At 38.3% G+C, this 576,716-nt stretch overlaps 1 protein-coding gene across 3 annotated transcripts; it reads left to right on the top strand.

Annotated features, from left to right (window-relative positions):
* Nucleotides 1–100,759: 100,759 nt before the first annotated feature.
* Nucleotides 100,760–526,103, top strand: EDIL3 (EGF like repeats and discoidin domains 3). Of its 3 annotated transcripts, XM_060201136.1 has the most exons (11): nt 100,760–101,147; nt 228,913–229,041; nt 255,441–255,470; nt 301,432–301,560; nt 345,951–346,064; nt 375,517–375,698; nt 403,825–403,980; nt 407,704–407,848; nt 416,661–416,845; nt 500,960–501,115; nt 525,372–526,103. In XM_060201136.1, the coding sequence occupies exons 1-11, from the start codon at nt 101,081–101,083 to the stop codon at nt 525,519–525,521; spliced, it is 1,443 nt and encodes a 480-aa protein (XP_060057119.1). In that variant the 5' UTR covers nt 100,760–101,080; the 3' UTR covers nt 525,522–526,103. The 3 variants fall into 3 exon arrangements, with proteins under 3 accessions (XP_060057119.1, XP_060057122.1, XP_060057120.1); XM_060201137.1 differs by lacking the exon at nt 255,441–255,470 and having other exon boundaries at nt 100,761–101,147; XM_060201139.1 differs by lacking the exons at nt 228,913–229,041; nt 255,441–255,470.
* Nucleotides 526,104–576,716: the final 50,613 nt, after the last annotated feature.

Below are 576,716 nucleotides of genomic sequence, written 5' to 3'. Positions count from 1 at the left end.
TCCAATCAGACACCAAAACATTTTAACATAATTTAAAACTGAAGGTGTAACCATCACTGGGGAGGCAAAAATACTAGAGAATACGTAAGAAAGTCAAGCGCTGTTTTGTGTATCTCAGAAAGAAGAGGATAAAGTAAGGACAGCTATGGAGTTATTTCCATCCTAAATAGAGTACAGAGAATTGATAGCCTAGGCAGAACTATGGTGGTTACTGTTGGAGAGGAGTGGGGGCTTAGAACTTTGATGGTGGGTGAATCACTACCTAACACCAAATCATTTATAAAAATGTAAACACTTCCTAAAAATGAAGATGCGATATTGTTCATTTATACACAGACCCAATATCTGTATCTATCCGGAGGGATAAGAGAATGGGAGAGCTATCAGGGGAGGGGATGGGATATGGAGATTGGGTGGTGGGAATTGTGTGGAGTTGTACCCCTCCTACCCTATGGTTTTGTTAATTAATCCTTTCTTAAATAATATATATATATATATATATAAAGCCTAAAAAATATATGATATGCAAAATGTCATGTACTGGTTTAAAGTGCAAGCTTATTGTTCTTTAGATTTGATGGAAACTAAGAGAACCGGAGCCAACTTCCATTGAAATGAGATGAACGGCCTCAGGAGAGCTGCATGGATATACACCAGTATAAATCAAGAAACAAAGGGGGGGGCGTGTTGCCAAGAGGATTTATTATTATTTATTATTAATTTTGTTTGTTTGTTTCCTTGGAAGGTAATGGACAAAGCAAGATAAGCCCATTGAGGACTAACTAGCTTGAGTATTTTGAGGCAGGCTCTGAAGCACAGACAATGGGCCCAGTAGCTTGATACCTGGTCATGGAGTTTTTAAGGCAGAGAGCTAGGGGTCCTGAATATAAGAACTCTATAATGGAGGTAATTAGAAGTATGTACTCAGGACCAGTTATTTTCTGGTTTTTGTAACAACTAACTCATCTTGGAAAGAAAGAAAGAAAGAAAGAAAGAAAGAAAGAAAGAAAGAAAGAAAGAAAGGGAAAGGAGAGGAGAAGGAAGGAGAGGAGAGGGGAGGGGAGAGGAGAGAAAAGGAGAGGAGAGGAGAGGAGAGGAGAGGGGAGGGAAGGGGAGGGGAGGGGAGGGGAGGGGGAAAGGGAAGGGGAGGGGAGGAGAGGGGAGGGAAGGGGAGGGGAGGGGAGGGGAGGGGAGGGGGAAAGGGAAGGGGAGGGGAGGGGAAAGGGGAGGGGAGGAGAGGAGAGGAGAGGAGAGGGGAGGGGAGGGGAGGGGAGGAGAGGAGAGGGGAGGGGAGGGGAGGGGAGGGGAGGAGAGGAGAGGGGAGGGGGGAGAGGGGAGGGGGGAGAGGGGAGGGGAGGGGAGGGGAGGAGAGGAGAGGGAAGGGGAGGGGAGGGGAGGGGAAAGGGAAGGGGAGGGGAGGAGAGGAGAGGAGGGGAGAGGAGAGGAGAGGAGAGGAGAGGAGAGGAGAGGGGAGGGGGGAGAAGAGAGGGGAGGGGGGAGAGGAGAGGAGAGGAGAGGAGAGGGGAGGGGAGGGGAGGGGAGGGGAAGGGAAAGGGAAGGGGAGGCGAGGGGAGGGAAGGGAAAATAAATAGAAATGAACTGTTCAGTACAAAATTGCAGTTTTTAAAAGTTGCTCTAAGAAATGCCTAATTGAACCATGATTTGATATGTTTACTTAAAGTAGTATAATCCACAAATTCATATATTCATAAAGTAAACCTCAGAAATAAAGATTATCCATATTGACTTACTCTGGCATTTCTCACCACATGCTACATTACTTGTCTTTCAACTCAATTACAAATTGACCTCCTGCTTCTTCCTGATGCCTAAAAGCATTCTCACAGTTCTCTAAGCTGGCAATTTCTATGTGCTGATTCTTTTCTAAGACAGAGCATGTGAAATTGTAGTGTGAAGTAGGCTTCTATGGTGTAAAAACATTTTTATCACTTTAATTGCTGTACTTAGCGCCCTCTTTATGTTTCAAAAACGTCCATCTCCAGTCCCTAAGGTCTTAAAGCACTGAACACCTACATATTCAGGCAAAAGTATTCTCTTCAGAAGTGTCCAGTGCGTTTCTCTCATATTTCCAATGTTATTCTTAGATTGTTACTTGCTACTTAGTATGTTTGCTTGAATTTGACATTTTATTACCATCTATGCTGATATTTTTTCAGACACCTAAATATTCAGATGCATTTCTTCTCTTCACAGCTTTTCTCAGAATTTCTAAACTAGTATTGTAATCTCAGGATGTAAAAGTGAATTAACAGTCTTTTTTTAATTTTAATTTGTGTTTATTTAGTTACTTATTAGATAGAGTGAAACTGAGAAGGGAGAGGGAAATAGAGAGGAAAAGACACAGAGAGACACCTTTAGCCCTGATTCCCCACTCCTGAGGCTTCCCCCTGAAGGTGGGGACCAGGGACCTGAACCTCATTTGTTTTGTTCTGAAGAATACAGTGACATCTTCTTAAATTTCAGAGTATACATCATAACTTCTTTATTACTGATTTAATATTAATTTACAAAAATATAAGATAATAGGGACATAATTCCCTAATGTTCTAATCACCAGAGTTCTGTGTTCTTATCCCCTCCACTAGAAACTTCAGTAGTTCTCCCAAGGTCATGGACATGGGTTGAACTTATATCTATCAAAATATATATTCTATCTGTCTATCTATTTATCTCTAATTTTTTGCCGATTTTTTTTCTATAGACCTTCAGTCCCTTTCTTCCTAAGTCACTCTCATTCCTATTTTTATTCCTGAGTGTTCTTTCCTTTTTTTTTTTTTCCTCTTCTCCCTCAAATAAGAGAACAGTGCCTGACTTCCGCTGGTGTTCTCCACATTCACTTCCCTTTCCACAGATTCCTTATACAACCATTTTTCAGTGCACATTCAGGTTGCTTCCACTCCCAGACAATTATGAATAAAACAGCTATATAAGTCCCTTTGCCTTAGTTTATTCACGTACTTTCCAAGTGTGACTGACAGTGTCTTTGCTGAATTCTAAGCGATTTCCTTTTGTTTATTTGACGACTCTCCACACTGTTTTCCACAGAGGCTGCACCAGTTTGCATTCCTGCCAACAGCTCGTCAGAGTTTCTCTCTCTCCACATCCTTCCCACTGCTTACTTATTACTGTCATTTCCCGTAATATTGATGTAGACCGTTCTCACAGGTGTGGGATGCAATCTCAATGTGGTTTTAATATGCATTTCTCTAATGATATGTGAATTGAAGCATGCTCTCATATGCCCGTGGGCCAATCATATACCTTCATTAGAAAAGCTGTCTGTTCACATCATTCTCTGTCCTTTTTATTGGGTTGTTGTTTGTTGTTGAGATATAAGATTATTGTAAAGAATTTTCGTATCAATCCCTTGTTAGACACATGATATCAAAATATCTTTTCCCAATTTCTAGGTTACCTTCTTCTTCAAATATTTTTATCAGGGGAATAATTATTTACCAGACAGCTGATGGGACATGAATACACTTTCTCATCCTTGATGGTATCTGCACACCACTTTCACCACTAAAGTCCTCCTCCATCATTGTGGATGGAGTCGTCATGGCCACTCACCTAGTCCCTGCTCACCAGCCCCCATGATGCATTTGACCTTGGGACAAGAGACCACATTTATATTTGTTTATTTTTATTTTATTGTGCAAAAGATTTTTAGTTTGATGTAGCCTCATTTATTTATTTTTGTTTGGATTCACTTGCTCATGGATTGAATCTCCAAATACATCTTTGATGTCAAAGTACTGGAGTGTCTCAGTGATGTATTTTATAGTTCCATGATACATTTCATGCATTTCATATATCCAGATCTTAATTCCACTTTGAGTTGACTTCAGTGTTAAGTGATGGTATAAATTCATTTTTCAGAATGTGATTGTGTAGTTTTTCAAGCATTAGTGTTGAAGTGGCCTTCTTTCCCCCCCATTCAATGATTTTGATTCCTTTGTCATATGCTGGGTTTCTTACTGTATATGTGTAGGATTATTTCTGAGCACTCTAATCCATTCCATTAGTCTAAATGCCTTCATGTGTACAAATGTAGCATTGCTTTAGCTTAGTATATTAACCTCAGTAGAAATCAAGGTTGAAATAATCGTAATAGATTAATCATTTATTGACCTTGCCACAGATAGTTCATAGAATTCTATCGTCCATGTTCAGCGGGGAAGCAATTACAGAAGCCAGACCCTCTACCTTCTGCAACCCTCAACGACCCTGGGTCCATGCTCCCAGAGGGCTAGAGAATGGGAAGGCTATCATGGGAGGGGGTGGGTTATGGGGATTGGGTGGTGGGAATTGTGTGGAGTTGTACCCCTCCTACCTTATGCTTTTGTTCACTAATCCTTTCTTAAATAAAAAATTAAAAAAAAAAAAGAATTCTATCATCCTTTCATCCTGATTGTTTTCATTCCTTTGTGTTTTCTGTCTACTTTGCAAGAATGTAGCTTGGTTGCCAAAATTATAGAATGTCCATCTTTGCTGATGCAAAGGTCCTGAGTAAAATGAGCACATCACTTCCTAAAAATGGAATGGAAACCACTGAGCCTGGAACTTACTGGTGATAAAGGTTAAATGTACAAGCTAACTTACAGAGTGCAACAAGATGAGTAGTGGCTCTCAAAAAGATATGCAGTCACAGGGGTCGGGCAGTAGTGCAGTGGGTTAAGCACACATGGTGTAAAGCACAAGGACCAGCTTAAGGATCCCAGTTCAAGCTCCCTGGCTCCCCACCTGGAGGGGAGTGGCTTCATAGGCTGTGAAGCAGGTCTGCACATGTCTGTCTTTCTCCCTCCCTCTCTGTCTTCCTCTCCTCTCCCCATCCGTTTCTCTCTGTACTATCTAATAACAAGGACATCAATAACAACAATAATAATAACCACCACAACAATAAAATAACAAAGGCAACAAAAGGGTAAAAACTAGCTTCCAGGAGCAGTGGTGAAGGCACTGAGCCCCAGTAATAACCCTGGAGGAAAAAAAAAAAAAGATATGAAGTCACCTTCTTCATCTCATCTTGGATGAAGTTTAAAGGAATTATGTTAAGTCAGATAAGGAAAAGAGAAAGACAAATATAAAATAATCACACTCATGGGCAGAACTGAAGATATACAAACTGAAAGAAGAAACACAAAGTAAAACTTGGACTGGTTGGGTGTACTGCAACAAAGTAAAGGGTTCTGGGGCGGGAGCATTGAGGTGGGGGTGGGAAAGAGGAGACTTTAGTACCTGGTCCATGATGGGGGGTAAGGCCCCCAATTGGAAGTGAGAGTGTTTTGTACCCAAGTGCCAACAACTGTATTGTAAGCTATTAACCCCTCAAAAAAATTATCAAGAAAAGTTCTATAAATGAGAACCTGAACTGGAATTGGCATATTGCACTAAAGTAAATGACTTTGGGGTGGGGGGGGGGGAGAATACAGGTCCAAAAAGAATGACAAGAGGACCTACTGGGGGTTGTATTGTTATATGGAAAACTGGTCAATGTTATGCATGTACAGACTATTGTATTTACCGTTGAATGTAAAACATTAATTCCCCAATAAAGAAATTTAAAAAAGAAAACTTCTATAAATGAAATAAAGGATTAAACTGTCATATGTTTAAACCAAAAACAATATGCTCGTGATCAAAGTCCTATAACCTCTAAGTGTTACTATATTGGAAATAATTTATAAAATAGTCTTTACAGATACACAGAATGAATCTAGGGATAAGATCATCATAGATTTCCCAAGTAGACTTCTTCTTCTTCTAGCGTTTGCCCTTCTTCCGTAGCCAGTCAACAGTGTCAGGTTGAGCCTGATGTAAAGTTTCGAGACTCAAACCCAATAACAAGTAGACTCAAACCCAATAGACTCAAACCCAAGTAGACTCAAACCCAATAGACTCAAACCCAAGTAGACTCAAACCCAATAACAAATTTAAAAAAAATAGAAGAGAAGATAAACACAGAAGAGTCCCTGGAGTAGAATGGCTTAAGAAAATGAACTTCCTGGAAGACACCAGACACTGGAAGAAATAAGGAAGATGTCTCCCCTATGGCCTCCAGAGATTGTAAACCTGATAATAACTTGAGTTTGCACTTCTAGTCTCTAGAAATGCTAGAGAATGAAGTTTTGCTATCTAAAGTCACTCTAACTGGAATAATGGTTTATGGTAGATTCTGGAAATGAATTTAGAGAGACAGTGGACAGATAATTTAGAACATTAAATGCGAATATAAGGATTTTAGAATTTATCTTTGTTTAAAAGAAAAAAAAAGTGGGCTGGAGTAAGAGTGTGTTTAAGGGGTTATCTCCTTGATAACTGAGATGGTTAAACATAACTGGACCGACTTGGTTTCTGTGAATTATATGCTTGCACGCCCTCAGCTGTGTTATTTGATGGGGACATGTAGTTCAAACATTTATGCCTTCAGTTTCCTCAAGTCTCCTCATCTATTGATAGTTTTCTATAGTAATAACACCCTAACTCACATGTTCACTGAGATATTCAACAAGTTTAAATTGTGTATACATTTTGAAACAGTACTTGACAATCAATAAATAACATGTACTTTTTTTCAAAGTGCTTTCTTAAAAGTTGAAAAACAGATTTTAGAAAGACAAGAGAGGGACTGTGTGGGCACATCTAGTTGGGCACACATGTTGCAAAGCTGAAGGACCCAGGTTTGAGCCCCAAGTCCCCACTTGCATGGGGAAAGCTTTGGGAGTGGTGAAGCAGTGTGATAAGTGTCTCTCTAGCTCTCTCCCTTCTCTATCACCCCGTCCCTCTCAATTTCTGGCTGTCTCTATCTAATAAATAAGTAAAGATACTTTAAAAGAAGAAGGACAAGAGATAAGGCAGGAAGAAATGAGGGAGGCATAATTCTTAAATAAGATATTAGATAAATATGATAATATCAAGTGAATGGATCTAGGAAATGTTTCAAAAATACAATTTAGGGTCCAGGAAGATAATGAAACGGTAACTCACCACACATTCATGCCTAAAGCCCTAGAGGTTACAGATTCAATATCCAGTACCACCATGCAAGAACGGACTACTCATCTATTCTGTCTTTTTCTGTCTCTCATTCTTCTTCTTCTAGCGTTTGCCCTTCTTCCATAGCCAGTCAACAGGTCAGGTTGAAAGCTGTCAGGAGCTGCTTGTTGCTGGCTTTGAAAGTGACTGGGATCCATGTGGATTCAGTCGGCTAGGAAGGATCGTCAGTTTCCCCAATAAATGGGTACTCACAGGATGCACCACGAGAAGGTCGATCCAATGCATCTTTATTTCTCATTCATGAAGAGAAATAAAATAAAATCTAGCTAGATCTGAGGAACTAAGAGTAAAGAAAATAAAGATATACATGCAGTATCTTTAAAGAATGCTAAGAAGATAAAATTTACCTATACAAGTTTCAGAGACAACCAATTCAAATATTTTAATACAATCTTTCTATGATAAGTGATGAAGATATTGCTTCTTTTCCGGCCAAAGGGAGAAGACATCCCTTACAATTGTCTAGCAAAGAGGTCTCATTTTACCCAGTTAAAGTTGCCTTACACTGCCCTGCTATGTCAAATACCTTGCCTAACATTTATGTGATCTTTATGCCAGGTCTCCAGAGATAAAAACTATGCCATAGAAATATTCCATTTCAATGATTTATGGAAAGTCTGAAGTCTTAGAAACGAAAAAGGAAACCCAAATATTATTTATCTATTCACTTGCTCTTAAAAATTAATCTGTGAAATTACATGCAAATCACAGATCTCACAAATCCTCCAAATGCCTCTAAGAAATAAAATTATGGTAAATTTCCCTAAATTTCACATAAATCCAAAATACCTTCAGAGTATTATGAGTGGAATGTTTAGCCTTCAGTTCTGTCAGTCTTAAGAAGTTCTATTAGAATGTAGAGCACTTGATAAAACACTCTATTTTCCATAACTAAATTTAAAAATTAAAACCTGTTATCTCTAAAAAAGGAATACTTTTCAGCTGGTGTGTGGCCACTGAGAGAATAGGTAATCTCTAAAATAATAAAGTTCAAAATTCCTTAGAGTTTAAGCCTCATAACTGGAACTGGCTGTCAGATAAGAATAACTCAATTGAGCTCAGTATTCAGTGTAGCCAAAAAGGTTTTTTTTTTTTTCATATTTCATTAAATTGCTTCTTCTTGCTGATAATTGGGAGCCAATTTATCTATGTGGTCTCATTGTTGGGATAAAATTACCATCAGAAAATATTCTAATATCTCCAGATTGCACAAATGATAGTCTGAATTGATTTTTGAAATACTAAACTAGGACAAGTCTTTTTACTTAAATCAAATAATTTTACTTCTTACTGGTTTAATTCTGCTGAGAAAAATACATCATTTCACTAAAGGAGTATATTTTTTAAAAGTTATCCTATATAACATATTATGACACAAGTCTCTAAGGATGCAACTACTAAATCAAATCTTTCTAGCAAATTAGTACTTAGAGTCACATTTCAGTTACTGAGGTGCAAGAAAGGAAACAGAACTTCACATAATTAATTATATGACTGATAATCAGATTGGATCTTACGTAGAATAGTGCTCTAGATTCAAGAAATTTTTCTGTTAAATTCAAGAGGCTATTTACTTTTTTAAAAATGCACTAGAACTAACCTGACTCACATAATCTCTGTATGTTAACTGAGTTCTCAGTCACACTAATAAGTCTCTTTAATATTTAACTGGATATATCTTAAATCTTCCACATCTAGTTTCATAGTTTATTGAAATTATTTTGTGTGCCAAGAGTTGTGATTGGCAACACAGGACAAAAAGGATAAGGACCTTCACAGAATGTGCTTTCTCTTGGTGGGTGAGAGAAAATAACTAGTATTCATGGTATATAAGGATAGACTATCCAGCTTAGGAGCCTATGTGACCTCTGCATCCCTATAGGATCATATCAAATTAATGGGGTTTACAGTCAACAATATTTATACCCCTTTCCCATATTAGGGAGCTACTCTCTTCCCTGATCCAGCTTTCTGGTCCTTTTCCAGCCATGACACCATCTTCCTGGACAATAACTTGGATTCAACTGCTTATCAGCCTTCAGGCTCAGGAGAAAAAAAAAAAAGAGAGAGATAGTATAGTCATGAGCTTCTTGGAATACAACTAAAATAGGCCTACTAACTATCTACAAAATGGAGACCCCCAAACTCTTCATATGAACTTTTCCAGCCTTTAGGTTCATGATTAGTCAATAATTTTTGGCTCTATATGTTAACTCGTTTTTCAGCCACCAGGTTCCAGATGCTAACATGATGCCAACCAGACTTCCCTGGGCAGACGACCCCACCAATGTGTCCTGGAGCCCTGCTTCCCCAGAGCCCCACCCCACTAGGAAAAGAGGGAGGCAGGCTGGGAGTATGGGTCAACCTGCCAACACCCATGTTCAGTGGGGAAGCAATTACAGAAGCCAGACCTTCCACCTTCTGTACCTCTAATGACCCTGGGTCCATACTCCCAGAGGGATAAAGAATAGGAAAGCTATCAAGGGAGGGGATGGGATACAGAGTTCTGGTGGTGGGCATTGTGTGGAGTTGTACCCCTCTTAGACTATGGTTTTTGTCAGTGTTTTCTTTTTATAAATAAAAAAATTTTTAAAAATAGACTATCAATTTCTATTTTTAAAAAGAGAGTTATTTACTTCATGAAAGAGGTCAGAACATTGTTCTGCTCTAGTGTATTTGATGCTCAGCGTATGCAAAAGTCCTGACTTTGATTTCTGCTTCTTTATCTTGTCATTGAAAAATCTGGGATGCATTGGATCGACCTTCCCGTGGTGCATCCTGTGAGATTGGGGAAACTGACGATCCTTCCTAGCTGACTGAATCCACATGGATCCCAGTCACATTCAAAGCCAAGCAGCTCCTGACAGCTTTCAAGCTGTTGGTCCTGCTCTTCGAGTCCACCCTGTTCAGCGCTTGACGTCTCATCATCCAATCTGGTCTCCTACGCCTACACTGATCTTCTCTGTTCCAGACTCTTGGAGGCAGAGTTGGCAGTTGGCTGGGGTGGGGAGCAAATACCTCATTGCAGACCCCTGCAAGCGTCGGCCCAGCTTTGGCCTAGCACCTTGTGATTGGGCCCTCCTTGGTCGCTGTCGAGCAGGCCATGGCCGGTGCGCCGCTTTGTTGCTGGGGAGCCAGAGACGACCCGAACTGCCCCTGCGGCTACAGACAGACTATGACCCACATAGTCAACAATTGCCACCTCTCCAGATTCAGAGGAGGTTTTGAAACTTTGCATCGGGCTCAACCTGACGCTGTTGACTGGCTGCGGAAGAAGGGCAAACGCTAGAAGAAGAAGAATTGAAAAATCTCACAATTTAGTCTAACTTCTAAAGTCTTAAAAGTAGGATTGTATTTACAGCTGGCTACCACCTTGTTGAAAACTATTTGGAGACCATGAATCATAATTAGCCAGCTAATACTCTCGTGTTCTGATCCACACAAGTTTTAGAAGACTCCAATAATCTGGTGAGATCCTTCCTAACACAAGGGACTACCAGCTCCACTTCAGATGGGGCTCTAGCTCACAAAGTTTAGAAGTCCTAGACAGAGTATAGAGACTAGAGGACCAGATACATGTACACATGTATCTATAAATTAGGGGGAATTATGTACCTCAAAGTAAAAGTGCTTAGTAGTCCTCTATGGTTAGCCTTTTATCTTTTTGTTCTTTGCATTTTTTTTCTTTTTTTAAAAAAAACTTATTTATAAAATAAATAATACATGGCCCCTGGGTCAGCTTGATGTGATAAACAGTTAATTTCATTTCTATATTTTCTTCAAGTTTGAGAGCTACTCTCTGGCTTAATACAGATTTTGAGTTCTAGTCTCAACTCTGACTACATCTTCCCAAACAATAGTTTTAGTCCACCTTTATGTTAGCTATTAAGCTCAAACAAAAATTACTGAGGTCACAGGCCTCTAGGAAGACAGCTAAAATCAACTTCCTTGCTTCTTTCCACCCTAAAATCCCTATTTGCTTCTGGTCTAGACCAATTTTCTGCTTCCTGTTTATGAAACATTTTGTCCTGCAATATATCTCACTGCCTTTCAGCCAGCAAATTGCAGATGTTACCATGATTCCATCAGGAAATCCCTGAGCAGATAACAGCTCCAATGTTCCCCAAATCTCACCTTTTTAGAGCCCTACCTCACTAGGGAAAGACAGAAAAACGCTGGGGAATGGGTCGACCTGCCAGTACCCATGTCCAGTGGAGAAGCAATTACAGAAGCCAGAATTCCCACCTTCTGCACCTCCTAAAGAATTTTGGTCCATACACCGCAGTGGGGGAGAAATGACAAGGGGAAAATGAACAGAGGGCTCTGAACTCCAGCATCCTCAGGACCCAGAGAGAATAGGAGAAAAGGAAAGGGCATTCAGAAGTAGTAATAGGTGTAGGTGAGACTTCGAAAGGAAGAGAAGACAAGACAGTGAAAAAAAAAAGGATATATATCGACAGATATAGAAATAACAGACAACCTTGGGGAGTGGGGCGGTAGCGCAGCTGGTTAAGCGCAGATGGCGCCAAGCCCAAGGATCGGTGTAAGGATCCCGGTTCAAGTCCCCGGCTCCCCACCTGCAGGTGAGTCGCTTCACAAGCAGTGAAGCAGGTCTGCAGGTGTCTATCTTTCTCCCCCCCTCTGTCTTCCCCTCCTCTCTCCATTTCTCTCTGTCTTATACAACGACAACATCAATAACAACATTAATAACTACAACAGTAAAAAAAAAAAAAGGGCAACAAAAGGGAATAAATAAATCAATATTTTTTAAAAAAAGAAATAACAGACAACCTATCCATATCTGTGGCCTTGAGAGAACTACTGCAGTTTCCAGTGGAAAGAATGGGGACACAGAACTCTGGTGGTGGGAATGGTAGGAAATCATACCCCTATTATCTTATTATTTTGTAAATCAATATTAAAACACTAATACAAATGTTTGAAAGATACTTTGAACTATTACGTTTACAGAGAAATTGTTGTGTAGTGGCGGGGGAGGGGGTTGGTTGATGGAGAGCCCAGTTAAGTACACATAGCACTAAGTGCAAGGACCCACGTGAGGATCTGGGTTCAAGCCCCTGCTCCCGACTTACAGAGGGTGAGCTTCACAAGCCTCGCGAGCAGTGAACCAGGTCTGCAGGTGTCTTTCTCTCTCCCTCTCTCTTCCTCTCCTCTCAATTTTTCTCTATCGTATCCAATAAAATGGGAAAAAAATGGCTAACAGGAGGAGTGGATTCATGGTGTCGGCTCAGAGCCCCAGTGATAACACTGGAAGCAAAAATAATAATAACTAGTACAGGTAATATACATGGTCATTTCTTTATTTGCATTTCTCTGATAATCAATGACTTGGAAAATTTTTTTGTATGTGTGTTAGCCCTTGGGGTCTCTTCTTTCATGAATATTCTGTTCATATCATCTCCCCATTTTGGATTTATTTTTTCCTAGTTGAATTTTGTGAGCTTTTTATATACAATGAAGTTCTTCGAAATGACTTATTTTCTTGGCAGCTTGATTTCTCTAACTGTTGCTATCTCATAATCTGAGCTGTCTTTAAAGATCTAATAAGCTTTCATTATTATATAAAACAAAATACAAGTACAGAAAGAGAGTGAGTATTTGCATGTCTACCTATTGCTACAGATTTTCATAGGTTCTATTTTCAGTTGTCAATCTCCATTCATTAAAACTTTTTTTCCAAAAGTACTTATAACTGTATTTCATAGGCAAGCATGAGTTCCTGTATCTTATTTTTTTTCATTTCTTAAATTTCATTTTTAAATGGAGAACGGATCATGGCTTTAAAATGATTTATATGTTTATATATGTTTTATATGATTTTATATGATTTATATGTTTGTATATGTTTCTATATGTGGCTTAGAGAGAGTTCTAGACCCTCATGTGAATACGTGATTGCACCATCCAAGGAGGCTTTTTTTTTTTTTAATTTTTTATTTAAGAAAGGATTAGTGAACAAAAGCATAAGGTAGGAGGGGTACAACTCCACACAATTCCCACCACCCAATCCCCAATGTGTCCTGGAGCTCAGCTTCCCCAGAGGCTTTTTTTTTTTCAGTAAAGAGAGACAAGCAAGTAGAGAGAAGGAAGGAGAGACAACATAAAACTGCTCTATCATCTGTAGAGCTTTCTCTGTGCAAGAAAGTTCTATGTAGCAGTGGGGATATAAATGGGACTTTGAGCCCAGTAAAATGCCCATCCTAGAAAGTGAATGACCTTCTAGCCCATATATATTCATCTTTTAAAAAAAGAATATACTGTGAAAAGTGCTGAGTAGGAAATACTGTTTTTACCATTAAAAATGGACCTGGTGGGACAAGATAAGAAGTGATGACATCGTTGTTCAATAGAGTTAGCCAATTAGATAGTTTGGGGAATGAATCATGCAGCAAAGAATTTTTGATAAAGCCACAGAACAGATGAATACTTACAGGGTTTTTTTTTTTAATATGTTTCTTATAATATATTTTTATTCATTCATTAGTGTTCTGGTGTCTTTCCACCTCAATAAAGTCAAACTCTAAATATAATATTTTTTCTGATATGTCAGAAACTATCATCTATTAGATATTGTAAATATGTAAGGAAATTATTTCCAACTTGAAAAATAAATTAGATTTCCTTTTGACAAGCTGGTGTAGGTTTTCTCTATGGAAACTGAAATATTCACATTCTAAATGGTAACAACATGAGTCAGCTTGTCCCTCATTCTATGGAAATAAGGATACTTACTAATTGGACTAAGGATACGCGTAATTTAATCACAAATAAGTTATGAGCTAAAATAAGTACTGCAATAATCCCTAAGAAAGAGGAGACTGGGCAAATAACAGCTTTTGTCCAGAAAAGCTTATTTTTCTGGCATTTTCCAAACTCTTCAACAGAATATGCATTTTTACATACTCCTCAGTTCCACTGAAAGCAAAATTGCATCTTAATATCAAAAGACTGCTTTTTTCTTGACATTCCTTTTTGTTATGATCATCATCATTCGTTTGCATTTTTAAGGGCCACCAGGATGATCCGTAGGGCTTAGCGTCTACGTGGTGAATCCACACTCCTGGTGGCTCTTTTGTTTTTCTTTCTTTCTTTTCTTTTTTGTTTTTTTCTTGTTTATTTGATAGGACAGAGAGAATTTGAAAGAGGATGGGGAGATAGAGTGGGAGAAAGACAGATATGTACAGCACTGCTTCACCTCTCTGGAAACTTCTCCCTCATAAAGCTTCATCCTAGTAGATGTGGTCTAGGGATCTGAACTTAGGTACGTCAGCAGAGTAAAGTGTGTATTCTTTTTTGTTTTTTTTAATGTAAAAGTGATTTATGTAAATAGTCCACAGTTTAGAATGGGATCAAATTAACCTCATACAGACATATGGTGTTTAAGCCGGGGGGAGCTGGCATACTATCCAACATCTCCCCCTTTCTATTTTACTATTTGCCATAGTATCAGGAATGTGGGACACGTTGTGAGGCAGGGAGACTGATAAGAGACACACCTTTTGGGGTTCTACTGCCCCTCCTTGCTCCAGGGTTCATGGCCATGTTTGGGCGCCAAATGCCAAGAGAGCCTGAGGGTGCTTCTTCCCGAGCTAGTACTCTCTGGGTTGGAGAGAACTCACTGGAGCTGATCTAGGCTGCTTCGTGTGAGATGTATCAGGAACTTGTGCTGCACTAACTTCGCAGGAGATACACTTTGGAACTCTCGGAGCCGGAAAGCAATTTCCAAGTCGAGTAAACTGTGTATTCTAACAGGTGTGTCACCACCAGACTCCAGAAAAGTTGTTTTCTATAGAACAGCAAATCATGTATATAAATTGTAATAGCAATTATATAGGTATATAAATTATAAAAGCAAGTTACATAGGAAAGCTACAATTTAATGTAATTTTATCATTTTTATTAAAAGATTTATATATATTAATTTTACTTGTCTGTTACAACAAAAGATAAGAAAAGCTTTATATGGAGAAGTATGAAGTTCCATCCTTAGTCCATGTACACTCATTTTTTAGTTTTTTAGTTTCCTAATATTATTAGTTTAAAAAATCATTATGGTGGTGCAGTGGATAAAGCACTGGGCTCTCAAGCAGGAGTTCCCAAGTTCAGTTCCTGGCAGCACATGTGCCAGAGTGATGTCTGGTTCTTTCTCTCTGTCCTCCTATCTTTCTCATTAATAAATACATATATTTTTTAAAAATCACTATGACCACAACGACCCTGGGTCCATGCTCCCAGAGGGATAGAGAATGGGAAAGCTATCAGGGGGACGGGGTGGGATATGGAGATTGGGTGGTGGGAATTGTGTGGAGTTGTACCCCTCCTACCCTATGGGTTTGTTAATTTATCCTTTCTTAAATAAAAAATAAATTTTAAAAAATCACTATGAAAACCTTATGTGGCTCTATTTCTTAACCATTATTCTACACATGATATCTTTTTTAACTTTATTAGTGACTTCGTATTTATTTACAAAATAACAGGGGTGTAATGCCACAGGGTTCCCGCCACTAAAGCTTTGTGTCTTTATTCCCTCATTGGACACTAAAGTAGCTCTCCCAGTGTCGCAGATATGAGTTATCTATTATATATATCCATGTTTCATGGCCTTGTCCTCTCTTCCTTTCTAAGTCATACCTGCACCTATTCCTATTTTTGAATGTCCTTTCTTATGTTTTATTCTCTCTGGGTCCTAAGGGAGCTGGAGTTCAGAGTCCTTTGTTCATTTCCCCCATAGCATTTCTTCCCTGCTTGGGATTAAGGACTAAAATTCTCTTTGAGGTGCAGAAGTTGGGAGTTCTAGTTTCTGTAATGAATTCTTCATTGGACATGGGCACTGGCAGGTGGAACCATACCCCCAAGGCTGTTTCTATCTTTCCTTAGTGGGGTAGGGCTCTGGGGAGATGAGATTCCAGGAGACATTGGTGATGTCACCTTCCCTACACATGATATTTGGTACATGGCATTTCTAATGGCCAGGAGGAACTACTCACTAAAGAAACTTAGCTCAACTTTCATTCCAAAATTGTTCCAAGAGTATGAAAATGACTCTTGTATTTTGTTTTGGGGAACCAATGAACTCATACATACTTGATTTCACTATTCTTGGATTACATTTTCTTTCCTGATTTTACAAGAAAGGAGGAGACGCACAGCAGTGGAGCTTCCTATGTTGCCATAATACCTCTGGGCCACACTTGGCAATGCACAAGTCTTACCCAGTGAGCTCTCTCTCTCTCTGATCCTGAGATTTTTGTAATACCAAATATTTATAAAAATTAGATTTGCCTACTCATTCTATTCTAATGTAACTCTTATTCTCAAAGCATGAAAGATTTTAACAAGTAGAATTTGTTTCCACATATCATATAGCAGGGTAAATAGACATTCTGACACCACTACAGTAAATTAAAACTTAATCATTACAAGGTAGGAATGCATTGCCCCATGAGTAAAGTTTAAAACATAGTTGCCTCATGCTTCCTCTTGTTGAAATATCTGGAAACAGTGGTTCTGTAGAGCTCCCTCCTGCTGTTAATAAGGGGGAAATCAATACTGGTCTGATGGGACACTGGTGTCATGAAATGCTATGTTAACAGATGAAATGATGATGTCCCAATAGACATTTCATCCTTTTCTAGAATCCTGATGGTTCTGTAAAGGACAGTATTGTGTAGCTGGGTTGAATGTTACTAGAAAGCGCTTATAATTGAATTCGTTGAAATGTTTTAGGAAAAGTCAAGGATGGGTGACAAAGTAAATGATTAAACTATGTCGGATCACACCTACATCCACTTTTACCATCACTGCTCAGGGTTTAACAACTGCCTTCTTTAAAAAAAAACATTTTAATGTTTATTTATTATTATTATTATTTTAGAGGCAGAGCAAGAGTAAAAGAGACCACAGCACTGCAGTTTCTTCAGCAGTGTGGGGGCTATGATGGAACCTGAGCTATACACATGACAAGACACCTGCAGACCTGCTTCACCTCCTGTGAAGAGACTTCCCTCAGGTGGGGAACCTGGGGCTTGAACCCGGATCCTTACGCAGGTCCTTGCGCTCCGTGCCATATGCACTTAACCCGCTCTGCTACCACCCAACTCCCTTTTTCTTCTTCTTCTTTTTTTAAATATTTATTTATGTCCATTTTGTTTCCCTTTTTTTCTATTGTTGTTATAGTTGGATAGGACAGAGAAAAATGGAGAGAGGAGGGGAAGACAGAGAGGGGGAGAGAAAGATAGACACCTACAGACCTGCTTCATCGTCTGTGAAAAGACTCCCCTGTAGGTGGGGAGCCTGGGGCTTGAACCGGGATCCTTACATGGGTCCTAGCGCTTCGCCACCTGTGCTTAACTCGATGTGCTACTGCCGGACTCTCTCTGTTTACCTTTTCTATATGAAGACAGCACACTTGTTACACTTAGAAGAGGGGTTTGCTAAAGGACCTTTCTAGCAGGTGGGGTAGCAGATTCCCTGCCAGCTGCTCAAGGTTAAGATGATTATATTTCCCAGAAGGTCCCATCTAAACTGAGGAGAAGGTGATTATCTCCAGCTGAGTACATCCTATGTCTTGAGAAGTTAACCCTTAGCTTCTCTAAGCTAAGCACTGCTTGCCTCAGTACTTTTACAAATTTAATCACACTGATGAGCGTGTTAGGTTATTTTGTAAATAATGACTTAAAATCCGTAAAGTTCTCATATACTTTTCATTCACTGTACTTTTTTTTCATAAAAGAACATTATTCAAAGTATTTACAAACGCTGTTCATATTTTTGATGTTTCATAAAACAGAGAAACATTCTAACAAAAAATCATCATTCATAGTCACTGGATTACTTCCTAGAAAATAGATATTAATATGTTAATAAACAGACTATGGTAGTCAAAACCTTTAGCTAGCTTACATGACAGGGATATAACATACCACTATATATTTTTTAATTGTTCTCTAAATGATATATCTCCACAAGTGTCCAAATTTCATGTAGCTGAATTTTCAAAATTCAGATTGTATATACACTCTCTCTATATATATATACACACTATATAGTGCCAAGGCACTTTTCAAGCAACTAAATTAACATACATGAGGAGATTAAATTGTAACTTTGTCATGACATTCTTTTTTAAAAAAAAATTTTATTTCCTCACCTACAGGGGAGTCGCTTCACAGGCGGTGTAGCAGGTCTGCAGGTGTCTGTCTTTCTCTCCCTCTCTCTGTCTTCCCCTCCTCTCTCCATTTCTCTCTGTCCTGTCCAACAACCAATAAAAACTACAACGATAAAACAAGGGCCACAAAAGAGAATAAATAATAATAAAGGCTCTTTAAAAAATTTTTTTTTATTTATGAAAAGGAAATACTGACATTCTTAGGTGAATTCATCCACTCATTATAGAGAGCCTACAATGTAACAGATAAAAGAATTAGCAAATGACATAGTTGCTGAAGCACTCAAATGTCCTATTTAGTATAAAATAGCAGCTTAATTTAAGAATACCAGTCTCAGGCAAGATTTGAGTAGCCAAATACAGATTTCTGAAGCACTGCATTGTGAAACTCCAAAACCCACCAGAGATTATTTATTTCTATTAAAATTTAGTATTTGGCCAATGGGACACACATACCTATTTTTTTCAAGTCATAGAGGTATTAAAATTAACTTTGCTGAGCTATGTTTTCATATTTTATATTACCTTTCAATCATTAACCACCAATATATATTTCAGTGATAAGTTTCAGTTTCATGCATATTTGCACATACTAAAATATCATTGCAGATCTGTATATGAAATCACTGATAAAACATTATAATATCCTTTTCTCTTTAAAGGTTTTTAAGTTCCCAGACTCCCTTGGCTTGATTTTCTTATTAAAAAGAAAAGGAAAAGTAAGGAAATACTAAGTAGAAATATAAGGAAATATATAAGGAAATAGTAAGTAGAATTCTATGTAATAGAAGTAAGTAGAATTCTATGTCCACTGTCAAATCAAAACTAAATGATTATCGTGAGTTTCTCATTTTCTGAGTTCCTGGTCTATAGAACAGCAAACAAATTTTGGGGGCTTACCCCACCAGTTCCTGACAATGCTTATAACTGCATGCCTATAAAGGTGAAAACAGTAGTCAGCAAAATGCCTAAAGGAGCAGAAACTAACCAGAGTATGCTATCAAGGACATTTAGTTGCTTTCCAGGGATCTACAACTGAATATAAAAATGAGTTACTGAATTTTTTTTTCAGAGTCTTAGACTTTGAAATGTTTGCATGTCTGATCAGTGGTGTAAATTTGAAAAAAGAAATCTTCTCTAGCAAATCATTTCAATGCAGCCTTGTTGTTATGAGGTAATTAGCAACTATATATTATTTCTCATATTCAAAAATGCTCAAGTCATTCTGAATGATTTTCTACCAGAAGATCATTCACATGAACTTTAAGACTTCCCTGGAACGTGACCATGGAGTAACAGTGGGCACAGAGATGCAATCCCAAAACTAAAAGGGGTGATAACTATTGAGCTGAGCAAACCTCATGAAATTATAGCGGGGACAACTACAGATAGCCAGGGGGTGGAAAGGGGAATGGAATTGAAACATGGCACCCACAAGTGGAGAGGGCCTGCAGGGGGTGGTGTCATTTTTGGCTCTACACAGCAGCATACAGAGAAGGGAAATTCCCTAAAATACAATCCTTAAGAGCTACTCTGGTCCTTTTTTTTTCTTTTTTTAAAATTTCTTTATTGGGGAATTAATGTTTTATATTCAACAGTAAATACAATAGTTTGTACATGCATAACATTTCCCAGTTTTCCATATAACAATACAACTCCCATTAAGCCCTCTGACATCCTTCTTGGATCTGTATTCTCCCCACCCACGAACCCCAGAGTCTTTTACTTTGGTGCAATATGCCAATTAAAGTTCAGGTTCTACTTGTGTTTTTACTCTGGTCCTTTTTGAAAGCATTGGCTATCACTTCTTCTCTGTAAATAAAAAGTATATTAATAAGTTCCTTTCAAAATTAGAGTAGGTTAAACATGGGTTTTATGTTTTTACAATTCTGCAAAGATTATAATCAACTTTATAAGAAATAAAGTTATATCCATTAAATTGCAGCTAAAATATTACCCATTGTTTCAACTTTCTGTTTCTATTGAAATATGTATACTTAAAAGATAAGCCTTAATGTGTAAAAAAAATATTTTTATATCTGATCTCTGGTCATACATTAATAATAAAATATGTTCACTTTATATGGTCTGCTAATTCTCTCATCTTTTCACTACACTTCTTTGGCCTAGTAATGTATGAAAGCAATGTAATATTTGATAACTGCTTGTGAATTTATCTTTTAGATAACTTACTTTTTTTAATGGCAGGAGACTTGCCTTTCCTGATCTTAGAGGTAGTAGAGCTTTTATTAATAGAAAAATGAAGGTTAAATAAAATACTCTATCACTGTAACTACTCAGTTCTTTTTTTATTTTTAACTTAAATAGCTCTCCAACAAGAAGTTAATGTGCTAGCTGAAGTGTTAGCATGACATGGCTTCAGCACAGAGTCTCTCTTTTCAATTCACAGGGTATCCTGTGGTGAAGGTGTCGATGTCGGAAAGAAAAACGTATTTCAATTCTATGAGGAATGTTTAATTCATGTGGGATTTTTCCTATTGTAGAGCTATGCTTTGTGAGAAACATGAATTGTCTAAGTGGATTATGGAATGAGGAAATTGTAGGGCTAAACTATTCTCAGTCTTACTGCTTGAGTTGATGTGACATCCTCAACACAATTCTATTTGTATTTTTTTCTTTATATTTATTTATTCATGAGAAAGAGAGAGACTAAGAAGTAGAGCATCACATTGGCTTGTGCAGTGTCAGGGTTCAAACTCATGACCTCACACTGCAAGTGCTTTGATTTACTATTATTATTTATTTATTTATTTATTACTGGATAGAGATGGAAAGATATTGAGAAAGGAGAGGGAGATAAAGTGGGAGAAAGACAGAGTGAGATCTGCAACCCTGCTTCACCACATGTGAAGCTTTCCCCCTGCAGGTGGGGAGCAAGGGAGTGAACTCAGGTCCTTGTGCACTGTAATGTGTGTGCTTAGCCAGGTGTGCCACCACCTGGCACCTTTTTTAAAATTATTTATTTATTTATTAATGAGAAAGATAGGAGGAGAAAGAAAGAACCAGCTATCACCCTGGCATACGTGCTGCTGGGGATTGAACTTGGGACCTCATGCTTGAGAGTCCAATGTTTTACCCACTGTGTCACCTCCCAGACCACCATAGTTCTATTTTTCCATAAGTACAAATAGTAGGTTAAAATGTTAGTATAGATTAATTTATGTAAACATACTATGTGTATTTATAAAGTTCTTCAACAGAGTGGAAGCTTCTGAATACATGATATGTCATAATAGAGGAGATGAAATACCATAATTAAAGTGGTGGAAAAAAATAGAAATTTGAGAGAGGATTATGGGTGGCAAATGCTGAAGAGACCAATGAAACTACTGTCAGGACAATCACCTCCCCTCCAGCTTTAAGATCCATTTTAATAATTACCTCCTGTGTGGTGTAATAATGACTTGCATCATGTAGGAAAGCAGAACTAAATTACCGATGGTATTTCATCTCCTCTAAAAGAAAGGAGGAGAGGGGAGTTCTACCAATATTTTCCTCTAAGTATCTGATAGTTTCTGGCCTAAATTCCAAGTCCTTGATCCACTTGGATTTTACTTTGGTATTTGACGAAATACAGTGGTTCAGTTTCATTCTTCTACATGTTTCAACCCATTTTTCCCAACATCATTTGTTGAAGAGACTCTGCTTTCCCCATTTAATAGTCTGAGCACATTTGACAAAGATTAGATGTCCATAGGTGTGGGGGCTTACTTCTGGGATTTCAATTCTATTCCACTGGTCAGTGTGTCCATTCATGTTCCAGTACCAAGCAGCTTTGATGACAACAGCCCTATAATAATAAAATTTGAGACCTGGGAATGTGATGCCTCCAGTTCTGTTCTTTCTTCTCAAGATTGTTTTGACAATTCTAGGTCTTTTCTGGTTCCAAATAAACATTTGTAGCATTTGTGGTTGGGATCCTAAAAAATGTGGTTGGGATCTTGATGGGGATAGCATTAAATTTGTAGATGGCTCTGGGTAGTATATTCATTTTGATGATGTGAATTCTTCTAACCCATGAACATAGAATACTTCTTGTGTCTTTTTCAATTTCCTTCAGTAGTGACTCATAATTTTCAGTATAAAAGTCTTTCATTTCTTTGGTTAGGTTTACTTCTTGTTATTTTATTGTTTTTGTTGCTATAGTAAAGGGCACTGATTTCTGGATTTCAACTTCTTCTAACTTAGTGTTTGTATAGAGGAATGCCACTGACTTTGTAATGTTAGTTTTATAGCCTGACAACTTACTGTGTTGCCTGATGATTTACAAAAGCTTCTTGCTGGATTCCTTAGGTTTTTCTGTGTATACTATCATGTCATCTGCAAATAGGGAGAGTTTGACTTCTTCTCTTCCAATCTGTATGCCTTTAATTCCTTGTTCCAGCCTGATTGCTATAGCAAGAACTTCCAACACTATGTTAAATAGTAATGGTGATAGAGGGCAGACCTGACTAGTACCTGATCTGAGGGGAAATGATACCAGTTTTTCACCATTGAGTATGATGTTGGTTGTAGGTTTGCTATATATAGACTCCACTATCTTCAGGAATTTTCCATCTATTCCCATTTTTTGTAGTGTTTTGATCATAAAGGGATGTTGTGTTTTGTCAAAGGCTTTCTCTGCATCTATTGATATGACCATGTGGTTTTGGTTTTACTTTTATTGATGTGATAGATAACGTTGATTGATTTACGTATATTAAACCAACCTTGCATGCCTGGGATAAACCCCACTTGGTCATGATGAACAATCTTTTTAATATACTGCTGTATCTGGTTGGCTAGAATTTTGTTCAGTATTTTAGCATCTATGTTCATCAGAGATATTGGTCTGTAGTTTTCTTTTTTGGTTGTGTCCCTGTCTGCTTTTGGTATCAGTGATGTTGGCTTCATAGAAGCTAGGAGTATTCCAGTGTCTTTAATCTTCTGGAAGCCTTTTATAAGCAGAGGTATTAGTTCTTCTTTGAAGGTTTTGTAGAATTCATTTGTAAAACCATCTGGTCCAGGACTTTTATTCTTGGGAAGGCTTTTGATAACTGTTTCAATTTCATTATCTGTGATGGGCCTGTTCGTATTATCTAGTTCCTCTTTACTTAATTTTGGAAGTTCATAGGTATCTAGGAAATTGTCCATTTCTTCCAGGTTCTCTAACTTGGTAGCATATAGTTGTTTATAGAAGTCTCGCATGATATGCTGAATTTCTGTGCTATATGTTGTAATATCTCCTCTTTCTTTTATGATCCAATTTATTTGGGTCTTCTCCCCTTTTTTGCTTTGTGAGTCTGGCTAAAGGTTTGTCAATTTTGTTCACTCTTTTGAAGAAACAACATTTACCTTCATTGATCTTTTGTATGGTTTTCTTCTTTTCAGCGTTATTGATTTCTGCCCTAACTTTAGTGATGTCTGTCCTTCTGGTTGCTTTAGGGTTCCTTTGTTCTTCTTCTAGGTCTTTAAGATGTGCGAGGCTATTTATTTGTGCTTTTTCTTGTTTGTTAATGTGTGTGCTTGTATGGCTATGAACTTCCCTCTCCAAAATGCCTTAGCTGTGTTTCAAATATTTTGATAGCTTGTGTCTTCATTTTCATTGAACTCATTTTGATTTTATTTGAAACATTTTGATTTCTTCGTTTATTTCCTCTTTGACCTAGTAGTTGATAAGTAGTGCATTGTTGAGCTTCCACATTTTGGAACTACTACTAATCTTTTGTTGATTGTTAAGTGTTAGTTTAATTCCACTGTGGTATGAGAAGATGCTTGGGATGATTTTACTGCTCTTGAATTTGCTGATGCTATCTTTGTGGCCTAACATATTGTCTGTCCTTAATAATGACCCATGTGGACTTGAGTAAAATGTGTAATCCAGTTTCTTGGGGGAGTGATTCTGAAAATGTTCATAGTTCTAGTTTATCTGTCTCCTCATTTAGTTCACTCATGTTTTTACTGATTTTCTGCCTGGATGATCTGTCAAGTTGAGAGAGTGGGGTTTTGAAGTCCCTTACTATGTGTTGCTGTTAATATATTGTAGCTCTTTCAGTAGATGTTTGATGTATTTAGATGTCTTCTTGTTGAGTGCATAGATGTTAATAATTGTTAAGTCCTCTTGATTGACTGATCCTCTGAGCATTAAGTAGTGTCCATCACTATCTTTTTTAGTTTTATTGACTGTAAAATCTATCGTGTCAGATATGAGAACAGCTGTTCCTGCCCTTTGTTGTGGGCTATTGGCTTGTATGATAGCTTTCCATCCTTTCACTTTGAGTCTGTGTTTGTCTTGTTGAGTTAGGTGGGTTTCCATTAGACAGCATATTGTTGGGTTGTGTTTTCTGATTCATTTTCCTACTCGGTGCCTTTTAATAGGTGAATTCAGGCCATTGACACTTATTGATATCAAAGATTGAAAATATTTTAACGCCATTATTGTAGATTTTTAGAGTGTTCTGATATATGGCATATTTATCGTGGTCTGACTGTTTATAGGAGACCTTTCAGAACTTCTTTCAGGGTAGGCTTGGTAATAGTTGATTCTTTCAATTGTTGCTTGTCTGAGAAGGTTTCCATGCCTCCATCCACTCTGAATGACAGTCTAGCAGGATACAGTCTTGGTTGAAAGCCCTTCTCATTGAGCGCTCAATAGATAGCTTGCCATTTTCTTCTGGACTGTAGTGTTTGTGTGGCATCTGCTGCTAATTTTATGGGCTTTCCTCTGTAGGTGACTCTTGTTTTTTCTTTTGCAGCCTTCAGGATGCTTTTTTTAATCCTTATTCCTTTCCATTTTAAATATGATGTGTCTTGGTGTCTTTAAGTCTGGGTTAATTCTGTTTGGCACCCTCTGGTCTTCTTGAACCTTTATATGTCTTTGATATTGTCTAGACTAGAGACTAGAGAAGTTCTTAGCTATTATGTCCTGAAGAATGTTTTCTTTCCCTCCCTCTCTTTCTTCCTCTTGTAAGCCAATAATGCGTATATTATTTCTTTTGAAGTCATCCCATAAGTCTCTGTTGTAGTTTTCAGTATCTCTTAATTTTTTTTTTGAGATCTCCTACTTCTTTTTTAGTTGTCTCTAATTCATCCTCAATCTTGCTAATTCTGTCTTCAGCCTCATTTATTTTATTCTCTCTCCCCTCTACTGTGTTCTGGAGTTCATCTATTTTGTTACCCTGTTTTGATACTGTTTTAGCTTGTTCAACTAGTTGTGTTCTTAGCTCAGATATTTCAGCTTTCAACCCTCTAATAACCTTGAGATAGTGTTTTCTTCCAGAATCTCATTAGTTGTTTCTGCATTTCTGATGACAATACTTTCAAACTCTTTATTCACCCCTGTGATTATTTTCCTAACTAGTATTTGGATGTTGACATCATTATTTTGTGCTTCACCCTTGGGGGGGGGGCTTTTACCTGGACTCTTGTCCTGGTCATTTCTCCAATATTTCTTCTTGATGGTTTAACCATTCTATATAGTATGTTATGAGGTCCCTCTCTCACTACTTTTCAAATTACTGATCACTCTTGCCTGGATTTGCTTGTGTCAAAGTAAGGTAATTAAAGGGTTTACAGTTCTGGGAATTGACAGTTGTTTCAGTATTATTTTAATCCCTTGTTGGAGCACAGTGGCTTAAAAGTCTCTTTTGTTTTTTTCTTCCCTGTACTCTATGGGAGCCTGTGGACTTTTATACTATAAGTAGGCTTCTTAGCATAATCATTACCTCCTGACCAAGAGATAAAGCAGGGTGGGTCAGAGATAATTCAGTGGCTATGCAAGGAGACTCTCACAGCCCCACTGCTAGGCCACCGAGGTACAGATCTTCTCTTGAGTTTCCTCCTTAGTTCTCTGTGCCCTGGTGTCAGCACAGGGCCTCTCCACCCCCCAAACCCCCAACCCCCCACTGCTCCAGACTCTGAGGGCAGCAGCAATAGAAATTCACAGTTGCACTCAGTGAGTCCCAGGGGAGTCCTTTCCCCCCTCAGTTTTTGTGTTGGTGAAACAGACTGGAGGTGGTATCTCAACTGGTAAACTGCTACACTGTTACCAGCCACTTAATCTCTCCCTAGGCCCCTCTCTGTCCACAAGCCACAGGTGTTTGCACTCACCGATGATTTGGTGGGTTCCTGCTCTAGTCCTGTCTTGCTGCAGTCACAGGTGGTCTCCTTTGGTATTCCTTGTTGATCTGGGAGATGGAAGGAGAGAAACACAGCTGCTGCTAAAATGGCTCCTCTCTAATACCCAATTTTCTTAGTATACTACTTAGACCAAGTTACTAAAATAATCAAGTAGCAACCACTTTGCACAGTGGAGGTAATATTGGACTTGAGGGAGAAGATAAACAACTAGACTCTGTCTTTGACATTTATAAAGTAACTAACTGCATGACCTTGGGCCCCTAGCACTTCTGCATTTTATCTCTCCTGTAAAGCACAAAGAGATTAGATGATATCAAGGTTTCTTGCAATTTTTTTGTACACGGATTGATAAGTTAATTCAAATAAGTATTTTTTTCAGTTTTGTCTAATCATGTGTAACCGTTAGTACACTTCTTGAACACAGTAGAGAACAGGATTAAAAATAAAATAAAATAAAAATAAAATGACTTCTGAATGTGCTTTCTAAATAGGAATACTGCACATTTGGGATTTGGGGGCACCTACAGAAAGATACATGGGTTAAGGAACTTTTCAGACCTTTCTAAAAAAAAAAAAGGCAAATTGTGTTTGACAAACTAAGTTTACATAGTAACTTCACCACAGGCACTTTTGTATGCCCCTATCTATTTTACAAGTCATTGGGTTTGTGATGCTACACTTACAAGAGTAGCTAAATTTATCACACCTAAGTATCTACTTTGATACTTGCTGGTACTTTAAACAAGAGGCTGTTTAAAAGCCTCCACCAGCACCGATATATGTGAACCATTTGTAAATAGAGCTAAGGAGGAGTTTTTCTAAAAAAGAGTAAAAGATGCACTCATCCATTGGTAAGTAGAGGTATGAGGTTATTTAGCTTGTAACAGAGATGCAGAAGTGTGTGTAAATTTGTGTGTGTGTGTGTGTGTGTGTGTGAGAGAGAGAGAGAGAGAGAGAGAGAGAGATAAAGAGAGATGAGAGAGAGAGAGATTAAAAATGAAAAAAAATGCAACCAAATTAATAACTTGTTTCACTACAGAACCTAGAGAAGTGAGAATTCTTTTTATACTCCTCAGTGGTATGGTATATGTCTGTAAGTATCTCTTGTTGTTCGCTTGTGCTACCTATTGTTGCTTCTTTTGCTTGTGATCAAATAATCTTAGTCTATATCAATAATTCACCTATTCAGCATTGATTTCACGTGCAAGCGTCAAGTCATTTAAATGCTCTGTCATTCAATGATCAAAACACCTAGTGGCCGTTGCTCTATGTAAGACTTTCAATTTATACTGCTATAATACTCCAAATTATTTTCTCCTTTCAGACTATTTTCTACTCATCATTTGTCATAGAGAAAGAAAAAAAATCAAGTATAAGAAAAGCACATTAGTATTATTTACTAAGATTTTAACCTTGTTTAAAAGAACAAAAGTAATGACTTACTTGTCTCCTGAAATTCTTTTGGCTTTGCAAATACTTTTGATTTAAAAAAAAAAACTTTCTCATTGACTTCTAAATTTTATTTTGTTTATACTAAAACATGATGAATGGTGAATTTTACCCTAGGATACAGTTAAATGTTATTTAGATAACAAATGTATACAGCCCTGTATTTTACATTATATTCAAATACAGGAATGTTTTAAACATTAATATTCTCTCTGGCTTCTAAGTGGATTGTATCAATTTCTATTCTACCAGGAGGTTTTCCTGTTGCTTTAGGTATAAATATACAAAAGCTCAGAAAAGTTAGAATTTGTTGATGTATTACTAGAGTTCTGGTAGTGACAGCTTGTCATATGCTTTGCAAAGAAAGTCATTAGCCAAATGGAAATTTTGGTCAGCTAACATTTCTGAATGATATTTAAGGGGCCGCTGAAATTATTGAAAATGCACTTCACATTTCATCATGCAAATGTCAAACTTGATCCTTCATTCATTTATTTACAGTCATGTCCCTAAACCTACCTGAATAGGCAATCAGTGAAGAGCTATCATTCATTAAAGCTTTCCTCCCTTACAGTTCTGATGCTCCACTGTTGAGGCAAATCGCTATGATTTTAGATCTTAGGATAAACTGTCTCTCACTTTCAGGCACACAAATAAATATTTATGCAAATTACATGTACACAAGCACATGTTGCAAGGACTAAATATACAAAAGTATAAGAACATGAATCTTTATTTTTTCTCTTAAACAAAATGTGTGATCTCAGCTGCATAGTAGGTGAGAATCAAATGTTAGAAGTACCAGAGAGACAGCCTACCATAGGCTTCTTCAGAGTAACTTAACCATGCCGTCAAAGGATATTATGAGGCAACAAAATGAGAGAAGTCAACTAGCATAGATAAGTAAAGAATTTTGCATGTCATTGTGTCTATAGTACAATTTTCTTTTTTTATTATATTTATTTACTGGATAGAGACAGCCAGAAGTAGAAAGGGAAGAAGGTGACAGAGAGCAAGAGAGACAGAGAGACACTTGTGTCACTACTTTACCACTTGCAAAGCTTTCCCCCTGTAGGTGGAGACCAGCATCTCCAAGCCAGGTTCTTTCTCATTATAACATGTGCACTCAGTCAGGTGAACCACCACCTGGACCCTACACTAGAACTTTCTTTACTCATCAGTCCTTGAGTGTCTGGGTTGCTTCCAAGTTTGGACTATAACAAATTATTTTGTGAATTACAGAAGCCAGAACACCTACCTTCTGGACCCCGAAAATCATTTTGATCCATACTCCCAGTCTTCTTCTTCTAGCGTTTGCCCTTCTTCCGTAGACAGTCAACAGCGTCAGGTTGAGCCTGATGTAAAGTTTCGAGACCTCCTTTGAATCTGGAGAGGTGGCAGTCGTTGACTATGTGGGTCATAGTCTGTCTGGAGCCGCAGGGGCAATTCGGGTATCTTGTGAGTACTCATTCATTGGGGAAACTGACGATCCTTCCTAGCCAACTGAATCCACATGGATCCCAGTCACTTTCAAAGCCAGCAACAAGCAGCTCCTGACAGCTTTCAAGCTGTTGGTCCTGCTCTTCGAGTCCTCCAACTTAACGTTGAGGGGCTGTCCTTTGCCAAACGCGTTCTTATTGGTCAATTGGCGATACAGCATCAGGCAGATGTTATCTGCCTACAAGAAACACATATAGCAGTCGATGAAGCTGCTCGATTCATACTCCCAGTGATAAGGATAGGAGGAAGAGGGTAAGAGGGCCTCTGAATTCCAGATCCATCACATCCCAGAGAGAATAGATGAAAAAGAGAGAGAGATTGGGATGTAGTAATAGGGTTATGTGTGGCTTGGAGGGGATAAGAGGATTGGACCTGGAAGAAAAATGGGGAGCAATTATGTACAAGTGTAGACAGAAAGTTAGCCCATTTCTGCAACTTTGGGAGAACTGCGATGGTGTGCAGTGCAGTGACTTGGGATTCAGAACTCTGGTGATTATGAGCAAAAATCATGTGAATACTGGAGAGTCACATGATAAGCATTTTCTCAGTGTGTGACCTGGGAGAAGTTAACTTTATATTAGCCAGCAACTTTATATTAGTTCATGTTATGTCTATCAGATCTTTGCAAAATTCTGGCTTTTTATTACTTTAGCTTCTTCAGTCCCAATTCTCTTATTCTTCTCTTTCCCTCAGTCAGCTTCCTCCCATGACCAGGTTCTAGAACTTTTATTAATAAATATATACCTTCTTCATTCTCAATTTTAAGTATCCAATGTTTCATTTTAACATTTTATCTTTCATTATTTTTATTATTTTGTTGTTTTTATTCATTATTTTTCATTATTTAATATTTTATTATTTCTAGTCTATTCTAGTATTCTCCCTAGTATATTCTTGGTATCTGTATGTTTCTGTGGTTCCAAGGTCTTGTGCATGTAGGATTTCATGATTCTCAGACCACTGTTTTCAGTCAGATAGAGAAAAGGCAAGAAAAAGCATCAGAAAGAGGAGACAGGAAGAGACAGCACAGCACCAAAGCTTTCTACTTGTGGTCATGTTCTCCCAGGTGATTCGGGCTCCAATCTGGGTTTTGTACAACAAAGCAAGTGCTCTATTCTGTGAGATATCTCTCTGGCTAATTCTTCAATGAAAACCTCCGATTCAGTGATGTGATTATTTTTTCCTTAATTGTCCTTTAAAATCTGTTGAGGGAGAGAGAGAAGAGAAGAGGAGAGGAGAGGAGAGGAGAGGAGAGGAGAGGAGAGGAGAGGAGAAGAGAGAGAGAGAGAGAGAAAAGAGAGGAGAGGGAGGAGAGGAGAGGAGAGGAGAGGAGAGGAGAGGAGAAGAGAGAGAGAGAGAGAAGAGAGGAGAGGAAAGGGAGGAGAGGAGAGGAGAGGAGAGGAGAGGAGAGGAGAGGAGAGGAGAGGAGAGGAGAGAGAAGAGAAGAGAGGAGAGGGAGGAGAGGAGAGGAGAGAGAGAGAGAGAAAAGAGAGGAGAGGGAGGAGAGGAGAGGAGAGGAGAGGAGAGGAGAGGAGAGGAGAGAGAGAGAGAGAGAAAAGAGAGGAGAGGAAAGGGAGGAGAGGAGAAGAGAGAGAGAGAGAGAAAAGAGAGGAGAGGGAGGAGAGGAGAGGAGAGGACAGAGAGAGAGAGAAAAGAGAGGAGAGGAGAGGGAGGAGAGGAGAGGAGAGGAGAGGAGAGGAGAGGAGAGGAGAGGAGAGGAGAGAGAGACAGAGAGAAGAGAAGAGAAGAGAAGAGAAGAGAAGAGAAGAGAGGAGAGGAGAGGAGAGGAGAGGAGAGGAGAGGAGAGGAGAGGAGAGGAGAGGAGAGGAGAGGAGAGGAGAGAGGGAGGAGAGGAGAGGAGAGGAGAGGAGAGGAGAGGAGAGGAGAGGAGAGGAGAGGAGAGGAGAGGAGAGGAGAGGAGAGGAGAGGAGAGGAGAGGAGAGGAGAGGAGAGAGAGAGAAAAAAGAGAGGAGAGGAGAGGAGAGAGAGAGAGAGAGAGAGAGAGAGAGAGAGAGAGAGAAAGAGAGGAGAGGAGAGGGAGGAGAGGAGAGGAGAGGAGAGGAGAGAGAGAGAGAGAGAGAGAGAGAGAGAGAGAGAGAGAGAGACCAAAGTATTTCTAAGCTCTGTCATAAGGGGATGCCATTGATTGTATTGTATGCCCTTGATTATAGCTCCTGGTGGTTCCAGTAATGAAGTTGGTGCCTGGTGGGCTGCTTGCTATTTCCCTGCCCCTACATTCTTCCTTATCCCTGTCTGTCCCTTAACATCTTCCTTATTTCAGTCAAATAGCAAATCAGACATTCTTACTGCTTCTGGGTCTAAACCTTCCATTGCTCTCATTAGATTTGCTGAGGAAAATGAAACCGATTATGGTTTTATCTAAACTTGTCTTCTACACCTGTTTGGGGAAATGCAAGTGCAATCAAAGACAATTTATGATCATAAACTGTAAGTAGGTTTTTAGGACTTTCAGTCAATCCTACTCTGCTTTCCTAGATGAGTACACTTGACTCTTTCATCAGCATCTGTCTCCTGCCACATTATCTGCTGCCCATCTTCATTCCTATTTCACAAAGAATTAGAGGTGGTTAGAATTACTTGCCAACAAATTAATTTTCTATATATAGTGCTCTCTGATTTTACCCTTAATGGTAAGATTTATGAAGGTAGCTTATTTTGTTATGTTTGTATTTGTGCTGTTTCTCACTAAGTGTCTAGTACCAATAACAATGGACTAAAATAACTTAGGATTAATAGTTGAATAGTTTAGTTTAATCTCTGATGTCTTATTTAACTATGGTACTGTCCTTCAATATTTACAGTTTTATTCTTTGTCAGTCTTCTTATTGCCTCAGGCAATGCCAACATACACCATTTCTTTTTCAAAGTTAAGAGATCATAAACATATTTGAATGTTTAGGAGACTTAGAAAAAATTATTCCAGTAACTTCAAAGAACAGTAAATTCAATCATACTCTATCCATTTTCTTAGTGTCTTCTAAATCATAGTGTGAGATCCGTAAAACATAAAATTAATTTCCCATTTGTCAGAAAATTCAAATCACTACATTTCAGCAGAATTACAACATACACAAATCCAATAACTACTCTATTTGTAATTGATTTTGAAGGAGTTATACACTTCTCAGAGAGCTAAATTATTGTTGTGTATTTCCTAACCTACAGATGGTGAAGTCCATATAACAATAAACAAACACAAAGACATACTGTGCAAACTCCATTTTATTCAAGAACTTTTTCCTAAGTAGACAGTTTTCTCTTTATGTATTCTCTTGACTTCCACCTAAGATTCTGTCTTTTTTTTAACAAATCAAAGCTCACAAATCACAGACCTGACCAACATTCCTAACTCAAGCTTAATGTTCTAGCATAAGCCTTAAAAATACAATATAGTCTTTTATTATTATTATCATTATCATTATTTATTGGATAGTGACAGTCAGAAATCAAGAGGGAAAAGGGTGATAAAGATGGAAAGAGTCAGAGAGACACCCTGCTTCACTGCTTGCAAAGTTAATTCCCTCTGGACTGGGGGCTTGAACCTGCATCCTTGTGCATTGTAACGTGTCTCAGCCAAGTGTGCCACCATCTGGCCCCTAGTCTTTAAACTCTTATATATTTGTGAATACTGTAACAAGATTAACTTATGTTGGTAATTTCTCATTATGGAAAACTTTTCATCTCTTCACTCAACAGTCTTTCACTCCAATTTGATTCCATATTAAGTTAATCAGTAAAAATAGCAGAAACTATCTATGAGACTTTATTTACATATATTGACATAAAATTGTAATATATTTTACTCAGTAATAATTTCCATACTTCCCTCACCCACGTAATTCCCTAACATTACAAATGACACCAAATTATTTAACAAGAAATGTAAGATCAAATATTCATATTCTTTTTATTAAAATTTAAGGTGTACAAGCTAGTTATTTGGCATTGATATGAAATGAGTTTTTTTTTCATCAAAATAAGCTTAGTTCATCTGTTAGAAATTCTTGAATTCACAATAAAAATATAAACTAAGGACTTGAATTATTGTTTTCAGTGTGAAGGATACAAACGTTAAAGGAATATGTTAAACTAAGACTGCTTGCTTTAATGCATATGTAAATTACTTTTCTATTTAAGGGAAATAGAAACTCCTAGAAATCGTGTCCAAAACGTCATCTTGTATTTTCTTCATTAGTAGTGTTACATTAGTGTTGTATATCAAGAAAGTATTGATGAAAAGCACAGGGAGAACGAATAATAAGAAGATAAAATCTAGTCCTGATAACTAATGCAACAGAGGAGTAATAAAGAATGTCTACTTAGACTGAATTCTCAGGAAGGGGCCTGGAAAGATGAATATTCCTCTCTCTTTCTCTCAAAACCAGAGTTACTGTAGGAATTGGGTATCTACACAATAAATCCCAAATTCCCAGTAGCCTTTTTTCTTTCCCCCATATTTTATTTGATGGGAGAGAGAAAACTTGAGAGGGAAGAAAGAGAAGGAGAGAAAGAGATACTTGCAGTTCTGCTTTATTGCTCATGACGCTTCTCCCTTGAAAGTGGAGACCAGGGACTAGAACCCCAGGTCTTTGAGCATGGTGACCATGGTGACATGCGCGCTCAGCTGGGTATGTCACCACCCAATATTCCACTTTCATTCCACTTTTCCTCTTACTTTCATTTTGGCCAGACTTAAAGAGCATTTGATGCTTTAGGAAGGCATTGATATAGAATATTAGCAGTGAGGGAGTCGGGCGGTAGTGCAGGTGGCTCAAAGTGCAAGGACTGGCATAAGGATCCGGGTTCGAACCCCAGCTCCCCACCTGCAGGGGAGTCACTTCACAGGCGGTGAAGCAGGTCTGCAGGTGTCTGTCTTTCTCTCCTCCTCTCTGTCTTCCCCTCCTCTCTCCATTTCTCTCTGTCCTATCCAACAACGACAACAACAATAATAACTACAACAATAAAACAACAAAGGCAACAAAAGGGAATAAATAAATAAAATAAATAAATAAATAAAAAAGAATATTAGCAGTGAGTATATATAAAAAATAAACTTGAGGGGCGGGTGGTGGCGCACCTGGTTGAGCGCACATGTTACAGTGCACAAGGACCTGGGTTTGAGCCTCCGGTCCCCCCACCTGCAGGGGGAAAGCTTTGCAGGTGGTGAAGCTGTGCTGCAGGTGTCTCTCTGTCTCTCTCCCTCTCTATCACCCCCTCCCTCTCGATTTCTGGCTGTCTCTATCCAATAAATAAAGCTAATAAAAAATTTAAAAAATAAAGTAAAAAAATAAACTTGAACGGCAAACAAAATAGTATGCCCAGAAAGAATTCATTAGTTCATTTGTAGAGGCTGGGACATAATTGAAGCATGCTAATTGCCAAACAGAAGTTGAAGACAATGGAATGGTTAGTGGTCAATGAAGGAAAGACCATAAGGAAGTGTGACTACACTGGAATGAATGACATTTAGGATAAGCACATGGATCCCAGTCACTTTCAAAGCCAGCATTTTGACTGGCTACGGAAGAAGGGCAAACACTAGAAGAAGAAGAAGAAGAAGAAGAAGAAGAAGAAGAAGAAGAAGAAGAAGAAGAAGGAGAAGGAGAAGGAGAAGGAGAAGGAGAAGGAGAAGGAGAAGGAGAAGGAGAAGGAGAAGGAGAAGGAGAAGGAGAAGGAGAAGGAGAAGGAGAAGGAGAAGGAGAAGGAGAAGGAGAAGGAGAAGAAGTAAGCTATCAAGTTCCCACCTGAATTTGATCTCTCCATGCATATGGAAACCTCTGGTTCATACAAATAAATGTTTCAAGGTTCATACAAATAAATGAAGGGAAACCTCTGTCCAGCATTGATTTGGACTGTAGACCTTCTTCTTCTTCTAGCGTTTGCCCTTCTTCCGTAGCCAGTCAACAGCGTCAGGTTGAGCCTGATGTAAAGTTTCGAGACCTCCTTTGAATCTGGAGAGATGGCAGTCGTTGACTATGTGGGTCATAGTCTGTCTGGAACCACAGGGGCAGTAGACCTAAGAGAACTTGTTAAAGATAATGGAGAGCTACCAATAATAAGCTTTTCAAAGTAGAGGTTTGAGCATTTAGAATCTAGAAAGTGTAAGACAAATTGGGAGACAAAACCATTCTGCTAAACTGCGAAAAACAATGTCAACAAAATTTTACCTACAATGAAGTGTGATGTCTGCATTGCCATGGTGACTGGGAATCCTGCTAAAAAAAAAAAAAGAGCTCCCAAGTTAAAAATGGGAATGTTGGCAGATGAGCAGGATCATGCTGAGTATAAAAATGTTTCTTCAAAAATATCTTAATGATACTTCATATAACTAAAGAGCTATTTTATTTAATACAGCTAGTAAAATGTGGAGTGCAAAGTAAGTAAATGCATTGATGCATTGAAAGATCAATGGGCTATTATAATTTGTGTCGCTATGAACATAGTTACACAAAAATCTCTGTGGATAGGTGTTTTTCTACTTTTAAAGAAATCCCCAGGAGAGAAATTGCTGGTTTCATAGGACGATCCATATCTAGTGTTCTGTGAAATCTCCAGACTGTTTTCTACAAGGGTTAGAGCAATTTGTCTCCCCAACAGCAGTGTAGAGAGGTTTCTTATTCCTCAAATCCTGCACCACAATAAAGAACACTGGGGAAGGAGGGAAAGGTGGGGAGAGAGCTTTGCTGTCCTAGTTCATGATGGTGAAAAATGACCCAGCAGGGCTGGTGGTGACACACTGGTTGAGTGCACATAACAGAGAATGCAAGAACTCATTCAAACCCCTGGAAATTCTCCCTGCAGGGGGAAAATTTCATGAGTGGTGAGACAGAGCTGCAGGTGTCTGTCTCTTTCCCATTTTATCTCTCCCTTACTTCTAGATTTCTCTCTGTCTCTATCCAATAAATAAAAAAAATATTTTTTAAAAAATAAACAAAATGACCTAAGTTGGATTTAAAGGACCTGCACATTGATTGTGCAGACTCCTATCATGGGGCAAATGAGAATTTTTTACCCATACATATGTCAACTAAACTATTCTGTAGCCATTAGCCTCACTAATAAAATGATAAAAAAAAAAAATAAGAGAAAGACTGAGCAAGAATTATTTCATTTTGTTTGAAAACTTAAATTTAATGAGCATGTCTATCTTTTTCTGAAAGTTGAAATGAAGGTTATACTTGAATATCTTTCGATCAGCGGCTTAATGGTTTACAATATAGTCTTTGACACAAAGGTACAGCCTCTCATCTCCACTTGGAAGATAACTGGATACCCCAGTTATCCCCATCATCATATCACTACCCTAATGCCTCTTCATTCTGTATCTTCCCCTCCTTCCTCAGAGCCCTCTGCTAAAAAGAAAGTTCATGTAGGTGAAGGGAGAGTAATATCCTATTCTTGAAAGATTCCCTCATGCAGCTTTATGGTCCTTTTTCCAGCCATGACATCATCTCTCCAGATAGTAATTTCGGTCTGCCTGCATATCAGATGTCAGGCTCAAAAAACAAACAAACAAACAAAAAAAACACTAGTATAGTCCTGTGCCCTTTGGAATATACCTAAAGTATGCCTACTATCTACAAAACGGAGACCCCCAAATCTTTATCTGTACTAATCCAGCCTTTAGGTTCATGATTAGTCAACAATTTGTTTGGCTTTATATGTTAACTCTTCCTTCAGCCACCAGGTTCCAGATGCTAGCATGATGCCAACCAGACTTTCCTGGACAGACAACCCCACTAATGTGTCCTGGAGCCCCTGCTTCCCCAGAGCCATGCCCCACTAGGGAAAGAGAGACACAGGCTGGGAATATGGATCGACCTGTCAATGCCCATGTTCAGCGGGGAAGCAATTACAGAAGCCAGACCTTCCACCTTCTGCATCCCACAATGACCCTGGGTCCATACTCCCAGAGGGTTAAAGAATAAGAAAGCTATCAGGAGAGGGGATGGGATATGGAGTTCTGGTGGTGGGAATTGTGTAGAGTGGTACCCCTCTTATCCTATGGTTCTTGTCAGTGTTTCCTCTTTATAAATAAAAATTATTTTAAAAAGAAAGATTCGCAACTAGTATTTATAATAGACTTGACAATAAGCTTTTGTTTTGCTTTTTTGCTAATTTAAAGATACTGAGTTAGTTACCTGATATCTCTCAATCTGTTTCTTCATCTTAAAACAAAGATGCTGTTGATAATAACAATTGATTGTAGATATATATATATATTTACTGTGATATTTCAATTCATATAGAGTGCACTAGCATTAATACTCATTAGTATTATTTGAGAAACATTAGAATTATAATTGTATCCATGACTTGTATTGTCTTTAGTTTCATACATTTGTGAGTGACCACAGTGATGCTGGTGTTTTAGCAGCATTGATTGAGTGTAAGCTGGTTTTGATATTGATGTTGTTTTGGTGTTGTCAGTGTTGATATTAGCATGTGTTTTATTCTGCTGTTGTTGCTAGTGTTAGTATTGTCTTTTGCTTTGATATCGCTATAAGGTAAAAATTGAAGACAAATATCAGGGTTTTCAAGAAAAAAGAAATAAACCTTAATCTTAGTCATCTGAAAGGCTGGTTCTACTAAAACAAATATAAGAACAAGTTACAAGAAACTGGAATATACTGACCTCTGCAGTGAACTTTAAAGGAATCTCGCAAGTGTGACATTAAAACTATACCAGGTTCTTAGGCACATAAAAATCTGCCTTCTGAGCCAGTATTCCCAGTACAAGTTAAAAATTAGGCTTTATGACATTTGTGTGAAAAGATGACAGTGTGAATGAAATTAAATACATATCTGCCGTAATGTCTGACACTGTGAAGATTCACATACAATTTTCCCACCCATATATAAATGAAAGAATCAACTGTAGACCTGTATTTTCTAACACTGGTTTTTCACTGGAAACAAGGTTTTATACATCATTGTTTTAAAGATTTTATTTACTTATTTATTAATGAGAAAGATAGGAGGTGAGAGAAAGGAGGAACCAGACATCACTCTGATGTCATGGCTGGAAAAGGGACCAGAAAGCTGGATCAGGGAAGAGAGTAGCTCCCTAATATGGGAAATCTATATAAATATTGTTGACTGTAAACCCCATTGATTTTATGTGATCTGGGGCCTATATTCAGCTTAGGAGCCTATGTGACCTCTGCATCCCTCTGAATCTGAGCTCACATTCTGTGGTCATGAGTAGGAACATTCCAAGCTGCCCCAATATCTACCCATCTTCCTCAGGTGTAACATCGAGTATGTTATCCATCCTCCCTTTGGAGAATCCTAATTTAATTTTTAATTCATGGATCACTTAGATTCCAATAATCTTGGAGAAATTGGCTTTTGGTTGTTGTTTGTTCATATATTTTATTTATTTATTTTGTAATAGAAACACAGTTTTTCACATTAGGATTCCAGCTTGATGATTTTATTTTATTTTATTTTATTTATTTCATTCAGATATCTATATATACATGAGAGGGGCTGGAGGCACAGGGAGAGGGAGGCAGCATGAGGTAAAGCGCAGTGCCAGGTAGTCTCCCAGTGCCACAGCACCTCCTATGTGGTCTCAGGTGTGGCAAGGCTTGCCTCTGACCTGACCTAGGGGGTAGTTCTCTGACCCTGTTGATATATATTGTTTTCTAAATTACATTTGTATTTATTAAAATCTATTAAAATATTACAGAAGTTATTTTACTAATTTTTTACCCAGTGTCTGTCTGAAGGCATGATCAGTCGCATATGGCAAGAGAATATTTCAAGAAATTATGAAAGCGGGGGCAGAGTGAGAGAGAACTCAGCTTGCTGGAGTAGTAGCCTACAAGTTGGAATCTCGACAGGCAGAAAGTCTAATCTCTTGACACCACCTTGTGCCAGTAGTGAAACTTGCCTCCAGTTTTCTTTTTCTCTTTCTCATTCTCTCTCCAGATAAATAAATAAACATTTAAAAAATAGTAATCCACAAACATTTTTTTTTTAAATGGGCATTTGTCCCTATTGATTAAACACTGAATAGAATTATCGTTAAGGTGAGGGGTAGATATTGTAATGGTTATCATGCCGGAGGCTCCAAAGTTCCAAATTCAATCCCACACCCCACCATAAGCCAGAGCTGAGTAGTTCTCTGTTGTTGGTGTACAGTTCTTTAGAATTTTCTTCCTTAGTTGTTTGTCATATCCACTGTCAACATGGTAGTCACTCAGTGATTGACAAGTGAATGAACCGGTGATTTGGTGAGTTCCTGAAGTCCTTCTAGTCCTGTCTTGTTGTGGTCCCAGGTGGTCTCCTTTCGTATTCCTAGTTGACCCAGGAGAGGAGAGGAGAGAAACACAGCTGCTACTGCTCCCTCATTCATCATTTTAAAAGTAAAGTCCTGGAGTCCGGCTATAGCACAGCAGGTTAAATGCAGATGGCGCCAAGTGCAAGGACCGGTGTTAGGATGCGGGTTTGAGCCCCTGGCTCCCCTCCAGCGGGGGAGTCGCTTCACAAGCAGTGAAGCAGGTCTGCAGGTGTCTTTCTCTCCCCCCTCTATCTTCCTCTCCTGTCTCCAGTTTTCTCTGTTCTATCCACAACATTGACAACATCAATAACAATAATAATAATAAGTACAAAAATAAAACAAGGGCAACAAAAGGGAATAAATAAATAAAATATAAAAAATTAAAGTTCTTGTAGATAAAAAACGAACACAACAATTCTAAAATATAGATTACTTGGTTACTTTAAAATAAAACCATAATCACGTAATATATACAGTTAAGAGAAATTGCTACTATAAAGTTTTCATTTCTTCTATTTTTCTTCACTAAGATAGTGAGAAACAAAAAAATTTTTTTAAAAACTTGTTAATTTTAAAATACCTAACATATCTGAAGGATGATGGGGAAAATGCAGCTTGTCAAAGATATCTAATTTCTATAAAAAAATATAGCGTAAATGTTTGACGTTTTTAAAACTGTGAAAACAATCTCATAAATTAAATATTTAACAGTGTGTTAAATTCATTATTTCTGAAAATTGTAAATAGTTTAGACTGTATAATCCAAGAGAGCAAAAAATAAATAGACTGACATCATTTAGTTAACTAATATAGAATGATAATTTTAGCACTTTGTATCTATCATTGATGTCAAAAGTTGGCTATCCAGTCCATAAGAATGATTATTCATTTTCTGATTTCTTTGAAGCCTTCTACCATAATATATTTAATAGCTTACAGCCATAAACATACTTTTAACTACTTGTTTATACCTATATCGTGATTATATAACAAACAAGCATTCTGTCTTTCTGTTGTTGAATCCCTCCACCGTATTTTTAAATTCAGCTATCATGTACTTTAGTTCCATGCTTTCTGTCAGGCTCAAACTCACACTTTCCTGGCTCTATTGAATATTTCTCACACAGATCATCTCATTTCAGAGGTTAACTTTAGATCATTGCTTTGATGTCTTCTTTAGAAAATTCATATAGCTCTGCTGTTTCTGGGGTTTTGTTCCAGGGACTGTTTCTAGTTGATCTGTCAATATAGATAATTCCTTCCTTCTGCTCCTCCTCCTCTTACTCCTCCTCCTTTTTCTCCTTCCCCTCCTCTTCCTCCTCCTCCTCCTCCTCTTCTTTTTTCTTATACTCTTACCCTTACCCTTGCCTGTATCCTTATTGGTGCTCTAAGAAAATCTGGTCCAGCAGTTCATGCTTAGTAGGCTTGAGCAATAACCAGGATTTTGCAATTCCAAGTGGCTAACAAAAGTTACTCCACCAATGTGGATTGGAACAAACTTGGTTGGTGACAAGGATTTGAAATAAAGAGTAGCCACTTGCATATTATGTACAAGCACTAGGCTCATGCCAGCATAGTCTCAGGTCTGAAAAGAGGGGTGGGTGTTAGTCTCATGTAGTGAAGGGGTACACACAGTGAGATTGGCAAGAAGCAGAGTTTAACAGACAGTGGTGCAGCACAGGAACAGGAAGTAGTACTCCTATGATTGTTGACAATGTTTTTGAAAGTCCACTGCATGCTTTCTGGCTGTAAGGTTTTAGCTTGTTTGCTTGAATTCCGTCTGTGCAGAAGTGGGGCAGTCTTTTTATCTGCTAGGATTAGCACTCTTTTAATAAATGTCTCCCACTTTCCAGATAAATATGCTATTTACCAGAGATGAGTGGGTGTCTCCTTCTGGAATTTGTACCTAGGGTATATTACTATAGAGATTTATTTCCAATATGGTATCTACAAGCACTGTTGTCAACTGTATTGTAGAGGTCATCAAGAAGATGGTATCTACAGCCCTCACCTGGCTTATAGCCTATAGTGCCTTGTCTTCTACTCCATTGTGGGATCATAATAACAGTGAAATTACCGGGGTTCAGTATAAGCTTCCAGTTTTCTCTCAGGTAAAGTTCTACTACTTAGCTTTCTATTCAAGATTGTATCTTCTTGTGTCAGAGGGCTTCTCTCTTGGACAGTGTCTATTCACTAGCTACATGCTGTGCTTCTATCCTTCTTTATGGAAACTTGCTCATTAGAGGCTCAGGTATTTTTCTGTGCAGGTTAATCCATATTTTGGGTATAAATTTGCTGAAATTACAGGTGGAGGTAAAGAAAAGCCCTATCTACTCAGTGTCACACTTGATTATTAACTAAATTCCATGGTTTAAATGAAAGCTCATGCCCTTTGCTTTGTACAAAGCTGGCATGTCTCAGTGTGTTTTGACAGATACAAGTGTAATGTCATATGCCCACAGTAATACATCATGTGGAGTAGCTTTATTTCCCTGAAAACTCCCTGTGCATCACCTATCAATTCCTCCCACCTTCACCACAGCCATCCTCTGTCCTTCCCCTAGTAACTATTGATTATCTCATTGTCTCTTATGTTTTACCTTTTCCAGAAAGTCCTATTGTTGAAATTATGTAAAATGTCATCTTTCCAAGCAGATTTCTTTCATTTACATGTGATACATACTTCATGGAATACTACTCTTCAGTCAAAATGGACAATATTGTGTCATTTGCTACAAAATAGATAGAACTGGACATGAAAAGGTTTAGGAAAATAAGCAAAGAGATACAAGATAACTACCAGATTGCTTCATTCATATATGAAAACCAGAGAATTAAAACATGTCAATTTGCAAAAAGAAAAAGAAAAAGAAAAGAAAAGAAAGTAAATAAACTTTCCATAGAACTTTGTGGTGAGAATTATGGTGATTATCCTTGGGAGGGTGGGGGGCACATAATTTTGGTGGTGGGTGAGGTGTGAAACTATATCCTATAATCTTACAATCCTGTAAAGCACTATTAATCACAAATTTAAAAAGATAAAAGAATAGATAAATAACTAACTAAATAAAAATTTTAATATACTATTTCTTCCTGTCTTTTCATGGCTTAGTATTTTATTTTTTCCTGCCACCTCCTGCCCACCCCTTACTATTTTCTCAGGTTAATGACTCTTCTCCCTGTTTTGAAGTTTCCCAATTTAAGTCAGACTAAGTTAGAAACCCCCTAACTGGGGAAATCTTCTGCTGTTCTATTTTGCTTCTTACATTGCTGGTTTTTCCTCTTTTTGTGATTCTGATGAAATACACACATTAAATTCACTATCACAATCATTTTACCTGTACAGTTCAATGCTGTTAAATACCTCCACATTACTATACAAACCAAAATCTTTTCAGTGTGATATAGCCTTAGTAATTTATCTTTGTTTTGCTTAGTGTTGGAATTGTGCCCTTAAAGACATTTCTGAAGCATAGATTGTGAAAACTTTTGCCAGTGTTTTCAATAGTGTATTTGATAGTTTCCACGTCTTTGATCCACTTTGAATTGACTTTTGTGCATGTTGATGTGTGGTGGTCCAGTTTCATTTGTCTGTGTATTTTAACTGTGCATGTAACCAACATCATTTGTTGAAAGACACGTATTTCCATGGGGTAAAAAGTTGACTGTATTTGTATATTTTCTTTAAGTTTGGGAGCTACTCTCTGCCCTAGTCCAGCTTTATAGTCTGATTCTCAATTCTTAACACCATCTTCCCAGACAATATTTTTAGACTGCCTCCATTTTATCTATCAAGCTCAAGCAAAAATTACCAAGTCATGGTTCCTTGGAACATACCAAAAATAGAAATCCTAGCTTTTTTCCCCCCTAAGATCTCTATTCTCATCTGCTCTATTGCTACATTTTGGTTTTCATTTATTAAACATTTTGTCCTACTTTAGATCTTACTACCTTTCACCACCAAGTTGCAGATGCTACTATGATTTAATCCTGAACTCCTAGTCCAGTAGACCTGACCAGTGTGTCCCAGAGCCTCAACTGTCCAGAGCCCTTCCCCACTGGGGAAAAATAGAAACACACTGGGGGTATGGATCCATCTGTCAATGCCCATGTTCAGCAGAGAAGCCATTCCAGAAGCCAGACCTTCCACCGTCTGCTCTCTAAAAAGAATTTTGGTCCATACTCCCAAAAGGGTTAATATTAGGGAAAGATGATCAGAGGTTTCTGAACTCCAATTCTCTGAGGACTAAGAGAGAGAAGGAGGGGGGGAAGGAAGGAAGGAAGGAAGGAAGGAAGGAAGGAAGGAAGGAAGGAAAGACACTTGTCAAGTAAGTAGGTATGGAACACTTGGAAGTAGTAGGTATGACTTAGAAAGAAAGAGAATATAAATAGATATAGAAATAGTCAATCCCTACTTGTTACCTTGGGTGAACTGCTGCAGTTTCCCATGGGGGAATGGGGACATAGAACTCTGGTGGTGGGAAAGGTGTGAATTATAGCCATTATCTTATAATTTTATAAATTAATATTAAATAACCAATAAAAATTTGTAAAGAAGGAAAGAAAGATGTGCATTTCTACATCTAAATTTTTAGTTTGCCTTGTCAAAAATTAGTTTTCCATTGTTGTGGGAGCATATTTCTTTCTACACTCTTAATAACACTAGTTTTTTGTTATTTGCTTCTAATTGTGAACACCCTAAACAATGTGGGAAATTTCTTCAGTGTATTTTATTTGCATATTTTGCATATGTTGGTATATATTTACTTGCATTTTCCTAATGACTAAGGATATTGAGCATATTTTACTGAACTTATTGACCCTGTGTTGTGTCATCTTTGTAGAAATTTCTGTCCAAAACTGGTGTAAGACTTAAAATGTTAAACATTAGAAAAAAAAAAAAAACACAGAACAAAATCTTCATTATGTCTTTAAAAAATCGATGCAAATCCAATGCCAATACAGTTCTTGTCCTAAAAATTTAGCATTACTTTTGTAGACATGACACTAAAGACACAGGAAACAAAAGAAAAATAGAAATGCTAGACATTATGATAATTTAAAGTTCCACGCATTAAAAACATTACATCGGTTGAATTATTAAAGGCAACCAATAGAAAGTAGAAAATATTTGCAAAGCATACACTTACTAAGAGATTAATATCCAGAAAACATAGAGCTCTTTGAAAGTTCAACAACAAAAAAACAAACAAACAACACAACTCACAAATGAATAAAGGGCTTGTTTATTTTTGTCACGGAATTATATTGCATTGTATAGAATTTCTACTGTTTGTTTACTCATTCACATATTGGAAGATATATTGGTTGCTTGAGGGGTTGAGGAATCTAGCTGCAATGAACATTCATGTGCAAGTTTTTCTGTAAATGTAAGTTTTCAACTCAAATGAGTAACCACTTAGGAACATTATAGTTTTATCACGCACTAGGACTGTTTAGGGGGCCAGGTGGTGGCGCAACTGCTTGAGTGCACATGTTACAATGTGCAAGGAACTAGTTTCAAACCCCTGATGCCCAGGAACATGGGGGAATCTTCATTTGTGTTGCAGACGCTTCTTTTTTCTCTCCACATCTCCTTCTCTTACAATTTCTGTCTATATTCTAAATTAATAAAATTAAGTATTAAAAAAGAAATTTCAGAGATATTTTCCAAAGTGCCATTTAAAAAACTAAGCAAAGAATGAGTTTCTGTTTTATTTCAGGTTCACTATCATACTTATGTTATTTACTTTATGGGGAGTGGGGCGGTAGCGCAGTGGGTTAAGCGCATGTGGCACAAAGTGCAAGGACCAGGGTAAGGATCCCAGTTCAAGCCCCTGGCTCCCCATCTGCAGGGGAGTCATTTCACAAGAGGTGAAGCAGGTCTGCAGGTGTCTTTCTCTCCCCCTCTCTGTCTTCTCCTCCTCTCTCCATTTCTTTCTGTCCTATCCAACAAAGACAGCAACAATAATAACTATAATAACAATAAAAGCACCAAGGGCAACAAAAAGAAAATAAATAAATATTTTTTAAAAATCTAAAAAATATATCATTTACTTTATGGATTTTTTTAAAGGACTTGGTGCCTGCATTAATAACCCACTGCTCCTGGAGGGTAATTTTTTTTTCCATTTCTTATAAGATAGAACAGAAAGAAACCAAGAGGGGAGGGGAAAATATGAGTGGGGGAGAGAAAGATAGACACCTGCAGACCTGCTTCACCACTCATGAAGTTTCAATTACTATGAAAACAGAAACATGGCATATTTATGCTCATCAGTTTAGTCTACTTTGTAATACAAAGGTTAATGCATATGAGGCAGTCAGTAACAGTATTTGGTAACTGAATGAATAAATTGAATTTAAAGGTATCATAAAATCAATACAAAACTGAAATGGAAAGATGTATTTGTGCATTTAATTTAGTTAATGAGATAATTTTGTTCACTTATGTCAATAATCACAGCAAGAGAACTGAACATATTTAAAGTTTTATCAAAAAAAGAATAAACATATATAATAACAATTTTTAAAAGGTTGAAAAAGGCCAGTGTACAGAGAAAAATATGGAAAACTGAGGACTTGAGCAAGCTGATAAAATCTAATATGTTATAATTAAATCATTGAAAATTAAAATATTGCAAAGAAAATAAACATCAAATTAATAAATCTTATACTGAGTAATTTACTTGGTAAATGTAATGATAGAATAATATGATATTCATATTAAGTTTCATTATTATAGAGAATTATTTTTAGTGCTTTTCATTATATCAAAAAGTTATCAATAGTATACATTTCTGTTTGTAGTTTAATTAGGTTTTTAATAACAGATGGAAATGAAATGTCAGAAAAATTACATGGCTTGTATAAACAAATGATTCAGCATCTGAGTATAATTTTCATTCTTAGATATTATATGGTAGACTACAAAAAATAAAGCTTTATTGGATTATATGGTGTACTTTTTGGATTTAAATTGCTTATAAAAGACATAATTTATTTTGATGTATCAATATCAGCTTTTCTGAACTCATGATATCAGATTTTTAGAAATCCTTCAGGGCAGTGGCAGACCTGGTTAAGTGCACATAGTACTAAGTACAAGGACCAGTGCAAATCTGGGTTTGAGCCCCTGCTCCCCACCTGCAGGGAGGAAGCTTCACAAATGGGGAAGCAAGAGTCTCTCTTTCTCTCCCTCATTGTCTCTTTTCTCAATTTCTCTCTGTTCTATCCAATAATAATAATAATAATAATAATAATGGAAAAATGGCTACCAGGAGCAGTGGACTAGTAGTGCTGGCACTGAGCCCCAGCAATAACCTTAGAGGCAAAAAAAAAAAAAAAAACCCCTCCAGTGCAGTGAAATTTAGCCATCTAAATGAAATATCTCTCAGGTGTATTCCTCTTCAGCAGCAATTATATTTGCCATCCATCCACAGACAAAATATGCCTTTGAGTTCCAAGGCAAAACAGGAACAATCTGGAAACTTGGGGAACTGGTTGAATAATGCAAACTCACAACCAGGTGGTGGACTAGTTGACCATGGTCTCAGTTACAGATTCAGAAACTTTATAAATCTGATAATTCAACTGTATCCACGTTTGACATAGGATTATACTTTAGCACCATATGTCAAGGGATCTGGGAAGAGTTATACTCAATCATACATCAGATACAAATTTGGCATACAAAATTTGGCATTGACCATGAATCCTGAAGTGGCCCATGAATGGGCTCTAAGGCCCTTTCTGGAGGCTCTGATACAGAACTCTCTGCATTTTAACTTGCCACATTCAGTCAGGCTATAGATTCTGGAAGGACTTTGTAACTGGGTACCCAATTATCCCAGACACAGTCTATGGATAGTCTGAGACAGAGATTCTCTAACGGATGCTCTTACCTATGCCCCTAGAGATACTGAAAAGATATTTATCCCTGATTTTCATCAGTTGCAATTCACAAGAAGAACCCCCTGAAAATTTAGAAGAGCCTTTGCTTTTTTTTCTAGGCCCCTCCTAGTCATATAACTCAGTCATGATGATACAGGCAGAGAGCCATGTCTGCACCACAGGAGAGTCTGAAAGTGTATTGTACTCAACTCAAGCTCCTTCAGTTTCCAACAGAGAACATTTTAGACCACCCAGGAGATATTCCTTCCAGGACTTCTCCCAGGCCAGCAGAAATCATGTGTCTGTCTAACCTGAAACAGCGCTAATACACAGTTCCAATCCCTCTTAACCAGTAGTCATAACATATTCATCCCACCTAAACACAACTGGGTGACAAAAAGTCCTTTCAAGGAGATGATTGGAATTATACTTGTCTACAGCTGGTAACAGACTTGCTTTTGTAGATTCATCTGTAGAGTGTGAAATAGGCCCTCATCTCTATGCCACCCTATGAGAGAAAGTACTGAAACTAGTCCCATATAGCAGGGAGCAAACAGAATTCACAACTATCCAAGTCGCTGGCCACAAGCATTCCAACTATGAAACCCATTAAATAGCCTGCAATTATCCTTATAACTGATTCTAAAAAAAAAAAAAAGCATTCCCAGAGATCATTCCACCAGGATGGGGAACAGATCTGAAATATGTACATCTGAACAGAGCTATGGATAAAGACATATATTTGTATTATAAGATGACTTTGGAAAACATATTCCCCATTATAGACTACTAACTGAAACTGCATAGTAGTTATACTATGATGATTGGTTAATTATAATTACCGTCATAATGTTGCATTTCCTTCAACTTGTTCTTCAGCAATATTCTATACAATCTGTAAGACCAAAAGCATTATCCTCGTTTAATAATAAGGGAATTATAATTCACTATGGCTGTTCTCATAAGATCATTGGCTACATTAGTGGACAACACAGCTAAGATTTGATTTCACATACTGTGTGGGGAGAGGCTCACTGTCTGTAAAACCAGGCCATTACCTCCATTTAGGCTACTATAAAATAGTGTTGCTATGAACACAGGTGTATATAGAGCTCTTTGTATGGCTGTTGTCTGTTTGCTTGTTTTTCCTTGGATATGTCCCTAAGAGATAAATCAATATTAAATAACTAACAAAAAAAAGTAAATAACAAAGAAAAAGTTTTACTGCAAAAAATTTAAATAAAAAATAAATGAATGAATGGCAGGAAGAATTAGCTATTTAGGAATAAATTCATTTTTTTCTTTTCTAAGATAAATGTATTTCTTAAATTGATCATGTGTCTCAAACTTTTTAAAACACAGACTGAGTCTTTTTAATACATAGGCTGAGTCTTTGATATGTTGACTCTCTCAAAAGCCTACACCAGGAAGAACAGAAGCAACCGGTAGCACAGCTATATACAGATGCTGGGTATTATACTCCAAACCCTAACAAAGGGACTTTTCAAAGTTAACCCAATTATTAAATAATGAGATGATAACAGCAACTATCCATTGTCTTCTTGAACCCTAAGACAGCAGAAACCTCACATTTCCACTATAGAGCCTATATTTCCCCCAGTCCTGGAAACTTAGGGTGGGGCCCACTTTCCTGCATGCTTCTCTCAATTCGTATCAAATAGTATTGCATCCACCAATCTCAAGCTAATCAACACAACTAGTGCCACCCCTGCATGCTTCACTTCAGACTGTGTCCAGAGACTTCAGATGTGGAATGACAACCCTCCAGTTTCATCACTCGGGCGAGACCTTTCCTTTAATAGTATTCTCTAATTCCATTCCAGGTGGTCCACTTCCACTCCTCAATAAAGTCCCCAAACCTAGATATAGTCCAGGTCCCCTGAGATAGAACATATGTTCACATGTGCACATAAACCAAGGAAAAATACATAACTGAAAGCAGTATACAAGAGTCTGCAGGGAGTACCACCCCAACACTTCATCTGTACAATTCCAGCCTTTAGATCCATAATTGTTCAACAATTTGTTTGGCTTTGTATGTTAACTCTCTTTTCAGCCATCAGGTCCCAGATGCCAGCATGATGCCAACCAGACTTCCCTGGACTGACCCCACCAATGTGTCCTGGAGCTCCGATTCCCCAGAGACCCACCCTACTAGGGAAAGAGGGAGACAGGCTGGGAGTATGGGTCGACCAGTCAATATGCCCATGTTCAGCGGGGAAGCAATTACAGAAGCCAGACCTTCCACCTTCTGCATCCCCACAACAACCCTGGGTCCATACTCCCAGAGGGATAGAGAATGGGAAAGCTACTAGGGGAGGGGATGGGATATGGAGATCGGGTGGTGGGAATTGTGTGGAACTGCACCCCCCCCTTGTCCTACGGTTTTGTTAATGTCTCCTTTCTTAAATAAATAAAAAAAAAAAGGTAAATGTATTTCTTTTGTCAAGAATCTTCATTATTGGGTGAGAATAGATAACATAATGGATATGTAAAGAGAATCTCATGCCCGGGGCGCCAAAGTCCCAAATCCCAGATTCAATCACTTGTACTGACATAAAGCAGAGCTGAGCTCTGGTTAAATTTTAAAAGGGGAAGATGAAGAAGAAGAAGGAAATGAAGAAGGAGATGAAAAAGGAGAAGGAGGAGGAGAGGAAGAAGGAGAGGAAGAAGAAGGAGGAGGAGGAGGAGGAGGGGAAGGGGAAGTAGAAGAGGAGGAGAAGAGGAGAAGGAGAAGGAGAAGAAGGGGAAGGGGAAGGAGAAGAAGAAGAGGGAGGAGAAGAAGAAGAACAAGAACAAGAAGAAAAAGAAGAAGAAGGGGGTCGGGCGGTGGCGCAGCGGGTTAAGCGCACGTGGCGCAAAGCGCAGGGACCGGCGTAAGGATCCCGGTTCGAGCCCCCGGCTCCCCACCTGCAGGGGAGTCGCTTCACAGGCGGTGAAGCGGGTCTGCAGGTGTCTATCTTTCTCTCCCCCTCTCTCTCTGTCTTCCCCGCCTCTCTCCATTTCTCTCTGTCCTATCCAACAACAACAAAGCAACGTCAACAATGGCAATAATAATCGCAACGAGGCTGCAACAACTAGGGCAACAAAAAAAAAAAAGGGAAAAATGGCCTCCAGGAGCGGTGGATTCGTGGTGCAGGCACCGAGCCCACCAATAACCCTGGAGGGGAAAAAAAAAAAAAAAAGAAAAAGAAGAAGAAGAAGAAGAAGGAGGAGGAGGAGGAGAAGAACAAGAATAAGGAGGAGGAGGAGGAAGAGGAGGAGAAGAAGAAGAAGAAGAGGAGGAGGAGAAGAAGAAATCTTCATACAGTTGAATATTTGTTCTAAATTTCCTTTGTTGTTGTTGTTGTAACCACTTTTTTTAACAAGGAATTTTTTTAAACACATATAAATGCATCAAGTAAACATCTTTCTATTTTGAGATACAATGTAATTAATCATTGCCATTAAAACCATAGTCATTTTCTAAATAGAAGATAAAATGTTAAGACATTTAAAAATAAAATAAGAAAAATAACAATGCACATAATTAGGCATTTAAAGTTTAAGGATGAATTCTAACAAACTGGAATTTAAGAGCAGTGAGGAAACCAGTCTGATGCTAACAAAGTATGTGCTGTACTGCCATGCTAGATATGTTTATAAAACGATATCGGGCAATAGGATAAGTTCTACAGGCTACAAAAAACTTTGGGTATTGGACTATCTGAGAAGGAAATATATAGAAGGACAGCCTTATTGTCAGAACAAACTTGATTAGGGACAGAAGAGAGAATGCAAATACTTAGGCGAATTCTGCTTTTCATCTTTTTGCCTCTAGATCTCAGTACAGTACCATGAATTCAATAGATTTTGAAAAATAATATACAAATTGGAAAAAAAAGAGCTGAAAGTTCGTATAGTAATCCTTATGTCACTGAGAAGAATCAGTATTAAAATATATCAAGTTAGGGGCATGGGAGGTCACTTGGCATGTATGAGGTCCTGGGTCCAGTTTCTAACACCACAAAAAATGCAAGGGTAAAGTTCCTAGTGAAATAGTGTCTACTTAGACTTAGATTCCCTCCTCACCTACTTCCTATTACAGTTATCTCATGCACTCCAAAGCTAATGTTATCAAAGCAAGGACAGGAAAAGCGGAATAAGGGCAACAGACTGGCATATTTTAACAATGACTCTTTAGTCACTATCAGGCCACCCCATCAGCTGGTGCCCTAATTAGGGAGTACTGAGATTCCCAAACAGACATGGTGAACCTAGACCTAGAATAAATACCTGTCTCCGTTGCTACTGGTCATTTCTATCAGGAACAACACTATAGACCCCTTTGTGAGCCCCCATAGGACCTTGCCTTCAACTTGGATCAACAATGATAGAGAACGTTCCATCCTCCAAAGAGAGGATGGACAACACACTTTATGCTACACCTGAGAAAAATGGGTGGATACTGGGGCAGCTTGGAATGTTCCTACTTATGACCATAGAATGTGAGCTCAGATCTAGAGGGATGCAGAGGTCACATAGGCTCCTAAGCTGAATATAGGCCCCAGATCACATCAAATCAATGCGGTTTATAGTCAACAATATTTATACCCCTTTCCCATATTTGGGAGCTACTCTCTTCCCTGATCCAGCATTCTTGTCCTTTTTCCAGCCATGACATCATATCCCCAGACAATAACTTGGATCCACCTGCATATCAGATTTCAGACTCAGGGGAAAAAAGAAAAAGAAAAAGAAAAAAAAAAAACTGGTATAGCCACAGGCCCTTTGGAATAAAACCAAAATATGCCTATAGCTATCTACAACATGGAGGAACCCCCCAACTCTTCATCTGCACTATTCCAGCCATAAGGTCCATGATTGGTCAACAATTTGTTTGGCTTTTTATGTTAACTCTCTTTTCAGCCACCAGGTTCCAGATGCTAGCATGACGCCAACCAGACTTCCCTAGACAGACAACTCCACCAATGTGTCCTGGAGCTCCACTTCTCCAGAGCCCTTCCCCACTTGGGAGAGAGAGAGAGACAGGCTGGGAGTATGGATCCACCTGTCAACACCCATGTTACAGAAGCCAGACCTTCCGCCTTCTGCATCCTACAGTGACTGTGGGTCCACACTCCCAGAGGGATAAAGAATAGGAAAGCTTTCAGGGCAAGGGATAGGATACAGAGTTCTGGTGGTGGGAATTGTGTGGAGTTGTACCCCTCTTATCTTATGGTTTAGTCAATGTTTCCTTTTTATAAATAAAAAAACTTTTTAAAAAACTAGAAAAATAAATAGAATTGTAAAGTAAAAAAATGGAAGGGTAGAACAGTGATCTGGTCTCTTTGTCTCTCTCTGTGTCTGTCTCTATTTCTCAGTTAAAAATATTTTAAGTGAAGGTAGAATCTCAAACACTATGATGGACTCATAAAAATAAGTCATAAAAACTACTGAGGCTTTAACCTGGTAAAGTACAAGAAGAAACAAGAATGCCCCCCAAACTATTTGAGATACAGTAGTTTTTAGAAATTTTAATAATACGCAATGAAAATTTTAATTCCTATAACAAAGGAAAAATAAATACTAAATTCCCAATGAGATAAGAGTCAGGAAAAAATAAATAAGAAGATCATCATTATAGATATCCTAGCTAAAAACCTTACTTCTCCGGTCTCTATAACTTCACTATGTACTGTTATAGCCATTAATCAAATTGAAAAATCGAAATTGGTTTCTCGTTCTCTCGGTGTGTGTGCGTGTGCCTGTATGTCCAGTTGCGGTCTAGCAAATGTTCTGTTTCTCCGCTCACAGGCGGATACTTTTAACAATAACAACAAAGGGACCAGCAGTGGTGCACCTGATTGAGCACATGCATTATGGTGTGCAAGGGCTTGGCTTTGAGCCCCTGATACCCACCTGCAGGGGGGAAGCTTTTCAAGTGGTGAAGCAGTGTTGCAGGTCTCGGACTCTTTCTCTCCCTCTCTCTCTCTCTCTCTCTCTCTCTCTCTCTCTCTTTCTCTCTCTCTCTCTCTCCTCATTCCCTTGATTGGTAGCTGTCTCTATCCAATAAATAAAGAATTTTTTAAGTCTAAAAAAAAAACAATCAGGGAGTCAGGCGGTAGAGCAGCGGGTTAAGCGCACATGACGCTAAGTGCAAGGAGGGGCTTAAGGATCCCGGTTCAAGCCCCCGACTCCCCACCTGCAAGAGAGTCACTTCACAAGTGGTGAAGCAGGTCTGTAGGTGTCTGTCTTTCTCTTTCCTTCCTCTCTCCATTTCTCTCTGTCCTATCCAACAACAACAACATCAATAATAACTACAACAATAAGACAACAAGGGCAACAAAAGGGAATAAATAAAGAAAAAAAACAGAGAAAAAAAGAAGCTCAAAAAAAAACAATCAGTACATTTTTACCGACAGTGCAAAGGATCCAATTATCTCCATATCCTCCCCAGTACTTGTTATTCTTTTTGATGTAGGCCATTCCAATAGGGGTAAGGCAGTAAAACATTATTGTCTTAATTTATATTTTCTAACAAGCAGTGATTTAAAATATTTTTTCACATTTATATTGACCCCCTAGATATCTTCTTTGGTTAAAAGTCTATTCATATTTTCTTCCCATTTTTAAATAGGGTTGGTTATTTTCTTTTTCGGTGATCCATGTGAGTTCTTCATATCATTTTATTAGTGCTCTGCTTCACATATGTCATGTAAATAGCTCTCCTCTCATTGATTTGAGAATAATTTTGTTTTGGAAATTATTCATTTTGTTGTGTAGAGGCTTTTCAGTCTGATGTAATCCCAGTAGTTTAATTTTGCTTTCTTTTTTCTCCTTGCTGTTCAGTTGTAGGCATTGAAAAGTATCTCCAAGGAGAAGTCATGCAACGATCTGTCAATGTTTGCTTCTACTTATTTTACGATAACTGCCTAACATTTAAGGCTTTGATCTATGTTGAGCTGACTTTTGTGTATGGTGACATGTTGTGGCCTTGTTTAATCCTTCTCCATGGTGCTGCCTAGTTTTATCAAAAAAAATACTGATAAAATCACTTTAAGAAATAACAAATATCTGTAATAAGCAACAAGATTCTCAAAGTGTGCTGAATATTCAATCCCCTGAGAATGTGTTTAACATGTAAATTTTCAAATGTCAAGTGACCCAACTAAATCAGAACTCTAAGGGCCGGAGGGAGGGTTTTGCAGTAGCACAGCGTGTTAAGTGAATGTAGTGCAAAGCAAGGACCAGCATAAGGATCTGGGTTCCCAGCTCCCCACCTGCAGGGGAGTTGCTTCACAGGTGGTGAAGCAGGTCTATAGTTATCTTTCTCTCCTCGTCTCTGTCTTCCCCTCCTCTCTCTAATTCTCTCTGTCCTATCCAACAACAATGACATCAATAACTACAGCAATATTAAAAACAAGGGCAACAAAATGGAAAATAAATAAATAAATATTTTTAAAAATTAAAAAATAAGTTGTTTAACAAGAACTTCAAGTAATTTAGATAAATTTTAAAATCTAAGAAACACTGGTCTATAAGATAAGCAAGTTTAAAGCAGAAATGGACAGACTGTTAAACAATTAGAAATCTTTATTATAATAGATGAATATTAGAATTAGTAAATTAAGGTAACAAGTATGGATAGAATTTTAATGCAACACTCCTAAACATGTAATGCTCAATTGACTATAGTATTCTTAGAAATAAGTCAGTCTGCCTTTGTGGGCCCACATAGGACCTTGCCCTCAACTTGGATCAACAAGGGTAGAGAATGTCCCATCTTCCGAAGGGAGGCTGGACAATATGCTCTATGCTACACCTGAGGAAGATGGGTCCTGATATTGGGGCAGCATGGAATGTTCCTACATATGACCACAGAATGTGAGCTCAGGGGGCTGGGTAATGTTTCACCTGGTTGAGCACATGTATTACAATGTGCAAGGACCTGGGTTCAAGCCTCCAGTCCCCACCTGCAGGAGGAAAGCATTGAGAGTGGTGAAGCAGTGGTGAAGCTGCAGGTGTCTCTCTGTCTCTCTCTATCACCCCCTTCCCTCTTAATTTCTAGCTGTCTCTACCCAATAAATAAAGATAATAAAAAATTTTTTTTTAAAGAATGTGAGCTCAGATCTAGAGGAATGCAGAGGTCACATAGGCTCCTAAGCTGAATATTGGCCCCAGATCACATCAAATTGATGGGCTTTACAGTCAACAATATTTGTACACCTTTCCCATATTTGGAAGCTACTCTCTTCCCTGATTCAGCTTTCTTGTCCTTCTGCCAGCCATGACATCATCTCCCCAGACAATAATTAGGATCCACCTGCATATCAGATTTCAGGCTCAGTCAAAAAAAAAAAAAAAAAAAACCTAGTATAGCCACAGGCCTCTTTTGGAATATAACTAAAATATGCGTACTAGCTATCTACAAAACAGAGACACACACCCCCAACTCTTTACCTGCACTATTCCATCCTTTAGGTCCATGATTGCTTAATAATTTGTATGGCTTTGTATGTTGTTGTTAAAATTTCGAAGGCTCTTGCCGGGCGGGTCTAGCTTCACGGCGGGTAACAGAGACGCGGAGACAACGGCTGGGCAGGGCAGCTGTATTTCTTTATTCAGGAACAATGATTCATAAACTAAGACAAACTAATCACCAAACAGAACTCTGCTGTCTCTTTGCGGCGGCGCAAGCACACTCTCTCTTACTCTCGAACTCAGGAACTCTCTCTTACTCTCGTACTCGAGAGCCCTCTGAAACTCTGGCACACTGGAACTCTCTCTTACTCTGTAACCCTGAAACTCTCGAACTCAGGAACTCTGTCTAACTCAGGAACTCAGGAACTCTCAGACTCTGGAACTCTGGAACTCTCGTACTGGGGAACCCTCTGAAACTCTGACACACTGGAACTCTCTCTTACTCTGTAACCCTGAAACTCTCGAACTCAGGAACTCAGGAACTCTCCAACTCTCGAACTCTTGAACTCTCGTACTCGGGAACCCTCTGAAAACTCTTCCACTGTGGGACTCTCTCTTACTCTGTAACCCTGAAACTCTCGAACTCAGGAACTCTCGGACTCAGGAACCCTCTCTCGGGGTTCCTTGGGGCGGGGCCAAGCAAGCCCGCGAAATTAATAGGACTGATCCAATTCTCTTGGCGGGGGAGGGCTAGAACAAACCAATGTAAAGCATACAACAATTCCCCCTTTTCTTTTTAACTAAATGACTATTGTATCAAGGGTGTGGGGTGAACAGAAACCTATATCGTACAGGCATTTTTTAAAAAAGAAACTGGCACAAACTAAACTTTATCAGCTTAAAAAAAACATTTCTTGCCTCTGGGGGGTGTACTTTCTTCGACGGGCATTTGCATGGGGGCAGGGAACGGCCTAGAGTCCCACAGGCAGCTGGCTGCAACTTACTTACTATGAAACAAAACTTGTTATTAGCATATCTACTGCACGATCCAACGTTTCTAATAGAGAAGGAATTTGAGACTTTTACATATCAACAACGTCTTTTAACCTTTTGTTACACCCATTCAAGATGGAGACACACCCTAGGTGTGGGCCTGAGAGGAAACCTCAGGCATGAGAATAATTAGCATAGCCATTGTGCGATCTACCATTTCTAATAGAGAAGGTAGTGTTTTACATATCAACAAGTCTATTTAACCTTTTTTTTAGACTAACTTAGTTAAAATATATTGATTAACTAATTTTTACCTTAGACTTTAAATGTAAGTTAATTTTATCTTTATGAGAATTACATTGAAAACATTTTTCATTTAACTTTGACTAGTAAGAATTTAGCCTTAAAGCTACTGTTTACCAAACTTTAAACATACACATAAACATGGTCATTAATACACAAGGAGAGAAACCTTTGTTACAAAGACATGTCATTTTAAACACGAATTTAAGTCTGTACTGTCTTAGTTGTTGGGGGGGGTTCACCATCCGGAGGTGGCTTCCCGTGCAGCTCCATTTCCGAGCAGCTCCACTTCTAGGAATTGCAGGTTGTGATCTCTGCACAAGTCTCTGCGTACTCCAGCTTGTCTGTCTTCAGACCGGACCGGTGGCTGGAGATCTCGTGTGCCCAGTTTCGGCAGGGAGCCCGGGGGTCTGGGAGGCCCGGGATCGTTCCAGAATTCATAGAAAGAGGGCAGGCAGGCCATCTTTGTAGAAGGCGTGGGCCTAGGTGCCCAGGGGTGGCGGCCATGATAGGCCGCCGCGGCCCTGCCCCATGGCCCTGCCATGTCTGCTGCCGTGTTCGCAGTGGCCGAGCAGCGTGGAGGGATCACGCGTCCAGTGTCCTGCGCCACGCGGTGGAGAGCCGGCTCCTGTGGGCTGGCCTCGGGCTCTTGCGTGTTGGCCTCGGGCTCCAGGGGCTCTTGTGTGCTGGCGTAGGCCTCCTGCGGGCTGCGGGGCTGTGGGGCTGAGGGCGCGGTGTGCGGGGTTGTCTGGGCACAGCCGGCTGGCTGGCTGTTTAACCAGGTGGAAACAGCAGCTCTGCATCTCGCCTCCCGCCCGCTGGCTCTTCCCGCTGGCTGTTCTGAGTTCGCCCGAGCGAGTGGAAACCACAGAGTGGTCCAGAGATAAATGTTCCAGAAACAGCAAAACAGTCTCATGAAGAAAGAGCAGAGGCCTTTGGAGATCTCTTCACAAGCAGAAGAGAAGGCCATCGTGCATAGGTAGCCAAATTGTCTTTACTTATCTGAGAGATGCGCAGGTCAGGTCCACGTGGGCGCCATTTGTTGTTAAAATTTTGGAGGCTCTTGCCGGGCTGGCTTGCTTCACGGCGGGTAACAGAGATGCGGAGACAACGGCTGGGCAGGGAAGCTGTATTTCTTTATTCAGGAACAATGATTCACAAACTAAGACAAACTAATCACCAAACAGAACTCTGCTGTCTCTTTGCGGCGGCGCAAGCACTCTTTCCTTTTCTGTAACTCGGGAACTCTCCAACTCTCGAACTCTGGAACTCTCGTACTTGAGAGCCCTCTGAAACTGGCACACTGGAACTCTCTCTTACTCTGAACCCTGAAACTCTCGAACTCAGGAACTCAGGAACTCTGTCTAACTCAGGAACTCAGGAACTCTCAGACTCTGGAACTCTGGAACTCTCGTACTGGGGAACCCTCTGAAACTCTGACACACTGGAACTCTCTCTTACTCTGTAACCCTGAAACTCTCGAACTCAGGAACTCTCGGACTCAGGAACCCTCTCTCGGGGTTCCTTGGGGCGGGGCCAAGCAGGCCCGCAAAATTAATAGGACTGATCCAATTCTCTTGGCGGGGGAGGGCTAGAACAAACCAATGTAAAGCATACGACAGTATGTTAACTCTCTTTTCAACCACCAGGTTCCAGGTGCCAGCATGATGCCGACTAAACTTCCCTAGACAGACAACCCTACCAATATGTCCTGGAGCTCTGCTTCCCCGGAGCCCTTCACCACTGGCTGAGAGTATGGATCAACCTGTCAATGCCCATGTTCAGCAGGGAAGCAATTAGAGAAGCCAGACCTCCCACCTTCTGCACCCCATAATGACCTTGAATCCATACTCCCAGAGGGTTAAAGAATAGGAAAGCTATCAGGGGAGGGGATGGGATACAGAGTTCTGGTGGTGGGAATTGTGTGGAGCTGTACATCTCTTATCCAAAGGTTTAGTCAATGTTTACTTTGTATTAATAAAAAATTTTAAAAAATAGGTCAGTCACAAAATAGAATAGTTTGGTATGAAAGTTTAAAGGTAATAGCATGAAGATTTTAATGAGATTTTTAACTTTCCTTACAATACTGTATAAAATTTTAAAGTCTACTGCTACTAGTCTACAATTAAAGGGCACTGCTAAATTGTCCACACACTCCTTGCTTTTAATGAGTACACATTAGCCCGTTCAGGCATGTCAAGGCTTTTTTTTTGTCACTCAGTAAATCTCTTAATCATCATATTATTGTTTCTGCTGTTTTATAGAAAGATTTGGCTTATAATAAAGTAGCTTATCAATGACCTTAGTTTCTTATATCAGCATTTGTTCTCTGCCATTATAAGTTTTCTCTTTCTTTATCTGTCTGCACTAATGTTCTTACTTGATAAAGAGCTTAATCTTTAATTTTATCATCATGTCTACAGAAAGGACAGTTGTATTGTTACCTAGAACACACTAGCCTTATCTTCCTTGGACCAAACTATCTGAGGCATATACAGATGGGAAAATGCAGAAGCACAAGAAAGCAATTTGAATCTCAAAATATTATTGCACCTATACTTATGCTGCATCCATTCATACTTCACACATCAAAAAATTCATAGTCAACCCACTATCTTTATGGCAGAAAAATAAATGCTACCATCATGTTATGGAAACGAAGAAGCACTGAGAATTTGCTAAAAATATAACCTACCAGGACAGAGTAGATAGGTTCATTTGTGTGTTAGACAAGACCAACTTGCATGACTAAGGCCCCAGAGGCTGCAGGTTCAATCGTTGGGACCTCCTTATGTGAGAGCTGAGTAATACTTTGGTCTTCTTATCCCTTCCTAATTCTATTTTTCCCTCCCACTAGATACATCTCTAAAATTGTTTAAACTACTCTGTCATATGTATTAAGCAAGGAATTGTAGAAAGTAGAAACAAATTTCCTAACTTCACCATACATGTGTAGATACTGTTAAATTTATAGCATCTATGACCTGCTTTTGCTCAAGTTTTACTTCTGTTTTCACTCTCATAAGGTTATTTTTTAACTCATAGCAAAAAGAAGATAATTTATATAAGTTATAGACTTCCTATCAGTGTCATATAATATAACTTTTGAAGATCATAAGAGAACAGGGTAGTGATTCACCCCATATACCACACACATTACCATGAGTGAAGACCCAGGGTCAAGATGCTGGTCCTTATGAAGGTTCATAAGCAGTGGAGCAGTGCTGCCAGTATCTCTCCTCTGTGTATGTCTCTCTCTGTTTCTCTCTCTCTCTTTCTCTCTCTCTCTCTCTCTCTCTCTGCCTTACCCTCTACTCAATAAAAAGTAAGTAAATAAATGAAAATTTAAAGAAAAGAAAATCATAATATCCATATATGTTGAAGACCCTCCTGAACTCATGATACCTGTTACCTGTTTGTCATGCTCACAGTGCTGCTTTTTCTGCTGTTCCACTTCCTCTATTAAGAGCCACTTCCTATGTGCGGTAGCTCATATTTTTCCTGTCACAGTTTCTGCTCTCCAATGTAAAGGTGTCTGATGGAGGCCACAAGTTAGCAAACAACTAGTCAAAAAGCCGAATAAGCAACACAGAAACCAGTCTGCCTCTCAGAGTTTTGAAAGCACAAAAGTTAGTCTGGGAATATGCATGATATTTTATATGACACCAGAAGACTTATGCATGGACGATATTTATAATACTGACCCGGACGGTCATACCTTAACTACCCACATGTGCCTTAACAATATCCATGATAATATATCCTTAATAATATCCTGATGAACCTATCTTGGCATAAGTCTTCCTGATGTAAATACTCTAGAAGATATACTTAGGTGTTCCTCACTCCTCTCTGGTACCATGCATATTTTGATCAGTTAATATGGTAACAGAGTTCTGTTTGGGGTTGCGCTCCTCATATTCCCTTCAAGGGATATGCCCTGTGTGTCCATCTCCTGGTGACACACTCACCTCCAGGGGTGTTTGAAGTAATTTACTCTATCCAAATTTCATGCCAGAAATCTTAGAACCCAGTCCATAGAGGTACAGATCAAAAACAATTTTAAGTGAGCAGACTCCTAAGAAATTTCTCTATTTTTAGAAACATTATAGAACTGTGTTTAAATAATTGCTGAGGTAATATATTTCTGTTTCAATAATACTTCACAATTACAACTTGATGCTTATTTCTGTAGTTCATGTCATTGAGACTCTCAATTCAACTCAGAAGTCCTCCATTAGTACAATTCTATTTGTGCATACATAATGCAAAGTTGAGCTGGGGAGACAGTTTAATGGCCGTACAAAAGACTTTCATGCCGGAAACTCTGAGGTTCAATCCATAGCATTACCATAAACCAGAGCTAAGCAGTTAGTCTCTCTCAGTGTGTGTGTATTTGTGTGTGTGTGTGTGTGCGCGCACGTGTATGTTTAAAAAAAATAAAAAATATATTTCAAAATAAAATGTAATAGAAAATATAAAACTGGAAATAATTTCTAAATTTAAGGTTGTAATTAGCTTATTTGTCAAAAATCTGTAATATAACTGAAATTTTATTTTATTTAATTACACATTCTGTTAATAGTTTATAATTTCATTGAGTTGTTTGCCTATCTTATTGTTCAATGATACATAAAAAAAATACAGAACAAATATAATTCTGCTGTCTTCACAGAATCCAAACAGCACTTGAAAATGCTGGATTCTTTGGCTGGAAAAAAATGAAACTACTTTGATAAGGAGTTTTATTGAGCATATCCAATCTAGAGTTTAGATACTTATTTGAAACTTTTGACTGTGATAGGTTTTTATTTCATCACTACTAAGCAAAAACAAATTTATCTAATTGTATTTCCTTGAATTATATTTTAAACTATCTCAAACTTAACAAAATACTTGCAAGTACAATTCAAAGAACTCTTTGAGAAATGTGTCAGCATAAGAAGCCTGACCAACCCCCAGGCAACACTTCAGGGCAACCATTTTCCACTTGACTGACACACACACACACACACACACACACACACACCTTGCTTTCCAGATAAAACTCAACCTTATTTTATCCACTGACTTGCTTTAAAATGGAATTAACCCAAAATGGAAAAGAAAGGAACAAATTTAATTATATTTTGAAATTTTTCTTATAGTCATCTGGCTAAGAAATCAAACATACTGAGGGATATTACGTATTACTTAAGAAAAGGGTAATTAGTTTTAGTCTCATACTGAGGAATCTTAAGTGTTACTCAAGAAAAGGGTAATTGAGAAATGGCTATGAAGTAGCAGCAGCTGTGTTCTGCTCTCCCCAATCAACTAGGAAAAGCAATGAAAATTACTAGAAAACTCAACAAAATACGACCATGATTTCTTCAGAAACTCACCAAGCCAAAGCTGAATGGAGACATGTGTGGCCTGTGGAAAGAAAAGAGGTGAGAGAGATTCTAAAAATCGGTGCTCAGAGACAGCTGGTACCAAACTGGGAGATTGGTGGCTGAGGTCCACCACTTTCAGGTACAACTTTAAGCAACAAAAAACTGCTCAAAAGAAAAAAAAATCACCTAAAAACACACCAATTTATAACTGTGACTTCATTAATTTCCATTGCTATTGCCCCACAGAAGCTGGAACAGCAGCAGGAAAACCATATATTGAGGTAAAGGACACTAATCCAGCCTGATGACTCAGGTTTTATCATAGCAGAAATTAATGAAATAGAATCCACAAAGACAATCCGGAAGATTAATGAAACAAAGATCTGGTTTTTTGAAAGGATAAATAAAATATATAAACCACTGGCCAGCCTCACAAAAGGAAAAAGGGGAAGAGAGAGAGAGAGAGAGAGAGAGAGAGAGAAAGGAAGCTATGATAAAAATAATTGTTAATGGGAGTCTGGAGGTAGTACATCGGGTTAAGCGCATGTGGCACAAAGCACAAGGACCCACGTAAGGATCCCAGTTTGAGCCGCAGGTGAGTCACTTCACAGGCGATGAAGCAGGTCTGCAAGTGTCTTTCTTTCTCTCCCCCTCTCTGTCTTCCCCTCCTCTCTCCATTTCTCTCTGTCCTATCTGACAGCAACAACAACAATGATAATAATAACCACAACAATGATAAAATAACAAGGACAACAAAAGGGGGAAAAAATAGTCTCCAGAAGCAGTGGATTAGTGGTGCAGGCACCAAGCCCTGGCAATAACTCTGGAGGCAATAAATAAATAAATAAATAAATAATTGGGAATGAGAAAGATGAAATTACAGCTGAAGATGGGGAGATATAAAAAACCACACATGATTAGTATGAACACCTCTATTAAATTGGACAACCTAGGTGAAATGGATGCATTCCTAGAATCATCCCACATGCCAAGCCTAATGCAAAAAGTAGATAGTAAAGCCAATCGCTAGTACAGAAAATGAATCAATAATCAAAAATCTTCCCAAGAATAAAAATCCCCGGCCCACATGGCTTTACTAACAAATTCTATAAGACTTTCAAAGAAGAACTGACATATATTCTCTTCAGACTATTCCAGAAAATTGAAGGAAGGCGAACACTACCAAACATATTCTATGAGGTGAACATCACTTTGATGCACAGAAAGCAGAAAGGAATTCTACCAGAAAACAAAACTATACACCTGATGAATATTGATGCAAAGAGTCTAAACAAGATCTTGGCAAACTGAATCCAACAACATATCAGGAAAATAATTCACCAAGACCAGGTGGGATACATCCCCAGAAAACAGGGATGGCTCAACATCTGCAAAATAATCAATGTAATGTCATATCAACAGAAAGGAAAAAAAATTTCTGCTTTGCGTTTCTACTTCTTTTTTTTTTTTACATGCATAACATTCCCCAGATTCCCATTTAACAATACAACCCCCACTATGTCATTCATCATTTTTCATGGACCTGTATTCTCCCCACCTACCCACCCACCCCAGAGTCTTTTACTTTGGTGTAATACTCCAATTCCATTTCAGGTTCATTTTGTGTTTTCTTTTCTAATCTTGTTTTTCAACTTCGGCCTGAGAGTGAGATCATCCCATATTCATCCTTCTGTTTCTGACTTAAAAAAAAAAAAAGAAGTAGAAACGCAAAGCAGAAATTGACTGAGTTTGGAGTATGGCACCAAAGTAAGAAAGCAGAAGTACACTAGAGTTTGCAGTGAGTACCCTCCCTAACACTTCCTCTCCACTATTCCAAGCTTTGGGTCCATGATTGCTCAACAATTTGTTTGGCTTTGTATGTTAACTCTCTTTTCAGTCACCAGGTTCCAGATGCCACCAGGATGCCGGCCAGGCTTCCCTGGACTGAAGACCCCACCAATGTGTCCTGGAGCTCAGCTTCCCCAGAGACCCACCCTACTAGGGAAAGAGAGAGGCAGACTGGGAGTATGGACCGACCAGTCAACGCCCATGTTCAGCGGGGAAGCAATTACAGAAGCCAGACCTTCTACCTTCTGCAACCCTCAATGACCCTGGGTCCATGCTCCCAGAGGGATAGAGAATGGGAAAGCTACTGGGTAGGGGGTGGGATATGGAGATTGGGCGGTGGGAATTGTGTGGAGTTGTACCCCTCCTACCCTATGGTTTTGTTAATTAATCCTTTCTTAAATAAAAAAATTTAAAAAAAAAGAAAGGAAAAAAAATCACATGGTCACACCAATTGATGTTGAATAGGCATTCAACAAGATTCAATATGCTTTTGTGATAAAGACCCTCTAGAAACTGGGAGAGAAGGGCTATTCATCAACATAATAAAGACCATTTATGGAAAACCCACAACTAACATCATTCTCAATGGGGAAAAGCCAAAAGCTTCCTTCCTAAAATCTGGAACCAAACAAGGATGTCCACTATCTCTACTGTTATTCAACATAGTTCTCAAGGTCCATGCCACTGCAATCAGACAAGAAAGATATCAAAGGCATACAGATTGGAAGGGAAGAAATCAAACACTATTTGCTGATGACATGATACTATTCCTAGAGAACATCAATGGCTCTAGAAAAATTACTGGAAATAATAATTTCAGTAGAGTATCAGGATACAAAATCAGTACACATAAATCTGTGGCACTTTTGTATGCAAACAAGGAGTCAGAGGAAAGGGAAGTAAAATGGGGTGATCCTCCCTGGGGCCCTCGTCAGGGAATCCTGGGATTCTCACACAGACATGATGGGCCTAGACTTCTAACAGATCCCTCTCTCTACTGTCACTGGTCATCTCCATCAGGAACAACATAATGGACCCTTTGTGGGCCCCTACAGGACCTTGCCTTCAATGTAGATCAACAATGGTAGGGACTGTTCCTTTCTCTGAAGGGAGGTTTGACAACATATACTCAAGGAAGATGGGTCCTGAAATGAATACAGCCTAGAATGTTCCCAGCTTGGCCACAGAATGTGAGCTCAGACCTACAGGGATGCAGAGGTTACATAGGCTCCTGTGCTGAATATGGATGTGCCTCAGATCAAATTGATGGGGTTTACAGTTAACAATATTTATGTACTTTTCCCATATGTAGGAGCTACTCTCTTTCCTGACCCAGCTTTCTAGTCCTTTTACCGACTATGACACCATCAACCCAGACAATAACCTGGGTCCACCTGCATGTTAGCTGTCAGACTCAGGCAAAAACTAGTGAAGTCATGGGCCCCTTGGAATATACCTAAAACAGACCTCCTAGCTTTTTCCAAAATGGAGACACCCCTCCCCCAAATCTTCATCTGCAATACTCTTGTCTTTAGATCCATGATTAGTCAACAATGTGTTCTGCTTTATATCTTGTGGTAAGTAAACAGCCAAAGGGACTTTGGCTGTGGCACGTAATGGATTCGCCTGAGAGACAGCTTAAAGTAGGTTTAAACTAATCAAGGTTTTATTAGGGTAGTACAGAGGTAAGGGACATTATCTTAGGTTCTAAAACTAAGCAATTATCATCAAGGGTTAAGAATACACCAGGTCAATAAAGTCCAGGTTATAAAAAATTCAGTCCCATGAGATAAACAATTATCATTTATTAACATTTACTGGCTAGTTGAACCACACGTGTTCAGTTCCCAGGAGAAGTAGCCATGGCGGGTACCAAAAGAACATCAGCCAAGAAGCATCTGACCAGAAGAAGCAGCAGCAGCCAAAGAGAGCAGACTTCTGGCTGGCTGTGGTTTTGAGTCTATTCAGTCTACCCACAATGCTTTGTGCATTTGCACAGAGTGGATCCACCCACAGTTCATTATGCATTTCTGCATAACACTGTCTGCTCTGTTGCCAAGGCTGACATCAGCCGAGTGCCGTACCCAGGTTCCTATGGTCGATCGGTATACTGAATCACAACATATTTTAACACTTTTTCAGCTACCAGGTTCCAGATGCTACTCATCATAATGCCAACCTGACTTTCCTGGGCAGATAACCCCACCTATGTGTCCTGGAACTCCACTTCCCCAGGTCCCTGTCCCATTAAGAAAAGAGAGAGACAGGCTGGGAGTATGGACACACCTGCCAATGCCCATTTTCAGCGAGGAAACAATTGCAGAAACTAGATCTTCCACCTTCTGCACCCCATAATGGTCCTGGGTCCATACTCCCAGAGGGCTAAAGAATAGGGAAGCTTTCAAGGGGGTGTGAATCTCATGAAGGAGTTGAAGGATCTTTACAACAAAACTATAGAAAAGGGGCCAGGTGGTAGAGCACCTGGTTAAGTGCACATAGTGCAAAATGCAAGAACTGGAGCAAGGATCCAGGTTCAAGCCCCCAGATCCCCACCTGCAGGGGGGTAGCTTCACAAGCAGTGAAGCAGATGTGCAGGTGTCTATCTGTCTCTCTCCCTCTCTGATTCCCCTTGCTCTCTCAATCTCTCTCTGTCTTATCCAACAACAACCATAACAACAATAATGGGAAAAAAATGGCCACCAGCAGCAGTGGAGTCATAGTGCAGACACTGAGTCCCTAGCTATAACCCTAGAGGCCAATAAAATAAAATAAAATAAAATAGTAAATAAAAACTATAGGAGATTGCTAAAAGAAATAGAGAAGAATAAGCAGAAACGGAAGGACCTCCCTTTTTCCTGAATAGGAAGAATAAATATTATTAAAATGGACAGTCTTCAATCTTAGTGCAATCCCTATCAAAATTCCAATGGTATTTTTCAAATAAATTAAACAACTTTTCCAAAAATTTATGTGAACTACAAAATGCCATGAATTGCCAAAGCACTTCTGAGAAAAGAAGGAAAAATATGGATATATCATGCTCCTCAACTTCAGTTTATAATACAAAGCAATAGTAATAAAAAAAATGGTTTGACACTGGAATAAAACTAAACAGTTGAATCAATGGAGTAGAATTGAAAGACCAGAAATGAGCCCACACAGATACAATCAATTCATGCCCATCAATAGATGACCAGCTAAGGAACTATGGAATAGGGGCCAGGCGGTGGTGCAACTGATCAAGTGCCCAAACTATGGTGCACAAGGACCCAGGTTAAATCCCCTAGTGCCCACCTGAAAGGAGGAGAAACTTCATGGGTGGTGAAGCAGGGCTGCAGGTGTCTCTCTGTTTCCTCTCCTCTCTATTTCCTGCTCTGTTCTCAACTTCTCTCTATCCAAAAATAAATAAATATTTAAAAAGAGAGGTCATGGGATATTTATTTCATGGAATATTACTTTGCAATCAAAAAAGATGGTGTTGGGGGGCCAGGCAGTGCCACACCTGGTTTAGCTCACATCTTACAGTGCGGGAAGACCCAGGCTCGAACCCTTGGTCCCCACCTGTTTTGCAGAAAACTGAGAAATTTTACACATGTACCAAGAGCAGTATTTACTGTAAATCATTAGCCCTTCTAATAGTAAACAAGTGCTATATCTTACAAATAGTATATTAATCATATAACAGTATAAAATTTATATCTAAAATTTCTTTTATATAATTTGATTGATTTATTTATTTGTTGGATAGAGACAGAGAGATATTGAGAGGGGAAGGAAGATAGAGAGAGAGGGAGAGACACACACAGCATGAATTCACCACTTGTAAACATTTCGGACTGCAGGTGGAGACCGGGGCCTAGAACCTGGGTCGTTGCACACGATAACATGTGAGTTCAACTGTATGCACCTGCGTGGAGGAAGCTTAGTAGCTGGGAAGCCGTGCTGCAGGTATCTTCCTGTATTTCTTCCTCTCTATCTTCCCCTTCCCTGTCAATCTCTCTGTCTCTACCCAATAAATAAATAAATAAAATTAAAGACATTTCTGCCTTTATTTCTGGAAAAATGAACTTTTGCTATAACATCAGGGACAAAGAATAATCATGCTATTAGTACTAAGTGCTTTTGCTACAAGTAAACCACAAAGTGCTTTTGTGAATCAATATGTTCTGGAAAAAAAAAAACATTTCAAAATAATTTAGAAGGAGAAGCCATTTTCAAAGTCAAATTGTGGTGGAAAATAATGGGAACTGGAATTTTTTTCTCTATTCAAAAAGTGTCTGTGTTTTCTTTCCCTAAAAACAAAAGAGTAGGTGTATAAACCTCAAATTAAAGAAATAACAGCCCAGTAATTCTGAAACAGCGTGCATAGCCGTGGAAACTGTGACATAGTGTAATAACGTGTGGTTTACTTTTAATCCATTCCAGACCCTTTGGAGCAGGAATTGACCTCCTCTGGTAGACATATTACAGTTTAGAAATAACTTTTCTTCCATTTTCTACTTTGATGATTTTCCAGTAGACCTTGGTCATGTCACAATTTTAATAAATAACTTACTAACATATGTTTTGTACATAATTTTTCACTCAGTGGTTTTTATTCAAAAGCAATCATGTGATGCGTTTCACTTCACTCAGGGAAATGATGCGTGTCTGTATTTTTCTTGTTGTGATATAAGAAAGCAAATATAAAGTAGGGACAGCAGATCATTTCAGTTCAGAATCATAGAGCTTGAAGAATCTAAATGATAAATATTTAGATGTTGCCGTTCTCCTCTCTGATAATTCACTCCACAGGCAGACATATATTGAATAGCTGCCTTTGCCACAGAGCAGCAAAGGGTTAGGCTCAGGAACACAGTGATAAATGAGACTGCAATTGGGCTTTCGAGATATTCAGAGTCTAAACGGTGCCTCTACGGAACAGCCTTCAAAATGCTTGGAAAATTGAAAGTGAAAGTCACTTTATCATGTTCCATGAATATTAATGGAAAGAGGTAGGAAGAAGAGATTTAGAGAAGTCTATACACCTTGGAAATATTACCTAGTAGTGGCCAGGTGGTGCCCCACCTTATTGAGTGCACATGTTACAAACCACAAGGACCCAGGTTTGAGTCCCCAGTCCCCATCTGGAGTGGGGGAAGCTTTGCAAGTGATGAAGCAAGGCTAAAGGTACCATTCTCCCTCTCTGTCTCCCCCTACTCTCTCAATTTATATGTCTACCCAACAAATAAATAAAGATAATTTTAAAAAAGAAAAATAAATAAAAAAGAAAATATTACCTATTAATGGGTTTCTATGATACACTGAAAACAAAAACAATTAAGGTATCAACATTTGCTAGATTTAATAATAAAAGCCTCCAGTCCAGAAAGGGAACTATAAATTCTATAGACATCCACACCTCTCCCTTAAGTTGTTACAGCTCAACTATCAGAGAATTCAGATTCCTGTACTATATAATGATTCAAATCTTGACCTTACTCTACATCTTTTCTGCTTCCTTCATTAAGGAAGTATTAAAATAACTGTGCTAACAGGTAAGTTCCTCCACTCTCTCCTTCTCCTTTTTATCAATATGCACATTGGCAGCATTGTCTGAGATAATGGGATACCGAATTAAGCCGTGTTCGTTCAAAATACTAAATATAGGGTCTGGGTGGCAGTGTATCTGCTTGAGCACACACCGTAACCATGTGCAACAATGGAGTGATTTTTTTTTAATTGCCACCAGGGTTATTATTGGGACTGGGTACCAGTACTATGCATTCACCACTCCCAGTGACTATATTTTTCGTTTTCTTTTTCTTCCTTTCTTCCCTTCCTTCTTTCTCTCTCTTCCCTTTTTTTCCTTCCTTTTTTTCTTTTCTTTCTTTTCTTTCTTTCTTTCTTTTTTTTTTTTTGATAGGACATAGAGAAATTGAGAGGATATGGGAAATAAGGAAAAAGACAGACACATGCAGTCATGCTTCACTGCTTCTGAAATATCTTTCCTGGGAGTGGGGAGCAGGAATTCCAACCTGAGTCCTTGCTCATGGATGGTAATGTTTGCACCACCACCTGGTTCCCTTTTTTTTTTTTTGCCAGAATTTTCATCAGCTATGGTTTATGGTGGTGTGGTAGGTTGAACCTGGGAGTTCGAGCTTCAAGCATGAAAGATTTTTATACTATTTCCTCCACCCATACTAGGGGGAAGTTTTTTGGGTGATGGATCAGTGCTGCAGGTGTTTTTCCTTCCCTTTCCTTTCTCTATTTATCTTTCCAACTTTCTGTGAAAAAAAGAAAGTGAAATGAAAAAATGGTATCTGGACTCGGTGGTGGAGGTATACAGACATTGGACCTCTGTGACAGTCCCTTAGACAACAACAACAAAAAAAATTCCTAATCTGTACTTCTGCAAGTAATAAACTGCTTACACTTCTTTCTTTCTTTCTTTTCTTTTTTTTTTTCCTCCAGGGTTGTTGCTAGGGTTTGTTGACTGCATTTTGAATCCGCTGCTCCTGTGGCCACTTTTTCGACTTCTTTGGATAGGACAGGGAGAAATTGAGCAGGGAGGGGAAGATAGAGAGCCAGAGAGAAAGATAGGCACCTGCAGACTTGCTTCACCACTTGTGAAGCGACTTCCCTACAAGAGGGGAGCCAGGGGCTGGATTCAGGATCCTTGTACCATTGTGCTTCACACCAAGAGTGCTTTACCTGGTGGCCACCGCACGGCCCCTACATTTTTCTTGTCTAGTGGACAGTTTCTTATTTTTGTTATTGTATGTGTCAGAGGTACACTTTTATAGAATCATTTGAAAAATCAATAAATTACAGACTGACTTTCAAGCATTATCAATTATTTTGTCCTCTTAAGTAGCATCCCACTTGCCAGAAGTGATATCCTGGTTCTCTCTCTCTCTCTCTCATAAGCAAACAAGGTTTCTAATAAATCTTATAAATTACCCAAAATCCTTGGATACAGCAAAAACAGTACAAGAAGAAAGCTTACAGTTTTAAAACGTAGGAAAATGAAAGATTTTAAAAGTAACCTCAGTTGGGGCCGGGCGGTGGTGCACCCAAGTGAGAACGTGTGCAAGGGCCAGGATTCAAGTGCCTGGTCCCCACTTGCAAGAGGAAAGCTTCACAAGTGGTGAAATAGTGCTTCAGGTGTCTCTAACTATGTACCTATCTATCTATCTATCTATCTATCTATCTATCTATCTATCTATCTCTCTCCTCTTTCTCTCTCAGTTTCTCACTGTTTCTACCCAAATATATAATCTTCAAGGAATTAGGAAAAGAACACCAAATTAAGTTCAATGTAAAGAAAAGGAAGAGAACAAAGATTAGAACAGAACAAATGAAATAGATACCAGAAAGCATTTTAAAAAAATAAGAATTTTATGAAAAGGTAAGTAAAACAAGCTCCCTTTAAAAAAAAAAAAAAAAACTAGGAAAAATAGACTCATGATATACTGCTAAAAATGAGCAAAGCCTTATAACCAATGTCATAGAAATACAAAAACCAGGAGCCAGATGGTGGGGCAGCAGGTTAAGTGCACATGGCACGAAGCACAAGGACCAGTGTAAGGATCCTGGTTCAAGCCCCCAGCTCCCCATCTGGAGGGGGGTTTGCTTCACAAGTGGTGAAGCAGGTCTGCAGGTGTCTGTCTTTCTCTCCCCTTCTCTATCTTCCCCTCTTCTCTCAATTTCTCTCTGTCCTATCCAACAACAACTACAGCAATAATAACAACAATGACGATAAACAATAAGGGCAATAAAAGAAAAAAAATTAAATTAATAAAATTAAATTTTAAAAAAGAAAGACAAAACCCGTGCAGAGTTAGGTAGTGGTTCACCTGGTTACCCTGTTACCATGCACTAGAACCTGCTTTTAATGCCCCAGCCCACACCAGCAAGGGGAGCTTCATTAGGAGTAGTGAAGCTTGCTTATAGATGTCTCTTTCTCCCTGTCTGCCTCCCCATCTTCTCTCAATTTTCCTCTGTTCTATCAAGCAAAATAAATTAATTAATAATATGTTAAAAGAATTCTATAAACAACAATATTCCAACAAATCAATAATCTATAAGACATGAAATTCCTTGAAGCTCCAAAGTTCTAAGTTCAATGCCCCAAACCACCATAAGCTACAGCTGCAGAGCTACAGAGCTGAGCATTGCTCTGGGGAAAGAAGAATAAACCTAGAAATATATACAACTTATTGAGACTCAGTGAAGAAATTAAAAACTGGAACAAATGAGTAAAGTAGTAGACATAAATTTCCCAAGAAATAAATGTTAAGACTAAGTTATTTCCCTGAATTCTTCTGAACATTCAAATTAAAATGAATGCTTAATTTTTCTAAACTTAAAAAAAAAAGGTATTGAAGAGGAGCAAACACTGTTCTCAGAACCCTGACACTAAATCCAGATGGAGAAGCTTCATAAATAATAGAGTGGTGCTATCTGCTCTGCTCTTCTCTTCTCATCTTGTCTTGTCTCGTCTCGTCTCTTTTCTCCTCCCCCTCTTCTTCATCTTCTTCATATATATATATATATATATATCCCTCCCTCTCTCCCTCTCTCTCTCTCTCCATCCAGAAAAAAAAAGTGAAAAAAAATTTACACTGAGTAGCAGAGTCCTTCAGGCATAAAGAGCCATTGATAACCCTCTTGGAAAAAAAAAAAAAAGGAAAAGAAGCAACAAACACAGAAAGGTTCTCAACAAATTGGATAGAGAAGAAATATACTACAACATAATAATGATCATTGGCACTCAGGATAAAACTCAGCGGTGCAAGGTTGAAGTCTTTTTATCTAAGATCAGAAGAAATAATACCTTCTCAATACTGAAAGTTATAGCTGGAGTACTCTAGCACAAAAACAAAATAAAAGATGTTCAAAGTGGAAATAAAATATAATTGTCTATAGGTAATATCATCTTCAATGGAGAAAATCCCAAAGACTGCATAAAAAGACTATTTAAACTGATGATGATTTTAGCAAGATTATTGTATACAAAATCAGCAGGTGGCTCTCTAGTAGTTTCTGTATCCTGGCTATTCAAGATACAAAACCATCCCAAGTACGACTGAAATAAAATTGCAAGAAAATGATAAAAACACTTAAGAATAAGTTCAATTAAAGTTAAAAGTGCATACGATGAAACATAAGACATTGATGAGTTTAGCTGGAGACAACACAAGTTGGAAGAGATTCTACTCGATGACTAGTATAATTAACATTTTCAAGCCCTTGCTACCTAAAGACATCCTCAAATTAAAAGAGGCCTCTATCAAAATTCCAATGGCATATTTTTTAGTAAGTGTTAAAAAAAAACAGTATTAAAATTATTCTGGAAATGCAAAAGACCCTGAATGACTAAGGCAATTGACAAGGACTCATTCCTGATCTTTCATCACTTTTATGAAAGAATAAGAAACAAGAAGAACTCTTCTGTAAGCACTAATTGTAAAAAAAAATTTTAACAATGTGTGTAAAAATATCAGCTTGGGGGAGAGTACAGATCCTAAAAAAGGATGACAGAAGACCTAGTGGGGGGTTATACTGTTACGTAGAAAACTGAGAAATGCTATGTATGTACTGGTGACTGTAAAACATTAATCCCCCAATAAAGGGAAAAATGTTAAAAAGAAGAAGAAAACAAAAATAACAGCTTGCTTATATTTATTACTGCCACACCTTTACATTATTATGATAGACTTTCCTTGGAAATAAAACAATGTGGTCCTGGAGGTGGTGCAGTGGATAAGGCTTTGGACTCTCAAGCATGAGGTCCTGACTTCAATCCCAGGCATCTCTCTCTCTCTCTCTCTCTCTCTCTCTCTCTCTGTCTGTCTCTCTGTCTCTCTCTCTCTCATTTCTCATGAAAAAATAAATAAAATCTTAAAAAAAAATAAACAACCAATTTAATTTGGATATAATGCAGTTGACTTATTCATATATCCTTATCTAGATCCAATCACTTACATGGGCGATTTCTCATGTCCATTCAATAATCTAGCTGCATAAGATATACATATCCATGTCTATGTGCTCAGCCCTGACAGACACACTTAGTAACATGTTTCTGATTTAATATCTCTTGTTAGTAACACTGCAGAATAAGAAGCAAGGCGACTAAGTAAAATTCAACTTTAATTGATTTAATATTAGGATATAGCTATCATTTAATTTGATGAGTATAGTGTCCATTGTCTATCAGGCTCATAATTTTAAGGATCATCCTATAGATGAATATTTAATTACATTTACAGTTTCAGTAGATGATTTTAAAAATAAAATTTGAATATCAATATGGATATCAAAATCAATTTTCTTTTCTTTTCTTTTTTGTCATTACTAAGGCTTACTCATGCCAGGCCAATTATTTCAGATAGAAAGACAGAAACAAAAATAGAGATACACAAAGAAAGACACCACAGCATCACGTTTCTTTCAGTGCTGTGGGGGCCAGGCTTGAACTTGGGTTATCCCCATGGTAAAGGAAGTGCCATCTAAATGAGCTATATTTTTGGCCTAACACTGTGTTTTAATATTAGAAACTAATCTTAATTCCAAATAAGTGGTTGAGAACTTTTTAATCTAAGTACATTTTTTATTTAAATTTATTTTTTATTTAAGAAAGGATAAATTAACAAAACCATAGGGTAGGAGGGGTACAACTCCACACAATTCCCACCACCCAATCTCCATATCCCACCCCCTCCCCTGATAGCTTTCCCATTCTCTATCCCTCTGGGAGCATGGACCCAGGGTCATTGAGGGTTGCAGAAGGTAGAAGGTCTGGCTTCTGTAATTGCTTCCCCGCTGAACATGGGCGTTGACTGGTCGATCCATACTCCCAGTCTGCCTCTCTCTTTCCCTAGTAGGGTGTGTCTCTGGGGAAGCTGAGCTCCAGGACACATTGGTGGGGTCTTCAGTCCAGGGAAGCCTGGCCAGCATCCTGATGGCATCTGGAACCTGGTGGCTGAAAAGAGAGTTAACATACAAAGCCAAACAAATTGTTGACCAATATTGGACCCAAAGGTTGGAATAGTTGAGAGGAAGTGTTAGGGGGGTACTCACTGCAAACTCTAGTGTACTTCTTATTCCCTTTTGTTGCCCTTTTTTATTGTTGTAGTTATTGTTGTTGTTGTTATTGAAGTCCTCTTTGTTGGATAGGACAGAGAGAAATGGAGAAAGGAGGGGAAGACAGAGAGGGAAGAGAAAGACACCTGCAGACCTGCTTCACCTCTTGTGAAGTGACTTCCCGGCAGATGGGGAGCCGGGGGCTCGAACCCCCCGTATCCTCTGCGGGTTCTTGGGCTTCACGCCACCTGCGCTTAACCCACTGCACTACCACCCAACTCCCCTAAGTACATTTAAAATATATATACATATATATATGGTGGGAGATGGGGTAGCACACCTGGTTCAGCACATATATTCCAATGTGCAAGGACCCAGATTTTGGCCCCTGGTCCCCATCTTCAGGGGAAAAGCTTTATGAGGGTTGCAGGTGTCTCTCTGTTTCTTTCCCTCTCTATTGTCCCCTGCCCTCTCAATTTCTCTCTGCCTCCATCCAATGATAAATAAATAAGAAGACCCCTTTATGGACCCCTACAGGATCTTACTCTCAATGTGGATCAACAATGGTAAGGACTTCCCCATTTCTAAAGGATGGTTGGACCAAAATGCTCTACCACTGAAGGAAAATGGGCCCAGCAATGGATGCAGCCTAAAATACTCTTAGTTATGAACACAGAAGACGAGCTCAGACCTATAGGGATGCATATGTTACACAGGCTCCTGCACAGAATATAGGCCCCAGATCAAATCAATGGGGTTTACAGTTACATATATATATCCTATATTTTTGAGCTACTCTCTTCCCTGATCCAACTCTCTAGGCCTCTTTCCAACACTGACACCATCTCCCCAGATAATACCTTTGGTCCACCCATATGTTAGCTGTTGGGCTCACGCAAAACGTAGTAAAGTCATGGGCCCCTTGGAATATTAAACCTAAAATAGACCTACTAACTTTTTCAAAAGTGGAGACTCCACATCTTATCCATTATATTCTTTCCTTTAGGTTCCTTATTATTAGACAATTTTCTTCTGCTTTATATCTTAATGTGTTTTTTCAGCCACCGAGTTGCAAATGCTGTCATGACACCAACCTGACTTCTGAGCATATGACCTCACCAACACACTCTGGAGCCCCACCTATGCAGATCTCTGCTCCACTAGAAAAAGATAGGAACAGACTGGGAGTATGGAGTGACTTGCCAATGCCCATGTTCAGTGGAGAAGCAATTCCAGAATTCTCCTTAGAGGATTTTGTGATAATGGGACAGTGTCTGAAATACAGGTCTCACGGTATATTAGTAGTCAAAGGAATGTACCTTGTAGACAATATATTTTGCAAACACAGATGGAAAGGTATCAGTTTTGATTGCTAATATCAAGTATTAAGAAGTCTAAGATCAGACCACTTCTTCTACATGGCAAACAGAAAGATATAAAGCAGGACAACATGTTATGCAGGAACTAGAAAATAAGTATAGAACATATGAGAACAGGAATTTTAGGGTGTAAAGAAGCTAGGAAGTCAATTTTAGGCATGTCCTTAGGGGCCATTGACTTTAATAGTTTTTGCTTGAGCTTGATAGTTAACATTCAAGTGGACTAAAAATATTGTATAGGAAGATGTAGTCAGAATTGAGACTAGAATTAGAAAGCTGGATTAGGGCAGACCCCAAATTTGAAGAAAACATACAAATACAATTAACTGTTTACTATATTAATCTGCCCGAAGACTCATATATATTCATATTTAGCACAGGAGCCTGTATAACCTCTGAATTCCTGTCAGTTTGAACTCACAGTCCATGGTCACATTCGGGAACACTGGAGCCTACACTCAAGAGGTAAAGTAGGGTGACTCAGCTTCCCTTTGGAAAGTGAAGCAGTCGCTGCCATTGCTAGTTCATAGCAAGGGCAAGGTTCTGAAGAGGCCCACAGAATGGCTTTTGATGATGTTCTTGATGTTAACCAGTGATGGTGAAGAGAGGAATCCATTAGAGGTCTAGGCCTATCATATCTATTGAGGGATTGAAAGATTCCCTGACTTAGGACCCAGATGATGGGGAGGCCTGATATTGACCAAAAAGTTCATCAGTAAAGTCTGCCAGTCTCTTGCCCTTAAATGGCATTTGTAGTCTTTTCTTCATTTGATGAACTTAGACTTTCTCCCAGCTGCCAAAGTGCTGAGGCTTGTTTGTTATATAAAACTCAATATTTGATACCTTGATATCTAACAAAATATCTTGATGAGACTGAAAGAAAATCAGCAAGACAGTTTAATCAAAAGCTGATATATACTAGATATATTTGTATGTCATATCTAAAAACCATCTCATTTCACACTTTTTTATTAGTGATTTAATATTGATTTACAGAAGTACAGGTTAACAGGAGTACAATTTTGCACCATTCCCATCACTAGAGTTCTGTATCCCTAATCCCTTCATTGTAAGCTATAGCAGTTCTCATGAGGTTGAAGATTTAGGCTAACTATATTATTTCTGTAACTATCTGTCTATATTTGTATAGATTTGCTCTTTTTTTAAAAAAAAATTCTCATCTTCTCTTCCCTTCCAAGTCACACATACACCTATTACTACCTCTAAATGTCCCTCCTTTTTTTCACCTCTCTCTCTCTCTCTCTCTCCCAATGGAATTGGAATTCGGAGCCCTCTGGCCATCTTCCCCCTATGGTTTCTCCCCCACTGGAAGTATGGATCAAAATTCCTCTAGGAGTGCAGAAAGTGGGAGTTCTGGCTTCTTTAATTACTTCTTTGCTGGACATGAGTGTTGGCAGCTCCATCCATACCCCTAGTCCCTTCTACCTTTGCCTAGTGGGATAGGGCTCTGGAGAGATGAAGTTTCAGGACACAATGGTGAAGTCATCTGCCCAGGTATTTCAGAATGAAATGATAGTACCTCCCAGAACTTGGTCACACTTGTTTTTATGTGAATCCATGACCTCATGCATGAGAAGCACAGGAAAGCAAGGTTTAAAAATACCCAAATTCTCATAGTTAAAAGATTGTGAGGCATCAACTTGCATAATTCTAATTCTACAAACCCTTTCCTTTTACCATAGTCAAGTCATTGTTTTTCCAAAGCCACAGTCAGGAAAATCCAAAACTTATTTGTGGTTAATCTGACAGGATAGCACAGCAGTGACAGCAAAAAAATGGATCACATGGCCTAGTCTTGATATTTTTCCTCAAAGAGCAGTAGGAAAGACTTTGAGTGAGTCATCATGTATCCTTCTGCCTTTTTTTTTTTTTTTTTGCCTCCAGGGTTATCGCTGGAGCTCTGTGCCTGCACTATGAATCCACTGCTCCTGGAGGCCATTTTTTCCCATTTTTGTTGCCCTTGTTATCATTACTATTATTGTTATTGTTGTTATTGCTGTTGTTGGATAGGACAGAGAGTAATAGAGAGAGGAGGGGAAGACAGAGAAAGACACCTGCAGCCCTAATTCACCGCTTGTGAGGTAAACCCCCTCCACCACCACCACCACCACCACCACCACCACCACCACCACACCACATGTGGGGATTCCAGGGCTTGAACCAGGATCCTTGCGCCAGTCTTTGCATTTTGCCACGATGTGTGCTTAACCCACTGCGCTACCGCCCGGCCCTCCATCATTTTGTATCATGTTTAGCTTTTCATTTTTTTTTATTTTCCCTTTTTGTTGCCCTTGTTGTTTTTCATTGTTGTTGTAGTTGTTATTGTTGTTGATGATGTTGTCGTTGTTAGGACAGAGAGAAACGGAGAGAGGAGGGGAAGACAGAAAGGCAGGAGAGAAAGATAGACACCTACAGACCTGCTTCACCACTTGTGAAGCGACTCCCCTGCAGGTGGGGAACCAGGGCCTCAAACCGGTATTCTTATGCCTTGCGCTTTGGGTCATGTGCGCTTAACTCGCTTAACCCACTGCGCTACCACCTGACTCCCTAGCTTTTCATTTTTATAACATATTTGTACAGTATATCTTGCAAAGATTCTTTCAGATTTGAAGTTATATGTTTTTTACACCTCCTTTTTCACACCTCTGTAAGTTACATTTCCCTTTACAAATCTGGATTTAAATAGTTTTGTTTTGATGTCAATTATTATAAATATTTGCCAGTGTAGTTGGTTTTTCTCTATAATATCTATTTTACACTTCTGCAAAAAAAAAAAAATTTGTTATGATACCACCAAGTGTAAGACTTCCAAATGAGCTGTATATGGCTGGGAAGACTGTCGTTATTTGTATTTCTTTTACTTGGAAGCTGCAAGGTCTTTGACTTTATGTATATAGTTAAATTTCTGAAACACAGAGTGAGTGCAGTAGTTCAACTGGATAGTGTCCTGCTTGGACATGTGTGAGACCCGCCAAATTGTTGTGGCCTCTTTTACTCTCTCTGCACATTAATAATTTCTGACATTTAGTTAGTTGTGTTTTTAGTTACCTGCAGATAATCAAGTACCACTATCAAAGATATCAACTTAACCAACATATTATCAAATAAATTTTGAAGCTTTAAAAGGTTCATGATTTTTAATAGGAAATCTTATTTTTAGCTTTCCAGAATTTAATGTTTCTTTCTCTTTATGGTCTATACCTCCAGTTATCGAAACATAAGGTTATTCTCCAACCTGTTGGCTCTTATATGTGGGCACTAAAACATTTACCTTTTGTTTTTTATAAAAACACATGAACAAATACAAACAACAAAATAACAGTGACAAAACATTCAGCAACCATTGTGAATCTATGAATTTGCAAATGCTTCTGATAAACTTTAAATGTTCTCACTCCTCCAACCAAACACATAATATGAGATTTTAAAAGCAAGCTATGATTCTTCTATTTCTCTGCATTTTCCTGTCTTCCCTTAAACAAAGTAGAAACTCCATAAAAATGTTTTGATGGATTGGAAACAAGAATTTAATGACAAAAGGGAGTAACACAAAAGGGCCTTTTCATATGATAGCTGATAGCCATATGAGTCCAAAAATCCATTACAGATAAAATGAATTCAACAGCAAAACTCTACAGGGAACACTGGCTACAGTATCACAGAGATATTATCAGGGGCAGGTGGTGGTGTGCCAAGTTGTATGCACACACTACTGTGCACAGGACTGACGTTCAAGCCCTGCCTTCACCTTCAAGGAGAAAGCTTCATAAGTAGTGAAACAGTGTTGCAAGTTTCTCTCTCCCTATTTTCCCTCTCCCCTCTCAGTTACTCTCTTTGTCTATCCAAAATAAATAAAAATATTAGGCTGGGGTCGGGGGGCCGGTAGCAGAGGGTTAAGCGCTCGTGGCACGAAGCACAAGGACTGGCTTAAATATCCTGGGTTCCCCACCTGTATGGGGGTTGCTTCACAAGCCATGAAGAAGGTCTGCAGATGTCTATCTTTCTTTTCTCTCCCTCTTTCTGTCTGCCTTCCCCTTCTCTCTTGATTTCTCTCTGTCCTACTACCACCAGCAGCTTGATATATATATATATATATATATGTAAATATATATATATATATCAAGCTGGGAGTATAGATTGACCTGCCAATGCCCATGTTCAGTGGAGAAGCAATTACAGAAGCCAGAACTCTTACCTTCTGCACCCCATAATGATCCTTGGTCCACACTTCCAGAGAGATAAAGAATAGGAGAGCTTCCGATGGAGAGGATAAGATATGGAACTCTGGTGGTGGGAATTGTGTGGAACTGTACCTCTCTTATCCTATGGTCTTGTTTATCATTATTAAATCAATAAAAAAAAATAAAAGTAAAATTATTATTAAAATATACTAGTAATATTTTTTGCTTAGCTTTGAAAATACCAAAAGTAGGGGGGGAAAAGTGTTGGCAAGAGAGCTTATCTGGAAAGTGGACTTGCTTCGCCATTTTCACAGCCCTGTTTCAAGATTAGGACCCCAGTGAAATAAAGGAAATGCCGGTGTATATGACTTCTTTTCTTTCATCTCTCTCTGTCTCCGTTTCTCTGTCTAAAAATATTGACTGGGCTCTGGAGCTGTGAAACTCCAGTGATGACTAAAAAAAGAAAGAAAGAAAAAGAAAAAGTCTTGGTATATTCTTCAAAATAAGTAAGGAATGATTCATATAAATAAGCAGTTACTATATTATACGACTGATTATTTAGTACTTACCAATTCATAAAAGTAATTGCCTAATCAATGGACTATTTCGTGTTTAAAAGTGTTTCCTTTGCTCCTTCATGACATAGACTTTAGGCAGAGATGAAGCCATTATTAAAAGCACACAGGAATTTTCACAATACAGCAAATAAGCCTTCTGTTATTATCTGCTTCATCAAGATTTATCTGAAAAAAAAGTAGAAAAGCCATGGGCTTATAAAGACATACAGAAATGCGGCATGACTGATGCTCGAATCAAGTAACTGCCATAAAAATAAGCCTCAAATAACAGCAGATTTATATGAATCAAAATGAATTTCTAGTACATGAGACCATACATACTATTGTGTGACTTACATGCTGAACATAATACTTTTTTTTATAAGTTTTTAACTTAAAATGCTTTAAAATTTTTGAGCTCTACCATATTTCACAAATTAGTATATTATGTTTTAAAAAATTAATAAAATATTTTTAAAGTACCCATAACGTGCATGAGTTAACTGTTGCCCACATTTTGATTAATAACAACCAAAATGTTTCTTATGCAGTTACAAAAATGATTCTGAAAAGTGGCTCATATTTTATGTGACTTAGACAATGATCATTCTATTAATGAGAAATGGAAAGGGTAAGATACAGAGATAGATTAATCATGCTCACAGAAAAAAATCAAATTATTTTTCTGGTCTCTCTACAGAATTCACATCTAAAATTTTAACTGACTTGATCAAAAAGTATACATCCAAAAATGAGAAGAAATATAACAAGAACTTCATAAAATAAGATATCTTATGTTCAGATGTTTAAAAAATTGAGAGACTTTTAATAAGTTTTAAATAAAAAAAAGTCATCCTTGTCATTGAATAGCCATTTATATATATATAAGGCTTTATTTATAACTGTATTTTTTCTGTAAATAATAAATCTATATTATATAAGTCTCAAATACCACAATATCTAGATCTAGTCCTGACACTCACCAACGAAAGCAAAAAGAAAACAAAAAATACCAACACAGCATACATGTTAATCTTTATTCCTATCTTATGCCATGTATAAAACATTATATCCTAAACTATATAGAGTTTAGTAATGAATTATAGTTTTGCTTTGCGTTGATTTAGATAAACAGACACTGTTCACCTCCTAGAGAATATAAGAGACTCTCAGATTTATTGGGGTTGAAGAGGTGCGAAGGCATTTAACAAAATAATGATCAGAAAAACTGTCGATTTATTTTTTAAAAATTTTTTATATTTATTTATTTTCCCTTGTGTTGCCCTTGTTGGTTTTTTATTGTTTTTGTAGTTATTATTATTGTCGTTGTTAGATAGGACAGAGAGAAATGAGAGAAATGGAGAGAAGAGGGGAAGACAGAGAGGAGGAGAGAAAGATAGACACCTGCAAACCCACTTCACCACCTGTGAAGTGACTCCCCTGCAGGTGGGGAGCTGGGGATCAAACCTGGATTCTTACTCCAGTCCTTGCCCTTTGTACCACGTGAGCTTGACCTACAGCGCTATTGCCAGACTCCCTGTCAATTTACTTTTAAGCAGACAAAGAATAAAAAACTTTTTAAAAAATGTTTTAAACTATATTTACTTATTGGATAGAAATAGTCAGAAATTGAGAAGAAAAGGAAGTGATAGAGAGGGAGAGAGAGAGAGAGAGAGACATCAGCAGCCCTGATTCACGACTTGTGAAGCTTTCCACCTGTAGGTGGGGAATGGGGGCTTGAACCTGGGTCCTTGTGCATAGTGATATGTGCACTCAAGCAGGTGCGACACCACCTGGCCCCCAAATTTCTGTTTTCTAAATATAAAAGTGACATAGATTGGGGGGGGCCCTGGTGACACCCTTTAGAGTGTAAAAATTCCCATGCAGAGGACCTGGGTTGAAATTCCTGGTACCCACTTGCAGGGAGGAAGCTTTATGAGCAAGGCTCATGTGTCTCTCCTTCTGTCTGTCTCTTTCTTTCTTGTTTTTCTCCCTCTGTCTCTTACTACTACTTAAAACAAAATGGCCATGGGGAATGATGGAATCACCTACAACCCCAGTAATAACCCTGGTGGCAATATATATATATACTCTTTAACGGATTAAATACACATGCAATGTTTAAAAAGCTTATATACATATATTCTAATGCTTTCTCTTAAATATATTAATATATGTATGTATGTAAATTTAGTTTATAGTCCATTGAAATGCACACAAGGGGAGGTGACTCAGTCAAGAAGGGAAACCCAGGAGAATGTGCAAGACCCCAGTCCCCATCTGCGGGGGAGGGAGGGGTTTCATGAGTGCTGAAGCAGTGTTGCAGGTGTTTTTCTTTTTTCTTTTCTTTTTTTATTTTTCTTTTATTTACAAAAAGGAAACAGTGACAAAACCATAGGACAAGAGGGGTACAACTCCACAAAATTCTCACCACCAGAACTCTGTATCCCATCCCCTTCCCTGATAGCTTTCCTATTCTTTTTTTCTTAATGTTTATTTATTTATTTATTTATTTCCTTTTGTGGCCCTTATTGTTTTGTTGTTGTGGTTATTATTGTTGTTACTATTGTTGTCCTAATTGTTGTATAGGACAGAGAGAAATTGAGAGAGGAAGGGAAGATAGAGAGGGGAAGAGAAAGATAGACATATGCAGACCTGCTTCACCACTTGTGAAGCGACCCCCCTGCAGGTGGGGAGCCAGGGACTCGAACTGGGATCCTTACGCCCCGTCCGTGTGCTTTGTGCCACCTGCGCTTAACCCTCAGTGCTACCACCAGACTTCCAGCTTTCCTATTCTTTAACCCTTGAGGAGTATGGACCCAAGGTCATTGTGGGATGCAGAAGGTGCAAGGTCTGGCTTCTGTAATTGCTTCCCTGCTGAACATGGGCTTTGACAGGTGATCCATACTCCCAGCCTGTCTCTTTCCCTAGTGGGGAAGGGCTCTGGGGAAACAGAGTTTCAAGACATATTGGTGGGGTTGTCTTTTTGGAGAAGACTGGTTGGTATTGTGCTAGCATCTGGAACCTGGTGGATGAAAAAGGAGTCAACATACAAAAATCAAACAAATTGTTGACTAATCATGAACCTAAAGGCTGGAGTAGTGCAGTTGAAGAGTTGGGGGGTTGTTCATTTTGTAGATACCTAGTAGGCATATTTTAATTATATTCCAAAGGACTCATGACTATTCTAGTTGTAAAAAGTTGGGAAAGCTGTATAAATACTGTTGACTATAAACCACATTGATTTGATGTGATCTGGAGCACATATTCAGCTTAGGAGCCTATGTGACCTCTGCATCCCTGTAGATCTGAGCTCACATTGTGTGGTCATGAATACGAACTTTCAAGCTGCCCCAATATCAGGACCCATCTTCCCCAAGTGTAGCATAGAGTATGTTGTCCATCCTCCCTTTGGAGGATGAAACATTCTCTACCATTGCTGATCCAAGTTGAGGGCAAGGTCCTATGGGGGCCCACAAAGGGGTCTATTGTGTTGTTCCTGATAGAGATGACCTGTAACAATGGAAAGAAGGATTAATTTGAGGTCTAGGCCCATCATGTCTGTTTGGGAATCTCAGGACTCCCCGAATGGGGCCCCAGCTGATGGGGTGGCCTGATAGTGACTAAAGAGTGACTGTTAAAATATGCCAGACTCAGACTGGGAGTATGGACCGACCAGTCAACGCCCATGTTCAGCGGGGAAGCAATTACAGAAGCCAGACCTTCTACCTTCTGCAACCCTCAACGACCCTGGGTCCATGCTCCCAGAGGGCTAGAGAATGGGAAAGCTACCATGGGAGGGGGGGGATTATGGGGATTGGGTGGTGGGAATTGTGTGGAACTGTACCCCTTCTACCTTATGTTTTTGTTCACTAATCCTTTCTTAAATAAAAAATTTAAAAAAAAAATATGCCAGACTCTTGCCCTTATTCAGCTTTTGAAATTCTTGCTTTGATAAGATTAGCTTTAGAGTGAGTGAGGGAAGTATAACAGGAAGTAGGTGAGGAGGGTATCTAAGTCTAAGCAGACATTATTTCATTATGAACTTAATACTAACTCACTGCAGACTATTGTCTACTTTTGCTTTCAAGTATATGTTTTGCCCTAATTTATGGATACATGTGAAATTATGCTCTATCTCATGGGGCCTGGTCTATATCTAGGTTTTGGGACTTTGTTAGGAAGTGAACCTATGAAATCCTATGAAAGGAAAGGTCTCACCCGAGAAATGAGGCTGAAGGGTTGACATTCCACACCTGATGTCTCTGGACTCAGTCTGAAGTGAAGCATGTTGAGGTGGCACTCCTTGCATTGATTACGCTGGGATAGGCAGATGCAATATCATTCGGTAGGAATTAAGAGAAACATGCAGGAAAGTGAGCCCCACCCTAGAGGTTCCAGGACTGGAGGAATTATATTGTCTCTATAGAAGAAGCGGGAGGTTCCTGCTGTCTTAGGGTTTAAGAAGACAATAGATAGTTATTGCTATAATCACATTATTTGGCAATTGGGTTAACTTTGAAATATCCCTTTGGTAGGATTTGCTGTATAATATACAACATCACCATAATTTATGTTCTTTGAGATTATTTGTATATAGCTGTGCCACTGGTTGCTTCTGTTCTCCCTGGTCTAAGCTTTTAAGAGAGTCAACATATCGAAGACTCAGCCTATGGTCTGTGCATTAAAAAGTCTGAGACATTCACTCAATTTTTCCCCTCTCATATTAATTAAATAGTAATTTATATTACTACAAATTAATAGAAGTGTACATAAACACCATTCCACCACCAAAAGACTGTGTTCCATATCCCCCCAGCCTCCACCCACCTCCCACCCCATGAAGCCAAACATCCTCCCTCACCCAAGCGTTTTTACTTTGGTGCCCTACTCCAAATTCAGTTAAATTCTGCTTTGAGTTTCTCTTTCTGTTCTTCTTTCTCAACTTCTGTTTATGAGTGAGATCATCCCATACTTGGCTTTATCTTTCTGACTTAGCTCACTTAACATAATTCCTTCTAGCTCCATCCAAAATGAATCAGATAACGGTTCATTTTTCTTCATAGCTGCATAGTATCCCATTGTGTATATATACCACAGCTTTCTCAGCCACTCATCTGTTGTGGGGCACCTGGGTTGTTTCCAGATTTTAGCTATTATCAATTGTGCTGCTATTAACATAAGAGTACACACATCTTTTTGGTTGGGTGTTATAGAGTCCTTGAGGTATATGCCCAGGAGAGGAATTACTGGGTCATATGGAAGGTCCATGTCTAGCCTTGTGAGAGTTCTCCAGACTGCTCTCCACAGAGGCTGGACCAATTTACATTCCCACCAGCAGTGCAGAAGGGTTCCTCTGTCCCCACAGCCTCTCCAGCATTTGTTGCTGCTGTCCTTTTTGATGTATGCCATTCTCACAGGGGTAAGGTGGTATCTCAATGTTGTCTTTATTTGCATTTCTCTGACAATCAGTGACGTGGAGCAAATTTTCATGTGTTTGTTAGCCTTTTGGATCTCTTCTGTAGTGAATGTTCTGTTCATATCCTCTGCCCATTTTTGGATGGGGTCATTTGCTTTTTTGTTGCTAAGTTTGCTGAGCTCTTTGTATATTTTGGTTATTAGTCTCTTGTCTGATATATGGCATGTGAAGATCTTCTCCCATTCTGTGAGGGGTCTCTTTGTTCGTGTGATAGTTTCTCTGGCTGTGCAGAAGCTTTTCAATTTGATGTAGTCCTTGATTTGTTTCTGCTTTAGTCTTCCTTGCAATTGGGTTTGTATCTTCAAAGTTGTCCTTGAGGTTTAGGTGGGAAAGTGTTCCACCAATGTTTTCCTATAAATATTTGATAGTTTCTCATCTACCATCCATGTCCTTGATTCAGTTGGAGTTGATTTTTGTTTCTGGTTAAATAAAGTGGTTCAGTTTCATTCTTCTGCATGTTTCAACCCAGTTTTCCCAGCACCATTTATTAAAGAGAGCTTCCTTTCTCCATTTAATACTTTGGGCCCTCTAACCAAAGATTAGATGTCCATAGGTGTGGGTGCAGGTGTTTTTCTTCCTTTCTCCCTCTTTATCGCTTCTTCCTTCTCAATTTATCTCTGTCTTTATCCAAAATAAATACTTTTAGATATATTTTTTTCATACTAGATGTCACTTTTAATTGTAAAATTGCTCAAGTCATTCTAGGAACAGCTCCTGTTCATCCTGGGAAATTTATTCATAGTACATTGATATTATAGTTGTTATTTTTTTTTGAGAATCAAATTTTTTATGTAATATCAATGAAGTTTAATTAAAAAATAAGTTTTAGGGAGTCGGGCTGTAGCACAGCGGGTTAAGCGCAGGTGGCGCAAAGCACAAGGACCGGCATAAGGATCCCGGTTCGAGCCCCGGCTCCCAACCTGCAGGGGAGTCGCTTCACAGGCGGTGAAGCAGGTCTGCAGGTGTCTGTCTTTCTCTCCTCCTCTCTGTCTTCCCCTCCTCTCTCCATTTCTCTCTGTCCTATCCAACAACAACAACAACAATAATAACTACAACAATAAAACAGCAAGGGCAACAAAAGAGAATAAATAAAATAAAATAAATATTAAAAAATAAATAAATAAGTTTTATATTAAACCACTACTCTTGCTTGAACAAATTATTAATAGAGATTTATTCTATTTAAAGGACAATTTAGTGAGCAAAAGTAATTAATAAGATTTTCAATGTCCAGAATGTGAGTAAAAAATAGACAACACACTGTTCTGTTGTTTTTATTTTAACTTTTTATTCATTGTTGTAAGATTGTTATAGAGCACAAGGTTTCTGATTCCTGAAATATGCTAGATTTTGACTTTTGGATTTGCACCAGCTATCTATACGGATGTCATTGACTCTAGAATTACATATCTTTTACTGTCTTTTTTGTGAATATATTGTACTTTTTCTTCTACTTTGTTAAAAAAAATCTAGAAATTAACTTATTTTGCTGAAATTATTCACCAAAAGTTGTATAAATAGACTTAAGAACAGGTTCACTATTCTTTTTTAAAGATACAAACAAAGAGATAAATCTTCCTTCTCAGCTGAAGACAGTAGCTTTCTGTGGGAGGCGGAGATAAGTCAGCACACACATTTCTGGTTAGGCTGAGTGCATATGTAACTGTATCCTCAAGGTCAGGCTATGATCCCATAGGAAATTCATACCTTTGAGAGGTATTTTGATTTGTCAGAGAATATAACTAGTCAGGTCAATAAAATAATAGGAATCATGGTAATTTTAATTTTGCTTTTCATCCCATGTTATCAATTGAGTGGAATGCTTGGTTACGATCAGATAATTTTTTTAATTGATGGATTCATTTACTGAGGAAAGGACTTTGCAGATTGGAAAGGAGCAATACTTACCAGTCTTTAATACTGAGCTGCCTGTGAACTGGTGCTTATTGTTCCCAAGGGGAGGAATCTTCAGCCAATGGTGCTAGAGACTGCCAGGAGCAGTGATTTAAGTTGCACGCTATCCACTTCCTCTAAAAGATTGCCTTTTAGGGCAAAGGTGCCATTCAGGACTAAAACAGGAGATCTTCTGTATAGCATTAAGTGGGATTTTATAGAACTAATTAGAAGCTAAAGGGATGTCTTTCTCCCTTGTTAGGGATATAAGCTATTACAAAAATTCATATTTTCTCCTTCTCTTTCTTCTCCTTCTCCTCCTCCTTCTTCTGCATTTAAAAATATAAAACAAATAGAATCATAAGTATTATAGACTATATATCTTACAAAACATATATATTTTTCTGCAGTTATAAAATGTAAAAGATAAATAGCCTAGCATATTTCTTTATTCAAAGTAAATTGGCTAAAAAGTGTGACTTAGTAGGCTGTGCATTTAATGTATCCAAGAGCTAAGGCTCCTCTGGAATTTTTCAGTCATTGCTCAAGATGCCCAAGCAGAATCTTGGACAGAACTGAGTCATCAGTCTGAGTCATAACCCAGAGTGATATATTATTAAGTAGACGAAAGGAAAAATGTTGAAACAATATAAGGTCATCTTCAGCTGATGCTGAATCAGATCATTATAGCTCTCAAAACATTTCCACCCCTCACCCAATACACTACTGTCATGTCTCCTACTCATCAACAGAAAGGCAAGAGAAAGATTTTCTGTCTGCCTTGTACTGATCAAAATAGACACACAGGTCAGTGGAATATAACTGGAAGATTATAAATAAGCTCCCACACCTCTAAACACATTTTTGACAAGGAGGTCCGAAACATTAAAGGGATATTGGAGAGTCTCTTCAACAAGTGGTGTTGGGAAAACTGGATTGCAACATACAGACCAATGAAACTGGACCATTACATTACCATGCACAAAAAATAAATCCAAGTAGATCAGAAACATGGACATTAGACCAGAAACATTCATTTATTTTGAATTTTTTATTATCTTTATTTATTTCTTGGATAGAGACAGTCAGAAATCAAGAGGAAGGGGGAGGGAGAGAGGGAGAGAAACAGAGGGACACTTGCAGCACAGAGGGACACTGCTTTGCCACTCACAAAGCCGTCCCCCTGCAGGTGGGGACTAGGGGCTTGAACCTGTGTCCATGTGCATGGTAACATGTGCACTCAACTAGGTGTGCCACAATCCAGCCCCCAACCACAAACTTTTAAAACCACAGAAGCAAACATTTGGAATAACACTTCACAATCTCTGCTTCAGAAATGTCTTCAGAAACTCAAATTCAACAACAATGAAAATAGAAACAAAAGTAAAGCAATGGGAATCTATCAAACTAAAAATCTGCACAGCAAGGGCACCATTACCCAAACAGAATGGCATCCCATAGAGTGGGAAAAGAGCTTTCTCAACATATCTCAGATAAAGGACTAATAAGCAAAATACATAAAGAACTCAGTAAATTTATCAGTGAGAAACGTGGAGAGAGACTTCACTGAGGAAGAGGTCCAGAGGGCCAGCAGACAGATGAGAATGATTATCAGAGGAACTGCAAATAAAGACAACAAGGAGATGCCACTTTACAACTGTGAGAATGTCAGACATTAGAAAAGACAGTTACAGGTCCAAGAAGGATGACAGAGGACCTAGTGGAGGTTGTACTGTTATATGGAAAACTGGGAAATGTTATACATGTACAAACTATTGTATTTACTGTTGAATGTAAAGCATTAATGCTCTAATAAAGAAAACTTTTTAAGTCAATGTGTATTTAGGTAATGCCACTGCTGTTTTACTAGTTAAAAAAAGTAAGTTCCATGCTATTACTTACTTATAGTAAATTCATCCTGGAACTTCAATCTTCCTTCAATCTCCAGTACTCAATCTAATTGACTGAAGGGCTCATACATGTCATATGTTTAAAAGAAAAATAAAGAAATAAAGAAAGAAAGAAAGAAAAAACAGCAACAACAAACGTTGAAGATGACAGGGAGAAAAAGGAACATTCCTGTACAGTTGATAGGGTTGAAGTACCTAGCATCATAAAAGAGAGTAAGAAAAACATGATAATTATATTTTTAAATTCTTTTTTAATAATTCTTTAACAATACTTTAAATATTTATTTATTTATTCCTATTTTTTGTTGCCCTTGTTTTTTTATTGTTGTAGTGATCACTGTTGTTATTGACGTCCTTGTTGTTGGATAGGACAAAGAGAAATGGAGAGAGGAAGGGAAGGTAGAGAGGGGGAGAGAAAGACGCCTGCAGACCTGCTTCACTGCTTGTGAAGCAATTCCCTGAAGGTGGAGAGCCTGGGGGTCGAACCTGGATCCTTATGCCGGTCCTTGCGCATTGCACCACCTGAGCTTAACCGCTGCGCTACTGCTCGACTCCAATAATTATATTCTTTAAAACTTTTTAAAAAATTAGTTTAAGGGAGTCGGGCTGTAGCGCAGCGGGTTAAGCGCAGGTGGCGCAAAGCACAAGGACCTGCATAAGGATCCTGGTTCGAACCCCGGCTCCCCACCTGCAGGGGAGGCGCTTCACAGGCGGTGAAGCAGGTCTGCAGGTGTCTGTCTTTCTGTCCTCCTCTCTGTCTTCCCCTCCTCTCTCCATTTCTCTCTGTCCTATCCAACAACGACAACGACAATAATAACTACAACAATAAAACAACAAGGGCAACAAAAGGGAATAAATAAATAAAATATAATAAAAAAGAAAAATCTTATCTTAAAAAAAAATTAGTTTAAAATAATATAAATAGGGGTCCGGGTGGTGGCACACTCAGTTAAGCACACATATCACTGCCCTTAAGGATCTAGGTTCAAGCCCGGCTTCCCACCTGTAGGGAGGATGCTTCATGAGAGAAGAAGCTGGTCTGCAGATGTCTGTCATTCCTTCTTCTTCTTTGGATCCCCTCCCCTCTCATCTTCTCTCTGTTATGACAAATAAAAATAATAAATAAAGTAGAAAGGGAAAAAAAGGGGGGGGGAATGATGGCCACCTTTAGCCATTGAATCCTAGTGCCAGAACCCCAACAATAATCCTGGTGGTAAGAAAATAAACAAATAGATAATAAAATAAAATTTATTTGTGAAAAGTGTATATTGGTATGCATATACTATACATGAGAATACCTATGTATATGTGCCTCTGCGTGTATGTATATCCACACACAATTTTAGAAGGAGTAGCAAGAAATACCCACTAGATAAAAATAGTCGGCCCTGAGCAGGCGATCCTATGTATGGGGGTGTGGGGACTATCATTTAGAGAGAAATTTTTATTTCACTATCTACTCGTGTCTTTGACTTTTCGTTACTCATATGGCTTAATTTTTCTAAAGGGTACTTTTAGAAAACTAAAATGGTCACTGAAATTGGTTGAACAGGAAACTGGAGAAAAAGAATTAAGATGCGAGGGGAGTCGGGCTGTAGCGCAGCGGGTTAAGCGCAGGTGGCGCAAAGCACAAGGACCGGCATAAGGATACCGGTTCGAACCCCGGCTCCCCGCCTCCCCGCCTGCAGGGGAGTCGCTTCACAGGCAGTGAAGCAGGTCTGCAGGTGTCTATCTTTCTCTCCTCCTCTCTGTCTTCCCCTCCTCTCTCTATTTCTCTCTGTCCTATCCAACAACGACAACAACAATAATAATAACTACAACAATAAAACAAGGGCAACAAAAGGGAATAAGTAAATAAAATAAATATTAAAAAAAAGAATTAAGATGCACCTAAAATTTCTCTTACTAGGGTCAGACTCTGATGGCAAAGGCTCACTCTTGCTAAATGATCCTGTATATTTTCAGGAAGACAGTGTTCAGTAGGCACTACGTTAGGGTAGTACTGGAACTGGAAATTTCCTGTAAGATGTATAGTCTTTCTTTTTTTTTTTTATTTCTTTACTGGGAAACTTATGTTTTACCAACAGTAAATATAATAGTTTTTACATGCATAACATGTATAGTCTTAAAAATGATTTTTTTTTTCTTAATGGGAAAACTGAGAAAGCTTAAGACATAACAATTATGGCTATGGCCCATAGTTACCTCATAGAGGCAAGAACCATTCTTTATTTAGAAACATTTTTTTTATTAATTTGTCATGAGTGCGAATGAGTGAGGACCAGGAGAGGACCACAACACTACTTATCTCCAGCATAAAGTGCTAGGAATTGAATTTGTGGAATCTGATATCTTAAGCATACAAGTTGAGGGTTGGGGGTAGATAATGTAATGGTTATGCAAAGAGACTCTCAAGCCTGAGGCTCCAAAGTCCCAGGTTCAATTCCCCCTCCCCCCACCATAAACCAGAGCTGGTAAGTACTCTGATAAAACCAAAAGACCAAAAACAAAACAAAACAAAAAATATAGAAGTTGGTACTCTGAAAAACTTAAACTAAGCTACCTCCCCAGCTCAAGAGTTCTAATTATTTAGAAATAAAATGTGAACACCAATGAAGTTGGTAATATATATATGTGTTAAGCCTAAGAAACCATACTGTGCTGCTGCAGTAATGTGGTGATAGCTTACGGGGAGACAGGAATCCAGCCAGTAGAATGTGTAAGAGGTCATTTCAGGCTGGGATAACAGTCTGAGTGCAGAGTTTGGGGAAATGATTAGCTTGGTGCTTGAGGAGAGCAATTGCAAGTGTTGTGAGTTTTGTTTTAGACGGTTGAAAAATGTGCTCTGAAGACTACTTATAAGCAGAGTATATTTTTAAAAAGCAAATCCTGTGACTCAGGTTTGAATCTGGCTCCCACGGCTTTGAAAGAAACTTTGGTGCTGAGGTCTCTTTTACTCGCTGTCCTTTCTCTGTATCTAATAATAATAACGATAATAATGATAATAATAATGATCCGTTCTAAAATATTTAAAAAGGTAAACACAGGAGGCCTGGCTGTAGCACACCTCGTTAAGAGCACATAGCACCATATGCAAAGACCATGTTCAAGCCACCATACCCCAGTTCTCACGTGCAGGGGGAGCAATTTGTGAGCAGTGAAGCAGGTCTGCAGGTGTCTTTCTCCTTCTGCTCCCAACTCCCCTATCAATTTCTCTCTGTCCTGTCAAATGAAAATAGAAAGGAAGGGGGGAGGGAGAGGGAGAGGGAGAGAGAGAGAGAGAGAGAGAGAGAGAGAGAGAAAGAAAGAAATGGAAAAAAATGGCTGCCTGGAGCAGCGGATTCTTAATGCGGGCACCAGCCCCAGTGATAACCCTGGTGACAAAAAAATAATAAATAAATAAATCCAGGGAGTCGGGCTGTAGCGCAGCGGGTTAAGCGCAGGTGGTGCAAAGCACAAGGACCAGCATAAGGATCCCGGTTCGAACCCCGGCTCCCCACCTGCAGGGGAGTCGCTTCACAGGCGGTGAAGCAGGTCTGCAGGTGTCTGTCTTTCTCTCCCCCTCTCTGTCTTCCCCTCCTCTCTCCATTTCTCTCTGTCCTATCCAACAACGACAACAACAATAATAACTACAACAATAAAACAACAAGGGCAACAAAAGGGAATAAATAAATAAAATAAATATTTAAAAAAAATTAAAAAACAAAAAACAAAAAAAAAACTTTAATAAAAAAATATAAATAAATAAATCCAAGTCAGAGAAAATGACAACTAGTAAAATGAAATTGTAGCTGCTTTAATACAAAATAAAAATAAGATCACTGTGTAAATAAATGTTTTTTTTCTTTTCTTGAATGGCCTATAATCTGGATTTTTTATTTTTAATTTCTTTACTGGGGGATTAATGTTTTACAGTCGACAGTAAATACAATAATCTGTACATGCATAACATTTCCCAGTTTTCCACATAACAATACAACCCCCACTAGGTCCTCTGTCACCCTTCTTGGACCTGTATTCTCCCCCTCGCCCCACCCCAGAGTCTTTTACTTTGGTGCAATACACCAACTCCAGTTCAGGTTCTACTTGTGTTTTCTCTTCTGATCCTGTTGTTCAACTTCTGCCTGAGAGTGAGATCATCCCATAGAAAATAAATGTTTAAACACAATGATTACAAAGCATGTGCTTCTGAGATGAAAGGAGTAGACAGATTCTGCCTATTGAATTCCACCTTCCCTGCTGCCTTAATCTTGGATGAATTAGTTAAATAACTGTTGGTCTTTGGTTTCCTCAATTGTTGAGTGCACACAATAATAATATTCACCTCATGAAGGCTGTTGGGTTGACAGGGTTAAACAAACACACATATACATATGACACTAGTGATTAGCATACAATTGACTCTGTAATTGTTGCCATTAGAATACAATGGGCTCTGTACTAAGAGTGTGGGTTCAATTACTAGCTCCTAATTGAGATTATGGCCAATTTGCCTAGGCAATCTGAGTCCCCCCCTTCTCTATTAAAGAGATAATAACAGTAATTTATGTTATTAATTTTTCCTTGCTGTATAACTGTATAACAAGACACCACAAGCGTAGTTTATTGAAATAGCACTAATTTATTCGTGTACAGTTCTGTAGGTCAGAAATTCAGGTGGGTCTGGTTGCTTTGAATCTTACAAACAAAATCAAGTTGCAATTTGGGAGATTAACGCAAAATGCAAGTATTTAAAATACATATCAGGGACCGGGTGGTGGCACACCTGGTCGAGCGCACATGTTACAGTGCAGAAGGACCTGGGTTCGAGCCCCCGGTCCCCACCTGCAGAAGGAAAGCTTTGCAAGTGGTGAAGCAGGGCTGCAGATGTCTCTTTTACTCTCTCCCTCTCTATCTCCCCTACCCTCTCGGTTTCTGAGTGTCTCTATCCAATAAATAAAGATAATACAAAAAATTTTTAAAGAAATACATATTCAAGTTTTAAATGAAAAATTGTAAAAACTTCATAGTGGTATCAAACATAATTTGATCACGTAATCTCATTCTCTATTTCTCAAGCATAAGCAACATTCAATAAGTCTATGAATGATAAGAAACATATTCAGTGATATTTGTTGGGAAATTAACATGGCAAGTTAAAATATCTTCCACATAATTTAATGGAAGAGAGGTGGAAAATAATTTATTATGGAAAATTTATTATGTGAATATGTATTTCAATGTCTCTTTTTGTTTATTGTGAACTTTTTTTCTCTGCCAGTTGCTGGGGCATGGTGCCAGTACTAAGAACCCACTGCTCCTAGCAACCATTTTTCCATTTTTTAAAAATTTTATTTGATAGGACAGAGAGAAATTGAGATAGGAGGACAGACAGATAAGAAGAGAGAAAAGGGAGTCAGGCGGTAGCGCAGCGGGTTAAGCACACATGGTATAAAGCACAAGGACCAGTGTAAGGATCTGAGTTGGAGCCCCTGGCTCCCCTCCTGCAGGGGAGTCACTTCACAGGCGGTGAAGCAGGTCTGCAGGTGTCTGTCTTTCTCTCCCCCTCTCTGTCTTCTCCTCCTCTCTCCATTTCTCTCTGTCCTGTCCAACAACAACAACATCAATAACAACAAGAGTAATAACTACAACAATAAAATAACAAGGGCAACAAAAGGGAATAAATAAATGAATAAATATTTAAAAAAAAAAAGAAAAACTATAAAGAAGAGAGAAAGATAGACATCTGTAGACCTGCTTCACCGCCTGTAGGTGGGGAGTGGGGACTGGAACCCACTCCTTGTGCCATTCCTTGCTTAGTACTATGTGAGCACCATTGTGAAATCTCTTATAAAATTTTTAACTGAGTGCTTTAATTTTACTAGTTTCTAATTTACCCTTAATATGTGCTAGTTTATCTCACAACTCTTAAAAAAAAAACAAAAAAAAAAAACTAGTGATGATTTGGCCTGGTAATCCCATTAGAACACTTCCAAATTTTCATCAACCTCAAGACTTCCCAATCAATGCATCACAATTATCATATGCTGTAATTAATCTTCAGTCTTCATATTGCTTATCTCTGGGTAGCAATGATTTATTTGTATTTGTTTATTTTATTTATCATCAGGGCTTTGCTGCTCTGGGTCAGCTTTTTCAGACAGAAAGAGAGAGACAGAGGCAGAGAAGGAAAGACACATCAACACCAAAGATTTACCCAGTGTGATGGGGTTCAGACTGAAAACTGGGTGGAAGCATAAAAAGGAAGCATATTTTAGGCCCTAGCTGGCTGCCAGCATCAATTATTAATGTCACATATGCTCCTTGGGTAGAAGACAAGAATAGTGATGACATTTCCTTATCCCCTTCTGTAAGTATACATATTGGTTAACCTAAACCTAGTCCAAATAAGCAATTTGTTTCCCTCTTGTCTACCTCTACTGTAGAAACTTGAAAATGGAAATATTAATTCCTTCAGTCTCAGTGAAAACAGGGTCAAGAGGAAGGAGTAGTTGTGAGGAAGATTTTAATTTTACTTTTAAAACAAAATAATAAACTACATGGTCACTCTGTTTTGCAATTCTGTATGTGACCATTACATTATTCACCAGTACCATCACCATCATGACAGTCATTATTGACAAAAGTATGTGCCCATTATGGGGCTAGTGTCCCTCTTGTGGGCCACAACATTTTACCACTACCTTTCTGATTCTCTTACAAGTTGCATTTTATGGGAGAAAATATCGAGACTTGGACACTATCTGATGTGCCTACTTCATTGAGTTCTAGGAGTAGAGACAGTATAGCTTTCCAAAATAAGACTAGTTCTTGAAAACTACAGTACTCTGTTTTTGTTTTACCAATACTTTGTTATGTCTTATTTTGAAGCACACTCCTTAAATTGTTTTCTTTGAAGCACTAAATCCACAATATGTTAACAGGTGTTGTGAGAAAAAGCTTGTCATAGAGAAAAAAAGAAAAGTTGGTAAAATGCTGGCTCACTTGGCAAGTTTCTTAACCACAGGAGCTTTGAAAGTTTTTGAATATGCTAACATTCCGTGCATCTTCAAGAGACTGATTTGATATGCCATGCTTCCCAAAACTATTTGACCAAGGACATTTTTTCCCCAGAAACCTATTAATATCTTCAGGAAAGTAAGCTTTCAGAAAATATTTTTGGGAAGTGCTATCTTCAAGAGATATGTAGATTCATTTGTGATATTTTAGGCACATATTTGGAGAAGCTGTAAAACTGTAGGCTGGATCTTGAGTGATTAGGAAAGGTCTCTTAGCTCCTTAAGCGAGAGAAAAATTCATTGAAGTATTTCACTCTCTCGCTTTTTCTCCTTTTTCAAAAAATAAATCACTTTCTTATAGTCTTCTAACATTCTTTATATCCCACTTCTAAAGCGATAATTTATGAATTTAATGAGAGTAAAATGAGTCCTGCAACTGTAATTAGGTAAAGTGCTTAGAACCTTTAAAATGAATCACTTATTAATACATGATCTTTATCAATATGAAGGGAAAACTATAAACAGGGAACTGTAGAAGTGAGTCTATGTATCAAATTTAGATTGGAAACAGAATTTAAGGAAATCGAGGTAATTAAACTGCATCACATAGTACAAGTCATTTGCCAAGTAATAGCTAATGACATTTAAAGCCACAACTCCAAGTACTTGGTCATAGAACGCTCAGTTTATTGCAATTTTATGCTCTCCTAGAGTGTTAACCATTTAAATGTAAAGAAAAAACGTAGTAACATGCAAAACACACATTCTTTAGTCTTTTAATATCTCAGCATATAGATACTGGCTTCTGATGTGTCCATTTTCAAGGTTTGTTACTACCTTTTATAACACTTTAAAATTAACATTAACTATCTAATTTCAGAAAGCTGAAGAGATACAGTATGATGGATACGCTACAGCATGACTAGAGAAGTACTTTTAAAATTAATTATCCTGTGCCACAAAGCAGGAATTTGTTTGTAAGTTCTCTACAGTTCTGCAGTCAAATCCTCCGCCCTTGAGCTGTCCCCCTGTTACAAGTTCGCTACAGCTCTAGACAGTGTTTTCTTAATCTAACAGGTTGGGCTTCTTAAGCATGAAAACTGACAGTGAATATAATCCTTAGCACAGTAACTTCTAAAATGTTCTTGTATTCTCCTACTGAACATGAGATCTGAGCAAACCCTGATCTGAAATATTTTTTGTTTGCCAGTGGTACAATACCTTAGCTTCTCCATAGCAGTATGCAGTACCAATTTTCCATCAGCCTTATATCCTTGATCTCACTTCAAATTCCAAAAGGAAGGCAGATATTGAAGTTTATAAGACTCAAGGAGGCATACGAGATGAAGGTGTGTGACCAATTGTCCCTTCTCTTTCCAAATCCTTGCCTCACGTTTATATGTGTTTCTGTCTCCTTACCTCTAAGCAAATATAGAAAACAAATCTGCTTTTCACTGTGGTACCTGCAACTTCCTGAATTGAATCCATGAGCATTACGCAATCATTCTAAGTGAAAAAACGAGGGGGGGGGGAGAAGCCACAGATTGTATTTTGCTTCAGCCACTTTCACTGAGAAAAACAAGTCCATTTATATTGTTTTTGGTGGGTAGCAGGGAAATGTGATCCATCTTAGTGATGTGTCAAGAATTTAAACTTGCCTTTTTTTTTTTTTTTCCGGCATGCCTCCCAACTAGCTACTATTTCTCATCTGAAACAGATGTCCCAGTCTCCTACTTGTTTCACTTTGCCTCCACCTTTTGTCCTCGTGAACAGATGTCACAACCTCCTTTTCCCAGCCCTAGAGCTAACTAAAATGTAGCCAGCACAGTACAGCCATCCCTGTCCCTTCTTAGTTGATTTGATTCTGGGGCTGCTGACTAAGTTGCATTTCTTGAGAATCCAGGACACTGCACTTTGCAGGGCTCTGTCTCCTAGGCAGCTTCGTGCCCCCAGGAGCCACTTTTCAAGACCTCTTAAGTTCTTCCCCCTGGCTATTCAGAGGAGAGAGAGAGAGAGAGAGAGAGAGAGAGAGAGAGAGAGAGAGAGAGAGAGAGAGATGGGTGGGGGGAATCCTTAACGAGCTTAATTATAAAGTCAGTGCTGGAAAGAGAATCAGAATCAGACACTACCGGGGTGCTTCCTTTAACCCCAGAGTCCCTGGCGTGCGTGAAGGAAGGTTGAGAAACTTCAGAGACCTTGGCAGGTGCCGAGGTGTGGCTGCAGTTGTCTCCCTTTTCTTTTCCAGCAGAAGGAGCCACCTCTAAGAAAGAAGGAAAGAGATAAGAGAGCGCTGCGTAAGAGAGAAAGAGAGAAGGGGAAGAGAGAGGGTGGAAGGGAGAAGGGAAGAGAGGAGGAAGAAGAGAGGAGGAGGAGAAGGAGGAGGGCGAGGGGGCGGCGGCAGGCGCTCAGGGAGGGCTGCAGCCGGGCTCGGCCGCACACGCACGCCGCCTGTGTTTGTACACAGAGTGCTCCCGCCGCCGGCTTCCCCGCTTCCCCGCCTGCTCCCGCGCCGCATTGTTCTCCGAGTCTCCGCCGCCCCAGCGCAGCGCAGCGCAGCGCAGCGCAGCGAGCAGAGCCGAGCGCACCGTGCGCCTGCGGGGCCGCCCGCGCGGCTGAGCCGGAGCCGGAGCCGGAGCCGGAGCCGGAGTCGCCGGAGCCCGCGCCCCGCCCCGCCCCGCCCCGCCCCTCCCCTCCCGCCGCGCCTCTGCCGGGACCCAGCCGCTGCGAGCCCCGGAGCTCCGCCGGCTTCTCCCTCACCCCCCCACACCCCACCCCTACAGCTCGCCCATCTCCTCGCGTCCCGGGCGCAGGCACACATCCAAAGGGGGACGGAGGGTTAGGGTGCGAAAGAGAGCTTCCTCTCCTCGGTCGTCACTCTTTGCCGTCCTCTCCAACAATTTGTTTGAAGGGAGCGCTGCGGGGAAGAAGACATTTTTATTTTTATTTTTATTTTTTTTCCTGGAGATTTTGCTTCGTCTGGGGCGGGGTCTGCTGCAAACCCCCCTCCCCGCCATCCCCTTGCAGGGCCTCCTCCGCGACTCTTCTCTCCACTGCGAACCTCCGCTAACCCGGGTCAAGGCGAAGAGACGCGATCATGAAGCGCTTGGTGACCGTTTGGCTCCTGCTCGGGTTCAGCCTCGGCATCCTCCAGTTCTGCAAAGGTGAGGCGGTGGGGGCCCCCCTCGGGCACTGTGTGCGAGATGGGTAGGGGTGTCCTCCCCACCCGGAAACATCTCAGCTGGGGGGCTGGAGGCGGTCTCCCGGGCGTGGCTGGAGAGGCGAGCGCCGCGGGCGGCGTGGAGGAGGCGGCGCGCCCCGGAAAAGTGCTCTCAAAGTCTATATGGAGTCAATGGGGCTGAGTCAGGAAGAGGCTGCGGGATACCAGACTGAAATCTAGGAAGATTGGGGAGCAGAGGGTATTGGAGGGAAGAGGGCAGTACTTGGGGACCAGAGATTTTGCGACTCACTAGGTCACCGGACTCGTGAACCCTCTTAAGGGTTCTGTGGATAAGGTCGGCTCCAGACATGAAGGGAAGGGGCTTTCGTGTTAGGTTGAAGTAGGGGGACGAGCCATCCTCCATGCCCAGCTGAAGTGAGAGGCTGGACAGCCACGGGGCGCCAGCTCAGAGCTGAGCGGTTCTGCAAAACAGAACCCAGACTTTGGGAGTTTGGGCCGCTGGTGAGCTGGTGATGGTCTTGGTAGTCGAGTATTTTTTTTCCCCTTTTCTTTTTTATTCTTTTCTACTTCCCTGACCTGAATGCACAGCGTTGAAAACACCTGACTGCATAGCATAGCATTGAAAAAAATTCTCTCTCTCTCTTTCTGTCTGTCTGCAAGCCTGGGTTCTTGGGTAGAATCTTAACTCCTGATAACAAGAGAACCATCCATGTGTCAGGCAACCCAAGCTCCCCCCTCTCAAGCGCTGAAAAGTTAAGTCTGATCAGGTCGTGATTTCCATGACTTGCATGAAATAAATCCGCCGGTAAAACAAACAAACAAACAAACAAACAAACAGGACTTGGCTGAGTTTCCTGCTTAGTTGTATAGAAGACTTGCAGGTTCTTTGCGTGGGGTAGCGCCATAATTATTAATGCAAACCCTGGTCCACATCACTTCTCTTTCAGAGTCCCGGCTGAAGTAGGCGCCTAGGAAGGACTCGGGGAAGGGAGTGTGTGGGGGTGGGGGGAACCACTGGAAAGGGACCTGCTTGCCTTCTGCATCCCAACATCCACGGAAGCTGGAGGCTCTTTCTAAGAGGCCAGTGGATGATAAAACCTTCCGCAGGCTGTTTTCAAGTGGACAGTTGAGTGCACTACAGGGTTTTATGATTCTGTGCTTCTAAAAAAGAATTATTGTTTTTTTTTAATGCTTAGACTCATCAGTTGCAATTAGACACCTCACGAATATTTCCATGATTCATTCATGTACTCATCCATCTACTAGTTTCAGAGCAAAATTGTGTTCTCTTGGGTTACTATTTGTTCAGAAAGTAGGAATTCTTGGCCAGTTCCCCCCTCTGCCTTGCCTGTAGTGATCCATGGCTGCGTCTTTGCTGGGCCTCTCTTTTGCCTACAGTGTGTAGGCGTGAGAGGAGGTGAGTGCCTCTCTGGCTTTCACAAAGTGCCCTTCCAGTCATCAGACAGAGGCAGCCACTTCACTGAAGGTTAAGGAATGGTAAGGGCTTTATAGTTGCTCGATTGAATCACCCAGGAATAGGGAAAAAAAAAAAAAAAAAACAGTGCTCCTTCCACCGTTATATTTCCCTTCTCCTATTTTTCGAGTAGGGAGTCCTTCTGTACTTTGATCTCTTAGCAGGAAGGGGAAGGGAAGAACCACACGCACGCCCCCTCCCCCCTGCATCCCTGCCTTCCTTGCAACCGCTGCCGCAAATACAAAGCCTACACTCACGCGCTCACACGCACCTAACACCACGCACTGCTCCCCATTACCACCCCTCCAGAGATGTCTCCCCAACCCCTCCATCCTTGCGTCCCAGCCCAGCGTAATTCCCTATACCGAGGTGGGGCGCATTGGGGTGGAGGACACATCAACCATGTGATAGGAGTGAGTTCTGGTTCCATGCAACCAGGAGAGAGAGAGAGCTCTGCCTGGTAAAGACATCCATGCCTAGGGCATACTTTGCCCCGCCAGATAAACCAAGCTTGGAGGAGCTGCTTTGTATATGGTTCCTATACAGTACTCAGGCACCTGTGTACTCCACGTTCTTCAGACCTCTTCTTTTACAGCCAGCTTGTAAGGAGAAGGAGAGGATTTAGGAAAGAAAGGACCCCTTGTTCTCCCCCACTCCCCCCGACCCCCCATGAGCTCTTTTTGTTAAACTTGCACCTTTCTAATTTATTCTCCCTGAGACCTGCAGAAGGCAGAGGTGCAGCTTCTGTGACAGCCAGCTCCAAAAACAATTAAACTTTGTGCAAACTTATTGAAGCCAGTTTTAACACTGAGAATTTCCTTTGCAGCCTCCAGACATCATTTATCTAATGTAAGCCTTTTAGACATTGGTGTTTCCCGGGGAGGGTTACAGTTTACATGCGGTAATGCTTAGGAATTGATAAAGGTATGTAATTCCCTCTATTAGTCGTTTTGATTTTAAAATTAAACCAATGGATCAGTCAGATTGAATATTTTATTAGCTCTTAAATTATTCATCGTTACGGGTTGCTCTAAAAATCCAATAACATGCATACAGTTGCAGCAAGCACGTGACATCTTATGCAATCTGTCCCTGTGCCTGCAGTTTGTACCTGAAGTCTTTAAGCAAATGGCACTGTCTAAAAATGTCTAGACATGTCCTAAATACTACGAATCGTTGGCTTTTGTATTTCCTTTTTAATCAGTGGTGATTCCTAGTTAATCCAACGCAAAAATAAATTATTACCTAAACATTCTCACTCAGTCCAGGTCATAACTTTATGCTGACAAGATCACTAGAGCCATACTTATGCTAAAATAATAAGTTTTTTATGTGTTTTTAAATTACTATTTATTGGTGTCTTCACTACCTAGTTGACGTGATGACTGATTTTACACTTTAAAACGAGTGCTAATTTCATATTCATGGTGCATTTTTTATAAAAATATTGAATTAAATTATTAATTGAAGATAAAATATCCTCTTGTGACTATGTGACGTTAACAGGAAATCTTGACCCTGCCATAGTACAGCATTATCTTTTCCTCTCTGATCCTGCTGGTGTTTTTCTGATCATTCTTGTAATGTTTCCCTAGGATTGAAATGCATTTTGGTTTAAATGTATATGATTTGAGGTAAACATTAATGACAACAGACATCAGTGATGGGCAAAATTTTTTTTGAGTGGCCTATTTACTATACTATGGTCTTGAAGTCAGAAAGATTCTACTCCTGGCTCCCCACCTGAAGGGGCGTCACTTCACAAGCGGTGAAGCAGGTCTGCAGGTGTCTTTCTCTCCCACTCTGTCTTCCCCTCCTCTATTTCTCTCTGTCCTATTCAACAACAATGACAGCAATAATAATAAAAACAACAACCATAACAAGGACAACAAAAGGGAAAAAATAGCCTCTAGGACCAGGCACTGAGCCCCAGTGATAACACTGGAGGCAAAAAAAAAAAAAAAAAAGGAAAAGAATTATCACTGTAAACATTTTTTTTTTTATTTGAGAAGGAAAAGTAATCTGGAATTAACTATGCTCTTTACAGCATGTGTCAGAATAATCAGTGAAGATCTTTTAAAGGAAACATGGAAAAAAATAAAGCATGGAAACTACTAAACACTAATCCGTAAAATCCACATAAAGTGACTTTCAAGTCTGTATGAAACTGATGTTAGTTTCTAGTGCTCTCTAGAGAAAAAGAGTGAGGATGAGTTTTGAGGACCTACTGCTTGTACCACATTATTTTAACTTGGAAACAGAGTTGCTCTACTTGGCAGAGACAAACAAGTGCAAGTCTAGATTAAGCTGTTACTTTTCAGGGTTGTCCAAAGTAAAGCTACTTTTAGGAGTAAGGAGATACAGAACTGAGGTGCATGTACAATTATTTAACTTTTAGAAATTATTGAAATCATAGCGTATTTAAAGTTTACCCCCCCCCCCATATCAACTGTAAGTTCTATAAATGGAATTGGCATTGTACTGATTCCTATAGGTACACTATACACACACATCTCTCCCTAAGGTTATCTTTTATTTCTTATCTTTTCTTTCTAAATCACGATGGCCAACTCCATGTTTCCTGGAGCTTGTAAGTTTCTAAATAATATAAGTAATTTAGCCAACAGGGATTAAATGACATGTTAAAGTTTTATCATTATGTAATTCAGTCAGTTAATATTCTATCTGTGTGTGTGTGTGTGTGTGTGTGTCTGTGTGTGTGCGCGCGCGTGTGTGTGTGCGTGCGCTGTTGGTTTATTCAAAATCAAGTGTTTTCTTTTAATTGATCCTTGGCTGATAAAATCTTTTCTTTCAAATTAATTGTAGTGCCTGCTGACATAGTCTTTAAAATTTTATTACGTGTCTACCAGTATATTTTTTCCATATTTCTCTCGGAGTTTTTTAAACATAGTTTCTGACATTCTGCCAGTTTTGTCTTCAGTAGCATAACTTTCTTTCTCTCTCTCTTTCTTTTTTTTGCCTCCAGGGTTACCACTTGGGCTCGGACCAGCACTATGAATCCATTGCTACTGGAGGCTATTTTTTCCCCATTTTTGTTGGCCTTGTTGTTGGATAGAACAGAGAGAAATGGAGAGAGAAGGGGAAGACAGAGAGGAGGAGAGAAAGACAGACACCTGCAGACCTGTTTCACCCACTGCTGGTGAAGCAACCCCCCTGCAAGTGGGGAGCCTGGGGCTCGAACCGGGATCTTTACACTGGTCCTTACGCTCATCCCAAGGCACTACCGCCCAGCCCCAGTAGTATAGTTTCTATGTCAGACCCTTCCTAAGTCGTCTTTCTCTTCCTCTCCGCTTTTGTCTCTCTCTGCCTGTATATTTTCAGTCTTCTAGCCCACCCCCATCCTTGCGAGTAGCAAGGAGCCAACTGTGTCACACTATAAAATTCTGGTATCACAATTAAAAAAAGTCAGTAAACCTCCAAAAAAAGAAGAAAAAAAAAAGGCCACTGTGAAGTCTCTAACAAAATCTCATGGGTTAAGGCACAAAATGGAATCTTTGGATTTGAATGGCGAAGCAGCCCTGGCTTTTACATCTTGATTTGATCACAGTACCCTGTCTTAAGATTACTAGTCCATCAATAACTTATACCTACCCCATTTGTAAAGCCGCATGCCTTGTTTCTGACATGTATATGAGGACCTTGAAGAAAGCAGCAAAACTCTTGATCACTAAACATTTATAATATATTTTGGCCTTAAATCTTGTAGAAAAAAAAATTCTATTTATTCAATATTTCAATTTCCCGGTTCTTTGCTGGATCCAGAATATAAAGGCATTGGAAGTTAGAGATCAAATCAATCAGAACAATAAAACATGACAGTTTGAGGCCAGACGGTGGCACACTTGGATAAGCATGCACATTACAGCACACAAGGACCCAGGTTCGAGTCCCCAGTCCCCACCAGTAGGGGGAAAGCTTTGCAAGTGGTGAAGCAGTGGGGCTAGTGTCTCTCTGTCTCTCTCCCTCTCCCTTCCCACTTCCCATCTCAATTTCTGACTCTATCCAATAATAAATAAATGAATTGTTTTAAAAAAAGAAAAATGTTTTTTAAAAAGGGCAGTTATCAGACAAAGTGGAAACTGGAAAAAATATATGTGAAACCAGTGTTAAAAATTGAAATATTTTGGTAGCCTGGAGGAGGGGAAACTAAGTTTAAAAACCAAAGACATTGCAGTGTGAGAGATTTTTAGAATGATTGATGCCACTATTGACCTTGAACCATAGACAAGATCTAATTGCAATATGTTCATCAGTTTTTGTGTAGATAGGCAAAGCAATGAATGCACTATTGGAAACATATTTTAGCCAGTCTCAACTTGAGCTGGAATGCCTGTTTGATGAAATAGATGCCTGAGAAGTTTGCCTATCTGAAGACCATTTTTCCTATGGAGCAGAAAAAAATGTCACTTGCCATTTTTAATAATTTTCTCCCAGTGTAGTGAGTGAAGATATTATAAACACTGAAATTCAGGTAAGATGTTGTGTGTTTAATTATTTGGTTGCATTTGAAGAAATGCACTGTCATTTTGTTTTAAAATACATATTATTATAGTGATAGTAGCTATGTAGGATTAGTTCCACAGAAGATTTGTAGTGCATGAAACAGCATGGAGGATTTCAGTACAAGGATTTAGGTGAAGGCTTTTTTTTTTTAAGCTTTATTTATTTTTTCCCTTTTGTTGCCCTTGTTTATTATCATTGTTGTAGTTATTATTGTTGTCTGTCTTCATTGTTGGATAGGACAGAGAGAAATGGAGATAGGAGGGGAAGACAGAGACAGAGAGAGAAATATAGACACCTGCAGACCTGCTTCACTGTTTGTGAAGTGACTCCCTACAGGTGGGGAGCTGGGGGCTCGAACCCAGATTCTTACGCTGGTCCATGCGCTTTCCATCATGTGCGCTTAACCCACTGCACCACCGCCCAGCTCCCAGGTGAAGGCTTTTTAAGAGCTAACTTTTGAATGTGATTGTTACTATGTAGAAAAAAAAATGACTGACTATATCTTAGTATTAGTTTTACTGTTTTATACAGCAGTCCTGTCTCAAACTGATCAACTTAAAAAAAAAACACCACTTGATTATAGTGCATCAGTGTGTAAGTGGAAAGACCAGTTTTAATCTTTTGTTAGAGGATAATGTGTTTGACTGGAAGGTAATCTCTAGATGGGTTTAGGCCATCATGAGTTCTTGAAGGTTGGTTTGTGCCTGGTATTTGATAAAGTCATTTATTTTGGGAAGGCAAAATAATCCTCTTTTGTCTCTTCTTTATACTGAGGTCATGGTGACCATTTACATTTTACTGATACTGGAGACTTTGTGAGCCAGTCAGTATAAAATAGGCTGATGATTCTTAAGCAGGAAATATGAGAACAGTCAAATAGATACAGTGGAGAATAGTTTTATTCCAAACAAACTGACAAATTCCATCTGGTTCTCTCATCTGTAAGTACCTGTGTTCTATCTCTGCTAACATCTTTGATCCTTTCCCCTTTACTTTTTTCTCTCCACTTGCTAATTGAATTGCAATTTTATCCATATTTTTCTGTTGCTTGTCTTTTTCTTTTTATAATTTAAGACATGCTGTGCTATAAATACACATTTTTTTTTTGCCTCCAGGGTTATTGCTGGGGTTCAGTGGCTACACCATGAATCCACTGCTCCTGGAGGCTATTTTTTCCCCTTTTTGTTGGGGTTATTATTACTGTTGTTACTAATGTCCTTGTTGTTGGATAGGACAGAGAGAAAATGGAGAGAGGAGGGGAAGACAGAGGGGGAGGGAAAGATAGACCTGCAGACCTGCTTCACCACGTGTGAGGCGACCTTTCCCCCTTGCAGATGGGGATCCTGTTGCTTGAACCAGGATCCTTATGCTGATTCTTGCGCTTCACGCCATGCGCACTCAACCTGCTATTTTACCGCGGGACCCTCTCAGATACACACTTTTAAAAAAGGTTGTCTGTAGCAGATTACCATCTAAACTATTTTAATATTTATTATTTAAATATTTTTAAGTTATCTTTATTTATTTATTGGATATAGACAGAAGAAGAGAGGGAAGGGAGTGCTTTCCCCCTGCAGGTGGGGACTGGGAGCTGGAACATGGGTTCTTGAGCATTATAACATGTGTGTTTAACCAGATGCAGTACCACCTGGCTCCTCTATTTTAATACTTATAAGCCAAATTTTTGTTTCATTTTTTTTTTTTTGTGGTTCCTCTGGAACTAGGGTATAGAATCACTTTAAGCAAACAACCTGCACAACAAAATATCAGCAACACAATTTGAACCAGACACTCACTGTATATTAAAAGGTATGGAGTTATTTCTGGCCATTATTATCAATGTTCCTTAAGAAGTACTCACCTATGTCACATTTCAAATAGCAGTAAGTGCTTAGGTTGAAAAATAGAGACCAAACATAGTTTCAGAAACCTTAAAAACTTTATTTCACCTTCCTATATTATCTTTTCTTAACAAAACTGCATCGAAGCAATAGGTTCATTTGGTCCATTCAAGGTTTATATTTCAGCTAGCTTTAATGTTGACCTAGGATAAGAAGTTATAATTTATGAGTATTTGTTTTTCTTCTTCAGTTTTCTTGGTGACAGTCACTATGCATGTCACTTTTAGCATCTTGGTAGACAAGTCAACAGGGGACATTTATTCTGATGCCCTGTGTAAGTACATTTCATATTGATCATTTATTGAATATATGTTCCACTGTTCTAAGTGTCATCTTTGATTCTTGCAGCAAATCAAAAACATTAGTACGACTATTAATAATCTATGAACTATAATGACTTTATAGAGATATTTCCTAGTATCACATAACTATTACTATAATCTAATATAAATCTCGACTTTTCTTTTTCTTAATTCTCTTCTTTCTCTCTCTCTCTCGTTGTCTTATTTTGGTTTAAGCAGGCAGAGAGAAAGAGACTAAGACCACACAAGAAGTTCCCTTTCTTGCATTGGGCCTAGGCTTGAACCTGAGTCTCATGCCTGACAAAGTAACAAAGTAACTATACTACTTTGCTTTCTTGCTGACCCCTTGTCTTAATTACTGACACATGCTGGTGTCAAGAAATCACACAGATTCTTTACATTTTGGAGATATATATGAAATTATTTTCGTATGTGTGAAACACATACTTTATATCTAATCATCAACTGATGTTTTGAAATTTTTATTATCTTTATTTATTGGATAGAGACAACCAGAAATCGAGAGGGAAGGGGGTGATAGAGAGGTAGAGAGACAGACACCTGCAACCCTGCTTCACGACTCACAAAGCTTTCCCTCTGCAAGTGGGGACTGGGGACTCGAACCTGAGTCCGTGTGCACTGTAATGTGTGCACTCAATCAGGTATGCCACCACCCGGCCCCTCAACTGGTGTTTTGCAACAGAGAAATCAGATTTATTTTCGTTAAACAATATGCATATTTTAAGTTTCTAAATTTAAGTTGGTAAAATGTCAAAGGATTCTTACATTTAGAAGTAAATTTTGGAATAGGCTTTTCATGGTGAGAAAGAGTTAATTTATTTTTCAGAAAATATTAACTAAAAAGAAGAGTGAAGATGGGGAAAATAAGAGGGACTATTGGAAAGTAATTAAAAATGTGCTTTATTCAAAATGCTACCATTTAATTTTATTTCAACGTGAATTTTGTGATTTATTTTTTCTTTTCTAGGATATCACTGCCCCTCTCCATTGTTCCATTTGTAAATTTAATACACTCTGTAAGAGCATACTTTGTAATTTTCAGAAAGTCACTATAAAATAGATTTATTTCAAAGGTTAATGAGGTTCTTATTTCTACTTTAGGTATTTAATTTGATTTAAATCCTACTTCTATTTAATTTTCTAAGTAGCACCACTAAATAGTTTTGACCAAACAAAAGTTCCAAACCATATAGATTGGAAGATGCAAGTCTTTTGTTTTAACACTTACTTAATCCAGATACAGCTTTTAAAATTATAATTGGATTAACTTGAAACATTTTACAAAATAATGAAGATTATACCATCTAATCTGAGCTAATCATTATTAATATTTTTTTCTTAGAAAATTAATATAATCTGTTGAAATATACTTCCACAGACTTTCTAATACCCATTTTCCTAAAATAGTAATAGTAACCATCAGTTAACATTTCATAAACATTTTAAGAAACATGCCAAGAAAGTCATTCTTGGGGTTGGGCGGTAGCAGCACAGCAGATTAAATGCACTAGGTGCAAATCACAAGGATCTGGGTTTGAGTCCCTGGCTCCCCATCTGTGGGGGTTGGGGGGATAAAGGTGGTGGGGGAGGAGTTGTTTCACAAGAGGTGAAGTAGATCTGGTCTGCAGGTGTCTGTCTTTCTCTCCTCCTCTGTCTTCTCCTCTCTCCATTTCTCTGTCCTAACAACAACAACAACAGCAATAACAACAATAGTAGTAACAACAACAAGGGCAACTAAAAAGGGAAAAATGGCCTCCAGAAGCAGCGGTACAGTAGTGCAGTCCACTGAGCATCAACAATAATCCTGAAGGCAAAGAAAAAAAAATCATTCTTAAGCTCATTTAACAGATAAAGAACCTTCAGTTTTAAAACTCACAGGATCCAAATTTTATGCAGCCAGTGACCAGATTTGATCATGACTCTTCACATGTTATTTTTAGCTTTTTTTTTTAATCCCTTCTCTTTTCTATCGATTCATTTGAGATGATTATAGCTGTGCTTTTGTTTTATTTTTTCTCAGTTCATAGACTTAGTAGATGAGGAGAGGAGTTGATACTACTAACTTGTTCAAAAGCTGTTCTGAACTGCCTCTCAGTTCAACAGTAACACTCCCTTGCCCTCTCTATAAAACATAATATCCTTGCAATTTCATTTCAGGACTTTCATTCTTCTCCAGCACTAATGTATGAATTTTGAATGTTCTTTTTATTATCTTCACCTATTTATTGGATAGAGAGAACCGGAAATTGAGAAGGAAATGGGGTGGTAGAGAGGGAGAGAGAAGAGAGACACTTGCAACATTGCTTTACCACAGCAAAGTGGGGACCACGGGCTTGAATCCAGGTCCTTGCACATTGTAAATATGCACCCAACCAGGTGTGCCACCAACTGGCCCCTAATTTTGAATGCTTTTTAACATTGTGAAATTAAGCTCCCAAGAATTTTGCAATACTGATGAGTTCCATTTCTGTTTTGGGTAACTGCTAACAATACATTGAATTTCTAAGAATTATCAACTTTTAATGGAAGAATTTGATTTGTTAATTCTCTTCCTCTTTCATTTCCGTTGGATCCATCTTAATCTCTGCTCTGATTTTCTCTCCTCCTATATTTCTTTTTCAAGTCTTTTCCATGTCAATATCTACTTCAAGAGGCATTCACCTAGGGACCAGGTGGTAGCTCACTTGGTAGAATGCACTGTCACTATATGGGATGACCCTGGTTTGAGCCCCTGGTCTTCACCTGTAGGAGATAGTTTCATGAGTAGTTGGGAGCATACTACAAGTGTCTCTCTCACTTTCTGTCATCAGCTTTCTCTCCTAGTCTGTCTCATCCTTTATTAAAAAAAATGAAAAAGAAAATATTGCTATGAACAGTGAAACCAATGCAGGCACTGAACCCCACCAGAACAGTGGTTGGAGACAAAAATAAGTAAATAAATAAAACATTTATCTACTTACGAATTTCTCAGATCAAATACTTTCATCATTTTTTACTCCATTTAGTATAAACTAATTTTATTATCTGTATTTATTTATTAGCTAGAAACAGAAATTGAGAGGGCAGGGAAGATAGAGAGGGAGAGAAAGAGAGACACCTGTGACACTGCTTCACCACTTACAAAGCTTTTCCCCTACAGGTGGGGACCGGGTGTTCGAGCCTAGGTCCTTGCACACTGTAACATGTGCACTCAACCAGGTGAGCCACCGAACCAGCCTTACACTAAAGTATTTTCCAAAGTTCCTTTTCCATCATAGCACTAAGGCAACTTCAGTTGGCTGACAACAGTAAGAGAACTAATCCATGGGAAATTATGTGGGAACTGAATAGTTGGAGTCCTGCAGAAAATGTGCAAGAAACCCAGTGTACAATGCTGAAAAGAGACGTGGGTTGGTGGTGGGAGTGGTGTCCAGACACCCATCATTGGGGAGGCAAGAATGTAAGAGCATGCCACACAGCAGGACAAAACAGACACAGCGAGTCTTGGTGAGGATGTGGGAAAAGAACACTTCCCCACTGCTGGTGGGAGGATGGAAATGTAAACTGATTCAATCCTGTGGCCAACAGTCTGGAGGTTTTTCATAATGCTAGAAGTACATCTTCTGTATCATCCAGGAGTTCTTTTATTAGGTTTCCATCCAAAAAGCATAACACACCTATCCAAAGAGATCTGTGTATATCCACGTTCATAACAACATTCTAGAATAGCCTGAACTTGGAAGCTCTCTGGTTGTCTGTTACTGAACTGTTAAGAAACAATGACATTTTTTGCCATATCTTGGATGGAACGTGAAGGAATCATTTTGTGAGATTAGCTAAAAAGAGAAGAAAAGGTTGATGATCTCACTTGTAGGTAGCACTTAAGAAATAAGACAAGAAAAAGGTAGCACGATGTGAAACTTGGGTTGAGTGAGTTGTATTGTAGCAAAGCAGAGAACTTGGGACTAATGGGAGACTATAGTGGAGCTTGAAGCGGAGATGGTGTTGGGTGCCTAGTACATGATGGGGTGAAGAGAGACGTATTGGAGTGATGTGCTGTCATCTGTCATGTGAAGATAAGAAACTGTACCCATGCACCTGCAGCTGTCCTATAAACCATTATTTACATGATAAAGTGTTTTTGTTTGGGGGGGTGGAGTGGTAGTTTAAGGAACGGAATGTGGGGACATGACAGGACTTACACTGTAGTTGTAATTATTGCTAATTGTAATTTTAAGAGTTTGTGTGTGTAGGAGTTTTGGTTGAGTGAGGGCAGAAGACAAGAACAAGAGACAAAAGTTTCAAGAAATGGCCAGTCAGACTTTGGATCAGTCTTTTGTGTGAGTGTTGAAATCACAGATAGTTATGACAGGAGAAATGGTATAGAGAATAGTAGTGTGCCAGGGGCAGGGCGGTAGCGCAGCGGGTTAAGCACACATGGCGCAAAGCGCAAGGACTGGTGTAAGGATCCCGGTTCGAGCCCCTGACTCCCCACCTGCAGGGGGGTCGCTTCACAAGGGTGAAGCCGGTTGGTCTGCAGGTGTTTATCTTTCTCTTTCCCCTCTCTGTCCTATCCAACAACATCAGTGGCAACAATAACCATAATAACAACAACAGTGGTAAACAAGGGCAACAAAAGGGAAAAATAGCCTCCAGGAGCAGGGGATTTGGAGCTCCAGAGATAACCCTGGAGGCAAAAAAAAAAAAAAAAGTTAAGAGCATAACAGTGTGCCAAGAACAGAAATCTTCAAGAAATGAGTGAGGTCATATGCTATAGAGACTGAAAGATAACTAGAGTAATTGAGGAGAGAGTCTCTGAAATAAAATTAAAACTGAGTGATTGCTTGATTTTCATTTTTGAACAGATGGAATGTAAATATTCAGGAAGTTACATTGAGTATCAAAGGGACTCAGCCCAGAAACTATGGGGGTGAGAGAAGTGTCCAAGTACCGAGTAGACAGTAACCCAGAGGAGAGCAGATTTTTCTCTTGGGCAGGAAATTAGATGATACAGTAACCAAGTCTCAGGCATCATTCTCTCTGACAGTTCTCATCCTACAGCTTTTGACACATAGAACTCATTATACTAATTGATATATCTGACTCTGAACAATGCTTGAAAGCACAGGAAATATATTTTCATGTACAACAGCTCTTGAAACCATATAGCAACCTGTGTAGAATACTTACTGTCCCTTTAGGTAGATGAGGATATTATAGACTAAGAATAGAATAAATAATCCATCCTGAAAACTAGTTCTTTTGGACACCACTCTGGAATACTTTCACTATAGTGTGGTCATAAAGGAAAGGCTAAATCCATGGAAGAAATTCTTCTCTGATAAGATCACAGCTAGGGAGTTAGAAGATTTTTGCTGTGCCCAGTCCAAGTCTGATGGGCTCATTATGTGTTTTGAGGTCTGCATAGTTTAGGCTATTTGGAATGACAGTGTGTTTATTTGGCGGCCTTAATCCTTGCCTATCCTTATTTCATTTGCCCAAGTGGTTTTTATTGGAAAAAAACATTATTTCAAGGGGAGTATTTCTTATATACTTTCAAACATACTCATACTTGTGCAATTCTGTTATACAGTGATTTCTGTATTTCCAACAGATTAACATGTTTCAAATATTTGTAAACCATGATGTTGCTTCTTTAATTCCTGACATTCTGAAGCCAGAAATATTTTTCCCTTTAATATGTCCTTGTAAGTCTTTCTTGTCTTCATTTTAGTGTTTTCATTTGGAATCTGTCCAACTAGTCTACATATTTATTCAACAGACTTACGAGGAATTAAACAGAGAATTCCAGAGATGTACTTCTCTGAAATAGAGCCACAATCATACCTGTACTTAAAAAAATTATTTATAAAATAAAAAATCTTGACAAGACCGTAAGATAAGAGGGGTACAGTTCCACACAATTCCCACCACCAGAACTCCGTATCCCATCCCCTCCCTCGATAGCTTCCCTATTCTTTATCCCTCTGGGAACATGGACCCAGGGTCATTATGGGGTGCAGAAGGTGGAAAGTCTGGCTTCTGTAATTTCTTCTACACTGAACATGGGTGTTGGCAGGTCGATCCATACTTCCAGCCTGTCTTTCTCTTTCCTTAGTGGTTCAGGGCTCTGGAGAGGTGGGGTTCCAGGGTATGTTGGTGAGGTCATCTGCCCTGGGAAGTCAGGTTGGCGTCATGGTAGAATCTGCAATTTGGTGGCTGAAGAAGCATTAAGATATAAAGAAGAACAAATTGCTTAATAATCAGGAACCTAAAGGCAAGAATATAACAGATGAGATTTGGGGTCTCCATTTTGGAAAAAGCTGATAGGTCTATTTTAGGTATATTCCAAGGGGCCCATGAGTTTACTAAGTTTTGAGTGAGCCCAATGGTTAACATTCAGGTGGAAAGGTATTGTCTGGGGACGTGGTGTCAGTGTTGGAAGTAGGACTAGAAGCTGTATTAGTGAAGAGAGTAGATCCCAAATATGGGAAAAGTATATAAATATTGTAATATAAACCTTATTTATTTGATCTGGGGCCTTTATTCTGTGCAGAAGCCTGTGTAACCTCAGCATCCCTCTAAGTCTGAGCTCACATTCTGTGTTCATAGCTAGGAGTATTGTAGGCTGCACCCAATGTAGGACTCATCTTCTTTGAGAGGTAGAGCGTTTTGGTCCTCAGAAGAAGTATTATATGCATTATTGTTTTGCCAGAGGATGAGAGGAAAGGGAAGAGGGCATACTAGATCAGGAGCCAGGAGGTGGCACACATAGTATGAAGCACAAGTACCCACACAAGGATTGGGGTTCGAGCCCCCGGCTCTCCACGTGCAGTGGGGTAGCTTCACAAGGTCTGCAGGTTTATCTATCTTTTTCTCTCCTCTCTATCTTCCCCTGCTCTCTCAATTTCTCTTTTTCCTATGGGGGGGGGGGAAGCTTACTAAATGAATTAATACCAGAGAACATCCCCACACTAAACAGAAAAGACAGTAAGACTCAGTAAGCCCAGAGATTCCCGAATAGATTTGACTCTCGTCTACACACACCAACATACATCAATAGCTGAAATGGCATGGAATAAGGATAAAGGAAGGATTCCAAAAATTGCAAGAAAAATAAGAATCACATATAAATGAAAATCCATAAGGTTAACAGCAGATTTCTCCATGCAAACTCTAAAAGCCAGAAGAGAATGGCAAGATATGTACTGGGCACTCAATGAGAAAGGCTTGCAGCCAACTATATTCTATCCTGCTAGGCTGTGAAGACTAGAGAAGGGATAAAACCATTCTCAGATAAGCAACAGTTGAAGGAGTCAACTCTCATCAAACCAGCTTTGTCATCCTTCTAACATCATCCAAAGCATGCCGTACATCAGAACACTCAAGACACTTTTAGAATAATGGCACTGAAATAGCTTAAATTCATAACATCAATTATGTCACCAGTCTGAATTTGCCCATTAAAAGGCATGGAGTATGAAAATGGATCAGAAAAACACAACCCAACCGTATGTTGTCTGCTGGATTCCCTCCTAACTCAACAGCACAAACAGACTCAGAGTGGAAGGATAGAAAACTGTCATACACGCTAATGGGCTTCAACTTTCTTCTATTGTTTTCTCCCCTTAAAAATACAATAACTTCTTTGTTGATTTATTAATTTTTTGGTCCTATTTCCTTGAGTTTAGTGCCCAAATAAATAGCCAGCACCAATATAGGGTTTTGCACATGGTAGGCATGTAGTTATTTTCTTTATCTTATTTTCTGTATGCATGAATTAATGAAAAATATGAATGAATAACATTCTGGTGGTGAATAAATCTTTCTCTGGTTAAGAACTGCTTCATTGATAGACCCATTAACTCATTCAATAAATTCTTATCTACTTAAAGTACCGATGCATTGATGTGATTTATGGTATAAGAGTTATGCTTTTAGAAAGTAATAAATATTTTAGTAATGGCAAACTCTTAAGAGCTAACTAAATAAATGACCCACTTGTTTTCATGGCTGTCTGATTTATAAACACTTTAAAAGCAAGATTTGGACTTTATCTTAAATTATCAAATTGCAATAAAAGTTGTAACTGTATATAGAAGAAAGACAGTAAGCATTAGACTATCATTTTATTGCCACGAGTTGACAAGAAAAGCATATAGAATAAGCAGTGCACTTGGTGGGGTTTTAGATTTCAACTGCAAGAGCTGTAGGTAGCCCTTTATCTGTTAATTGCCCCAGTGCCCTCACTCTCACTCCCAGAAGCTCCGAAAGCAGTAACTTCTCTCCAACTTCTTTTCTTCCTCTCTCCGTGCAGTCACACCTGCTGAACCCAAATGTACTTGGCAGGGAGGATAGACAGCACCTGGGAACTTAATGTGTCTGCCCACAAGCCAAAACCTTTGAAACAACTCTGTTTACATATGTTTGTAGAGTGACAGCCTTTATGTCACAGTGAAGTGCTGTTTAGTCCCCTTCGGGCACTGTATGTCTACTTTTTGTAATGTCCTAGTTGTTCTGAAAGAGTTTATCTGCTCATGACCCCAGTAATTGTGTGATTTCTATTCTAGCCTGAAAGCTCTGAAAATGTGCCTTTCAAAATAGGTAGACAATGGGAGGACTGTGTAAAGTACAGCTTGTAAAATATAATGCTTTGGCTCCTTTTATGTGATAAGGAAGAAACGTTGACAGCTTGTTTTTTTGAAGGACAGCTGGTTACTCATCTTTGTTTAAAATTTTATTTTTGAGCTATACTTTCATAGAAGAAGAGTTGCAATGGTGACATTTTGGTGGCGTATGTATGAGATTTGTCCTTAACAAATAGCTCAGTAATGTTTTAACCACAGAATGAATCACACAACACAGTGATATTTATTCAATAACTTTTTTTTACTGGGAAGAGATGGATGCCAAAAACTGTTCTGTTGGTTGGAATTACAATGACAAAGCATTTCAATATCTTTTTTTTTTTAATTTTTATTTATAAAAAGGAAACACTGACAAAAACCATAGGGTAAGAGGGGTACAGCTCCACACAATTCCCACCACCCAATCTCCATATCCCATCCCCTCCCCTGATAGCTTTCCTATTCTTTATCCCTCTGGGAGTATGGACCCAGGGTCATTGTGGGGTATAGAAGGTGGGAGGTCTGGCTTCTGTAATTGCTTCCCTGCTTCCCTGTTGATAGGTCGATCCATACTCCCAGCCTGTCTCTTGCTCTAGTGGGGCAGGGCTCTGGGGAAGCAGGGCTCCAGGGGGTTGTCTGCCCAGGGAAGTCCAGTTGGCATCATGGTCATCTGGAACCTGGTGGCTGAAAAAAGAGTCAACATACAAAGCCAAACAAATTGTTGACCAATCATGGACCTTAAGGCTGGAATAGTGCAGATGAAGAGTTGCGGGGGGGGGGGGGGGTCCTCCATGTTGTAGATAGTTGATAGGCATATTTTAGTTTTATTCCAAAGGGCCTGTGGCTATACTAGTTTTTTTTTCTTTTTTCCCCTGAGCCTGAAATCTGATATGCAGGTGGATCCAAGTTATTGTCTGGGGATATGATGTCATGGCTGGAAAAAAGTACCAGAAAGCTGGATCAGGGAAGAGAGTAGCTCTCAAATACAGGAAAGCTGTATAAATATTGTTGACTTTAAACCCCATCAGTTTGATGTGATCTGGGACCCATATTCAGCTTAGGAGCCTATGTGACCTCTGCAACCCCTATATTTGAGTTCACATTCTGTGGTCATGAGTAGGAACATTTCAAGCTGCCTCAGTTTCAGGACCCATCTTCCTCAGGCGTAGCACTATGCACGCTTAACCAGGTGTGCCACTGCCTGCCTCCCAACTGCTTTTACATAATATCATGTAGCACGTACCTTTAACTATTCCAATTTTGTTAAATGTTTGTGTGAATTATAATTATTTAAAATATATTAAAAATGAGTTTCTGAAACATATTTTTTATTTTGTCTATTTAGGATAGAAAAAGAGAGATTGAGAGGAAAGGGGGAGAGGGGTTGAGGGAGAGAGAGAAAGGAAGAAAGAGAGAGAGAGAGACTGATTGCAACACTGCTTCACAGCTTGTGAAGCTTCCCTGCTGCAGGTGAGAACTAGAAGACTGAATCAGCGTCCTTGCGCATTGCAAGGACTCTACCAGGTGCACCACACCCACTGGGATATTTGCATCTATTTTTCTAAACAATATTGTGAGATTGCTTCAACAGGCTTTCTATTAGAAAATACTAGGCTTGTAGAATTAAGTAGAAAATAATCTGTTGGAAGACTTGAAATGTTTTAGAAGTTTTCTGATTTGTGAAGTTTTGAAATCACTTATTTACTGAAGAGTCATATATGTTTTATGGATACTTTTGTGAATACTGTTTCTGGAGTCTTCTATAATAGAATGCTCACTTGTTTCACGTTTCTATTTTTAATAATTCATATTCTGACACAATGACCATATTTTGTAATTTACTTATATATATTACATATAGCATTAAAAGTCTGATAAAATTGCAAACAGAAAACCCATTACCGTAATCTGTGTATAATGGGATAACTACAAAGGAAAGAAGTGAACATAAAAGGAGAAAATCCCCCTGCTTAGGAGTCAGCATTTTTATTTTCAGCTGCTTTTGAACCTTGACTATCTCATCTACAAAATAAGCACTCTCACCTATTAAATAAGGATAAAAAAGAGGCCTGACTTACAGGGTTATTGTGAATATTTAATACAGGCTAAGTGCTTTGTACAATATCTGCGACTCATGATGAATATAATGCTGATTATGATGGCATTGTATCTCTGGTGCCATCACACTGTGCTTGACACTTATGATAAAACTTAATTGGGGGCTGGGGAGATGGCATAATGGTTATGCAAGCAGCTTTTCATGTCTGGGGCACCAAAAATCCCAAGTTGTATACCTAGCTTCATAAATCAGAGCTGAGCTGTGTGCTATAGATTAAAAAAAAATTACTTGGTAAGTCAGTTGAATACCAATTAATAAAAATACTATTATTATTATTTTGCCTCCGGAGTTATTGCTGGGGCTCGGTGCCTGCACTACGAATCCAGTGCTCCTGCAGGAGGACATTGTTCCCATTTTATTGCCCTTGTTGTTGTTATTGCTGCCATCGCTGTTGTTGTTGTTGGACAGGACAGAGAGGAAGCTAGAGAGGGGGAGAAACAGATTCATTGCTTGTGAAGTGACCCCCCTGCAGGTGGAGAGCCGGGGGGCTCAAACCGGGTTCCTTATACCAGCCCCTGCGCCTCCCGTCATGTACTTCGCTTCACCCGCTGCACTACCTCCCGCTCCTCCCCCAATTAATTATTTTTCAAATTTAATTATTGGTTTAATTTTGGTATGCAGGTATATTAATGTTATGTTCTAGTTAAGAGAATGGTCTGTAGAGTGGGAATTGGATCTTAGAGGAAACTTTGGCTGGCTCTGCAACTTCGGTTTCCATACCTGTTCCCTCACCTGTAGAGGATAGACCAAATAAAGCTGTTGCAACAGTTTAACATACCTCACCCTGGCAGTATCCTTCAGATCCCGAGACAGTATAAACATTAGGTGCATTTTCTTAGTAGTAGGTGTGCTTTTAACTTTATAAGGCACAGTTACTCTGGGAAACATTCCACAAGAAATTGCTATTAGAAGCCTATGGGAAACTGTACTGACATGACATATGGGTCAATCAACAACACTTAGTAATCCTTATATGATCGGACATATGTTTGCCTATATTTCCTGTTTTAAGTTACCATGTTCTGGGAGAAGTTGAGTGCCTTTGTTAGGGTGCTGAAACAAAGTACAGATGTTAGGCACCGAATTTATTTCTCATTATTCTGAAACTGCTAAGTTTCGCTATCAGTGTGATGGAAGATTCAGTGTCTGGTGAGAGCTTACTCCTAGGACATAGATTAGGGCACTAATTCTGTTTACGAGAACTTCATCCTCGTGACCAAACTACTTCCTCAAGAACTCTCTCTCTCTCTTCTGAATAGCATCATGTTGAGAATCACATTTCAACAGATGGATGAGGGAGGGGGGCATAAGCAGTTTGCTGAATTGTCTGTTCTGGAATATCATTCAATGTCTCCTAAAATTTATACCTTTTTATATTCTTCCCACCTAACTATAATTCCTCATAGATGGACTGTAAAATTAATTTCTAATTTATAACCTGTACTAAGACTTCTAAAATATCCTAGGCTATTTTTATTTCCCATTTGGCTTTAGAGGTCTCAATTATAAACATGACACACGAGGAAGTTAATGTCATGAGATTGTTTTATAATCTGCTGAGTCATGATTGGTGGTTTTGGTGGTTTCTGTGGTCAGAAAATTTGTTACTGTGTCTTGCCATTGAATAGTTCAAATTCATTGAAGTATTTTATTTCCAAAAGTTGATGAGAATTAAATATATGTTGGATTAAAGGTCTTAAGCTAAAATAATCCTATTTACAATTTAAAAAATTGACTTCTACCTGCACACATTAAAAAAAGACTTATTTTCTTTAGTTGTATTGTCTATTAATATTTTTTCAAGCTAGTTGCTTTCTGAGATGCTGGCTTGTAAAACTATTATTGTCGTAGAGGGTACAGTGTCAGTTGTCTCAAGACAGGTGTCAGCACAACTCACCCACCATCAAATTGTCAACTTCTTCCCCAGTTCACCTCACCATTTTTCATTAGTTAAAAGATTTAGGTTAAATGTTTTAGGTTATGAGGTATAGATATACAAACATATTGTAGGGATTAGAGCAGATATATTTTATTCCATACAACATGAATTAAGAAAATCAGGTGAATTAAGAAACAAGTACTAATGATTTAGGTTGTAAAAATATGCTAGATCACTTTATCTTTGTCTGAAGTTACAACATCATATATGAGTAAAATTTGTGAATTGCCAAAACAAGTGAGTATTAATATGAAGTTGTTTTATTATTTTTTTAGAAAATCCTTTTTTTTTTCTCATTTTAAAAAAAATATTGATTTTGGAATAGTAAATATTTATTTTTTAAAAATATTTATAATTTATGCTCTATTTACTGTATAAATAGAGAATTGGGAAAGAGAGAGACAGGCTGGGACTATGGATCAACCTGCCATCACCCATGTTAACAGAAGCCAGACCTTCTGCACCCCAGAATGACCCTGGGTCCATACTCCCAGAGGGATAAAGAATAGGAAAGCTATCTGGAGTTCTGGTGGTGGGAATTGTGTGGACTTGTACCCCTCTTATCCTATGGTTTTGTCATTGTTTTCCTTTTTAAAAAAATATTCACTTATTTATTTCCTTTTTGTTGCCCTTGTTTCCAATGTTGTTGTAGTTATTATTGTTGTTGATGTCGTTGGTTGTTGGATAGGACAGAGAGAAATGGAGAGAGGAGGGGGAGACAGAGAGGGGAAGAGAAAGACAGACACCTGCAGACCTGCTTCACCGCCTGTGAAGCGACTCCCCTGCAGGTAGGGAGCTGGGGGCTCGAACCGGGATCCTGACGCTGGTCCTTGCGCTCATTGTTTCCTTTTTATAATAAAAAAAAAAAAAACTTGCTAGAAAAGGTGAAAAAAAAAGGCAAAAATGAAAAGCAAGGGAGAGATAGACACTTGGAGCATTTCTTCACTGCCTGTAAAGCTTCCCCTCTATGGATGGAGACTGGGGACTCGAACAGGGATCCTTACACATCATATGTGTGCTTCACCAGATGTTCCACTGCCCAGCCTTGCTACATGCTATTTCCTTGGTTAAATTGTTGGGGTTTGTCAAACAAATGTGTTCTATATGAGATATTTCCAAATCAAGTCACAATTTAAAGCACACGTGAGTCGCTTTGAGAGTTGTGTATATATGAAATTTTGTCCTCTTTCTAGTTCAGTTAATTAACAGTACTAGTTAGATCTATTATCTTTTAAAATGTTTTTATTTATTTATTTATTTATTTTTTTGGTTGCCCTTGTTGTTTTTATCATTGTTGTGGCTATTATTATTGTTATTATTGATGCTGTTGTTGCCTGATAGTACAGAAAGAAATGGAGAAAGGAGAAGAAGACAGAGAGGGAGAGAAAGACAGACACCTGCAGACCCTCTTCACCATTGTGAAGTGACCCCCCGGCAGGTGGGGAGCCGGAGGCTTGAACCGGGATCCTTATGATGATCCTTGAGTTTCATGCCATGTGTGCTTAACCTGCTGCACTAAAGCCCGACCCCAGATCATTTAAAAAAAAAATTTACCATATAGGACAACAAACCTATGGGCATTTTACCATGTAGAGGTTATCATGGACCAAAATGAAATCTTACTCATTGGTATACATAGTGTCATTCAGATATGTCTTTATCTGTACTAGTACTACGGAATAATTTATATATTAAGCATAATTTGTATCTCTGCTAAGTAAGGTAAGCCATTGTTTAACTATCATTTATGAAACAGAGAGAACTAGAAATCCTTCATTACCATACACAAGAACCTAGATCCAAATCCCCAGTCCCCACCTGCCTAGGGGTGGGGAACTTAATGAGTGGTGAAGCAGTGCTGCAGGTGTCTCTCTCACTCTACTCAGTCTCAGATTTCTCTTTGTCTTATCAAAGAAAAGAGAAAGAAAGAATAATAATAAAAAATGCTACCTTGTAAGGTGGTGGGGTAAAAAATAATAATATACAAAATTCAGGGAGTTTTTTTCAGGGTTGTCCTATAACTTGATTTTTGGTGGTAGCTTAAAATTCATTTTCTGCAACTTGGTAGACTCAACAAGTATTTGGAGGTTGTGACATTTTCCATTTTTATATGATTTTTTCCCTTTATCTGTCTCTCTGTATCTATATATCTATCTACCATCTGTCTGTCTGCGTATGTATGTATGTATGTATGTATGTATGTATCTACTTGTCTTTGTATGTTTTACTGAACATATTTAGATGTCATGTCAGCTTTTGCTTGTGTAAGCATATTGGTTCTTCCTCCTCCTCCTTTTCATCCTTCTCCAAGTAAATAAATAATCCACTTGGGTTATTGCAGGGACTCAGTGCCTGCATGATGAACCCACTGCTCCATTTTTCCTCTCTTTTTGACAGGACACAGAGAAATTGAGTGTGGTGAGCAGATAGGGAGAAAGATAGTTCAGTTGATTTCACTGCTTGTAAAGCATACCCCCTGCAGGTGGGGAGCAGAGGCTCGAACCCAGGTCCTTGAGCTTAGTGATATGGGCACTTAACTGGGTGAGCCACTGCCTGGCCCCCACATCTGGTGTTTCTATTAGCTTGTGCTTTGTATATCTCATAATTCTAGAGTTCCTTTTTACTGATAATAGTTGGATAGTAAACCGGCTAGGGTTGAAGATTTCAGATTGCTGACTTAAGCCTAATTGAAAATATATTGTAAATTAAGTCAGTTGGCTTTGGGATACCAAGAAGTATGAAGAGCTCTTCTAGGATTGTTTGTGAAGGTAATTACTATGAGGAAAGTCTCCAATTGAGTCCAGGCAATTGGAATGTGCATGCATGGTGACTTCTACGATTCATTTCTCTTAAGTAAATAGCTAGAATTAGAATTGCTAAGTGACAGATAAACATATGGTCATGTGTGGACGGGGAGAGAGCATAATGCTTATGCAAAAGACTTGCACGCCTGAGGTTCTGAGCACTTAAATTCATTCTCTAGTACCGCTATAAGCCAGAGCTGGGCAGTGCTCTGATGTCTGTCTTGATCTCTACCTTTCTTTCATTAAAATAAGTAAATAAATAAATACATAAATAAATAAGCAGACTTTAGAATAACATGCTGCTAAACCAACTTCCAAAGTGACTGTATCATTTTGTTCTTTCAACAACTGTGGATTTTTCAGCTGTGCCACATCCACACCCAAAATTTCACCATTAGTCTTTTTCCAAATATCCAAATCACTTTATTTGATGGAGAAAGCGATTTACAGGATAGTTTTGCTATGAAGACACCTCTTCGTCTCCCTATCATAGGCATCTGGGCACCACTGCCACCACCAACTGAACCACCACCCTCCTACACTCATGCCCTGGTTCTCAACACACCCTACCCGCCTCCTCCCTCCTCCCCACTTCTCAAGTCCTTGTTCTGCTGCAATAAACTCCAGTTAGTAAAAATTTCATCCTGGGATGTTCCTTTCTTTGATTTTTCAGCTTCCATCTGTGAATGAGATCTCTTGTCATTTGTCATGCTTCTTCCAAATGGACATTCTATTGTTTTACTACTTTTTGTTGGATTAACGATGCTTCCTCCACTTAATTGATTCAATCCCTTCAGTGGTATCTGTTATCTGGTATATGTCCTTAAATTATTTCCCTGTCTTTACACTAATACCAGAGTGTTTTGATGACTTTAGTTTTTTTTTTTTTTTTTGTAAAGTTAGGTATGGCAGTTCTTTAAATTAATTAAACTCTGAGAGTTTGTATTTTCACAGGAATCTTACATTTAAATAGTTAATTTATGAGGAACTAGAGGGGGTTGAATAGCTATGTGGAAAACTGAGAAATGTTATACATGTATAAACTACGTATTTGTTTTTTTGTTACTATGTCTTGACTGTAAGCCATTAGCCTCCCCAAAAAACATTTTATTAAAAAATAAAATAAATAAATTGTTAATTTATATAAAGACCCCTATGGAGTTTGCATTAAAATTACATTTAGCTCATAGATTATTTCATTATTTTTCCATTTCCTGAGAGCTTACATCTGCTCATCTCTGTTCCTGTATAGAATCCATGTTTTACACAAAGAACCAGATTTATTTCAGTAGAATTTTACAAAACTGTTTTCACATTGATGATTTCATTCCTCAAACTTTACCTTGTTTTAAGATAAAAAAAATTACATAGAGAGTGGAGATCATTCAATACCTTAGCACGCTTCACAGCATATACAAAACACTTTGCACATAACATACACCTAATAGAAGGGGATGGGTGGTAGCGCACCTGGTTGAGCACATGTTACCGTGCTGGAGGACCCAGGTTCGAGCCCCTGGCCCCCACCTGCAAGTGGAAAGCTCTGTGAGTGGTGAAGCAGGGCTGCAGGTGTCTCTCTGTCTCCCTTCCTCTCCCCCCTCTTTCTGGCTGTCTCTATCCAATAAATAAAGTTTGAAAAAATAAAATAATAGATGTACCTAATAGATGGGTTGAATTTCCAAAGAATTATTCTATTCAAATTTTATAATGTCACATTGTTGTTAGAATAAGCAATGAAGGGACTGGAAAATAACCCACCTAGCACATGCCTTGCCAGTTCCCAGGCTACCACGTGGCAGTACCTTGCAAAGGGAAAGCTTCAAGGATGGGGAAGCAGTGCTGTGACGTCTTTCATCTCTCTTCCTCTCTGTCTCTCTCAGAAAATAGTAGAATGCACCCAGAGTAGTGGAATCATGCAGGTTTAAAGCCCCAGAGAAGTCCTAGTGACAAAACAAACAAACAAGTGAAACACTCAGCAGTTCAGTTAATGATGCTTTATAACTAACTACACAGTATTGTCTAGACACATAGCTAATCTATTTATAAATATATTACCGTGTGTTCCCAGAAAAGTAAACTGTGATTTATAACCTCAGACTTCTTTTTATTACTTTCTAAAATATTTTACTTATTATTTTATTTTATTTTTGGATAGAGATAAAGAGAAATTGAGAAGGAAAACAAAGAAAGATAGAGAGAAAGAGACACACCGTAGCGCTGCCTCATGAAGCTTCCCCCTGCAGGTGAGGACCAGGGGCTTGGACCAAGGTCTTTGCCACATGGTAATATGTGTGCCTTACCATATGTCCCACCACCCTGTCCCATTACCATAGAATTCCTAAAGGCTTAAATTACAGGATATTTAATAAGAAACTGTGTCATAATGTTGTTTTCACGGAATCGAAAAATCTGGAATACCTATCGTCACTTTATTCTTCCAGAAGTAATTATCGCACCCTCACCACGTTGGATAAATAAGTGCCTCTTGTATTTGTATAAATGTTGGTATAGTTATCCCTATCTTTTTCTACAGGGTGAGAGGACAGTGTGCAGAGACTTCAGGCCACTATAGAAGCTTTATGTGGATATGCATGAATGCTTGAGTGTGTGTGTATGTGTGTGTGAGAGAGAGAAGCGTCTGTATCCCAGAAGGATATCCCAGGGAGAGATGACCTTATCACAGAGTGCTTTTGCTTCTACACCTGAACCAAATCCAAACTAATGAAATTTCCTTTCAAAGGTGCTAAGCAAAAATTATGCTCTGGTTGTCTTTTGTTTTGCAGAATTGACTCAGGAAAAGAACCCAAATGATACTGAGAGATAAGATATATTTCCTTTACAAGGAGTTAAAATATTGAGCACATTGACCTGCTGCCTATATATATATTTTTTAAAGATAGAGGCAGAGAGGCCGAGAATGAGGGGGTGGGGAATGGGGGACTGGCAACCACAGTACTGAAGTTTCCTTCAAAGCAGTGGGGACCAGATTTGCACCTGATTTATATACAGTGCCAAACAGAACACTATCCAAGTGAGCTTTTTTTTTTGACCCTGCCTAAAACATTTTAATCAAGGATATTACTAGAAAAATATTGCTATATACTTGTAAACTGCTCACGTTTTTGTTGTTGTTGTTGATATTTTGTAATTAAACACTAGATTGGATTCTTGGAAAAGGGTCTGCATTCTTCTTGCTGGAGACCATTATTAGCAATACATTTGCACTCCTTGTTTCCTCTCATATTTGGATAGGTCACACAGGATTCTCGTGAAATGGAAGAAGTAACTTATAGGATTACTTTTGATCACACCAGTCTGTAATAAGATACCTCAGATATGTGCCAAGTTTTACTCTGAACTTTTCTTCTTAGATCTCTTTTCCTTTCAGTGTTTACTGAGCTTCTTAATTTAGATAATTACTCTTCTGGAGGTTATAGCCTACACAAGTGATGGTATCACTTATTCCTTCCTACTTTACTAATCTAATCGGAAATGACTGGTAAAGGGCATTCAATTTATCTACTCACTCTGTATTAAGAGATCTTTTGGGGGGCACTGGGTTTATTCCGAAGCTTGGCCTTTAATTTGTTAAACTTTGTTGTGAAGTAAATTAACTAGGTTCTGCCTGAGTTAATTGAACTCCAGGAAAGTTGTATAAATATTTGTTCCTCTACTTTCTAGAATCTTTCTATAAGGTCCAAACTGTCAAACAATTAGATTTTGAATTACTCTGCTAGCCCTCCAACATCAGTCCTTTCACCTCACAAAATCTCTTTTACTCTCCCCCCTTTTTGTTTTCCTCAACTTTTTTTCCCCTATTTATCTCATATTCCTTTGCCCTCACTGTAATCACATTCCGTGAATCTTCACCTTTCCAAATCTTGCCCCTGAGCAGCTGCCACTTGGTATAGTCATTTGTACTATGATGTTATCAGTAGTTCAGTCTTTCAGTTCTAAGATAGGGCTCCATCAGGGCACTCAGAAAACTTTCATCTCTTAGATGTGAACTTTCAGAGGTAAATAACGGAGAAATATCTTGTATCAGAACTGAAATGCTAAATTCCAAGATGATAATTTAATTAGTGAGGAAACAAAAAGGTACATGAGACTTCTGATCCACACCTATACTTCTTACTGATTTTGGAATTAGAAAAAAGGAGTTAGGGAGGACTTATGCAAATAAAACAACAAACACTTATGCAGAGATATCCCTGTGCACCTATGTACATAGCAGCACAACTTGGAATGGCCAAACCTTGGACACATCCCAGCTATCCAGTGATAAATGAGTGGCAAAGGGAGTTGTAATATGTATGCATGTATATATGTATGTATGTACGTACACATACACATACATACATACATTCATACACAGTGGAATATTAGTCGGTAAAAATGCTTAAGTCATCCCCTTGGACTGATCTTGGATGGAACTTCAAGGAGTCCTGTGAAGTGAGATAAGTCAAATAAAGAATGACAAATGTCAGATGATCTCACTTATAGGCGGAACTTAAGAAATATAGACCGGGGAGTTGGGCTGTAGTGCAGCGGGTTAAGCGCAGGTGGCGCAAAGCACAAGGACCGGCATAAGGATCCCGGTTCGAACCCCGGCTCCCCACCTGCAGGGGAGTCCCTTCACAGGCGGTGAAGCAGGTCTGCAGGTGTCTATCTTTCTGTCCTCCTCTCTGTCTTCCCCTCCTCTCTCCATTTCTCTCTGTCCTATCCAACAACGACAACAACAATAATAACTACAACAATAAAACAACAAGGGCAACAAAAGGGAATAATATATATATATATATATATATATATATATATATATATATATATATATATATATATATATATATATATATAAGAAATACAGACCAGAAGGGAAAAACACAAAGTGAAACTTGAACTGGGTTCAGTGTATTGCACCAAAATAAACAAACAAACAAAAAAAGACTCTGAGGGGAGGAGAGGGAGTTAGAATCCTAATTCATGATGGTGGAAAAGGACCTATGTTAGCAATGAGAGTATTTTGCACTGATATGAGCAAAAAAGTTTTTGCCATCATGGGGATAAAATCATCGCAGTGACTGTGCTGGAGTGTCCATTCTCCTGCGATCAGTATTTGAATGGGCAGTGCTGAAGTTCTCCTCTACTTCTGAAGTCTGGTTACTCTAGCTGCTGGATAAGCCTCTTTCCTCCTAGCTTGCTCATCCACTAAAACACTTCTCACTGGAAACATTTGTTTGGTTTTGTTTTTGCCATGGTGACAGATTTACTTTGTTTCCTATCAATCTTTGCTGTACTAGAAAGTCAATCGTCTCAGTTTCTGATATGTCTTAGATTTGACCACAGAGGAGATTTTATTTTAGAAATGTTCAAGTTTCAATTGTAACGTTGGTATGCATGCACTAAATATGAATGGGCACTATTTGAAATGCGAGTTTTGGGTGGCTATTTACTTGACAGGACAGATCCATATTCCAGCCTGTCTCTTTCTTCCCCTAGTGGGGCAGGGATCTGGGAAGGTGGGGCTCCAGGACACCTTGGTGGGGTCGACTGCCCAGGGAAGTCTGGATGGCAACATGATAGCGTCCAGAAAGTGGTGGCTGAAAAAGAGTTTAGATATAAGACAGAACAAATTGTTGACTTGCCCAAAGTTTTATTTAGTCAGATCAGCACCTAGTAGAGAAATGATTTATCATCCCAGATTCATCCTTCTCTATGAAAGGATGACTTTTTTGAAAAGAGGACTTCTGTGTTTGAGAAGAAATGAATTTAAAAATACATCAATCGGCAAGTGGGGAAAAAATGTCTATCCATTCTTTTGAAAAACTCTACTGCCGATAAGATGGATTCGATTTTTTTCCAAATAGTTTCTTCTTCTTGATTTTAATGTGAAATTATACTTCCCAACACTTCTTAAGCTATGAAAAAACTTACCCTTAAAAGTTGTGTATAGGGTCTGGCGGTAGTGCAGCGGGTTAAGCGCATGTGGTGCAAAGCGCAAGGACCGGCATAAGGATCCCGGTTTGAGCCCCTGGCTCCCCACCTGCAGGGGAGTCGGTTTACAGGCAGTGAAGCAGGTCTGCAGGTATCTATCTTTCTCTCCCCCTCTCTGTCTTCCCCTCCTCTCTCCATTTCTCTCTGTCCTATCCAACAACGAACGACATCAACAATGGCAATAATAATAACCACAATGAGGCTACAACAACAAGGGCAACAAAAGGGGGAAAAATGGCCTCCAGGAGCGGTGGATTCATGGTGCAGGCACCGACCCCAGCAATAACCCTGGAGGAAAAAAAAAAAGTTGTGTATATAACTTTGAAGGACTAAAGTTTATGTTATGTTTACTAGTGCAGAGATGAATGGGCCATAGGCTTGGATTTGGAAGCATTTTTATTTTATACAGAGATCTCTATATTCAAGTATAATTTTAACATGATCTTACAAGTTATTCTTAATCAGGTTCTTAAAATATGAGATAAACAAGATCTAGAGGTTAGTGCAATGATACCGAAATTCTCATAATAAGACTTCACAGATAAACACTATTTGAAATAAATTGTGTAATTTAGAAATGCATTTTGTTCTTTTATATGTGATGGTGTGCAGTGCAATATGATAAATATTAAAATTAAAAATTGTAATCTGCACAACGAGGCTACAACAAGGGCAACAAAAAGGGGGGGAAATGGCTTCCAGGAGTGGTAGATTCATGGTGCAGGCACCGAGCCCAGCAATAACCCTGGAGGGAAATAAAAATTGTAATCTGGCATATCATATAAAAAATTGAAAGTGAGAATTCAAATGAGTGGTATACTTATGCTATGAAACCATATGAAGGTTTTAAAGTTATTTGAGCTATATTCCTTGCATGAAAGAGTGATGATGGCATATAAAGAGTAGGTTGCTTATAATGTAATGTGTAGCTTTATGTTCTGATATACATGCATAGAAAAATGATTGGAAAAACGTATGCACATGATTTCTTTGAGAATGAAAATTGCTTTATATAAACAGGCTTGTTTTTATTTCTCAAAATGATCCTCAATTGTTGGTTACTAAGATTATGTTAAGGAATGTGAGTCACAAACATTGATTCTTTTCTTTATTCATGACTGCAAAAGAGAGAGAGAGAGACATGGCATCACTCTGGCGACTTGATGCAGAGATTTGAATTTGGACCACATGCTCATTAGTCCGATGCTCAAACTTCTGTACCACTTCCTGGAACATCCTTCCTTCTTTAACATTATTTAATTAAAAATTTATTCGGGAAGAAAATTGTAATAATTAATTAATGATGAATTGTGTACTTTTGGAGTCAGCAGATGATGAAGTGCATTATTATGTTTAGTGACAACTACAGTTAGAGGGTGTGATGATTGATCTACTACCTGAATGAATCCATTACAATTCCCCACTAATCTAGAGATTTAGGATAAAGAGGGAAACAGCTGCAGGTGGAGCAGGGCAGGGAGCACAGGAGGAAGTTGCTAATTGGACTCCTCCAGACCATGAATTTTTTTCACAGCACAAGGCAGCAGAAATACTTGGGGTATTGTTGCCTCGAGGCACATGCTTTGGAAAGCAAGCTGTTATTCTTTATAAATAATGGGAGTAGAGCATGTTTCTAATTTTGGTAAGAGGAATTAACAAGAGTATTTTTCAGCCTAGAAGACTTGTTTATTATATAGTAGAGAAAACCAAAAGAGCTGTGTTATAAATGAAAATTTGAGTCCTAGTGGAGAAAAGTGAGGTTATGGGCTGGGTGATCACCTATCGTATGTAGGAATCACATTTTTATTTAAAATTCTTATTAAAATAAATGTTTACATTTTTTTACAGTGTAGGGATTAATTAAATATGACTTTTACTTAATGAAACATGAAAGATATGTCAAGTGTGACATTGCAAATCATCCATTAGCTAGAAATGAAATTTTGTAAGAAGTGAGGTATGGTACTTGAAATTTTTCAAATTATTGCAACACTTATCTTTGTTGAGTTTTCTGAGTTTCAGGATAAAAAGAATGCCTTTTTAACACATGGGAAGATTATTATATTAATATGTTTACGTTTGTGCATCAAAGTCATGTGTTCTGAATTTGTACTTACATTTTTTGTGGTGGGTAGTTTTTGTTCTCAGAAAAACATAAATTATTGAAAGCAAAAAAAAAAAAATCAGGTGAGGTTTTTCACATTTGGTAAAGCCAAAGAGAGAGTCTTTGAAGGTTTTAAATAGGAAAGTTTGAGAAAATATGCAATTATTAGAATGTTAAATAAGAAACATGAAAAAAGAGGAAGAATATAGGTGTCTGTAGCATGTCCATATGCCCCAAACTTCAAGATGGGGAGCTCAGGGTAACGCTGAGTTGCCTAATTAAAAAAAAATTAAAAAGGTTGCCTAATAATGTCTATTCCTAAATACTTTTTTTCTGGAATAGGAAATTTATATTCCTTGTAGGTCCTGCCTAATAGGAGAAGGGGGGCTTAGGTGTTAATTCATTTTTTTCTCCTCTTTCTTAAAAATCTATTATTATTTGTATACCACCAGGGTCATTTCTGGGGCTTGCTGCACTATGAACCCACTGCTCCCAGTGGCCATTTTTTTCCTTTCTATTTTTATTAGGACAGATAGAAATTGTGAAGGGTTGGGGGAGATAGAGAGAGTGAGAATAAGAGAGACATCTATAGACTAGACTTCACTGCTCATGAAGAGTCCTCTCTGCAGGTGGGGAGTAGGGGCTAGAACCAGGTGCACCACTGCCCGATTCTATATCTTACTCATTCTAAATAGTAGTGTCTGCCTTTTAAGTCTTTATAAAATAGATGTGGGCATGTGGTGTGACTGTGTCTTATAAAGAAATATAATCTGATTAAATAGATGTTGTGTCCTGTCTATGTAGAAGAAACAATGACAGCCCTGGAAGTATTAAAGCTAGAGAAACCCAGCTGTAATTTTAAGAAAACTGTAGTTGAATATCAGGAGAAAAGGAGACTCAACATTCTACTAATACCAACTAGTAGAACATAGGACATCAAATTAAACAGTACCTCCCATTAGATTTTTAGACTTTCACGTGACTAGAATTTTTTCCTCAAAATATAATCTTAATTCACAACATCTTTGGAAACTGATAGATTACATGTGAGATGATATGAGGTAAAATATTGTGATGCATAGTTGTGTAAAACAGATCCATCAGAAAGTCACTTGCATCTAGTTTTAGATACTGTAATTAATAAGAAAGGGACAGTGCATTGTGACAAAATTAAAGGCAAACATTATTAGCAAATAATGTCTATCAGCCATCCCCAGACGGATTACATTTATTTACTTACATACAAATTAATTTTTTTCTCTATTTCACGATACAAGGTTTGTAAATTATTTAGAGCAGTGTGAGGTCTAAGTTTTCCAATAAAGTGAACAGATGAAAATAATGCTTTGTATTTAATGAGCACTGAATAGATTCACAGTTTTACTTTCCACTTCCCATTCATATAATTCATGCAGCTAGGATAGAATCGTAAACAAAGGAACTAAGGAACTGTGTTACTATCTCTGCCATATATATATATATATATATATGAGAGAGCAAGAGAGAGAAGGGTGGGCAGAAACACGCACATGCACACTCACACGCACACACACCTGCTCAATTTAAAACCCCCAAATAGAAGTTTGTTGTATTTTTTTTCTTAAATGTAGCTTTAGGATCTCTTACATGTGTAATTTCACTCTCAGACCTACTTCTTTCTGCACATATAGAGGGAAAGACTCCCACAGCCCCAGAACTTCCCGTAGTGCTGTATCACTTTCATACTGAGCTTGGGTTCCATCCAGGGCCCAGTATATGTGAAGGCACTAACCCTACCATGTGAAGGATTCCCTGATCCCTAAGTCTGAAAAATCTCAAGATAATACAGTAAATTCTCAGTGTCATTATATTTGTGTACTTTAGATGCAAAAGACCAAAAAGGAGCATAAACTAGCTCAAGCGTAAAAGAAAATGAATTGTCTTAAGAAATAGAAATGTTTTTGCTCTCAGATAGAGATAGACCCACCTAGTAGTTAAGTTAATATCATTAGAATGAATCTCCATTCTTTGGTTCTATATTGGTACCATTCTCAGACAGGTTCTCTCTAGACAAGAGCACAATGGTTGTCAGCCATTCTAGACATACATATTATTTTGAGATTCAAGCTTAGTAGAAGAAAATGGGTTTTGTTTCTTTTTTTTATTTATTTAAGAATGGATTAGTGAACAAAAGCATAAGGTAGGAGGGGTACAACTCCACACAATTCCCACCACCCAATCCCCATAACCCACCCCCTTCCATGGTAGCTTTCCCATTCTCTATCCCTCTGGGAGCATGGACCCAGGGTCATTGTGGGTTATAGAAGGTAGAAGGTCTGGCTTCTGTAATTGCTTCCCCGCTGAACATGGGCGTTGACTGGTCGGTCCATACCCCCAGAATGCCTCTCTCTTTCCCTAGTAGGGTGTGTCTCTGGGGAAGCTGAGTGACAGGACACGTTGGTGGGGTCTTCAATCCAGGGAAGCCTGGCCAGCATCCTGGTGGCATCTGGAACCTGGTGATTGAAAAGAGAGTTAACATATGAAGCCAAACAATTTGTTGAGCAATCATGGATCCCAAGCTTGGAATAGTGGAGAGGAAGTGTTAGGGAGGTACTCACTGCAAACTCTAGTGTAATCCTGCTTTCAGGTATATATTTTGCAGTAGTTTATGGATACGTGTGCACATAAGCTCTCTCTCACAGAAACTGGTGTATATCTAGGTTATGGGACTTTGTTAGAAAGTGAACTACCAGAGATGAAATTAGAGTGTACTATAAAAGGAAAGGTCTCACCCGAGTAATGAAGCTGAAGGGTTGTCATTCCACACGTGAAGTCTCTGGATACAGTCTGAGGTGAAGCATGTTGAGATGGCAATCGCTGGTTTGGTTAGGGGTTTTGTTTCTGAAAAGAGTCACTTAGTTGCAGTAATAAGTATAAAGGATTGTGGTGTCCTGGTTGATTGTCATCCAACAACCAATGAGTTAACCCAACAGCCACATGGAACATGGAGACTGAGGGGAGGGCATTTCCAATGACTATCTGGAACTATGAACAGAAGATAAGGAGTCGAAGTTGTACAAAATAAAGGAATAGAGAAAAGAAAAGAGTAAAAGAAAATAAGGAGGACATAGGTGGGGGATTAGAATGTTATGTGAAAAACTGAGAAATGTTACACATAGACCAACTACTGTATTTTACTGTTGACTGGAAACCATTAATTCCCCCAATAAAGGGAAAAAAATGAAAAGAAAGTGCATACTTATTAATGTAAGAGAATTAATAAGGTATGCTAGGCTGAATTAAACTGGTAAGATTAGTAGTTCAACAATATAGAAAGTGAGTGAAAGGAAGATACACAGAGGAGGGATCAGTCATATATGGACTTGCCCAGGGTCAACTCAGTCCTCTAAGCAGTATATGTAAAAGTCTTGTTGGGACACTGCCAAACCTGCTGGTTTATGTTTTGCCTTTAGGAAGCATTTGCACAGTAATGGGGCTGAGTAATACTGACAGACAATATCACTCTCTCTTTTTAAAAAATTTTGTAAATTAGCTTTATTGCATAGAGACAGAAATTAAGAGGGACAAGGGAGATCCAGAGGGAGAGAGACAGAGAGAAACATCTGCAGCCCTGCTTCACCACTTGCAAAGCTTTCCCCCTGCAGGTAGGTGAGAACTGGGAGCTTGAACCTGGGTTGTTGTGCACTGCAGACAGTATCACTCTCACACTTAAAATATTCTTTGTTGTTGTTGTTTTTTTTTTTTGGCCTCTAGGGTTGTTGTTGGGGCAAGGTGTGGCACTATGAATCCATAGCTCCTGGTGGACATTTTATTAGATAGGACAGAGAGAAACTGAGAGGGGAGGGGGAGATAGAGAGGGAGAGAGACATCTACAGACCTGCTTCAACACTTGTGAAGATGTGCCTCCCACTGCAGATGGAGAGGCAGGGCTTGATCCTAGGTCCTTGCACTTAGTACTATGTGTGTGCTTAATTCAGGAATTAAGCCAGGCCCCCCTCCATCCTGCATTGCTGATACTATGGCCTATTTACATAATCACTGTTTTGCCTGAAAGATCCCCACGCATCCCATTGATCTATCTTCTTTCTGCCTTGAGACCCTCCCTGCCTGCAGGATAACTTAATCCCACTGGTTAAAACCCTTGCAACTTGCAACAATTGCTAAGGAAGCTTCTAACTTTCCAGTGTGCTTTTGTCTTTCTCCACCCCCTTTCCTGGCCATTTCCATTTTGACTTGCCACTTATGGTTTTATCCTATAAAAGCATTGGCTCTCTGATCAATAGATCCTTTTGCATTACCACACTGCCGCAACTTCCTGAGTCATCTGTCTCCTACATTGCTGAGTGAGTAGCAGCCCAGGCTGAGTCGAGTTCTCTCCAACCCAGAGAGCTTGCGGCTGGGGGAACAAGGACCCCCACGCCACGCAGCCAGGGGAAGAAGCACCCCCACGCTAGCCTGGCACTTAATTTAACTTAACTGGGTGTGCTACTCCCTGGCTCCCAAGCTTAAAATATTCTTTATCTGATCTTCATAGGAAAATTTTAGGGTGTGTACTTAATAGAATAAATAAAATTTGAACAAACATCAATTTTAAGACAATGGTAAGATATAAGTTTGAACTCTAATATGCACTTTTCTTGAATCATTTTTCCTTCAGCACTGTAGGAAATTTAACTCTGATTGCCTACGGATTTTATGAGTGAGATGCTCCATGTTAGGTTATTCAATCTGCACTTATTTTTAAACGTTTTAAACCAACCCTTTTTGACTTGAGTTTCTTTTTTTCCCTTTGCACTTGCACTATTCAAATGTAAGTCAGATACACACTTCATTTTGTGAAGTTTTGTAAAATGCTTGCATGTATGTATCTACATATTCAACATAGTGATGCATATACAAATACATGTACAAATTATAACTATCTACAGACATTTATTTATTTATGTATTATATTTTTATTTATTTATTTGATAGAGACAGCCAGAAATTGAGAGGGGAAGGGGAGATAGAGAAGAAGAGGGGCAGAGAGACACATGTAGTCCTGCTTCACCATTCAGGAAGCTTTCTTCATGCAGGTGGGAGCTGAGGGTTCGAACCCAGGTCCTTGAGCACTGTAATGTGTACTCAACAAGGTGTGCCACCACCCAGCCCTGAAATATTTATTTATGATAGCCTTTAGTCATCTGTTTTTTAAAACTAAAATTGGAACATGAATATACTATTTTTGTTACTGCTTTGAATTTTATCAATTTAAGAAGCGATCGATAATGTTATGATAGTTCCAAAGTGGGTCATTGGTAAGAGATGGTCAGATTTTTGGATATTTCACTACACAGTGTTTCCAAGTCAGTTTTTGGCACCACTGTAATTGGGAGCCAAAGTTATACTTAAATTCAGCTGTTAAGGCAAATTTAACCTAAGTGATACATTTTAGATTGAGAGAATCTCTGGATTTTTTTTTTGCTATTTATTTTTATTTTTGTTTGTTTTTCTCACTACAAACTACTCCAAGAATAATGGATATTTTAAGCACAATATTTGAAGTATCCTCCTGTTATTTTATTTATTTTTTATAAATTAATAATTAAAAAAAATATTTTATTTATTCCCTTTCATTGCCCCTGTTTTATTGTTGTTATTGATGTCGTCGATGTTGGATAGGGTAGAGAGAAATGGAGAGAGGAGGAGAAGACAGAGAGAGGGAGAGAAAGATAGACAACTGCAGACCTGCTTCACCAGTTGGGTAGTGACTCCCCTGCAGGTGGGGAGTCCCTGGTTCCAACTGGGATCCTTCCGCCTGTCCCTGTGCTTTGTACCATGTGCGCTTAACCCGCAGAGCTACCACCGGACTTCCTCTCCTGTTAGTTTATAAGTAAGTGAGCGCAGACATTCCCTTGACAAATATATGTTTCAGTTGTCTCTAATCAGTAGTGTTCTATTACTTTGTGGCAAGAGAATTAGTGACACACGTTACCAATAATATAATTGCAAAAGGATTTTAAGTGGTAAGGTATTTCCTCTGTGGTGAAACAAGAGATGTAACAAGATAGACTTGTGCTGTAAAGCCTGAAGAAATTTTTTATTTGTGAGCCAAGAAAATGAACCCGAGGAAAAGATGAGAGAAAAATAAATTGGTCACCCCAATGTTCTTGTGAAAAATACTCCTCTTAAATAAAATGCTTTGTAAGGAACTGCAAAAGTTTCAAGGATGACATGGACAGCTTAAGTGTAAATGTTATGACTGATTGGTTAAAAATGATATTACTAATTTGAAGCAACATAGGTTGTTTCAATCTAAGAACTGTAGCCATTTGATAGGATCCGTCATCTGTTATGGTCTATGGTAACTCTCCTTAACAGAAATTTCATGTGTAAAATCTGAACATTTACAGCAACTTCATAAAAAACCATTAGAAGTAGGTTAACTTTGCTTTAGTAATACATTTAAATGGTCACTATAGTTGAGAATGCTGTGTTGTATAACTGAAGTTTGCCAAGATAGATGGAAGCTTAATTACTCTCAGTAACACAAAACAGCAGATAGATATGTGCAGTGAGACGTGTGTTAATTTTGTGTAGGCTGGATTCTTTCCTATGTGTACATCATCACGTCGCATACTTAAAATTCATGAAGTTATGGTGGGGGTGGCGCAGCGCAGTGGATAAAGCATTGGACTCTCAGGCAGCAGGTCCTGAGTTCGGTCCCCGATGGCACATGTACCAGAGTGGTGTCTGGTTCTTTCTCTCTCTCCTCCTATCTTTCTCATTAATGAATAGATAAAAATCTTTAAAAAAAAATTCACGAAGCTTTATATCATATATTTTTATGAATACATATAATTTGCTGTTCATTTTACATCTATAGTACATCTCTATCTAATGTTTAGTTTTCACCAGAGATACATTCTCCATATTAAGATTTCACAAAACTTATATTTTACTGCCAACATATTTAAATTATTATTCAGTTGAACATTAAGTGCTCAATTTTTACATAAATGTAAACTAATACGATTACTTTAAAACTTGAATACTTAGTGACTACCCATGTTTCACATGTCCAATAGCAACATGGTTAGTGTCTATCAGTGGCCAGTGAGGTTGTAAGACACTAGTCAGTCATACTGGCTTAAGATTTTAAAATACTGATTTATTAGCTTCTAGTGGAAAGATATATGAGAAGTAATACCCACAGTCTGCCAGTTACAGAAAAATATGCAAAAATGAATCTCTATGCTAAAACTGGGCTGACACATTTTCTGTGGGAATTTGAATTCTTTGTAATCGTCAATAATTCTGAATCTTTACTAGGTAACATTTTTCTATGTGGTAGCTTATTTCAAAAATTTCTTTATTGGGGCATTAATGGTTTACAGTTGACATTAAAATACAGAAGATTGCATATGTGTTAACAGTTCTCAGTTTTCCACATAACCATTCAACCCCCAACTAGGTCCTCCTCCTCCATCATGTTCCAGAACCTGAACCTTCCCCCCACCCCAAGCCAGAATCCTTTACTTTGGTGCAATACACCAACTCCAGTCCAAGTTCTGTTTTGTGTTTTCTCTTCTGTTCTTATTTTTCAACTTCTGTCTACGAGTGAGATCATCCCATACTCATTCTTCTCTCTCTGGCTCATCTCCCTTAACGTGATTCCTTCATGTTAAGAAACTTAACATGCTTAGAAAGTATCAAATACATAGAGGAAAATATTAGCAGAACTCTTTTTCCATATACATTTTAAAGGCATCTTCAATGATACAAATCCAATTACAAAGAAGGCTTTATCACTATTAGAGTGTCTGCTACCACAAATGCCCATTTCTGGTGGTAGCTGAACTACTTATTTTTTAAAATACATATATATTTTTTACGATTTTATTTATTTATTCATGAGAAAGATAGGAGGAGAGAGAGAAAGAACCAGACATCACTCTAGTACATGTGCTGCCGGGGATTTGAACTCAGGACCTCATGCTTGAAAGTCTGATGCTTTATATCCACTGCGCCGCCTCCTGGACCACGACTACTTATTTTTAATTAAAATATTGTAGTTATATAACAGTGCATTCACTTTAGGCATATAACACAATGCTTTGATGGATTTATATACTGTAAATTGATTATCACAGGACCAGCAAGAGAACTCAGTTTGTTGGGTACTTGATTAACCATACGCACAATTCAGCCCCTACTGAACTGGGGGAAGCTTCCATGCTATGGTGTTTTCCCCTCTGTATCTTTGTCTTTCTGTCTGATGAGACTGATTTAGAGTAGGGAATTCCTCATGATGACAGTAAAATAAAGTAAAATGAAAAGGATTACTACAGCAAACAGTTACTACCTGTCCTACACACTATCGCTTTTTCTTATTCCGAGAACATTTAGGGTATAATCTCAGTAATTTCATATGCAGAATCATTGACTAAAGTTGTCTTGCGTTCTATTCCACATCTCCAGAACTCTCCATCTTACCATTGTAAGTTTATATCTCCTTATCCTGCATGTATTTTTTTCACTGGTGAGCTGTTTTTTTCTCAAGTATTTTGTTTTCCCTTTCTGGATATTTAAAGGTATGATGGTTTGAATCAGAAAGTTTGTGACGCTTCACTCTGAATTCACACTGAGAATAAACTGCAGTGTGACTTACTCATTCTGGAAGCTCTGGGTCAATTCTAGACAGTTTTCCACAGAAGAGGAGAAACCTCTATTGTTCTCATTCCAGCCTCAGTTCTAGTCCTTCTGTGTGAAAAGGCATGATGCTCAGGACTGACTTAGTGTGAAGCCAGGGCCCATATTTCTGTATTACCCAAGGACATGCTAATACAGATACATTTATAGCAACTCATGCCGTCTATATGAGATCTATGTGAATTATTTTTGGTTTGAGCTGGAGTTCTAGCATCAGAAATCTTCCTAAGTAGGGTGAAGTTTCTGAGGAATTACTACACTGTTATTGATTATAGATCTTTACAAATCCAATCAAACCCAAGTACACTGTCTATATTAGCAAAGATAAACTTACCCATCTTAACACAGATAAACTAGACAAATTTATTTCTGTTCTTAAACCAAAGCAGTGCATTAGCAACATTACATGAATGTCAGGAAGCTATTTTTACTTTAGGTTAAAAGGGCTTAAAGACTTGAACCATTGTTATAGCATTTCAGGAACATAGCCAAGAATAGAAGTTATGGCAAGCACATTTTTTTTCCTCTCATTTTAGACATACTGAGAACTCAGCTAGTGTTAAATAAGAGAAAACAAGTACTTACCAAAGGCCAAATATTGTCAGATGAATTTGCCTGTTTTTTTTTAAGAACCAGTGGATAAAGAAGGTACACATCTTAAATATTAAATGAAGCAAATTCAAACGACTTCTCAAAACTCCTTTTAAGTTCTCTCTTTTTAAATTTTGTATTATCTTTATTTATTTGATAGAGACAGCCAGAAATCGAGAGGAAGGGGGATATAGAGAGGGAGAGGAACAGAGAGACCATTGTAGATATGATTTACCATTCATAAAGCTTTAGCCCTGCAGATAGGGACCAGGGGCTTGACAGGTCCTTGTGCATTATAACATGTGTGTTCAACCAGGTGAGCCATCACCCAGGCCCCCTTTTAATTTCTCTTTAAAGAAAATAGAAAGTGGGGGGGGGGAATATATGGTTATTCGTTGTATTTTAGTGACTGGAAACTTCAGTCTTTATTTAACATGAGTCTGCATCTTGAAAATATAAAAATTTATGATTAATGAAATATTCTAGGTCAAAAGGAAAACATTTTTAGGGAGGGCCAGGATGCTCCAACTTTAGTTGTGAGAGTGTGTGAGAGCTTTCAAGGACAGCTGGATAATCAATGCCCTTTTTTTTTTCTCCAGGGTTATTGCTGGGCTCAGTGCCTGCACCATGAATCCACCGCTCCTGGAGGCCATTTTTTCCCCCTTTTGTTGCCCTTGTTGTTGTAGCCTTGTTGTGGTTATTATTATTGCCATTGTTAACATTGTTCGTTGTTGGATAGGACAGAGAGAAATGGAGAGAGGAGGGGAAGACAGAGAGGGGGAGAGAAAGATAGACACCTGCAGACCTGCTTCACTGCCTGTGAAGCAACTCCCCTGCAGGTGGGGAGCCTGGGGCTCGAACCGGGACCCTTATGCCTGTCCTTGCGCTTTGTGCCACGTGCGCTTAACCCACTGGGTCACCGCCCGACCCCCAATCAATGCCCGATTTAACCATATTTTTGTAATGTATTTTTGCCTTGTCAGCTGTGCTGGGAAAGGAATTCATCAGCCTCTCTTTCGTACTTACCTTTTCTTTTCATTTATAAGTTGTAATAGTTGCTCATTTGTGAATAGTGGCACCCCCCCCACAAATAAATATACATAATTAGGTGTCATAAATATTTTAAATAACTTAAAAGATTTCATAAAGGAATTTGGGTGGGGAACTAAGGATTGTTACCCAGATTTGACTGTTAATACCTTTCTCTAGAACAATAGTAAAGTGCTGTGACAAGGGAGTACATATAAAGAAGAAGGTCATTGGGACTTAACTAAAAAATGGAGAAAATACTCTCATTGGAAAAAAATGCTATCAAATGCTGAAAAGAAACATGAGTACAAGTTTATATATATAGGTGATTTCTAAGTGTGCTTTTGTTTGTAGAAATTTGAACTCTGAAATAAGGGGACACAGTGAAAATAAGAACAAACACACTGGATGGAAACAGCATGATTTTAAGTCAGTATTGGAACATAAAACGGAAGTGTAATATTTGACAATCATAAAGGATTGGTATTCCATCATACAAAGATTGACTTCCTGTGCTGTGTTCAAAGAATAGGTGAAAAAATGCTAATTTAGTTTCAGGAAAATGATTAATGGTGGCCCATAAATATTATTGATAACATTTCTTTCAAAAGAATGGAATCAATTTTCCTCTCAGGGCTAAAGGAGGATACATAAGGATTGTGAATCTAGCTCATTTTAAAATGGGGAGATGTGTAAACAACTGTGCTGTGAACCGTTCTCTCAATAAAATTATTGTATAAGAAGAGGAAAGGCTTTTATTTTCATTAGTTACTCAAAGATATTATAAAGAAAAAAGGGCACGTTACTAATGTATTCAGTGCAAGTTGGTTTCAGTGTGTAAAAAACTGTATTGGGGGCCGGGTAGTAGTGCAGCAGGTTAAATGCACATGGCTTGAAGCACAAGGACTGGAGTAAGGATCCCAGTTCGAGCCCCTGGCTCCTCACTTTCAAGAATGATCGCTTCACAAGCAGTGAAACAGGTCTGCAGGTGTGACTTTCTTTCCCCTTCTGTCTTCCCCTCCTCTCTCCATTTCTCTCTGTCCTATCCAACAACAATGACATTGATGACAGCAATAATAATAATCACAACAACAATTTTTTTTAAAAAAAGGACAACAAACAGGAAAAAATAGCCTCCAGGAGCAGTGGATTAGTAGTGCTGGTGCCTAGCCCCAGCAATAGCCCTGGAGGCCAAAAAAAAAAAAAAACTGTATTAAAATAAGATGTGATGTTTGCCTTCTACTCAGTATACTACCTTAAAGTACAAGTTCATTTGACTAAATAGATGGGATTTTTAAAAATATTTAGTGGAGTATTTATTTATTTATTTGCCTCCAGGGTTATAGCTGGGGCTTGGTGCCTACACTATGAACCCATTGCTCCTGGGTGACCCCCTTCATTTTATTGGATAGGGCAGAGAGAAACTGAGAAAGGGAGAGCGAAGCATAGATACCTGCAGAACTGCTTCACCACTATCGAAGTGATCCCCCTGAAGGTGGGGAGTTGGGGGCTCGAAACCGATCTTTGAGCAGATCCTTGTACTTCCTACTATGTGAGCTTAACCAGGTGTGCTGCTGCCCAGTTCCCTAGTTGAGTTTTCCATATGGAGTATGACTTTTCCAAGGACAAAAAGAAAGCTCTTTTCAAAACTTTTAGGAGAAAGTGTTGCAGAAAGATCCCTAAAGCACAAGACTAGAGCCTGTTCTTGGAAACAGAGTTGGCAGTCAGCTGAGGTAAAGAACAGACACCTCATCACAGACCCCTGCGAGCGTCAACCCGGCTTTGACGCTTTGATTGGGTCCTCCTCAATCGCTATCAAACAGGCCATGGCCGGTGTGCCGCTATGTTCCATCGCTGGGGAGCCAGAGATGACCCAAACTGCCCCTGCGGCTCCAGACAGACTATGACCCACATAGTCAACGACTGCCACCTCTCCAGATTCAAAGGAGGTCTCGAAACTTGACATCAGGCTCAACCTGATGCTGTTGACTGGCTACGGAAGAAGGGCAAACGCTAGAAGAAAAAGAAGGTGAAAAAGAGGAATTTATTACACCGGTGTATAGGAGAGTCTGGATCACTCGGGAAGTTCTCCGCCCACCAAAAATTGCACTACCCCAAAAGGGGTGGGAGAACAGACCAGAGGACTTATCTCATTACTTAAAAGTAAGCAGAAAACAGCAAAGGCAATCTTTCACATAGTTACAGTACACACACCTGATGCTTGGCCTTGGTGCAAGCAGAGATAGGGAGGCCTAGTACAGTAGGGAGGAGGTACAGTAGCTGCAATCAATGATTGTTGAGGCCCATCTGGCAGAGAGGAAATGCAGGATTAGGCTCTATGTCCTTATATCACAGAGGAAATGCAAATCTCTGTCAGGCACACAGATCAAAATTCCTACACAGGATGAATTAGGAGAGTATGCACTCTGGGTTTATCTATTTTCCATGACAAAAGCTAAAAGGGTTTTTTTTTTTTTTTTGCATCCAGGGTTATCATTGGGGCCTGACGCCTGCACTAAGAATCCACTGCTCCTGGAGGCCTTTTGTTGTTGTTCCCCATGAGCTTGAATCGGACCCAGAGAAATTGAGAGAGATGGGGAAAACAGAATGAGAAAAAGATGGACACCTGCAGACCTGTTTCACCGCCTGTGAAACTACCCCACCTGCTGGTGGAGAGCCTGGAGCTCGAACCTCGACCAAAATGCTTGCCTTAGCAATTAGGCCAGAGAAAGGAATTAAAGGAGTACAGATTGGAAGAGTAGTTAGACTGTCACTACTTGCAGATGATATAATAGTATGCAATACTATATGATAGTGGAAAACCAAAAAGAATACAGAAGGAAGCTCCCAGAAATTATCAAGCAGCATATTAAATTCTCAGGCTATAAAATTAATATACAAAAGTTGGTGGTGGGAGTTGGGCGGTGTAACAGTGAGTTTAGCGCACGTGGCGCAAAGTGCAAGGACTGGAATAAGGATCCCGGTTGGAGCCCCCTGCTCCCCACCTGTAGGGGAGTTGCTTCACTACTCGCTACAATTTTGTCTTTTACCCTCCTGTTCTTCAAAGATTTATAGACCTAAGCACATGAAGTTTGTTTGGCTTGTGTTTTTGAACATAATATTCCCAATGTTTCAAATGCTGAAGTCCCCATTCCTGTTTATCTTACCCTTTCTTTAATGTTTAATATGTTTTACTTATTTGTTTATTTTACTACCAGGGTTATCTTTGGGACTGGGTGCCTGTATGGTGACTCTACTGCTGTGGGTGGCCTTTTTCTTTTAATTTATTCATAGATGGTGAGGGAGAGAGGGAGAGACAGAGAGACAGAGACGAGAGATGTCTACAGTATTTCTCCATTGCTTGGGAAGCTTTCCCATTGCAGCTGGGGGCTGTGGCTTGAATCTGGGGGAGCCATCATCCACCACATCCAGCCTCCCCCTCTTTAATTCATATATGTGTGTGTGTATACATATTCATATATATATATATATATATATATATATATATATATATATATATATATTCAGTTCAAATACTCCTGACTACCTCCCCCTTTCTTCTTTTCCATTATCTCTTTCTTTTTTAGAACAGTTAATATAACTTACACATACATATTTAAAACTTGTGTTCTCATTTGACCATACATACACATTTGAAGTTAGATAACTCGTTTTTTTTTTTTTTTGATACTTATATTTGTATTCAAGGTTTGACTCAAAGAATGTTCTGCAAAAGTTTTTGAATGAATGACATCACATTCACACTTCATGTGTAGGCTGTTTGCAAACAAACAAAACACAGTAGAGGCCAAGTGATAATCTGTGGTAAAATGGGTGATAGGATAATATTGGTAAATAGAAATAGAAATTTATAGTGACAAGATCTCAGGGAGAGAAGTAAGGTGTAGGTCTGAAAACCAGGAAGTCGTTAACCAGGTAGTATGGCTGCTAAGCCCGAACCAGATAAATGTATAGACAGATATCAGAATACACACACACACACATATACACACACACACACACACACACACACACACACACACACACACAAATAAATGACATTTTTAATATATGATATCTATGCCAGAAGGAGTTATAAACAAAATTGCAAAACAAGGTCATAAAAGCAAAAGCAACACGGAATGATGATCACGGGAGTAGGGTGCTAGTGCAGCGCGTTAAGCACACTTGGCACAAAGTGCAAGGACAGGTGTAAAGATCCCTGTTAGAGCCCTCGGTTCCCCACCTGAAGTAGAGTCGATTCACAAGCGGTGACACAGGTCTGCAGGTGTCTTTCTCTCCCCCTCTCTGTCTTCCCCTCCTCTCTCCATCTCTCTCTGTCCTATCCAACAACAAAGACAGACAACAATAATAACTATAACAATTAACAAGGGCAACAAAAAGAGAATAAATAAATAGATATTAAAAAAAAGAAATGATGATCACTATGTGACTAAGGACATCAGCGAAAATTTAGAAGAAATAGTTTAGTGATATATCATTACTAAATTTGGAATTATAAACAAAATGGGGTTCTTTTTAAGTATATTTTCTGATATATTAAAATTAATCATAATCACCAGCAAAATGGGATAAGAAGACTAAATTGGTACTCTTGGTTTGTTCGCTAATACATGAATCCTGTCAGTAAGTAGCACAAAAAGGCAAGCTTGTTGGTGAGTATGGATACTAATTTCAAAGAACATGAAAGAATGTGTGTTAGGTCAACTGGAAGAAGAAGCTATCACCATTTGTACGTCTTTCACTCAAGCAGCATTTTATAGATAACAGGGAGAAAGGTTGCATCAGTTCACCTCTCTGTGAGTAGCAGTAAGTACCCTTGGGTACTGGTGGGGTTTTCTCACCCTGGTGGTTGGAGTTATCTGGAAGTAGCTCTCTCATTCCCTGGCTATGCTGGTAAGCTGGACACTTACTGGTACTGCAGTAACTTCAGATCTTGTGAAGTAGATAAAAGGTTTTACACTTCATAACTAAATTCACCACCTTGTTCTGGTTTCTTCTAGTTGGGAATTTTTTTGTCTTGGAGTCAACTTTACTAACTAATAAAGTGAGGTAATTTATTTTTTAATAAAAAATCCTCCAGGGGCCACGGTGTTGGCACATAGGATCAAGCACACATAGTAGGAATCAGAAGAATCTGGGTTCCCCACCTGCCAGGGGGTCACTTCATAAGAGGTGAAACAGATTTGCAGTTGTCTTTCTCTTTCCCTCTCTATCTTCTCCTCCTCTCTCAGTTTCTCTCTGTTCTATCCAAATAAATAAATACCCTAGAAGCAGTGGATTCATAGTGCAGGCACTGAACCCCAGCAATAACCCTGGAGGCAAAACAAAACAAAAAAATAAATAAACCAACGAAACAAAAACCTCCATGCTGCTCCTCATGCTTTAACTCACATACTACTTCCTGTTTAAATACTCAGAAGAACTGCACATCAACCAGTAATGAACGACTGGCAGCGCGACATGAGGATGGTTTCTCAGTGAAATGATTTTGTGCATGCTGAATAATTTACATACAATGAGCTTGCTACTAATTGTTATGTCAATATGTACGAAAATGTCCAGTTTGATTCATTCTGGAAGGAAATGTCCCTTAACAAATCATTGCCTGTCTAAGGAACTGGAAACAAGTTCTGTTTTAATAAGGGCTGACAGTTATTCAAGGCTTAGGAGTTATAAATTTAGTTTTAGTTTAGTTGTTTTTTTTTTTTTCCTTTCTTTCCTGTTGGCCTGTTGACCTGCCACTAGGATTATTATCGATGTGGTGTGGTGTCCACATGACTCCCGTGCTTCAGGACGCCATGCTCTTTCCCTCTTTTCTGGCATATAGAAACAGAGAGGGAGACAGGAGAGAAAACTGTAGTGCAGCTCCACTGTTTGTGAAACCTCCTTCCTAGAGATTTGAACCTGCAGCTTCTTTGCACGTGCTAGCACGTGCACGCTTTCTCAAGTGTGCCATCACTGGGCCCACATTTAGATGTTTTCCTACATTTCATTAAATCTGTCTGCAGCTGTCCGAGATCGATAGTATGATTATTCCTTCTTGTCTGCAAAAGTAGCTGAAGGTGAGCTGAGCGAAGACAAACCATTTCATTCCTAACCATGTAGTAAGTGGCAGCATTAAGTTCAAATCCTGATAATGGGTCCAATCTACTCAGTGCTATGCTATTCCAGAAAAGCCACAGGTCAGTGAATATTATGTGATTTTCTGTTGGGCCACAGAGATGCTTATTCTTTGGGAAGTTCTTTTACATTGAGATTGAGTGGGTGACTACTTTGTATTTAAATAGCAAAAAAACGCCTAGGGCCAGGCTTTATGCAGTTTTTTTTTTTTTAACATTTCTCCTTTGAAATGCTTTTCACCTGCATGACACCCCCCCACCCCTATAGCTACTTTTTCTGATCAACTCATATTTATAGCATTCTGGGGTTTGCAATTGGGAAAATCAACCAGGAACTCCGTTTACTTCTAAATAGCAGTATCTTAACTCAGTATTTGTGTAATAGAGAATGATGAGCCAGAGGGGTAACATGATAGTAGCACAACAGACTTGCCTGTCTGAGATTCAGAAGTCCCAGACTTCCAGCTTCAGCATTGTTGCAAGCCAGAGCTTATCAGTGCTTTGGTTTCTTGTGTACTTGTCATGAAAAACAGAGAATTGCAATGAAACGAATGAGTTAACATATATAAAATCATTATTTATCTTATCCTCAAATTATTTTATCATCTCTGACCTGGAGACTAGAACTGGAAAGGAGTTAAATGTCACCTAATCCAAATTTATTTTAAAAATCTATTGCACAAAAAAAAGCGGGGGGGGGGAGGCATGTGGATCAAATAAATGTGTTTAGCTCGAATATATATATATATATATATATATATATATATATATATATATATATATATATATTATAAAAGCAGTATCTATTGAAAGAGGATTTAAAAGAAAAGATATCTTCAGTAAGATATATAAGAGGTGATATTTGAGTGAATACATTTAAAAATAAATACAAGGATTGATGAAATACTTTTCCTGCATAGTGTCCTGCTTTGTCATGTGTGTCCTCAGATTTGAGCCTGGCCCACTCTGAACTGAAAGAAGCTTCAGTGTTGTGATCTATGTCACCATGCTCCCTCTCTGTAAAACAAACAAACTAGTTAATTTAAAAATGTCTCTGAGGATGTCACTGAAAATAAAAGAGACGTCTTGATGATAAAGTGCATTCAGCTCACATCTGTTGGATTAACCAATAGGTAGGAATCTCTGAAAAGGAAAGAAATGGAAGGCTGGAAACGAAATAGGCACACTGGAAACAAATTCAAATGAGATTGGCTGAACTGAGTTTCATAAGATGACTTTCTTTTTTAAAAAAATTACACTGTAAGAAAAAAAAAGTCTTTTATCCCCCTACTTCAGTATTTAAAGAATAAAATATTTCATTCATCCCATATGGCCTCTGAACAAGGACATCTCTCTTACATGAGAAGACTCAGGATGAAAGACATTTGGTCTTTGCTAATACCTACTTATGTTTTTCTGAGTAGGAGAAACAATGCACGATTACTGCACTTTTAAAATCATGGCTTTTGCTATATATCCCTGAGCACCTAATAGGTTAGATCCTTGGTATCTCTGGTTTCTTTTTGTTTGTTTGTTTGTTTTTAATATTTTATTTATTTATTCCCTTTTGTTGCCCTTGTTTTATTGTTGTAGTTATTATTGTTGTCATCGTTGTTGGATAGGACAGAGAGAAATGGAGAGAGGAGGGGAAGACAGAGAGGGCGAGAGAAAGACAGACACCTGCAGACCTGCTTCACTGCTTGTGAAGTGACTCCCCTGCACATGGGGAATCAAGGCGGAGCCGGGATCCTTACACAGGTCCTTGTGCTTTGCGCCACCTGTGCTTAACCCGCTGCGCTACAGCCTGACTCCCAGCATCTCTGGTTTCTTTATCTTTTATCAGTCATCATTCAGAAATCCTTCAAAATATAAATTCTAGATGGCATAAATCAGTGATCTTGTTGATCGTTTTTTTTTGATGGAGAATTTAGTGTTAGCTATGTTTTGCCCTGTTAAGATATAGTAAAAAATAAAACATGTTGATGTATTATTTCTTAATTTTAATAGTATACTTGATTATTTACCTTAAGACTTGTGGTCCTATGGCTTAATTATTGCTTCAAATATTAAAAAAATAAAGAAAATTGTAGTTGAAGCTGATATTATGTTCCATAATCTTATAGTCTTCAATTATTGATATTTGGACGGACATGGAAACATATCTTTCAGTATAAAGTAATGCTTCCATTAATTTTGTGCTTTTGATCACTTTTTTTGTTAGTTTCTCCCTAGAAAGCTCTGCATTTCTTTTTTATTATCTTATTCATTATTTTTTTAAAAGATTTTGTTTATTTATTAATGAGAAAGATTGGGGAAGAGAGAGAGAATCAGACATCGCCCTGGTACATTTGTGCTGGGGCTTGAATTCATGCTTGAGAGTTCACTGCTTTATCCACTGAGCTATCTTCCAGACCACTTATTAGCTTATTCTTTATATATAAATTTCAATTTGCATAAACAAGCAAGTTAGTATTTAGTGACTCTCCATGTATAATCATTCACTATTGAATTTTAATGTTGTATGAATACATACTATGATTTATCTGCAAAGGTTGGGCTATTACAGAGGAGTGGCTCACAGGGCCTGCTTGTGAGAGATCACAGGTTCAAACCTAAGCAGTCTAAACTAAAATAACAATTTACATATAGACTTTAAATGTACCTATATACATAGTAGCTAATGGTCCTACTAAGAGATACATTTTCTCATGATTTCCTTATAAAATAGTAAGAAAGTGGGAGTCAGGCTGTAGCGCAGCGGGTTAAGCACAGGTGGCGCAAAGCGCAAGGACCGGTGTAAGGATACTGGTTCGAGCCCTGGCTCCCCACCTGCAGAGGAGTCACTTCACAAGCAGTGAAGCAGATCAGCAGGTGTCTGTCTTTCTCTCCCCTCTCTGTATTCCCCCTCCTCTGTCCATTTCTCTCTGTCCTATCCAGCAACAATGACAACAATAATAACTACAACAATAAAACAAGGGCAACAAAAGGGAATAAATAAAGTAAATATTAAAAAATAAATAATTAAATAAAAGAGTTATGCATATTTTTTCACATTTAATTAATTAATTCATTTTTTGAAGATTTTATTTACATATGAGAAAGATAGGAGGAGAGAGAAAGAACCAGACATCACTCTGGCACATTTGCTGCTGGGGATTGAGCTTGGGACCTCATGCTAGAGAGTCCAAAGCTTTACCACTGTGCCACCTCCCGGACCACTAAGAAAATAAGAGTTATGCATATTTTCTCTTAAAATATTAGCCTACTGCACCACTTCATGTCCCCTTGAAGCTAAACCAGTTAGTATATATAATTGTTACTTGAGCTAGTGCTTCATTTTTCACTCAAATCAATTTTATGCTCATTTTCTATCAAAAAAAACACAAAGTCAATTAAATTCCAAATTCAAAAGACAAATAGGCTTAATTTTAAAGAGGGGATTCATTATGGTGTTTAAGTAAGTGAAATATTTAACTTTATTTGACTTTAGCTTTTGGTGATCAGCTGTATTGTTTGTAATTTAGGTAGAAAAATCAATTCCAGGGCGAAGCAAAAAAAAAAAAAGATTATTATTTACCAATTTATAATCTGTAGTAAGGAGAAGTGCCAAACTGTCCAGTCTTGTGTCAGCAGGAAATTTGTCCTGAAATATAGAAACTTTGTTTCTTCTTCTCATTATTATTATTATTACTTATTTCAGTTTGTAATTTGTTTTTATTAATTTATCAAGTTGTGTAAACTAAAGGAGAAAGAAAATCTGTGTTACCCATTTCTCTTCACTACCTTATCTTTGCCCGTCAATCACCCGTATGTTCTTTATGATATATATATTCAATAACATACATATTTAATAAGAGTCCATATACGAGAGAGATTGCATATTAGTTGTCTGTCTGAAAGTTTTCTTTTTCACATAAGCCAAACATTTTCAAAGCTTCAGTACATTTTCTTTTTCTTATCAGCTATCATCCTTTCCCTTTATATTTCTCAGCTATCCTATCTATGTATCTTTCATCTACCCATCCATCTGTCCGTCCATCCATCCATCCATCCATCCATCCATCCATCCATCCATCCATCCATCCATCTCTTCTACCACCTACCGACCTGACACATCTACTACCTGTCATCTATCATCTACCTAGCTATGTAATCTATCATCTGTCATCTACCTGTCTACGTAACACTAATAATGCAAGTCCAACATAACTTGCCCTGGACCCTCCTTTCATAGAACATTATGTCTCTGTTAGTTAAGAATCCTGACATAATTCTCACGTGGTTGTAAGGAGAGGGATCCTGTAAGCCTGTACGTAGTTTGAACACATGAGATTTTGCACTGAAATGTAATATTCTACATTCAGGTCTTTATTTTGAAATCTCACTAACTGCTTTCCTATTTAATCTATTTTAAAATTTGCCTCTGAGGGAGTTGGGCAGTAGTGCAGCGGGTTAAGCACACATGGCGCTAAGTGCAAGGACCGGCGTAGGGATCCTGGTTAGAGCCCACGAACCCCGGCTCCCCACCTGCAGGGGAGTCCCTTCACAGGCGGTGAAGCAGGTCTGCAGGTGTCTATCTTTCTCTCCCCCTCTTGGTCTTCCCCTCCTCTCTCCATTTCTCTCTGCCCTATCTAACAACGATGACATCAATAACAACAATAACTACAACAATAGTAAAAAAAAAAACATTTAAAAAATTTTGTAGTACTTTATTCTTCTTGTTTTCCTAGACTGAGTCAATATAAGAGCTCCTCTTCTATTACCTTGTTCCTTCCTAAGATGAGCTAGAGAGGCTTCAAGTGAGTGTACTCACGGATAAATTTGTTCTGCCTTATAACATATTTGTCAACTTGGGTATAGCTCCAGAGATGAATAATTCAGTAATTCTTTAGGCATATGTAATAACTAATCCATTTTTCAACAGGTCTTGACTTAAAAAATCTATTCTAACTTTGCGTTAAGTACAGGAGGAGTTAGACTATAAATAAATAGCCCCTGCAGCCAGGTGGCCCTGTTGTTAGTATAAAAAGAATATAGAAAATCATTTATTTAACTGTTCTTATAAAATAGTGTTTCAGTGATAAAAGTCAGTGAGGATACAAAAATGAATTAAAACTCTGAAGAAGTTGTTGCATAAGCTGGAATTTCAACTCTTTCCTGACCCATTTCTTCTTTCCTTTCCACAATTTTGGAGCACACACCCAACCACGTTCTTAATTCCTCTTAGCTGAAGGCAACTGTGCTATGTCCAGGGATTGCAACTCCTGACATCTGTGTAACCATGCAAGAACTTCCTTAGTGCCTCTCTCTACTTCAAAGACAGCAAACATTGCACTCTGTGGAGTGAGGGAAGGGAAGGGGTGGAGGGGACTTGGTGATTCTGAGGCATTCTGGTGGGAAAGAACCAGTGCTGAGAGTGAGATAGTTTTGTAGACACCTAACAGAGATATAAGGAATTGTACTGATGTGCCAACAGCTATACTGTAAGCCATTCATCCCCCATTCCCATAAAGTGATCAAATAAGCCAAGCCAGGAATCTGAAAGGGAAACAAAAGACAGATTTTATAGCTAATTCATTATTTCTCCATTGATCACATATTGCCCATTTTTTGTAGTTCCTTGTGTACATCTAGATGATGTTTTTACTGACTCTGCTTGTGTAAGATTTTTACAAATGGTTGGGGCCAGGGAATGATAGATCACTCAGTAGAGTGGATGTCTTGCTGGGCATGAGTCCCTGGTTTTGAGCCTGGGCTAGAGTGCCATTAACATAGGTTAGAGAACCATTAAGGACACCAGGATAGCTGAAGGCAATGTAGAGCAGTGCTGTGATGTCTGTATTCTCTGTTTCTCCTTCATTCTTCTCTCAAATGAAGAATGAGACAATCCTCAGCGATAAATACATACTGTTGATTACCAGAGTCATTTTAGTAATAATAATGCTATTATTTATAACTTAATGTAACTTGTCCTTTAGGAATTTATCCTATGTCATATTAGAATGGAAACAAATATACTAAAACTTAATCATCACAAATATTTGCTTGAGAGTACTGTATTCATTTTCTAATGAAAACTCTATCTAGACATATAGGTGGTTAATTATTTAGATGATTTGATCATAGAAAACCAATGTAACCATAATTTGACATGTTACTTACTCTAGAAATCAGTAAATGATGTGTATATAATTTTGAATTATGAAATTTTAGACATCTTGCTTAATCTAAATAGTTTCCTTTTATGTAAAGGAGATCATATGGCCTCCTTTCTTATCTGGCATTATTTTAGTGAATAGTATGTATAAATATTTTTGAACAATGCTGATTATTTATGACTGCATTTATCATTATGTTATAGTGATATCTGCCATCATTATCAAAAAGTAATGGCCAAGTAATTTATACAGTAGAATGAAGAAGCCAAATAACACCAATACTAATTTATTCATTTTGAGGCAGCCACAGAATTATCAAATACAGATAGAAGTAGTATGCACAACAGTTTGGATCATCAGCATGTTAACTTCCATGAAAATTGCAAACATTAATAATGTAGTATTATGGCACAGAATGCAGTCAGATGAGCCAAAGGAATCTAGATGCCTCTCATGGCAAGCATACAAAAAGGATGATTGTATTCTTCCTAGTAAGGCATTGCAACTGTATGGAGTTCCCATTTTATAAAATTATACTGTCATTAAAGTGTTCATCTTGAACATTCAGAGGGAGCCTTAGCATTACAGTAAAAACATCAGTATATATTTAATGGAAATTCCTCAACTTTTCACATTTTACTATTTTTCTTGTAACATGGGATGTGGTTAACAGTTAACTAGTAGATACATTTAGATGGTCTAAGCCTGTAGTTTATGTGGGGAAGAAAACACTGGTTATTTTTCTTTTTATGCCTTTCTCTTTCTCATCTGGAAAAAAAATAAAGGGGAAAAAAAAGAATAGCGATTTCTCTGATCCTAAAATATATATATATATATATTTTTTTTTGCATTTATCATAAAAAGGGAATTGCAAAACAAGGGTATTTAGCATAAAATGAGTTAGTATGCAGAGAGTGATATTTAATATAGAGTGAGAAAGTTTCATTGCTGGCTGCCTTACAGCACTGGTATGACTGAGGATTTGTGGAAAAGAGCTATAGTTCTTTTAGAAGATGATTTTTCTTTCTGAAGGGCCAGACAGAAAAGTTGAAAGTTCCTTGAGGAAAATTGCAAGTGTTTGTAAGAAACTTTATAAGAATCTGCCTCTTTGTCTTTTCTTCAACTGAAATAATCTTACAGATGCAGTAAGAAATAATCTGAACCACCCACAGTTGCCTGAATTTTATTTCATTCAGAATGCTGCATTTCTTTTACTGATGAGATGATATAAGGTACTTCACCTCAGTTACATTTTGGTATTCTGTGAGCTGAGGAAATTTGTCGTTTTCTGCACTGAAGAAGAAGCATGGGAAGGAAATACTAAGGTGAACTTTGTATTTCCGTAGAGACATTTGTAGTACACAGGAAGAGACCCTAGGCACATAAGATCATCTCTGTCAGAAATGTTTGATTCCGGATTCTGAGATCAAAAGTCACCGAAAGCATTTATTGTTAGATGAATTACACTACCCAGTGTAGACTTGTAAAGGCTTATCCCTAAGGGTATTAAAGCTCATTCTATTATGGTAATAACCTCATTTTTCTCAAGCAACATGAAGCACTGAGATGGATGAAAGATGGGTGGTAGTGGTGGGACGGATTTCGATATAACTAATATCACCATGGCATATAGGTTCAGAAAGTTTTATATGCTTGGATTTATTCCATCTGAAGTCACTGTTTTAAGAAACGAGTTATTTATTTATATAGCATTTCTGCTTCTGTTGAAGACAATTGCTGAGAAAGGTTGAAATGTTTGATTGCACATGACATGTTACTGTAGTTATTTTTAGAGCATTTTCCATGTCACCATCCTTCCAAAGGAAAAAGAAATGTCCCTTGTTGACTCTTCTCACTCGAATTAAAGAAAAATAAGTCTTACTTTTAAAGAACAGGAATAGATATTACTGGAGTGGTAGATTTCATATTGGGAATAAATTCTCTTTGAGAATCAGATTTCATTCTTTTATAAATTGACAGAAGGGAACACCCCCCTTTATTGTAGTGCTTCTCTGTGTTGACAATACTATTTTACTTCATCCTAGAATAAAACCAAGATGAGTTGTTCTCTCAGTGAAAGAAGTTCCATTTTCTTATATTTGTCAGTGAGTGGAAACAGGTAAAATAATGAAATTGAAGTGTCTCCCTGAAAATTCGTCGTCATGGGCTCTCCAATATAATATGCTGGCCCGACAGTTCACATTCTGTGACTGCAAAACACCAAATCTAGAATTTCATGTAAAAAAGTAAATGGGAAAGTAATGCCCCAAGTGTGTGACAGAAATATGCAAAAATTCTGTGTACAAGAAGAATTCTAAGTTCACAACTCTTGGTGTTCTTAGTCAAAAAGTTTCAAAGTAGGGAATTAAAAATAAATATATTGAAAGATATGTCATTAAGAAAAATATTTTTAAAGTGCTGAAATAAAACTATATAACATAACTGTAATATAAACATCATATAATGTAGAACATATTAAACATAATATAGACATCTTTCATTTGTTTTTAAAAGCACACAGACCTAAAGAGACGGATTCAAGATTGTGAAAAAGGCAAAAATAACTAAATTGCCTGCTATATTTAAAACAATTAAATTGAACTCTTGGAAATGAAAAGCTTAATGGCTGACATTCTTTTTGTTTTTTTCTAATCAATGGATTTATTAAATTAAAAACAACACCAGAGTAGTCTCATTTAAAAAAATGCATTTGGGCTACAAGACAATATATTTATTTGTTTCATTCTGATGAGAAAGGAGAAAGAACTAAGTGTTGTTGTGCTCTGCCTTATGGGGCTGCCGGGATCAGGCATGCAAATTCATCGCGTTAATCTTTATTTCTCTAGCTCAGCTCTTTTAATGTTTATCTTTACCAAGGCCCTTTGCTCACTATTCAAATAGAGAGAGACAGATGGGCAGAGATGGAAAGACACGATAGTACCAGTGCTTCTCCCAGTATAACTGAATCCCTATTTTTGTAGTATTCTAGAGTTCTCACATGGGCTATAAACATGACAAGGCAAGTATCCTACCTGTTGAACTATTTCTACAGCCCCAGAAGGCATATCTCAAGAAATTATTCTAAATGGCTAGAAGAGTGGCATTAAAACTTAAGTGAAAAGTTAGGAAGCATCAAGAATATATAAATTATAACATGTCTAATTGAACTTTGAGTACGAGTGAATATATTGAATAGATAATGGTGAAAAAAACAGTATTAGAAATTAAAGTAACTGAAATATATTAAAGAAATGAGTCACACAGGAGACAAGAGAAAAATGAGTCTATGCTTAAATAAATCATAATGCAACTACAGAGCAGACAAGTCTTGAGATCTTATAGGTAAACAGAGAAAATACAGAAGGTTGAGACATGAAAAAAGATGTGCTTCTTAATTTTCAGTGGCAACAACTGAAGATGAAACATATTATATTTTGTAAGAGTTAAATGTACTGGTAATCATTGGATTGTGGAGGCACAACAAGCATATATTTTCAGAAAAAAGAAGCTAAGAGAAATTGCACCAATAGATATACCCTAAAGGGACTTTTAGCCTATGTGCTTCCTGAAATAGAATATAATCATTTTAGGAAAGATTGCTCAAAAAATAGTAAACAAATAAAATACTAAACACACAGAGAGAGACTAAATATGAGCTGGGGAGGAAATCAAATCAAATCAAATATTGATCAAGAATCGTTACAAAAATATAGAATCTCTTCCAGATTAGACAACTCAAGTTACCAACAAAGCCTTGGAAAGCAATAGTAGTTAAGACTAAAAGTGAATGAGTATAGATAAAGATATAAAATTATTCTATTATTTCTGGAAAGCAATAGTTAATGTTGATTAACCTACTCAATGAGTAAAATGTGAATTTTCACTTTTCTAGTCAGCCACGGTAAATCAAGAACGAAGCAGTAAAAACTAAGTGGCAGAAATAGAATTATCTATCTCAAAAAGGGTAATTGGTGAAGTGAGGAAGAGTCTCTTGGTTAATGGAAAGGAAAGGAAAAGACGCAAAGAACATGGCAGGCATAAGTATCCCGCCTGGACCCACCCCCCTCCTCGCCTGCAGCAGGAGGTCGCTTTGCAAGCGGTGAAGCAGGTCTGCAGATGTCTTTCTCTCCTCCTGTCTCCCCCTCCTCTCTCCATTTCTCTCTGTCCTATCCAACAACAGCTATGACAACAATGACAACTACAACAAGTATAACAAGGGCAACAAAATGGGAAAAATAGCCTCCAGGAGCATTGGATTAGTAATGCAGGCACCGAGCCCCAGCAATAACCCTGGAGGCAGAGAGAGAGAGAGAGAGGGAGAATGAGAGGGAGAGAGAGAGAGAGAGAGGGGAAAAGATACTCCTTAGCAAAAACAGGAAAAAATAAAAGCATAAGGTAAGATGGTAGAATTGATTGTAAAAATAGCAGTGATCTAGGGAGTTGGGCGGTAGCGCAGCGGGTTAAATGCACATGGCGTGAAGCACAAGGACAGATGTAAGGATCCCGGTTCAATCCCCCGGTTCCCCACCTACAGGGGTCACTTCACAGGCGGTGAAGCAAGTCTGCAGGTGTCTATCTTTCTCTCCCCTTCTCTGTCTTCCCCTCTTCTCTCAATTTCTCTCTGTCCTATCCAACAATGACAACGTCAACAACAACAATAATAATAACTACTACAACAATATAAAAAGCCACCAAGGGCAACAAAAGTGAAAAGAAATAATAATTAAAAAATAGCAGTAATCTCAGTATGTACAAACTCTCTAGTTCAAAGATTTTCAAGTGAACTAATAAACATATTTACAAGATATAAATCCAAAGCGTATGACTATGAATATTCAAAGTAATCATAAATAATTACAGTAGACAAATACTAAAATACAACATTTAAAAATTAAAATAGACTTTAAGAAACAGACATTACACATATTCATAAAATACTTAAATCTCTAGTAATATCTGTTCTGGTTAATGCCAACTAATCTTTCATGACAGAAGTTCTTAGCAAAGCAGGAGAGATGGCAATTCATTTATTAACTTGATTATCCACTCAAAATCCTCAGCAAGCCTCATACTACAGGAACTGGTCTAGTTGCACATATAAAGTGCCCAGCTTGTCTTTCTCTTGACAGGCCTATGTAGAAGAGAACTTGGAAGAAGTTCATTTTCCCTCCTACGGTTGGTGTAAACTGGCGAAGAATGAGAACATTTGTAGCATTCTGAAACTAAAATTGCTTTCACTGCTTCTACTATCAACAGGAAGGGTTGGAGCTGCCAGAGACTTTAGAAGTACGTAGGATTTATGTGGTGGTACAAAGTCTTGGAATGCCTTAATTCTAATTCAGTTGCAGATAAACCAGGAGCTCTTTAGAAAGTCTACAGATCGCCAGTTCCATTTCTGGTTCTTTGAAAATTCTGATATGCACTAGATTGAACTTACTGTCATTTTTCTCTGGGTAGGACCAGAACTAGCTGTCACACATCTTAAACTTTAGTAGGCATTAAAGTTCCCAGGGCTCTTGGTAAAATACAGGAATTGGTGAAATGGCTTTAGGATGTGCCTGAGTGTCTGCCTTTTTGACAGCTGTGATACATTCTACCCAAAACTTTTAAGTAATGTGTTTTAAATACCTAGTGCTAATAGACAGATATCCTTAAAATATTTTTTTTCCAATGGGAATACATTATGTTCTATTTGAGAGATTCAAGTACAAGGAAGTGTTAAATTGATAATGTTTTCAGAAATATCAGTTACGTTAAATTTCTTGAATTAGCTTGTTAAATGTGGCCATGTAAGAGATACACAGATCTCAGCAAAGTGTTTCTGGCCTTTTGAAAAATGCTATCATGAAGGGGCCAGGCACTGGTGCACTTGGTTAAAAGCATAGTTAGTGTGCAAGGACTTCAGTTCAAACCCCTGATCCCCACCTGCAGAGGGAAAGTTTCACAAGTGTTGAAGCAGGGCTTCAGGTGTCTCTGCTTTTTAACCCTCTATCTCCTCCTCACCCCTCAATTTATCTCTATCCAATAATAATAAGAAAAAAAATTTAAATCTATCATGAAAGGGATGCCATGGTATAATGAAAGGGTATTGTAAAATCTGGAAGATAACCTCAACTCTCAGGTGAATTGGTTGTGATCTTAAGTGATCTAAACCTCAGTTTCTTAATCTGAAGCATGAGGATTGGAATGAGCTGCATGTTCTCTGAATTGCTGCAGTTTTAAACTGATGCGATTATCAAACTCATAATTATAGGATTTGATCAGTGACTCACATATTAAATTTCAGATCTTTTATACTTAGAGTGTCAAAATCAGACCTGGAAAGCTGACTTCAGGCAATTAACTCAGTCACTAAAAAAAAAAAAAAAAAAAAAAAAGATTGAGTGTTTTCAATCTGATCATCAGTGTTTGATGCTTTAATTTGTCAAATTCATTGAAAAAAAAGAAACCAATTCACTTTCCTTTTATGCTGGAGCTAGTACCACTGGCAAATGTGCATTAACGTTTTGGACTAATTTTCCTTTTTCTTTTTTTTTTTTTTTTGCCTCCAGGGTTATTCCTGAGGATCGAGTCCACTGCTCCTGGAGGCTACTTTTTTTTTTTTAAATATTTATTTATTCCCTTTTGTTGTCCTTGTTTTATTGTTGTAGTCATCATTATTATTGATGTCGGTGTTGTTGGATAGGACAGAAATGGAGAGAGGAGGGGAAGACAGAGAGGGAGAGAGATAGACACCTGCAGACCTGCTACACCACCTGCGAAGCGACTCCCCTGCAGGTGGGGAGCCAGAGGCTCCAACCGGGATCCTTACAGTGATCCTTGCACATTGCACCATGGGCGCTTAACCTGCTGCTCTACCCCGCCCACCTCCTCTGGAGGCTATTTTTTCCCCCTTTTTGTTGCCCTTGTTGTTTTATCTTTGTTATGGTTATTATTATCGTTGTTACTGATGTTATTGTTGTTGGATAGGACAGAGAGAAGTCGAGGAGGGGAAGGCAGAGAGGAGGAGAGAAAGACACCTGCAGACCTGCTTCACCGCTTGTGAGGTGACCCCACTTTGCACCGGTCTTCATGCTTTGCGCCATGTCCACTTGACCCGCTGCGCTACCGCCCGACCCCCACCAATTTTTTTTTTTTTTATCAGATAGGGAGAGACACCACAGAACCAGCTCTTCCTCTGGTTCTTATGATGTTGGGATTAGAACCTGGGCTTCAAGCGTGATAAATCAGGCATCTATCTGGTGAGCTATGTCTTTGAGTCCACTTTATCTTTTTATCTTTATGGCCATGGGAGTCAACACAATGAAAAAAAACAACAACCCTGCAATATAAAAACATTAAGGTCTTATGAACATTTAGTAAGGTTATACTGCATTCCTTTTCATTTTCTGCAACTGTCATAAGATAGTAAAATTCAAAATTTGCTTTTGTTCCAAACTGAACTGTTTTGCACTGCTAGAATAATGGGTTTGACATAATAATGTGGTTGAGAATTCTTTGACTCCAGAGATTCGCTAATTTAAAAAATTGAAGAATAATAGGTAGTCATTAGATGAGGGGAGGATTTTATAGTTTTGAAAGCTGAAGACATTTATATTCTGTAATGTCTTATTTGGAAAACTAGAGAAAAGTGATGTTCTATTTATTTTAAATATTTCACATGATAGAACAGGAGATCTATAGTGGAAAGATTAAATGATGACGTTTTATCTTTCCATGTATTTTGCAAGGAAGGTAGATGTTCCTTCTTGCACAGGTAATTGGCCTAGCAGGGTTAGCACAGAGAAATATATGAAGCCTAAGAAACATGTAAGCTTATATTTCTGTATATCTGTATGAATAAAAGATTCTTCCTTGCCTGTAAGAAGCTCTTCTTGGATGTGTTTATTATATGAAAGTCAAAATCTAAATTAAAAAAGGACAAGAAGTAAAACAAGCTAGTCATGGCGATCAGACATGTTCCACACTCTGAGATCATACAAGAGCCTGTCAGGATTATGGTGGCAGACATTTGCCATTGGAGTGACTGCTCCTCTTCCTTCTTTATGATTTGTACATCTCAAATGGTTACATCCTGATAGATATCCCCTTCTGCTTCTCGTCACGGTCTTCCATTTCTCCATTACTAGCCTTTACTAAATCCTAGCAATTCCATTCTGTTCTCTACACATTTACTTTATGGATTTTATTCAAATAACAGTACTTTAGTTAACATTTTAAAATCTTCTAGGAAACTAAAAAAAAAGAAAAAAAAAGAAAATGGATGTTGAAATTTACAGAGATTCTGACTGAGTTGGTTTAAGATATGATCTAGGTATTGGGGTTTTCAAAATTAGTTCTAGGTGACTGATGTGTTTTGAGACCCACTAACCCCCAGAAAGTTTACCTGTCTCTTGAAATCCATTATTAGGTCAATCCCTAAAGTGTCCTTTTACAGAGTTATTACAGAAATTTTAAGTGAAGTAAAATGCATTATCAGAAAGGCTGAATGAGTAGCACAGGAATGGAAAAATTTCCCCCTATCTTCTCTGAGTTCTAAGTTGAGACTTGTATGACCAAGAGAAAAACAAATTCATTATGTAAACCTTATAGACACATGGTGATACTCACAGAAAGAAGAGTGCCTCTAATAAGTGACTTTTGGATCAGGCTTAAATATCATTATCACATAGAAACTATGGACATAGGCTTCCTTGGAGAGAATACATGATATTTAGGAAAGATGAATGGAACTTGAGAAGAAAAGATGAGGAGGGTGATATTTTGTGACCGTTGATATGAAATGTCAATTTTTAGGCTCCTCTTCTGTGCTAATGTTCAATCCTCCCTAGTTAAACTCTTTGGGAGAGGATTTATGATAATTGCATTTATTTGGGAGAAGCTGTGTTTAGGCAGATAAGCAGAGTTAAGAGACAAGAGAAAACCTCTTTCTACAACTGGGGTTTGTCAAGTGCTTATAGCATAAAATAATCAGAATACTAAAGTGGCATGTTCTGAACTCCTGCAGTCATACTTTGGAGTAGTATATTGTTCTGTTCTTCACTAGTCTGAAGTGAAAAATATTAATTATAATTAATTATATTATAATTAATTATAATTATAATTATAATTAATTAAGAGCCTATGACACGGTCTGGCACCGTGGTCTCCTAGTCAAGATCTCAAGATGCCTGCCTCCATGGGTGGCCAACACTATATCGTTTCTTCTCCAAAACAGAAGATTCCGGGTGCATCTGGGTGACAAGTCTAGCAGATGGAGACTTGTCTCAAGTGGCCTCCCCCAGGGCTCTGTTCTGGCTCCTACACTATTTAATATTTACATCAGTGACCTCCCAGAAACTTCTTCAAGGAAGTTCATCTACGCCGATGACATCTGCTGTGCAACTCAGGCATCCAAGTTCGACATCCTCGAGGAAACACTCACAAAAGACATGTCTCTGATATCTGATTACTGTAAAAAATGGTGACTAATACCTAGCACTGCAAAAACGGTATCATCTGTTTTCCATCTACACCATGCCTCGGCCTCGCGTGAGCTTAATGTGCAGCTTGGCGATACGAGAATCCGGCATGAAGCCCAGCCAGTCTATCTTGGCCTTACTCTCGATCGCACTCTGTCATTTCACAAACATCTCATAAAAACTGCAGCAAAGGTGGGCACGAGGAATCACATCATTGCAAGACTGGCCAGCTCCTCATGGGGCGCGAGCGCTTCCACACTACGATCATCATCTCTGGCATTCTGCTATTCCACTGCAGAATACTGTGCCCCAGTATGGTTCCGTAGCCCCCATGTCCACTTGGTCGATTCCAAATTATATTCCTCCATGAGGATAATTTCTGGAACCATCCGTTCCACCCCGGTTCCATGGCTGCCAGTTCTTAGCAACATCGCCCCGCCAGATATTCGTCGGGATGCGGCATCATCTAAGTTCATTTCCCACGTCTACGCTCGACCGGACCTGCCAATATACGCGGATATCTTCGCCCACCCTGTCCAACGCTTGACGTCTCGTCACCCAATCTGGTCCCCTACGCCTACACTGAACTTCTCTGTTCCAGACTCTTGGAAACAGAGCTGGCAGTCAGCTGAGGTCAAGAACAAACACCTCATCACAGACCCCTGCGAGCGTCAACCCGGCTTTGACCTAGCACGTTATGATTGGGCCCTCCTCAATCGCTATCGAACAGGCCATGGCCGGTGCGCCGCTATGTTCCATCGCTGGGGAGCCAGAGACGACCCGAACTGCCCCTGCGGCTCCAGACAGACTATGACCCACATAGTCAACGACTGCCACCTCTCCAGATTCAAAGGAGGTCTCGAAACTTGACATCAGGCTCAACCTGACGCTGTTGACTGGCTACGGAAGAAGGGCAAACGCTAGAAGAAGAAGAGAATTAAATAATGTTAATAATTAAAAGAATTGGTTCTTGTTTTCCATGAAGAAGGTTTGCTTCTTCCCTTTACTTTGGAAGGAGCTGAAATTTGAGGTGTGTGACCATGGTTTTAGCAAAGTCATTCTCTATATTATTACTGTTGAAATAATGTTAAATCTGTAGTCTTTGTAAAATTAAGGAAACAACATTTACTTCCATATAAAATACACTTTCTGCATCTATAATAACTGTCTAGGTTACCATTACCCCTTGATATAATCTATAGTGGTCATTTGATTTTAAAGTTATAGTATTATATTTTTTTAATTAACCAGCCTAAATGTTTCTTTGAAATGTCACTGTGTCATCTCATGGCAAGAAATTCTGATCTTTTGTATGGAATTCTGATTGTGTATTTAGATATATTCACACAGTTTTAATGCTGTGGACCCTGTGATTTAAAAGCACAGAATTTTGCTATGAGTTACTTTACATAATTTTGACAGAATCAAGATTTTACTCAAAACAATCTGTGTTTAAGATTTATTTATTTGTTTATTTATTTATTATGAGAGAGGCTGAGAGAACCAAAGAATCACTGTTCACATGCAAAGTCTGTTATCCAGCTGGGTACTTCTTGCTTCCAAGTCCAGCAATCTAGCCACTGTACCATCTTCCATGCCACCAAAAAATTCTGAGACTTCCTAACTTCATGCGTCTTACATATAACTAACATAGCATAATCAGTATATTATTTATTCAAAATATATTTAGGACACTTCTTTTTTTTTTTTTTTTTTACATCATCAGGGCTTTAACACTCTAGGCTAACTTTTTTTTTCAGAGACAGAGAAAAAAGAGGTGTCATAGCAGTGAAGCTTTACTCCATGTGATGAGGGCTAAACTTGAAACTGGGTAGGTAGCACGCATGACAAAGCAGGCACCATTCCAGGCTAGCTACCTTTCTGGCCCCAAATATTCCAATATATTCACAATTACTTTAAATTTTGGATTTACTTTTCCACATGAAAACATTATTACTTGTCTTCAATCAATTATTTATATTACAAAGAGGCATCTTCACTTAAAAGACCATTTTTATGCATCATTTTAGACAATTGAAAAACTTAAACCGCTGGCAATTAAAGTCCATCCTATCAAAAGAATTATAGCATGCAATAGAATATATTGATTTGTGGAACTTAAAATAGTTCTATCTCTTGGGAGCTGTTTGCCATTGTGAACTGAATCTAGTGCGTTATCTAGGCATGTCCCTATCTCTCTAAAACCAAACAATTAAATATCCAGTCTATAATATTTAGGGTCAGAGAATCTGTGTGCCTTGAGCTATGTGCAGTCTAGTTCCTAGCTCCGGCATCACTCTCCCTCTTCTTTACCTCTGCCTCTACTATCTGACAAAGCAAAAAGCAGCCTATGCTAATGAAATTGTTAGTGAGTGAGGCCCAAGCTATGCTAAATAAATAAATATTAAAGGTGGAATCATTGTAAAAATCATCTCAGTTTAAAAAGCTCAGAAAAAAATTGCCAGTCAACCAGGGAAATGATAAAGAAATTAAATCTAGTATACTCATTACTGGAATTCTCTAGTAGTGAAGAAAATCTACTTCATCTACCAATATGAATGAATTTCAAAGATATAAAGTTGATTGAAACAGAGCATTATCAAGGAATATGTTTCAGTCGTGTGAAATCCAAAAGCAGCCAAAATGAAATGATCATAATTCTGGTGGAGAGAGTGGTATGACACAGCATAATGCAAGAATCCTAGATAGTTCTGGCTTCAAACTACCATTCTTTCTACCTTCCTCACTTCCTGAAGTCCCAAGTTTTCTTTTTTCCTCCATTTAGTTTGCAATTTCTTCATTTCTGTGTCATCTCTCTTTATATGTATATTCTTACTCTTATATTTTTATAGATAGCTCTTATACAATCTCTAGCTAATTGTGAACTTCCTGTTAAGTTTGGACCTGCCCTCTGCTTTCCACCACTTAATAACTGTCAGAAATAATTCATTTGCTTTTATTGCTTCAACTGCTATCTATGTGTTTTTGGCATTTTCTCAGCCTGGTACCTGAAGCTTGCGCCTTTTGTCATTACCTTTCTAAAACATAGTGTTGACAAGTTATGTTCTTCTTCGAGAATCTTTAAAGATTTTCAGTTACTGTTGTATGTGATTGAATAACACTACTTCATCACCTTAAAAAAAAGTAACATATATGATACTCCTCCAAAATCTTACTGTATTACTACAAATCCCTCTTATTTGTTGAGTCAAACATCCTTTCTATTTTTATGCGACATTTTTTTAAATTGTTGTTGTTATTGATGTCGTTGTTGTTAGGTAGGATGGGGAGAAATGGAGAGAGGAGGGGAAGACAGAGAGGGGGAGAGAAAGATAGTCACCTGCAGACCTGCTTTACTGCCTGTGAAGCGACTCCCCTGCAGGTGGGGAGCCATTTATGAGACATTTCTATTTTTCATGTAAGAAAAATACATGCCAGAAAGAGAGAGAGGGAGAGGGAGAGAGAGATTGAGATTAGAGCACCACTCAGGTCACATGTGGAACTGGAATAAAAACCAAGGACCCAGATTGTGTGCCATGCTGGCTTACCTACTTCCTGGCTAGGTACAGTACTTTTCCATTTATCTGCTGACATCATTTAATTTAAGTTGAGATTTTGATTCACACAGTCTCTTAACTCTGTTTGATTAATGATATTTCTCTTTCATAATTCCTTTAATATATTTTATTATTCATTTATTGCCACCAGTGTCATCATTGGGGCTCAGAACATGTACCATGAATCTGCTGCTGCTCCTGGGGTCCATTTTGTTTTTCTTTTCTTTGCTTTTTTTTTTTCCTTTCTTTCATTTCTGTTTTTTTTTTTTTAAGGAAAAACTTTCATTTGAAAAAAATAAGTGGCTTGTGGGATTAGGTTAGTCTATTTGAGCCTATAAAACTATGGGTAAGAGAGATGAAATTCCCACTACCAGAGTTCTGTATCCCACCCACTCCCTTGAAAGCTTTTCTATTCTTTATCTCTCTTGGAGCATGGACTCAAGATCATTATGGGATGCAGAATGATGAAGGTGAAGACAGAGATAAATTAAGAAAGGAGGAGAAGGTAGAGAGGGAGAGAGACAGAGAGAAACTTGTGCCACTATTTCACTGCTCTTGAAGCTTTTGCCCTGTAGATGAGTACTGAGTTCTTGAATCCAAGTCCTCCCACATGGTACTGTGAACACTCAGCTGGCTGTGCTACTGCCCAACTCCTACTTTTTGTTTTTAAAATATACTTCGTATTCTGTTTTTGTTCTTTAATTGCACCTTCCCGATTCCACTGTGTGAATTATGGCCCTTTTATTTATGTTTCTTTTATCTGTAGTCCCTAATACAAAAGGGATAGATGCTTTTTCAGTATCTAGTAAGAAAATAGAGTACAATGACATATGGTGAGTATTGTGTGAATATTTTACATGAGTCATATGCTTCTGGCTAGTCCACTCTGAACCAGCTACTCTGATCTTAAAGAGGGAGAAGTTAAGGAAAGAGGGCAGAGGTAGATAGCACAATGGTTATTCAAAGAGACTCTCATGCCAGAGGCTCCAAAGTCCCAGGTTCAATCCCCCACACCAGTATAAGCCAGAACTGAACAGTGAGTGTTGTGGTATAAAGAGAGAGAGAGAGAGGGAGAGGGAGAGGGAGGGGGAGGGGGAGGGGGAGGGGGAGGGGGAGGGGGAGGGGGAGAGGGAGAGGGAGAGGGAGAGGGAGAGGGAGAGGGAAAGAGGGAGAGAGGTTATGGAAAGTTTGTTTAAGGTCATATAGTTGCTGTGTAGTGAAGCTGTGCTTTGGAGCCTCTGTACACAGAAGCACAGGCTCCATTTGGAAAATATGACTTGAAAGGACTGTGTAAGATGTGGCTGGTCATTAAACCTCCTCAGGAATTGACTTATTCACAGAGGATGCCTTAAACAGTCAAAGTTTTTCCACCAACTTTGTTAAAGTAAAATAATAAAGCAGAAGCACTAGGAAAGTACTGCTTTCTCTAAAAAGTTGATTGGTGTTTACCATTTGACTCATGATTTAGGGCTAACTTACTCACTGAATTCTAACTTTATTCTGAAGTCTTCTGAGCAATATTAACCAAAAAGAGAGCTTTTGACTAGACATTTGAATTTACCCTTTTCAGTATGATCTCATATGTCAAGGAAGCTTCTACATAGTTCATAAAAGATGGAAGGCAAGAGTAAAATCATTATTCATGACAGTAATTTTACTTTACTGTATGGTGTTACCCATGATATTGTGCTGTATGTTATGGCCCTTAGACATAATTAATTCGTATGCCATTGTTTCTCCCATCTAAGTACTAGCCAGGCCCTATACATGTCACTGCTTCTGATATATATATAAATGCCTTTTTAAAAAATATTTATTTTATTCCCTTTTGTTGTCCTTGTTGTCTTTTTGTTATTGTTGCAATTATTATTGATATAGATATTGGATAGGACAGAGAGAAATGGAGAGCGGAGGGGAAGACAGAGAGGAGAGAAAGACAGACACCTGCAGACCTGCTTCACCACTTGCCAAGCAACCTACCTGCAGGTGGGGAGCTGGAGGCCTGAACCGGGATCCTAATGCTGGTCCTTGTGTTTTGCCCCACCTGCACTTAACCCGCTGTGCCACCGCCAGACTCCCCACTGCTTCTGATATTAACTCAACATTATGATTTTAAAGACATACAATCCAATCTGTATGAGCAGACTTGTTGCAGTAGTGATTAGTCTTCTTTCTTTAAGCCAACTCTTAAACCAAGGCTTTTTACAGGATTGATGTTACTTTCCTGGCAACAGTAAAATATATGTAAGAAGATTAGAATTCAGAATTCTAAGGGGCCAAGTGGTGATGCACCAGTTTAAGCACACATAGTACTCAGCTCAAGCACTTGAACAAGGATCTGAATTTGAGCTTCTGGCTCCCCACCTTCCGGGTGGGTATTTCAGGAGCAGTGAAGCAGGCTTGCAGATGTTCATTTTTCTCTCTCCCTCTCTCAATCTCTCTCTCTCTCTCCACATTATATATATCTTGCCCTCCTCTCTCAATTTCTCCCTGTCTTAGCCAACAAAATGGAAAAAAAATGGCCGGCCAGGAACAGTGGATTTATAGAGCCAGCACCAAGCCCCAGTGATAACTCTCGAGGCAAAAAGAAAAAAAAAAAAGGTGGTGGTGGGGATTCGCTATGCTGATGACTATCCACAGGATAATTTTTTTTATGCCTTTTGTTTTTGTCTAAAAAAAAGTGGAATGTAATATAGAAAACCACTATTGCAATCTCATGACAAAGTAGAAAATAATCTATTCCTTACATAAATTTGAAGCACATGGATAAAAATAAAGAAGACACTTTGGATGGCAAAATACCTTACCTGGATGGTCTGCCTGCTTTGTTGTATGCAAAGCCAAGGCTTTATCCTCATCCACAGTGCATTATAAGAAGCTTTGGTTCTGTCTGTCTACCGTCCTGTCTTTACTTCTTTTTTTCTTAGAAGTCAGCCTGGAGAAAGTGAAACTTTGGCAACGGTCAGAAAAAATTAATCATTCAGTTCTTTTTTTTTTTTTTTCTTAAAATGTACTTATTTATTTATTGGGTAGAGACAGAGATTGAGACAGGAGGAAGAGAGCATGAGAGAAAAAAAGATACCTGTAGCCCTGTTTTACTGCTCATGAAGCTCGGCCCCACATCCGCTGCAGATGGGGAGCAGGGACTTGAACCTGAGACCTTGAGCACTGTACTATATTCACTCCATCCGGAGAGCTATTATCTGGCTCCTTAGTTCTTTGTTTCTTTAATTCTTCCCATCTGTGAGATAATCCCTTATTCAGCCGTCTCTTCCTGGTTTATCTTACTTAATATGAAGAATAGCTTCATTCATAATAGCTGAGTAATATATATATATTCCACAACTGTCTTACCGACATATCTGTTATTGGACACTTAGGTTGCTTCCAGGTTTGGGCTATTACAAATTATGCTGCTATGAACATAAGGTATACACAGATCTCCTTAGTGTTTTTGTTTCTTTAGAATAGATTCCTAGGAGAGGAGTGGGTGGGTCATAGGGTAGGTCCATTTCTAGCCTTAAGTAAAACTTGAACTGGTTTGGCGTATTGCATGAAAGCAAATGGGGAAGGGAGACAGGAAGAAGGGTACAGAGGGTTTGCAGGTCCTGAAACACAATAATGGACCTAGTTTGGGGATTTTGCCGACACACCTATCTTGGTGAGTTGAGAAATTGTACCCAGATGTAAACAACTGAACCTCCTAAGTAAAAAAAAAAAAAAGTTGCATTGAGATATGTGTTTTTAGTTTTCTTTGACTACATCCCTAAGATAGGACTTGCCATATCATAGTGTAGTAGGTCAAGATCGATGTACACCTGTGTTCATGGCAACACTTTGTAATAACTCAGATTTGGAAGTAACCCAGATGCCCAAAGACAGATGACTGGTTAAGAAAGTTGTGTAGTCTATACACATTGGAATACTACTCAGCTGGAAGAAATGGTGAATTATTTCCTTTGTCTCTACTTGGATGAACTTTGAGAGTCCTGTTAAGTGAGAGGAAAAGATAGTATATCTTCAATAGAATATGAAAAATGATGACTTCACAGTTTTCAGCCGATCTTGGATGGACCTTGAAAAATTCATGTTAAGTGAAATAAGTCAGAAACAGAAGGATGAATATGGGATGATCTCACTCTCAGGCAGAAGTTGAAAAACAAGATCAGAAGAGCAAACACAAGTAGTACCAGAACTGGAATTGGCATATTGCACCAAAGTAAAAGACTCTGGAGTGGTTGGGGGGGAGAATACAGGTCCAAGAAGGATGACAGAGGACCTAGTGGGGGTTGTATTATGGACAATTGAGAAATGTTATGCATGTACAAATTATTGTATCTGCTATTGAATGTAAAAGATTAATTCCCCAATAAATAAATTTTAAAAAAATTGTGTATCTTGAAGTGAGTTTAAACTAATTTGTAGTAGATCTTGCAACTTGGACTTGTGCAAAAGGTTCCAAATCAAACTTCATTTATCTAGTGAATTACAATTTTTATTTCCTTAAAAAAAAAAAGACCCTAAATCCTTCAGGAGTCATAATTTACCTAAGTGGTCAGAGCAAAATTTTGCAGTACAGTTCATATACAAGGTAGGTGCAGAATATATTTGCAAGGTGGTTCAAATAAATGGGTTTACCATATCTGAGCGAGAATAGGTAATGTCACTGTTCACATATATATTCAGGGATAATTAATGGACTTGTAAAGGAATATTTATAGCTCCTAATTTTTTTCAGCTTTTATTTGTGATTAATAATGGGTTACAAGATTATAAGATTACAGTGTACAGTTGAAGACCATACCCACCAACAGTATTTCTGTGTCTCTTCCACTTCTCAGAGATAACCACCATAGTTCTCACAAAAGCTTAGGGACAGTTGTATTTTTTCTTGTTGTTTTATTTCTTACAAGTTCATGTGTATCAGTTCTCTAGATTCCACATATAAGTAAAGCCATCTAGTAGTTATTTTTCATCTCTTTGCTTATATCACTAAGCATAATCACCTTCCATTTCTTCCATATTGTCCTAAAGAATATAATATCTTTTTTGATTTCAGAGAATAGAATATTGATAGCTTTTAAATATGTCTTTTCTATAATTGAAGGATTGATTTAGTGCTATATGACATCACGGTTTCTTAATTTAAATTTTATTTTGTGTTTGCTTATTTTTATTCACCTTTGTAAATACTAAAATCATTTTAATTTTTAAGTTTATGTAACATATTCCAAATTACTTACTGCTCTACCTAATGCAGTGGCTTACTGCCCTAATGTTTACTTTTAATTAAGTTACATTAAAACATTTTCCCATGTCTGGGATGATACTGATGAAATCTATTTTTATTTATAACCTTTAATGAGAGCAGCCTTTGCTTCTGACATATTTCTAAAATGTGTCACTGCATATAAAGTGAGGGTTCTGTTTTTGTACCTTCAGAAGTGATAGTTTCATCACTTCTGAAGCTTTAAATTCTTTGGCTTGCATTCACTTGATGTATTGTATGTTTTCTTTTTGACTGCTTAGACTTATTTATATAGAAACAACTGACTGATAGTTTAGTCATACAGATGTAAAACTAGCTAATCTGTTTCCACGAGACTTATCCCAAGATAACACGTAGCTTTCATCAGATCCTCAATTTGATATTCAAAGCAAAGTTTCACCTGGCACACTGAATTGCTCTTTAAAATAATATATTCTAAGGGCTGACTTCAAATTCTCCTTTCAGATACATAAAATAAGGACGTATTTTTTCCCCTTCTAGCATTCCTGTGCTAACCCTAGTAAGACAAGAATAGAGGCTGCCTGTTCAAAACTACAAAATCCAAACTGGCATCCACCATTTGTGGTCTGTCATGCGTGTCAGTGAAATGACAGAAATGTCCCAGACGTTCTGCAACACAGTGAGAACACTCCAGATTCCAGCTAGCACAATGTTGGTGTGCACCCCAAGTGACTCTGAGTTGAAAACCCTAAGTTTGACATCCTTGTCAGCCCATTGACATAACACCAAAACATGTTGTCAGACTTGTTTCTTTATGTTAAATCAGATATTCTGTTAGCAATTCAGTTTTTACTTAGAAAATGTTGCCGCTACTCAAAGTGAAAGCATTAACTAAGATCTGTATTGCTTATTGGATCACCTACTTCTGTAGATCTTAATATATTTACTATTACCATAGATTTTTTTGAAAACCATTTAAACTCAAAGACTATGAAAATAACTTAGGGTTTGTCCACACCAATGAATACATCATCCTGTAAGCATTAAGGATAAAGAGATAGATTTATATGGGTTGCCATAAAAAGATACTGAAGATAACTTGTTGAGTGGAATAACTAGTTTTCAAAAGTATACACTGCATGATCTGTTGTACTTTATCATATATTTATGTATACATGCATATGAGCATATACCTCTGTATGTGGCTGCCCCGGGGTAGTGGAAATTAAGACAGGAGATGAGCTGGGTGGTGATGCACGTCATTGAGTGCACACATCAGAGTGTGCAAGGACCCAGGTTCAAGCCCCCAGTTCCCACTCTCAGGGACAAAGCTTCATAAATGGTGGAGCAGTGTTGTAGTTCGCGTGCTCTCTCTCTCTCTCTCTCCCCCTCTCTCCCCCTCCTTCTCTACCTTTTCCTTATCAAATTTTTTGTGTCTCTATACAAAATAAATAAAACAAAAATAATTTTTAAAAAAATATTTGAAAGAATAGAATAGATCATTTAGAATTACCATTTTATTTGGTTTGGATTGGGAGATGCATACGGGAAAGTGGGCCCTATCCAAGGGTTCCAGGACTGGGGGAAGTAGGGGCTCTATAGTGGAGATGTGAGGTTCCTGCTGTCTTAGGGTTCAAAAAGACAATCGATAGTTAATGTTATCATCACATTATTTGGTAATTGGGTTAACTTTGAAAAGTCCCTTTGTTATGGTTTGCTGTACAGTATCCAGTATCTTGTATATAGCTGTGTTATTGGATGCTTCTAATCTACTTGGTCTAGGCTTTTGAGAGAGTCTGCATATCAAATACACAGCCTATATATTAAAAAGATTCAGTTTGTGTTTTGAGAAACTCTTTGAGACATACAATTAATTTTCCCCCTCTCATATTAATTAACTACTGATTTATATGTCTACATTTTGCTAGGAGTGTACATAAACACCATTCCCACCACCAAAGGACTGTGACCCGTCCCTCCCACCCACTCCCACTGGCCCAGGAAGCTGCATATCTACCCCTCACCACAGGGCTTTTACTTCGGTGCCCTACTTACAATTTGGTCAGGTCCTGCTTTTAGTTTCCCTTTCAGATCTTATTCCTCAACTTCTGTTGATGAGTGGGATCATCCCATACTCATCTTTATCTTTCTGACTTAGCTCACTTAACATAATTCCTTCTAGCTCTGTCCAAGATGGGCCAGAGAAGGTGGGTTCATTGTTCTTGATAGCTGCATAGTATTCCATTGTGTATATATACCACAGTTTTCTCAGCCACTCATCTGTTGTTGGGCACCTGGGTTGCTTCCAGGTTTTAGCTATTATGAATTGTGCTGCTATGAACATAGGAGTACACACCTCTTTTTGGTTGGGTGTTATGTTTTTGTTCATTAATCCTTTCTTAAATAAAAAATTTAAAAAAAAAAGAAAAGGAAATAGCTTTTCTTACATCAAAAAAAAAAAGAATTACCATTTTATGGCTTTCTATAAAACTGTCATTATAAAAATGGCTTAGCTGTAACCATTAAAATCTAACTATAAGGATTAAAAAATCATTCAACTTGGAAAAGAAAAGCTACTCAATAAATAGGGTTGGGAAAACTGGACAGCTACTACATGAAACAAGAAACTAGTCCACTATCTGGCACTATACACCATGACTAACTCAAAGTGAATTAAAGACTTGGATGCTAGACCTGAACCTACGAAATGCAGGAAAGAAAGAATAGGTGAAATTCTTTCTTTTGAACCTTAATATCAAAAATGTATTGGGATATACAACGCTATGAACATGGAAAGCCTTAAGAAAAACGTTGAAAAGTAGATAACATAAAGTAAAAAAAGAGATTGCTTTACAGAAAACTGAAAATTTTTACACACATACCATCAACTCAATTTATTGTAAACCGTTAATACCCTCAATAAAAATCTTTTAAAAAGATGACATTGTATCATTTGGGGAAAAATGGATAGAATTGGAGGTGATTATCGTAAGTAACATCATGTAGAGTTGAAAGACAGCTTCTAGACAGTTTTTCTGATATGAACTATAGGGAATAAACCAAAGTTGCAAAAACAAGATGTAACCAAACTGTTTTAGACTTTATGAGAACAATGGCAGCTCTTCATATATTTTGGATACTAGTCTCTGGCTGTGAATATGATTTACAAGTTATCTTTTCCCATTCAATGGAATGTCTTCTGTATTTTAATGCAAATGTCTTTTTGTTATTACAGACAGTTTAAAAAATTTTATGTGACCTTATTTGCTTATTATTTTTTAATCATTTTTATTGAGGGTTCCTAGTCTACAGTACAGTTGTTGACATATGGGTAGAATGCCTTCTCCTGTGATAGGTATCCTCAAAACATTCTCGCCTTCAGCTTGATTCGTTTCTACCATCATGCACCAAGATAACAAAGCGTAGCAGATCTCTTCAGATAGGTGCATTTACTTCTTTTGCTTTTGTCACCAGACGAGAAAGTTTTAGTTGTTTCTGTGAGGGGTCTCTTTGTTTGTGTGATAGTTTCTTTGGATGTGCAGAAGCTTTTCAATTTGATGTAGTCCCATTGGTTTGTTTCTGCTTTTGTCTTCCTTGCAATTGGGTTTGATTCATCAAAGATGTCCTTGAGGTGTAGGTGGGAAAGTGTTTTACCAATATTTTCCTCTAAGTATTTGATTGTTTCTGGTCTGACATCTAGGTCTTTGATCCATTTGGAGTTGATTTTTGTTTCTGGTGAGATAAAGTGGTTCAATTTCATTCTTCTGCATGTTACAACCCAGTTTTCCCAGCACCATTTATTGAAGAGAGCCTCCTTTTTCCATTTAATCCTTTGGGCCCCCTTATCAAAGATTAGATGTCATAGGTGTGGGGATTTATTTCTGGGCTTTCAATTCTGTTCCACTGGTCTGTGTGCCTATTTTTGTTCCAGTACCATGCTGTTTTGATGATGATGGCTTTATAATATATTTTAAGGTCTGGGAGTGTGATGCCTCCATTTCTGTTTCTTTTCCTTAAGATGGTTTTGGCAATTCTAGGTGTTTTCAGGTTCCAGATAAATGATTGTAGTGTTTGTTCTATCCTCTTAAAGAAGCTTGGTGGAACTTTGATGGGTATTGCATTAAATTTGTATATGGCTCTGGGGAGAATATTCATTTTGATGATATTTATTCTTCCAGTCCATGAGCATGGGATATCTTTCCATTTCTTGGAAATCATCATATAAAGAAGAGTTGATTTATAGTTGAGTCTTGTTGATTTTTAGATGTATAATTTATTTCATTAATTATCGCTCACATAACTGTAAGTCACTGTGGCTTGCAACTTGAGGATATATAGCTGTAACTTTATTCATTGCTACAAATGTGACAGGTTTTTGTTAAAATAATGATAATTGTGATTTATATAGCATGGTGGAGGCTGACCTATTTTAGTAGAGAAGGATGTGACCATTATATTTCTGTATTTGGCCCATTACAGCAAGCAAATATTAAGGGTTACAAGGATAACAAAGTATTACACATGACTTGACTTAGAAGAATTATTTTGGGATTGGCACTCTAGAATTTGCCTTGTCATAATAACCATTTTATAGTTCATGCCACTGGATTCATTTTTACTTCAAGAGTTTGGTTTTGACATATGATTTTCTATAATTCTGTACAATTTCTAAATTGTTTCATGAGACATATCCTTCTGTATGTCTGTGTGTTATATCTGACTGTGAGCATGTATATTGACTTCTAGTTAGCCTACATGGATTAGAATTCTGGGACTAGGCAGTGACACAACTGGTATAGAATGTACTTTATTTACCATAGTGAATGCCTGGGTCCAAACCCCTGTTATCTGCAGTGAGGTAGCTTCCTGAACTGTGGAGCAGTGCTGCAGGTCTCTCTCTCCCTCTTCTTTCTGTCTCTATTCTAATTTTTAAAATAATTAAGACAGATTATAATTCTAGTCTGAATTCTATTATTTCATCATGGCAAACTAATACTTCAATCTAATAATTGTGTCTATTTCCTTATTTAACAATTAATATACACGTTTATCTGAGAGTGTACTTGTATTTGAAATTCATGACATTACTTTATTAAAACATAATGTATTATAGAAGTGCAGTATACATTCATTTTTAATTCACAGTATATTTTTAAAATTTACTTATATTATTTTATATATCCTTGGTTTATAAGACTATTGTAGGATGTCACATCTCTTCAGAATGTTACCTCACTGCACCCACAACCAAGATGTCAAAATTCTTCTCCCAAAATTATTATATCTCTTTACCCTGATAGCCTCAGTTCTGCAGTCAAGAGTGCCAAAAGTTGATTTCCTTTTGACTTTGCTGTTTTATTACTTTGTTTCTTAAATTTATCACATATGAATGAGATCATTTTGTACATTTTTATATATGCCTCTTTTTTAGGTGACATCAAATAATCTTTTTAAAAAATTTAATTTACTTATTGGATAGAGACAAAGAGAAATTGAGAGAGAAGGAAAGACAGAGAAGGAGAGAAAAACAGAGCTTTCCCCTGGCAGGTGGTGAAGCAGGGCTGCAGGTGTCTGTCTGTCTCTCTCCCTCTCTATCACCCCCTTCCCTCTTGATTTCTGGCTGTCTCTATCCAGTAAATAAATAAAGATAATAGAAGAGATTTTAAAATAAAGAAAATGTTAGTGAATTAAGACAAATTTAAAAAAAAAAAGCTCAAATGGCAGTGTGTATGTGACTATTATTTTTTTTTAAAGTATCTTTATTTATTTATTTGGATCAAGACAGCCAGAAATTGAGAGAGAAGGTGGTGATAGAGAGGGAGAGAGACAGAGAGACACCTGCAGCACTGCTTCACCACTTGTGAAGCTTTCCCTCTGCAGGTGGAGGCTGGGGGCTGGAACCAAGGTCCTTGGGCACTGTAACATGTGTGCTCAACCAGGTGCGCTACCACCAGGCCCATGACTATTACTTTTAATTATTGACTATTGTTGCTTGTTCTACTATGTATGTACTTTGGGGTTAACCTTATAAAATCACCTCCTAATCATCTGAAATATAACTAAAAGGAAGCCTAGCATACAAAGATCATCAAGTGCATGAAAGAAAGCAATTATCTATATTTATTTATTTTTATTAGTGATTTAATAACGAGAAGTAAATACCTCATACTCTTCAGATATGTATATATTGATTGTTTAACATTTCTGGGTATATATTTAATACTTGTTGAGGATTTGCCACTCTTAGGTTCTTTGGTAAATATAGAACAGATTTATCCTAAATATATATATTTTTTATCCATAAAACTAACAGGGTGCCTACTTAATAGTTTTTAACTTCACTGCCTAGACCTCAAACCAAGAAAGTGGAGAGCTGGAAAGGAAAATAAATATACTAGTCAATAAAGCAAGGGGTTTGTTTTATTTGATTTTGAAAAGGAGAGGCTGGGACAACAGCAAAATGGTTATGAAAAATTGACTTTGTTGCTTGATGTTCTAAAGTCCTAGGTTCAGTCCCCAACATCACCGTAATCCAGGACTGAGCAGTGCTCTGGTTGAAAAGAAAATGAATGAATGAATGAATAATTATTTGGAAAAGAAAAATAAATGGCAGATAAAAAATGTGTACTTTGTGGTAGATATAAAGTCCCTTTATTTTTTTCAGTATAAATTATGATTTTGCTATTATTTACTTATTTATTATAGAGAACGAATCAGCATCATTTTGGCACATAAGATATTAAGGAATAAATTATGTTGGAGGGTCCAATGCTTTATCCACTGCATATTCTCCTGGGCTGTTCAGTTCATCTTTATGACAAATTGAAGATCATATTTCGATTCTCATGATTTTACAAATAAGAAAACACAAAGACTAGAGGAGGTAATATGAGTATAAATGTGAGACCTAGGTACAAAAAGACACTGACATATATTACACTTACGATGAACAATGTTGTCTCCTATGATCACTGATGACCTGACAGTCTTTTCACATTTTCACTGGTAGGGAATTCAGACCATTGCTCTTTTTTTCCCTCCCCCCTCCCCTCCCCTCCCCCTCCCCCTCCCCCCTCCCCTCCCCCTCCCCTCCCCCTCCCCCCTCCCCTCCCCCTCCCCCTCCCCCTCCCCCTCCCCTCCCCCTCCCCTCCCCCTCCCCTCCTTTTCTTTTCTTTTCTTTTCTTTTCTTTTCTTTTCTTTTCTTTTCTTTTCTTCCAGGGTTATTGCTGGGGCATGGTACCTGCACCATGAATCCACTGCTCCTGGAGGCTATTTTTTTTCCCTTTTGTTGCCCTTGTTGTTTTATTCTTGTTGTGGTTATTATTGTTGTTGTTGATGTCGTTGTTGGATAGGACAGAGAAAAATTGAGATAGATGGGGAGATAGAGAGGAGGAGAGAAAGATACCTGCAGACCTGCTTCACCACTGTGAAGGGACTCCCCTGCAGGTGGGGATCCTTAAGCCAGTCTTCACGCTTTGCAGCACCGCACTTAACCTGCTGTGCCTGTGCTACCACCCGACCCCCTCAGACTGTTTCTTTTTTTTTAATATTTATTTTATTTATTTATTCCCTTTTGTTGCCCTTGTTGTTTTATTGTTGTAGTTATTATTGTTGTTGTCGTTGTTGGATAGGACAGAGAGAAATGGAGAGAGGAGGGGAAGACAGAGAGCAGGAGAGAAAGACAGACACCTGCAGACCTGCTTCACCTGTGAAGTGACTCCCCTGCAGGTGGGGAGCCGGGGTTCGAACCGGGATCCTTATGCCGGTCCTTGTGCTTTGCGCCACCTGCGCTTAACCCGCTGCGCTACAGCCCGACTCCCCCTCAGACTGTTTCTATTTAATACGGTAAGTGACATTTTCTATGGTAGTTAAGAAGCATGGAGGAGTAGCTCAACCCAAGCTTCTTTATAATCAGTTATGACAACATCAGTCTGCATTATCGCTGCAAATAATTTAGGGTGATTTTGTAGTTGTAACTCTAAGAATAATACATCTCAGTTAAACAGCCATATTCTAATTGCTATTTTATTGCTATTATAAATAAAACAGTGATCTCAGGTTATAATTTACAGAAATTAGTAAATTTAGGAGAGCTAGTAGGTCCACTTTTCCGCCCAATTTGCAGATAAAAATCTTCCATGGATATTCAAGGCAGTATTTAAAATCTTAACAATTGAATTAACTCTACATGATAGTTATATTTTAATACCTCGCTGGTATAATAACAGACTTTCCTGCTGCTTTTTTATTAATTGCTAACTTTGTTATTATACATAAATACTGCCATCTGAATTATCTGAGATGGTTTCCTTATATAACTCATTTTCTTTATGCATGAATGAGATCGAATATTATTTCAGGCTTAACAGTCTTCCTTCAAATGAAATTAAGTATATGTCTTAAAATTACAATAATATTAACCTTTAATTTCCTTTGTGTTATTAGGTGTGACTTAAGAAGAGAAGCAATTACTGTATTTTCCATTTTCTTTATTTTTTGCTTGAGCCAGGATCACATACCAGCATTATTTCACTGCTTCTGGTTGAGGTTTTCATTTAGATAGTGAAAGAGAGAAGGGGTGACAGTGCAGTACTGAAACTTTGCTTAGTATAGGTGGCAGGACGCTAAATTGGACTGTACACACTCTATTCTGTGAGTTATCTATCTGGTTCTGCATTTTTATTTCATTATTAAGATTTCTTTCTTCTTTTTCCGTTAGGATCGTTGCTAGAGATTGGTGTTTGTGCTATGAATCCACCACTTCAGTGGCTATTTTTCTCCTTTCTTTTCTGAATTTTTAATAGTGACTTAAGAATGACTTACAAGATTATAGTATTACTAGGGTATAGTTCTTTTTTAAAAAGATTTTATCTATTAGGAAACTAGGAGGAGAGGGGCCAGGTGATGCACCTGGTTCAGTGCACACATTACAGTGCACAAGGACCCAGGTTCAATCCCCCGGTCCCCACCTGAAGGAGTAAACTTCACAAGTAGTGAATTAAGGGCTGTAGGTGTCTCTCTGTCTCTCTCTCCCTAGATTTCTCTCTGTCTCTATCCAATAATAAGTAAATATAGATTAAGAAATGTTAAAAAAAAGTAATATAGAAATATAGGAGGAGAGAGAGAGAAAGAACCCGACATCACTCTGGTACATGTGCTGCTGGGGATTGAACTCATGACCTCATGCTTTAATAAGAGTTCAATGCGTTATCCACTGTGCCACCTCCCGGACCACTAGGTTGTAGTTCTACGCCATAATCACCACCAAAGCTCTGTTCTCTCCCTTCCCTCTGATAACTATCATGGTTCTTTTTATTTTATCTTATTTATTTTACTGGGGCAGGTATTAATGATTTACAGTATAGTCTCTAACACATAGACATGTCTCATTCAACATAATCCCTTTGTGTTCTGACCATGCTATTGCAAAGGAGATGAGTGTCTATTTTAAACAGCTGCATAGTACACCATTGTGTAGACATACTGCAACTATTTTAGCCACTCATCTGTCATTGGGAATCTGGATTGCTTCATTCTTCTTCTAGCGTTTGCCCTTCTTCCGTAGCCAGTCAACAGCGTCAGGCTGAGCCTGATGTCAAGTTTCGAGACCTCCTTTGAATCTGGAGAGGTGGCAGTCATAGACTGTGTGGGTTATAGTCTGTCTGGAGCCGCAGGGGCAGTTCGGGTCATCTCTGGCTCCCCAGCGATGGAACATAGCGGCGCACCGGCCATGGCCTGTTCCATAGCGATTGAGGAGGGCCCAATCATAATGTGCTAGGTCAAAGCCGGGTTGACGCTCGCAGGGGTCTGTGATGTGTTTGTTTTTTACCTCAGCTGACTGCCAACTCTGTTTCCAAGAGACTGGAACAGAGAAGTTCAGTGTAGGCGTAGGGGACCAGATTGGGTGACAAGACGTCAAGCGTTGGACAGGGTGGGCGAAGATATCCGCGCATATTGGCAGGTCCGGTCGAGCGTAGACGTGGGAAATGAACTTAGATGATGCTGCATCCCGACGAATACTGGTGGGGCGATGTGGCTAAGAACTGGCAGCCATGGAACCGGGGTGGAACGGATGGTTCCAGAAATTATCCTTATGGAGGAATATAATTTGGAATCGACCAAGTGGATGGTTCCAGAAATTATGCTTCCTAATTTGGGTTATTACAAACTGTGCTGCTATGAATATTGGTGTGCACAGGTCATTTCAGATAGGTATTTTTGTTTTCCCTGTGTAATTCCTTATGAAAGGGATTACTGGGTCTTAAGGTAGATGCCTTATTAGAGTTCTAATGTGCCTCCTGTTTTCCATAGGGGTTGGACAATCTTATATTCCCAACAGCAGTGTAGGCGCATCCCTTTCCTCATACAGTTTAGTTAAATCTCTTATCCAATGTGTGACATTCTCACAGATGTAAAGTGTTATCTTATAGGATGTTGTTGTTGTTGTTTGTTTGCATTCCCCCGATCATCAGTAATTTTGAGCATTTTCCATATGTCTTTTGTCCCTTTCTTTCTATCTCTTCTTTTGGCACAGTCTCTGCCCATAACTTCTCCCCATTTTTCAATGGTGGTATTTGTCTTTATTGTTGAGTTTGGTGAGCTCTTTGTGTAATTTGGTTACCAGTCCTCTGTCCAGAGGACACATCAGGATTTTCACACACGTGGATTTTCCCCACTCTGTGGGGGTTCTCTTATGGTAGTGACTCCTTTGCTTTACAAGAAGCTTTTCAATTTGATGTAGTCCCACTGGCCTATTTTTGCTTTTGCTATCCTTGCAATTGGATTTGAATTGGTGAAGATGTAGCAGAAATGTATATGGAAGGAAGTTCTGCCTACATTTTCCTTTAAGTATTGCTAGATTCTCGTCTAATTTATAAATTGATGGTCCATTTGGAGTTGATTTTCATATATTATGAAGTGTAGCGGTCCATTTTTATTCTTATGCATGTTTCAACCCAGTTTTCCCCAAACCATTAGTTGAACAAGTTCTCATTTTTTTTCATTGATGTTTTGGGCATCCTTATTAAAAAATATTGGCAGTAGATTTGTGGGCTGATTCCTGGGCTCTCAATTGTATTCTATTTGTCTGGGTCTATTTTCGGTCTACTGCCAAGCCATTTTGACGATAGTGGCTCTGTAGTATGCTTGCCCAGAAGTATAAGGCCTCAATTCTTTTCCCACAGAATTGCTTTGGCTACTCTAGGTATTTTCTGTCTCCAGAAAAATTTTGTATCTTTTGTTCTACCCTCTGGAAGAAATTTCATGAAATCTTGGTAGGGATTACATTACCATCAGGTACTAGACAGGGTGGCTCACTGTTTCAGTTTTTATTCAATATAGTCTAAGAAGTCCTAGCCATAGCAATAAGACAAATAAATGAAAGAGATTAAAGGGATACAGATTGGAAGAGAAGAAATCAGTCTTTCACTATTCACAGATGCTAGGGTAATTTATTGAAAGTCCAAAAGAATGCAGTACATAAATCCTGGAAATTATTAAGCAATATAGTAAGGTCGCAGGCTACAAAATCAACATACAAAAATCAACAGAATTCTGCTATGTAAACACCAAACCAGAAGAAATCCAGAGATAGATTTCATTCACCATAACATAAAAAAAAAACCAATAAAATATCAAGGGATAAACTAACAAAGGGAGTGAAAAATATTTATACTGAAAACTATGAGACGTTGCTCAAGGAAATAAAAAAGATACAAAGAAATGGAAAGACAGCCCATGTTCATACAGTGGAAAAATTAACATTGTCAAAATGATATTCAGAGGTATATAGAGATTTTTTTTTAATTATTAGATAGGACAGAGAGAAATTAAAAGGCAGGAGAGAGAGCAATGAATAAGGAGAGAGAGAGAGAGACACCTCCAGATTTGCTCCACTGCCTGTGAAGCTTCCCCCCGTGCAGGTTGGGAACTGAAGTTCAAACTCGGGTTCTAAATGATAACCTCCACTTAACCAGGTGTGCCGTCAGATCAATATTGGTCACTATTCTTTTTTTTTAATTTATTTTTTATTTAAGAAAGGATAAATTAACAAAATCATAGGGTAGGAGGGATACAACTCCACACAATTCCCACCACCCAATCTCCATATCCCATCCCCTCCCCTGATAGCTTTCCCATTCTCCATCCCTCTGGGAGCATGGACCCAGGGTCATTGTGGGTTGCAGAAGGTGGAAGGTCTGGCTCCTATAATTGCTTCCCCGCTGAACATGGATGTTGACTGGTCAGTCCATACTCCCAGTCTGCCTCTCCCTTTCCCCAGTAGGGTGGGTCTCTGGGGAAGCTGAGCTCCAGGACACATTGGTGGGGTCTTCAGTCCAGGGAAGCCTGGCCAGCATCCTGATGGCATCTGGAACCTGGTGGCTGAAAAGAGAGTTAACATACAAAGCCAAACAAACTGTTGAGCAATCATGGACCCAAAGGTTGGAATAGTGGAGAGGAAGTGTTGGGGGCGGGGCTACTCACTGCAAACTATAGTGTACTTCTGCTTTCAGGTATATATTTTGCACTTGTTTATGGATACATGTGAACATATGCTCTCTCTCACAGAACCTGGTGTATATTTAGGTTTTGGGACTTTGTTAGAAAGTGATCCAGATTCAATCACCAGCCCCGCCAGAAAAAAAAAAAAAAAAAGAAAAAGAAAGTGATCCACCTGGGATGGAATTAGAGAATACTATGAAAGGAAAGATCTCACCCGAGTAATGAAGCTGAAGGGTTGCCATTCCATACCTGAAGTCCCTGGACACAGTCTGAGCTGAAGCATGTTGAGGTGGCAATCGTTGCGTTGATTAGGTTGAGATCGGCAGATGCAATATTATTTGATATAGATTGGGAGAGGCATGCGGGAAAGTGGGCCCTATCATAAGGTTCTAGGACTAGGGGAAATAAAGGCTCTTTAGTGGAGATGTGAGGTTCCTGTTGTCTTAGGGTTCAAAAAGACAATCGATAGTTAATGTTATCATCACATTATTTGGTAATTGGGTTAACTTTGAAAAGTCCTTTTGTTAGGGTTTGCTGTACAGTACCCAGTATCTTGTAAATAGCTGTGCCACTGGTTGTTTCTGATCTACTTGGTCTAGGCTTTTGAGAGAGTCTGCATATCAAATACACAGCCTATATATTAAAAAGACTCAGTCTGTGTTTTAAAAACTTCGAGACATACAATAAATTTTCCCCCTCTTATATTAATTAACTAGTGATTTATATGACTACACTTTACTAGGAGTGTACATAAACACCATTCCCACCACCAAAAGACTGTGTCCCATCCCTCCCACCTACCCCCACCCCCCACTGGCCCAGGAAGCTGCATGTCTACCCCTCACCACAGGGCGTTTACTTTGGTGCCCTACTTTCAATTTGGTCAGATCCTGCTTTTAGTTTCCCTTTCAGATCTTCTTTCTCAACTTCTGTTGATGAGTGGGATCATCCCATACTCATCTTTATCTTTCTGACTTAGCTCACTTAACATAATTCCTTCTAGCTCTGTCCAAGATGGGTCAGAGAAGGTGGTTCATTGTTCTTGATAGCTGTATAGTATTCCATTGTGTATATATACCACAGCTTTCTCAGCCACTCATCTGTTGTTGGGTGGTCACTATTCTTGTACTGAATTCCTGCATAACACCTACAGGAATCAGACCTTTGTCAGACTTACCTTTTATTGAAATTTACAAATATTAAAATAATTGTGCTAATATTGTATTGCCCTCTTCATTTTATTGGAATGCATTAATTTTGCATTGCTTCTGTGCAGTGATATGACCGTTTGGAAACAGTTTCTTCAGTCCATATCCTATACCAGAAGTGCCATGAGCTTTCTAGATTCTGTAAGATGGTGATAATAATAGTTCTTAACTCATCGTTGGAGTCTACAGTCTTTATTATTTTCATAATCATGTGCATATGAGATATACAATGTTGTTCTGATTCTAGCAAATACAAAGGGATATTTATTTGTATGTATATTAATGTTTAAGATTTTATTGTAAAATCACATTTAAATAGAAAGATAAATAAAAACACATGCCACAGATAAATTATTTAAAAATAAAGACCTACATAAACATTCTTAGTCCACGAGCTGTTAGGTGTGTATCTCTGCATCTTTTCTTGACCAGTTCTTTTCTCTACTTCCTTCTCACAACATGCAAAGGACAACAAACAGTATCTTGCAAAGGACAACAGGAATCACTACCTTCAGTGTTTTACCACAGTACTGATTGTGTATTTATCCCCAAAGACTATATTTTTTTCCAGGTTAAAAATCTTGACTTTCTGTAAAGCTTTGACTTGACATTGCTTCCCTGTAGTGATATGGTGACACTGAAGTAGGGCTTCTTCCCTTTAGAAGCTAGATTCAACTTCTGCCAGAACTGTAACTTGGGCAGGTTATTAATTTCTGGATTCTGTAAGATGTGGACAATAATGGTGCATAGTTCATTTTTTTTTTTTAGTGAAGTGTCTTTTTCCTCTTTGTGGGTATCACGTGAAGTGTTGGCAGAACACATTTGAAGGAAGCTGTGTAATGTTGTTAGGAGCACAGACTTAAAAGGCAAGAGAACCTGGGTTCAAACCCTAATACTTAAGGAAGAAGTTATTTAATCTCTCTGAACCTCCATTTCCTTCAATGTAAAAGTGTATAATGATGCTGTAGTAAAGTAAGTTTGGTAGAAAAATTAAAGATGACATAACTGACTTTATGAAGTGCTGTGTGTTTGCTCAGTAAACATAACATCTGTAACTTTATTGTTAGCAATCAACTATAGCTTACTACATGTGCTCATGAAGTTCTTGTGTCTAATACAACCATCACTTGTGAAATCCTGAAAACATACGGTGTTAGAGCCTCATATTTAAGAATATTTTCAAAAGTATTAGAAAATAGTGAGAACAAAAGCTTAGTATCTTTTTTTTTTTTTTTTAATTTCATCTCCAACTCCTAATGAGGAATGCAGTCTCTCTTGGAGAGTTTACAGCATAGATTTGACTGGTCAATATACAGCACAAATCTGTGCCATGCTCTTTTCTTGTTCCTGCACACAGCTGGAGGAACTAAACAAAAAAGCATTAATAAAAAGTGAGTGCTTTCCTGGCACTGGTATACTCCATTCTATTCAGTATTCAATAGGTCCTGAAATTCTGAGTACCGTTTAATATTTTATTTTGAAAACAGGCTCTACATTTTGGGTGCCATAATTTAAAAATGGTAAGATCAGCACTATTTATAGTCACAAGCATTGCTGGTAAACAGGCACGTGAAAGCATGACATAACAGAGAGATGTTAACCTGGTATATCTGTTTAGTAGAACTGCAGAAAGAAGTTCCACAGACTTAGTGTGTTTTGTTTGTTTGTTTGTTGTTTTTATTTTTGCCTCCAGGGTTATCACTGAGGCTCCGTGCCTGCACTACCAGTCCACTGCTCCTGGAGGCTATTTTTTCCACCATTTTTGTTGCCCTTGTTTTTATTATTATTGTTATTGTTGTCATTGCTGTTGTTTTTGGATAGGACAGAGAGAAATGGAGAGAGGAGGTTAAGACAGAGAGGAGGAGAGAAAGATAGACACCTGCAGATCTGTTTCACCGCTTGTGAAGTGACCCTCCCCTGCAGGTGGGGAGCCAGGGCTGGAACCGTGATCCTTATGCTTATGCGTGCGGGTCCCTGCACTTTGCGCATGTGTTATTTAACCTGCTGCGCTCCCTCGTGGTCCCTAGAAGTGGTTTAAACAGCAGAAATGTGTTATCTCACAGTTCTGGAGACTAGAAATACGAAATAGGTATCAACACAGTTGGCTTTTCTTTCCTTTTCTTTTTTGTCATTTATTTTTTGAACGTCTTATTATGTTTATTTATTGGATAGAGATGGCCAGAAATCAAGAAGGGTAGGGGGCATAGAGAGGGAGAGAGGAAGAATGACATATGCAGCACTGCTTCACCACTCGCAAAGATTTCCCCCAACAGACATTGACTGGATGGTCGAACCCGGGTTCTTGAGCATTGTAACATGTGCGCTCAACTAAGGGCAGGCACCACCACCCGGACCCCAAGATTGGTTTTCTTCAGAAGTCTCATTTCTTGAACAGTGGTTGGATGCCTTCTGCTGTCCTTCCCTCAGTCTATGCCTGTGTTTGAAATTCACTTCTTATAATTTTATTGGCGGCCTATATATATAGTCTTCATCACACAGATATGACCTTTCACCTCCCTTAGGAGAAACAACAATATCCCAATGTCCCTTTATCCTGTCCCTCTCCCTCCTTTCCCTGGAGTCCTTTACTTTGGTGCAGTGCACTGCACATAATGCTAGTTTCATGGTATGTTTTCACTTCACTATTTTTTTTTTATTTTATTAGTGATCTAATGTGGATTTACAAAATTATAAGAAAACAAGGGTATAATTCTGTACTATTCCCACCACCAGAGTTCTGTATCCCAGTACGCTCCACTGGAAGCTACAGCAGTTCTCCCAATGTTGCAGAGTCAACACATTTCAACAAACTAGGCAGTAGAGAGGAGATAGGGAGATGAAGTTAGAGAAATAACAGTGACCTGAGAAGCCATCGGAGTAAAGTTAGTATGGTGTCGGTAAGTACTAGTTTCATTTTATTTTATTTTATTTTATTTTATTTTATTTTATTTTATTTTATTTTATTTTATTTTATTTATTCCCTTTTGTTGCCCTTGTTGTTTTATTGTTGTAGTTATTATTGTTGTTGACGTTGTTGGATAGGACAGAGAGAACTGGAGAGAGGAGGGGAAGACAGAGAGGGGGAGAGAAAGATAGACACCTGCAGACCTGCTTCACCGCTTGTGAAGCGACTCCCCTGAAGGTGGGGAGCCGGTGTTCGAACCGGGATCCTTATGCCGGTCCTTGTGCTTTGCGCCACCTGCGCTTAACCCGCTGTGCTACAGCCCGACTCCCTAGTTTCTTTTTAATAGGTTGATACTAGGGTCATTCTAATCAGCCAGTATCTGTTTATATAGCAAGCTAAACATTTAGAAATCATCCTTCTGTTGAGAATTTTGAGCAGAGGGGCGATATAGTCTGATATAATTTAACAAAATTATTCTTGCTGACAAGTTGAAAGAATGCCTGAAAGAACAAGGGTGAAAGTAGCGAAACTCATCAGGAGATCCTTACAATACTCCCGGTGAACGATGGCTGTGACTTGGAGTCTCCTGTTAGCAATGCAGAGAATTGAGGTCATATTCTATATGCAACTGGAAGACAGAGGAATTGCTGACAGAGAGTGTGTGGGTATAAGTGAAAATAATGAGTCATGATGCCTTTAAGGCTCAGCCTGAGCAACTGAAAGAATGAAGCTGACATTAACTGAGATGAGAAAGACAGCTATGGATGTAAGTTTGAGGAAGATGATCAGGAGGTTGGACATGTTTAATTTGAGATGTCCATTAGTCATTCAAGTGGGTTTGTAATTATAAGTCTAGAATGTAAAGGGATATAGCGGACTATAAGTGAAAATGTTCAGAGCTGTCAGTCTATAGGTGGTATTTAAATCCAGAAGACACATGGAGTGAATGTAGGTAGAAACGGGAAGTCGTCCAAGGACTGAATCCGGTGTCACTTTGCAATTAAGATTTAAGGTGGAAAATGAAGAAATTGAAGGGGGAAAAATTTTAAAAAGAGGAGGAGGAAGAGTCTGGTGAAAAAAAAAAATACATATATGGCCTCCAGGGTTATCCCTGGGGCTCGGCACCTGCTCTGAATCCACTGCTCCCAGAGACCATTTTCCCCATTTTGTTGCTCTTGTTGCTTGTTGTAGTTGTTATTGTTGTTAAATAGGACAGAGAGAAATGGAGAAAGGAGGGGGAAGACAGAGAGGAGGAGAGAAAGATAGATACCTGCAAACCTGCTTCACCACTTGTGAAGCAAACCCCCCCCCCCCCGCCGCAGGTGGGGAGCTGGGTACTTGAATGGGGATCCTTAAGCTGGCCCTTGCGCTTTGCTCCATGTGCACTTAACCCACTGCACTACCGCCCAGCCCCCCAAAACTATTTTTTACAGAGTAGGCAGTGCTGTGCATGTCAGATGCTGCTAGCCAGTCAGATAAGATGAGAACTCAGAAGTGACAGTTGCATTAACAGTATTTTCAGTTTGAAGAGGTTCACTTCATTTTTTTTCTATATTATTTAGACAGACAGACTAGTATGTGTCCTGCTAGGACATAGAAATTCTTGTGTTTTAGGCACTATTCATTAGCTTGTTTAATTTTGCTGACTGATGTAAATTTTCAACCTGAACACGAGGTTGAGTGCACATGTTAACAACACATAAGGACTCAGGTTCAGACCCCCAGTCCTCCTCTGCGTGGGGAAAGCTCCACGAGTGGTGAAGCAATACTTCACTTCAGGTGTCTCTTTCTTTCTCCTATTTCCCCCTTCCCTCTCAATGTCTGTCTCTAGCCAGTAAAAAATAAGTAAATAAATAATATTTAAAATATTTTCACCTAACTTCCAAACTGCAGTGGGAATGATCTTGATAACTGTTTACCTGGTAATCTGACTTCAAGATGCACTATTCTAGGGCAGAGGAGATAGCATTAATGGTTGCTTGAAGATCCAAGGTCTGAAGTTATATACTAGGCACCACCACCAGAGCTTAGCAGTACTCTAGTTTCTCTCTGTGACCTCTACACACTCCCCCCCATACAAATACATAACATAAATAAAATAAAATCATTTTTTCAAATATATAATATTCTAAATCTTCAGAATCTAGAAACTAGTACTTTTGTTCATATTAATTTTCTAAAGGTGTTCTAAAAGAGATGTCACAGAAAAACAAAAGCCCAACACTTTTGAAAGTCAAACACTGATGTCTTACATTCTAGATGTCTTCCTTTTGTAATAAGCTCATATATAATATATCCAGAACTAAAATTTTATTCTTCCTCAAAGAAAGAAAACACATTTTCCTCTGCAACTTTAATAACTGTATATAGTGTACAGATATGAGGTAAGTTTATAAATACCAATTTAAATCAGTAAGACTTTATATTTTCCTAACTTAACTTATTTTTAGCAATCAACAAATATGTATTGAGCACTTCAGACTTGAAATTAAGTATTAGCAAAAAGATGTTAAAGTTACAATTAAAACAGTTAAATATATATGTAGTGTTTTATTTTTAATGAAAAAGATACAGAAGCAAGATATAGAAAAAGATCAGAGCACTGCTCAACTCTGGCTTATGATGGGGATTGAACCTGGGACCTTGGAGCCTCAGGCATGAAAGGTCTTTATATTTTATTTATAAATCCGTATATTATATTATTCAACAACATTCTTTAAATGAACACCAACTGGAGTCGTTGTCTCCCATTATGACTATGACTGATTTTTAAAAAATTTTTTAGTTATTATTTTATTTATATTTTTACCAGAGCACTATTCAACTCTGGTGTATGGTGTTGCTGGGGATTGAACCTGGGACCTCTCGGATTCTCAGGACCTTCATCATATCTCAGGCACTTAATATTTTTGCATAAGCATTATCTCTTCAGCCCTCCCAGGATTATTCTTTAGTTACATGTACCTTAGGCAGAAGATGGCTCTGGTTCATAAGAATAGCAGTAATATTAACTATACCGCGACACTGGAATTTTCTGACCCATCTAACTCCAGTGGCACAACTAAGATACCTCAGGGTCCGCCGTGCAGACAGCTGTCAAAGTTTAGACTAAAACCTAGCCGGGAAGCAGGCATTCATAGGCTGTCCCACTGGGAACTCTGAACACTGCACAGCCGAGGACCTGCCTAGTTAATTCAAGTCAGATTGCAAGCTCCTGCTTTGTGAGGGCTGGAAAGCAGACATGAATACATAAGGCATTGCTTCTGATGTTTTCAGAAAAACAAAGCAAAACAAACAAACAAAACACAGGTAGAGGCAGCGTTATTCTATCATCTGTTGCTCTACTTAATGCAGTAAGTTAGAAAAATCTACCAAAAAAGGACCATCGAAAGTTCAATTTGTAAATAATCCAACTAAATGCATGTTGTGATGGACATCTGGCTTACGTTTATCAAAATAAAAGGAACATACCAAGAGTAGATACTAACGTTTCTTGGTCAAATAGTGTGCTGTCTCCTGAGTTCCTTCAGCATAGTCTTGATGAGACATTAATCTCTGCCTATCAGCTTTTACTGAAAGACTTATTGTTGGACTATCTTTTCACACTCAAAAGAGTACTTTATTTATTGTATTTTCCATTGAAAAATCTTTTGTTCTTTCATGTGACGATCAATGTCCTTTTCTCTTTGACTTTTCCTCCTTACTATTTTTTTCCCTTCAAAACTGTAGGATGGAGGAATGTGCAGCAAGCTAAAAGACAGTTGAGACATTATTTATTGTGAAAATACAAGATATCACAGAAATAAAAACATTTTTTAATATCCTAAACCGCAATCCCCTATCTGCGTGAGTCTCAGTAGAACTGACACGCAAAGAAAGCAGAGCTCAAGAGTATATATGAGATCTGACTTTAGAGTTCACAGTAAGCCCAGAGCTAAGCAGGAATTTAAAGATACAGGATACGAGTTTCATCTCAGAGGAACTCATAGAATAAAATCCCATGGAATTACAAAGGTTGAAATTTTGGTGGCCAGCAGTTCAAACAGGCTAAAGGAATTGCCTGTATAATATATATATATATTTCAATTTTTGCTCTGTATTTCTCTCCATTTTCATATAAAGCAGTGGCCCTGAAACTCATCAGTGCCACTGGAACCCTGATGCCACTTGCAGGACAGTCACTCTGACACTTTTCATGTATAGGCTTTGTCTCTGAGACCTTCCTCAGCTCATCACTTCTTTTCATTCAACCCAGGGTGAGAAAGTGACTTTCATTGGCGGTACAGAAAATGCATATGAAATGAGTCCAGTCATCTTGGTAGGTGCAAGTGGAAGTCATTTTCAGCAACCTAAAAGGCTCGGCTTCTCATAAATTATGTTCTTATTATACTTTGCTTCCATTAAGAGATTTTTGTCTCAGGTAATTTAAACACTTATTTTTTTCTACCGTAAAGGTAAACTATTTCGGTTCATTCAGATGACCATTTAACATACACTGCCTTTTTATATGTCAGATCCTGTGAGTGACAGGAGTGACCCCAACAACGCAAATATAGTTCCTAATTGACAAGTCTATATGCAGGCAAACATAACACTCGAAAGTTACAGAAACGAGAGTTCACGTACATTTACTCTTGCTTTGAACTATGTGTGAGCACAACTAAACTAAGAATATTTAAATCTTAATTTATGATAGCATTTTGTCTTTTAAATTTGATTAATCAATGATCAACAAAAGTGAATCACAGACTTATGTGAGAGTTGATTTAGTAATGTTTAAAATAGGTTTGTTTCTTCAGAAATGTTCAAATTCATTATTGTACACACACTTAAACCATTTATACTTCCCCTAACAGTTTCACTTAGTTATTGTACATAATGACTTCTTGTGACAGTTGTTTAGTTTGCTACACTAAATTTCAACCTCTATCACTAAGTTTTCTCTGGCACATTGAATGTCGCTGAAAATAATAGTTTTTATAGATTTTTTTCATATTGTCTTCTGGATGGTAACTGATTTTTAAATCAAAAAAATACTATATTTCAGGAAGAAATGTTTCTGTTATAAAGGAAATGAACTATTTCAACAATAAGCGATGGGGTCTATCTCATGCTCTCTAACCTTTAGTTCTTATTATAATAATCTTAGTCATAAACTTAGGACAAATTATTTAAAGAGTTTGAGAAGCTAAGATTTTTCTTGCAACATTCAGAAGCATACCTTAGTCAAAATTTTCAAAATCAACAACAAAGGAAAAACAGTCAAGTTTTTCCTAAGACTTTTCCTGAATAATACCTATCTCATTAGATTTATAATTATATTACATTTATAATTACTTCTAATAGAAAATTATTTTTGTGCATAATCATGACACTCTGTGTCTTTTTTAGGTGAATAAGGATAATTATTTTGTGAAGAAGAATAATTATTTTCTCAAAGATTTTCTGTCAAAACCAGGCAGGACCAGTGACCAGTGACCAGTGACCAGGTTGAGCACATGGGAATGATAGCAGTACCGTTTGGAGACATACATGAAGTTTCTAGGAGAAGATTTTTTTTTTTTTTTTTACCAGAGCACTGTTCAGCTGTGGCTTATATGGTGGTGTAGGGGCTTGAACCTGGGATTTTGGAGTCACAGGCATGAGAGTCTGTTTGTATAACCATTATGCTATCTCCCCTCTGCCAGGAGAAGATTCTTTATCAAAAAGCCAAGTAAATGGTAACTTGGACCTACAAAGACCTAGTCCACAATGAAAAGTGATAAGAAACTAAAAATAGGAGCAGTGAACATTCTTGGTAAAAAAAAAAAAAAAAAACTATCAAAAAGTAGAAAGATGTATTGAAAGTGGTAGTTGAGAAAAGCAATTAGATTCCTGGTGATTTAGAAGACAGAGTATAGAAAGGACTTGATTTCAGAGAGAATTAGAGCTGGGAGAGATGGAGAAGGGAGAGAGGAACAAACCTATGTTGAGCTACTAGATGAGTGTTGTGTTTCTTTTCTCTCTTTCTTTTAATTTATAAAAAGGAAACACTGACAAAAACATAGGATAAGAGGGGTACAACTCCACCTAGTTCCCATCACCAGATCTCCATATCCTATACCCTCCCTTGATGGCTTTCCTATTCTTTATCCCAAGTATGGACCCAAGGTCATTGTGGGGTGCAGAAGGTGGAAGGTCTGGCTTCTGTAATTGCTTCCCCGCTGAACATGGGCGTTCACTGGTCGATCCATACTCCCAGCCTGCCTCTCTCTTTCCCTAGTGGGGTGGAGTTCTGGGGAATCAGATCTCCGGGAAACATTGGTGGGATCCTTTGTCCAGGGAAGTCTGGTTGGCATCATGGTAGCATCTGGAGCCTGGTGGCTGAAAAGAGAGTTAACATATAAAACCAAACAAATTGTTGACTAATCTAAAGGCTAGAGCAGTGCAGATGAAGAGTTGAGGGGGGGGGGTCTCCGTTCTATAGACAGCTAGTAGGCCTATTTTAATTATATTGCAAAGGGCCTGTGGCTATACTAGTTTTTTTTTTTTCCTTGAGCCCGAAGTCTGATATACAGGTGGATTCTAGTTATATTTCTTCCCTGAAGAGCAAGATTTTAGGGAGAAGACAGAGAATTTATGCTCAATTTTGAATGCAATAAACAGCGGTGTCATTCAGATAATTGAATTACCAAAACATTTATGACTAGAAGAAATAAGAAAAATAGGGGCCAGGTGGTAGCACACCTGGTTCAGCGCACACTACAGTGTTCAAGGACCCAGGTTCAAGCCCCTGCTCTCAACCTACAGGGAAAAAGCTTCACTAGTGGTGAAGTAGGGCCTCAGGTGTCTCTGTCTCTCTCCCTCTCCAACTCCCCTTCCCCTCTCAATTTATCTGTCTTTATACAATAATAAATGAATTAAGTTTTTTTTAAAAAAAGGATAATAGAGAAGTGGGGGTGGGGCTGGGTGGTGGTGCACCTGGCTAAGTGCATGTTACAATGGGTAAGGACTAGGATTTAAGCACCAGTTCCCATCTGCAGGGGGAAAGCTTCACGATGGTGAAGCAATGCTATAGGTGTCTCTCTAACTCTCTGCCTATCTCCTGCTTCCTCTTAATTTATTGGCTGTCTCTATCCAATAAATAAAGATAATTAAAAAAAATACATTAAAAAATGAGAGAGAGGAGGGTTAGTTGGGCATATGATTTCTAGGAAACTCAAAATATATGCAAGAGGTATTTTCTGAGGAAATAATGTACTACCGTGTACCATACTGCAAATTCATGATGACAAGTTGAGAAAGATTTGTGAATTCAATGAGTAATTCAGTATGACCAGAAATATGTTTCAGAATTTGTGTATTTCTAAACAATTTTTGAGACAGTGATGCACCACTGAATATTAAGTTTTTAGTACTACCTTCGTTGGCTATGGGATCATTTTTGTGCTAAAATGAGGAGTCTTTAAAAATAATCCAGGAAAAACGTGGTATATTTTTGTTATGGGACAATAGAAATAGAGTGAAGTAAACGATGTATTTGAAAAGGAAGCAGGCAATCATAAACAGTAGTTTCTAACTCTTAGAACTTAAACAGGAATAGGTAACTATTTTTTTTTACCATTACTTTAATGATTATTATCATGCTGTGATGATCATTGTGTCATCAACAACCATTTTATTGATATCTATATGAGATGATATAATGGGGAAAAAACTATAGTGTTCCTTATTGGGTATTTATAGTCTTTTTTTTTAAGGTTTATTTATTAAGAACCTCAGGACCCCACGCCTGAGAGTTCAACAGTTTATAATTTGCAATAATATAGATTTAGGATATTTGATAGACTGTTTTTTATTGATCATGTTATGATTTGATTATCTCATTTGCTATTAAATGCAGGTTTACATGTATAAGTAACAACATAGAAAAAGAGTAATAAATAAAAGCCATATTGAGAAATTTACATAGATCTTAGTACTGTTCAACATTTGGTCAATAATATTTGAAAAACTAGCAAGTCAAATGTATAGATTAACAATTATTTTTGTGAACATGATAAAATAATAAAAATATCTTGTCTAAGCAGAAATTACACTTAATTTCTTATTGGAAAAATTATTTCTTAGGATTTTATGGTCATAAATTAATGAACACTTCGAATCTAGATTTCCTAAGATTAGAGATTTCAGTATTAAGTAACTGAAGTTATGGAATCAAGTTAATATTGTTATCCTCTTACAATTATCGACTGTTTTTTAATGTCTTTATCTCCTCTGTATTTTTTCTATTACATATACATACTGAATATACTAGCCCAGTACAGAATTTAACAGCTTATTTTATCTCACAGGATAAGTTGCTCTATTTTTTTTTTAATAATAGGAATACTCTATTAGTATTCTTTCCCTATTTCTACTTCTCATTTTATTAGGTACTTCCAAGAATAAAAGTGGCCAATGACTGAAAAATACATGGTGGGAAGTCAGTCACTGGATATCAGTATTGAATACTTAACAGTACATATACCAGTGCCTCCATTTAAATAGAAAACCAGTAATCACAGAAATTAAATACATTTGATGAAGTGATGTGATACTATGCCTATGCCTATCAGCATACAGTGCAGTGCTGTCTTCCATAAAGCTAAGCACGCTTCCCCAGAGACCCACCCTACTAGGGAAAGAGAGAGGCAGACTGGGAGTATGGACCGACCAGTCAACGCCCATGTTCAGCGGGGAAGCAATTACAGAAGCCAGACCTTCCACCTTCTGCATCCCACAAGGACCCTGGGTCCATACTCCCAGAAGGATAGAGAATGGGAAAGCTATCAGGGGAGGGGATGGGATATGGAGATCGGGTTGTGGGAATTGTGTGGAGCTGTACCCCTCTTATCCTACGGTTTTGTTAATGTCTCCTTTCTTAAAAAAAAAAACCCATAATGCTGAACAGTGCTCACTTGCCGCTTGGGGCAAGACTCCAACTTCTGTAGAGAAACTTGAAGACAATTTGACAAAGTATGCCATTTGACCCAGCAACTAATACTCTAGCAGAAATGTTTCAAAATGTAATAGGGAAAAAAAATTCTGATCCCAAATACTTATCAGTAAAATATCAAGTAAATAAATAATGATAATTTATACAACAGAATTTAATGTAATATTGTAAAATGTATGAACTGGAGTTTTGTGGGTAAACAGCAGCTTTGTTAAAAATATAGTAAAGGGAAGTTTCCAATAGAAACTGGTGGTGGGAACTGTATGGAATTGTGCCCCTGTTATCTTATAATCTTGTCTATCATTATTAAATCACTAATAACCATTTTTAAAAATTAAGAGTGTAAAGATACATTCAGTGTTTATATGTAAAGTGAAGGTGTAATTTTGTATGAATACGTATGTTTGTGGCGAAGTGTAAAGTATGATACAAATTAGTAAAATTATGATAAAAATGATCTAAATTCTGATAAAAATTCGTCTAAATTAGTATAAAAATTTCACTTAGTAATTTCCTGAGCATAAACAGCAAGAGAAAGGAAATATAATTGAGTGTGAATAAATACTTACAAATATATCTGTATGCTTTGCTTATTTTTTAAAAAGTTAAATTGAAGAAAATGAGGGCCTGCACCCAGTTAAGTGCACATGTAGTATGAAGTGCAAGCCCCTCTCCTCACCTGCGGGGGGGGCGGGGATGCTTTAAGAGCAGGGAAACTGGTTTGCAGGTGTCTATCTTTCTCTCTCTTTTTATACAGTAGTTTATACATGTGCAACATTTCTGTTTATTTTTTTAAGATTTTATTTATTTTTTCATGAGAAATGATAGGAGGGAGAGAGAAGGAACCAGATATCACTCTGGCACATTTGCTGCTGGGGATTGAACTTGGGACCTCATGCTTGAGAGTCCAATGTCTTATCCATTGCACCACCTCCTGGACCACACCTAGCTTTATCTTTCTCTCTATTGCCTCTTCCCTCTCAGTTTCTCTTCGTCTTATCCAATAAAATGGAGAAGAAAAAAAAAAAAACAGAAAAAAAACAAAAATGGCCACCAGGAGCACTGGATTCATGGTGCTGGCCAGAACTGAGCCCAAGCATTAACCCTGGAGGCAAAGAGAAAATAAGAAAGAAGAAGAAAATGATAACATTTGGCAGTTAGTAGATAAGAAAATGTTCATTATATTAATCTCCATATATCTGTTTTCTGGAAACATTTCACTGTTTGAAAAAAAGCACTCAAGTTGCCTGAGGTTATAGTTTCTTATTAGCAGAGAGCCAGGGTTAGAGAGTGCTTGGTTCTGAGAATCACAAGTGAACAATCCAAAGTCAGGTATGTACACACAATTAACTGCCCATGCAGAAACAGATCAGGAATGCATTTGTCATTTCCACACACCGTGACCACAGATGCTGCCTACAGATCATATTCACAGCTAATATTATAATGTGTGGATTAGATAATTTTGCCTAGTAGTTGATGCAGATTTTGAAATTAGGAAATATTTAAATGGATCTTTGACAGTGAACTTCTCATTACTGAGAAGAATGTGGGTTACAAAAGGCTATTTATTGAATACTGTGTGTAGGGATAAGGTGCTCTAAACAGAACATAACTTAAATGCCTCCATTAGTAGCCAAGTTCTTTACCCACTTTCAGCTCGTTTACTGAAAACCTATGCACAAAAATGAAGAGATCTTGAGGGTTGGGGGGGTGAGCATAATGGTTATGCAAATGACTTACCTGCTTGAGGATTTGATATCCTGAGTTCAAGCCCCTATCCATAATCCACAGCTAAGCAGTAGTCTGGTCTTTGACTCTGTCTCCACCTTTCTCTCATTAAGACAAAATAAATAGAATATTTTTTAAAAAGAAATCTTGAAATTTAGATTTAAATTCTGTTGGTCATAGTGATCATTGATTAAGTTTAAATATTTACTGTGAGGGTTAAATGGAATGAGATAGAAATATAGACCTGACCACCTCAGAACACTTCTCAATTCTGCTGTTCTCAGTTCCAGAGGTTGAATCTGGGACCTCACTCATGTATTAGTGTCCTGTGTCACCCTGTGGTTGTTGATTGAACGCTTTTACGTGCCATCTCTCTGAGTAAGCAGTTTGCAAACATTAACTCACTTCATTCTCACAATGGCTCTGTGAGTTAAAATTTTAGATTATTTCTCCTTTACAGAAAAGATCAACAGAGCACAGCTATTTCCAAGTTCACAAACTAGTTCTCAGACGGCAGAATTCCAGGTCTCACATTCTTAATACAGTGCATTGCTGACAGTAATGGTGTGAAAAGTGATAGGGAAAAAAAATACATTTTCAGATAAAAGCTCTCAAGTGAAGAGAGGTATCAACATTTAACAGCCATAAGAATATAGTCTACAAAAAAAAAAAACTTATTAAGACAAGTTGTAAGATAATGGACATAAAACACAATAGGGAAAGTGGAACATTAGGCTACGGTAGTAAAACTGTGGCCACTATTGCATGGCTGTCCACTGATTACATAACCTTATATATAATGATATCTTTTTTTTTATATTTATTTTATTTATTTATTCCCTTTTGTTGCCCTTGTTGTTTTATTGCTGTAGTTATTATTGTTGTTGTCGTTGTTGGATAGGACAGAGAGAAATGGAGAGAGGAGGGGAAGACAGAGAGGAGGAGAGAAAGATAGACACCTGCAGACCTGCTTCACCGCCTGTGAAGTGACTCCCCTGCAGGTGGGGAGCCGGGGTTCGAACCGGGATCCTTATGCCGGTCCTTGTGCTTTGCGCCACCTGCGCTTAACCCGCTGCGCTACAGCCCGACTCCCCATGATATCTTTTTCAAGGGCATGAACTAAAAGCCCAGAGAAATGAAGGAACTGGGCAAGTTTTAACATCTCATACTTGGTGAAAATGACATTTGAATATACATCTGTGAAACCCAAAGGATGTTTTTGTAGCCTATCATGTTCTGTTTGTTCATTAATGTTTTCATTGTGTGTGCTAAGGTTATTGTGAGTTTCTGTGACTGTCTCTCATCACATTACTAAGAGATGCACCTTACTAGTCCATGAAGGTGATTGAAAGGGAAGAGTGAAGAGAGGTATGAGTTCTGCACATCGTATGGAAACGATCATTTACTGAATATTTTGTAGAGGGTAAAGACACATAAAAACTATCTTAGGCCTTTCCTTCACTGAGCCATTACCTTTCTCTGATTCTAGTAATGTGGGAAGAATGAAAGCAATGTAACCAAAGCACCATGTACCACAGAGTTATAGAAATGTACAGACATCAACCTTATGTGAAAAGGGGACAGTATCAGATCTTGAGCAGTGATACATGGAGTAGCAGAAAAGATGCCCTAGGGGTTAGGTACCGGCGTGTCAGTCCACTGACTCTAAAAGAGTGCTTATTTCACTACTGACCTTCTGTGTGTCTGGGGGGAATGTGAAACAGTAAGAGTAGCTGTACGTTTTAGAAAGGAAGATAGAAGAGAAAAGGTTATCTGCAGAGAGGGCAGGAGAAATGTCTGAGTCCTGTGATTTCACTATGGGCAGTGGGTCATAAGAGGAACAAGGACAGCAAGGCAGAGCAATAAGGGAGACCAAAGCATGCTTCCCAATTTGAACTGGAAAGGTACTTGTTATAAACAGCAAAGCACTCAGCAAGTAGTAGCTGAGACTACAGATAAAAAAGGAACAGCTTTAAGATATTCACAGTGAAGTGTAATCTGTTCAAATAAGCATCAACCATTGTAGAAATACACAGTGATAGTAATCTCATGAATCTCATTGGATACAAATAAAGAAAGCATATGCAAAATGCTGATTATATTCTTTATCCTAATCTCTATGTCAGGATTTGGAATTCTCCGGGAACTTCCTAGGAAGAATGTAAGTTTTCTTTTACTGATAGGATTGCTGATATCTTAAGACAGTACCTTGATTTTATTACTCCATGTAAATTTAAATTATTCACTCTGGAAGAAATTGGATTTAACCTTTCTTCTGGGGTAGAATTTAAATGAATTCTCTTACAAAAAATGGAGAAAAGAGAGACGAGGATTTTTATCATTGCATACCTGTTAGCACATCTGACATTGTGTTTGTTTTACATGTGTTGTTTCAACATTTATTATAATCTTACATCATTTATGTTTAAGAATGAAATGGAAACTGAGGCATCAGTAGGTAGGATTTTTTTGGTTTACTCAAAGGTCTATCAGGAACCCCTCCAAATAAATTTGACTAGTTCCCATTGAATTTTGATTTTGATGGTGTTAAGGAACACCAAAGTTTTTTTTTTCAATTATTTATTTATTTATTTGATAGGACAGAGAGAAATTTGGAGGGAAGGAGTCTAGAGAGGGAGAGAGACAGAGAGACACCTGCCTCACTGCTCGCTTTTGAAGCTTTCTCCCTGTCGGTGGGGACTGGGGGCTTGAACCCGGGTCCTTGTAAACTGTAATAAATGCCTTTAACCAGGTGTGCTGCTGTCTGGTCCCGGCACACATGAGTTTATACTATATTGAATTTTAGATACTATTTACATTTTCCTTGAATACAAATTTAAGATGTGTTTACAGAATTTTTATCTGTGGTTATTAAGTGTCCCATCCTCAAAATATATTTTGATGGTTTTTCCTAACATCTTACATACATGGAAGTATATTAAACATACTAGGGTCTCTGTCCTTTTGTGTATCTTCCAGCATATTTCACTTATCCATTCATTCAAACTATTACCTCTGTTACTGAATATACACATACATGTCATATGAATTGAGTCTCTTGTGTTCCTAATATCAACTTTGGCACAAAATGGGAACTCAAATATCATCTGAACTTCTACAGAATCAGATAAGTATGATAACTTCCTGAAAGTCAAACTTAAGTAGTTATGCCAAAAAACACTCTGATCTCATTGTTATTATAATTTTATTGTTATTTTTATTTCAACATTTGAGAACTTTCCATGTGCCCAATAATTATGTCATAGAGGATAAGAAAATATGCACTAACAAGACACTCCTATATCTGTCACATATAAGCTGTCTGGAGTCCCCCTACCACTATCATTAAGGAAAGGAGTCACTAAATTCCAGACTGATTTGAAGAGAGCTAGATTCTCATGAAATGAAAAGGAACAGTGCATACTGTCAGTGCCTAACATGCTCACCTTGCTCAAGTGCCTTTATGTAAAGAAAGGTAGATTTGCTGGCTTCTCCCCTGGAGGAAAAGGAATTTCCCTTTCTCCTGTTTCTCTTTGAGACTGACAGCAGAGAATGGTTCATACTGTTACATTCCAAGTTTTCAGCTGTTCTTGAAAGCATGTAAATGTTGGTTTTACTGAATTCCGGTTCACCACCAGTGCAAAGTTCAGACGTGTAATTCATGTGCTTTCGCAAATTGAAATGAGGTCAGTCTCTTGAGTACATGCAAGTTCTACTCCTTTTACACATTTAAGAAAGAGAGAATATGGATTATTCAGTATTTGGGTTTTCTCCATCATTAATTTTTTTGTGTATCCAAAGGATGATTTCTGAAATGAAAGTTAAAATACACACTTATGAGTATATGCTGAGTGAATTAAATGTCTGTAGAATTCAGTGAATCCTTTATTATTACCACTCATGATTATATTTGACTGTAGAAAGCTTCACTGTTGAGTTTTCAAGAATCAGGCAGTTGTTATAATCATCAGAATTTTTATTGTTAACTGTTTAGCACCACTTTATGTAAAATTTACTCAACATTTTCTCTAGATCTTCTTAAATTTTACTTGAAGTGAGCAGTAATATTCATAAAGTAAATCTGACCATTTAGTTTCATTTCTAATGCGTATTTAAATATGTACATAAGATAACTGTTCATGCCCTACTTAAACTCATTTCGTAATATATGTGGAAACTGGGCTGGGATATTGAAAGTGGAGAAGTTAAATGCTGAGGAATGAAAATTATACTAAAATAACTTAGCAATATCAAAATTCAAATAGAATTTTATAAGAAGAAATAACAGATTTCATTATAACCAGATACACATCAAAAGTAAAAGCACAGTACAAACATAGCAAAACCATCAGTCAATTCATCTCCAGCTGTGACCAGATGTGGCTTTTATTTGACTGTGAAGCTTATCTGTATATGGAACGACAAAGTAGCTCACTTGGACAGTGTGCTGCTTTGCCATATATGCGACCCAGGTTTAAGTTTGACCTCTATTTTATTGAAGGATGCTAGGTCAAAGCCGGGTTGACGCTTGCAGGGGTCTGTGCTGAGGTGTTTGTTCTTGACCTCAGCTGACTGCCAACTCTGTTTCCAAGAGTCTGGAACAGAGAAGTTCAGTGTAGGCATAGGGGACCAGATTGGGTGACGAGACGTCAAGCGTTGGACATGGTGGGCGAAGATATCCGCGTATATTGGCAGGTCTGGTCGAGCGTAGACGTGGGAAATAAACTTAGATGTTTTTAGCTAAAACAAACAAACAAAACACATCTGTGTATGTGCTGAGAAATGATGAATTAGTATTAGGATGATAATCATTTGCATTCATTATGGAGGCATGAAAAAAGTGGTCTGTTTTCTTTCTGTAATTTGGAGACTGAAATACAAGGAAATGGGTGTATAGATCTGTTTAGAAGCAAGAAAGGTTGTGCCATGGAGCAAGTACCATAAGAAATTGTTCAGTGTGATAAGACTGTTAGAAATTACATTGACAAAAAAAAAAAAAATTAAAGAAAGGAAAGCCTTGGAGTTTTCACTAGGTCTCTGCAAAGCAAACAAAATATGTTGTTGAGTTGTTTAAGATGAATAAAGTTGTATAAATAATTACTAGATTGCTTCATACATTTGTGGAATACAGGTTTTGTTTGTCTCCAGCTATAATTGGAGGCAAGCAAAACCAACTTGAAAACAAAGAATAATAACACCTTGCATATAGTGTAACATAGGCAATAGGGCTTGGTAATCCTACAGGCACAGACGTACACACATATGAAACTGTACTTCCGGTATCTTATATTATAAACTAATGTTATTACTAGAATTCAGTGACTGCACAAGGAATCCAGAGAATCACCACTCCCTGCGTCCAAGTTTTCTTTTCTTTGATAGGGTAGAGAGAAACTGAGAGGGGAAGAAGAGGCAGTGAGAGAAAGAAAGACACCTGTAGACTTGCTTCATCACTTGTGAAGTTTTCTTCCTTCAGCTGGGGAGCAGAGGTTTGAACCCAGATCCTTGCTCATGGGCATGTATTCACTCAACAGAATATGCTACTGTCCAACTGTGCCAGTACAGGGCTACTACTTCGGGAGTTTTTAACTCCACCTCTTTACATAAAATCCCTGAATTTTCTTCTTTCTCTGTTTTGTTATATAACAAAACCAAAACATTAGATAAAATAATCCATAAGAATATGAGGAAATAGTTGTAGAATAGTACATTTTAATCATTCCCCAATGGAGGATATGATATGTAATTCTTTTGACAATTATGAATTGTGTCATCCTGCCAGAAGAGTTCGTGTATTGACCCTGAAGATGCTTTTAGAGTTTTATCATGACAACAAAACAGTCAAAACTGAATTCTGTCCCCCACAGTATTAAAATACAGTTGACTTTGTAATTAGATGATTACTTTTAAAAGCTTAAGATACATGTCATTATTAAAGTGAAACCCCCTAAAAGGGATTTATTTGAAAAGAACATAAACTATTTTCTCTTTTCAGAGGTAAACTAAATCTCAGTGGTTATGATGTTATAACATATTGGCAATTAATGTTTTGTATTTTTCCTTGTGAGGTAAAGTCAAAGGCACATAAATCATTCATGGAAAATCTTCTGAGCATCAACAATATTTTTTCTTCTTAATTAACTAAACAGTAGTTGGAGAGGCATTATAATTCCACGTTAAATTTTTTATTGTGTGATTATTTTCAAGTAAATTCAACTTTGTATGTCTGTCTTCTTTTAGAAAGACTCAGAAAAAAATTGCTTAGATAAAGTCTGAAGAGTAGATCAAGTAGGCTAGGACTGACCTAAGGTTATAGTTTGATTCTCATACTAATTAACCTTGTGCCTTGAAATTATTTTTGAATTAAGGGATGGGTGAATACCTGAGTCTTTTTTTTCCCCCATAGTTGGCTTTCAGAAGTGACTTGGATTTTAATTTTTTTAAATATTAAAAAATATATTTTTATTTACTTATTTGATACAGAGAAATTGAGAGGTGAGGGAGAAAGAGGGGAGAGAGACAGAGACACCTGCAGCCCTGCTTCACCACTTGTGAAGCTTTCCCCTTGCAGGTGGGGATCAGAGACTTGAACCCAGGACCTTGCACACTGTAATGTGTGTGCTTAACCAGGTGCGCCACTACCTGGCCCCCAGAAGTAACTCAGATTGTAACTTACAGTCCTGTAAATTTTTTTATCTGTCTACCCTGCAGAAATCACTTCAATACTTCTGTCAGACTCTGGCTCCAAATATAAGAAATTAGCTTGGTCCCCACCTGCAGGGGAAAGCTTTATGAGTGGTGAAGCAGTGCTGTAGGTATGTCTCTGTATCTTTCCCTCCCCTCTCAATATCTGTCTCTATCCAGTAATAAATAAATAAATAAATAAATAAATAAATAAATATTAAAAAATAAAGAAAGGGAGGGACAAAATAGATACCTGCATACCTGCTTCACCCCCTGTGAAGCAGGCCCCCTGCAGCTTAAACCCCTGGTCCTTGCACTTCCTTTCTGTGCACTTAACTGGATGTGCAAGTAAGTACCCAGCCTCCACAGCTTCTAATGGTTTCTTGTAAAAAGTTATTCTGAGCTCCTGGCAAAGGAAAGGGGAAAGATGGTAGACTAGGTTCTCCATAGAACCGTGTCTACTGACAAGTTTTTTTTTTGTGTGTGTGTGTGTGTGTGTGTTTCCTAACCCAAGTTCTGGGAAAATTGCCAACAACTGTCACACTAATGTTGTGTCTCAGATTCAGAAGAGAATTAAATCTTTAAAAGCCCCCAAATCGCTTGCCTTTTGGATTATTGTGCAGTTAAGAAGCAGACCATTTTTTTTATTCTTTCTTCTCAAGTGACAAGAACTGAGCTTATCTACTTGGTACCAATGCCATAATTACTCCTATTAAGGGTTTTTATTTATATATTGCTTACAGTGATTGAAATTAATTTGGAAACATTCTCTGTCCAGTGCCATCATCTACAGAGAACGGCGGGACACTTAGAATGATATTCTAAATTGATATTATATTTATGCAGTGTCATTAGGTGGTACTAATAAAAATTCTTGATGCATATACCCACTTCTCTGGCATTTTAAAATTCACAAGGATGAGTGATTCCGTCACAACTGTTTGTAACAAGTGAGAAATTAAAGCACCCTAAATTCCCAATGGCGTGGAACTATGTAAGCTATGGTGGTCTCATATATTTGTATATTTGAAGACTACTGTATACCTAGCAATATGAAATAGCTTTCAATGTAAAGATCTCAAAAATATTGTAAGACAAAGCAGAGGAGGTATGAAACATTGTGGCATTGCTTCGAGTTGGACATTTTTAGAAAGTATAAATAACAACTAATAGTGATACTTATAGGGCTTGCCAGTGGATATCATAGAAGAGGTTGCATTTAAAAAGAGATGTATTGGGGCCAGACAGTGGTGTACCTGGTTAAGCACACACACTACAGTGTGCAAGGACCCAGGTTCAAGCCTCTGCCCTGCCTTCGGGGGGTCAAGCTTCATGCATGCTGAAGTTGGGCTGCAAGTGTCTCTCTGTCTATATCCCCCTTTCCCTTTCAATTTCTCTGTCTCTATCCAGTAATCAATTAAAAAAAAATAGATGTATTAATGTTTTGACTTGAATGGATGAACCTTTGTTTCTTTCAACAACAAAAATATTGAAATAAAATTATTAGAGGTAGGCATAGAAAAGTTTTGCCAACTGTAGTTCCACTTAATTAATTGGATGGAAAAGTAGAGCACTATAGAGAAAGTGCTTTCTGCTTCCTCTGCTTACAGAATTATCTAAGCTATTTACAGTGTTTATACTATGATTTAATTTAAAATCTATACAATTTTAAATTCAAGTAAGTCAGTACATTTATCTTTATTGAGATGTGGTGGACAGATATCATTTTGTACATTAGGGCATACAACTTTGTTTTTTTTTAGAAGAATGTAAGGAAACTTATTTGGACCACATAACAGGCAAAAATGTTGTACACAGACTAACGCAATCGTTTTTGCAAGTCCCTACGATGTGAGTATGCTGTTCCATCTTAGACAAAAAATAAGAATGTAAATATAGGAGACTGGGTGGTGACACATCTGAGTTGAGTGTATATGTTAAAATGCACAAGAACCAAGGTTGAAGCCCCAGTCCCTACCTGCAGGTGGAAAGCTTCACAGGTGGTAACAAAGTGCTAGAGGTCTCTCTGTCTCTCTCCCTGTCTTCCCCATCCTCTCAATGTCTATCTCTATCCACTAAGTATATGAAATATTTAAAACCTGTAAATGTTTATGTATATACATATGTATATGTCTGACAAGTGTGCATTAAAGAATTCTCTAATGCAACATATTTAAAATGTCAAGAATTCCTTTTCAATACATAGAAAATAATTCACAGGTACACCCACGATACTTAAATTAAACTTGTTTGTGGGAGATGATGTTTATCTGAGCACTCATTCTCAGATGAACTCAAACTATGAAGTAGATCATCACTGGTTACTGCCTTCTTTTTCTTTTGCCTCCAGGGCTATTGCTGGGGCTCAGTGCCTGCACAACAAATCCACTGTTCCTGTGGCCATTTTTTCCTTTTTTTTTTTTATTGGCTAGGACAGAGAAATTGAGAGGAGGGGAAGATAGAGAGGGAGGAGAGGAAGACAGATACCTGTAGACTAGCTTTGCTGTTTGTGGAGCGACCCCCACTCCCTGCAGGTGGGGAGCCTAGGACTAGAGCCAGGATCCTTGAGCAGATCCCTGTGCTTCCTACTCTGTGAGCTTAAATCCCTATGCCACCACCTGGGCCCCCTGCCTTCCGCTTTTGCATTTGAGCTTCAACACTGATTGGTAAAACTTATGAATCACACCATTAGCTATGGTCATCTTCTAGTCTTTCTGCCATGAATGGTTTCATATAGAATACATTTATGTAAAATTAAGATTTAAAAATAGCAACATTATCTACATGAGAGTCATTCCTTGTTCTTTGAAATGTTGACTTTTCTAAAAGCTTAGACCAGGTAGAAAATAAGCAACAAGCGCCGTTACTTTATAAGCCACAGCTTTATATAAATAATGTCAAAGGACATAAATTATGGTGATGTCATCATGTATGATACAGCAAATCCTAACAATGAGATTTGCAAAGTTAACCCAATTGCCAAATAATTTGATTACAGCAATAACTGTCGATTGCCTTCTTAAACCGTAAGACAACAGGAACCTCCTGCTTCCTTTATAAAGCCCATATTTCCCCCAGTCCTGGAACCTCTAAGGTGGGGCTCACTTTCCTGCATGCTTCTCTCAATTCATACCGAATGATGTTGCATCTGCTGATTTCAACCTAATCAATGCAAAGAGTACCACCTCAGTATACTTCACTTTGGGCTGTGTCCTTAAAAAAAAATTAAAAAACAAAAGGAGATCATTCCTTTATGTTTTTAAGGGACTATATTTAGAAAATGTTTGCTTAAAACAAGCACTTTGGAAAACATGAAATTCCCAATCAATGTGATCATCAAGCCTATGTAGATCTAAGAAATCTTAACCGAAATGAACACAAATGTAAAACAACTGATGAATTATTAAAAAACTGGTTTATTATAAACGCAGAATCAAGGATATCCAGTAAAAATATTTTCCAAAATACTTGAGCACAGTAATTGTATGCCTGAGACCTCAGAGGTGGTAATTTCAATGTCTGGTACCACCATAAACCAGAGCTGAGCAGTGGTCTGTTTTTTCTTTTTCATAAAAGTAAACAAAAAATAACTTTTTTTAAAGATAAATATGCTATAAACATCTAAACAATTTTTCAAGTCAGAGTTGGAGTGACAGATTAACTCCTTTTAAGTACATTGCATATTGTTTAATCATTTATGTAATAGAGATAATAACTATGTCACCAGTAGATTAATTAGCATAATAATTTTACGGTCTATTCAGTATCTAACCTAACGTCAAATGCCTGACCGCTGCTACTTGGAAATAGTACGATTGTTTATCCTAGAAGAAAGTTCATGCTTTAGTGCTTAGGCCACATTAACTGCAGACTGGAGGCTTCAATTGCTTCACTTCAAGCAAGAAGAGTATCATGTATGCAAACAATGCTAACATTAATCCAAGAGATTCAATTTACACAAAGAATGAGAAGAGTATATTAGGCGATGATACTTAATAGGATGATTAATCAAAGAATATAAAAAAAACCTTGAAGAAGAGGGAAAAAATTGAAGAGATCAAGAGAAAAAATTAAGGACAATAGAAGCACAGGAACCCACCCCAATATATAGTTTCTGAGTGGTTCTTATTTTGACATTGTTTTTCTATGACTTTGAGTAAATTTCTTCAACTTGATTAAATGCTCTATTTTAATATATTTTATTCATGATTTAATAGTGATTTACAGGAATATAATACAACACAGTTTATAATAGAAATAGAGGATTTAATGAAACACACACAAAACACATAGTATGTCTGGTAATAGTTATGGGAAAATGATAACTAATACTACTATAAAATTTTGAATATTTCTGACAGATTACCTAAGTTCTTCTTCTAGTGTTTGCCCTTCTTCCTTAGCCAGTCAACAGTGTCAGGTTGAGCCTGATGTAAAGTTTCGAGACCTCCTTTGAATCTGGAGAGGTGGCAGTCGTTGACTATGTGGGTCATAGTCTGTCTGGAGCCGCAAGGGCAGTTCGGGTCGTCTCTGGCTCCCCAGCGATGGAACATAGCGGCGCACCGGCCATGGCCTGTTCGGTAGCGATTGAGGAGGGCCCGATCATAACGTGCTAGGTCAAAGCCGGGTTGACGCTCGCAGGGGTCTGTGATGAGGTGTTTGTTCTTGACCTCAGCTGACTGCCAACTCTGTTTCCAAGAGACTGGAACAGAGAAGTTCAGTGTAGGCATAGGGGACCAGATTGGGTGACGAGAAGTTAGGTAAGTGATGAACTGGAAAGATGCAAGAGTATATGCAATTCAAACATTTGAACAAGTATTTTTCAGGAACAGCTCACAAATTCTCAGACCTAGTTATAATTACTGCACCAGGACAGTCATGTTAAAAATTAACTATCAACAGGGAGCTGTCCTGAGAGTTATTAAGTTTGAAACCATATATTCCAGATTATTCTAGATATTTACTCATGGTAACCTTATTTTGAAGTCACTAAAAATTTCATACATCGAAATTCAGCCAGTGAGGCAAGAGAAAGACAGGGTCAGAGCAGTCTTAGTCGCAGAGATAAGCTGATCCTGGGTCTGAGCAGTGGGTTAGGTGAGTATTAAGCCTTACTCTGTAGATCAGGGCTACTTCAGGGACTGGGAGGTAGCTTCAGGGTCTTCAAAAAGAATTAGGGCAGGAAGACTGAATACCTGGTAAGACTCACAGTGTAATATCCAGTACAGAATTGAGACTATTGATAGAGTAGGGGCAACTTTTTTTTTAATCCCTTTTTTTTTTTGCCTCCAGGGTTATCTCTGGGACTCCATTGTTGCACTCCAAATCCACTGCTCCTGGCAGCTATTTCCCCCATTTTGTTGCCCTTGTTGTGGTTGTTATTGTTGTTGGATAGGACAGAGAGAAATCGAGAGAGGAGGGGAAGACAGAGAGGAGGAAAGATACACAGAGAAATCGAGAGAGGAGGAGAAGACAGAGAGGAAGAGAAAAAGATACACAGAGAAAAATCGAGACAGAAGGGGAAGACAGAAGAGGAGAGAAAGATACACACCTGCAAACCTGCTTTACAGCTTGTGAAGTGACCCCCCACCCCATAGGGTGGGAGTTGGGGGGGTGGGGGTCACAGCTCAGGTTCTCAAAGAGTTGTCAATCTGTGCTTAATGGCCTCTATTTAGAGAGTTACATTTCTGTTTGGCAGGCTGGAGGGGTAGCATAGTCCCCATTTTCAAAGTTTTTTTTTTTTTTTTCCTGCTTGGTTTACTATAAAAGCACTAGTAATCTAAATGGATTTCCATTAAATCCTCTGAAACTTCTAAAGAAAGGGCACTTAGCTTCTCTCCTTACAATCAGGTTGTTCCCTATAAAGATGCAAATTGGAATGCTAACAGCGGTCACATGATACCTTTGGAAACCAAGATGACAGTAAGAATACTCATAATTTCTGACTTCCACTGAGTTAATTGCTTAGCTGTCTTTCCTTGTCAAGAACATCCTCACATTAGGAAAACACATTGGTCATGGAGCCATTTAACCTGGATGACAGGTTTCCTGTTTGTTAAAAGAAGTTCATTCAGTGTCATGCACACCAATGAACTTGTCTACAGAAAGTGTCCTATCAGAGTGATTGATATTTCTGATCCTTAAGATTGTCTGGGCTATGGATAAAAAAAAAAATAAGACAGAAATTCTGAAATTTGAGAGATTCTCTGGAATTCTAGCTGCAGTTTTTATAAAGTGATGTTTTCATGTGACAATGTTAATGAAAAAAAGATGAATTATAAAACCACTTGTGAAATTGCACCAGGACTGGGCTTTGACATTTTAAAATGTGATTTCTATTTCAAAACTTAGATAAGCCTCTACAAGTTATTTTTAGCTGAAAAATGACGTATCTTTCATTTAAAATTTTTTTAAATTTATTTGTTACTGGATAGAGGCACAGAAATGAGAAGGGGAGAAATAGGGAGGAAGAGAAACAGAGAGACACCTGCAGCACTGCTTCACCACTTACAAAGCTTTCCTCCTGTAGGTGAGGACTGGGGGCTTGAACCTGGGTCCTTGTTAACTGTATGTGAGCACTTAACCAGGTAGTGCCCCCATTTTCCTGACTTTTATCTTTACTCTCCAAATGAATAAATGTAGACAGTCAGTATTTAGTGGTAAATTTCATAAACATAATTTAATGGGATAATTAAATATTTGAGAAATGAATAACTGAGACGTTCCTTAGCACCAGTGGAATATAGTCTTTCAGCTTTTATTATACAAAATATTATTTGAAACTGTCCCTCAACAGGCCAGAGACATGCTCACTGAATAGGACATGTGTCTTGTCATGTTGTTCAACTCAGATTTGAGCTGAGACACATTGGAGATTCTGTGACATCATAGGAGGCTCTGGTACTCTCTGGTACTATTCTCTCTCTCTCTCTCTCCCTGTCTATCTGAATATAAAAGTAACTCAGTGTTGTAAAATCACATGTATTAGACCTTAACTCAAAATCCAACAGCAAAAAAATGCTACTCTACTGCTCTACTGCATATAGTATTAAGTTGTATCTTTTAAAGAAAGTGGTTTTTACATAAAATGAAAAATTTAAGTGCATATTTTGTATGTTCACATGACTTTTCCCATAAAAATGAATAAAATGAGTTAACTAGAGATAAAAAAGGGGTGTCTTTCTTTTGGCAACTATATTAGTAAGTGAACAAGTTAGCTGACTTTTCTCAACTCATTTTTTAAAGAGTTATTATATATTGTGACTTTATATTCAAGATAGGGTGTAGACCTCGAATAGATCCCTCTCTCCATTGTTACTGGTCATCTCTATCAGGAACAACACAATAGACCCCTCTGAGGGTCTCCATAAGATCTTGCCTTCAACATGGATCAACCATGGTAGAGAATATTCTGTCCTCCGAAGGGAGGCTGGACAACATACTCTGTCTTGCACCTGAGGAAGAAGGGTTCTGAAATTGGGGCAGCTTGGAACGTTCCTACTCATGACCACAGAATGTGAGCTCAGATATACAGGGATGCAGAGGTCACATAGGCTCCTAAGCTGAATATGGGCCCCAGATCAGATCGATAAGATTTACAGTCAACAATATTTATATAGCTTTCCCATATTTGGGAGCTACTCTCTTTCTTGATCCAGCTTTCTGGTCCTTTTTCTAGCCATGACATCATCTCCCCAGACAATAACTTGGATCCACCTGCATATCAGATGCCAGGCTCAGAAAACAAACAAACAAACAAGACAAAACAAACACTAGTATAGTCATGGACCCTTTGGAATACACCTTAAATAGGCCTGCTAACTATCTACAAAATGGAGACCCCCCAACTCTTCATCTGCACTATCCTAGCCTTTAGGTTCATGATTAGTCAACAATTTGTTTGGCTTTATATAGAAACTCTTCTTTCAGCCACCAGGTTCCAGATGCTACCATGATGCCAGCCGGACTTCCCTGGGCAGAGGACCCCACCAATGTTTCCTGGAGCTCCAATTCCCCAGAGCCCTGCCACACTAGGGAAAGAGAAAGACAGGCTGGGAGTATGGATCCATCTGCCAACGCCTTTGTTCAGCGGGGAAGCAATTGCAGAAGCCAGACCTCCCACCTTCTGCATCCCCATAATGACCCTGGGTCCATGCTCCCAGAGGGATAAAGAATAGGAAAGCTGTCAGGGGAGGGGAGGGGATATGGAGATCTGTTGGTGGGAATTGTGTGGAGTTGTATCCCTCTTATCCACTGGTTCTTGTCAGTGTTTCCTTTTTATAAATAAAATAAAAATATTACAAAATAAAAAAAGAAAGATAAAACTCAAATCTTTTATCTAAATAAGAAGGTGATGTGAAACCTCCACAATTGGATGTGGCTCTGAGCTTCATCTTCATATCATCTGATTGTTTTTTATGGAGTCATTGTGAGTTTGTGTTCTTGACAAGATTGATGGCCTACATGTTACTATGATGACGTACTGCATTATTTATATACAGCAGCTAAGTTCTGTCTTTTCATTTGTCCTTTGCTGTCATCTAAAGAACTGCAATATTCTTTGAAAGAACAGTTCCCCGTGTTTGCAGTCTCAGCATAATTGTAAAATATATAATCTCAGAGCTTAAAAATGAAGAAACTTTCACTCATTTTTACACAAATCAAGAAGCAGTTGGTGTCAGTCACCCTTTTGTTCTGTTGTCACTGACCAGTCTTTCCTGGCAAATCAATAAAGCTGGACCCAACTGTCTACTGCCAGCATGTGCACTCAAGCGAGCCCTCAATGTTCCCCCCATCCATTTCTTTTTTTCTTTCTTTCCTTCTTTTCTTTCCGTCTTTTTTTCTTTTATCTTTCTTTCTTTCTGGTTTTTTTCTCTAGCCCTCATCCTTCTATTCATCACAGATGAATGTTACCTTCTATTCTTCTCAAGCCTCTGTTCCCATGATATTCTCAGCAGCCTGACTATATATCAAAACATCCTGTGGAAATTTCCTCTATTAGTGTGACAGAGTGTACGAACATGGAAACATATGGGCCCAAACTTCTTGCTCTGTTGTTGTAAATTAACTTAAAAAGGGGGTTGGGAGTTGCTGGTGGCTGCTGCATAAAAGGATTCACAGCAAGGGCTGGGAACTGTTTTAAACAGCACAAGGTTTATTAGGGTGAAACAGGTAAAAGGCATAATAAGCACTTAGCATCAAGGGTTAAGCGTAGGCTAGGTCTATAAAGTCTGAATATTTATCAAAAAGTTTAATCCCATAAGATAAACAATTATAAGCTCTGGTAAAGGTGGCTCATGGCTGCAGAGGGGTCTAAAAGTTTACTGGCTGGCTAGCAGAGTCACAGGTGTTCAGTTCCCAGAAGAAGTAGCCATGGCAGAACCTGGCGCACCCCCACCCACCCAGCCACCATGCTTCCGACCAGAAGCAGCAGCAACAGCCCAAAGAGAGGGAGTTCCGGCTGCTGCATGTTTACACCAGCACAGACTGGAGCTGCCCACTGCCCCCCATACGCCTGTGCAGACCATCGCATGCTGTCGTCAAGGCTGAAGTCAGCACTGCGCCAGGCATGTTGTGTCATCACAGTCCATAGTTCTCCCTTCTTCTCAAGCAAAGGTGAATCCTTCTGCATGTGATTTTCATCCTCCTTGCCCTCTGTTTGCTACTCTTTGACTTTCTGATTATTCTTCCCTGGGAACAGCTTCTTCATTTGTAATAGCACCAACACACTCCCAGGGTTCTGTAAGTTTTGAAATCATCTTTATGATTTATTGGAGAGAGACAAGACAGAAATAGAGAGGGAAGGGGGGTGATAGAGAGGGAGAGAGAGGGACTGATTGGTGGCGCACCTGGTTGTGCACACACGTTACAATGCTCAAGGACCCAGGTTCGCGCCCCCAGACCTCACCTGCAGGGGGAAAGCTTTGCAAGTCATGAAGCAGGGCTGCAGGTGTCTCTCTGTCTCTTTGCCTCTCTGTCTCCTCCTTTCGAGTTCTGGCTGTCTCTATTTAATAAATAAATAAATTAAATTTAAAAAAAGAGAGAGACATAGAGACCCCTACGACACTGCTTCACCACTCACAAAGCTTCCCCCCTTAAATAAATATTTAAAAAGAAAAGAAAAAAAAAGGGAGTCGAGTCGGGCGGTAGCACAGCGGGTTAAGCGCATGTGGCGCAAAGTGCAAGAACCAGCGTAAGGCTCCCCACCTGCAGGGGAGTTGCTTCACAGGTGGTGAAGTAGGTCTGCAGGTGTCTGTCTTTCTCTCCCCCTCTCTGTCTTTTCCTCCTCTCTCCATTTCTCTCTGTCCTATCCAACAACGATGACAACAACAATAATAACTACAACAATAAAACTAGGGTAACAACAGGGAATACATAAATAAATATTTAAAAAAAAAGAAACAAAGCTTGCCCCTAGCAGGTGGGGACAGGAAGCTTGAACCCCAGTCCTTGTGCATTGTGATAAGTATGCTCAACCAGGCACACCACCACCTGATCCCCATTTCCAGGGTTCTGTTATTTAAAATATACTTTTGATCCCTGTCTCCTACCTAGTTTTTATTTAGATATCATTTTACATTTTTGTGTTAACTTTATTTATTTATTTATATATTGGATAGAGACAGCCTGAAGTTGAGAAGGAAGGGGGAGATAGGGAAAGAGATAGAGAGGCAGTACTTCACCCCTTTTGTAGCTTTCCCCCTGCAGGTGGGGACCGGGGGCGTGGAACCCAGGTCCTTGCACACTGTAACATATGTGCTCAACCAGGTGCGCCATCACCCAGCTCTTTTGCTTACTAACGATATGCCAGAAATGGTCGTGTGGGGTGAAGTATCTGCAAGTAAACATGAGTGCAAAATTTATATTGTAGAAATGCATGTCTACTTCTTGAACAATTTCCTAAACAGTCTTTGTAGAATTCTTATCATGCCTATGACTTAAAGTTAACTGTTGTTAAAATTCAGTGGCTCCAGCTGGGCGGGCTAGGTTCACGGGCGGGTAACAGAGACGCAGAGACAACGGCTGGGCAGGGAAGCTGTATTTCTTTATTCAGGAACAACGATTTATAAACTAAACCAAACTGATCACCAAACAGAACTCTGCTGTCTCTTTGCGGTGGCACAAGCACTCTCTCTTACTCTGGAACTCAGGAACTCAGGAACTCTGGCGGGTTTCCTAGGGGCGGGGCCAAGCGGGCCTGCGAAATTAACAGGACTGATCTAATTCTCTTGGCGGGGGAGAACTAGAACCCAATATAAAGCATACAACAATTCCCCCTTTTCTTTTAACTAAATGGCTACAGTATCAAGGGTGTGGGGTGAACAGAAACCTATATCGTACAGGCATTTTTATAAAAAGAAACTGGCACAAACATGGAGAAACATGCAAGCAAGTAACAAGAACCAGTGTGTTGCTTAGGGAAGGCCTGAGGGGGCCATATCTGCCTCTGTGGGCTAAACTTTATCAGCTTAAAAAAAACATTTCTTGCCTCTGGGGGGCGTACCTGTCTTGACGGACATTTGTATGGGGCTGGGGAACGGCCTAGAGTCCCAAAGGCAGCTGGCTGCAATTTACTTACTATGAAACAAAACTTGTTATTAGCATATTTCTAATAGAGAAGGAATTTGAGACTTTTACATAGCAACAACGTCTTTTTAACCTTTTGTTACACCTATTCAAGATGGAGTCAGGAAAGGAAACCTCAGGCATGAGAATAATTAGCATAGCCATTGTGTGATCTACCATTTCTAATAGAGAAGGTAATGGGGAGTTTTACATATCAACAAGTCTATTTAACCTTTTGTTTAGCCTAATTTAGTTAAAATATATTGCTTGTTAACTAATTTTTACCTCAGACTTTAAATGTAAGTTAATTTTATCTTTATGAGAATTATGTTGAAAACCTTTTTCATTTAACTTTGACTAGTAAGAATTTAGCCTTAAAGTTACTGTTTACCAAACTTTAAACATATACATAAACATGGTCATTAATAAACAAGGAAAGAAACCTTTGTTACGAAGACATGTCATTTTAAACACGAATTTAAATCTGTACTGTCTTAGTTGTTGGGGTTGGGGGTTCACCATCCAGAGGTGGCTTCCCACGCAGCTTCACTTCTAGGAATTGCAGGTTGCAATCTCTGCACAAATCTCTGTGTACTCCAGCTTGTCTGCCTTCAGACCGGACCAGCAGCTGGAGATCTCATGTGCCCAGTTGTGGCAGGGAGCCCGGGGATCCGGGAGGTCCGGGATAGTTCCAGAATTCATAGCAAGAGGGCAGGCAGGCCAGTTTTGTAGAAGGCGTGGGCCTAGGTGCCCAGGGGTGGCGGCCATTATAGGCCGCCGCGGCCCTGCCCCATGGCCCTGTCATGTCTGCTGCCCTGCTCGCAGTGGCTGAGCAGTGTGGAGGGATCACACGTCCAGTGCCCTGTGCCATGCGGTGGAGAGCCGGCTCCTGTGGGCTGGCCTCGGGCTCTTGCGTGTTGTCATCGGGCTCCAGCGTGTTGGCATCGGGCTCCAGCATGTTGGCGTCGGGCTCTAGCGTGTTGGCATCGGGCTCTTGTGTGGTGGCATCGGGCTCCTGTGGGCTGTGTGGCTGCGGGGCTGTGGCTGCGGGCGTGGTGCACGTGGTTGTCTGGGCGCAGCCGGCTGGCTGGCTGTTTAACCAGGTGGAAACAGCAGCTCCGTGCCTCGCCTCCCGCCCGCTGGCTCTTCCCGCTGGCTGTTCTGAGTTCGCCCGAGCTAGTGGAAACCACAGAGTGGTCCAGAGATAAATGTTCCAGAAACAGCAAAACAGTCTCATGAAGAAAGAGCAGAGGCCTTTGGAGATCTCTTCACAAGCAGAAGAGAAGGCCATAGTGCATAGGTAGCCAAATTGTCTTTACTTATCTGAGAGATGCGCAGGTCAGGTCCACGTGGGCGCCATTTGTTGTTAAAAATTCAGTGTCTTTTGCCGTGCGGGTGTTAACTCTATGCTAACTTCCCTAAACCCAACCGAGTCTTCTTTCAATTTCTGAAAACGAGAGTTTCACTTGATACCTACATAGGAATATCTGTGGGCACATCTATTCAAACATTTCCCATGCTGAATTCATTGACCCATCCTCAGATTTGCTCCTTAGTCGGTGTTTTCTATCGAAATGAAAGGTGAAGATTTCTTTTTATATTTTGAATGTGGGTTTCATCCTTCTTTCCTTTCAGCTATCACAATAGACATTTTGTCTCTCAGTGTATCTTTTGAAGTTCACTTTTTTCCATTTCTTTTTCTTTAGTTTTCTAATCTAAGCCAGCATTTCCCAGAATAATTTTTGTAACATTGTAAGTGATATATCACCTTTCATTTTACCTCCTTGCAATGCCCCCTTTACACTGTAGTTTCTGTTAGTATCTGAAGTACAAAATCATGTCACATTCCTGCTTCTTCTTCTAGCGTTTGCCCTTCTTCCATAGCCAGTCAACAGCGTCAGGTTGAGCCTGATGTAAAGTTTCGAGACCTCCTTTGAATCTGGAGAGGTGGCAGTCGTTGACTATGTGGGTCATAGTCTGTCTGGAGCCGCAGGGGCAGTTCGGGTCGTCTCTGGCTCCCCGGCGATGGAACATAGCGGCGCACCGGCCATGGCCTGTTCCATAGCGATTGAGGAGGGCCCGATCATAACGTGCTAGGTCAAAGCCGGGTTGACGCTCGCAGGGGTCTGTGATGAGGTGTTTGTTCTTCACCTCAGCTGACTGCTTAATAGCCTTAAATGATTGGGCTGTGTGTCCAGGAATGCTCAGATTCCTTAGGATTGTCTTAAAGAAACTGCAGACTCTCAACACTACTTTTCAGTCTTGCCTTTTGCAATTTCTGTTTACTTTTGTCTCTTTACATAGCGTGAGTTTTCTCCTGTTTCTCAGAGATATGTTGGCTCAATACTCTAGCATTTCCCCCCCTACTTTGCCTAGAAACCCTCCTCTCACTTGATTATCAGTCTACTTTCTAGTAATCCTCTGAATTTAAATTGGAGTTTTCTTGAAGACCTCCTTACACAATTCCAGGTCAGGTGCCCCTCTCTTGTGTTCCCTTGATGTTAATTTTAAGTGTTTCCTTTTGCTTTGACTTGAACATACATAGGCATCAAGTAAGCATTACCCTCTTTCATGATAAGACTTTCATGAAAACAGTTCTTGTCTGTTCTGGGCCCATTCTTATGTGCAGCAGTTGTAACTTTTTAAGTTCCACTTTTCTTTTTTTTTCTCTTTTTAATATTTATTTATTTATTCCCTTTTGTTGCCCTTGTGGTTTTTTTATTGTTGTAGTTATTATTATTGTTGTTAATGATGTCGTTGTTGGTGGATAAGACAGAGAGAAATGGAGAGAGAAGGGGAGAGAAAGATAGACACCTGCAGACCTACTTCACTGCTTGTGAAGTGACTCCCCTATAGGTGGGGAGCTGGGGGCTTGAACCGGTACCCTTAGGCCGGTCCTTGCGCATCGTGCCACCTGTGCTTTACCTGCTGCATTACTGCCTGACCCTGAGTTCCACAAACCTTGGAGGCAATCATTTAATCAATCAATCAATCTATCTATCTATCTATCTATCTATCTATCTATCAATCTATCTATAGTTGACTCAAGGGGTGACATTAATTTGTTGTGGGCAATTTCACAAGTAGTAAATCATAAAGTTACTACCATTTTCTGTCAGTTTCGTCAGTTTGTAGCAATTTGGTTGAGGTCACCATATGCAAGGGTTTCTTAAACCTTTTCTCATTTATAACAAGAGTTAGTGCTCACTTGTATACTAGGACTGGCTCATTTTGCGAATTCTGTTTTAAGTTTGGTTCAAGATTTAATTTACACAGTTGAAGACAATATTTTAATTTTCACACAGGGTGGGTGTATTGCTTCCACACCAATGGGAGAGAAATAAATGGAAGATGAAGTTACAATGCAGAACCTCACATTCTCATGGTTGTGGAACATGAATTTAAGTGGTCACCTCGTTTTATTATTCCTACATGTAAATGTGTGCTGATATTTTTTTCCCCTTCTAGTCTGCAAAGAAATTAAAGCTATTGTAGAATAGGTTAATAAAGTGACATGCTTGATCGATATGTTGTCAGTTATTGTAAGGTTATGTCTGTACATAAATTATGTTTATAGAAATAGAGGCAGAGGGCAGAGAAGTTCATAGACATATTTTAAATAGATTCTTGTGTTGCTAAAGGAATAGAAAAAATGGAGCCATACACATTCATTCATATAAATCACTGATATATTTAAAGTGCTATTATGTAAATAAACTAAATATACTTTATAAATATGGAAAAGAGTATATACATTTATAAGCACATTAGAATTTAAATGCAATCTTATACTTTTATACTCAATATATATTACAGCTAGTTGTAGAGAAATGTTTTTGTCTCCCATGAAGACAGGGCATCAAATGTAGGTTTAAAATTATAAATTCATTTCTACTAAAATTGTACTGAAAAAAAAATCGGTGATATCTGTTACTCTGTTCCAAATACACTGTATCCTTTCTTTCTGTTCCTTTATCACTTTCTTGCATTTTTTTTTAATTAGCAGGGCTACATCCTTAGAGTGCTCTTTAAGTAAAATAGTTCCCCTTTCTACCATAGGTTTTCAACAGGACTGACCTATTATCCTTGAGTTTTTAGCCTAAATAGCATGCCCTCAGGCAGATTCTGCTTGACTATGTATCTGAAGTAACTGTTTTCATTTATTGCTTTTTCTTTTCAGATTGCTTCCCTCCCATAGTCCCACTCAGTAGTTTTTTTTTATTTCTTTTTTAAATATTTATTTATTTATTTACTTATTCCCTTTTGTTTCCCTTGTAGTTTTATTGTTGTAGTTATTATTGTTATCATCATTGTTGGCTAGGACAGAGAGAAGTGGAGAGAGAAGGGGAAGATAGAGAGGGGGAGAGAAAGATAGACACCTGCAGACTTGCTTCACCGCTTGTGAAGTGACTCCCCTGCAGGTGGGGAGCTGGGGGCTCGAACCCGGATCCTTAAACAGGTCCTTGTGCTTTGTGCCACCTGAGCTTAACCCGCTGCGCTACTGCCTGACTCCCTTCAGTAGTTTTTATTACAGTGGACAAGACACTGTATTTCTCTGTAAGTTTTTCATTATCCTTCCCTCCAATATGCTATACACTCCCAGTCTATGAAACTTAATGTGTCTTCCTTTAAGCTATATTCCAATAGTCTAGTGTGGTTCTAGGAGTACTGATACATGATGCATCAATTAGACATTCTCTGACCTAGGTACTGGAGACGGGCACTCACATATGGAGAAAATCGAATATACAAACCACTGAAAATTTAAATGTGGAATTAAAAATTTGTGCTGTTCTGCTAACTGATTTCCATAGTAGTGATACTGTAGAATCCTCTCCGTTCCTGGCATTCGAAGTTTTAGTTGGAGCTCGAGAATAAGCAAAAACCATAATCACTAATGTATAGATTATTTTTTTTTTGCATTGTCTTCTACTGTGTTAACACAGTATTTTATAAATCCCTATACATTTTGCTATCTAGGTTAAAAGATCAGAGATTGCAAACTGCTAATGAAGTGAAATAAGACAGTTCCTGAATCACTTTGAACAGGAAGTGACTCGCAGTAGGGGGCTGGGTCAGTGAGAAGAAGAAAGCCAAAACCAAACATGGAATCAAACCAGTTCAGACAAAAGCCTGGAGAGAAAGGGGAAAAGAGCAGGCAAGCAGGAAGTCAAATTTAACTTTCAATGATTCTTTGCCTCTGGGAAAAAATAATTGCTTCATTCTATTTCCAAAAGGCAAATCGGCACCGGCTTAATTTGCCCGAGTCTGCCATAAACTGCAGATGGAATCATAAAACATGGCTAGATTCAAATGAGCACATCTGTCCTAATCTAAAGCAGGTGAGGCCAGCCAGCCAAGAAGCATCAAGGTATAACACTGCACACAGATTACAACCTGCAGAAGTGTATTTTAGGAGCTTGCTGACAATGGAATAAGGAACTATGACATTGCTTATCTTTCTTTTCCATACTTGAGTCTGCCTTCTTGTGCTAGTTGCCATATTTAGTTTTGAAAGACCCTAACAACCTATCCACTGGGAAAAAAATAAAACACTGACTTATTTATTTATTTATTTATTTATTTGCCTCCAGGGTTATTGCCGGGGCTGGGTGCCTGTACCATAAATCCACTGCTCCTGGAGGCCATTTTTTCCCTTTTGTTACCCCAGTTGTTTTTATCATTGTTGTGGTTATTATTATTGCTACAGATGTTGTTTTTGGATAGGACAGAGAGAAATGGAGAGAGGAGGGGAAGACAGAGAGGGGGAGAGGAAGACAGACACCTGCAGACCTGCTTCACCATGTGTGAAGCTACTCCCCTGCAGGTGGGGAGCTGGGGGCTCGAACCAGGATCCTTATGCTGGTTCTTGCGCTTTGCACCACGTGCGCTTAACCCACTGCACTACTACCCGACTCCCACTGACTTGAAATTTAAGAGTCTTCATTTTAATTAGGATTTTTACCTGAATTTATGGGTTTTGTTTTTCAGATTAATTGTAATACCAGGAATCCCAAATCCCTACAATGTATTTTAATTGTACTTGAGATTAATATCAGAAAGAGTTTGTTTCCCCCCAAGGTATCAAGCCATATTTTTAGCACCCTATGAGATAGTGGTTGTGTAAAGAAATAGCAGGGTTTTTATTCATTTATATTTATTTATTAGATAGAGATAGAGAGAAATTGAGAAGGGAGGGGGAGATAGAAAGGGACAGAGACAGAGAGACACCTGCAGACCTGCTTCACCACTCCTCAAGCTATGCCCCCTACAGGTGGGGACTCAAACATAGGAAAACTTTATGTACTATGTGTGCTTAACCAGGTGCGCCACCACCTAAACCCAAGTAAACAGCAGTTTATTGTGATATGTTGAGCAAGGACACTATATAACTTCCCCAAACCGGAAGAGTCCTCAGAGGAAAAGGATTGGTGGTGTCCATAGAGTTGCAGGACTCTGGTCTTTTCTGCCAGAAAGGAGGAACTTTGCTGTGCAGCTGCAAGGAACATATCTTCTAGCATCCCATGTCACCTTCAGGCTGTAGCCTATGCATATGTTCTTCACTTTGCTTGGAATCTCTCTAGCTAATGATCCAACCAGCACAGTAAGGTCAGGATTAACCTGATTCCTTCAAGCTTTGGAAGCATAGCCCTAGCTATATTTGAAAAGCTTGTTTTTCACCTTCTGTTTTAGTGAAGCATCACACTTTTTTTTTTTCTGACACTATTCATCTAACACACACACATACACATATACACATATACATATGCCGTTGTTAGTCTCAGGCAGACATAGACATAATAGCCCCTAGCAAAACAAATGGCATGTTTATACCATAGTACAAAGGGCCTAGAATAAATTTATTTCTTTTTTTGATTTTCAAGAAGTTGCCTTCCTTTCCCCCCACTTATTTGTTGGTATGCTAATAGACCTCTGCTTTCTTTGTCTTTCTCTATTCCTTTCTTTTGTTCTCTCTTTATAGGCTTTCTCAGGCTGGGTGGTGGTGTTCTCATTGGAGTGTGCATGTTACAATGCTCAAGGACTGGAGTTCGAGCCCTGCCTCTCCTATCTGCTGATAGGGAAGCTTCACACATGGTGTAGTAGTGCTGCAGGTGTCTCTTTACTTCTTAATCCCCCCCATCCCTCTCAGTTTCACTGTCTTTTTCCAAAATAACTATTTAAATAAATATTAAAATTTGAGACTTTCACAGGTACATTGGTTTTACATTCATAGTTAACTGTTAATATAATAGAGCCTCTCTAATAATATATGTGCTTTTCAGTAACCTTACAGGACATTTTTATTTTGGAAATATCATGAACTTCTTAAACAAAATACTTTCCTTAAAACAAAATCCATCATATTTCCTTGTGAACAGCAATCATATAAGCAAGGGTTCTTTGTCATCAGAAGACCACCTGCAATCTAAACTTTCTGGGAACTACCCAGATTGGTTCACTATGAGACCCTCAGAGAGGCTGTAACTGAGAACTACTGCTTAAAAAATTATAGCAAAATAAAAAAAAAAAAAAGACTATAGCAACTGAGCTAAAGATGTATACATAGTAGGGGTGAACATTAGCAGAATGATTTAAGGCAAAGTTCAAAATGGTGAGCTAGAGAATGCCACCCATCCAAAAAAATATATATATATAGAAGAAGAAATAACTAAAACAAAGGAAATATATGACCATAACTGGCCAACAGCAAGAACAGCAACATTTATATTATAAGGGTGCCAGAAGGAGTAAGCAGAAAAAAAGAGGATAGATTTTTTTTTTAACTTACTTATTTGTGCTTCCTCTGTTTACCTTTTATGAGAACAAGCATTCAGTAGTTTCTTTTATTAGGAGTACCTTGAGTATTTCTTACAGGGATGGTTTAGTATTAATTATTCCTAGTAGTTACTGTGTCTGAAAACCTCTTAGGCACTGCTTCAGACTGAATATTAACCTTGGGAATATGGTCTGTTCCTGTGTGGACACTGTTTGCACTCAGAACATTTAAAGGTGGTCTTCAGATGACGAAATAAATAAATTAATTAAAATCTAGTAGGCTTTCCTGGAACCTCTGAGTCTGTTGCTATGCAAACTAAATTCCAATACTGCTTCATTCTTCAGTATATCCTTTGGCAAGTTGCTGCAGTTGTACGGATCGACCTGTCAATGCTCATGTCCAATAGAGAAATAATTACGGAAGCCAGAACTCCCACCCTCTGCATCCCATAAAGATTTTTAATTCATATTCCCAGAGGGTGAGAAATTTTAGGGGAAGAACCTCTAGATTTTTGACTGTCTCTATCCAATATATAAATAAAGGAAAGAAAGAAAGAAAGAAAGAAAGAAAGAAAGAAAGAAAGAAAGAAAGAAAGAAAGGTGGGGGCAACTTTAGTGCTATTCCTTTCTCTTTCTTTCTCTTTCCTATTTTTTTTCTTTCTTGAGTTTTTGCAAAGTATTATTCTCAACAGTTAGCGAGGTCATGTAGAGTACCGACTTTGCAGAAGTGCTAAGGCCAATCCCCAGCACCATATATGATGGAATGATGCGATGGTGTTTTGGTGTTTTCTCTATAGTTTCATTTCCTGATGAAATTTTGAGGCGAAGCCAGTCTCCAAGTTTCTTTCTTTCTCTTTCCCTATCTCCCCCTCTTCTCTCAATTTTTCTCTGTCCTAACTAACAAAATGGGGAACAAAATGGCCACCAAGAAGAGTGAATTCATAGTGCTGGCACTGAGCCCCAGCTATAAACCTGGAAAAAGAAAACTCATTTCTTTAGGAAGAACTTCCAAATTTACATAGAAAAGTATGTAATGTTGAAAACTCATTTGTTGTTGCGGCGGTCTGGTGTCGGGCTGCACCACGGAGAAGAGAGCAGACGTCCAGAGCAAAGGGGTACACAGATCTTTATTATAGGATGGGGGGGAGGTTTGGTTCAGACCACGTGGAGCCAGCCGGCAATGGCCGATCACGGGGGGAGAGCAGCGAGCGAGACCTCAGAGAGGGAGAGCCGAGAGCCCAGAGAGAGAGAGGGGAGGGGTGAGGGGGCTTTTTATTGGGCGACAACCAGGGGTGCCGTGTAGGGCCAGGATTGGTTGAAAGGGGGCACTCTAGGATTTAGCGGGGCATAGAAAAACCTGGGGGCGGAGCCAGGATTGGTTGAAAGGGGGCACTCTAGGATTTAGCGGGGCATAGAAAAACCTGGGGGCGGAGACTGCATCAGGATAACTCCTCTGCAACACTCATTTACGGGAATAATTAATAAGAGCAGGTTGTCACGTATGTTTGGTTTATATTCTTTAACTCCAAACTGTGTTCATAGCTTCGAAAATGCAAGTTAGTATGAGGTGTTTGAATTTTACCATGTTACATAACACTTTATTTAAAAGCATATACTTTCAAATGGGTCTTGTGTGTCTTTTCCACGTATTTCAATACGGTCGCTTTACCAATATGAGATTGATCCGTGAGCAGTGTGTGAAATAGTGTGTCTCAGTGCCCCAGACAAATAAAGATTTCCTAATTTTTTTCAGGTGATATTTGTGATCCCAATCCATGTGAAAATGGAGGCATGTGTTTGTCACAACTGGGTGGGGATACATTTTCCTGCGAGTGTCCAGATGGCTTCACAGATCCCAACTGCTCTAGTATTGTGGAGGTTGGTAAGTGCAAGATTTAAGCATTTCAATAGTTATCCTGTTTTCGAGAAGAACTACGAAAATTTGATGGGATGTAATATGGATATTTGAAGATTGTTGTGTGTGACTAATTTATTACTCTGCCCGGCTCTCTACTGTTTCTAACACAATTTTATTTTTAAACTAAGTCTTACTTATTTACTTACTGAAGAAGAGGGGAATTGCAAGGGGAAGAGAGAGAGAGAGAAAGAGAGACACCTGCAGCACTCAGAGCCCTTCCCCCCTACAGATGGGGCCTGGGACCTTGAATCCAGCTCCTTGTTCACTGCAACGTGTTTGTTCTGTGGGTGGACCAATGCCCAGTTTCTCTTCTTTTAAAATTAAATTATTATTATCAATATTCTCAAATAAATAACAATGTTTGCATGATTTAAATTTTAAAAGCACTACAAATGCTACTTAATTTCTCTCTTGTATTAATATTAGATATCTTCATTTGAGATAATTCCCAAGTTAATTTGTTCAAATGGAATAGTTTCTGTAAATAAAATAGAGCTTATTTTAGCAATTGATGTCACCAGTAATTTGTAGTTTTCCAATTATTACTTTTCTAATAGAATTCTATATATATATATAAAAGACAATACTCCAGCAGCAATGGGTCTTAATTTTTTTCCCTAAAGCCTTTAAAATATTGACTATAGTCAAGAACCATATTCCAAAAATTTTTTTTATCTGTGAAATACTTTCTGAATATGTATAGGGATAATTTCACGGTGATTTCCATAATTTCCCAATAGTATGCTGTTAATAAAATAACCATATTTTAAAATAATTTTGGGCTGTGCATAGTTGCATAAATATTTTTTCTGATAAAAATAATACAACAATTAACTTTATTTATTTATTTTTGCCTCCAGGGTTATCGCTGGCACCTGATGCCCGTGCTATGAATCCACTGCTCCCAGTGGCCCTTTTTTCCTTTTTTTTTTTTCTTCTTCCATTTTATTCAGTAGAGAGAAATTGTGAAGTGTAGGGAGAATAGAAAGGGGCGGGGGAGAAAGACAGACACCTGCAGATCTGCTTAGCAGCTTGTGAAGCGAACCACTTGCAGGTGGGGAGAGGGTACTGGTTCTCAGGTCCTTTGCTTGGGTCCTTGCACATGCGCTTAAGTAAGTACTACATGCGCTTAACTAGGTGAGCCATCACTATCGCCGCCCCAAACGTGTTTTTTTCTTCCTTCCTTCCTTCCTTCCTTCCTTCCTTCCTTCCTTCCTTCCTTCCTTCCTTTCTTCCTTTCTTTTTTAGCCTCCATGGTTATCTCTGGTACTCGGTGCCTTCCTTATGAATCCACAGCTTCTGTGGATAAATATCTTTTTGGATGGGACAGAGAAATTGAGAGGGGATGGGAAGATAGAGAGGGAGAGAGAAAGACACCTGCAGACCTGCTTCACTACTTTTAAGCTAACCCCCTGTAGGTGGGGCGCCCGGGGCTGGAACTGGGATCCTTGAGTGGGTCTTTATGCTTTGTACTATGTACACTTAACTCCGTGCGCCATCACCCGCCCCTCCATAGGTATTTTCACATCAGTTTTAAGAATAACCCAAAGGGGACTATGTTTGTCAAAGGGAAACAAAAATATGTGTGTATGTATATATGTATATATAACATATATTTATATGTGTGTATGTATGTATATATATACATATATATATTTAATCAGAGCACTGCTCAGCTATGGCTAATGGTGGTGGAGGGGATTGAACCTGGTACTTCAGATCCTCAGGCATGAGAGTCTGTTTGCATAACCATTATGCTATCTACCTCTGCCCACTAAAACATATTTTGAACTAAATTTTTTCAGCATGAATAACTAGGAGATTACAAAGAACTTCTAAAAACTAGTTTTGAAGATGAAACTCATAGTGTCGTTATTATGTAAGGTATCAGGTTGCATTGCCCATCTAGTCCACTATACCAACTTTCTTTCTTTTTTTTTTTTAAATCTTTTCTTTTTATTTATTTATTTTCCCTTTTGTTACCCTTGTTGTTTAACATTGTTGTGGTTATTGATGTCGTTGCTGTTGGCTAGGACAGAGAGAAATGGAGAGAAGAGGGAACACAGAGAGGGGTAGAAGAAGATAGACATCTGCAGACCTGCTTCACCACTTGTGAAGAGACTCCCCTGCAGGTGGGGAACCTGGGGCTGGAACCTGAAACCTTATGCCAGTCCTTACACTTTGTGCCAAGTGTGCTTAACCCGCTGCGCCACCGCCTGACTCCCTCACACCAACTTTCTTATGCATACAAGGAACCCAATAGTTTGTGGTTAAATGAATAACATAGTTAAATAATGGGGCAGGGGAGTGACACACAGTAAAGTGTGCCTATTACGGTGAGCATAAACTTGGGTTCAACCCCCCAACCCCCACCTGCAGGGGGAGTCTCAGTAGCAGTTAAGCAGTGCCCTGGGCCTCACTTTGCCCTTCTTGGTCTCTGTTTCCCTTCAATTTCTTTGTGTCTTTCCAAAGTAATTAAGCAAGAAATAATTTAAAAACATTTCAGAAGGAAACATTAAATAAGGGGAGCCAGGTGGTGACACACCTGGTTGAATGCACATTACTTACATTCCGATATTATGCGTGAAAGTTTGAGAGAAATGACTAATTCGCAGGTGGGAGCTTCAGTTTACTAAGAAGATTTGCTTTGCACTTAATTCTTGAACTGTTTGTGCACTCCAGTATCATCAGTCTTTTATCTCCCTCTTCTACACACATTCCTTTTATAAGGACACGGCTCCATGCTCAGAATCTTCAAGTTACTAAAACTTATGCCTGGTATCTGCAAAGAACAAGAGAAAGCATCTCTCTGAGCAATGGAAAACAAAACAAAACATACCCAAATCCTTGGTATCTTCAAATTTGTTAGCATCAGCTGTATTAACCAGTTTTTGTACAGATGTGCACCACTGGATACTGCCTTCTTCACAAGAAGATTTTGAGACAGACCACCCGATGTTTAAGCTCCAAACTACTTCTCAATCATCTGGTCACATTCTTGAATGACATACAGTATTTGGAGATAAATTCTGATACATCCACTTCATACAAAAATTTCTATTACTATGGCACTCTGATCTGTATGCTTTCAGAAATCTTGTAAACTAATAAATTATATTATCTTTGTATCCCAAATTATATTGTATTAAAAGGTAACTAGAGAGAATAAAACAAGTAATTGACATACTAAGAACTAAATCTTTTTGTTTATTTTAAAAACGTATTGAATGTATACTAAGTAATTACCTATTGGGAAGATAGAGTGGTAAAAATTTCAAAGAAATTTCTATCTTGCTCAAAAAGTAGGTAAGTAAATTCATCTGATGGGTGTTGTGATAGGGGAAATGTATTGAAGCTTTTAGGATAGAAAGCAGATGTCGTATCTTAGGCTCCTGTCAGAAAATGCGTGTCTACCTGAAAAAAAAATCATATTCTGACATAATTCCAGAAGACAATTCTTATTTGGCAGGTAGAAAACTAAAAGCATCCCCCATCAGAGGGAAATAAAATTTTTAGAAAAGTTAGGAGAAAAAAATCATAATCCCATCAACTGAAATAAATTCAGTGTGGCTACAACTGGGAGAGAGAGAGAGATGATGGGCAGAAATTAAGTGTGGAGATATTTATAGTAGCAGATTTTGAAGTCTCATATGATGTATTAAGGAATTTTAATTTATATTCATAACAGTGGAGAGTATAAGTAATTCTAAAGAATTCCTGTCTTTATATTATGGTAAAAATTATAACAGAAGATTAGGCCAGATATTATTATCTGGTGTCAACACAGTGACAAGCTAATGGAGAAGAAAGAGTTCAGTTGATAAGTACTTGTTCAGAAGTTATATTAGATTATTATTGTTAATCCATGAAATTATTGAATAAAGTGGTTTTAGAGAAATGGAAGAATATAGAAGAAATGTAATGGAGATATATTTTATAGGAATAGGGTGTGTGTCAATCACAGGGTTATCTGTGCCAAAGAGTGTTTTTTATTTTAATCTGAAATTATATGATTTGTGATACAGGATTTGAGACAAAACCTAAGCTTATATTTCTCAATGAGTAAACTGTTTCAGGTAGCTTGTAGGAATATTTCACTAATATTTAGCTTACAGTTTTATGTCAGAAATATCCATCTGAAATGGGAATTTATTTAGAATTTTATAGTGACTTAAAATTTATATATGCTTTAAGAAAAATAATTCTAAGTATGGTCAAAATTAGTTTAGTGGAAGATAACAAATGCTCTGTATCATTTCTTTTATAACTACTTGTCCTCATACTCTTAGTAGATGTACTGATTTGGGGCCAGTTTTTCTAATTAAAAATAATAGGCATGAAGATACTTAGTCTTATTCTGTCTTTTACCTATTGTTTTCTATCCATACATGCAGCCTTTTGGTAATTGTTACCACCTTTCCCTTTCTCACATGAACTGACGTTCTTTGACTTTGTTGTCATAAAATCGCGTCACTGAATATCTAGCCTGCTGGTTCAAATTCATTATGAGAAATTGGTTCCATTTACCCCAGAAACATAAAGTCTTTTGAAAATACTTTTTAAAGTTGCAGTGTCCATTCTGCCCTGTGAATATTTATCTTCCTGTTTATCTTCTAGAAGGTTATCATTGTTAGACTATTATGAAGTGTGATTGAGGAAGATTTTGGAAGTTTTATTAGTGATCATGAAAAGTTAAAATGTAAATAAGCATTAGGTAGATATCTTTGGTAGATTGAAACCATATTCCTATTTCTTTCTTTCTGTGCCTGAACTACAAATCCACTGTTACTGGAGGCCATTTTCCCCACTTTTGTTGCCCTTGTTGCCCTCATTGCTGTTATAGTTGTTGTTGTTAGGTATGACAGAGAGAAATCAAGAGAGGAGGGGAGACAGAGATGGAGAGAGAAAGATAGATACCTGCAGACTTGCTTCATTGCTTGTGAAGTGACCCTCCCTGCACTGGGGAGCTGGCTGTTGGAACTAGGATCCTTACACTGGTCCACCTGGCCCCTCATAGTTCAATTTATAAATTTTGATTTTTAAGTGAAAGATTTGGTAAATTTCACTTAAATTATTCATATTATATATGAAGTTATGAGTAGTCATCTATTTTTCACCCTTAAAATTACTTCTTGGTCTAAGGAGAAATAATTTTTTTTCATCTTTTTAGATATTGTAATGCGTGGGCAAAAATAGTTTCTCAAAAGCTTCTCATCATGATGATTGCTAAGACATTTTCTTTAGTGAGAGATGCAGAGATTTATTTCAGCGTTATATTTACTTCTCTGATAATCAGGATTGGATAAGTGGCCAGACAAATAGAAATGTGCAATTATTATGGCAGGGCCAATATTTAAAGAGAACATCTCAAGTTTATTTTATACATATATGTAAAAGTAAATTTGTATATGTTTAAGGAACGGTTTATAAGCTCATTAGTCTATTGATATGAAACTGCTATTATATTGCCAATTGTAAGTATTGAGATTGAGTAAATTTTCAATCTGTTTACTTATTCACTTATTTTTTTTTTATTTAAGAAAGGATTAGTGAACAAAAGCATAAGGTAGGAGGGGTACAACTCCACACAATTCCCACCACCCAATCCCCATAACCCACCCCCTCCCATGGTAGCTTTCCCATTCTCTAGCCCTCTGGGAGCATGGGCCCAGGGTCGTTGAGGGTTGCAGAAGGTGGAAGGTCTGGCTTCTGTAATTGCTTCCCCGCTGGCTGAACATGGGCGTTGACTGGTCGGTCCATACTCCCAGTCTGCCTCTCTCTTTCCCTAGTAGGGTGGGTTTCTGGGGAAGCTGAGCTCCAGGACACATTGGTGGGGTCTTCAATCCAGGGAAGCCTAGCCAGCATTCTAATGGCATCTGGAACCTGGTGATTGAAAAGAGAGTTAACATATGAAGCCAAACAATTTGTTGAGTATTCACTTATTTATTACATTTGATAGGACAGAGAGGAATTGAGAAGGAAGGGGGATAGAGAGGAAGAAAGACACTTATATTTCAACTTCACCTCTTATGAAGCTTTCCTCTTGCAGGTGGGGACTGGGGTTTAAACCCAGGTTATTGTACATGGTAACACATGCACTTAACTAGATGTACAATCATGTGCCCCCTAATTTTTAAAATTTTATTAGTGACTTAATATTGATTTAAAAAATTACAAGATAACAGGGTATGATTCTGCACTGTTCCCACCACCAGAGATCTGAATCTCCGATCTTTTCATTGTAAACTACAGCAATCCTCTTAAGGTTGCAGATATGGGTTAACTATTATTTCTACCACTCCCTATCTATATTTGTATATATTTGTGCATTTTGTTCTACGGGTTCACCTTCTCTTCCTTAGTCACACAATACACTTATTACTACATCCAAATGTCCTCCCTTTATTTTTCCTCTTCTCTCTCTGGGTCCTGATGGAGTTAGAGTTCAGAGCCCTCTGGTTATCTTTCTCCTATCATTTCTCCCCCATTGGGAGGGTGGACCAAAATTCTTTTTTTTTTTTTTTTTACTTTTTTTGCATTATCTTTATTTATTGGATAGAGACAACCAGAAATTGAGAGGGAAGGGAGTGATAGAGAGGGAGAGAGAAAGAAAGACACCTGTAGCACTGCTTCACCACTTGCAAAGCTTTCCCCTTGCAGGTGGGGACTGGGAGTTTGAACCTGGGTCCTTGAGCACTGTAACTTTATGAGATACAGAAGGTGAGAGCTCTGGCTTCTGTAATTGCTTCTCCACTGGACATGAATGTTGGCAGGTGGATCCATACCCCTAGCCTGTTTCTATCTTTCCCTAGTAGGGTAGGGCTCTTGAGAGGTAAGGTTCCAAGACACATTGGTGAGGTCACCCGCCCAGAGAAGTCAGGATAGAATCATGATAGCATTTGCAACTCGGTGGCTGGAAGGCAGTAAGATATAAAGCAGGACAAAATGATTAATGAACAGGAACCAAAAAATAGGAGTAGAGCAGATGAGAATAGGGATCTTAGGGTAATATGGAGTACTATTCCCTAAATTTGTAATCTAAGATCTAACAAATATATATATATATATATATATCAGGAAACCTTTAAGATTTTTAAAAGATCAGATACAAATATTATTTTTTATTATTTATTTATTTTTACCAAAGCACTGCTCTACTCCAGTTTATGGTGGTGCTAAGGATTGAACCTGGGCAGATATCTAGGACATTTTCATTTTCAGAGAGAAAGGGAGACATGACGAGACCTGATGAGATCTGAATTTCCTCCAGTTCCCTAACACTCCTCATGTGCTGGTGGCATAGGCCTCGCGAGTAATTTACTCAGTAAGCTGCTTCTCTGATCCCTGACAATAATTTTGATGTGAAGACAGTTGACTCATATGCAACTATGGAATGACAGAAAGGAGAAGAATTTGTTGGAATTTCTAAATCATAGTCTAAAATAGAAGCTTAACTGCTTTTCTTTTCATTTATATTTAATGAAAACAGTTTAAATGGCACTGATAAGAACTGACATAATGTCAGTGTTGTCTTATAAATATTTATCTTCAGTATGAGAAGAAATATCTAGTATTATTTATTTCTACCAGATCATTTATAGATTTTTTATAAGATGATTAAAGACTCATTTAAAAATTATTTTAATTATTTACTTTAGATATATAGAGAGAAATTGAAAAGGGAGAGAGAGAGATAGAGACAGAGAGATATAGGGAGACACCTGTGCCACTGCTTCATCACTTGTAACACTTCCCCCTCTGCAGCTGGAACCGGGGCTTGAACCAAGCCATCTCTGAGCTCCAAGTACAGACTATCTTAGAAAAAGAAAACCTTCAGTCTTTGCATTCATTTTGAGCACTGTATTTTTATAAAAAAATGGAAGTGACATTAAGTGATTATTCTTTTCAGATTTGGAATGAAAGGAAATGAAGTTGGGGTACTGCCAACTTCTATAATTTTGTACGCTTACGAAAATTGAAATTATTATTTGAAGTGTTAACCTGAGTGACAAATTTACCATTCTAAGGAGAACAAGTAGGCAGCCCCAGAACATGCGACTTTGACATATTGATTAATATTTAATTAAAGTTGCTTCAGAAACAGCTGGTGCAAGGGCACTCTGACCTTTCTTTGTGTCCTTGAAAGCAGGAAATTAATCTTCCATGTGAAAAATAAATTCTCCCCACCGAGAGAGAGAGGCATCCTTATCACCAGAAAGAGGGGGCATATGGCTGTGGAGACAATTGGAGACAAACCATATTACTTCTTTACTACTGGAAACTGGCTGCCATGAGCCCAAACTTGTTGCCTCCTTAGTTCTGGTAGAATTTATTGCTTCTTTGTCTAGAAGGTAAAAAGTTGTCTTCCTATTATAAGCATATCAAATCTTTAATAAGTCAGTAGGGATGAAGTATATGAAGGTGCAAGATGAAGATATTAAGTTTGTGTTTTCTTATAGTGTTCAATCTGTGTTTTCTTATAGTGGGGGTGGGTAGGTTAGGGTGTGGGAGTGTCTCTGTGAAGCCCCTAGAATGACAGAAGGTAAATGAATTCTTTTTCTCTTCATATACATTAAAACCTGGAATTTATTTTTCTAGATTAAGCTCTTACATGGAAAAGTGGTCTACAGAATAATGATAAATTATTTGTAAAATCATAATAAAATAAGAATAAGAAAATATGAAAGGTTTCCACACTAATTCTTTCTCAGTGATTTTTGACATGAATCAATTTCTTAAATCTTAGCAATTATGCCTACTCTCCTTTTAATTTCAGTTAATTGAAAAATCAATTTTTTGTTATCTCAAACAGTGAATCATTTACAAAAAAATATAACACAGTCACGATAAGGTGTTAAAGTTTTTATATTTTAGGAAAATTGATTTATTTTTGGATAATGAACAAAATGTTATTCCTTTGATTACAGTAGGTATAAGAGACAGAAAAAATAATTACCTTTACATCAAATTACTGATGTCTCTCACCGGGACTGATATATATATCATACATATATATGAATATGATATATATATCATACATATATATGAATTTATCTTTTATGTAGAATATTGACTTTCTTCATAACAAAAATAATACATGGGAATATTTAGGAAATATAAAGTAAAAGACAAAATGTCATGATGTTACATTGTACATGTTCTCACCTTTTTTCTTTCATTGAATTATATCCATAGATATCTTTTTTTTTCTGCCAGGGTTATTGCTGGGGCTCAGTGCCTGCACTAGGAATCCACTGCTCCTGGAGGGCATTTTTCCCATTTTTTGTCGCCCTTGCTGTTGTTGTTACTGTTATTGTTGCCATTGCTGTTGTTGGATAGGATAGAGAGAAATCATGAGTGGAGGGAAGACAGAGAGGGGGAGAGAAAGATAGACACCTGCAGACCTGCTTCACCATGTGAAGCAACCCCCCTGCAGGTGGGGAGCCAGGGGCTCAAACCAGGATCTTTATTCTGGTCCTTGTGTGCTCACCCCGCTGTGCTACCACCCGCCCCCCTCCGTAGATATCTTTATATGTCTAGAACTATAATTATATAGCGAATGATATAACACATAATAATTGCTTTAAATGACAATGTGTACCTACCCATTCATGCCTACACATTCATACATGTGAAATTTATATTGTGCCTTGTTCATGTCATTTGATGATCATTTTTGTTTTAATGCAAAATGTATTATATATATATATATATATATATATATATATAGAGAGAGAGAGAGAGAGAGAGATCCTATTTGAAATTCTTACTTGACATTAGTTAAAATATCAGACGAACATTTCCAGCATTCACACTTATTAATTCCAGCAATCCCTAACTTTGGCTATTTAAGGTGGATGAAAGTTTCCTGTTATAATCATTTTGAGAAACATTCATAGCTATGTTTGTGTACAGTTGCCATTGTGTTTTTTTATTTTTTTAAATTAATAGTATTTATTTATTTATTGGGTCGAGACAGCCAGAAATCAAGAGGGTAGGGGAGGGGGATTGAGAGGAAGAGAGACAGAGAGACACCTGCAGCACTGCTTCACCACTTGTGAAGCTTTCCCCCTGCAGGTGGGGACAGGGGACTCCAACCTGGATCCTTGCTCACTGTAACATGTATACTTAGCCAGGTGCATCACCATCTGGCCCCAGTTGCCATTGTCTTTTTAGACTAAATTCTTGAAAGTAAATATATGATTTGTATAACTGAAGTTATTCAAGAAAATTTATTTGAGAATTAAAAAATAATTATTTATTGAATAGAGACAGCTGGAATTTGAGAAGGAAGGGGGAAGATATAGATAGATAGAGAGAAACAGAGAGACATCTGCAGAACTGCCTCACAGTTTACAAAGCTTTCCCCCCTGCAGGTGGGAGCTGGGGGCTTGAACCCAGGTCCTTGCACACTTTACCATGTGCACTCAACTGTCTGAGAATTTTTAATATACCAGAGGTTATTCAGGAAAACCTACACAGTTTATTCTGGAAGACTTCTAAAGAAATCATAATGCATTAAATCAGCTTAATCCCAGTAATGGAGAATCAGAGATGTTTGATTTTTTAATCAGAAGAGAATTACATACTTGGATAGCAAAAGAAGTGATATCCCATCAAATATATTATATGAGTAGCATATGAATATTATACCTCCTTTTATTTTTACTTGAACAGCTGTTATATAACATCATACACACATTAAGGACAAAATAAAAGTAGGTATGTATATATATATATATATATATATATATATATATATATATATAAAATCTAGTATGTTTGATAATAACAAGACATTACCAGAAAACCAATCTGACCAGGTAGGACATGGGCCTTTTGTGTATGGTCCAGGCCCTGGGCAACATGTTCTTCAGACTTAGAAGCTTCAGTAAAGGCAGGAAAGATAAAATATTAACATAACTCTATTGGAATATGAAAGACAGAGGGTTAAGCACAAGGACAGGCACAAGGACCAGCACAATGATCTAGTTGGAGCCCCTGACTCCCCACCTGCAGGTGGTCGCCTCAGAAGAAGTTAAAGTATTGAGAAATAATTGGAAATAATAATTTTCATAAGTTGAAATTGATTTCCTAGGACTATTAAGAACTCTAATACTGTTAAATATTAGTGAGTTAGCTAATCAGAAATTCTTATTGAAATGTACTATGCACTAAAATCATGCCAAATGTTAATGAGAAATTGCTAAAGCACAGAGTGACTAAAATAAAATAGTAGGTATGAATTCAAGGAGCTTAAATATGTGTTATTATATATGAAATTCTCCTTTTCCAAAGTCCCTAGAGCTATGAGAAAAGCAGGATAACACCTCAAGGAAATTTGTATTCTAAAATAATGTATTGTCTGACATAAATTAAAATTTTTATGTGAAAGCAAATTCAGTAATCCATAGAGTGACAATACTTCCTTTTTGAATGAGTCATAGGATATGAGCAGGATTATTTTCATAATATATTTTCTCTTTGAAAGTAGAAAATCCACCAAAAGGTGATTTTAAAATGACCAAAATTGATATTAATTATTCTTTTATTTTAATTAAAACTTGGAAAATAAATCTGGGAGAATGCAACTTAAATACTTCAGTAAGAGACATAATCATGATAAAATATTTTCTTTAGTACTAACCATTAGAAAATAGAGCAATTTTTATATAGAAATCAGTGCCTTTATTTTATTTACTTATTTTTTTATTGCCACCAAGTTGATTGCTGGGATTTGGTGCCAGCATTATTAATCCACTGCTCCCAGTGGCCATTTTTTATTTCTTTTTTTAATGCTGACACTTTTTAATTGAATTAACGGTGACTTCTAAGCTTATAAGTTAATAGGAGTATAGTCCTAACATTGCTCCCACCAGCAAAGGTCTGGCCCCACATCCTCACTCCCCTATGGAGGACCTGAAAATGTCTCTCCCACCAGACTCTTGTACCTTGGCATAATACACCAGACACAGTCCAAGTTGCTTTGTTGTGCTGTCTGTCCTTATGACAGAGCTCTGTCTATGAGTAAGATCATCCCATATTCATCCTTGTCTTTCTGGCTTAACTCACTTGATCTCTTCAAGCTCTGTCCAAGATGAGGTGAAGAATGTGAAGTCATTACTTTTAATAGCTGAGTAGTATCCTATTGTGTATATAGACCTCAGCTTACTCAGCCACTCATCTGTTGTTGGATACCTGGGTTGCTTCCAGGTTTGGGTTATTATAAATTGTGCTGCTATGAGTATATATACATTTTTATTTGCATGAGTGTGTTTGGTTCCTTAGGATATATCTCTCAGAAAGAGGTTGTTGGGTCATAAGGAAGGTCTATTTCTAGCCTTCTGAGAGTTCTCCAGAATGTTCTCCACAGGACTTGGGCCAATTTATATTCCGTACAGGAGGGTTCCTTTGCTCCGACAACCTCTCTAGCATCTGTTGTTGCTCTCATTTCTGATGTGTGACATTCTCACTGGAGTGAAGTGGTATCTCGTTGTATTTATTTGCATTTCTCTGACAATCAGTGACTTGGAACATTTTTTCATATATCTGTTGGCCTTTTGGATCTCCCCTCTGGTGCATATTCTGTTCATATGCTCTCCCCATTTTTGGATGGGGCCATTTTCTTTTTTTTTTATGAGTTTTGTGAGCATTATAGTATGTTTTTGATTTAATTTATTTATTTTGTTTAATGTTAGTTTTATTATCGCCACTAGGATTATTGCTGGGAATCAGTACATGCACAATGAATCCACTACTCCTGGTGGTCATTTTCTTTTCTTTTTCCTTTTTTAGGATAAAGGCAGAGAGAAATTGAGAGTGGCAGGGGAGAGAAAGAGGGAGTAAGAATGGAAGATACCTGCAGCTCCCAATCACTACTCATGAACTTCTCTTCCCTGTAGAAGGGAACCTTGGTCCTGAACCTGAATCCTTGTGCACGATAATGTGTGTGCTGTACTAGGTGTGCTACGTAGTCTGTTCTTGAATTTTCACAGCACCTTTATCTATCTAGTGAGTTCTTATTTGGGAAATCAAAGTAGATACTTCAGTCAAGACAAAGAGAAGTTCGGGACAAAATTCATTATTGTATCTCCTCTGCAGAGTAACGATCCTACATGGTCAGCGGTGAGGCGGATGTTGTTTGTGACATCTGTCTCGTTTTCAACCTGTTTTCATCAGCCATCTTTTTCAAATTATCTGTTTACTTGATTGAACAGAGAGAAATTGAGAGGGAGAGGAGAAAGAGAAAGAGAAAGAGAAAGAGAAAGAGAGACACTTGCAGCACTGCTCAGCGTTGCTAGGTTGCTAGTGAAACTTCATCCCTGTAGGTGAGGACTGATTGTTTGAACCTGGCTACTTCAGCATTGCAATGAGTATACTCAACCAGGTTACCACTGCCCAGTCCCCTTACTTAACTTCTTTATACTTTAGCTCCATATCTATAAAGAGGTGATATTAGTACCAAGTTCAAAGAGCTTTGTGTAAAATTGATGAAGTGATATATGTCCGACTCTTAGAACAGTTGCTGACTTGAAATCAGATCTATATGGTAGTTATTGAAGGAAGTAGAGAGTTAAACCTTACAGACAATTCAAATGCGAATGCAGAACTCATGTTTCTAGGTCCTTAAATATTCATCCATCATTTCAGTCATTAGGAACATTATTGAAATGTCCTATAAATCCTGACCTATTATTTTTATGTCAGAAATTCTCCTGCTAGTGTTTGAATATGCAAACTGGGGGCAATTTAGCTGTCAGCATTTAATTTTTCAAAAATTCCTTTGCTGCAACACATAATTTGACAAATCACCTCACTTGGTATGGGAAAAAGCAAACCCTATGCTTTATTATTTGAAAATTATGAGTAATGTAAGTAATGCTTGCATAATTAGGAATTGGCCTTTCAGGAATATAGCTTTCCTTATGCTTACAGCAAATAACTTGTGGATTGATTTTCTTTATAAGACTGCAAAATGAGAATTCTGAAAAGGAATAACAAATGACAAGTTGGAATTTATGACAACATATTAATATTGGGTTCATAGAAGTGACAGATCAACAATAAGCCCTTTGTGCTTTGCATAAAGATAGGACTGCAGAATAGGAAAGAAGAAGAAGAAGGAGAAGGAGAAGGAGAAGGAGGAGAAGGAGAAGAAGAAGAAGAAGAAGGAGGAGGAGGAGGAGGAGAAGAAGAAAAGGGAGAAGGAGAAGAAGAGGAAGAGGAAGAAGAAGAAGGAGAAGAGAGAAGAAGAAGAAGAAGAAGAAGAAGAAGAAGAAGAAGAAGAAGAAGAAGAAGAAGAAGAAGAAGAAGAAGAAGAAGAAGAAGAAACATTAGGACCTTACATTTAACAAATTATTGAACATCACTGAAATCACTGAACATTACTGAAAATGTATACCTGATCACAATTGGTTTAGAAACCCAAGATAAAAGGTCTGCCCTCAAGAGAGACTCTATTTAAAGAAAGATTATAAAATATAGGCATTTGTAGTCATTTTCACATTGCTGAATACTTCCTTCCGAAGAGGAGAAACATATGTCTTTTTTATTAAGAGGAATAAAGTTTATTTGTAGTTGGAGGCAACAAAAGTATTGACTGTCATGACTTCTGAGATGGGTTGGAATGGAAAGGCAATTCAGCAGTGAGGTTAATTAAAATAGAGAATGTTTAAGTATAATGCAAAATAACTCAACATATACAGGTGAGAAATATGAGAACCATTTAGAAGAAGTAGTAATAGTGGGTACCCAAATCATTGTCGTTTATAGAGCTAATTAGGAGTCAGACCAAGATGATTGATGCCTATACTGCCAAGGACTTGCAGTCACCCTATTGAAGTTCCCAAATGCAGTTTTCATTGTTGTTACCAGAGTATCTCAGTAACATGATTATTTAACATCCTTTGATAATAACACATTGTTATGGCACACAAACATAAAAGTAACACAACACTCATAAGTGAACAAGCTTTATCTTTTCAATCAACTCATCATGTATGTGTATTATATATATATATATATATATATATATATATATATATATGATGATTCATCTGTCGAGCAGTTGATTAGAAAAAGGCTGTGTGTCATACTGATTAAAGACAGTGCTAATTTCTAACCTAGAATGTCTGGTTCTAACCTAGAAATTAATTTTTTTCAATTTTTTAAAAATATTTATTTCCCCTTTCTGTTGTTCCTTGTTGTTTTATTATTGTAGTTATTATTGTTGTTCTTGATGTCATCGTTGTTGGATACGACAGAGAGAAATGGAGAGAGGAGGAGAAGACAGAGAGGGGGAGAGAAAGATAGACACCTGCAGACCTGCTTCACCACTTGTTCAACAGACTCTCCTGCAGGTGGGGAGCTGAGGGCTCGAACCCGGATCCTTATGCCAGTCCTTGCTTTGCGCCATGTGCGCTTAACCTGCTGCGCTACTGTACCACTCCCAGAAATTAATTTTTGTAAGATATACTATAAAGGGTTAAAGACAGTTTCTAGATATTCTTCTATGACTAGAAATGTTAGGAGACATGTAAAAAAAAATTACCACCAGAAGCCACATAGTACTTACATTCGCCTGCATGGACACCCAGCTAGTCCTGGGCAGTAAAGGAAACGTCATGAAGATAACATTCTGACTTTCTCATCTGTGGAATTTAATCCGTGATGCAAGAAGTGAATACAAATTAGAGTCTTTGTTAAAAAGAAAGTGAAAGATTGAAATATTAAGATGTTGATTAGTTTGGGAATTTTTCAAAGAGATAGATCACCGCATTAGAAGAGCATAGAACATAAATGCCTGATACACCATTTTCCAATTCAATTCCTATTGCCAATTTATATCAGGAATGATCTCTCTCTCTCCCCTTCCTCCCCCCTCTCTTTGTATCCCTGTGTCATGGCTCCCTCTCTTTTTCATACATATAAAGTAAATATTCACACAACAAGATTCTCATGAGAAAAAGAAGGCATTTCTAGATAGACTGTCATATTGTCAATATGGCAAGAAGGTATCAGTAACTGGAAAATGTTCAGCAAACTGGACTAGCTAGAATGGGAGAGGAATGATAAAAAATGATTTTGTGATGCTAGAGTCAGCAATAAACCAGAAATAAATCAGAGAAGCAGTTTGCTCATTGTGAAGATGGTTGTAACATAGTTGCTAACCCTTTGTAGTATCTCCCAAATAGTCTCCACACTAAAGTTCAGCTTTGCCTTTTCCTGTGTCTTCCTTCCTCTTCCCATTTTCTCCTGTCCAGCTTTGCCTTCAGACAGATAAAGATTGAAGATTAGTCATTCCCAGTGTTTTGGGCATTGATTCCATAAAAAGAGATAGGAGGAAAGTAGGAAAGGGAATTAATTCTGTATTATTTTAGCAGCAAATACAATTTTGGGGATGTTTGTTTTAATAGCCTAGAGAACATGTATAGTAATGCTATTACATTCTGTACCACTTGCATTTTAACCAGGCATCCAATTCTTGGTAGTTTAAGGGCTATTCTTGATGCTATGTTTTTTTTTTTAAGAAAGGAGACATTAATAAAACCATAGAATAAGAGGGGTACAGTTCCGCACAATTCCCACAACCCGATCTGCATATCCCATTCCCTCCCCTGATAGCTTTCCCATTTTCTATCTCTCTGGGAGCATGGACTCAGGCTCATTGTGGGTTGCAGAGGGTGGAAGGTCTGGCTTCTGTAATTGCTTCCCCGCTGAACATGGGTGTTGACTGGTCAATCCATACTCCCAGTCTGCCTCTCTCTTCCCCTAGTAGGGTGGGGCTCTGGGGAAGCAGAGCTCCAGCACACATTGATGGGGTCGTCTGTCCAGGGAAGTCTGTTCGGCATCTTGCTGGCATCCGGAACCTGGTGGCTGAAAAGAGAGTTAACATACAAAGACCTTGAGAACGTTGGATATCCAAAGGTTTAAAACATGTTACTGAGGGTATGCAGTAGTATATAAAAATAAGTAGAGATGCTGGTCTTAGTTAAGAAAAGAATTACAGCCAATATAATAACTTTTTTCAAATACTTGAATGTTTGAAGGCCAGATCATGGTACACTTAGTTAAGCTCACACATTACGGTGTGCAAGTATGTAGGTTCAAGCTCTTGGTCCCCACCTGCAGAGGGAAAGCTTCACGAATGGTGAAGCAAATCTGCAGGTGTCTCTCTGTCTTTCTCCCTGTCTTTCTCCTTCTCCCCCATCAATTTCTCTCTGTTTCTATCTAATAAATAAATAATTATATTTAAAAAAATATTTGAGTGGTTGAACTATGAAGGCAAAACTATTTATTCTAGTGTTTCCCAGAGTCTAGTTCTGAAAAAGATGTGACATGTCCCTTTGTGAGATCGTAAGTTTGCAGCCACTAGAAGCTTTGAAGTATTTAAATTTGGTTGACAGTTTGGACTAAGTCATCTTTAATTTTCTCTTGGATTTACTTTTTAAAAGTTGTTTACGTTTTCTTTTCTGAACTGACTTCTGTTTTCTACACTGTTCCTTAAAGGCTTCAAAGGGTAGAAATTCGTAGTATACTTTCATAACTTGAAGGTAGTCTCAAAGGTTAAAAAAAATGGGCTTTCTTCCTTCCTGACTAGTCTTACAACTTTATTCACTTTTCACTGTATTAAATTTAGACCTGCTTACTTTTTGCCAGTTGTGTTCTTTAAGGACATTCCAATTAAGAAAAAAAATTAGTCTAGGGAGATGAATGTTGCAGATAGGGAATTACATTGTCAATGTCATTTGATTAATAACTGAAAGTGGATACAGTGACTATTTTCTTGTAAAGAAGACCCGAATGACTCTAGAAAGAAAGCATTTAATTTCAGCTTCTATTTGAACAGGCAGGGGGAAAATTCCTCGACAGTAGTCATTAGCTCACTAATGAATAAGTTAGTGGCACATTAGATTAGTAAAATTCTATCTAGACAAGCAGAGGTTGTGTTTTATCTTCTATAGTTAGTGTCCTTGGAATGATTTCAAATCACATTAAAAAAAAATTCCATTTGACCAAAGAGAAAAATATCCACCAGAACTACTGCAGCTTTCTTTAAGTTAGACTTGCCCACTCACTTTTTTCCTTCTTGCTTTTGAGTTTTAGAATATATATATATTTTTAAATATTTATTTATTTATTTATTCCCTTTTGTTGTCTTTGTTGCTTTATTGTTGTAGTTATTATTGATGTCATCGTTGTTGGACAGGACAGAGAGAAATGGAGAGAGGAGGGGAAGACAGAGAGGGAGAGAGAAAGACAGACACCAGCAGACCTGCTTCACCGCCTGTGAAGCGACTCCCCTGCAGGTGGAGAGCCGGGGGCTTGAACCGGGATCCTTACGCCGGTCCTTGCGCTTTGCGCCATGTGCGCTTAACCCACTGCGCTACAGCCTGGCTCCCTAGAATAAATTTTATTTAAGCCAAATGTGAGCATCTATATTTTTGGAACCCATCATTTCAAAAGCAACAGTGTTTATTAATTCCCCTTCATAATATAAACATTGAAAGAGGAATGCTATTTAATAAAATACTTTATAAAATTACAAAGTCATCTTAAAATAACTAAGTATATGAAATGTTGTGTACACACATAACATTTATTATATGTCAACTTTGTAATTTTTTTTTTTGCTTTCAATTTGTCACCATGTATATTTTTTTTATCTTATAGGACAGAGAGAAATTGAGAGGGGAGAAGGCTGTTAGAGAGGAAAAAAAGAAAAACACCTGTAGACCTGCTTTGCTGCTTGTGAAACGTCCCCCCTGCGGGTGGGGAGCCAAGGTCTCAAACCCTGGTCCTTGCATTGGTCCTTGTGCTTAGTACTGTGTGCTTAATTGGATGTGCTACCATCCAGCCTCCTCACCATGTATTTTTGAAACATTGCAATTTTAAATGATTTGAATTTCAGATGGTACTAAGTTTTCAGTATTCAGTCAAAGCCTCCTTGGTTTGTATGTGAAGGCTTGGGCAAGGACATTTGCCAGTTTAAGTCTGCATCTGTGGCTGACCATTTATTTTCTCTGTATCTTGTGCTTCATAAATGTAGAACAATGGAAGATTTGCTTGATTTCCCTCATTATAATTCTAGAATAGGGATACTTTTCACAGGCAGAAGACACACATATACTATCATTCAATATATTTAATAATCATTATGCTAAAGATAGACAGCATACAAGAGATACATAAACATTTTATTTACTTAAACTGAACATTTGCATTTTGCTTAGGATTCTGACCTTATAGTTTCTTCATTCAACTGAATTATTTGGTCATTGATTTTTGTCTTATATGACTACTATTACTCAAGTGGGACCTGACTATCCATTGAAATATTGGCTCTTAGAGTGAAACCCCTCGATCCATCTAACTATCATCCAATTAAAAAAATAACTCAGTAGAAAGATAGTTAAATACAGTAATGCACACGTTAAAATAATTGAGTCTTGCCTACATTCTCTAAGTATATTGATATAGAAATATAGAAAAATATTTATTAGTGGAAAACCATGTTTTAAAAACAGCATTCTTTATCGTATTTTTATTTGTATGATCCGTAGTTAATACCTGCTATTTATATATAAGGATTCTGCTATTTAAGTTAGTTTTACTTAAAAATTCAGCTTGTGATAAGTAGTTGGCAATTACGATGACTCAGTATGCTTTCTGTTTTCTAATACAAAACAGCCTGAGATAGCAATGGATTTTTTTTTTTTTATTGCTAAGCCCTTAATCACAGAATCTCTCTGGCATCAAAATTATGTGTAGTGATTCTGTGGTTTCTTTAAGCGGATGTGTATCGCTAATACTTGTGCCAGTATTGCTGATCTAGCCATTACTGTTTAGTTTTTTGTTCCTTTGCTTTTTACAGATTTCCTTTTGAGATTAGGGCATGTGTTCAGACTTATGGAAATGAGCTGAGGTTGAAGGAAACAATCTCCTAGACCCAAATAAAGCAGACATCCACTGAACAGGAGCCTGATAGTATCAGCTCTGTGCTATCATGTCCTGTGAAGCAGAAGAAGATGGGTCCAAGGACATTCTGAAATTAAATGATGTTTAGCAAGTAACCTCAACTTCATGACCTTCCTAGCCACTTTGAAATTTCATTATTATTGCCGAATATTTCCACCCTGTTATATTTTATTTTCAAAAACTAACAGATTTCATTGAAAATGGATCTGTCTAAGCAATCATTTGTAGTAGCTTCTTATTTGCTTTATTTTCTCTTTTCTATTAATTCTCCCAGGAAAAGCAGAAAATTTAGTTTACAGTACTCATTTTACATGGTTAAGAATATAGAAAAAAAAAATACCAAAAGTTGATGCAGTAAATTCATTCGCCTGACTGGATTTTTGTATCCCTAAAATCGGATTTTGTATCCCAAGATTTTCCAAATTAATTTTGTTCTGTACTAATTATGGGGAATATTTAAAATTGAACCGTAACGAGTGATCTCAGAAGAGGGGCATTAGCAATATCCTGTGTGGTAACAAGGCTAGAAAATATATTTTGATTGTGTTTGAAACTGATTTTGGACTGTACTTTAAAATTCAGGGGTATTTGTGTGGAAACTATTACATATGCATTTGGAGACTTAAGTAAATAATAAAGAATTAAGTGTAGTGAGACATTTACCCTACAAGGGTAGAAACAATATAGACATGGAGAAATAATTGAATAGATAAAAATAGTTTGAGGACAATTGAGAAGATACACATCATGTTGAATTATAAGGCCACAGTAAAAGCCAAATCATCTAGCTCATTTAGTGTCTTTTAAAAAATTTATTGTTTTTTCTCTTTTTTAAAAAAAGATTTTATTTATTTATTAATGAGAAAGATGGGAGGAGAGGGAGAGAGGAAGAACCAGACATCACTCTGGTACATGTGCTGCTGGGGATTGAGCTCAGGACCTCATGCTTGAGAGTTCAATGCCTCGTCTACTGTGCCACCTCCCAGACCACTAGTGTTTGTTTTAAGGAGGAAAATGTAGTCCTTAATTTAAGTGTCCAATTTTTTAAAATTGAATTGAAGGGGCTTGAACCTGGGTCCTTGCATACCAGAATGTGTGCTCTTAACCAGGTGTGCCACTTCCTGGCTCCATGTTTCTACTGTTTCTTTCCTTTTTTTTTTTTTTTTTGCAAGCTCTTGTGTTTCAATTACTTCTATTCCACATATGGGTGAGTACATTCAATGCTTGTATTTTAACTCCTTATTTTCTTCACCAAGCATTATCACTTCCGGTTCCATCCATCTTGTCCTGAAGGATACAATATCATCTTTTTAAATTGGAGAGTGGGATTCCATTGAATATATACTGCATGAGTTCTTTATCCAGTAGTCAACTGATGGGGCATTTAAGTTGCTTCTACTCCTTGGCTGTTGTGAATGTTGCATCTGTAAACTTAGGAGTGATAGCACAGTTTTTTTTTCATAAGACAATAAAATGCTCATTACAAAAAAAAAACCACTATTCCTTTCCCTTTGTTATTTTAGAATAAGATCTTTTATTATTATTATTAGCGATTCAATATTGATTTGCAAAATTGCATGTCAATAGGGATATAATTCCACACTGTTCCTACCACTAGGGTTCTGAATCCCCACATCTCTGCATTGCAAACCACTGCATTTTTCCCAAGGTTGCAGACTTGGGTTAGCTGTTATCTCTACAACTATCTGTCTACATGTGTACATAATTGCCCTCCCTTTTTTTCCAGGTTCTGTCCTGTCTTCCCCTCCAAGACACTCATGACCCTATTACTGCATCCAAATGTCTCTCCCCTTTACATCCTCTCTCTCTGGGTCCTGATGGAGCTGGAGTTCAGAGTCCTTATCCTCTTCCTCCTGTCACTTCTCCCCCACTGAGAGTGTGGTGAGGTGGTGTGGTATTGACCCAAAGGGCCATTATTAAGTGAGCCTGTGTGAGATACATACATGTATATATATTCCCTTTTCTTGTCCATGTTTTTTTTTTTTTTTATTGTTGTAGTTATTATTGCTGCTGTTGTTAGATAGGACAGAGAGAAATGGAGAGAGGAAGGGAAGACAGAGAAGGAGAGAGAAAGACAGACACCTGAAGACCTGCTTCAACACCTGTGAAGCGACTCCCCTACAGGTAGGGAGCCGGGGGCTTGGAACCGGGATCCTTTTGCCCATCCTTGCACTTCATGCCACGTACGCTTAACCCACTGCGCTACTGACTGCCTCCTGAGACCTTTCTTAACACATGCGATTACCTACATCCACTTTACATGGCACATCATCTAACAGAGTTACAGATCAGCGTAATGGGTACAGGTGTACATGTAGTTGTAAGCTAGGGGCAAATCTATAACTCAAAGTAATAATATTCAGTAGTCCTTGACTTAGACCTAGTAAACTTGGGATCCTAGTTGAAGTGCCTAAAGAAGGCATCATAAATTCTCTCATTGATTAGACATAGGTTAACTTAGCTTAGCAATCTAACAGAAAAGCCAAAAGAAAACAGATCCCCCACCAAAAAAAACATAATAATAATTCTGGTTTGGCTAAACAAATGGCATTCGAACAGGCAGGGGGAAAATTTGAGGGCAGGGGGAAAATTCCTCAACAGTAGTCATTAGCTCACTAATGAATAAGTTAGTGGCACATTAGATTAGTAAAATTCTATCTAGACAAGCAGAGGTTGTGTTAATGTTTAAACAACTGGGAGAAAGTTTAAGGTTATCAGACAGAGTATTACAGAAGTTGGATAAGGGCAAGAGACAGGCTCACTTAGTAAGTCTGCAACCTTGCGAGAACTTCAGTGGTTTGCAATGTAGGGACTTGGGATTCAGAACTATAGTGGTGGGAGTGGTGTGGAGAGTGCTCCAAGTCATTGATTGTCAGAGAAATATTAGGTTGTGAACCATAAATTAAAAGCAACAATTTATTTGTTAGAAGCTCAGACTCATGTAACTAGTTGAGTAACTGGGAGGGTCAGAGTTGCTACTGCATGAAAAATATGAATTAGTGATGTGTTTGATGAAAATAAATTCTAATGTTTCTCTGACCATGACTTGGAGCATTTTTTCATATATATGTTGGTCTGTTGGATATATTCTTTCCTGAGTATTCTGTTCATATCTTCTTCCCATTTTTGAATGGGGTCACTTGTTTTCTTGTTACTGAGTTTGGTGAACTCTTTATATATTTTGGTTATTAGCCTCTTGTCTGATGTATGGCATGTAAAGATCTTCTCCTAATCTATAAGGGGTCTCTTTTTTTTAGGTGGTGGTTTCTTTTGCTATGCAGAAGCTATTTATTTCAGTGTAGTCCCACGGATTTATTTTTGTTTCAGTCTTCTTTGTAGATAAATAAAATTAGTACTCAAATGTTTCCACCATAGTCCTCACATGTTTATAATGCTTTGCTTAATCACAGTCCAACTCTTAAGTACTTGCTTCTATTTTTGGCATGTAAGAGATTGGAATAAATTTCCAGTTAATTGCTTTTGTTCTCTCTCTCTCTTTCCCTCTCCCTCTCTCCCTTCATCCCCCCTCCCTCTCTCTCTTTATCCCCCCACTTTCCCTCTCCCCCTCCTCCTCTCCCTCTCTCTTTTTCCATGCACAGACACACACTCACTCACTTACAATTACACTTTTTTTTACTCCCACCAGGATTATCACTGGGGTTCAGTGGATTTGTGCCAGGGCTACAAATCCACTGCGCCTGGCAGACATTTTTTTTTCTTTCTATTTCATTAGATAAAAAGAGGGGAAAGAGATAGTTACCTGCAGACCTGCTTCACCTCCTGTGATGAGTGTCTCCTGCAGGTTGGGAGCAGGGGCTAAAGCCAGGTTCCAGGAACATGGAAATATGTACACATAACCAGGTGTGTCACTGCCCTATCCCCCTCCAGTACCTTCTCGGAGGGGATTTCTCTCCCGGCTACTACATCCGTTATTATTTTCCATATTTTTTAACTGCAGGTAAAGGTATCAGCAATCTAGTAGCTTTTTTCCCATGACCGTCTATTCCTTTTCCCCTTTCTTTCAGAGGATATTAAATTAGTACTTTGTGAAATAGTACGGCATAGTAGAAAGAGTTTGATTTTAAGGTCACACTGACATGAGCTCAAATTCAAATTGACCTTAGATAAATTGCTCAATCACTGAACATCAAAGAAGAGTAATTTTATCTCATCAGTTCCTTCAAAATTGAGTTCATGCACACGAAGTGAAAGCTGAAAGTGTAAGATTATTTCTGCATTCAGAATATCCAGGATTGACTAACAATGCCCCCCATCTAATTTATCGCTTCTGAAAGCCCTCTGGTGTCCACCTAAAAGGTGATTACTGGAAATCATTGACAGTTTTCCTCTTTGAACATGTTCTGATATACTTTGGACATGACAAAATAGCAAATAGCTTTTTAAATATTTATGTTCTCCACACCTTGCAAGCCAAACCAAACCGTGTTATAGGAAAATACTGCCAGGACACAAAACAAGCTTGTCTAATGTGTCCTCTGTACAGAGTCTTAAAGGAAAAGGGTGGAAACCATTCCCTGGTTATACAATGATACGTTGATTAACGAATCATTGGGGAACAAAGCTCCTTTACAAGCAATTCAGCTGAGTAAACTTTTACTTTAAAACTTCATGAATCAAATGAAATAATACTGGCTTGTGTCATATAACTCAGCCTTAATATTCTAGGAAAGCTGCACTTGTCACAGAGCAGAAATACATTCTCACAGAATTTGTCTGTTGGTACAAAGGTGAAGAGGCAGATTCTAGGCGAAACTGTGAAACTACTTCAATAAATTCTTTTTTTTTTTTAAGTCCTTGCTGTCGTCAAGTTTCATCACACACACACACACACACACACACACACACACACACACACACACACACACTAGTAGAGTATTACCCTTACATTTTTATTACTCTCATAACTTCATTCCTTTTAAAATAGGAACAAAAATAATTCACATTTTAATAAGTTATAATTTTCCTTCTTTATACTATTTTGTTTATTTACTGGGCAGAGATAAAGAGCAAGAAGGAAGGGAGAGATAGAGACAGATACAATTTCACAGAAGAGACACTCCTGCAATGCTTCATCCCTCCTGAAGTTTTTCCACCTGCAATTCCACCGCATTCCATTCGGGTCTTTGCATAGTGGAATATGTCCACTAAATTGGGTGTGTCATTCTCCAGCTACCTGTTTGGATTATCTTCCTGGTAAAGTTTCAATCCAGTCCCAACCTTAATACTTTTGGAAGATTTAATTTGTTTAAAATAAGACTCAGATTTTAATGTAGATATTCAAGTTTGTGAACCACTGATTAATTTAATATATATTTTAGAGGTATTTTATTTTATTTTAATGACACAAGGAAAGAGATATGGAGAGAAAGATCAGAGCACTACTCAGCTTGGTTTTTGGTGAGTCTGGGGATTGAACCCTGAGGTCTTGGAGACTCAGGCATGAAAGTCTTTTGCATAACCATTATGCTGTCTCTCCAGCTCTTTAATTTGAAATCTTCAAGTTCTTATTCCTCCTTTTTCAATATATGAGTTTATTTCATGTGTAGAGCACTTGTATCAAAACCTCTTGGTTTTAATCTATTAAAATGTTGATTCTATGACCTCACCAAATCACCACTACTGGGTCCTGAAGTGTGTGACAAATGTGAATGAGTAATTGACTGTATGTGTGTATGTGTGTGTATATATGTGTGTGTGTGTGTGTATGTGTGTGTGTTTGTGTGTGTATGTGTGTGTTGTGTGTATGTGGGGGGTTGAGTGTAGTGTAAATATCAAGCTATAATCTCTGTTTAATCAACACTTCAAATATCATTTATGATTTATCTCATGCAACAGAATTATTGATTAATGACGGTGCTTTTTTAATGTTCCTTTGTTATATAAAATCTCACATGGGGGGAGATGATGGAACAGCTTATGCTATCTTTACCTGATATCTTGAATGGTTTTATTTAAATTATTAATCATTTATATTCACACTCAATAAGGTCAGCCTTGTTTGCAAAACAAATGGGCAATAAAAATCCAGACAACTGAATTTTGTCAATTGTTGACAAAGTTTTTGTCCACAGCTGTACAGCTCTGACATATTTCAAAGCGTAAGACTGTATATACACTTTTATGTACTTGCAGATACCCATTTTCTGTCCTTATCTGATGACAGGTTTGCGATCAGTCAACAAACTTTTAAGTACAGAGTTTGTATTCATTGTTTGGATATATGAGATATATTTGTGTTTGATCTCAACATCTTTCTCTCTCTTTTTTTTCTCTCCACCCCCTCCTTCCCATCCCACACTCGCCATCTTTCTCCGTCCCCACACTGTCTCTCCCCTACTATGTAGCATCCCATGAGGAAGAGCCGACATCAGCAGGTAATGACTTGACTTTGTTCATGTTCTTCCTAGTTAATACAATGTCCTTATAGAGACGCAGCTTTTTGACATGCATTCTTTTCACCTTTCAACTGGAAAATGGACAGGGTTACACTTTTTTATTTATTGTGCCTAGGCTATATTACATTGAGTAAGAGTTTTGAATGAAAAGAGTCATGAATAAAACATTTATTAACATTAAAGGAAATTAAGACATTGAGAAAGAATGTTAAAAATAACATATAAAAAGTGACATGACAGTGGTAAGCAGTTTAATTTTCTTCTAAGCCTTTAAAATGTTTAATCTTTTATATGATCAGTTCGCTTGTTGAGTAAGAACACTAATAATTTATATATATATATATATATATATATATATATATACATATGTATATATACAAGTAGCTAACAGTTGTAAAGATTTGAAGCCATGGAGAACTATGTTTTTATGTATATATAGTTTTATAAATAGAACTATACATATGTATATATATGACAAGTAGTTTAAAATAAATGTGTTAATTATCTTTAGAGTTAAAGAAAGTTTTACTTTAGTTAATATTCTTCTCTAACTTTTGAAATAAATGATTTTTGTCTTAAAAGGCATTGGTTTTGTTTATAGTGTTTTTTGTAATTTTCTTAATTATAGTACAGATTTCTTTTAGATCCCCTTTATTCTTGTGAAGTGTAATTCTGCATGACTATCTGCGCATTATTATTTTAAAACATGTGTTTTGAAAAGGAATGTTATCCTACTAGATTATTCTCTAAGGAGAAAGCGCTGCTTTGATCTTTGCATTTTATCTCCTTGGGTTCTGAAATGAAATCATATACAAATTTCTTTATTGGGGAAGTAATGTTTTACATTTGACAGTAAATATAATAGTTTCTATATCCATAACATTTCCCAGTTTTCCATATAACAATACAACCCCCACTAGGTCCTCTGTCATTTTTTTTGGACCTGTATTCTCCCCACCTACCCACCCCAGAGTCTTTTACTTTGGTGCAGTACGCCAATTCCAGTTCGAAATCTAATATATATATATATATATATATATATATATATATATATCTTACATGTATGACATATGTTCTCCTTTTTTAAATACAGAAATGTTTATTTTCCCCGTGCTTAGAAGGACTCGACTAATTATTTTAGCAAATACATTCTTGCTCTTAAATAGATGCTGATCATCTTTATATATTAACACCTATATACAGAAAGCAAAACATTTGTTTCTACAATCTGTAAAAACAGAAAGCAGTCGGGAGTCCGGCGGTAGAGCAACGGGTTAAGCGCATGTGGCGCAAAGCGCAAAGACCTGAGCAAGGATCCGGGTTCGAGCCTCCAGCTCCCCACCTGCAGGGGAGTCACTTCACAGGCGGTGAAGCAGGTCTGCAGGGGTCTGTCTTTCTTTCCCCCTCTCTGTCTTCTCCTCCTCTCTCCATTTCTCTCTGTCCTATCCAACAGCAATAAAAAAGGGGCAACAAAAGGAAATAAATAAATATCAAAAAAATTAAAAAATAATAGAAAGCAGACACTTCAGATTTTCATAGAATGGGAACAAAATGTTGATTGTAAGACTTACCTTACTAAACAATACTGGTCAGTATACTTTAACTATTTTTAATCTGCTGATTTCTTTTGATATGGTGTCACAGGTAAACTCAGGGTTCACATGAGCGCTTTAGTGCTGAGTACCCTCTACAGTCCAATTGTTACCTTATATTTTTACGAAGGGGTGTGTCCTAAACCAATTTTCCACTCTCTGTGCTGTCTCACCTGATTTTTGTCTTTGTCTTTTAGTCTCACAGTAGAAGGCATTCTTGTTTTCTATCTGTAGAGTCGCTTCCCTGACCGCAGTGTGTGTTTTAATAATTAAAAAAACTTTTTGATTGCACTGGTAGGCATATAAAAGAAATAAACTGAGTGGTCCAGGAGGTGGCGCAGTGGATAAAGTATTGGCCTCTCAAGCATGAGGTCTTGAGTTCAATCTCGGCAGCATGTGCCCCAGAATGATGTCTGTTTCTTTCTCTCTCTTTCTCTCTCCCATCTTTCTCATAAATAAATAAAATGTTTTTTAAAAAATAAATATACAGATAGAAAAATAGTTTTTATTCAAATCTCTATGACTGACAGTATTTCTCTGTGTTTTAGTTAAGATAAACTTTACTAAGTTACAAAGTTGTGGTACCAGTAAGGTATTTGGTACATTTTATTCTGATTTCTTTTACTTTAAAAAAGTTAAAAAATTATCACATAGAGGAGAAAATAATTAAACATTTCCTACATGCTTGTGATCTGTCATCTTTACACAAACATGAAATTGGAATTAAAATAAAAGTTCGATTCATGAAAATCTCACTACATGAAATAGATAAAGTAACTCCAATCCCTAATGCTACAGTTTGAAATTACCATTTTTCAGTTACATACAATGTTTAGCAATGAATGAATGAAAGAACCGTCATTACGTATTGCGGCAGGATTCTTTCAGTGTAACCTGAAAATCCACTGAGTGTTGTGTTTTCTTTTCCTTTTCCCTCTTTGCCTCCCGGGTTACTGCTGGGGCTCAGTGCCTGCACTATGAATCCACTGCTCCTGGAGGCCATTTTTTTCCCCTTTTGTTGCCTTTTTTTATTGTTTATTGTTGTCAGTCATTATTATTATTGTTGTTGTTGCTGTCGTTGGATAGGACAGAGAGTAATGGACAGCAGAGGGGAGACAGAATGGGAAGAGAAAGATAAACACCTGCAGACCTGCTTCATCGCCTGTGAAGGGACCCTCCCCTTGCCCTGCGTGTGGGGAGTGGGGGGCTCCACCAGGTTCCTTGAGCCTGTCCTTGTGCTTCGCGCCATGTGCGCTTTATCCACTGAGCTGCCGCCCGACACAAACACAAAGTGAAATTCAAATGGATGAATTGACTCCAGCAAAACAAATGACTCTTGGAGAGCTGCACAAAGGGCTTTTAGAGTATTGATGTGCCCATGTGTCACCAAGCATATTCTAAGCCATTAACCCCTCAATAAAATAGAGAGAAAAAAATTGAAAATCATAGAATTGAAGAAGTATAGCTCAGTGGTGTGATTAAATATTGGCCTTTTTCCCCCCTATTCTTCTATTCTCTATTCTGTGATAAAAGATCTTTGGGGAGTCGGATGGTAGCAGCAGGTTAAGAGCAGGTGTGCTAAGCGCAAGGACCAGCATAAGGATCCTGGTTGGAGTCCCTGGCTCCTCACCTGCAGGGGAGTCTCTTCACAGGTGGTGAAGCAGGTCTGCAGGTGTCTGTCTTTCTCTCCCCCTCTCTGCCTTCCCCTCCTCACTCAATTTCTCTCTGTCCTATCCAACAATAATGACATCAATAACAACACTAAAAAAACAAGGGCAACAAAAGGGAATAAATAAATATTTTTAAAAAATGATCTTTGGGGACCCAGCAGTGGCAGCCCAGGCTAAACACACATATTACCATGTGCAAGGACCCGAGTTGGATCCCTGTCCCCTTTCCTTCTTGCAAGGGGACTGCTTCATGAGCTGTGAAGCAGGTCTGCAGGTGTCTATCTTCCCCCCTCTCTATCTCCTGCCCCCTCTCAATTTCTCTCTGTCCTGCCAAATCAAAATAAAGAGAAAGGAATAAAATGCCAGTGGGTTCTTTGTGCTGCCACGCAGTCCATAAAATAGATCCTGGAGGCAAAAATGAAAACAAGAAAGAAAGAAAGAGAGAGAGGAGAAAGAGAGAGAGAGAGAGAGAAAGGAAGAGAGAAAGAATCTGTAACTTCACACTGGTTTCCATTGTGTGAATATGTTTGTGCCAGAAACAGTAACTGCTGGCATATGCATCTTTATCTGTGTCTAAGTGGGACAAGCGAATGCCATTATTTCTCTTGCCTTCATTGCAGAAGTTCTAAGATTCACTCTAATAGAATGATCTTCGTTCTTTCTGCAACTCCCTAAATGGCTAGTGATGGCAAGCCCTCCCTTGAAACATAAAGTTGATTTTCTCTTTTTCACAGATCAGAAGCTTTGTGCATAATGGATTAAGTTCACAGACAAGAATTAGGGTGCCCCAGAGAAAGAGACCAAGCAGTGCATAAGCCTAGTATCAATATAATCCACAGGAATTAGCATTATCATGATAAAACATCTTTGTTATGTCCAGGAATTTTCTTAAGATTTCTCCTATTATTTGATGTGCTTCCTATATTATTATTATTATTATTATTATTATTATTATTATTATTTTGTAATTTGAAGCTCTGGAAATTTAGTTGTGGCAAAAGAAACTTGATGCAATCCTCCATAATACTATGCTCTAAAGAGAATTTTTGTTATGTCCTTTATTATTATTTTTTGTATGCACATACACATATATTTCACACTTGCCAAACTGTGTACATGTATAATCTGATCTTTCCTTTTTACTTAATGATCTGTTTCTATAGAAACCGCTAAATTTATCCACCTTATCCCATAAGTACTGTTGGTATAATCCTCCTCCCTCACATTTCAAAAATTGACAGCCACGTTAAATTTCATTGTCAATAAAATTCTTTAAATTATTGAATAATATCATTAGTTTTGTGACCTCATGCTAATGCTGTTATAATGTTCATCCCAAAATAAGCATGAGGGATATAGGTTGTTATTTTCTCTTATTATCAGCATTGCTTAAAAACTTACTTTTATGATTCTGGTCATGATTATTAGTCAGTCAGTATGCTGAGTTTTCTGTGTATAGTTTATTTAATTTTCTCAAAAAGCAGTACAACCTACAAAGCAAGTATGTTTATACTCAGATAAAGAACGCTGAGTTCTAAAGCATGCAGAGATAGTAGAAATGGGCTTTAAATTCAAGGGTATTATTATTATTATTATTTTTCTTCTGCAAAAACATGTTTATTATGTTGCCACAAGCTCTGTCTTTTTATTTACTTACAGTTAAAAAGAATACATTTCTTTCAATTATGAAGGGAATACATAGCTATTAAAGTATGTTATTATAAATGTATATATTAACAGCATCCAAAAATTTGACTTTAGCCCAAACGATGATCTGATAGTAATTTATAAACTTTGTAGTGAAAATTTCTCTGCCTTCATTTATATTGAATATTTTCATTGAATAAAAGATCACCCAGACTCAGTTTAGACGCTCCTAAAATCTCCATCTTAGTAACTCAATCTCAAATATTCCCACTTTTTTGACACCCACAAGTTACCTCTCCCCCAAATAGCCTCTTACTCACAATATTTTCAAAATCATTTTTTCCTATAGTCTCTACTCACCAAACCAGGTCTAAGGAACCTTGTTCTCACTTTAATTATTATTATTATTTTAACATTTATTTATTTATTTTCCCTTTTGTTGCCCTTGTTGTTCTAGTTATTATTGTTGTTGTTATTGATGTTGTAGTTAGATAGGACAGAGAGAAATGGAGAGAGGAGGGTAAGACATAGAAGGGGAGAGAAAGACACTTGCAGACCTGATTCATCACCTGTGAAGTGACTCCCTTGTAGGTAGAGAGCCGGGGGCTCGAACCAGGATCCTTATGCCGGTCCTTGTGCTTCGCGCCATGTGCGCTTAACCCGCTGCGCTACTGCCCAACTCCCCTCACTTTAATTATTACACAATACAATTCGAACTGGTCTTCACGCTACCATTATCTCCTAACCCTTTCTTAGCAAACAGGACAAGGTACTTGTTTTACAAAAAAAAAAGAATCAGTCCCATACCTGTTGCATCAAGCTCTCTAGAAGTTTTCGGTTCTGTCCCGTAGACTGAGGGTTGGAGCCAGATAGGATTTGCCCACTTTGCCATTGCTCCTAGCCTGACTTTCCTTTTCAGTGAAACAAACACACCTATAAATCCTAGGTACATTCCTCTTTCTGGCAGGGTTTTGTCCATGCAAGTCCACCACTATAAACCAGAGCTGATCTGTGCTCTTGCAAAAAAAAAAAAAAAAAAAAAAAAAATCTGAACAAATGTATAACTTGTTTTTGTTGTCTGTCCAAGATGAATGCAAAATCCCTAAGGACTGGGGTTTTTAAAAATCCTTTTTATTAACTACTGCATTCTTAGCTCCTAGAACATGTATTTGATCACGATGCTTAATAAATATTTGTTGTCTAGTGAACATAGTGAATAACTTAAATCAATCTCATTTTGTGCTGACATAGAGAGCATCTTTAAACCAAGAACACGCATACTTCTTCCTCGTAAGAAAATGCAAAGAGTGGGTGACGAGAGATACATTTCTCAAGTTCAGAAACAAATAAATAAAAGGATAACACTCGTAATTTGACTCTTAAAGAAGCTTTACCGTTAACTTAAATTCCTTGGCAAAAGGCCATTACACTTATCTTTGTTTTCTCTGTTCCTGTTGCAGTGGAGTGAGATATATTTGCTTAGGATATACTTTCAACATGTGGCTTAATAATGTCAATAACTTAGCCATTATTAGTAATTATTGGACTGAAGCCACAACAGGGCTATTAAGATGACTCAAATTTGACAATAGCCATAGTTTCATGCTTGTGTAAGTAGAAGGGTGGGTGGACTGAACACAAGCACTAAGTACAGGGCAAGTTCCACAGTCCAAGCAGGTCTGCAGGGGCCCCTGACATTCTAAGTCTTGCCTCCGAGATAAATCAGAAAGTTCTTGTGTCATGGCTTGCCATTGTTGCACGGTTACTAGTTCTTGTCTAAGTAAGCTCACAGACAAGTTCAAGTAATTTTATTTGCAAAGTGAATGGATTGTGGATTCTTATACCTTTGAGTAATGCAAAGTATTTAAAGATAAAATAAAATGTACATGAGTATATCTTTAGTGTGCTACACTAGTATACAGTACATTTTTAATGGACATTATATCTATTAAATTATGATAAAGACAGAGAGACTAGAGAGAGAGAGAAATTGAGAAAGCTGGAGACACCTGTATCCTGCTCCATCACTCTTACAAAGCTTCCTTCTGCAGTGGATCAAGAACCTTCACCCTGGTTCTTGATAGTTTGTCATGGTAACTTGTATGCTTTCCCCTAGTTATACTTTTTGAAAATGAAATATATTTACCTGACACAGACTTTCAATTGCTAGAATCCACTAAGAATTAAAGATAAGCTTCATATATCTTTAGCTAGTAGTCTGCTACTCTAGACATGAATGAAACTGAGAAAGGACCATGTTTCATGTAATTTAAATAATATGTTGCAGTAGTTTTTATTTGTTTTGGAAGCTTAATAATCTTGAGAAAAAGTGAATTGTCCAGTATTTTTTTAAGAGAGGGATTAAAATGTATATTTAATCAATTATTTTAATGATAAAGATATGGGAAGAGAGAGAGAGCGTCAGGGAGGGAGGATGAAAGGGAAGGAGGGAGGGAGAAAAAGAGAGAGAGAGAGACCAACCAAGAGACATGGGCATGGTTTATGGTAAGGATTGCTATTGAGTCTGGGCCCTCAGAGCCTCTGGCACGAAAGTCCTTTTGTATAACCATTATGCTCCCTCTCCATCCCAAACTATGTAGTTCTTTAAAATAATAAGAGAGAATAAAGGCATATCATATAAATCAGTATATATATATATATATATATATATATATATATATATATATATATATTATATTGCCTCCAGGGCTATCACTGGGGCTTCGTGCTTGCACTAAGAATCCATTGCTCCTGTGGCCATTTTTTTCAATTTTTTTGGATTGGAGAGAGAAATTGAGAGGGGAGGAGGAGATAGGGAGAGAGACAGAAAGACACCTGCAGACCTACTTCACCATTTGTGAAGTGAACCCCCTGCAGGTGGGGAGCCAGGGGCTGGTACCAGGATCCTTTGTGGGCCCTTGAACTTCCTACTAAGTGCACAACATGGCACGCCACCACCCAGCCCCATAAGTCAGTACTTTGTTCCAAAGCATTAACTCTTTCCCAAGTAACATTTTTGAAACTTGTTTTTATTGTTTATATTCATTTGTTTATTGGATAGAGTCAGATAAATCGAGAGAGAAGGGAGAGACAGAAAGAGACGAAGGCACCTGCATTATTACTTCACTGTTCCTGAAGCGGACCTCATCACTTTCCCCCTGCAGGTGGGGATCTAGAGCTACTGACAAGTACAGAAATTTAGAATTGAAAAAATGAGAAGGTGGTAGAGGTCTTACAAATGGAATACAAAGATGTGAAATGAATGTGAAAGTATGGAAAGGAAATGAAGATAAAAAAGGGAAACATGTTTCAGGCAAACAAAATTAAATTTTCCGATGTGAGAATGAATATAGCACAGGTCACCTGAAATAGAGACTTTTTTTTTTTTGCTGAGAGAGAGGGAAAGGGAGAGGGAGAGGGAGAGAGGGAGAGAGGGAGAGAGGAAGAGAGGGAGAGGGAGAGAGAGAGAGAGAGAGAGAGAGAGAGAGAGAGAGAGAGAGAGAGAGGCAGAAAGAGAAAGGAAATGGGTGTGATGGGACAGAAAATCCAGAAACAGGTGGTCAGGCATGTGGCATAACAGCAACAGTGTTGGAATTAAAAGCACCAATTACCGAGCTGGATCTCTGGCATTGAATATACCAGAGAGGTATTCTGGTCTCTGTCCCTCTCCCTCTCCCTCTCCCTCTCCCTCTCCCTCTCCCTCTCCCTCTCCCTCTCCCTCTCCCTCTCCCTCTCCCTCTCTCTCTCCTTCTCCACTCCCCTCTCTCTCTCATAACTTTGTTTAAAAAAGTCAAGATTTTATGGAATTAACTGACAGAATCTGAAGAGACTTCTTAAAAAAATATTTTATTTATTAATCAGTGAGAAAGATAAGAGGAGAGAGCAAAAGAACCAGACATCACTCTGGCACATGTGCTGTCTGGGACTGAACTCAGGACTTCATGCTTGAGAGTTCAATGTTTTATCTACTGGGCCACCTCCCGGACCACTGAAGATACTTGTTTTTGTGATTTTCCTCCTTTCCAGAATAAGAATAAAATTAGTATAAGTCTTATCTCTCAACTTCCTAAATTTCTGTATTTGTTAGTAATATTATCTGTGTCATAGAGCTGAGATTCGTATGCAGGGTGAAGAATAGTATGTTTCAGATCATGGAATATTATTTATACTTAAACAAATCATATGTCTCTGATTTTAAAAGAAGAATAAAATAGATATTAAGGAAGACAATCACATCCATTTCAAAAAGGATCTGCGTTCCATTGCACACACACTGGATGTCACAGGACTTGTTCTTCCACCTTGTATGGGAAGGACTCAACCTTGACTTTGATTCATTCTTCTATTGCATTCCCAGAAATGATGCCTAGATTAGAACCTGTTTGGGGATTTATAACAAATCTCATTAACAGCCTAATTATTTCTTGAATGAGTACAACAGACAGAGATCAGCAATGATGTTTTCTTAAATATAAAAGACATGCAAACTTTGTTATAACACTCTTATACAAGCTTGATATCCCTTTAGATTTGTGCAGATTGTAGTTCAGCCAGTCTTATAAGTTGCTTTATATTATTGGCTACTCAGGTTTTAGGACCTCCAGCTATATTAGTTTACTGAGGTTCTTCTAACAAATTGCCATCAACTTTGTGTCTTAAGAAACAGGAATTGATCATCTCCTAGCTCTAGACAACAGTAGTCTGAAATCAGGGCTGTGGTTCCTTGAGATTCCTCCCTTGGTTTCCCTAGTTAATAGTGGCACTATGTGACCTCTCTAGATACGGATCACTCTAGTCTCTGCCTTTTCATGATGTCAGGTTTCTCTCTTCTATCTTTTGTGGCTCTTCTCTTAAGGACATTATTTATTGTATTATGAACTCATCCTAGGATGAGTTCATATCAAGATCTCAAATTCATTACACTTTTCCAAGATGCTGTCTTCAATTAAGGTAATATTCAGAGGTCCCAGGAACTTGGGTGTGGATATATCACCTGAGAGATTACCGTTCAAGTTACCACAATTGCTAATAATGTACACGATACAGTGACTTACACTATTTCTTTTTCCTGACATGCAGTTTTAAAATAAATGGGCGTGCTGGTGTGTGGCGATGTATAAGAACGGGTAGATTATTTATTCATGCACCTTAGAAATTTTATTCATACAAACGTGTTTAAAATTGGTCATGACTTATAATAACAAAATCATAATTTACTCAGTAAAGAAGTGCAGGTATCATTTCATAAATCCATAGATATCTCTGGACTGGTGAGATGGGTGACCTGGAAAGGTGTCTGCTTTGCCATACACACAATCCAGATTGATGCCTAACCCCCACACACCCAGGAAAGTTTAGCTACTTTCTTATATCTTCCTCTCCCTCTTCCTCTCCCTTTCTCTTTCTATATGAAAATATCAGCCCAGAGCAGTGACATTCCAATGACAATAACAATAAAAAAATACAGGAGTTACAGATGCTTCTAATGCCTCAGCCAAGTCTTGATTTCAGTAGAAGCACTGTATGTTTCAAGATATGAGGTAAAAAATGCTGGGAGTCAGTCGGTAACACAGCGGGTTAAGCACACGTGGCACAAAGCAAGGACCCGCATAAGGACACCGGTTCCGGCCTCTGGCTCCCCACCTGCAGGGGTGTCACTTCACAGGCGGTGAAGCAGGTGTGCAGGTGTCTGTTTTTCTCTTCCCCTCTCTCTCTTCCCCTCCTCTCTCCATTTCTCTCTGTCCTATCCAACAATGACAACAATAATAACTACAACAATAAAAAAACAAGGGCAACAAAAGGGAATAAATAACTAAAATAAATATTAAAAAAATGTCTAGTTAAGTGGAAGCAGTAACATTTCTCCTTGAATACCCTCTTTCTCTCTCTCTCTCTCCTCCCATAAATAATTTCCCTTCTGTCTTTTTATTTATTTATTTATTTATTTTAAGCAGGGCACTACTCAGTTCCGGCCCATGGTGGTGCGGAGGATTTAACCTGGCACTTTGTAGCCTCACACTTGAGTCTTTTTGCATAATCTGCTCTCTCTCTCTCTCTCTCTCTCTCTGTCACCCAACCTTGTGTATTCTTGAAAGGGAAAATAGAACTAAATTCAATGAAGAGAAGTGATGTACACGTTTATTAAATGTTTTGTCATAATTGTATAATCATATTGCAGCTTCTTATCTAATGCCGGGCTGATTAATTTGTAGAAGCAAGCCAAAGAAAAGTATAACACCATATGATAGAAGCCTAAAGTGCATTTATTTTATCCAGTTACTTTAGAATAATGGAAAATTAGAAATCATAGCATGAAACTTACCTTATTTCACCCTAGTTTTAGCATTTCTATTGGCAGATTACATAAGCTCAACATAAATGATATGGTTTATGTAGAAAATGAACATTTACTCTAATAAATGGGGACCTGGCAGCAACATATCCCATAGAGCACACACATTACTTTGATACATGAAAATGACCCTGTGCTCAATTTTTTTTTTGTTAGTGAAAGTAGGTAGTGTAATGGTTAGGCAAAGAGACTCTCATGCCTGAAGCTCCAAGGTCCCAGGTTCAGTCCCTGACACTATCATAAACTAGAGCTGAGCAGTGCTCTGGAAAAAAAAAAAGAAAAAATATATATATTACACACACACATCAAAAACTTGGGGGCCAAGCTTAACCTTACTGTAATGATTATTTCCCTAATTAGTGTTTGGATGTTGACCTCATTATTTTGTGCTTCAACCTTTGGGGCGCTTTTAGCTGACCTCTTGTCCTGGTTCATTTCTCCAATATTTCTTCTGGTTGGTTTAACCATTCTATATAGTATGTTATGAGATCCCTCTCTCAGTACTTTTCAAATTACTGATCACTCTTGCCTAGATTGACTTGTGTCTAAGTAAGGTACTTAAAGGGTTCAAAGTTGGGGAAATTGACAGTCATTTCAATATTATTTTAATCCCTGAGTTAGAGCACAGTGGCTCAAAGGCCTCTTTTGTTCTTTTTCTACCCTGTAGGCTATGGGAGCCTGAGGGCTTTTAAAAGATAAGTAGGCTTCTTAGTTTAATCACTGACTTCTGACCAAGAGATAAAGCAGGGTGGGGCGGAGATAATCCAGTGGTTATGCAAAGAGACTCTCAAACCCCAAGGGTCCAAAGCTCCAGGCTCAATTCAGCTTCTTTACCAAGCCAGGAAGCACTGCTGGGCCCTGTGAGTTTCTAAACAGGTCTCCTTTATAGTCTGTAGGTTCTGAGGCAACTATTCATTATGTTCTCATCAGGAAAACAACATGGAAAGGCTCCCACCACAAGCCCCACTGCTAGGCCACCAAAGTGTAGATCTTCTCCTGAGTTTCCTGGTCAGTTCTCTGTCCCCTGGTGTCAGCACAGGGCCTCCCCCCTGCTGCTCCAGATTCTGAGGGCAGTAGCAATGGAGACTCACAGTTGCATTTGGTGAGTCACTTGGAAGTCCTCTTCTCCCTTCAGCTGTCTTTTTGTTGGTAAAACTGATTGGAGGTGGTGCCTCAACTGGTAAAGTGCTGGACTGTTACCAGCCACTTAATCTCTCTCTAGGCTCCTCTCTGTCCACCGGCCACAGGTGTTTGCACTGATGAATACAATAATTAATGAATACAATAATTTTTAAACTATTGCTATTAAATTTTTCTTTGATGGTAACTTCTACATAATTTTTTTGACAAGCTATTGTGTGTTTTTTGCACCTAGAAAATGCCCTTTGAAGGAGATGGCAGTAAAGGGTATTTTGGAATATGTTTAGACACAGAGCTAAGTTATTTCTAAATTCAAGTAACAAGAGCCAGGTATCTACTGTGATGTGGAAACTACCCCAGGGAAATCATCATGTTAGTAATTTGAGGGATATAGTAGAAAATACTAGTAGACTGCTGTGAAAAAAATGTGTCAAGAATACATTTTCACAGAATTATTTACCGGTGAGCTGGATACTCAATAAAAGCATGTATTTCTAGAGCAGAGTATTATAACACTGCCACTTTCTTTACCTCATGATTGATAGAAGTTGGGAATAACCTTACTATTTACTATCTTTCCTTAGAGTCAGTGTTTTCAAGTGAACACAGTTTCTTTACAAGGCAGTAAATGTTATGGCTATTGCACATTTCATAATGGTTGTGAAAAAAAGCACAGTCTTTTAAAATGACAAACCCAATGTTTTTATTTTTCTCACTCCTTCTCTGATTGCTGTACATATTTTGGTGGTCATTTGAATATTTCTGGATTAATTCTTATGTCTAGAAATGCCCAAGATCCTTCCTGGAACAAAAAGGAACATAGAGGTAAAAGCATATATATTTATTCCTATGCAGAAGGTTACCACTGCGCTCTAAAGGCTACTTATATATTGCATGTAAACAAGATGAACACTTCTCTTTTAGGTCTCAAAGCCATTTTTGACTACTGTCATTGGGGAAATTAATTGATTCTTAGAAATGGACACAATAGAAAAGAGAGACTTTTATTTTTTTTTTAAAAGAAATATTTTTAAGAATCATTTTGAGACCACTAATACATTACTTCAAAAGAAAGTAAAAGAGTCTGAATGATAATGATGTAGTAGTTAGAAGGGCTGTGTAGAATTTCTGAGGTAATTAGAATTCAAAGAGTCAAGGAAAGGACAGTTTGCATGTAGAAGATCTTGAAGTAAGAAATAATTGGATAATGACTAAAACTTGGAGTTCAGTAGATCTTTATGAATTTCAGAATACCACTAAAAGGAGGGCGAGAATTTTTTAAAAGACTAGCTGAACATAAGAACCATGGAATTCAGTTCCAAAACTATGTTCATTATCTTGATTGGAAAAAGTATAGTTCATTTGTCCTTAAATTTGATGAAAATAAAGGAAAAAATATCTGTATCTAATATAATCATAGTAGATAAGGTTCAAAATATTTTAATTTTAAATTTGGTTCATTTCAAGAAATATGCAGTGACAATACTCCTTGAAAATAAATGTGTAACTTCTGTTTAAATCATACCTTTCTATAGAAATTTTATAATGCATTTTGTGACACTTAGTATTAGTTTTATTCAAAAAATATCCAATAAATGATATAAACATTTGGCAAACAAAAGTTATGTTTGATATTTTGCATACACAAATTGTTAAAGAGAATAGTGATGAGGCTAATTTCCCCTTAACACTTTGGGTTCTTATCAGACTGACCCAGCATCTAAGCAGGCATCAAACAGATACGTAATAAGGGAAAATTTCATTACATCTGTATGGAAAAAGATGTGAGTATAAATTCTAGAAGAAATATGACAAACCAAGAGTTTGTACATTTTATGTTCTTTTATTTTACTTAAAAGTCTTAATTTTTCTTTTTATTGCTGCCAGTCTTACTGCTGAGGTCCATGTCTACACTATGAATTTACTGCTCTCACTGTCCATTCCACCTTCCCCCCGCCTTTGTTTTCTTTTATTTTTATTTTTTGTTTTTTTTTTTGCATAGAGACAGAGAAATTGAGAGAAATGGGGGTGGGAGAGAGAGAGAGAGGGAGAGAGAGAGAAGGAGAGAGAGAGAGGAGTGGTCTGGGAGATGGCGCAGTGGATAAAGCAATAGACTCTCAAGCATGAGGTCCTGAGTTCAATCCCCAGCAGCACATGTGCCAGAGTGATGTCTGGTTCTCTGGTTCTTTCTCTCTCTCCTCCTATTTTTCTCATAAATAAATAAATAAAATCTTTAAAAAAAGAAAAAAAAAGAGAGAAGCCTGCAGTTCTGCTTCACCACTCATGACACTTACCTCCATGGAGACTGGACTTGAGCCAAAGTCCTCGTGCATGGTGACTTGTGTGTTCTACTGTGTGCACTTCATTGATTTATTTTTAGATCGGTTGATTTTACAAGACAGATAGGCTAGAGTATCACCAGGCTATTTGATACCAAAGATAGACCGTGAGGCTCCTGAGCTCTGTCTGCTGAGCAACTACTTCAGGTACCCATCTCCTTCTAAGCCCAGTGGCATTTTAAATATCTAAAACTGTCCTAGGGGGTCAGGGAGTGCTGCAGTTCATTGAACAAACACATCACAGTGTGCAAGGACCTGGGTTCAATCTCCCATGGTCCCCACCTGCAGGGGGGGAGGGGGAACTTCGTAAGTGGTGAAGCAGTGCTGTAGGTATCTCTCTCTCTTGCTCTCTCTCTTTCCCCATCTCTTTCTTACTTTTACCTCCTGATTTCTATTTCTATCTCACAAAGAACAAATGAATTAAAAATTACTAACCTTTTTTGCCTTTTATTATCTTTCCAGTGTAATTCTACTCATTGTTTGTATTTATTTACACCTCTTGATCTGTACATCATGTTGGCCACTGTGAGTCACTGTTCATTAGTTACAGCTCAAATACATTGTTATTTTTTGAAAAAATTACGAACCTTTCTCTTCTTCCCTTCTTCAACATATTTCCTTTCTTTCTTTTTTTTTTTTTTTTTTTTTTTTGCCTCTACGGTTATCAGTGGAGCTCAGTGCCAGAGCTATGAATCCACTGCTCCTGGAGGCCATTTTCCCCATCTTATTGGACAGGACAGAGAGAAATTTAGAGGTCGGGTAGGGGGATAGAGAGGGAGAGAGACAGATGCCTGCAGACCTGCTTCACCACCTGTGAAGTGACCTCCCTGCAATGGGGAGCCTGGGGCTTGAACCAGGATCCCTGAGCAGGTCCTTGTATTTGGTAAGATGTGCACTTAACAGGGTGCACCAGTGCCCACCCTCCCCTTTCCTCCTTCCTCTCCTTCCTCCTTCCTTCCTTCCTTCCTTCCTTCCTTCCTTCCTTCCTTCCTTCCTTCCTTCCTTCCTTCCTTCCTTCCTCCACCAATGCCTTTAATCAGTTAAGGAAGTGGAACAGGGTCTTGGGACTGCAGTGAGGAGGATGACAGCTTATATGACTAATCCTGGATGTTTCATAATTCAATTTTGCCATATTGTTCAGTGTCTCACATAGAAAAGTTATTTTCGGAGATAGCTCTAAATCTGGATAATGCCCCCAATATTCATTTGTTGAGGTATTTTAAGAGTGGTAACGTTTTCTTTAGAGATCTTCAAGATCCGTAGTGAAGGGACTTGGATCAGTTTGAAATAATCACAAAGGAGTGTGTGTGTGTGTATCAAACTAATTAATATCAATCCACATGTCCAGATGATTTTTCTTGGAAAATCTTGGGGAGGCTTGTCTGAATATTTACTAGGTCTGTACTGCAAAAGTTATAAAAACTGCCTAGCAACACAGATGTAAATCCCTATGAAAAAAAAAAGGTACATTACAGCTTAGAAATTGGCAATAGCATAAAATACTCCAAATTTTAAAAAGCAAATATATTTAAAGGTGTGTAATGTCCTTGTGATTATGTTCCTTTCCTGAAATACTTGTGAGAAAAGTGTTTTCTTTTAAGTTATGTAAAGAAGTAGTTTATTTCTCTTTGAGAAATGTTGACAGTGTTTATAGGAACACATCTTGTTTTACCGATAATCTGAAAAAAAAAAACACACCTTGTACCAAAGTTCTTAACTGCCTCCTGTAAGAATGCAGTGCTTTCCGCTTTGTTATATATTGCATAATAGCCACTCACCTCTGTGACCTTCCAATTAAATTATTGTAGTGAATACTAATTCAGGATTTCCCTGATGATCACTTTGAATATCCATCTGATTCAAAGATTTCTGTGCATCTCATTAAGCATTATAGCCCACCAGGAACAGGCGCTGTTGGCACACCAAATCAGGATTGAAATTCAAATTCCTTTTGAGAGCAATTTGTGGAATTAATTTACCTACATGATTTAGATCTGTTAAGGGGTTCATTTCAACATCTGTTGGGTCTTCGTCGCTCCAGACTTTCTATCTGAAGAAATAAAAAATATTCCTACTGGTGGTATTTACTTAATTCCCTCGATTTTAATTTAGACAAACATGAGGTGTAGTGTTCATAAAACAGCCCCTGTTTGTGATTTGTTCAGCTCAATGTACTGCTGAATATTGGTATCTTAAAGGCTGAGTGGGCTTTGGCTTTTACCTCTCACAACTTAACCACTGAGAGTCAGTTCAGTAGTTTAAATATAACAACTCTGGTTGGTTTGCTATGCAGTATTCAACAGTTAAGTGCCAGCCTGTTACACCATGACATTTTTCTACCTTCAACTCAGTGGCACAGAACTTTCTTTCTTTTATTAATTCTTTTATTAGTGATTTAATAATGATTGACAAGATGGTAGTATAACAGGTGTAATGATGCCATACAACTCCCACCACCAGAGTTCCATACTTCTACCCCTCTTTTGGAAGGTTCCGTATTCCTTATCCCTCTGGGAGTATGGTCCCAGGGTCATTATGGGGTGCAGAAGGTGGAAGGTCTGGCTTCTGTAATTGTTTCTCCACTGGGCATGGGCATTGCCTGTTTCTTTCTTTTCCTAGTGGGGCAGGGCTCTGGGGAGATGGGGTTCCAGGACATACTGGTGAGGTCATCTGCCCAGGGAAGTCAGGTTGGCATTAGTAGCATCTCAACTTGGTGGTTGGAAAGCATTTAAATATAAAGCAGAATGATTTGTTCAATAATCAGGCACCTCATGGTGAAAGTATAACAGATGAAATTTGGATTCTTCATGTTAGAAGGAGCTTAGAGGTCTATTTTAGGTATATTCCAAAGGGCCCATAACTTTACTAATGTTTGACTGAACCCAACAGCTAACATGCAGGTATGCTAGGAGTATTGTCTGGGAAGATGGTGTCAGAGTTTAGGATAGAACTAGAAAGCTGGATAAGTGCAGAGAGTAGCTCCCAACTATGGGAAAAGTATATAAATACCATTAAGTACAGCACAGTACTCTCTGTGGACTCTGGAAATATCCAGTCTTTTTAAAAAATACTTTTATTATTCTTGTTTTTTAATGAAAAAGTGACACAGAAAGGAAGCTGAAAGCACTACTCAACTCTGGCTTATGGTCCTGCTCAGGATGGAACCCAGACCCTCAGAGCCTGAGCCATGGAAGTCATTTGCATAACCATTATAATGTCTCCCCATCACAGAAAATACGTAGTCTGACTTAGGATATTTCCTGTTTTTTTAAATTAATTAATTAATTTTCTTCAGGATTATTGCTGTATCTTGCTGCCAGTACTACAAAGACACAGCTCCTGGCAGCTATCCCCCCTACAACTTTTTTTCCCCTTTTATTCAATAGGACAGAGAGAAATTGAGAGTGATGGGGAGGGAGGGAGGGAGGGAGGGAGAGAGAGAGAGAGAGAGAGAGAGAGAGACAGAGAGAGCTGCTTCATTGCTTGTGAAGCATCCCCACTGCAGGTAGGGAGCTGGGGGCTCTAATCTAGCTCCTTGCACAGACCCTTGTGCATAGTACTATGTGTGCTTAACTGGATGCAACCCCACCAGGGCCCCCGCTTGCTCATCTTTTTAATAATTATTTTCAGAAATCTGTTAATTCCTTTCTAAATAGTACTTCTTTTTTTTTAATTTATTTTATTTAATTTATTCCCTTTTGTTGCCCTTGTTGTTTTATTGTTGTAGTTATTATTGATGTTGTTGTTGTTGGATAGGACAGAGAGAAATGGAGAGAGGAGGGGAAGATAGAGAGGGGGAGAGAAAGACAGACACCTGCAGACCTGCTTCACTGCCTGTGAAGGGTGGGGAGCCAGGGGCTTGAACCGGGATCCTGACGCCGGTCCTTGAGCTTAGCGCCACCTGCGCTTAACCTGCTGTGCTACAGCCCAACTCCCCTAAATAGTACTTCTAAATGAAAGTTGGTAAACCTCTTAGTAAGTCAGATATCTCACTGCAAAAGTGAAATCACAATTACTATTGGAGCTATGATATGTAAAAGACTCCATAGCTCCTGATATACATAAACATGTTCTTCTCTTCACATTTATCTCTAGAGCCCTTATCTTTCTACTGAATTTCAAATTTCCATTTTAAAACACCTGTGTGGCCTTTAAGACTGTATACATTTATTTCGCTTATGTGTATAAACAATATTTATTCCTTAAACTTCCCCCCCTCTGTCCTAGTATATCTCTTCTCAGTGGCATTACCAATGTCATCACTAGTCATAATTTCTCACTATTCTTCAGTATTATTTTCTGTGATCACCTGGATGGACCTCACACTGCAGTATTGTTAACCTTATCCTCGCAACTGACAACTTGTTGTACTAAAAGATCTATGTTTGCACAAACATTGTTTGGCTTTTTATACTTTGCAAAATGTTATGCAAGGAAAACATCAGATGCACACTTATACCCTTTTCTTGCTGAATCAGAATGAGCTTGGATATATCCCAAGAACAAATCACAGTTAGATTGTAGTGTCTTATCACACATTTCTAGTTCTGTTTAGTATGGAATCTCTACTCTCTGTACATATTGAGGGACCCAGGCTAGCAAATGTGTCAAAGTTGCTTTTGCATCACCAAAGCCCAAGGGACATAAAACGCATTCCATAATTCATTAGTTTTAAATTTTTTCTGAATAAAGCACACTACTTCTCAAATTTTCAGTCAGTGAGATTTAAGTGGCTGTCACTAATAGGAACAAGAATTAAAAGGTGCAATTTTATTGTGTATCTATGATAAGAGTTGGAATATATGTGAATAATAATAATTATACCCTGACAATTACAAGGACATCCATATTGGTTTTTTTTCTATGCATTGAATTTTTTTTTTAATTTTTAAATTTTTTTTCTGCTTCTGTTGCCCTTGTTGCTTATTGTTGTTGTTATTGTTGCCATTGTTGGATAGGAGAGAGAGAAATGGAGAGAGGAGGGGAAGACAGAAAGGGCAAAGAAAGATAGACACCTGCAGACCTGCTTTACTGCCTGTGAAGCGAACCGTCTGCAGGTGGGGAGCTGGGAGCTCGAATCAGGATCCTTATACAGGCCCTTGTGCTTGGCGTCATGTGCACTTAAACCACTGTGCCACCACTCAGCTCCCTCTTTTTTTTTTTTTTAACCAGAGCTCTGATCAGCTTTGGTGTATGGTGGTGCAGGGGATTGAACCTGGGACTTTGGAGCCTCAAGCATGATGGTCTATTTGAATAACTATTATGCTATCTACCCCTTCCCCCATTGAACTCTTTCTTCAAGACTTTTACAAGTATTCTCTATAATAATTTTGGTGTTAAAATTTTGTTATTTGGGACCAGGTGATAGCACACCTGGTTATGTGCACACATTACCATGAGCAAGGACCCAAGTTCAAGCTCCCAGTCCCCACCTGCAGGGGGAAAGCTTCACAAGTGGCACAAGTGGGGAAGCAGGGCTGCAGGTGTCTCTCTGTCTCTCTCTCTCTCTATCTTCCTCTCCCCTCTTAATTTCTCTCTGTCTCTATCCAATAACACATAAATAAAAATACTTTTAAAAATTTATTATTTTCCCAGTGTCTATCGTTTTATGTTCACCAAAGTTTACTTAATTGTAGCATACACTGCCAATTTTTAATTCTTTATTTAGGGTAATTATATTAAGCTGTTGATAAATAATTAAATTACTCTTATATTATTATTAGGCAATGTCCTATCCTAATTCATAGTTATGTTGAAGTTAGTTGTGTTATATTGTTTTATCAGTATTCAAGCCATGTGTCAGGCTAGAATCGAGAGAGGGAGAGATGACTCAGGAAATAAGGTCGTGGCAGCAAAGCAATAAAAATCTTTATTCATTCGAGCACCCCAGAGTCGGGTGCTAGCACACCTTTAAGCCCCAAGGTGCTATCCACAATGGCCAGCATCAGCCTCTCGGTCTGCGTGCCCACCCTCCTCCTGATACGGAAGAGATAAAAGACAGAAACGGAAGTGGCTTGGCAGCATCATACATGGTTAGGAAAGGGGTGGAGAAAGGGACCTCCCCAGCAACTGTTGCTAGGGGATCAACTGGCAGGATTAGCCATACCCTGTGGGGATATAGGAAGGAGACCTTTAGTCATTTGTAAGACAAAGCAGAAGATTGATATGTAGATAATAAAGGGACGGGCCATAGTAGCAGGGAATATAAGGTGGAGCAGGCTTAACAAGACTGTCAGGCTCTGGTGGGAAGATGCAGGATGTTTTTGTGGGGGAGGGAAGGCTTACATGGCCACCAACTTTTTGAGGTTTATGTGTCCTCCTTTTTGTTCAACCCCTCTGTAGAAAGGGAGACTTACCAGGTGAACTCACCTCTCAGGTCAAGCCCTGCCAGGCTCCAACACATCCCCACAACCTCCCTGCAGCCTTGGACATAGCATATGCATCTTTTGAAGCAGGTCACTTTCAGACTCTACAGCAGTTTGATTAGAAAGGTTGACTAAGCATAATTGACCAGTTTCAAACTGGGCAAGTTTATTTTCAGATCTGCTTTACCCAAACCCAGAAATGTTGCCCAATGTCAGTGCTTACTAATGATTTCTAGGATACAAAGCTAGAATAGTTTAAGGCCATGAGTAAAGTCCTCTTGTCCCTTCTTTCCCACATTGGCCACAGGGATGGTCTTCTCTTAGAAAAATTGAGAGGCCAGTGTCTAAAGACTGATCATTCTACCCCTTTACTATATTTTTTACACAAAAAGACAGACAGAAACAGAGAAGGAAAGACACTTCAACACTGGAGTTTCTCTGGTGCCATGGTATCACCCATGTGATTACAGGGCTGGAACATAGGAGATGCACCTGTCAAAAGCATGTGTCCCACCAGCGAAGCTCTCTCTCTAGATCAGAAACGTTGGAGCCCATAGGTTCTATGACATAAAGGATGATAAAATTATTTTATCCACAGACAATTAGAAAGTGTAAATTTCTGTTGTAATTATGATGATAAACCTCAGTCCATGTCCAATGATCATTATTAATGTGATTTTTATCTTTTAAAAAATATTATTTTAAATAATATTTAACTTAAATAATTATTAAAATATTATTATTTTATTTAACATTATTATTTTAAATTAATATTATTTTAAATCAAATATTATTCACTCTAAATTATGCAAAGCTGTACCCCTCTTATCCTATGGTTTTGTCAATGTTTCCTTTTTATACATAAAAAATTTAAAAAATAGACAGCAAATAAATGAGAGCTATTGTCATTAAGATTCTTTTTTCATTGTTCTTGATTACACAAGCATCATATATTTTTTAAAACCATATGTCTGTGTTGGTACCAGATTTTGTTTTTTGCTTTTGTAAGAATTTCACTTACACAATGTAAAGAAAAACTTAAGTCTTCAGTGAAAAAGCAGGGTGCTTTGTTGGTTCTGGTCATTCCAACCCAAATCAGTAGTTCAATAGCACTTCTGTTACATTATGGTATCTGCCACTCACCTAGTCTAATCTTACTGAAACAACACAGTCTCTGAGAAATGCAGGGACATCCCTGATCCTTGTTATGGAAAACTGGCAGACACCTGGATGTGCCCAGAGGGACTGTGATTTCACTTCTCACTCCATAAGCAACATGCTTCTGTTGTGAATAAAATCTTCACAGTCAAAATCTGTGTCTGCATGTGCTTGTTGATTTGGAAAAGAAATGTTATTCCAAGACATTGTATTTCTAATAGTTGTGGTGCAATATGGTATTAAGTGAGCTTAATATTGGTATAGTGCTATTTCCATGTTAACATTCCTTATGAGCATCTGCTTTTCTCACTGTCTTTATTGTTGCTTATCATTAGGCCAGTTAATAGGTGATATTTTTATGCACATGTGTAAGATGTTTTAGAGATGTTCTAACGTATATATATATATATATATATATATATATATATATATATATATATATTATCTGTAATATCTATGGAAACTGCGGTGTATATCTGAGAGACATACATGTTGCTAGACTGGATTCTGTTTATACAAGACAGGTTTTTTTTTTTCTACTTTCACCCAATACTATTTTATTCAGAAGGGTAAATGCTGCCCTCTTATCTCATATCCCAAGCTGAGTTCAGCATCTGGAGAAGCTTAAGTTTCCAATACATCAAATCATCCTGCTCAAACTGTTGTTCATGGCAGTCCATTTGGTCCTGTCATTCCAGTGACAGAATGTCAAAGCTTTCCTTTCCATTGCCTTCAGCTTTCAGCATCTTCAGGGATCTGATATGGTATCCCTGCTTTACTCAGAGGGAAAGGAAATGATCATGATGAACACAGCAAGCCAGATAACTGCAGGGACTGGTTAATTTCTTTGCTGAAGTTCAGGACGGGTTTACGTTCTGCCATTTCTCTTCCTGGACCACAAATAATGCATTCCATTTTATGGATACGTTAGTTTCTTATATATTTCGACTGTTCTTCTTTTTAGATTGGCGTAACCACAAGAAAATCATGTGTGATGATGTTCATAGAAATACTGATGGTTATATTGTTACGTGGAAACGTTATACATGCACAAACTGTTGTATTTTACTGTCGACTGTAAATAATTAATCCCCCAATAAAAACATTAAAAATTTTTTAAATAAAATAAATAGTAATTAAAAAGAAAAAATCTGATTATTTTCCAGTAGAATTATCACTGAGGCTCAGTGCCTGCATGTGCATTCACTGCTCCTGGTCGCCTTTTTTTTTTTCCTTCCCCTTTCTTTTCTATTATTATCTTTATTGGACAGGTCAGCTAGAGGATGGGAGTATTTATATAGAGAGAGAAAGACAGACACCTGCAGACCATGTTTCACCACTTGTGAAGTGTCCCTTCTGCAGGTGGGGAGCAGGGGTTGGAGCATTGGTCCTTGTGCCTGGTAATGTTTGCACTCAACCAATTGTACTAACCACCCATCGCCATGACTGTTCTTGAGTAACAAAGTTAGAGATACCCTGATCCTTGTCAATCTTCCATTAGAATTCAGCACATCTTGCCTGTGGAGGCGTCATAGTCCCTTAGACAATGATGGAAGGGCATTGTTTAGCTGCTGCTTTGGAAACTACCATGTCTGTACATTTATAACCAATTCGGGTGGGGGAACTAATCATCATAGCACATTTTTACATCATTGTTTGTGACCTACTTTAATTAGACTCATAGATCAAAGTGGAATGATATAATTCAGGGACAGAAGTTGAAAAATAAGAATAGAAGGGAAATGCAAAGTAGTACTTGGACTAAGTTTGGTGTATTTCACCAAAGTAAAGGCCTCTGGGAGTGGGGGAGACTTTCAGGTCCTGGTGCATGGTGGCGGAGGAGGATGTGGGCTGGGAGTGAGAGTGTTATGCAGAAAAAGGAGATGTTTTACATCTGTGTTTACTATAAACTACTAATCCCCCCCATAAAAATATTTTTTAAATGAAAAAAATTCACTAATAAAGAAAAAGGAAAAAAAAATCTCACTAAAAAACTGCAATATTGACCTAACGGTGCCTCCACATTCTGTTGCTTCTAGGGAATTGTTGTTTACTTTGAAAATCATTCATATTTGGTATGCCGATCTTGAGGACTGACGTCATCTTTATGAACCGCCTATAATATTTAAATTTCAGACCTACTATACTTAAATGGCACGTTGGTAATAACTTCCAATTCATTATTTTAGTTTTTCACTTTGACTAAAGGCCTCTCCCCTGCATATGATTTCCTTGTCCTGACATATTTCGTCTAGTGTAAATTAGGTTGGGAGTAAGAGAGTAAGAGGCAGAAATAACCTGAAGTGTTTCGTATTGAAGATGTGAACCTCAGCCTTTTTGTCCATCCAGATCGGGACATTCTGATCATTTTAGTTAGCATACTTTATTTGAATTATGAAGACACTATAAATATTAAATTACAGAGCTGTCAAACCTGGATTATTGCCATTCTTTTAATGATTAGTTGGCCATATTCTAGATAGTATTAAGTAGAGTGTCACAGTTCAAAGACAGTAATGTTATTAAATATAATATTTATTTTTTTACTATTTTGATTCAAGAAGGACTTAAATACTTGGCAACTTTCATGAAGGAAGTCCTGCCACTTTATGAGGTATAGTCAGTCTTTAGCAATATTCACCATAACATTGTCAACACGAACAACTTTTCTTTAAGGAATACAGTGATCACCATAGCTCCATCTAGAAGTCACCCATCTATGTTCATGTAATGAATCTAACATGGAATTTACAGATTTGAGTGTATAATGCTGAAAACTAGAAGTAAAACTTTTTATAGTAATGCAAGTCTATGTAGCATACATTGAATACTTGCTCTCATGGGTTAGAGAGTGGATTATACTTATTAGCTCAACATTTTTTATTTGGTTTCCAGTGATAATAAATTGTTATACTCATGTTAAGTGGTTTTCCAAGCTTCTCGCATATTTAACTGCCTACTACATTTTCATGTCTACAAGGGTGCATACAGATAAGTACATTACATGGAATATGTTATATTATTACTTCTAAGTGACTTATTTTTTAACCTACAAATTTTCTCTTTTTTTTTAAATAATTACTTTATTTACTATTGGATAGAGATAGAAATTGAGAGGAGAGAGAGAAAGAGAGACACCTGCAGCCCTGCTTCACAATTCATGATGCTTTCTCCCTGCAGGTGGGGAATCAGGAGCTTAAACCTGGGTCCTTGCGCATTGTGAGCACTTAGCCAGGTGCACCACCTCCTGGCCCCATATTGCTTAACTTTATAAAATAATCTTTGTGAAAAGTTCTTCTCACTGTACTGGCAAAACCATTTAAATGGGATTTCTTATCAGATCAGGTAACTTTGCCATAGACCTTTTCAGTTTAAAAGGCCAGGCCGTGGGTTTGTGACGCACGCACTTTACCATGTGCAATGACCTGAGTTCACTTCCCAGTTCTTCACCTACAGGTGGGAAGCTTCATCAACAGTAAAGCAGTTCTGAAGTTATCTCTCTGTCCCTCTTTACATCTCTATCTCCCCTTCTCAGTTTCCCCCATCCTGTCAAATAAAAGATAAAGAGTGTTAAAAAAAAATACATTGGGTAGATGTGTACCGGACTTTCATGTCTCAGGAGGCTTTAGAGGTTCTAGTTCCAATCCTCAGCACTACCATATGCCAGAACTGGAGAGTGCTATAAGTTCTCTCTCCCTCTGTTTTTGTCTCTGTAATTAAAGTAAAATACTTGACAGCTAAAGGACTTCTAACATCAACTGAAATGAGATAATATTGAGAACGACAGTAGAGAAACAGCTGGTGGAAAAGAAGAAGAGCTCAAAATAAATTTTAAGTAAATCTTTAAAAAAAGAATAATAAATAGGTAGGAAAGTAGATAGATAGGGATATAGATATATTTTCAACATGGACTTCTTCCTATATTTTTCCATTTTTCATAGTACCATTTTCTATCTCTAATTTTTTCTTTATTTATATTCAAAGGGACTTGGGAATGTTGGAACTTCTGTTACTCTTATAGCTTTTTATAAATAGAAACAGAGAGAAATCAAGAGAGAAGAAAGAGATAGAGAGGTAGAGAGGTAAAGAGTGACACCTGCAATAGTGCTTCACTGCTTGTGAAGCTTCTCCCCTGCAGGAGGGGACCAGGGACCTGAACCCAGGTCTGTGGGTATAGTAACATACGCACTCTACCAAGACTACCATTGCCTGGCCCCTCAATTTTGTTACTCTTGTAAAGTAAAAAGTATCCATATTTTATCACCTTGTTTTTTCCTTTAATCATCATGAACGTCGCTTCCTAGCTGTGCAGTAAGGTCAACCAGAGTGGTCATTATAACTTTATAAAATAATGACACTTAAAGAGAGTATTCCCCTAGCAAAAGTGGACAATCACATTAATTCTATAAAACTGTATACATTTTATAAATCCAGAAAGTATGTGTCTGTGCTGAGGAATTATAAATGTATTTAATATATTCTTACATATAGATATGTCAGAAATCTCTCCTTACTGGGAACTTAAAATCTATTCAGGATAGTAAAATACACACACATTAACTAGTCCATTAATAACAGAAAGCAGTTTATTAAATGGTACAGTTACTTCATTCATCCATTAATGTTTTTCCCACCTTTCTAACTGCGGATTTCTCTGGACCATATTTTTCCAGGACTTCTGATTGTCCATTAAATGATGCCATTTCTTGAGTCTTGATCCTGGATTTCTGTATTATTTCTAGTTGTTAAAGATATGACCACATCCATATTCTCCCCTGTGTCCAAAGGCATTATCATTTGAATCTCCTCTGTCTTTTTAACACTTCTTTTGAACTACAGATCCAACAGGTTACACATGATCTTCCCTTTCAAGACAGACAGACCCTCTTCAAGTGTCTTTGTCTTTTTTTATTTATTCATTTATTTATTTTCCCTTTTGTTGCCCTTGTTGGTTTTCATTGTTGTAGCTATTGTTGTTGTTATTGATCTTGTCATTGTTAGACAGGACAGAGAGAAATGGAGAGAGGAGGGGAAGACAGAGAGGAGGAGAGAAAGACAGACACCCGCAGACCTGCTTCACCGCCTGTGAAGCTACTCCCCTGCAGGTGGGGAGCCGGGGGCTCGAATCAGCATCCTTACACTAGTCCATGCGCTTTGCGCCACCTGTGAGCTTAACCCGCTGCGCTACCACCTGACTCCCTCAAGTATCTTTGTCTTAATGAAAAATACCAACCTTCATTTGTTCATAGGGATATAAAATCTAGAAGCACAGTAGTCATCGTTGACCTTATGTTCCAAATCTATTTCCATCTATATCAGTCTACCTCTGGAATACAATTTCCCTATCATGGTCACTTGTAGAAGTGTGATGACTCTTAACAGTCCTGCCTTCATCTGTGATGGTTCTTTCCAAAATGTTTTCCATGAGAAAGACAAAACTATCTTTGAAACATAAAGTCTAGTCCTGTTATTACCCTGCTTTTAAAGGTCAAAACATTTTTTTAAATTTATTGGGGAATTAATGTTTTACATTCAACAGTAAATACAGTAGTTTGTACATGCATAACATTCCCCAGTTTCCCATATAACAATACAACACCCACTAGGTCCTCTGTCATCCTTTTTGGATCTGTATTCTCCCCCCACCCACTCCAGAGTCTTTTACTTTGGTGCAATACACCAATTCCAGTTCAGGTTCTACTTGTATTTTCTCTTCTGATCTTGTTTTTCAACTTCTGCTTGAGAGTGAGATCATCCCATATTCATGCTTCTGTTTCTAACTTATTTCACTTAACATGAATTTTCCAAGGTCTATCCAAGATCAGCTGAAAATGGTAAAGTCACCGTTTTTAATAGCTGAGTAGTATTCTATTGTGTATATATACTACAACTTGCTCAGCCACTCATCTGTTGTTGGACACCTGGGTTGCTTCCAGGTTTTCAAAACATTTTTTAATTGTTATTAACTTATTTATAAAATAAAAAAATATTGACAACACCATAGGATAAGAGGGGTACAGTTCCACACACTATCCAGCACCAGAACTCTGCATCCCACCTCCTCCTTGCAAGTTTTCCTATTCTTTATCCTTTTTGGAGCATGGACCTATAGTCATTATGAGTCATTATGGGGTGCAGAAGGTGGGAGTTCTGGTTTCTGTAGTTGCTTCTTTGCTGAACATGGGCATTGGCTGGTCAGTCCATACTCAGCCTGCCCCTATCTTTCCTTAGTGGGACAAGGCTCTGGAGAGGTGGGGGTCCAGGGTACATATTGAGGTCTTCTGTCTGGGGAAGCCAAGTTGGCATCATGGTGGCATCTGCAACTTGGTGGCTGAAGAAACATTAAGATATAAAGCAGAACAAATTGTTTAATAGTCAGGAACATAAAAGCAAGAATATAGCAGATGGGTTTTGGGATCTCTATTTTGGAAAAAGTAGGTCTATTTTAGGTATATTCCAAGGGGCCATTTATGTAAAATGTAATTTATGTAAAACATTTGTGGGATGTGTGTGTGTGTGTGTGTGTGTTGGTGTACAGCCTTTGACAGTCTGCCAGGCTTGGCCCTGTGTGTCAGTCTAACCTTTGTTCTATCTACTTCTGCTATACAGATCTTCTTGAAGACTCTTAAGCTAGCCCTGGTTTTCCTTCCACAATACTGGTAGTATCTCTCCCTCTCCCTCTCCCTCTCTCGGATTTTTTTTATTACTTGGTTTTTTAGCTCAATGCTTATGCTTCACTTTTCTGAGAACTGAATTCAGTAATAGGTTAGAGTACAGTGGTGCACTATACCTTTCTTTCATACCTCATTAAAAATTTATTTTGATGTGATTATTTGATTGCTATTTGTCAATTCAACTGATAGTTACATGAGAACAGAAAGAGAATCTTTCTATCCCCTCTATAACCCTAGAATTTATCTGTGTCTAGAACATGGTAAGTGCTCTATACATGAACTCAGTGGTTTACATAAACTAATGAAAAAAATAAGACAAGACTATAAGAGAGTCATTGGAAACTTATTGGTGAGAATAAGATTGCAAGACTGAATGGATAATATGAAACTTGATGCGGAAAGGCATTCTAAACTGGAGAACCACAAGCACACATCCTAGAAAAAAGAAATGGTCAGTTTTAGGCAATGGGATCACAACATATCCAGAAAAATCATTTTGGTTCACTTGTGTAAACAGTTGACAGTGATGAGAACACTATATTTGTATTTCTTAATTTTAGAAGTCCAGCCATGTAAAAGCTTTTTTTTTTTTTAATTGCTTCCAGGATTATCGATGGGGCTCAGTATTTGCTTTATAAATTCATGACCCCTGGTGCTGTATTTTTTTTCTCCCCCCCCCATCTTGTTAGATAGGACAAAAAAATTAATAGTGGAGGGGTAAATGGAGAGAGACAGATAGATGCCTGCTGACCCAAGTCTCCACTCTTGAAGATTCCCCCCTGCAGGTGGGGAGCAGGGGCTTGAACCTGGTCCTTTATGCATGGTGATGTATGTGTGCTTAATGAGGTACATTACATCCTGGCCCACTAAGTAGACGTTTTGGAAGAGATAGGAGATGTTCTCAATAATACTTTATCACATATGTCATTATTTTTATTATGTTTTTTTTTCTTTATTGGGGGATGAATGGTTTGCAGCAACAGTAAAAATACAGTAGTTTGTACATGTGCAACAGTTCTCAGTTTTCCACATCACAAGTCAGTCCCCTCTAGGTCCTCCTCTGCCATCATCATTGTATATCCTTGGAAGGGATTAATGAGCCCAGGATTTTAGTTATTACTTGTTCATGAAGGACAGGTTTCACTCAGGATGGAACCTTTTTAGTTGATAGGGGGAAAAGAAACAGAGAGAGACAGCTCAAGGTGAAAGGACAGGACTTGACTAGCTGAGGTCCCAGAGGCCCCAGGCTCTACCTCCATCACTGCTACACACTGCTGTGTGCTGCAGATAAGCACTGATATTGACATTCTCTCTCTCTCTCTCTCTCTCTCTCTCTCTCTCTCTCCTTCCCTCCCTCTCTCTCTCCCTCTCTGTCTCTCCCCCCCTCACTTTCTCTCTCTCTTTCAGCCCCCCCCCCGCCTGTATAAGTAAACAAAAACATAAGCAAACAAAAAGTACTGGTTGGTCTGAAAAGCCATGAAGTATTTTTCTCTGCAACGACTTTTCCAGCAACCCAGTATTTTGGATAATCAGTGATTATTTATTTTTTATTAATCAGTGATTACTTATTATTTATTATTACTTTGGTTGATTATTTGGGAAAACTTGCTACTATTGACTGTAAGCATACATTATTACACTTTATGTTGAAAAAATAAAGCTCCACAAGTATCTTTTTGTAGTTTTAAAATTCTTCCCCGTAAATATTGTTGGAAAAAACTGGATAACCATATCACTGAACAAAATAGATCATCACTTAACAGCAGTACATCAAAATTAACTCGATATGGATTAAATAAAGATTCATTTATCCAACCTGAAACTATAATGTAATTTGAAAAAAAAAAAGGGGGAGCAGCATTTCAGGACCTTAATGTCAAAAGATATATTTGGAAATCCAATCCTATGGGCCAGGGGAACTAAAGAATAATTGAATGGAACGAAATCAAATTGAAAGGCTTCTACAGATTGAGTAAAGTAAGAAGGCACTTAAGCAACTGGGAAAAGATATTTTTAAATTATTACCTTTATTTATTAATTGGATAGAGACAGCCAGAAATAGACAGGAGGTAGGGGAGACAGACGGACACCTGCAGCACTGCTGCACCACTGGTGAAGCTTTCTGCCTGCAGGTGGGGATCAAGGGCTCGAACCTGGGTTCTTACTCATTATACCATGTGCACTCAGCCAGGTGTGTCACCACCCGGCCCAGAAAAGATATTCTCACATCACAATTATCGTAAGGGATTGATATAGAAAATTCATAAAGAAATCACACAGCTTAACAACAAGCAGTAGGGGGTCCCATTTAAAAAAAAAAAAAAGTTGCCGAAGATCTGAACAGTGTGGTCTGGAAGGTGGCTCAGGAGCGGGACTCACAAGCTTGCATGAAGCCCCTGGTGCCCCTGGTGCCCTGGTTCTGTTTCCCCCTCCACTCATTTCCCTTCTATTGAGTAAATAAATAAATATTTTATAAAATTATCTAAATAGGGAATCGGGCAGTAGTGGGTTAAGCCACGTGGTGCGAAGCGCAAGGACCCGTGTAAGGATGCGGGTTCCTTCGAGCCCCCAGCTCCCCACCTGCAGGGGAGTCGCTTCACAGGCGGTGAAGCAGGTCTGCAGGTGTCTACCTTTCTCTCCCCCTCTCTGTCTTCTCCTCCTCTCTCCATGTCTGTCTGTCCTGTCCAACAATGATGACATCAATAACAACAACAATAACTACAATAACAATAAAAGGTAACAAAAGGGAAATAAATAAATAAATATAAAAAATTAAAAGAAATCTAAATAGACATTTCTCTAGAGATCTGCAGGCACATGAAAAAAAAAAAGTTCCATACCACTTATCATTAGATTAAGGCCACAATGAAATACTTCCTTACAACTGGGAGACTGGCCCACATCAACCAAACCAGAGCTGACAGGTGTTGAATGGGAGGAGAGGAATGAAGCCTACTGCACTGTTGATAGCACCGCAAACTGCTGAAGTCCCTGTGGAAAATAACGTGAGGTGGGTGTGGGGAGAGGTGGTGGCGTACCTGGTTAAGTGCACGTGTTAGCATGTTCAACAGCCCAGGTTCGAGCCTCTGGCCCACACATGCAGGGTGAAAGCTTTGTGAGTGGTGAAGCAGTAGTGCAGGTGTCTCTCTGTCTCTCTCTTCCTCTCTATCTCTGCCTTTCCTCTCGATTTCTGACTGTCTCTATCCAATAAAAAAAAAGATAAAGATAATTAAAAACTAAAAAAAGAAAATATGGTGTGTCCTTAAATAAAAATGAAAAGACCTTATAATCCAACAGTACCACTCCTGACTATGCTTTTGAAGGATATGGAAGTACTCACTGAAAAGGATGTGCATAGATATATGACCTTAAGTTCATAACATCAGTATTCACAATAGCCAAAATATGGAGCCAATTCCCAGTGACAGGTTAACTGCATAAAAAAGTTATGGGCTGTATATTCATTGAAAGACTACTTTAAAAAAATGTGACTGTGTTATTTGGAACAAGATGGGTAGAGCTGAAGGTGACTGTGTTATAGGAAATAAATTCAAAAAGAAGACATATAGATGAAATAAGTAAAGAAACAAGTAAGGAGAGTGACTGGATGGTTGTGCTCTTATGTGGAATAAATTTTGGAGTATAACTAAGCTTTCTCTTGAATCTGTGAGAACTCTGGCCGCTGTGGGGGATGGGAGAGCACAGAACTTTAGAGAGGGTCAGCGATTCACATATACCACGTGTGGGTACAAAACTTCACCCCTGAAATCTTCAATTTAAAAAAAATAATAATCATTAATAAAAATTGGAAAAAATCATTTCCCCCTTGTTTACTAACATACATTGTGGTGTGAGGATATTACCTAGTTTCATCTATTTGACACACTCAGTATGAACAAAAAATGAAAAGAGAAAAGAAGTTAGTTGTGGCTATTTTGCATCAATTTCATTGCTTTTCTTCTTTTAATTCCTAGTTTGTGTTGGTGACCTTTTCTGTGTTTGGGCAAGCCTCTCCTAAGCTTTCATCCAGTGATTAAGAAGCATTCATTATGTACTCTGTTTGACATGGCCATTACTTAATGCTCACTTAACAAAATTCTACAAGGCTAAATTATCACAGTGGGTGAAGGAACAGATGGCCAGCTGGCCAGAATCCATGCCTGTTTTATTTTATGCCTTCTTAGGTCTGCCACAAAGAAGTCACATGTGAGACCTGAGGAGGTAATCCAAACAGAAACTTGTCTGTCCAGCTGTGCTTCCATTGTTCACAGCTGCCCAATGTGGGCAGGCTTTCTTTACATCTGAATGCAGCTGGAACATCTTCTCCAGTGATATAGCTGCCTCATGAGTAAGATGGCAGTTACCTCAGGAAGATTCCAACAGTAAAAATAGAAATCCTTGCCCTACCTCCTTTCACTGACTTCAAAAAACAAAATCACTAAGCTAGATTTCAAGAGAAAAAAAAAATTCACCTCAGTTTTGTAGAACTAGTTAGCCCATTTTTAATACCTTTTATAATTATACTATCTGAGATCTGCTTTTGTACAAATTACCACAACACTCAGAAAATAAAATGCAACTTATCTCCAGGCTGGAAAATGGGCTATTGGCATATATGATTGCCTAATATATAACAAAGAAGTCCAAAATCATAAAAACGGAGATATTTTTTTTTTCATTTTTGTTCAACAATGGTGTTGGGAAAACTGGATGGCCAGATACATAAAAATGAAATTAGACCATCACCTAACACTAAGATCAATGCTACGTAGACCAAATACTTGAATATTAAATCAGAAACCACAAAGTACATAGGAGAAAACATAGAGGAAACACTTCAGGATCTTAACATCACAGATGTATTCAGAGATGCAACCTCATTTGAAAGGTTAAATAAAGCAGGAAAATAAAATAAAATGTAACTAAATTTAATTAAAAGGCTTCTGCACATTAAAAGGATCTTTCACAAAGTTAAAGAGTCAACATGGTCATTGGGAGAAGATTTTTGCATATCATACAACTAACAAGAGGTTGGTATAACATAAATATGAAAATTATACAGCTTAATAGCAAAATAAACAACCCAGTAAAAAAGTGGACAGCATTTCTGACTTGATAGTTATTTATAGTAGACATACATATTATCCACAGGCATATGAAAAAATGCTTGGTATCACATATTGTTAGAGAAATTCAAATTCATACTACAGTGTGATACCATCTCCCATGGGTGAGAATGCCACATAGCAGCTATACTGAGAACAGCTAGTGTTGTAGTGATGTGGAGAAGACACTCAGGTCCACTGCTGGTAGGATTGCAAACTGCTACAGTCTCTGTGTAGATAAAACAGGAAATACTTTATAATCCACGATGCTACTGCTAGGCGTATATGCAAAGGGCATGAAATCACTAATTCTAGGCTCATCATGTCTGTGTGGGAATCTCAGGACTTAGACCTCGAATAGATCCCTCTCTCCACTATCACTGGTCATCTACATCAGGAGCAGTGCATGGTTACCATAATAATTCATGTGACAGAAACAAACAAACAACAACAACAACAAAAATCCATTCATTAAACAAATGACTTTGTATTACAAGTTTCCACGTTCATAAACATATTACATCAGATTTAGTTTCCTTTATCTTAAAAAAGAAAGAGGGGCTGGGGCCGGGTGGTGGCACACCTGGTTGAACACACATTACAATGCACAAGGACCTGGGTTCCAGCCCCTGGTCCCCACCTGCAGGGTTTCAGAAAGCTTTGCAAGTGGTGATGCAGTGTTTCAGGTGTCTGTCTGTCTCTTCGACTTTTCTATCCCCCTTCCCTCTCTCTCAGTTTCTGGATGTCTCTATCCAATACATAAATAAAGATTATATATATATATATATGTATAATTTTTTAAAGAGAGGGGCAGGCAATCTTGAATCCTTTGAGTAGACTTGTTGCAGGGCCCAAGGGTTCTAGCCATGATCCCTTTGTGAATGGTGAAGCACTACCTCCTGTGTCTCTCTCTCTTCCTCTTTTTCTCCTCCAATAAACAAATAAAAATAAGCACGATTAATAAATAAAAGATTGCTTCTTTCTCATGTTCTTTATGCACTAGTCTATTAACAGTAACATCATATGATCAGTCAGCACATTTTTGAAAAAAAAATCAAATGAAATATATCCCTTAAATAGCATACATTTGAGGACTTAAAATTGTATTTGCATTGGGAATATGGAGTGCTGAGATAGGTTTCAGCTTGGGTAATAAAATAGTCTGAATGGAAAATGATCATGACATTGTTGGTTTGGGAAGCTGTGAGGCAGAGTGTGCACAGTGAAGGAGCTGGGGGGGAGAGAGAGGAGAGAGAGAGGGAGAGAGAGAGAGAGAGAGAGAACACACACTAGAGCGCCTGTGATTGAACTTGTGACTTCGTACAGTACATCCTGTGCTCTACCACTGAGCCTCCTCCTTCGCTGCTACATTTTAGATTTGAAAGGGAGCTGGAGAAGGAGTCAAAGAAACATGAAGAAACAACCAGTCTAAAAAATGGTGCAAAGCATCAATCATACAAATGCTCCCAAAATTACTCCTCCTTTCTCAGCTTGTTTTAAAATACAGTGGACAACATCTCAAAGTAACTAATATCAAAATGTTAATATATATATATATATATATATATATATATATATATATATATATATATATATCTGTATTAAATTTAAGAGAAACAGTAGAATAAGAAGACTTCAATTTGTTTTTAAGATTAAAATTTTGAGTGAAGCTGGTTTGTTTGATTTTTTTGTTTTCTGTCATCACTAGTCCTATTTCTTTGAACTCCTAGATCATCTAATGAAGCTAAACTCTTGTAACTGCATTATTGGGATTTCTTTATTACTAAGTACAAATATAGATTAATTTTTTCTATCATGCAACCAATGTTTGGAAGCCATTACTTATTGATTTAAAAATATATTATCTTTTATTTATTTATTGGGTAGAAACAGCCAGAAACTGAGAGAAAGGGGAATACAGGCAAAGAGACACAGAGAGACACCTGTAATGCTGTTTCACCACCTATAAAGCTTTCCTCCTACAGATGGAGACCAGGAGCTTAAACCCAGGTCCATACATATTGTAACGTGTGTGCTCAACCAGGTGTGCCACCACCCGGCTCCCAAGTCATGATTATAAAGTTGACCAAGTCTATGCATACACTGTCACAGAAGAGTGTTAGCTTACCTCACAATAATCTGCTTGCACATTGTATAGAAATTATAAATGGTGTATAGTGTCTACATGTGTAATATGCTGACCATGTCACACATGTGGAAGCTTCCACAACTCACTTACCTTGGAATTTTGAGAGGGTAGATATAGAAAAGCAGCAAATCATATGGATTCATTGTTTTTGTGAGCAATTAATCTTGTTGACATACTTATATGAGCTTGCATAAAAATGCCCAGAAAGCATGCTGGTAAACTCACTTGTTCATTAATATTGATCATATGCTGTCCCCATTATGTTAGGAGTTCCTTAAAGACTACCTACAAAAGTATTACAGCATTATTGATTTCAAAATTCCCAGAAGCCTCATGTATCTTAAAAGTCCACTTATTATTGCACCAAATTAAAGGACTCTGGGGTGAGTGGGTGGGGAGAATACAGATCCAAGAAGGATGACAGAGGACCTAGTGGGGGTTGTATTGTTATATGGAAAACTGGGAAATGTCATGCATGTACAGACTATTGTATTTACTGTCAAATGTAAAACATTAATTCCCCAGTAAAGAAAATTTTTAAAAAGTCCACTTACATTTTCTTTGCTAAGAATGATATTACCCAGTGTTGTCTAATCAGGCAATTTGAACTCTTATGAATGCTAATCAGCATTGAAACTTGTAGTCACCTCACCGCTCCATCACCTCACCTGCAGACATGTAATATCCATATTAAAATATATATATATATATATATATATATATATATATATCTTAAAGAGACTTAAAGAAAGAAAGAAATTAGATCATCTTTGTACCTCCTTCCCTCTTTCCCTCTTTTATTTGTTTCCTTTCTTCTGCTTCCTACCTTGGACCCACCCACGTTTTCCTCATTACCATCTCCCTTCTCTCTCTCAGAGATCAAACTGAGACCTCTTGCATGTATGTTTTGTGCGCTGGTGTTGTGTTATTATCCAAGTCCTTCTTATGTTCCTTGCTTTTATACTCTCCCTTAGTGGTTGATTATTTTTTAATTCTTTTCAACCCTGTTACGTTATTGTTTTTAAACACAGTGTGACAGGTATCACTTGACATGCTGCAGAATAGACATGAGACACCTCAAATATTCTAGAGCTCTAACTGCAAAAGTTAATAACATGGTCATGTTACAAACATTTGTTAATTTGATGCCACTCAGAAAATGCTGATGTTAAATTTCTAGAAACCACTACCTGTAAAAAGAAAGGTATTGATACTAAGCATAGTTTATTCATATTAAGGATATGTAGCATTCATAAGAGTTCAAATTGCCTGATTAGACAACACTGGGTAATATCATGCCTTTGTAAAATGAGGTGTAAGAAAAGAGAAGCACAGGGTCAGGTCGGGGCTGCCTGGCATGTGTTGAAGCAAAGCAAAATGCTCTGGATTTGAGGGGGGGAGAGGGGGTGTCAGTTGTCCAGGACAAGGTGCTTGGGCTAGTGGTGAGAGTGTTCAGACTCCTCTCACAGACAGGTGAGTAACTTTACCAGTGTGTCAACAACTGTCCTGTAAATCACGAATTCCCAAATAAAATGGCAAAAAAAAAAAAAAATCAAAAACACCTGAGGTATATATAATGGATAACTAGATATTTTTCTGAGTGTGAGTTTACTCTTCCAGCTACTGAGAATTTTAATTCCACTCAAAGTAGTTACTGTAAATTAACAGCATGCTGCTCAGCATATAATAAGTCTGAATGAATGAATGTTCTTTAACTTGGAACTGGAAAAAGAGAAAAGCACAATTTGAGCATGTTTTTGTCACAGTATAAGCCCCCAGATTTATGACAGTATTTCATTATTTAAAACAGCATTGGGGAAATACCTTTTTGACTGTTAATTCAAACATAGTTGAAATGGAATAATGATAGCATAACAGCCTTTTTCTGTTATCCATGGATCTAATATGCTCTGACCTATTTGTTGAAAATACTCTGAAATATTTCCTGTGAGAAGGCTTTAGATTCCTCGATTATTTATAGAATGTGCTTAGTGAATGATGCTGATTCTGTTAGTATCTGTCATGACTAACATTATAATACGCCTATCTTCAAAATGGCAGGAAATAATCAGTCTGTGTGTGATCAAGTCTTGACTTTTCCAGTTAAACATATTAGTTCTCTCTAAGTGAGACTTTTTAACTTCTAAAATAAACATGTGTCCATATAGAGCATAATAAAAAAGCTACTAAGAGTACTTCATGTTGCTTAGCAAAAAAGGAACTATTGAATTGATTTGATTACTTTAGCCTCTCTCTTGAAATGAAAATCACTGAGTATTTTGTTATGGGAAAACTAACAGATGTGACAACCTGTGAAACAAGTCTTTTTTTTTTTTTTCCTAAATTCTAGATGTCAGCTGAGGTCATGATGTCTTTTAGGCTGTGAGTAAAATGAGCTCTAAGTCACATCTCTTGTTAATCCCAGAGCCAACACTAAAGTTGCCGGACGATCACCTATGCCCTCAGGAAGCATGTAAAGTCTGGGTGGGACTCTAGGTCCCTCTGGCAGCTGTAGCTTCAGGTTCCTGTCTCTACTGGGTTCTGGACTCCCTTGGCCTCCATATTCTGCAGCATGTCTTGCTTTTCTGCCAGGATGAACCAGATGAAAATTACTGCCCTTTCCCTTTCCCCTTCACTTCCCCCAATTCTACATACCTGTATAGATGTGGGTTCTCCAGTAGAGTTGGCTCACATTACATCATAAGAGCAAACAACTAAAAACTGATTTTTTTTTTTTTAGACATCATAATTTCTCCCTAGCTACTTTTTTCTTCACAGCCTCATAGCCCACTCTTGAACCCACTCTCCCTTTTCTCTCTGGTTTTTCTTCTCCAGTCCTAAGCTCTTCAACTTATTGATCAGAGCTGCTACTTCATCCTCAGCTTCTAGACAACTGCCACATTTCTAAAGATACTGCAGGATGCAGGAAATGGATTTACCTATTTCAGGTTTACATTCACCGCTTTGTTCTTCATAGCTACTTTCTGTTGACCATCTTTTCCCCCAATCCCTCCACACCCAACTTTGTATGTGAATAGGAACTGGGGCTGGTGGAACACCTCATTTAGTGTGATGCACTGCCATGCATGAGAGCCACGTGTAGGCCCAATCCCCACCACATTGAAGCAAGTTTTAGTGCTGTGATCTCCTTCACTCTTTCTCTGCCTCTTGGTCTCATGTAAAATAATACTAAAATAAAATAAATAAATAAATTCATCATTTTACATCTTTCTCTAGAGAGACATAGTTGGCTTAATTACTCTTGGCTTTAGGTTTTTTTTTTTTTTCCCTCCTGTGTACTTCCTAAACTCAATCTTTCTCATATAAGGTGATACTTATTTGGGGGGAAAGGCTTTTGAATAACTTGTTTCCTTAACTGTAAAAATGCAAGCCTGGATTAAATTATCTTTAAGTTTCCTTGTTTGTTTGAAGTTCTAGGGTTCTTAGTCCACAATGACTCACATGTACTTTTTTTTTCTTTCAGCAACTGTATGCATTATCATGTATCAATCAATCACAAAAATGACTTTTCTTTTAAAAAAATAAGACAATTCTGGTCTCATGTTTAGTTTGTTCTCCCCTGCCTGATCCGTCCATTCTAGGTAGAGTGCAGAGTTGAGAATCATAGACTCTTAGTTTCCTAAGACCTAAAATCAACTAAAATCAACACCCAGAGATGTTCACTTGCAAATCTGATCTTTAATGTGCAAGCTAATATTAATAAAGACAAAGCAGAAATGCTCTGAGGAGTAAGTGAGACTGTGGGAAAAGAATGTGCAAATTAAGAGGCACTATCGGATGCTAATTAGTCTGAGAATACTACCAGAGAAATGGCATTACCCTACCTAAATTCCCTAAATTCTTCTATATTTTTGAAAGAAAGATTGCAGTGGAGAGATAGAAACTTGTCATCCCCAAGGATTACTTTGAGATAGTCAAAGTACAGGCTATGAAAGTAAAAGAAATGCCCTCTCTGTAAGTTAGAACTGGGTGTCCCCAAATGGGTAGCAGTCCTGCAGAGTGTTGGGTGGGCCACTTTTGGTTTTTTTCTAAGGTTTCTTCCAATGATCACCTCTCCTTCAGCTCATACATAGGGATATTTGGGGGTTGATCTTTGAATATATGCTCAAAGGTGTCCAATGTGCCCGAATCTGTGCCTTTTCAATGGTTGAGGTTGAGGATACTTCTTTACAAAATACCTCATCTTCTCCCTGTTCTTGAATGTCTGTAGCCTCAAGGTTCCTGTTCTGGCCTGGTTATACCTATCTGGTTGTTTTCTCTGGGTGTTCCATACTGCTGGTTACAGCAAGGGGGGATGGCTCCTTTAAGCCTCCTCATCTTACTCCTATTTGATTAACTGTCAACTACAAGAGGAGAGGGAAAATGAAGTCTCAGAAATAAGGGAAAGAAAAGTAGCTTACATAGTGTGGTTTTTATTTCTTAGCATGAAGAGAAGGTGATTTAGTTTAAAATTAGCCATTAACATTACATTTTCATCCAATCACAAACACTGGCAATATACTACCTCAAGGGCATAGTTTAATTGACAGGACTGCACAACAGCAAACTTTTCACTTAAATAACTAGAACTTTATATTATTGTTTTGACTTGGTGTGGAATTATCTGGGGGAAAAATCGTGGAAATGTGGTCTATTTTCACATATTGAAAAAGCAGGCCTACCAGGACTTGAAGATTCAAAAATACATATTTCCCACCACATAGGGGCTTCCTGATTTTGACTTCCTGTGACATTGTTTAGAATGTTGATTATACATATCATTTTCATAGTGTTTTGATGACTTTTACTTCACATTTGGGCAGTCATTCCGTGTTGCATTTCTTGAATAGTTGTACCTGGTAGAGTCACCACCATTTTACGGCAGGACATCACTATTTCACTCAACCCAACTTCTTCCCTTCTCTTTGAAGCTGAAAACTGTTACTCAGTTTCTTACCTAATCCTCATCCAGACTCCAGAATTCACCTCTTCTCTATGTAATCAAATCTCAGTTTTCTTACTGCCACTTTCAGTTTCTAATACGTGAATCTTAACTTTTTCTTTGGCAACTTTTCTTTCACTTAGAAATGCATTTGGGAGTCGGGCTGTAGCGCAGTGGGTTAAATGCAGGTGGTGCAAAACACAAGGACTTTCAGCAAAAGGATCCCGGTTTGAGCTCCCGGCTCCCCACCTGCAGGGGAGTCTCTTCACAGGCAGTGAAGCATGTCTGCAGGTGACTGTCTTTCTCTCCCTCTCTCTGTCTTCCTCTCCTCTCTCCATTTCTCTCTGTCCTATCCAACAATGATGACATCAATAACAACAACAATAATAACTTCAACAATAAAACAACAAGGGCAACAAAAGGGAATAAATAAGTATTTTTTAAAAAGTGTTCTTAACAAAAAAAAGAAATGCATTCCAGTCTGAACTAAAGAATAAGGACACAACATTGAAAATTGACCCTTGACTCTGAGAGAGAGAACCAGATTGCAGTATAATAATGAAGACTAGCAAAGATCGTTTAACTGCATGGCCAAAAGGCAGTCCCAAGGTATGCACCAACAGATATTATAAAATTCTGCTAGGTGCAGAATTCTATAATATCAGGAGAGGAGATGGTCTGAGGTTAGGTCAGTTGTGTTGACACTTTTGGAATGGTTCTCAAGTCCATTTATCTGCCTCTGAATGGTGGGAGAATGTCTCTAACAGAATGGTGAAGTGTGTGTGTGTGTGTGTGGGGGGGGATTTTCTGTTAGAATAGCAGGTGTCATCAATCCAGGGAAGTCTGGCCAGCATCCTGATGGCATCTGGAACCTGGTGATTGAAAACAGAGTTAACATACGAAGCCAAACAAATTGTTGAGCAATCATGGACCCAAAGCTTGCAGTAGTGGAGAGGAAGTGTTAGGGGGGTACTCATTGCAAACTCTAGTGTACTTCTGCTTTCAGGTATATATTTTGCAGTAGTTTATGGATACGTGTGAACATAAGCTCTCTCTCACAGAAACTGGTAGATATCTAGGTTTTGGGACTATGTTAGAAAGTGAACCACCTGAGATGAAATTCGAGTGTACTATAAAAGGAAAGGTCTCACCCGAGTAATGAAGCTGAAGGGTTGTCATTCCACACGTGAAGTCTCTGGACACAGTCTGAGGTGAAGCATGTTGAGGTGGCAATCGTTGCGTTGGTTAGGTTGTGATCGGCAGATGCAATATTATTTGATATGGATTGGGAGAGGCATGCGGGAAAGTGGGCCCTATCCAAGGGTTCCAGGACTGGGGGAAGTAGGGGCACTATAGTGGAGATGTGAGGTTCCTGCTGTCTTAGGGTTCAAAAAGACAATCGATAGTTAATGTTATCATCACATTATTTGGTAATTGGGTTAACTTTGAAAAGTCCTTTTGTTATGGTTTGCTGTACAGTACCCAGTATCTTGTATATAGCTGTGCTATTGGTTGCTTCTAATCTACTTGGTCTAGGCTTTTGAGAGAGTCTGCATATCAAATACACAGCCTATATATTAAAAAGATCCAGTTTGTGTTTTGAAAAACTTTGAGACATACAATTGATTTTCCCCCTCTCATATTAATTAACTAGTGATTTATATGTCTACATTTTGCTAGGAGTGTACATAAACACCATTCCCACCACCAAAAGACTGTGACCCATCCCTCCCACCCACTCCCACTCCCCACTGGCCCAGGAAGCTGCATGTCTACCCCTCACCACAGGGCTTTTACTTTGGTGCCCTACTTACAATTTGGTCAGGTCCTGCTTTTAGTTTCCCTTTCAGATCTTCTTAGTCAACTTCTGTTGATGAGTGGGATCATCCCATACTCATCTTTATCTTTCTGACTTAGCTCACTTAAAATAATTCCTTCTAGCTCTCTCCAAGATGGTTCAGAGAAGGTGGGTTCATTGTTCTTGATAGCTGCATAGTATTCCATTGTGTATATATACCACAGCTTTCTCAGCCACTCATCTGTTGTTGGGCACCTGGGTTGCTTCCAGGTTTTAGCTATTATGAATTGTGCTGCTATGAACATAGGAGTACACACCTCTTTTTGGTTGGGTGTTATGGAGTCCTTGGGGTATAACCCCAGGAGAGGAATTACTGGATTATACCCCACCAATGTGTCCTGAAGCTCAGCTTCCACAGAGTCACACCCTACTAGGGAAAGAGAGAGGCAGACTGGGAGTATGGACCGACCAGTCAACGCCCATGTTCAGTGGGGAAGCAATTATAGAAGCCAGACTTTCTACCTTCTGCAACCCTCAATGACCCTGGGTCCATGCTCCCAGAGGGATAGAGAATGGGAAAGCTATCAGGGGAGGGGGTGGGTTATGGGGATTGGGTGGTGGGAATTGTGTGGAGTTGTACCCCTCCTACCCTATGGTTTTGTTAATTAATCCTTTATTAAATAAAAAAATTTAAAAATGAAAGAAATAATAATAATAAAAAAGAATAGCAGGTGTCTCTTGTCCCTTATGTAGTTACTGAATGTCTGAGTGATACTGTTTAAGTTTAACCTGTATATGTCAACCTGACAACTTGGAAACAAGATGGGACCAGTTTGACTCAAAACAAGTCCCTCACTGTATTTTATAATATCAGGAGAGGAGATGATCAGAGGTTAGGTCAGTTGTGTTGACACTTTTGGAATGGTTCTCAAGGTCCTCACTGTATTTTTCCTCGTTCTTTCTTCATCTTCTAAGACCTTTATCTTCCTTCAAGTAGATGTTCCCCTTTATCGCAATATCCAATTAGGATTTTTCCTGGGTGCAGTTGGCATTTTCCAAGAAACCAACTATATGGCCAAATGAGGGGTCAGATAAATAACTCACCTGGTGGGACACCTGCCTTGTCATGTACACTGCCCAGGTTCTAGTCCTAGAATACAGCCCTGTAGGAATGGTGTGGCCATACAGAGATCTCAGGTGCTGTTCTCTGTCACCTACCTACCTTCTTCCTCTAGCGTTTGCCCTTCTTCCGTAGCCAGTCAACAGGTCAGGTTGAAAGCTGTCAGGAGCTGCTTGTTGCTGGCTTTGAAAGTGACTGGGATCCATGTGGATTCAGTCGGCTAGGAAGGATCCTCAGTTTCCCCAATGAATGGGTACTCACGGGATGCACCACGAGAAGGTCGATCCAATGCCTACCTACCTAAAAAGTCACTTCAAAGTGGTGAAATCATGTATGTGTCTCATAATGCCAATAATGATAGACACAAAGATTTATTGTAAAGAATGTCAATGGTGGAGAAATGAGAAAGAGAACACGGATAGATAGGAACCATCTTTCCAGAATGAAAGCAGCAGTAATGCTGTTTCAGTACTTCTGAATATGGCACGTCCTCAAGTGGGGACTCATGAGGGGAGTCCCCTCAAAAGAGAATAAGAAAGAAGCTTAGGCACAAGAATACATCAAACGGTGCCACTGAGAAAATGTCAGCCACACTAATAGTGTGCCCCAAATTAATAAATGCAGAGAAGAGTTTAGCGTCGGACAGTAGTGGCTCAGCACTGTACCCCTTTGGGGCTTAGGTAACCACACTGATGGCAATTTTCATCAAGGGAATAGGAAGGCTCTTCCTTCTTAAGTAGCACGAGCATCTGTTAACTTTTGTGCAGTGACTTTCTTAATGCTCAGTAATGATTACAAACCAACCAGCCTTTTCTATGTCTGCCTCTTTTCCTCTTTTTTTAAATTTTTGCTTCCAGGGCTGTTGGTTGGGGCTAGGTGCCTGCACTACAAACACTCTGCTCCGGGAAGTCATGTTTCCTTTTTTAAAAAAATAGGATAGGACAGAGAGAAATTGAGAAAGGAGAAGGAGATAGAGATAGACACCTGCAGACCTACTTCAGGCCTTGTGAAGTGACCCCCCTGCAGGTGGGGAACCTGAGGCTCAAAGTGGGATCCTCTCCCTGGTCCTTGTGGTTTACACTATGTGTGCTTAACTCGGTGCATTACCACCTGCCCCCCCCCCCCCCCCCGCCATGTCTGCCTTTTTAGGTGAGCTATTTATTAGCAATTGGCAGAAACTGGATGTTCAGAAACTTGCAACACTGTCAATTCATAAATATTTTATAAAATCCCTATCTCCAGTTATCTGCCTCACTTGACCTAGGTGGCTACAGTCGTTTGGAAGTTTATGTTATTTTCATCACCAGGATTCAGAAGCTCTTCAGTGCTTATAGTCCCAGAGTTTGTAATTCCCTGTTACCTTGAAAGCTTGTGAAACATATTCTACAATTCAGAGAACTCAGTAAGCATATTTCTCAGTGTTGACTTTTTTCTTTACTGTTTAATATGTAACAACACTATTTTGGCTGTTTTATATATCTACACTTTTTTGCATCCCTTGAGGTAGATTCTGTTAGTGTTAACATCTAGCAAAGGAGTCTAGCACTTACAAAGGTTAAATTGCATCTTGAGCACAAGTTGGAAAGTGGTGAAATTAGAATTCAGATCTAGAATATAGAGCTACAGAACCTCACAGCTAGGATCCAGAACACTTACAACTTTTTTTTTCCAGAGAGAGAGAGAGAGAGAGAGAGAGAGAGGGAGAGAGTGTATGGGGCCTTGAGTCCAGTGTGTCACAAATTCTAAGCTTTACACACTACCTACTAAGCCGCTTTTTGTCTTCTAGATAACATTTTTCTGTCAAGTGATTAGCTGTGGTATGTTGAGCCAATGTCAGCTTTTAAGAAGCATAGGGATCATAAAGAATGTTCTTTCTCTGTCTCTTCTAGGCCCCTGCATCCCTAATCCATGCCACAATGGAGGAACCTGTGAAATCAGTGAAGCATACCGAGGGGACACATTCATAGGCTATGTTTGCAAATGTCCCCGTGGATTTAATGGGATTCACTGTCAGCACAGTAAGTTATCTATGCTCATTATGTTTTCATTAGTATTGATTGTAACATCTACAAATGATTGCCACCCTTGTTTATAGGAGAATGATAGCAGCTGAATGCTGTTGCTACTTCTTATCCCTCTGAATATACCATATCCCCAAATAAAGATACCTAGTGACATGGGATATGGGGTTAGTAACTTCCTGTCTGCCCCTTCTATTATTGCTACTCTTATTTTATTATTGTTCAACCATGCTAGCAAAATGTTGACTTTCATATTAAGCAGTTGTTGTTCATACTTACCCTAAAGCTGTGTTTTGCAAACTTTCCAGGATCATTTTATTAGCCCTAGAGGTGATAACCAGCTAAGGAATTAAAACTATTTGCCCTACTCCATCTATAAACCAATTGATTTCCTTCAGATTGGTAATTTTACTGTGACATTAACTTTAGTGTGAAGTTTTGAAAGTTTAATAGGTTGGTTCTCTCATTTTAATCCTATTCTTATCAGTCCTGAGAAGTTGGACAAAGTAGGACTACTTGTGCGATTTCTTCTTAGAAGCAAGATTCTAAACACCAAATTAGTGGCTGGGGACCTACGATCAGGAAATATTATTCTGAAGATTGCTTGTGTGAACTGACTTAAAAAAAAAGCCATTAGGGTTTTTTTGTCATTATTGATTCAATAATGATTGAAAAGATTGTAGGGTAAGGAGTACAATTCCATACAATTCCTACCATCAGAGTTCTGTATCCCATCCCTCCATTGGAAGGTTCCCTATTCTTTATCTCTCTGGGAGTATGGACCCAGGGTCCTTATGAGGAGCAGAAGATGGAAGGTCTGGCTTCTGTAACTGCTTCCCCACTGGACATGGGCGTTGGCAGGTGGATCCATTCTCACAGCCTGTTTCTATCTTTCCCTAGTGGGGCAGTTCTCTGGGGAGGTGGGGTTCCAGGACACATTGGTGAGGTCGTCTGCCCAGGGAAGTCAGGTTGATGTCCTAGTAGCAACTGCAACTTGGTGGCTGAAAAGCATTAAGAGACAAAGCAGAACAAATTGTTTAATAATCAAGAACCTAAAGGTAAGAATATAGCAAATGAGATTTGGTGTCTTCATGATGGAAAAAGCTAAGGATTCTATTTTAAGTGTATTCCAGGGGGCCCATGACTTTATTAATTTTTGCCTGAGCCTGTAAATAACAGCTGGAAGGTAACAGAGGGAGGACATGGTGAGACATTGAGAAAGGAACTTTGACCCACAAGTACTGAATTTAATGTTAAAACCATGATGTTAAGAAAGATTATGCATGTTATGCATGTACAAACTATTGTATTTGCTGTCGGCTGTAAACCATTAATCCCCCAATAAAAAAAAATTGAAAAAAGAAAGATTAAGGTGTGCCCTAGGATATGGTACAGTAGACAAGGGATTATTGGATTCTCAAGCATGAAGTACTGAGTTCAATTCTTGCCATCATACATGCATGTCAGAAAAATGCTTCAATTCTCTCTCTCATCTCCACTTATAACAAACTAGCTCAATAATTGAATCTTAATAACTAAATAAAGAATAAGTAAAAGCTGAGTATTCTCAGCCAGAACTAGATTTCCAGCCACCAGCAAATTGGATAGAAATAACACCTTTTACCTCTGAGACACTGGAGCATTTTGTATATTTCTGGAGACTTGTCATTTCCCAGAGTTTGTGAAATTTCTGTAGAAGTCTATTTCATCACAGTGTCACTTGTATTCCTTAAAACTGGTACCTAAATCACTTATAGTTGTTTCTAAAAGCACAGATTCCTAACAAAGGACTGTTTTTTTTTTTTTTTTTTTATTTCCAGGCTGAGTTCAGAGATGCAAGGTTCAATTGTCTTTTATTGTAGTAACACTGTTCAGACTTCATGTATAAATAGCTCAAAACTTCCCCTAAAAGGACCAGATGTGAGTTGAAACTCTGTGGCTATCTTCACTCCACTTAACCCTGTAAAGAGAACATTACTGCCTCTTACTTATCTTCCTTATATTACTTTGTGATATGGTGCCAGAAATCCTCTTTAGGGGAAAACAATCTGGGTACCTTGCTTGAGTCCCTCAGTTACAGCTATTTGCACATAACATACCAGTACTTACGGAAGATCCTTTCCTCTTTCAGAAATGAGATTCAGAAATGAGAAGATACTTTTTTTTTAGAAACAGATATGCATCAAAGAAGAAAAAGATAAAAAGGGCGGGACATTAAAGCTTCCATCAGTGTGATGGGGGGCAGACTCTAAAAGAAGTTGCACACATAACACAGCAGGCACACTAAGTAACAATGTTGCTGGCCATGAGAACAGAATCTGTTTCTTAACTATATTTATTTATTGGACAGAGACAGACAGAAATTGAGAGGGAAGGAGGAGAGAGAGGAAGAGAGAGAAAGACACCTGCAGCCTTGCTTCACCACTTGTGATGCTTTTCCTCTACAGGTGGGGACCGGAGGCTTGAACCCAGGTCCTTGCGCACTGTAATGTGTGTGCTTAACCAGGTGTGCTACCTACCACCCAAGTCCCAGAACAGAATCTTTATAATGAGATGTTATCCCGTGTCTGGAGGCTGACATTGCACCCAATATCATCTCATCCTTTCCCTTTTCTATAGCACAAAGGTCCAGGAGAACAAATGCGTGTAATTTGTTTGTTAGCAATCTTAGTAGATAGTATTTGGAATCTTCAAAGAATTCTCCATGATGCAACTTCTAAACCTATTCCCTCACATCTTACAATTTATTCAAAGAAGCTTAATAATCCATGTAAACCGTGTTGAATTTCAAGGCTTATTTTAAAATGCAAAGAAAGCCACCACCCTTACTTTGTCCACACGGCATTAGAGACCTGAAGTCCTTGTTGTGAATTGCAGCACCAAGTCTCAGGCTACAAAATTCAATTCAGAAATGGGATTTTGTGCTTTCAACATCTTGGTTTGGATTCTCTGAAGTGCATCATTATTAGAAGCCATGAAGAAGGGAGGGGAAGGAGACTGGATTTGCAATCAAGAGACCTGGATTTCAGACTTGACTTTTACAGTTATTGGATAAGTAACCTTGCACCAGTCACTTAACCTTTCAGGGACTGAAGGCATACGGATGGAGAAATTTAAGTAGAAATGGATGACCTTTGGTTCATATAGTCTCGGGGAGCATTATGACTAAGTGCACAGCTTGCTGGCTGCACAAAGGTTATCAAGCCTTCTTCTTTATAGATGAAATTGAAAAGGATTATACGTAGGCAAAGTGGATTTAGAAGCACAGAGAATCCTGTGTGCTTTCTCAGGCAGAAGAAATTAAAAAAAAATCTGCTCTTTATTTATTTAATTCCTTTTTACTGTTAGATATTTGGGCTTGTTTTTTTTTTACAGCAGCAGTAGTTTTAATTCCAGATGAATTTTAGACACTTGCTACTCAAAATGTGGTCATGCATCATCACCCCTGCAAGCGTATAGATGCAGATTATCAGGCTTTGCTCAAAGCCCTCTAAATCAATACATGTGTCTTCTTCTCATTACTATTATGATAATCATCATCATTATTATTATAACTACTTTGCCTCTAGAGTTAGCACTGGGTACCAGTGCCTACATGCTGACTACATTGCTCCCAGTGGTTTTTTTTTTTTTCATTTTTCTATTTCTGTATAGAGATGAGAGACACAGACAGAGAGAGAGAGAGAGAGAAAGAGAGAGAAAGAGAGAGAGAGAGAGAGGAGAAAGAAATGGACTAAGGGAAAGCACTGTTGCACTACTCATGAAGCTCCCCAGCTGCAAGTGGGGACCTGGGGCTTGAACTCAGGCCCTTACGCATAATAAGGAATATGCTGTGTTGAGTGCACCACACCTGGTCCCCAGTATTTGATTTTCAAGATAATTCTGTATTTATTCCTGTGCACATTATAAAAAGTTGTCCAGTGTTTTTTAGTAGCTAAAACTAATCACCTCACAGATTAAGGTAGCACCTTCTGCTGGCAGTTATGCAACAACAAATGGTGAGAAACATTTATTATGTTTCATTCAAATTGAAAAATTAATAGAAATCAGAGATATCCACATATAAATATATATGTGAAATTGCAAATATATTATGGTGTACAAGAATATGTGAATAATTACATTTCGGAAGACTATAACAAAATCCTTCATATAGCTATAAATTAGGCAACTTGTTCTTTTTGGAGATGGCTAGATGACATTTTTAGATCTCATATTACAGGAATGACAGAAACATGGATACATAGATTTAGTTTAACAGGTTTTTTCATTTTCCTACAATACTTTCAGACTTCCTTTTATTTAACAATATACAGTTGAGTCCTTTATGTATTTTGTGACTTCGTAGATTTTTTTTTTATTAACCACTGAATAATATTCCATTTTGTGGATGCAGTCCAGTCTGTTTATTCATTCGCTTAGTAAAGAGCATCTTGGTGGCTTCCAACTTGAGACCATCATTAATAAGTTGCTGTAACATTTATGTAAACATGGTTGGTTTTCAACTCACTTGAGTAACTGTTTAAGGGTGTTAAGTACAGAGTTGGTTATTTAGAAAGGGCACATCTAGTTGTTGGGGTGTGTGTGTGTGTGTGTATGTGTATGACCAGGGTTATCATTGGGACTTGGTGCCTGCACTATGAATCCCCTGCTCCTGGAGGTTACTTTTCCATTTTGTTGCCCTTGCTAGTTATCATTGTAATTGCTATTATTATTGTTGCTGTGGCTGTTGTTGTTGAATAGGTCAGAGAGAAATGGAGAGAGGAGGGGAAGACAGAGAGGGGGAGAGAAAGATAGACACCTACAGACCTGCTTCACTGCTTGTGAAGTGACCTCCCGCCCCTGCAGGTGGGGAGCCGGGGACTTGAGGCCTGATCCTTATGTCTGTCGATATGCTTTGTGCCATGTGCACTAAACCTGCTGCACTACCGCCCTGCACCTGGGTTTTTTTTTTTTTTTTTTTTAAGAAACCATTACGCTGCCATCCATGGGAGTCATACTTTGCAGCAGTGAATGAAAAGTTCCTGTTACTGCATCTCCTCACAAGGCATTGTGACTGCATTTTGGAATTAAGTCATTACACAAGCTATTTTTATATAGTGGCAGTAAATGAGGTTATATGACTAATAATAGTTTATATAGAATGAACCTAATAATGGGTGTTTTTAAAATGTCAAAATACAGCAGTGTATACACACATACTTATATAGAATGTGTGTGTGTGTGTGTGAATTGTAAAAAATGTCAAAATGTAGTATATATTGAGAAGTAAAGCCGTCTAAAGGTTAGACTTCTGAAAGACACTTTTAAGCAAGCAGTTTTCTGCTGGGAGCTATACTTTGGGCAGGTTAGAAGTAATCATATTTTATTTGTTGCCTGGTAACAAGTCTAATGCCTTAGGGAAGGGTTGTTTCTTTATTCCAAGAACTTTCTGCTTGTCTTAGCACTGAAGACATTCTTCTTTACCTATGAACAACTCTGCAGCTTTTAATTCCTTTTAAAGACACCTTTTCTTGTTGCTTATTTTTTTTTCCGTTTTATTGGATGAGACAGAGATAAATTGAGAGGGGATGGGAAGATAGAGAAGGAAAGAGAAGTATAGACACCTACAGACCTTCCTCACAGCTTGTGAAGCAACTTCCCTGCAGATGGGAAGCCAGGGGCTTGAACCAGGATCCTTGTGCGGGTACTTGCACTTCGTACTATGTGTGCTTAACCAGGTGTGCCACCTCCCGACCCTGTTTCTGATTCTTCAAGGAAGGAGATGATATAGGTGCCACCAATCCTTGAAAGAGAAAGACTAGCTTAAATAAGTGACTGTGTTAACATACTAGTTCCCAATATGCCTTGAATTCCCTTTTCTCATTTGGAAAACTGGCCAGAAAAACAGAATCTAACACATTTTTCTTTATATGTCATTATAAACCACTTAGATCTTCATTTTATATTATTAATGACTTTGTTCATCCAAAAACCATTTACTGAGGCCATGGGTCATTTTAATTTCATAGATAAGCTTTTTGTCATGTTGTTAGAGTAAACCATTTTGAATGTCATTGTTAACTGCATAAGCTGTATGTTTTTTCTCTTTTAGATGGTACTTGATAATACAACAACTGTGCTCAGCCCTATTGAGTCAAAATCCTTAAGCAGCACCCTAAAAATAGTTAATAGCCCACATAAAACCTACTGGCATGAACAGTGACTTCCAATCTCCAGATAAACTAAGGGAAGTATCCTATTGGGGCATAATTTGGACTCTACTTGTGTTCTAGAGGTAGTTCTGTCTTCATGAATTGAGGAATGGTCCCTTAGCACTTGATCTTGTATGTAGCTTTTCTCATCTCAGAATGCAGCTCAGCTCAGTTCAGCACAGATCATTTAACACTGTCTCATGTCCTGGAAGTATCATGCCACTAAAATATGAATCATTAGAATTTTTATTGCCTGTGTGAAAGAAAAAAAAAACACTTGTAGAATTATATGAAAATCTCCAGGGTATACATTATGAATTATAAAAGGGACAGATATTCTAAAGCATAATGGGTGACTTTAATTTTTCCTTTCTTTATTACATATTTCTTATTTTTTAATAAGGACTCTTATTTTTAAGGGGGCTAATAATGATCTAAAGTGCAATCATTAATATATGAATACAATACCATTACGCACCAGGCCCCCACATTTCTTTTTCACCCTCTTCCTCACTTCCCCCAAATCTTTTGTTTTGATGTCATATACCATGCCCAGTCAACATTTTATTTTGTGTTCCCCTCCATGACCCTATTTATCAAGTCCTGCTTATAAGTGAGATAATTAGATGTATATCCGTCTCTTTTTTGCTTCTCTCACTTAACATGATGTACTCTACCTCCATTCAAGATGAGTACGAGGTAAAGATGACCTCTTCACTTTTAACAGCTGAGTAATAGTCTTTTTTAGCTGCTCATCTGCTGTTGGACATCTGCTCTGTTTCCAAGTTTTGGCGATTACAAATTGTGCTGCTATAAGCATAGGTCTCTTTTGATAGGTGCTTTTGTTTCCTTTGGGTAAATCCTCAGGAAAGAAATTGCTGGACCATAGGGTAGGTCCATTTCTAGTGTTCTGAGAAATCTCCAGGAAAATCTCTATTTTCCACAAAGGCTGAAACAATGTGTATTCCTACCAGCAGTGCAGAAGTGTCCCCTTTTCTCCTCATCCTCTCCAAGATTTGTTGTTACCATCCTTTCTAATGTATGACAGTCTCACAGGTGTTACTTGGTATCTCATTATTGTCTTCACTTGCATTTCTCTGGTGAGTAGTGACTTTGAGCACCTTTTCGTGTGCAACGGTGTTCTCTTCTTCTTTTTTTAAAATTTGATTTTATTTATTTTTTATTCTTTTCCCTTTTGTTGTCCATCATTGTTGTTGTTGTTGTTATTGTTGTTACTGCTGTAGTCGTTGTTGGATAGAACAGAGAGAAATGGAGAGAAGAGGGGAAGACAGAGAGGGGGAGAGAAAGACACACGCAGACCTGCTTCACTGCTAGTGAAGCGACTCCCCTGCAGGTAGGGAGCCTCGAACCGGATCCTTGCGCCAGTCCTTACGCTTCGCACCACGTGCACTTAACCCGCTGTGCTACCACCCGGCTCCCCTGCATATTCTCTTCTTTAGTGAAGTCCCTGTCCATGTCCTCACCACTTTCTAATAGAATTCTTTGATTATTTATTTATTTCAGTGTTAAGTTTACTGAGCTCTTTATGTATTTTTCTTATTAGCCCTTTGTCTGAAACAAGTTGTATAAAGATTCTCTCCCACATTGTAGGGTGTAGGTATGTCCTAGGGCAGAGGTATTACTCTTTGCATGGGAGCTTTTCAGTTGGATACAGTTTCATTTGCTTATTTTTGGTTTTGTTTTCTTTGCTGTTGGATTTGAGTCTTTGAAGAACTTTGTGAAGCATGGATCATGGAGTGTTCTGCCAATATTTCTTTCTCTCTATATTTGGTAGTATCTAATCTAATGTTCACATCTTTGATCCACTGGGAGTTGACTTTTGTGCACAGCAATATGTGGTGATTTAATTTCATTCATTTGCATGTTTCAACCCAAGTTTTAAAAATATTGTTGAGATTGTGTTTATTTCAAATGAGAGAGAGACAAGACAGAGAGAGAGAGACAGAGACAGGAGAGTACTACTGTGGAATATGAGATGTCATGGGTAGATCCCAGAGTCTCTCCTGGGCAAGTCCTGTGTTCCATTACAGAGCTACCACCACAGATACTAAATATATTAAATAAAATATATATTTAATCCTAATTTTCCTACAAAAAGTTTGAGTGATGGGACAGGGGAACGCCAATTAGAATTTCCTGCTTTTCTGTAAGAATTTCTTACATTCTCTAAGAAGTTTCTCTGTCTATAAATTAAAGCTTAGACTGGTTTTGTGTATTGTACCTAAGCAAAGGACTCTGGGGAAGGAGTACAGGAAGAGGGTTGGGGGAGAGGAGGGTTCAGGCCCTGGTACGTGATAATGGGCCTAATTTGAGGGTACGAGTATTTTGCAGACTCTCAGCTTGCAGAAATGAGAAATAGTACCCATGTACTAATTACTCTACTGTAAGCCATTAACTTCTCAATAAAAAAATAAAGAAAAAAGAGGAACTCTATAATCCTAAAAAAAAAAAGAATTATTTTAGCATCCCTAAATTTATAGATAATTAATGTGTTAATTTAATCTTTCAAATTTTAGCTCAGTGGTCTCTTGACTTTAATTTTCTACTTGTCCCCATAAAGGATTCACTTCAAAATACTGTTGAAACTTTAACTGCAGTTATTACTGACAAGTGATAATTCTGTAACTACACAGGCTAAATAAAAATCTCTAAGGAGACTTCCAAAATAGACTGCTCTCCTGCTTCCCAAAGGTTTTTTGATTGTGGATCACGATTCCATCCTGTTGGTATGTGTAATGAATCATCCGGGAATGTAGATAAGTACTCATATTCCACCTGCTGACCTATAGAAATTTCACCTTAATAAGTTAAATTTTCACTCGATTCTGACTATCAGCAAGAACTATAGTGAAATTGACACAGATGGGCCTAGGACTCTGGTTCTTAGCCTTGACTGCACATTAGAAGTACCTAGGGATTGATAAAATATATCGATGCCTGGCTTCCACCCCAGAGGTTCTGATTTAATTGCTTCTTGGTATGGCCAACGTATTCATTAGGAGTTTCAAAACCTCCCCAGATGATTCTAAAGTGCAACCAAAGCTGGGAATCAGTGTTCTAGAATAGTTTGAAGAATTTCAATGCCTTAAAGAAAATAAGCAGAGAAAGACTTACAGAGAACCCAAGTTTAAGATACACAAGTGTTAGTCTAAGTTAAATGTTTAACTTATTTGCAACCTTTACTTAATATAATAAAAAAAAATACCTTAACCAAGAATATCTGATTGAAATATTCAGGCCAGATGAATATTTTAACTTAATGTTCTTTTTCTATCTCTTAATCTCACTCTATGAACTAGTTTCAGGAAGTTTCTTTTCTTGCTTCCACTTCTGTAATAGTCTCACAAAGAGTGCTTTCCTAGCAGACATCTAATGGATGTTTACATAATGACACTGATAGAATAGAGATCTATTATTAAGAAAATATATTTTAGTATTTTTAATGGGGGTAAGGTTGAATTTTGTCAAAGGCATCTATTGAGAGACACCTGCAGCACTGCCTCACCACTCATGAAGCTTCCATGCTTCAGGTGGCGACTGATGGCTTGAACCTGGGTCCTTGAGCATGGTAACTTGTACTCAAGCAGGTACACCACTACCTGGCACAATATCAATACACACTATCAAGTATTGAGGTGACTATGAGAAAAGGAACTATGGAGCTGAAGTGTTTTAATGTTATCTGAGAGCATGGTCAAATAAAAATGTTCCCACCAAGTGATATTTGAATAGAATTGTGAATGAAATATTGGACTCTGCCAAGTCAACTCAAGGAAGTACCAGATCTTGGAAGAAAGAGAAGGTTATGTGCTTCAAAAGGGTGAATGAAGAAGTCAGGGGGCAAATTAGAGGTCTAACCTCAGTCAATGAGCAAATAATAGGAAGTCTTAGAATCCTTAGAGAGGACTTTTAGTCTAATTACCGAAGAGAACATTTGGAGGGTGGCGTTCATGAGAGAATACTAGTGAACTTTTGTTTGGAGACTGATTCTTCTGGTGAAGAATAGACTCTGTTGGGGGCAAGAACAGGATTTCTGAGAGCAGCTGGGAGATGATAGCTTAGAGGACTTGGCTAATGAAGAGCTGAACAATGTTCAGATTCGAAAATCATTTGAAATGGATGACATTAGGATTATACATACTTGTTTTGGGCGCCTGAATTGCAATAACATAATGATGATAATAGCTATTATTGTTTTCACTTATTTCCATGTATTTGGGCAGTATAATATACTGACAAATTCAAGTATGCCTTACTAAAGACTTTTTTAAAGTTATTTTTATTAGTGATTTAGCAATTACAAGATCCTCATTAAAAGTTATTTCTAATTTTTAATATGATCACCAAGATGCATTCTAAAATTTTAAAGACAAAATAAGCATATTCATGCAGATATATTTATATACATATGTGATCAGTGGCTTAATGAAAATGATGTTGTGTAACTGTAAGATTTTTTTTTCCAATAATGTTATCTTTTTAAATTTCTTTATTGGGGGTTCAATAATGTTATTTGTAATGGAATCTTAGATTTAGTCTTTTTTTAGATACACTGTATATAATTTTATTAAATTTTCTGACTATAATAAATTTTATTATATTTTTCAAATAATCTTATGTCAATAGGAGGTGCATTTCCTATTTCAGTATTTTGCCTGTAATGTAAAATATTAGCAAAACTATGTAAGCTATAATTATATACTAAAATAAAAATGATTTTTAAATGGAAGACATTCTTTAAATCTTAGTAGGAAATTACAATTTCATTGAATATTTACCAACATTAGCCTTTTGACACCTTGACTGCTTTTTCATTTTTATTATCTTTATTAATTTATTAGAAAGAAACAATCAGGAATTTATAGGGAAAGGGGAGAGAGAGAGGAAGAGAGACAGAGGGATACCTGCAGCACTGCTTCACCACTCACAAATCCTTCCACCTGCAGGTGGGGGACAGGGGACTTGTGCTTTGTAATATGTGCTCAACTAGGTGTGCCATCACCTGGCCCATGATTGCTTTTTTTTTTTTTTTTTATCATTTTGCAGTCATGCTATATAGCCTGTAAGTTTAGACAAAAATATCGGGCACTTTTTCCTTTGGTAATTGTATACTCATTTTTTTTTCCTTTTACTAGATCACTGGTCAGCTCTGATTTATGGCGGTGCTGGGGCTTGAACCTGCGACTTTGGAGCCTCAGGCATGATAGTCTCTTTGCATAATCATCATGCCATCTACCACCACCCACTCAGGATTTCTTTAGTCATTTTGTCTTTTTTTTAAGCCTTTTTCCCCCTTGCCCCCTCATTTTTTTGTATTATTGTTGTAGTTTTAATTGTTTTTGTTGTTAATGTCATCTTCTTAGGATAGGACAGAGAGAAATAGAGAGAGGAGGGGAAGACAGAGAGAAAAGGGGAGAGAAAGACACCTGCAGACCTGCTTCACCACTTGTGAAGCTACTCCCCTGCAGGTGGGGAGCTGTGGGCTCGAACCTGGATCCTTACACCGGTCCCAATGCTTTGCGCCACGTACGCTTAACCCGCTGCAGCTACTGCCCGACCCCCTTTTTTAGTCATTTTGTACAATGTACTTTAAAGTAGAAAAAAAAAAAACCTGAAAATTATTTCTACAACAGGAAGGAAAAAGAATCTTTTAGTGACAAGTAAAGGAATTACTACTGACTTTCTTTTTTTAATATTTATTTATTTATTTATTTAATTTGATAGAGACAGCCATGAATTGAGAGGAAAGGGGAAAAAGACAGGGAGAGAGACAGAGACACCTGCATCCCTGCTTCACCTTCCCGCTGTAGATGAGGAAAAAAAAATATTGGAATAGTGAAGCCGTGGTTGCTGAGTGTTGAGCTAAATGTAGAAGAGGCCCAGGTGTCATTTATTTCTATGTATTAACGTGTCATAGCAACTTGCACTAATGAGTATATTGAATTTTGGTTTCCTCCTATGTAAAGTTGAAACAGCAAGTTCACTTGCTTGCTTGCAAGTCTAGATTAACGAGGCTTAGGATTTTAACATTTGAAAAAATATCACATGCAGTTAAAGGTTCTGTGTATTCACACATTATTACTATGGTTAGTTCTCAAAATACTTTTTCCTTAATCATGGTAGAATAAATTGGTATTAAGTTAAATACTGATTTTCTCTGAACTGGTTTTGTAGCACTTGCAGTGGTAACAGTAGATGTCTTGAGGGAGAGAGAGGAATGTGAAAAGAAAGAGAGCAAGAGAGAGAAAAGCAAAACTATAGTGCTATTTATTGTCCAGCTGTGTGCAGTCCAGTAAAGCATTTTTTTTTAATTTCTTTATTGGGGAATTAATGTTTTACATTCGACAGTAAGTATAATAGTTTGTACATGCATAAAATTTCTCAGTTTTCCATGGAACAATACAACCCCCACTAGGTCCTCTGTCATCCTTCTCGGACCTGTATTCTCCCACCCACCCCAGTGTCTTTTACTTTGGTCCAATACGCCAATTCCAGTTCAGGTTCTACTTGTGTTTTCTCTTCTGATCTTGTTTTTCGACTTCTGCCTGAGAGTGAGATCATCCCTTATTCATCCTTCTGTTTCTGACTTATTTCTCTTAACATGATTTTTTCAAGGTCCATCCAAGATTGGCTGAAAACGGTGAAGTCACCATTTTTTACAGCTGAGTAGTATTCCATTGTGTATATAGACCACAACTTGCTCAGTCACTCATCTGTTGTTGGACACCTGGGTTGCTTCCAGGATTTGGCTATTACAAATTGTGCTGCTAAGAACATATGTGTACACAGATATTTTTGGATGGGTGTGTTGGGTTCCTTAGGATATATCCCCAGGAGAGGAATTGCAGGATCATAGGGTAGGTCCATTTCTAGCCTTCTCAAAGTTCTCCAGACTATTCTCCACAGAGGTTGGACCAATAGACATTCCCACCAGCAGTGCAGGAAGGTTCCTTTGACCCCACAACCTCTCCAGAATTTGTTGCTGCTACCTTTTCTGATGTATAACATTCTCACAGGAGTGATGTGGTATCTCATTGTTGTCTTTATTTGCATTTCTCTGACAGTCAAAAACTTGGAGCATTTTTTCATGGGTTTCTTGGCTTTTTGGATCTCTTTCTGTCCATGTCCTCCCCCCATCTTTGGATGGGGTTATTTGTTTTCTTGTGGTTGAGTTTGGCAAGCTCTTTATATCTTCTGGTTATTAGCCTCTTGTCTGATATATGGGATATAAAGATCTTCTTCCATCTATGAGGGGTCTCTTGGTTTGGGTAGTGGTTTCTTTTGCTATGCAGAAGCTTTTTAGTTTGATGTAGTCCTATAGGTTTATGCTTGCCTTAGTCTTCTTTGTAATTGGATTCATTTCATTGAACCAGTAAAGCTTCTTATCCAAATTAGCTACACTCAGCCAGGGAGATAGAATAATGGTTATGCAAACAGACTCTAATGCCTGAGGCTCCAAAGCCCAAGGTTCAATCCTTCTTCTTCTAGCATTTGCCCTTCTTCCGTAGCCAGTCAACAGCATCAGGTTGAGCCTGATGTAAAGTTTCGAGACCTCCTTTGAATCTGGAGAGGTGGCAGTCGTTGACTATGTGGGTCATAGTCTGTCTGGAGCCACAGGGGCAGTTCGGGTCGTCTCTGGCTCCCCAGCGATGGAACATAGCGGCGCACCGGCCATGGCCTGTTCGATAGCGACTGAGGAGGGCCCGATCATAACGTGCTAGGTCAAAGCCGGGTTGACGCTCGCAGGGGTCTGTGATGAGGTGTTTGTTCTTGACCTCAGCTGACTGCCAACTCTGTTTCCAAGAGACTGGAACAGAGAAGTTCAGTGTAGGCGTAGGAGACCAGATTGGGTGATGAGACGTCAAGCGTTGGACAGGGTGGGTGAAGATATCCGCGTATATTGGCAGGTCCGGTCGAGCGTAGACGTGGGAAATGAACTTAGATGATGCCGCATCCCGACGAATATCTGGCGGGGCGATGTTGCTAAGAACTGGCAGCCATGGAACCGGGGTGGAACGGATGGTTCCAGAAATTATCCTCATGGAGGAATATAATTTGGAATCGACCAAGTGGACATGGGGGCTACGGAATCATACTGGGGCACAGTATTCTGCAGTGGAATAGCATAATGCCAGAGATGATGATCGTAGTGTGGAAGCGCTCGCGTCCCATGAGGAGCTGGCCAGTCCTGTAATGATGTGATTCCTCATGCCCACCTTTGCTGCAGTTTTTATGAGATGTTCGTGAAATGACAGAGTGCGATCGAGAGTAACGCCAAGATAGACTGGCTGGGCTTCATGCCGGATTCTCGTACCGCCAAGCTGCACATTAAGCATTAGGCATGGTGTAGATGGAAAACAGATGATACCATTGTTGCAGTGCTAGGGATTAGTCGCCATTTTTTACAGTAATCAGATATCAGAGACATGTCTTTCCTGAGTGTTTCCTCGAGGATGTCGAACTTGGATGACTGAGTTGCACAACAGATGTCATCGGTGTAGATGAACTTCCTTGAAGAAGTTTCTGGAAGGTCATTGATGTAAATATTAAATAGCGTAGGAGCCAGAACAGAGCCCTGGCGGAGGACACTTGAGACAGGTCTCCATCTGCTAGACTTGTCACCCAGATGCACCCGGAATCTTCTGTTTTGGAGAAGAAACGATATAGTGTTGGCCACCCATGGAGGTAGGCATCTTGAGATCTTGACTAGGAGACCACGGTGCCAGACGGTGTCATAGGCTGCTGTGAAATCAACAAAGACAGCACCCGTCTTTAAATTCTTCTGGAATCCATTTTCAATGTAAGTTGAGAGGGCCAGGGCTTGTTCGCAGGTAGATCTTCCTGGGCGGAAACCAGCTTGGGCGGGTGATAGGAATTTCTCTATAAGATGAGAAATACGGTTCAATCCTTTACACCACCATAAATCAGAGCTGAGCTGGGCTCTGGTGTTTCTCTCTCTCAAAAATAAAGTTAATAAAATATACTTTTTAAATTTATCTACTCTCATTGTCTCCTATAAGCTCTCTGGTTACATAAAGATTATATTCAGATTCTGATCAACTTAATTTACCTAAGCCTCTCTTTCCTACAAAGCTCTTTCTTTTTTTGTACTAGACCTTTTCATAAGTTCTAATTCTCTAGAGTGTTCTCTGCCCACTTCAAGTGAAATATCATTCTGTAAAAGCTGTCTTCACCTCACTTTGCTCACCATTCCTTTTAGTCTTCTCTCTCTAACACTACTTATAACCTGACTTTTTTTTTTCCTCTCCCATGCTTCCTAAGAGCATGGCTTGATTTGTTTATAGCTTGCTTTGTTTTCTGTGCTTTAAAATACTTATAAATATTTGTTAAATTAATGAGTGAATAAATGAATAAATGAACCATAACTCTGTGTGTCAGTAGTATTCATTAATATATTGCCTAATATCTTGTCTTGCATAATGTTGGCATCTGTAAAAGACATAAACAAAACCATTATGAACCCTAAGGAACGGAACCTACCTTCCACAGCTTGTGAATTAATGTGCACCAAATAGTGTTTCAGCTAAAAGCAGATCTATGGCTACATAAGATTAGGGATATTGTGCATTTTCCTATTTTTTTTTTTTTTTGGAACTTCTTACTGTTCCTTACTATATAGAAATCTCTAGGGAGGCCTACAGTTTATAAAAATATATAAATAATTGTTAGACAACTAAAAAACCTAATGTTGTTTAGTTGAGTTACACAGAAGATGTTGAAGTGGGAGTAAAAGAAAGCACAGACAGTTAAATCACGAGGCAAAGGAGAGAGGATGAATGAAACCAAAGTGAGGTAGAGACATGAGACAGAAGGGGATATTGTCAAATAAATAAATGTAAGTATGCAGGAGCATAGTCTGAGGGGTTATTTTTCAGATGTGTCTTAATGTGAATACACACAAGGAGAAACATGCACTCACGTGTACTTCTCTGCAAGCCTTGTCTTGAGAAATCGTGATTATGCTAATATCTTGCTTCTGATAACTTCCTCTGAGAGATAAAGTGATCCTTCCATCAGTATTATCTAGAGAATAATTTATAACTTTTGCTGCTACTTTTGCTACACTGTCTCACTATTTGTGCTTCATAGTCGTTTCTTGGAGTCACTTTTCTTTATATATTGTCTTACCATTTCAGTCAGTTGTCTGTTGTCTTTTCCCAGTTGTATAAGACTTAGTGCTGCATCTATTCAGGCTGAACTGAACTGAAATCCTTTGTGAGCAGAATTCTCACAGCCTATGGTGTGCCTCTTTCAAAAAAGATATTGCAAGGTAAGAACCAACACTGCCTGATAGGGATGTAAGAGGTCCGGAGAACCCTATTCGCCCATAAAAGACAAACACAAAGATGGCTGTCATTGTATTTTTCTCAAAACGATACCTAACTTTCCCAAGTACATGTAGTTGCTGTTTTTGTTTGTTTGTTTTTTGATAAACATAGAACTTGAGAAGGGAGATTAAGGTAAGAGATGGAGAGGGTCAAAGGGACGCCTATAACACTATTTCATCTCTGGCAAAATTTCTTCCTGCAAGTGGGGGCTGAGGGCTTTAACCAGATCCTTGCCACTGCCTACGTAAGTGCTGCAGGTGTTTTTCTGTCTCTCTCCCTCTCTATCATTCTCTTGATTTCTGGCTGTCTCTATCCAATAAATAAAGATAATTAAAATTTTTTTTAATCTGCCCTTCACCTAACTTTACTATTATTTCCATACATTACTTTTTACTTTTTATTTTTTTTTTGTACTGCTCAGCTCTGACTTATGGTGGTGCTGGGGATTGATCCTGAGACCTCAAGTGCCTCAGACATCAGTCTTATTGCATAACCATTATACTGTCTGTCCAACCCCTTCACACACACACACACACACACACACACACACACACACACACATACACACAACCTCTGGGGTGATAGCTGGAGCTCCAGGCCAGCACTATGAATCCACTGCTCCTGCCAGTCAAATGTTCCATTTTATTGGGTAAGATGGAGAAAAATTGAGAGAAGAGGGGGATATCGAGAGGGAGAGAGAAAGATAGTCACCTGCAGCCCTTATTCCCCTCTGAAGCATCCCCTTGCAGGTAGGGAGCCAGGGGCTTGAACCCTGATCCTTGCATGGGTTCTTGTGCTTAGTACTATGTGCGCTTAACCTGATGTGCCACTGCCCAACCCCCCTCCCCAATTCATTCTTTACAATTTTTATTTATTTTGCTACCAGGGTTATCACTAGGCCTCAGTCCCTATATGTTTTGTTGTTGGTTTTTTTTTTGTCCACTTCTGGTGGACATTATTTTTATTTTTTCATTAGGCAGAGAGGAAGAGAGAGCTGGAGAGAGGAGAGGCTGCAGCAGTATTCTCCCGCTTGTGAAGCTTCCTTGTGCAAGTGCTTCCATGTAGCTGTTTGTGGACTTGAACCCAAGTCCTGGTGCATCTTTAAAGTGTGTGATTTTCCAGAAGACCTACCTTCTGACTCCCTCTATATCCTTTTAAGTGCCAAATGCTTTGCCTGTGTTAATCACTTTCCTTGATTTTCTCATTTGCTCTTTGCTGATAAGCTTTCTGTGCTGGGAGCCCTTTCCCACAGTATTGTGCACTGTTATCATGACCTTTCTCAAGCAAGAAAGTCTCTCTGTTTTCTGCTTCCCTTGATTCTTCATCCTTCTGCCTTTGCAATTATCTGCGTCTTTCTCATGAACCCCAAATATCCCAAAGACAGTTCCATTGAATTATCCTTAATTTTTCATCATAATCTTACACAATAGGCACTCAAAATATAGCCTGGTAAGTCAATGAATACATGAGCGTGTAGTAAGAAATTAGTAGACATTTGCTTATTATTTCATAACAATATAGAAACTTAGAGAAAACCATGATGAATTTTAATGGAGATAACTTAAAATATCTTATCACTTTTGGGATTATTTGCCCTTATTTAGCAGTTTCATACTTATAAACCAAACCCAGCTATTTTATCTTGAAATAGGACTTTCATGTATATATATATATTATTATATATATAATAATATATATTATAATATATTATATATAATAATATATAATATATAATATATTATTATAATATAATATATTATTAATATATATAATATATAATAATATATAATAATATATATTATAATATAATATATATAAATATATATATTATATATATTTTATAAATATAAATATATATATATATTCATGTCTGGTACTGGCAAGTTTAATGTTCAAGTCCAATATGCAATTTTAGGCTCTTATGATTCCCATTCTAGTATGTGATTTTAAGTGTCAATATTATTTTTTTGTCTTAGTATATAGAGATTTTACTGTAAGATATTCCAACTCTTTTTAGAGTATTTATTAGAAATAATTATTCTAAAATATTTTCAATAATTTTGTGCATATTATGAGACTATTGGGGCTCCACATAGTATGTAGAGCAGGAAGGATAATTCCCTGATGGCCAACTCCACAGAGTTCCAAGTCAGGATTCTATGAGTTAGGTTGGATTATTCCAAATTTCCCTCATATTTTAATAGGATGCACAAAGGAGTCCACTTCAAAGTAATAAGGCAGCAGTCTTTGTGGACATGGTGGCTTGACTATTCCATATCATTTTCTGTGTATCGGTTAGCATAGGGATTATTGTATGTCTTCTGGAATTGTATATATCAGAGATATTTTTTTCTGGAAACTCATCTTGAGTTTCCTCTCGATAAAAGACGACAATGCCCATGCTGATGCTTTAATACTGTATTATCCTAAATTACGTGAATTCATTAATTTTGGATGGCTGACTGTTACCTATGTCTCTTTGCTGGCTAATATTTTAATGCTACTTAGATAATTTCTGGGTGATTAATTACAATTCAATTCATAGATTCATCTAAGGTGTTTACAAGATTTTTGTACTGAAGTTTTTATATGACAACTTAAATATGGAAATACCTAATTTCGTTAGGAGAGTTTAACTCATAATAGTCTTCGATTTTATTTGATATATAAAATCAAAAGAAATATAATAACTTATTTGAATCATTCTGAGAGAAAATTCTTTTTCTTTCTTTTTTCTTTTTTTATTGGGGAATTAAATGTTTTATATTCGACTGTAAATACAGTAGTTTGTACATGCATAACATTTCCCAGTTTATGAGAAAATTCTTAAGAGTATAGATGATATTTTTTATATAGAAACATAGTCATCATCTTTGCCCGTCAGAAACAGTTGAATTGAAGAAAAATATTTGTTGTCAGCAATCTTTCTGTCATCATTTATGACCTGCCATTCCCAAAATGGTTCAGAGAGTATATTTAAAACAATTCTCCTGGTCATTTTCTGATTTTCAGAGACTTCACACATGATTTGGGTTTTTATTTGAAAGTAGTCATTTTGAGGGCTTCAATTTCTTTGCTCACCTATTAATTTTTCAGCTTTTCTCTACTACAAAACTCAAGAACTTTGATGAGTTTTAGAAGCTTAACTTTTCTAAAAATCACAATTGATCATGACTGATCAGAAAGAAATGAAACACTAGTATTATGTTATTATTTCTAACTTATTATTATTATTTTGAGAGAGGGTGAGACCATGGTACTTCTTGGTCACTCTGATGATCTTCCATTTGGCTTTGTTCTATTTCTGTCCATTTCTGCTGCTGTAGCTCTAGCCTGGGACCTTAGACATGCAAATCACATACACATTGCTGCCAAGTCAAGTCACTGTCTCTGTCATGACTTCATCTATGCTGTAAAGTTGCCTGAAAAGTGATAACTTAAAAGACAGTAAGGACTGTGTTTGGATTACTGATAGTTCAGTTTGAGACCTCTCAAGATCAGACAGTTGTGTTGTTATTAGCAACAGAGAATAAGGGAGAGGGCTGCATTATACTACACAGGTTCTAGCTTCTGCTCTCCACCACCAGGGAGAAGACTTCATGAGTGGTGAAGCAGTGCTACAGGTGTCCATCTGTCTATTTTCCTCTCTTTCCCCCTCTCCTCTCAATTTCTCTGTGTTGTGTCTCTATGTAATAATAAATAAATGTAATAAAAATTAAAATATTCAAAAAAAAGAGGTGGGTTGTTGCCACACACCTGGTTAAGCACACACAGAATGAAGCATAAGGACCCATGCAAGGATCCGGCTTGCACCTCCCAGCTCCCCACCTGTAGAGGGGGACGTTTCCCAAGCAGTGAAGCAGGTCTGCAGGTGTCTCTCACTGTCTCTCTCTCCCTCTGCCGTCCCCTCCTGTCTCAATTTCTCTCTGTCCTATCTAATAAAATGGAGAAAATGGCCTCCAGGAGCAGTGGATTCATAATGTGGGCACCGAGCCCCAGCATTAACCCTGGAGAGAGAGACAGAGACAGAGACAGACAGAGAGAATGAATAATGAAGTAAGTTAAAAGAACACCCCTGACCCAGTAGAGTGGTGGTCTAAAGAGAATCTTCTGCAGTTTTCCCAGGTTAAGGTAGGACTGTGCTGGGCAAGAAACATTTCATACTGAATATTATTCTGTATTTTTAAATGCTATGCTAGAGGACTATTTTAGTGTATAAAATATAAGTGACTATTACTTAAGGAGAAATAAACTAAGAATATTTTTATTAACTAGAGAGAGCCAGACAAACTAACTACTTCAAGATTTGAATCAAGGACAGGCTGAAATAAATAGTAGTTTGTGAAGGGTGTGTTGGGGTCTGTGGGTGGCACATCTGGTTGAGCGCACATGTTGCAATGTGAAAGGACACAGATTTGAGCCCCAGGTCCCCACCTGAAGGGGGAAACCTTTGTGAGTGATGAAGCAGGGCTGCAGGAGTCTCTCTGTCCCTCTCCCTTTACTCTCTTGATTTCTGGCTGTCTCCATCCAATAAATAAAGATAATTAAAAACAATTTTAAAATGGTGTTTTTGTTTTGTTTTGATTTTATGTTGAGAGACTCTTAGGTTAATAAACCTATCTGACATCTTTAGCTGCCATTGTTTTTTTGTGTGATTTACCATTTGATCTTAGGATCTGACCAATACAGATAGGCCTGAAAACTGAATTAGTCACACCTAAATCAGTTGTTTTAAAAATATATTTCTTCTGATATTTATGTAATAATTTGTTTTCTTCCTTAGTCTGGGAAGACGATGAAATTTGAAAGAACTGAAATTTTTAAATCCAAATTTATGAATTGTTAATTATTTCCTAAGAGTAACCTTCATTATTCCCCTAAGAAATGTAAATATTTGAACGTATCTTTATGCTTAGAAACAAATAGGACACATTTTCACTTTAGTTCAGTATCCCTGCCTCAAACAATGCTAAAAATAATCTTCTAATAAGTACAGAGAGGTTAAAAGACTCTCTTTCTCTCCCTCTGTCTCTCTCTCTCTCTCTCTCTCTCTCTCTCTCTCTCTCTCCCTCCCTTTCTACCTCCCACTCTTAAATTGCCACTGCAGCTATTGCTGGGGCCAGGTATCTGCAATATATATTCCAACACTCTCAAGATGTTCCTCCCCTCCCCTTCCCCCTCTCCCTCCCCCTGACCCTCCACCTGCCTCTTTTTCCCTACTTCCTCTTTCTTTTTTAAAAAAATTTTTAATATATTTATTTTTCAATTTTATTTTCCCTTTTGTTGCCCTTGTTGTTTATCATTGTTGTTATTGATGATAGGATAGAGAGAAATAGAGAGAGGAGGGGAAGACAGAGAGGAGGAGAGAAAGATAGACACCTGCAGACCTGCTTTACTGCCTGTGAATAGAACCCCCTGCAGGTGGGGAGCCTGGGCTGGAACTGGGATCCTTATGCAGATCCTTGTGCTTAGCACCATGTGCGCTTAACCTGCTGTGCCACTACCTGGCTCCCCCCTACTACCTCTTTCTTTTCTTTCTTTCTTTCTTCCTTCTTCTTCTTCTTCTTCTTCTTTCTTCTTCTTCTTCTTCTTCTTCTTCTTCTTCTTCTTCTTCTTCTTCTTCTTCTTCTTCTTCTTCTTCTTTTTTTTTTTGGCCTGTTTGGTTATTTCTGAAGCTCCTGGCAGCCATTCCCACCCCTCCTTTTTTTTTTCTTTCTATTTTATTTGACAGGACGGAGAGAAATTGAGAGGGGAAGGGAAGATAGGGAGAGAGAAGGATAGACAGCTGCTGCCCTGCTTCACTGCCTGTGAAGCATCCTCCCTGCAGGTGGGAATGGAGGCTCAAACCCAGTTCTTTGCACAGTGATGATATGTGTGCTTAACTTAGCACCACCCCCAGCCCTCTTGCTTTCTCTGCCCCTCCCCTTCCCTGCACTCCCATTCCCTCCTCAACTCCCCTCCCTTCCCCTCTCCTCCTTTCTTTTCTTTTCTTTTCTTTTCTTCCTTTTTTTGATAGAGAGATAGTGAGAGGGGGAGCTCTCTATTGGGTGCACCACCACTGTCCAACCCCAAAACAACTTAAAGGAACTCTACAAAGTCTTAAATAAAACTCATCCACTCCACATCTGTTCAAGAACACATGGATAGAAAAGATGGCATTTAACATTTTCTGTTAAGTGTGAGCCAAGAAGTAGACACCATGACATAAAGCAGTGTTAAATTGATCCTGTTTAGTAGGTAATTTGCTCCCAAACTGGAATTATCAACATATTTTTTATATGTTCTATCATTGTTAACTCACCTAGAATGAATAGCATCTGTTGTAACATTATTATGAAGCTGCCAGAATTAGGAAGATTCTTTTAAAATGTTTATTGTAGGGTAAGGAAGATAGCACACTGGGTTGAAGCCTAGCACCACATGGAATATACAATAGCGTCAGAACATGGAATATACAATAGCGTCAGAACATGGAATATACAATAGCGTCAGAACATGGAATATACAATAGCGTCAGAACATGGAATATACAATAGCGTCAGAACATGGAATATACAATAGCGTCAGAAGAAGCTCTGATGCTGTAGTCTCTTTCCAGTTCTTTTTTTTTTACTGTATTTAAATTAGGAAACAGCTCAGATGCCAAAATTCTTAGCTTTACAAAAGAGAAAGAGAGAGAGGAGGAAGAAGAGGAGGAAATTATTTCTATTTTATCTTATTCCAGTTAAGATTTTGTATTTTCAATAGGTATTACAATCGCCACATGGATAGAATGCCGCAAGACTTGTCCATCAGAAATACATCTTTGCAGGGCAGAGTTTCTTAAGGCAAAGTATAATATAAAAATGTATAATATATGGAGTGAGTAATGTATTACTAAATTATATATTTCTAAGTTTTGTATAATTTACATAGTTATCTATATATTTCTTGGAACTGTAAAAAAAAAAACACAACTAAAAGTATATCCAGTGGAGATCTATGATCAAGAGTTTTGAGATAATTATTCTAAAGGACTACAAAATAATCATATTTTTCAAAGAAAATATAATTTCAACTTATGAGCTCATGCAAATGTGAACTTGAAAAACTAGCCAACAAATTAATGTCTTACTGTATTTCAGCTAATATAACACATCAATCTTGTCAGCATCAAGCTAGCCTAAAAGATACTGTTTTCTAACTAAAAATCTTTAGTCTGTTTATGATTATTGAAATAAAATAAAACCTGACTCAGAAAGATTTATGGGCCTGAGGAGAAATCCTTATAATAATGTCTATATCCTAGGCTCTCATACAATGATTTAAGATAACTCATAAATGTACTATTTATTCATAATGGATAGCTAGTTGCCTTTTAACTTTTTCTGTTAATGGAAATTCCTAGCCATTAATTTGTATTACAGAGTGACAGGGTATAGATCTCTAGAGATGCTTGTGGCTAAAATGTTTCTACTTGGCTGTGCATGTACAAGCAATGGGGATATCATTAAAATATAATAAAATGTATATTGTTTCTTTTTATTGTTCTGTTTGTTTCTTTGTTATGGGCACCACAGGGGATAATTTTTATGTGTTTTCTAATATATGAGTTTTGGGTGGCATAAAAATGATGGTATATATTTTGGGGTGTGGAGTATGATTATTAGATCAATACTCTACATATTGAGAATAAAACAAATGTAAAAAACATGGAATAACAGCACTGAATTTCTTGACTTGCAGGTTTTGAAATTTAGGAAAACATCATGGTATAGAAAGTAAAAAATTTATCACAAATAATTTTGTTCAAGGTAGTGTTTTTGCATGCATTTTATGTTAAAAGAGTTTGGACTATAATACCAAATACTTTAAAAAAATATTTATTTATTTATTCCCTTTTGTCACCCATGTTGTTTTATTGTTGTAGTTATCATTGTTGTTGATATTGATGTCGATGTTGCTGGATGGGACAGAGAGAAATGGAGAGAGGAGGAGAAGACAGAGAGGGAGAGAGAGAGAAGGACAGACACCTGCAGACCTGCTTCACCTCTTGTGAAGCGACTCCCCTGCAGGTGGGGAGCAGGGGCTCGAACGGGACCAAATACTCTTAATAGTTATCTTAATATATATGACATATATTTATGTATATGCATTGGGGATTAATAGATTACAGTGAACTTTTTGCCACATAGATACAGTAGTTTGACACATAGATACAATGCTTTTCAGACAGTTATCAAAAGAAGATGAGAAATTATTCAATTTTTCTATGTAACTGAGGGATAAATAGCAAACAGATTCAAAAAGTACTTGATAATAAAGTAATTCTATACACTACATAACTATGGAATAAAAATAGATTTTGTATATACAGGAAACACTTTAAAATTATGGTTTAGTAGTCAACATAATTTCTGTGTTCGTGTTCTGAGTGTTTTTTCTTCTCCTAGCTATTCTATTCTGTACCATAATTCAGGGCATGTCTCTGAGAAAAAGCTGACATATTTAGGTATGTATAAATGCAGCTGAGTTTTTGTGTGTTTTGGTAGTGGGAATTCGATAAATTATTTCTATAGTATTCACTCTAATTTCTTTTAGTGAGGATACTATTCTTTAAAATATCAGAACAGGGGGAGTCGGGCTGTAGCGCAGCGGGTTAAGCGCAGGTGGCGCAAAGCACAAGCACCAGCATAAGGATCCTGGTTCAAACCCCGGCTCCCCACCTGCAGGGGAGTCGCTTCACAGGCGGTGAAGCGGGTCTGCAGGTGTCTATCTTTCTCTCCTCCTCTCTGTCTTCCCCTCCTCTCTCCATTTCTCTCTGTCCTATCCAACAACGACAACAACAATAATAACTACAACAATAAAACAAGGGCAACAAAAAGGAATAAATACATAAAATAAATATTTAAAAAAAATATATATATATCAGAACAGGGAGTTGGGTGGTAGCACAGCGGGTTAAACACACATAGTGCGAAGTGCAAGGACCAGCATAAAGATCACAGTTCGAGCCCCCAGCTCCTCACCTGCAGGGGAGTCGCTTCACAGACAGTGAAGCAGGTCTGTAGGTATCTGTCTTTCTCTCCTCCTCTCTGCCTTCCCTCCTGTCCCCATTTCTCTCTGTCCTATCCAGCAACATCGACATCAATATCAACAGTAACTATAACGACAATAAAAAAACAAGGGCAACAAAAGGGAAAATAAATATAAAAAATAAAAAGAAAATCAGAACAGTGTTCATTTAACAGAGTTCAGAAGAAAACTGGTAAGTCCCTTCAGTTTACTTATTTATGTGAATCACTGGATAAAATTTTAAAAATGAGAATATCAAAATGTGACTTCTTCTGGTATAATAGAAAAGTGTATAAGCCAGTGAGATTTCTGTTTGATTTTTCTTTTTTGCCTACTGGCGTACACATTTCCAAAAATGTACTATTTTATCATCCCTTATATGTAGCAAAGCTTGTTGTGCCTAGCGGTTTTGTCTGTGTACTGTTTTGATACTTTAATTGTATTCAGCACACTGCTTCGTTATATTGGCACTTCTTTGTTCAGTAATATATTCTAGTAGTCATGGTTCAGAAAATTTCAGAAACACCCCTTTTTACTTGGCATCTAAATTTGCCATGTTCAAAGACATAAGTATTGTTTTATTTAAATTATGTTCACCACATTTATACATTAAGTAACTTATACAGTTAGCTTTTCATATGCCATTATTTTTCATTCAAAACATATCCGCCAGAAATAATTGCAGTGGAAAAGCAAATTTTTGTACAAGTTTCCTCCAAGAATTCAGAAGAATTAAGAATACTAAGCATCTTCTGTTTCATTCCATCCACACACAGGCTTCCTTACAAGACAGCATAGATTGGCAGCTTTGCACCATCAGAAACACTGAGTTATGTGCAGAGGGTGGAAAGAATCCAAGAACTGAACTTGATTTTAGAAAAGTCCAGCACCAGATTTTGTTATTTTAAAAGCTGCATTGAATGTTTGGAATTCATATAGTTAGAATGAATAATTTCAGAAAATGTATATATGTATGTGTGATTAACTGGCCAAAAAAAAGTCTCAATTTCTTTATTCAACTTGGTTATAGTGGTTTGAATCTCACTTATTGGGAGCATTATTTTCCACATCTAGAATGTATATAAAACTGTTTCAGAATCAATGATGTTCAGGAGGCTTTTTTTGTTTTTTTTTTTAAGAATCAGTTTGTTGTGAATATTTTTTATCAAAGTTTTTTAATAAATTAAAAATGATGGGGGCTAGGGAGACAACATAATGGTTATGCAAAATCCGTTCAAGGCTGAAGATCTGAGGTCCCAGGTTCAGTGTCCAGCAGCCCATAAGCTATAACTGAGCAGTATTCTAGTCTCTCTCTGGATCTCTTTCTCTTTACATCTACTCTTTCTCATTAAAATAAAATAATAAAAATACATATTAAAAATGATGACATAATCTTTAGAGCTTATTAAAATTATACCATTCCTCCCATGGAGAAACATATAATACAGTTCAGTATAATTCTGGATTAAATTTAATTTCTATTATGAGGTGGTTTATAAGAATGGTACTAGAGAATACTAAATAATACTCTTTCTGTTTCTGTGACTTGTGCTTTTGGTACCATGATTAGGTTTTGTAATGACTGTGGTGGATAAAATTTTAGCAAGTGATGCTGCATTTAATATAACTTTAAATATTTTATTTATATATTTTGATAGAGACAGAGAGAAATTGAGAGGTGAAGAGGATGTAGAGTGGGAAGGAGAAAGAGATACCTGCAGACCTGCTTCATCATTTGTGTAGCTTCCCCCATTCAGGTGGGGGCCCGGGCTTTGAACCTAGGTCCATGTGCATTGCAATGTGTGCATTCAACCAGAAGTGCCACCATCTGGTCCCACTTCTAGATTTTAAAAGACAATAACTTCTTACCAAGCCTTTCTAGGTAATCTCTAAATCTGAGTTTATCGCTCTATCAGTAACTTTAGTGAGCAATCGGAAGGAATGATTTCATGTGTGAGCCACCATCCTCCCCAGGGGGGCATCTTTCAATCAGAGGGATTCAGGAGAGGATTTGATTTCCTTGAGCTTAAATACTTTCTCCATTAATAACGAACAGAGTAGCAAATGTTTTAGCTAATCTGATGACTGGAGAGAAAACTTCTGGGATAGAGTGCCATTTGATGCAGGATTGAACCCAGGCATCAGATGTGAGGTGCTATGGCAGTGGAGGAAGGTTTAGTGTAACAGCCGCTCCCTCTCTCTTCCCCAGTTATTCTGTCTTTTTCTGTGAATGAACAGAAAACACATTGAGCTATTGTGAAATTGCTTGTGTGTGAGACCCTGACTGCAAAAACTAACAAGCCAAACAGATAAACACACACACACACCATCGCACACCCTGCTCTCTATTGCAACAGTACACAGCAATGTGAAAAATCCTCTGACATGTTCTGAGGCAAAGAAAGGAAGATGCATAAAAGAAACAGTATTAAGGAACAGTAGATTCAATCTGGAGGAGTAAGGAAAAGAAGCTTTGTGAGGTATCTTGCAAGAAGCCTAGAGATAATCACCCTCACCTAGAACAAGGGATTAGAAGGCTTCAGGAAAAAAGTCTCTAAGAAGCCTGGAAACACATTTTGATGACAATATGAAAGATTGTTAGCATATGGCAAAGGAGCCTATGCTTCTCTCAACAAAGAAAAGAGATGATTCAAGAAACACACACACACAAAATTTGAAATAAAAATTTAAATATTGCATGATTTTAACCAATTGCTGGAATTTACCAAAGGGAACTGTGAGGCAATAAAAACCAACAGCATAACATAGTACAGATTTTCTGAGCACAACAATTATAACAGTTGTATAGTTAATTCTACAGTGAGTAACACACAACTGTGGGATTTTAAATTCTGTTTTCTTTTTTTTAATTAAAAAAAATTTGTATTTATTCCCTTGTATTGCCCTTGTTGCTTTATTGTTGTAGTTATTATTATTGTTGTTACTGATGTCATTGTTGTTGGATAGGACAGAGAGAAATGGAGAGTGGAGGGGAAGACAGAGAGGGGGAGAGAAAGACAGACACCTGCAGACCTGCTTCACCGCCTGTGAAGCGACTTCCCTGTAGGTGGGGAGTGGGGGGCTCGAACCAGGATCCTTAACGCTGGTCCTTGCTTTGTGCCATGTGCGCTTAACCCGCTGCACTGCCACCCAACTCCATTAAATACTCTGTTTTCTATGTTTATGCAACCTATTATGTATAAGATATTGAATAACCTATTCAATGGGATGTAAAATATATTATGCAGATGGCATCATTAGCTCTGTTCCTCATCCCTCTCCAACCATCCCATCCCATCCCATCCCATCCCATCCCATCCCATCCCATCCCATCCCATCCCATCCCATCCCATCCCATCCCATCCCATCCCATCCCATCCCATCCCATCCCATGTTATCACTGGGGCTCCTTCTTGGAGGTTAGCACTACGAATCCACTGCTCCTGGATGCCATTATATATATATGATAGGACAGAGAGAAAAGGGGAAGAGAGTGAGGGAGATAGAAAGATAGACACCTGCAGACTTGCTTCACCACCTGTGAAGCACACTCCCCTCAAATGGTGAGCTGGGGGGCTCGAAGCAGGATCCTTGAGTGGGTCCTTGCACTTGGTACTATATGCGCTACCATAAGTACTCTTTATTATTATTTTTAATTATTTATAAAATAGAAACACTGACAAGAACATAGGATAAGGGGGATATAACTCCACACAATTCCCACCACCAGAACTCCCTATCTTACCCCCCCACACGAAAGCTTTCCTATTTTTTTAATTTTTTAATATTTATTTACTTTCCCTTTTTTACCCTTGTTTTTTTATTGTTGTAGTTATTATTGTTGCTATTTATGTCCTCGTTGTTGGATAGGACAGAGAGAAACGGAGAGAACAGGGGAAGACAGGGGGAGAGAAAGATAGACACCTGCAGACCTGCTTCACCACCTGTGAAGTGACTCCCCTGCAGGTGGGGAGCCGGGGGCTTGAACCAGGATCCTTAAGCTGGTCCTTGTTCTTTGTGCCATGTACGAAGCTTTCCTATTCTTACCGCTCTAGGAGCATGGACCCAGAGTCATTATATGGAGCAGAAGGTGGAAGGTCTGGCTTCTGTAATTGCTTCCCCGCTGAACATGGGCGTTGACAGGTCGATCCACACTCCCAGCCTGTCTCTCTCTTTCCCTAGTGGGGCAGGACTCTGAGGGAAGTGGAGCTTCTGGAAACATTGGTAGAGTCGTCTGCCCAAGGAAGTCCGGTTGGCATCACGGTAGCATCTGGAACTTGGTAGCTGAAAAAAGAGTTAACATATAAAGTCGAACAAATTACAGACTAAACATCAACCTAAAGGCTGGAATACTGCAGATGAAGATTTGGGGTCTCTGTTTTGGAAATAGCTAGTAGGTCTATTTTAGGTATATTCCACAGGGCCCATGATATTACTAGTTTTTGCCTGAGCTATTTTATTTTTATTTTTATTTATTTTAATGTGAAAGAGAAGAGACCAAGAGAAAGACACACACACACACACACACACACACGAGGGAGGGAGGGAGGGGCAGATGGGGGGCAAAGCCCTGTTCAGCTCTGGATTGTGGTGATACTAAGGGTCAAACCTGGAAAATATTTTTGCATAACAATTATGCTATCTCCCAGCCCCCATTCTTTTGCATATAACTTTAGAGTTCTTCCTATAAATATTTGTCTTTCATCCCTTACCTTTGGGTTTGGAGTAAATTGGTTTGCCCAGTAGGATGTAACAAAATAAAAAGCTAATTACTTGTGAGCATATCTTTAGAAATTTCGCATAGTAGTTTTCAAAGTTATCAATGTGACACAGGTGTAAATGCAAAAGTGAGCTGCTGCCTCCACGTAGTTTGGAGTTCAAACCTCAGCAAGGAACCAACGGGGCTGGAGCTTTAGCTCAAAGCATAGTTCCCCAGGGGACACAATCTCACTGACACAAGAGGCTGGAGAAATAGATGTATAATGTGTTCCAGAGAGGTTCTTGCTTGTTACTCCGAGGAACTGTTGCTTGTATTACTTGATACCAGAAAAGAACAGAATGTATCATAAACACATAAGGAAAATGTTGATAGTGAAAATGATTGTCGGGCAGCAGAGGCAGGTGAGAGACTTAGGTAATCTATAACCTCACTGTGCATAGCTGAGGGACTAAAAGTAAGATAGATATGCTGTTCAGGATTTTAAAGGTAACAAGTTCATGAGCTAAACTAATCACACAATTTGGAGACCATACAGAAGAGAGTTTGAGGTGGTTATTTTTCTCTAAAACAATTAATTATCTTTTTAATGTATAAAATAAAATAACATAGTTGAACTGTTACCTAAATAATTGCACATCAACAATTAAATTTAGGATAAGCAGATGCAAATAAAGTTTCCGTATGTGTGTATATATATATGTATGTATGTATATATATAGTGACTAAACACACACACACACACACACACACACACACACACACACACACATATATAGTGACCTCGATAATTCTTTTTTTTAGGGGGGATTAATGTTTTAAGGTCAACAGTAAATACAATAGTTTGTACATGCATAACATTTCCCAGTGTTCCACATAACAATACAACTCCCACTAGGTCCTCTGTCAGCCTTTTCCAGGACCTGAACTCTTTCCCCCACCTACCCCAGAGTCTTTTACTTTGCTGCAATACACCAACTCCAGTTCAGGTTTTACTTGGGTTTTCTCTTCTTATCTTGTTTTCTCTCAATAGTTCCTTATCATATGAATCTAAGGGAGTTTAGTGACTGTATCTATAAAGAGTACCACAGATTGAAGAAAATGCATTATTGGATGGGAAAGCAAGTTAGCATTGTGTAGGTAGGTCTTTTTTTAAATTTAGTTTTATTTATAAAAAGGAAACACTGACAAAAAACATAGGATAAAAGGGACACAACTCCACACAATTCTCGCCACCAGAACTCTGTATCCCATCCCCTCCCCTGATAGCTTTACTATTCTTTATCCCTCTGGAAGTATGGACCCAAGATCATTGTGGGATGCAGAAGGTGGAAGGTCTGGCTTCTGTAATTGCTTCCCCGCTGAACATGGGTTTTGGCAGGAAGATCCATACTTCCAGCCTGTCTCTCTAGTTCTCTAGTGGGGCAGGTAGGTCTTGTACTTGGCCAACGTCATGGCCCAAGCTTGAGCCCTGGAACCTGATGGGAGATGCTTTGGCACTGTAGGAAGCCCTGGTACTGTTACTTCTTTCTTCCTCTAGAGCTCTTTCTTCGATTCTGTCTCTGTCTCTGTGCCTCTCTGTCCCTTAATTTAAGTGAAAATTCATTCTGAAACAATGAAATGTCTCATAGACAAGACCCTTGTCCACCAATAAATAATTCAATTAGCTACCTAGCCTGTAAAATTTTGCCATAGTCTACCTCTTTTTTTATATTTATTCATTTATTTTCTTTTGTTGCCCTTGTTGTTTTATTGTTGTAGTTATTGATGCCATCATTGTTGAATAGGACAGAGAGAAATGGAGAGAGGAGGAGAAGACAGAGAGGGGGAGAGAAAGATAGACACCTGCAGACCTGCTTCACCGCTTGTGAAGTGACTCCCCTGCAGGTGGGGATCTGGGGCCTGGAACCCGGATTCTTAGGCAGTTCCTTGCACTTGGTGCGACATGAGCTTAGCCCGCTGCACTACCACCCGCCAGGGGCTCAAATGATATCCTTAGGCCAGTCCTTGTGCTTGGCGCCACGTGCGCTTAACCCGCTGCTCTACCACCGGACTCCCCATAGTCTACCTCTTTCAGACTTATTCACCGTTGATAAATATTGCAGTAGCTCATAGAAGATATCTACTTTGGGAAAAGATAACTTCGAAAGGCAATTCTTCAGTCCACTTAGTCGACACTATATAAGCCTTCCTTTATCCTCCAAAATACAGAAAGCGACATAATGAGTGTAGGGAAGTTAAGTTGTTACAGAAACTCAAGTACACTCAGGACCAAATAAAGCAAACAAATTAGTAGCTTAGGTTACACATACCATTAACTGATACTAAGTGTGATTCATAAATCATTGGGTTTTATTAAAAATAACAAACCATAGCCCTGAATTTATCTTTATTATATTTGTTTATTTATTCCCTTTTGTTGCTCTGAATTGATCTTATAATAGTATAACAATCATGCAGCTTCAAGTCAGACTCATTCCTCTCTGATAGAATAGGACCATTTACTTTTACTATGTGAAATTGCAAGGTAAGGAATTAATAGAATTGGGTGGGGGAGACAGTATAATGGATATGCAAAAAGATATTCAAGCCTGAGGCTCTGAATTCCAGGTTCAATCCCATAAGCCAGAGCTGAGCAGTGATCAGACTCTCTCTCTCAAAGAGTATATATATATATATATATATATATATATATATATATATATAAGGAATTAATGGAATTGAGATTTCCATTTTAAAATAATTTTATAGTAATTCTTTTATATTTGTATTTTGTGTTTGTAAGATGTTTTGTCTCTAAAGATTGGTGCTATTTTTTCTTTTTTTTCTTTCTTTATTCAATAGGACAGATAGAAATTAAGAGGGAAGGGGAGATAGAGAGGGAGAGAGACAGAGAGACACCTGCAGTACACCTGCTTCATCACTTGTGAAGCTTCTCCCCCTTGCAGATGGGAAGTTGGCCTCGAACCCAGGTCCTTATGCATGGTAACATGTGTACTTAGCCCAGTGCCCACTGCCCAGCCCCCTTCTATTGTGTTTTTAGATTAATAAACAAAGAATTAGATGTAAATATACATAATAGTGTATAATATGCTCATACATAGTACATGCAAAGAAATCTAGAGAAAATATTTATGATTTATGTATGAAAATTACAATCTCTTAACTAGGTCCTAAAGAGTACAGGGAACATGCATGTAAATACAGTGTATGAATTTCCTTCAAGAAAATTTCTGGGAAATAGAAACTATTAGGGAAGGTATTTATAACCTCAGCTATAGTATACTAATCTTCAAATTTCCTGTAGTCAAGCATATCAGAAATAAATCCTGTTTGAAATAAAACTTACATGAGTAATAGAAAATGTTGCAGTTTCTTTTGAAACCATTCATCTTCATTTAATGCATCCTGCAAAGCCTTCCCTGAGTGATGAAATAACTGGCAGAGTAGGAGGTGAACTACTCGGGAAAAAAATAGTACTTTAGTCATTTTTATGATTACAGCTCCTATTAGTATGTTTTATTAAACTACTCAGTTTTTCCAATAAGGCCTGCCTCATTTCATTTGGACAGCATGGTTTTCTCTTTGAAGTCAGAGTTTATTTTGAAAAACCTTGGATATGAAGTTGAAAAGGCTGGCGTTCCTCACTACCTTTGTGGGTTTATTGTGGCTCAGCATATGTGTCTGGATGCAGGTGTTGTTCTAAATTTACACTAGGTAAATAAATAGTTCATAGAAGGAACCTTGATATTACTCACTTGGTGTGTGTGTGTGTGTGTGTGTGTGTGTGTGTGTGTGTGTGTGTTGCTGGGGGATTCTCACATGCTTTGTTTCAGCACTCCAGGATAAATCTTTACTATATGGAGAGATAATGACAGAGACAGGGAGAGACATAGAGGCAAAGAGATACTACAGCAATAAGGCTTCTCCCATAGCACTCTCGTGTGGCACACCAAACACTCCAACCTGCTAGATTTATAGTAGGATAGGAGCTTTCCCAGGTGAGCAAACCCATAGATTTGATATTACATTCTTTTTTTATTGGGTGGGTTTGAGGGGGGGGGCAGTTAATGGTTTCCCTTTTTTAGAATTTATTTATTTTTATTTATTTAGTCTCCAGGCTTATTACTTTTGTTGTTTACCATTGTTGTTATTATTGTTGTCGTCGTCATTATTGGATAAGACAAAGAGAAATAAAGAGAAGAGGGGAAGACAGAGAGGGGGAGAGAAAGATAGACACCTGTAGACCTGCTTCACCGTTTAATGATGCGACTCCCCCTGCAGGTGGGGAGCCGGGGGGTTGAACCAGGATCCTTAATGTTGGTCCTTGCGCTTTATGCCATGTGCACTTAACCCGCTGCGCTACCTCCCACCCCCCAATGGTTTCACTTTTGATGCATAGATACAGCCTCAACTCCCCATGATAAATGTCTAAAATAATCATTCCTCCAATCTAAATCCTTTCCCACCATGATGCCACAGCCTCCCTGCAGCCTTCCATCCCATCCCAGAGTCCTTTGCTTTGGTGCAATACACCATACCCAGTCCAAGCTTCATTTTATGTCTTCCTTTACTGGACTTGCTCCTTTATGTTCACCTATAGGTGAGATGATTTGATATTCATCCTTTCTTTCAGGTTTATCTCACTCAATATAACTTTGCAGTCAGTCCAAGATATGGCAAATGAGAATGCTTCATTTTATAGCTGCACAGTATTTCACCCTGTATAACGTACCTTTGACCTTCTCAGCCATTCACCTGTTGTTGGTCATCTGGGTTGCTACCAAGTTTGAACTATAACAGTCTGTCCTGTTATGAACATAAGTGTGTATACGTCTCTTTGTGTTTCCACAAACTTGAAAAGAGAACTTCTCATATAAGTCTGAGCCAAATATTGCATGGTCATCATGTATGATATCTGGGCCTTATGCACTATAATGTGAGCACTTAATCAGGTGCACTACCACCTGGCCCCAGTAGCAGTTTTTTTTTATTTTTTAAAAATGACTAAAGATTTACTTACTGAATTACTTGAGAGAACTGCTCTGGCAGGCAGAGAACTGCTCAGCTACAGCTTATGGCAATGGTCAGATTCAGACCTAGGATCTGAAGCATATAAGTCATGTGTTCAATTTCTGAGTTATCTCCAGAGCCTAAAAACGTTTTGAACCTCAGTTGAGATATTAAAATAAATATTAATGGGAGTCAGCGGTAGCACAGCAGGTTAAGTGGATATGTCGCAAAGCACTAGGACCAGGGTAAGGGTCCCATTTCGAGCACCTGGCTCCTCACCTGCAGGGGGGTCACTTCACAGGTGGTGAAGCTGTTCTGCAAGTGTCTATCTTTCTCTCCCCCCTCTGTCTTCCCCTCCTCACTCCATTTCTCTCTGTCCTATCTAATAATGATAACATTAATAACAACAATAATAACTACAACAAAAATTAAAAAAACAAGGGCAACCAAAAACAAAAATAAATATAATCATTTCAGAATAATGATGATCAAAATATGATCTTTAAGTAGTAATAAATAAATCTCTTAGACTGCGTTTGTTTTCTACATTTTTACAAATCTATTTATTTGGTAAGTCAGAGAAACTGAGAGGGGGATAGGAGATGGAGAGGGAGAAGAAAGAGAGACAACTGCAGCACTGCTTCATTGCAGATGAAGAGTATTCCCTGGAGGTGAGGAATCGGGGCTTGAGCCAGGCTTCTTGTGCTTGTAAAGTATGGGCTCAACCAAATACACCACCACCCAGTCCCCTGAATGATTTTTTTAATGCTGTTGCTTTTGGTAATTTAAGAGCATAGGGTTTTGTGTATGACAATGTTCTTTTGAGAGAATGTTGATTTGAATTTGCTGCTTTAAAATGAATGGTTATTAACATAGCATAAGGCTGGTTCAAAGGGGAGTTCAAGCACTTGAAATTAAATGCTCATGGAACTGGTTCCAGAAATGACTGGGATATTCTACAGATAGTTCTGATTATGGAAGTGCAAAATTTTTCTTCATCATACTTTATTCAGCCATAAAAGAAAAAATGAAAAGTCGCTGGTTTTAGGTTAAAGAAAATAATAATAAAAGGTCAAATTTTAAAAGTCAAACACTCATAGGAGGCATGGAGAGTATTTATTAGCTAATGTGAACCCAGGGAAGATGTGTTGTCAAGAATCAGAAGTAGCAGGCTCTTGAAAACAAGCTCTTACTGTCTAATTAAGAGTCAATAACAATATTACAGGGAGGAAAGCCAGCCCAAGGGAAAGGAAAAAAAAAGGAAGTTGAAAGTTTATATCTTTGCAATGGAAAATAAAAAAAGACTTTAGCATGATATCTCTCTAAAGTGTCAAAACAGTTATTCTAAGCTCCAGAATCAATTGTACTTTTTTTGGGTGCTTATGGGGCCAGGATATAGTTCGCAATGAAATGGAGAAATTGGTCCATGATATAACAAAATTCTCTTTGGCACCACTAAAGAGAAAATTAGATGGATTTCTGCCCTGAGAAGGACTAGGTGTCTTGGTGTCAGTGTGATATATACTGAAAATATTTTACAAAATTTTGATTTCAGTTTCTTTCGATATATAGCCAGAAGTAGGGTTCCTGGTCTATTGGTATTTTTTTTGAGGTTAACCATAATATAGTCTATAGTAACATTTGCTGAAATCAAGGTATAGAATCCATCGTAGTATTCATAAATAGATAAATGGGAAAAAACATATGTGACATATCTATTTATACAATGGGGTATTAGTCACAGAAAGGAGAAAATTTGAAATTTGTGAAAAGTTAGAAAAAACTAGAGGGCACTAGCCTAAGAGGTACAAGTGAGACAGAGAAAAGCAGAATACATAACCTCAAATATGTGAGTGGGCAAACGGGAACATACAAACCCAGAGAAATAGAGTAGAGTGCTAGTCAAAAAGATTGTGAGTTGGGAGAAATAAGTTATTGGTTAAATGGTATGAATCATTGGCTATGCAAGTAAGAAGTTTGGCTATCTAATGACACTATAGTGATTACAGCTAGCAATACTTTACTATATAATTAATTGAATGTCACAGAGAGAGTAGTACTCAATTGTTCTCACCACCAAAAAAAAAATAGGAGACTTCCTGAGGTGGGGCTGTGGAGCACAGAAGCTGTATTTCTATCCTCTCTTCTCCTGGGTCAACTAGGAATACCAAGGGAGAACACAGGAGACCACAAAAAAGACAGGACTGGAGTGAAGTCAGGAACCCACCAAATCACCAGTGAGTGCAAACAGGTGTGGCAAAGAGAGTATTGTGAATGAGGCCAGAGAAAATCAGAGCCACCAGTGAGAGATTTCTTCAGTTAATTTCTCAGAGGAGCAATAGGGGCTTCATAGGACTGGCAGGACATTTCCAAAATTTTGGATGGGAAGACCTATCTAAGAATAGTTGCTAAACTGTCAGTCAGGATTCAAGCAGGGACCAATAACTATATAGACAAGCAAAAACTAAATAAGGTGCTTTCCACTATACTTCCCCACCCCAAATTGTTAAAAGGGCATATATAAAATGAAAATATAAGATGACTTCACTCATTGTGATTGGGAAAACAAGTAAAACCTGAGGAAGGTTAGAGAGTCCAACTGCAGAATCAAGATAAACAAAAGGAACGGGGTGGGCACAGAGAGAAATGATGTTTAGTGAACTTTGATTTGGAGAGACTTTGGCTCTTTGGTAGGTTAGAGTTATATATTTTGAGGTAAGTGTATTTGGAAAAAAAAAAAAAAGTCTTGTAAAGCCAGATGACCTAAGAAACAAAACACACTTATTTTGGAAAGCAGCAACATGCTTTGTATGATAACAAACTATATTCAGACAAGCTTTCACTCTTTTTTCTGTTTCTATTTTTGTTTCATTTTACTGCGTTAATGGCTTACTGCATGGTTATTGGCAGGGGTGCAATTTCTCACCTCCTATGGTACGTGTCTACATAACGCTCTCACCCTCAACTTGCCACTTTTGTCATCATATATCAAGACTTCAGCAAACCATTGCTTTTTTGATGGCATGAATAATAAGCTAGCAAATACAATTTAAAGTTTCAGGAACACTATGACTACCTACTCCAAATTCAATTTCATGGGCTTTGGACTGTATTTTCACAACAGTGTTTCCAAACAAAGATATCCCCCCAGAATTAAGAGTAACTTTCATTTTCCTCAGAACACAAATGTGTCTAAGGGGGTGAGCATTCAGTGAGACTGTGTGTCTGTATGTGTGTGCAGTATTTGTTAGTTTTTAGAATTAACTTTTCACGGTGGAATCATCTTAGTGTGTACGCAGGTACTGACATTATTTCCGCAAATTTGTCCCAAGCCAAAGAAGATAGATTAGCAGTTCAGTTTTACAAATTCAGAATGTGCTAGGTCAGCATGATCGTCCAGATAAAGGTATATAACGTTGTGCACACAAAACGAATGAATCATTTCAAGAGTGCTTCTGTTGAATATTCTTGTGGAATGCATCTTTAAGGAAATTCATGTTGCTCAAATCAAGTTTGAACTCTCTGACCTCTTATTCTTCCCATTGCTTTCTTTTATCCTTCAACAAAAAGAAAGGGCGGACGCAACATAATATTCTAACTTAAAAATCCAAATTCGGGAGTCGGGCACTAGCTCAATGGGTTAAGCGCATGTGGTGCCAAGCCCAAGGACCAGCATAAGGATCCTGGTTCGAGCCCCCGGCTCCCCACCTGCAAGGGAGTCACTTCACAGATGATGAAGCAGGTCTGAGGGTGTCTGTCTTTCTCTCCCCTTCTCTGTCTTCCCCTCCTCTCTCCAGTTCTCTCTGTCCTGTCTAACAGTGATGACATCAGTAACAACAATAATAACTACAACAATAAAAAAGGGCAACAGAAGGGAAAATAAAAAACCCAAATTAAATTCTTGCTACACTATCTCTGCCCATCTAAATAGTGAGCAACAAGGTTTCATCTGTTGAGAATGAGGAATCAATACTCAACTAGATTTTGTGATTATATAGTCCAGTTTTAATGAGACTGTTTTCAAAAAGAAACTTCAGAAGAGGCCAGTAGAGAAGCATTAACTTCAAAAAAAATGGTATCTATTGTTATTACAAATGCACAACATAAAAACAAATAGGAAAATTCCTATTTTATGTGTACACTGTTCTGTCAAGTTTTTCTCAGTTGCAAAAATATATGTGTCTCTTGTATTTCAGAATATGTGAAGTAAATGGGAACCCTTTTCCTGAAAATGAGAGTGCCTTGATATGTGAAAAAGATAAATATATGTGATTCATCGCAAAGATGTTTAATTTTCCTCATCATATTATATCGTGTACACAGTTATATCAAGTCTTTAATTAAACACTGTTTGTACAAATTGAGGTCTGTATCCATTTAGACTGCTTGCAGTGTTAATCACAGTGTGAATAGCCATTACAACTGAAAGAACTTCAGCTTTAGAGTAATATCTAAAAGCTCCTGTGCGATTTGCATATGTTCTCAAGCTTCAATGTTACTAGATAGACAAAATGTTTTACTTGCTTTGCTACTATATTAAAGAACACAACCTGTGCTTCATAGCATTTGCAGTTTTATTAATTTTTATTTAATAGTTTTTAGATAAGAAATGCATAAGTAAGAAAAGATCATGATCATCATTGGATGTGACTATAAAGCATTTCAGGTAGACAAATAAAATTTCCAGTTATTCCACCTCATATAAAATTCTGGGTAAAAAGTCTTATATCAGTTTGGTATTGGTTTGAATTAAATATTAGCTTAATTATTTTCTTCTGTGATAATTATGTATCTTATTTGATGAACAAATAGATAAACAAAAGCCCAGTAGGGTTGAGAAGGTCTCTAGTTGGGTAGCTATATGCAGAAAAGTGAAACTAGATCACCACTTATATACCAAAGCAAATTGAAATGGTTCAAAGACTTGGATATTAGACCAGAAACTCTAAAATATGCAGAAGAAAGCATTGTTCCAACATTGCAGATCTTCCTATCAGAGGAGACTCTGCCACATTGGTAAGTAAAATGAAAAGCGGAGTTAATAAATGGAACTATGCCAGATTAAAAAGCTTCTACACGTCAACAGCACACTACACAAGGATGACCAGGCAACTCAGGAGATTGGAGAAGATGTCTGCATATCACACATCTGGCAAGAAACGGATATCAAAAAGACTGGCACATTTCAACAAAAGAAAAACTAATAGCCCAGTTAAAAAGTGGGCCACAGAATTGAATAGTTTTCCAGGAAGAGATACACATGGCCCACGGACATATGAAGAAATGTTTCACATCATCTATGATTACAAAAATGCTTTTTTTTTTGCCTCCAGGGTTATCTCTGGGGCGTGGTGCCTGCACTATGAACCCATTGCTCCTGGTGGTTATTTTTTCCATTTTGTTGGGTAGCACAGAGAGCACTTGAGAGGGGAGGGGAAGACAGGGAGGAAGAGAGAAAGATAGACTCCTGCAGACCTGCTTCACTGTTTGTGAAGGTAGGGAGCTGGGGCCTCAAACTGGGATCCTTATACCAGTTTGAGCTGGAACTGGGAACCTTGTGCTTAAATCCTTGCACTTCGTACTAAATGCACTTAACCCAGTGTGCCACCACTCGAGCCCCCCCCCCTCCAATGCAAATTTAAACTATTCTGAGGTTCCAGCTGACACCTGTGATGATGGCCTTCATCAGCAATAATGGGAAATGGGAGGTGTTGATGAGGCTGTAGAGAAAAATGAACAGTACAACACTGCTGTTGGGAGTGCAAACTGGTGCAGCCCCTTTGGAAGACTGGATGATGGATGGAAAGTCCTTAAGTAGAAATATGTAGCAGAAGAGAGAGCATGCCATGAGACTCTTCCCATCTGTCCTTATTAACCTTGTGAGACTTTTACTTCAAGTTCAAGACCACCTTTTATTTTCCTTATGTGATCTACTCTATATATCCTTGATTCCCTGTCAATAAGTGAAATAATAACTTCGTATGTCTTATTTTACTAAATAAGACAATGTATCCTCTAACACATGAATTGACTTCTTACTAGCCATGGACACATTCTGATCTCATCTAGGGATAAACATTACCAATGCCTTATGTTGACCTAGTAACAGTATAAATAGCATAGTGACTGGTACTAGTATCAACTTTTTGTACTTTTTTAGGAGGTTAATGGTTTATAGTACAGTTGTAGACACACTTCTTTTCGTTTCTTTTTCTTTTTTTTTTTTTTGCCTCCAGGGTTATCGCTAGTGTTTGGTGCCTGCACTACAAATCCACTGCTCCTGGAGGCCATTTTTCCCATCTTGTTGCCCTTGTTGTTGCGCTTGTTGTAGTTGTTATTGTTATTGTTGTCATAGCTGTTGTTGTTGGATAGGACAGAGAGAAATCGAGAGGAAGGAAAGACAGAGAGAAGAAGAGAAAGATTGACACCTGCAGACCTGCTTCACCACTTGCGAAGCTACCCCCCCTGCAGGTGGGAAGCTTGGGGGCTCAAACCAGGATCCTTATACCAGCCCTTGTGCTTTGCACCGTGTGCACTTAACGCGCTGTGCTACTACCCAGCTCCCGTATTTTCAAAATTTAATGGAGACTATTTGCTTGTAAGTCCCAAAGAAATAAAGATGGTATGAAAATCTGATAATTCTGGAATAAGCTAAATATTTAATCAGATAGGAAAACTGAATAATCTGTTTTCTATTTGGGGGCTTCTTTCCCTCCCTCACTCTTTCCTTGCTTACCTTTCTTTCTGAGTTACTGAAGAATTTTACTACTAAATATTTTGGATTTTTAGTCAATTTGTTGTGGATAAGTTTCTTCAGAGTTTATCAGATCCTGATGGCTGCCTACTATTTGATATGATAGAATATTAATTAATTTATTAATTAATTTGTTTGTTTGTTTTGGCCATCATAGTTATCCCTGACACTCAGTACCTGTACAATGAATTCACCACTCACTGCTACCTATTTCCCCCCCACTTTTTTTATTTATCTCTTTTTGCATCGAGACAAAAAAAAATGAGTAGGAAGAGGAAATAGTTATGGGGAGAGAGAGAGAGAAAGAGACCTGCAGCACTATTTCACTCCTCCTGAAGCTTTCCTCCTAGAAGTGGGGACAGGGTTCTTGAACCAGGGCCCTTACACATGATAATATGTGGACTTGACTGGTTATGACACCACCCAGGCCCTGTCAATCATTCTTAATTATTTATATTATCTCTGAACATAATTATAAACTATATCCTCAAGCTGTAACAGTCAGCATCAATCAAGAATGAAAAAGTACTGCCTTTTTGGAGAAAGGGATCACTGGCCCAAAGAAATTTAATCTAAATTTTATACAGAAAATGTAGAGAGGGTGACCAGAATAATGTTTTAAAGAATAAGCAAAATGAAATGATTCTAATGTTTTGTTTTTGATTTTCTTGAGGGTATAATTTAATAATGCTTTAAGCACTATGGAAATGTAAGACCTAAAACATTTCACACATTGTAGTGTAGCAGAAAGTTCATTAAAAGAGTGTGTGTTTATCTGCACTGCTTTTTTTTTTTTTTGCCTCCAGGGTTATTGCTGGGGCTCAGTACCTGCACTACGAATTCACTGCTCCTGGAGCCTATTTTTTTCCTTTTTGTTGCCCTTGTTTTTTAACGTTGTTGTTGTTATTGTTGTTATTGCTGTTGGATAGGACAGAGAGAAATCAAGAGAGGAGGGGAAGTCAGAGAGGGGGAGAGGATGATAGACACCTGCAGACCTGCTTCACCGCCTGTGAAGAGACTCCCCTGCAGGTGGGGAGCCGGGGACTCGAACCAGTATCCTTATCAGTCCTTGAGCTTTGCTCCATGTGCGCTTCACCTGATGTGCTAACACCTGGCCCCCTACTTTATTTTTTTATTGTGCTCATTTTGGTTTACAAAACTGCATTTTAGTTGAGCCATTTCAGCTCTCTTCACATTGTGGGTCACTACAGAAAACGCACCACCAAAGTGCACCCACAATTTCCACTCATTTGATGGAAATTTTACCAGGCAACATCGACTGGGTTCTCATGATGTTTCTGATAAACCAAGACTGTATTTGTGAGGATCACTGTATGATTTGGTGAAGGGGTGACAGAGACAGAAATATGTTAATCCTCAGTAACACCTTTTGTATCTGTAAGGTTTTTAAAAAGAAGGAATTGTGTGTAAAAGAGCAGAAAAGAAATGCAGAGGCATCAGAGACATAGGGATGTTATGTTTTCTCTAAGCACTCAGGAACTCCCACAGAACCCAGCATGGTGCTGGGCTTATAAGGGAATGAGGAAGAAATATTGGTGATTGATACCTGATTGAGTTAGTCATGATTTCCTTTTGTTGCTGTTCAAAAATATATTCACTAGCTTTGTTGTCAGAAATTAGCATAGGAATTAGTATAATTTGCAGAATGTTTTATATTCCACATGATTCTTGCATCAGGTTTAATAATGGTATATCAAAGATAAGTCCTTTTAGTCATCCTAACTTTAGAAACCCTTGAATGAAATCAGGAAGTGATCATCATTTACATTTATTATACTTTGCATGTAATGAGCTTTAGCTATTAACTCTAATTTGCTTCTCATCGCATTCATCAAAGGCGAACTATTTGGAAACTAAAACATCTCTGTCAGTTAAAATTTTAATGAATTAAGATGAAACGAGATGGTGTTAATTGGCAGTTGTTACTGCAGGGAGGTTTCTAGGTCTTGTAAGTGATACTAATTCGTCTCTCCATCAGGGTTAATTTGTTTGATGTAATCCTACGGATAACCCTAAATATTCCCTTAAACTATTCATATTTATTTTCAGGAATGAAGAGTGGGTTATGCCTCTTGGTCTTTCATTTGGATTCTGGATTCTATTTCAACTCAGTTTATTTTGATTGCTAATTTTTTAAGCCTCATTTTATTATTGACTTGACACACAGTAATAGCATTACTTAGACTTGGCCTTATTTGAAATTTACTAAAAACTCCCAATAACTAATTGATATTCACCTACTATTTTCTTTCTGGTTTCCTCAGACATAAATGAATGTGAAGCTGAGCCTTGCAAAAATGGCGGGATATGCACAGACCTTGTTGCTAACTATTCCTGTGAGTGTCCAGGTGAATTCATGGGAAGAAATTGTCAATACAGTAAGTATTCACACATGTGTGTATACAAAAGCTTATTATATTTATATACATATATTTATATATATAAATATATATACTTAATATATATATTTGAAATCATTATAATTTGATCAAGAGTTCATACTTAACTGAAATGACACATTTCTGTTTGTTGTTCATTCAGTTGCTCTGCACATATACTCTGGGTTCAGTTTCACTGAGTGCACTATATGCTTAAGAGTGGTCCCTCATGGTTTGAAAGGAGGGCAAACACTGTTTCTTATAGAAAGTAGATTTCTCTCATGAATTCATTTTGGATGGTGAATGTGTATATGACCTAAATTTCTGTCACCAGTGGGATTACTCTGGTTCAGACAATATATCCAGAGCACTCTATCCAGATAATCTCATTACAAACAAAATGTAGAGCTAAAAGGAATATTCATGATGAGAAGGCAGACACATTGAAAGTAATATTATACTTCATTTTTTGGAAACCTTAGTAATATCTTGGGATGATAGATGAAATAAGAGAATAATTTTCCTGAAGCGTGTGCAAAGATAATCAAAGCACTTCTTGATCCCACAAACAAACAACAAACTAAAAAATGGAAGATACTAGCCCAAGTTTACAGTCAATGAGGTGAAACCTCTCATGCTAATTAAAACATTAAGCAGGGAGTCGGGCGGTGGCGCAGTGGGTTAAGCGCACGTGGCGCAAAGCGCAGGGACCGGCGGAAGGATCCCGGTTCGAGCCCCCGGCTCCCCACCTGCAGGGGAGTCGCTTCACGGGTGGTGAAGCAGGTCTGCAGGTGTCTATCTTTCTCTCCCCCTCTCTCTCTGTCTTCCCCTCCTCTCTCCATTTCTCTCTGTCCTATCCAACAACAAAGCAACGTCAACAATGGCAATAATAACCGCAACGAGGCTGCAACAACTAGGGCAACAAAAAAAAAAAAAAAAAAAAAAAAAAAAAACATTAAGCATTGTACCTTATTACATTTCTGATATCTATAAAAACTTTGCTACTATTTTGTTGCTTGGTATACTAGCTGAGCATCCTAACATAGAAATACTGAAGTTACTTTTAAGTGATATAGGTTCAAGTGTTCAAAGAACACTTGAGCAGAAAATAATTATGTTGAGTGGAGAACCCTGCTTTCCTAAGAAATGCTTTGCTGTGAACCTTTAGCAGTACATGGTGTTTAAACTAAAGTAAATGCAAGGGAAATCGATAACACTTTTGTTAACTAATCTACAAATAACTACAATTGTTTTAATTTGTAAAGCTCTATTGCCCTCAGTAGTTCTATACATTTCTCTCCTGGGTGTTTCAATGTGACACGATTAAATTCAGATGTGGCACTCAAATTAATTTCCATTGCTGACACTATTTTAAGATAGTTACCAAGGGAGCTTTTTATAACACAACATCCCCAAACTATTATGCTAAAATATATTAAGACTTGGATGATTTCAGAGGGTTTTATTAAAAATAAAAACTAAGATCTTCTACTGAGGATAAGATGACATTCCTAAATGTTAATATATACAGGCTCAATAATCTTCACAAAATAGCATATACAGTTCTATATCCCTTTAAGAATTCTAGCTATAAACTTATACGGATCAAAGGTAATTACATATGTGAATATGTTTGGAATACTGTAAATACTCTGTTGGTTTCTTTATGTGAACAGCTATGGCTCTTTAAAGTTTCTTTGGGGGCAAGTTAGTATTTATAAGTAGACAAACACACAATATATACCACCTAACACGTGTAGTGTGTCTGTGCGTTTGCTACTTTTTCCTTTTTTAAAAAAATTCATATAGAGAAAACGAGACCACTGCATTCCCCTGAGACACTGTAACATTCCCTATTTAGTGCTGGTTCTCTTGAACCTGGGATGTCCACATGACAAGATAATCACCTACTGATTAAGAGAGGCCAGTCTGGCCCTGTATTCTTTTGAGGTATTATTTGTGAGGAATATTTTTTATATAGAGAGGCAGAATGATGAGAGAGAGATAAGAGACGGGGGGTGGGGCAGTGAAAATGACCACCATAATGAATCTTCCTTCAAAGCAGTGGAGGCTGGGCTTGAACCTGAGTTGCATTCATGCCAGAGCAGCCACCAGGTTCCAGATGCCATCAGGATGCCGGCCAGGCTTCCCTGGACTGAAGACCCCACCAATGTGTCCTGGAGCTCTGCTTCCCCAGAGACCCACCCCACTAAGGAAAGAGAGAGACAGACTGGGAGTATGGACTGACCAGTCAACGTCCATGTTTAGCAGGGAAGCAATTACAGAAGCCAGACCTTCCACCTTCTGCAACCCACAATGACCCTGGGTCCATGCTCCCAGAGGGATGGAGAATGGGAAAGCTATCAGGGGAGGGGGTGGGATATGGAGATTGGGTGGTGGGAATTGTGTGGAGTTGTACCCCTCCTACCCTATGGTTTTGTTAATTTATCCTTTCTTAAATAAAAAAAAGAGAGAGGCCACTCTGGCCCTGTATTCTTTTGAGGTATTATTTGTGAGGAATATTTTTTTTATATAGAGGCAGAACGATGAGAGAGAGATAGAGATGGGGGGGGGGGCAGTGAAAATGAACACCATACTAAATCTTCCTTCAGAGCAGTGGAGGCCAGGCTTGAACCTGAGTTGCATTCATGCCAGAGCATCACATTACTCCAGTGAGCTATTTCATAAGACTGGTGCCTCAGGGGTATGATTTCAAATCTCCTCAGAATATGTACTAACTAATGTTTCCTGTCTTCAGTCGGCCTTTTCTCTCCAGAACAGGGCTTTGGACACCTTCCTTCCTATAACCACCACTTATCTTTGCCCCTTAGTAGTTCCAGATGTGTGAAGATGGGCCAATGCGGATACATATTTCATTGTATCTGTTCCCTTACTGTGTTTCCTAAATCCCACATAGATTTTTGAGATCAGTGTGTGCTGTCATATATACGTGTAGAAGTGCAAGCTCATGCCGCAAAAGCTGTTAACATTTTTAAAAAATAAAAAAGTGAGGGAGCTGGGCACTAGTGGAGTGGGCTAAGCGCACATGGCACGAAGCACAAGGGCTGCCTTAAGGATCCTGGTTCAAGCCCCCATCTCACCACCTGCAGGGTCTCTTTGAAAGTGGTGAAGCATGTCTGCAGGTGTCTATCTTTTTCTCCTCCTCCCTGTCTTTCCCCTCCTCTCTCCACATCTCTCTATCCTATCCAACATCAACAGCTATGACAACAATAACAAAAAGTGCAACAACAAGGGCAACAAAATGGGAAAAATGGCCTCCAAGAGCAGTGAATTCGTAGTGCAAGCACCGAGCTCCAGTGATAACCCTGGAAGGGAAAAAAAAAAAGAGAGAGAGAGAGAGAGAGAATATCTCATTAAAAATTAAAAAAGTGATATGATTTGGTAGGAACAGTATAGAATTATACCCCTATTATCTTATCATTGTGTAAACCCATTTAAGTCACTAATATTAGGTCACTGTGAATAACCATCAGGCATGTTTTTACTTTTAACTTTTTTTTAAGTGTGGCAGGTAATCAAAGAGAAGAAAATAATGACGTCCTATTCCAGATTAAAAAACTAACTTCTGTTTTTAGAAATTCTAAATGGAACTTTTTTAAATCTTTGAAAGCATTGCCTAAATTAACTTAAATAAATTCAAATAAATAATTTTAAGATTACTATACTTTACTCAAACATATGAAATAGGAACTAGTTTAGAATTTCAATTGAGAAGGAGATGAATATTTTATCTATAGTGTTCAGGTGTTTGATGTTAGGTACAAGATACTCATAAATACAAAGAAATATAGGGAATTATCACAAATATAAATATCTGAATAGAAAATCATTTTACCCTGCTTTATCACATTCAGTTAACCAAAAACAGGCTATTGTGTAAGTGTGTCAGTAATCCTCAAAAAATCATACCAATATTGCTCCAGGATGATGCCTTTGCAACAATAAATGCACTTACACACAAAAAACATTGACTCGATGACAAATATGAATTCCATTTTCTGTGTCTGACACAAAAGTTCCATCTTCAATCAGATACCTCTGGGTATTTTTTTAAAAATGTTGCCCACAAGCTTTGCACAGATATGTCACACACTGAAAGTTCAACTGCTGTACCTTAAGAGGATAGTTTAAAAGAGAGATAAATTCGCAAATGCTCAAATTGATCCTTTAGGGCTTGCTAATCATCTCTAACACATTGAATCATATTTCCATTACCTGACAGTTTTGTATCTGATTGCAAATAATTACTGAAACATCAAGCACTACCATCATGATTTAAAAATTATGTCAATAGCCCCATTATGCACTAAACTGCATATGTCCAGGTATTAAAATTTAAGCTTGCAATTATTCTTCTAAATAAGAATCGCTCTAATATTCTCTATTTCAAAGACAAAGAAAGAGATCAAAAAAATTTAGAGATAGGATGACTTAATGTTGTTCTCATAAGAGGGCTCTACTGTATGATTAAATACATTGTTTTATTTTGCCAAAAATATAATTCACCACACCATCCCACATCCTTGTTAATAAAAGGGGAAATAAAGCAATATATATGCAATATAGAAAACAGAAGCAACTTTTTTTGCAGTGAAGCTACTAGAAAAAGAATGTATCCTAGGGTTTGAAAGTTATAACATGGTAAAAATGTAATTTGGGGAAAGGTATTAATCCTTTATATATAATAGCACAGTGTTTTTAGATATTTAGTTGAAACATTTAGTCGGAGTATTTACAGTGTGAAATTGATTTCATTTGAGAAAATTACAGGTACAAATGATATGATGTCTGCTTTTTTAGCACACCTACTTTTCAGCTGATTGAAATGATATTATCCAATAGACCAAATTGGAGGAATAGATATAGACTATCCCCGCTCTTTTACCAAAGATGCAAAAGTTTACAAATGTGGCGTGATTTTCAGAAATCCCCACCATTTCAAATAATGAAAATGTTCTGGCGAACATGGAATTAAGAGCAATGGTGACACAAACAGCTGGCAAGTCCAGCTCCGGTTCTCAGCTCAGTAAATTGCCATGGAGGTGATGGCATCCCAACATATATGACAGTAACTGAATGTATGTTATGAATCGCATCTTTAATTAATTAATTTATTTATTCCCTTTTGTCGCCCTTGTTGTTTATTGTTGTTATTGATGTCATCGTTGTTGGATAGGACAGAGAGAAATGGAGAGAGGAGGGGAAAACAGAGAGGGGGAGAGAAAGACAGACACCTACAGACCTGCTTCACCGCCTGTGAAGCGACTCCCCTGCAGGTGGGGAGCCGGGGCTCGAACCGGGATCCTTAGGCCAGTCCTTGTGCTTTGCACCACCTGCGCTTAACCCGCTGCGCTACAGCCCGACTCCCTTGAATCGCATCTTTAGAGCAAGCTTCTTTTAAGAAGTATTTTTTGAAGCAACCTTTTTTAAAAAAAGCAAACATTTATTTTATTTTTCCTTTGTTTATAATGGCAAAGAGAAATTGAGAAGGGTGGGTGACATAGAGAGGGAGAAAGAAAGACACCTTTGGCATGATGGCTGAGGACCTAGTGGAGGTCACTTGTTATGTGGAAAACTGAGAAATGTGGGGCCAGGTGGTGGCACACCCAGTTGAGTGCACATGTTTCAGTGGGCAAGGACTCAGGTTCGACCCTTGGTCCCTACCTGCAGGGAGAAAGCTTTGAAAGTGGTGACACAGCACTGCAGGTGTCTCTCTGTCTCTCTTCTCTCTGTCTCTCCATTCCTTCTTGATTTCTGGCTGTCTCTATCCACTAAATAAAGCTAATAAAACAATTAGAAAAAAGAAGACTGAGAAATGTCACACGTGTACAGACTATTGTATTTTACTGTTGACTGTAAACCATTAATTCCCCCAACAAAGAAATCTTAAATAAATAATTCTATCTGTAGAATTATAAAAAGTATACAAGAGAATTGTGAGAAACTGAAAAAGTATAAAGACTTAGGACAGACATAGAATATTCCTAAAACAGAAGCTGGTCAAAGATAAGACTTTTTAATTGAAAAGACTTTTTAAATGGAGCCTCAAGCCATAGGTCCTTAATAACTGTGGTGAGTGTTGGAAGAGAGTGTCAGGTTGCAGCCATTTCAGATTGAGCATCCATGGAGTAAGAAATAATAGCCACAGACTTCTCCTCCCAGGTTATGGTGCACTCTACTTCAAGCATATCTTAAACCCCAAAGAGGCATTAAGGTGGCCCAAGGACCTAAAATAAAATTCATAATAGTTACCTTAATAGCTTTATCGGGTCAATAATACACTTTCTTTTTATAGCTCTAAAGGGAATAGACACATAAAGTATCCAACTTAAAAATAAATTGAACTCGAAGAATATGGTTCTATAAAAAGCAGTAGAACGAGAGCAAAGTCAGTAAATCCAATACTAAAATTCAAGGAAAACAGGGGCAGGGACAGAAAGTAAAGTATTCTGACAGGAAAAAAAGGATGAAACTATAGTTATATAAGGAAGCCTATAAAAACTCCGCACTATTATCTAACTACAAAACACCTAGAAACTGAAACTGCAGCTCTCAGCTTCAAGAAACCCAAGGATATTTGTGGTGGTTTGTTCAAAGTAAATTCCTTTCATATTTTCCCTGGTTCACCCAGGCAGACACACAACTTTTTCAAACATACAGAAAATGATTGGTATATCAATATCACTTCGTATCAACTCAGTAGTCATTTAATAAATTCATTTCCTTCCTCAGTATTCTAATTCTTGGATTCTACCATCGTTCGTAGTTTTCACTGTAATAGAAAATAAGCACTTCCTTATTTTTATTTTTATTATCCTTATTTATTTGATAGATACAGCTAGAAGTTGAGAGGGAAGGGGTGATAGAGAAGGAGAGAGACCAAGAGACACCTGCAACACTGCTTCACCACTCACAAAGCTTTCCCCCTGCTGGTGGGGACTGGGAGATTGAATTCCAGGTCCTTGAATATTGTAACATGTGCGTTCAACCAGCTGCACCATCCCCTGTCCCCCCAAAATGAGCACTTTCCAACAGAAACTAATGTAAGGACATTCTCAGTGTCATTCTTCTTGTGGTTTCTGCAAAGTTTTGAATCTACAAGAAAAATATCTAGGGAATATTTGCATACAATGTAAGGTGTTGTCCTTTGAGTATATGCTTGTTTTTATTTAATATTGGCTATTATAAATTTAGGATTTTCATCATTTATGAAATTAAACAACAATGAATCTGTAATAATAGTAGCTACTAATAACTGTCACTAATGAAATGACAGATATTATCATACTATATTATAGTTGTTGCGCATATAAGTTCTAAAATAACATTTCGTTTTCTTAATAATGTGAAGCTCTAAGGCTGACCACGAACCTTACATGGATAGTGTACTTGCTTTGTTATGGACACAATCCAGATTTCAGCCTTGTCCCCATGATAAAGGAAGATTTGGTACTGTGGTGTCTTTTTTTCTGTCAGCCTGGTATGTTAAAGCCCAAGTGATTACAATAAATAAATAAGATAACATGAAGCTATAACATACCTACCCACCTTTGTTGTTTACTGTGTTAAGAGATAAGCAAATAAATTTCTGTGTCACATATTTTTTAAACCTTTTATAAGCAGTGTGTGTTTGTGTGTATTTCATTTTATTTACCAAGAGACATTATCCTGAGAAGGGTCTCTAGGCTTTATCGTAGTGATGAGTGGATCCATCAAACGCAGACAAGAAGTTAGGAATTCTGGTCAATGGTTTAAGTAATCAGATTCAAATGTTTTTCCCCTAGTATAATATGAACAGGGTTTTTAGAAATTAAAATATTTTAATGAGGCATTCTCATTTAATGTCCGTTTCTTTTTTTTTTCTGCTAAGTTTTGATCTCTGTTTCATTGCTTATTAAAATTGCAGGAGAGGAAATAGCATTCAGATACATTTTAGTCATTTAGAAATTTTACTTGCAGGGTTGAATTTGTATGTATCTCATTCCTGCTTCTGACCAACAGTTCAGATTTAGCAAGTTTGTAACTCTATGGCTAGGTGACATACTCTGAGTTCCTACACTATGTATACTGACCTATCTTTTAAAAGCAAAGGAAAAAGAATAGCGAATATTCCCTCTGCTCAAGGGTTATTATCTTTTACCAGAGCTTTTCAGTTTCTTTGAAACTAATTATAAGCTATGTAAAATATGTAATTAGTGCAGTTATTTGGATTGCAGTACCAAACTGTTGTCTGATGAACAACTTGCTTTATAAGACTATAACTGGTGGGAGTCAGATGGTAGCACAGCGGGTTAAGCACACATGGCAAGAAGCCCAAGGACCATAAGGTATAGGATCCAGGTTCGAGCCCCAGATTCCCCACCTGCAGCGGTGTCACTTCATAGGTGGTGAAGCAGATCTGCAGGTATCTGTCTTTCTCTCCCCCTCTCTGTCTCCCCTCCTTTCTTGATTTCTCTCTGTCTGATCCAACAACAACAACAGCTATGACAACAATTATAAAAAGACAACAACAAGGGTAACAACAAGGGCAACAAAAAATGTGAAAAAATGGCCTCCAGGAGCAGTGGATTCATAGTGCAGGCTCCAGCAATAACCCTGGAGGCAAAGTAAAATAAAATAAATTTAAAAAGAATATAGCTAATATATGAGTTAACTGCCAGTACAAGTTGTCCACAGTGATTGCACCTTATACAAAATAAAGTGGGAAATCACTCATTACCAGAAAACTAAGAATGCAGGTCTATAAACTTACTGACGTTTTCATCTAGTGTTCACATCAGTTTCAAAGCACCAAAGTGTTTTCACTAAACACAAGATTGAGTCTATTGTGGAATTTAATTCTTGTCAGAATATTCTTTTGCTTAGAGTTATTTTAAGTACTATAGCCTTTCAGGTTGGTACTGTTCTATTATTAGCCTTTTTTATTTTAAAAAGGTAATTTGGCATAGAACTGTGTTAATAAAGAAAAAGTAACTGTATATGCATATATCTATATCTATATATTAAATTATACAGAGAGAAATAGAAACAAGGAGGGTTAGAGCAGGGGAAAAGAGAAAGAGAGACACCTGCAACACTGCCTCACCACTTGTGAAGCTTTCCCTTCTGAAGGTGGGGGCCGGAGGCTTGACCTGTTGTATACTGTAGCACAAGGATGCACAACCAGGTGAATTATTTCCTAGCATATATATTGCAATCTCCTTGCCTATGGATGGTCACCTGAATACTTTAGATTTTCTGGGGCCAGGCAGTGATTCATCTGACAGAACATATATATTTCCATGGCAAAGGACCTGAGGTCAAATGCCCAGCAAGAACATGTTTGTGCTTCTGGGGAAGAAGATCCATGAGCAGTGGAGCAATGCTGAGGTTTTTCTCTCTTTCCCTTTTGATTTCTGCCTCTCGCTGTAGGAAGAAATGGAAGAGGTGGAGGAGGAGGAGGAGGAGGAGGAGAGGAGAAGGGAGGAGAAGGGAGGAGGAGAAAGGAAAGGCTACTGGGAGCCGTGGAGTTGTACAGGCACAGAGCTTGATGAATTATTTTCCTAACTTTTTTGAAAACTGGAAAAACAGACAAACTCAACATACCTCATTAAGAAAGCTATTTACAAGATTATAAGTAAATTGAAAGCCTGTTAGGATTTGAGCTTCTGTTTTGCTTTTTCATTCTCTTTATTCCTATTCCCATGTCACATGGTTTCTGAGAATTTCAGTTTTCCATATATTCTTCATGCTTTATCCCTTGCTTGAATGATTAATTCAGTTTATTTCACTTTATCTGCCATTCCTCAACAATAACATTTTACTTGAGGTGACCTATTTTTAATGAATAATAAGCAGTGCAATTAATTTTACATGAAAAGGTTAATTATAAAAATAGTGATCTTATAATTGTAAAGAAAACAATACATTCAGAGCTTCTTAACTTTTCCTCTTAATATTGAAAAATATCTGTCTTTTCAGAAGGAGAGGCAGAGAGAGAGGAGAAAGTCAGGAAGATTAGATAGATAGATAGATAGATAGATAGATAGATAGATAGATAGATAGATGATAGATAGATAGATATAGATAGATAGATTAGTTAGATAGATAGATACATAGATTAGTTAGATAGATATATAGATAGGGGGAGAGAGAGAGAGAGAGAGAGAGAGAGAGAACCATTGCAGAGCATTCAAACCTCCTTGAATATGGTGGAGCGAGGTTTAGACCTGGGTTGCAGATATGACACCAGCACACTACACAAGTGAGATCTATCTCTAGCACCCAACATACAGACCTTAGACATATTTAACCTTTTGAATACTCAACTGACTTTTACCTTGGATGCTAAGAATAAGTTGGTTAGAATATACAGAACTCTACAGGATACCTGAAAGTTATGTTAATCTGGTGTTTTATTGAAGTAAATGTCTACTTGCATGTTGGAGGTAATCAGATTGCTAATCTGAAAATACTGCAGTATCTATAAAATCCTGTCCAATGAAATGCATAACAGAATGACTATATAACAGAAAACATGTTTTCTTTTTCTTTTTAATTGACACCAAGATTATCACTGAGGCTCGGGTATCTGCACAGTGAGTCTACTGCTCTCAGCGGCCATTTTTACTTTTTGTTTTTTTCTCCTTTTTATTTGATAGGACCGATAAAAAGTGAGAGGGGAGGACGATAGAGAGAAAGATGCTGTACTGCTTCATTGCCCCTAAAGTTTCCCTCTTACAGGTGGGGAACAGGAGCTTGAATTTAGATTTTTGGACCTGGTAATATTTGTTCTCAATTGAGTGTACCACTGCCCTGCCCTCAAATATTTTATTTCCATAGTCTGATAATATTGATTTCAATTTTTGTTTCTAGTATGACCTGGCAGAGAGGATTCTATAGTTCTTGTTTAATTATATCACTTACAGAATGGTTTAAATGGGAATGGGTTACATGTACTTAATTTGGTATACTCAGAATTAGATAAAGGAGTAATTGTTGGAAAATAAATTAAAAGATCACTCTTAAGAGAAAGTTTAATAGATCATACATCTGCCCATTATGTAATTTCTAAAATGCCTTTCTTACGCAAGCCCATAAAGATTTCTGGAATAGTGATACATCTTAAAATCACTAGTATAAAATCAGGAATGTGTCGCTGCTATTATGTTGTGTATAAGCTCAGGGTGCCCAGTCATATGTAACAATTGTATCATTGTCTCAGTAAAGTCTACCAGTTGAAGAACAACACTGATTGAATTAACATGATCATTCCAAAATGTATTACTCTGGTTAGTAAATCACTCAGAGAGTGCAACTTACTCAGAAAGTTACTGTCTTACTGTACTCAGGGACCCAAGTTTGAGCTCTGGCACCATATGACAGCAAAGTGTACAACACTAGGGAGAAGTCTCTCTCTCTCTCTCTCTCTCTCTCTCTCTCTCTCTCTCTCTGAAAAAGAAATCAAAAGAAGAGCAATGGAATTGCTTCTGCACAAAGCCTAGTTGGTAGTGCTATTTGTGGTGGTTTTGGGAATATACACTGTCAATAGATTATCAATTTCTTTTGAAGCTAAGTCATCCAAGTAGTGATTTTTAAATCCATAGAATAAAGATATGATTAATACAGGGGTTGGGCAGTAGCACAGTCAGTTAAGTGCATGTGGCATGAAGCACAAGGACCGACCTTCATAAGGATCCCAGTTCCAGCCCCCTACTCCCCACCTGCAGGGGAGTCACTTCACAGACAGTGAAGCAGGTGTCTTTCTCTCCCCCTCTCTGTCTACCCTACTCTCTCCATTTCTCTCTGTCTTATCCAACAATGACGACATCAACAACAATAATAACTGCAACAATAATAAAACAACAAGGGCAACAAAAGGGGAGGAGAAGCAAAATTAAATTATATATATATATATATATATATATATATATATATAGAGAGAGAGAGAGAGAGAGAGAGAGAGAGATTAATACTAAAGCAAGTGGTGATGCATCTAGTCAGTTTTGCAGTTGTATTTCCCATGGTGAGTATAGTGCTTTAGTGTCATTCATAAGATTTCATCTGTAGTGCCATTGTATTCATTGACATATATCCCCTCCTCAATTGCGGAGAAGGACGTATGTTTAGAATAATTCAGAACAAGATCATTCTGTAGCATTACACATACCTCATCAGAAAAAAAACACCTTCAAATTACCTTTTTCTCTGCACAATTATTCCAGTAGGTTCTAGTGGATACCTCTGTGCCACTTTGCAAGAGCAGATAGTATTTTTGAAACATCATTTGGAAAGCTGCTGGCATTTCACCTGTTTTGTGTGATCCTTCAGTATTGAACACGTCTTTTTTGCTGTTGTTTTTCTGATTCAGTAATATCTATCTAAGAAGAATACTTGGAAATCTTGAAATTACTTTTAACTTTTTCTTCTGACCTAAGACTATGCAAAGAACACGTGTTCATCTGTATATTACTATTTCCCTATCCTTTAGAGTGTAGCTCCCATACATCTGGCCAATTCCCTCTTTAGATCTAAAGTCTTCAAAACTAGGCTTCATTTCTTGATTTTATTTATTTATTTTTTGGTTGTTGTTGTTGTTTACCTCTGTAGCACCTAAAATACCCATATGGGTAGATGGCACATTTTCCGGTGCTGTCATGAAAGACTGAAATTTCCTTTTGAGCTTAGTAAGAATTTATGAAGATAGAAGTATATGTATTTAATTAACATGAAATATGAAAGAGATAATCACACTTTAAGCACTAAACAGATTACTAGATACATCTAATCCCAATTTAAACTGATTTAAAGAAGGAACATATTAAAGTGTTATAGGATCAGTTTAGCATTTCTAAGTAAAAAATAACATTCTAGTCACAGCTTCTCTGCTCTCAAGTCTATTATAGTAAATACAGTTTTATTTTATTTTGAAATTCCAGAAGTGGTCTAGTGAACAAAATTGTCTACAAAATGTTTTTACTAATGGTTGAAAAAACTATCCTTTTGCTTTTCTGTTTTAACCAGAGAGTACTGACAGAACTTAAAACTTGAAAAAGGTATGGCTCAGTTAATAATTCATACTACTGACTAGTTATGCTTACAGAAAATGGTAAGTACAACAAAATAATGAGTGTAAGGTGTGTGGTGTAAATCAATTGATCTGTTTTGCTCACATTTTTTTCTTTCTTCATCTGTCAGTGCAGATTATGAACTTTGTGTCTATATTAAAACGAGTAAGAAAGGAAGGAGAAATAAACTGGGGGAAAAACAAGTTTGTGTGCACATGAAAATTTAAGTTGCATTTTCTTATTAGCTATGAGGATAAATATATGCCCAAGTTGCAAAACTGTTGAGAAGAAAAACAGCATTTTATAAATAATCCTGGAAAAGGACTGACTTCTGCATAAAATAATGATAAAAAAATTCAGGATTATATATAAGCCTAAAAGTATTTATTTACTTATTTTATGTGTAAGAGAGAAAGGGACCTGGGAAGACATCTAATCAGACAGATACAGTGCAACCTTGGAGTTCTGGGCATAATCAGGGACTTTGGGAGCCAAAGTTCTGTAATCTACCTGCTGAACCCCCTTTCAGATCAGGGCACATCAATCTTACCTTTGCATCCTAATTTACAGTAGTGGATGTTAATTTAATGTTTGAACATAGTAACATTAAAAAGAATTCATCCTATAGCTTAGTCTAACGCATTTTGTTAAACAAAGGAGACATATGGCCCAGTACTATAGCTGTTTTTTCTACAAGTCAAAGTATTGAAAGTAGTTTTTATATCATTGAAAAAGAAAAGTGTCAAGAGAAAGGAAAGTGAACCTGCTGTGGAAGTCTTGGATAAGTGATACACTGTAGTTATTTCCTGTGGATTGCCTCCCTCCTACCATCTGTTACATTTGTTAGTTTTTACCTGAGCATTGCTCAGCTCTAACTTAAGGTGGTACTGGTCACATTGAACTTGGGAACTCTGGTGCCTCAGGCATGAAAGTCTTTTTGTATAACCATTATGCAATCTCTCTAACCCTCCTGTAGATTTCTAGCTACAAAAAGAAGTTAAATTTAAACTACTTTCACCTAGATTACTTTCAGCTCTATACATTTTTTTAGTTCACTTTGACCTATAAAAGATTAAGGTATGAAATATATTTTTAAATGTCTTTATTGGGGGATTAATGGTTTACAGTCAACAGTAAAATACAGTAGTTTGTGCATGCATAACATTTCCCAGTTGTTATGAAATATTATTTATCTATCATAAATAAAGAATGAATTTGACAGGCCTTGGGATAGCACACCTGGAAGGGTGCTTGACTTGTTATGAGTGGGATCCAGGTTCAAATCCAGCCCAGATCACAGTGAGGGAAACATCAGCGTTGTATCTTTTTCTCTCTTTCTCTCTGCCTGTCCTTTCTATTTGAAAAAGCCTAGTCAGACATGACAACTTAAAATATTAAGTTTTTTTTTTGTTGTTAAATGTTGACTATCTAACAACCTATGCTGAACCTTCAGTTTGTAAGCTGTGGCTGAAACAGTGATAAAGAACACAAAATGGGTTAAATCACTTCTATATATTTGTAAATAATAATAATCTGCTTGCCATTAGTTCATTGCACACACACGCACACATACACACACACACTTAAGGCATATGCAAAACATCATAAACCTTTGTTAACAGACATGCTTGGAGCCAAGCACTGGGACTTTAGGCGGGGTGGGGTGGGCAGGAGAGATGCTGAACTTCGCTGAGCTCAACTACCTCAATTATAATTGGAATTGGAACTGTTATTCATAGAGTTATGTTGAAGCTGAAATGCTTGGCATATTTTTATCTGCAATAAATATGTGCGTGCTTTATTTTTACTCTTCAGGAATGTCTCTGAGACACAAGTAGCCATATCTTTAAGATTAAAGAAATGAAATGTTAAATATTCTTCACTTATAAATAATCAGTATGTGTAAATATTATTTCACTGAGTTGCTGGGGAGAAGACTAGTTAGGTGACAAATAGATGAAGTCAACTCAAGGTCATAAACTGCCAAGAGTGTTTGCACTGTGAGGCAAATAATCACTTCAAGGATTCGACCTCAGTTGGATTTTTCAGATTTGGTTTTGAGTGCCTATTGCTACCAGATTATTTCGGACAGGACTAGGAATACCAGTTCACTAGACAGGCCATAACTGCGATCCTTTTCTGGAAGAACTTTCCATCTCACGTGGAAATGTATACATTATACATCCACATAATATAGAATTATGTGCAAGATGTCGATGTTCCCCTGGGGTTAGAACCTTTTTGAATATTAGAATTGATACAGTAAAATTAGTTTGGGTGTTAGACTGGGTTTAGGGAGAAAATGATAGGAACATGTCTTCTAACTTTATTTTCAGTTACATATATAGACACAGGGTCTATATATTTCTAAACAATGTGGATCCAATTGGGAAAAGTATACTTAGGAAAATAAAATGGTCAGATTTTCAGAAGCTGTGTTCTGACTTCAATGTGTAGAATCAATAAAGGAGAGGCAGGAATATAGGCAATGTGCCACTGAGATAAAATAGTATGGTAAGATGTGAGGGAAAAAATAAAGAATTATTTAAGAAACAAAATTAGTTACTGGACTGAATAGCTAATGCGACTGGGGCCAGGCAGTGGTGTACCTAGTGAAATACACACCTAATAGTGTACAAGGGCCTGGGCTCAGGTCTCTGGTCCCCACTTGCAGGGGGAAAACTTCATGAATGCCAAAGCAGGGTTGCAAGTGTTTCTCTGTCTCTTCCCCTCATTCTGTCTCTCTCTCCCCTCTCCACTTCTCTGTCTCTACCCAATAATAAATAAGTAAAGAAGATTTTTCAAAATAGCTAATCCAGTTGATAATATTTATGTACAACTTATTCACAAATATCAATTCTTAACTTTTTGAAGTGTTTTCCAGATAGAATCTACTAACACACCTACTTTTTGCTTTTTTTTTTTTTCTTTCCTCTCTTGACCACTGTGGTAATTGCTGGGGATGTACCTCCATGATTCATCATCCCCGGTCTCCTTCTATCTCCCCCCTCCTCTGTCCCTCTTTAGATAAAGGTAGAGGGGTAGCAAGAGGGAGAGGAATATAGAGAGAAGAGAGATGCTGCAGAATTGCTCTACTGCTGATAAGGCACCAAGTGCAGGTGTTCCCATGTGGTGACTGGGGCTCAAACACAAGCTCATAGACATGGTAATGACTGCTCATTATTAAAGAGCTCTGTTCCTTCCCCTACACCTAGCAGTATCTTGAGTGAGGACTGTGGAAGTCATCTTATATTTTTCTAGTCTTGTATGCCCTTGTTAAATAATAATAAAAGTCTAAAATTGGAAGTTTTGTTCACAGATAATTATTTAGAAACACTACAGAAAAAAAGCATATTTTTGCTATTGCATTGTTTTATTTATTTTTTATTTAATTTTTTATTTATAAAAAGGAAACATTGACTAAACCATAGGATAAGAGGGTACAACTTCATGCAATTCCCACCACCAGAACTCTGCATCCCATCCCCTCCCCTGATAGCTTTCCTATTCTTTTTTTATTATTTTTATTATTTTTATTTATAAAAAGGAAACATTGACAAAACCATAGGATAAGAGGGGTACCACTTTGCACAATTCCCACCACCAGACCTCCGTATCCCATGCCATTCCCTGATAGATTTCCTATTCTTTAACCCTCTGGGAGTATGGACCCAAGGTCATTGTGGGATGCAGAAGGTGGAAGGTCTGGCTTCTGCAATTGCTTCCTCGCTTAACATGGGCATTGACAGGTCGATCCATACTCCCAGCCTGTCTCTCTTTTTAAAAGTTATTTGCATGCAGTAGTCTCCTGGTGATCTGAAAGAGTAATAGAAAGAATCCAGAACTTCCAGGTACCATATTAACAACCCTTAGAGCAAAGATACGATACTTAAACACCTAGTAGTCTATCAAGTTCCCACCCGTTTCCTATTCAGTCAGCAGCGCTACCGCCTGACTCCCGTATCTGACACTTCTTAAGAATCCAGCCAAAACAAACAAACATATAAAGAAACAAAAAAAACAAAACCAAAACAAACAAATAAGAAAAAGAATCCAGCTGTCAAGTGCACTAGTCACAAACCGTCAGCTAAGAGCTAGGAGGCAATTCATTTTTCTTCCCATATGTCTCCCTTAAGTCTTTGGGAATCTGAGCTAGTTGAATATAAACACCTTTTCATGTTGATTGAAAAAAAAAAGTCTTCATGAAATGGAAATATTTATACTGAAGATATTTAAATTAGATATTATTCAATGATTGGGAAAATGATTTTGCAACTTTATTTTCAGTTCTGGACATGAGGAAATGAGATTTCTCCATTTACCCTACAGACAGGATGACTTGGATTTTAAATTGGGAGTGAGAGTGGGGGTGGGGTGCACCCAGTTAAGCACGCATACTACTAAGCACACAGACCCATACAAGGACCAGGGTTCTGGCCTCCTGTTCCCCACCTGCAGGGGGGACACTTCACTAGCAGTCAAGCAGGTCTGCAGGTGTCTCTCTCTCTTCCTCTCTAGATTCCCCTCCTCCCTCAATTTCTCTGCCCTACCCAATTAAAAAAAATGTCTGCCAGGAGCAGTACCCAGTGATAACCCTAGAATATATATATATATATATATATTAATTGTGGGAGAGCCTGAGTATAAGGGTACTTTTCAGAGTTGTAATTTAGTTTATTAAGGTATTGATATGAGATTTTATTTCCACAGGAGATCCCCAATTTGTATCACAATAAAGAAAAATGCCTGGCAGACACAGACCAATTTTCATAAGAAACTATTTAGTTTGTTATTTTTGTTTTTAGTAAGTCTGGTAAAATGCCATGGGGAATCATTCAGTTTTTATTCATTACAAGAAGCTATGGTTTATAAGTCCCTCAGGAAGATATTTATCTGATACTTTGAATTATCTGGTGACAAAAATATCTGAATAATATTATACTAAGGAGACACAAAGTAACATGACATTTTGAATCATTTTAAGTAACTGATCATTGTTAATAACTATGCATTTTAATGTAATCATTTTAGCTTTCACCAGAGAATTGTTGTATGGAAAATGGGGGTAGGCTTTCTACTCCTCCTTTCCTGCTTGAATGAAAACTGAATATATGCAAAGCCCTATTGAACCTCTAACATATGTTTAAATTTTGGATCTAGTTATTATGGAAAATATTCTCCCACATTTATGACTTTCAACTCTTAACTTTTGCTTTTCTGCAATAAAATAGCAACAATGTATAAGCAAGGCTTACTGATTAATGCATAGTATAGCACTTACTATTTCCTATATATAGACATGTAAAATGTTTAATTTGCGAAACAAACCTATAATAGTTGTGACTTCCCCTGTAGAACAGATTATCTCAACTTTTACACCCAGATTATTAAACACTAAAAATATTTGAAACTGTATTTCCCTTTATGTTACTACCCAAAATCCAATAGAATATTTTTTAAATATGTATTTATTTATTTTTCCCTTTTGCTGTCATTGTTTTTGTTGTTGTTTTTGTTGTAGTTATTACTGTTGTTACTGATGTCATCGTTGTTGGATAGGACAGAGAGAAAAAGAGAGAGGAGGAGAGAAAGATAAGACACCTGCAGACCTGCTTCAGGTGGGGATCTGGAGCTTGAGCTGGGATCCTTACTCTGGTCCTTGCGCTTTGTACCACGTGCGCTTAGCCCACTGTGCTACTGCCCGACCTGCCCACCCAGTAGAGTAATTTTAAAGAACCAACATATTAGAAAATTACCCAAGACTCAAGAAAGCACCTGTATTACAAGTTACCTATATATTTATTAGACTTACTAATTACAGTGATTATTTTCCAAATAAACTGTTTATTCTTGTAAATTGTGTGTTCTTATAAAACGATGCACTTTAAAATCCATTAGCATAGATTTAGTGCCTTACTTATCTATTTTTAGTTCTGTTAGCTTTGGTCTAGTTAAACCAAAAAATTAATGGAAACTATTAAATATATCAAAGCATTTATCGGAATGTATCAAATCTGATATATTCTAAAATGTAATCCCCTGCCTAAATAAATTATAATTCAAACAATAATTCCCTTTTCTGTAGTTAAAGAAACTTTGGATAGTTAGGGAGAAACAGTCAACTAGTGAAATATTTCTTATTAAATATAAAGTAACTTTGCATTCCTGAACTCTATATTTTATAAAAATTATCACACCTGACTATTATTCTGCTTATCCTAGTCACTGCTTACTTGAGATAGAATTGCTTTGACACTTTTAAATCATTTGACTATAATTGAAGCATTTCTTCTTTATTGCTTTAACACCAGGAAATGGCTTCTAAGAATAGTAAAGTTCAAGTTCTCCTCATTTGGGGTTATTTGTTTTGTTTTCACTAGGCTTCATTACTCCAGGCTAACTTTTTTAGGTAGAAAGACATAGAGAGACAGAGGGAGAAAAAATAAACACCACAGCATCAAAACAACACTTAGTGTTAAGTAGCCAAGTCAAGATGGGGTCAAATGTATGACAAAGCAGGTACCCACCCAGGTAAGCTAATTTGTCATTTAAATACGAGATTTTAGACATGATATTAACTCTTCCATCTTCACTTTGAGTTCATTACACTGATTAATTCTGTATTAATGAGTTGATAATTGTTACCTGGTTCTTAGTTAATTCTTTTTTAAAAATTTCTTCAACTTTATTTGATAGGTTAAAGAGAAATTGAGAGGGGGAAGGAGAGATAGGGAAGGAGAGACACCTGCAGTGCTGCTTCACCACTTATGAAGCTTCCCCTCTTCAGGTGGGAACCAGAGGCTTGAAGCTGTGTCCTTGTGCATGGTAACGAGTGCACTCAAGGAGGTGTGCAACCCTTCTTAGTTAATTCTATACATATTAGGTTATTGAACTCTCTGATAGGAGAAGATAAATAAGATGGAAGCCTCGAGATCACCTAGTTTTCTGTGTAATCCCCAAATGAGAGAAACATTTTAAAAATATGTTTTTATTTATTTGCTTTCCCTTTTGTTGCCCTTGATGTTTTATTGTTGTAGTTATTATTGTTGTTGTTATTGATGTTGTTGTTAGATAGGACAGAGAGAAATGGAGAGAGGAGGGGAAGACAGAGAGGGGGAGAGAAAGACAGACACCTGCAGACCTACTTCACCACCTGTGAAGCAACTCCCCTGCAGGTGGGGAGCCAGGGACTCAACCAGGATCCTTACACAGGTCTCTGCGCTTCACACCACTTGTGCTTAGCCCGCTGTGCTACCGCACGACACTCCCGAGAAACATTTTTTATTGTTAAAGTCATTTTTACTTTAATAATGAAATAAAATCATGGCATTCTAATTTTGATTCCCTTGTAATGCTTTTTATTGAAGCAATATTCCATGATAACCGTATATACATGTTAGGTGTACATGAATGGTATCTTCATGTGTGTCTCTTTCTGCCGTGGGATATCATAGAGTTATTTGTAGTTTAAAAGATTATATCATATAATTTTGCACAACTTTATAAGAATCATGTTAACTAATGACCAGTTTGAACTGGGGAGTGTCTTCCATGGTAGAGCACATGCTTGAAGACCCAGTTCAAACCCTGGGTCCAGGGTCTGTAAGCTTCACAATTAGTGGAACAGTGATGCAGGTGTCTCTCCTTCTGTCTGTCACTTTCTCTCTATCCCTTTCTGTTTCTCACCCTTCTCTCTCCATATATATATATCGTACACATATAGAGGAAAAGAAACAAAATGACCTCTAGGAATTGTGAGGTTGTCATGTAGGCATTGATTCCTAGCTATAACCCTAGTGTCTAAGAGAAAAGAAATAGAGAGAGAGATAAGAGAAATAAAAAGAAGAGAGAGAGAGTGTGTGTAAAGGGGACAAAAGGCCAAAAATATAAATAATTGAAAAGTATATGGAAATGTGTTTCCTGCATAGCAATTTTTGAACATTTGCTTTTGGTTTTCTGCTCATGTTTCTTGAAGTAGCCGAATCTCACCTTTAGCGTTTTAGTTTGACATTATGCTGTGTTTTAGTTCTTTCCAATATAGATGTGTGTTTTGTCAGGAGACAAGAATAGGTATACATCTGCAGGTTTTTGAACTGTAGGCTTTTGACTGCACAGACAAGAGTTTCATCAGACCATGTTGTTATCATCATAGTTCTTAGAAGATGAATTGCAAGATATAAGTGGAAGCCTGAGTACAAGAAACAGAAATCTTGCCTGACTGCAAAAAGTGCATTCAGCTCTCAAAAAAGCCCATATGCTCTTCTCTTTCGGAAGAATTCATTTTTAAAAATTTTCCCTTTTGTTTCCCTTGTTTTATTGTTGTTATAGTTATTATTGATATTGTCATTGTTAGATGGGACAGAGAGGAATGGAGAGAGGAGGGGAACAGGAGGAGGAAAGACAGACACCTGCAGACCTGCTTCATAGCTTGTGAAGCGACTCCCCTGCAGGTGGGGATCTGGGGACTCAATCCGGGATCCTTACACCAGTCATTGCGCTTTGCGCCACGTGCACTTTACCCGCTGCACTACCACCCGACCCCCTGAAAGAATACATTTTACGAAAAGTAAAACATACTCTTCTGATATCCTACAGCTATTTTGTTTACTGCATTAGAATAGAACTCATTAAATTTTGTTAACATTTATTAAGTTTCTCAGTAAGAATTTTGACCTTTGAAGCAGAGTATACGTGTTATATTAATTAAATAACAATATCTTCCTGCATCAATATCCCCAATAATTAGCTCTGGGAGATATTAATGGACAATTTTCTATCATAATTTACCTTATTTATGGGCTAGTTCTTTCCTGAATTCAAGACAATTAATTTAAGCTGATTATGTGTCATAATTGACTTGAGATAGCACAGTGTGAAGAAGCAGAACCACGTTTTATAGGAAAAAAACACTAGAGTACTGATAATTACATTTGTAGCTCTATGAGTGCTGTTTTTTATTCCAAACATGATCATCCCACCTACTTCCAAGGGCTTATTTCTTTTCAAGCATTCCTGCATACTAAAATGTCTCTGAGTTTTAACATCAAGCCAGTATGTTGAATTCTTAGAGTTATAAAATATACACTAAGGAACTTGGCTCAATTTCAAGGAAGGTAGAAAGCAAATTAATTCCAAAAAGCAGTGATTTGTTTTAATTTATTTAACCTATATCATCGAGAAATGCCAATTTGTGAAGCACTGTGCTTGGTGCTTGAAAATATAAGTAATCGAGAAGGCATAATTTCTACCTTCAGAAGTGTATTATCTAAGAGAAAAATACGTACTGATAGTCATTACACATTATTAATCTGAACATCTCTGTATTTTCCAATATGTACAAAACAGAAACAAGTCCCTAATGGAATCGAAAAATGTCTTTAGTGGTCACATTGTAGAACTAGTCTTCAAGACTATGAAGACAATTAGTATTTATTCAAGCTGTGTAGCCCATCTGAGGCAGAAACATTACCTTCTCTCTGCGGCACACATTCATTGCATGCAAATACAAATAGCTTAACGAACTTGAAAACTTCTGTGATGATTTTGCCATTAGTGTTTTTCCTGAAGCAAGGTTATTTTCAAGGCCACATGTGAAGTTTATCCCCTTATACAAAGAGACAGTCTTATGTGTGGAACAAAGTAAATATCATAAAGTGAATTTTCACTCTTAAGATCTTTTGAGACCATTGCTGCCCAAATCATAACCAGAGGCTGACACTCAGGGGTGGCCCTTGGGAATTCATGAGGAGTGAGGAAGTGAGTGGAAGGAAAGCTGTGCAGAGTGAGTGTGTCCTCCTTTATATTTTCCTGTCTCTTAGGACCTGCCCAAGCAGTAGCTCATTTGGTAAGGTGTTAGTTTTACCACGTGCTCTGCTCAAGTTCAGGTCCCCCAGGTATAGCACATGGAGAATGTTCCAGTGATGTTCATTCTCATTCTCTCTCTCCCTCTCCCCATCTCTCTCCCACCCTTCCTCTCTCTCTCTCTTTCTCTCTTTCTCTCTTTCTCCATCTCCCCCTCCCTCCCTCCTTTCTGTTTTTCTCTGTAAAAGTCAGCCCAGACAAGTGAAATGTCACATAGTGGTGTCAAAAAATAAATAAATAAATAAATAAATAAATAAATAAATAAATAAATAAATAAGTAAAATCTCTTGTCTCCAGGAGTTTGGCGTTTCCCTTTCTCCTACAGTTAAAGCAACATGCCCAAGTCTTATGTCTGAGATAAACTTTTCTCATACTTCCTCTCCTCAGTCTAGCACATTCATTCTCTGACACCCCTCACACCAGAGAAAATACTGCATTAGAGAAATCAGCAAAATGTATGGAGGATCAGGTGACAAGACTCATAAGGAGAAAAAAAAAAAGTCACAAGGATCATTTTATCCTGATGTCACACAGTAAAGAGTGGCGGTCTGTCCCTCGCTTATTTTCAACCTTGTCTAAAGACAACTCAGAAATAAAGCAAACACTAGTGTTAAAGGAAAGGCCACTGCCCGTGTGGCACAGAGGGAGTTTTATGCTTGAATCAGCATTAATTTCAACAGTGCTGGAGGTCATCAGTCATCCATCCGCCAGCACTTGTGTTCAGCACAATTATCGCGCTATGCTAAGCACCACAGAGGACTCACACTACTCTAAGAAGATGAGATGTTCAGAGGAAGAGAGAGTGAGATGTTTAGTGGAGATTTGTTTCTTACATGGGTTTAATTTGAAATCCTTTTATTCTGAAGATGTCTGAATATTGAGATAGGGCAAATGAAAGCAGTACATTTCGGTTAAGAATTCAGCCATGCATCTCACTTATTTGAAAGGCTTAATCCACACACTCAGAAACAAGATGTGAGACGTCTCGAGGCACTGCTTACTTGTCAGCAGAAAGATCAATAAAAGCTTCTTTTGCTACACTCGGAGAAGGAGTTTGCAGGGTGAGGGTGAGAGCGACTTCTCTTTGGAGATACTGTGTTTGCACTTACCTTCCAAAGACAGAGAGGAATGAGTTGTGCAAAAAAAGACATGGCACTTGTCCCCAACGGGCCCAGCTGCTCCTTCTTGCCTTGGCAGCTGACATGCAGAGTTAGTCTGAATTGGGAAAATGCAGGACAGAAGGCGTTTCCAAGCCACTCTGATAATTCAGACAAAGGAGCTCACTTAAACGCCGATGTAGATGATCCCTAAGAGCTTCTGGTAATCGATGTTGATTAGATTTATTAAATTAGGATGTCTGTTAAATTTGACAACAGGAAAGAGGCGTATATACAAGAAACATAGATTGGAGTGGTGGGGGGGTGTAGACTCTCGTATCCTATTTCCCAAAATTGTGCTGACCCGTTTGCCCTTAGATTCTCTTCTGAGGTAATGGTGGACAATTTCAGAAAATTCTCCGTTTCTGTGTGTCAAATACCTGGTAGGAAAGTAACTTACTGGGGGCTGGGCAGTAGCACAGTGGGTTAAGCGCACGTGGTGCAAAGTGCAAGGAATGGCATAAGATCCTGGTTAGAGCCCCCCGCTCCCCACCTGCAAGGGAGTCGCTTCACAGGCGGTGAAGCAGGTCTGCAGGTGTCTATCTTTCTCTCCTCCTCTCTGTCTTCCCCTCTCTCTGGATCTCTCTCTATCCTATTCAACAACAACAACAATAATAATAATATTAACAACAACAATAATAGACAAAAAGGCCAACAAAAGGGAAAAAATGGCCTCCAAGAGCAGTGGATTCATAGTGCAGGCACTAAGCTCCAGCAATAACTCTGGAAGCAAAACAAACAAACAAACAAAAGTAAGTAACTTACTGGACCGTCAGTTCATTTAACTTGTAGAGTGATGTCTGTCCTCCTCACTCAGCAAATAAATAAGTCCTAAAGGTGTCTATCTCTGTATACCCCTTTCAATTTAAAACTCACCACACAAATAAAATGTTACAATGTTACTGCTTATTTTTACTATTTTCCTTTTGTGTTTATCCTTTTAAAAATCAATTCTGTCTACAAATATTATTGAGTGCCAGTTAAGATCAAGAATTGCTAGTCACAATTGTGTGACACAATTCCTCAAAAAAAAAAAAAAGACAAAGATAAAGAAAGATAAAGCATCCAATTCTGGGAAATAATACATAGTTATGGTCATCTATGTATAAAGGTCATGATTATAAAATCATTGGACACCCCCCCCCAACTCACACATATTATTGTTTGTAGATACCATGAGGGGCATAACCTCTGATTACACAGGAGATTTCGCCATCATATTTGACCACCTTTTTTGTTTGTTTTAAGGCAGGGATTCTTCATATGCCTTTGACACAGAAACAAGTTTTCTATTTGCAGTCTTTTCAGACAGGCAGGTTGATGTGAGCGTGATTCCATAGGTTCTGCATGGTAATAGCAAGGGGGTAGCAAATGACTCTCCAAAGTTCAATCTAGCAACAAGACTCAATTCAGATACAATGTTTTGGAAGATATTAGATTCAGTGGTACTACATGTGAAGCACAGCCAATTTCAAAGGATGTTCTACTCATGCTCTTTAAATTTTGAAAATACTCCAATTCTTTTCTCTACCTTGTACCTACTTATGACTAGTTCTACCTGTTTTTTTTTGTTTTTTTTTTTACCTTCTAAATCGGAGTCCTACCATTATTTCTGCTTCCTTCAGACTGAATTGAACTACTCCTATTAAATAATCATTTTAATGCTATGTTGTAGCAGTGTAATTTTTTTGTTTGGGATACAGACCATTATAAAAAACCTCAGTGTTAACTTCTGTGATTCACTGCTGCTATTGCCACCTGTTTTAATAGCTCCCAATTTGTTAAAACACTGCACTATCCTGAATACTACTGATACAAGTGATAATCTAAGCTTCTTTCTTGATAATTTTCCTGCTTTTGTGTAAGCCCAAGTCCACATTCTCCAGATATATATATATATATATATATCTCCACAGCCAACCTTTCTAAAAATTTAGAATCTCTTCACTCTACCAATTGATAGTATTTTTCTGTGTGTGAAGCAGAGCATTTGGCTTAAATTCTGGACTTTTATGAGTTTAACTTTCCTCTTCACAATTTTTTTCATTTTATATGAAATAGATATAGTGCTGTTTTTCTTTGAATTGTTTAAATTATATGAACATGGAAATGTACATTGAAACTTCATGCTTGTCTAATCTTGATTGACCAAGTAGTATTTCGTGTTTCCTCTGCTTCTTATTAATGGTAATAGAAATGCATGTGACATCTTGTCTTTCTTTTAAGCATCTTATTGTTCATTGCTTAAGGTCACTTACTCTTAGGTGTATAATCACTTGCATTCTGAATTGCACTTCCTTCATTACTTTTCATAAATGTTGAATTTAAGAGGACATTGGGGAAGTGGATAGCATAGGCGAAAGGAAATTAGATTTAGAACCTTTTATTATGATGACATCCATTTGATTGTAGCCCAAATGATTAGTGAAGAAAAACTGCTGTTTTGACAACTTCCTACTAAGGTTTGGACTTGCTTATTAGTTTACCACTAAAAAAAATAAAAAATCCCTTTACCAACATTCAACACTTATGTATTGGATCCTTTGGCAGATTATACGGTGAACAACTAAAAATGCAACACTTTCTCAAAAAGTCTAAATAAGCCGGGATCTTCCCAATGGGCTACTCTAAAAGAAGAATGTAAATGAACTTGAGGAAGCAAGCTGATTGTTTCCTTTTAATTTGTTACATTGGCAAAATACTCCTTACTTTTTATTACTCACAGTTGGTGAGATTTAGGTGTCCACACAAGTCTTTTTGTTTACGATAAGAAGTGTTACCTTACTTTTATTGTTTTAGTTTTTATTCCTTTATATTTTGTCGTATAGAGTCAGAAATCAAGCAGGAAAGGGGACATAGAGGAGAACGAGAGACACCTGCAGGACTGCTTTGCTGCTAGGCTAGCATAGGGTTGCCTATTCCCCAGGCGTGAGCTCTCTGGGCTGGAGAGAACTCAAGGGGACTCAGCCTGGGCTACTCACTCAGCTACGTAGGAGATAGATGACTCAGGACGCAGCGTGGTAATGCAAAAGGATCTATTAATCAGAGAGCCAATGGTTTTATAGGATAAAACCGGAAGTGGCAAGTCAGAAATGGAAATGGCTAGGAAAGGGGGTGGAGAAAGGCAAAAGCACTGCTGGGAAGGTAGAAGCTTTGTTAGCAACTGTTGGGAGGGTTTTAACCAGTGGGATTAATGTTACCCTGCAGGCAGAGCAGGTCTTGAGGTAGAAAGAAGATAGATGAATGGGATGGGTGGGGATCTTTCAGGCATAACAATGATTATGTAAATAGGTCATAGTATCAGCAATGCAGGATGGAGGGGGGAGCTGGCTTAATGCCTGACACGTTGCCTTTCATGAAGTTTTCCCCCTCCACAGGTGCTGCACAGAGGGACTTGAACCCAGTTTCCAAGGAAACAGGTGGTTCAACTGGTGCACCACTGCCCTGCCTCTTTAAAAAGAAGCTTTTTAAAAAAGACAAATTTTGGGGCAGGTGGTTGTGCACCTGGTTGAACACACATGTTACAATGCACAAAGACCCAGGTTCCAGCTCCCGGTCCCCACCTGCAAGGGGAAAGCTTTGCAAGTGGCGAAGAAGTGTTGTAGATATCTCTCTTTATCTCTGTCTCTCTTCCTTTCTAACTCTCCCTCCCTCTCAATTTCTGATGGCCTCTATCCAATTAATAATAATAATAATAGACAAATTCCAGACCACTTGCTAGTAGGTGACCTCACAAGGGCTTGAGCTTCTTTCCAAAAATCCCACATTTTAACTAGCAATGTACGTAACTGCTAGTGTACATAACTTCATGCCTGAGACCCTGAGCATGGTCCCTTCTACCACATAAAATAGAGGTGCAGTGCTTTGAGCACCTTTGTTTTCTTAGTAAAGAAAGAAAAAATAATTAAGAGTCTCCACATTGTCATGTCACCTCCAGTGGGTTCTAATCTGCCACATATAATGTGTAACTGAATGTTGCAAAAGTTGATATATATATATATGTGTGTGTGTGTGTGTGTGTATATATACATATACACATATATATATCAACATAGGTATCCTCACACACACACATACACACATATGTGTGTGTCATCACAGCAATGAAATAGCTCAGAGAAAATATGGTGAATCTGTAAAGTCCAATGTCAATATATAGGCATGTAAGTACATTTTTGAATTGTGCTTTATTTCAGTGAATAATTAATGTTGTCTGAACAATGATTGAGGACCAGAGTAAGAAATTACAGTCACATATGTTTTTAAAATCACTAATGTGTTTTGGCTTGTATGATAAAGCCGCAGCTTAAGGCCAATGTGCTCTCTTATGTTAGCAAATCAGGAAAAAGTGGAGGTCACTGAGAGTGTGATTTGAGATCTAATTTTTCTTTGAAAATGGTTACAAATTGAGTAAGAGTGTCCAATTCAGCCTAAGGTCTTCAAAAGTACAGAAGTAAATGGAATGGAATTCTTTCTAAGGCTATCATGCAGTTTAATTAATCAGAGCAGGCTCTCCAGTGCTGGCATTGTACTGACTAGTCTACAATAAATAGTCTGTTTGCTGCATTTTCCGTCCAAATTCTGCACACATCAAGAACAAGGACCTGGGGCTGCATTAATGGAAATGTTCTTAAAATCCACTACAGCTTGTTTAAAATAAGACTGTCCTAATGAAAGGGTCTTAGTGCTTTCTATGAATTCTGTAAAGATCTTGAACTTTGAAATTGGATCTATTAATCAGAGAGCTTACTTTCTTACTTTATAAAAACAACATGTTTGCTTTATTTATAGCAGTTCATGAGTTATTATTATACTGTTTTTAAATGTTAACATATTTACACATTGCCCTTTTGTGGAAACATACCTGGCAACAGTTACAAAAAATAAACTAGAAAATTTATAGTTGTAAGAAATGCTAAGTCAATGTGGAAGTAATTTTTATACAAAATTCAGATTTAGTGTACTAAGATAATAATTCATAAATAGATATTTGTTGAAGCTTATGGTTTATGAAACATGTTGATCTCTGGAAATATAAAATTTGAAATAGGTCTTTTAAGGTTGTTACACTTTTGCTGACATGATAAAAGTCGAAGAGTAAGAGAATAGATGCAGAAATGGAATGTATGAAAGAAATGTCTGTGTAGGGCCACCCTCAATGCCAAGGAAGAAAATAAGCGTTGCAAAGATCAAGAAGAAATTCTTAAATGCAGTGGCTAATGTGGGACTTGAAAGATGTGATGGCACATATTCAAATCTTTTAACAATATACTCTCCGTCAGATGCAACACCCTCTTTTTGAATATGGATTATTTTGAATACATTGCAATGGATTTCATTTTTTTTTCTTTTCTGACTTGTTCCCAGAATGCTCAGGCCCATTGGGTATTGAAGGTGGAATTATATCAAACCAGCAAATCACAGCTTCCTCTACACACCGAGCTCTTTTTGGACTCCAGAAATGGTATCCCTACTATGCACGGCTTAATAAGAAGGGACTTATAAATGCCTGGACAGCTGCAGAAAATGACAGATGGCCATGGATTCAGGTAACAGATGGGATGAGGATGAGGTTACAGCCCAGAAATAATTAGTCTTATTTAAGAGAGAAGACAAGTGACACCATAATAGCAATTTGTCCTCATGATCACAGTGGAAAAGATGATGTTTAAGAATCCAAGTTGGCCATAAACTATGAGACCATGGGGGATGTGGTATATTCCAGCGTGTGTTCAGATGGACAAAATGTTAAAATCAGGACCACCATTAGTCATAAATGAAAATAAATAAATAAATAAATGTGGAGGAAGCAGAAGAGTTTGAAAAATGGCGGAGGGGTTGTGGGGAGGTTCAGGCTTAAGAACAGTCGCTTTGTTATTTAGTACAACATCATTCGTGATTCCTTTTATTTCCCTAAATTCCTTCCTTGGTCTTTCCTCCATCAGTCCTTTAAATAAAAAAGTGTGGACCAATAAGATGATTTACTTGGGAGGGCACAAATGCCTGGCCCAGGTTCAAGTCCACTGCACTCAGGAAGCTTTGATGCTATTGTGTTTGTCTTCTCTTTCTATTTCTGTCTGAAAAAAAAAAAAAGCTCCCAGCAGTAATGCCCTAGTGACAACAAAAATGTTAAATTCTTGGGTTATAAGTATCTCTACATTAGAGTACATATCAGCTGACGATTCAACAACATAGATACACGTCTTTACACTTCTGCCTTAGAGTGGATTATAATATTAACTCACATATCTATCTCACCATCTTTTAGTAGATGAGGATTTTTTTTTAATTTTGTTTATAAAATGGAAACACTGACAAGAACATAGGATGGGGGTGGGGTTTACAACTCCAAAAAATTCCCACCAAATCTCCATATCCCATCCCCTCCCTTGCAAGCTTTCCTACCACCAAAACTCCATATCCTATCCCCTCCCCTGATACCTTTCCTATTCTTTATCCCTCTGGGAGTATGGACCCAAGGTCATTGTGGGGTGCAGACGGTGGAAGGTCTGGCTTCTGTAATTGCTTCCCTGCTGAACATGGGTGTTGACAGATCTATCCATACCCCCAGCCGGTCTCTCTCTTTCCCTAGTGGGGCAGGACTCTGGGGAAGCAGGGCTCCAGGGCACATTATTGGGGTCATCTTCCCAGGGAAGTCCCATTGGCATCATGGTAGCATCTGGAACCTGGTGGCTGAAAAAGATTTAAGATATAAAGCTGAACAAATTGTTGATTAATCATGAACCTAAAATCAAGAGCATTGCAGATGAAGATTTGGGATGTCTGTTTGGGAAAAAGCTAGTAGTTTTATTTTATTCCAATGGGGCTATGACTTTACTAGGGTTTTCCTGAGCCTGACAGCTAATATGCAGGCGGACCCAGGTTATTGTCTGGGGAGATGGTGGTCATATTTAGAGAAAGGACTAGAAAGCTGGGTCAGGGAAGATAATAATTTCCAAATATGGGAAAAGTGTATAAATATTGTTAACTGTAAACCCCATTGATTTGATCTTGGGCCCTTACTCAACACAGGAGCTTATGTAAGATGAAGATGTTTTAATTCATGCTCATTTATTATCGTTAGATATGTTGAAGAAATGGTAGAAAACATTAAATGGATGATAAATGGATGATAGTAATATCATTGTAGATATTATCCAGTTAAATGTCTTCTGAGCATGTATTTAAAATAGCATAAGGGGCTAGGCAGTGGTGCACTTGGTTAAGCATACATATCACCACATGCAAAATCTGGGCTCCATCCCCTGCACCCCAACTAAAGTGAGAACACTTCATGAGTGGTGAAGCAGGTCTCAGGTCTCTCTCTCTCTCTCCTTCTGTATATCCCCTCCTCTATAATTTACTCTATCCCTCTGTCCTGTCAAATAAAAATAAAATCAAAAGTAAAAAAAGTGGAAGGGGCCGCCAAAAATCATGGATTCTTAGTGTGAGCACCATGCTACAGCAATAACCTTGATGACAATTAAAAATATAATAACAATAAAAAACATCTAGAAAGTGATTTATGAGTGTTAGCAGAAGGAAAATACAGTATAGAATGGAGTCAGGAAAGTTTTTTATGAGAAAATCACACAGGAAGATGAGCAATAGGCTCGCTGCAAAGTTACAACATAATTAATGCCAGTATGTAAGAATCTAAGGGCTATTCTACAGGCAGGCATGACTTGCATGTCCGTTAATGGAGGACTGTGTTAAAATTTAGAGTACTACTAGTATATTTTAGGCTTCATAGTAATAAGTGCTTTTGGCCATAGTTGTTGGAAAAGAGCGAGCTGCCACAGAATTGCTTTTTGTTTAGAGGCTGATCTCTTCTCTGTGTCACATTATTTGTCCGAGGTACTTTTGAACATGATAACCCATGAAGTGATATTATTAATTCCAGTATATAGGGGACCTTTAATAAGTTTGAAGTGAGGGTGTTTTGCAGAACTATCACTGGATGATGAGGGATTGTTCCTGTATGCCAAGAACTGTGCAGTAAACTATTAACTCACGATATATAAATTTAAATATGTATATATATATATGAATATAATGAATAATGGAGCAGTGGTTTAGCTTTCTCTCATTCATCCTTTCGCTTTCCTTCTCTCACACACTAAAAACAAACGAGAAAATGTGGATATACTTTTAAAGATATCTCTTTCTTAAAAACAATTTAGGAAGCTCTGAGAAGTCTAATCATGTATCACATTTGGTGTATTTGAAAATTATTAATTTCCACTATAGCTTAACTCTGGTATTTACATTCAGTCCTCTAAATGAAACATGTGGATACTTTACTTAAACTCAATTATAATGAACATAGTAGCTTCTTAATATTTCAAGTGTGTGATCCACACATTAATTGATATTAAATATTATTTTCTTCCTATTTTACTGAATGAAAATTGCCATTTTAAATTTACACACTCACTGTGCAATTACTGATAGCACTACAAAGTTCAGAATTGGTTTTGGATTTCAAGGGTTAGTGCAGTAAATACAATGAAATGTAACTCTTATTTTTCTTTCTCAGATTTTTATGACCTTCTTTTCCACTCATGAAGCTTTCCCCCTGCAGGTTGGAGACTTGAACCTACGCACTTGTGCATGGTGATGTGTGCTTTCTATCAGATGTGTCACCATCCAGCTCCTTATTACAACTTTTTTATAGTATTTATTTTATTTTAATGAGAGAGTGAGACGGACAAAGAGACCAGAGCACTCCTTAGTCCTGATATATGATGGTGCCAAAGATTGAATAGGAGGCCTCTGGAATATCAGGCATAACAGTTGGTGCTGTCTGCCTGTCTCTAGACAGACTTTTTGAAAACCACATTTGCTGCATGAGCTCAGTGGTTTGCTGTTGGCACTGCAGGATGTGATAACTGAGTGGGTGATAAAAGAGGACACTGAAGCAAAAAATGAGGAAAAAATAATTAGAACTATGTGACCCACACATCTTTGAATTAGAATGAAACAGATCCATGTTCTCTCTCTGGCCAACAGGCCCAAAAAAGACCACTTCCTTGTAGTAGTTATTTCTTTTTTTTTTCCTATAATATTTTTTTTATTTATTCTCTTTCTTTGCCCTTATTGTTTTATTGTTGTAGTTATTGTTGTTATTGATGTCATCATTGTTGGATAGGACAGAGAAATGGAGAGAGGAGGGGAAGACACAAAGAGGGAGAGAAAGATAGACACCTGCAGATCTGCTTCACCGCCTGTGAAGCGACTCCCCTGCAGGTGGGGAGAACCGGGATCCTTACGCCAGTCCTTGCGCTTTGCGCCATGTGCGCTTAACCTGCTGCTCTACTGCCCAACCCCCATAATAGCTATTTCTAAGTGGGCAGTATTCACTAGTCATAATACTTTTTCAAAAGTTAATATTCATAAATGTTACAGATTTTACTTTGTTGGAAAATTAAAAATATCTAAGGAACAGAAACATCTGACTTTGAATTTTAATATATATATATATTGGATCCAAAAAAGAACTGTGTGAGTTGAAATTATTTTAAAAGTCACATTTCTGGAGTATAGCTTCCCTATGTGTCATTAAAAAAAAAACTTTATATATAATGGGATTGAAAATACTACAAAAATAGAGTAATTATTTACTATATTGCAAAAGCCTCTGATACATGTGAAAACTTTACAAAATTTATAGAAACCTGGAGCTCCTTAAAACACACAAAAAAGTCTTTAAAATTACAAATTTTAATAAGATAACTTTTATTTCAGTATTTTTATTCTATAGAACATGAAAAAAATTAGTCCGTGTTTATTAAGGCTTCATTCAAGTGGAATGTCTTGGCCTATTTTTTTTTCCTTGATAAAATCTACATTCCCAGACAAATTCCCATCCATCACAAATACCACTCAGAGGTCAGTTACATCTGGACACAAGTACATTTCTTCTAATTAGTTTTTACAAAGCACACAATGGCACACAGTTATTTCCCAAATGTAAAAGGAAAAATACCTTTTTCCCTTGAGTTATTTATTAGAGATGAACACTTGCAAGCATTCAAAAATGTTTTTTAAGAAATTATTTTATTATCTTCAAATCATTTGATGGGGGAAACGATGGCTTACAGGCCAGTTTTTGACACATGGAACGCAGGGCTATAATGTCTCATCTTCCTTTTGCAGATGTCTGCACACCACTGTGGCCACCATAGTTCACTGGATTTCTGATGCCTCCTCCAACTTTTTATGTTTCTAAAAATAAAACACAAAACACTAAGTAAAAATAGCATGATACGTCGGCACTAAAAATAATACATTCAAACTCTTAGCTCTTTGATCGTCTATGATGTTTATAATTAATATCAATGCATAGGACTTTCTTTATCTCAAAAGGTATATGGAGATTGGGTGTTGGGAATTGTGTGGAGTTGTACCCCTCCTACCCTATGGTTTTGTTAATTAATCCTTTCTTAAATAAAAAAAAATAAAATAAAAAAGGTATACTTTGGAATGTATGATTAACCATATAATGATTACTTTCTAATCTGCAAGAAACTACATCCCTAATTTCCTCTCTTTTAGCTGCTGCTCCTACAGCTTTCAGAACTGAAATCTTCCTTTACCTAAATTAATGCTTTCCCTCAACTTTATCTGACTGTTTTCTGCTACTTTACCTAGGGACATACACTTAATGGTTCATCTATTGATCATCTATCTATCTTTTTTTAAATTTATTTTTTATTTAAGAAAGGATAAATTAACAAAACCGTAGGGTAGGAGGGGTACAACTCCACATAATTCCCACCACCCCATCTCCATATCCCATCCCCTACCCTGATAGCTTTCCCATTCTCTATCCCTCTGGGAGCATGGACCCAGGGTCATTGTGGGTTGCTGAAGGTGGAAGGTCTGGTTGAAACCCTTTTCATTCCGGGCTTGATAGATATCTTGCCATTCTCTTCTGGCTTTTAGAGTTTGAGTGGAGAAGTCTGCTGATAGTCTTATGGGTTTCCCCTGTATGTGACTTTTTGTTTCTCTCTTGCAGTCTTTAGGATCCTTTCTTTATCCTTACTTCTTCTCATTGTGACTATGATGTGTCTTGGTGTCTTTAGGTCTGGGTTGATTCTATTTGGAACTCTCTGGTCCTCTTGAATCTTGATGTCTTTTCTGTTATTCAGGTCTGGAAGTTTTATTTTATTATTTCTTCTAGAATATTTCCTTCCCTTTCCTCTCTTTCTTCCTCTGGAAGGCCAATTATATGAATATTACTTCTTTTAGATCATCCCATATGTCTCTGTTGTTGTTTTCAGTGTCTCTCAATCTCTTTTTGAGCTGTCACCTCTTTCTTAGTTTTATCTAACTCCTCCTCTGTCTGACTAATTCTATTTTCTGCTTCTGTTAGTCTGCTTTCCCTTCCCTCAGCTTCTTTCCTCAGTTCAGCTGTTTCAGCTTTCAGTTCTCTAATTGTCTCAAGATATTTTCTTTGGGGGGTCTTAACTGTTGTTTCCCTAATACTGGCATTCCTTTCCTCCAATGTTGTTTTCATTTCTGTGATTAATAAGTTTATTATTGCTTGCATACTTTTCTTATCTATGGTTACTTCTGGCTGATTTGTATTTTCTTTTTTGGGCTCTTGTCTTCATTCATTGGAGTAGTAGTTTTATTTGTTTTTGATCTACCCATTTTTTTGATTTTTGTGTTTCTTATTTTTATGTTCTGTTGTTCCTCAGTTGTTGTGTTTTGAGTACAAGCAACACTGTACTAAATACTTTTATGACAAATGCAATCACCAACCTCAGGAATTACAGTAGCAACTGAAGCAAGGATTGAAGCAGTTTACTCACTACCAGTTAGCCAAACAATGTCTCCAGTCCATGAAAAAATAGCAACCCAGTCCAAGTGAAGAAGAAAGAGAAAGGAAAGAAGGGATAGCAAGAATAGACAATTATGCAAATCTACTATCCACTGTATATTCTGGGGGGTAGCAAGAGGAGAAAGGGAAGTAGAGCAGAGATATACACATAGAGAGTCCACTCTGAGTCAGATTTCTTCCCCACAATAATTCACAAATGAATATCAGTGAAGTCAGAAAGACAAAGAAGAAGGAAGGAATAAATGGAAGACAAGATAAAAAAAGAGAAACAAGAGAGAGAAAAGAAAAAAGATAAGAAAAAGAGCTGTAATAAAAGAGCAGTGAAAGCAAAGTTTTTTAATTGATTAATTTATTTTTTATTTTATTTTATTTTTTTAATTAGCTAGGAGGAGGGAGAGGGGGAGAGTCTGTAGAGGAAGTAGGAGTAGTGAGACAAGTTCCTCTTGCAATGATAAGATGCCCAGTCCCCTAGTAATGAAATACCCTAAGAGTTCATTCTGGTCAACCTAAAGGAGGGGGGAAGAGATATACCTTTATATAGTATTAATAATAAAATATAGCAGGGTGAATAACCTGTCCCAGTTTGCCTCAAGCCTCCTGAGCAGAGACAGCTGATTGTTATAAAGAAAAGAAACAGAAAAAAAAACTTCAGGACTAGACAAGAGTAGCAGGAATAGACAGTTATGCAAATCTACTACCCACTGTATATTCTAGGGGTAGCTAAAAGAGAAAAGGAAGTAGAGCAAAGATACACGCAGAGAGAGTCCACTCTGAGTCAGATTTCTTCCCCAAAATAATTCCCAAAAGTGTATCAGTGAATTCAGAAAGCTGAAGGAGGAAGGAAGAAAGGACAACACGAATGAGAAAAAGAAGAAAAAGAGAGAGAGAAAAGAAAAAGATAAGAAAAAGAACAGTAATAAAACCAGTGAAAGGAAAGAGTTTTTTTATTTATTTAATTATTTATTATTTTATTAGTTATGTGGGGGGGGAGGGAGAGAATGGGTAGGGGTGGCAGGAAAAGTGAAACAAGTTATTTTAGCAGTGAATAAGACACCTAGTCCCTTAGCAATGGAAAATACACTAAAAGTTAATTTTGGTCAACCTGCGGGAGAGGGGGAAAGGGATACGGGTTTATCTTGTATTGATAATAAAATAGAACAGAGTGAAAAACCTGTCCTGTCTTCAGCTTGGATGGCTCCAGATTGCCTCAGTCCCCCTGAGCAGAGGTAGCTGGTTGGCTACTTAGAAAGAAAAAAGGCCAAAGGTTTCAGAAGGGAATAGAATTAGAATGAATGGCACCCCCTGGTGGAACAGGAATCTTGGTAAAGAATGAAGCTCAGCAGGGGAGCCTGCTAGGAGCAGATCTCTGGTCCCCAGGGACTGGTTATGGGGAGGGGAGGGGGGAGTGCACTTCGAGAATAATAATTTAAAAGAAAAAAAATTTTCCCTTTCTTTTTACTCTATTTTCTAAGCCAGATTGAGTTATAGTCACTTCCTTGGTGTCACCGCTAGGACCCCTTATTGACTGGCCTATTAAAGGCAAAAATCCGTTTCCAGTAGATGTATTCGGAGCTCAAGCCACTACCAGCTTCTCATTCCACCATCTTCCGGAATCCCCCATCTATCTATCTTTTTAAGATTCACTTCCTTTATTCCCTTCTCTGTAAAGTAAGTCCTGATCCCTGATTTTTATCTACAAATACAGAAGATAGGAAGAAATAAAAGGTAAAAAAATAAATTATTCTTTACTCCCACTCTACTAACTATATATTATCAATTAACAATTTAAAGCACAAATACTGGGTGGGGGAGATAGCATAATGGTTATGCAAAGAGGCTCTCATGCCTGAGGCTCCAAAGTCCCAGGTTCAATCCCCCTCACCACCATAAACCAGAGCTGAGCAGTGCTCTGGTGTTTCTCTGTGTGTGATGCCTCTGTCTTCATCTCTCTCAAAAATAAATTAAATAAAACATTTTAAAACAGCCCAGATACCATTATAATTATTGAATGCCTCCTCCTATCTTTTGCATATACTAAATGACTTAAGACTGCTTCTATGGTGTCTGGAGTTAAAACACATTGGATGGATGCAGCTAAATAATTAATAGAGTGGAAAATATTTAGCAAAATAGATGAGTGTATCTTTAGTTTCTATGGCAATTATATTGTAGTGAATGGTACTGAAGACACCCAAACAATTCACTGCATTCTCTATGTACATATGTTGTAGACTAACATTTGAATTGTTCCTTCTAAGCATCAATCCATATGTGGTATCTCTATACACAAGATAAAGAATTCATCGCCCTTCTGGGCATAGGGAAATCAATTTTTGTTTAAATTCTGGTGATCCATTCCTCCATATTACTGCAAAGCACTTCTATAAGGCTCCTCAGAGTGTTATAGATCATACCTATGTAAGGTGTAATCCAGGAAGTCTTCCAAGTGAATTTTGAGACCAAAGTCCAAAATTTTCACTTTCTCTTATCCCATTTATGTCTTGTTCATAAAAATATTAAAAATTAAATGTTCTTCCTGCCTTCACATTTTTCTATTTTTAAATCATAGTCAAACTCTAAAATATGAACATATTTTTATTTTGTTCAAGTTGTAATTTTTATATTTACAGAATGTCAAAAGCATATAATTTGACTTGCTACTATTAGTAATAAAATATAGAATATTAATAGTTCCAAGAATATTTCTAAAATAATTTTGTAACTATCAAACATTTAATGGTAAAGTCCTCTTATATAAAAGCACACTTCTAATAAAAGAACCTTACATTGCACTTGTTATACATTATGATCATGAAGAAAGCATTTTTAACCCTGTTCTGTATTTGCAAAGATTAAGATTTAAATGTCTTGTGGTTCATTTAGTTTCCAATTCTCATAAACATTAATATATATATATATATATATATATTTACCTTATGAAACTTGAAGGGTGAAATAGAGATAATCTGACTTTATTCAAGATGGTAATTTATAGGATTGGGGTACATAGCATAAAGATTATGCAAAGAGACTCTCATGCCAAAGGCTCCAAAGTCCCAGGTAGGATCCCTAGCGTAAGCCAGAGCTGATAATCGGTCTGGTAAAAGGGGGTGGGGGGGTGGGGGTGGTGGTGTGTAAAACAACAGTATTGTCATTAAAAAAAAACAAAAAATTCAAAATCTCTATCTCTGGTTTTAAAATCCAACTCGATCACCTGCATGGAAAACTTATTCTGATTCAATCTTCATCCTATCTCATGACTATCTTAGTAATTTCTGAGCTTTGCAGCCCCGAGTTCTGACTCAGCACTGAAGGAGATAGCATTTCAAGCTCCAGTCATCTGTCAGAGTTATGTCTCATAACTTCCTTCTGACACTGCTAAATGCCACCGTTCAGTATTCCACCATGCATGTGAATCCAGTTTCAGCCAAAGGTGTAAAACATGCTTATGAGACCCGCCTTCTTGGAAAATGCTGCTTATGAATTTGCAGCTGCTGCCTCCACTGGAACAGTTCATCCTAATACAACTACAGCTCCACTTCACATCTGCAAGAGCGCAGAGAAACTGTTGGCAGTTAGTACTGAGTCCCTTGAGGTGAAGAAAAAAAAAAAAAAAGCAGAGAGTCAAGTGGGAAAGGGAGAGTCTGAGCTAAAGGTCTCATTGTCTCTTCATGTTTATCTTCTGGGAACTGGTGAGGTTGCTATTTGGATTGGACTGAAGGAATTTCTTATTTCCACTGTAGACACTGAACAAATTTGTTCTGCTCCAACGCCTCAGTGAAAACCTCCTTGTGTTGAAAATAGGACCGAGTACCAATCCACCTGGCTTGATTCTGGAAACTTTATTTTCTTGAGTCAGTAATTAATTTGAAACTATTCCCACTTGGGAGATTTTGTTTTCTGGGTTAAACATGAACTGAATATGGTTATACTTTTGTGCAGAAGAAGGCTAGTGTACTCACCTGGATTTATAGTGCCAGGAAGTTTCAGTAGTCTTAGTGCTATGGACAAAATTGCCGATAATCTCACAGCTAGAGCTACTTGTTCTTTGCACTGCTTTACTCGTGTTGTTTTCATAATTCTATACGGTTGATATTGTTAATATGCCAGATATTCCAGTGGATAGATGTTAGGTACAGAATTATAAATGCATTTTCCAAATTCACTGAATTTGTGAATTGCATAATTGAGATTTAAACACATGGCTTATATCAGAGAGCCACCAAATCACTCAGCTATAAACCATTCATAACCTCTGTTCTGTCCCTCATTGGACAACTCTCAGAACTTACCTTTGATTTTTTTTGTTTTTTAATTTGAGAAGGTATGTGGTGCTGAAAGTGATTATGGAGGAATCTTAGAATTATATAAGGCTTTATAAAGTGATTACTGTATCCTGTAGAATTTATATTTGCCCATAAAAAAAAAAAGGCAGTCACCAGTAGCAGTTCTCAAACTTTTATTATGCAAAGATCATCTGACGAGCTTTTTCAAATATGGTCCCCATTCTGACAGTTTCTTCACTGATCACCAGAGTAGGAACTCTGAGACCTACACAATAATTAGATTTCCCCTAGATGGGTTACTACACTAGTTTCCTGAGAAGAAATGGAGTGATAACTACCTTCATGGGACTCACAGTCTACCAAGAGACACTTACTTCACCTTGGATGTGCCCTTTCATAGTTAAAAGCACCTTAATTAAATAAATGAAGACGCTGGAGAACGTCTTATATTGCTCTTCACAGTGAGGCATCAGAGTGAAACATTGTAAAGTAATGGGCAGCATTAAGTCATCACAAATTCATGACCTAATCACTAGCGTTATTTCAGTGATGCCTTATTTTTAACCTGTCTATATCTGTATCCCTCTTAAGTGGACTCCACATTCCTCCATGAATTGGAAGTAGTAATGTTTAATTGTTTTTAAAGGATTTTTGCCTGTAACATTTTCATGTGCACCTATAATAATAAAATTATCATTAAATAGGAAAAGGGTTGTAAAAAGATTATCCACACCCCACCAAAGTCAGGCACCAAGGTCAGGGTTTAAATGTTTCAGTTTTAAAAGCTCAGCTAAGTCTTTGGACTTTTTAAGGAAGAAATAATTATTTTCAATGCAAGCAGAATATAATAGAAAAAAATCAAAATCCATTTGAATTTTATTTTTTTTAATTTTATTTATAAAATGGAAACATTTTATTTATCTTTTAAGTTAAGTTTATTTTTTATGTTATCTATTTATCTTGTCTCCCTCGTTATTGCTGGAGCTCGGTGCCTGCGCTATGAGCTATAGTCTATGTATCAAAAAGTTTTGAGAAATTCAATCCATTTTACCCCTCTCATATTGATTAAATAGTGATATATATATACCAACTCCAGTCCAAGTTCTGCTTTGTGTTTTCCCTTCTGGTCTTATCTTTTAACTTCTGTCTATGTATGGCATCATCCCATGAGAAAAATCAAATTTTTCTGAATAAACACTGTGTTAAATGTGTTTAGGAATAGGGATGTCAGTTAGAAGATTTTTATTACTCACTACTGAGAGGAGGACCTGAATTAGACCAGTAACTGTGAAAATAAAAAGATAAAGTGATAAGAGGACTTCAGGCCCTAGTATTAACAGTGGATCAAATTATGTATTAGGAGTAGGAGGAGAGGTAAATTGAGGCTCAAGCTTGAAATTTATTTTGGAACTATTAACAGAAACAGATACCAGAAAAAAAAAATAGTAGTTCTGTTGGTTAAGAAAATGTTTCTTAAAATATCTGCAATCTCAATATTTAGTTCCCTTATTTAAAAAATCCTAATAATATGGTAGAACTCTTTTCTGCATAAATTTTAAAGACTTCTTCAATGAATCAAATCCAATTACAAAGAAGATTAAGGCAAGCATAAACCTATGGGACTACATCAAACTAAAAAGCTTCTGCACAGCAAAAGAAACCACTATCCAAACCAACAGACCCCTCACAGAATGGGAAAGGATCTTTACATGCCATACATCAGACAAGAGGCTAATAATCAAAATATATAAAGAACTTGCCAAACTCAACCACAAGAAAACAAATAACCCCATCCAAAAATGGGGAGAGGACGTGGACAGAATATTCACCACAGAAGAGATCCGAAAGACTGAGAAACACATGAAAAAACGCTCCAAGTGTTTGACTGTCAGAGAAATGCAAATAAAGACAACAATGAGATACCACTTCACTCCTGTGAGAATGTCACACATCAGAAAAGGTAGCAGCAGCAAATGCTGGAGAGGGTGTGGGGTCAAAAGAGCCCTCCTACACTGCTTGTGGGAATGTAAATTGGTCCAACCTCTGTGGAGAACAGTCTGGAGAACTCTGAGAAGGCTAGAAATAGACCTACCCTATGATCCTGCAATTCCTCTCCTGAGGATAGATCCTAAGGAACCCAACACATCCATCCAAAAAGATCTGTGTACACATATGTTCTTAGCAGCACAATTTGTAATAGCCAAAACCTGGAAGCAACCCAGGTGTCCAACAACAGATGAGTGGCTGAGCAAGTTGTGGTCTATATACACAGTGGAATACTACTCACCTATTAAAAATGGTGACTTCACCGTTTTCAGCCAATCTTGGATGGACCTTGAAAAATTCATGTTAAGTGAAATAAGTCACAAACAGAAGAATGAATAAGGGATGATCTCACTCTCAGGCAGAAGTTGAAAAACAAGATCAGAAGAGAAAACACAAGTAGAACCTGAACTGCAGTTGGTGTTTTGCACCAAAGTAAAAGACTCTGGGGTGTGTGGGTGGGGAGAATACAGGTCCAAAAAGGATGACCAAAGAGAAGACCTCGTGGGGGTTATCTTGTTATATGGAAAACTGGGAAATGTTATGCATGTACAAACTATTGTATTTACTGTTGAATGTAAAACATTAATTCCCCAATAAAGAAATTTTAAAAAATCCTAATAATAGTGTCTAATAAAAAGCTGAAAGAGTGAATTTGCCTTTCAGAGAGTGGGTGATGATGTAGTACACCCCGCTTTTCCATGTATGTGTGCCATTGGCCACTTGTCACACATGTGACCGCACTTTGTGGGGCATAGATTATGTAGTTTCAACTTCACATTATTCTAATAGTTATTTTGAGGAGACCAGTGGGGACTGTAAAAAGAGAATGTCAACCCATTTGAGGTAGACTTTTATTTCCATTTCCATCAAAACATTTAAGATAATAGCTTACCCAGGTGCACCAATGTTCAAGACTTAGAAAGAAATGAACTAAACATTGAGCATTTGAATAAGTGCATTCATTCTATCTACATTACCATCTTTCCAGATCACTTCATTTTTCTACCATGTGTTGGTTACGTCTTTTCCGCGTCTTTGTTTTCAATGTTGTTATTGCTGTGACTACTGCCACATTCTCCAGAATTGATATATTTAATTAAAGTAGTAGCTATTTCAGCCAAACATCACTATACCTAGTATAGATTGTTTTATTTCGCTGTGATTTTGGTATTTGAAAAAAGTAATGAAACGTTATATTTTCCACAAATGGGCTCTCAAATTGCTTGTTTCTATTATATATTTAATGCTTCCATAGCTGTGAAGTATTTTTTCCTCTGATTTCACAACATACACTTTTCATTTCCACTTATCAGGTGTAGAAATTATGTTAAATTCAGGTCTCTTTAGTTTATTCTTGCCATTAACACCATTAAAAAGAGCGCTGAATTTCAGAAGTAGATAGGAATTTTTCTATCTTGGATTTCTTAATGACAGCCCAGCCTAAGCCGGTATTTTGTACAACAGAAGCTTTCAAGAAGCTCTTAAACTGAAATGTGATTATCTTGTAAAACAAAACAACAAAGAGGGCTTTTTATGACTGCCAATAGACCTTAGCTGCGGTTGTTTTTTTTTTTTTTGGGGGGGGGCATTAACTCAAACACTTCTTCTAGCGTTTGCCCTTCTTCCATAGCCAGTTAACAGCTGAAAGAGATAAACAATGAAAGCGGCATTCATAAACTAATATTTTAATGGTTTTTTTCTTAGTTTCATATCTGCCAGTTCATATTTATTGAGCAGTTACTATTTTCACAGAGTTGTTTGCACAAAAGTTCATCTTTTCATGCACACGTGGAGCTCATTGAAATTGATAAAACATTGAAAATGTTTATGTAGATACGTTGGGTTGGTCCGGGAAGTTGTGCAGTAGGTAAAGCATTAGATTCTCACCCATGAGATCCTGAGTTCAATCCCCAGCAGCACAAATACCATAGTGATGTCTGGTTCTTTCTCTCCTATCTTTCTCAAGAATAAATAGATAAGTTCTTTTAAAAAAATGTTAGGGTATTTGGGAGGTAAAAAAAAAAAAATCTCACTGGTGTCTGAAATATAGTAGTGTGTTAGGACACAGACATGCCATATTGATGAACTATTATCTCTCTCTTCCCTTCCCCTCATTATAAAGTTAAATAAGCAGTTGGCCTTTGAACAAAACCCCTCTTCTGTTTAATTCAGTGAACAAGTGACTCTCAGACATAGCTTTGGGAAGTGTGGAAATTCTTTTTTTTTTTCTTCTTTAAGGTTCAGCCACATAGACCTTCTTGAATCATACTTCTCTTTGCTTTTTATTCAGGGTTAGAAAAATCACCTGTCAGGGAGTTAAGTGCAGGTGGCAGGAAGTGCAAGGACCAGCATGGCCAGCTTAAAGAACCTGGTTCAAGTCCAGGGCTCCCCACCTTCAGGGGCATCGCTTCATAGTTGGTGAAGGAGGTCTGCAGGTATCTATCTTTCTCTCCCCCTCAGTCTTCCCTTCCTCTCTCCACTTCTCTCTGTCCTATCTAACAATGACAACATCAATAACAACAACAACTACAACAACAATAAAAAACAACAAGGGCAACCAAAGGGAAAATAAATAAATAAATATAAAAAGAGAAAAATCACCTGTTTTCCATATTGATCTCAAATCCATTTAAGTTAATAAATTAATTTACTTATTTAGTATGTTCATTGAACCTTTCTCATGTGCCAGTTACTGTTTCAGATGCCACTTTCTCTAGAAACCTTCCGTAAACCCACCCCTTGTCCTAGACTACATAGATGTGCTTTTCCTAAATGTGTGCTTATAACTTCTAGTTTATTTCTGGATTAATACTTGTCACTGAAGTCATTGAAGACTACAGAAGAGCTTATTTTGCTCTGTAAACTCCATGAGGATTAGAGAACTGTCTGGAGCTTCACTTCTTGTTCTCATCTCTTTTGATACTGAACCTTTAATAAATAAGAACAAATATGCTATCATAAGTAATTCTTGCACTAGCCACAAAAAATAGAATGCTTTTATTTACTTAATAAGCATTTATTAAGTAAATGACTGACATAGAAATAAACTCCATGAACCTGTTCTCAGGGTTTTTAAACCTAATACAAGTGAAACGCTGAGAGACTTCTCTGGACACTACGGCAGAGGACAGTGCACTGGTATTCTCCACCTCTTTTTGGCTTATCTCACTTCCCAAGTTGCTCTAAACCCTGTGGAAAACAGTCTAGAGACTTCTGAGAAGATTAGAAATGACCTGGCCCTGCAACTTTGATATTTTCTCTCTCCTGAGGGTATATCCAAAGAAGTCAATAAAACTATCTGAAGAGACCTATGTACATCTATGTTCCTAACATCACATTTTATAATGACCCAGAATTGGAAGAAACCTACATGTCCCATGACAGATTTAGTTAGAATAGTGTTGTTGGATATATAATATAATACTACTCATCTGTTAAAATATGATGATGTCACATCCTTTGACTCACCATGGATGAAACTGGAAGGAATCATGTTAAGTCAGGTGTTTGGGTTTTTTTTGTTTGTTTGTTTTTATTGCCTAAGGTTTCATTTTTTTATTATTCCTATTTCCCTACTGTTAGCATTGGCTTTACTTTGACCTGCTTAATCATGCTTAAATGAGGTTAAGAATAGTATTCAGTGGTCCTCTCCTGCAGGAGAAAGCTTCACAAGTGGTAGAGCAGGGCTGCAGGTGTCTCTGTGTCTCTCTCCCTCTCAGTCTCTCCCTCTTCTCTCAATTTCTCTGTTTCTATCCAATAACAAACAAACAAACAAATTTTTTAAAAGCATAGTATTTGTGAATAGGAAAAATATTCGAACTTTTGTAATGATTTAACACAGCATATACATATGTTTATTTTTAATGCTGAAACCTATATAGTGTTTTAAAGAAAAATATTCTAAACTCAAACCACAGCAAGCTATGGAATTTATCTACAACTCTTTTCTTATCTAAATTTCCCACTTGATGTCAAATAACAAGAAGGAGGGAAGAAAAAAAGCTTCATTCACAAGCTGAAGTTTATTGGTTGGGGGACATAGACAGGCCGCAATTTATAAAACATACTTCCATGCTTGACGTTTGAATGTTCCAGGTTTGATCCCCAGCATGACCTTAAACCAGAGCTGAACAATACTCCGGTTAAAAAAAAAAAAGTTGAAATTGTATCAGTACAAATTGATTGCTTTCAAATTTCAAGTGAATATCTATATTCAAATACTTTCAGGTGATATTTAAAACAATAGTAAAATACAACCACCTTTGTCTTCACTAAATATTAGTATATAAATTCTCCTCCTCCTCTTTCTCCTCTTTCTCCTCCTCTTCCTCCTCCTCCTCCTCTTCTCTTCTTCCTCCTCCTCCTCCTCTTCCTCCTCCTCCGCTTTCTCCTCTTTCTCCTCCTCTTCCTCCTCCTCCTCCTCTTTCTCCTCTTCCTCCTCCTCCTCTTCCTCCTCCTCTTCCTCCTCCTCCTCCTCTTTCTCCTCCTCTTTCTCCTCCTCATCCTCCTCCTCATCCTCCTCTTCCTCCTCCTCTTCCTCCTCTTCCTCCTCCTCCTCTTCCTCCTCCTCCTCCTCTTTCTCCTCTTCCTCCTCCTCCTCTTTCTCCTCCTCCTCCTCCTCTTCCTCCTCCTCCTCCTCTTTCTCCTCCTTCTCTTTCTCCTCCTCCTCCTCCTCTTTCTCCTCCTCCTCTTTCTCCTCCTCCTCCTCTTCCTCCTCCTCCTCCTCTTTCTCCCCTTCCTCCTCCTCCTCCTCTTCCTCCTCCTCCTCCTCCCGTTCCTCCTCCTCCTCCTCTTCCTCCTCCTCCTCCTCTTTCTCCTCTTCCTCCTCCTCCTCCTCTTTCTCCTCCTCCTCTTCCTCCTCCTCTTCCTCCTCCTCCTCCTCTTCCTCCTCCTCCTCCTTCGTCTTCTTCAAGAGTACTGCTCAGATCTGGTTTATGGTGGGGTGGGGTGGGGGGTACTGAGCCTGAGACTTTGTAACCTCTTGCATGAGAGTCTCTTTCTATAGCCATCATACTATCTACCCTAGCCCTGTAGGTAAGTTCTAAGGGCTCAGACTACTAGCTCACTGAGTAGATTTTGTGGCCCAATGTTGAGCATCAACACATGTTGGGTAGTATAGTACCAGGGTTAGATCCTGTGCTGTGGCTCTCTCCCTCTCTCTGTCTCCCTTTCTCTTTAGTGATTGAACAAGCGACTTGGGGTGATGTAATTGTGTGCATGTGAGGCATCAGCTTTGCAAAAGTAAATACATTTGTTAAGACGAAAGTATCATGAGTGATTAGAACTTCCAGTTTTCTGGTGCTCTAATTTTATCTAAGTACATATTCCCTTTCTTTTGTTTGTTTATTTATTTATTTACCAGAGCACTACTCAGTTCTGGAATATAGTGATGCAGGCTATTGAACCTGGAATTTTAAAGCCTCAGGCGTGAGGATCTCTTTGCATAACTATTAGGCCATCAACCCCACCCCCATGCACCATATTCTTTTTTTTTTCTTTTATTGGGGGATTAATATTTTACATTCGACAGTAAATACAATAGTTTGTACATGCATAACATTTCTCAGTTTTCCACATAACAATACAACCCCCACTAGGTCCTCTATCAGCCTTTTCCAGGACCTGTACTCTCCCCCCCACCCCCACCCCAGAGTCTTTTACTTTGGTGCAATACACCAACTACAGTCCAGGTTCTGCTTGGTGTTTTCCCTTCTGATCTTGTTTTTCAACTTCTGCCTATTCATCTTTCTGTTTCTGACTTATTTCACCTAACTTCTTTTTATAATAGTACTACAATGACTTTTTTAATTCAGTAGTAGAACGTGCTCTGATGTTCAAGTGAAAGAGAACTGAAAGATGGTTTTAATCTTCCCCTGTGACATTGATTTTTCTTTGGCTTACCTGTGAATTTGTGGACATCTAATATGTAGTATCAGCAAATTTTTCAAGTAATAATTTTACCAATATTAGTGATTTAATATGTATCAACCTCATTCTGTTTAGAAGATTCTTTTATTATTCTACTTGATGCTTTTATTACTTACATACTAATCAATAATCTTCATCATTAAAAAATCAAAACTCGTACTACAGAGAGCTCTATGAATGAGTACTAATAGTCCATTGAAGCAAATTGCCTGCTTGTGCAAACTATGACATTTATTTGTTTATTAATAAATATGAGGTATTTCCACTGCTGTTGTTTTATAAATTTTGTGCAGACATTACTTCAATGTAATATACTTTGAAGCTTCCAAACTGCCACGTTGTGTAGCAACTCACAAATCACTGTCTGTGTATGTGTGTGTCTCAATAATCACTAATAATGCCTATTCTATATTTGATTGTAGCATGATTTTTCTAAGATCAATTCTGAGTCATGCATTCATTTTTTCTTCCAAATGTCAGTTTAATTAAACAGTGAGACCATTGGCTTTAGAGGATTTCAGGCTTTATAAGCAAACCAAAACACATAAGCTCGTGAATGCTGAGAAATTGAAACTTAATGACTAGCCACAACCAGACAAGTAATCTTTCCCAACTAGTGCAGCAGCAGCAGCCGTAGAAGCTCTGGGTAATCAAACAATAGGCCCTTGATTTACTTCCACCTCTTTATAAAAAAGTCTCTTCGCAGGTCCCTGACAGACGTATTTCAGGGCTTTGTGATGCACACTTTCCAGGTTTGAGTCTGGCCCGTGCCAAATTGAAGGAAATTTTGGCGCTGTGGTCTTTCACACACTCTCTTTACTTCTCTGTCTATTAAAAAAAATTTTTTTTAAAAAGTCATTTTCCATCCCTGTAAGGTAGGAGACTGCTCAATACTTGGTTTGGCAGCATCAGATTTAAACTCATTTCATTCAAACTCAAGACTCTGTTTAGCTTTTACTGATTTCCAATTGGCAGATACTTCCTAGAGTTTCTCAGAAAAATGGATCCTCTTCCACTGTCCAGGCAGCAGCAGAGAAATCATCATTCTGATGTGAACAAATAGTATTTATTAGAGAATAGGGACCCAAGAAGCAGGTTCACAAATCAGGGCTACAAGGTAGTTTGAAAAGGTCAAGCGGTAGAGTGGCCTAGGATTTTGATCATTTATTTGAAACTTACAGGTGGATTGACAGAAGTCTGAAGGCAAAAGGCCTGGAGTATGTTTAATACTTGACACGTGGATTTTCTTGTTTCTTTCCTGGTCATTCATAAGGAAAAAACAAGATGTTGCTCTTGGTTCATAGTCATCAATTAAAAGATATTGATGTTCTTTCCTAGTTACTAACAGGGAGCGGAGTCAGGCTGCTGAGTCAGGCTGTGTACTTTTCACTTAGAAATTCCCACATAGTTCATTAGAGACAAGATGGAGTTGGTTTGACTCAGAATAGGTGAAAGAGAGGAGGGGTGTGGAGGGGGATAGCAATGAGAATGGCAACAACAAATGGAACAAGGACATCATAAATTCAGTGCTTTTTTTCCCATAAAAATATTTGTAAATTAGTGCCTTTTTTCATTTAAAAAAATAGCTAGCTCCTTTTGTTTTCTATGCCTATATTATGTTTGAATTTATCCTTTTTGTAGTCTTACCAGCTGGCATTCAAATCTATATTTGAACACAGTACTTAAATATAGCACCACTTCTGGTTACAGGCTTAACGTAGAGAAAAACAATTCGCTGTTCATAAAGCTACTCTTACCACTAATTGCTTATTAAACACTAGCCTTTGCCAAAATAATTTAAACTATGATTTTTATAACACATATATTCAAAATGCTTACTGTATTGTATACTAAAGACCGAGTTTCAAAAACTATATATATAGATATATGTATATGTATATTTAATGAAACCATTACACTCAGTGGGTATTCTTAAGTCATTGTCTTTCAGGTTATAAGAGTGAGAAGGATGAATGATCACCTTCCTCCCTTAGGATGTCACTTGTGAGCAGTTGATGTGAGGTTGAACTTTCGGCAGTTTCATGCAGTTGGTATCCCCCCCCTCCTTCTTTTCTCCTCAGTTTTGCTTATATAAAGGAACATGATGTAGTAGAGTTGACGTGGAAACTTTCATTCCACATGCCCTGTGTTTATTTAGTCAAGTGAATTGTGGGACAATGCAAGATATTATGTTGTATAGGCACGTTTATAGACTTTCATAAATGGTACAGTGTATATTTCATTTTGCGCTTTATTTTTTTCACACACTTGGCTTTTTTGATAGCTCTGTATAAATTCAATTCACATGCCTGACCCTTAGAGAATATTCCCATGCGTATGCATGAGTGCTCATATATTTCCTGTTTTATATCTCGATTCCTCTAGGGATATTCCCATAGCTTACTTTTCTTTCATAACATACAATTCTACTTAAAGCATTGTATACACATTCGCTGAACTCATATAACAGGGTTGTTTTTTTTTCAGGGAATAATCCCTAGAATTGAATTGCTTAATTTTACTGAGATTATAGTAACTATCTCCACTTACACTCTTAAAAGCAGAGCATCACTTCAACAATATTTGTTATTTATTTATTTATTTATTTATTTTGGCCTCCAGGGTTATTTCTGGGGCTCCGTGCACTCTGAATCCACTGCTCCTGGCAGCCACTTTTTCCATTTTATTGGATAAGATAGAGAGAAATTGAGAGAGGAGGGAGTGATGGGGAGGAAAGAGAAGAGATACACCTGCAGACCTGCTTCACATCTATGAAGTTTCACCATCCAGGTGGGGAGCAGGGCTTATTCTCATGCTGTTCACTGTGCTCACTATTATGTGGACTCAACCAGGTGTGCAACAGCCCAGCCCCAATGCTCTATGTCATCTATATTATTTGACGCTGATGGCTGTAAATTATATACCGTTGTTTAAAATCCATTTATTATTTTGTTTAATTACCTTTTAACATTCTTTGTTCCTTAAAACAAACAAAGTAACAACAGCAAAAAGAACCCTATTCAGGGAGTCAAGGCAGTAGCTCAGCGGGTTAAGCACAGGTGGCGCAAAGCTCAAGGACCAGCATAAGGATCCCGGCTCCCCACCTGCAGGGGGAGTCGCTTCACAGGCGGCGAAGCAGGTGTGCAGGTGTCTATCTCTCTCCCTCTCTGTCTTCCCCTCCTCTCTCTATTTCTGTCTGCCCTATCCAACAACAACAACAACAACAATAATAACTACAACAATAAAACAACAAGGGCAACAAAAGGGAATAAATACATAAATAAGTATTTTTTTAAAAAGAACACTATTCAGCTTATTTATGTCGGTGTTCCTTGTTTTACCGCCTTAGACTAGTGACTTAGAATGAAGAGGAGGAAATATTCAGGCCTGTGAGTGACGACACACTCTCCAACTTGACCAACATTTCACCTCTGCTAGCATATTGGAACACTGAATCAATCAAGAATGACTTAGGCAAGCAAAGTGAGATTCAGAAAAGGTCTATCTTGAAAGCTATTCCCAGTGCATTTTATCAGGAAACCTTAAGTTTCTTCTCCACATATTCTAGACATATAAACATGCTCTCAGGTCTCAAGAGTTCCATCTTATTTTGTTGTCTTAGAGTTTGTTAAATACCAGAGTCTTTCCAGTAGCTTTCTAAAACATCTCCAATGCTGAATTCAGGGGGGAGGAACAAAGGTCTTTTTCCATTACAATCTTTAAGACATATTAATGCTCACTAAAGTGATGGTTAGATTCACACACACACACACGCACACACGCACACGCACATCGTGCATGCATATATGCACACACAGAGAGAGAAAGAGAGGGACCTTAAATATTTTATTTGTGTAGAGTTTTCAAAGTTTATTGCCCTGTTAGTTGTGCTTATTTGCTCTTTTCAATGCAATGCACCTCTCTAAATTCAAATATTCTTCTTACATTAGGTGTTTAAGAATTAAAAATAAACAACAAAAAAGATATATTCCTCTTTATTTAAGTAGCAACAAAATCTAAAATTCAACCCCAAAAGAAAACATTCTTTTTTTTTTTTTAGATATCAAGTGCTATGCAGTTTCCATGTACTGTATCATAATTCCCATGTGTAATACTTCTAGGAAAATCCCCTTTACAAGGGAAGAAACTAAATTTAAGAAAGCTTAGACAAAATAGCCAAGACTTTACTGATGGGAAATGATTAGTCACAGATGAAACCTACTAGTGCATTTCTGCCGTCTGCCTGGCCTTTCCACAGGTTCTTGTCTTTCATGATATGGATTATACTCTTAGCATGTATATCCATGCAGTGGACATATTTTGCTCAAAACACCTTAGAATGTTCTATTGTTTGTAAGGTTAAGCAGCTTATCTAGCACTAGTGTAACAAAATTCCTTTTTGAAACCAGGTACATAAATAAAAAACATTTTATTGCTAGGGGCCTGGCGGTGCTACACCTGGTTGAGTGCTCATATTAGAGAGCACAAGGACCCCAAGTTCAAGGCCCTGGTACCTACCTGCAGGGGAGAAGCTTTGCAAGTGGTGAAGCATGGCTGTAGGTGTCTCTCTCACTTCCCCTCTCTCTCTCCCTCTCCCCAACTCTCTTTCTCTCTTCTTCCACGCCCACAAATTTCTGGTTATCTCTATCCAATATAAATAAATAAAGATAATCATTTTTTAAAAAAAACATATTATTGCTTATCTAAACTTTTTTTTTTTTGCGTCTAGGGCTACTGCTGGGGGCTCAGTGCCTGCACTACAATCCACTGCTCCACTGACCCTTTTTTTTTCCATTGTTGTTATTGTTGCTCTTATTGGATAGGACAGAGAGAAATTGAGAGAGGTGAGGAAGACAGAGAGGGGAGAGAAAGATAGACACCTGCAGACCTACTTCACCACTTAAGAAGAGACACCCCCCCCCCCCGCAGGTGGGGATCCAGGGGTTCCAACCAGGATCCTTGTGCTTAACTGGCACATACCACCCAGCTCCCAACATCTTTCATTTATAGTGAATAATCGGGGAATGCTGATCTAACCCACAGACGCTTAGGGATCTGGGGTGATTCATACAGGTACAGTAAGCATAGGATAAAACAGAAAACTTTTTTTGGCAAATGTTATTTCACAAGCTCATGAAATAATGTTGAGGTGGCATAAAAGGGGTTGACTTGTATGCATCACCTTGTGTGGAAATACTTCTGCAATCTTTCTATAGTCCAGGTTTTGCTTACCGCTTACAAGATTATAGACTGCTGGTGTGACCACGGTTGAATCTTGGCCCCTTTATACTGAACTCCAAAATGTAAAACCTAGTGTCAATAATTCCAGAACCTATATTCTACCATCGATTATGTGTTTATTCCTTATTTAGCAAATGCAGCACTGATACTTAAACTGAAAATACCTATGAAACATAGTTGCAATCGAGTTGATTTTTGTTTTACTAACTGAAACACTAGCTTTCAAAGCTATATATTCAGAGCTTGAAAATATTAAAACAGAGAAGAAATCGTGAAACAATTTCTAGTGATTTAGAGACATGTACTTGGATTCCTTTTTTTTTTTTTTGGATTTTGATTGTTATACTTCTGCAATTTAAGCTCTAGAAAATTAGCCTACAGCTCATCTGCCAAAAGTCTAACAGAGATAATTTGGCCATCTACACAAGGTATTAACAAGATAATTGAAACAAGATAAAAAATAATTTAAAAAGGAGTGTTTTGAGTGTGGAGTGGAATTTGGCTTCCAAAATGGGATGAAACATAATTCAGTGTCCACTGCTTGTATTTTACATATTAAAAAAGCTTAAATTATGAGGCATTCCACATTAAAAAAAATTCCAAGCATAAGAGTCTTGTGACTCTTCCTTTTCTAAAATAATGTGCTACATTACCTAGTTTAAAAAAAAAAAGTGTATTCTTTGTTGGTTATCTAGGGGAGATTTGACTGGGAGACTCAGGGAAGTCGATGTTGCCATGTTAGTAAGCTTTCAAAAAGTCTTAAAGAGCATCAATTTCAGAAAGCCAGGAACCTATTTTAGCAAGTCACAATGGTTTTTGTTGGTCGGGTAGATAAACTTTAAGGGTTGTTCCTAATGCATATAAAATGTATGCATGTATAAATACAGTGACTCTACAGATGCTTGCTTCTTCATGCACATTACCTGGCATTGAAATGTTAACTTTCAGAGTTCCACTGGAGACTGAACAATCTCCATCAGTTGTGGTCCAAGAGGTGGCGCAGTGGATAAAACATTAAATTCTCAAGTACTAGGTTCTGCGTTCAATCCCACATGTACTAGAGTGATGTTTGGCTCTTTCTCTCTCTCCTCCTATCTTCCTAATTAATAAATGAATAACATATTTTTAAAAAAGAAAAGAAAAATCTCAACCACATGAATAGATTGGAAGTTTTTTTTTATTTTCTCTGGGAAATCATCTCTGAATGATTAATTCAGTATTACAATAGGAGGGCCAAAGAGATAGCTCAGTTTATTGGAGCTCCAAGCTGTGTGACTGAAGGGAAATTTGATGTTTTCCACTAGAAAGGTCAGTTTATTAAAAGGCAAGCATTGGTGGAAGAAACAAGTTTATGTGGGGTAGAAGTAGAACCCAAGAATTGACACTCAGGCACTAAATTAAAAAAAAAAAAAAGATCAACCTACTCTCGGATTTTAGTTCAGTATTTATGCAGTGTGGTGGGTCAGTGGCAAGAAGGGATCAAGTCACACTGTTACATGGTTCAGTAATTCACTTGACTCCCTGGCTGCTGACCTGAGTCTGGCCATTCAGAAATGATTCACGAGAACTTGGTAGTCTTATCCATTCAATAACCTAAGCTAATATCATTAAACACCAGAGCTTCCTGGCTGAAAACTTTTTTTTCACTTTTAAAAATATCTATTCATTCTACATGAGAGAGAGCTAGAGGGAGGGAGAGATACTTATATGAAGAAGCGAGAAGTGAAAGGAGAGAAAAGTCAGAGTATAACTCCAGATACATGTGGCACTGGGAACTGAACTCGGAGCCTCAGACATTGAGGTTCAATGCTTTACCAGTTGAGTTGTTTCCCTAGCCACGGCTTTAAAACTAGAGGTAACAACCTTAAGCAGTATCTTTCTGAATGGCAGCTACCTAGTATATCTTTCCCTAGTACTGGGAAACAAAATACATGGCAAATTCTACTTTTTTTTTTCAAATCATTTTATTGGCTTGGGGGTGGTGGTGGTGGTGGATAATGGTTTTCATTATAGTCCTTAATACCTGGGTACAGTTTCTTATCTCCTAGTAATATGTGTCTGACCACCATTCTCAGCTGCAACTTAAGTCCTTTTTCACTTGACCCTCAAAGCCCTCTGCACCTCTTCTGATCTGTTCTTCCCCCAGAGCCCTTTACTTTCCTATACATCACACCCAGTCCACATTTCTATACTTGTCTCTTGTAAATGGAACTTAAGAAACAAAATCTCAGGCAGACAGGTGGTAGCACAGCAGGTTAAGCGCAGGTGGTACAAAGCACAAGGACTGGTGTAAGGATCCCAGTTCAAGCCCCAGTTCCTCACCTGCAGGGGAGTCGCTTCAGAAGCGGTGAAGCAGGTCTGCAGGTGTCTATCTTTCCCTCCTCCTCTGTCTTCCCCTCCTCTCTCCATTTCTCTCTGTCCTATTCAACAACAATGACATCAATAATAACTACAACATGGGCAACAAAAGGGAAGAAATAAATAACAAATATAATTTTTTTTAAAAAAAGAAACAAAATCCGGGAGTCGGGCTGTAGCGCAGCGGGTTAAGCGCAGGTGGCGCAAAGCACAAGGACCGGCATAAGGATCCCGGTTCGAACCCCGGCTCCCCACCTGCAGGGGAGTCGCTTCACAGGCGGTGAAGCAGGTCTGCAGGTGTCTATCTTTCTCTCCCCCTCTCTGTCTTCCCCTCCTCTCTCCGTTTCTCTCTGTCCTATCCAACAATGACGACAACAACAATAATAACTACAACAATAAAACAACAAGGGCAACAAAAGGGAATAAATAAATAAAATAAAATATTAAAAAAAAAGAAAATAAAAAAAAGAAACAAAATCCCTCTCTTTTCCTTCAGGGGCGAGAAGGAAAGGGATACACTTAATTTGTGAAGAGCAAGATGGAGTCTGTAATGCTTGTTCACTAACACCTGCACCCAGAGGCTGCAGATTTAGTCCCTAACACTACCTTATGCCAGATCTGAGCAGAATGCTCTTGTCCTCTCTTCTTTCTCTCATGTTTTCTCTCTCTTTCTCTCAAAATCAATACATCTTCTAAAATAGTATGAGGTATTTTTATCTTTTTGTGCTTAATAATTGTTGGAGAAAGGAGCTCTGTAAGACTTTCTAAAGAAAACTGAAGAAGTATCTTTCTACTAGAGAGAAAAATCTTTCTACTTAGAAAACCTTTCTACTTAGAGAGAAAATCACTTTAAAATTGAATTGAGCAATTTCATTATTTGTCATATGTGGAGAAAATATTATCTTTCATTGTCGCATTTCATATAACTATTACATTGATTTGTAAGTTGAAAATGGAATGTAAAAAGTATTTGACAAAGATGTTACTATTTCAATAAGAGAAGACAGATTACTATTAGATAACATTTTCCATGATGGCGACTATTGCAGGACTGTATGGAATGGGGAGAAGATATGGACTGAAAATCCTAGACTCCACAAGTGTGTTCTGGAGCCCTGATTCCCCAGAGCCCTGCTCCACTAGGGAGAGAGAGAGGCAGGCTGGGATTATGGATCGATCTGTCAACGCCCATGTTCAGCGGGGAAGCAATTACAGAAGCCAGACCTTCCACCTTCTGCATCCCACAAATGACCTTGGGTCCATGCTCCCAGAGGGTTAAAGAATAGGAAAGCTATCAGGGGAGGGGATGGGATACGGAGTTTTGGTGGTGGGAATTGTGTGGAGTTATACTTCTCTTATCCTATGATTTTTGTTGATGTTTCCTTTTTTAAAATAAAAGTTAAAAAAAAATGCCTCACTATGTTGAAAAAGAAGGGGTAAATAACAATTTGGTGGAATGTCCTTTTCGAGCCATAGCAAAGACTACAGTGTAAAGATACTGGGTATCCTTCTGTTGTTTTTTTTTTTTTTTCCCTGTGTATCATCATTACTACCTTTACCTTTTCTTATTTTACTACTCCAAGTCACCATGGAGCTATTTATGTGTTATACAGAAATTTCTTAAATCCTGAAACATCTGGGATAAATTAACAGTTATGTTGACATTATGGTCTCACAACAATATCAAAGAGGTGTTTTGATAGGCCAATACTTCCCGATCTCCAGTTTACTGTGTTTGTCATCTCTTTATAACACCAAAATCAAATATTATCTATCTTTCTATGTTTGGAATCACACTGCACTTTTCAAAACTTGCTATTAATATCACATTATATAAAGCATATGCGATTATAGAAAAATATTTTGAAATTAAGTTTGATGTATATTTCTCAAGTCAATATTGTTTTTATGCAAAAAGGTAGGTTGCCATTGATTGTTTTTTTTGTTTCGTTTTGTTTTTCTCGTCAGATAAATTTACAAAGAAAAATGAGAGTTACCGGAGTGATCACCCAAGGAGCCAAACGAATTGGAAGTCCTGAGTATATAAAATCTTACAAAATTGCATACAGCAATGATGGGAAGACTTGGACATTGTATAAGGTGAAAGGAACCAATGAAGATATGGTAAGACTGGCTTCCCTAGTGCACATTTAACTGTCTCATAAGATTTTAGTTGATGTTTCTTCAAAACCCTTGCAAGACTTGCAGAGCACTGTTTATGACACGTAAGCTTTACTTTAATGATTTTTAAATTGAATTTCGTTTTCACTGCTTGGATAGATTAACACTCTTCATAATCTAACAGCTATGAATCAAACTAGTTTACTTTATTGAAAGAGATAGAAGAAACAGAAAGAGAAAGAGACAGAAAGACTAGAACACTGCTCAGCTCTGGCTTTCGATGGTTCTGGAAATTGAACCTGGGTCTTCAGAGAGTCAGGCATGAAAGTCTTTTCTGCATAACCCTTATGCTATCTTCCCAGTCCAAAACTTAACTTTTTTAAAAAATATTTTTTATTTTATTTATTTATTCCCTTTTGTTGCCCTTGTTTTTTTTTTTATTGTTGTAGTTATTGTTGTTGTCGTTGTTGGATAGGACAGAGAGAAATGGAGAGAGGAGGGGAAGACAGAGAGGAGGAGAGAAAGATAGATACCTGCAGACCTGCTTCACCGCCTGTGAAGGAACTCCCCTGCAGGTGGGGAGCCGGGGTTCGAACCGGGATCCTTATGCCTGTCTTTGTGCTTTGCACCACCTGCGCTTAACCCGCTGTGCTACAGCCCGACTCCCAAAACGTAATTTTTTTAAAGGAGTACTTCCTTAAAGGGAAATGCATTTTTCAAGAGGAAGTATCCAATGTCTCAGTTGTAGCTTTCTATATGTCTGATCTTAACATTTTTCTTAACATATTTTACAATGATCAGGACCATTGATTTCCCTACTTTAAAAAAAAGTAGTCATTAGATTAGACTCTGGTAAATGTTTGCATTATTTTTAGTTTGTTAAATAAAGTTCTGATTATCAAGTTATATAAAAAATTAATGGAATTTAGATAGTGCATTTTATCACATAAGTTTATTAAGAAATTGTCTGGGAGGTGGTGCAGTAGATCAAACATTGGACTCTCAAGCATGAAGTCCAGAATTCAAGCCCCATCAGCACATGTACCAGAGTGATGTCTGGTTCTTTCTCTCTCTCCTATCATTTCTTATGAATAAATAAATAAAACATTTAAATAATAACAAAATAAAATAAATGCTTTAAAAAAAGAAAAACTTTATTAAGAAATACAGTTTTTTAAATTTTTTATTTATAAAAAGGAAACATTGACTAAACCATAGGATAAGAGAGGTACAACTCCACACAATTCCCACCACCAGAACTCCATATCCTATCCCCTCCTTTGATAGCTTTCCTATTCTTTAACCCTCTGGGAGTATGGACCCAAGGTCATTTGTGGGATGCAGAAGGTGGAAGGTCTGGCTTCTGTAATTGCTTCCCTGCTGAACATGGGCTTTGACAGGTCAATCCATACTCCCAGCCTGTCTCTCTCTTTCCCTAGTGGGGAAGGGTTCTGGGGAAGCAGGGCTCTAGGACACGTTGGTGGGGTTGTCTGTGCAGGGAAGTCTGGTCAGCATCCTGCTAGCATCTGGAACTTGGTGGTTTAAAAGAGAGTTAATATACAAAGCCAAACAAATTCTTGACCAATCATGTACATAAAGGCTGGAATAGTGCAGATGAAGAGTTAAAGGGGTCTCTGTTTTGTAGATAGGTAGTAGGCATATTTTAGTTATATTCCAAAGGGCCTGTGTCTATACTAGTGTTTGTTGTTGTTGTTGTTTTTGCCTGAGCCTGAAATCTGATATGCAAGTGGGTCCTAATTATTGTCTGGGGAGATGATGTAGTGCAGTGGGTTAAGTGCATGTGGTGCAGAGCACAAGGACCGGCGTAAGGATCCTGGTTCAAGCCCCCGGCTCCCCACCTGCAGGCGAGTCACTTCAAATGCAGCCAACCAAGAAATACAGTTTTCAACAGAGAAATATAATTATATAAATAGAAAAAATTGTGGGTTCAAAAGACAGATCATGCTGTAGCATGTGTGTCTTACCCATGTGCTTAGGGTTCAAACCCCAGCACCATATGGGAGCAACACAGTACTGGGGGACGCTCTCAGGTGTGGTTTTCCTATCTATGGCTCTTTGCCTCTGTACCTTAAATGAACAGACTGAGAAAGTTAGCCTGATAGTGGTGAAGTGTCTGCATCTCAAGAAAAGATAAACAAAATGACTCTGGTAGGGAAATAATCTTAAGAAATCAATGTGTGTGTGTATGTGTGTGTGTGTGTGTGTGTGTGTGTGTGTGTGTGTGTGTGTGATTTAATAATGATCAACAAGATTGTAAGATAACAAGTTCCACACAGTTCCCACCACCAGAGTTCTATATCCCAAATTCCATATACCCTCCCCTCCATTGGAAGCTTCCTTATACTTTATGCCTCTGGGAGTTGGACCAAAGATCTTTAGAAGGTAAGAGTTCTGGCTTCTGAAATTGCTTTTCCACTGGACATGGGCAATGGCAGGTCTGTTTCTATCTTTCCCTAGTGGGGTAGGGCTATGGAGAAGTGAGGTTCCAGGACACATGTGAGGTCATGTGCTAGGAAAGTCATGATGAAATCATAGTAGCATCTGCAACTTGGTGGCTGAAAAGCAGTAAGATACAAAGGAATACAAATTGTTTAGTAAACAAGAACTCAAAGGTATGAATAAAGCAGATGAAATCAAGGATCTTCAGGTAAGAAGAAGCTAGGAAGTCCATTCCAGGCATTTTTTATTATTTTTATTATTATTATTATTATTATTATTTATAAAAAGGAAACACTGACAAAAACCATAGGATAAAAGAGGTACAACTCCACACAATTCCCACCACCAAAACTCCATATCCCATCCCCTCTCCCCTGATAGCTTTCCTGTTCCTTATCCCTCTGGGAGTATGGACCCAGGGTCATTGTGGGGTGCAGACGGTGGAAGGTCTGGCTTCTGTAATTGCTTCCCCGCTGAACATGGGCATTGACAGGTCGATCCATACTCCCAGCCTGCCTCTCTCTTTCCCTAGTGAGGCAGGGTTCTAGGGAATTGGAGCCCAACTTTTCTTCATTTGCCCTATTCCAGCCTTTAGGTTCATGATTAGTCAACAGTTTGTTTGGCTCTATATGTTAACTCTCTTTTCAACCACCAGATTCCAGATGCTACTATGGTGCCAACTAGACTTCCCTGGACAGACAACTCCAGGCATATTCCAAGGGGCCCATGATTTTGGTAATTTTGTCCTGAGCCTGATAGCTAACATGCAGGTGGACTAAATATATTATCTGGGAAGATGATGTCATAGCTGAGAATAGGGCCAGTAAAAGCACATATGTGACATTAGATTTTGTAGTCTGGAACCATTTGTAAAGACTGATTAAAGTCAAAAGGCAAAAATATAGCTATTCAGCAGTAAGAGGAATTGACTGACCCAGATTAAGTTGAGACATTTCAGGTGACCTTTACTCAAAACTGAAAGAGCATTCTCTCGCCTCTGAGGATGGGAATTTATAATCGACAGGACTATTACAACGGAGTATAGATTATACCATTGTCAATGTGATTTATAGATTTAATTAGAATTTTATTTATGAGTTTTATATTCACTGCTGATGGCAAGGTGTTTCCTAATGATTCAGACCATCAAATTATGTAATCCAGTCATTGAAGGAGCCTGTTGGATGAGGTGCTGGATCAATATATGGAAATAGACAAAGAAAGTTACAGCCAATAATTTTAATGCTCTATTATATCTCTAAACAGGTATTCCGTGGAAATGTTGATAACAACACACCCTATGCTAACTCTTTCACACCCCCCATGAAAGCTCAGTATGTTCGACTTTATCCTCAAGTTTGTCGAAGGCACTGCACTTTGAGAATGGAACTTCTTGGGTGTGAACTATCAGGTGAGTTTTCTTGCACTGTTCTAAAGAAAAATTGGGGCTGGGCAGTGGCTCACCTGATTAAGCGCACACATTACAGTGTGTAGGGATCTGGGTTCAAGCCCCTGATCCCACCTGCAGGAGGAGAACCTCAGGAGTGGTGAAGCAGGGCTGCAAGTCTCTCTCTCTCTCTCTCTCTGTCTGTCTGTCTCTCTTTCTGTCTCTCTCTCTCCACCTCTCCTTCCCTTCTCAATTTCTCTCTGTCTCTGCCCAATAATAAATGAATAAAATATATAAAAATAGAAAAAATCATATCTACTACTGACATGCAATTTTTCAACAACTGCAGCTATTCTTTTCTGCTACAAAAGGCATAAGGAATGCTTCCGAGAGAGAGAGAGAGAGAGAGAGAGAGAGAGAGAGTGCGTGTGTGTGTGGTGTGTATGGGATACATGTTTTAAATCATACTATAGAACAGAGTTAATAATGTAGAACAAACTGCATTTCTTTGAGTGATAAAAAGAGTACAACCAATTTCTCACTGAAAAGGGTCCAATTTCAGTGGCTTTTTTCGTTTTTGCTACTAAGTATGATTTGTGTTTTGTGACAAAAGTTCAGTACAAACCAGAATCTCCCTGAATGCACAAGTTATAGTTGCAGTCTTATTTTTGTTTATTTTCTGTGATCTTATTTTTGTTTATTTTCTGTAAGCACTAGGCTGGTTGGCTGGAGGGTTGGAGGGGTGTTTGAAACATGTAAATGTGTTACTCTTCCCAAGGGATAATGCTTCAGTTACAAGATTACTAGTGCAACTTCCTTTTTGATTTATTTTTATCTAGCAACCCTCTTATCAAGAGTACAAATAAACTTGAATACAAGCTGTTAAAGAACTGAGTTAAATAAGTTTTGTCTTTCAGGTACATTGGTACTAGGTATAAAGATGAAGACATTTGGGGGGAATCTCAGAGTGGTACAAGTTTGTAAAGTATAACTAGATTCTGAACCACAAAGAAAACTTATATCGACATTCCGCTGTTATATTTTAGAGGATTGTTCTTATTGTTCTTATATACCTTGCATCAACATTTCCAAAATTTCTTTTTTTTTTAGTTTTTTTATTATTTTATTTATTTATCTGTGAAAAAGAGAGGGTATGAGACAGAACTAGTTCTCTCTCATACCCTCTCTTTTTCACAGATAAATAAATCTTTAAAAGTATATTTTGCCTTTTATTTTTCTTTATTTTATTTTTAATTGCCTGTAGGGTTATTGCTAGGGCTTGATGCTGGCACTAAGAATCCACTGCTCCTGGGAGCCATTTTTTCCTTTTTAAAATTTCTATTTAATGTTATTTGACAGGACAGAGAGAAATTGAGAGGGAGTGAGAGACAGAGAGAGAGAGAAAGATAGACACTTGGGGGGGGGGGTAGATAACATCATCGTTATGCAAACAGACTCTCATGCCTGAGGCTCCATCAAGTCCCAGGTTCAATCCCCCGCACCAGCATAAGCCAGAGCTGAGCTGTGCTCTGGTTAAAAAAAAAAAAAAAAAAAGATACCTGAAGATCTGCTTAACTGCTCGTGAAGCCCCCCCATACCTCATAGGTGAGAGACAGGGACTTAAATCTGGATCCATGAGCATTGTACTATGTGCAGTTAAATAAATGTGCCTCCACCCAGCCCTCTGAAAATATACTTTGCATGTCTGTGAAGAAACTAAAAAAATCTTCATCTGCCTCACTTTTTAGCATAAACTTCAAATTCAAAATATGTCTACCAAATATATAATAAAATAATATTCAGTTAAAAAAAGGATACTTCTCTTTAAAGAGATGACTGAATCAAACACTTTTTATTTCAAGAAATTTTGTGTAGGTTAAAGTGTATATTTTACACTTGTTATTTGTTTTCGTTAAATTGATTTCTTATACTGAAAGGGAATTATTTTTTATGAAAATAGAAGTTACTGTTGAGAAACAACCAGTTAAATGATATTATTAATGATTGGTGTTATTTTTTTTTTCAAAGTCTGGAAATTTTCTTTTATTTTTTTTTCCTCTTTTGGGGGGGTAAAGCATTTTTTAAAAAATTTATTTATAAAAAGGAAAAACTGACAAAAATCATAGGATAAGAGGGGTACAACTCTACACAGTTCCCACCACCAGAACATCGTAGCCCATCCCCTCCCCCAATAGCTTTCCGATACTTGAGGGCTTGTTTGGAGGTTCTAGCAGGGGAGCACAGCTACTTCTATACCCTCGACCAAAGACCGGTCCATCTGTATTCAGGGAAGGCCTTCCTCTTTGACCTAGCGCACAGCTTAGGAAGGGATGCACATGGAGCCCTAAGGGAGGAAGGGGACACCCGCCTAGCCAGCCAGATCAGCCGAATCAACCCTGGAGATCAATGGGGTGACAATTGTCACAGCCAGATCGCCCTCACATCCAGCTTTCCTGTTCTTTAACCCTCTGGGAGTATGGACCCTGGGTCATTATGGGATGCAGAAGGTGGAAGATCTGGCTTCTCTAATTGCTTCCCCACTGAACATCGACATTGACAGGTCGATCCATACTCCCAGCCTGTCACTCTCTTTCCCTAGTAGGGGAGAGCTCTGGGGAAGTGGGGCTCCAGGACACATTAGTGGGGTCATAGGGTGTTATTTATTTATTTTTATTTTTTTACAAAATTATAAGATTTCAGGTTATAATTTCACACCTATAAGTGATGTATATAAGTAATCATACTTTCTCCAAAGTTCTCTGCCTTCCTCCTCCCTCCATAACTGCCATAATTCTTACAGAGTCTGAAAGACAGTCTTACTGGTTTTTTTGTTTGTTTTTTGCAGCAAGTAGATTGTTATTTAATAGAACCAGTTGCAGTAAAAAGAAATTATAGTGATTTGGCCAGATGATCAAGTCCACTATAAAGAATCATCTTTCCATATTGTTTGTGTCTTCTATGTAGCAACGTATGTGCAGTTTTGGTTCTAACAGTCATCATAACAACAATGTTTTTAGTGATCCAAGCCAACTTATTGACTATCGGTACATCTCAGCAGAATTATCGCAGTATAGTGTTTATACTACATGCTACTGTATCACCTCAGGCCAGTGTCATCCTGAAGTCATTCATCAGAAAGCAATCAAGAAGAAGCCACAGTATGATGAGGTTTACTGCAAGCCCTGTGGTTTTTAGTTGCTTAATATTACTTTTCCCATTTTTTTAGTCTTTTGATTCATGAGGGTTTGCCTCTCACACATGGCACAGTTACTTCTCTGAGGTATGAAGATATTTTACTTTCATTTGACAAGTGGTTACTCCTGACACCTTACAGGGTTTATTTTCTAAAAAAAAAAAAAAAAAGGACCCCACCTTATAAGTTCACATATTGATTTTCAGCCTGCATCCAGAGAACAGTATCTGCAAGAGAATGCTTTTAAAGGCCGGTATACTTCACTATGGACATAATAAATTTTGTTGTGAATGCTTATTTTGTTGAGGCCCTGTCCATGCTGATAAAAGAGTTAATTGATTTTTATGTATGAAATCATGTGAGAGAGAAGAGAAATTTGTGGAAGGAAACAATTTGGCAGAGAGGCTGACTCTAACACTGGGAAATAAACAGTAATATAAAGTATCCAAAACTATTTCCCACAATCCAGTGCCTCCTTGAGGTCAATAAAATGTTATAAGAGCTCTAAACCTCCTAGAAGATCAGCAGGTCTTCCATTCCCTGGCATTTAAAAAGAAAATCCGAATTTTCTGAAAAATACTATGAATACATTTAGAAGAGGAATATACATTTACTTATTCTTATAACAAGCTATTTAAATAGTTTAGAATAAGGACCACATAGCAGTGCTCAGAAGAAAGGTATCTTTTTCTATCCATGAATTCAGATATCTTATTACATCACAAAAGAAGAAAAACTATTACTTTTCTTTTTTCTCTATACCTCTCTGTGATCTAAGTAGTTTTTTCAAAGACTATAGTAACCAGGCAAGATGGGGATAGGGAATTGGCATGAGTAATAAGAGAACTTCACCCACTCAAGTAGGAAGTCCTGGAAGCTTCTTCATAGTCTGGGTGCCGGTAGCCAACCCCCTCCCGTCTCCCATCCTCCCATATCTCCAAACTCAGTGGCCAGTCACCTAACTCAAGTTGGACGTGCTAAGATCGACCCAGTCTGGAAAAGAGAAATTTCCCATGAGTGGTCATCCCACTTCTGTTTATCTTGTCCATCTCCAAAACTCTCTCCCTTTACACTGTCTGAACTGGAAGACGCTTTGAAGAGGGTTAAACCGGGAACGGCTGCTGGCTATGATAACATCACCCCAGAACTCATTCTTAACTTGGGCCCCGCGGCAAAGAAGTGGCTCACTACATTCCTGTCCCACATCTTGGAATCCGAATCTATGCCCAAAATTTGGCATCGTGCGAAGATAATAGCAGTTTTGAAACCAAAGAAACACCCAACACTGGCCGCCAGCTATAGACCAATTTCTCTCCTCTCCGTGTGTTACAAACTCCTGGAGAGGCTGCTTCTGTCACGTATTTCTCCTCTTACAGAGAAATTCCTATCACCCACCCAAGCTGGTTTCTGCCCAGGAAGATCTACCTGCGAACGAGCCCTGGCCCTCTCAACTTACATTGAAAATGGATTCCAGAAGAATTTAAAGATGGGTGCTGTCTTTGTTGATCTCAAAGCAGCCTATGACACGGTCTGGCACCGTGGTCTCCTAGTCAAGATCTCAAGATGCCTGCCTCCATGGGTGGCCAACACTATATCGTTTCTTCTCCAAAACAGAAGATTCCGGGTGCATCTGGGTGACAAGTCTAGCAGATGGAGACTTGTCTCAAGTGGCCTCCCCCAGGGCTCTGTTCTGGCTCCTACACTATTTAATATTTACATCAATGACCTCCCAGAAACTTCTTCAAGGAAGTTCATCTACGCTGATGACATCTGCTGTGCAACTCAGTCATCCAAGTTCGACATCCTCGAGGAAACACTCATGAAAGACATGTCTCTGATATCTGATTACTGTAAAAAATGGCGATTAATCCCTAGCACTGCAAAAATGGTATCATCTGTTTTCCATCTACACCAGGCCTCGGCCTCGCGTGAGCTTAATGTGCAGCTTGACGATACGAGAATCCGGCATGAAGCCCAGCCAGTCTATCTTGGCGTTACTCTCGATCGCACCCTGTCATTTCACGAACATCTCATAAAAACTGCAGCAAAGGTGGGTGCGAGGAATCACATCATTGCAAGACTGGCCAGCTCCTCATGGGGTGCGAGTGCTTCCACTCTACGATCATCATCTCTGGCATTATGCTATTCCACTGCAGAATACTGTGCCCCAGTATGTTTCCGTAGCCCCCATGTCCACTTGGTCGATTCCAAATTATATTCCTCCATGAGGATAATTTCTGGAACCATCCGTTCCACCCCGGTTCCATGGCTGCCAGTTCTTAGCAACATGGCCCCGCCAGATATTCGTCGGGATGCGGCATCATCTAAGTTCATTTCCCACGTCTACGCTCGACCGGACCTGCCAATATACGCGGATATCTTCGCCCACCCTGTCTAGCGCTTGACGTCTCGTCATCCAATCTGGTCCCCTACGCCTACACTGAACTTCTCTGTTCCAGACTCTTGGAAACAGAGCTGGCAGTCAGCTGAGGTCAAGAACAAACACCTCATCACAGACCCCTGCAAGCGTCAACCCGGCTTTGACCTAGCACGTTATGATTGGGCCCTCCTTAATGGCTATCGAACAGGCCATGGCCGGTGCGCCGCTATGTTCCATCGCTGGGGAGCCAGAGACGACCCGAACTGCCCCTGCGGCTACAAACAGACTATGACCCACCTAGTCAATGACTGCCACCTCTCCAGAATCAAAGGAGGTCTCAAAACTTTACATCAGGCTCAACCTGACGCTGTTGACTGACTATGGAAGAAGGGCAAACGCTAGAAGAAGAAGAAGAGAACAATTAAAAAATATTTAATACAGACAACACATGTAACCTTAGGACTACCAAAGGATAAATAATATGCTGTTAAGACTTAAGGCATTCTAAAATCTTTGAGGTTAACCATGAAATTCAAAATTTATTTTAAGATGTACTGTTATTGTTTTTTATTATTCATTAGGGCTTGAAGTATAGGCCGCGAGGTCTCCTATAGCTTAGATCCAGTATGTATTGTTCTAAGATATAAACGAATGGCTAATCTTCCATTATTTATTTGTTTGTGCAGTTACTGGACCTTGCTGCCTGAGTGATTCTACAGCTCCGGGAGACCACTCACTGTTTTTTCTTTTTAGATAGTGGGTGAGAGATAGAAAAGAAGAGACAGATGGAGAGAGCAGGATAGACACCGCGGAACACGAACTGCTTTGGAGCTCCCTGACTGCAGGTGTCCTTTCCACATCATTCTTGTCGAGTTTGTAAAACATAGGCACTTCCTAGTAAGTGAGGTGAATGTAAACATAGAGGAGCCTTTAGAAGGAACTGACGATTTAAATTTACTAAAACAGGACTGACTGGAAAATATCTGGAGAGTGTACCTGCCCCAGGAAGTGGAGAGCTTTCAGATGTGGTATCTTCATCTCTCTCTCTCTCTCTCTCTGTGTGTGTGTATATATGTCTCCCTTTTCCTGTCTAAAAAAGCTAGCTTGGAACAATGATACCTAAGTGATTACAAACAGTAGTAATCATAGAAATATAATAATAATTTTCTAGGACAGAAAGCAATTAATTGTAGTTAAGAATTACATATCAAGTTCAGCAATACAGTTCAGTTGGACAGTATGCTACCATGTGTTGGAGCCCTGCCTCCAACACTGAAACTTTGGTGTTGTAATGTTTTTCCCTTTCTCTTTCTCTACTTCTCTATCTTTCACCTCTATTTGAAGGCATCGGTCTGGAGCAATTATGCCGCAGAAGTGATTCAAAAAGAGAGAGGGACAGAGGGATATTTATTAATAAAACATTTCTCAATTGTGTTTCTCAAAGGCTGCAATTTAAATTGCCTAGTTTTAGCAGTGCCATCCATTACAATGTATTTCCTAGTACTCTTTCCTATATTCATTTGATAACTTAATATTGCTGTATGTTGTTATCTTTAAAAAGTAATATACAGTTTGACAGGCTTGCATCACAGGAGAAAGACCAGGAACTGTGGCGGCATGGTAATACAAATCTTTATTCATGTGGGAGCTCCAGAGTCGGGTGTAAGCACAGCGGGTTAAGACACGTGGTGCCAAACCGCAATGGCCACCTCCCGCTCTGCACGCTAGCCCGTCTCCAGGTCAGAATGTGGGAGAGAAAAGAGGAGTGAAACCAGGAACAGAAGTGGGCTTTATAGGGTAAAACCGGAAGTAGCAAGTGAGGAACTGAAATGGCTGGTAAAGGGGATGGAGAAAAGAAAGGGCAGGAAGTTAGAAAGCTTTCATAGCAAGGGTTGCTAGGGTTTTAACTGGCGGGATTAATGTACCCTGCTGGCAGGGCAGGTCTGGAGGTAGAAAGAAGATAGATCAAAGGAATGGGTGGGGAATCTTTCAGGCAAGACAATGATTATGTAAATAGTATCAGCAATGGAGCAGGGGGTTGGCTTAATGTCCAACAACAGTTCATTACTTAAAGAATGCTAGCTACAATACTTTGTATTTACTACTTTCAGAGCATTTCTTTGCAGTAGTTTCCATTATTATCAGCTGCGTATATATGCCATAGAAAGTTGAGGCACACAGAGCTTAACAGTGTTAAAAGCTGGTAGGTGGGAACCAGTATAGGATGAAAGAAAGTATTGATTGGGGAAATTAACATTTTTGTCTTTGCATCCTTCTGTGTTTCTTGGCAATTGAAAGACTCAACACCTGGCTAATATAATAACATAATAGTGTTTCATATTAAAAATAGATTAATGGGACTTTGTCATAGTTACAAGCTGACATAAGAAACATATAGTAATGGTTCTGGTACTGTAGTAGACAGAAATAAATACATACTTAAATTCTCAAGTATTTGACAAATCCTAATTTTGCAGCATAGTAAACATGAAACATATTTGACATATCTAAGAATCTTTCAAAGGTGCTAAATCCTAGATGATACTGAGTATGACTGAACTATGTGAACTTATGGAAAGACTCATCCAATAGTGTTTTTTTCTAGATTCCCTGATTCTTTTCCATTATCTGATTGCTTTCTATACTTGCATATAGTATCCATCATGTAAACACTAGATTTCTGCATTCCAGGTGAAGCTATATTGTACTGTAAGCATTAGCGATAAAGATTAGTAAATGTTTCTTAGAAAACAAAAACACTGTCCAGTTTAGAATATAACAGTGGAACATTTTGTTAAAATGACTTTGTACTGAGGGAATTTTTATTTGCAGTAATGAGAAAATAAATAAAAAAAGACCCAAATATACTTTGTCAGAAATTGTTTCATTTGAAAAGATACAGGGAAACTGTTGCAAACCAGGGAACAGTCATGAGGCTGTCAGTAATGACACTGGAGAGAACGTTTCAGCATTGTTTTCATTTTGCAAAATCATCTATTACAGAAGAGTAGTTTGAATTGTCTGCCTTGTTTTCAATTTTTCCAAAATATATTCAGACAAAATAGTCTGAATTGGCTATCTTGTTTTTTCTATTTTGTTCCAGATTTATTTCTGATCATAGCCCTTTTTGAATTTAGATGCTGTCTCTTTGGGGGAATGAATGCTTAATCTTCTTATGCTTAATCTTCTCCTGCCTATCTGAAATGAGCACAGAAAACATCTAGACTGATGACCCCCCCCCAATACTATATTTTTTCTTTCAGGCTGTTCAGAGCCTCTGGGGATGAAATCAGGACATATACAAGACTATCAGATCACTGCCTCTAGCATCTTCAGAACTCTCAACATGGACATGTTCACTTGGGAACCAAGGAAAGCTCGACTGGACAAACAGGGCAAAGTGAATGCCTGGACCTCGGGCCACAATGACCAGTCACAGTGGTTACAGGTATTGCTTTCAAAACACTCTTTCATTACATCCTGCTTTTCTTCCCTAGCAGATTTCCTGTTGATTAGTTGAAACCAGAGTCATTACCTTCAAGTTAAATTAAATGTACATTACTTTGACTTAACCGAAGTAATGCAAAGCATTTCCTGAGAAACCATGTCTCTGTTCATTTATTTTTTTTTCTTTCTACTCTGATTTTTCTTTATGGACACTGCTATCAGATTTATCCAGCAGATTGGACTAGATAACTCTATGTATAGGTCAATTCAATCTGTTATGAGAGCCTTTGCATTTTGACTCTCGCCTGTTCTGTTTGTGTCAATATTGGTTTGAAAGTGTCAGAGCAAGATTCTACATTACCCTGAAATCATGCCACTCACCTCCAGATGGTTCCAACAGAATCATGACTCATGACTTATTAGTTTTCTACCTGTGGTTGCTAAGCAATGGAGCAATTTGATTATATTCTCATAAGAAAATGTGCTTGTCAACACAAGACACAGACACTGCAGAGTCTATCATTTGCAAGTGAAGTAAGGTTACAGTCTGACTTTGCTTTAAAAAAAAATCTTGAAGTACATTTATTCCTGGAGTCCTTTTAAGTATGCACACATTTGTTAACATCTTTGTTGGCGAGGTGAAAAAAAAAGTGCTTAATTTCATAATGTGAAAGGAAGCTTTTGAAGGGTGTGAGTCCAATTTTTGCTGATTTTATACTGCATCTATGGATTTCAAAACTGGGATAAACCATTGCATTGCCAGAAATCATAAAAACAAAGTAGGAAAGGTCAGCTCTCATCAAGCTGCAGTTAAAACTGTTCTCACAAATCACTTGAAATCTCCCAAAGTCTCAGTGATTTGGAAACATGCATTTTTCCCTCTTAACATTCTCTTCACATTCTATATAGATCTTTATTGACCTGGAGCTTTATGAAGTTCTTTCATTAGCTGCAACACATCTGTTCATTTTTATTATGCTATTAATTAATTTGCAAGGATCTGTACACCCCGATGCTCACAGCTACTCTATTTACAGTTCCTAATATATGTGATCAACCTCCATGCTCATCAAGAGATGCCTGGAGAAATAAGCTATGGAATAGATGGCATTGTTCCATTCAGGATGAAATGGATGGATCCCAGTGAGAATATGCTAAGTGAAATAAAGAAGTGAAAGGCAGTTACCACATGGTTCCATTTGTATGTGGACTATAGTAGTGAAAGCAAATGAACTTACAAATAAGTAACTAGACTGCCTCTTAGATTCTGTGCAAATGATGGTGCCTATTGCAAATTATGGAAATATTGAGAGGCATACATGGAGGGGCACAGGAACTTTGGAGTTAAGGGTAGTAAGTTTCACATACTTACAGAGTGTGTGTGTGTGTGTGTGTGTATGTCACATGCTACAGAACCTGGGTTTAAGTCCCTGGTCCCTACCTGCAGGGGGAGAGTGTGTGTGTGTGTGTGTGTGTGTGTGTGTGTGTGTGTGTGTGTGTTTGTGTCACATGCTACAGCATGTAAGAACCCGGGTTTAAGTCCCTGTTTCCCTCCTGCAGGGGGAAAGCTTTACAAATGTAAAGCAGTGTTGCAGGTGTCTCTCTGTTTCTCCCTTTCTATTTTCCCCTTCCCTGTCAGTTTTTGTCTGTGTCTATCCATTAAACAAAGATAATTTAAACAGAGAATATTGTAAACAAGAGAAGAATAGAAGTATGCCACATACAGCAATAATTACTGTAAATGGTCTGAACTCACCAATCAAAAAACACAGACTGACCAGATGGACTGAAATACAAACAGAAGCCATCTGTTGTATTCATAAAAAAATGTTATATTTCCAGTCAAAAAAGTCTGAGGCAGAAATTAATACTATATTGCTGGTGCTCACATGAAGTGGCTCCAACCAGGGGCTAAGCCTCCGACCCTCCCTCATGAGCTCAAGGGGATGTGTGACTCAGAAAGGAGATATCGGGAATATTCTGGTACGAACATTCATTTATTGAGTACAGGTTTTTATAGAGAGTTAAACAAAGAACATTTTTCACATATGTCAGAGATTACAGGTTTCTTAAAGGTCAGCTTGCCCCTATGGTAGGGAGCTGGTATGACAAGAATTGACGAGATACATAAAGGTCAAAACGATTAGTCCCCATGATGCAGGCAAGTTAATTATTCAAAGGCATTTGAGAGAAGCATAGGGGTTAAACCAGTAAGGTGAGGTAGAGAAGAAGAAAAACAAAAATTGATGTAAATCACAGATATCATAGGGCACACGGAAATAGAATTTTGGGGTTTCACTGCCTGGTGTTGGGGAGGTGTATGATAGAATGTGTTCTCCTTTATGATCAAAAGGTGAAGTGGATGTGTGACCTTTGAGTGAACCCTAAAGCAGGCAGCCATTTGGCCTGCTGCTAGCAGGGAGAACTAAGTGTGAGAGGCTTGTAGGTTTTCTGTGAGCTTGAGAGACTAACAATGAGAAACAGTCTGGGAGACGTTTCCCTCTTGGCTCATCTCTATAAGGAGAGAGGCTAACAAGTGGGGTGTCTTTCCAGACCTCCATCAAAGATGGGAGAGCTCCCCTAAGCTCTACCAAGCCTTCACATAGTCCCACACTATATAATTGTTAAATGATCATTCCAACAGGAAGATAAATCACCATTATGTATGAAATCAATATAGGTGGACTCAGACATAACTTGAAGGGTAAACTTGCTGCTGTACTGTACAGTAATAGCAGTGAATCTTGTTTTTTTCCTTGTGTTTGGGGAATTTTTTTGCTGGTACTATGCACCTGCACAATTCCACTGATACCTTTGTTTTTTGTTTGTTTGCTTTTTCCCTTTTCCTTTCAGTTTTGAACAGAGTGTAGGAAAAAAGACAGAAAGATAAAAAGAGACACCATAGCTCTGTTCTACAGTTAAGGGAGCTCTTCTCAGTGCTGTGCGTGAGCTCAGTCCCATGTGGCTCTGGAGACTCACATGGTACAAATTGTTCACTCGTTTTTCTCAAGTCACCAGAGAAATCAAGTACTTAAATGAAGTGAGGGATAAGTTGAACGTAAATATATACAGAAACTGGGAAAATGTGAAAGTCCATGAAAATGAAATCAGACCACAATGCACAAGGTTCAGATATTGAAACTAAACTGTAAACTATATAGAAAATTTAAGTAATACATTCAGGATAATACGTAATACACCTTTGGGTATTTGACCTTATTATCATGGTAAACTAAGGCAGGAGCTGGGCAGTGGTACACTCGGTTAAGGACGCGCATTACAGTGGGCAAGGTCTGGGATTCAAGCCCCAGGTTCCCAACTGCAGGGAGGAAAGCTTCCCAAACAGTATAGCAGGGATGCTGGTGTTTCTCTTTCTCTTTCCCTTCCTGTTTTCCCTTTTTTTTTTCTTTTTTTTCTTTTTTGCCTTTAGGATTAATCGCTGGAACTCGGTGCCTGCACTATGAATCCGCTGCTCCTGGCGACCACCTTTTTTGCATTGTTGTTGTTTCTCCTTCTGCTGTTGTTATTGTTGCTGCTATTGTTGTTGTTGGATAGGACAGAGAGGAGAGAAAGACAGAGAAGGGGAGAGAAACATGTGGACTTGCTTCACCATTTGTGAAGCAACCCCCCTGCAGGTGGGGAGCCAGGGGCTCGAACTGGCATCCTTCCACTTTGCACTCTGTGCGCTTAACCCAGTGTGCTACTGCCTGACCCCTTCTCTTTCTCTTTCTATCTACTCATTCCTTCTCAGTTTCTCTCTGTCTCTAATAAATATTTTTTTAACAAAAGGGAAATTAAAACAAGAATAAACAGCTAAGTCTACATCAAATTAAAATGGTTTCTATGTCAAAATAATCTAACTGGAGAAAGAAAAGATAACCTCACAAAATGGGATAAATATATAGGCACTTCACATATAAGAAAAAGATTTGTTATCTAAAATATATAAATAAAATGTACAGCTTATCAGCAAGAACAGCGAAAAGAAACCTAATTAAAAAGTAGGTAAAAGTGACTGACACAAGAGCTGACTGGGGAGCCTTCTTTGTTTCTGTGAGTGTACCAGCCTAGCTGCCACAGCGCTTGTTAAGAATTTGATGCACTGCTCTTGCCTTACCTCCCGTTCTTTCACTCTTTTGTTCTATCACTCTGTCTCTCTTTGTCTCTTTCTCTCTCTCTGAAATTTGTGGTATATATACACAATTGAGTACTACGCAACTGTTAAAAATAATAAGATCATCTCTCTCGCAATATTGTGGTCAGAACTTGAAGGCATCATGTTGAGTGAGACAGTAAGAGAACTAGCAATACGGAACAATCTCACTTTATAGGTGGAACTTAGGCATAAAGGACAGTAAAGGAGGAGATAAGGTGAAACTTGTACTGGGTATGCATATTGCATCAAAGCAAAAGACTCTGGGAAAAGTGGAAAAGGAACAGGATGAAGGTACCTTGTGGTCCTGTTATGTCTCCTAGACACCAGCCAAGTGAAAATGAATGGCTGTGCCTATGTGTTAAGACTATATTGTACACCATTAGCCCCTCAATATTTTTTAAAGTGCTCTGTAAATAACTGAGAAGCTTAGAGACTATATTTTAAAGAAGTAAATTACTGATAAAGGGTGTGTGTATATATATACACAATATATATATATTGCTTTACAGCAGTGAAACCCTGACAACAAAAACAAAAAAAAAACTGAGCAAGAGGTTCAAATAGACATTTCTCCAAAGATAAAATGTTCCATTACTTTGGTTTGTACAATACTCACTGAAACATAGAGCAAGAAATTGTTCCGATGTGTTTTTTAAAAAGGCCTGGAGGGATTGCCAGGTCATAGGGTGGGTTCATTTCTAGCGTTCTGGAGACTCCTGTTCCTAGTTATCGGGCCAGTTTGCATAAGATTCAGCTGTACTGTGAACCATTAGTACTTCCCCTCATAAAATGATAAAAAGACAAAAACAAAAATATGGAGGCTAACTCTCAGCTTTCTGCCTTGAACAAAATCTTCTCTTTGACTAAGTAAATGAACTTAACCGAGCAATTCCTGATTTATAGTTGAACATTTTCAACACATAGTTGTACTAGATTCCAGCCCTGCTATAAAAATAAATTAATGTTCAATTCAATGAGATCTTCTAGTATCAAACCATTAGCTTTTGTGGTTTAAAAAAAAAAAGAAAAGAAAGGATTAAAAGAGCGCCGGTCATGTTGGATCATATGCTCAATAAGTTAGAGAAAAGGGAACAAATAAAGCCTACAGGAAGTACCAGTGATGAGTAGCTCCTTTCTTTACACTTCTTTTCTTTCTTTCTTTCTTTTTTAGTATCTTTATTTAGTGAATCGAGACAGCCAGAAATCAAGAGGGAAGGGATGATAGAGAGGCAGAGAGATACTTGCAACACTGAGTCATCACTTGCAAAGCTATCCAGCTGGGGACCAGGGGCTCAAACCCAGGTCCTTCTGCATTGTAACATGTGTGCTCAACCAACTGTGCCACCAGCCCCCTTCTTTATACTTCCAGTGTCTTTTGTGAAGAGAAGAAAGCATAATCCATCACCATCCGTTACAAACAACACTATAAGTGTATGTTCACATTTTCTTTGCTTGTTCCAAAAGGGAATTTTCAACCAAAATTAGAAAGCAAAATAAATATGTCATTAAATTATTTTATGTGAGCAATTTTGATACATTACGTAAGTTTCCATTGACAAAAGTTCTTAATCTTTATCAAGGTAGCATTAATTTTTTTTTCTGAAATCTCAACTAGGAATGGTAAAAATAAATATTAATAAATCAAAATAACCATATCACTTGACAATTTTCTCAACTGAAAGTGTTTTCATAGTAGAGTGGTCTTGTGTTTTGGTGTCCATTTTCAGTGGTTTTCAACAGATTGAGTAAATTCTGTTTTTATTTATGCTCTAACTACACACACTGATTTAAGTTGAATTTAATTCCCTTTCACGTTTAATAACAAATTCTATCAAGGGTAGAATCATTACTGTTAATTTTATAAATTGCAAGAAATATTTTATATGCTATACACATCTATGTCTTTTTGTCTTTTTATTAGTTATGTAGTAGTGCTTTACAAGATCATAAAATTATGTACCTGAAATGAAATTGGCATATTGCCCCCAAGTTAAAGACTCTGGGGTGGGTGGGTGGGGAAAATACAGGTCCATGAAGGATGATAAATGACATAGTGGGGGTTGTATTGTTAAATGGGAAACTGGGGAATGTTATGCATGTACAAACTATTGTACTTACTGTTGAATGTAAAACATTAATTCCCCAATAAAGAAATACATTTTAAAAAAATCATAAAATTAAAGGAAATTATACTTCCACAAATCCCCACCATAGAAACACATACACAAACACAGTGATCATGGCTATAGTTCTCAAAAGTCTTAGAGACATTTTGCAACTTGACTTCTTTTTGTGAGATCATGTGTTTCATTTTACTACATTCCACATGTGTAAAATAAGCCAGTAAAAATGTCCATATGTGGAAATTGACTATTTTAAAGAGCATCATATATTTATTTATGGCTTTGATCATATCTGCATTGGTATGCAATCTGTATTGAGTCAAGTTGCATTAACTAAAATAATTTTACGTGAGACTTCATAAATTCATACTGAATCACTGTATATGTATTGCTGTCTTATTGGTAGGAACTATAGAAATGGGTGATTCACCTCCATAACTGAATCTACTAAAGTCCTTCAGATTTCAAAAAGGATAACATAATAGAATTGACTAGCCAGAAGGAAACTTCCAGAGTGCCACCCAGTAAATGGCCTTGGTCTATTTGGTCTATAAGACATTACTAATTTAATCGGTGTGCAATGTATTTCAACCAAATTAGCAGAATTAATAGAGTTGTTAGACTGCACATTTTATTGTTGACTTTTGTCAAAATTGCATCTAACCCTACACCGTTTCATTTCAATACTCATTTTATGGAAATGTCTAAGAAAGCAATTGAATTTAAGCTTTCAAATTAAATGTTTTATTTCATTTAATCCAGTTCAGATTTTTTAAAGGGAATGTTCAGACCATAAAATGCACAACATTTTTGTAAGTTGAGGGCTGGTCGGTAGCACCGCAGATTAAGCGCACATGGCACAAAGTGCAGGGACCAGCTCAAGGATCCGAGTTCACGCCCCAGCTTCCCCACCTGCAGAAGGGTCGCTTCACAAGCAGTGAAGCAGATCTGCAGGTGTCTGTCTTCCCCTTTCCTTCTCCACCTTCCCCTCTACTCTCAATTTCTGTCTGTCCTGTCCAACGACAACAACAATAACAACAAGGGCAACAAAATGGGAAAAATGGCCTCCAGGAGCAGTGCAGGCATCAGCCCCAGTGATAACCCTGGATACAATAAAAAAAAAAAAAAAGAAAGTTAAAACATTTTTGTAAACCAGTAACTTCTTTCGTCCTTAAGAGCTAGAGAAGAATCTTTAGGGAACGGGGATCTCTAGGCCCCCTAGAGCCATTTTGCAACATAAAAATTATTCTAATGGCCAACTCACTATTCCAATATTTCATATGCAGTAAAATGTAAGTCTGTATAAAGAATCTATCAATAAAGTAGAGCTTAAAAAAAAAAAAAAGAGCTGGAGTCGGGCGGTAGTGCGGCGGGTTAAGCGTATATGGCGCAAAGCACAAGGACAGGAGTAACGATCCCGGTTCAAGCCCAGGGCTCCCCACCTTCACAAGTGGTGTAGCAGGTCTGCAGGTGTTTATCTACCTCTCCCTCTCTGTCTTCCCCTCACTCTCCATTTCTCTCTGTCCTATCCAACAATGACGACATCAATAACAAACAGTAATAACGACAACAATAACAAAAAAAAGGGCAACAAAAGGGAATAAATATATAAAAATGAATAAGTTAAAAAAATACCAATGCTGAAGATATAGCTCAGTGTTACAGGCTTGCATAGTTGAGGCCTAGGTTCAATTCCTGGCACATAAATAAATAAGTAAAATAAAATAGAAGAAAGAAGAGATCAAGTAATGAATCTTATTTAATATTGTGAAACAACCTCCATTTTTATAATACTATCATATCTTGAAATATGTGAAGTGAATCTAAAGGCATTCATCCTTGGCTGGAAATATACTATAAATCAAGATATTTTTAATAATTTTAAAAGAAATAATTATGCATTTGGGAAAAAAAACCTTTAAGGCACAAAGTATAATTGAGCAGAGTATGAGAAAGTTCTTAGATCATAAAAGAAAGTACAGCTAGAATCAATGTAGTCTACTGAGTATTTAATGTGGAGTCCAAAAATCTGGTTTTCAGGGTTGGCAAATCACATTAATCTTCTGGAACTGGGTTCATCTAAAATACAGATATCACAGAATGCCTTACAGGTACTTTTTCTCTTTGAAAAGTTTTTGTGTGATGGCATGGTAATTTCTAAATGATGACTGGCAAAATTCAAGACAGACAATTTTCTGAATCACCAGAAAGTTTCCCGTGAAGTTGATGAAGACACATTATAGAGTTAGATCATAATTATGGATATAGTTATCTAACCTTAAAATTAACTTTGACAATTTTAATCTGATGTTATGTAGCTAATTACTATTCAAAATTCTGCCCTTAAATTTCAACACATTCCAGTAATGAGTCATTTTCACCAATTAATGTTACATCTCTCAATGAAAAATTTTACAAGGAGAATTCCTTAAGGCCAGACAATAACAAATATTAAAAAGTTATTATTTAGTAGTAATGCATGAGCACATAGCAACTCACATATTAAATCATAAGTATGTACAAAGTAATAATTTTTGATAGAGGTAGGAAGGACTAGAGTGGATTTACATGCCAGGTGCAATTATAGCACCATCCCCCCAAGATTGATGGTACAAAAATTTTTAGATAGTGGCTTGTGTTTTGGAGTTTATTTCCAATGACTTCATTGCTCCTAAATACAAATAAATATTTTGAGACACCTTTTATATAACAAAATACAATACCAGGTGCAAAGAACTGAAGAATATATCCAGCACTGTGCCTGCCTGAAGGATTACTGGTGCCCAAAGTTTCATAGATTCTAATTTCCAGAAGTCATAAACAGAAGTATGGATAGCGAGATGATTTCACTTAAAAGTGGTATTTGAAATTATTGAACAACTGAACAGAAGGGTTTTGAGAATCGTATATGCACATCTGGCCCATTCACGTCTTTATGATAATGTGAATTAAATGACTTCTGATTCCTTTGTGTGTCAATGGATTTTATTTTGTGACACATAAGTTATTTTTGCATGCACAAAATATAGTTATAAGGATTATAGTGCTTCTTTTCTAAAAGTATGAGCTAAAAAGTTGCCAGTGAGTAGAATTTAGAATTTTGGAGTACTCACTCAAATAAAATGTAATTTGTCTAGACTTTCAAATAAAATGGAATCAACATTAAGGAATCCATTTAGTGACGTTTGTTTGTCATGAAACTATGAGAGACTTACTGAAGATTTCTTGGCCAGTGAACACTGGAAAAGAAACATGACACAAATCAAAAATTGCATGTGAAAAAAAAATTGGCCACAGTATCTTGTAAACTTTAAAAAATTTATATTTATTCATCTGTTTTCCCTTTCGTTGCCCTTGTTTAACGTTGTTGTGGTTATTGATATCATTGTTGAATAGGACAGAGAGAAATGGAGAGAGGAGGGGAAGACAAAGATGGGGAGAGAAAGATAGACACCTACAGACCTGCTTCACCACTCGTGGTGGGGAGCCAGGATCTCAAACCTGAATCCTTAAGCCAGTCCTTGCGCTTCTCGCCACATGCGCTAACCCGCTGTGCTACAGCCCAACTCCCTCTTGTAAACTTTTAATGATTATATGATAACTCTCTTCTCCCGTGGCATATTTGTTGGTTGAAGAAATAATACAAGCCTTTCCTAGTACTGAGTAGTAACATGCTTTTGGCTACTTAATTTGTTTTTAGGGAATGTTGCTAGGACATCTTTGGAAAAGTTTTTAAAATGAACCAGATCAACTGGAGCAGTTGAGTTTAACTATGACCAAGAGTGTGTAAATACAGTGGACAATAGGATGGAAAGTCTAGTGTTTTATTACTAGACCTCTACAGCATGTGTATTGTGCACACACTACATGTTAGGGAATGCTGCTCTACACAACACTCTTGGTCATAGTTAAACTCAACTGCTCCAGTTGATCTGGTTCATTTTAAAAACTTTTCTATGTTCATTCAAAGTCAGTGAAGCTATAATGTCTCATTTCATGTGTCTGTCATTTATAAAATATTTACTTGACGACTGATACATAACAAAAATCTATGACAGACTTCATTTGTTACTTCTTATCAGAAAATTGAAGTTTCTGTGGGGAAAACATACTTCCGTAAAGAACCTGAGTGTCTCTAATATTTATTTTGTATTTATATTGTAGTTAATATGTCTCTTGAGAAGTATAAATACACCTAGCTCATATCTGATTAGTTAACCTGTGGTTAAAATCTTCTCTGGGATCGTTTAAATATGTGTGTAAGCTTTTACTACCCACAACTTCAAATTAACCAATCTTTTTGAACTACTTCATATTTCAGAGAAATATCTTAGTTGTTTGCTGTTACAGCTCAGACTGTGGCCTCATTTTCAAGGTTGAAAGAGTATTTGAATTTTTTGGTTTTTTGAGATTGGATTTTTTTTCTTTATTGGGAGATTAATGGTTTACAGTTGACAATACAATACAATAGCTTGTCCATGCATACCATTTCCCAGTCTTCCAAATAACAATTCAACCCCCACTAGGTCCTCCTCTGCCATCATGTTCCAGGACCCTCACCCCAGAGTCTTTGACTTTGATGCAGTACACCAACTCCAGTCCAAGTTCAGTTTTTCAATTTCTGTCTATGAGTGAGATCATCTCATACTCATCCTTTTGTTTCTGACTTATCTCACTTACCATGATTTCTTTAAGCTTTATCCAGGATGGGTTTAGAAAAGGTGAATCCACCATTTTCTAATAGCTGAGTAGTATTCCATTGTGTATATAAACCATAACATGCTCAGCCACTCATCTGTTGTTGGACACTTGATGTGCTGCCAGTGTTAGGCTATTAAAAATTGTGCTGCTATGGACATAGGTGTACACAGATCTTTTTAGATGGGTGTGTTTGGTTCCTTAGGATATATGCCCAGGAGAGAAATTGCAGGATCATAGAGCAGGTCCACTAGGTCCACTAGCCTTCGGAGAGTTCTCCAGACTGCTCTCCACAGGGGTTGGAATAATTGACATTCCCACCAGCAGGGAACAATGTATTCTTTTGTCCCTGCAATGAGGTTGGATTTTTAATTTAACTTAGTTTTCTATTTTACTTTTTAAAATAATTTTCTTGGGAGGTTAATAGTTTATAACTTTAACACATAGACCCAACTGCTTGTCTTAACTGCTGTCTGGTAGATACAACAGGATTTCAGTATTCCTTCACCTTGTCCCTTTTTCCCCTTCCCTAGGATCCATTGCTTTGATGCAATACCTCACATCCAGTTCAAATTTCACCTTAACTTTCCCTTACTATTCTTTGTTCTTAAGTTCCACCTACAAGTGAAATCATTCAGTATTAGTCTTTCTCTCTCTGGTGTGTCTCACTCTTATCACCTAAGGTTTCTTGCCCAGATTTTGCCAAGATATCTGGAAACTTGTGTCTTCATTTGATCATCTGTCTTCATTTGATCATTGTGTCTTCATTTGATCATTGTGTCATCATTTGATCATGTCTGATTATCCTCTTTCTGTGCCCTGTTTTCACCTTAGCTGTTTTGAGATCTTGATGTTGGGTTTATAAATTCTTTGGTGTTAAAGTCCATCCCTAAGTTAACTGCCAATTTACCATCATCCTACTTTTATCTTTGTAGAAATTTCCATCTTGCCCTAGTTCATCAGATGCCGCCTTTACTACTGACTTCACAATATACTTCTGTAGCTGATTTTATTCTTAGCAATCTTTTTTTTTTCCCCTCCAGAATTATTGCAGGGGCTAAGTGCTCACAATGAATCCATTACTCTTGGCAGCCACTTTTCTCCCCACCCCCATTTTATTGGATAGGAACGGAGAGAAATTCAGAGGAGGGCAGGAGATAGAGATGGAGAGAGAGAAAGATAGACACCTGCAGACCTGCTTCACTGCTTCTAAAGCGTCCCCCCTGCAGGTGGGGAGCTGGGACTCAAACTCAGATCCCTGCATGGGTCCTTTTTAAAGTCTCTCTTGCTCAGTCTGATTACAAAATGCTCAGCTGATAAAATAGCTGTATTACTCCCCCATCCAAAACTGACAGTACCCTGAGACCAACTAAGTCTCATTCCTCTGCGACTGGTAATCTTTATCACTTTCCAAGTCATTCTCCGGGGAAAGGTGTTTTCATAAGTGTTCCCCCCAAAAATGATTCTGTACTGAAATACATTTCGTGGAACTTCTATTCCCTTTCCTGATCTTTCTGATTAAGATGCATATTAGCTGAGTACAAACTCTTAAGGATTCTTAGGAAAAAGCTGTTCAAACTTATTTGTTCAGAATGCTTTTTAGAATAATCTCCTTAACATCCACAGGAATCTCACTAGAATATTCTGCATTAATTAATTTTTCTTTTTGTAGCATTTTGGTACTTTTAAAGTAGTTCTAAGAATTCTCATGTCATCCTTATAGTAATCTTTGTATGTGAAACTATTTGCATAACATATTCTGTCTCAGTACATCACAAAGCCATTACCAGTGCCATATGAATTGATCTGACGAACGTCAGTTCTTGACCCACAGAGCAGTTATCCTATTTTCTGGTTAGTGCTATGAGTATCATGTTTTGCATACAGCAGTATGTAAATTAAAGTCTAGCCCTGGTAGTCTTTTTATTCATTAATATATTGTTTTCAGTACAGAAAATATGCAAAAATATACATATTTGGAAATGTTTTATAATTCATTGCATTTTTCTTTAGTTTTATGATAAATTACTCAGAGTCACAGTTTTATCATTCTGTAGCTGTATCTGTACCAGTCATGCATACAAAATCACCACAATGAATTCAAAACATTATTTTCACTTCATCTTATAAAAGCATTTTATAGAGATGCTAAAGTTCCCCTGGATGTACCTGAGGATAATCAACCTCTGATGGAAATAAACAGGATATATTGACCATTCTAAGCAAAGAAGGTGGGAGCCAGGCGGTGGCACAGCAGGTTAAGCACACATGGTGCCAAGTGCAAGGGCCGGCATAAGGATCCCTGTTCGAGCCCCCAGCTGCCCACCTGCAGGGGGTTCTATTCACAGGCGGTGAAGCAGGTCTGCAGGTGTCTGTCTTTCCCCCTCTCTCTCTTCCCCTCCTTTCTCCATTTCTCTCTGTCCTATCCAACAACAATGAAAGCAATAACAACAAGAATAACAATGGCAATAAATAAGGGCAACAAAAATGGAAAAATAAATATGAAAAAATAAATATGAAAAAAAAGAAGGTAGCATATAGTTTAATTGTTACAAATCAGTTAGAGAGGAAGCAAGCCAAGCAGGATAGAAAGGGTCATCTCAGAGTGGTAAATCAATGAGAAAATAATCTTAGAATGCTGGACTAAGTGTATGTCTGTATGTGTAGGTATGGGTGTGTGTGTGTGTGTGTGTGTGTGTGTGTGTGTGTGTGTGTGTGTGTGTATTTATATAGCTGCCTCAAAGCTCTTTAATGGGAAATTCTAAAAATAAAGCAGTTGTATCCATCATCTTCCATGTTTGTATGAGAGTCGTGTTCTCAGAAGATGACTTGGAAGGCTCTTGAATCAGGATCTTCTGTCATGGCCTTGCTGAGAATGCACATGCTAGTGTCAGTCCCCAACCTAAGAGTTAGTGATAGGTCTAGATTGACCACAGACTGTGCAATTTTTAGGTAGACATCCAAGAATTTTCAATCCTGGTGACATTTTTTTTTAAGTTTTTTATTTAAGAAAGGATTAATGAACAAAAACATACGGTAGGAGGGGTACAACTCCACACAATTCCCACCACCCAATCCCCATAACCCACCCCCTCCCCTGATAGCTTTCCCATTCTCTAGCCCTCTGGGAGCATGGACCCAGGGTCGTTGAGGGTTGCAGAAGGTAGAAGGTCTGGCTTCTGTAATTGCTTCCCCGCTGAACATGGGCGTTGACTGGTCGGTCCATACTCCCAGTCTGCCTCTCTCTTTCCCTAGTAGGGTGTGTCTCTGGGGAAGCTGAGCTCCAGGACACATTGGTGGGGTCTTCAATCCAGGGAAACCTGGCCAGCATCCTGGTGGCATCTGGAACCTGGTGATTGAAAAGAGAGTTAACATACGAAGCCAAACAAATTGTTGAGCAATCATGGATCCCAAGCTTGGAATAGTGGAGAGGAAGTGTTAGGGAGGTACTCACTGCAAACTCTAGTGTATTTCTGCTTTCAGGTATATATTTTGCAGTAGTTTATGGATACGTGTGCACATAAGCTCTCTCTCACAGAAACTGGTGTATATCTAGGTTATGGGACTTTGTTAGAAAGTGAACTACCTGAGATGAAATTAGAGTGTACTATAAAAGGAAAGGTCTCACCCGAGTAATGAAGCTGAAGGGTTGTCATTCCACACGTGAAGTCTCTGGACACAGTCTGAGGTGAAGTATGTTGAGGTGGCAATCGTTGCGTTGGTTAGGTTGTGATCGGCGGATGCAATATTATTTGGTTTGGATTGGGAGATGCATACGGGAAAGTGGGCCCTATCCAAGGGTTCCAGGACTGGGGGAAGTAGGGGCTCTATAGTGGAGATGTGAGGTTCCTGCTGTCTTAGGGTTCAAAAAGACAATCGATAGTTAATGTTATCATCACATTATTTGGTAATTGGGTTAACTTTGAAAAGTCCTTTTGTTTGCTGTACAGTACCCAGTATCTTGTATATAGCTGTGCTATTGGTTGCTTCTGATCTACTTGGTCTAGGCTTTTGAGAGAGTCCGCATATCAAATACACAGCCTATATATTAAAAAGATTCAGTTTGTGTTTTGAAAAACTTTGAGACATACAATTGATTTTCCCCCTCTCATATTAATTAACTAGTGATTTATATGTCTACATTTTGCTAGGAGTGTGCATAAACACCATTCCCACCACCAAAGGACTGTGACCCATCCCTCCCGCCCACTCCCACCCCCCACTGGCCCAGGAAGCTGCATGTCTACCCTTCACCACTGGGTTTTTACTTTGGTGCCCTACTTACAATTTGATCAGGTCCTGCTTTTAGTTTCCCTTTCAGATCTTCTTAGTCAACTTCTGTTGATGAGTGGGATCATCCCATACTCATCTTTATCTTTCTGACTTAGATCACTTAGCATAATTCCTTCTAGCTCTGTCCAAGATGGGTCAGAGAAGGTGGGTTCATTGTTTTTGATAGCTGCGTAGTATTCCATTGTTTATATATACCACAGCTTTCTCAGCCACTCATCTGTTGTTGGGCACCTGGGTTGCTTCCAGGTTTTAGCTATTATGAATTATGCTGCTATGAACATAGGAGTACACACCTCTTTTTGGTTGGGTGTTATGGAGTCCTTGGGGTATAACCCCAGGAGAGGAATTACTGGATCATATGGAAGGTCCATGTCTAGCCTTCTGAGAGTTTTCTAGACTGCTCTCCACAGAGGCTGTAGCAATTTACATTCCCACCAGCAATGTAAAAGGGTTCCTCTGTCCCCACATCCTCTCCAGCATTTGTTGCTGCTGTCCTTTTTGATGTATGCCATTCTTACAGGAGTGAGGTGGTATCTTAGTGTTGTCTTAATTTGCATTTCTCTGACAATCAGTGACCTAGAGCAGTTTTTCATATGTTTGTTAGCCTTTTGGATGTCCTCTGAGGTGAATGTTTTGTTCATATCCTCTGCCCATTTTTGGATGGGGTCATTTGCTTTTTTGGTGCTTAGTTTGCTGAGCTCTTTATATATTTTGGTGATTAGTTTCTTGTCTGATGTCTGGCATGTGAAGATCTTCTCCCATTCTGTGAGGGGTCTCTCTGTTTGTTTAATAGTTTCTTTGGATGTGCAGAAGCTTTTCAATTTGATGTAGTCCCATTGGTTTGTTTCTGCTTTAGTCTTCCTTGCAATTGGGTTTGATTCATCAAAGATGTCCTTGAGGTGTATGTGGGAAAGTGTTTTACCAATGTTTTCCTCTAAGTATTTGATTGTTTCTGGTCTGACATCTAGGTCTTTGATCCATCTGGTGACATTTTTTAAAAAAGAATGGGTAGTTATAACTTGTTAGTAGGACTTGATTGTACATGTTATTGAAAATTATGTATGTATAGATTCAGTTTCAGTTTCAGAATAGAGATTCAAGAGACCTCATTAAAGAGATGTAATAGCATATGCCAAATCTAAAATCAAGGCATCTTTTGTTAAGTTAGTTAATTCAATGGGTTTGTTTAATTTCTCTAAATACACAGTGAATAAGGTGCATAAAAGATGCACACCGGAGTCTGGCGGTAGCGCAGCGGGTTAAGCACAGGTGGCACAAAGCACAAGGACTGGCATAAGGATCCCGGTTCGAGCCCCCAGCTTCCTACCTGCAGGGGAGTCGCTTCACAGGTGGTGAAGCAGGTCTGCAGGTGTCTATCTTTCTCTCCCCCTCTCCGTCTTCCCCTCCTCTTTCCATTTCTCTCTGTCCTATCCAACAACATCAATAACTACAACAACAATAATAATAACTACAACAATAAAACAACAAGGGCAACAAAAGGGAATAAATAAATAAATATTTTTTAAAAGATGCCCACCTAGAAGCATGTAGAAAATTTTAGAGAGAAGATCTTGGGGGGGGTGTCTATGTAGTGCGATCTGTGGTATGTGGAAGATAGATCACTGGTGCATGTATCAGTGTAACATACTACAAGTTATTGAAGTATTGTTTAATGATATTAAATTAGATTCAGTGAAGATGTAGTTTTGTGTCATTGTCTCTATATAAGGCCTTGTTGACAAAAGATGTGGAAAGTCTGCTGAGTATCTTTTCAAAACTGACAGGCTTCTGTACAATTATAGAATTTCTTTTAAAGAACATATTTGTTTTTTAAAAAGAAAAGAACAGTGTTTTGTAACTGTCAGGATGACATACTCTGTATGAGAACTGCTTAGGTTTAGAAAACTTCTGGTACTATCTAGGTGGGTAACTGTGTGACTGACACCACCTGTTTTTGTCTTAATAGTCTTATTTTTTAAATATTTATTCCCTTTTGTTGCCCTTGTTATAGTTACTATTGTTGCAGTTGTTGTTGTTGTTGGATAGAACAGAGAGAAATGGAGAGAGGAGAGAAAGACAGAGAGGGGGAGAGAAAGATAGACACCTGCAGACCTGCTTTACTGCTTGTGAAGTGACTCCTCTGCAGGTGGGGAGCCGGGGGCTCCAACCTGGATCCTTACTCTGGTCTTTGTGCTTTGCGCCACCTGCGCTTAACCAGCTGCGCCACCGCCCAACTCCCAATAGTCTTATTTTCTAAATATGAGTAATAGTATCTCTTTCATGGCATTGAGTTCAGGTTAAAATGAATTAACATACATAACAAACTCTCAAAATAGTCACTGCTAAATGTTAATCACCGTTAATTTTATTATTCACAATAGTTCAGTGCCATTTACATTATATACAGTATTTTTTATATTAGATAGAATGAAATTTCAGAGGAGGAGAGAGATGGAGATGAAGAGAGGAAAAGAAATGGCTATCTGTAGCACTTTCTCACCACTGGTGAAGATTCCCTCTGCAGGTGGGGCTGAGGACTTGAACCCAGATCCTTGCCATGGTAACATAGGCATCGAACTGGGTGTGCCACCACCTGGCCCCTCTGTAATGTCTCTTTCGTTTAAAGTTTCCATATAGCCACTGGGGAGTTTTCTCAGTGGGTAGAGCACATGCTTTGTATGTGTATGGCACTGGATTCAATCAGTCCCAGCACAAGGTTGGTGATACAGTGTATGTCTCTCATTAAATATATAAATGATATTTTTAGAAATTAACTTACCAGGGCGAGGCAGTGACACACCTGTTTATGTGCACAAGGACCCAGGTTCAAGGCCCTGATCCTCATCTGTAAGGGGGAAAGCTTCAAAAATGGTGAATCAGTGTTGCAGGAGTCTGTCTGTCTTTGTCCTTCTCTACCTCTTCCTCCCCTCTGATTTTTTTCCCTCAATCACTATCCAATATATAAATAAATAATTGAAGTAAAATAATGAAGATCTTTAAAAAAGAGAAATTTACTCACCACATATACATTATCTGTGCATAAGAATTTTATATGCTTACTGTAAACCATTAACCCCCACAATGAAAACACAAACAACAACCTAAAAGTATATCTTCAAGTCAGGCTTTATCTCTTTTTTTAATAAGATGGATTCAGCTAGAGGAGCTGGGGAGAAACAGGGTCTTATAAGTTTGACCAGATCTATTAGCTCATCTGTACAGGACATTTGTGCCTTACTAATAAGACTGTCTATAAATACCAAAAGAGAAAGGAAAGAAGAGAAGAGAAGAGAAGAGAAGAGAAGAGAAGAGAAGAGAAGAGAAGAGAAGAGGGGAGGGGAGGGGAGGGGAGGGGAGGGGAGGGGAGGGGAGGGGAGGGGAGGGGAGGGGAGGGGAGGGAAGGGAAGGGAAGGGAAGGGAAAAGAAAAGTTGCTGTTTGAAATGTCTGAGGAAACTTTTTGCCATCTAAGCCACCTTAGTTAAGAAAAGTTCTCTCACAGAACTAAGGCTTTATGATTTTTTTTTTTGCATTGTGTTTTGTGTATTTTGCATATTAAATGCTGTGTAAGCTTAACTCAGAGACATCATAGGTTTGGTGACAGATCATCTCAGCATGATAAATATCCCAATAAAGGGAATTACAGGGACTCTTTGTGTTCCCAGCTCACATAAAGTTGTCCTTTCACAATACTCCGACACTATAAGTGTGCCACAACATTTTGTTTAAAATATCAGTATGTGTGTCTTCATTTAAAAAGTGCTTTATTGCAGGGACCGGCGTGGGGATCCCGGTTCAAGCCCCCGACTCCCCACTTGCAGGGGAGTCACTTCGCAAGTGGTGAAGCAGGTCTGTGGGTGTCTTTCTCTCCCCTTCTCTGTCTTCCCCTCCTCTCTTGATTTCTGTCTGCCTTGTCCAACAGCGACAACAGCTATGACAACAATAAGAATGACAATAACAATGACAGCAAGGGAGACAAAATGGGAAAAATAGCCTCCAGGAGCAGTGGATTCGCAGTGCTGGCACTGAGACACAGCGATAGCCTTGGAGGAAATTAAGGAAAAAAAAAAGTACTTCATTGCTAAAAATATAACTGTCGCCTAAACCTTCAGTGATTCATGATCTTTTTCCACACAATTTCAATTTTTAAAATAAATAAATAAAACATTATTCGAAATTTGAAATAGAATGAAGCTAATGAAATGAGATGTGTTTGCACTTAAATCCTCAGTAGTTTTTAGGCTCATCCCTAAAGGATAATGAATGCAAGACTCAAAAGTCTCAATATCCTAAGATTTGTTGACTAAGGATAATAGGTATCAGGCTCATTAAGTACTAGAAATGTTGTCCTTAAAAATGTTCAAAGATATGGAGTCGGGCTGTAGCACAGCGGGTTAAGCACAGGTGGTGCAAAGCACAAGGACCGGCATAAGGATCCCGGTTCGAACCCCAGCTCCCCACCTGCAGGGGAGTCGCTTCACAGGCGGTGAAGCAGGTCTGCAGGTGTCTATCTTTCTCTCCCCCTCTCTGTCTTCCCCTCCTCTCTCCATTTCTCTCTGTCCTATCCAACAACGACAACAACAATAATAACTACAACAATAAAACAACAAGGGCAACAAAAGGGAATAAATAAATAAAATTAATATAAAAAAAGAAAAAAATAAATGTTCAAAGATGCACTTTGTGTTCGACTATACAGCTGACTTTTAAAAAAAAATTTTTTTGCCTTATCTTTATTTATTGGGTAGAGACTGCCAGAAACCAAGAAGGAAGGAGGTGATAGAGAGGGAGAGAGACAGAGAGACACCTACAGAACTGCTTCACCACTTGCAAAGCTTTCCCCCTGCAGGTGGGGACCAGGGGCTTGAACCTGGGTCCTTGTGCATTATAATATTTGTGCTCAACACCCGGCCCCCTATGCTACTGTTTTTTGACAGATGCGTGGGTAGCAGATATGCCTTTTCTTGTGCCTAGTTACCTGATTTTAAAAATATGTATTACATGTAAAGGGGGGATTTTCATATGGGATTAAGAGAGACAGAAACAGAAGTCCTAGGGCACCACTGGGCTCCATATATTTCCAGGAAGTTCAGGCATTCAGGGCTGATGCTTTACCAGCTGACTATTCCTCAGTTACAGTTTCCTGGTTTTTAAAGTAGTCATGATAACTTCACAGTAATAGGAATGAAAAAAATATGGTACCTAGAGATATTTCTATAAATGTTAGCTGATGAAAGCAGAACCAAGACTAATGTGTCCATAATGAGGAGGACAGATTTAGCTGCACTCTGCACACCCTTCTGAAGATGCATGCTATTTCCTAGATGGTATGCCTAGAAAGACAATCTCCTGGGTATTCAACATCACCATACACAGTCCTTAATTTCAAGATATTATTGAAATTGCTGAAGAGAGAGTAACACAAATAGTGGTTCTCACCTCTGTATACTTTATCATGATCATCATGTGCAAGGACTCCAGTGCCTCTCTATTCTAGCCCTTTCTCACCGTCCTCAAGAGTTCTTTACTTTGGTGCAGTACAGTTCTCACTAACCTGGTGAAAAACTTTTAAGAAATATATTTTTGGGGAGTTGGGAGGTAGTGCAGTGGGTTAAGCGCACATGGCGCAAAGTGCAAGGACCAGAGTAAGGATCCCGGTTCAAATCCTTGGCTCCCCACCTGCAGGGGAGTCACTTCACAGGTGATGAAGCAGGTCTGCAGGTGTCTTATCTTTCTCTTCCCCTCTCTGTGTTCCCCTCCGCTCTCCATTTCTCTCTGTCCTATCCAACAACAATGACATCAATAACAACAACAATAATAACTACAACAACAATATAAAACAACAAGGCCAATAAAAGGGAATATATATATATTTTTTAAACAAAACTCACATTTTTTCCCAACACAGTGCAACATCATCAGATTCTAAATGCATAAGTAAAGAACAGAGGCCAGGTTCTAGATTTTTATAGCTCAGAATAACAGATCTATGAGCGAGAAATAAAAGCAAGTCATTTAGAAAATAAGAGTATTAGAACACAAAAAAAAAAAAGAAAAAGAAAAAAAAAGAACACAGAGGATAGAGCTGAATTGATCTGAGCTGAATTGATCTAGAGGTCAGAGAAAATATCTTGACACAGTGGTATGTGAGTGAAGACCTCAAATATAGTTGAGTTAGTTCTGTAAATAGAACTAGGACATAAAAGTGAAAAGTTTCAGAAGGATTGATATTTTTATACATGGGATAGGAGAAACTGAGACAAGTGGAATTCCTAACGATTTCATGGGAACTTTAGATATATTACCCAATATACTCTACACGCGTCACTTTGAATAAAGTTAAAGCATAACAGTAAAATGAATTTAGAATATATAATAAAATAGTTATACCAAGGAATGACCCTATTTCAATATATATATATCCATATAAATATTTATTAAGAATTAAATGAATATCTTTTAGTGGATAACCATCTTATAGAACTGTATCTGGTTTTATTAATCCCTTTTCTAAGAAAAGTTTAAAATATAGCCTTTAATATTTTGTTTTTGCCTCCAGGGTTATTACTGGGGCTCAGTGCCTGCAATACAAATCCACTGCTCCTGGAGGCTTTTTTTTTTTCCTTTTTTGTTGCCCTTGTTTTTTATCACTGTTGTTATTGCTGTCATTTTTGGATAGAACAGAGAGAAATGGAGAGAGGAGGGGAAGACAGAAGGGGAGAGAAAGACCGACACCTGCAGACCTGCCTCACCATTTGTGAAGTGACACCCCCTGCAGGTGAAGCCAGGGGTTCAAATCCGGATCCTTAAACTGGTGCTTGCACTTTGTGCCATGTGCACTCAACCCACTGTGCTACCATCCAGCCTCCTAGCCTTTAATATTTATAGCTGGAAAGTTCCTATAACATGAATTGGAAAGAAGGGAAATGAGATCATGCTCATGGAGTGAAAAAGTTCAGTTAACCCACGGAATCTTTGCTTAAATTCAGTCACCATGTCGACTTCTTCTTCTTCTTCTAGCGTTTGCCCTTCTTCCGTAGCCAGTCAACAGCGTCAGGTTGAGCCTGATGTCAAGTTTCGAGACCTCCTTTGAATCTGGAGAGGTGGCAGTCGTTGACTATGTGGGTCATAGTGTGTCTGGAGCCGCAGGGGCAGTTCGGGTCGTCTCTGGCTCCCCAGCGATGGAATATAGCGGCGCACCGGCCATGGCCTGTTCCATAGCGATTGAGGAGGGCCCGATCATAACGTGCTAGGTCAAAGCCGGGTTGACGCTCACAGGGATCTGTGATGAGGTGTTTGTTCTTGACCTCAGCTGACTGCCAGCTCTGTTTCCAAGAGTCTGGAACAGAGAAGTTCAGTGTAGGCGTAGGGACCAGATTGGGTGACGAGACGTCAAGCGTTGGACAGGGTGGGCGAAGATATCCGTGTATATTGGCAGGTCCGGTCGAGTGTAGACGTGGGAAATGAACGTAGATGATGCCGCATCCCGACGAATATCTGGCGGGGCGATGTTGCTGAGAACTGGCAGCCATGGAACCGTTTATTTAGTCTCAGAGTCAAGTTGGTTTGAGGAATCAATTCTGATGTTTTGTCATTTTATTGAGGAAGAGGGCTAATGGTTTATATTGTAGCTGTTGACACACGTGTACAACTTCTCATCTCCCTGTGAAAGTTTTCTGCAGAATACTCTCACCCCCAAACTGAGGTCCTTTCCTATCATGACAAACGGGATCCCAGGGTTCTCTTCAACCCCCCCCCCCACTCCCATTTCCCAAAATCCTTTGCTGTGGTGCAATACCTAGTCCAGGTTTTGCTTCTTATTTCTTAAGTCCCACCTATAAGTGTCACCATTTGTTATTTACCCTTCTCTTTTTGGCTTGTTTCATTTAACACAACACTTTCAAGTTCCATGGAGATAGAGGGGAAATTCAGTGTTTGTTTGTTTTGGTTTAGTTTTTTGCCTCCAGGGTTATCGCTGGGACTCAGTGCCTGCACTATGAATCCACTGCTCCTGGAGGCCATTCCCCCCCCCCATTTTGTTGTCCTTGTTGTTGTCATTATTGTTGGTCTTGGATAGTACAGAGAGAAATTGAGAGAGGAAGGAAAGGCAGAGAGGAAGAAAGAATGATAGACACCTGAAGACTTACTTCACTGCTTGTGAAGCGACCCCACTGCATGTGGGGAGCCAGGGGCTTGAACCAGGATCCTTATTCTGGTCCTTGTGCTTTGTGCCATGTGCACTTAACCCAGTGCACTACCGTCTGACTGAGGGGAAATTCTTCAGACTAGTTGAGTCTATATACAGCAAACGTAGAATCAACATCATACTCAAGGATGAGAAACTAATTCTGATTTTTTAAAAAAAAAATTTAAGTTTTATTTATTATTGGATAGAGACAGAGGGAAATTGAAAGGGGAGGGGACGATAGGGTGAAAGACAGAGAGATACCTGCTTCACCACTCACCAGGTGGGACCAGGGCCTTGAATCTGGGTCCTTGTGCACTGTAGTGTGCGCACTTATCAAGATATGCCATAACCTCACCCCACTAATTCTCATTTAAGCCAAATTGAAGAAACATCAGCATGGTTTTACATACCGTGACACAAAGCAACATTCTATGAAAGATGTGAGTCACTTAGCCTCTACGACTTATTCATTGGCACAGGACAGCAGGGACATGGCTATTCTGGCATAATAAGCTAGGGAAGAATTTTTTTCTTCTGAAATGCTGTTGAGGAGGAAGGAGGAGAAACATCAGAAATATTTTATTAGCTCTCATTCACATTTGACTCTCCTTATTGTCCTTCTTAATGGCGTGAATGATTTCACCTCACCAGAGCACCTAACCGTCAAAGGCAGTTTATTTTAACTTCAGGAACTACTATAGAACTGAAGTGAGAGGATATTCATGATAGACTTTAACATACCACCAGGCATATATAGAGCAAGCAGACACAGCTCCCCGGGCCTTGCTGCCGTCATAGTTAAATCACAGGGAAGACCAGCCTGGCTGGTTTATCTACCAACAAAATTGATTTTGAACTTTGAAAGAATCCAAAGCTTCATGTGATTTTTCTTAATAAGAAATGAGAAACACCACCACCTGCAGAGGGGAAGCTTCATGAATGGTGAAGCAGGGTTGCAGCTGTCTCTCTGCCTCTTTTTCTCCTCTCTCCTCCTCAACTGTCAATTTCTCTGTCTCCATTCAACAATAAATAAAAATATGTTTTTAAGTGAGAAACAGATTTTATTCTCCTCTCAATGAAATGATTGCATCTAATTTTGCTGCATGCATCTGTGTTTATATTTAATGGCAAGTGTAATTATGCACCTGTGATGTTCAGCTCTCCTGATTTTAGTAAAATTGATTAACTATTTAGAAAACACATAGCAAATCACTCTTTTAGAATGAGTAAATTTACATTCTGAAGTTTTGGGGACTATTTATCAAATGTCTGGCTTTATAATTTCCTGAAATAGGTACTGAGCAGCTTTTGTGTTCAGCAGTACAACCTAGAGTCTTTCCAACGGGTTCCAGACCTTGCCCTCCATTCTGCTGGTTCCGAGTAGCTAAGAGCCAGCCAGCTGTCCTCCCACCCTCCTGCCTTCTCTCCCTGAAGAGTGTTTCCTCCAGATAGGACTATGTGTAGAGAAGAATCTTTTACTAGATCAGAAAGATATGGTACTTGTAGCAAGTATCTTTCTTCTTATATCAGGAAGGGAACCTTGGGGGGGGAAGGGAACCCTTTTGGTCCAAGTAGCTGTTAAAATGCCATCCTAGAACTCAGAGTGCAGGTGGCCACACTAGTATATTGCACAGAGTGTCATCTGTCCAGAGCTCACAGAAAGGTTGGAATAATTCTAGATACACAGAATTCATTGCATTTTTCTATTTTCTGCTTTTTTTTTCTTTTAAAAAATATTTATTGATTTATTGCCTTTTCTTGCCCTTGTTGTTTTATTGTTGTGGTTATTATTGTTGTTGTTGATGTCATTCGTTTTTGGATAGGACAGAGAGAAATGGAGAGAGGAGGGGAAGACAGAGAGGAGGAGAGAAAGATAGACACCTGCAGACCTGCTTCACCTCCTGTGAAGCGACTCCCCTGCAGGTGGGGAGCCGGGGGCTCGAACCGGGATCTTTATGCTGATCCTTGCGCTTTGTGCCATCTGCACTTAATCCGCTGAGCTACTGCCTGACTCCCTGCATTTTTCAAACCTTACTTGCCTGCATTGCCTATCAGTTAATTTTATTTTAGTGCTTTTTAAATTTTATGCATCTTATAAATTGCTTTAGATTAATTTACAAATATGATGAAATGAACAACTAAGAGTAGGGGATAAATGGAGAATACATGTTTACTAATTCTTAACAGACTGGACTTTTTTGTATTCAAAGCTGGGTTTGGATAAAAAGTAAGCAAGTTGGAATGAACTACTAAAATGACAAGGAACAATTTATGTAACTAGTAAAAAATGTCAAGACCTATTTCCAGAGAAGCGTTCTTCATTGGAATAGTAGCTGGGTGAAATAAAATATGTTGAAAAGAGGTCTGGGAACTTCCGAGGGCGTGGCTATGGATTAATAGCGACTGGAACATCATGCTGCGAAGCAACCAGATAAATAAGCCAAAATGCTAAAACTTTGGGGGTCAGGCTGTAGCGCAACAGGTTGGGCACACATGGCACAAAGCGCAAGGACCGGCATAGGGATCCCAGTCCAAGCCCCCGGCTCCCCACCTGCAAGGGAGTCGCTTCACAAGCGGTGAGGCACGTCTGCAGGTGTCTATCTTCCTCTCCCCCTCTCTATCTTCCCCATCTCTCTTGATTTCTCTCTGTCCTGTCCAACAACAAACGACATCATCAACAACAATAATGACCACAACAAGGCTACATCAATAGGGCAACAAAGTGGGGGAAAAAATGGCCTCCAGGAGCAGTGGATTCATGGTGTAGGCACTGAACCCCAGGTGAATGCACTTCATGGAAGAAACAAAATCACATATAATTGTATTATTATTGTTGTTTATATTATTAATTATTGGATAGAGACAAAGAGAAATCAAAATGGAAATGGGAGATAGAGAGGGAGAGAGAGACACACACATGCAGCACTGCTTCTCCAGTCATGAAGCTTTTTGCCTACAGGTGGGATTGGGGACCTACCCCGTGTCCTCACATTGCTGTAATATGCTTTCAGCCAGTTGTGTCACCTCCCAGCCCCCAGAAAATTCCTTTTACATCTTTCTTAAATTCACTTATCAAAGATTTGATTCTCTGATTTTCACCTGGGGAAGTGTATTTGACAGCCAGAATCCTAAAGTTACTCAAAAGTACTAGTTGTCAAATAAAGCTTATCGCATAATTTTTTTCTTATTTATTTATTTATTTAAGAAAGAAAACATTAAAAAAAAACCGTAGGATAGGAGGCTTACAACTCCACACAATTCCCACCACCCGATCTCCATATCCCATCCCCTCCCCTGATAGCTTTCCCATTCTCTATCCCTCTGGGAATATGGACCCAGGGTCCTTATGGGTTGCAGAGGGTGGAGGGTCTGGCTTCTGTCATTGCTTCCCCACTGAACATGGGCATTGACTGATCCATCCATACTCCCAGTCTGCCTCTCTCTTTCCCAATTTTTATGAATAATCTTATCAGCAACATTAAACTTAGTATATGCATTTTTCTGTTTCACTCTGCAATTTTAAGGAACTGCTATATACTATACATATGTTGTAAATGCCAAGAGTATTTTAAAGGTTATCTCAGTGGATTGCAAAACAATAAAAAAATATAAAAAAAACCTTTCTAATCCTGTTTTATATGGAACAGAATGTTAATTGATCTTATTGGAGTGATCCTCTTAAAAGTTTTTGGTCATATTTAATCCATTTCAGATAGAACTCTGTTTAATTTAATAAGGAAAGGTGTTCAGCAATCTTATATTAATATTGTTTGAGAATTTTTTTTAGAAGAAAAAGGAAACAGGAGTCAGGTGGTAGCGCAGCGGGTTAAGTGCACAAAGATTAAAGTGCAAGGACCAGAGTAAGAAAAAGAAAACAATGACTTCTACCTATGTAAAGATCAGACATGCTTTTTCAAATACTTTTTGCTTCTTTTTTGCTATGATTTATAGGGTATATAAAATTTTTCCCAAAAAAATGTGCTCATCAATCTTAAATTGTAACTGAAATAATGTGTAATGTTTTAGGTTTTTTTAAATAACTTTTTGAAAAAAATTTACTCATTTATTTTGAATAGAGACAGAGAAGTTGAGAGGGAAAAGGGAGGAGAAATAGAGAGACACACCTGCAGCACTATTTCACCAATTGTAAAGTTTTCTCTCTGGAGGTGAGAGCCAGGGACTTGAACCAGGTTCCTGGCACATTATTAGTATGAGTACTATACCAGATATTCCACCATGCAGCTCTATATTTTAGGATTAAAAAAAAATTGTTTTATCTTTAGTTAAACTTGTCTGGTAGTGGGTAGTGACTGGGTAGAAATGTCTTTTAGATTGATTGAAACCTGTAATCAATATCTGCAGAAAATATAGTTCACCAAAGTTAAAGGTTTTATCTAAGCTGTCTTTATTAATTTACCAAACTTTCTCAATGAAAAAAATCAAAGTAAAAAAAAAAGTGAAAACAAATAAATGTATTACTTCCTCTTTTTTTGACTCCAGGATTATCACTGGGGCTCTATGCTAGCATTTAGAATCCACTGCTCCTAGCAGCCATTATTATTATTATTATTATTATTATTATATAGGACCGAGAGAAATTAAGACAAGAGTGGTAGAAAGACAGACACCTGCACACCTGCTTTGCTGCTTGTGAAACACCTCCCCTGCAGATAGGGAAAAGGGGCTCCAACCTGGATTCTTGTACTAGTCTATGCACTTAGTACTATTTGTACTTAACCAAGTATGCCACTGCCTGCCTCCCCACAAAATGTATTAATTTTTAAAATTAGTATTATGGTTTGCATTGTACCTTGTCACCATTCATTCACTTTCCTTTAACTTTATCAAAGATTGCATTTACCAAGTCTTACCTAGTACCCTAGTATGTGATTGTGATTGCAGATAGGGTCTTTGGAGATGTAATTAAAGCAAGATGGAGTTATATTGGTGAGCCCTTGTCAGATGTGTCAATCTTACAAATGTTGACAAAGGCACACACAGAGGGAAGACCATGTGAGAAAAAACAGCCATCAACAAGTCAAAGAAATATTTAAAAGAGATTATCCCTGTTGACACGTTGATCTCAGATTTTTAACCTCTGTGACTGTGAGAAAATAAATTTCTATTGTTTAAGCTACTTGATCTGTCGTATTTTATTGTGGCAACCTCAGTGAAACAACACAGTCACTCAATCCAATCTGCCAGTGACAGGAGTTATAGAAGTGATGTGACCTGGAGAATCAGTTCTGTAGTTGAGGTTGTGTGAGATGCTCAGAGAAAGGCACAATTATAAGTGCCAGCAGCCTCAGCTTCTGAATGCTAGGTGTTGCTCAGATGCTGGATCCCCTGTGAATCTGCTACTATCAAAATCAAATCAGTGCCCTGATGTTCCTTTATGGATATAATCTGGAGAGGAACAGGTCATACTTAGTTCACACCAAAATCAAATTCCACATACTGAAATTCAGCATCATTGTAATATAATCTGTCAGTTGCCTCAAGATACATGTAAATTAATACCCTTTAAACTCTTCTATAATGTGGATTCATAAATAAAACCTAAAAGCAGACAAAAAATCCAATAAATATGTCCTTGTGCTGCTTCCAATATCACAGTTATATCTTGGAGAATTGCTTTGCTTAGCAGACAAGATATTTTTAGAACTCCCGATGCATCTATCCCTTAACGAAAACTGTTTAACCTCACTTTTAATGTTGATGAAGTATGAGGTTGAAAATGAAGATGAATTGTAGTCAAATGGTTGCAGCTTTGTGGTAAATATAACTGATTTTTAAGGGATGTTTTACTTGCTTTAATTTAGATATACAAATATGTGTCCAGTCATAAAATAGGTCCCACATAAGATTTTTCAAATTGTTTAATGAACAAATACTTATATATTACTCACTGGTTGTCAATCTGTATATCTCTTTAACTAATTATTGCACTATAACTTTAGGGAAAAAATCAAAGTCATTCTGATAAAAATTCAGACTTGATGAGTCAGGTTTGGTGCAAAGAAGCCTTTTAACGTAGCCTTTGTTGGTGTATGATCATTGAACCTCTGCCTGGAGAATTCTAATTATAAGGAACTTGACAATTCTTTTTTGTTTTTTTTTGTTTGTTTGTTTTTTTATTGTTGTTGTTATTGGATAGGACAGAGAGAAACGGAGGGAGGAAAGGAAGACAGAGAGGGGGAAAGACAGACACCTGCAGACCTGCTTCACCGCCTGTGAAGCGACTCCCCTGCAGGTGGGGAGCTGGGGGCTCGAACCGGGATCCTCACGCCCGTCCTTGTGCTTTGCGCCCCGTGCACTTAACCCGCTGTGCTACCACCCGACTGCCTCTTGACTTATTTCTAATGAGTTCTTTACTATGCCCTGGGTATGTAGTTTTGGATGTTACTCTTTTTTCCCCCCTGGATTTTCCTTTAATGTAGAGAAAAAATGTTATCAAGCCACATTGTTGTCCACGTTTCATCACTTCTTCCTAAACCAGTCACCCTCACTTCCACTAAACATTACCTTCTGAGTCTGAGGCATTTAGGGGATATTCTTTTCTAGAGTGTCTTCAAATATTACCACATATTGATTTAGGTAGAACCTTGGGAACAAGTATTGGAAGCTTTTGAACATTTTCAACAAAGTCCCTGCCTCCATTCTATAAAACTCCTTCAACCCACAGAAAGCTGTTATTCCTGTGTTTTGTTTTGTTTTGTTTTGTTTTGCCTGAGCACTAATCAGTTCTGGTTTTTGGTGGTACAGGGGATTGAACCTGGGACTTCAGAGCCTCAGGCATGACAGTCTTTTTGCATAACGATTATGCTACCTATCCCCGTAAGGTTTTTTTTTTTTTTCAAAGTTCCTGAGGTCAAGATGACCTTTTTTAATGTCATGTATCTTTGTTATATCTCTACCTCAAGAATTTCTATGGATCTCAACATTGGCTATACATTGAAACCACTAAGAGACTTATAAAATAGTCTCATTCCTGATCCCTGTTCAGATGTGTTGTATCAGAACCCTAAGCAGCACCGTGATACTAGACATCTGATGGAAGGTCTCTGAGTTACACTAGTATGCAAACAAGTTTGGAAATTACAGTCACAAATGTCTCCGAACAACGTAAGTCTGTTTTCTTTTCATGTCAATAAAATGAGATTTTTATTTTCTTCACTTTAACTTTATTAAAGATGGCATTGACCAAGTATTTTTGTTTCTTTCAAGTACCCCATATCAAGTATTACTATCTATCCACTTACTTCTCTTCTTATAACGAAGTTTTAATTATATGTTCAACAGACTAGGTTTCTCACTTTTATTCTATGCTATGAAAAAGGCTAATTCTCTTGAATTCCAGGAAAAAAAGAAATTAATTTTGCTTTGTTGTTGAGGTGGTCTGGTGTCGGGCTGCACTGCAGAGAAGAGAGCGGACGTCCAGAGCAAAGGGGTACACAGATCTTTATTATAGGATTGGGGGGAGGTTTGGTTCAGACCACGTGGAGCCAGCCAGCAATGGCCGACCATGGGGGGAGAGCAGCGAGCGAGACCTCAGAGAGGGAGAGCCGAGAGCCCAGAGAGAGAGAGGGGAGGGGTGAGGGGGCTTTTTATTGGGCGACAACCAGGGGTGACGTGTAGGGCCAGGATTGGTTGAAAGGGGGCACTCTAGGATTTAGCGAGGCATAGAAAAACCTGGGGGCGGAGACTGCATCAGAATAAGTCCTCAGCAACATCTCCTCCTATCCCTTTATATCTAAATGGACACAGTAAAGAAAAATGGAGCATGCTTAAATGTTTTAGAGGAATGCCATGCTCAGGTGGGAAGATGTAGGACTTTCTGTGGAGGAGGGAAGGCTTAAATGGCTGCCAACCTTGTGAGATTTAAACGTCCTCCTGTGCTCAACCCCTCTTTAGAGAGAGAGACTTACCTGGAGAGACTCATCTCATAGGTTTAAGCGCAGCCTGCTCAACCATCTCTTCACAGTATCTCTACATCTTTTCTATCTTTCTATCTAGTAATTGCATAAGATGTACAAAGTCTATAAAAGACTATCATGGGGCAGAAACCTTTTGGGCATAAGCCTAAATGACATAACAAAATAGGAAGGGACACGAAGGGGAGAAGTAAAAGCCAGTGTGGTGTAAAGGGAAGGATTGGTGTGTAAAGGAACATTCCCTGTTTGGGTGGGTAAAAGGGCAAGGGTACATAATGAGGGGGAGGCGGGAGGCATGATCCACCAAACAGAGGGGCTATTTGGCATTGTATAGTCCTCAAGGCAACAGTCTGTAAAGTCTATGAATTACTCAGGATCAGTCTATGAAAAACCAGCAGCGTGAAGGGAAATAAGCTGCTTCAAAATTGTGTAAAATGTATATAGGGTATGTCAGAAAGTCCGATACAAGTCTCAGTCTGAAGTAGATGGCTAGGGGAAGAATTGGCAGGGGATGCAACGCTGCATGAGGGAGGTCAGCCGCTGGAATGTTGCTCTTTTGTAGATAGCTAGCTGGAACTGCCAACACGTAACAAGCATGTCAGAAGCAGGAACGGTGACCAGGCATGAAGAAAGTTCTGTCCTTGGAATTCGTGTATCAGGTTCTTCAGATCACGTTGAGTGACATCTAGGGTTTCGTGGGGTGTGCCACGGTAGTCGTGCCATCTAGTGAGTGACGTCAGGGTGTGCAGGGGTTCAGATGGTTTTTTCCAGGATTCCTGTGAAAGAAACACAAACAATCTGCTTCTCATGGTTAATTTGAACTTGTAACAAGTTATAGGTTTGTTATAGTTGATACCTCGATGATTATAATTGGTTTAGGATCTCTTTATGATTTATTAAAAGGTCATCTAATGTTACCTCCTGTAGCAGCCTCTACCGCAGGATCTTGAGACCAATTTTAGCTAAAATATGTATTTTAAACAGACTCAAATTGCTTAGAGAGTTAACGCATATTCGTGACAATGATTTTAACGTTTACAGTGCCAGATTGATGCCAGATCTGTTGTGGATTAATTTCCACAAGATAGTTTACAGGGCACCTTTGGGGGCCCTTCAAAGGTGTCCTGTATGTAAAATTTATATAGTTTAGTTTTGGGAATGAATAGTCACGTTGAACATTTAGACTTTTACCTAAATAGTAAGTTACCTTAACAATTAATTTTTACCTTGTCTGGTAAAAGTGTAGCTGTAGGGTTACACTTCTGACCGTTAAGTTAGTGTTACCAAACTTGAGACATACCCATAAACATTTAGTTATAACAAACTGGAGGAAAAAGAACTTTTGTTATAAAAACACATTATTTAAAAACAATTTTAAATCTGTCATTAGTCACACAGTTTAAGACTAAACACTTACATATATACCAAAACTATATATAAAATTCAAAAGAGGGAGAAAGAAAAAAAAAATTTTGGAATGTTTCTGGACGTCTCCAGAAACTTTGGCTGCGTCCAGCATTTTTATATAAGGCCAATAACCTTTTAGAGTACTCCAAGCATGGGTCATGCAAAAAAAAGAAAAAAAATTTTGTCATTTAACACACTCACTCACAAAAACAACTGGCCAGTTATAACATAAGACATACAGGGAAAGGGTAGGAGAGAGGTCTCTGTGAGCCAGATTTTGCAGGTTCTGCCATGTCGTATTACGGGTCCTGGGATGTATCCTGCATCTGGTCCTCTTGTAGTATTTCTTGTTCTTCAGGAATAACAGCGCCATCCTGCGGGTATTGTCGGACATGGCGGGCAGGAACCCAGACAGGTTTAGAGAAATTTTGAGGGAAAATGCATGCGAAACCCCTTCCCATGGTCAATAATGGGTCAGGCCCTTTCCAAACTTTATCGAGTGGGTCTCTCCATTTCACCTTAATAGATGGGAGGGTAGATGGTGTTTGCCAGTGAAGAATAATAGGGGGTAAGGCTGAGTTATTGTAAATATTAAAGAGATTTAACGTAGTTAAGGCTTTTGCTAGCTGGATATTGGGGGGATATGTTCCTCCTTTATCTTTATTTAGTTGAGCCTTCAGTGTTTGATGGGCCCTTTCGACAATGCCTTGTCCCTGTGGATTGTAGGGAATGCCCGTGGTATGAGTAATATTCCAGAGGGAACAAAAATCTTTAAATTGTTTGCTTGAAAACATAGGTGCATTGTCTGTTTTCAAAAGTAATGGGACCCCCATAATGGCAAAACAAGAGAGCATATGGCTTACAAGCTTTTTAGCACTTTCTCCTGTCATAAATTTAGAAAAGGTATCAATTGAGACAAACACATATTTTTGTTTGCCAAAGTTTGGTACGTGGGTGACATCAATTTGCCAAATAGCATTAGCTTTTAAACCTCGGGGATTAACCCCAAGGGTCTGGATAGCAGGTGTCTTTATGAGATTTGCACAAGAAGAGCATGTAGCAAGGATGTGTTTTAACTGTGGTACAGGAACATCAGGGAATCGAGCTTGAAGGCCTTTAAGATTAACATGGGTTAGAGAGTGAAAATTAGCAGGATCAGAGACAGAGACTGGGAAAGTTCCTGTGGAGGCAAGGCGGTCAACTGCGGCATTCCCTTCGGACAGGGAACCAGGAAGAGGGCTGTGGGAACAAAGGTGTTAAATATACAGTGGTTGGGTTCGAGAACAGAGCATAGAGGCGATTTGAATCAAGAGAGGGGAAAGTGGGTTATCATCAATTTTCACATACGAACGAGCAAGCCATGGAAGTAAGTTAACAGTATACGCACTGTCAGAAAAAAGGTTGAAGGATTCTGGTACAGCTTTTAGTGCAAGAAAAACAGCATAAAGTTCTTTGTACTGAGGGGAATTATCAGGAAGCTCAGTAAAGAGAGGTTTAGGAGATTGTTTGTCTGGGTAATATATAAGGGCAGCAGCTCCCCTTTTTCCGCCATCAGTAAAGATTGTAGGAGCAGAGGGAATGGGATCCCGAGAGAAAAGTTTAGGTGCTAATAGAGGCAGAAGAGGTAAAGAAGCTATCAATTTATTAGAAGGAAAATGGTTATCTATTTGTCCTGGAAACCCCACGAAGCTTATGGCAAAGCGGGAATGATGGTGTATAAGCCACTCTGTATCTGTGAGAGAAAAGGGCAGAATGATTAAATCCGGTTCTTTCCCTAAGACCTGCACAGACCTATTTCTCCCTTGGCGAACCATGAATGCTAACGCATCTATCTCAGTGAGGAGTCTTGGAGCTCCTCCTACTGGCGTGTGAAGCCATTCGAGAACCCCATGGTCTTGCCACAGTGCCCCTACTACTGTGGGGGTGGAGTTGAAGATTAGAAGGTTTACCGGAGAGGTAACATTGCTTTATTCTTTTTCTCCATCATCAAAAGTTCAATCTTATCCCATTGTTTTCCTCTACTTCTCTACTACTTCTAATGATTTTCACATCTTGCTAACTCTTTCTTTCCCCATCAGTAATTGTGTAGAATGCTCATTTTTAAATAATACTTATCTGACAAGTTATCCAAAAGTATAGAGCCAGCCCAATGTGCGTACACAGGATTGTTTTCTCTGTATAATGATTTTATTTTAATATAATTTTATTAATGACTTAATAATGGGGGCCAGGTGGTGGCGCACCTGGTTGAGCGGGCATGTTGCAGTGCACAAGGACCTGGTTTGAACCCCCAGTCCCCACCTGCAGGGGGAAAGCTTTGCAAGTGGTGAAACAGTGCTGCAGGTGTCTCTCTGTTTCTCTCCCTCTCTATCACCCCCTTCCCTCTCAATTTCTGGCTGTCTCTATCCAATAAATAAGTAAAAAGATAGAAATAAAATAATGATTTAATAATGGTTTATAAGATTGTGGGGAAGCAATTACAGAAGCCAGACCTTCCACCTTCTGCAACCCTCAACGACCCTACTCCATACTCCCAGAGGGATAGAGAATAGGAAAACTATCAGGGGAGGGGATGGGATATGGAGATCAGGTGGTGGGAATTCTGTGTAGTTGTGCCTCTCCTATCCTATGGTTTTGTTAATGTCTCCTTTCTTAAATAAAAATAAATAAATAAATAAATAAATATTACAGGGGCATAATTTATATTACACCTACCACCTAAGTTCTAGCATCAGTGTTTGGTTTTTCAACTTACACTAGTTGGAGTCAATTAGTTTACAGATGAACCACCAATATATGTAAAAGTTTATTTATTTATTTATTTATTTATTAGCCTCCAGGGTTATTACCTGGGGCTCGGTACCTACACCACGAATCTACTGTTCCTGGCAGCCATATTTTTTACATTGTTGTTGCTGTTACTGTTTTTTTTATGTTGTTGTTGGATAGGGAAGAGAGAAATTGAAAGAAGAGGGGGAGACAGAGAGGAGGAGAGAAAGACACCTGCAGACCTGCTTCACTGCTTGCGAAGTGACACCCTGCATATGGGGAGCTGGGACTTGAACCCGGATCCTTGAGGCAGTCCTTGTGCTTTGCTTTATGTATGCTTAATCCAGTGGACTACCTACCGCCTGACCTCCTGTAGAAGTTTATTAATAAATGCTTTTTTTGCAACATGAATCTAGATTGACTAAAAGCAATTTTTTATTGTTGTAGTTATTATTGTTGTTGTTATTGATGTCATCATTGTTAGATAGGAGAGAGAGAAATGGAGAGAGGAGGGGAAGACAGAGGGGGAGAGAAAGATAGACACCTGCAGACCTGCTTCACCGCCTGTGCCCTGCAGGCGAGGAGCCGGGGACTCGAACCAGGATTCTTACACTGGTCCTTGCGCTTTGCGCCACCTGCGCTTAACCCGCTGAGCTGCTGCCAGATTTCCAACTAAAAGCAATTAACTCTACAATTAAATTGAATAATTGTGTTTTCCTGGAGAGTCAGCATTAGTCCTAATAGTAACTTTATTGCCACTCAACTAGAAAATTGATAGTATTGGATTGTTGGAAAAGTCATGATGCATTTTTACACAGAAAATATGTTCTGAGCAGCCCAGGTGGTGACACACCCGATTGAGGGCACATATTATCAAGCACAAGTTGGCTGGAAGCCTTGTTCCCCACCTGCAGGAGTGCTGCTTCTCAAGTAATGAAGCAGGTCTGCAGGTGTCTATCATTCTTTCTCCCTACTCAATTTGTCTCTGTCCTATCAAATAAATTAGAAGGGGAAAGAAAGGAAAAAATGGCCATGGGGAGCAGTGGATTAGTAGTGCTGGCTCCAAGCCCCAGCAATAACCCTGATGGCAATTAAAAGAAGAGGAAGGGGAAGGGAAGGGTGGAAGGGAGTGGAAGGGGAAGAGATCACAACTTGTCTGACAACCCAATATTTAATCACAGTGCACTAAGGAAGTACTTAACCCTGGCTTCACGCAGGTATTTTAAAAATTACATTAACTGGTTCTTTTATGTATTTATTTATAACTTTACTGTCACTTAATTGAAGGAATGTTAATATACAGGACTGTTGTCATAAGGGTTCATTTCTTCACTTTCTCAAGTTATGTATCTATCTGTACATCTCACCTTCCATCAAACCACCATCTTTTTCCACTGCAGGAACTTAGATTCCCCAACTCTCCCTTAGTATTTTCCCTATCTGAGTTCCTGAATCTGCTGCATCTTTTTTCACTGATAATTTTCTTTCTTTTTTTATTTTTATAAAATATTTTTTATTATCTTTATTTTTTTATTTTTTCTTTCTTCCTTTTTTATTTTATTTTTTGTATTTATTTATTTCCCCTTTTGTTGCCCTTTTTTATTGTTGTAGTTATTACTACTGCTGCTGTTGTCATTGCTGGATAGGACAGAAAGAAATAGTAAGAGAAGGGGGAGAGAAAGACAGACACCTGCAGACCTGCTTCGCCGCTTGTGAAGTGACTCCCCTGCAGGTGGGGAGCCGGGGACTCGAACCAGGATCTTTACGCTGGTCCTTGCACTTCGCGCCATGTGCGCTTAACCCACTGTGCCACCACCTGACTCCCTATCTTTATTTTTTATCAGACAGAGACAGCCAGACACTGAGAGGGAAGGGAGAGGTAGAGAGGGAGAGATCCAGAGACACCTGTAGCACTGCTTCACCCCTTGCAAAGTTTTTGCTCTGCAGGTAAGGACTGAGCTCGAACCTGGGTCCTTGTGCATTGTAAGATGTGAGCTCACTCAGGTGCACCACCACCTAGCCCCCTTGATTTTCTTATATGCTGTTTATGTGTTCAAACTAATATGAAGCTCACTACACACTTTCACACTTTATCTATACAAATCAGTGTTCAGAATAATCTGTCTTTTGTTTGTTTTTGTAGCTGAGAGACATATAAACAGTTTGCTAAAAGCTGTATGGCCAGGAAGTATATAGTACAATAAAAAAAAAAAAAGGTGAAAACTTAAATTTACCTGTCTGATTCTAAATTCCATTGTAACTCACTACATTTCTCAAAGGTAATATTTAGAACCTTTGATACATTAATTTTTTTGGTATTATTTATTTATTTACTTATTGGATAGAGACAGCCGGAAATCAAGGAGGAAAGTAGTGATAGAGAGGGAGAGACAGAGACATCTGTAGTACTGCTTCACTGCTCATGAAGCTTCCTGCTGCAGTGGGGCCTGGGGGTTTGAACCTGGGTCTTTGCACACTGTAACATGTGCACTCCATCCAGCCCACCTTTGACACATTTAAGTCAAGTAGTTACATAGTTAACTTTGAACACCAAGGTATCATGTTTATCAAAGACACGCTAAACTCAAAGTGATACAGGTCATACATAAATAGAAGGAAACATGTGTATAGTTATGATGGAAAGTATGTTTCTTCTTAATTAAATATAGGTTTGCTGAGTATTAAGTGACTAATACTGAATTGGCACATAATGCTTCAAAATGTGGCATTCATCCTAGAACATTGAAGAGAAAACATTGAGGGATTAAATTTTTATTCTAAAGTAGTGGTGATGAAACAATGAGAAGAATCTGTAGCTATGAGGAGATTATTAAATCCTTAATTAACCAACCCTAAAACTACCATTTAAAGACATTATGATGTGTGGAATAATAAATATTGCTAATAATTTACACTATAGCGGATTGAGTGTTCTGCTACTTAGATTTCAAAGTATCACATAGTTAGAATGTAGCAGATTGATGATGGAAGCCAATCCTTACTTCCTATCCAATTTCTTTTTTCCTGATTCAAGTTTTACCATGCCATCTTGTGTCATTTTACTCTTGAAATAGAATTTCTAACAAGGCAAGGTTCTATAACTCAAGATCTACACACTGAAAAGTGACTTACCCAGAGCCTTATATATGCAATGAAACCTCAAATAAATACTTATTAAGTGGATGAAAATAGAAAAGAATTGAAAACTTGAGATACTACGAGACAAAAGAGCAAATGAAACAGCTGATGCTAAGGAAATTTATTAAAGCATTGTTCTTGACTGCGCTAAATAAAGCTTGATTATTAAGCAGGCGATTAAGAATAATGTCAAAGGACTATATTGTAGTTAAAAAGTGATTGAAAATTCATTAACAGTGGCCATTGTCCAGGAAACAGCTGCAATATCTTTGAGAGGAGTATGCAATGAAGTGTCTACTTAGTTATAACATGCCTAAGTCAGGCCAATTAGGAGTGACGTATAGTTACAAATTTTGCCTTTTCTCTGAGAAGGTCTGCCTGATAAAAATACCAAGGCTAATATGTATAGAAATAATCTTTAAATCCTGGGAAATTGGGTTATAGTCCACCATTAATGGCTCAGAGCAAGTAAAATTTTAATGCACCACATAGAAATGAAAACATTAAAAATTAATTACTCAAATTTAAACTGCTTTTCATCTATACAATAAGATGAAAAGTTTAAATTGGGCATGGATGTTGTGACATTTGAGTTGTAATCTTGTAAGTAATTTAGATGTTGAAATAAATTTCCAGACCATTTTTGGAGAGGCTAATGGTAGCTTGATTTGTCTTTTTGTCCTGTGTCTGTACATTTAATAATTGGGTCCACAGTACTTAATAAAGAGGAAGGTCTAATGAGACAGGTTAATAGAATCCTTGACATAAAGTGTTTCTTAGAAAGAACACAATTCTTCAGCCTAGACAAATAAATTATTCAAATTTACACTGAGGACATTATTATGCGGTGTGGTGTGTGACATATACAAGCAAATAACCTAAATTTAAATTTTCTATGCAACTTTGATATTGTGAACTCATAAACTAATTAATAGCAAACTATTCTGTAATAGTTATACACTATTACAAATGCTCCATATGTATTGTCAGTTTTCACACTAAATTGGTGTGACACACTTCCTCTTTGATCTTAAAATCACATAAGATTAAAATAAAATATGTCAACAAAATTTGCCTAGTGGTCTATTCTGTACAGTTTGCTCTAATATCAAAAGAATAATCCCCTTAAGTTACTAGTAGGCTATAGGACATAAGCAATGGATTTGTCACTTACTTAATTTTTTTAAATTTATTTTTATATTTATTTATTTTCCCTTTTGTTGCCCTTGTTTTTTATTGTTGTTGTAGTTTTTATTGCTGTTATTGATGTCATTGTTGTTAGATAGGACAGAGATAAATGGAGAGAGGAGAAGACAGAAAGGGGGAGAGAAAGATAGACACCTGCAGACCTGCTTCACCACCTGTGAAACGACTCCCCTGCAGGTGGGGGCTCAACTTACTCTGCTCTTTGCACTTCACACCACATGCACTGAACCTGCTGTGCCGCCCGGTTCCCCACTTCTTTAATTTTTAGGTCATTTATTTTATACTCATCTTTATTTTTATTTTTGCTCTGAATATATTTTTTTCTATTTAACACTTTTTTCTTAGACTTAATAGAACATATTGACCTGTGTATGTCTACATATATGTGATTTTTAAAAATTTTTATGTATAAAAAGGAAACACTGACAAAAACCACAGGGTAAAAGGGGGTACAGCTCCACACAATTCCCATCACAGGACTCCGTATCCCATCCCCTCCCCCGATAGCTTTCCTATTCTTTATCCCTCTGGGAGTATGGACCCAGGGTCATCATGGGGTGCAGAAGGTGGAAAATCTGGCTTCTGTAATTGCTTCCCCACTGAACATGGGCGTTGACAGATCGATCCATACTCCCAGCCTGTCTCTCTCTTTCCCTAGTGGGGTGGGGCTCTGGGGAAGCGGGGCTCCAGGACACTTTGGTGGGATCTTCTGCCCAGGGAAGTCCAGTTGGCATCAAGATACCATCTGGAATCTGGTGGCTGAAAAAGAGTTAACATATAGAGACAAACAAATTGTTGACTGATCATGAACCTAAAGGCTGGAATTGTGGAGATGAAGAGTTGGGGGTCTCCATTTTGTAGATAGTTAGTAGGCCTACCTTAGTTATATTCCAAAGACCCCATGACTATACTAGTTGTTTTATTTTTTTCCCTGAGCCTGACATCTGATATGCAGGTGGATCCAGGTTATTGTCTGCAGAGATGATGTCATGGCTGGAAAAAGGGCTAGAAACCTGGATCAGGGAAGAGAGTAGCTCCCAAATATGGGAAAGGTGTCTAAATATTGTTGACTGAAAATCCCATCGATTTGATTTGATCGGGGGCCTATATTCAGCTTAGGAGTCTATGTGACCTCTGCATCTCTGTAGAGCTGAGGTCACATTCTATAAGAAAGGAAAGAGAAAAAAAGAAAGAAGGAAAGAAAGAAAGGAAATGGAGAAAGGAAAGGAAGAAAGTAATTTTTTTTTTTTTTTTTTTTTTTTTACCTCCAGGTTTATTGCTGCGGCTCGGTGTCTACACCATGAATCCTCTGCTTCTGGAGGCTATTTTTTTTTCCCCTTTTGTTGCCCTAGTTGTTTTATCCTGGTGGTTATTATTGTTGTTGTTATTGATGTCATTATTGTTGGATAGCACAGAGAGAAATGGAGAGAGAAGAGGAAGACAGAGACAGGGAGAGAAAGACAGACACCTGCAGACCTGCTTCACCACTCGTGAAGCGACCCCCCTGCAGGTGGGGAGCCGGGGACTGGAGCCAGGATCCTTATGCTGGTTGTTGCACTTTGCGCCAAGTATGCTTAACCTGCTGCACCCTCTGAAAATAAAATTTTTATGAAAGCACTTCCCATGTACCTGTGTTTTCAAAGAGAAGTGTCACACATGATTTTGCATATGTGATATATATTTTTTCATGTAATATTAGCATTCTTTCTGAGAGCCACACCTAGCCATATATAGATTTATTAAGCACAGCAACATGCGAATTTGTGTGTGTTTGCTATCAACATGTTACATTCCATTACAAAGTTAGCCATACTGAGGTTCAAAGTTTTCTAAAAAAATTTTTTAAAAAAGACATTGATCACTTTAAGCTAGGAAGAATCGTTTCTCCAGAAGTTAAAGAGATACAAAGAAGGATTGATTGTTAAGTAGTCAATAAACGTGTTCCATTATAAATGTAACCCCCTCTGGATTTATCTCAACAGCTGCCATTTAGATTGCTGGATTAAGAAGAAATGAGTTTTACCTGACATTTTGTTCCTTAATTCAAGGAACTATCTCTGGAGAAATGGCCCATCAGAAAGATATCTTCTTAATCCATATTTTCTCTGAGTCACTCCCAAGCCATCGTATCCCAAATTATTAGAGCAATTACTGGCTGGTTTCTAAGGCTTAAGTGAGCAAAATGTTTGTTTTAAGTAAATAAAAAACATGCTCTAATGTACCGTAGGAATAAGTATATTTTATGTACTAAAATTGTATTTAACAAAGTGTGTCTTTAACATATTAATGCTTGAAGGATTACATGTGATTAACAGGGGAAACATTTTTTTTCTGTACATTGCTAAATTTATGTTTTAATAATGCCCATTAAGAATCCTCAGAGCAGTGAAAGGACCTGGCTATAAGCCCCTGGTCCCTACTTGCAGGAGGGAAGATACATGAGTGATAAAGTAGGGTTGCATGTCTATCTGTCTGTCTGTCTCTCTCTCTCCCTTCTCTTTCCCTCCCCTCTCAATTTCTGTCTCTATCCAATAATAAATAAATAATCATCAGGGCGGTGCATTTAGAATATGTGGTGTGAATGGATTTACAGAAGTGAAAGTGACATGACTTTCAGATTTGCAGCAGGTGGGGATAGTCATAGGCATTGGAATTCTGAAGTGGAGCCCCGCCACTGTTCCCCCTCCTGCTTCATTCTTTGCTGACTTTTCTATCTTGTCATTATCAATATTTTCTCTTATTGGAGAATTTGTTTCATTGAGATATGGAAGATGGGTTGAGAAATGGTCATTTTAATGTTCCTAAGACAGGTTTAAGGGTTTTATTTCAGCAACTTTTCCCTTTACTTGGCCGGGGGGTAGGATGAGCTGTTCTTTTGCAGGCAACCTCTTCAGGTTCACTGCTGAGTGACTTCCCACAGAATTTCCTTTAAAAGAAAATAAGAAAAATTTTAGAAACAGTCCTATTTCCTATATCTTTCTAATCATATTTTCTTTTTTTAATTATCTTTATTTATTGGATAGAGACAGTCAGAAATCAAGAGGTAAGGGGGTGATAGGGAGAGAGACAGAGAGATACCTGCAGCACTGCTTCACCACTGGCAAAGCTTTCCCCCTGAAGGTGGGGACTCGGGGCTCGAACCTGGCTCCTCGCTCATTGTTGTGCGCTTAACCAGGTATGCTACCACCCGGGCTAGCCCCTCAGATTTTCTTAATAAAACAAAACCAATGAAAACTATAATCACTAAGTTAGGGGAAAAAAGCAGGAGTGGGGATTGTTCAATTTGTGTGTGTTTGTTTGTTTTTGATAGTTTTATATGCCAGGATATTCTTGTCTAGTTGATTTATATTTCTCTTTCTAAGCTGACCTCCATTTTGTACATTTTCAGTCAGACACTTACCTAAAGAATGAACCTATAGGGAGTCAGACAGTAGCGGAGCGGGTTAAGCGCACATGTGCAAAGTGCAAGGACTTGCGGACGGATCCCAGTTCGAGCCCCAGGCTCCCCACCTGCAGGGGAGTCACTTCACAGGCGGTGAAGCAGGTCTGCAAGTGTCTTTCTCGCCCCCTCTCTGTCTTCACCTCCTCTCTCCATTCCTCTCTGTCCCATCCAACAATGACGACATCAATAACAACAACAACAATAAAACAAGGACAACAAAAGGGAATAAATAAATAAATATTTTTTAAAAAATGAATGAACCTGTAAAGAGCCGATTGGATAAAGTGTCAGACTCTCAAGGATGAGGTCATGAGTTCAACATTTCTCCCTTCCTTCCTTCCTTCCTTCCTTCCTTCCTTCCTTCCTTTTTTTCACTTTTTTTTTTTTTAATTTGGCAGGTTAATGTATTACAGGGTATTCATTGTCACATACATATAATTTCATTATCTAGCCAACCCCTAAAGTTCTCTCAAGGAGAGTATGCACAGTATTTATAATGATCAGCACCAGAGTCAGCATTTCTGGAATCTGAGATTTAGTAATTCCAAAGTTCATGATATTAACACAACAAGGCTTCACTTGTTCTTTGAATAGGGACATTTATAGACTTCCAGAAATATTCCAACTGATAAAAGAGGAGGGACTCTTGGGAGTGGGGGGTGAGTCAGTATACCTGGTAATTTTCGACTCTTTATAGTTAATATTGAATGTGAAGGCAATTTTCAGAGTCAGAACAATTGTGGGAGATTCATTGAAACTTTTCTCCATGCCCTTCTATCCGAGTTATTATTTTTTTAAATGATGAAAACATAAACATATTTTATTTTTCTCAAAATAAGAAAATGTAAAATATAATTATCATGGTGCTTTTTTTACAGACCTTCAGTAAAGTAAATTTATTATAACTATTTTTTTAAAAAAGCAAGGGTAGATAGCATAATGGTTATGCAAAGAGTTTGTCATGCCTGAGTCTCCAAAGTCTCAGGGTCAGGCCCCTGCACCACCATAAGCCAGAGCTGAGCAGTGCTCTGGTTAAAATAAATAAATAAATAAATAAATAAGACAGGCTGGCAAAGTAGCTTACTTAAATAGTGCATTGCTTTGCTATGTGTGCAAACCAACACACTGAAGGAAGTTTTGGTAAGGTGGTCTTTTTCACTTTTTCTGCTTGCCTTTTAATTTCTTTATTAGGGGATTAATGTTTTACATTCAACAGTAAATACAGTAGTTTGTACATACATAACATTTCTCAGTTTTCCACATAACAATACAATCCCCACTAGGTCCTCTGTCATCCTTTTTGTCCTATCCAATCTATTAAGCACAGAAAGGTAGGAAATCCAAGATAACCTTCTTGTTATTAAAGGAATTAGTCTCAAACAGAAAATAAAGTAAAATACAAGGTTCTTTTCTAATCAGAATACTATTCAACTCTGACTTATGTTACTGCCAGGGATTGAACCTAGAACCTTAGAACTCAAACAAGAAAGTCTTTTGCAATACCTTTACACTCTCTCCCTGGCCCAAGGAACTTTTTCTAATCCATTAGTTTTTCATGAACTCATCAAGAATGTATATATTGTCCTAATAAAACAGAAGCTATTGTTAACCGTAAGTCAGGGGAAGGTAAAGTTAACAGAAAGTCAAAAGGCTTTCACTTGGGAATATAAGAGAATTACAAATCAGGTAGCACAGGTTCAAGTTAGAACATCACAACATGTCTCCAGGAGAGACACAGGTTGAGGATTTCTTATAACAAGAAAAAGAAGGTTGAGGTAATGGTTTAGGTAGTGGTCAGGAGACTATGTCAAGATCAGTGTCATTTTTATTAGCCTTTTCAAGCTGAATGCTTTCCTGACTTTTCAATAATGCAGTCAGGTTTGGTTCAGTTTTAAGGGAGAAGTAAACTTTTTTTTTAGTACGACCTTAAATCAATCTCTCTCTCTCTCTCTCTCTCTCTCTCTCTCTCTCTCTCTCTCTCTCTCTCTCTCTCGCTCTCTTTTGCCACCAGGATTACCTCTGGGATTCAGTGCTTGTATAATTACAGCATTTCAGGAAGCATTTATTTGTATGAAGATAGATGAGAGAAGAAACTGAGTAGTGTAATTTTTTTTTCATAAAGTATAAGAAACAGAGGGAATGGGAGAAGAAACAGAGCAGAACCTCCATCACTCCTCCATCACTTGTGAAGCTTCTCTCCCTACTGGTGGGGGCAGGAGACTGGCGACTGAGACCTTGCTTATGGTAACACGTGTTCTACTGGCTCATTCACTACCCAACTCCCTCAGTCAAATTTTTAAAATTTCTTTATGGGAGGATTAATGGTTTCCAGTCGACAGTAAAATACAATAGTTTGTACATGTGTAACAATTCCCAGTTTTCCACATAACAATTCAACCCCTACTAAGTCCCCCTCTGCCATCCTGTTCCAGGACCTGAACCCTCCCCGCATCCACCCCAGAATCTTTTACTTTGGTGCAGTACACCAACTCCAATCCAAGTTCTGCTTAGTGTTTTCCTGCATCATATTTTTAAATGACTCCAGTTATAACTTTTCACACCACACCAAGACAAAAGTTGCAAAGACGTATAAGATATAAGAAATACATGTAGACACAGAGTCAAAGATTTTACTTATAAAAATGCCAAACAATGCTAACTACAATTTGCTATTTGTTTACTACCTATTTCAGATAATAATGCCACTAGAGCTCCTAGGAGAGAGATGATTCTGAACTGGCATAGTCGGTCCCCAGATTTATTGTAGCATAGATAAGTAGTGCAAAGATGTGCACAAGTAAGTCAATGATTTTTTCCTTCCTTGAACAACTTATCTTAGGATGGTCAAAGAAAAGTGACATCTAGTCAAGAAATAGTTCACCTGGTCGAGCACATGCTTCATCATATGCTAGGACCAGGGCTGAAAAACCCGGTCACCACAAACAAAGAAAACGCCTCACAAATTATATGGTGTTTCTCGGTCTCTGTGTCTCTTCCTTTCTGTCTCTGTTCCTCAATCTGAAATAGTGTCGACAGGAAGCAGTGGAATTGTGTGTAGACCTTAAAGCCCCAGTATAGTCCTGGGGGGGGGGGGCTAGAAAAAAAAGAAAAGAGAAGAGGAGAGGAGAGGAGAGGAGAGGAGAAGCAGTTTTCTTTGCGAATGTGTTACTTGTTCCTCTGAATTAATACAGGTCCTTTATATTTTATTTCTGAAATTGATACAACACTAACTGATGATAGAATAAGTAATACTGAAAAGAAAGCAAGTCGTGTTTGTATCTCCTGTCATATCGTCCAATGAGTGCATTACCACTTCTCCACTCATGATTATCTATTTCCTGTCCAAAGAATTCAGTCTCCACGTGAGTTATATGTTTATTAAAAATTGTGACTTAAAAGCACTGAGGGGGCCAGGTGGTGGCGCACCTGGTTGAGTGTACATGTTACAATGTACAAGGACACAGGTTTGAGTCCCTGGTCTCCACCTGCAGGGGAAAGCTTCACGAGTGGTGAAGCAGTGCTACAGGTGTCTCCCTTTATCACCTCCTTCCCTCTCAATTTCTGGCTATGTCTATCCAATAAATAAAGGTTAAAATTATTTTTTAAAAAAGAAGCACTGGGAATTTGTACTAGTATTCCAGAATGCGTTTATATTCTTAAACTGTTAAGACATACCATAACATTTTAAATTATTTTGATCCTGGCACAGTTTCACAAGCTCCAATTATGTCAGCTTATGACAAACTCCTCCAAATTCATGAAAATAAACTTAGGCTACTGTGATCTTAATAAAGTTAGAGAGTGTTTGCTTACATGTGTAGAAAATAAAACTCTTCACCATCTTGCACATGGATTTCTGTACTCTGCTATTCTCCTGAACAGCAAACAGGAGGACAGGGTCATCAGTAACCAAGTCTTGCACCTTAGCCTAACACATTGCAGATAGAGTTGCAAGCACTATGGTCTATTTGGATAACAATTTGGATTTTACAAAAAGAATTGTAAATCTGCGTAGTAGAATTAGGTTGAGTGTGAGGGCATATTTGAGAGTAAGATTCTCAGTAGAATGAAGATTTATCAAGGACATTCTGCGTTGATCCTCATGGAAAACTGAAGGGTCTAGGACAGCTGTTAGCCTCTTGTCTTTAGCATTTTGTACACGACGAAAGTGGGATTCATGGTGTGCTTAAGGACTAGATCTGAGGTTAAGTGCAGCTAATAGTAAGGAAAGATTCAACACTAAGTGTCATGAAGTCTGTATCTAGTGTTGTCCCCATGTCCACTCCTACAATTCAGATATCCAGCCCATGGGGATATTTCCAAGGTTCACAATGCAGTTCACTTCTAGGTAAAGTTTTTTTTTTTATTAACTTGTAGCAAAATTGAGTGACAAGATATAGCTGTAGAAAAAGGCAAAGAAAGAAAGGGGGGAAATTGGCTGAATGATCAGATTTGTAGTCCATAGTACCATGTGCAAGGACCCTGGTTCAAGTCCCCACCTGCAGAATAGAAGCTTTACAAACAGTGAAGCAGTGCTTCAAGTGTTTCTTTCTCTCTCCCTCTTTCCAATGCCTTCCCCTCAGTTTCTCTCCGTCTCTATGCAAAAAGGAAAAAGAAAAAGAAAGAAAGAAAGAAAGCCACTAGGAGTGGTGGATTTATCATGCAGGTACTCAACTCCAGGAATAACCCTGATGGCAATAATAATAACAACAACGACAACTACAATAATAATACAAAGCTAGAGGAAGCTAGTAGTCTGTCGTGTTATGAATGGAAAGTAAAAGCAAAATATTACATGGGGCAAGATTATATAAATAGAAACAGAGTGGTAAAAACCCCAAACTGCTGAGTAAGAATAGTATTGTATTATGAGGCAACTGTAGGAGAAGTTTGCCTTGGTATAAGTGCTATTCTGTAAAACATACTCTTGTAATAAGAAAAAGCAAATGAAAGCATCAGACTTCAAACACAACCCCAGTCAGGAGCTTAGAAGTCTTTAGTGTGTCCCTAGGAGGTGGCCGTCTTGCTGTTGTAAGTCTGAAGCTGCACATAAGCTGTATTCAACTTTGAGTCCTTGCTAGGCCACTTGCAGGAGCTGCCTAACTTCATTAAGCTCAAGTTTCCCGCTTTGGTTGAATAGGTCTAATTATGCTTGTCCCAACAGATTATTGCTGGTGAAATTAAGAATTTAGAGAAGAGCCTGGCTTTGTGCCTTAACCAGTAGTATCTGCCATCTGGGCTGGGAGCAAGGAAGCACAGGAAGGGAAATGACCACATGTGGTGGTGTCTGAAGCTACTCCTGCCTTCCCAAGACCTCCACTACATCAAATGTCTGACTGCAGCCACGGTTCTTGGTCGTGGAGACCGTCCAGTCTCTAGCCATCGAATTCCACCTCTCTTAGAGCTTGCCCACTTGTAAAAGCTCGCTTTGATGTTTGCCTAGAGGCCTTTCCATAGCAGTCTTCTTTTTTTCTTGACATTTCTCAATGTCATTAATCTCACAAATTGTTCTTTCAGATGTTAGCCTTGTTAAATTAAATATTAATCTACCTGGAATTGTGCTTAATTGTCTGCCAATAATGTTAGCATGCTCAGATTATTTCTATAGATGGTCATCGCACCGAGAGATAATGACTTAAATGTGCTGGAGGAATTCATTATTTGAAACAAAAATGTATAATGTCTTCAGGTAAAAATGCCTCTCTTCATGCTAAGGTCTGAATCTTTCAAGTTTAGAATGTCAGACATTCTAGTTGGCTCCCCTGTTCTTAACCAGATAGCAAAATAGTTATCAGGTGAAAGATGATTTCCATAATTCCTCAATTATGATATTTATATAATGTAAGAAAACTCAATAAGAAGCAAACCTTATCAAGCAGACATTTTTTGATAGATTTAATAATGATCAACACTGACTATAGGATAAAAGAGGTACAATTCCTACCACCTGTTCCGTGTTCCATCCCCTCCATTGGAAGCTTTCCTAATTTTTCTTTTTCTTTTTTTCTTTTAAAGATTTTATTTATTTATGAGAAAGATAGGAGGAGAGAGAAAGAACCAGACATCACTCTGGCACATGTGCTGCCGGGGATCGAACTCAGGACCTCATACTTGGGAGTCCAAAGTTTAACCACTGCGCCACCTCCCGGACCACAACTTTGCTAATTTTTTTTTACCCCTCTGGGAATATGGACCCAGAATCATTATGGGGTGCAGAAGGTGGAAGGTCTGGGTTCTGTAACTGCTTCGCCTATGGACATTGGTATTGGCAGGTGGGTCCATACTCCCAGCCTGTTTCCATCTTTCCATAGTGGGGCAGAGCTTTGGAGAGGTGGGGTTCCAGGGTACATTGTTGAGGTCATCTGCCCAGGGAAGTCAGGTTGGCGTCATAGTAGCATCTAAGCAAATTTTCATAAAGAAAGTTTCTGTCTTTGTTTTTTTCCACCCTGGGATAAAGTTTGAAATGAAACAAAACAAACAAGCTGGATGGGCTCATCAAATTCATGTATCTACATCTAAAAATCCAAAGGCAACTTTTTATGTTGATCCACCGTTAAAGTATCTCTTTCCCCATTAAAATAAGTTGCTGATTCAATACCTTCACTTTTTTCCATACCTCTCATCTCCTACTCATTCTTCTGCTACCATTTCATTGAAACTATGTTCAGCAGTGTCATATCAACAATAATAATTACACCTTTGACATTATTAGAAAGTTTCTACTTACCTGTGGAAATAATACATATTATTTTTCTTCGAATCTTTTGACCAGCCCTTTCTTATATGTTTTTAGGATATTTCTATTATTCAGTACGTCTTCTGTCGTCTTTCTTTCTTTCTTTCTTTTTCTTTTTGTTTTGCTTTAAAATTTGCTTTACTTTATTTTCACATATGAGGGAAACCATCCAGGAGAATGCTTTACCTCTTTTTTAGTTTACTTAATATAAATTTCAAGTTTAGTCATTTTATTCCAAATGATACTATCTCATCTTTTTTGACAGACGAGAATATTATATATATATATTTTTTCATAGCTTCTTTACTCAGTCATCTGTTGTTGGGCAGTTAAGTTTCCGTGTTTTGTCTATTGAGAACAAAGCAGCTATAAGGTTTTTTTAATTTTTATATTTATTTATTTATTCCCTTTTGTTGCCCTTGTTGTTTTATTGTTGTAGTTATTATTGATGTAGTTATGGTTGGATAGGACAGAGAGAAATGGAGAGAGGAAGGGACGACAAGAGAGGGGGAGAGCAAGACAGACACCTACAGACCTGTTTCACCACCTGTGAAGCGACTCCTGCTGGTTGGGATCCAGGGGCTCGAACCAGGATCCTTAAACTGATCCTTGCGCTTTGCGCCACCTGTGCTTAACCAGCAGCTGTTTGTTTAGAGGGCTATATATCCCTTAAATTTGTGCTTCCATGTCCTTTGAGCATATGGATAATATTGGTATTGTTGGGTCATAGGGTAATTTCATGTTTATTTGTCAAAGTATTCTCCAAACTGTTTTTCATAGGGGCTGTGCCACTTTACATGCCTTCCAATAGTGTCATAATTGACACATCTCCATCAATAAGTGTCATATTTATGGACTGTGGTCTTCAGTGGTGATCCTCAGTAATGCTATCTCAGCTTACTGAACTAGTACTAGTCTTTATCACAGATATCGAGCCTAACCTGGCTCCTCTGCAGTCTATACTACAGTGATTATGCGCCTTTCTATCACAGCAGCTAATGTCTGCTCTTGATTATAGAGCAGATATCGCCTTTATCATCTGCAGTGTTGGCTCTCAGTTGCAGAACACCTGTTTTCTATAGTGAAGGCACTTTCTGGCACCGTCAATGGTTTCTGTTGCTTTGGCAGTCATGTTCTCTCTGCTGTTCTGTAGTCTCCCACACACTAAGTTGAAAAGAAGGTAGTTGAATTTCCTTTTGATCAAAATAGACTATGTCTGCTTGAATACCGAAGCAGAAGATATAGCTGTAGGCATCATCAAAATTTTTGTTCAATACTGTGGTGTGAGAATGTTACAATTTAATCACTTTGGTCCAATAGTATTAGAAATATTTCCTTTTGTCTGTTGGCACTCACACAATATTTGGGCTGACATGCTTACAGGAAAAATTAAACTTAATAAAAAAAATACACACCTTTCTGTCTTTCCATCTATATAGTTTATTCTAGAACATCTTCAGATTTACCAGGGGTCATTAAATTTGACTACTGAAATGAAGTAACCTTAAAAAAAATTACTCATACACAGGTTAGGGAAAAATATGAGCATTGTGGTCACACAGGTTAGGGAAAAATATGAGCATTGTGGTCATCGGTTAAACTTAATTGATCAATTATAGAAGCCAACGTGAATTTAGGCTATGCACTGTCTTAGCTCACTGTGGCTGAAAATATCTTGTCAAGAACATAATCAGACTAGAACTTTACTTACTAGGTGGGAGGGAGAATAAGAAGCCTTCATAAAAGCTGAAGCATTTTCTGTTCAGTGTTGAATAGGGAGGGAATAGGCAGATGAATAAAACATGGTAATGAAATGTAATAAAGTAGAAATTGAGACATATCCACTAAGTAAAGTCACAGATAGCATACAGATTTTACTGGCCATTAAAATGACTCGTCAGACAAGATTATGATATTTTTTAATCCCTAAAATGATTATGTGATAAGTCTCAGAGTCAGGGTTTTATTAAAAAATTTAAGACTGTATGAAAATGGATTAAAGCTTCCACTTCCTGGGTTCAACATTTATTTTTTACCATGTAACAGCTCAGCAGGTTTAATGATTATTGCCTGATAATGCTATTCTTCAGCTTGATATAGAAGTAAGTTTGCACATGTTCCATCAGCTATATAGCCCATGCTGTCGCGGGGCCACTATAGAAAGTCACATTCTGCTTTTTCTCGCTACAAAGGCAACAAATGTAAGTTACATTAAAAGCCTTTCTTGTGTACCCCCACCCTTCTCACCAAAATACTACAAATGTAGTGAGGCCCAACCAGCAATCTGCAGTGTTTGGTGTCGGGCAATAGGAGAGTAGAGAAGAGAGCTAAGGGGTTTGCTGAAGTAGATTCCCAACATACTGAGTGTCATTTCTAGGATTAACATAAAATAAACAGTCACAGATACTGTTGTTAGCAGTTGAATTCATTTAAAAGTGTTACTAATACTTAACAGCTGATTTTTTATTATGTATTCTTAAATAAATATTTTAAGTAAAACTTACTATCAAGAAAATAGTTATCTCAGAGTCTCTCTCTCCACATGTGTGTGTATGTGTGTGTGTGTGTGTGTGTGCGTGTGTGTTTAATCCCAATCACTCCTGTAAAAGAAGAGGTAGTACCTTTCACCTACAAGAGTCTAGAAAAATACACATGAGTAAAGTAGATGTGGTGAGGAAGTGAGAATCGATGGAAGAAGAAGCTCTACATAGAGTTTTCTATTTTAAAAAATATTTGTTTATTTATTTACTCCCTTTTGTTGCCCTTGTTGTTTTATTGTTGTAGTTATTGATGTTGTTGTTGGCTAGGACAGAGAGAAATGGAGAGAGGAGGGGAAGACAGAGAGGGGGAGAGAAAGATAGACACCTGCAGACCTGCTTCACCACCTGTGAAGCGACTCCCCTGCAGGTGGGGAGCCGGGGGCTCGAACTGTGATGCTTGTGCCGGTCCTTGCACGTTGCACCACCTGTGCTTAACCCGCTGCGCCACCGCCCAACTCCCGAGTTTTCTTTTTTGATTTGGCCACATTTTAAGTGATTCCAGTAGGAAATAAGTTTCTTCGAGAAATAAAGTGAGAAATGGTTTTCTCTGTACATAATTTAGATGGAAATGTATCCAGTAGTCCCAGGGTTTTTTTCTCTCCAGGCAAGAAGTAATTTGGAAAGAACTGAGCAATATGGTGTTGGTAAACAGTGTTACTTTCTTTCTCATAAATGCCAGCCAAGAGGAGACTCTCTAACGATTACCAACTCCAAATTTAAGTCGTTTATTCAGATCTTTCTTCTTTTGCATAACAAGGAAAAAAATGCTCTTCTGTGGATGGTTTTAATATAACACATACTGACTGCCTTTGTAGAGAAAAAATGGAATTTTTATATAAGTTAAATCATCATTAAGTGAAAACCTTTACACAATAAGCTGGAATGATAGAATAATTGAGATAGAGAAAAGGGTATCTGTGAAACTATTGCAAATGGATTTCTATAAGGTTAGTTTCAAATATTCTTCCAAAAAATAACTTTGTAAATTAATCATACTTCTTCTGAACAGCCTACTGGTGACATAAATATAGCAGGTAAATGGCTGCTAAAAAGAAATGTAGCCATCTGCAGGCACCTTATAAATTAAATTTAACAGGGGCTGGACATGTGTACATGGGTTAGTGCACATAGCATTAAAAGCAAGGACCCGGGCAGAGGTAGATAGCATAATGGTTATGCAAAGAGACTCCCATGCCTGAGGCTCTGAAGTCCCAGGTTCAATCCCCTGCACCACCATAAGCTAGAGCTGTGCAGTGCTCTGGTATTTCTCTCTGTGTCTTTCTTTCTCTGAATCTCTCTCAAAAATAAAATAAATAAAATACTTTTAATAAATAAATAAATAAATAATGGCAAGGACCCAGGTTTGAGCCACCTCTCCCCACCTACAGGGGCTCTGATTCACAAGTGGTGAAGCAGGTCTGCAGCTGTCTGACTTTTTCTTTCCCTCTCTATCTCCCTCTCCCCTCCCAATTTCTCTCTGCCCTATCCAATATTATGGGCAGGGGGAAAAAATGGCCACCAGGATCCATGGATTTGTAGTGCCAGCACCGAGCCCCAGTGATAACCCTGGAAGAGAATAAATAAATGAATAAATGTAATACTCTTAGTGCTGTGAGAGGACTTAAGGACTGTGTATACCATAAACCAAGCAGAAAACACTGACATACATCTCACAGCCTACCACAAGGAAACCAATCAGCAAACATGTTAGTACCCCTCTTCCCCTCTCCTTTGTCCTTGGATCTACTGGCCCAGACCACAGTCCACTGATGGCTTGTTCTGCATTTGCTGACTCCTGTCTTGGGGAAATGTGAAAATGCACCCCACTTTGAATTTGTTTTCTATGTGGAATTTATGTTTCAAATACTATTAGCAGGATGTGAATCATTCAGTTTAACAAGTGCACTCATACCTTTTCTATAAGCAAGAAATAGTACTTGGCAGTAATTAAACTTAGTTAAATCTTTACTTGAAGTGCAGTATATTATCAAATCAGCTTTGTTCTTTATATTGTTTTATAGATAGAGTTTGAGCTAGAAAGAGAGAAGAAGAGATACTACCATAGCACTGCTTCATTGCTGGTGAAGTTTCCCTTTTGCATGGTTCTGCTAAGTGATGGTTGAGTGGAGGTTCATACCAACTGACCCATCTCCTGGCTCTCCCTTTTGAATCACCTTTCTCATTGGAATAACTAATTCTAATTCCTTTTCTTTTTGCCACCAGGGTTATCATTAGGATTCGGAGCCTGCATGATGAATCCACCACTCTGAGTGGCCATTTTTCCCTTTCTTTTTTTTTTAAACAAAATTATGATAGAGACACATACATTACGTGGGAGAGAGGGAAGGAGGAAGAGAGACACTTGCAGCACTGCCCCCACTGCATGTGAAGCTTCACCCTGCAGGAGGGGGTCCTGGAGCTTCAGCCAGGTCATCCCATGTGGTGACCGTGCATGCTGTACTGGTGCATCGTTGTGGGCCTCCTAATTCTAGGTTTTTCTATTAGTGAGTACTTTAAGACTTTTCTCTTACCTGGGTAAATTCAGTCTTTCAGAACAACTTACATGTATATGGATACCTTGACAGGAGTTGATTTGAATAGGTACTGAAACTTTGCCAGAATTTAATAACTTCATGTGTAATCAAGATTAGAAAGCAAATCATTGTTAATGAATTAAATAATACTTTCTCATTCAAGAGATATTTTATATTCATGACTTTAAGAATTGTCTTGCTATATGGTAACATGCCAAGCATGTTATATAGTATTGAAAACAAATCTTCTCACGTGAAAACAGCCTTTTATTTCTTCAGGAAGCAGCTGGTTTAAAGATTAAACAACAAAATATGTACAGATGTCTCAGTGTCTTCACTGATCAAGTCGCTTTTCAAAATGGAATTGATTGTAAACTGAATTGAATAATTTGCGTAGATGTATAGTTTTAAGTCTTAAATGCTAATGAAATTGATTTCAGCCAGTTGCATTATTTACATCTGTTTCTGCCATGCAGCATGGTTAGTAATTGTTGGGGGCTAGGTGGTAGCAAACCAGGTTAAGCGTTAAGTACAAAGGTTAAGTACCAAGCACAAGGACCCACTCAAGGATCCCGGTTCCCCACCCGCAGGGGGATCACTTCATAAGTGGTGAAACAGGTCTGCAGGTATCTAGCTTTTTCTAGCTCTCTCTTCTCTCTCAATTTCTCTCTATCCTATCCAATAAAATGGGGAAAAAATGGCCACCAGGAGCAGGGGATTTGTAGTACAGCAATAGCCCTGGGGGCAAAAATATAAAATAGAATAATTGAGGTGTTGATTTTTTTTTTTTTTTTACCAGAGCACTGTTCAGCTCTGGCTTATGGTGGTGCGGGGGATTGAACCTGGGACTTCAGAGCCTCACACATGAGAGTCTGTTTGCATAACCATTATGCTATCTACCCTCCACGAGGTGGTGATTTTTAAAAACTTTTGCCTAATGACCATTCTAAAATTATCTATTATAATGAATTTCTGTAATGAATTAATTCAGTCTCAAGAAGTTTCATGAAGTTTTTTTTTTTTAGATCAACCTATGAGTGGCAAAATAGCACGTTACGTTCCAGGTATATGTAAAATAAGTGCAGGGTTTTCACAGCTTAAATAATTTCCTTTCAGTTCTTGGCTGATATAAGTTGGCTGGAGTTACATAAAGTCTATCTTTAGATGCTTTCATATGCCTATGGTAGAAATTGCTATCTGGAAATATGGCACTGGCACACTAGCTCTTATTAACTGCCATCATTCTTGCATCAATGAATTCCTATGTGATGCACCTGCTATGTTTTATGAAGCCTCCAATGGCTGACTAATAGTTTGCAGAGCATAAAAACAAAATTATCTGAATCTATACGTTTGCCAAATGAGAATGACAAACAGGCTTTCCGAGGCAAGGGAATGTGCATGCACCCACCTTATGACACAGGCAAATTGTGGGGGATGGCTGAGGGGCGGGAGTGATAGGTATGCCGTTACAAAATAGCCTGGGGAAAGTCCGAGAGAAAATTCCCACACTGTGCCTGAAATAAGGGTAGCAGATAGTCCCAGTGTACTTCAGGATCCTGCCAAGACCCTAGAGATGCTGTTTGTCACTCTGGGTGGGACTGCATGTATCACCATTTCCCTCACTCCTATCCAATGCCATTAATATCTATTAGTTCAGATCCCATATGCACTGTGGCGCTTCATTCAGAGCCCAGATTCATGGGCAACAAAAGGCATAGAGATCACAGCTATGGGTGTGGTGTTACTGAGCACATGAATGTGTTAAGCTTGAGAAGGCTCATGTGAATTACAATAAAAGTGAGAGAACACGAGGTGTAATCAAGGAGGAAAGGCATGCGGTTGGATAAAATCTGGAGGCAGATGGTGAATCGATGAGGCAGACATAGTACGATAGAGTGATTGGTTACCGTATAAAGCACACCCAGATTTTTTTTTCTAATTAACAAAATGTTTAACTACCCTTAATAAAGGAGACGTTCACAATGTCAGACCTTTGTGTTTTTAAATTTAAAAACTTCTTCCAGTTCACATAGGTAAGGGCAGAAGAAGGAAACAGTCAGTTGCTATAGAGATGCTAAACAAAGCTTTGAAAATGAGATATGCAATAAAAGAATAACCTTTAAGATGCCTCAGCATGCACATGTCACAGAAAGAAAAGCTGTAGGATCTGAAAGTTGAAGTGACGTTGAATTCTAAATGTGTACTGTATGTTCTAATGGTAAAGAATGCATCACATTCCATTAATAAAAACATGTGTGCTGGGCGGTAGCGCAGCGGATTAAGCGCAATATCGCGTGAAGCAAGGGACCATCATAAGGATCCTGGTTCAAGCCCCCAGCTCCCCACCTGCAGGGGAGTCGCTTCACAAGCGACTATCTTTCTCTCCCTCTCTCTGCCTTCCCCTCCTCTCTCCATTTCTCTCTGTCCTATCCAACAACAATGGCATCAATAACAACAACAATAATAACTACAACAATAAAACAACAAGGGCAACAAAAGGGGATAAATAAAAAAAAATAAAATAAAAACAGCTCTTTATTCTTTAACTGTACAGAACTCTTTTGTGCTATCCATTTTCCGTGCTACCTTATTCCCCTTTCTTGATCTATTTCCTTCATTCTTTTTTCTGTTGCTTGGCTTAAAATCATTTCACATTTCACTCTGTGTTCTTCCTCCCCAGAGTCCTTTGCTTTGGTGCAATAGGCCCTGCCCAACCCATGTTTCACTTTGTGTTCTCTTTCCCTGCCCTTATTTTATTAAGTCCTGCTTATACGTGAGATCATTTGGTGTTCGTCCTGGACGTGGTATATTGCACCAAAGCAAAGGACTCTGCAGAGAGAGGGAGAGGGTGAGTAGGAAGAAAACTCTGGGGGCCTATATGATATAGTGAAATTGTATGAAAATGTCAGTAATTACACTGTAAAGCAGTGATTATACTGTAAAGCATTAATCCCCTCAATAAAAAATAAATTTAAAAAGGAAAAAAATGAACCCATCCCCCCCTTTTTTTTTTACTGAGGCATCTTTCTGACATCTTCCTGTTATTTGATATATTATATTTCAGATTATATTATATTGTTGCAAAAAATCCTACAAGCTAAAAGACTGGATATTTATTACTTAATCATTTTATGGTTCAGGGATTGAGGCTAGCTAACTGAATCTCGCTTAGGACCTTTAAGGATGTAATCAAGATGACTTTCAGGCAGTAATCACATCTGGAGGTTGGACTTGGGAAATATCCGCTCTCAAGTAAATCCATAAAGGTTAGAATTCATTTATTTGGTCCTATTTTGGGGCCTCCAGCAATTTTGATGTATTTCAGCTGGAGACTATCCTCATGTCCTAGTAGATAGCTTCAAGTTGCTAAAGGCCACATTTTCCTAGATGTGACCCCCAGTTATTTATTTTTGTTTGTTTATTATTGGGTAGCTGCAGAGAGACATTGGGAGGAGATGTGGGGGGGGAGAGGGAGACACCTGTAGCCCTGCTTCACTGCTCATGAAGCTTTTCCCCCTACAGGTAGGGACCAAGGGCTTGAACCTGGGTCCTTGTACACTATAACATGTGCATATAACTAGGTGCACCACCACCTGGCCCCTCCCAAAGTTACCTGACACAAAAGCATTTAAAAAATTCTCTGAATTTATTAAACCTACCAGAAGTTGCATTCTGGTTTCAGTGTTAAGACAGAATCTTGTATAATTTAATGTGATCTAAGAACTGATATTCCTGTTGACCAGCGAACTTATGTGGAAGTGTGAAATCAGAAACACTTCCAGAGTCCCTTTAGCACACATGAAATCCTTAACCTCTGTCAAGATTCATATATCAGGGAGTTGGGCGGTAGCGCAGCGGTATAAGCACACATGGTGCGAAGTGCAAGGACCATAGCAAGGATCCCGGTTCGAGCCCCCCAGCTCTCCACCTGCGAGGGAGTCGCTTCACAGGTGGTGAAGCAGGTTTGCAGGTGTCTATCCTTCTCTCCCCATCTCTGTCTTCCCCTCCTCTCTCCATTTCTCTGTGTCCTATCTAACAATGATGACATCAGTAACAACAACAATAATAACTACAACAACAAGGGCAACAAAAGGGAAAAAATATATAAAAATTTTTTTTAAAAGATTCACATATCAAATAGATCCCTATCACTATCAAATAGATCCTTTCATACAGCAGTTCGATGTGTAAACCCCAAGAGGCCCTGGGTTCGCTCACTGACCCAGCATGGCACTAGAGTAATGGCCTGGTTCTTTCACAATAAAGATGAACTTTTCTTGTGTCCCAAGAGCAGATGCGAAGAAGCTGTTGCTACACTCTTCTTAGCATTTGTTAAGATGCTAAAGGAACCATATTTGCTCACAAGCTCAGTTTCTAGAGTTTAAGTGCCCAAGGACAACCATTACACCACTGCGAGGGATTGATTCAATTATCCCAAGCTACACAGAAGTAAAAGTAAGCAATCTGATGTTCACTTTGTAATTCTAAATCTACTTGTGAACAAAAACCTTAAAACTCACTCTATACTATTTGCTAAGAAACTCAACTTCTACTACTTGTGAGGACCAGATGTGTATGGCCACCAAATTTACTGACATAAAATAACTTATCACATTTAGTCTAAATATAAACGTCAGTTATTTTGAAATATATGTTACATAGAGTTTTGCCTTTAGAAATCATTGTGTGTCTCACTCGAAACCTTGAAAACAATTATATAATGAAGTGAGGGACAGGTGCTATGAAGCCCATTTTATAGGAGAGGAAACAGAATAAAATATGCATATTTTTACAGCCACAGGTAGGCATCAAACTACAAAGAGAGCCCTGCCATCAGAACTGCTGTCTATTACATGGTCTCTGTGCAAAGTAAGACTGATACCAAATCTCGAGCAAAATCTTTTTTTTTTTTCCTCTTAAAAGACAATTTCTTGTTGCTCTCAAGAGAATAAAGTTGAAACTGTGGGTTGTAAAAATCACAGATGAAAATATGTTTAAATTTTATGGATATGTAGTTGACTGAATTTTATTCCCTTTTATAAAGGAGTCTCGTGACACTTCAGTGGTGGACAAAGTATGCTAACATATATTATGGAGAGGTATAAAACTATACCCTGGAGACAACAAGGGCCTTATAAAAACATTTCCTCAATAAAAAGAGAAGCCTCACTGAGAAAAAAAAAAGTGTGATTAGTTATTTTATGCCAGTAGATTTGCTGGCCATACTTTATTTTACTGAACAGTCTGATAAGCACATAAATCACTAGAAAAATAAACACACACAAACATGTTGGTTTGGCTGCCTTCATACTGTTAAGTTATCTCTTTTCAATTTTAATGTGAATTTGGAGTGATAGAACCTAAAAAAAAAAAAAAAAAAAGTGGTCATTTTCATTTTGAAAAAGCAATTTGCAGACAAGTATGTTTAGCATAGTCAGCAGACCATATTCTATCAAAGAAAGTTCTGGAGAACTTTGCTACATTACAGTTTAGTGCCCACCCAACTTAAATTTTGCATCCTGGTGGATAATGTTTTATATTCAAACAAATATTATTAGAGACTTTCAGAGTATGCTATAGGATATACAACTACTACATATAACTGATAGATAATACAAAGTGGTGTCTTGGTATATCTTCTCTGACATTGTACATTGACATTGCCCATTTTTCAACCCAAGAAATATGAAAGATAATTTGTTACACTATCCTTCTTAGTTTTTGCTTGGCATGTAATCATTCTTTCTCAGAATATCATTCACAAGTGATGAGTCTGCACAGACTGGGCATGTATACGGATAAGGAGGCAAAGTTGCAGTGATCATTTAAGAGATTAAGCTGTAAGAAGCAAACACTTCAAAATGAAAGACACAGATACACAAACAATCTGCACTTCTCAGAAATGGAAAATTGATTTTTAAGAGCTGCTTCTTTCTGGACACTTAAAATGTAATGTAGGAAATGTCTTTCTCAGTGAAAAATTGGCTGCAAATGTTACAAGTGGTAAGCATTAGATGTCAGCATGCTAATATCATCAGAAATTTAAAAAGAGAATACTATTTGGTAGTTTTAAGTCTCGGTTAAATTAAATAATTTAAAGTCCATTACGTTGTAAGAAAACATGTTATTGAACATATTTCTAATGTGGTGACTGCATTCATAAAATAGGTATTGGTTATAGACTTTGATCATATTTAAGATCAAAACAAGAAGAAACAAACTCATTTGCAAGTAAAGTGGTCTGTACAAAAATTAGACACTAGAGTGGTCTGGGAGGTGGCGCAGTGGATAAAGCATTGACTCTCAAGCTTGAGGTTCTGAATTCAATCCCAGGCAGCACATGTACCAGAAAGATGTCTGGTTCTTTCTCACTTCCTCTCTCTCTCTCTCTCTCTCTCTCTCTCTCTCGCCTATCTTTCTCCTTAATAAACAAATAAAATTTTTTTAAAAATTAGACACAAGAACCTGCCTAAATTTAGAAACTGACATAAGAATCTTGAAAAACATAAAAATAACATTGAAGTATAAGTCTAAGCCATGTTAATAATTGCATTTAAAACAACAACAGCACAACCTGAAATCCTGAGAGATTAAAGGACTTGCTCAAATGCAGTGTATGGTGAAGCCTAATTGCCATTTGAATGGAGCATTTCCATGTTTGATTCCCGTGATTGTAAATATCCACACATCACTATGACTCTTGACTAAGAAAAGCCCTTCACAAGTTAGCCTGGATTTTCCATTCCAGCCACCTTCTCTTCTGGCTCTTCATCCCTAGATAACAGCCATAAGGAAATATCTTCTACTCCAGAAACTGAAAGGTCTTTCAAGATACTGTTCAGCATTTGCAAGTTTACTACTCCTGGTCTGCAGTGCCATTCTCTTCTTTCTTTTTCTTTTCTTTTTTTTTTTTCTTCTTGTTTATTTGTTCCATCGCAGTTTTCAGTGACATTCACAGATTTAAGTGCATAGTGAATTTTCACAATGGTATACGAGCATGTAATCTACATTCCTGTCAAAATATATGTTCATTGTTGTAGAGAGCTCCATTGTTTCCTATCTAGTCAACTCCCTTACCCCATTCCGTTATGTGCCTCCAAAGGAAACCACTGTTATCACTCTTATCTCCGTAACTGAGTGTTGAATCTCCTTGAACGTTATGCAGTCCTATAGTATATACTCTGTGCTGTCTGCCTTCTTTTACTTAGCAGGTTTCAGGATCCCATGATGTCATTACTTGCATAGTTCTTTCTTGTTGTTAAAATTCGGAGGGCTCTGGCTGGGCGGGCTAGCTTCACAGGCGGGTAACAGAGACGCGGAGACAACGGCTGGGCAGGGAAGCTGTATTTCTTTATTCAGGACCAATGATTCATAAACTAAGACAAACTAATCACCAAACAGAACTCTGCTGTCTCTTTGCGGCGGCGGCGCAAGCACTCTCTCTCTTACTCTCTAACTCAAGAACTCTCCAACTCTGGAACTCTGGAACTCTTGTACTGGGGAACCCTCTGAAACTCTGGCACTCTCGAACTCAGGAACCCTCTCTCGGGGTTCCTTGGGGCGGGACCAAGGGCCGCGAAATTAACTGGACTGATCCAATTCTCTTGGCGGGGGAGGGCTAGAACAAACCAATGTAAAGCATACGACACTTTCTAATCTGATTACTCCCTAATCTGATTGCTTTGCTCTATTGTTTGCTTAAAATCTGTTACCCTGTTAGCAATCGTTTTGTTTTTATTTATGTCGGTTGCATACTGTCAGTAAACCAGTGCTGAATATTTCTGTACTGCCCAGGCTATACTAAACCTTTAACATCCACGCTTATCAGAGTCACTGTATAGGCACCTTTATTTTTTAAAAATTATTATTATTATTATTTTCATTGGGAAGGGTGGTGGTTTACAGTGCAGTTACTGACAATGGGAAACATTTCTCATCTCACCATGTCATGACTTGCAGGCATGATGGGTGTCTACAAATTAAAGCCTTGAATATTAGACTAGAAATCATTGAATATTTAGGGGAAAAGCATTTGTGCTGCTAATGTCTTCTCAATATATTTATTATTTGGTTTGTGTTTAATGTATTTATTATTGACTTAATAGTTATTGACAATATTTTAAGATAATAGAGTTCCGTACCCCCTCCTCTCCACTGGAAGCTTCTCTATTCTTTATCCCTTTGGGAGTATGGACCAAAGATCTTTATGGAAAGCAGGAGGTGGAAGGTCTGGCTTCTGTAATTGCTTCTCCACTGGACATGGGTGTTGGCAGGTGGACCCACGCTCCCCAGCCTGTTTCTGTCTTTTCCTAGTTGGGTAGGGATCTGGGGAGGTGGGGATCCAGGACACCTTGGTAGGATTGTCAAGGTGTCACAGTAGCATTTGCAACTTGGTGTCTGAAAAGCATTAAGTTGTATGGCGAACAAATTTTTTATTTGTGTTTGTGAGTGGAAGAAAGAGAGAGAGAGAGAGAGAGAGAGAAAGAGAAACCAGAGAACTGTTCAGTCATATGTGGTGTCAGGAACTGTGCCATGGGCCTCATGCATGTTAGGAATATGCTTAACCTGCTCAGCTTCCACTCCTACTACTTACCATTATATGAATTAATGGTTTATAGTCGACAGTAAAATACAGTAGTTTGTACGAGTGTAACATTCCTCACTTTTCCACATAAGAATTCAACCCCCACTAGGTCTTCCTCTGCCATCATGTTCTAGTACCTGAACCCCTCCCCCACGGCCCCACCCCCACCCCCACTTTGGTGCAATACACCAACTACAGTCCAAAATCTGTTTTGTGTTTTCCCTTCTGTTCTTATTTTTCAACTTCTGTCTGTAAATGATATCATCCCATATTCATCCTTCTCTTTCTGACTTCTCTTACTTAAAAAAATTATATTATATATAGGGAGCTTTCGATAGAGGCTCTTTTATGTAAGATGTTTTCATTTTTATTGTTGGTATGGTTTGCTAACTAGTTAAGCATGTACCATTTGTACATGCTTAGTTTGAAATCAGAACTCTGAGAATCTTATTTTTTCCTCAGTGAGCTTTAATCTGGTTTTTAGATTTTATTTTAAAATGAAATTTTATGTACCCTATAAACTTTAGTGAACTCTAAAGTGTTTTTAAAGCATATTTATCCTAACATCTGGTGATAGAAAACAAATCAGATGTTAGCACTTAAAATAACAATACGAAACTATTTGAACAGAAATTAACAAAAGAAGACTTTAAGGAGTCAAGGAGATAGTATAATGGTTAAGCAAAAGACTTTTATGCCTGAGGCTCTAAAATCTCAGTTTCAGTCTCCCACACCACTATAAATCAGAGTTAAGCAGTGGTCTGTGGGGAAAAAAACAAAAGAATTTAAAAATAATTTTCTATCAATTCCAGCATTACCATACTGGAGAAAAACTTTGATTCCATGGTATCTTTTCCTCTCCCCTTTCTCAACCTCTCTCTCTCTCTCTCTCTCTTTCTCTTTCTCCTATTTCTGCCTCTTGCTTATATCTGAAAAAGTCATGCTGAAGTTGTGAGGTCTGGCAGTGACAAAAACATAAAATAAAAATCATGGTTTTACATAACACATAATAGGTAAAATGTACAAAGTAATAGGAAGACACTAATTCAAGACCAATTTCCTAATTGACTTACTTAGAAAGGGTGAGATTTTTCTCTTTTAATAAAAAATGTTCTTCCAGGAATATAAATAAGCAAGAAATTTTAGAGAGAAGAGTGTATAGCCCTTATTTATTATTTGACAAAAAAAAAAAAAAAAATCACCCATTTCCCAGAGCTTTCCGGGCACTGCACCAGCATACAGACATTGCAATTAAATTCAATTAAATCCTGTTGCTGTAAACCTATACTTCATGTTCATAACCAAGATGAAAGAAAACAAGTGAAGGCCTTTAAGAATATTCTGTTCAATAAATAGAATCTATATTTCTTAGCAGATGTCATACTATAAAAACTAGTTAAACTATGGTAATCATTTTGCTAAAACAGGGTGAGTGTAGTGTCTTCTACAGATCATGAGAGGTTTTAGTTATCAATTTGTGAGTATGTTTCTTTGGAGTAGTCAGCATGCAAAGGTATAGAATGGGAAGTATATACACACAGACAAAGAGAATTTACAGACACCAGTGGAAGGAGCCATTGACTCTCTATAATTTTTCTTCAGCTTGATTTGGAGTAGAAAAGAGAAGTCAGGGGGCTGAGCGGTGGCACACCTGGCTGAGTGCTCATGTTACAGTGCACAAGGACACAGGCCAAACGCCCCATCTCCACCTACAGGGGGAAAGTTTCAGGAGTGTTGAAGCAGGTCTGCAGATGTCTCTCTTGTCTCTCTCCCTCTTTCTTTCTTGATTCTTGGTTGTGTGTGTCCAGTAAATAAATAAAAACAGTAAAAAAAAAATTATAAAAAAAAGAGGAATCAAGGGAATACTTGAGGAAAAAATTAAGGGAATTGGAAAACGAGCAAACAAATGATAAACACTAGAGAAGTCATACTGTGCTTGTTCTGTTTGCTGTATGTGTCCTCTTTGTTGAGTGCTGTGATGTGTCACCCATACAGGAAAGACCTGCTAACCTTATTGTTTTATCATGAAATTCAACATGCCATAAACATAGATATTCTGAGTATAAATTGGCAGCATTGTCTATCAGGGATAGGTGCTGGAATGGCAATATTTGGTGCAACCCTTTTTTGGAGACCCTAGTTCTTTGGCAATCTATGGGGTTTGGCTGTGTAAGGACCATCTAGATAGTCTCCTGTGTGTACTTCTACCTCCCACATTGGAGGGGAACTCCTCTAGAAGTGCAGATGCATCCTTCAGAGTCCCAAATTTGATGCTAGTCTTATTCCAAGACAGCAGACAGGTATGACTTTGTTTTGTAAATTCAATGTCAGGAATTACTGGAATTGCTGTTGTTCTTCTCAGTCCCATTATTACCATTGAATCACTACCCAACTTAGTGTACTAGATCCCTTGCAAGATAGTTTATCTCTTCTCAAATCTCACTGATACTCCTTGAGAAGGGAATCTAATTACTAAAGCCATGCAGCTTTACACTCAGGTGTCAGCTTGCTTGAAACGTGACCTGTTGTTTCCTACCAGACATCTCTAAAACACATGTAGTTGCTATAGACACCCTCTCTTTCAGTTTACACCCTATACTGCATTTTTTTTTTAGTTTTAATATTTATCATTGGATAGAGACAGAGAGAAATTTGAGAGAGGTGGGGGAAATGGAGAAGGGGAGAGACAGAAAAACACTTGCAGCCCTACCTCATGACTTATGAAGCTTCCCCCTTGCAAGTGGAGACCAGGAACTTGAACCCACATCCTTGTTCACTGTAATGTGAACACCTAGCCAAGTGTGCCACCTTCTGACCCCCACACACACAGACACATACTATACAACATTTCCTGAGACTATGGCTTCCATGCTTCTTAGATCCACAATTTTCTACAGCATTTCTGCTCTGTGTTATCACTCTTGGGTCCCTGAATTGCACTAATCAGTCTCCTAAGAGACACTGTGGATTAACTGGGGCTGATTTAGCCTCCATTATCTGTTCTACTACCTGACATTTTTCTTTTCTTTTAAAACCATTTTTATTTATTTTAGATAGAAACAGAGAAATTGAAAAGGAAGTGGGAGAAGGAACTTGAATAAGAGAGAAGGGGAGGGTGGGGGGTAGATGTCATAATGGTTATGCAAAGAGACTCTCATGCCTGAGGCTCCAAAGTCCCAGGTTCAATCCCCCACACTACCATAAGTCAGAGCTGATCAGTGCTCTGGTAAAAATAAAATAAAATTATATATATATATATATATATATATATATAAATGTTTTAAAAAGAGAAAGAGAGGGGGCCAGGTGGTGGCTCACCTAGGTGAGCACACATGTTACAATGCACAAGGACCCAAGTTCGAGCCCTGGTCCCCATCTTCAGGGGGAAAGCTTTGCGAGTGGTTAAGCAGGGCTGCAAGTGTCTCTCTTGCTCTCTATCTCCCTTTTCCCATGCAATTTCTGACTGCCTCTGTTGAATAAATTTAAAAAAGAATAAAAAGAAAAAAGGAAAGGGAGAAAGAGAAACATCTGCAGCTCTACTTCACTGACTTTGGATTATGAAGCTTGCAGGTGGGGACCAGCTGATTGAAACCCAGCACTTGTGCACTGCAGTATGTGCCCTCACTCAGGTAAGCCACCACCAGACACCTACCACCACATCAACAAAAGCAAGGCCAAAAACCACATGGACATATCAATAGATGCAGAGAAAGCCTTTGACAAAATACAACATCCCTTTATGATCAAAACACTATAAAAATAGGAACAGATGGAAAATTCCTGAAGATAATGGAGTCTATATATAGCAAACCTACAGACAACATCATACTCAGTGTTGAAAAACTGGAAGCATTTCCCCTCAGATCAGGTACTAGCCAGGGCTGCCCACTATCACCATTACTATTCAACATAGTGTTGGATGTTCTTGCCATAGCAACCAGGCAGGAGCAAGGAATTAAAGGCATACAGATTGGAAGAAAAGAAGTCAGCAAAGTAAAAGATTCTGGGATTGGTGGTGGGGGAGAATACAGGTCCAAAAAGGATGACAGAGGACCTAGTGAGGGTTGTATTGTTATATGGAAAGCTAGGAAATGTTATGCATGTACAAACTATTGTATTTACTGTGGAATGTAAAACATTAATTCCCCAATAAAGAAATTGAAAAAATCTCTGCCCCACATAATACAATGCTGACTTAATGCACTTAAGTATTTAAAAATAAAAGCCCTTCCTAAGCTGAATATGGTCCCTAGATCCAATCAATGGGGTTTACAGTCAATAATATTTATATACTTTTCCTATATTTGGGAGCTAATCTCTTCCCTAATCCAGCTTTCTAGCCCTTTTTCCAGCCATGACATCATATTCCTAGACAATAACTTGGGTCCACCTGCATATCAGAGGTCAGGCTCAGGAAAAAACTAGTGTAGTCATGGGCCCTTTAGAATATAACTAATATAGGCCTACTAGCTATCTTCAAAATGGAGACCCAAAATCTTCATCCGTAATATTCCAGCCTTTAGGTTCATGACTAGTCAAAAATGTGCATGGCTTTATATATTAACTCTTTTTTCAGCCATCAGATTCCTGATGCTACCATGATGGCAATTGGACCTCCCTGGGCCAACGACCCCACCAATATGTCCTGGAGCCTCGCTTCCCAGAGCCCTGCCCCACTAGGGAAAGAGAGAGACAGGCTGGGAGTATGGATCGACATTAAATTAAGGGCTTTGATTTTGTTTTTTTCACTTGGAATCTCCTTTATTTATTTTTTTAATTTTTATTTATGAAAAGGAAACACTGACAAAAGGGGGAGATTGAGAAGGAAAGAGACAGAGAGATACCTGCAGCCCTGCTTCACCACTCAAAAAGCTTCCCCCTTTAAGTGGGGATCTGGGGCTCAAACCTGGGTCCTTGTGCACTGTAATATATACTTAACCAGGTGTGCTACCACCCAGCCTCCAATTTCTTAGGCTTATTTTATAAGTGATAATAGGACCAAGGGCTTTAGGTATGTTCTCAGTTTATACCACCACCTATAGTCCCTAACACATTTTTAAAGATATGTATCGGTTATATTTATTACATTTTAGATAGAGTTTCAAATAAGAGAGACAGTGTCAGAGAGAGAGAGTGTCAGAGAGAGAGAGAAGAGAGGGGAGGGAAGGGGAAGGGAATATCACTCTGATGCATGCAATGGCCTTGATGAAACAAAACATCAGGCAAGCAAGGCTGATGCTCAGATATTTCCCCACTAAGGACACATTTTTTTTTTCTAAAGTCTGAATTTTTGGATTATTTTCAAGTACTGTTTCAATCTTAAAAATATAACATATGTTGCTATGACCTGAAAGTTTTCCAGAGAATGTTATCTCGGAATTATTTTTCATAATGTATCTTTCTATCTCTCCAGCAACAGTGGCTATTGCTTGTTCCTGGAAAACCACCTCTAGTTGACATTTTATGTCACTGGCTGTTACTTTTTGAAGATAGTGCTCTGGGAGAGCTTTCTGGGAGACTCTGGGTCACTCTTTTGTTTGTCATAATTAGATGTGTGACCTCTGTCCAGTGTCCCATCTCCCCTGAGGAGACTTGGAAGAGTTGTTTGTGTTGGCCTATTGTAATTACGTTTGGCATCTACATGGTACTTCATTATTTCTTAATGTATACCAGATTTCTTCATTATGGGGAAGACAGGAAAATAAGCTTCAGGTTGAACAATCCACAAGATCAAGAAACAACTCTTGGATGCTGCACAAGAAGATAAAAATTTTGTTTTGTTTTGGTTTCATTTTTATACACTCTTGCCAACTGTAAATACATTTCTGAAATCATACTGTTGTTTTATCTAATAACTTATACAGGAGTACATTTTAAAAATCAATGTTTGAAGTTTATTATTTCTTTATTGGGGGATTAATAGTTTACAGTAGACAGTAAAATACAATAGTTAGTACATGCGTAACAATTCAACCACTTCTAGGTCTTCCTCTGCCATCATGTTCCTGGACCTAAACCATACCCCCCACCCCATAGTCTTTTACTTTGGTGCAATGCACCATCTCCAGTCCAAGTTCTACTTAGTGTTTTCCCTTCTGATCTTGTTTTTAAGTTTTGATAAAAATATTTTTATTATAGAATCCTTAGGTGCTTTTAATATCAAGTGAAATAGAGATATATGTGTTTTCTGTATAATTCATTTCTGCCATGTTTTTGCAAATTATGTTTAGAATATTAGCATCTTTGTGCCTGAAGTCTCAGGTGGAATATCAAGACCATTTATAGCCAATATATTCCACCACTGGGTCAGTGGGTATCACACCTGGTAGAGTGTAAGTGCTGTAGTATGCAAAGACCCAGGTTCAAACCCCAGGTTCCCACCTGCATTAGGAAAGTTTCATGAGTGCAGTGCTGCAAGTGTTCTTTCTCTTTCTTCCCTCTAGATTCCATTTTAGTTCTATCCAGTACATTCATACACACAAAATATAGTCAGCCACTTGGAATGTCTCATGAAATTCTTTATTTAAACCTGGAACAGGGGCCAGGTTTAAGATGTGTGACTTGCTATATACAAAACCCCTACTTAAATTCCCAAGCACTACCTAAGAGTGCCGTGACACATAAAGCAAGTCTGCCAACAGTGGAGCAGGGCTGTTCTTTCACTCTCCTTCCTTCTTTCTCCCATTCCCTACCTTTCTGAAACCGAAATTACGAAAAACTTGCCCTGGGAGGGGGGCATATGAGTTTGTAAAGCTATAGCAACACTCTAACCCCCCCCCAAAAAAAAAGATTCTGTGATTGAGCCTTCAGTGAAATGAGCTAAAACTTTATTTTTTAAAAATTTTTACTTATTTATATTCCCGTTTGTTGCCCTTGTTTTTTATTGTTGTTGTAGTTATTGTTGTTGTTATTGATGTCATCATTGTTAGACAGGACAAAGAGAAATGGAGAGACGAGGGGAAGACAGAGAGGAGGAGAGAGGTTACACCTGCAGACCTGCTTCACCACCTGTGAAGTGACTCCCCTGCAGAGGGGAGCCAAGTGCTCGAACTGGGATCCTTATGCTGGTCCTTGGGCTTCACGCCATGTGCGCTTAAGTTGCTGCACTACCGCCTGACTCCCAAAACTTGAATATTTTAAGTCTTGAATACATACACAAAGACCTTAAATAAGCTTCATAGGATGAGATTGTCCCATATAATTTATGAATTCCATGCCTACTTGTAAACCATGGCTTATAAGCTGTTTTACAGTAATAGAAACATGTTGTGCACAGGAAATTTGAGTTAAAGAATGTGCTTTTTTTTTTTTTAACATGAGAATGTGGGGGTTGGGCAGTGGCACACCTGATTAAGCACACATACTATAAAATGCAAGGACCCACACAAGGATCCTTGTTGGAACCCACAGCTCTCTACCTGCAAGGTGGTCATTTCACAAGCAGTGAAGCAGGTGTGCAGATGTCTGTCTGTCTCTCTCCCTCTTTATTTCTTCCCCCACCCCAATTTCTCTCTGTTGTATCTATTAAAAAATTGAAAAATGGCCACCAGGAGCAGTAGATTCATAGTGCTGGCACTGAGCCCCAGTGACAACCCTAATTTGTAGGCAAATAAATTAATTAATTAATTAAAATATGAGATTGTTTGAACCTAATTACACAAGATTACCTGAGATTTTTGCTTTAGTGCAATACAACAAACCTGTCCAAGTTCTACTTTGTGTTTCCTCCCTGCTCTTCTCATTTCTCAGTTTCTGGCCATGAGTGAGATCATCCCATATTCATCCTCTTCCTGCCTTATCTCACTTCACATGATTCCTTCAAGCTCTTTCCAAGATGAGGTGGAGAGAGTGAATTCATATTTAATAGCTTAGTAGTATTCCATTGTCTGTATATTCCATACTTTCTTTCTTAGCCACTCACCTGTTGTTTGACACCTAGATTGCTTCTAAGTTTGGACTCAAATTGTGCTGCTTTGAGATAGGCATACACAGATCTCTTTGGATGAGTGTGTTTGATTCCTTAGGATATATCCGCAGGAGAGAAATTACTGGATCATAGAGTAGTTCCATTTCTAGCCTTCTGAGAGGTCTCCAGACTGCTCTCCACAGGGGTTGGACCAATTGGCATTCCCACCAGCAGTGTAAGAGGGTTTACCCTTACAACATCTCCAATATTCATTGTTATCATCCTTCCTAACATATGATGGTCTCACAGGAGTAAGGTGATAAGTGATATCTCATTATTGTGTTTATTTGCATTTCTCTGAAAGTCAAGGACTTGGAGCACTTTTTTTTTTGAACATCTATTGGCCTTTTGGATGTCTTGTTTGGAGAATATTCTGTTCATATCTCTCTTCACTTTTAGATGGAAGACCCATATTTTAATTTTCCACTTATTACGTATATAAAGGCTTGGGCATAGTATGAAGGAGAATAAATGTGAAATATGTACTGGACCTAGAGAAAAGCTTTATGAGATTAGAGTTTGTAGTATACAACTGCTGCTCATTAATAACATTTTGAAACAAAACCAATGAAAATAAGCATCTTCTTCTTCTTCTTCTAGCGTTTGCCAAAATAAGCATCAATAACAGTTGAAGAATATAGATAAAATAGGTCTACCATAAAGGCCGCCAGGTGGTAGTGCTCCTGGTTGAGCGTGAGTGTGTTACAATGTGCAGGGACCCAGGTTTGAGTCGCCACCCCCACCCCCCAACCCCCGCCCTCCCTGGTCCTGTCGGGGGAAAGTTTTTTCCAGTGGTGAAGCAATGTTGCAGAACTCTCTGCCTCTCTTTCCTTCTCTATCACCCCCTTCCCCACTCAATTTCTGGCTGTCTCTATCCAATAAATAAATAAATGTAGTTAAAAACTTAAAAAGATAGGTCTACCAAGTCAATAAAATGAGGAAATCTATAACCATGGGTCTTAATAATGCTCTGTAAGATAACACTTTTCCATGTGTGGTGACTAGGAACTCGTTAACATCGTCAAGTTCACCAAAGTCTGCCTGTTTTTTTATTTCTTTATAAATAAACTGTTGGCAATATTACCATGCATGCATTTGAATGGAAACAATTTGTATCTTTTTTACCCACATAACATGTATGCTTAGTTTTTTTTGGACAATAGATTCAGAAGAATGCAAAGAAAAAGGTCACCTTTTAAGGCAGTTCAACTTCTGTGTTCAAACTAATCCACAGGCAGCTCTCCCTGCAGGGTTATCTCCCTCTCACTCCCTTCCAATCTCCTCAGAGCCACATGCTGACTTGGGTTGTTATTCTGATTGTTGACATTGATGGTGCATTTCCCCCAAAGCAATCTAATGCATTTGCCTGGGGCCTGATTACTAAGAGTCCATGCCCTCTGCCCTTCCTTTTGTAAAGACAAGGGGAACATTTTTAAAAGTAAGGGTGTTGAGTGGCTTTTATTTTTATTTTACTTTATTTTGGAATTTTTGTTGTTTTAGTCTCAAAAATCAGTCACCATAAAACAGGCACACAGCTAACTCGGGCTGAAAAATCTGAAATGAAATGAAAACATTCATGTTCTGATGAAGCAAAATGTTGCACCAAACTGTATGGATGCTTTATAAATTGTAAAAATAACAAAGGTTTAAATTAACACAAAATATTTACTTGTTTCAACAGTGACAGTGCATAAAAATCCCTTGCGTGTTCTGTCAAGTTTCCTACCTTTCAAGGACCTTGAAATGTTTAAGAAATGCAATATAACTGTCATTGCAGTATATTTCACTCTCTGGATGCTTTATTTCCAAAATTGTCATGATTTTTATTTATTTTTGACAGGAAGAGTTATGTAGTTATATACATTGACACACATTTGTGCTTAGAAGTTCGATGTTTGCAAATGCCAATCTCTAACCATACAACGGTTGTCCAAATACCTTTGATAAAATTTTATTTGGTGAAGGCATTTTAAAATGAATATATTCAAATAATTTTTCACATGAATAATCAACAAAAATCTGGCTGTTGAAATGCAGACAAGTTGAATTTCCGGTTTACTGAATATTTAACCTTATGGATGATCTTCACACAATATATTTTTGTTTTTCACACAGGCTCACTTCCATTGTACTGTCAAAAGGCACTGAATACAAAATGACTTCAGTACTGAGTTAAAGTTTATGTTTCTGTTTTTTAAAATTTACCGGGTTATTTTCCTACTTCTTTTAACCTTTGACATTGCTATAAAAGGAAATATGCAATTAATATTTATTGAATATTATCCTGTGCTTTGATCTAAGACTCTTATGAATTCTCCATTGGCTGATTAATAATGATCCTATCAATTACAAAGTAATTCAATTAGGTACCTCCTGAATCTTTATTCATGAGCTATAGAGTCCCCAATCTATTCAAAATCAGGCTTGAAAGGTAAGTTGAGAAGGTATGTTCATCTTTAGGGTGATTTCATCTTATATGAAATCAACAGAAAGCCCCTTTAAATGAACTTAAAAAAAAAAAAAAAAAGACTCCTGTGTTACAGAGCAAAAATCGAATCTCCATCCACTGCAAGGAAGCAAAAGATGTTTATTTACGAATTGCAATCCGGGCCGAGTGGTGACTGATATTAGTCTACCAAGCGCAACCCTGAACAAGGCTCAAACCACACAATTTATAGGATTTCTGAATACACTCAGGGAGGGGGAATATGCAAAACTAGAATTCTATCACACACTCAATAGCATTTTACAGAAAACATAGGATCCAATCATTTCAGACATTATATTGCTCTAAGCAGCCTATAAGAATTGTCTAATTTCAAGCCTTTATGCAAAACAGGGTCATCACACTTTCTTGTTGTCTGCCAAGACCACCTGGCTATCAGCTCCCTCGACCTTGAGCAGATGGTTGAGTTTCAAGGACTTGGTTAGGCTAGCTATTCTCTTTAAGACAAACATCTTGGTGTGTATGGGTTTTGTCTAGCCTCTTATTTCATGAGAGATACAGGAATTTTCCACTGCAAGCAGAAAAGCAACTATACTTATAACTCATGCTTAGGATTTTACTTAAAGCAATTCTACTTAAAGCAATTCTAAAGTTACTGCTTCTAACTTCGTGTCCTTAAAAATTTCCGAAGAGTTATGTTTACTTCAAACATGTTTTATTGTTTCCAATATGGAATTTGTAGAGACTATAGAATTTTGCAGAAAATTGTGGAATTCTAGGAAAAAAAAAATTCACCTCTTGCATTGGTATCAGTTTTGGTTATCTGTGGCTAGAATTGTTGTAGAATTATTTTTCGATAAAAGTTCAGAGCAGATATGAAACTGCATTCTGTGGCCCTTGCTTCATCTCCACTGTTCCATCACAGCCATTTGCTCTAGACTGGAAACCTTGCTGAGGAGGGACAGAGCACAAGTTGGCTACATGTTCACATACCAGTTCATTAAATTCTCAACTACGTAGCCATTCAGTGAGTATTTACTTGTAGAAACAATTCCTGTATGCTGGGTTCGTGGTGAACATCTAGAGATCATATTGATTGATCGTACATTTGAAAAAAAAAAAAAGAAAGAAAGAAAGCTACAAATTTTGTATTATTTTATTTATTTAAAGATTTTATTTATTTATTTATTCATAAGAAAGATAGGAGGAAAGAGAGAAAGAACCAGGCATCACTCTAGTACATGTGCTGCTGGGGATGAAATTCAGAATTTCATGTTTGAGAGTCCAGTGCTTTATCCACTGCACCACCTCCCGGTCCACTTTATTATTATTTTTTTAATTTTATTTATTTATTAATGAGAAAGATAGGAGGAGCGTGAGAAAGAACCCGACAACACTCTGGCAAAATTATTTATTTATTTATTTATTTATTCTAACAGAGCACTGTTCAGCTCTGATTTATGGTGGTGTAGGGTACTGAACATCTTTAAAAAAATGAAAAGAATAGTTAACTTTTGCTGCAATTTTACCACTCATTTTCTGTTATTGGCTTTGATATTTAAGACGCAATATTCTATTCAGATCTAGCCATCATTTACATTGTGGTTCCATAGTTTTGTTTGTTTAAAAAGACTCTTTAATAAGTTTGGTCAATCAAAAATCATTTGAGAGCCAAGTAGTGGCTCGAGCAGTAGAGTGCACGATGCCCAGAGTGAGGACCAGGTTCAAGTTCTAGGTCCATACCTGCAAGAGGAAGCTTCACATGCAGTGGGGTCTTTCTACAGACGTGTCTTCTTTTTCTGTCTCTCTCTCTCTCTCTCTTTCCGTGTGTGTGTGTGTGTGTGTGTGTGTGTGTGTGTGTGTGTGTGTCTATCAAAAGAAAAAAGAAAGAAAGAATAAAAGCAAGGGTCACCAGAAATGGGATAGAGCTGTGCAGGCACTGTAACCCAGTGACTATATATATTCTTAATTCCTGTAGGTCTGTCTCCCCCCTCTTTTTTCTTCATATGTAAATATCATAGCTTTACATGTATACATGATGTGAAACTAGTTCATGTTTTTGTTATTGTTGTAGTTATTGTTGTTGTTGTTATTGATGTCGTCGTTGTTAGGACAGAGAGAGATGGAGAGAGGAGGGGAAGACAGAGAGGTGAGAGAAAGATAGACACCTGCAGACCTGCTTCACTGCTTGTGAAGCGACTCCCCTGTAGGTGGGGAGTCAGTTGGATCCTTACTCGGGTTCTTGCACTTAACCCGCTGCACTACCATCTGGCCCTGATTCTTGTTATTTTTATAAGAATGTAGTTTTCAACACTTTTTTTGTTGAATAGTCTATTCCTTCTATTTCCTTTCTTTTCCATTTTTTTCTTTCTTGAAAAATCAAATGATTTGTTGTTTCTTCTTAAGCTAAGTAATACTATTCATGTTTCAGGTTTATTTCTGGAATGTGTTCTAAAATTTTTTCTAAAAATTTATTTGTTAGATTTTTTTTTTTTAATTCTTTAAAGACAGCCACTTCAGCATATTCAACACTGAGAGCCAAGCCTAGGGCCTCAGGCAATCAAGTCTAACCATTAAGCCATCTATCTCTTCTACAATTTCTGTTTTATATTTTAAGAGTTGCTTCTACTTGGTTTATGGGTAGATCAGTTATCCAAAGACTGAATCTTCTGATATCCCCTGTTTCTAATATGTATATCATTTCATGTTTTTATTTTTCTCCTGTATATTCTCAGAGTTTCTTCAATTTATCCTGTATATTATCACTTTTATTTTGATAATGTTATTTGTACTAATTTTTTTACGTTTCTTTGAAATTTATTATTTATGATACTTTTTTTTTAATTTTATTTTTTTTATTTATTTATGATACTTTAATTACTATCTCAGCAACACTTATGTTATTACTCATGGAGAAAATAGTTTTGCATACACTTGTTTCTAGTAACTTGTTGTCTCAGTAGAAAATTCTTTGACATTTTTTTTTCAGACAGTGAGAGAGGCAGAGACAGTGAAAGATTCCATAGCATCAAGACTACTTTCAATGCAGTGGGGGCTGGATTTGAGCCGGGATCACTCACAGGGCAAAGCAGCACAATAAGTGAGCTATTTCACTGGCTGATAATTTTTGTAGTTTTCTACAAAAACTTTTGTAGTTTTTTCATAACTTAGAAAAATTCATCTTCTTTTGTTCTGTTTGAAACTATGCAACCTGGGGCGCTGGGTGGTAGCACACTGGGCTAAGCACATATGGTGCTAAGCACAAGGACCAGCATAAGGATTCAGGTTCCATCCCCTGGCTACCCACCTGCAGAGGGGTCGCTTCACAAGTGATGAAGCACGTCTGCAGGTGTCTGTCCTTCTCTCCCGCCTTCTCTAGCTTCCCCTCCTCTCTCAATTTCTCTCTGTCCTATGCAACAACAATAACAATAACAACAAGGGCAACAAAATGGGAAAGAATGGCCTCCAGGAGCAGTGGCTTCATAGTGCAGGCACCGAGCCCCATCAATAACCCTGGAGGCAAAAATAAATAAACAAACATACAAACAAACAAAGAACCTGAGGGGAGGGACTGGGCAGTGGCTCACCTGGTTGAGCACACACTTTGCCATGTGCCAAGACCTTCAGATACCAGTACTACCTCTAGACTTGGACCAGTGCCCAGTGGATATGTTTTAATAGCAGTTAGCTTTGGTCTGCAGTACAAGATTCTCCTTTCTTTCTCTGAATAGAAGGATAACCTATTTTTCTGGATAATAAAATATTTCTCTTATAATCCTTTAAAAAGTAAAACAATTAAAATATAGAGAACACCGATCGTGATACAGAACTGTGTTTAATCTAGATTCTCTATACTTCTTAATAATGTGAATTTTATTAGTGAAAAACTTGTTAGAAATATAAATGTAAAGAATGTTCATAGCCATCAGGCTTCCTCCCATCTTCTGTGAAAATATACAAGGTGCTAGGTGGTACCACTCCAGGTTGAACATATATGCTCCCATACCAAAGGACTGGTGTTCAAGACCCTGGTCCCCATCTGCAGAAGGGAAGCTTTATGAGTGGTGTATTAGTGTTGTGTATCTATCTCCTTCTTCTCTCTTTCTCTCTCTTCTCTCTCTCTCTCTCTCCTTCCCCTCTCCCCCCGCTTCCTTCTCAGTTTCTCTGTGTGTTATCCAATAAAAGGAAAAAATGGGCACTGGGAGTAATGGATTCATACGGCAGGCTCTGAGCCCCAGCAAAAGCCCTGTTGGCATAAAACAAAAGGCAATAGAAATAACAATAGTAGTAGTCGTAGTAATAATAATAAAGCTAGATGATTTTTCGTAAGTTGACTGTGTTAAGTAATTGACCTAAAAACATTTCACTAATATTTGATAACCAACATTGTTCCATGTTATGTATGAGCAGTTATGTCTATCAGCTATAACTAGTGTTACATAGTGATCATTTTACATAATGTTAAGGTGAAAATTTTCATGGGAATCAGAATATTTTTCACATAATTTTTTTCTTTATTTTTTGGTGTGTGTGACTGGGGTCTCATTCATGAACAATTTCACCTCTCTCTGCCTCATTTTCACTTAGGTAGAGGGACAGAGGGGAGGGAGAGACACAGCACAGTAGTATGTTTTACTTGGTGCCAGGGCTTCTAAATGGACTGTGTAGGTACATGTCCTACACAGTGAACTATCCCTATTTTATTTTATTTTATTTTATTTTATTTTATTTTTAAATACTAAAAAACAATGTGTTAGCATCAAAGTTATTTGCTTAATGAGTTAAATTTGCATCGTGCCATATAAAAATATGTACTATATACTAAGCACATAAGCTAGAACATTTTAGCCATAGCTGGGTGACTCATCTTTTTGATAAATTTCAGGTATTTTTGTTAACTTTTCTTGCACATCTATTTATCTCTGTCTACTCTCATGTTCCTCACCATTTTTAGTACATCTCTATGAAAATCAAGTTAACTTTCCTAGTCTGCCCCATCTCCTTCTGGGAAACCATCTGTCAGGGTGAAGGTGCTGTGTAGATATCTTACAGTTTGACCTTTCTCAAACAAATGCTCCTAGAGTTTCTTCACAGTTTTTCTTAGTCAGAAACTCTAAAAATACAGAAGCTTCACTGAAACATTGCAGGGTGCCTTGCAGCAAAGTTCTAGCCTTACATAATGCTCGTGCAATACTTTTTTAGCCTATATGATATAAGACTCTCTGTGCATATGCTTTAAAGGGAATAAGTCATTTGTTATAATTTGGAATGTAGTTTTCCTCTTAAATATTACTTTAGAACCATTTACGTATTATAAGCATGATGTCTAAGTGGAATGTGACACACTTCAGAAAATGAATTGTTAATCATGGCACCTGTGAATGAGGTTTTTATTTGTTTTAAAAAAAAATTCCTCTACTTTTGAGGCCCGGTGATGGCACACCTGGTTGAGTGCACATGCTACAATGCACAAGGGCCTAGTTTTAAGCCCCTGGCTTCTCCCTTCAAGTAGTGTGCTTTATAAGTGGTCAAGCTGTGCTGTAAGTCCCCCACCTCTCTCTCTCCATTTCTCTACTCCCATCTTTATTTCTCTCTGTCTCTACCCAAATAAATAAATAAAATATGAACATATAATAATAAAATTAAAATTCCTTTACTTTCACTAAAGATAAAATTACTATTTTTCTGCATCCTGAGAATGTGACTAAGAAATAGTGTGGGAAGTCGGGCTGTAGCGCAGCGGGTTAAGCGCAGGTGGCACAAAGCACAAGGACCGGCATAAGGATCCCGGTTCGAACCCCGGCTCCCCACCTGCAGGGGAGTTGCTTCACAGGCGGTGAAGCAGGTCTGCAGGTGTCTATCTTTCTCTCCTCCTCTCTGTCTTCCCCTCCTCTCTCCATTTCTTTCTGTCCTATCCAACAATGACAACAACAATAACTACAACAATAAAACAACAAGGGCAACAAAAGGGAATAAATAAATAAAATAAATAAATAAAAATTAAAAAAAAAAAAGAAATAGTGTGATACTGAAGTTACTTGTAGGACAATCTGGTCATGTCTTCTACCTGTGTATTTATATTTCTAATTAAGCACTCGGAGACATTGACTAAATTATTACCCCAGATTTATTTATTGTTAGTCTTTTAAAAATTTTTATATTTATTTATTTTCCTTTTTCTTGACCTTTTTTTTTATTGTTGTAGCTATTATTGTTGTTGTTATTACTATCCTTGTTGGAAAGGACAGAGAAAAATGGAGAGAGGAGGGGAAGACAGAGATGGGGAGAGAAAGATAGACACCTGCAGACCTGCTTCACCGCCTGTGAAGCAACTCCCCTGCAGGTGGGGAGCCAGGGACTTGAACCAGGATCCTTACTCTGGTCCTTGAGCTTCAAGCCACGTGTGCTTAACCCACTGTGCTATCATCCGACTCCCCAGATTTATTCATTGTTATTCTTATCAAGGTCTTATGTAGCACTTTTTCTAGCCTATCTATTGTTTTTGCATCTAATAAACACTATCTCATTTAATCCTCATGAAGTCTTGCAATTACCCTTATTTTCCGGTTGAGGAAATTGAGGTGTAGGGAGGCCAAGTGCTTGTCTAAGGTCACATAGCTAGAAAGGATACAGTTTGAGAACCTATAGCTTCAGGCCCCATGAGACTAGGTGTCCCTCACAATCACATTCCTGAAGATGAGAATGAATTTTTAACTAGTTTCTTCTCCTGTAGAAACTGATCAGCATCCCTGTGATTCATGTCCCCTTAACCAGTACTGTTACCACACAAAGAAAAGGAAGGATAAAGTACTAGGATTTTCTGAAGTTACATATTGTGGCATCTCTATTCATGGACTGATTTTTGTCCACAGAACATACTTAGGAATTAGTTTCAGTTCAATTCATCAGAATCTTTACATGAAGTATCATCACATGTAAGAAAGACAGTCCAAAATTCAGACGCTAAGTACAATGCACTAAATCAGATGTTTATCATGTACTAGAGTAGTGACCAAAATAACCCAGTCTATTTGAGCCAAATATGGGAATTCAAAACATTCTGAGCATCTAACAATATAGAAAGTGTTTTTGTGAAGCCTGTTTGTCACCCAATTTTAATCGAGAAGATGGACAAGAGGACAGAGTGTCCTGGGTCAGGTACAGAGGAGGTGAACTTCTCTGGGACCCTCCTGAAGATTGGTTGAATGGGAAAGTTACAGCCCATGCATGCCCTGTGACAGCAACTGCATAGTAAGTGTGAGATGCTAATTATTTTTTTTTTGAAAGAAGGGTTTCTTAGGACTAGCATTTTAAGTTTAATGTGGCAAATTTTAGGACAAAATCCAGCTCAAAACAGATTGATGACTATTGAAGTCAAGAAGTTGATTTAACTGGAACAAACAAGGAAAACATTTCTAGATCAAAATGAGAAGGAGAGAACGGAGCCAGTTTGAGTGAGAGAAAAACGTATTTGTTAGAAAAAGCCAAGACACACAGGTTAAGGAGAAAACATCTCCACCCAGCGGGAAACCTGGCAGACATTAAGAAATCCCTTCAAAAGGGGGGAGATAGGAAATCAGACCTATATCTTAACAGCTGCCCTGTGAGCCATTATTAACCCTCAACAGAATGAGTAGGGGGAAAAGTAAAGAGGAAAAAAGTTGTTGCAATGTTTAATTGTTATTATCTTAGCTTGGAATTTGTAGTTTAAGGACTGAAGACTTTATCCCTGTTGGTTGGTAGGTGACAATTTAAGTTCTTGTATGTTTACAGTCTTAACAGTAATGCTGGAACTAAGAATTCGTCTAGATTTTTTTTTTTCAAGCCAGCATAATAACTCCCTTGGATATGGACAGCTTTGCTATGTATGAGACCCAGGTTAGTCCTGGAAGAGACAGCACAGGGAATCTCCTCCTCTCCTTTCCCCTCCCTCCCCTCCCCTCCCCTCCCCTCCCCTCTCCCCCTCCCCCCTCCCCTCCCTCTCTTCTGCTTCTCTCTCTCTCTCTCTCTGTCATCTCTCATCTCTATTTCTATATAGGATACGTCCTGATGGTAGTGGTGGTGGTGGTGGTGGTGGTGGTGGGTGTGTGTGTGTGTGTTTAACATTGAGACCACTTTGAAGAGTAATGACCATACCTAGAGGCTTCTGTGTAATTAGATATGGACTTGGGACAATGACAGAGGCAATATTTTTTTTTTATCCCAGAAACAAAAACAAAACAATAACAAAGACAATAAAATGCATTATAAAGATAAGTTTATTTTTGCTTGGGATTCATAATTACTCTAAGTTCGATGAGTGTGCTGACAAAGCTTTGAGACCCCTTCAGAAATTTCTGAAATAGTCATAAAGAATGAGAGTCCATATTTAAAACGGAGTTTTAAATCACAAAGACATATATTTGAACCCAGCATTTTCCCTTCCTCAGCATTCACCTTCAGATCACAGAACTTGTTCAGTTAAGTTCCCTAAGCATCTACTCCCTTCTGTCTAAAATGAAGATAACATCCAACTAAAAGAACTCTATGAGAACATCCAAGAAAGAATTTCACACTGCTTTGTGAGGTAGCACAAGTTTTTTTCACAAACAGTCATCATTTAGCCATCCTGGATTGTTGCTGGACAACATATGTATATGTGGATGATGTAGTATATATTTTAAAAATAGAAAAAAAAAAAAAAAGAAAGAAAGAAGAAAAGAAACATGCTTTATACTTTTTGATAAACTTTCTAAAATGTTTTAATAAAGCATTTAAAGGTAGTTCCACATCCTAATCCATTGTCCAATTAAACATTTGTCTGATGTCCTTAAGGAATGTCTAGATAAGTGGACAAAGAATGCATTTAATTTTAAAGGAAATAGCTATAATATGTGATACTTTGAAATGTTTCTCATATCTGCATGATGGTCATCTGTATCACCAAATACAGTCTATTTAATGTATTCTCCCCTAGCTTTCTCTTCTTATTTGTGGTCTGTATTTGACCCATGATTGTCTTTTGGTGACTATTTACATCTCACAGGATGGAGAACCTGAAATAGAAGCAAAAGGATATAGACATTGAGAGTCACAAAGGTCACATATGGGATCATGACTGTTGAAGATAATCAGATCAAGGATGTGAGAGGGCATTGAGTCATAGACAGTAGAAGGAAGTGAGTGTCTATTGTAAAAAAGAAAAAGGAAGTTGTGGATCAAGGACCACCGTTAACACAACAAAAAGTAAAGCTCTTAGAAGAACTGCCCACATGGAAAGTGATGTTTCTGTATATTATAATTAGCACAATCAAATATAGGACATGGGTGAACTAGAGAACAAAGAGGAAGAATATCAAATTCTTCATTCTTATGTATTACTCTGTGAAGAAAATCATCCCTATCTTTTGCAATTATTTTTTAATTAATGCTCACTAAAGCACCATGGAACTAGTAAGCATGCATTTTACTTAAACGAATCCATCATGAGCACAAATCTCTCAAGTCATGAATGTACATTGTAGTCATCCCTTTTCAGGAAAGCTTGACTTCTTCCTAACATTTTTTGGAATATATTTCCCCTCAAACAGGACTTAGGAACAGGGTTGGCTTTAATATCATAATTGCGAAATATCTAATAATCTAATGTCATTATTTTTCCTGAAGCATATACAGCTGCAATTTTATTTTCATTATTATTGAGTTAGTCAGTTCAGAAAATCAAGTATAACCTGAATCGCTGAAAAATAGTAGTAACTTAACAATTAGTGGTTGGTCTAGTTTTGAACTAAATTTACCAAGTAGGAAATAAAATAAAAATTATGAGTTGCTAATAGGCTCATTGATTTCAAAACACAAATATAGTCATTGAAGACAAAATTCTTAAATCTCCTGTGTTCAACAGACTTGTTCAACATACTGATGTTACTGACTAATTCATGTTGCATTTAAATTATGTATTTTCTCTCTTTTTAGGTGGATCTTTTGGTCCCTACCAAAGTGACTGGCATCATTACACAAGGAGCTAAAGATTTTGGTCATGTTCAATTTGTAGGCTCTTACAAACTAGCCTACAGCAATGACGGAGAACACTGGACTATATACCAGGATGAGAAGCAAAGAAAGGATAAGGTAAGTCATCCTAGTTTTTATAACATGCTGAAGTGGAGAATCAAATTATATGCAAGTCGGATCAATGAATTGTTCATATAACTAAAATATGAATATGTAGGATTCAGTTATATTTTATAAACTTAATTCAGTTTAATTTTATAAACTTTATTAATAACAGAATAAATCACATGGAAACAGTTACTGTTTGAACATTTCGAACGATCGGTTCTATAGAAAAAGCATTTTGGAACAATATTTCTTTTTTTATTATTTTTATTTTTAACATTTTTTAATATTCATTTATTTATTCCCTTTGGTTGCCCTTGTTGTTTTATTATTGTTGCTGTTGATGTCGTCGTTGGAGAGGACAGAGAGAAATGGAGAGAGGAGGGAAAGACAGAGAGGGGGAGAGAAAGACACCTGTAGACCTGCTTCACCGCCTGTGATGCGACTCCCCTGCAGGTGGGGAGCCAGGGGCTTAAACTGGGATCCTTATGCCGGTCCTTGAGCTTTGCACCACGTGCACTTAACCTGCTGCGCTACTGCCCGACTCCCTTTAGAGTCTTTTATCTATCATTTGTGTGGTATGGTCACAAAAAAGCACATACAGAATAGTGAAATCCTTTTATTGGTTGATTTAGAGTTTACAGTTTAAAAAGTATATTGATGTCGTTGTTGGATAGGACAAAGAGAAATCGAAAGAGCGGGGGAAGATATAGAGGGGGAGAGAAAGACAGACACCTGCAGACCTGCTTCACCGCCTGTGAAGCGAATCCCCTGCAGGTGGGGAGCCGGGGGCTCCAACCGGAATCCTCATACCAGTCCTTGCGCTTTGCGAAAAAGTATCTTTGAACTATTGAATTTGTGAGATAGTTCATTGTAATTACATTAAGCATGTGGTGTAATGTTAATATGTGAATAACTTAATAAAAAGTATACATTTCCATTAAAATATTATAGACTTCATTATTTTAGTCTGACTACGTGTTCTGTGTGGAGTCATCATGCAGGTACTGAGCACCAGTGTAAACCTAGGTTGCAAAGAAAAACAAAATTCATGAATATCTAGGATTACAATATTTTCTTGCTCAAAGATCTTCTTTATCATTGTAGAATAACATTATTTATTCTCAGTAATATCTTTTCTCATATTAACTTTGCAGTACTCTAGAGGTACTCAAATTTTCTTTTGACTCTTATTTTGTCCATTTCCCCCTAATCTTCTGCCATTAACTTATTTGTACTTTATATTTGAAGTATATTTCTTCTATGTGTCATATACGTAGGCTTCTTTAAAAAAATCAATTTAGCTATCTCAAATTTTTCACTGAAACATTTAGAACAGTTCTGTTAAGTACTGACCTACTTGGGTTTAAAATCTGTTGTGTTGCTAAGTTCTTCCTGGTGTTTTGTAACTTGATTTTTTTTTTTTTGGCCTTCTTTTTAGATTATTATAGTTTACATTTTTATTTTTATTTTTATTTTTTTCATTGCTGTTTTCAAGGTTCCAGGATGACTTTTCAGCTAGAGAGACAGAGAGATAGAAAGAGAAAGTCACCATGGTGCCAAAACCTGTCAGGAGTGCTGAAGGAGCAGGCCACATCTTGGGTCACAATCATGGCAAAGCAAGTGAGATAGATATCTTGCCAACTCTAATTGAGTTTCCTCCTCATCATCATTATCATCATATTTTGTTTCATTTATTAAGATATAGAAGAAAATTTTATTTATATATTTATTCTAATAGCTTATATAGAAGTATTTTATCTTGACTGCTTTAGATTGCTTGAAGATTTGTAGTATAATAATTTAAATTTACCAAACTTACTCTTAAATTATTGTTGATCCCCAGAAACTAAATTTTATAAGCACCCAGAAAATAGAATGTTACTGTAAATCCATATAACACATGATTTTTATATTTCCAAATACTTTTCATTGTAAAGGAAGGAATAGATTCTTAGTAGGCAAGTTGGAAAATTCTGAAAGTAAATTGACACAGTCAACTGAAAAGAATTGAAGCCACAACTTCTTGTCAGACATGAGTTATAGTCTCCTCTATTCAAGATAAACATTCCTTAAAAAATTAAACAACTTTAATAATATAAACATGACAATTGGCTAAACTCTACCAAAGTAACTGGAAGTTTAAAAAGTCAAAAACAAATGAGAAAATGTATTGCCGAAATATTTGAACACCAATGATATGTATCTCTGCTATGTAAATGTCTTTAATATCTATATACATCTAAGTCATATGTTATTGCTAGATTCACTAGGTATTGTGTCTGTGAATAGATATTCATGCTATAGATGTCCTCCTTCCTCTTAGAGACATCCTGCACACATTAGCAGTCAACATTTCTAAGAATGAATTAGCTATTTTAAATTGACTCAATATTTATTTTTGTCTTGTTTTTCATGGTTACTCTCCATAAGGAAAATATGCCTTCACTATTTACAAGTGCAAATTCAACAGTAAGCTTTCTTCTAAATAAATATCATCCAGAGTTGAATGTATCAGAGAAAAAAATATGTGCTTATGAAATGTTTTATATATTCATGTGTGAAAAGGAAATATTCACAAACAAAGTTTCCTAATTTCGATTTTGTGCTTGCCTTTTTGTTCGATGGGCTGCTTGTATTAATAGATTTATATGGTGTGAAGGGGACATCTCATGTAGCTACAGAAACTAGATTACTTGAGAAAAAGCAATCTGAATATAATAATACTTTTCTAAAGTTATTACAGGTTGCATAAGTAAAATTTGAAAAATGTATGAAAGTCATTTTTGTTTTTCATTAGTCATAACTTACTAACCCTCAGTAAAGCAATGGCAAGCAAAGGTATATGTGCATGTATGTTTGCATGTGTGTTCATAGAAGTATCTGAATATATGCACATGTGTTTATGTACATGTGTACACATGCACACTGAAAGTCAGAAGTCAATGAAAAAAAATAAATGCCAGTTATCTTCATTGAAATGTTAGCTTCTCACCACATTCCTAGAGATATCATAAGATTTACTTTCACTTTTAAATCCACATTTAATCTATTGTAACTGATTAACAGTGCCCAGATTCTTATTTTTCTCTTCCTAGTCTACAGAATTTTCTAACATTTAACTTTTATATTGATCTACACCATGAATGCTGCAAATACATGTTTTATTTGAACGTCAAATGTTCATTTACTCTCATGAAAGTAACATTTGTTTTATACTCTTGGAGTTGTCTCTTACTGCATTGAATAGGAACATTGTGAAGTTTGACAGATACTTTCAGTATTTAATTTTTAGATTTTTATAAAACTAAAAACAACACATATCAGGATATTGTTTATATGGAAAAATTATAAATGAAAATTGTTTTGTCTCATCTAATATATTAGTTGTAATCTTATAGTGTTTAAGGAAGCTTGACTTCATACCATACAGTCTTTCATTTCTTTAGGGGGAAAATAAGCTGACCATTTTCCATTTCCCTCCTTGAAGGAAATGCATATGCTCTGGTTCTCTTTCCTCGTCCTCTTGCTCTCTCATGAGTTGCAGTCTTTGTAGAGTACACAAAGTACTATGCACAAGGATCTAGGTTCAAATGCTCCACCTGTAGGAGAGGAACTTCACAAACAGGAGTTCTGCATATCTATCTCTCTTTCTCTCTCTCTCTCTCTCTCTCTCTCTTGCTTCCTTTTCTTTTCTTTTTTTGTTGTTTAATTTTTCTTTCTTGGGGAATTCATGTTTTACAGTTGACAGTAAATACAATAGTTTGTACATGCATAACATTTCTCAGTTTTCCACACAACAATACAACCCCCACTAGGTCCTCTACCATCCTGTTCCAGGACCTGAACTTTCCACCCCATCCACCTCAGAGTCTTTGACTTTGATGGAATACTCTCTCTTGCTTTCTGTCTCCCTTTCTATATCTCTATTGCCTTGTATAACAAAATAAAGCTGATATAACATAACTTCCAGGAAATGGTGGTGGAGTCCTACAAGCACCTAGCTCTAGTAATAACCCTGGAGGCAAATAAATAAGCAAGTAAACAAAATAATGAAAAATAAAAATGTAAGAAAAGTGTATTGAATCCTTAAAGTCGATTGCCACATATTCATCAGAAGCTGCCAAAGCACATCTGGTAGATCACATGTTACAGGATGCAAAGACCTGTGTTCAGACCTTTACCCTCGCCCAGGAGGAAGCTTCCTTAGTGATAGATCAGAGCTGTAGGTGTCTATCCTTCTTTCTCTGTCTCTCTCCCTCTCTATCTCACTGTTTCTTCCAAAAAAAAAGTCCACTGGGAAAAGTGTAGTAGTGTAGCAATAAGCCTCTAAGATAACCCTGGGAAGGTAGAAAGGGAGCAAGGAAGGAGGGAGGGAGGGAAGAAGGAAGAAGGAAGAAAGCAGAAAGGAAGGGAGGAGAGAGAGAGAGAGAGAGAGAGAGAGAGAGACAAAGGGAGGGAAAGAGGAATAACTATCTTATAACATCTGATAAAAACAAAGTCAATAAACTGATCCTAACACTTATGGGATGCATGCTAGATGCTACAGATTTCTGGGCCCTGTTTCAAATATTTTGCAAATGAACCGGGCATCTAAGTGTTTATAGAGACCTTGGCTAATTTGAGTAACAAGCAAAAGTGGGAAAGATGATAGTAACTGACACAATAAACAAAATAAAGCTGTCCCAACAAAGTGTAATTTGTAGATTTCTGATTCAAGTTAAATTTATTCTAAATCTTTAAAATGTTGGTTGGTTTGTCAGTGAGAGTCAACACCTATCAGTCTTCCAAAGCAAATTTAATTAAAGCAAATATTAGCAAGGTTTTCATTTCTCTTATAAATACCGTTAAATAAAAATATATTAGGAATAAGTTTCAAGTTAAATAAATGATTCAAGTAATTAGAACCATAGATCAGGTGAAAAGGTGACTAAGGGACTCTGCTATTTGGATTAATTCAGTCATATTTAGCTCGAAGTTAATGTCTACCCTAACTCACACTGATGGACTTGGTGGGGGGAGTGGAATTTGAATATAACATAGTGGCTGAACTCTCTATCAAGTGAGCTCAGGAAAGGTGGAAAAACATTGTTTTAGCTTACTTTGAAGAATCAAACTATATAATATTACTTACCAAAGTTTCTATGATAAAAACAACTCTGCAAAATAAATATCTTACATAAAAGCCCATACTCTTCCCATAGAAACAAAGACTCCCTGAGTGTTGATTTCAGCTTCGTTTTTCAGCTTCCTTTTTTCTCTCACCATCAGTATGAGAAATTAAAGGCACAACATCAGGTTTCTGAAGCCCCTCCCTATTCTGTCTCATCAGTATTGAAAGCTTCATCTCACTCTCAGGCAGAAGTTGAAAAACAAGATCAGAAAAGAAAACACAAGTAGAACCTGAAATGGAATTGGCGTATTGCACCAAAGTAAAAGACTCTGGGGTGGGTGGGTGGGGAGAATACAGGTCCATGAAGGATGATAAGTGACATAGTGGGGGTTGTATTGTTAAATGGGAAACTGGGGAATGTTATGCATGTACAAACTATTGTATTTACTGTTGAATGTAAAACATTAATTCCCCAATAAAGAAATAAATTTTAAAAATTAAAAAAAAAAAAGAAAGCTTCATACTCTGGCATGAAAGTCATATTCTAATACAAGAGTAATTGCCTAAGTCACAGTGCATCTGATTATTGCTGCTAAAATTGGCACTTCTGAGCAGCTTAAATTTAACTTGGATATGTGAAGCCTAGAACGTCTGTTCCTCAGAGGAGATGTCAGTTCAACAGTCCTAGCCATGCTGCAGCTTTCTAAGAATTTTGCTCAAGTATAGAAACAGAATCTGAAGTCTTCCTTAAGAGGTAAATTAATGGTGGCAACCAGTGAGGAAGTGCTAGCAGAAAGAAAACAAGAAGGGTTTTGATTTCGTTCTCCAAAGTGAAACAACATATTTCTCAACCGTTGGATCAAGGATAGATTCTCTGGATCTTACTTAGAAACGATTTGTCTCACTGATCTAAAGTCCTGACACTGTTTTCTAGTAAGATTGAGAGGTAAAGAAAAGAAGCTTGCCTTTCTGAAAAAGATTTCGAAGAACTAAGTATACAAAGCACTTGGAAGTTGACAGATAGTATCTCTATATGATAGATATGTGTCTGTAACCAAAGTAGTTTGGGTGAATTATTTTATTGGAACTATGTTTAGCACATGACAATATAGTTTCAGTTTCATCTAAAATTAAGAAGAGTTATTGAAATAAACACCACCTCATGTCAGCTGTCCTTTTACATGGTAAGGAATGTGTTCTGCATGTTAAAACATCTCTTGAGCTTACTGTATGAGAAGTGGAATCATGGCACATTAACTCCTATATTATCTCCTACTCAGTCTAAGGCAATATTTATTTAATACAATTTCCATGGTCTGTAGTGACCCCATGTAGTGTAGAGGTTTGAGTCCAAAGACTCAGGCATGTGTTCATACAAGGGTGAGTGCTACTGGATAAGCTGTCTCCCAGTCCTTTTATATATTAAAAATATCCATCAGGATGAACTCATCATTTTACATTATACTAAAATGGAAAACATTCTTATGCTGGTGTTTTAAGCTCAACAATTCACTGATAGCCACATGTATGTGAATGTTGACAATTTTGTATTCTTCACTCCAACACACACTCTCATCAGACTGAACGATTATAATATTCAAGGGGAAAATAAAATATTCAGTCAAAAAAATTTTTGATATTTTAATCTTGTGACTTGCCTTATCTTCTCTTTAAAATATTTTATGATTGGATAGCATAGAGAAGTTGAAAGGGGAGGAAGAGATAGAGAGATGAGAGACAGAGACCTGCAACCCTGTTTCAACACTTATGAAGCTTTCCTCTGCAAGTGGAGACCAGGGCCTTGAACCTGGGTCCTTTTAAAAGCACCGTAATGCGTGAGCTTAACCAAGTATGCCACCAGCTGGCCCTATTCAAAACTGTTAAATAGAGTATTATATTTATGTTCATAGTTTACATATGCCATGTGATTACAAAGTCGAAAGATTTCTTTTTTTTTTTTTTTTTTTTGCCACCAGGGTTAACGCTCTGTGCCTGCACTACAAATACACCACTTCTGGCAGCCATCCCCTCCTCCCTTTATTTTTCTTCCTCTCTCTTTTTGTTTAACAGGACAGAGAGAAATTGAGAGGGAAGGGGTACTTAATGAGGTCAAGAGAAAGATCTGCTTCACCGCTCATAATGTGTTTCCCCTACAGGTGGGGAGGGAGAGGTCAAACCCACGTCCTGGTGATACATGTGCAGAACACAGATGCACTACAACCCCACTCCCAAGAGAGTTTCTAATTTCCTAGTTTTTTTTTTTTTAATTCATGCTCTTGCAAAAAAAAAAAAAAAAAATTCCTGTAAGCTGGCGTCTGACCAAAAAAGTCAGGCTTCAGGAGATGTCTTGGAATAGTAAGCCTTGACTTTTCGAAGAGGAAATTGTTTACTGATTTTCTCATCTGCCTACTAGATTGAGAAAGAACAGCTCATTGAGTCAGATTAAATTTGGAAAGTAAAGTGCTGCTACCAGTGAGTGATAGCAGTGATTAAGCTTCATAAGAAAATGATGAGGTACTGTTATCAAAGCTAGTCAGAAATGGGGAAGGGGAGATTGGGTCAGAGACAAAGGAGTATAATTAATAGATACAAGTCGGGAGTCAGGCAGTAGCACAGAGGTTAAGCGCACGTGGTGCAAAGCTCAAGGACTGGCTTAGGGATCCCGGTTCCAGCCCCACCTAAAGGGGAGTCACTTTACAGGTGATGAAGCAGGTCTTTCCCTTCCCCTCTCTGTCTACCCCTTCTCTCCTCATTTATCTCTGTTCTATCCAATAACAGCATTAATAATAACTACAACAATAAAAAAACAAGGGCAACAAAGGGAAAATAAATAAATTTTTAAAAGTAAAAACAGTTTTAAAAAAGAAATAGATACAAGTCCAATGGCAAGAAGGACTGTACCACATTGTTGCCATTTCTGTCAGTACATGGAATCAAGATATCCTACTGCCCAAAGATATTCCCTCCTAAATAGAGGATAAGGAAGGATTTAATAGTCCAAAAAAGGACAGAAAGGGCAGGAAGCAGGACTCAGACACAGAGGTGAACAAAGAGGGGTCTAGTTAACTCAAATAGCTGCAATTATAGAATCAAATATCTACTTAGATGCTAGCAGGAAAGACAACAGAATGTCAGACTAGCTATTTTGATAAAAACAAAACAGACAAGTGTATGTGGTGCAAAGCGCAGGGACCGGCATAAGGATCCCGGTTCAAGCCCCCGGCTCCCCACCTGCCGGGGAGTCTCTTCACAGGCGGTGAAGCAGGTCTGCAGGTGTCTGTCTTTCTCTCCCCCTCTCTGTCTTCCCTTCCTCTCTCCATTTCTCTCTGTCCTATCTAACAATGACAATATCAATAACAACAACAATAACTACAACAATAAAAAAAAAGCAACAAGGGCAACAAAAGGGAAAATAAGTAAATAAATATAAAAATATTATTTAAAAAAAAGAAAAAAGAGACAGAAGCTATTGGAAAAGAGTAACCCAGAATTCTGTGGAGGAGGAAGATGACTAGTCAGTGCAGGGCTGGGCTGTGCTGACACCTGTTGTTGGGAGAACAGGAACACCAGTGACAACAGTCTTACAGTTCATCATTTGGCCTAATAAAATGATTTGAAAAAGCAATTTGAGGACTAGGCAATGGTGCAACCTGTAAAGTGCAGAAGTTATCATGTACCAGGACCCAGCTTGTGCAAAGGATTGATTTTAAAGTTGCAAAGAAAATTCTCCATGCTATTTTCCATTCTATAGCATTAAAGACTAAATTGTTGTAAAATATATAGTTAAGTTTGGCCAGTGAAATCTATTTCTAAGATGGCATTTAAATTATTTTACATATCAGACTTTATTTTAGAACAATTTCAAACTTCTAGAGAATTCATAGGACATTTGAGCAGAAGGGGAGGCAGGAGGTAACTCAGTGGGTTAAGTGCACATGGCATGAATCTCAAGGACGGGCATAAGGGTTTCCGTTCAAGGCCCCGGCTCCCCACCTGTAGAGGGGTTGCTTCACAAGTGGTGAAGCAGGTCTGCAGGTGTCTACCTTTCTCTCTCCCTTTGTCTTCCCCTCCTTTCTCAATTTCTCTCTGTTCTATCCAACATCAATAACAACAAGGGCAATAAAATGTGAAAAAATGCCCTCCAGGAACAGTGGATTCATAGTAGAGGCACCAAGCCCCAGTGATAACCCTGGAGACAAGGGAAAAAAAATTGAACAGAAAGTACAGATAACTGTCATGTATGTCCATCTATCTCTGGCACCAAATTCCCTTTTTGTTGGCATTGACATTTATCTGGTACTTTTATTACAACTGATGAGTATACATTGATTGAAATATCATAATCTCTTGAATTCATAGTTTACATTGTGATTTGCTCTTGTTATTGGAGACACTTCATGTAAACTAAAAATTTGAGTAGTCATCTAAGGACACACCACAACATAATAGATGAAACAATTAAACAGCAGTCACACATTTATAGAACTCACCAATATTGGGAATTGTTTCCCAAGGAGGAGCAAAAACATGGAGGATGGTATTAATTCATACTTAGTAGCAGATAACAGAGCAGTACAGATACCATGAAACATCATGTTAAAAAGATAGGAGTCTAGAGAGAAGGAGATCACACATCAGAAATTCAGTAACATGGGATGAATGAAGATGTTTATTCTTTGTGTTAATTACCTTATGTCCTGAAAACTCAGAACTTTACTTTCAGAAAATTTGATCAAGGGCATTAAATTTTGAGACCATGTTGTTTTTCTAGTTAACAGATGTTTCTGCATAAATGAACTAAGTGTGAGAAACCCAAGGAATGTGTTATTTAACAGGCTGTTAAAGGCAAATGTTCATAAATATTTTTTTATTCTTACATAGTTTATGATCTCAAGTTTGTTCATTGCTTAAATACTAAAAAAAAAGTAAGTAAGAAAGAAAGAAAGGAAAGAAAAAGAAAAAATAGAAATAGAGAGTTGGGCGGTAGTGCAGAGTTAAGCGCACGTGGCGCAAAGTGCAAGGACAGGCATAAGGATACCGGTGGTTCCAGCCCCCGGCTCTCCACCGCAGGACAGTCGCTTCACAAGCAGTGAAGCAGGTCTGCAGGTGTCTGTCTTTCTCTCCCCCTCTCTGTCTTCCCCTCCTCTCTCCATTTCTCTCTGTCCTATCCAACAAGGATGACATCATCAACAACAACAATAATAACTACAACAACAACAAGGGCAACAAAAGGGAAAATAAATAATAATAAAAAAAGAAAAAAACTAAAGAAAAAGAAAAAATAAACCATAGTTTTCTAGATTTTATGTTACAGATTTGCCACCATGCATTAAACATTAACTTTTTCTGTGTGTTTAAATCTGAATATTACATGTTTATGTATGCCTGCCATACTTTTAGACGCAAATGCATATCGGCAATATTCCTGCATGAGGGGCACGGGGTGGGGGAGACAGGTGGCACATTTGGTAGAGTGCGCAATGTTACCATGCACAAGGATCCAGGTTCAAGCCCCTGGTGCCAATTTGCAGAGAGGAAACTTCACAAGTGGTGAAACAGTGATGCAGGTATTTCTTCTTCTTTATTTTCCTTTCTTCTCTCAATCTCTCTCTTTATCTATCCAATAAATAAATAAATAAAACAACATTTAAAAATCTATTCCTTGGGAGTCGGGCTGTAGCTCAGTGAGTTAAGCACAGGTGGCGCAAAGCACGAGGACCGGCATAAGGATCCCAGTTTGAGCCCCCGGCTCCCCATCTGCAGGGGCGTTGCTTCACAGGTGGTGAAGCAGGTCTGCAGGTGTCTGTCTTTCTCTCCTCCTCTCTGTCTCCCCCTCCTCTCTGCATTTCTTTCTGTCCTATCCAACAACAATGATATCAATAACTACAACAATAAAACAACAAGGGCAACAAAAGAGAATAAATAAATATATTAAAAAAATCTGTTCCTCACTGGAGTATCAGAAATATGTTTCTAATGTGAGAAACCACCACAGTAATAGTCAGTTTTCTGCTCCTGTAAGCATATGACTAAACCATAGAATCTGAATAAAAGTATCAATTTCCTGCGTTGTTATAAAGTTAGAAAGAAAATTTTGTACAGATATCCAAAATGTGAATCACTTTAGTAATTACTAAAGAAAACATCTCATAAGTGAAAAAAATCAAAGGAAAAAAAATCACTTTTATTCTTTACTTTTTTTTTTATACCAGTGTCTGTAGTATTGGCAAAATTGACTTTTCCCTCTGATGCCACATCTATTTTAATAAATCAATATATCCTCAACTCTGTGTGACAGAGAGACCCAGGAGTCGGCCCAGGCCGAGCATTTTTGCCCCTTTAACTTAGCATCAGAAATCTTATACTTTGTTTTAGCCAAAAGGCCTAGAAGTGATGGGTCAGATGTCTCTATGCTCTTAAATTAGGGTAGCTAGATTTACCAAATAAAAATGTCAGGGTACTGTTAAAAATTTTATGTTTCAGATAAAAATGTATACTTTTTAAAAAATATGTTTATTTTCCCTTTTGTTGCCCTTGTTGTTTTATTGTCATAGTTATTATTGTTGTTACTGATGTCATCATTGTTAGATAGGACAGAGAGAAATGGGGAGAGGAGGGGAAGACAGAGAGGGGGAGAGAAAGATAGACACCTGCAGACCTGTTTCACCACCTGTGAAGCAACACCCCTGCAGGTCGGGAGCCAGGGCCTTGAACCAGTATCCTTATGCCTGTCCTTGTGCTTTGCGCCACATGCGCTTAACCCACTGCGCTACCGCCGGACTCCCAAAAATGTAGACTTTTAGGTAGAAGTATACCCCAGTTCTAACTTCTTGTACTCCTGTTTCCGCTAAAGATATCCAGTTGAACTAGAGAATTGAGAATACTCAGAAGAGGCAGATAGGGAAGAATGTCTCCTTTTTGTGTTTTGCTGGACTCCACCACACACACACACACACACACACACACACACACTTTTGCACCAAGATTCCCGTTTTCTCCTGTCATTTGCTATCATCTGTTCTCCTCAATATTAGTCTGGTTTACGAGACACAGGACTGAAAGCTTAAATCATTTGTAAGCGTACACATACAGATCCGCACTAAGTTTTTGCTAACCATGGTAGTGTGAGATTCTTTAAAGAGACATGGAGTGAGGAAAACATACCTTATGTGTTATGGAAATTATCAGACACCAATTTCTATGCTGCCACATCATATAGATTTCTGTTAGGGGGAAGAGTCAGACTACATTTTATTCCAATAACATGCAAAATGTCTACTGTCATCTCCTAAATTCTGAGAGACTGACATAAGTTGTTTTGTACTTTAACAGAAAAGAGGAAAGACACTCAAATATCTTTTTATCTTAGATGAAAAAGCAAAAATTAGATGATCCTACTCTCCGACTACTGGTAATATCTTCTGGAGATGAATTTGAAAAGGAGATGATTTCTAAGGAGGATGATTTTCTGGAGGAATATTTCATATGAATGTCAAAATTTGAGTGCTAGAAAGGAGATAGCTTAAATATATAGCCACAGTTTAGAATGGCATATTTTATGTTTCATAAATACTTACAGGACTCAGCCCCTATGATAAATTTTCTAGGATATTCTTGTTACTTGAGGAGACTTCCATCATAAAATAAGTTAAATATATGAGTGTGTTCTGGCGACTTTTTAACTGAGTGTTCTAAAAACCAGTAAATTTGGTAGAAGTAAGAAAAAAGTTCACAGAAATAAAATAACCATGCTTTAATTTTTCACTCACTGGGTTTTTTTTTCCTCCCAAGACTGAGACCTAATAACAAAGTCATAGGAAAATTTTAGTGAGGGTCCTTCTAAGAAGCTTACAAATCTTCAGTGACCTGGTGTTGAAGTTACGCAAGAACCAGGTTGGCTTGGAATTTTGCAAGCAGTTTTTTAAAGTCTCACTCTCAGAGTGAGCTAGGGAATTCCAAATATGCGACAAATTACATGAGCTTCCAGAAACGGGGAGGGAGATATTACGCGGGAGCTCTGGATTCCTTTTTTTTTATTTTAATTTTTTTATATTTATTTATCTATTTTCCCTTTTGTTGCCCTTGTTGTTGTTGTTTTATTGTTGTTGTGATTATTGTTGTTATTGATATCATCGTTGTTGGATAGGACAGAGAGAAATGGAGAGAGGAGGGGAAGACAGAGGGGGAGAGAAAGACAGACACCTGCAGACCTGCTTCACCGCCTGTGAAGTGACTCCCCTACAGGTGGGGAGCCGGGGGCTCGAACCGGGATCCTTACTCTGGTCCTTGCACTTCGTGCCACTTTCACTTAACCTGCTGCGCTACTGCCTGACTCTCTCTTTGTTTTTTGCCTCCAGGGCTATCATTGGCTATCACTGGGCTTGGTGCCAGCACAATGAATCCATTGTTTCTACCTCTTGCTGGCTTTTTTTTTTTCTTTTCATTTTGTTGGATAGGACAGAGAAATTGAGGGAGGAAGGGGAGGTAGAGAGGTAAAGAGAAAGATAGACACCTGCTGACCTGCTTGTGAAGCTTCCCCCTGCAGGCAGGGAGCCGGTGGCTCAAAACCAGACCCTCATGTGGGGCCTTGTGCTTCATACATTGTGTGCTTAACCAGGTGTGCCACCGCCTGGCCCCCAGAAGCACTGGGTTTGTTATTCTCACTGTTTTTGATTAGTTTAGTTTAGTTTTAGTTTAGTTTAGTATGCCACTAAGGTTATTACTGGAGCCAGTGCCTGCCCACTAATATGGATGGCTATGTTTTTTCACTTTCCTTTTCTGTATAGAGGGAAGGAGCGAGGGAGGGAGAGATAGAGAGAGAGAGAGAGAGAGAGAGAGATTCCTGCATCACTACTTCCCCACTAAAGAAGCTTCTCCCCTGCAGGTAGGGACTGAAGGTTTAACTTTGGGTCCTTGCACATGGTAATGTGTGAGTTCAATACCTGGTTGTGTCAATACCTGGCCACAACCCCATGATTTTTTTTTCTTTATTTTTCTCTTGGGAGGTTGTTGGTTTACAATACAGTTGTTGGCTCATGGGCATAATTTATTATCTCAAGATAAGAACTTGCAAAACACTCTCACCTTCAAATTAGGTCCTTTATTGTGTCAAAGACCTGTAGGCTCTCCCTTCTCTGACACACACACACACACACACACACACACACACTCACTCACAGGCATGCACTTACACAATACACACAACCCTTTCTGTCCTCCTTCCCCAGAGTCCTTTGTTATGGTACAATACACCAAATCAGTCCCAAGTTTTACTGTATGTTTCTGTTTACTTTCTGTTCTTGTTTCTTAATTTCTGCCCATGAGGGAGGTCATCTCATTTTTATCTTTCTCTCTTTTTTATTACACTTAACATGATTCCTTCAAACTCCATCCAAGATGAAGTGAATAAGGTGACTTCATCATTCTTAATAGCTGAATAGTATTCAGTTGTGTATATAGACCACACTTTCTTTCTTAGCCACTCATGTGTTGTTGAACACCTAGTTTGCTTCTAAGTTTTGGCTATTACAAATTGTGCTGTGAACATAGGTGTATGCAGATCATTTTTGGATGAGTGTATTTGATTCCTTAGGATATAGTCCCAGGAGAGGAATTGCAGGGTCACAGGGTAGGTCCATTTCTTTTTGTTTGGTTGGTTTTGTTTGTTTATTTTTAAAATTTATTTATAAAATAAAAAATAGAAAATATCTACAAACCCATAGGATAAGAGGGGTAAAATTCCACACCCTTCCCACCACCAGAGTTCCATATCCCATCCCCTCCACTGGAAGCTTTCCTATTCTTTATCTCTCTGGGAGTATGGACCCAGGATCATTGTGGGGTGCAGAAAGTGGAAGGTCTGGCTTCTGTAATAGTTTCTACACTGTACATGGGTGTGGGTGTGTCAATCTATACTCCCAGCCCTAGTGTGGGTGTGTCAATCTATACTCCCAGCCCTAGTGGGCCAGAGCTCTGGAGAGATGGAGTTCCAGGATACATTGGTGAGGTTGTCTGCCAGGGGAAGTCAGGTTGGCGTCATGGTAGCATCTGCAATTTGGTGGCTGAAGAAGCATTAAGATATAAAGAAGAACAAATTGCTCAATAATCAGGAACCTAAAAGCAAAAAAATAACAGATGAGATTTGGGGTCTCCATTTTGGAAAAGGCTGGTAGGTCTATTTTAGGTATATTCCAAGGGGCCATCCATGACTTTACTAAGTTTTACATGAGCCCAACAGTTAACATACAGGTGGAAAGGTATTGTCTGGGGAGATGGTGTCAGTGTTGGAAATAGGACTAGAAAGCTGGATCAGGGAAGAGAGTAGCTCCCAAATATGGGAAAAATATATAAATACCATTAACTGTAAAGCCCATCGGTTTGATCTAGGGCCAATATTCAGTACAGGAGCCTGTGTGACCTCTGCATCCCTGTAGGTCTGAGCTCACATTCTGAGCTAGGAACTTTCTCGGTTTCACCCATTGACAGACCGTGCTTCCTTGAGTGGTAGAGGATTTTGGTCCAGCCTCCCTTCAGGGAATGGGGAAGTCCTAACCATTGTTGATCCACATGAGAACAAGGTCCTACAGGGGACCATTATGTTGTTCATGATGGAGATGAACACTGACAGTTTAGAGAGGGTTCTATTAGAGGTCTAGGTCCATCATGTCTGTGTGGGAATCACAGGATTCCCTGACTAGGGCCCTGGGAGGTGAGGTAGCCTGGTAGTAAGCCAAAGAGCCATCATTAAAGTATGCCAGTCTCTTGCCCTTATCCTGCTCTTCATAGGGGTTGGACCAATTCACATTCCCACCAGTAGTGTCAAAGGGTCCATTTGCCCCTACAATCTCTCCAACATTTGTTGTTCCTATCCTTTCTGATGTATCACATTCTCACAGGAGTGACGTGGTATCCCATTGTTGTGTTTTTGTTTTGTTTTGTTTTGTTTTTGCATTTCTCTGATAACTGTCTTTGCCTCCAGGGCTGTCACTGGGGCTCTTTGCTCACAGCACTATGAATCCACTGCTCTTGGCAGCCATTTTTTCCTTTTATTTTTTTCCTTCTATTTTATTTGATAGGACAAAGAGAAATTGAGAGGGGAGGGGTAAATAGAGAGGGAAAGAAAGAGAGACATCTTTAGACCTCCTTCACTGCTTGTGAATGCATCCCAGCTGCAGGTAGGGATCTGGGCCTCAAACCCAGGTGCTTGTGTGGGTTCTTCTGCATAGTACTATGCGCACTTAACCAGGGGCACCCTGCCCGCCCACTCAGCTTTTCTTCCTCTATACTGAATCCCCAGTCTACCCCCAGGAGATTTAGAGATTCATGTCAGAGCTCTTTCACAATAAAGAACTAAATGTCATTCAACTAGTTCTAATAACTTGTAGGAACATGAAGAATGCTTGACAGTATTAAGACACTGTATACCTTGGTAAGAAAAAAAATAAAGTTTTCTTATTGGGACAATCATTGTGGCATTTTGCAAAAAAAAAAAAAAAAAACATATAAGTCGAACAGCAGCAAGGGCGTTGTTGCATTTTGCAAAAAACAGAAGTCGAACAGCAATGATGCTGCAAGAATTCCAATTGAACATCAACTGTGTGGTTTAGAAAAATGCTGCTTGGAATATAGTCAGAGATTTATATACAGTAGGAGCATGAAGCAAGGCCAGATCATTTCAATGAAACAGAGTATTTCCTGAAGCCAAAGACCTTCTTTTTTTTAACATAATTACCAAACTGAAAATTTCAGAGTCACAAGAAATCTCTTGAGAACAGTAATGGCAGTGGAAATAATTTTCTCAGAGAATCCAAAATACTCATTTCAATAGTTTTAAGTGATTCATGTACTGACTAGAAGAAAGACATGGAACTTATCCCATGTTTTGCTTTTCATTTTCCCCATCAAACAAAATGTTCTGTAACTGGAGTTAAATGTTTGGCTAGGCACTTTGAAAGCCTCATACAATATCTTGGAAGGGAGATAGGGAAACAAAGATGTCTCTGAAGCCACCAGAGTCCAGATTTTCAAAAGAAGTTATCAAACTAAAGTTTTAAAAGGAACATAACATTTGGTACCCTATATAAACCAAGGTGTGAAATTATTTATATATACCACAGTATGCTGTGTTACTTTCTGAAAACCTTCTTTGAGCATCTCAGGATATTTCAAATTACTTCTCAGTAAATGTCCAAAGTAATGGTCCCCCAAAGAATCTGTTAAACTTTGAAGAAGTAATATTCAGTACAGAATAAATGATAAATTATTGTTACTAAAATATAAAACTGAATAAGTAATGAATACTATTTAGAAGATTTATTAAGTTTATGTCCACTAGAATCATCCAGAAATTAAAAATACATGAGAATAAAATAGCAGAGGTCACAGTAAATCTATTTCATGATTGAATGGTTGCTGTATGCTTCTTGAAGGTTTTCTCTGCAATACATTCTTCTAAACCAATGAAACTATGTTTAACTTTCACAGCACACTTATATTGCACACAGATGCATGACCTGTACATACGTCTACGTATGTACACTATATATAGAATGAAATGTGTTTGCAAGCACTATATTTATATTAGGGCAGCACATTCTTTTGGAAAAATATATAAATATTGTTAACTGGTCTCCTTATTTCCCTATTACATCTGAAATGTAAGAGTGTTCTTATACTTGGTAATTTTGTTACATAGTCTCATTAGTTTAAAAGAATGTATTGCAGAGAAAACCTTCAAGAACCATACAGCAGCCATTCAATCATGACATGGCTTTAGGATGCTGGTGAAAGTCCCTAGGAAATGGAATTTAGTGAGTAATACATAGAGTGTATGTCCGCCAAAGGAATCAAACTTCAGTTTAAAAATTTCCAATCACAAACACAAGTCTCACACATATAAACTTACAAGAAGATTTTTAAGGTGATATAGATCTCTACCACTAACTAACCTTAGAAGAAAGTCTCCATACATTTTGACATAAGTTTGCTATTGAAAGTTTTTGAAATGCTCTCATGTAAGATAAAGTAAAACATATATTGCAATTTAATCAAAAGCAAATAGATAATTTCATTGGAGGATCAAAAATAAGTTTCTCTGCTGAAGATAAATTGGGTACGTACTGTGTTTATAACACTTTACATACTAATTTTACTAAATTTTTCATAAGTTTTAAAATCACAGACAGAATTCCTTCAAGTTGTATTTAAGAAATTTTGGACAGTCAAGAAATTGAGGGGTCTTGCGGTGGCACACAGCACAAGGATCCAGGTTCAAACCCCCAGCACCCCACATGCAAGATGTTCACTTCACAAATGGTGAAGTAGATCTGCAGGTGTCTGTCTTTCTCTCTCCCTATCTCCCCCTTCCCTCTCAATTTCTGACTGTCTCTATCCAATTAATAAATAAAGATAATGTAAAAATAGTTAAAGAGGGGAGTCGGGGCAGTAGCACAGCAGGTATATCCTACACATGTGATTTTTTTTTTCCAAACAGAAACACTGTTATTTAGTAGCATATTTCAATTCAGAATTACTTTTTTTTTTCCTTTGGTCAGTGCAGAGCAAAGTATGACAGAGAGTAAAATTTCTACTAAGTGTACCTGAATTTAGATATGCCAATATGATGAATTCTACACTTGAAACAGTTCAGGATTCTCTTCTTCAGCAAATATTTGTTCAAAATAGCCTTTGATATGTATGTTTTTGTGTCAGGGTGAAAAATTATTCCCCACCAGGTGGAAATGGCATTTTCCACTTTCCCTCACTGGCAAATAATCTTTCCATGAAAACAGCAAAAAGATTGTCCTATCTCATCTATTGCTTCTGTTAGTCAGTACCAGGCTGTCTGATTCTTTAGAGAAAAATATGTTTATTATTCCCTGTCCAGGTGACACTTAGTAATCATGTATTACTGAGTACACTCATTCCAGAAAGTCAATTCTAAAACATTCTCTTTAATTTCAGCATATTCAAAGACATGGATTAAATATTCTATTATGAAATAATGAAGTCTCTTTTCAAGTCTCCCGTTAGCCATCTAGTCAAATTTTGATCTCAAGTAAGAAACAATATCATCTTCTAATTACAAGATATCAAATAAACTTAAAAGGGAAACCTTAAAGATATTTTTTTTCCTATTAAATTGAACTAAATTTTATGGGCTTTCTTCTGTAAGTGACTCTTAGTTTTTCTCTTGCAGCCTTCAGGATCCTTTCTTTATCCTTACTCCTTTTCATTCTCCATATGATGTGTCTTGGTGTCTTTAAGTCTGGGTTAATTCTTTTTGGGACCCTCTGGGTTTCTTGGACCTTTATGTCTTTGATGTTGTCTAGACCAGAGAAGTTCTCAGCTATTATGTCCTGAAGAATGCTTTCTTCCCCCTCCCTCTCTTTCTTCCTCTGGTAAGCCAATAATGTGTATATTTCTTTTGAAGTCATCCCATAGGTCTCTGTTGTTGTCTTTAGTATCTCTTAATCTCTTTTTGAGATCTCTTACTTCTTTTTTAGTTGTCTCTAATTTGTCCTCGATCTTGCTAATTCTGTCTTCAGCCTCATTTATTCCTTCTCCCCTCTACTGTTTTCTAGAGTTCATCTATTTTGTTAACATGTTCTGATACTGTTTTAGCTGTTCAACTAGTTGTGTTCTTAGCTAAGCTACTTAGCTTTCAGCTCTCTAATAACCCTGAGATAATTAGTGTTTTCTCTAATGAGACTCTGGAGAGTCTCATTGCTTGTTTCTGCATTTCTGATGAAGATTCTTTCAAACTCTTTACTCACTCCTGTGATTATTTCCTTAACTAGTGTTTGGATGTTGACCTCATTATTTTGTGCTTCAACCTTTGGTGGGCTTTTAGCTGGACTCTTGTCCTGGTTCATTTCTCTAGTATTTCTTCTTGTTAGCTTAACTGTTTTATATAGTATGTTATGAGGTCCCTCTCTCACTACTTTTCAAATTACTGATCACTCTTGCCTGGATTGACTTGTGTCTAAGTAAGGTAGTTAAAGGGTTCACAGCTGTGGAAATTGATGGTTGTTTCAATAGTATTTTAATCCCTGAGTTTGATCACAGTGGCTTAAAAGCTTCTTTTGTTATTTTTCTTCCCTGTAGGCTATGGGAGCCTGAGGGCTTTTAAACTATAAGTAGACTTCTTAGCTTAATCACTGACTCCTGACCAAGAGATAAAGCAGGGTGGGGCAGAGATTATCCAGTGGTTATGCAAAGAAACTCCCACAGCCCCACTGCTAGGCCACTGAGGTACAGATCTTCTCCTGAGTTTCTTTGTTAGTTCTCTGTCCCCTGGTGTCAGCACAGGGCCTCCCCACTGCTGCTCCAGATTCTGAGGGCAGTAGCAATGGAGACTCACAGTTGCATTTGGTGAGTCTTAGGGGAGTCCTCTCCTCCCTTCAGCAGTCTTTTTGTTGGTGAAACAAACTGGAGGTGGTGTCTCAACTGGTAAACTACTGCACTGTTACCAGCCACTTAATCTCTCCCTAGGGGCCTCACTATCCACGAGTCACATGTGTTTGCACTCACTGGTGATTCAGTGGGTTCTCTGAAATCATTCTAGTCCTGTCTTGTTGCAGTCCCAGATGGTCTTCTTTTGTATTCCTAGTTGACCCGGGAGAGGAGAGGAGAGAAACACAGCTTTGCTGTTTGCCGGGATAGCCTGAGGGTACTTTTTCCCGAGCTAGTGCTCTCTGGGTTGGAGAGAACTCAACTGGAGCTGATCTAGGCTGCTGTGTGGGAGAGGGATCAGGAACTCGTGCTGCACCAACTTCCGCAGGAGATACACTCTGGAACTCTCGGAGCCGGAAAGCAATTTCCAAGTGTCTTCAATCAGAAGAGCAGCTGTTTTTATACTCTCCAAGTAGGGTGGAACCAGGATGTGATATAGAGAGGGTGGAGAGAAAAGTGACTGGTGACAATCAGAGTGTGACAAGGAGAGGATCAGGGTGTGACAAGGAGGGGGGGTGGAGCAAAAACATATCATGAAACAGAGGGGATTGAACCAATGCCCTGGAGGGAGGTACTTGTTAACAGCGGTTATATAAATAGAATGAAGTGGTTATGTAAATAGAATAGTGTTAAGCAGGGGGGATTTAAACCAAATGAAACAGAAAGGGTCTCATGCATACCAACAATTCCCCCTTTCTTTTTAACTAATGGCCATTGTGGAGTGAACAGAAACGTATATCGTACAGGCGTTTTCAAAATAACTGGCATAAGACATGGAAAACAAAATAGGCGAACAGCAATAACCAGTGTGATGCCAAGTGGAGCTTTTCTTGCCTCAGAGGGCAAGGCCTAGCAGGCGAAAGGGCATTTCTTGCCTCTGGGAACGCTTCATGCCTCTGGGGGCATCTCTTGCCTCAAAGGGCGTTTCCTGCCTCTGTGGGCATCTCTTGCCTCTTGGGGTGCTTCATGCCTCTGTGGGAATAACCTAATAAGGAGGGGGAGTTTTCTGCCTCTGGGACAGAGCCTGCAGGCGAGGGGACATGGTCTATAAAGTCTCAAGGCAATTGGCTGAAGTTAGTCTTTGAGAAACACAGCTGTGTGTACCAGTAAGTCCGATGGAGGTGTCAGTCCAAAGTAGCTGACCACAGAAGAAAATGCTGGAGGATGAAACGCTGCACGTCTGTCTCGATGGGGAATGTTGGCCACCAGAATTCTGCTTTTCTGTAGAGAGTGAGCTTTCGAGTCTGTGAATCTGTTTCTTCAGGTCGTGCCAGGTCACATTATTGGTTTCCGGGGGCAATGTCAGAGAACAGGGGTCCAAATGGATTTCCGGGAATTCCATTTGAGTAGATGCTTTTTCATGTGAAGACTTGACAGCTGAAATTCACTTACTTGTCAAACAAAACTTGTAGCAGATTAGAAGTTTACTATCATTGATAACTCCATTATAATTGGAAGTCCTTTCTAGTATCATTTCAAGGTTGTTAAAACACTTTAAACTCAATAAAATGTGGAAAGGTAAACAGAAGAACCACGGTTAAAAGCCTTAGGCATGAGAATAATTAACATAATCATTGCACTATCTGCCCCACCCATAACTCATACAGTTTTCAGGATTAAACGTTTCAGATTCATGTCAAGACGTAAAAGAGAAATCATAGGAGGGAAAAAACAATTTTTGAATTGTTTCTGGATGTCTCTAGAAATCATGGCTGCGTCCAGCATTTTTTTTTTAAGTCAATGTCAAACAAAAATTCAGTCATTCAAAACGCAACTTGAACCAGATTATCAAGATCTCACCATGTAGGATTAAGAATCCCCGGAGGGCGACCTAGTTCAAAAAGCTCCTCGAAATTCCATTTAGGGTGCTTCGGACTGTTCCTGCTGGATTGCTTCAGGCACCCATTTTTAAAAGTGTCTTCCCATCGAAGAAAGAATCCAATCAGGAGAGTAGAACTAACCACGTGTCTCCATACTTGGGAACTGCCAGGGTACTGGAGAATGCTCTTCAAATTAGAGTAGTCCTTCTCCATGGGGAACATTCGAGAAGAAGTCCAGAAAGTCCCAGGGGAAATCCCCATGCATATCCCAAGTTCTATGATCACAGTCATAAAGAACCAAATTGTGGCCCGGAGCAAAATGTAGTCCTTTTCCTCAGGAAACATGGGAGAGGGAATCCAGAAAGTCCAAGGAGAAATCTCCGTGCATCTCCCAGGCTCTATGATCCCGGTCATAAGAAACCAAAGTTCCCAGTCAGGGAACCGAAATGTGGCCCAGAGTAAAATGTTCCAGAGACAGACTAACTGTCTCATGATGAAACAGTAGAGGCTTTGGCAAACCTCTTCGTAAGTAAAAGAGAAGACCATAGTGCATAGGTAGGCAAAGTCTTCACTTATCTGGGAGTTGCGCAGGTCTGGTCCCACGTTGTTGCGCCATATGTCATTTTCGACGGGTTAGGTTGTTTTCACCGGGCTGGCTTCACGGGCAGGTAACAGACGACCAGGGACTCATAGTTGAGCTGTAGGCAGTATCTCTTTATTCATGCAGGACGCAGCACAATCTAAGCCGAGCTGAGCTAAACTAAAGGTAAAGTACTCTAAAACTCACAATGCTGTCTTTATATATACTTGCCAAGTAGGGTGGAAACAGGGTGTGACATAGAGAGGGTGGAGAGAAAAGTGACTGGTGACAATCAGAGTGTGACAAGGAGAGGATCAGGGTGTGACAAGGAGGGGGGGTGGAGCAAAAACATATCATGAAACAGTGGGGATTGAACCAATGCCCTGGAGGGAGGTACTTGTTAACAGCGGTTATATAAATAGAATGAAGTGGTTATGTAAATAGAATAGTGTTAAGCAGGGGGGATTTAAACCAAATGAAACAGAAAGGGTCTCATGCATACCAACAGCTGTTCTGTAGCCCTGCCTTGCAAAGTCCCCCCCAATTTTTTAAAAACAAAACAAGAATAAAAGAGAACTGTTATATAATGCTAAAGTGCCAAATGCTATGGGTTATAGTTACTAAGCACCTCTTCCTTCCCTTGTGTCTTTTAAATGTGGAAATCAGTGTTTTGAATGATGCCTCTAACTTGCCAGTAGCTTGGCTCCCTGAGTTACTCCAAAGAAGAGAGTATCTCGAGAAAGTTACCTTACCAACATTGATTTGTGAGATAAGCACAGACAAGAACTGTTTTTTTATTAAAATTGCTAATAGGCAGGTAAAAATGATAGCTCTATGTATGCTATGTAGGCATTTCAGACTTTTTTCTGAAAACTGACAATCTGTCTAGTTAACTTTATGAACATTAATTGCTCTGTCATTTGAAATTTAACAAAAGAAGCTAGAATATATTTCAAAAAAGTAAAATGAATAGTTACCAGATTTCATGTATGGATGGAAAAGATGCTCCAAATAAGAGAATAGCAGAGGTCAGGTGATGGTACATCACACATTAATTACACACACACTAATTACAATGGGCAAAGGCCTTGGTGCAAGCCCCAGGTGCCCACCTGTTGGCAGGAAAGCTTCATGAGTGGTGAAGTAGGGCTGCAGGTGTTTCTCTCCCTATCTCCTGCTCTCCTTTCAATTTCTCTATCTCTATCCAGTAATAAATAGTGAAATAAAAACTAATTAAAATAAGAAAATAATTCGCAAGTAAAATATGACTATATAATTAATGTTATTTTTCTTCTTTACTAGGTTTTCCAGGGCAATTTTGACAATGATACTCATAGAAAAAACGTCATTGACCCTCCCATCTATGCTCGGCACATCCGAATCCTCCCTTGGTCTTGGTATGGGAGGATCACCCTGAGGTCAGAGCTTCTGGGATGCACAGAGGAGGAGTGAGAAGACCCATACAAAGTGCAGCCTTCCTCTCTATTTCCCTAAAAAGCATTTCCATGGAATGAACTGTACAATAATCTGTAGGAAACTGAATGGGGGTTTTCATGAAAAAGTGCTTAAATTATGGTAGGCCACTGTCTTTTGAAGAAGGTCTATACCTGCCTCTTCAATGTTGTTTTGCTTCTTTTTTGTTTTTCCCTACTATTTAGATGTATAAGGCAACATCACATTCATATTTGAATTACTCTTCCCTGATTATTCTCTGTGTCATTTACATGGATTGGAAGTAGAGAAATAAAGTAGATTATTATTTTTTTTTTGATAGCAAGTGTTAAAAAAAAATCACAGTACCAAGCAAAGGAAAGAGTTGATAGAGCTTTAATAATCAATTTGCAGCTAATAATTATAAATGGGATACTGCAATGCTAGCAATAAGGATTTTCTTTTTCATTCTGTGTTGAATTTGCATTATCCTAAAGAGTTCCCTGTGCCTACCAAACACTCTGAAGTGTCTATAACAGAATTTTGAAGAATCTGTTACATGTAGTATTGATATTATAATTTTCATTTTATGTTCACTATTTTTACTCACTATTTTACTATGTTTACTATTTTTACTATTTTTTAGATTATTTGACCACCCTTTGACTCTATTCTACATTCTCTTTATTGTATACCTGAGTAAGTTCATAATTGAACAGTTGAATTTCCTTAAATGAGTTCTGTAAAAGGAATGTTATGTGTTTATATAGCAACATGATTATCAGTAGACTGATCACATTCAATATCAGTACACTGGCTCTGCAATTCAATTTCTGAGGGAAGCTATAATTATTTACAAATAATTCCTTGATAAAGAATTTGTTGTTATTTTGAAAAAGAGACATCAAACATACATTAAGTTTCTTTAAGCTAAAACTTTAAAGTCTCTATTTTGACGGTATTGAAATAGCTTGAAAATGACTTGGAAAGAATAGAATCGTTATTTTTTGTTCATTGAACATTAGCAAATGAATATTAACATAGTTTGCCCAAGCATACTCTTCACTTTTTTGTTCATTTTGGCATTTCCTGTGAAACTAGAATTTTCTTGAGATTTGAAAATAGGGAGTGGTTTCCCAGGAGAGCACAGTAAGTTGTTACTTGTGAGAAGAAAAGTATTTTAGTGACAAAGTAGTAACCGTTTTCCAAATGAAAATTGATTTCTATTTATTTTGCTTCAAAGGTCTTGAAAAATAAGCAATTATCATACCAATTTGTTACTGATTATGGAGGTATCATTGACATACCTCTGAAATTGAAGTTCCCACTACCTCTATAAAAGTCCACAACATCTGATTTATAATCTTCCTGCTTAATTATTTTATAAGGCTTAGAGGCAGAATTATTGAAGTTTTAAATTAAGGGTCCTGGAAAAGGAAGTACAGTTTGTGTATGAAATGTTGACGTTCTATACAACACTGCTAAGTTTCCCTCCATATTGTTTGTGCTGCATAATCAAAGCTACTAGACTGTTACTGCTTTGTCTGTTCATGTGTTCACATTTCTTAATGGTGTATATATGGAGTGGTCTTCAATTGTTGTGGAGAATGTAAATGGAAAGTCAATCATAATGACGTTCTTAGTAAGAGCAAATTCTGAATTGGCTGGCCACATATGTGTCGTATGCCTACGTGCTTCTTGCTTCAGATCCTTATTATGATATCATTCAGTGGAAGCATCTTAAATGAAAGTGTCCAGCATCATCTTTCAAAACCAAATGCAGCCATGTCTTCAGTATTTCCTTGTTATGATACTTTTAAATTAGAAATGTAAAGAGTTGAATTGACTGAATATTCAAGTCATATTACAAATAACTACATAAGACCACACACATTACTGTCTAGCCAATGATCTTGCTTTCCATACAATTTTCTCTCCCACAAACATCTACTCAATTTCCATTATATAATATATATAGTTATTGATTTTTAACAAAGTATTTTTTTCCTTATCAATAATTATTAAGAATGCCTTAATTATTTTCTCCAAAATATTCATGGCTTCTCATGGTGTTTTTAATTTTATTCTAGTTTTTTAAGCAAGTATTTTCAAAGGGAGTTTATTAAAATTATAATTGTTACCTTTTAGAACACATTAAAACGTTTTTCTCTCACTCATACATTTTCTTTCTGCTTTGTATGCACTTCATCTGCTCTGTGTGTATAGCATGACCGGATGGCACATCTGTATGTCCCACAGTGCCCAAAGTTCATGACAACAAAGGAATTTCTACACACGGAAGTGTTAATATTATTGTGAAGTAGTATATAGCTTTTATGTCACTTGTATCAAAGTGAAGCAAATTTATTCTATTCAAATTCACACTAAAACACAGAATACACAGAAGAATCACTTAGTATTCACCATATTGAGTAACGGTAACATGCTAATATTATAATTCTGAAACTGAAATGGTAAGCGTCTCCATTTTAGCTATGTCCTATTGAAATATTGATCATAGTCATGAACTCTAATTTTAAGTTGACTTTCTCTTTCTGGATGACTTCTTAAGGGTTGGTGTAAAATTTTGAAGACTTGGGTACTAATGGTTGTATCTTTGATAGTCAACTAATTACAAAATATAATGTTCACTACTGGCATCAATGTGTCAGTAAACTGAATAACTAAGATGCAAATAACCTTGACTAACTTTCAAGATGTGTAATATTCCAATGCTGTTTTTTTTCTTTGTATATATACTTAAATCATGTAGGATGTTGTAAAAACAGTATGACCTTGTCTAATCTTCAAACTTAACAATAAAACTTTTCAAAATCCGGGGTACTGTTGAAACAGTGGTAATTAAATTCACTTTAAGAATACGCAAATGATCGGGCATGGGCAGTAGCTGCAGAAAGCTGTGTAAGGATCCCGGTTTGAGTCCCCGCCTCCCCACCTGCAGGGGGGTCGCTTCATGGGCGATGAAGCAGGTCTGCAGGTGTCTATCTTTCTCTGCCCCTCTCTGTCTAACCCTTCCTCTCTCGATTTTTCTCTGATCTATCCTACAGCAGCAACAACCACAGCAATGGAGACAATAACAGCAACAACAAGGGCAACAAAATGGGAAAATGGCCTCCAGGAGCGGTGGATTAGTAGTGCAGACCCTGAGCCCCAGCAATAACCCTGGAGGCAAAAATTAAATAAATAAATACTTAAAAAATATATATATAAATGATCTGGATCTGCATGCCCACTACTCTTAAATACTTGGTTTCTCTTTGCAAAAGGTGGTTAAACATATAAGGGGTGGGGGGAGGAAATATTTATGCCCTTACCCAGTGATAGCAATTAAACTGCACTTTCCAAAAGTATTAAAAATATCAGTACATTTCTCCCGATCATTTTAGTGATGGCTATTTCCCCAATAGCCTAGTAAAACTTTAGCCAGGTGTGTATGTAAAGTTTCACGAGTCATCTGCTCATTGTTGATGAGAGGCTATTGCTATTATTTCTCCTGAAATACAAGATTCTAAGGGATGTAATGAAGAAACAAATACAGCATTGAGGACTAATAGACATTCATAACATTTATTCATATAGCTGAAGTTATTATTTAAAGAAAGAATTTTTGACTTCTTCATAAAGCCTGTTTCTCAGTTTCTGAAAGTCACTAGTAAAATACTAAGTCAAGGGAGTCAGGCACAGCGAGTTAAGCGCACGTGGCATGAAACACGTAAGGATCTTGGTTCGAGCCCCTGGATCCCCACCTGCAGGGGAGTAGCTTCACAAGCGGAAAAGCAGGTCTGCAGGTGTCTTATCTTTCCCTCCCCATTCTCTGTCTTCCTCTCCTCTCTCCATTTCTTTCTTTCCTATTTAACAATGGTGGCATCAATAACAACAATAAAAAAAGGGGCAACAAAAGGGAAAATAAATAAATATAATAAAATTTTTTTAAATATATACTTCCCACTTTCTAGATATTTTTTCAGCTTAAAAAAATAAAAATATACTTAACATATTAAATACTAGCACAGTAGCTGAATGATTCTTAACATGAACTAAAAACATACATATTAATGTACACATCTGTGTTTCTATTCAGCTGAATTTAAATGAAAATGGTTTGGTTAGGTTACAATGCTTGCATAATTTTTTCACACATGCAAATATCCTGGAATGCATATTTATTAAAAGAAATTGAAAATTATATGTTTTTTTCAGCAAAGACTCAGTAATACATACACTGTAAAAATTTATCATGATAGAAATTACTCAGTGAAAATTTTCAACTATGAGGCTTCTAATCTTATTAACTCAAGATGTCAAAATAATAGTAATATTTAATACTTCAGGGATAAGATTAAAATCTTGTTAAAATACGTTATTAAAAATTTCTTAAGAAAGGGGGCTGGGTGGTGGCACACCTGGCAAAGCCCACATAGTACTAAGTTCAAGGACCCGGATTACAAACCCCGGTCTCCACCTGTAGGGGGTGGAGGACGCTACACAAGCAGTGAAGTAGGTCTGCAGGTGTCAATCTTCCTCTCTAATTGTCTACAATCCCTTCCCCTTTCAGCTTCTCTCTGTTCTATCAAATAAAAAGGGAACAATGGGGCAGGGGTAGATAGCCTAATGGTTATGCAAAAGACTCTCATGCCTGAGGCTCCAAAGGCCCAGGTTCAATCCCCCGCACCACCATAAGCCAGAGCTGAGCAAAAATAAAATAAACAACAAAAAAAAAGTTTTTGAAAAAGGGAACACCACCAGGAACAGTGGATGAATCGTAGTGCATGCTCCAAGGCCCAGTGATAACCCTGGAGGCAAAAAAAAAAAAAAAAAATCTACTAAGAATGACTTCTTTAATGGAAAATATTCTCTATATCTAATATTAGATTTCAAAATACATAGCACTTAAGCTTTTGATACATGATCCTGATAAAGAACACCTTTTTCCTGTAAAGAAACTTTTCTTTTTTAAAATATTTATTCCCTTTTATTACCCTTGTTGTTTTATTGTTGTAGTTATTATTGATGTCGTTGTTGTTGGATAGGACAGAGAGAAATTGAGAGAAGAAGGGAAGACAGAGAGAGGGAGAGCAATATAGACACCTGCAGACCTGCTTCACTGCTTGTGAGGTGACTCCCCTGCAGGTGGGGAACCGGGGGCTCAAACCGAGATCCTTCTGAGGATCCTTGTGCTTTGCATCATGTGTGCTTAACCCGCTGTGCTACCGCCCGACTCCCGTAAAGAAACTATACTATTGCTCCTTCTAAAGAGTAGTTAAGGGGTCGGGTGGTGGTGCACCTGGTTGATAGCACATGTTAATGCACAGGGACTGGGTGCAGCCCCCGAGCCCCCACCTGCGGGGGGAGAAGTGTGAAAGAAGTGAAGAAGCACTGCAGGTGTGTCTGTTTCACTCCCTCTCTACCTCTCCTTTCTCTCTCTCAATTTCTGTCTACCTCTATCCAGGAAATAAAGATAATTAAAAATAAAAAAGAGTAGTTAAGGGAGTCGGGCTGTAGCGCAGCGGGTTAAGCGCAGGTGGCGCTAAGCTCAAGGACCGGCGTCAGGATACCGGTTCGAGCCCCTGGCTCCCCACCTGCAGGCAAGTCCCTTCACAGGCAGTGAAGCAGGTCTGCAGGTGTCTGTCTTTCTCTCCCCCTCTCTGTCTTCCCCTCCTCTCTCCATTTCTCTCTGTCCTATCCAACAACAATGACATCAATAATAACAATAATAACTACAACAATAAAACAACAAGGGCAACAAAAGGAAATAAGACAGCAGGAACCTCACATCTCCACTATAGAGCCTCTACTTCTCCCAGTCCTGGAACCCTTGGATAGGGTCCACTTTCCCGCATGCCTCTCCCAATCCATATCAAATAATATTGCATCCGCCGATCACAACCTAACCAACGCAACGACTGCCACCTCAACATGCTTCACTTCAGACTGTGTCCAGAGACTTCACGTGTGGAATGACAACCCTTCAGCTTCATTACTCGGGTGAGACCTTTCCTTTCATAGTACACTCTAATTCCATCTCAGGTGGTTCACTTTCTAACAAAGTCCCAAAACCTAGATATACACCAGTTTCTGTGAGAGAGAGCATATGTTCACACGTATTCGTAAACTACTGCAAAATATATGCCTGAAAGCAGAAGTGCACTAGAGTTTGCAGTGAGTACCTCCCTAACACTTCCTCTCCACTTTTCCAAGCTTTGGGTCCATGATTGCTCAACAATTTGTTTGGCTTTGTATGTTAACTCTCTTTTCAGTCACCAGGTTCCAGATGTCATCAGGATGCCGGCCAGGCTTCCCTAGACTAAAGACCCCACCAATGTGTCCTGGGGTTCCACTTCCCCAGAGACACACCCTACTAGGGAAAGAGAGAGGCAGACTGGGAGTATGGACCGACCAGTCAACGCCCATGTTCAGCGGGGAAGCAATTACAGAAGCCAGACCTTCTACCTTCTGCAACCCACAATGACCCTGGGTCCATGCTCCCAGAGGGATAGAGAATGGGAAAGCTGTCAGGGGAGGGGGTGGGATATGGAGATTGGGTGGTGGGAATTGTGTGGAATTGTACCCGTCCTACCTTATGGTTTTGTTAATTAATCCTTTCTTAAATAAAAAAAAAATTGTTTAAAAAAAAAAGAGTAGTTAAAATAATATTAATAATATATCCATAATCAGCATGTTATATTTTCTGAGGAATATTATCAATAGTCTTTGAGATATGAAATGACACTTTTATCTGAACAGGTAAAAATGGAGACTTAAACCACTTTGGTAGTTGAGAAATATCTGAACTACCTTGAAACAAAATGCATGGTCATTTTTTCTTTTCAAAGAAAGAATACCTGGTGTAACTAGTAATTTTTCTATTGGGCTTGAAAGGGGAAATAGGATTTCTTGGTTCTATTGCAGTGAGTGCCTATAATTCTTACTGGATATTTCAACACAGCCACCAAATAAAGTGTTTTTCACAGAAGGCAAGTGGCACTTAATCAAAGAGTTATTTCTTTTATATTGATTTGGTAGCAGAAACAGGAAAGGATTTTTGGAAAAGACTCCTCTTTTTTTTTTGCATGTATTGGCAAGAATGGCTTGAGTCATTTGAAAATACAGTGACAATGTGATGTGGCATCTTCAGCAAATAGTCACCATATCATATGATTAAACACTGCACATGGTGACTGGCTCTGATTTAATTTTATTTTAATGTTCTCCAAGGCACAAAGCTCAGTTCCACATTTATATGAAATCCCACTAGTGTTCCTCACATGCCCGTACATAGATATGGTAATGATCATGATGAACTGAGACATAAGCTCGAACTGCTGCTACTTGGAAAAGAAGTGGTGGGAGACATGCTGGTGGTGTCGTAAAATAATACGTCACCCCATGCCAATATGGAGACAGTTTTAAAATAACAGAGACTTTATATATTGACAGTATCAGGCCAAAGCATTATAGATTACAATGTCAATGAAATGACAAGTGGGAGTAGTTTATATGCACAGGACAGAAGATTGTTCACAATGATCAGATATTTAAAGGACAAAACTTGGGTGTATCTGGATTTTATAATTGTTCCACTTTTTAATGGTTATAAAGGAAAATTGAAAAGGATTATCTTATATTCTCCTTTCTTCTTTGTTTTTTTTTTTTCTTTGCCTCTAGGATTATGTGAATCCACTGTTCCTGGTGACCACTTTTATTTTTTTTTTCCATTTTGTTCGATAAGACAGAGAGCAATTGAGAGAGGAGGGGAAGAAAGAGAGGAAGAAAGAAAGATAGACACCTGAAGACTTGTTTCACTGCTTGTAAAATACCCCCCCCCCCCGCAGGTGGGTAGCCTGGGGCTCAAACCCGGACCCTTGCATGATCCTTGAGTTTACTACCATGGGCGACTAGCTAGGTGCACTCCCCCGGCCCCCAATATCTTGTCTTCTAGTAAGAGGATTCTAGGGGTACAGCAGCACAGACTGACATGATAAATACAATTATTTTTTTTAATATTTATTTCCTTTTTGTTGCCCTTGTTATATTGTTGTAGATATTATTGTTGTTGTCTTCATAGTTGGATAGGACAGAGAGAAATAGAGGAGGGGAGACAGAGAGAGGGAAAGACAGACACCTGCAGACCTGCTTCACTGCTTGTGAAGTGACTCCTCTGCAGGTGGGGAGCCGGGGCCTCGAACCAGGATCCTTAAGCTGGTCCTTGCGCCACATGCGCTTAACCCACTGCACTACCACCTGACTCCTGATAAATGCAATTCTTAAGGCCAATGTCATTTTCTAGCTGAGTCCAGGAAAGTGGAACTAAACACAGAAGTTAAAAATGTCAGATCATCAAGAAAGCTCTAAATTACCAACCTCAAGTGATTTATTTATTTTTACTTATTTTTTTAATTATCTCTAATAATTGGATAAAGACAGCCAGAAATTGAGAGGAAGGGGGAGAGAGAGACAGAGAGACACTTGCTGCCCTGCTTCACCACTCAAAAAGCTTTGCCCCTGCAGGTGGTGGAGACCAGAGGCTTGAACCTAGGTCCTTGCACACTGTAATGTGCGCCACCACCCGGCCCCTAACCTCAACTAATTTAATTCCCTCACTAAAGCCTCCCACTATTATCTGATTCTTTATGTTGCCAAAATTAGTAAGTTAAAATCCTAACCCCCAATGTTGTTGAGCGTATGGTAGGTTGGTCCTGACGTGGGTTGTATCAAGGATAGTGCTCTAAATGTATGGCCAGACATAACTCCCAAGCTATTCCACCAATGAGAAGACACAGGGAGAGTGAGCCAAGCATGAAAACAAGAAGAATGTCCTCAGCTAATCATACTGATATGTTAAACTTGGACAACTCAGTTCCAGGTGTGTGAGCAACACATTTCTGTTTGAGTAATGGGCGATTGTGGAGTCTGCCAATTAGTTAAATATATTATAGATCCATCTTCTATTTTAGTTGTAATTTGTTTTTTAAATATTTTTAATAAGACTTGAAATAAATTAATAAATATATTTCAAGTATATAAGTATCTATATGAGTTTTTCTTTTCTTTCCTTTCCTCCAGGGTTATCACTGAGACTGGGTGCCAGCACTAGTAATCCACTGCTCCTGGTAGCCATTTTTTCCTTTTTTTTTTTTGACAGGACAGAAAGAAATTGAGAGAGTAGGGGGAGATAGGGAGTGAGAAAGACACCTGCAAACCTGCTTCACTACTTGTGAAGCGTCCCCCCCCCCCACATGTAGGAAGCCAGGGGGCTTGAACCCTGATAGTTGTGCAGCTTCTTGCACTTAGTACTATGTGTGCTTAACTGGGTGCACCACTACCTGGCACCCTGAATTTTTCTACAATTACTTATGGTTTCAAAATGTTATAATCTTATTCCCCCCCTTACAATCTCAATTAATGTTTTAAACATATTTTTAGAAATTCTTACTACTAATTCCTTGCTGGAGAACTTTCATACCTAAACCTAGTAGCCCAAATATTAAATCTCCAAATTATAGGGTAAGACTTTAATTCATGTCTTGTATATATTTCAATGTCTTATCTCTCTCTGGAAATATAAAGGCTGTGTTGTAACAAATGGCATTGTAGAAGCTACTGTCATTATATTGGGTGCACCACACCCCAGACCCCAATATCTTGGGGTAAGAGGACCATAGATGTATATATAACAGCACAGCCATGGTGAATACAAGTCTTCTTAAGGCCAATGACACTTATTGATTTTTATTTATTTATTTATTAGAGAGAGAAACTGAGATGGGAGGGAACACAGGGAAAGAAAGAGACCTAGAGACACCTGTAGCCTTCACCACTGATGAAGCTTTTCCCCTACAGGTGGGGACCAGGGGCTTTTACCTGCTTCCTTGCTCACTGTAATGTGTGCGCTTAAACAGGTGTGCCACTGCCTGGCCCACGTGTATTCGTATTGAGTAACCAACTTAAAAAGATTGTTTAGAAGGCAAAATGTAGGCATTACACAAGGTTCTGGAAATGTAAATATAAAAAGACTATGACTTTGCAGAATCTATAGTGTGGAAAATAAGATAAAGTTAGAAAGGAACATCAATAACATATAGTAAAAAATGAAACGCAGAGAGAAAGAGAATAGATCATTTATGGTAGTCAGTGAAAAAGATCAGGGGGAAGCACCTGGGAGGAAAAGACAACTGTCTTGACATCTACATAATTTAATTTACTCCTAACACTGAAACTTCCATGTTCCAGTGCATGATGACACTAGCATGTTATCTGTGAAAGAGAAAGATGACCCAAAGGAGACCAAGCAGTTTTCCTGGGCTGCAGGGCTATGAATCCTGCCTAGAGGTTATATATCTCCTACACAGCTCAATATTCTTAAGTGAGAGTGAAATATGCCAGGAGGAAAGAAACTTCAGTAGTTTCCAACGTGTCCTAAATAATCCAATAATTGCTCTTTCCTTATAAACCAGTTAAAGATTTTTTTTTTTTTCAACTAAAAGACTGCTAATTCTGGTCTATACTAGTTTCAGGGATTGAACTTGGGACCTCTAAGCCTCAGATGTGAAAGTCTGTAGCTTAACAGCTGTACGATCTCCCTGACACCAAAAAACACTTTTAAAGTAATTGATTAATTGGTGGAGGGTTGATTGTCACGTGATGCACAAATCACATGAATACAAATGGTCGACAGCTAGAGGGCATCTTATATGAGATATCTGGTGGGATTAATTTTAAAGTGACTAATAAGAATAAAAAATATAAAAAGCATTTGTCCTCCCAAGACATGGGCAAATCTACCTACTCCTATCTGGAGAAAGTGGGATTCCAATGAAGTAATGCAAGTATTGACATATGAGAAAAAAGTTGAACATGGTAGGCAATATATAGGAGATATTATGGGTGCTTCCAATTAAAAAATAATAATTTCATAAGGCCAATGGGGGAAAAAAGTGAAGGAGAAGGGGAGACAGAGGAAGAGAATGAGAAGGAAGGGAGGGAGGGAGGGAAGAAGGAAGGAAGGAAAGAAGGAAGGAAGGGAGGAAGGAAGAGAAGGGGTCAGATGGTGGTTCATCTGGTTAGGCACACATAGTACTATAAGCAAGGATATGTGGAAAGATTCCAGTTCAAGCCACAGACTCCCCACCTACAGAGGGGAACTTCACAAACAGTGAAGCAGATCTGTAGGTGTCTTTCTCATTGTCTATCTCATTTTTTTTTCTTTTTGCCTCCAGGGTTATTGCTGGGGCTTAGTGCCAGCACCATGAATCCACTGCTCCTGGAGGCCATTTTTCCCCCTTTTGTTGCCCTTGTTGTTGTAGCCTTGTTGTGGTTATTATTGTTGTTGATGATGTCGTTCGTTGTTGGACAGGACAGAGAGAAATGGAGAGAGGAGGGAAAGACAGAGAGGGGGAGAGATAGACAGACACATGCAGACCTGCTTCACCGCCTGTGAAGTGACTCCCCTGCAGGTGGGGAGCCAGGGGCTTGAACTGGGATATTTATGCTGGTCCTTGCACTTCCTGCCATGTGCACTTAACCCGCTGGGCTACTGCGGACCCCCTCCTTATCTCATTTTCTCTCTGTCATATAAGGGGGTGGTGAGGGAGAGGGAGAGGGAGAGAGGGAGAAAGCTTCACAAACCATCCTCTCTTAGTTCTAGAGGAGAAGCTGAGTAAAAATTTTTGACAATATAAAGTCTGGGTGCTAACACAATTTAAGGAACCATTCTTAACAATAAAGAGATGACATTATCTATTTCATTCCTCAGTGACTTTTCAATTAGTAGAATTAGGAGCTTAACAAGTAACAAATAACCTTGTGCAACCTCATGTAATCAGTAAATTAAATTTCTATAACTTGATTGAAATAGTCAATTTCCAGTGAATTTGTCATCAGTGAACCTGAGAAGCTGAAAGAATCTTAAGACAACTAGAGTAAGGGACCACTAACTCAGAATGCATTTCTTTAACTGCTTAACTTCCTGGTCTGTATGTGTCCAATACATTAAAGAAAGGATAGTGTTGGGAGTCAGGCGGTTCTTCTTCTTCTAGCGTTTGCCCTTCTTCCATAGCCAGTCAACAGCGTCAGGTTGAGCCTGATGTAAAGTTTCGAGACCTCCTTTGAATCTGGAGAGGTGGCAGTCGTTGACTATGTGGGTCATAGTCTGTCTGGAGCCGCAGGGGCAGTTCGGGTCGTCTCTGGCTCCCCAGCGATGGAACATAGCGGCGCACCGGCCATGGCCTGTTCCATAGCGATTGAGGAGGGCCCGATCATAACGTGCTAGGTCAAAGCCGGGTTGACGCTCGCAGGGGTCTGTGATGAGGTGTTTGTTCTTGACCTCAGCTGACTGCCAGCTCTGTTTCCAAGAGACTGCAACAGAGAAGTTCAGTGTAGGCGTAGGGGACCAGATTGGGTGACAAGACATCAAGCGTTGGACAGGGTGGGCAAAGATGTCGGGCGGTAGCGCAGCGGATTAAGCGCAAATGGTGCAAAGCGCAAGGGTCAGTTTAGTGATCCCGGTTCAAGCCCCGGCTCCCCATCTACAGGGGAGTCACTGAAGCAGGTCTGCAGGTGTCTGTTTTTCTCTCCCCATCTCTGTCTTCTCCTCCTCTCTCCATTTCTCTCTGTCCTTTCCAACAACAACAACATCAATAACAACAACAATAATAACTACAACAATAAAACAACAAGGGCAACAAAAGGAAATAAATAAAAATATATTTTAAAAATATTTAAAAAAAGAAAGGATAGTGAAATCTAGCCTGTCTCCAGTGATTCTAACAGCCAATGAACTCTACTGAGTGATCTATCCCCTATACCCCCTCAACGCTTTCAACAATCTTCTGAAAATATACAGTATCCAAGTTTAGAAGACACATTGTATATAGAGAAAAGATCATTTACAGTCCTTGCTTGTCCTTTTCTAGACTTTTTGCATAGCAGCGCCAGTAGGCTTGAAGAATATTCCATCTGTAGTCTAATGTGTGTGCCTGATGATCTCTAATATATTTCTGCACACTAATTCCTGGTCTGGGTTTAAGCCAATATCCTTTTACTTCTTAAGTGTATCGACTATATGATTCTTCTTTCCTTTAAAACCATTTTCACAGTAAATAATTACCTGAAAATCATGCTGCAGGCACTCTCTCAGAGAAGATATTTATTTAGAATAGACTAAAAGAAAAGTAAAATGATCCATGAAAATATCCAGGATAAAATGTATGTTTCGCATATCTGTGGATAGTGAAGTAGCTTGTGTCAGATACAAAGCAGACAGAAATGTGAGTGCCGGCTGAAATGCAGCCTCTTTTCCATGTGGTAAACAAAAGTCCTGAGAAAGATGTTTTAACATAAGTTCCTCTGGCACATTATTCTCACAAAACGGTCTCTTCTATTAATTATAATTGGTGTCTTATATATTGGCCATAAAGGTTTGATTGCGGGGAGCAATGTGGTGATGTACCTGGCTGAGTGCATATGTTATAATGCATGAGGACCTGGGTTCAAGCCCCAGGTCTCCACCTGCAGGGGGAAGCTTTGCGAGTGTTGAAGCACTGTTGCAGATATCTCTCTCCTTCTCTATCACCCCTTTCCTCTCAATTTCTGGCTTTCTCTATCCAATAAAGACAATACCAAAAAATTATTTTAAAGTTTGATTGGTTTTGATAGCTGTGTCTTTTCTGTTGTTGTTGTTTTCTTATTATTTGATACAGAGAGAATTTGAGGTTGAAGAAGGTAAATAGAGAGGGAGAAGGAAAAAGAGACACCTGCAGTATTGATTCAGCCTTTGTAAAGCCTGCCCCCTGCAGGTAGGACCCAAAAGTCTTGGGTCTTTCTGGCAACCTGTGCTTTATCAGATGTGCTACTGCCCAACCCCTATCTCTTTTTTTTATTAAAGGAATCGTCAACAATGAGAACTATCAATATTTTTACAATTTTGCATTCAATTAGCATATTATAAAAAGTTACTACTCTAATAACCTTAAAAATAAAAACTGTGAGGGCTGGGCAGTGGCTCACCTAGTTAAGCTCACGTAGTACTAAGCACAAGGATCCCAGTTCGAGCCCCCAGCTCCCCACCTGCAGTGGGGTCCCTTCACAAGCTGCGAAGCAGTTCTGCAAGAAAATACCTTTCTTTCTCCTTTTCGATTTCCTCCTCTTCCCTGGTTCTGTTCTATCCAATAAAACGGGGGGGGGGGGGAGCGGAAATGGTCACCAGGAGGAATGGATTCACACTCTTGGCACCGAGCCTGAGCAATAACCCTGGAGGCAAGTAGTAGTAGTAGTAGTAGTAGTAGTAGTAGTAGTAGTAGTAGTAGTAGCAGTTGTAGTAGTAGTAGTAGTAGTTATTGTAGTAGTAATAGTAGTAATAATTGTAGTAGTAGTAATAGCAGTAGTTGTAGTAGTAGTAATAATTGTAGTAGTAGTTGTTGTAGTAGTAGTTGTAGCAGTAGTAGTAGCAGTAGTTGTAGTAGTAGTAGTAGTAGTTGTAGTAGTAGTAGTAGTTGTAGTAGTAGTAGTAGTAGTTGTAGTAGTAGCAGTTGTAGTAGTAGTAGTAGTAGTAGTTGTAGTAGTAGTAGTTGTAGTAGTAGTAGTAGTAGTAGTTGTAGTAGTAGTAGTAGTTGTAGCAGTAGTAGTAGCAGTTGTTGTAGTAGTAGTAGTAGTAGTTGTAGTAGTAGTAATAGTTGTAGTAGTAGTCGTAGTAGTAGTAGTTGTAGTAGTAGTAGTTGTAGTAGTAGTTGTAGTAGTAGTAGTTGTAGTAGTAGTAGTAGTAGTAGTAAATGAAAATCCTTCCACTTACTTTTGTTTCAAATCACTGATTATGCTATGGGTCACACATTGTAGGAGATTCTCCCTCTATCCCTTTAGCCTTGTCTTTAAGAATGATTGAAACAGGGGACTGGGTGATAGTGCAACAGGTTAAGTGCACAGGGCGTGAAGTACACAGACCCGCGTAAGGATCTGGGTTCGAGTCCCTGGCTCCCTACCTGCAAGGGGGTCCCTTCACAAACTGTGAGGCAGGTCTGCAGGTGTCTATCTTTTTCTCCACCTCTCTGTCTTCCCCTCCTCTCTCCATTTCTCTCTTCACTATCCAACAACAATAAATAATGACAACAACAACGATAAACAACAAGGGCAACAAAAATGGCCTCCAAGAAGAATAATTGAAAGTTATATGAGAAGAGTTTATCTTGGAAGACATGCAGTGGACCTCAACATTTTAGAATCTTCTGTATTCCATCAGGAAGTTGATACTGAGTGGTTACTCAGTGTGACAAGCAATCCTTGTACCTGAACTCAGAGATTTGCTGCTGTTGATGATGGGATAGGTGCAGAAAAGGAAAAACAAACAAAAAACAAAAACATGCAAATGGCTACCCACAATAGGGGAAGGCTCTTTATTATACTGACACCATTAAATAAATGTCTGGTAAAATTATTATTTTTTATTTCTGACTCTTCCTGAAGAAAATGTTTGTAGCTGGTAAAACATACCATCTGCCAAGATTTATCTTTTCATGCTACCCAGGAATATTTGAGTTACTTTCTTCTCAAAATATGCTTAATCAAAATGCATTCGTGTATTCAACGATACAAATAGAAGCAAACATTTGTATATCCATGCTGTAGTTTACTGTCTAAATTGCATAAGACTAAAAAAGAGCATGGGTTATAAAGGCAGAGTGTTACAAACTTGAATTAATAGGTGACTTCACAGAGTCTTCCCTTAGAGAAATTTTACAGGTTGATAAAGGGAGGGGAGAGTATCTCTGATTTCATTCTAAAGAGTTTCTTAAAATATTCAAAGTGGACTTCGGCATTTTCAAAATTTATGTAATGCCCCTAAATATAGTTAATACAAGATCTCACCACAAAATCAAGTCCTGAAATAATGTGTGGCACAGCTGAAATTTAGTTCAGTTTAATGAACAAGCTTAGACTGAATATATTCCAATGGAATGGCTTCAATATTATGAATTAACTTTTAATAAAAAGAAAAAAAACAGTAATACAGAGGGAGTTAGGGAGCATAATGGTTATTCAAAGAGACTTTCATGCCTGAGGCTCTAAAGTCCCAGCTTCAATCCTCTGTATCACCATAAATCAGAGCTGAGCAGTGCTCTGGTAAAAAAAATATATATATGTCGTATGCTTTACATTGGTTTGTTCTAGCCCTCCCCCGCCAAGAGAATTGGATCAGTCCAGTTAATTTCGCGGGCCCACTTGGCCCCGCCCCAAGTAACCCCGAGAGAGGGTTCCTGAGTTCGAGAGTTTCAGAGTGACAGAGTAAGAGAGAGTTCCACAGTGGAAGAGTTTCAGAGTTCGAGAGTTCCTGAGTTCGAGAGTAAGAGGGAGTGCTTGTGCCGCTGCAAAGAGACAGCAGAGTTCTGTTTGGTGATTAGTTTGTCTTAGTTTATGAATCGTTGTTCCTAAATAAAGAAATACAGCTTCCCTGCCCAGCTGTTGTCTCTGCGTCTCTGTTACCTGCCCATGAAGCTAGCCCGCCTGGCAAGAGCCTTACGAATTTTAACAACATATATATATAATATTAATCCACTTCTACTTCAGAGTCATATTCTTACCTCTGCTATGTATTTAATTTCCAAAGAGCTAGTTATTCACAGGCTCAAATATTCTGACTTAAGATACGTAAATTTAAACATCATCAGCATATTATCAGTATGTTGTTTTAAATTGCAGATTCAATTTGCAAGCTTAAAACTATCCTCAGGGCATGTGATAGACACCCTACTGAACGCAGTAGTTCGGTTGACACATATCAAATTCTTCTACTGGTAGCTGTACCTTCTTTAGATTGATATACCCCAGCATGCAAGCGTGATAAGAATCACTAACATGACTCTCATTAGTCAACCAGCCTGAGGTTCACCTACCCCTTCTAAAATGAAAATGTCCAGTTTGGGGATCAAATTTCAAGTTCCCTCTCACAGCTTGCTAGTATTTCCTTTGAAATTTTGTTTCTCTGGAACTCTGTTAATACAGTAGATATATGTTCAATAATATTTCTCTTTTGTTATTTTTAAATTGTCCCTTTGGCAGGCATACTTTGCTGACTACAAACCTGGTCATGAGGTACTGAGGGAAGTCATGGGCCAAGTTTGTTTCCCATGTTTAAAGGTTCCTCACACATGATCCCCAACAAAGAATTGAGGAGAAACCAGGATTTTCAAGAATTTTAAAATTTCTTCAGGAAAATTGAAATTTGAGAACATCTACATGTTGGAGTTCACATGGGCCATAAGAAAGAGAGAGAGAAAGAAAGAGAGTGAGCCCTTACTCACACAATGGCAGGCTCACCTAGGCGGAGAGAGAGAAAGAGAGAGAGAGAGAGAGAGAGAGACCCTGCCCATAGGTCTCACTTACATTCAAGCCCCGCCTTCACCTCCTTTCTAAGCCACACCCAGGCCTGTTACCATTCCCATTTCTTGCACTGCTATATCCTTTCTTTAGAACATGTGTTCTGTCATGGTGCAGCAGTTTCTGTGTTCCCTCAGGTACTTCCTGTCATTTCTGACCTCAACAATATAAAAATATTACTCTTTAAATTTCACTTAATGCAACTCAACTATTTCCAAGAAAACTCAGTGACTTCACTGTCTTTCCAGTTAATTTATGAACTTAACTGATTTATCTTGTAATTCACTAATTTACCCCTGCCAGTCTTTCTTCTTGCCATTGAGCCTAAGCTTCAGGAATACAGAATATGTGAGCTGGAGGGGTAAGAGGGACCCAACTCCATTTTCTGTGACCTCCAACATGTTATCGGAAATGACTGCCTGTTATGACCATCCATCATAGTGCTGACCAACACGCACTAGACCCTGTTTTCAGCAAGCAGGGCAGCTCACTAATATGTAATCTCTAAGAACATGTTCAACCTTCTTACCTTTTCCTTTTAGAAGACTAAGATCTTGGTTGTTTGGGGCGGCAACAGCAGCACTTGATTTCAAAAAAACCACATACCCTACAAGGGTGTGTTTGACAATGGCAGAATTCTAATGCTTGCAGCGCCAGTCACAGTCACAACCATTATTAATGTATCTTCCAGTCATATAATTTCATAGAAGTTTTCTCCAGAAACATTTGTGGAAGATTGTGTGATGCCAGTTCAACATTTATGGTAGAATTATCTCCCAGGAATCTCAGGGAGAAAGAGTTTTACCTTGTACTTTTCTCTGTTCTTCTTCATGTTCATTACACTGAAGAAAACACACACACACACACACACACACACACACACACACACGGTTAGGTGGAAGGAAAAAAACTCATAAACTAGACTAGACATACTAGAAATAGAAAGTTATCATATTTGAATGACTATTATGCATTTGTAATAACATGTAGACATTCTTTGATATCTGTGCAAAGTATTTTTTTTTAAGAATGGGCTTTTTTGGGGTAAATATTTATTTATTCTCTTTTGTTGCCCTTGTTGTTTTATTATTTTAGTTACTATTGATGTTGTTGTTGTTGGATAGGACAGAGAGAAATGGAGAGAGGAGGGGAAGGCAGAGAGGGGGAGAGAAAGACAGACACCTGCAGACCTGCTTCACTGCCTGGGAAGTGACTCCCCTGCAGGTGGGGAGCTGGGAGCTCGAACCAGGATCCCCGCCGGACCTTCCACTTTACGCCACCTGCACTTAACCCATTGCGCTACTGCCCGATTTCCCTTATGCAAAGTATTGAAGACACACTTTCACGAGTTATTCTAATGAAATCATTTTAATGTGGTTTTAGAACAATAAACTTATCTCACAATAAGCAAAATCCATGAACTTTTTGGTGTCTTCAAGCTCTTTCTTTCTGATGCAAAGAGGTCTGTGGAAAGGTTCATGGTGTGTCTTTATGCTTTTCATTCATTGTGTGACATCTATCACTTAACTGATAATCCTGAAAACTAATAATCTGATCTTTAATTTTTTTAAAAATTATCTTTACTTATTGGATAGAGACAGCCAGAAATTGAAAAGAATGGGAGATAAGGAGGGAGAGAGACTGAGAGACACCTGCAGCCCTACTTCACCACTCACAAAGCTTTCCCTTGGCAGGTGGGGACTGGGGGATTTGAAGCTGAATCCTTACACATGGCAACATGTGCATTCAACCAGGTGTGCACCACATGGCCCATAGTTTGGTCTTCTACACTAGTACTATGTGTCTGTGCTTGGGACTCTGCCTCAATATATATCATTCATAGGGAAAGAACAAAATATCCCTTCTTTCTGACTCATTCCATTACTAACACTATCTGTAGACCATAACCAGGCACGAACCATATTCTTAAGGCTACAGTCTTACACTAGGACTCTTAATCTATGTTACCATGTTATATATTTATTATATTATATTATACTATACTATATTATATTATATCATATTATATTCATTATAATATAATTAGGAAACTATGCCTAGAGATAATCAGATTGTCTTCTGTATTATAACCAAAAAACAATTCTCCATCCAACAGTCAAGCATTTCTCCCATTGTTCATCTTTCATAAATCTTTGTGTGTGTGTGTGTGTGTGTGTGTCTGTGCGCACATGCGTGTGTATATATTTTAAGGAAAAGATCACAGTTAATACATAACTGTACTTGGCATTTGGAAGAAACTGATGGGAGAGGGAAGGAGAACCCATAAAAATTAAGGAACTCTAAAATCGTCACTGTGAGGAACATTGGAGTGAGGTCAGGAGCACTGTGAAGGGAAGGGAAATAGCTAGAAGTGAGGAGAGGAAGAACAGAACTTCAAAAATGTGTGTTTATCAAAAGCAGGTATAAGCTAGGAAAATGTTTGCGAAATACCAATTGCCTTATTGAGTTAGTGAGGTTGGCCATGGTCAAATATGTGCCTCTATGTGTTTCATTCCTGGAGCTGCTCTCTAACTGATGTTTTAAAACAATTTAATTATACTTTATTAGTGATTTAAGAATGATCAACAATATTGTGGAATAATAAGGGAACAATTCCATACAGTTCTGTTCTCACCACCAGAGTTCCATATCCCCTCCTCTCCATTAGAAGGTTCCCTATTCTTTATCCCTCTGGGAGTATGGACCAAAGATCTTTATGGGGTGCAGAAGGTGGGAGGTCTGGTTTCTGTAATTGCTTCTCCACTGAACATGGTCGTTGACAGGTCCTACCACCTCTAGCAATGTCACCCCCAAAGCCTACCTCTTGAGCTATGAGGCCGCTTCTAGCAGGAAAATCCTCTGTCCTTTTTGTTCGGGTCTTTTGCCCTGATTACTTCCCTTAAAATATTGCACTAGGAAAGAAATCAGTCGCCCACAGTTATAAAGCCAGTACTGAGATTGTGTGTGTGCGCGCGTGTGTGTCTGTTCTACACCTTTTTCACCTAGAGGATCATACTTCTCATATTTCCTTAAAAAGTAAGAACATATTGTCATTTTGTTCAGAAAAAAGCTTGGGGTGCAATGTTAAAAAAAAAAAAAGACTCCTGTTGGGGATCTTTCCATTTGTAGTGTATTTTGACCCAGTGAGCCTTTTATCTCTGCTTCAGTGAGTGTAGTCTTATCGCTCAGCGGGCGCCAGCTGCCTTCCCTCAGGTGCCTTTCTGACAGACAAAACAGACAGCCTTTCCTATCTCAGACTTATCTAGGCTTCCTTGGAGTGAGGAAGCTCTCTTGGGCTATTGACTCTGAGAGGCAAAGGAAAATTCTTTACTTCAAAGATTGAGCCGCTATTTCCTGCAGTCAGACTCACACAGGCTGGGTATCAGATATTTCTTCCCACTAAATGTTAAATGGTAGCACACATGAAGCTATCCTTATATGTTTCATAATGCAATCTGCACAAGAATGTCGCTGTGAGCGGATTGAGAAGTGAGAGCTCGATTTAAAACGTTACCTTGTGACTTGACTTGAATTTGACTGATGTAGCCCAGTTGGTTCTAGTTGTGAGGGACCAGAGTAATAACCAGGCCATTCATACAGCACAGAAAGTGTGTTCATGGTGGCAGCATGTTTTGCTTGAAAAACTTTAAATTGCACCATGAAGAACTCAGGCACAAAGCCATTTCAAATCCTTGCACTGTCTCCGGGGTGGCCAACATAAAAGTAAGTGCCAAAAATGCTGTGTGGGGTAATTTTTAAGAACCATTCTCCCTCAGCACATTTATAATTTTACCTACCTATAAAAATCCTCCTAACAGCGGTCTGACCCACACTTTCACTGTCATGAGAACCAATATAATAGAACTCCATTCTTTTTCCTAATCCAATCTAGAGTCTTTACTTTGACATCAGCTGATTTTCTCTCCATTCACATCCTATCAAGCCACAAAAGAAGAGACTGAGCTCTTGGCATTCTCTTTTTATAAGGTCAACTATCCCAGCAACATGATTTGTTATTTATTTATTTATCTATTTATTTTAAGCAGTCCATTGTCGCACACAGTGCAAGAGTTCAAAGGAAAGGAGTCTTCATTGATAAAGGAATGTTCCATAAAATATCAATGGGCTACTCTAATGTTTATCACACTTGCTGTGTGACAGCACAAAAGAAAGGTCTTGAAGCAACTTCCCATTCGTTAATTATTTATTTACTTATCTTATGATATTGTTCTCTGTAGTATCATCAATTACTTTGTTTTGAGAGAGGCCATTGTTTCATGAAAGACAAAAATCAAAGCACTGCTCCATTATTTAGGGCATTTCACTGGCTTTTAAAAAAATCATTATTCTTTCAGAGGACACTAAGACTTGAACCAGACAGAGCCTTACATAAATAGAGCACATGCTCTTCTACTGATCTGCTTTCTCAGATCCCAATCACTTATTTTTTCTGTTCACTTTTTAAAGCCCTCCCTTCCTCTCCCTCACCTTATCTCTTCTCTCCTTGCTTCCTTTCATCTTTTATTTTTGCCATTAAGGTTATTGCTTGGGTTTAGTACTTGCAAATCTCTAGTAACCCCCACAGTCGTTTTCTTCTCTCTCCCTCTCCCTCTCCCCAACCCTCTCCCCAACCCTCTCCCCATCCCTCTCCCTCTTCCTCTTTGGGTTGATACGAGAGACATAGGAAATAGACGGAGAAAGAGAGAGAAAGACAGAGACAGAAGGGTGAGACACCTGAACTACTGCTTCCTGACTTGTCTTCTGCAGGTACAGAGTGGGGACTTGAAGACTGAGTCCATAAGCATGATCTAACACCCAGGCCACATTTACTATACAGGTATTTCATTACTCTACTGAGCTCATTTAGACATTTGAAGATTGGAATGACAAAATCAAAAAGAAAAAAAAAAAACAGATTTTGGGCAGGGGTAGATACCATAATGGTTACGCAAAGTGGCTCTTATGCCTGATGCTCCAAAGTCTCAGGTTCAATTCCTTGTACCACCATAAGCCAGAGCTGAGCAGTGCTCTGTTAAAAACAAGCACATAAATAAATAAATAAATAAAGCCCATGTTCAGCAGAGAAGCAGTTACAGAAGCCAGATCTCCCACTTTCTGCACCCCATAATGAATCTGGGTCCATACTCCCAGAGGGATGAGGAGTGGGAATTCTTTCAAGAGAAGGGATGTGATACGAAAGTCTGGTAGTGGGAACTGTGTGGAGTTGTACCCCTCTTAACCTATGATCTTGTCAATATTTTTTATTTTATAAATAAATTAATGACAAGAAAATAAGTAAAAGTATGCTTTCATTTCAAATTTTATTTTAATGATCCGATTACAACTTTAGATGCTAAAACAAGAATTCATAAAATGTCCTTTGCATAATATTTCTCATAGAACATGGATATTGGGGGTGCAAGCCCAAGTAGAGAAATGTTTATTAATGGAAATTTAAAGTAGTTAGACATAGAACATTTCTCCATCTATAAATATTGAAGGCTGAGGAAATTAAATCATGTGTTTAAAACAAAGTGCTGACCAAGAGATTAAAGAAGTTAATCCAAAAACACTGGCTGTGGTTTCTTACACTCAATGCCCAGTGAGCCTAAAGAAGGCAAATATCTTGAAAATGTCAGAGGGTAGCTGTAGTTGTCAGATCACTTCATACCCAGTGAAACAAGACATCATCTGTTCTCAGTGGTCCAATTCCTTCCTGGCTCATGTGGGCTAGAAAGATTTGCTCCTCTGCAGATTTCCTCTTTATCTTTCAACGTTCTTGAACTACACAATAAAGACTGTATCCTATCAGGGACTGTATCCTATCAGCTTGACTCCAGAAACCAAAGGCATCTGTCCTATGATGTTGGATTTCCTAGTCTCCCCCACTATAGCGACAGATGTTTTTGTTATGCTTATCATAAAGCATCTTTACTAAGCTTTCATTCCATTCCTCTTTGCTAATGGAACCTTGATTCTATTCAGAGTCCTGCTGCTCAAGAATGACACAGTTTCATATTTTCTGCTCATTCTTACTATCCACTATCTCTGCCTAGTAACAAAGATAGAGAACTGGAGTGTAGTCCATTTCTGTCAAATATGTTACAACGGAATACTCTCTAACAAAGGAAAAGATACGGAAATTGTAATAAGAAATTATAAAGAAATATTTCACTTTCTCTTACACACACACACACACACAACTGAAGGAGAAAAAAATCCAGTCTTCCAGGGAACTGCAAGAATTCTATGAAAGCAGCACAGAAAGGGTGACACTGGAGTTAGGTTTTAAATAAAAGGGAAGGTAACAGTATATGTAAAGGCACCAAATGAAAATGTGTTTGGTGGTAAAGGAGGACTAATGTCGTTAGAGGAATGTATCCACAGAGCGAATGAGAATAAATTAAAATGAGAGCATAGACTGGACCTGGATTTGGAAGCATCTTGAATGTCCTCTTTAGGAATCTATAACTGTTTTTAAGTAAGGGTAAATCAATGCGTATTTTATTTATATTTATTTCTTTTTCCCTTTTGTTATCCTTGTTGTTTTATTGTTGTAGTTATTATTGATGTTGTTGTTGTTGGATAGGACAGAGAGAAATGGAGAGGGGAGGGGAAGACAGAGGGGGGAGAGACCTGTTTCACTGACTGTGAAGCGACTCCCCTGCAGGTGGGGAGGTGGGGGGGCTTGAAACTGAATCCTTACACTGGTCCTTGAGCCCTGAGCCATGTGCGCTTAACCCACTGTGCTACCACCCAACTCCCATCAATGAGTATTTTTAAGCAAAGTGCCTTAGAAGATAGACTTCAGTGTCATAAGAAAGGTCAAATAATACTGATGTATACTGAACGAGTATCTAGTCCCCTCTCACATAAAGACAAAAGACAGGTGGATAAGAGAGTATGTTCTCATAGGGTAGCATCATGGGGTGCTACCTTGTTGCTCTGCTGCCTTAAACAGGGACCCCAAAATGATTTGTTCAGCCCCCCCCCACCTCCTTTACAGATACATCCTATTTAAAGGGCAAGAAAGAAAAGACAGAAAAAGACAGTTTTTTTCCTTTTCAAATATACAAACTAGAATTTGTAACCACTGTTTATTCACATATGCCTGTGGACAATAAGTGGTCAACATAAACACATCTAGTCTGAAGCAAACTGGGTCAAATGCTCTTCAGCTACATAGCAGTTTATGCCTCACAAAAGAATAAAATAGTCACAAGTGTCTTTCAGAAACATACTTTAAAAAGTAAGCTGAGTACCATGTGGGAATGAGAAAGTTCAGAAGAGAGAATATTAAGCATCCTGAATATAGACTGATATGGTGAATGTGAAAACAGTGACAATCACGACAGTATGCCACTGAATAGGTTCCTGGACCAAATTCCAGCATGAGTGTTTGTGGAACCTACACCAAGAAGCAGCTTCAATTTCTAGAATAACAAGGGCCAAGTATTTGACTTATTTAGCTAACTTCTGACACCATCCACCCAGATATATCATTAGATACTGCAGTGACAGATTCAAGAATTATTAATACTATTTTTTAACCCAGAGCCCTGCTCAGTTTATGGTGGTGTGGGGGGGTTGAACCTGAGCCTTTGTAACCTCAGGCATAAGAGTCTTTTTGCATAACCATTATGCTCTCTCCTCCACCCGGGACTCAAGACTCTAGGAATTGCTTACCATTTCTGTAGCCAGGCACAAACCCAGACTGTTACCTGTGCTTGTAATCTGGCTATCAATTCCCCGATAAACCCTCCTCGGGTTTAATTAATTTGCTAGAGCAACTCACAGAAGTTGTGAAGTCTGTCAACTCACAGGATCACTGATTCATTGCAAAGGAGGCTAATGAGTAGGAATCCATAACTAACAGAGACCCAGAGGATACGCTGTGGGGGGAAATGCATAGAGCTTCCATTCCTTCATCAGAGGGGCCACCTTAAAGCACCTCCTTGGGGGCTTTTATGGGAACTTTACTAAGTAGGCGTGATTGGACTGACTTATTCATTGGCCATTGACTGAACATAACCTCAAGTCCTTACATATGTCTAGAATTCAGGGCTTGAAACTGGACATCTTTTTATCTTTCTCAGATGATTGGGGGAGTAGTAGTTTACAGACTAGTTGCTGACACATGGGTACAGTGTCTGACCTCCCTGTCCTGGATATCTGCATACAACTTCCGCGGCCAATCCGGCTCTTTCTCTACTATCATGCACTGGGTACCCAGTGCCCTCCCTTCTTTCTCTCCTTACTCTAGAGTACTTTGCTGTGTTACACTACATCCCCTCCTAGTCCAAGCTTCACTCTTTTCCCCTTTCCTTCCCTTGCTTATTAAATACCACCTATAAATGAGACCAGAACCCTCAGTCACATGGTTGGTTCTTCTGGTAACCAGTTCCTAGACGGAGGTGTTTCAAAAGTCTCCTGTTGACATAACAAAAGGTATACATCAGTCTCTATGAACACTTGGGAAATTCTAAGGGTTTTTGAACTTCTTGTTTCAATGAGCATTTTTCCCCCCTTACAAATCACAATTTCTCAGTCATATGTCAGAAGGACTCAGCTGCCGGCATGTCTATTGTCAAGGCAACTATCACCAATAGCTTGACTTCTGTCTGCTTTCCTAAATTGCTCCACTGAGCAGCAGCAGCCCAAGGACAGCCACTCGAAGCAATCCTCTTTGTTGACCTGATATTAATTTTGACTCTCTTCTGGTGACTGAACCCAGTGGCTATCACCCTTTGTCTTGTCCTATACCACAGTGCCCTCCCCCCCAATCTAGAACGCCTTGGGCATGGGGTCTATTTGATGGGTGTGTCAGGCAGAAATTGAAACTAATAAACTCTTCATGGACCTTTGCCTCTGGGGCACTTCATCCTATAGAATCATTTTAGCCAGACTGCTACCAACATTTTTATTTTTCAGACTGACAGATACAAGATTTTGTGAATTATGAACTCATAGAGCCATTTGCTCATGTTCTTTAGTGTACAGAGGAAAAGGCTTAACCTCTGTCCAGATGTCTGATGATTCCCAGTGTCTAAATTAAGCCCAAGCAATCATGTTTCACTGCTAATATCACCTGGCTACCAGCCAGGACTTCTCTCTCCCACCATGTGTTTGTGAAAAGAGAAATTTTTAACATAATTGTATTGAAAGTGCTACATACTTACACAGAACTTTTCAAACTTTAGTGTTTATTTTTATAACCAATGTGCTTATGCTTACAATCAAATGAATTATTTCTCATTGAAAGTGAAGATTATTCTCATTCAGGAATCCAGGTTACTAAATATTGTCAGAAGCTGCCACTCAGAAGGAATTTTATCTAGGCTTTAGCTTAGCCTCTCTTATCCCTGTTTGACAGTACTAGTTTGGCTGAAAATGTTTTCAAATCTGTCAAGAGTCTATTGAAGCTGACCAATGTAACCCCAATATCCATGCTCATTTTTTTTCATCTGAAAACGTGCTACTTACCCTCAAAGACCTCTGTGTCCTGGTTCAAGTTTCTTTAACAAATGTACCAAAGACCGAGTGGTACAGATATAACAAATATTCTTATCTCCTCACATGGTGGAGAATGGAAAAAGGGAAGCTAGCCCTCTGGGGTCAATCCTCCTCCAGAAATGAATTCTAGTCCTGTAGGTACTCCTTCCATGATTTAACTATGTATACATATTTCTACTAGATTGACCTGAATAATGTATCTGCTTTGTCATGCACTCAACCCACATTTGAACCCAGTTCCTACCATAGTGAAGGAAAGTTCAATAGAGTAGTTTCTTTCCTTCTGTCTCTCTATTTCTATCTGAAAAAAATAAACTCAGAGCAGTGACGGAAGAGAGAGAAAGAAAGTAAGAAAGAACAAGAAAAAAGTTCCCATTTGTTTTAACACCATCATGCAAGAATTCCAACATATGAAATTTGATGGAACACATTCAGTTCATACAAATCACTCTAGTCAAATACCTCACATTTAATATTTCCCATTTATTTCATTTAAATAAATTAAAAGTAGTTATTCCATTTTCTTTTTCTCCCCCCCCCCCCCCGTTATCCATGGAACTTGTTTAGTATGTGCAAAAGGACTCTGCCTCTCTTTGTGGCTATTTGTTTTTCTTTTTAAATTTCATATGTAGAGAGAGAAATAGAGAAGGAAAGGACAAGGGAGAGAGATGGGGAGAAAAGGAGACACTGCCAGTACTGTTCGACAGCTCACAAAGCTTCCTTCCTCCGGGTGGGAACTGAGGACTTGAGACAGGGACGTCACTCATGGTACAAGTACACTTGAACGGCTGTGCCAGTGCCTAGTCCCCAGCAACTCCATTTTCAACACTGTCCCACAACCAAGATATAGTATTTCTTTGATATATTACATTCTACTCTTTACAAGCAAAAAAAAAAAAAAAAAAAAAAAACTTCTTTCTTAAGACTTATTTAAAGAGAAAGAGTACAAAAGAGATGAGAGTGACATTCTGTCTTATATGATGCCAGAGATCAAACGTCAGACCTCAGGCTTGAAAAGCTTGTGCTCTACCCACTGAACTACCTACCCTGAATTTCTCTTCATGGGAGGTGACTCCTTCACTGCTCTGGACTGATTTTTTTTCCATTTTTTCTTTTAACTTCAGATAAAGAGGGAAGTGGAAAGAAAGGAGGGAAATATGAAGGAAAGGAGAGGGAGAGAGAAAGAGATATGGAGAGAGAGAGAGAGAGAGAGAGAGAGAGAGAGAGACTCCTGCAGCAGCACCACCATCTGTGGAGTTTCCCCTAGTGTGGTGGTGCTCCAGTGTTGTGCCCAGGCTAGAACCCAAGACCTGAGACATGATGGGGCCTGAGCTCTATTGGCTGGACTGTCTCCTGATTCCCAGTCACTTTATTTTGTTTTCTGCCACCAGGGTTATAGCTGGGGCTTGGTGTTGGCACTATAATCCACAGCTTCCAATAGGGGTTCAAACCCGGGTCCATGCACATGTTAACACATGTGCTTAACCCTGTGTGCTAATGCCCAGGTTTCCACACCACAGTTATTTTTAAACCGTAGGGCCCACCCTCTCACATGTTATCATGCACAAGAACCTAGGATCCAGCCTCAGGTGCCTACCTACGGAGGAGGGGAGAAGCTTCACAGGGGGCAAAGCAGTGCTGCAGGTGTCACGCTATCTATTTCTCCTCCCCTTGTAATTTCTCTATGTCTCTACCCAAGAAAAGAGAAATAAGAAAGAAAGAGAGAAAAAAAGAAAGAAGGAAAGGAAGAAAGAAAGAAGGAAAGAAAGAGACAGACAGAAAGAAAGAAAGAAGGAAAGAAAGAAAGAAAGAAAGAAAGAAAGAAAGAAAGAAAGAAAGAAAGAGAAAGGAAAATAAAGTTGACTACAAGGAGTGGTCTATTTGTTGTGCAGGCACTGAGGCCCTGTGACAACCTGGTGTCAATAAAAAAATAAAAGACAAGACAAAAACAAACAAATAAAAACCCATCACCACTCTCTTACCATGGTTTTTCCCTAGTCAGCATCTATCATTGCCTTACTTGACACATTTGTTGTTTTGTTAACATTCAGGTCTTCATTCCCTAAACTAAGGGATTCAGTCTCAGCAATCTAGACCTTAACTGCCAGTATCCTTATGTCCCCAGGCAAATACTGAGTGTTTTGCATCCTTCCATATAGTAGAAAACATTTATTGTATAGGTGAACAAATTACCCTGCAAATCTTTTTTTAAAAATATTTATTAATTCCCTTTTGTTGGCCTTGCTGTTTTTTATTGTTGTAGTTATTACTGTTGTTGATGATGATATCATCGTTGTTAGGACAAAGAGAAATGGAGAGAGGAGGGGAAGACAGAGAGGAGGAAAGAAAGATAGACAACTGCAGACCTGCTTCACTGCCTGTGAAGCGACTCCTCTGCAGGTGGAGATCCTTGTGCTGGTCCTTGCACTTCACGCCACCTGTGCTTAACCCACTGCGCTACCGCCCGACTCCCTACCCTGCAAATCTTTTACCTTAAACCTTTAATAATGATTAACAGAACTGTAAGATAACAGTTCCCACCACCAGAGATCCAGGTCCTATCTGCTCCATTGGAAGCTTCCCTATATTTTATCCCTCAGAAACTATGGAACAAAATTCTTCATGGAGCACAGAAGGTGGGAGGTCTGGCTTCTGAAATTTCTCCTCCACTGAACATGGATCACACATTTGGTAGATAATTTAGACAAAACAGAAAAACCACCATTGTTTCTGTGTTTCATGATATAATAATCATGATTTAGGAAGACAGAAATCTTGGGGGGAAGGAAGGTGTCTTTGAAAAGCAGGGGTTGGAGTTAATTCAAAAGAATTAACTCATTTAGGTGCAAGAACCCTGGCTGGAGTGAGTGGAGAATTGGGCTTAGCTAGATTTGTCGACTGCAGTATCTGTTCATGGCTTCTCTAGTCCATGGAGGGGCTCCAGGGTAGCTGATTTCTCTTACATGGTACTCTGGTGTTCCAAAATTGCAAAACTGGTGTTGTAATGGCATTTGTTTAACCTAGAGTCAAAACTTACATATTGTCCATTGCTTGAAGCGGTTGTAACTCCATCTTCTTCTTCTAGCGTTTGCCCTTCTTCCATAGCCAGTCAACAGCGTCAGGTTGAGCCTGATGTCTGCTTGTTGCTGGCTTTGAAAGTGACTGGGATCCATGTGGATTCAGTCGGCTAGGAAGGATCGTCAGTTTCCCCAATAAATGGGTGCTCCATATTCAGCAGAGTAAAACATCAGAAGAAATACAAGAGAATTTAAGTTCAAAAACTACATTTTACAACTAAAATAGGGCTACTATCTACAAAACGGAGACCCCCAAATCTTCATCTTCAATATTCCAGCCTTTAGGTTCATGATTAGTTAACAATTTTTTTGGCTTTATATGTTAACTCTTCTTTCAGCCACCAGGTTCCAGATGCTAACATGATGCCAATAGGACCTCCCTGGGCAGATGACACCACCAATGTGTCCTGGAGCCCCGATTCCCCAGAGTTCTGCCCCACTAGGGAAAGAGAGAGACAGGCTGGGAGTATGGATCGATCTGTCAATGCCCATGTTCAGCAGGGAAGCAATTACAGAAGCCAGACCTTCCACCTTCTGCACCCCATAATGACCATGGACCCATACTCCCAGAGGGATAAAGAATAAGAAAGCTATCAGGGGAGAGGAGGGGCTGCAGAGTTCTGGTGGTGGCAACTGTGTGGAGTTGTATCCCTCTTTTCCTGTGGATTTTGTCAGTGTTTCCTTTTTATAAATAAAGACAAAAATAAAAAAAACCCTACATTCCCATCAGTTACTAAAAGGTATTTTGAGAACTTCTCTATATTTTAAGCCCCACTGTCACCTTATGAGGGAGGGAGAAAGAGAAGCAATGAAAAAGGGGTGGGAAAAGGATCACGATGCTATTATATGGCTAGAGACTTACCAAAGTAAAGGAATTTCTCTGAGGTCAAACAACTTGGTAGTGACTGGACCTGACTTTCATACTATTCTTCAAAATGTGAATCTTCCTTCTTCCTTATAATGTTTTCTCTATCTATTGAATAGAAATATACCTATGTATATATATATTTTTATATATTGCAGTATTTCACTTATATGTGTCTGCATGTGTATAAATGTGTGTGAGAGAGAAGTTTGATCAACAAATTGGTTAAAGGATTATTTATACAGAGCTGATCAGTGGTATGCAAAGTAGAGTTCACTCATTACCATGCACAAAGACCAGAGTTCAGCTTTCTAGTCCCCATCTGCAAGAGGGAAGCTTCACAAGTTGTGCAGCAATTCTGCATGGGTCTCTTTCTCTCCTCCTTTCTTCTGTTTGTCTCTATCAAAAAGAAACAAAAGGAAAATATGACTATAGGAAACAGCAGAGTTGTCCTGTATTTACTGAACACCAGCAGTAGTCCAGGTAACTAAATAAATAAGCAAATAAAAATTAATGCTACTGATATGTAGATTCATTTTTTGATTTTTCAGTGGAGTCCTAAGTCAGTCTTTAACTGAACGTTTTCTTTGCCTCTCCTCTTCTAGTGACAAGCAGTGATCAAGTTCAGTCTATAAGTATTTAAAACAGGTTTTAACACTAGCAAAGGTTTGTAAAATTTCTCATTCACCAATGATTTTTTTCCGCCTGTAGACTTTTCATTCATCAGGTGGACACATATGTACTAACTACCTGCTTGTGGGGGCAATGCTTCAGGTGATGGCAAAAGCAGTGATCAGGCAGAGGAGGTGTTTAATGGTTAGGCAAAGACTCATTCCTGAGACTCTGAACTCCTAGGTTCTATCCCCTACCACTGTAACCCAAAGCTGATCTGTACTTTGGTTAAAAACAAAATAATAATGCTCAAAAGACACAATTTAATTTGACATATAACATTAACCATCACAAATCCACCATTGCACCACTGGCAGCTTGGCACCAAAATGTGTTTCCTGGCACCATTTTCTAAAGAAAGATAATATCAAGGTCATTCTCTTGTCTATCATGATCCAACATAAAAATCTATCCTGTTTATTAACTAAAATATTATTTTTTAAGTAGTTTTGACATGTCGGAAGAGAATATAAAGTCCTTCGACAATGATTATTCTTCTTGACATCCTATAACTTCTATATTTTGATTTAAAATTAACAGTTCTGAAACACTATGTTATAAAGTAAACACATTTATGTGACATAAGTAGATAAAGATAGAAAGAAAACAAAGATATTTGCTGTGGGTGTTTAAACATAGTCACAACAAAATAAAGACGAAATGACAAGCAAAGCCCCCATTTTGTATCCAGTTGTAATTTATAACTCCATTTTTCCAGTACTCATTCATATGTTTTTTATCTTCAGCAAGCACTTTTACTAATTGTGATTTTATGGTTTTATAATCTGGACTTTCATCCCCAGAGGGTCTAAACTATTAACAACTAGACTGAAGTAGGATTCTATAATTTTACATAGACTTTAATCACAGAATCTGTAATATTCCTTATTTTCATAGACATTTTTATTACCTCCCCCAATGTGGAATAGCAGTCCAACTTCTCCTTGATGGTCAGGGTCACCCACTCTGCTTAGAATAACTCCTCTCTTTGTTTTTGACTCAAAGAAATGAAGAACCCAAAGTGTCTGGGTGACAGTCTTGAATTCCTGATCAATGGAATTATTGCCATGTCTTGGGAAGGCTTCTTTACCTGAAACTAAGACCTATTGGCCAACAGAGTATACAGTTTCAGAAATTAGAAGCGAACATTTTGCTTGTGGGTCATGTTGGGTAATACAGAGTGGCACCACTCCTATTTCTATCCCCCCCCTTGATTCCTGAACTCTTAAATACTGTCTGGAGAAAAGCAACACCAGATATTGAGTGCTAAGTCAAAATATATACAGACTTCTGGAGAACGATCACCTTAGTTCTGTAAATGCTGCCATCTAGCTGAAGATGTGTCTGAATCTTCAGAAGATCATTTGTCATTGTGCTGGGTTGTCACTGTGCTAGTAGCTTTAGGTTATCAGAGAATTTAGTCATACCATTGACTTTTGTGAGTGTTGGTCCATTGTCACACCCTAGCCCCTGCAAACAGATTGCTTTTCTCATGGTAAATTAAGTCTTACGGAAACATTTTTTTTCCTGCCCCAAATTATAAGAGTGTACTTATTATTTCAACACTGCATTAAACTTTGTAAATCCCAAGCAAACAGAATCAGGTCAGCAGTACACAAAATAGAAAGAAAATGAGTATTTCAGATATGGCAATGTGTTGAATGCTTTTCAATAGAAACAGGACAAGGTAGTCAACAGGCCTGAATGCAATTCCAATAACCAGACAGCTTAAAGATGCCCTATATTCAGCTTCTATACAAATCTGGATTTTGAGATGTTTCTGTTAGTCAACACTTCACTTTGAATGCAAGTTAGTTTTTAAAAACATAACTCACAAAGTGTTCAGTTTCTTCCACATGCTGTCTTATCATCAGTAGACATGGAATACATGCAGTTTAAAATCATTAAGTCATTTGCATTAAACAGTCTAATTTTTCCATAAAGGAAATCATTGTGTAGCCTTAGGGAAAGGATCTGTTGCCACGCCAGCTTTGGCTCAGAGTAAATCAAATTCGAATGGTCACATTCTTTAAATATTTCCTACAAACTAAATACTGACTTTTATGAACCAAAGAAAACTAATGAAGCCTCTCCTGAACACAAAAATAATCTGTAAAATGAGATTGAACCAAACGGAGTGTACAGTATATATCTATAAATACAGAGTAGGGAATATGAACTGGGAAATCAAATAAACTCACTGTAACTAAAAAAAAAAAAAACATGAAGACAAACACAAAAACATTTTAGATATTCTTGAATACTGAGGTACCTTTACCTAGAGGGTTAGCCACAAGTATTTTCCATTTGGCCACAAAAATGTGTGTGTGGGGCGTGGGATGTGTGTGTGTGTGTGTGTGTGTGTTTCTGGGTATACAGAATCAGAAGAAAAAGACAAGAATCTCCTTTTCAATAGACTAAAACAAAAATCTTTAAAAAATCTCTCAAAGACATATTATTATTGCCCGTGTTTCATAAACGGCAATCAAGCATGACAAAAGAAAGGAGACCACATAGCCTCTTAGTGCTAGAGAGGGAATTGAATTCACGTCACCTTACTGCTAGCCCAAGACTTCATCCTTATACTAAGACTTATGCATTATGAAAAATGTAATAAGAGAAAGCCCCAAAACTCACCAAACTAAAGTCAACAGCTGTTCTCCAGTTATTAGTTTAATGAGAAAATGTTACATTTCATGAGAAGTCTGCTTTCAAATTTCATATAATGTTTCCTCAAATCTGGTTTTTAGCTTTTGTCCTTTCTTACTCTGCAGGATGAAAAAAGCTGTTCCTGGACTTGCTCTCATGGCAGCATGGTCTCTACATCTGCCTTTGCTTACATTAGCTTCTTTTTTCTGAAAATTAGCAAGCTACCCAGGACAGCATGTAAACATTCAACACACTACCTGCAAGTTTAACTTTAAGTGTGACTTCCAGAAATTAAATATAGATACTACAGACAGGATTTGAAATGAGACATCCTAAGAACATCCAAACCAACACTCCCTGACTATAAATTGCAGGTGTATGACAATGACTAGCAAGCCTAAGAAACAGCTTAGGTTTAGTTTAGGGAATCATGTTTACTTGGATATCTGATCTGTCAGGCTCCTATCAGTGGGAATTTGGGAATTTGTCTAAAGATTCGGTCCTGGTGGTGGTGACTGCGAGTGGTGATGGTGGTGGTGGTGGGGAAACTGCTTCTCAGTGAAATGCAACAAAGTTTCAGCTAATGTATTTTATATGCACATATGTAATCTCTTTACAGAATACCAAAATATATCTATCAGCATTCATATTTCCATTGTTTTCACACATTGTCACTGCTTTAGGCCATCACCACTGTTGATTTGTTCACTTATTCCATCAAGTTAACACAGGTTTCATTTTATCTGTAATGGTTCAGAGATTCTCTTTACAAAGAAAAGTATGCAAAAGTATACACCACGCATACCCACTGAGAGTTATAACCTTCCAAAGAAAATGCTGCATATATAAAATACAATTATTTAAAACAGAATGGGGGTATTTCTTTGGGAACCTTTAAACTAGCTTATTTCTAAAACTAATATTTTTTTCAAAGTAGTTCACATAGTTTCATCACAAATCTCCCACAGTTAACCAGACACTACCTTGTAACTTTTCCTTCATTTAAAAAAAATTTAGAGAGCTGCCTCTTTCAACTCACTTAACAACAGAAATAGCACATCCAAAATGTACCTCTTGAAAAAAAAAAGTCTTTTTTTCTCAGTGCCAAGTAGATTGTTTCTTTTCAGTATATATCTAGGTAGAAATCATTCCATTGTTTACTGTTGAACACATTCCTGTTACATTTCTCAGCAAGGAAATTGAATAGATAAACACAACAAAGGGAGGATTTGACCTACTATTTGGTAATATGAATTTTTAATATCAAACTACTAGCTCAATCAGTTTTCAATATTACAAGTCATTGCTAAAGTAATAATTTAGTTATCCCTGCAGTGTTTAACAGTACATAAAGATAACCTCAGTCTTTCAAATATAATACAGTATTCTTTTCTTCAAATATATAAAAATTACAGGGCTGGCTGAAATAACTCACTAGATAGCAAAGATTTTATTTGTAGTTCGTTTCACCTAGAAGCATATTATTCCCCCATGAGGAAGCCAATAATACATCATTGTTCCTCCCATTAATTAAATCAAATTGTTCCTCCCATTCAATTATGTGACTCTCACATGTAAAAATAAAGAAAACTGCTTTGATGTTGTCTCAGTATTTGCAGTCCCTTAAATAGCAGTGAGCATTTCTCTCCTACATGATGCATGCCCCTCACCACTTCCACATACAAATATTAAAATAAACCTGCAAATGATTCCATTTTAAAGTCTGGGAGCTTGAAAATGACAAATGGGCCCATGGTTGTTTTATCGAAGTACAGACCTCAGATTACTTTCTAGTTCACTATTTTGTATTTCAATATTGTTCTTTTCACCTAATGAGTAAAAATAATGTAACAGTTGAATAAACTGATTTAGTTTTCCCACTGAGCAGTGTAAGCTCAGTGTGAGTCTCTGGTAAGGAAAAAATTATTTATTTACGTTATTTTTAATACTCATGAAGCATTAAGGAAAAGTTTAGGTGTTGACTAATTGATTGTTCCGAAACCACATTTGCTTTTAATACCTTTAGGCTTAAGCGAAAATAAGATAAGAAATCTCAGCTAGGCTCCCCCAGCTACCAGGCGGTAGCGCAGCGGGTTTCGGGCATGTGGCGCAAAGCGCAAGGACCGGCGTAGGGATCCTGGTTCGAGCCCCCGGTTCCCCACCTGCAGGGAGGTCCCTTCACAGGCTGTGAAGCAGGTCTGCAGGTGTCTATCTTTCTCTCCCCCTCTCTGTCTCTTCCTCTTCTCTCCATTTCTCTCTGTCCTATCTAACAATGACGACATCAATAACAACAACAATAAAAAGACAGCAAGGGCAACAAAAGGGAAAATAAATAAATAATAAAAAAAGAAATCTCAGCTGGATATTTCTTCATATTATTATATTTTAATGTAAATTATTACTAGTAACATTATGCAAAAGCCTAAACTATTACTTTTAGTGCTGTAAAGACTTTCTTTAATGCTCATTTTCTTGTAAGATAATGTAATTTGCTGATTTACCTGAAAAATCTCCGTTTATATGACTTACAGCAACCGTTGAGTTGGGAAAGTATTCTGTATTAAAAGAGATTAGACTCACTCCTATATTCTTTATCTCCCTTCATAGAATCATCAAAGATAGGAAAGGAGTCTTTTCTGTAGAATCAGAAATACTTAAAGAACAATAATTGTTTAACAACACGTTAAACAACAGACTAATACAAAAAAGGGAAAGATCCAGTTGATCTCTTTCATTACAAGATCAATGGTTGCATTCTTATTGGCTTAATAAGTTAATACTTGATAGAACAAAAAGAAATTGAGAGGAGAGAGGCTAGAGAAAAATAGGCACCTGCAGACCTGCTTAACTGCTTGTGAGGCAACCCCCTGCAAGTGGGGAACCAGGACACAAACCGCGTCCATGAGCATCATAATCTGTACACTTAGCCAGGTGCGCCACAGTGAGGCCCCCTTTGGCTTTGTATTTATATGTATTTATATTTGGCTTTATATTTATAGTGCTAAGTAGGGTCTGAGAGATGGCTGAGTGGGTAGAATGCAATTTTTTTTTTTAATTTTTCCCTTTTTGTTGCCCTTGTTTATCGTCATTGTTGTTATCATTGTTGATGTTGCTGTCGTTGTTGTTGGATAGGACAGAGAGAAATGGAGAGAGAATAAGGAAGACAGAGAAGAGGAAAATAAGACAGACACTTGCAGACCTGCTTCACCTCCTGTGAAGCAATTTCCCTGCAGGTGGGTAGCCGGGAGCTCGAACCCGGATCCTTACTCCAGTCCTTGCGCTTTCCGCCATGTTCGCTTAGCCTGCTGCACCACAGCCCGGCTCCCAGAACGCAAATCTTAACTGTGAGTGAGGTCCTGCTTTTATTCTTGGTAACCTCTGGGAGCGCCACATATAGCAAAGGTATAATGATATACCTTTGATATCTCTCCTTCTGTCTTTTCTCTCTTACTATCCTCTATGTGTAAAATTAAAAAAAAAATTAGTTTAGGTCACCCCTTGGCAATATTATGTTTGTAAAAGGCAGTTGGTTCGAACCTCTTCTCTGCCTATACTGCCAAGTAAGACTGAGTTCGTAATTACAACTGAGTATGTCAAGATGCAACAATATAACATTCTTCTGAGCAGAGTCCTGTATAGAACTGACACAAAATAAATCCTCAGTTACTTTCTGGGTAATGGTATTTAGAGAATGATTTTTCAACCTTGGCTACATGCATAAATCCCTTGGGAGCTTTTAAAATCCCATGATCCAGGCTACACAGCGGCTCATGTAAATTACAATCCCGGATGATGGAATTCATGCATCAATATTTAAAACCTCTCCCAGATGATTCCATGTACAGCTAATGTTAAGGGACAGTGAGAATTAAGAAATTAAGAAATGTGCAAAACCACCCAATTTGGGCCACGAGGGTTACTGCTGGGGCTCGGTGCTGATACTAGGAATCCACCACTCCCAGAGGCCATTTTTTCTTTCTTTCTTTTTTTTAAAAAATAGAACAGAGAGAAATTGAAAGAGGAGGGAGGGATAGAGAGAGAGGGAGAGAAACAAAGGTACCTGCAGACCTGTTTGAATGCTAAGTGGGCAGGTGGAGAGCCTAGACTTGGAACCCGGGTCCTTGGACTTGGTGCTATGTTTGCTTTACCACCCAGTCCTCCTCGTTCTATGTATTTTAAAGAGTCACAGCTGCAACCATCATCTTGAGCATAAATCAGCAAACAAACTGTAGGCACTGATTGTATAGAAAATCTGTGTATAGGTTCTCTGTTTTAGTGGTTTGGGTGTCTAGTTTCGGATTTTTAGATGACTTCTTGTCACATCTGTGCAGTCTATGGTGGTTTGCCAGCTGAACTTCATCTCTGGAGAAATCACTGAACACAGCTTTGCTCTGATCCAGGTAGCTAAAGGAAGGAGGGAAACATTCTGAATAATTAGGAGGGGAGAGGGAGGGAGTTTGTCTCCCTTAGGAAAGTGCTCCTGTCAGAGCCAATAGAAACAGATGCTCCAACATAGCTCTAGAGGAGGGATGACAGTCCAAGAGGATCAGCTCCACTTACAGCTATCAACCAACACTTTCTGATTCAACGCATTATTCTACTTCCTACACTATTAATCCACTGCTCCTGGGGCCATTTTTCCCTTTTTTTGTTTTGTTTTGTTTTGTTTTGTTTTGTTTTGTTTAGGACAGAGTAATTGACAGATGAGGGGAAGATAAAGAGAGAGACAGACACACCTGCAGACCTGCTTCAGCTCTTGCAAAATGACACCCTGCAGGTGGGGAGCCAGGGGCTCGAACCGGGGGCTCCAACCAGGATCTCTGTGTGGGTTCTTTTACTTTGTACTATGTGTGCTTAACTCAGTGCACTACTGCCCAGCCCCATAACCTGTCCCTCAATTCTGAGATATTCAAGACATGTTCTATGGTTGATCAGAATGATGTTAAGAATTATGGAAAAATGGAAGATTATTTTCTTTTATTTCTATCAGTGTTACCCAAAGCATTTCTCTGTGTGACTGTCAACCCAAACCTCTGTGAACACTGTTTTGAAAGTTGGTTTCATTTCTCAAATTCCTTTATACCATCAAATGGAATCAAAAGGCAACCTACCATTATACTTAAGTTAGAGTACGTAATTAGAGTGACCTAGACTTCTGTAAAACTATTTCATTTTAAGAAACATAGGTTTACACTCTAGCTGTCCACCTACCTGTCAATCCATATAGATAAGACACAGCAGGATAAATTAACTCAGTGATTCCTTAAACTGGTATTGATTCAAAGATATATTGGCTGACAACCCTCCCTTGGAGGACAAAAGGCCCACTGCATTTCATGAAGTATTAATACTTTATAGGTCAGTCATCTCAGAAACAACTAAGAACCCAGCTTTTTACAAACTTGTTGCCATATTTAATGTTCTGTTGCTATAACCTGATTTGTTGGGTAGTATGCCACCTCCCCCTGGCTTCTGCTTAACCATATGCCTATATAGGGATTTACTGATCCCATTCAAAGCTTTGGTCTATTTACATAAATCACTTTTACATTTACATAAAGCACTCCCTCCAGGGCATTGGTGGTTCAGTGATAGGATTCTCGCCTGTTCCGCCCCCTCCTTGTCACACTCTGATTTTCACCAGTCACTTTTCTCTCCACCCTCTCTATATCACATCCTGTTTCCACCCTTCTTGGAGAGTATAAAAACAGCTGCTCTTCTGATTAAAGACACTTGGAAATTGCTTTCCGGTTCCGAGAGTTCCAGAGTGTATCTCCTGCAGAAGTTAGTGGGGCACGAGTTCCTGATCCCTCTCCCACGCAGCAGCCTAGATCGGCTCCAGCTGAGTTCTCTCCAAGCCAGAGAGCACTAACTCGGGAAGAAGTACCCTCAGGCTATCCCGGCACTGATTGTTTTATTTACTCTATTTCAAGAATTTTAATGTTTTCACATACAAGCAAAAGGTGTTTTTCTCCTGTTCTGGAAGATACTAATTCTTTTTGTTTTTTTAAAAGATTTTATTTAATTTTTTTCTCCTTTTTTTTAATTTAAGAAAGGATTAATTAACAAAACCATAGGGTAGGAGGGGTACAATTCCACAAAATTCCCACCACCCAATCCCCATAACCCACCCCCTCCCCTGATAGCTTTCCCATTCTCTATCCCTCTGGGAGCATGGACCCAGGGTCATTGTGGGTTGCAGAAGGTAGAAGGTCTAGCTTTTGTAATTGCTTCCCCACTGAACATGGGCATTGACTGGTCGGTCCATACTCCCAGTCTGCCTCTCTCTTTCCCTAGTAGGGTGTGTCTCTGGGGAAGTGGAGCTCCAGGACATATTGGTGGGGTCTTCAATCCAGGGAAGCCTGGCCAGCTTCCTGATGGCATCTGGAACCTGGTGACTGAAAAGAGAGTTAACATACAAAGCCAAACAAATTGTTGAGCATTCATGGACCCAAAGCTTGGAATAGTGGAGAGGAAGTGTTAGGGAGGTACTCACTGCAAGCTCTAGTGTACTTATGCTTTCAGGTATATATTTTGCAGTAGTTTATAGATACGTGTGAACATATGCTCTCTCTCACAGAAACTGGTGTATATCTAGGTTTTGGGACTTTGTTAGAAAGTGAACCACCTGAGATGAAATTAGAGTATACTATGAAAGGAAAGGTCTCACCCGAGTAATGAAGCTGAAGGGTTGTCATTCCACACGTGAAGTCTCTGGACACAGTCTGAAGTGAAGCATGTTGAGGTGGCAATCGTTGTGTTGGTTAGGTTGTGATCGGCGGATGCAATATTATTTGATATGGATTGGGAGAGGCATACGGGAAAGTGGGCCCTATCCAAGGGTTCCAGGACTGGGGGAAGTAAGGGCTCTATAGTGGAGATGTGAGGTTCCTGCTGTCTTAGGGTTCAAAAAGACAATCGATAGTTAATGTTATCATCACATTATTTGGTAATTGGGTTAACTTTGAAAATTCCTTTTGTTAGGGTTTGCTGTACAGTACTCAGTATCTTGTATATAGCTGTGCTATTGGATGCTTCTCATGTACTTGGTCTAGGCTTTTGAGAGAGTCTGCATATCAATTACACTGCATATATTGAGAAAAGATTCAGTTTTGTGTTTTGAAAAACTTCGAGATATACAATTAATTTTCCCCTTCTCGTATTAATTAACTAGTGATGTATATTACTACATTTTACTAGGAGTGTACATAAACACCATTCCCACCACCAAAAGACTGTGACTCATCCCTCCCACCCACTCCCACTCCCCACTGTCCAGGAAACTGCATGTCTACCCCTGACCACAGGGTTTTTACTTTGGTGCCCTACTTACAATTTGATCAGGTCCTGCTTTTAGTTTCCCTTTCAGATCTTCTTACTCAACTTCTGTTGATGAGTGGGATCATCCCATACTCATCTTTATCTTTCTGACTTAGCTCACTTAACATAATTCCTTCTAGCTCTGTCCAAGATGGGTCAGAGAAGGTGGGTTCATTGTTCTTGATAGCTGCATAGTATTCCATTGTGTATATATACCACAGCTTTCTCAGCCACTCATCTGTTGTTGGGCACCTGGGTTGCTTCCAGGTTTTAGCTATTATGAATTGTGCTGCTATGAACATAGGAGTACACACCTCTTTTTGGCTGGGTGTTATGGAGTCCTTGGGGTATAACCCCAGGAGAGGAATTACTGGATCATATGCAAGGTCCATGTCTAGTCTTCTGAGAGTTTTCCAGACTGCTCTCCACAGAGGCTGTACCAATTTACATTCCCACCAGCAATGGAAAAGGGTTCCTCTGTCCCCACAACCTCTCCAGCATTTGTTGCTGCTGTCCTTTTTGATGTATGCCATTCTTACAGGAGTGAGGTGGTATCTTAGTGTTGTCTTAATTTGCATTTCTCTGACAATCAGTGACCTAGAGCAGTTTTTCATATGTTTGTTAGCCTTTTGGATCTCCTCTGTAGTGAATGTTTTGTTCATATCCTCTGCCCATTTTTGGATGGGGTCATTTGCTTTTTTGGTGCTAAGTTTGCTGAGCTCTTTATATATTTTGGTGATTAGTTTCCTGTCAAGATACTAATTCTTACAGCATTAGGAAAACATTTAGATGAAGTAAACTCATGTTTATGGGGCCAGGTGATGCCATCCCTGGTGGTGTACATGTATCACTCTGTATAAGGACTTAGGTTCAAGTCCTGATCCCCACTGCAGGAGTGAAAGCTTCACAAGTCGTGAAGCAGTGTTGCAGGTCTCTATCTATCTATCTATCTATCTATCTGTCTATCTATCTATCTATTTATCTACCCCTTTCCCTCTCAATTTCTCTCTGTCTCTATACAAAATAAACAAATAAGTAAAATATTTAAAAAATAAAATGATTTTTTGTTTCAGCCATGTTTACAAGAGTAAATCATATTATAGCAACAGGAATTTTGAAATGAAGTAATTTAAGTCACAGAAAGCAGAAGATGGTGGAAAGAGAGGCGTATTTTAGCACCCTAGTTAATCCTAATCTGAGGATTTTATAGTAAGGAATTGGGGCTGAATGGTGGTGCACCTCGTTGAGTGCACATGTTCCAGTGTGCAAGGACCCAGGTTCAAGCCTCTGGTGCCCACTTTCAGGGAGAAAGCTTTGCAAGTGGTGAAGCAGTGCTGCAGGTATCTCTGTCTCTCCCTCTTTATCTCCCTCTTCCTTCTCAATTTCTGGCTGTCTCTGTCAATACATAAATAAAAATAATAAATATTTTTTAAAAAGAAATCAATGGTGATTACTTAAACTGAAAAATCAAGTAATAATAGTTCAAGTGTGTTGTTTAATTTTGTAAATATATGCTTAGATTTTATAGTTTAAAAATTTAATTTCAGGGTTACACGGTAGCACAGCCGGTTGAGCACAGCACATGGCATAAAGCACAAGGCTTAAGGATCCCGGTTGGAGCCCCAGCTCCCCACCTGCAGGGGGGTTGATTCACAAGTGATGAAGCAGGTCTGCAGGTGTCTGTCTTTCTTTCCCTCTCTCTGTCTTCCCCTCCTCTCTCGATTTCTGTCTAATCCAACAACAACAGCTATAACAACAATAACAGTAAAAACAACAAGTGCAACAAAAATGGGAAAAATGGCCTCCAGGTGCAGAGGACGTGGTGCAAGCACCTAGCCCTATCAATAACTCTGGAGGCAAAAAAAAAAAAAAAAGGAAAAACAAGAAAAAAATTAATTTCACTTATGTGAACTTTAATTATTCCATAATTAGTCTTCTTGAAGAGAATTCGAATACTTGTAGTATCAATATACTACTATGCAAAATATATGTATATGTGCTCAATATTATATACAAATGATGTATAAGCAGAATACGTACCTATATACACAGATAGGCAAAGCAAATCTGCGTGTGAAGTTCAGTCATTCACTGTTTTCAGTCCAACTTGAATGCGGCTTGAAGAAATCATGTTAAGTGAAATAAGTCAGAAACAGAAGGATGAAGATGGGATGATCTCATTCATAGGCAGACGTTGAAAAGCAAGATCAGAAGAGAAAACACTCAGCAGAACCTGGACTGGAGTTGGTGTATTGATTGCACCAAAGTAAAAGACTCTGGAGTGGGGGCGGAGGGGAAGGGAGTATAGGTTCTGGAAAAGGACGACAGAGGACCTAGTGGGGGTTGTATTGTTATGTGGAAAACTGAGAAATGTTATGTGTGTACAAACTATTGTATTTACTGCTGACTGTAAAACATTAATCCCCTAATAAAGGGAAAAATGTTTTAAAAAAAGAAAAGAAAAGAGAATAAAAGAAAAGAAAAGAAAAGAAAAGAAAAGAAAAGAAAAGAAAAGAAAAGAAACCCAGCCATTAACCCGTTCTGTTAACCTGCTCTCCCTGTGGGGAGAACCATCAAAATCTTTATTCTTCCACTCTGCCCATGTTGATTCTATAACCATACGTTATGTATTGATTCTAAACTTGGTTCCCAAGTGAAAATACCAGGTATAGCCAACTCAAATTATAGAGTCAAGTCTAGACCTATATCTAGTGACTTAGTTTGACAGCTGTGGAATCAAATGATTAACATATATACTGAGAAAATGCAAATTGATACTGAAAAACAAAAAAAGAAACAAGTGCCATGTTTAATGCATCTTTTCTTCTGTTCCAGTTGTTTACTTGCACCAAAATTGTTAATAAGATGGTGCATTGTTCTACTTAAAATAGCAGTTGATGCAGAAAGAAAATGAGCCCAAGAAAATTTGAAAAGGTCAAAATAAATGTGCATATAACTATTAAAAAAAGATAATTTGTACTATAAGTATAGCATTTTATATCAAGAATAACATTTCTTAGTGATTTTTGTAAGAAACAAGTAAGCTATAAATACTTGACATTAATGGTACAAGACATAAATAAATATTTAGAAGACAAAAGATTAATTTAAAATTACCATAGTAGCGTTGATCTAACTCTCTACAGAGATAATTACTAATTAGAGCAGCTGAATTATAAAATGCCTCAAAGGTTATTTTTAAATTATATTTGCCCATTCTTGTAAGCCAAATCTGCTGTTCTTTGAGATAAAAGTTATGACTTTGGGCTGGCAAAATAGATCATTTGGAAAATGTACCTGCTTTACCACGTGTGGCACCCCAGTTCAAGCTCTCTCCCCACTGCATTCGAGGAAGCTTCCATGCTGTGATATTTTTCTCCTTTTCTATGTTCCTGTCAATCTGTAAAAAACCAAGTTGGTGTGGTTAAACCCCAGTGAAAGCAATAACAAAAAAAATCACAACATACTTCACCTTCATTCTTTCACTACACATTGATTTTTCAGCCATTGGGGTCAGTTTCTACGTGATCTTTAGAAAATACTTGTTAGCTTACTGCCCCAAGATGGTCAACTATATGTTATATGTTTTTCTATTATTTCTTTCCGGATTTCAGAACTGACTCTATCAATTGCCAATGTAGCTAATGGTTTTTTCTTGGGATTTATTTGATAACTTTGGATTTTGGGTCATTTAAAAATACAACTAAGGGCTGGGGAGATAGCATGATGGTTATGAAAAGATTCACATGCCTGAGTCTCTGAAGTCCCAGGTTCAAGTCCCAGAACCAATAGAAAGCAGAGTTGGGCAGTGCTGTCAGTTTTGCTCTTGCTCTCCATCTTTCTCTGTATTTTTCTCTTATTAAAATAGAAACAAGAAAGATAGGAAGGAAGGGAGGGAGGGAGGAAAGAAGGAAGAAAGGAAGGGAAAGGGAAAAAAAAAGAAGAAAGCGAGAAAGGCCAGAAACCTGTATTTTTAAAGAAGATAATTTGTGGTATCAACAAAATAGCTCACTTGGATACTGTGGTACTTTGTCAACTGTGTGAACCAGGTTCAAGTCCACCCACCACAACACTGGAAGCTTCAATGCTCTGGTCTCTTTTCCTCCCTCTCTCTCTCTCTCTCTCTCTCTCTGTGTCTCCCCCCCTCCTTTCCCCTGTATAAGTACTATATGACTACTTTAATGCAATAATAGAACACCAGTTAAAATACTACTAATTTCCTGCAGATAAAATAACTATAAAAAAAAAAAAAAACCCATGGTGGCATGGGTCGGGTGGTAGCGCAGAGGGTTAAGCACACACGGTGCAAAGCGCAAGGACCAGAGTAAGGATCCCAGTTCTAGCCCCCAGCTCCCCACCTACAAGGAGGATGCTTCATGAAGCAGGTGAAGCAGATCTGCAGGTGTCTATCCTTCTCTTCTCTTCTGTGTCCCTCCCTTCTCGATTTCTCTCTGTCCTATCCAACAACAACAGCATCAATGGCCACAAAACAATAACCACAGCAAGGGCAACAAAATGGGAAAAAATGGCTTCCAGGAGCAGTGGATTAGTAGTGCAGGCACCAAGCCCCAGTAATAACCTTGGAGGGGAAAAAAAACATGGTGGCTTTTTAAAAAAGATCCAAAGAATTTTGCACATATTTTAAACTAACTTGCACATTATTCTTACCATGTAATTGAGCTATAAAAAGAAATATACTCACAAAAATTATGTAGTTTTCAAATTCAAATAAAGTAAATGATGTCTAAACATGACAGAAAAACAATTGTATAATTCTGCAGAGAAAGCATGTATCAGAGGGAAAGGATTAGCACTGTCTGGCAGAATTGCTCATGGGAGTTGAATTCTGTATTAAATTTCATAGAATGGGGAAATGATTTACAACAAGAGGAAGAGTTCAAGTAAAGAGTAAGCATAGTGATGTAAACCATGGTGGTGTGTTTAGAGTCAGCCATAATACGGTGTAACAACTGAGCATCTGGTGAGAATTTGGGAGATGCAACTGTGGATCACGACACTGGAGAGATATTCAATGCAGAATAATTAAGGTATTGGAATTCATATTGGATTGAGGTATTCATAGAGGCTATCAGTCAAAATGTGCATGGTTGGGTCAAGCGCTGTTGCAGGGGAGTGAGGGATTCATGGATAATAAGAGACTAAAAAGCTACAAGACTAGTCAGATAACTGAGCTTTGCCATAAGGACACAGTGAGCCTGATAATGAAGGCGTCAGTCTTATCAACACTAAACTCTACAGTATTTTCAGAAAGGAGAAATACTTGATTATGTGTTTTCAAGTATGGTTTTGTATTCCTGTAGTCAGAATGTGGCATGTTGATTCTTTATTAAAAAAAAAAAAATCGCAACAAGTGGAAGTCAAGGAAATGGTCCAAGAGTCTAATGGGAATCCACTTACAGATTTCAATGAAACTTCTAAAAACTATGTGCAAATTCAGTTTCCTAAGAAACTGATGTTTCCTTCAAATTCTCAATATATTCATGATACAAAAGATGAAAACTCACCATTGTTTACCCAAGTCATTCTCAAATATGACGCAGCCTCATTCAACTTTCCTTCAAACACATTGAAATAACTAGTGTTATTCATTCTTTTTGAGTATGCTACAATTTTTAGTGGAATCCACACTTCACAGGTTCTTCCAAGGATCAAGGCCCTGCTTTTACAATGGTATCTCTTTTGGAAACAGTGACATTCTTGTTAAAATTTCATTTTCTTTTGAGGTAACATTGGCTTACAAGACTTTTGTTATAAAATTACGTCTTAATACAGCTTCAGAATAGCTCTCGGTATCACACCCACAACTAAAGCATCAATATAACTCTACTACATTCCCTTGAACTCCCACTTACTCTTGTTTAAAAAAAATCCTTACCACCCCACTTAGGTAGTTTAAGTGCTGAACTCCTAGTGTCAAGATTTTTTTTTTTTACTCTCTTCTCTCTTGATTGTTTTCTTTACATAGCACATCAAAAAAAGATCACCTAGAGTTTTTATTTTATTTTCTGGTTTTAACATGTATTACTTATTTATTGCATAGAGATAGAGAAATAGAGAGGGGAGGGATAGGGGGAGAAAGAAAGAGAAACACCTGCAGAACTGCTTCACTGCTTTGTAAAGCTTCCCTGGGACTGACGGTTTAAATCCAGGACATTGAGGATGCCACCACTCAGCCCCAAGTTTTTATTTTATATGAATCCCTTAGCATTTCTTGTAGCTGGTGCTACTGAATTCTTCTAACTGTTGTTTTAATAGCTCTCTGTCACTCCAACCTTGAGTGATGACCTATCATGGAAGAGTTTTCTTGATTGGAAATCTTTTTCACTCAAACCCTGAACAGATTATGCTATTCCCTTCTGACCATCAGAGTTTCTATTGATAAATCAACTGATAGATAGTCTTATGAAATTCTATTCTAGGGGAGTTTGGCAGTTAAGCGCACATGGCACAAAGCGCAAGGACCGGCGTAAGGATCCCAGTTCGAGCCCCCGGCTCCCCACCTGCAGGGGGGTCGCTTCACAATTGGTGAAGCAGGTCTGCAGGTGTCTATCTTTCTCTCCCCCTCTCTGTCTCCCCCTCCTCTCTCCATTTCTCTCTGTCCTATTCAACAACGACAACATCAATAACAACAGCAACAATAAAAACAACAAGGGCAACAAAAGGGAAAATAAATAAAGAAATAAAAGAAATCCCATTATATATGCCACTCTGCTTTTTTCCTCTATTTTTTTCTATTTTTAAGATTATGTATTTATATTTTATCTTAGCGATTATAAATTTTGTCTGGAACATTTTGAACTTAATAGATCTGAATGTGTATCTTTTTCCTCAGCTGACAAAATTCTAAGTTACTATTCCTTTAAACAACAATTAGATACCTTGTTCTCTTTCCTATGTCAAGCATACCATGATGTGGATGTTGTTTCTTTTGACATTATCATAACTCTCATATTATCTTCATCTGTTTTAACCCTTAGTTTTCTTTTTGCTGTGTATATGACCATGCACACTCATGTGTTTGTGTCTGCTTCTCTGCTTCAAACTTTGACTTTTGTCATTTTCCTGGTGGTCCGATCTACTATAAATTTTTAGTTCATGTCTCTGATTTATTAGGACTGTTTTCTCATAATTCCCCTGACTTCATTGAAATTTTAAAAATTTTCTTCCACTGAATTTCTCACTTTAGTGGATATCCTTAGACTCCTTGCTTTGACATTTTTCTTAGGCAGGTTACAAAGCTCTGTTGTTTTGAAAATTTTTTTTTCTTCTAAGTTTTTATCATCATCCCCTAGTACAGGTGATTTCCTCTGTCTTCTCATTATACTGTGTGCTCTAGGAAGAGCTGTGTTCCATGGCTGAGTGGACCTGGGCAGTAACCAATGGTTTGAAGTAGCCAGTGCCTGGTAAAAATTATAGCATTGAACCTGAGTTAACCTGTGCAGTAACTAAGGTATAAAGTTTTGAGTGTTCAGTAGTCACCAAGCTGGTACACACAGATGTCCTGGTCTGTAATGAGCTGGGGTCTCTCAGTCCCAGATGTTGAAGGAATGCACACTCAGGGTGACAGAGAGCAGGGTCTGGCAGACTGTTGCTCACAAAGAAAAGCAACAGGCTGTAGGACCATCCTGCTGGCTGGTTGCACTTTGAATGGTCTACAGGGTACTTGATGGCTATAAAGATGTGGTTTGTTTGTTATCAGGTAAGAATGGACTATAGTGTTGGGTGTGTTTGTCTGGAAGGAGCTAGCACTCAAAATAAACGTCTCTTGGATAAATGTAAATCTGCTGCTAGTTTGTGGTAGCATTTTCTTTCTGGTATCTGCCCTCCCCCACCCCCATTCCTAACCTGTTACTGTGGATATTGAATTATAGCATGATGTCCACAAAGGTTGCTCTCAGGAAGGCTGCACAGATCATCAAGCAATGCTGCGGTTTTGACTCCCACTGCATTTATATATCCTATAGTTTTTTTGCCTCCAATAGCAACGCTTTAAGCCTAAGAGTGGAACACAATTGAGGTGGCAGGGATTCAATAAAACTTGTTCCTCAGATTAAACTTCTGAAACTTTGAGATGTCTTCCCCATCGTGTCTTGCTGTTGCATGATGTGCGGTTTCTTTTTCAGAAGACAGACTTGGATGGTGGCCTTCATCCCTTTTTATGGAAGCTTGCTTTTTTAAGTTTCAATTTTTTTTTTTTTCCTCCTCCAGGGTTATTGCTGGGCTCGGTGCCTGCACCATGAATCCACCGCTCCTGGAGGCCATTTTTCCCCCCTTTTGTTGCCCTTGTTGTAGCTTCGTTGTGGCTTATTATTATTACCCTTGTTGACGCAATTAGTTGTTGGATAGGACAGAGAGAAATGGAGAGAGGAGGGGAAGACAGAGAGAGAGAGGGGAGAGAAAGATAGACACCTGCAGACCTGCTTCACCGCCTGTGAAGTGACTCCCCTGCAGGTGGGGAGCCGGGGGCTTGAACCGGGATCCTTACAATGGTCCCTGCACTTTGCGCCACATGCGCTTAACCCACTGCACCACAGCCCGACCCCCAAGTTTCAATTTTTTTATGCAATTTGTTTCATGGACTGTCGGAGCTTCACTGTCATTGTAGAAGAAAATACAGGTCCTCCTTATTGGGGATCCTGGCCCCACCTTAAATATTGTAGATCTTAGCTGAAATCCTTCTTCAAGAAAACTTCCATCACTCATATAACATGATGCCATTCCCTGAAAATGTCTAAATTAACAGATTGATTGTTCTAGTAGCAAAAAAAAAAATATATATATGAAAGAAAATATCTTCACCAGATATGATGTTGAGATAAGCCAGAAAGAGAAGGGCAAATAACAAATAATCTCACTTATAAGGATTTAATACACAGGGATAGGAAGGGAGAGCACAAAGTGGAACATGGACTGAGCAGGGTGTACATCATCAAAGTATAGGACTGGGGAAGGACAGGGAGGAAAGGTGAAAGAAGATGTTGATGTACTAGTGCATAATGAGACTGTACCTGTGTGTCAGTGACTACACTGTAAACCATTAGCCCCTTCAACAACAGAGAGAGAGAGAAATAGCTTCATCATGGAAAGAACATTATGGAAAAAAATAAGCAGGGAAATGATATATTTTGATGGTCATGTGTATTTAGTAATGAGACATTTTAAAACTATTGGCAATGTTCAAAGACATTCATCCTTCAGTTTCTGTCAAGGGACGTGAATATATATATCATAATAATTAATATACATATAAATTTTTGCTACTAAGGTTTTCATGGGGACTCAGTGCTTGCACAATGACTCCATTGCTCCCAGCAGCCATATTTTTTCTTCTTTTTCCTAGTCTGATAGAGAAAGAGAGAAGGAGAAAGAAAAATAGCCACTGCTCCACTGCCTACAAAATTTACTTCTACAGTTGGGGGCTAGGGGCTTGAACCCAAACCCTAGTGCATAATAATGAGTGTGCTCTATCTTATGTGCCACTGTTATCCCGCTAGAATCTACATACTAGTTGCAGAAAGTGGCATATCTATTTAAAAATAGAGAATGTTTGAGAGATAAAATAAAACTATGCTGTTAAGAATTAATCAGACATTTGACCATACACACATTTTGATATTATTCTATAAGGTATCAAATAAGAGTTTAAATACTAAGGAAGAAGTATAAAAACTTAGTATTTCTGTATTCTCTGTTAATATCTGCCCAAAGTTCTTC

Source organism: Erinaceus europaeus, chromosome 11 (genome assembly GCF_950295315.1).
Source record: "Erinaceus europaeus chromosome 11, mEriEur2.1, whole genome shotgun sequence".
Taxonomy (NCBI): domain Eukaryota; kingdom Metazoa; phylum Chordata; class Mammalia; order Eulipotyphla; family Erinaceidae; genus Erinaceus; species Erinaceus europaeus.
The sequence above is the reverse complement of the archived record's forward strand: the minus strand, read 5'-3'. Positions and strand labels throughout refer to the sequence as shown.

Coding starts and splice junctions, on each gene's coding strand:
- EDIL3 (XM_060201136.1), top strand. CDS start 101,081: ATGAAGCGCTTGGTGACCGTTTGGCTCCTGCTCGGGTTCAGCCTCGGC. Junction 407,849..416,660: donor TCTTGGGTGTGAACTATCAG/GTGAGTTTTCTT, acceptor TTTTTCTTTCAG/GCTGTTCAGAGCCTCTGGGG. Junction 501,116..525,371: donor AGAAGCAAAGAAAGGATAAG/GTAAGTCATCCT, acceptor CTTCTTTACTAG/GTTTTCCAGGGCAATTTTGA.